Source organism: Neopsephotus bourkii, unplaced genomic scaffold (assembly GCF_033783945.1).
Source record: "Neopsephotus bourkii isolate Nb327-2 ecotype Australia unplaced genomic scaffold, CSIRO-AGI_Nbou_v1 NB_330, whole genome shotgun sequence".
In the NCBI taxonomy this organism is placed as follows: domain Eukaryota; kingdom Metazoa; phylum Chordata; class Aves; order Psittaciformes; family Psittacidae; genus Neopsephotus; species Neopsephotus bourkii.
This window is the reverse complement of record NW_026900838.1, coordinates 1,878,731-2,318,617: the sequence shown is the minus strand read 5'-3', so window position 1 is coordinate 2,318,617 and position 439,887 is coordinate 1,878,731. Positions and strand designations below refer to the sequence as shown.

The following is a 439,887-nucleotide window of genomic DNA, read 5'->3' as shown; positions in this document are numbered from 1 at the left end:
AGTGCTGCCCCACTGGGGCAAGCCCAGCTACAACCCCATCCCCCTTCAAATCTAGTTTAAAGCTCTCCAAATGAGCCCTGATAATTCGTGCCCCAGCATCCTTTTGCCTCTGTGAGATAAACCTTTCCCACATGCCATTGTCCAGAGACAAAGAGTTATTAGGTAGCTGGATGCAGGTATATAGCACAAGTGCTTAGATAACACACTGGACAATCCTACTGACCCTACAAAATGGGCTGTGGTGAAAAACACAATGAAATTATTCCTGATTATACCCCTGGAAATTCAGGACAGAGTAGCCAGTGAAACTGTTAACAATCTTCAGAAACAGAAAGGGGTTTGCTATGTTTCTCACAAAGATGTTGGCAGCTGCTGGTACTGCAGATACTTGACTACAGACAATGAAAGCAAAGAAAATCATAATCCAATGGAGCTATTGAACTGCAAAGAGCAAGGACTGCAGCTGGAGGATGCAACAAATGTCTGGGGCTTTCCTGTAGCATTGCCATAGAGCTGTCAGCTGATTCTTTAGAGAAGGTAAAATTCTTGATAGGTCAGTGAAGGTATGAAAGAGACAGGAGATCTCTTAGTGAGAAGTGGGATTTAAACCAGGAAAGGGGAAAACACTGACTTGGAGAACACAGAATTTTATGCAGAATTTTTCCTAATTTAATAAACTCCTCGAGTAGGATATTTCCACATAAAAAATTGCCAACTTCCTCTTGGAGCTGGATGAACTATCTGTAAGAAATATTCACACAGATAGGGTGTAACTATATGTAATACATCTTGACTAGTTACAATGCACAAAGTACTTGTACATACATGTAAATTCTGCTTCATGCTCACGCTTAGCTCTGGCAAATTATTTTCACTGGCACATGCCGTAGTAAATGTAATTACAGAATACACAGTGCTTATAGAGCAAGTGCTGGCACCAGAATGGAAATCTTGCAAAACAGAACTGCTCTGCTTTACAGTATGCAAGGATTGACTGGATAACTGTCCTGGATTGTTTGTAGGCCCACCAGGGTCTGCTGAAGAGCAGGAAGACAATCTATACAAGTTTCATCCAATGCAGTTGTTCTCAACTGGAAAACATTGATATTATTTCTAAAGCATATGGAGCTGTCTCAAGTGGTTGTTTACAGTGATATTAATTGCTATGAAACCTGATCAGACAGAGATGTTGGAAGGAACAAAGCCGGAAATGTAAAACAATAAGAAAGAGAAGGAGTGGCTTAGTGCACACAATAACCAGGTTCACAGATGCTAAAAACACATCTCATGGACCCAGCTCTCTGGGGCTGCACTGTCTTGCCAAGGTTGTCCAAGAGACACCCATGCAAACACTTGAGCTGCTCTTTCCTTTCCAGGTTTGCTGCTTTCCTGTCAGGTCTGGCAGAAACACCCTGTCCTGCTCAGAGTATTTCCTCCGGCTTTTGCTGTGAGTCTCCTCTGAGCTCCCACTGGCCCATCTCTGCCTGCTTAATTCTAGCCCTTTTATAGCACCAGTTGCCACTAAAGATCCAGGAGTTCCCTCTCAACCTTGACAAAATACACAGCATTTATACCACCAGGATGAGTGGTATACACACTTTCTGCACAGTCAGAAGCCTGGCTATTGCTTATTGAGGTGTCCCTTGTCTTGGCTGTTGCCTAGCCATAATATCTTCCCTGCCTTAAACCACTAGAGTATCTCCACTATATGAAAAAACACAGGCAAAAGAGATAATGGCTTTGTCTCTTCTCCCAGCTCCTTGCCCCATCTCTGCAACTGACTCATTGCTTTCCTCTCATATTTCCCCGTTTTAGTTTATTATTTTTGCCATGGCAGCATGCAGCTCGCTTGGAGCAACAGCTCTGACCTGGCATATACCAAATTGACTGTGTACCTGAATTAAAGTTCATCTGGGAGCACACAGCAAGTCTGTAGGCCCAGAACATACAAAGCAAAGTCTAAATGCACTAGCTATTACATATAATAGCTCTGACATCACAGACTTACCTATATTCCTACCTGGGATTTTCCAGGTACAAGTGTAGAATTATTTGCCAGGTCTATCAGTTGTAATTATCTCTGTAACTGTGGTTGTAGAAAACCAAACCAGAAGTATTATCAAAGGTAGCACAAGGATTGCTTATACTTTCTTCATGCAGTGAGAGATTAAGCCCACTGGCAAAACCCAATCAAACAAAAACCCATAAAACCCCTAGGTACAAACTATATCTTCATAAATAGCTCATGGAGAGCCCAGAAACAAGCAATAAATAAGGCAGAAATAAGACACATCTTGCATTTGCCGGATGCTTGCGCAGCATAGCATGGTTCTGTTCAGAAAAAAAGGAATTTGCCTGTACAGCAAGGGGAGGCAGGGCGGCAGCCAGGGCTCCTGCCTGGTACAGCCAGGGCCTTCTGCCCTGGGCACCATTTCCTGAGTTATACACAGCAGTGGCAAAAGCTGCAGCTGGGAGCAGAAAAGCAGCTTGCCCAGCAAGAGAGTGAGCAATGGCTGCGAGAGAAGCACCTTGCCGCTGGGACAAATAATGCAGGAGATCAAGAAGCCAGAGGGCCCACAGAATGCCTCAGAATGGCGAGAGGAGAGAGAGGACACAATGCCAGCTCCATGGGGGGCTCCTGTGCTAAACGATGGCCCAGGTCTCCAGGGGGCAGGGAGGTGAAGATGCCTATCTAACTGCTTTTGTGCGGGCTCCAAGTCTGAACTGCAGAATGGCTCCTTTGTCTCGGCCCCTTGCTGGGGCTAAAAGCCATGAGGCATGCAGCCAGATGGCCAGGGCAGGCTCAGAGGGCCGGGAGGGAGGAAGAGAAGGAAAGCTTCATTCCTCAAGTTCGTACTGATCCCTGAGGCTTAGGGAACAAAACTCCAGGGAGCACACACAGCCTCAGGGGGGATTTAGAGACTGAGGTTCTCAGACAGCTAGAAGGCACTTGGAAGGAAAGAGCGGAGCTGTGGATGTACCCACCATATGTGGCATATTCTTAGCTGCTGTGTGTGAATGGGATGGCCATTTACTTACCATGCCACGGGCATGCCAGGAACAAACCTAGGTTTAAAAGAAAACCCTTATGGTCCCCCAAGAGGCATCACTCAGGGAGCTTCCTGAAATAGAAACTGCGTAGTGGGTGCCAGAGGCAGTGAGGCAGTGTAACTAAGAAAATGGATGAAAAACAAGTGCTGAGAAACAGAGAGGTATTTCTGTATTACCCCTGCCAAATGGATTATTTATACTATAATCTTCTGCTGAGCTTTTTGAAGGAAAGTTGCAGCCAGCTTCTCCTGGCTATTTAATGAGGCTGGTTAAGTCCACAGATAAGTCCCACCAACCTCTGGCTGCCATCCCATGCACGTGGATTTCAGCATAATTCTTAAGCAAGGCAGAAAGTGGCAGTTTACAGGGAGATATTCTGGGAAAAATGGAACATCAGGCAGTAAACAGACCTTAACCAACAAAGCTACATAAGCACTGAAAGTGTTTAGATTCAAGAAAAAACATCCATGGCATGAAACATGATTAGAGGACCTGGAGTCTGGGAAGGGGTGGAGATGGCACAAAAGGTCTTTGCTGCCCAAGGGATGTCAGTGGAAGCTGAAAGAGAAGCAGACAAATAGAGATAAGCAGGACAGGGTTCTCCAGTTCACGGGAGCCAGGTGCCCTGGTGTGAGCACACACAAGCACCTAGAAAACAGAAGAAAAGAGAAAGAAGCTGAACTCCAGCAGCCACCTGGAAAGCTTCAAGGCAAGGTCTTTTCTGTCTTGAGCAGCAGCATCTGACCAGCAGCAGCCACAGAGCTGACACCTACCTGTGGCCCCAGGCCTGCCTTCAGTGCAAAACCCAAGAGTTTCTCTTCTGCATTACCGAAATCCAGGAGTCACTCCCTCAGTGACTGAAATCACCTACATTGGAACAACCAGCAGCTTCTACATTTTCCACAGCTCTGCTCACATCATGTTGAAAGAATGGTCATCCTCAAGTGTCCACAGGAGACTATAAGGCTCACCACTGAACTAAATCGTTCCAATCAAACTTTGGATTTGTATATATTCTCATACACAGTATGTATGTGTGTATGTATGTATAGACATTTATTTTACAAAATTCTAATAATGAGCTTCTACTACCTCACACTTCTTTCAAAAACCTCCAATGCTTGTCTATCTTTACTATTACAACACTTTATTTTTCCTTGACATTTAACAGACATCTCCCCTATTGCTACTTAAGACCGTCACTCCTTGCACTTTCCTCACTGGAACAAGTCATTTATTCCCTTCCTCTTTGGAGCATCCCTTAAAATATTTTAATAAACGCTGTTATCACATCTCCCCTCAGTCTTCTTTTCTCTAGACTAAACAACCCCAGTGCCTCCAACTCATATTTTTAAACCTGTCATTCATTTAGTTTTCTTCTGGACTCTGCCCAGCTGGTCCACATCTTCCTTCAGAGTGGAGTGTCCACAGAACCACATGTGAAACTTCACCAATTCATTAAATACTAAAACAGTTCCTTCAGAGCTCTCATTACACAGGGATCTCAGTCCTGGACTTGTAGATTTTTTTGTGGGTTTTTTTTTCCTTCAGGCTTGCACCAATGAAAAATACAACTTGGGATGTTACAAGACAGTTGGGGCGTGTAGTGTAGACTCCCAAGGTAGGAATCTAATGGCTGTGTAGGAAACAAAGCCAGATGCCAGGTTAGACTTGAGAGAAGAGGTGTTACCTCTTATTACTTGCTAAAAACTTTTGTCAGGGCAGTATCTGACTTGTACAATCTGGCAACATCATTCCCCCAGGACTGTGTGCTTTTCTCAACCAGCCCAGTTTTATAATAAATGATTTTAAGGTTTTTCCCTTTCTTGGTTCTTCTTCTTCTCCTGACCCATCTTCTTTCTGGGGATGTAAGCACATGCACAATCTGCAAAGCAATACTGAATAACCAGTTTGCTCTTCCTCACAATATATAGTCCATTGAAGATATTACTTGCTACTAATTCTGCAACACTCAGAAAAATACATGTCACATCATAAAGTATCTTCATTTGCCTTTATGAAGAGGCAGATATCTCCCTTGAACTGCTTCCACTTGTCAGCCGCATTTTTTGGGACTTTGCATAAAACCATAAGCTTCTCCATTTTCTCACTCACCATGTGTCTCTTTTCTTCTTGGTTCTTTCAGTATCTCTGCTATTTTCTTCGTGGTCTGGTCCCCATTTATGGTCTTTCTGATCTTTGTAAATTTTCTAAATAGAGATTAATAAGGAGCCTGAGTGAGTGTTTAGAGTTAGCAAACAGGTGGGTTAATGGATGCTGAGGAAAGATCCTTGTGGGAGGGAAAAGCATGTGCCTGCATTGGTCACACCATTAACATCAACACTCTTTAACGACTGCTTTGTACCAGACTGCTCCAGGAGTGGGTTAGATTTCTGATTTTAAATGGTTGCATACTTTCACACTCTAGAGTTAGAAACTGGCTCATTTACAAGCCAGTAACTTTTCTTCTAATATTAGCTGTTTCTTCCACATTCTAGAGGAATAATGTGAAGTTTGTGCAAAACATGCAAAGATCTTCCAAAATCAGCAGCACCAGGGAAGCGCTGCAGTAAGGAACCTACCCAGGTCTTGCACCTAACTTGGGAGACTTGCAGTTATGTGGAGGTTGACACAAAGACTAGTGTTTTAAATTCTCAGCTGAACCCAACCTATCTTAATCTAGTAAGCAACAAGATTAATGGAAGAAAATATAACCAAGCAAGCAGAAGAAAAAGAAAATATCCTTTTCCTTCAAATTTAATTTGGGCTCCTTACCATGCATAGAGGAAGGCATCTATGTTGAATAGGCTGGAGATCAAGCTTCCTGTTGTCAGCATGTAGCACAAAGTCACCTCTGAGATTTCATGTAATTTAGATAAATTTCATCAAAGGAAATGACCTACTGCTTAGATGAATCAAAAGCCTAGATAGTGTATGTCTGGATAGAAGGAAGAGGGAAAAGGAATGTGTTGAGTAAAGACCAAAACGTCTTGTGGAGCTGGCAGGGCTCAGCACAGACAGCACTGAGCTAGAGCAGACTCTTCCAGCAGAACATATGTATGTGTGTGTGTGGCCTGCCTAAGTCTGGCAGTGCCCCCAGGATAATATGCCCAGTGTGCTAAAAATGTGTTACTGGAACAATCTCTGTCTCTGTAGGCAGCAGCCAAGGTGTGGACAGGGTGATCTGCCTGCAGAGAAGAGGGTTTGGTGCACACCTCAACAGATTTGCAGCCAGGGATGGGAAGCAATGCCCAGGAAGCTTTGGCTCGTAGCCTGTTCAGGGGTTGTTATCTTGTGTGGGTGTAACACACAGATAACTGATCCACTTCTGGGCCAAAAGAGATCCTGACAGCTAATGGTGGTGGCACTCCACCTGTGCTAGCAAGCTTCTTCAAAGTCAGTAAGTGTATCAATAGCAAAAATGGAAACCACCCATAAGCACAGAACTACCTAGATAACCAAGGATGCCAACAGCACCACAGGATACACAGCCAGGCCGTTCCCCAGCCTGTAATTTAACATTGCTACCCAGCTCCTATGCAGCAGGGCAGCCAGCACAAATGCTGCTTCCCAGGAGCGTTCAGTGGTTTATCACCAAACAGCACTGCACTTCATCCTGTCATCCAAATTCTTCGTTGTTCTTGGAAAACACACCAGCATACCATGGGAGCAGCTGGTCTAATTGCTTCCTTTCATTACCATCTATGGATGCTTCTGTCAAGCTAACCTACTTTACTGACTAGGCTTCTTTTTTCTCTTGACCTTCAGCCTCGTGAAAGGGTTTGAGACACCAGCTACATTGTCCACTTCCCCCATGCCCTATTTTTTAACCATTCTCTGCCCTTCATAGTCATCTATAGCAGTTACTTTTTTTCCACAACTTACCCCCTTGCACAGCCTAAATTACAGTTGTTCTGAAGACCAGTCTGGACAATGTATTTTTTGCTTCAAACAGGCTACTGGCCTTAATTTTTATATTTATTTTTAAGCTTGCCAGATACTTTTTTGCTTCATGACTTAGTTTCATTCTGCTTACTTTTAGGTAAATGGAATAATTCTTCTTTGGTGTGAGGTAAAAAAGGCAGAGAAATCTTCAAAGTCCTTTGAGCATCCCACCTCCTTCCTCATTGCCAGTACTTTGCATTGTTTTTACAAGTAATCTGCATCTAAATAACAGCGGAGTACCTGTGACACCTGTGGTAGAAAATCACTTCCCATGAAATATCATTAGAAACAGCAGCAGAATTACTTCTGAAATAGTACAGTGTTAGGTCATTTACTGAGCACAGAGCAGAGTTAAAAAAGGTACTGTTGTTCTAGAGAATAATTAACAATCAGCCATTGAAATTTATGTGGTACAAATTTTGTTTCCTCTGAGCTCCATTTTTCTTTTTTAACCCCAAGAGTAGATTTGTTTCAGATCCTCAGACCACACCACCATGATCTGATTCCAGCAAAGAGGATGTAGCAGTCCCTTCAGCCACTGATGGTGACCCCTTGCCATCACAAGTCTGTTTTCTTGTTGCAGTATCCCTCAGTCTTGGCAAGGTTATCTTTGCCATTTTTTCTCTTGACATCCAAAAGACTAAGTCTGTTAAGGGTGCAGATTCCTCAGCTTTGTCTGCATGAACAGCACATTTGTGCCTAGAAGTTGTTTCTGACAGGAAGGTTGGATTGCCCTCCAGCTGTGACATCTACATACACAAACGAGCATTTCACTGGAAACTGTGGAACAACTACAGTGTATCTAGGCAGGACATAAAGGATTCCCTTTAGCGTCTTTGAATGCAGACAATATAAATAACAGAAGAGAACCACAACCATTCTAGACTGCTTGAGGACTAGTTCAAGGACTTGCATCTGCACTTACCACATAAAAGCTATAGCAATCAATTTTTGTAATATTGGAGCTTTTTAGCTGTTTCTTTAGACAGGAACCACACCAAAACAAGGCAAGTTGATACAGAGTGAAGGCATGAGCTTCAAAAAAATAATTAACATTAACAGTTGTTAAGAAAAGTCCCAATTTTCCCCCCAAAAGTCCCACAGTGTGTTATAGATCCCATAAAACTCTCCAGCATCACATTTTTCAGCTAGGAAGCAGGTTGCAAACAAAAGCAGAATTCCTGTCATGAGGCAAACCAGGAAAATGAACCATAGGGTAGAGGTTGCATTTGAATCAAAAGGCAATAACCCCCAAAAGCAAAAGGGTAAGTTTCCTTCACACAAGTATTTTCATTGCTAGCTTGTGGAAAATTGAACTATATTTTGAAAAAAGAATGAATTGGGGTTTTAATATTTATGTAGTAATGCGCGCTTTTTTTGCCCTTTTTTTTTTTTCTGGTAAGAAAATTTGAGAGCCCTGGAAGTCTTTTTGTCTATATTTATCATAATTTTACTTCCAGAGTAAGGTAGCCTGGCCAGCAAAAAAGTATTACAATGCTAGAGGATTTTAAAACAGCAAAAATATGCCCAAAGCTGCAAAACCAGTTCTTCTTCAGAGTTTACACAACTACCTGACAGCTTGAGGTGAGAGGTGAAGTGAGAGATCCATGCAGAGGACTCTAATGGCATGATGCAGACAATCCTTGAGGGCAAAAGAAATTAAAACAAATAATTTGCAATAAATGTCAGCTTGAAATAATTTGTGTTATAGCAGTACCCAGAGAGTTTCTTACACTCTCTTTTGTGTAAGGTATTACATAGTGGGTTTTTTTTCCACAGATCTTAATTTTAAGGTCATATATGTACTGCAAAGTGGATTATCATTTTAGCAATATCAAGGGTGACTCTCAGCAAGATGGTCTGGGTATAAACATCATTAGCCAAAGCATCTGCTGTTGGCTAATGTCAGAAACAGGATGTGAAAACAGAGCAGCTTTTGATTTCATATTGCAAGGCCAGTGGGCTGCGCAGAGATACTAGTTTGGGTCTCAGCGGCAGCTTAATGCTGCCAGCTCAAGTAAATTACTCTTCCTTTTGGGCTGTACAAGCTGGCAAGGCACAGCCAGAGCTGCTCTGCTGGAACATCACCCTGGATTTTAAATCTCACTCACTTTGGGCAAATAGGCTGGGTGGAAAGGACCAGCTGCAGAGGCCTATAAAGGTGGCTGCTGCTTTCTCTTGTATAAATGTTGCTACAGAGCCCGTTGTAGGAAGGGGAGTAGGAGTTCACTTTCTGGGTGACTGTGCAGAGGGCAATGCAAGGAAGAATTGTGCATTGTGAATGCTCCACCTCTGGCAGTGTTGAAGGCCAGGTTGGACAAGGCGTTGGGTAATATGGTTTAGAGCAAGGTGCCCCTTCCCATGGCAGGGGGGTTGGAACTTGGTGATCTTAAGTCCTTTCCAACCCTAACTATTCTATGATTCTATGATTCTAAGATGACGTGTGAAGAGCACGAGTCAGTGTATCTCCAAAGACTTTTTCTACTTTAAATACATGAAAATCTGGTGAAAATAAGGATTCTCACTATGAAATACATGTTCTTTAAAACATTACTAGAGATTTAAATCCATTGGTGTAATGAAATAGTAACACCATGAATGTGAGGAGCGCTTACTGTCAGAAAAATGAACAATGTCCAAAAGATGGGATGGGGAGAACTCCATCTGTGATGGCTATGCACAGGTACTGCGTGAGAATGGGAGCAATCAGTACAGTGCAGCAGGGCAGAACAAGGAGATTTGTGCTGAGACTTAACAAAGTGAAAGAGACCAACTTGCAAATCCAAACCACATGTGAACCCTGGCTAAGAAGGGCACATATGCAGCTAGTGCTGCCAGAGGAACACAGGGCACCTTATATGGGATAGGAGAAGCTGTGCCAGCGAGCCATGGGAGCCACTACACGTGCAGATGAGCACTGCCCCATGGCAGGTTTTCAGGAGAAACCAGCATACAGAGATGGAAAAAAGTCACTGCAGGTCTCCAGATGAAATGTAAGTAAGGCTGTACTCACTTAGCTCCTCACAGGAGCTCTGCTGGGATCTTCTGAGATGTTCGTCTGAAGGAAAATTAATAAGTAAATAAAACACTTCACTTGAGAGCAGTTGTGCTGCTGGTACCTAGCAGAGTCCCTGGCATGGCACGCTGAGCACCATAGTAACAGCTCACATCCCTACCACTCTCCAAAACAGGGGGCTGCATCCAAAACAGCCATTAGCATGGGATAAGAACTTCTCCCAACTCAAACTGTGACCAGGAATTGCCTGAGAGAGTGAACGTTGGTTCAGGCCAAAACCATGCCAGAGGCCTTTCCAACAGCTTAACACTATGGGTATGACTGGGTACCAGTGCTCAGGCACTGCGTAATTCAGTGCCATAAACACAGCTCATAACTCTCAGAAGTCTAATTGGTGTCGTGCCGTGTATGTTACAGTTCATCTATATATTCAGCTATATGCAAAGACTGTATAAATCTTTACTGAGAGATGCGCTATAGAGACTCAAACTGTTCCTTGGTAGTAACACCCAACTTCAGCTACTGTTATAAATTAGTGACTGTAGCAGAAAAATGTGAAAAGGCAAATTCAGGGTTAATTTTTTTAAGAAGTCTGTGTGAAGAGTTACTAACATTTGACCTCTGGGATTCAGAAATTGTTAGAAACAGTGGCAAGATACAGAAGCAGCAGGCACTGCCCAACAGGATAGCCTGAGGAGGAGTGTTCCTAGGAAATAGGGAGGTCACATCTCACCAAATAAGTGGAGTTACTGCAAGGGTAAATGAAGTCCTGAAGTATATATCTTGGATTTCCAAAAAGCTTTGAACAAGATCTTTCCCAAAGACCCCTAATAAACTAAGGCTAGTCATAATGAAAAGGGAAGATCCTTTATAAAATAATGTTTTTAAGGGTTGGAGGAGAAAAAAACAGCTTTCGCAGTGGAGGTTATATTCCTGCAGGGAACTGTGCCTTTCAAGGTACTCATAAATGGTATAGAAAGAGAGGCAGTTTACCGTAAATAAAAGCAAAGAGTAGTGAGGATATCACGTAACTCGGTGATGGGGCAGTACAAGGAAAGATGAGGTTCAAGGTTGAGCTACAAGAGGATGCCAAGAGGCAGTTTCCCAGGAGGCAAAAAGCTTACAATCAGCAAGTAATGTTAAGCAGTATAATGAGGCTGGTAAAAGGCCCAGATAAGTGCTCTTCTTATTTCTACCATTCCTGAGAGTGCAGCAGAAGAAGGCAACAGCGGCAGAGCAGACCTCAAATCAACAACACTTTTCTGGGTAACTCTTAAGAACACAGCTGGAAAAAATAAAAGTTAGAAGTCTGGCAATGTAGCTAATTTTATTTTTAGACTGTTGTCAAAATACAATGCTTAAAAACATCAGTGGTAATGGAAATTTCTTTATGAGACCTACCTCTGCCCTTATTAGCTGTGTCAGTGGCTAGAATAAAATTCTTTTTAATGGTTTTAGTCCATTAAATTGACCTAGGATAGCGTGATTTTAATCTCTACTCTTCCCTGGTAACATCTACAACACATCATATGGTCTTATCTTCTTATCTCCAATTATGCTTTTGATCCTACTTTTCCAGACTTTTCCAAGAGAGTGTTTCTCCACTCTCTGTTTCCTGCAGCAAACAACATTGCTGTTCTTTCTGCATCATCTCTATGGGAAGGGAAGGATTTCATATGCACAGAAGACACGGCTTCCTAATGGAATATGGTTTTCCCAGCCATCTTAGGTAACTGGCATGCAGCACCCTGTCAGGCAAAATACGTTCTCTTCCATCTTCAGGCTACGTGGATACACAAAAGTGCTAAACGTAGGATCTAAACACAGAACTCCAGTTCCTGTAGTATTTCTGAACTCTGTTGAAATTCAGAACTTCATTGCCAGAAAACACCATTGCTCACATCTTAACAGCAGAATTGGAGCAGCCCAAGTCTTGAATGATTTGCAGCTGGATCTCCTTGTTTTTATGAACAGCTGGATCCTTGTACCCCTTGAACTTTGCAGACTTAAATTGCACCTAAGAAACATGCTTAATATAAAGCCCACAGAACCTGGCGGGGATGTAAAATGCCACCTGCAGCATTTACCCAATTTATTTGCTTTAATCCCATATTACTCAGTGCAAGGAGAGATGCATCAGTTATCCAAGATTCCCTCTGGTATCAGAAAACAGGAGTGTACACAAGTCACACTAGAGTGGGAAAAAAAAAAAGAACATTTTCCATTAGTAAATCTGAAAACAAGAGCATCTTTTTTTTCTGCTGGAACAGCATCCAGATAGGCTAGTTTATATTACATTTCTGCAGGGAGCACGCTGTTGCAGCATGTCATATATCAGATCTAGGCGTGAACCCCTGACAACTAACACTTGCCACAGGTGTTGTGAGTTCTCTGTGTTCCAAAGGATTTTCTTCTAGGTTGCTGATAAATTTTATGGCAGTGCCTGAAACCTAAAATCCTCCACTAGTAGAGGAATGACACTAGGAGTGGCTACATGAGCCTCAGCGATATGGAGACATCTCTCCTCCAGAATCTGGTGCTGTGTCCAGTGTGTTCCTGTCCTGGTGGCTAACCAGGCTGCTGAACAACACTAATTGGCATTTAGGGTTTTGGCCTGCAAGAGCTCTGCAATGAGAGCATTCAGCAAGGAAGCACTGCCCCAGTAACCACCTCATCTAGTCTGCATTGAAACCACTCCACACAAGCTGAGGGACAATTAATCAGGACTCACTTCCAGAGCAATCCAGTTAGCCCAATTAAGTCTTCAGCATCCCAAGGAAAACAAACTGTCAGAAAGAGAGCAATTCTGCAACCTGGGGAAAGAACCATCTTACCCCAGCCTGGCCCTGCAAAAGAACAGATCAAAGATTACAGAATGCCTCTGCATGCAGCAGCAAGACATGAGGTGTGTGTCAAGCACAAGAAAAATCATCATCAGAATATGACATGACAGATAAACATAGGAGGCATTAACAATAGCCTTTTTTTTTTTTCATAGCCTGCTTAGATCCCTTGGATAAGAGCAGGCACATGATTAACCAAAAATTCCAGCCAATAGCTGATGTTATTTCAGCATTTTTCAAATGCTTCAACTAGAACCTTGTCAAAATAAATGGTGGATTTGTGCTGTATGTGCTTATATGGCAAGGTTGATCCACGCTGATACTATTACAGTGTTGTAAAGCATAAAATCTAGTTAATGGTTTCTGCCAAACCATGAATCAGTTGCAAAATAATGACCTGAGCTATGTTCTTTTTTCCATTCTCTAATATTTCTTCACAGCACAACCCAAACAATTGCTCATAATTAAACTGATTGGAGGAGCAGACACTGGCAGGAAATACACTGCTGGCACTGGTCCGATAGCACTTCATTGTCCTGAATTTAGAACAATTACATCAGTTCCTTTCATTTTGCAGAAAAAGAGGAAGGGAGCTGCTTTTTTATCTTTTGCTCTCTACGAGCAAAATCAATGTTTATCAAATCTCCTGAAGCAGATCTGTGTGTTCTTAATGAATGGCGTAAGTGCATCCCTGGGTACCCATCTTGTTTCTGCTGCTTTATGGATGTTTTGTGTTATTAGTTGTGATCCATCAGGGGTTTTTCTAGGAAAGCATGAGTAGATTAGCTTTTCATAATGGAAAGACAGAAAATAAAATATGTTATACAGCAAGCAAGCAAAGGTACCAAGTGAAATTGCAGTCCACAGTCACAATACATAACTTGTGCCTTCTTCCACGTCTATGGAGCAAGAGTCATGTGTATGTATTATAGAGTAGAATAACATCACAAGGCACTGTAGGGAAGCTAAAGCCAAAATTTGTTCTTGAGTGGAAATGTCCTGTTCAGACAAAATTCAAGCACAGAGAAGGTATGCTGGTACCTATAGAGACAAATAGTCAAAAGAGTGCTGCATAAACCCATGAAACTTTCTATTCCCTTTCACAGCAGTTTTGTACCCCAGACTAGTCTTTATTCCCAGCACTCTAGAAACTTCCCTACACAAATCTAAAAACATCAACTCTATCTGAGTACAGCTCACAGCTCTGTACATAGACGGAAGCCATGCTTAGGGTGTCTCTTATCTAAATTAATGCTCTATATTGCATAGAGCCTTGTTTTCAGCTATCACGTGGCTACTTTAACAGAGCAGGCAAGAATTTGTCTTCATTCTGTGGTGCCTGGTCATAGAGCAAGAAGATGGGGTAGCAGTGGTTTCTTGCTCCCGGCAGAATATGTGCAACTTTGGGCTTGTACAGGGGCCAGTCACAATCTGGCAGTCAGTTAGACACTCCTGCGTTCAATTAAAGTGCTTTTTCTCTCACACATGCCCAGAGATGTAGCACTTCCCATGAGTGGCTGTGAATAGATCTTTGAAGAGGTTCTCACAGAATGAATGTACCTCTGTTTCCCCAAAGTGCTGAAAAGAGGGCAAACTTGGTTCAGAAATATAATCCAAATTAGTATATTTATAACAAGTGAGATCTGTGCATTCAGATCTCATTCGTTGCCCGGGCAGACTTTGAAACAAAATCCAGAGTATTTGGGGGGGAAAGAAAAAAATAAAAAAGGACTTGTGAATACAGCACTGTGCAAGTAATGAGGAAGGAGGCTTGTAGCTTGCCTTCAGCAAGTCACTTTCTTTCTTTGACCTTCTCTTTCATGGTCCTAATTCTTGTCTACCTGTATTGACAGTTCCTTGAGTGCCATTAGCTGTGGCTGATGCGCCTAGATTTAGTAGTACTATACATACAAGTATAATTAAGAAAATGATTTTGTAAGATCTAAAGATGAGGGTGTAAGTCACAGATTTAGAGAGTTGTTGAGGTTGGAAGGGATCATTTAGTCTAACCCCCTACTCAGAGGATAGCCAGCTAAAGTGAGGCACTCAGGACTATGCTCAGTCAGGTTATTAATGTCTCAAAGGATGGCAGCTCTGCAGCTTGTCTAGTCAACATGTTCCAGCACCAATCACCTTCACAACAAAAAGTCTCTTCTAAGTATTTCCAGTTGTGCCCACTGCCTTTTGTCCTTTCACAGTATAGCACTGAGAAGATTCTACCTCCATCTTCTATACTCCCATCTCTCCCCCAGTCTGATAAACAGCTCCTTTCCCCTCAGTCTCTCTTTTAATGTGAAATGCGCAAATCTCTTCATCACTGTGACTGCTGGGCTCCCTCCAGTATGTCCATGTCTTATACTGGGGAGCCTGGAACTGAACATGGCACCCCAGGTGCTGTGCACCAGCAGTGCGCAAAATCCTAATGCTGTTTTGACACAGCAGGGCTAAGCAGAGCAGAAAGGTCCCCTCCTGTGAGCTGCTGGCAATTCTCTGGCTAACACAGTTCTGGAAGTGCTTGCCACAAGGCCATACTGCTGGCTCATGATCAGTTTTGTGTCCATCAGGAGCCCCAGGGCCTTTTCCACAAAGCTGCTTCCCAAGCAGGTCAGCCCCCAACCTGTCCTGTGCTTGGGGTTATTCCTCCCCAGGTCAGGACTTCATACGTCCTTTTGGTGAACATCATCAGGTTCCTGCCTGCCACTTCTCCAGCCTGTTGAGATCACTCCAAATGGCACCACAACACTCTGGTGACTCCCCTCAGGTTTTTATCATCTGTAGAGCAAGTTCCATATCCAAATAAACATGATGTGGATTATAACAGGAACAGAAGTATACTTTGACCTATCTTCCTACTGGATTCTGGTTGCACGGTCTGCACAGCTCCCAAGCTGCTGAGGCCACCTAGATTTTAAGCTCCCCATCAGCTCACCCATCAGAGGCACTGTGCAGAAAGGCCATTTGTCTTGTTCTTGCTGCATCATGCCATTCTCAGTCATGAGAATGAATCAATTACACGGAAAAATGAGGGAGAAATAACAGCTGCTTGTTACAGCAGTGCAGCAGCTCTGAAATACAAGCAAAATGTCAGCATTTTTAATTGGACTTTTTCCATTTTGTGAACAATGTCCTTTTGCAGTTTATCTCTCTGTATAAGAAGGAGAGTGCCTACTTCCTATTTATAGCTTTGCTGGGAAAGAGTCAGTGTTTTGATTTTATTAGAACACTATTAAAACAGAAACATTCCAGAGCCCCAAACTGAAGGATAAATTCATATTCGTGTTTGTGTTTCCCTTGAGCCTGTGTTCCCTAGCAGAAACACTTGATGGGCAACAGTGTAGTGTAACTGCTTGACTTGTACATTTGTACCTAGCACATCCGATGCCTTCTCTACCAGATAATCCTCTTTGAGCAAACACTGACATTTAACTATTTTTAAAATGAATCATAATTTAGATTTCCAGATAACCCAGGATGTCTTTTCAGACTAGGAGGATTAAATTTAGGTTTCTAAACAGTCACAATTAAATAACGACATGCTTGAAAAAGAGGGATGTGCTTTTCAGGTTGAGGACTTGCTGAAGATTAGTGTGTGCCAAATCAGTTTCCTGATTTGCCAGCAAATTTCCTGACTATTCCCAGACAAATTGCTTAATCTGCTTCTCTGCTTCCTATCTGGAAAGGCAGCATATTCCTGCTTGCCTTCTTTCTGCTCTTTAACTATCTTAGTCATAAATGGTAAGAGCAGAGCAGTATTCTGCAGAGGTCACAGATGCTAGAATAAGGGACCATCACTGCCACAGTAATTGTAAGTTTGGCTTTAGGACAGTTCCTACAAGGACTGAACACTTCTATCTTAGACACAGTTTTGGTAAATCTTACCTTTAGAAACAAGATGCATTTGGGCATTTGCTGTTTGGGCCATGTTGTTCAGAGCAGTTCTAACTTCACACAGAGGTGTTTTTCTGCTCTCCCATCTCATCTGTTTCTTAATTTTAAACTTCTCTTTGGAGCAAAATTTAGATAGCACGTTATCTTTAACATAAGAGAAAGTTTGAAAGTACACAGAATACTTATCCCATTCTAAATCAAGCACCTATTGGCCTCAGAAAAAAGAAAAAGGAAAAAAAATAGAAATAAAATAAAAAAGAGAAATGTTTCAGTACATTTTGAATTCCATTCTCCAGGTGAACTTTGTGGTATGCTAGGAAGATATATGTATGAACAAGAAAAAATATCCTAAGGCAAACCATCGAAGATTAAAGCTAGGCCTGCATTTATCTGGGATTTTTCTAAGTACTTGCATGTATTGACTTTTGCATTCTCACACTGCACTTTACTTCTTGATTTCATTCACCATAGGGAACAAAAGTATCAAAAAGTCATTGTAATTTTTTCCATCCAGAACCATGAAATCAAAGAACAAGAAAACCAACCACTTAAGAGCAAGACATGCCACCTCTGCTTTGCCAACTCTGCTAGTCATCACTGTCGATACAGCCTTCAGTTTAGCGAGGGAGGAAAAGTCCTGGCACTGTGCCGTAACCACTTCACCAGACCAGGCAACAAAGAGTTTGAGATTTGAAAGGAGAGTCACCATCAGAAGTGCTGAAAACAGAATGTGTTTTGTTATATTAATGCTCAGTGGAAGCACAGCATCAGTGAAGCATTTCTGAGGCAAACCAAGACTAGCCAGGAAACTATCACATATGGTATTTTTTTCATATTTCCAGTAATTTGATCACACAAGTGCTTTATTCTGGTGTCTTACAGAACTGCATCAAGAAATACCAGCTCAAGAAATGCCCAATTATCACCCAACCTGAAATTCTAGCTTGCTTCTTTACAACACTTTGCAATGTCTTTGTCTAAAGACTCTCCTGATGTTGTATCAGCTTGAAGAAACATTGCTCATCTTCTGCTTTACTGCCAGAACAGAGCCCTGCCAAAGAATAGCTGTTGCAAGATACGACACTAAATCTGAGACTCCGTGTTTTCTCTTGGACTGCCTCCCCTCCTGAAAGACCAATTGAAGAAAAACATCGACAGAAAACACAAATAAACACTGACTTAAGAAATATAACTGGAACTTGGGTTTTAGCCATCTTTCTCCAGGCTTGATCAAGTCAATCCCAAACTCATCCCCCACCTACCCCAATGCTCAGAGCCAGGAAAAGAGCTTTGTGCTACAAGACACGATGCTCGTGCTTTAATTGACAAGTCTGTCAGTTATTTCTTCTTGAATTGCACAAACTTTAATTAGGAACTATGCCTTAATTTGCTTTTCCCTTTGTAGTTCATCACAATGGTGTTTTATCACTGTGTTATAGCATCCTTGGGCAGCGTAGGAACTAGGACAAAACCTTTTGTCTTCAGGCACATGGATTTCAGCCTTATTACTGCAATTCTAAGACGTATAAATAAATTATGCCTAATTTTCTCTGACATACATTGCTAACTAGATCTCTCCAGTGATAGACACAGCTTGTGTTCCAGTCTTGAGACTACACGTGAGTGTACACACTACAATTTACAGCAAAATATTTCCTTGCAAGTTAATATCACAACAAAAAAAATGAAGTCTTCTCTTTTTGGGTTTTAATCCAACTGATTTTTATCGCTACCTCTACTTTCTAAGCCACGCATACATCCTTGTGTTCGACTGCAAATGACCTCATGCTGGTAAGCTGATGCACAGGCCCTTAACCCACAGAAAACCACCACCAACCCCCAAACCAGAACTCTCCAAATCATCGCTTGATGTTATCACAGCTGCCTAAAATATTGCCCATCCAATGGGCTCTTCTGAACATTTTTGGTACGTTAACAATCCTGCAAAATTATTGCACAATTGGGTATTTATTCAATTGGGGGGGGGGGGTTAATGGTCATATGACATCACTGTGCCTGAACTCAAGCTCCCTCAACATCCAACACCATTTGAATACTCAGTCAAAAATATTTCCCTTTATTTATGTAAAAGTTGGAGACCTCATCTTATACCCTAGAGTTTAATAACACACGATTCACGGCCAGAATCTGATCACTAGTATGTAAAGATGTAATATGGAAAGATATTCCTGCGTACAGTAGGCTATATATCTAAGACAAGGAAAAAGATTCTTTAATCACCTCTGCCATTTTTAGAGAAAAACTCAACTCCCTTCTGTATTTAGTACTGCTATTTAGGAAATTTCTGACTGATTGTGTACTTCTACTGCTGTTTCACTAGACAATAACAACATAAACTAGATAAAAAGTTGAGAGTGCAAAGGAATGGGTCTGCATTATCTACCTGTCTTTTCCTAAAACTAGTTAGAACTCAAATCATGGCTAATAAAAATCACAGGAGACAGTTCTGCCCCTTCCAGCATCATGGCATTTTATACAAAATTATTTCTCTTTCTTAAAGACACGTTTTAGATGAATTAATTCTAAATTTTAGCCACATTCTATGGAAAAAAAAAGAAAAAAAAATTCACAGAACCTACTGTGTTCCAGTTGGAGGAGAAGGGAAGAAAGGAACACGTCTTTAACAGTCCTTCCAACACAAAAATCATGAAGCTTTGTGAATAAAGAAGCAAACATGACCAAACTGGAAATCTCCACCACACATACCTGCCCTTGAGCGAAGATTAGAAAAGAACAAACGGTAACTTGCAAGTCTGAGTTGCACTACTCAGTTACTCCTATGAGGTATTCACACACAAGTAGCATAAATCCTGGTCCACCTCTGTTGACTAGCAGGACATGCAAGGTGATGTAGAGTTGGAGACCACATCTTATACCTCAGAGTTTAATAACATAGCACTCAGGGCCAAAGTCTGGCTACTAAAGACATAACATGAAAAGACATTCCTGTATACAGCACGCTATATAACTAAGCCTATCAGGGTCCCACTTTCACCTTGCATGCATGTACTTGGAGCTACATACTCAGTACACATTAACACGTGTGCACCTTCAGGAAGGGCGATCCTAAATTCCCACCTGCCACACTTGCAGAAACACCCTGTGGAGGACACAAAGAGAAGATGCTCAGATTTCTGCCAAAGAAGAAACGCAAGAGCAGCTAAGAGGTATCAATAACTATTCCTGACCAAGTAAACAGCTATTCAGTTGCAGACTTTGGAAGTCACCGGGGTAATTCTTGCTCTGTACATAGCCATCACTGTGATACAGCAACTAACTGAAAGAAACAGACAGTGCTGAGCCCAGTGAAGCCACCTGAAGTAGAAAGAGGATGGGTGCAGCTTGTGAAGAACCCTCCCAGCAGCAGCATGGTCTAGGCTGGGGGAAAAAAGGTGTCTGGCTGCTGGGGGTGAGTATGCCCAGCTATCATAGAAGTCTTGTTCTGTTGAAACTGGGCCACCAAGCAGCTGTCTGCCACCCACCCCAGCCACCAGCTCTGCCCATAGACAGACCACTGACCTCAAGGCATTGCAATGAGGAGAGAGATTTGGGGCCCTGTAACCACCACAGCCTGAAGGAGGATTTGGGCTAGTACTGACTGGGGTTGTTTTATTGGATGAGATCATGGCAAAATTTTTAGAGAGTCATAGACACATCACTGGAAACAGAGGGGGAGCTTGGAGGGGAGGAGGAGTTGTCTCACACAGGAAGCTTTAAAGCTACCAAATACAAAACGCTCACTCAGGGGCTGAAGTTTCCATCAGTAATTAACAAGAGCTTTTCCATTAGCAAGAGCTATATTAAAATTCTTTTGCATCATTAAGAACAAAACCCTCCTCAAAAATCTGGAAACATTTAATAAGTCCTCATAAGCTGGGAGAAGAAAGAGGGGGAGGAAATAAACCCCTAAATTGTGTGGGGGTAAGAGATTATCAAAGACTATTTCTTCGCTATTTAATCTCCCAAGTAAACGCAGCATGTGTTTAAAAAAGAAATCACATGGAGAAGTCTGTGCTGGCTGAGCAACCACAGCATTGGGTTTACGAAGGCTTTCCAGTGCCTGAGCAAGCTGCGGTCAGACAAACCATCTTCCCGAGCATCGGCAGGAATCATGAGGCATCGCCTCCCGACAGGCTGCTTCCCTCCAGCCACTGCCAGGTCTCCCGGGCGAGGAGGCAGCTGTGCCTGTGCAGGGACCACAGGCGGGAGGTTCAGCCCGAGTTCAGGAGCTGCGGCTCACACTCACACACCCTCCTCGCCATCTGGCCGCCCAAAGCATCGCTTCGGCTTTTGTTACAGAGCCACGCACTGGCTGGGAAATGCAGCTTGCTCGGCTTAATAGGAAGTGCCGGAGAGCTGCTCTACACTTCAGAACAACTGCACCGAGTACTTGCAAACATACTTCGCAAGGGAAAACCAACAATGTGTGGAAAGAGCATTCACTGCTAGTGATTTGCCTTCCTTTTGGAAAAGCGTCAGGCTTGCCTGATTTATTTGTGGCTTGTTTACTACTTCTCATTGTATTTCTATAGAACAAATTAAACTTGTTTTAAAATGAATGGCTATGTTTTGTCCTCAAGTTCCACTGTAGTAAACTGTGTTCTGGATTCATTTTTGACTGAATGGAGAGCTATTCAAAGAAACAGTTTTAAGTAAGCATTCATTGAACCCAGAACTTAAAACATATTTTTTTAATTCCAGAAAGATCTATTTATGCACAGCCACACTCAATTATGATTATTTAGAATGCAAATAGAGAAAAAAAAACAGAACAAAACCAAAGACCCAGCCAAACACAGCAACCCCTCCGAACTAATGTATTGTTCATGTCTTTTAGGAAAACCCCTTTCTGGTATCTTCCTCTGATCCATAGGACACTTGAAAGGAATAGAAACATGTCAGTGTGGTATCTTTTCAATTACTTAAGTTTTTAAATGCTTTGGGTCTTAAGGATGTGCAAAGCCTGCCAGAGCACCCCATGGAAACAGGATTTGCAGGTGCCTTGCGAGGTGTATGTAAGTGGAAGCAGCACAGGGGGGAACATGCTTGTATCTGGGTTTGCTGCTGAAGGATCCAGGAATGCTCAATAGGTCCTGAAGTCTTTTGAGAACAGTAATGTGACTGGATTCTCCACCTATCTTACATGGTTTACATCTCCTGAATGGTACTAGAAATTGTGCTAAATTATACAATTGTCCATGCTTTGTATATCCCTAAAATACACTTAGTGCACCAAAATGGTGTGTGATAAAATCCAGCAGCAGCAGAACTTCCAAACCATTCATGATAATCCCATCCCATGGCACCCTTAGCTAGAAATAGACTCATTAATTTGGAGTGACATTTGTTCAACTTGAATGAGCCATCTAAAGGCTAGCTGGCTGGGGCTGAACTAGTCACTGAGGGATTCTCAGTGTCAGCCCAAAGCAATGCACATCTCCCACGAGGCAGGATGAATCAACACAGCAATGCCTTTTTCCAGAGCACCCTTCCAACAGTGTGCACTTCAGGAACTTGTGAGCCAGTGTCTGCATGTTTGTGTTAAGACCTGCCAAGAGCTCCACTGCAGACCTCTTCTGTTAGAACTGACCACCTTCTCCTATGCTGTCTTTCCTAGCTTTCAGTGTGCTATTTACCCTCATGAAGACCTTTCTTCTGATCCCATAAGTGCTTACTTCTTTGAGAACCTGTTGAATGTTTTTGCAAAGCCGTGTGGTCTATCTCAACCTTTGTCCACACTGACACCTTCAAGGGTTTCCAGCAGCTTGTAAGGTGTGAGTTCCCTCCAGAAGCTAGGCCGACTCTTCTGGAGCATATTTACTGTTTTCCACTAACACATCATTGTTACTATGTTACAATGCTTTTGTCACCTTTTCACCTCCAAACTGGTCAGCAGTTTTCCAGAGCTTACCAGCTTAAGAAAAAGCTTGCATTATATGTTAGACACTTTTCAATCATCTCACATTCACATGAGAGGGCTCCAGTTAGCAGCTCAGCTACTTTCCTGTAGCAACCACTTTCAGTTCCTGTAGCAGCCACTACATACTCCTCATGACACTGATCTGTTGATTTGGTCTGTAAAGCTTCAAATCAGTGTTGCTAGAAGTGAAGCTATCCGCCTCTTCTGCAAATGTGGAGTTGATCAGTATTTGCAGCATCTACACGCCTTTTCATCTTTAGTTTGAACTGACTCATTTCCTATCTTACACTTTGACTGTAGACTTTTAGAGAGATATTTCTTTATCACATGAACTCATTGCCTGTAAAAACTGCCCACACAGTGCAGTCTTCCATAGGTCCCTAGGTCCCCCTTATTCTGCCAATAAAAGAGGATTTAGAAGAGCCATGATCAGGACACAAAAGGACGAAAAATAATAATGATGTTGGATATTCCTCTGAATGTTGGAAAAACCATCGTGATCCCCACAAAAAGCTTCAAGTCAGCCTTTCCTGTCAGGACAGAGCTATCATCACTCTGGCTGCCTCCCCCTGGAGGAACAAAAAACCCTGTAGATGCTGACAGGGCTTGATTTATGGCTTGGGGCTCTTACTCATATTCAATCATCCAAGTTCTAAGAACACATCTATTAAGTTTCTCGCACTGACTCATCCAAGATGCCAGATAAGTTACACAATTCACCTTCATCAGTCTTTCCTTTAGCCTTCAAATACAGAAATGCAGTTAGAGCACCTCAAGCTGCAATTCACACTATTTAAACAATTTCAGTTCAGAAGAATTACTTAATTATGAAAAGACAAACCCAAAGACTCTTTTAGCTTCAGGCCAGATACCACTTCATTTGCAACAGCCAAACGCTGAGCAAGTCTTAACAGAAGGACTTCAATCTGCATAAAACCCCCTTCAATAGTATCAGTCACTAAGCATTTTCATGCAAGTTACATGCCGTTTTATCCATCATTTCTGAAGACCTCCCTTTTCCTCTGCAACATTCCCCTTTTTAACATCTTTTTTCTACAGAGATGAGTAACCTACCTGCATTTAACCTGCCAACATTATTGAAAAAGAAGCAAGCAACCAAGCCAACCATCTCTCCCACCTCCACATCTCCAAACAGGTTATTCAAATTCAGCAGAGAGAACAATTTTAATCAGGAAAGCCCCTTTTCTCTGTTCGACAAAATTCCATTCACCCTGCATGAAGGTATAAGCCCACTAACATCACCACTCCCGACTATGGTCAGCATTTAGAGCAACCATCAAGCTCAATACCACTAGCCTAGGATGAACTCAAATGCTGCCATACAGCCAGGAACTGGAAACACCTGGAAGCTCTTAGGGCAGCTGTAGTGAGATACAGCAAATCAGGGAACTATTATTTTCCATCACTGTGGTTATTTACAGAGTATTACAGCAAGTGCTCAGCAATGTGTTCTCTGGTCACATATCATGACCAATGTCATAGGTCCTATGGCCCCTCTCTCATACACAAGCTGTGGGGTGTAGACAGTCTCGCTGGTCCCATCTCAAGACATCAGCAGAGGCAGCTACAGTTTCAAACATTGCTGCTGACTATGGTATGGCATAGTTGCTTGCATCAGAGTTTATTTTCATGAAATGCATGAATTTTTAAATAAGGATTGCACATAACTTCATCCTTATGCTTTTGTGAAGAGATGTGCTGTAGACAACGCCTGAATTACCATCATTTATTATACTAGCATGTAATTAAGGGTCTCCCAATATACCTCAACTGAAGAAGCTGAGGATGCCTAGGCCACAAGGCATCACTAGCTCTTCTAATGGTGTATTTTTTACAGATTTCAGTTTTCAGAATATTCCATGAACACTTTCCCATTTTGAAGGCAGCAAAACAGAAATGCAGAAAGCTGAAAATGACTGAAAAAGTAAAGGAATCTAGAACTGAGCCAGTTCTTCCATGTGCTAAACATACACTGAAAGATATGGGTTTCATTGCAATCAGCTTTCCAAGCCTTCTTCCCTTGCCATCACCTCTGCTCGTGCCGTGTGCAGGCGAATCACGGTGTATTTTCCATCCAAAGATACAGACCACACAGAAAGGTTGTTTCTACTCAGTCATCCAGCATGCTGGGTGAATTCATGATCATCTCCTGTTGTTAGAAGGAAGATAACAGAAGGGAGAAAATGCATCTCTGGTAATGAGGTTAGGTAAAAACTCACATGACTAAAAAAGGTGAAGATGTGACCACGGGGCTGATCCTTCCTCTCTCATTTATGCTTGCACCAAAGAAGAAGTATTTTTGAATGACAGGGAGATGGAAACTGAACACCACCTCTTTCTTTAAAAAAAACATTCACTAAAACTGAGCTACCCATCAGTTACTGGCAAAGCCACAAGTTCATCAAATTCTGCAGTTTGGTCCTCGGGTCACAGATGTGCAGAAGATCTGATGTTCACTATTATTTTTGTAACACAGGGAGCAGAGTTTTGGAAAGCCTCAGTTTTGGGAGTTCTTAGCATCTATCTAAAGCAGTTAGTTTTTGGAAGAGGAAAATGAGGTAAGGAGATAGATTTGGGTTTTCGAACAGAATTCATAGCCCCATTTAATTTACTATTAATTGGGTTTCCAATACTGGATGATTCTCTCCAGCTGATAATTGAACTTCCCTTCTTTGCCATTCCCAGCCTCTTCTGTTCTGCAGTAGCCAATGAGCCACAGAAATCCACTTAGTCCCTGGGCTCTTTCAGCTGACATCAAGTTTCTCAGAGGCTGATCACAGCTCTAATATTTCTGTGAAGTTATAATACAAAATCCAGCAAGTTGCACAATTAATGAAGCATTACACATATATTTAAGCTAAGAGTAACATTTACATAGAAGGTGCTTCAAAGTAAGTTCCAACACTACCTCATGTGGAGTGAGCTGCTTCGTCCATTTGGAACACAAGGAACTGAACTACGGAATTGTTCTTGCAAAGGAGTTGTTCAGATTTGCCATCCCTACATTCTTCACCTTCAGCCCTGTGGATTTAAAATGCACCAGGAATGTCATGTTGAGCACCACCTCCTCTTACAGCCAAGTTACCAGCACAAGTGCCCAAGTTCTACCCTTTTGCTTTCTCCTGCTGCCAAGTAGAGATGCTCCAGTGACCATCTGTACATGTAGACCACTTCTTTATCCAAGGGTGGTTCCAAAAAGCACTGCGTCATCCTGATGTATGTTAGTGTTTGAGGAAAGCTATCACTGGACAAATAGCAGCAATGGGAGAGATGAAACACAGAAACACAAAGCACTGCAGCAGAGGCTGATGCTTTAGTACTCAGTAAATACATGTGCTGATTCCCAAACCAGCTGCAATAGGACTGGTCACTGCCTGCTTCCCACAAACACACACAAAGCTCTGTGTTGGAGGAAATCCTGACACAAGTGGATTTGCATTGATTCAATTATCTTTTTGGGTATTGTTTTGTTTTCCTGTTTCTTATAAACAGATTGTGTGAGTCAACTTGTGTGTCTGCAGGAAGCTCTTGTGAAAACATTGCCTATAGTAATACTGCCAAGACGTGCTAGTAACAAATGCAGATATCACCAGTATCTGAATGTAATCAACTGAGCTTCTGCTTCATTTTCAGCATGCTAAGGGACCAACCAAAACCCAGCCTTCCCCTAAAATTGCTGTAATAAAGCTACAGCAGTTTCTGGTATACAAATGGTCAGGTTTTGACTATTTGGTCTGTCATGCTGGCTAAATTCTACCCAAGTCTTCCTGATACTATCAAAGATAAATTTGAATTTCTAGGGATTCTGTCACTACAGCATCTCTCCAGCTGTTCTACAGCACTCCCATTTCAAGCTGCATCCTTCTTCCACTGAAAATTAATTATTATTAATACTTTCAAAGAATAAATCAACAGCAAAAATATTTCTCTGACATAAAGAGCAACTGAATTGGTCTTCAGGCCTTTCATACATGGTATAGAAATGTCACAGTTTAATATGGACAAAATAACGTTCAACACACAATAATTACATATAATGTCATATGATCTGGTATGTGCAATTTAGTGTTTTATTAAACAAATACAGTAGCTAACCAAAATCTGATTGCTGACAATGGGAAATTACATTAAAGCGTATGCTCCTATGGCAATTACTGGTCATCTGAAATTATATATGCCCTAAAACATAATGCAGAAAATTATCTTCCTGTGAAATAAGAAATACAATAGAAATAAAGTTAAGGGACATGTTTATTTTGGAGCTTTCTGCAAGCAAAATTGCTTTGATACAAAATGAGTTCAATGATACAGTGCTACCATCCACTCAAGCAAAAGAAAACCTCACATTTACATGAATGCACTTTATATTGATATTCTTACAGAATAATAGTTCAGATATCCAGAATGTGTCTGGCCTCATTGAAAGCAATGGCACAGAAATGCTGCAAGGTATTGGAGTATCATATTACTGGCAAGTGCTTAATTAACTCTGTGAGTTCTCTGAGAGATGCTGTATAAATAAGGGTACTGTGAAAGTGGGTTTGTATTCCTTAGTATTTTTGCCGCACATCCTTTAGTGTTTGTTTAGTTAGCTCAAAATGTGTGTCTTTTGGCTTTTTAGTATTCTCTTTTTCTTTTTTAAAGAAAAATCATGAGGTATCCTTTACTGTTAACTAATGACATAGTGATAGGCCTATTTTATTGAGGTTGCAGAGACTTACTGTACATTCGGTACACTGTACATTCGGCAATTATTTTTAGTGTACTTTCTACACATTACTGTGTACAACTGTTAGTTTACATTAAAACTCTTCCCCCTTCTCACAGGATATGGCAAAACCAAAACCAGAATCTGACAAAAATTATACACATAAAATAAGAAGACAAATACACAAATAAGGCCATCTGCAGAATTAAAAATCCACCTCTTGCGATATTTCACAATAATTTCTACATAATATTTTACATCTTACGAACTTAAATACTTAATGCAAAAAGAAAAGACCTTTATGGAGCCAATCATATTATCTCTTCAAGGACTTGTCTAGTTTGCTGGCTAGTGGCCTTCTCTGGGGCGTTGGAATTTTGGAAGGCTTGGCTGATCCTGGCCGAGAACCTGCTCGGGGTGTCGGTCTGCTTGTGGCAGGAACAGTCTCTGACATATCTGAGCACACAGACTGGATTTCTGAAATGTCAAAGTCAGATGCGTCACTGCCGCGGCGGCTGCTGGACCTGCTGCCAGCCTTGCTTCCTGCTCGGCTTCCAGGTCTGCTTGGAGTTCTTCTGGTTTCTAGAGAGAGAGAATATATCCCTCAGTATTGGAGGTAAGGATGGAAAGGGTGTGCAGGACTTTGCTAGGTCTTTGGCAACCCTGAACGTTCCTCATTGAATAAACTAAACTTCTCTGCCAGGCAAGCTAGATGATGCCATAATTCCCACTAAAGAGAAGGAAACGTGAGATCAAATGCTGAGCCATAGTTAATTTGTCACTAGCACATCTCATTAAAAATGCATTATCCTGGCAACTTTTCTTTGCTTGCTAAAAACACATTGTATATTCACTCAACAGCCAGAGCCTTTCTTTCCACTACCATTTTCTCAGCTATGAATTGAAAGAATTCAGTATCTGGCCTCTTCACGCATTCAGGATTTCTTAATGTATGTACCCTTTTTAAAAAAGGTCAAACCCATACAGTTGAAAGCTGTAAGTAAACAAGGGCAGAGTACACATTCTCCCAAAGAAAGGGCTCAGTAAATGAGCTCTCAGCAACCCTGCTAAAGTGAATGCCTGCTCAGACAATGTGCCATGAAGAAAAAACCACAACAAAGAATCTGTAACAGAAGACCATTAATGTGGGTTTTTCATAATTTTCCTACTACTTATTGAATATTTCTAATCTTAACAAATCTTGTAGCCTGTACGTGTGAACAACATAAAAGTTGAAACTGGAATCTTAGGTGGCTCTTGTTTCAAATAACCCATAGAACCATGTACTCTTTGAACAGGATTTTCCAGTACTGCTCAGTATGGTTTACAGACCTTAAGATGTGAGGGAAAGACAGTAAAGCTATCTTCTGTTCTAACCATCCAGCCCTTTCCCTTGTACAGAGCTGCTCTGAGGATCCTGAAAGAGTACAGCTTCATTGCTTTCTATTTTCATATACTCTTTTCAAAATCTCTACGGGATATTCCATTAATAAAGTCATCTACAGCTGCTCCCCACTGTTCTTCTTTCACAAGGAATGGATAAGTCACGATTAAGTGACCACTTTGTTCCATCACAGCGAACACTGTGAAGAACTGAACCTTTTAAGCAAATGGTTCTTCCCTAGCTCCTTGGGCAGATACACTGGAGATACCATTGTCAAGAAGGCTGCAGTCATGAATTTGCACATCCAGAGCTGAATGCACTGGCTGTGCAACCATGTAAACAGAGGGCCATTACCCTTATTATGTGCACCCTTAGCAAAACTAAGGTAGGACTTTCACTCCTTCTCAGTCACCTGACATCTCCCTCACAACCTAACATGACCCTAAGTGTTCAGGTGGAAAACAAAGCAAGTGGCAGATCAAGCTCTGAAGACACTCACCTGCAAACTGAGCTCTAACTCTGGTAGCTGCTGTTGACAGGATGCCACTGTCTTCTCCAGAGTGGAAACCCTTCCCTGATAGATATCCTGGCAGTCTGAGCTTACTTCCTTGAATTGGTGTTCCCTACGCAAAAGGCAAAAAAGGAAAAAAAAAAAAAAAAAGAAAAAAGATTTATTTTTGGTTGCCACTACTGAAAACAAGGTCTGGCTGGTAACAGGTAGCTCATAGTGTAGAAGATGATCATCACAACAACATTCACTGCAAATCTGAAGTACTGATTTGAGTCACTACATTTTTCATGATGTGAAATTTTAGCAGTTAATATTTGACGTAGTCCAAATGTCAAACAACAAAATAACTTTAACAGTCTGCTTGATATTAACCCTTTAGCATTCTTTATGCATATTTCAATGCATATGAAGAAAGAAAAATACGACCTTCTTGTAATTAGTAACGTATGTAAGATTAATTGATGGTACCTGACTTAAAGAGAGACAAGTAGTGGAGGTTTTATGTCTGCATAGCTTGACTTTCCACCATTCTGGCACTGGTTATAAGTCATGAAAATATTTGTTTCAATTTTACAAATATTTTGAAGGCAAAATAAAACTACTGAATTTCAAAGCCTCTGGCAGAAAAAAGACATAAGAGTAATTTAGAATGTTTTCTTGTTCTCAATATATTGTCTGAAATGTTTCTACTCCACAAGCTGACCCCTGCCTGCTTTCGCAGTTTGAGTCTTGATTTACAATCTATCTGCCCCAAATGGGACAATTTCTTTCAAAGCCACAAGAATTAAATCCTCAAATCTCAAAACGCACGCAGAATGTACGATAGGAGGTGCATGCATATAAAACCACAGTATCCATATTAATTTAATTAACACAAAAATACTAAATAAATTCCAAAACAATGAATAAACATTGCAGTGATGAATGTGGCATGGTGAGTGGCCTGTATACTGGCATTGTGTGTTCTGTGCCTTTGACCTCCATAAAATGGTGGGGTAGAATTAGTTACTGAGGGAAAGATCCCAATTACTTCCACTTCAGCACTTTGGGCAAGACACTGGGGCAGAATCATTGGTGCAAGAAGAAATCAAGCTTATTCTTAATATTTGCCCTAAACTTAAGTACAGTCTACATGTAAAATGAATAACCATTCTCTTCAGCAGAAAATGCTGCAGAATGCCCCAGAAATTCACTGCAACCTACCCTACCCTACTTGTTCCATTTATAATCTTAAACCATGGTGGTTTACATAAAAGAAACTAACTGGCAGCTGTAAGAAGTGCTCCATTTGAAATCAACACCAACTGCTTTCACCTCATTGTAATTTGATGAAAACACCACCTTTCCACATCTATAAACCCTTTTAAGTACCATCAATTAATCTTGCAATCAGCTAAGAGATGAAAGAAATAGAGGAATATATTAGAAATTGAAACTGACTCAACTCTGTGCTATTGTTACTTATTCTAAGCAACAGCCCCATGTGCTTGAAGTGCTGTATACATACACAAGCCTGCAGTGTGCACAGGTAAGGCACCCACCCTCACAGAAGGAGGGAGTGAAAAGTTCGTTATGCATCTTTGAGCAAAGCCACGCCAAGGTCATATAAACCCAGCACCAGAAGGTGTCACATGAATAGCAACAGGCATCAAAGTGCAGATTGGTGAAAAGCAGGTACAAGAGAGGTGATGGTGGCACAAGCTTCTCCTCCCTGAGCCCTTCGTCTAACCCAAGGCAAGAGTAATTCCTACAAGTGACAAGTCAGTCTGCAGCCTGATCCAGCTGCAATCTTTTCACTGACTGTAATGACATGAGAGGAGACACTCTGGCTTCAGGCCCATTCAAATTTCTGTCATACAACTTAAATGCTGGCACAATCCTAATTATTACAGCAGCAATTTCTATGCAAGTCCTGTGCTGGAAATAAGACCAAAGCTCATTTCCTGTTAAGTCATCAAATAGCTATCTTATTAGAGCAACGATTGGTCACTACCCCCCTAAACAAAACTTCCAGTTGTTAGAAACATTTATGTATCACAGTCAGTCTTTTGTGCCATCTTCTTCACAGTGACTGGGTATTTCTTTATTTAGTGGTTTTGCACTGGAGATCGTGATTTTTCCTACTTTTCCACATTTGCTCAACCAGTTCATTGCACACTGATTTATTAACCATTTGCACTTTAAACATTAATTCATTGAGGCTGAGTTTTCCTGAAAGTCAAAAAACATAACAAACAGAACAAAAAAAAACAAAAAGAAAAAAAAAAAACCCAACAGACTTGTGAAGAAAATTAAGGAAAGAAATAATTTGACAAAGCTCTAAAACAAACACAATCCATTAATATGCCAAAGATGTTGCAGCTCTGAAGCACTGAAACTCTAGTGGCTGTTAGTGAGGTGACAGTTTTAGTGAAGGAAGGTCATTAGACTAGAATCTCTGTCCTTACTGTACCTCTGCAGATGACCCTTGATAGTCTGAGGATTCTGGTGGCTTAGAAGGAGTTGACGTTTTGCTGTTTGTCAACCATGGTTTACCATAGTTGCGTGTTAAATGATGGGGTGTCTGTATGAAACAATGGTAAATCAAAATATGAAGGACAGTAGATGGAAAACAATGACATGTAGAAGGATACCCAGGTTGTCACTGGGAGATCAAATCTTCTAGTAGAAGTAAAAACTAAGCAGAAAGAAAAGGTGATGACAAACATTCTGAAACAAAGCGATGGAAGAACTTATTTTCTAAATTAAATGGAGAGCTTCACTGCTCTTTCACAGCAACTCCCAAATTGCCAGTTAGCTCATGTGTTGCCTTATATGTAAAGAATTCTTCTATTCCTGTGTCATAAATAAGCAGTAGAGGAAATACACTGAAAAGACTTCTCAGATCCTCCCCAGACTATGAAATAAATGGAGATAGTTCTTCCTTATCAGCTAGGAGAAGCACCAGCATTGTTGGAGGAAGTGAGAAAAAAAATAACCAATCTGTTAACCCAGATCTGTTAACCCAGATGTATTTTTGTTTGTTTCTCCTTACCTTCGGTGTACTTGTAGCAACTGCCTGTGGAGCAGCTGCCTGGCCAGCCTGACTTGACAGAGAAGTAGATCTGTTGGGAGAGGCACCCCTTGAAGAAGGTCGTGACCTACGGCCCCTTGGTCGGAAAGCTGCCATGCTCTGACTGGCACCATCTGCCAAAATGAACTTCTCACGCAGCTCCACGTTTGTCCTCCCTTTAGCTGCAGCAAAGAGAGGTGTTCATTTAGTCAGACAGGAAAATTGCCACAAGGCAGTTTAGCCATTTTCGCCATGCCAACTCCAACACATTTTAACAATAAATAAAATGCATTACTGTGTAATGCATTTATTTTGGACACAGAAGAGTTATGTGCAGAACTCACTTATTCTAATACTTTATGCCAGCAGGAATGAACCACTGTCAAAGGAAGTCAGCATGATAATGGAATGCTCAACGTGCTAAATCATTGTTAATCAATCAACTATTAATACATAGACACAACCTGATGAGCAGTTTTGCTAAATCTACAGCTACTCATAATAAATAATACTTGCTTGGATGTTCCAGAAGAAATTGCTAAGTACAAATTACAGGAAAGCAGCAAATATATTTATTCAAAACTATGTAGTTATGTAGTTTGGCAACATGCAATGAGGAACATAAAATCCAAACTAGGATGAAGTAATTGGTGGCTAAGCACTCACACACACAAACACACATATGAGAGAATGTTCTGCAAGAATAGATGCAAGACATGTTAGGATTTAACTGTGTCAGTGTGAATGACAGTTGTTTTTGAAACACTCTTAAAGCGTGTCAAAAAAATAAGCTTGCAAAGCACCAGCCCATGTAGGAACACATTAAGCTAAATGTGATGGGTGAAGCATATTGTTAAAAGTATATATATTTAAAAAGTGGGAAGGAAATGAAAAGAGAGGAGAAGAGGAGGAGAGGGAGACAAAGAGAGGGGTTTGCCAACCTATAGTAGGCTGAGTGGTAATTGAAGAGTTTGATTCCGAACGTAACATTTTACTCCCGTGATGATGAACTAGAAAAAATGACACAGGACATGGGTCACATTAAAGAAAACCGTTAGCAAGAGAAGAAATCAAGTACAGCAGCTGCATATGCAAGAGACTCGGAGCACCAGGCCAAAGACAGGAGTCAGAGCAAAAGCTGCCCCTAAGTGCTCTGAGACGAGTTCTCAAAGATCTCCTAGGCAAAAAGGAAATAGCTCTTGGACAGACTCGGCTGCAGTCCCAAGTATATGTCTGTAACAATGGTATTTATCTGCTGACATAAAGAAGTAATAAAAGCTTTCTATAGATATTCTATATAACTAGGTCAAATAATTTTAAAGCTGTTTACGACAACAGTCCTTTGAAATGTGATTTAACTGCATAGAGAAGAAGCCCTTGGTGCAAATGCAGATTTTCTAGGTGAAGTGATTAAGGAAATGTCTGAAACTGCACCACTGACATTAATGACTACTTTGCACCACTGACTTCAACAAGACCAGGATTAGGTACCAATGCACAATATCCAGTGTCCAGATGTTTTTGCAGAGATTAGCATTCCTTTAGACCCACTGTGATGACTTTCTCATCTGCTCAGGTATTTCCATGAAAAACGGATAAAGTACTATAGAAAATACTATACAGATACATAGAATTCAAGGTTTATTAAAAAAAGAGTCCAAACAATAAAGTTCCAAAGAACTCTTAATCTGAGGACAGTAATAAGGAATTAATGAGACAGTTAAGTACTGTATCTCTCAGTGTCAACTCAAATGGGAGTTACACCAGTCTACCTGTTGATAGGCCTGAGAAAATGTTTGGGATACATCGAAACTAATGAATGAAGTCAGATATTTTGAGGCGCATTTCATTTCCCCCTACCCTCCACTTTTGAGAAACAAGAGTAGAAAGCTCTAAAGGATGCAGGCATAAATGACTTTCCTGTAGCAGTAGGTGCAGAATCAGGTGCTAAATTTCAGTTATATCCATGGCCCATTGCCAATGAATGTAGTATTATCATTACGCTTCTTTAATAAACAATGTATATAATATGTTGGTAAGCAAAAGGACTATTTCTATTACTGCTTAAAAACTCAGATGTCATCATAAGGCTATGACAGCTCTTTTATGATATTATGATAATAAATTTTATGGTTACCTTTTAAGCCTGTAGATAAAGGTTTCTAGGCCTTAGGGACATACTGTCATTCCTTAAGAGGTTTTCTGGTCACTTCTTTTTTGATTTAATGAGAGATTGTGGTAGCTTCTTTTTTGATTTAATGAGAGATTGCAGTAGCTTCTTTTTGGATGTAACATCCTTGGACTTAGTATGACAATTGCTACAAATACAAGCTCTCCACCCTCTCAAGGTTTCTATCATACTGTTTGGAAACCTTGGTCCCAAATCAGAAGCTCTGTGGGATAGCTTCACAAATGGCTTCTTTCATATCTCAAACTGCTTCTCCAAGAACAGTGTCAGACAGAGTCTACTTTCCCACTAGAGAAGTAGGCTTTCTGACAAACTAAGATGTCATTACATTGCTGTGTACTGATAAAACAACGCACTGGATACAATGCCCTGGAGGGCATGGTGACAGAGTGCTCCCTGCTTCTGCAGAGCCCAAAGTCCTCCTGACCAGAGAATTATCCACTTGCTATATAGAAGGCTCAGGGCTCTGCAAAGTGGTTCTGGGGAAGATGCCAACGAAAAGACAGGGCCACAAAGGCAGAGCCTGAAAGCCTGGGTGCAACCACTGGCCAGAGAAGATTTTATTGTTGTTGATGTTACTCTTTGAATCAATTGCCTTATTTTGAATTACTGCCTTAAAATTTCTCTCTTGTGGAGGAGGTTTTATTGGACATTTCTCTGTGCTATTTCTGCCAAAGTCATACAAGCAGCTTATGTGCCATAAACTCTGTCTGGGTCAAGATCAGTTCTTACTTACAATACTCTAATGCTGGAGGAACTGAACAAGACGCCACAATTGTTTTAGACATACATCAGTGTAACTGAACAGGATCTCAATCATGAGATTTAAAGTTTACAAAAAACAGATCATTATGTGACATTTGGTGAGATGATGTTTACAGAACTGCCATTTTATACAATTCAATCTTCACCTCAAGACAATGAATGGTGATTGCATCCAAATAATTGCCTGCAGGTCCATTTTAACAGTTGTGTTACATACCCCTGCAAGGATCGTTTTTCACTAAGAATTCATCGAGTGCCATCCAGCCACCTCCGACACGAACCATGACTGTACTTCTTAGGATACGAACAAGGCGCAATTGTTGAGAGTCTCCAAACTGCAATAAAAATCAAACAATAATCTGAGGTTCTCAGTCATTCAGATGTAGTTCAGCACTGACAGGTTAAGATTTAAACACTTTAAAAAGTTTATTTTGATACTTAATGATTAGTAAATGCTAAATATCAGATTTATTTATGCAGATTATTAAAGCTGTTAAGATTTCAAATCAGGTGCTGCTGCATTAATACAAAGAAGATGGCAGGATGGTAAGAAAGAGTCTCAGGTTTAATTTTATGTTTGATTCTCAAATGTCGGAGCTCATAAAGGAAGTGAAATTAGTAATACATTATTTAATTGGTTATGATTGGTGTTTGTGTAAATTAATGAAGACTTATTTTCATTATCTCACTGTTAAGATCTTAAGCAAACTCTCTTCTTCAACAGTCTAGAATTTAATGTCAGCTCAAAGGAAGGCAGCTTGTAGGCTGGAAATTCAATGCATTACAAGTGTTGCACAGTTCTATCAATTGATTCACTTAACAGGAATATGTCACCTATAGTGAGGTGCATGGAGAGAAGGGAACATCAAAGAAGCAATGAATGATCGATAGCTATCACTACTGTCCTTTGCTATTATTATTATCCTTTGTTATAAACTTTTTGTCACTCTTCTGTCTACACATCAAGGCTCTTCACAGTTCAGAGATCCACAAAAACGCGTTTCATACTGCCTCTAGTACTAGCACATTCTTCTTCAGGGCTGATGGCCAGGCCTAACATATGTTTTGCTCTTGAAACCTGTATAACAAAACCTATGCAGTATCTGTGTCCAAATCCAGAACAAATAAAACTTGACCAAAATGATGACCCCATAATCTCATGAAAACTAACCAGAAGAATTCAGTACTTTTTAGCCAACGCCACTAACACATTCATTTTTGTATCAGATCATTGGGCCAACTGCAGTGCGCTCTCACACCACCATACAGAGCACTTACTGAAACCAAAAGAAGTCAAATACAACTCCTTGGGATAATCTTTGATCTCTGGAGAAGGCTGGCCATAGTTCAACTGTACCTACTTGCTCCCATGAGGGGACTGAAATGCTTTAAATGCAAACCACACAAACATGCTCCCTGCTTGTAAAATAGCTTTAGTTGTTTGGTACTACTTAAGCCAAGAAGAGAAAGTAAGTTTAAAAGAGTATTACTTTTAGGAACCAAACAAAAGCAAAGTTGACACTTAATAATGAATTCTGTGTTATAAGAACATTCACATGAGCATTATTCGTAAGGGCTTTTTAATAATGCATTCGATATGTGCTGAAGAAAGAACCATTCTATATATGTAGATCAAAGTCTAAAAAAAAAAATCATATCTAAGCTGATGTTTATTTTCATTGCCTTGTTTCTAGAGCATTTTTTCTAGAGGTTCTAAAGATACTTTTTTTCTGGCCTGTATTTTTCCCCATCCTAGCTTAATTCTGCAGTTAGATCCCATCAGACAACTATATAGAGGATCAGATACAGTGGGGCTGCTGGAAAGTAACACAGGTATCTATCAAAAGCGTTTTTCCTAATGGTAACTCAGTCCATTTCCTTCTTAAAATAGCCCGGATACCAACTTTTCTTGAATGATAAAAATTATTGTTTCAAATAATCAGAGGTAAAAATATAAATGAAGTCCAGTTTAATCTACAAAAACGCATGTTCTTCACAACAGCCATAAAACTTTACTCTCACTAGAGAAGCCCCAGCTAACTTGCTATAGGTTCTTTTTGCCCATTTCAAAAATACGTATTTAATGATTCGCCGTGTTAGGGCATAAAATGCCAACAATCAGCTAGGTTCCTGATCAATCTGCTTAATTTGCATGCTGATGAAAACAAAAGGATCTTTTGCCTAATGGGCAATAAATAAGTGATATGACACTGGGATCTGCTTACTGTTATTAGCCTTTAAAAAATACAACAGAATTTTGAAGCATTCCACTATAAACCTGAAAACTGATAAAATAATACTAATTCTAAAATTGCAGTTTAATGCAATTGCTCAAGATCTTTTACTATTTGAGTTGCTGCTGACCATTATCTGGTTCCTTTAAAAGTAATCTCCTTAATGAGGAAAATGGCCAAAGAAAGCGTATGAGGGATTAAAGAGAAGGGATCCTGAGACAAGGAATGCTCCATAGCATATAAAGAAATACCACAGCTGACCAGCAATGAATTAGCTGAAGATGAAAGGATGGCAAGACAACTGATCACTGCAAGCGTAAACCACTATGCGTTAGGAAAAATAAAAAAAAAACGAAAAAAAAAAAAAGAAACTTCATAACACATTCCACTGGTTTATACCTGATTTCCCAGGAAGAACTGATAAGAAATGAAAAATGGAAGAAAGACACGATTAGTTTACAGGAAATTCTCTATGTGATTCTAGAACACATGCAAACTAACACATTAGACATTCTAAATAAAGAATCTACTTCAGAGATGAGCAGGTAGCTAGCCATCCAGAGACTGAATACTAGAACATTTTCAAGGCCTTTGTTGCCTTCCCATTGCTGTTTCTGTGGTCTTTTAAATTAATCTACAAGCATTTAGTAATCTCTCTTAGCCAAATATTGAATATTTCATCTGAAATTGTTCTGGTTATTGAATCTAGGGTTGGCAGATCTTCTTCTACAATGTGATATTTATTTTCCCAGAGTCTAAATTTTTTTTCTGCAGATTTCTAATGCATTTCTTACATTTCAGAAGGAACAGTGTGCTCCAATAAAACAAGGGAGGATAAAAGTGATTAAATGTGCTTTGGTAAAAGATCTTTGAAGTATAACACAGTACCACAGGAAAATATCAGTCACTGTTTTTACAGAAATAATAGAAAATTAGCTATGGCTTAAACACTTTGGGTATCCAGGCAAAAAGATTGGCTTTTAAGGAGCTGTTGTATGTATGCATGCAAGTGTGTGTGTGGCTAGCTTTAAAAAAATTCCTGTACACTGAAAACAAGCTTCAGTAATTTCAGCGAAAATAAATATAAGCAGCGTTTTCCCATATTTTTCACCTACATTCTCTAACAAAAAAAAAAACCCATAAAATTTAGAAAAGCTTAAAGAAAGAAATCTGTCATTATCATACAAAAATCCTGTAAATTAATATATTTGTTGCATAAAACATATCTTATGAAGAATCTTTAAGCTTAAAGAACTAAGAAGGTCCTTAGAAGACTTACCCTGTACTTGTTATCCCCAATCTGCTCCACTTGAAACCGTTTTGCACATTTACATTTAGCTACCTGTCTCGTAACCTGAAAAAAAACACAACTGGAGAATTACTTTACTGCAAATATCACATTTCTAAAGATCTGTGTAGATGGTAAACTTCAAATTATATAGGAGTGAAAATAAAATTAATTATTAGAAAACACAACCCCCATAGAACAGAGTATGATCTAAGAAAGCAGAGAATATACCTCATCTTCAATTTTGTCAGCATCTGTGAGAGGTTTGTATGCATCCTTGTTTGGATGAAGAGCTGCTACAAATTCATAATAGTCAATATATCCATCACCATCTCTATCAAAAATATCTGCAACAGCACTCATTTCAAGTCGGCTTGTTGGGAATTCTGTAAGGGAAAGATAAAAGCTACAATGAAAGGCTTTAGCACACATATTATAAGGCTTTTACACACTAGGTGACAAATAATGCTTATAAAAAACCAAGGACATTCAAAAGAGTGAAGCAATCCTTCTGGAAAAAAATTGTATTAAGTGTGTTATCTAGATATTGGATTAAAGTAAGCATCACAGAATGGCTTGAAGAGAGACACAGCGAGGGCTCATATTAAACTGTAAGACATATATATACCTTTTTTCTTTAACATTTTGACCTGCGAAGTGCATAAAATATCACAAATTAACCAGACAAATTATTAGCAAGGAAAGGTCAAGTGAGACTTTCACTGTAAATTTGGAATGCAAGGTATTCCCACTGCAGAAACATGCATGGTGTTTTGTGAAATCCTTCTTTAGATGGAGTTCACAGCAGCAGAATGTTAACCCACACAGAGATTCTCTACAAAATGGTTAAAGAAAATTTCAACATGGTGAACAGGGATTATACCTGAGTATTCAGCAGTTATAAGTTGATACTAAGTGAGTTAAATTAGTAACTTGGTGGTATCAGGGTTTTTTTACCAAATTCTGTCAATTCATGCAAAACAGCAACGTCCATGTACAGTGACAATATTATTGTATTTCTTAAAGCAGGGGGGAAATAAACACACTACAATATTCTCAAACAGAATAACATGAGATGCTAAAGCAGCCTAATTCTGAATCTTCACTCCTCAAAGCAGAAGTCTCCATGATCTGAAGATAAAGGACTATTTTAAGTAGTAGGCTCTTATCTGTCAGTTGCTAAAGGGTAATACGATCACACAAAGACATGATGTGGAAGGACTACATTAAACCAACTGTGCATACCTAAGGAATACCAATCCATCAAAAAAACTAGGAGAAGTCCCTTCCCAGCTTGATTGCTTGATATTTTGATCCTCATTATGCAGGCATATGAATACAGTCATGGTACATGGAAACACTAGTTTCAGAAATTACATGATTTCCTTCTATTATCAAAACTACTCCATGTAAGTTCTTTAATCAAAATCATATAAACATACAAGCTGACTTTGAAAATTATAGGCCTTATATAAGGTACATTTTACTATTTTGATTAGTCAATGAAAAGTAATTGCTGAAGGGGCTGGTATACTGTGACAGTCTGAGCCCAGCAAACTATTATTAGCCAATAATATAAATACGACATTTGTAATCTGATTCGGAATGTAAAAGAACGAGAAAGAGGTTCTAGAATCTAGAAATATTTAAAACAACCATAATTAATAACTTCAAAAGGGTAATCTGTGACTGTCTAACACAAGAAACTGCACAGGGTACACTATACACAGTAAGACTTCATGAGAGGTTTGTTCCAAGTTCAACATTAATTTTAAAACTTACTTGAAGAAAGAATTCCATCGATAAATTCTTGCCTTGTTATCTTTCCATCCTGATCTTTATCAATCCTTCTAAAGAAGTCCATCACACGAGACTTCTTATGGTTCATCCACCGCATGTATTTTTTCCTCCAAATATCAAAATCAAAGTTGGCAAATTCTCTCAACTTAATAAAAAGAGAAAGAACTTCTTTCAGCTTAAATTAATCAGTCTAGAAAAAAAATCAGTAAGGCAAATACCAATTGCACTCTTTTGAATAACTGGTTCTTCAGGGGCCTATATAAACATTGTAAACATCTTAACTTCTCACATGTAAAATGAGAATGACAGCTTTTAAAGCATGTTAAATCATGTGTATCAGTGTTTTCAGTTAACTGCATTGTACAGTATAAAACAACAAATATGGAGGTAGTTTACAGTATTCACAGTATTGATAATCTAATTAGGGTAATGATTTTGTTTACACTAAATGAGGGTAAACAAAAATAGTAAAAAAATTATGCATATTCTGTACAGTTGTTTTCTGACCTCTTCAAGTCTGTCCAAGGCATCATTAAGTTTTCTTCTTCTTTCCAAGGCCAGAAGCCAGACTTGCTGCCATTTGCTGACTAGAAGGTTTACCCGTGGATTCTTGGTTTCGATTTGTGCCTGGGCTGCTGACGGATATATGCCTGGTGTTGGGGAACGCTTTCCTATTAAAACATGACAAAATGTGTATTTTCATACAGTTCAAACAAAACAAACATTCACATAAAAGGTACTTGACTTTCCTAAAACTACTCCTTCCTGTCCCAAATCCTGTGTCCATATCCTGATGATTCCATCTAATGGGACTTTTTTTTTAACCATTGCTGGGGAAGGACCACATCGTGGTTAAAGTACCTTTTGTCTAGCCAGAAGCAGCTAGTAGTGGCTGCACTAGTGAAGCTGAAGGTTAAACTAAATATCTGCAAACCTCTCAGAGAGCTGCAAAGTAAATAACCTGATTTTAGAAGTAGGTTCAATGTATGAGTCAGTATAAAACGTAATGGATAAGCATATGTAAAAACACAAAAAGCAATTTCCTCACTTGATTCACTTTCCATTCAACCTCACTGAACACACTTTCTAATTGAATACATAAAATTTCCATAGACAGTAAGAGCAAAAATTTTGTCTCTGCATCTTTATGTAAAAGAGCTGTTTGCAGTTTCAGATAATGGTATATTTGCAAAGACTTAGCAAGTGCACACTCTTGGAAGCTTAACACCACATGAAAGCTGCATGCATTAAAAATAGGTACTCAAGAGGTATAGCACAAAATTTAAAAATACAAGTCTGCTATGAGAAATTTCCTCACAATTAAAAATGAGAATTAGAAAAAATCAGTCAGGAGAATTTCACCCTGTTTCACTAAAAGCTAATGAAACCTATCAGATCATTAGTAATCTGCTATCTTTATAGATAGAGCTATGTCCCAGAATATTTCATTACTTACTTCCTGCTCTCCCCTTATCAAGGACAGGAATATGAGATTGTACTGGAGTGGGTTCAAGTGCCTTTCTTTTGTAGGTCTTTGTAACTTTATCCACGTCAGGTTGTTTTCTGGTCATTTCTTCCATGAATGTCTGCAATAGATAGAGGTGGTTTTAATTAATAATATACAAAAGTGACCACAGAAATGAAAAACACATACAATAGCAAAACATCAAAGTTACAAGAATGGCACAGAAAGTCTCTTAAAATGTCAGCTTCACAAAAAATACAGATAGTCTTTGTAGGCAAGAAAAATTGGCAGTATAAGCTTTTAAGACCACTATAGGCTGGCCTTTAAAGGAAGGCTAAATCTGAAAAAACTCTGTCATACTTCTTTATTAACTGTGTATGGTGAGGTGATATATAAAGGAATTCTAAGTCTGAATACTCAGGTGTTCCCTGCTGTCCAGACTGCAGTTCATAGAAGTGAGATAGCTCTGAAGTGTAAGCTGGGGTAAGTCTATGAGTATTCACTGCACCAGCATCTCCCTCTGGCACTTCCTAAACCTGTTTTGGAAATCCAACCATTCAAGCCCCATTGCAACATCAGTTCTTAAGGCAGCAGCATTATCATATATTTCATGTGGGGTTTTTTTATGACTACTCTTGTTTCTATGGAGAGTTGTAGGTTTGCTTTTAGAATAATATGGCACTGAATTTTTGTTTGGTTGGGTTTTTACTTCTGTTGAATAAACTACAATCACGTCATGCACATACAAACCACACAACTGAGTATCTGAAAAGGGATTTGATTACTAGGGGAGAAAACAGCTAAGGAGAGATTCAAACTTAATCAGGAAGCCTAGCTGAAATGTGAGCAGTATTTGTGGAATGTGTAAGACAAGTGTCATTTACCATGCCTTACCTGATGTTCAGCTATAAGTGCTTTAACTTCCTCGATCTCCTGGGGGATAACCTCTTTATCTTTTTCGGTAAGGGTAGTCTCTGCCCACTGCAACCAGGACAGCAAGGCTTCCAGCAATTCCTGGTTAGCAATAAGCCCAGCCAGAGCTCCTGCCAGTCTCTGTTGATGTTGTTTTGCCCATGCTAAGACCTTGATAAAAGAACCCATGTATGAGTATGTGCACATCTGAAATTTTTCCAAATGCATTCAAAATTGCTTTGTTAACTGCAAATCCAGAGCTTCCTCCCAGGCCTACTGATTATCGAAGGTGCTAGATGTAGTGGCTCATCTAGGCAACAAGAATTCCCAGTTCAATCATTTCTTCCCTCAGATATTCAGGATTAGGTGCTGTTAAATGCAATAAATAGCATGTTCAGGCAACATATTGAGAAAGTTATTAAACAATATGTATAAGTTAGAGAATCATACAGGATTTGCTGATCCTCCTCGGCACTCCTGAAGCCATACCTTGCTTACAACAGTATTTTGGTTTTCTTTAAACATTAATATACACAGAAAATACCACCTTAGCAGCTGAGAGTATGGTACACCTCCTGAGACCTACTTGTAGCCACTCATATAATTTGGAAATCATCTAGATTAGATTGGACTGAAATCCTCTCTAATGCAATTAGAAAATGCTTCAGATTTGCCTGTATTATCTTTCCTTTGCAACTTCCAAGTTTCTTGCACCGAAACTATTGGCTTTTTTCACATGGGAAGTGTCAGGCAGTATTTTCTTTAATACATACAAAGAAGATTGACCATCTGCTTTAGTTCTTAAAGCCCTGTAAGTTTTGAAATAAAACCTAAGGAAGCATGGTATTCACATCCATCATTGTGGGTATTTTAAATGTTTAGTTCTCAACAGCTGGATCATTTTCTCCCAGTGCAACTACCATGTTAGTTGTCATCTATGTTCCAAAAACGGGCTGTTGCAATAAAGATTGCTTGATATATACTGACCTCTTCAAACCTGGCTCTGATGATTGTTATCCAGTGCTTAATGGTGGTGATGGAGTCTGGGTGGCAGATAGCTAGGATAGCTTCTCCCATACCTGTTGCTTTATTCAGTTCTGTCTTTTTCTCTTCCAGTTTCTTCATGAATTCCTAAACCAGAGGTAACAATTTCAATTAGATGTTGACAAAATTTGCAAATGAAAAGCTAAAAATGTTTAAAAAGCCTATTCCACATAAAGTATAAAAGAAGCTCTAAAATGTTTACTCCAGCTTGCCACTCCTTAGAAGTCCACCATACTGTAAGTACTGAAAAGACACATGCTGTTATTAAAAGCAGAAGGAAAAGCACAGCATTTTAGAAGTGCTGTAAATCAACTGTATGAATGTTAGAATAGTTATTGGCAGCATTTCAGATTACTTGCTTTGTCTGTCAGTTACCATAATTCTTCACAGTAAACTATCAAGATCCTAGCAGAGGCTGGAGATGACCAACTGTAATTACATGCTCAGACAAGAAAAGAGAGGACTTCAGGAACAGCTATACTAAACTAAACACAAGTAACTCAGCAGCTGAGGGGGAGAGACACAGCAAGAACAGAGGCTGCTAATTAACCAGCTGTTGTCAGGGCCTCTACTATGTGGGAAAAATCTTGTAAAAGCAAAAGGATGTTTACAGCTTTAGACGTCCAAGCTCATAGGCATTGATGTTCTTAGGGAGTCCAGCAGAGGAAAGGGTGATAGAACCAGAAATGGATGTGGAGGGGTAGGAAACAGCAAAAAAAAATGAAGGATTTTTCTCATCCTTTCTGTAGCTTGCATTTCCTGTTCGGTTTCTTTTAATTTATTTAATTATACTACTATAATGACTTTACTAGTCTGCCCATTTTGTTCTGCCTAAATGTTGTTTAAGCGCTTAGTGGAATTTTGTGTTATATTTTAACAACAATAATTGGGCTACAAAATGGGACCATGTCTCTGAAAAATTAATTATTCTTCTCTCCATCCACGAAGGACTATTTTGGATTCCACAAATTAAAGATCAGCCAAGTTAGAGCCTAGAAAATTCACAGTCACCTAAGCATTGTAAAACCAGATTCTACAACTCATAATGACACTATCCTGGGCCTTTACAAAGTAAATATGAAGTTATTATGAAAGAAAAGTGTAAAAGAAATAACCTCTTCTACCTTGTTCTAAAAGCCTGGAATAGATAGGCTGTATATTTAAAGAGATTTGTTACTGACTTAAGCTTAAATTAATGTCAGAGTTTAAGACCCAATCATAATAGCAGTCTCTCTCTCAAAAACACAGGAGTTCTTAACAGTATTTCAGTTCAAAATGGTTTTGAAAAGTCAAGATGGGTTTTAGTGAGATTTTCAAAATGAGTTGGGGCAAGGAAAGAAAAGAAGCAATGACACCATTGTTTTCCTTGAACAACTGTACTATAATAACTCAGACTGTAAATCTATGACACACTCCATACAGTCTATTAAGATTTCCTTCAGTAAAGGATATTAACTGTACTGCACTCTGGCAGTCCAGTGATACAGATGTATTTATGAGAGAGGTGATGTGATGCTTCTCATTAACTATTGTAGTGCATTAACTCACTACACCTCTCAGTCCATAGAGAATTTGGCAAGTGACAGAACCTTTTCTGCCTGAGATAGAATTCATTAAATCATGTGCAGTATTCGAGAAAAGAAAATCATTAATAGGCATAAAGATGGACTATTTGGATAAAATACCATCCCACAGAAACCTTTTAAAATGTAGCTGGATAGAAATGCGTTAAAATTATTTTACAAGAATCACAGTGATAAAAGGAAAATACATTTCATATTTACTTAAATAATGTCAGTCATACCTTTTTGATATTAGTACTGCAGCATTATAATACAGACATTACATTTAAAGCTCATATATTACATTTTCCTTTATTTTCATTCTATTTTTTTTTCTTATTTCTTGAAAGCTGATAGTATAAACTTAAGAGGAGTGATCACTTACTCAAGGGAGATTTTGTTGTATGTGCTTATTGAGTGGTAAAGCAGCAGTGCCACAATCTTTCTTAGCTTGAAAATTTCCAAACCTCTATTATTTGGCCTTTAAGAAGAAAATGTGGTTGGGAAAACATCGAAAGTCTCCGAAGAAACTTTGAGTACAGTATGGCCACGTCTAACACTGAGTTTGGTTGTGTTGTGCTAGCAATTACTCTCCCCACCTGGACAGGGTTTCTCAGAGATAAACTTTGCTCTAGTCTGAAGTTCTAAGTTATGCTTTAGCTTTGGCAGCACAATTCTGAGCTTTTGTGCAGAAATATTTTGTTAGCCAACCTACATGGCAGAAAGATAATTTAAATTGTTTTTTCTAATTTTTTTCAGTGGACCTAAGATTTAATTCAGACAATTCTTTCTTCTGTATTCAGAAGACCAAAAAAATAAATAAAAGGGAATTAATGAAGCACATGTGGAGGAAAGGCAGCTGAAAGACAAATTTAACTGCATCGGAGAGAGCAGGTTGCTACTGCCAACATTAGTCAGCAGACACTGATGCATACGTACATTTGCCCGCTAAAGAACAGCACCCAGTTTCCAGGGCCCTAAATTAAATCTGAAAACTTCTTCAAAACATTGCAGTCTGCAGTCCTTAATTATGAACCATTATAGTTGTACCTTGCACACACTCCTCTGCATAATAATATTCCCAAACTCAATTTAAACAGGATGCTTTTCCACTCTCCATAACTTTTGTTATAACTTTCTTCAGAGCAATGATGAAAAAATCCATTCTTCTTACAACTTATTCTGTAATATTGCAGGCACTACATCCTTGGTACTATTACTACTGTACTTACAAAAAGAGTTTTGTAGGGGCTCAAAAATGTGTATGTTTGTATCCTCCTGTTTGAAGAGTAAATGACCTCCATGTTCCTTACTTAGCCATTTTTCATTACTGCAAAGCTAGTCTGATGTCCCATAACCTAGTATCTGCAGTACCTATGGCACTGCAGTATTTCAGTACCTAAGGCACATGAAGTATGATAGTGTGCTGTTTCACCATGACAGCACGTTAATGGATGGTAACATCATTCTGCTGACATTTACAAATGACCTTGAGAGAAAAGTGTATGCTGTTTTGCTCAGTGGTGCTAAGGTGACAGACATACTTTTGCTATGCTAGAAGACTGTGTTATAACTGTCATGCACAATATATTCCAGAGAGGTTTGTATACGTCTCTAAATGCTTACAGCAACTTCTAAAGGCCCATGATTTTCTTAGTAAGCCAAGATGACTCAAACAACAGCCGACCAGTACAGGCACCAAACTCTCAACTCCATTTTATTTCTAGGTTCTCTATAGAGACAGTTGCAAAAACGAATACTGGATGCTGTATAGGATTGTATAGGATAGCCTTTGCCTCCTTTCCTTTATTCTACCCTCTACAGACCTATTAAAATTAAGAGCACCCTCTTCATTTTCTTGCTTACCCTGTGCTGGTCTATCAGTGTACGCAAGGCCTCTTCATCATCTGGAAGGATCCCATGGAAACGAAGAGCCTGCTCTGCCTCTGCTAACCACTCCAAAAGGACATGGACAACAGAGTGGAATTCTTCTGCCTGTTAAAATGCAAGAAGTCATGGTTACTCAGAAGGGGATCTGACAGGCACGCTGAAGCTTATACAAGGAGACTAATCCCACATTTGGATTCATTAATCAAGCAGCAGTACTGGCACATTAACTTTCCATTAAAAAGTCAATGATATACAGTACTGCATTTTCATAACGGTAAAAATATCTCATGCTTCCCAAAAAATTATAGGAAGCCTAAAAGCCTGTTCATGCTTTTAGCCATCTGATTTATAGTATATTTGCAGCTCAGCTGAGAATGTCATGCCTTCACGCTGACAAATTGCACGGGAGGTGCTTTCATGGACCAGCTGGAGAGATGAGAACTGTATTTTTTCCATAGCCTAAATCACCAGTTAAGCAAAATAAATTGACATCCCGCTGGTGACTAACCCTTTTACGTCTGGGAAAAACAAGAGTTTCACCTTCAGGTGCAGCCATATTCAGACACAACTAGTGTTTGAGGTAGCTCAAGATTGTGCCTCCTGAGAGACTGGATAGCGGGGCAAACACTACCCTAGAAAAAGTAGGGCAGGAATTTTGTGCACAATGGATACATCACTATGGCAGGAGCCCAAACCGAGCATCAGCCCAAACTAACGTATCTTTGCAGAGCTGTACATCTATATTGTCTCAGGTTTGGAAATACAGACAGACCTATCCGTTTGGGATTGGTATCAGCAAGTACTGACTCACACAGTTCTAGCTCCTGAATGCACAACTCCTTTTTACTACAGTGTACTTCACTGTGCACTGTAATTGTGCCAATGTAAACAAGTTTTCAGCACACAAACTTACTTCTTTCCAATAAGGCACAAAGTGCGTAAATACGATTGCAATCTCCAGCTTCCTGTGAAGGGGGAATAGTTCTTAATCACCCTTCACGCTTGACTGTATCTTTGGTGACTTCCTTAGATGGTAAGGTTTTTGAAACATTTGCTTTGCATTTGTGGTACAGACTAATAGTAATAAATGCTAATAGGCATTACTTACGTGCTGTGGTAAGGGGATAGAGACAAGGTAAGCAATAGATGAGCAAGAAAATGCGTATTTTGAAATGAAATGAAACAGAATTACAGTAAGTGAAAATTAAATTAAATTTTTGGCAAGTAGAATGCAAGGTATTTTCACTACTTCTCATAAAGTATATGTAGCACCATTAGTAGTTCTTTACCTGCCGAAGAGCCTGTTCCAGTCGTGTTTGCTTGGATACTGACAGAGCACAAACTGTCTCCCATCTAGTGCTCAGCTCCTGCATTTGGACTTTGACCCAGGAAGAGTCATCACGACTGCCCTCTATCAGCTCCCTTGCAGAGCGCTTCAGAGCCTGGACACTGCTTGTTCTTTTCCCCAGCTCCTTCTGGAAAACCTAAGCATCACCAAATATATTTGAAATGTTTAACTCATTAAGGCATAATTATGTAAAGAATAAGAAAAAAACTACTGGTTATAAAAAGAAATTGAAATACAGATTTAGTTTAGTTAAGAGCAATTCCATCTAAGTGATGCAAACCACACAAGTCCATCTTACCAGATTCCGTATGAAGATATTTACACCCTATCCTAATAAAACTGGAATATGGTAGGGAAATGTCAGACAGATCATGAGAACCCATCCTGACACAATGCATGGGTAATCTAGCCTCCTTACCACGCTGTCTTTACCCTCTTCACCAAAACAACTGATCTGACACGCTGATTAATGCACAAGATAGCCATGTCAGGAAAACATCAGCTAAAACATTAATAATCAAGAATGTTTAAAATCAGAAAATCAGAAATAAATCCCCATTTGAGATTTGACTGTAAGGCTGCAGATCTCACCACATATTCATATATTTATGTGAGAGTATGCTCACATTCGCAGATTGAACAAGCTCCAGGTACATAAAGGAAGATCTTAAAAGTTATAACAATTGCGGTTACCATACTACTGACTATGACTTACTTGTGATATACAGTGGGATTTCAGAAGCAATTCCAGATATTCCAGGTTAGCTTTTACAAACAACCCATGTTTCAAAACACTTTTTTCATGAGGGACAAAACCTTCTCCCCACTAAACAGTGTTTGGATACTGGAAGTCACTGGTAGATGAACAGAGGGACCATCAGCTCATAATCCTCCCAGGCTCCAGAGCTCCAACTGTGTGTAGCCTTTGCAATACCAGTAACTTCAACAGCTGTTTCTTTGAAAATACTCAGCTGCAGAACTGGGATTCAGAAGCACAATTCTATACCTCCTACTTGCTCCCATCTCCAAAACTACTTGAGAATCAAAATACTGTGGCTTGCCAGTGTAGGCTTCCTGGGCCATAGTATAATTGTATATTCCCATGCATAACTCAAGCATTGCAACCGCTTTTCTCAATGAATATACAGCAGCCCCAGAGGTCTGTCACCTTGACGAGTGTACTGGACATTTGGTTAGCAGATGTACTAAAGAAAAAGCCCTGCCTCCCCAAAGATTTCCAGTAAAATAATTTTGCTAACTGGTGTCAATGTCACTAACAGTTAGTTGTCTTCTTCCACGTATGTTTTATAATATCTTCCATTGTTGATGACATGTTTGTGTTCCAAAACTGTTTCATGTTTCTAAAAATCACTGAATAGCTATGCTTATGCCCAATCTAGTTATTAAAAAAAGAATATTTTTGAAATTACCTTGTGATTGTCAATCAGGTTCATTACTAAATCAATGTCTCCATGTACTGGTTGATCTTCTGCTAGCTGAGGTTCAATTTTGTATAACCAGTCAATGAGAGCTTGCAGAGCATCAGTAAACTGTCCAGAAAATAACAGGGCTTCCTCCAGTTTATTTTGTCTGGGGAAAAAAGAAATAATTAAAATTAAAATGAACACACAGTAACCATTCACCTTAAGAAAAGATTTTCACCATAAAATAATGACAACTAAGAGCTTTAAAGCAGTGTTTCCTTTTTTAAACAGTGGGCCCACCCATCCTTCACCCCAGTACTCTTCTATACCATCAAGAAAGTATGCATTTCTAGTATTTTATCGCTTTGGCACTCCTAATTATCAAAGAAGCTAGCCACTCTGGTTTTATTTTACAGAACAAAAGCCAAAACAGGAGCCAAAAGAATTCTCTTAAGCCTTTTTCTTATCTGCTGAATAATTAAATTGGGTTTCAATTACCTTTCCACTGATTTTCCACAAATTGTATCCCACTTATCCCTTAGTTCACTCAGCATATCATCAAGTTTCAAGTTGTCATCAGCCAAGGTGCTTTTCTCTTTCAAGGAGCGTCCAGTCCTATTTGTCGTATCATACACAGAATGCTTGGCACCGAGAGATTTCTGGAATTCCTGTACATATGGAGGAAAAAGAACACACCCATATAGCATTAACTGCTTACAGGCCATAGTTAACTAATCAATCTTTGACATATTAATTGCAATGGAAATTGTAGATGTTGCTGCAAGAAAATTTTAAACTGACTGCAATATTTCTAGCCTGCTAGTCCCACAGCGCACCTGAAATTATATGGGGCTTGACACTAATAGACTCCCTGCCTTCTGTCCCTCTCTGGGAATGCAGCTCTACAGCCACTGGAACAATTTCTGGAAAATCCCTCCTCCAGTGACAGCAGTGACTCTCACCCTGCCATAACATTCCTAAATTTCAGCAAGGGGCTGCCTGTTAGTCAGAAGAATGTGAAAGAACTGCTACTTTAGAAGCCATGAACAAGTAGTCATCACACTATATTTCTATATACTAAGATGTCAAGCCAGTGTACAGCACCCCAATGCTTACAAAACTCATCATGGTCAAGCTGGGAAACCTCCAACCACAAGCATTCAACCCTCTTAAAACTGAAACATATTATAACTGGGAAGAACTGCATGCTAAACGTGTGCGGATCCAGGCACAAGAAGCAGCCAGGTGACATCCAGTAACAATTTGGGCTGCAAGTCATGATCAGAAGCAGGTTCCTGTGATCCAGGGACTTTGGAAGATGACAGTGACACAGCAGTTGCATCTGCCGACTCTAATGGCTACTTCTGCAAAAAGCTTCTGAAAGCTTTCCACAGGCACAGAGGAACACACAGAAACATAGCTCATCTGGTACTGCAGAGAAGTTCACTGACTGACAGAGTAAATAATTAAAGGATCACTGCCAAGAGACAAAACCAGCCCAACGCAGCAGCTTTTAAATGGCAGCAATACTTGAAGTATTTTATTTCACCCCTTTGTAAACTGCTAGCAGGAAATCTGTTTAAAAGAAAAGAAAAATCACAAATCTGCTTTAGGAAAGTCATATCTACGGAATCAAATACATATTCCTATTCTTTTGGGGTTTTTTTTCCCTTCCAGGAAAAGCCGAAAGAGATTTTGCTCAATGTTTGCTGAAGCAGATTTTCACCTAATTCAGAGCAACATTCAGTATCACCACATCCAGCAAGGAAACAGTTACCACTTATATCTCACAGTAATTCCTCAGGCATGTAAAGACTGCAAGGATGTCTCATCATCACTGCCAGCATGTGCACAGCTGCTCACCTCGGACTGGCAAGCTGTTCCCAGCTGGTCTGCACCAACCTGTGCAACAGCAATTCCCAACTCTTCCACCAACTTTCCCATGCATCCACAGAGCCATCTTCTCTTTTTAGATGTGAATGTGTGTCAGGGAAAGCATAGGTGGAATGCAGTTGTTTTAAGAAGGAAGCAGACACTGGGTTATGCCATGCGGACAGTGTAACCAGTTTACATAGGGGGATCCAAGGTTCCTTTTCTAAACTTACTTGGTATTTTGCACTGTACTGTCCTTACTTTAAGGTTATTCCAGGATCCTGAGGATCAGAATTCATCAGGGAAAAAAAAAAAAAGGCAACATTTGTTTTGTAGTTTAGTATTTCCTTACTGTCCTTTTATTTTCCTCATATAAAACAAGGAAACACACTTTAAGAAAGAATACAAACACCACTATCAAGCTAAAACTACAATAAAAATAAAAACAATTTTCAAAAAGAAAATAACCCTCTTTTTATAAAAGTTCCTTCAATACAAACAGTATGTCTGTACTCCTTTTATTTGATCGGGTTTGTTAACTGCTTAACACTACTTGTACAGTGTGACTTGGTGTGCATGAGGAAACACAATGAAATTGCTGTCAGAGAAGGATCATACAGAAAAAAACAGATGTAAAGGTGGACAAAGGGTTGTAGTCAATTCATTCTTTGAGAGACTACACACACTATACCACATCTACTTCCATTTTATTTCACAGAGATGTAACTGGGAGTAGATTTTGATTTAAGTTGCCCAGATCAGACAGGTGAGCTAATTACTGAGATTTTGTTCATCTATCTACCTTTCCTTTAAGGAAGATGAGAACATACAGATAAAATTATCCAGGTTCATATAAATGTACTGTAAGAAACATTGAGCATTAGCACAGGAATGGATTGGATGACCTAGTATGGGTTTTTCCATTCCTGATTTCTAAAAATGAGAAAAAAATTGCTGATAGACTATGAATAACCCCCAAAAGTCCCTGGCAACACACTAGATAAAAGTGCGAGAAAAAACATATTATCTTGGCTTTTCTCTTTCGCAGACTTTTTTTTTTGTTGTTTTGGCAGTAACAATTGGCAAAGAGTGAGTCCAAATTATTGCTTACAGCACACATTCAGTTCAGACAGCAAAACTGTTCACTAAATGGAGCAAGGAAACCTTCAAGGCTGTATAGAAAGACAAAGACAGACACAGAGGGTGTATGCAGGAGTAGAAGGAAAAGACTCAAAATACAAGGAAGGACATTGCAGTGTTTGGAGTTTTGACAGCTCATTAAAAAACAATTGATTCCTTGAGGGGGGGGACTGTTTGAAGTTTAAAGACACAAAGTTCACAGAATTCCCTCTCTCACACACGTTCATCTTTTTCCTCCAAACTGCCAGTTTCAATCCTAATGTCCCATCCCATTCCCTAATGAGATTCAAGCAACTCAAGTAGCTATTCTTTGCAGCATTTTATAGGAAAAGAAGCTGAAGAAAAGATATCACTGAGAGAAGCGATGAGTCTGCCAATCCATGTGAGGAAGCCTGAGTTCACAAAACATACTGCTGTAGGCATAAAGAACAAGTGGGATTATCACATTTAATGTTTCAGAAGGGGGAAGAAGAATACAGGTAAAGTCCTGAAAAGACCTCAAAGCAAAGTCACAGTGTGTTGACTGTACTCATGAGGAATTTGAGCTTAAAAGACAGGAGTGAAATGATTAAAAGACTAATACAGTCAGAGAACTCAAGAAAGACTATCCTAACAGCAAGGTTTTTTCCTCTATTCCCACTGCTGACTTCAAATTCTGGCAACAGCAGCAACCCCAGAACAAACTGAAATTGAAGCATTTGCATAACAGAATGTTAATGTAGGTTTGCTCTAGAAGCTTTAACAGCAAACATAGGTAAAACTATTTTTTGCTTGACCAACAGCCAACTTTAGCCATATTAAAGGAGAATGCTTTCCTGGTTCATAAATAATACTTAAATCATAATGCAAACTGAGTGATGATAAAAATATAAAGCAGTCTGATGCAGTAACCAATTGTTAATGAACATGGCAAAACTTGTTGAGGTAAACAATCATCAGAAGCTACACTGAGAAGAAAAAAATTAGATATGCGAACCATTGGGAATATTGTGCAGAATGAAAAAATATTAAATGGAGAACAGTAGAACTCACAAGAAAAGTAGAATACATGCCAAAATGCAGAAAAATTAATGATCTCTCAGTATTCTTTCTCTAATGAAACTGCTCCAAGATAAATCCTGAGACAGCCTGTCTCTGAGGATTCTACCACTTACCTACTTGATCCTCAGTAATATATTATTCTAGGCTCTTTTCAAAAGTAAAAATGAAGTAAAGACTTCTTATGCCTTTCCTTTTGCTCTGTGTCTGATGAAACTAAAGAGCAGTTACATTATCATTATTTGTTTGCACAGCCAAGTCAATCAGGGGGATTTTTACATTTTCATCTACAGTAGCTGGGTTTGTGGAAAGCTAGCCCTGGAATTTTGAATCCCAGGAAGAAAAACTACCTTTGCTACTAATGGTGTCACTGTACTCCCTAGGTGAAAAACAGTAAATTTCTGGTTTGAGGACTGAAAAAAAACCATGCAATAAAACCTCTTCAGAGATTCCAAAATTTCCATGGTCCTTTATTATTATTCCGCCACAGACCAAGTACTGTGAAAAGTTTTTTTTCACTCCCCACCTGTAACATACCAACACTTAATTTGATGCAAATAAGCACTCCATTGTAATGAGGCCACAAATCTACTTTGTTTGCTGACTGAACAATACAAGGCTGACAGGCTTACCTCCACCTCACTGGGCACTTTGCATGTCATCACTCACAACTCACCTTATGCTGTGCGAGTTGCATCTTTATTTTGTCAGGGTCATTTGCAATTTCAAGATCTGAGTCCAAAGACTTCTCTGACTCTTCCAGCCACTCCATAAGTTTGTGCCAGGCTTCATGGAACTGCAGGGAAGTGAGATTTTCATGGAATTTAAAATTCACTGGTTCATAAAATAGCCTGAAAACATTAAACCCCAATCAGTTCTCTACAGGCCAACCAAGTATTTAGTGGAATTTGGAAAGATTTGGTGTGCTTTTTCCCCCTGGTCTCTCAAACAGGACTAGCCCAACCACATGCCCACTGGACTTAGCCTCCCTTCTCCCGGGTGAATTAGCAACCTTTAAAGTACATGACCTACATACACAGTATGTATCTTTCAGAGACATAGTGGTAACTTCTGTTGATGCCTTGCTTATTTAGCTTCCTATAGTCTTAGTAATGAATTATAAATACAACAAGAATGGGACTTAGCTATTGCCTACATGGGACAACATATTGGCATGTCCCATAATAGTAATAAATCATTACGGAAAACTCCTGTCTGGATGAATGCCCAAGATTTTCCCTGGGACACTCATAAATGCTCTCGTTATATCAAATGCTATCTTGATGGGCAAAGACCATATTCTTGATCTTCCTTCCTGTCTAAAGAAAAAGAGTGCTTCAGGGAAGGAAACAGGGAAAGACTGAAGATTCAGCCAGCTTTCACAAAGTGGCATCCCTCTGGGATTCAATTTTTCTAAGCTGGCTGTTTCTCTCTGTCTCTTTTGAAGATTCTTCTTGCCTAGGATGCCTACAGATGAAAGCACAGAAACTAGCTCAGAAATCTCTCAAGGCTCCTGGACCCTGTTGTTTAAGGGCTGTGGCTCAGGCCTTGACACCTGTACCCTTCAGTACTCCTTCCCTGCTCTGCAGAGATAGGTGTCATCCTAAATTAGCAACTTATTGTATTCAGCTCTGTAAATGGATACAGAGATGAAATCCATCTCATTGCAGAACTGCTGTGTGTGTGCATCCACAAGAGAAACTGCTGGAACACAAATATCATTTGATTGGCTTATGGGCTAATTTATTGCTCAGAGTAGTTCTTACCCTGTGAGCTGAGTGGTAGTAGCAGTAAACATGGCTATGTGGTTTGGCCGTGAACATTACCAAATCTTGAATAGACATGTTCACTTCAACAAAAAGAAGCTAGAACTTCCTATTGACATTTAAACAAATTATACTCCTCTCACACATTCTGCATCTTATCATTTTTGTTCCTGTGAGGGGAACCTGAATCTAATAAAAAAACATGAATGCTCCCTGGTGAGGAAAACAGTATAAAAATGAAAAACAAAAAACCAAACCCACTCAAACCCCAACAACTTTCCAGATTTTTAAGAAAATAAATGGAGATCTCTTACCACACAGAAAATATTGGTCTAGTAACTAACACAGGAGATTGAGGAAGTGATGAGCATTAATCAAAGCACAAGACAAACACAAAAAGAAAATATTAAGGGATACTCCCACAGATTACTTAAAAGCAGTTCACCACATTCTTTAAAATATAAGGGGTTGATTGTGAAACTTCTTTTTGAGAATAGATGGCATTAATATACATCTGGAAGCCATACTGTAACTTTCTTCCTTCAGACTATACTGTATTGCAGACAGAAGTCACTGCTTGGGTTGAAAATGACTTTCACCTCCCAAATGAAGTGCTCTATGATTGAATCACAGAAATTGCTCCACTAACTCAACACTGTCTGTTACACTAAACCCAAGACTTACTTGAAAGTGCTTTAAGGCACCATATTCTTCAAGTCTGGATGTAATTACAGCCGAGTTCAAAGAAGTGTACAACAGCTGTTGTCCAATTACCTGTTTGGCTCTTTTCCTTGCATCATCCAAAGCTCTTCCCCTTTCAACTAAGCGTTGAACTACTTTTTCCCATCGACTCTGTACACTAATCAGCAGATTCTTAATAAGGACAACATCCTGCTTCTGGCTGAAATATTTCAAGTGGGTTCCAGTTTTGTCCAGCTCTATGATCTGATCTCGATGAGAATTCACTTCTGTGGCAAAAACCTTGGAAAAAAGGGAGAAAAGAGCTCTCAATATTATGTTGCTCAAGCACTGGGTAAACAGTGAAAAAAACCAGTCTGATAAAAATATGACATAGCAACAAAGACTATAAAATCCAATTCTAAACAAATTAAATGTTTCTTCGAGTGCCAGTATTACAGGGTTCATTTGGACATTGTTGAAGTATCTACACAAAGTGGGAGAAAAATATTACACATCTGTTTCTTTGCATACCTTGTGTTCATCAATTTGAAACAAGACAGTGTCCAAGATAAGACTTGGCCGAGAAGCTGCAGTTAGAGTTTGCTCAGCCTGAGTAAGCCAGTTGATGAAATCTTGAAGTGAATTGTGGAACTCCATCGCTAAACTGAGGGCTTCTTCCAGTTTGGTCTGTAAAGATAGATCGTACTTTAATAGCAGTTGATATTGTGTAGAGCTTCAGCCAAGTAAACCATTTTAGTTCAGCATTTTGGAGTAAACCATTTTAGTTTAGCATTTAAAAACATTTTTCCAACTCAAAGTTTCTGAGTTCTAAACTAACAGCCTATATTTGAGCATATTAAAGGAGAGAGATAAAAGAACAGCAAAATTATGCATGATAGATGAACAGAAAATACAGCACCTAGTATCAAGATAAAATTTTCCACATTAGAATATTACATCTTCTGCTACTTAACAGGACACATGGATTTACTAATTTCAAACCAAAACCAGTAGAACAAAGAACAAGTCTGCCTACACCACTTCTTTCTAATGAAGTCCAATTGCCATTTAGGTTGCCTGCATTTTGAATACACAATTTCTATTGATCATGAGACAGCAGTCAGTGTTTTTAAAACATTTGCACTGCTGGCAGAGCTGAGCACTCTAACCTTACAGCTTCCTGCAAGAAGGTGCTCATATTGGGTATTAATTAGTTTGATGTTCTTACATTATACAGTCACCTTAAGAGACACTGGCATTCTTACATTAAAATAAGACTGTATCAAAATCAGGACTGTACAGAGAGTTACCCTGTTTGTAATTATTGATATTCTTCATTGTTTGATTGAGGTAGAACAAATGGACTATAGTTCGTGAAGGAATGAAAGCAAAATGAAATGAATAAGAAAACGTGTGTTGCGTATCAGTGAAATCACGCCATTGATCTATGTTAGAACAGAAGGTAGTCACTTGAAGTACATGGAAAAAGGCCAAGCATTTGGGAAATTTAAGAAAAAACAAATGGATAAAAGCTAGGTAAATTAACGCAGCGATTCTGTACTGAGAAGGAGAGAAATCTGAATGATCAAATAATTTTATTCACTCTCTCCTGTCTACGATTACTGTAATACAAACCAGAAAAGCCCTGAGCATTATCAGTATCATTTAACATATTTCTACGGAACATATGGAACAGACTTGTGCCATTCTCAAACATCCTCCCACCAAATTATGGATTAATCATCTTCCTCAGTCCCATTTTTCCCCAGTACTCTCTAAATATACCACTGCATTTTGCATAACTGTCTCTACAACTGAATTTAAACTTAAAGATCAAGCAAGTATGCATGCATAACACACTGAACATTAACGTTCTTACATACATGATTTACACTTTATTTTTTTTGTAAAAACACATACTTTTCTTTCACTGAGCTTTGTTTGTACTGATTCCCATTTTTCTTTTAAGTTATTTATGTCCTGCTCAACGTTTGTTTCAGCAGACTCTGGGCATCTTGCGAGCATCTGCTGGCCTTTCTGCATTAGACACTTATATGTCTCTTCTTTGGCTTCAAAGGCAGCACAAAGTTCCTAAATAAAGCAAGCACCAAAAAATAAGCCAGGTGGAAATTCAATACTCTTTACAAATGCTAGTATAACATTTATTTCTCCCTCAACATTTCAGGCATATTATTAAGACTAATAAAGGAAATATATATAATTCATAAAAAGCCAAATGAGCAAAGAAAGGGCTCAATTCTTCAGGAAATGAGAACTTGTATTTTCTGTCAGATGTTTTCTCTGAGACCCAAAGTTTGGCAAAGAAAGTACTATGTGCTTATTGCACAAGATTTGCTACAATTTGGTTGGTTTAAAGTCCATCTGAAACACAAAAAGCGTCTGCATTATATAGCACACTGAAAGCCCAGACCTATTCAATACACCTTCAAAAGTGGGCAGGACAACTTGGGAGGGCTGCTCATTGTCTCTTGTTTCCTACCTTCCTTCAATCACCAGGGAAGAGCACTGAAGACATTTTACACATACAAAGAATAATGGTAACAACTGTTTTACTTGCTAACTACTCTACTAACGACTGTTTTTTAACCATGCAAAAAATGAGGTGTATTGCATTCCTATGATTCAGAAGGCTATGTTCAATATTTGTAACAGACCATACTAAATGTGGTAATGAAGCTGCTGAAGACTCCAAAATGAGGAACACCTTCCAGAAGATGAGCAGTAAGTGGCTTGCAAATAGGAGGAAAAAGCTTTTTCCTCTGATTCCTAAGACAAGGGCCCAAACCCAACATTTTCTTTAGGTTAAGAGAGGACTGTACATAGGGTGGCACCTGATCACAGAGAAGGGCAAAACAAAGCAGGAAGCAGGTTCAACTATGAGCTGAGGTTTTAACAGCTTTTTGCTTTCTTTCTGAGGACTATGAACAGTGGTGTCATCTAGCCTGCTTCCTCTCAAACTCCCTACAGAATTTCTGGTTTCCATAACTCCCCAGAGTATCTTATTTTACTGCAGCACAAGAACCCCTCAAAAGTAAACATAAGGAGCACAGCACAGGTCAGACATAGCAAGGAGTATGTGGCAGGACTGGCCCCAAACACTGTGTCTGGACTCAGCCTAAGACAGGGGCTTATCACAGTGATTATATCTGCAGTACAGTCACACTCTTAACAGGGCAGAAACAAAGTTCTTTTTAAAGGAGGAACTAAAAAAAATTGTCATAAGAGAGGGATGTTCTAAGCAGCCAAAGAACCCTCTTTTTAAGCCCGTTTTCTGCTAGTGTCCTGTAATGTCTCCTCATATCTTTTGTTTTCCTGGAGTTGCCTTAGCTAGAAATGCTACTCAATACCAACTCCATTTGTGAACCGATTATGGTTGACTGCCCTTTTATTCTTATCTGAAGAAACGGACCTTATAACTCAAGAAGATGGTTCATAATATTATTTCCAATGAGAATCAAATCTCACTTAAAATATATCAATATATCTCAAAATACAGTACAAAACTTTCTTCTTCAGTTTCATGTCACAAATTAACATGGTTTATATCACTTAGGAGCAAGCTTAAATGTGGAACTCATGGTAAGCAGCACTCAAGATGACAAGTGGCTTCAACATTTCAGCTGCCACAAAACAAAAACAGAGGGAAAGGGAGATGGGGAAAGAGAATTTACAAAGATGCACTGGGCTTTAACTAACTGAAATACTGAAATCAAGCCGTATTTCTTAAGGGTTATATACATTAAAGGATGGCAATTCCATACCTGCAGTTATATGATAGTAATCTTTGAAATGTACATGTACAGTTAGGAAATGATTGTACACATGAAGTATATATCACTAGGACACATTTTATATTTGTTCCAACTATAACACTACATTCAGTTTAAAGATTCCTTAACTAATCTATCTGTAAGTATAAGTATAGAAAATCTGTGTATTAAGAAGAATGTACCAAAGAAAACCCTTACATTTTCCAGGCAATTTTTTTTTGTCTTAATCTGACTTTAAGTCCAGGATAAAAAAAAAACCAAAAAGAGAAGGACTGGAGGGGTTCAAAAGTTCAAGGTTATTTCTGTGGTGTCATTTTCTATCATAACTGATTTTAAAACATTAAATTCTTTTCCTTCTCAAAGAAAAAGTTATTCGTACATTTTGGATGGAAAAAAACCCAAACAAAACAGAAGAGAAAAAGAGTGCCCTACATTGGTGGGCAAGGATTTTCAGCATCATTCCAAAATAAATCTGATTTTTAAAGCTTTGACAATACAGCATTCTAATGGAAACGGTGTCAGGCATATTTGAGTTCAAGGACAGTTCAGTAAATATCACTGTTACATCTGAGCCAGGAGGTCAGGAGGTCAGGAGTTTAGATATAAACTTGGTTTGAGTTTATATCCTGGCCTAACAGCACGGCATGATCTTACATGAATGGAACACTATGAACCACCTTCCTCTGAGGTAAGATATCAAGTTTAAGTGTCTTTTTTAAGCCCTATGGTTCTGTATGGCAGAGAACTCCATAGAATGTTTCTTAAAGATAAAGGAAGGGCAGGAAGGGAATAACTCAGGCATCTTGATCAGCTTGCCATTTCTGAAGCTGAGTCTTTATATGAGCCAGCAGTCCTTATTACATTTTGCTGATGACTTTAATGTCCGCTTTGCTTAGGCTGAGAATAAAGGATCGAGTCTCTTAATTCAAAGCCCAATGAATGTGAACCACTTTTAGATTCATCTTTATACCTTAGAAAAGTATAAATGTAGTTATGAGGACAGAAGGAAAAGAATAAGAATGACTGAAAAATTTATAAACATTTCTGTTTTTCTTTCTAAGAATAAAGATGGAAAAATTCTTTTATTTCTGTCTCCACACTATTAATGGCTCAGCTTTGGGCATCTCCCAAGCAGCTACTTTTCCTACACTGAAAATAACAGTGTTGTTTTGAAGGCTATTAAAATTTTTTAGGATATTGTACAGACATTGTGATATATAGAACATGCTCTGTATTTATCATAAACACTCTTGAAAGATAGTTAGTCCTGAAATGCAATTTGCAAAACATTCTAATACTGATACTTACCATATGGGTATTAAGCTGCTCTCTTGCTGTTTCTGGTAAACCTCCAACAGGTTTTGATGCCAACAGCTGACGTTCTGTGTCTGTCAGCCATTGCTGCATATCTTCAACTTCACCATGGAAACCTTGGGCCTAAATAACACCACATCATTTTAGATCTTACTTACATGTTCTCCATTCTAATATCAGCTCAGATGTAGAAGTATACTGGCAACAGATTTAACCAGATATTTGCAATAATCAAAGGAAATTAAATAAACAAAAGAAAACAAACAAAAACACCCACCAAACAGAAAGAAACAAAAAACCCAAAACTGAAAGAAAAAAAAAAGACAACCCAAAATTTAAACTAACTCAATCCAATCTAATTGATAAAAACAAAAACAAACCCCATGGAAATCTTAAAAACAGGCTAAATGAGCAGCTCTGAGATCAATCTTTTCCCTGAATAATATACCTATACAGGAATTTCACCCTTTAAAAATATGCAGGCCAAAGCTGAAATCTTGATTCAGCAATATAAGCTGTGGGGAAGATTTAGCTGCATCGAAACTTTCTCCAAATTCAGGAAGGTCTGAATTATGGCTTTGATTTAGGCCAACTTCTAATACATTTATCTCTGTATTTCATGTAAAAAGACACTTTTCCTGAGTTATCTCTTTACTTGATCATTTCCTTTTCACCTGGATCAAGGCACTGTCCAGCTGCTGTTTCCTTTGTTCTGTTTTTTCCAACAAGTTTTGCCAGCGCTGATTCAGAAGTTCCAGCTTGCTCCGTAAATTACTTGCTTCTTCAACAGCACTTGATTCAATCAAGTCATTTCCTGCTTTCTTAACTGCTTCCACTGTAGACTGATGAGCTAAAACATCATTTTGTAGTACCTACAATTGTAACAGAGCATATAAGACTGGCCATGTTGATAAATTATTGAATGAAAGCAATCACAGTGACTGAGCTAGTCCTAATCCAGTGACAACAGTTTAACATCAGCAAAGGTACTAGGAAATTAAAGCTAATAACTAAGGTCTCCAATCAAAAGCCATAACAGACCTTTCTGCAATACTACATTTTATTTTTAGATCTTAGCAAAAACTATATATTATAAAAGAATATATTCTAATAATATGTATTTCTGAAATAATGAAAAGTTTTTAGTACTGCTAGTGAAGAATTATTTCTTCACTTTCCTTAATTTGCTACATACTTTTATTTAATAGGATTTTTCTTTGGTTTTAAGGGTAAGGTGTAAAAAAGTTACATATAGTAGTGCCAACTACTTGTTTGAAAATAGAAAATTAGAGAAAGAAGGACAAGAGTACTATGTGCCTACTATGCCATACTGTGACAAAAAAGAAAAAAAAAGAGAATATGCAAAATGTTTGGGAAGAGAATGGTAAACTCCATCTAAGAAATTCAAGTTTATGACTGTTGTCTTCCATGGGACAGGTTCAAACTTACCTCCCACAAAATGCTGGCACAGAGAAAAAAATATAATGCTAAACACAAAGGAACTTTAGAATAAACTATACAGAGAACTTGATGAAACATGAAGTCACAAGTAGCCTATGTATACAAAATTCACATCACATTTGCTTTACTTCTTCTAAGTAAGGCACTGGAAGATGCTGGTTATTTTATTTTCTGAACAGGGGGAAAAAAAAAAGGGATATTCAGAGAAACGGATTCATCCTATCCCTTCCTTCCTGCTGAGGCTCACTAAGAACAAGGTCTATTCTTTCCCAAGTTGTTCAAGAGATGGATGTTTTTACAGGCTACCATAGCAGGATGCACTTCTGTGTGAACTTTCTAACCTGTAAACTCTGTTTTATGAAAAGGAAGTAGATTAGTTCACATGTTTGCTGAACTCCTTCAGCGTAGACATAAATGACGCTTGGATGCTTCTTCAGTAGTAAAACACGTCCATTGAATAAGAATATAGAAGGTTCACAGAGCAGAATCTAGGCCTGTAACTTCTTTTTTTTTTTTTAGGGGCCTGTTTCTAACATTAGTCATATAGAGCATGTAGATATCACACTGGGCTCAAATTCCAGCTGATCACACAAAAGGCTTCAGAAGCTGCCATTAAAATACACACTGAAAATACTTTAATTATCTGTGTATTATCAATTTTAACCATTCTCTCTAAATCCAAAATGGATTCTGAATACTCTTCACATCCTACACAGGCCAAATATCACAAGGCAGATTTAAAAGGAAGGAAAGTATTAATGAGATGACATTGAAATCTTCAGTCCTAGAAAGAATACATTGTCATGAACAGCACAGAGTCACACAGAGGTAGTGAAATTCTCTTGCTCTCAGGAGATACTCTTCAAAATAAAGGCACAATGGAAGCATTCTTCTGTGGGCTCCAAAGTTACAATAAAGTTTGACAAGACTTTGAAAGAACTGTTCAACATGTTAAGTTGGATTCAACTGAGATACAATTTTGCAAAATTCAGGACAACAAATCTCTGTTTTCTGAGAAAGAACAAAGAATAAAGGATATGAAACAGTCACGTGCATTTTGTGAGACTTGGCTTTAACAGAACTAATCAAGGAGTTTATTGCTTCAGCGAGTAGTAGCTTCAATAACTTTTGAGTTCTCTGGGTCAGATGAAGATGAATTAATTAATGTGGAGACTAGGGTGAGCTGCTCTTTCTTCGGCTAAAATCTGTCACTTGCATGGCATATGCAAGGAATGAAAGAATATGGAGGAGTAGGAGGAAAGATCTTAGCTATTCCAAGCCTGCATTTCAGCTATAATCTGCATCTCGAAAATCTCTATTAGAGAATTGTTTCTCAAGTGTTAAATTTTACTACAAGACTCACAAACTAAGATAAACATCAAAAGAACATTTCAGTTAATATTCATTATAATTACATACATGATGTTTGGCAAGTTCAATTTCAATGGCCTTGGGGTCTCCACCCACAGGTTTCTGTTCATTCAGCAAGTCTTCTGTATGTGTCAGCCATGTCAGTAACTCATCCAGGGCATGCTGGAACTGCCCCAAGGCTAACAAGGCACCTTCCAGCTTGTGCTACAGTAAAAATAAAATTAACAATAAAATGGTTTCACAATGCTATTGAATTGGCTTATATTACCATTAGTCACTGTAATCCAGAGCAGAGTACATGCATATGATAGCATAAAACCTGGGAGAAACAGTTATCCAAAACAAGCAATTGCTTTACAGTTAGAGCTGAGTTAGCAATGCCCCTGTACAGCCTTACATTCCAGGCTTAAATTCCTGACCTTCACAGAACCCATGCAACCAGAGCCAAGTTAAGTTTGAAGGATCTCTTGTCAGAGATATGACAGTAGTTTTTCATTGCTTAAAACATAATTCCAATATAAATGCAATCTGGTGCATAATCTTTTAAAAACCTTTTCTTTGTTGTGAAATGATTCGGTTTATTAAAAATAATACACTTCAAAGCACTGCATCTTTAAATCTCTCTTTTGTCTCTATAATTTAAGGAAAGATCACTGAAACAGTTTAATACTAAGTTGGTGGTTTGTTATTTTTTTTCCCAAGTGCTCAGTTCAGCTGCTAATATTACTTCTACACATATAAACATGTTTCAACTGCTACTTAAGATGTCACCAAATAACCAAAATAGAATAATAATGATTTGACATGGCATTGCTGACAGAGGAAGTGACAAAATTACTGCTAAGGGTTTAAAAACCATAAAACCAACTCAATAAATTGCAAAATTCAAATTCTATTACATATAGTTCTGTAATTTCCAAACAAAAAGGAATAAATGTGTAAATTGATAAAAACATCATATATAATAAAAATCTTTTTTCAAAAATCCAGCTCACAAATAAAGCCCCCATGTTCCAGTTTATTTACCTGTCTGCTTATAATTTTTTCCTCTAGGCTGTCCCACAGTAGTTTAAGCTCTGAGAGAGGGTCTTGAACAGTGTGCTTGTCACTCTCCTCTGTTACCTTCTTCAGCAATAGTTCTGCCTGATGGTTCAGCCTTTCCATTTCAATCTGCTGCTGATAAGCTTCTGTCTTAAATTGCTATGGCAATAGAAAAAGAACACAAATAAATATATCACAAGTAATGATCTTTTTGAATACAGCATAGTACAGCAATATTTGCACTACTTATGCATCACTGCCAACTTTCATAAATTTGGGGGGTTGTTTTCCAGGGTCAAAATGTTTCTATTAATCCAGACAGTCCCAGGTAACTGACAATATGCAACAATGTCTTAATATTCCAGTGCTTACTTCTATGACATGAGCATGATGTTTTTTGCCAACAGGAAAGTATTCTCTAGTGATCTCCCTGGTCTTTAAACAGAACATATCTTCAGTAAGTTCTAGCTCTTGTGCTTGTGACAATATAATACCTTAAACTTTAAACAGAATTATTTTTCAAAAGAGCTGAAAGTAATTTTTCTTTAGTAGGACACCCTCTTGTATGTGCAATTTGGGCAGCAGTCTGAATACAACTTGCAAACGTGTGTCCTTCTGAACTATGTGAGATTGTGATTCACTTGAAGTTACATCATCATATAGATAGATTAAACAACCTGCCCACAGCCAAAAAAAAATAATGTACTAGTGAGCAACAAAATCTGATCATTATCTACCTTTTTTTTTTTTTTTAATATACAGCATAATAGCCTACTAATGTCAGGAGCACACTCAGTCACGGATCCATACAGACAGGTTTCTAATTTAGACTGAAATTTCTATTTTTGCCTTACTCATGTTATTGGGAATGTTGTGATCTCTGTAAGCATTTAGACAGAAGCCTATAATGGTAGAAATGAAGCTTTGGAGATGTTCTCTCAGAGCCTCAAGAAAGCTGTTCATAGCAGAAATCAGCAAACATAAAGGTCATAGCAAAATAACCCTGCACACAATAACCTTAGAGCCTTTAAAAGAGAAGGAATGCTGTTACTAGTATTTCTGGGCTATCAGAACATATTCATAAAGTAAAAAGTAGTCTCACCAAAATTTGGAAGAGATTTTAAAATGAAACACATTTGTAAAGGAACAGACTGCAAATACATGTTATTTGAAATTTTCATACAGATTCTCTTTACTAGATATTGAAAATTACTTTGGACTCTTGAAAAATATAGACTAATACTGAATAACACAGGAAAATGCAGACAGATAAAATATATGTGAAATAAATTACTAGTTCATACCTTAAGCTCCTCAGTTTGCTGCTTCACTGTCTCCAGATCTGTTCCAACTGGGGACATGGATGCTAACTTGCTGCCAGCAATATCTACCCAGTCAAATATTGCCTGAAAATCACAGTATGAAATTCAAGTGTGAGCAAAGAAACAGTCATGTTTAAAAGTTTTATTAAACAAATATCAGTTTTTTTTTTTACTCCAGAGAAAAATACTTCTGTATCTTTGAAAGAAAACAGCTCTCTTCAGAAAACCTAGGTTTCTTCATAATACAATGGATCAAATATTAACAAAAGTATTTCACGTAGTGGTTACAAGAATGTACATGCTGCAAGACTGAGTTTCTATTAGCAGAAATATTCTGCCAGTACTACTCATGCTGAGTGGCAGTCTACTTCTTGAGTAAACCCAGCAATTTTTATGAATACCCTGAAAGGTAAATACAAGACAGCTCTATTGTGTATTCCTTCGGGGAGAAAATAGAAGACAGTAGCTGGGTGGTAACACACTTTAAATGATGATTACAAGCTTCTTTTGAAAGACAGGGCTTTGAGCAACCTGATCTAGTGGAAGGTGTCCCTGCGCATGGCAGAGGTGTTGGAATTGTGTGATCATTAAGATCCCTTCCAACCCAAACCATTCTGTGGCTCTCTGATGATGTGCAAGCAACATGGAACACAACCCCCATTCATTACATATTATGTAGTAAAGGTCCATGGTGAATCTCCATAGGATAAAAGGGCTTGACTGAATCTCCATAGGATAATGCAGTTATAACTTTAAAAAACACATGAAGCCTCCCCAGTTCTGAGGCTTTGTGGATACTTCTTTTGCTCCTGATATAATGCAGAACCACCTCAAGAATACTCGCAGAGTAAGAACAGCTGTATCAATCTGGGTAACAGCATAAGTGAACACCTCTGCTAGCCCCCTTTCCTCCTGCCTGTTATCTGTAATTCCTTACAGAAAAAAGCTTAGGACAGCTTGTCAGAGCTGCCTACTGCTTCACAGCTCCCCAGGAAAAGCAGACCTACCCTCAAAATGCCCAACAGAAGGAGGTAGCTGCAGCTAACAATCTGCCCACGATACTCTTCATGTCTACTGAAATAAGTATAAGAAGGCACTCTATTTACAGTTCTTTCACAAACTTTGTAGAATGAACGATGTACAGCCACAGGGACTACAAAGCACTTAAACCAATGTCAGTGTTCCTAATGTAACCCTACAAGTCAACAAGAAAAATACATAGAGAGGGTGCACTGTAAAGTAGGCATGCTATCTTACTATTAAGGAGTATTCTGCTGCTTGATCTGCACTGAAGAGACAAGCAACTGCCCTCAGTGTCATGTGAAACTAATTTTGAAGGTTTAATGAAGCAAGAAAGCCAATCATTCCACCAAGCAAAAAATAGGTTTTGCAAAATCTGACCATGTTTGGAATCTTTTCAAACGTTTCAATCTTTTAACCACTCAGTGACAAAAGATAAGAGGCTTGCCACTCAGCCAAAAAGTACAAAGAACATGCAAAAAAAACCCCACCCAGCACATAGAGGGAAAAGATCATATAATTTTAGAATAGTTTGGGTTGGAGGGGACCTTTGAAGGTCATCAAGTCCCACCCCCTTGCTTTGTTTTTTCTTGGTTGTGGTGTTTTTTGTTTGTTTTTCTTTTTTTTTTAAACTTTGTCAATTGTAGGATGTATAATGTACAAGGTATCTTAAAATATTGCTGGAAAACTTACCTACAGATTTAAAAAGCAAACAATCTTCTAAAGTATCGTGACAGGATAAATTATACTGAGAACTGGTATAATGGAAGAATTAGTATAATGGTCCAGCAACATTATGTTAATAATATTTTTTGCTTAAAATGTTAAAACTTAAATATTTGACTTATTTAAAAGGTGGAATAAAACTGAAGTTCTTTGACTGTCCTCCACAGAAATAAAATAGCAGCAAGTGAGTCTATCGACCTATTCTGTTTCTTTCAGATCATGTAAATGTGTCACAACTTCAACTCGCCTATCATATGAAGTACTATCACAAGAAAATATGAGCAGGATTACCGTGAATGTGTAGTATCAGAAAACCTCTGCTCTTATCAATAAACAAGGGGACATTAATCTTGAATTTAAATACAGTGCAATGTATGAATTACATGAAGAAAACAAAGCAATGGATTTATCCTTTAATGCAAAAAAAAAACCTAACCCAAATCAAAAAAAAACCCCACCAACCCTGAGAAAAATTTGCTTATGAAGAAAATAGTCACTATAATCAGAGTGATATATCACTTGTCACCACATCACATGGCATTTTTTATTACAACCACATTAAATCCTGTTGACTCAGGAATGGGTAAGGTACACAACATCATCTTACCTGCAGTCCATCTTGGTACTGAACAGCTGCCTGCATAGCTTCAGCAAGCTTATCCACCCTTTCTTTCCATGTTTTGTTTAAGCCATCCCAAGCAGAATTCAGCTGCAAGTAAGCACAATTTACTCCAATAGATAAAAGAATATTACTGCTGTATAATGTGCATTCACTAATTATTCACGGATCAATAAAATAAATAAACTAAACATGACTAGTCCATATTCATTCCATATTAACACACTTGTTCTCCCCATCACTGCATAGTTTCCCTCAGAATACACTAGAGGTTCTGGATTAACAACTTCTGTAAACTTTCAGTACTGATTACTGAATATTTTTATAAATATAGGGATTATAGTTAACATGGGAAATAGTATTATTAAATCATTTGGAGTTACATCGTTATAATAAAGGTAGCTTCAAAGAAATGTACAATGTTGAGTCTTAGAGAAATTCAAGTATTTTGTAATCATCCTAAACAGGATTGTCTCAGTAAAGATGTCTCGCTTGGCATAAACCAGATACAGCTGAAATTTATTCTAGCATTACTTATGCAAAGAAATAGCCATCTACTTTAAGTCAGTGAGGATTTAAAAAAAAATAAAATCTTTCTTTTACAAACATTTTAACTCATAAATCAATAAAATAAAATTGTTTGTACATTCAAATCTGAGTCAAGATTCATGTACCCAAAAGGCAAATCTTACTTTGACACAAAGGCTTCAGGGGTGTCTCACTTTTGCCACAAGATTTTTATTTTCAGACTTTGTTGGGGGCAGGTGAGATATACAAATTTCAGCTGAACAAGCACCTAACATAACATCTTTAAGCACCAGCGCTTCCCATACCTCATCTATACTTTTGTTGACAATAGGTTTGTCAGGCTCTCCACAAGCAGCTCTAAGTTCAGAGCCAAGGTTCACAACTGTTTCTAGTTCTTCCTGCAGTCCGTCTATTTCTTCTTTAACAGCCTACAAAGAGAAGAACATACAACACTAAATTTAATCATCCATGTACAGTTTGCTTTCAAGATAGAACACAGCAGGATTACCACCTTTGTTTTCTTTAAGGTCACCTGGACTTACAATTGGATGCTGAAAATATAAGCATCCCTTTGCAGTGTGAGAGAGAAATCAACTGACATCAGTCTAAATAATAACATGAGATGGAAAAAATAAACAAGAAGTTTAATCAGAGTGTTTTCTTTTCCAGAGGTTATCATTTAACTTTCAAATCTTTAACTATAAATAATTACAGGCTTAGAGCATAATACATCTGCACACCTTTCATTTATATGTTACGTATTACTCAGGGAATCTAAAGCATGTGTAACTTTCAAAAGCCTTGGTGACATGCTTACTATATACATGTTTATAAACAGGTATGTAAATATAATGACAGGCACATGTTGCATGCTCACTGCAATTAAGCACTCATACATGTTATTTACCACAGACTCTTGAGACATCATTATAGTAAATTTCTATACAATTATCCCTCTTGGTCCCTAAGCCAAACTAAATATTCTCCCGTAATTCTGTATATTCTATATACATAAATATTCTCCACAGTAATTCTGTCTTTTCTCTGCATGCTGCAAATAAAATAGCTCAAGCCAAGAAAATACTTTCTACTGACCTCAGCAGCTTCTTGCTGTTGCTTGACTACAGATGGGTCAACTCCAGGTCCTTCCAGTTCTCGAATAAAGTCCTGAGTATCTTTAATAGTAGCTACAACAGCCATGTGATCACACCAAAACTTTTCAGCTAGTTCCATTACATCCAACAATTTGGCCTCCCTTTCCTCAGTCAAGGTCTGGATGTCTTCCCAAATGAGGACCATTTGGTCTAGTTTATCTTGAACAGCTAAACAACAAAGGAACTAGATTACTACCTTGGCAAAAAATTCTAGGCCATAAATCTCTCTACAGTTCTACAGCAGAAACATATGTGTACATTTTAAAATTTAGACTCTAAAATTGTTTCTTTACAGGGCTCCTTATAATGTTAAGTAGGAACAACCAAAATGGCCTTTAAAAATAAAACAAAGGTCAAATCCATGACGAATTATTTTAAACAAATGCTTTGTTTTTATAAATCTTTAGCAGCTTCTCCAGCAGAACACAATCCACAGATCAGTGGTCATCAGAAATTAAGATTCTTTTATATACTGCACCTTGCTGCATTTCCCCTATATGAAACTATCCTCAGTCTACTACCTTTAGCAGATATATCCTTATCAGCTCCTTCTGAGCGAGCAATCATTTCCTCCCCTCTCTGTTTAAGCGTCTCATACACTGGCTGAAGTTTTTCCAGATCCACGGACACATTCTTATTTTCACTGATTTGCTCTTTAATCTTCTCAACCTCTGCTGATATCGAAGGTGGCTGCCTCAGACGTTCAACTATGCGTTTCAGACTCTCAAGAGTTGGATCTATCTTGTCATGAAACTGGGAGAGTGGTAAAGGACAGAAATAAGTGGCAGAGAAATTAGAGAAAAAAAAAAATCCAACAAATGAAAAATGGCGTGCAAAATTTTCTTGGAAAAAGGAACAGTAAAATTATCATACTTAACATCTCTATTCAACATATATATGTGTAACTTGCAACAAATACTCTCCTCATGGTTCTTCACCTCTTTTAATATTTAAGTTACAAAAATGACCTTACAAATGGTACTTCCTCTCCAATTTAAGAATTTTACTATTAAGTCCTGAGACACTCCATCTGAAGGTACTATAAATATGTCAGAATCCACTTGGATTTAGTCCTGTGTAATTCATACATAGAATCATAGAATCATAGAATTGTTAGGGTTGGAAAGGACCTTAAGATCATCAAGTTCCAACCCCCCTGCCATGGGCAGGGACACCTCACTCTAAACCATCTGAAGAGCCATGGCTCTCTGATTTCATTCTTTTAAAAAGGTATTTACCTTAATATCAAATACATACATTTTCATACCAGGACCAACATACTGGCATATAACCACGATTAGATCTGATATGTAAGGTCATTCAGAAAGATATTTGTTACTGTCCAGGTGGTGCTTGTTAGTGCAGTAAAGGTACATTATTTTTGCACCTAAAAGGGCACACTAGTGTGTATTTTATGTTCACCCATATTTGACTGAGCCCAGAAGCTCAATGACAGCTATGTTAACATGGCACACGGTCTTTGGTACAGGTCCAACATTAGTCTTTACAATATGGTTTGGATCCATCAAGATCCCTAAAAATATCTCACCACCATGCCCCTTTCAAATTAAAGAGATTAATAAACTGTGGGTGCATCTGATGATCCTCCAGGACCTAAAAACCCACTCCTGGCTACACCTGGGAAAGGTGCTAGAAAGAACACAAGATTACCTTATGCAAACAAATAGCTACACATCCTTTCTATTCAAAGGAATATAGGCAATACAAGTGTAATTACTTTTACCACCATACAACCCACTTCAATCAGACTCTGTGACTAATGTTATAGACTCAGTGTTTTTGTTAGAAGTGTGAATATCATACCAGCCAGCAAAATGTGCTATGAAAGATAAGTAGACGTCCCACATTCAAGACTTCTGAAAAACTGATTGTAGCAACAAAACCTTACATAAGTGATAACAACTGACATATAAATTACATTTTAAAGTTGTCAGTACACTCAGCAGGCCTCCTTGTACTCACACTTCAATGAATGAGACAAAGTGTTTGAGAACTTAAAAGGAAGAAATTCAAGTTGTTACAACCTCTCATTCTGGATCCATATGTTATGCCCTGCCTTTGATATAAAATGCAATTTAATATAATTTAAAACCTGAAGAGTTAAATAATTATTCTTCCAGGACTGTCTAGACAAACACTGACATAGTCATCACAGTACAGAGCTCTGAAAATATATATCTATGTATCTTAATAAAAAGAGATGATATAAAATTACATTCTGGGCATTACAATGTTTTGCTTTGGCATCTGCATATACATTTAGGTAAATAAAATTAACATCAAAGTATTGCATAAATCATTAAGTATTTTCTCAACATCTGATTATACTCTAGCTGTTACCAAAGAATGCATTTTTATTCTTGCTTTCTGTACTTACCCAGTATAACACATTAATGTCTATCACATACAAAGCAGGGACTTGAATACTAAGTAAATACCTTAAATTTTCTAATGTGCAGCTGCAAACAGGGGGAGACCTGAGCATTTATGATAAACACTGAATCTAAATAATCAGGCATCTTTCCGAGGTGTGAATAAGGAAGGTGTTATATAATATCTGTAACCAGTTCAAAAGCAGGATGTTATCTGATGTCATTTTTTGCCTCAGGTTCTTAAACTCAGTCTGCAGGGGCTACAAATATGACATCAAGTACAATGGCCTATGAGACTTGATGAGAACTTTAAGGTGTATATCTTTATTATTTTAGACCTAAGCAGAATATAGCACTTAATTGCCAGTGAATAGAAAAAAATTGGAATTTCCTATAAAAAACAGCAGTATAGAACAAACCATTCAGGGTTTTGAATGGGCTCGCGTACACTGTTATACTGAGTTCTTTTCTGAATTTGGGGTTGAGTAAAAGAATTTCTGTTTGGGTTTCATGACAATTAACCCAGTATTTAAAAGTTTTTAGAATGTGACACTTAATACACTATCAAAGTTCATTGCATAGGGTGATGAACCTAAGATACGCAACTTTTGTGGACTTGATCTGAATTTTATGCTTATGATGACATTTTGTGAGGTCTAACTTCACTCACAATACCTTTACGTAACAGTTCATGCATGTGTTGCATTAAGTTCTTGTGCATGTGCAAAGAAGAAAATCACTATTACTACTGCTAAAACACCCACTGGTTCCACTGGTAACAGATCATAAGCAAAGCTGCCAAGTTCTAGATGTAACCATACCCAAGTTAACCAATCAAGAGTGACATCCATATGAAAACAAAGCATCAGCTAGCAACAGACCAGCAAGAGAAAATGGAAGTAAAGACAAAATCCCACGTTTCTAGACCAAATGTGGTGGGGTCTTTTTTGCTTCAAAATTTTTCAGCTGCAGCAGAGTTGCAATACTGACCAATATATAACATCATAAGCCCTTGAGAAATAAAAAAATCAGTGCCATAGGCAGTGATAGGAACATTCACAGGCCATTAGGTTGAAAAATCCAGATAAAATGGTGGTTTAGCCTTGATGTATACATGTAGGATGACAATGTCTGTGTGCTTTTCCATTTGAATGAATCCAATTATACTTTAAACTTAAACTGATACCTGGGTACACTGAGAGATGGCTTCATCCAGTGCCAGTGCTCGCTTTTTAACATCTTCCTTAATTTTACTGTAAAGGGTGTCAGCTGCCACATACTTCTCTTGGATAGAAAAACCTTCTCCTGGGCTCAGCTCCAGCAACTGAGGCCCAGTTTTGTTCATCTTATCTATATGAGGCTTGTGCTCAGCAATCAGCTCACGCAGTTGCTATAACAAATGAAACAACTTATCAGTTTCTTATGCTTACACCACCACATTACAGATGTCCACACTTCTAACACATCCAGCTGGCAAGAAATTCCAAACAAATACACTTCATCCTAATATAAAGTGCAAATAACATCAAATAAAAGGTAATGACTGCTTTGCCAGTGATCGCTCCCATTCCAACACAGAGCTATCCAGGCACGAAACACCACAATTAGAGATGCACTGGAAAGGTCTGTACAACACTCTTGTGTACGATTACAGGTAAAATATAAGATGTTAACTATGCATATGATGCTGGCAACAGACATTCTCCATGATATTTAGTACCCATAATGACAGAAATGGTGACAATATTACAGATGGGTGTAACACCACCACTTTTCATGTTGATATCTGTCACTTGCTGCAAAGCCTTTAATTGTGGAACATCATAGGAAGAGGCACTGGCACTTCAACATTAGTAATTCAAATTATCCTTGATTTAAGAAGAGGAGACTAGCACAAAGAAGGGTCAAAGAAATCAGTGAAAATGACAAAAGGACAAGAAAGACTGATCAGTAGAGATGTCTTAACTTAGTTTAGCAGTCTCCCCTCTGGCCACCGGACCCCTCTATCTTCACAGCAGAACTATTACTTAACCAAGTTTAACAAGTAATTAGTAGGGAAATTAAATCTCAGCTGTCTACTCCCTCTCATCATCCCCCTGCAAAGTAAGTCAAAACTGTGAAGAAGACTGTGCAGAAGCTTATGGAAGTAGCTAGGTCACAAGGTGTCTTCCAACTTGCCTAAGGATTTTGCCTTTGTTTACTTGTACCCATAGATCTGACAAAGGGAAAGGGGATTTTTTTTTTTTTTTTTTTTTTTTAGGAGTAGCCCCATCCTTCCCTCCAGTTTTATTTATTTTCCCTGCTCATCCCTCCCTTTTCAGAATAATACCACTGTCTTGTGAGACGCTGTCCTTCTTGGTGCTGTGAACTCTTGTGAAGCCCTTGTGCAGGAATATGAAAGGCACATGCTCTGTCCTCCCAGCTAAGAGTTTGTTTAAATTAATGAAGACTCACAAAAGGGCCTACACCAGTCTCAGTGTAAATAAATCCTCTTCTCTTCAACTAAGGTCCTTCCCTTAAAAAGAAATCCTGATACTGGCTTGCTTACTCACTCCTTCCCAGAAGAGGAGATGCTGAGAGGATTGAAATGACAGTGACCATGATTCTCCACAGTCCCCTGATGACAAACAGCAATGAAAATGCAAACCCCCCTGACTCTAGCTACTTACTGAGAATCTAAGTCTATTTGTATGCCTTGCAACAGGAAAAATAATGTTGACTAGCAGACATGAGGAAAAGGGAAAGCTAAAAGCAGGTTGAAAGCTTTTAGAAAATAATTTTGTGTGATCTATTTTTGTGCACAAAAAACTTACACAAGGCCACAACAGTGCACATTTCTGGGTCCAAACCTTATGCTACACATAACCACAGCTCAGTTCAAACCAAAGTGACTGCATGTTACTCTCACAGACTCAAATCGATGAATTCCATGACTTGGAACAAAGACAGTCATCAGTAAATACAACAGAACAGAAATGTAAGTGAATATAAAAAACCGTTTTCAATTCACATTCAGAACTTTTTTTTTTTTTCTTTCCTTTTCTTTTACTAGAACAATAAATGATTTGGTCTTCTCCATGATCTACTATTGGGTAAACGATTCCAGTATTTCAGATCAGAACATGTTAAAATTGCCTGACATTAATCTTCTACTTAACAAACAAATCTCAGCTAATGGCATAGCCCAGAGAAAATGCAAAAATAGAAGCTCATCTGAAGGGCCTCTCATGCAAGCAGAATGATTAAAGTAGATGAGGAACAATCCTGTAAGTAAAGCAAGCATGATTTGGTTTACGGTGACTAATCAAGATAGTTTGTAAAGCACATGTTATATAGCCAGCCTTAATAGAACATGGTTGTTCATTCTGGACATAATAGGAAGACAAATGAGTGAACCCAGTATTTACCAGTACATAAGAGTGGCACATCTTCACTAACTGGTCTCACAGTAAACAAGATATTGAAGACAGGGTTCATCCTATCTAACCTGAGTCACTTAATTGAGGCAGCTAAATTAAAATAAATCCTGGTTATTCTGTGCTTAGTAGGGAGAGACAGGTACCTCTAATAGCCATATGGGCTTCGCATGTGCCAACCTATGCAGGTTTTTAACCTCAGTGGGATACACCTGATTCCAGGTAATACTAGTAGCTATAGATGAAACATACTAACTTTTACCCCAGCTGATTATTCCTCCATGTAAGAAAGCCCATATGGTGGCCAGCCTACAAAACTGATGCTTCTATTTTGTGATGTTATGGTAAACATTTATTTCTTTTAATTGTTACATAACATATATACTTGACATGAGAAATTACTATGGAATTGGCTAGAACCCAAGCAATCAATTCTTGGCCCTTTAATTGTGCATCTTCCTGGCTCAGCTAAATTTAGCGCCACTGTTACCAACAAAACAAAAGCCAACGTTTTTACATGTATGGAAGATAAATGGATGCACATATTTGTACACAGACTGTACACAAACATAGCATTTCACTTTCAGCAGGCTGACAGCAGGTACTCTAGTTCTTTAGATAGTCATGTTTTACCCTCTTGTTTCTTGCAAAACCATCCCATATCTGTTCTTTCTATTTATAGGTCTGGATTGTTCTAATACATTAATTTGTACTTTTAAGTTTACTTAACTATCAACTTTTGTGTGCTCAGCTCTCACTTCAATGGCAGTTTTTCCCCCTTTCACCCTCTTTTATGCTTATACATTGTTGCTGCCTTCCACAGAGAATCTTGTTTGCATGCACAGTTTGGGAAATGGTAAACGCCCAACTGAAAATGTATTTATTTTCTATTACTGATTTAAAGCTTTATTTTTCAACAGAAGTATAACTGTCTGGGTCATAAACATTTAGCAGAGTACTCCACAGCTCTAAGCAGAATACTACTTGGCTTTTGACCCTTTGTTTTTCAAAATTGGCAAAATGCTTACCCTATGCTCTTCTTGTTGTTGCTTTAAAGTTTCATATTCAAGGGCTGGTGCAGGAAGCTGAGAGATGATCATTTCTGTTTCAGTTAACCATGGCCAAAGCTCTTCATAAGTCTCCCAGAACTGGTTAACCAGGGACTGAGCCCGTTCCAGCTGGAGGTTTCTCTCAGAGTTCATTTGACAGACTGTATCATATTTCTGTAAGAGGCTTTCCATTTTTTTCTGTAAAATAATATTAACAAAAAATAGCAATGTGTGTTTTTCCATGTCTATTACCTTCATTTATAAACAGTCTTTGATAATTATAGAACCAAACCACAGTGAACCACATTTTACTTTTGATAATGTTTCTATCGGCATCAGTGTTCAAGGTGGACAGAATCAGTATTGTGGGAGATCATACTTTGGCTGAGTATTCTCAAAGTAATTAGAACATATTTAATAATATCGATATTTACAAATAACACTTTATCCATAGGGCTTCCAGTCAAGCTGCAAATGATTTGACTGCAGATCTTAGCCCCACTTCCTTACTGAAGAGCCTTATCTTCAGTGACACTTGGCAGAAGATTAGCATTTCTGAATCAAGGCATCATGAACAATATAAAAAAACCCTGTTGTTTGGGTTTGTTTTGTTTTTAAATCTGGCAAGAAAATAGGGTGCAATGTTGTGCTTGTAGCTTACAAACTTGCAACAGCAACCACAAAGCATTATTTTCCAGGTTAGCACACTTTAAGTAATGAGGATATGTTACCATTAATAATATGATAAAATTATAAAGCCTAAACATTGTAAGTCTACTGCATTGGGCATATGATAATAAAGTATCAACTAGCTATGCATTTTTCCTGTGGAAGACTGCCCATGTTATCATTTTAATGAAATATTATATGTGACAATGCACATAAATACTTAGCCTTGGAAAAACTAGACATATAAGCAAGTCATTGAATTGGTGAAGAATCTTTTTTTGCCAGAACAAGCTATCCTTTCATTTGTTATGTCTTGCATGTGAATTAAGTATAAAGATATTATCCAAAGGACAAAACATAGCCTAACACACATATATACCGTATTTTTGACAAATACAAATATTGAATAGTGTCTCACGTAAAACTGTGTTCTCTTATGACAACAGTTTCATAGACAGAACTTCTCATCTATTTGAAATTCACTTAAGAGCAAATCAGATTTCTTCAGAAATCCTCCAGCAGAGCACAATTAGTGTTGTTGTTCAAGGAAGGCAGTGATTGAAAAGACTAAACTTACACTATATATCCAGCCTTACCATAACTCAGCAAAAAAACCCAACAAACCCAACCCCATAACTAGCCCATTCTTAAATGCTAACATGAAAAATCTGTCTGTATATATATGCAGCCCCAACATTAGGCTTTCTCTGTGTGTGCAATAAATAAAGGCATAAGAATGCCTCTCATGGACTGTGTTAGTCAACAGTATGGAATAATCTTGGCAAGTGAAGTCCACGCTGAAAACGCCAGAAATGAAAGATTCACACTGAGGTGCATAGCCATTGAATCCAGCATAGAAATACACATGGAGTGTCACTGACCCAAGAGAACTCAGGAAGATGAACCGCCAGATTCCATACACACTACCCCAGATGACTAACACCTATTCACTCAATTGTCCATTGGCTAAAATACTATTTACCATGGATGAAGATGATAAATGTGGCTACAAATTAGTGTCTGGCAATGAAGCAAGTACACAGTGCTTGATCTCTGAACATCCTGAAGGAAGAAGAGAGATACACAACAGCATTTCTTCTAGTACTACAATCCTTAGACTAGAAGTGGCTGTAATTAATGCTTTTTCATTAGTATTTCAAGACACACACTATAGGAATCCTTCTATTTATATGTTGTCTGCATATCTACTGCTGTAGCTGCAATTTAAGAAACTTTACCTTCATGGCCTGTTTTTCTTCTTCGGTGCACGTGTTCATAATCTTATCCCCAGATTTAACAAGTTCATCTATGGTATCTTTGTGCCTCAAAATCTCCATGGTAAAAGCCTTGGAACAGAATAAAAATTGGTCAGGAAAAAAAAAAAAGAAAAAAGGGAGTATGTTGAGCAAAAACTATTTTTGAAGTGCATTATGATGGACTGAAAATTAAATCGTGCCAGTACACTTTCTAGATGGAGAGTGTGCCGGCCAATAATTAATGTGACATTTGGAAATGCATTTCTTTTACCTTTTGAACTTGTAGCTGAGCCATGGTCTGGTCTTGCTCAAGCCTAATATCACCCAGAGACATCAGTTTCTTTTCTGTTTCTGCAATCCAGGCAAATTCAGCATCAGCTGCTTGATCAAACTAAATGAGGGAGACATGAATTAGTTCAGTGGTTCTATAGATGTGAAATTAGAATGATTGTTTCAAAAAAATTTAGAGAAGATTAAAAAGCATACTTTGGAATTCTTAGAAAGACAGCGGCTCACTTTCCATATGAGAGTTTTATATAAATGAAATACGAAGCTCAAAATGATTCTGAGGGATTGTAACACAGCAGCTTAATTCATAAGCATGACAAAGCAACAGAAGCAAATATATTTTTCCAAAGCCTACAGCTCTCTAACAGACATAAGAAAATAAAAACGGTTATAATTTCAGAATTGTAAGTCAAGTCATTGTTTTCATTTCAGTCTACTTCCATGTCTTTTCCATCTCTATGTTTATTATTACTGCTAGTGTTGCAATTATCCTAAGAAACAGTTGTTTGATGTTATCCTTTTAATCTTAAGAGATGCTTTGGTATTAAATGATAAAGGCAAAAAAAAAAAATCACAATTTGACTAAATTGGTGGAAAAACCTCACTGAACTCAGACAAGACAGGATTTCATCCAAAACTAGACCTTGGATTAAACGCAAAAACTCTTTGAGGCATTTGGGTGCAGCCAGTCCTTTTCCTAAAAGATTAACTTCTGACCACCATTAATCAACATATCAATGTTTCAGGAATTACCTCAAAGCACTAAAGTAATGAGAGGATTTAAAGGATCTGTTTCTTACTAATTTGTGATGGAGAACCTGAAATGTGTGGGGATCCAATTCCCCTGGAAAGTAAGACCAAATTAAAGAAAAAAAAAATCATATATTCTCTCTTCAGTTCAAGTTTATGGGCACATATTTTAGTCCCCACATGGTGCAGTTCTCAGCAGAGGCAGCTTTGAGCTTAAGCCATAGAGACATATTACATGGGATGATGAGGTGTACAAAACAGTAACTATAGAAACTACTAAGAACTAATTTATTTCTTTATTTATTTTAAACTCTGACCTTCACTGCAATTAGCTGAATATTATTATGGCTATGAGTTATTGTGACAGTCTATCAGGATGTTTTAGGTCAGAACCTGCTCCTTGTGTTGTTGATAACCATGCTTTCCTCAGAAGTCTCTTTCTGTCCACAAGAGTCTGTCCCTCTTGTCCTTCAAATATGTTGGTCTGTGCCTTTGTGGCTGCAGACCAATGACAACCCTGCTCCTGTAACACAGCTGGAGTTCACTTTAGGCACTAAACAGTGCTGTCTTAGTGATTAATCATGAGTCACACAAAACCAAAAGAAGCAGTTCTGAGATTTCATTCTTTACGAGTCAATCTTTTTCAGCCCTTATAATCCATGTTACATGAAAGAGAGCACAAACATTCTTTTTCACTGTATGTCACTTCTCATTTAAAGTAACAGAAAGTTTTGTCCTAAATATTGTGAATTCCTAATAGAAAGGTACATTCTGAAACAATCAGGACTGTAAACATCAGCACAAAGCACATACACCAGTAACAGTTAATTCCTGGCTTTAGAAACTGCCAAGCTCTTCAGAAGCCCATCTATTTATGATCCAGGTCAAGGAAATTAAGAAGGTGATTCCCAGTGTGTTAGATGTACAAATTAACTGCACTGTGGCTTCCTGATACCAAATAACCATGGATATGTGAGTAATAATGAGCAAATATTTAATGGAAATAACAAAATCAAGGCATGGCAGTGGAATTTCTAGGTTACATACCACCGAGGAAGGACAGGATTCTAAACTCCACTTGCTGAGGGTACAGGATTTCCAATTCCAAATTCAAATTTCAAATACAACACAAAAGAATAAAAAGCACAAAACTAGTACTCTCTGCATCCAAATTTTGAAGTGTTTTCTTCCCATTATGCAGGACACTTATTTATGAGCACTGAACTCCACTTGAGTCACTATAAAATCATTTATTTCATCCCCACCCAGTTTAACCAAGCATAGTTCATTGTGGCACTTTTACTTCTAACCAAGAATGATTGATTTCCAAATACAATGACATTGTGATTTGCTTCATGAATGCTTTCTGAAGTACTCTCTGTGGCTGCTTTATAGTGAAGAACAACAAGTAAGCCAAAAGTAGAATATCATAGAATCATAGAATAGTTAGGGTTGGAAAGGACCTTAAGATCATCAAGTTCCTACCCCCCCTGCCATGGGCAGGGACACCTCGCACTAAACCATATCACCCAAGGCCTCGTCCAACCTGGCCTTGAACACTGTCATATGAATATGACCTATTCTATGTAGCATGCCTTTACTAAGGTAAGACACCAGCCAATGCTTTCAGTATTGAGAAGTGAAAATTACAAGATGCAGCTAAATTTATCCCTAAGACGATTCTATCCATCTGGGAGCATTTTACCCAGGTAGTTAAAAAACAGGACATTGCATTAGTCTATTAAGCCTCCCAGTTTCCACCGAATAAACCGCTTCCATGTGAAACAATATGCTTACATGTTCATATAGCTTGCTGCATTTCTCACCTTGACCTGGTGATGTCTAGTCTGAACCCTACACTACTCCCATTGAGCCTTTGTCTTCGTAGTGGCTTTGCCTTCCACCCAAAACTTTGTAAAAGCACAGGCACTTGAAACAAGTTGCCACAGGATAAGCTTACAGAGCACTAACTTCTCCAAAAGCATTTTTTATTTTGCATTGTCTTTCTTTGAGCTAAATAGAAAGTACCTTATCCTTCACTGGAAGTGTGTTAAGCTTCTTGATATTTATCATAGGATATAGTGTATAGGAGTACAATGTGGTGATGTGAGTTGGGCTGAAGTGGAGGTTAGGGATATGCAGGTCTGGGTTGCAAATGTGCCTTTGCCACATTAGCTAGTGGAGCTAGCTCTGGACTTCTTATGTGTGGACCTGAATTTGCTGAACTTGTGCTAGGAGATGCAACACACTCACAGAATTCAGAAAAGTTTAAGGAGAGCCAACATACACTCTCCTATCTTACATTATCACTCACTGAAAAAAATTATCCTTCATTTCTGAGGATTTGATTAATGAGACAAGATAATATTCATAGCAAACCTCTTAAAAAGAAATATGAAGTTACTTTAACCTCAGTTACAAGACCTGAGTTATTGCCAGGCTCCTTCAGTCAACTTTCAGCAAATGGAAAGTATCACACATGCCTTCTCCTACTCCTCTTACAACTGTTTATAGGAACTATTAGTAGAAACAGAAATCTGCACCAACATTTCTATGCCTGAACTGTAGCCAGACATTGGCAAATTGTGTTTCCACAATGCATTATAAGCAAAATTAAATATGGGACCATTTAGTGATGAAATTAAGAGTGCCAGTTCTCAAAGTGTACTCATATATACAGCTCTGCGAATGTATAGAAACTTCCACGTATTAAAGAACTCAAATTTTTGAGCCCCAAGAAGAAAAGCATTGTGGATATGAATAGCAGTGATTGTTATTTAAATCCTCCACTACAGCCTGAACAAGATGATCCAGCTTTTATTTGTGAAAAGTACAGAGCAGCTAGACAATCAACTGATGCTAAAAGGTGTGGCAACCCTTGTGATTTCAGTGTGGCATTCAGTGAATTTTTCTGGGGATCTCGAGCATATTTTACTTAACATAATAAACATGATCTACAGAAGACATGGTCCATTCAGTTCTTACTTAAGCAAACTCTCATTTGAAGAGCCACAGAATAGTTACAGCAATTTCAGCTACAAGCCTGATGTTTGTGTCAACAAAAGGCAGAAAACTGTAACAGTGTACAGATTAGCCAAGTTCCAGCATTCATATCTTAACAGTGGAGTCCCATTTCATTCAAACAAGCCTTTTGCTGCTCAAGCACAGAAAACATTTGGTAACATTATTAAATGACTTCTTTTATTCAGGTACGCATGGCCAGAGACTGTTACTGCAAAAAGAACAGTTTTCAGTACCTGCTGGGATCTCAGAATGGCAGCATCAATCTCATCCACCTTCTGAGAGATCATGTCACTCACTAATCTGTAACGTTCGTTGTCCTCTGTTATCATCCTGTCAAGCCCCTCTCTGGCCCTCCATGGCACCAGCTCCAGGAAGGCACTGCCAACTTCATTGAGAGTGTCCAGTAAGCCTTTGTTGTTCTTTGCTTCTTTTTTCAGCTCCTGTAAAAGGACATTTAAAGTAAACATGTCAGCATATGAGCTGAACACACACAGCCTGCACATGCTTTTTTTATTCTTTCAACCACTCCTTAAGTCAAGAACTGAAATGTCTGCACAGACCAAAGGGATAAATTAGCACACTTATTTTCATCTCTGTTGTATTAGGTATTAGCTTTTTGATATTATAAGCTATTTGACAGGAAGGTGGGTGATTCTTGAAGAAAATTTTCTACAGAATCTTATTATATATCTTGCATATATTCTTCCAGTCAGTATAGCAGTCTGAACTCTTTGTAATTTTATATGAGTTGTATACAATTAATTCAGGTGATTTCTTAAATGTGCAATGACTAAATTAAATTTCACAGCATCACACAATGCTTCAGGAATGACTTTTTACCCACTTAGAAACTCCCACTGCTGTTTCACTTCTTTTCATATAAGAAAATGAATGGAAAGATTATTTTTTTTTACTTCCTCTCTCCACATCATCTGCACCATCCAGATTTTACTACAAATTTTCTTTTAAAATAAATATTGTTAAACAAGATTAGTAATACATATTTTTAAATGCCAACTCTTTTTACACTTTACAGGATTTTATCTATGTCGCAACTAAAGAACCAAAACAACTTTGCTTGACATCTTAAAGAGTTTTCCCAGGATTAGGTAGCTGCTTGAATAAAAAGGAAATGTTGTACTTCTCTTGTGCTAAAAATAAACCTCAGTCTGATTTCATAAGTGATTATAACAGATGACTCTGGAAAGTGAGTTGGATTCTTAACTACTGTTACATTTAGTCAAATGATGTGATGCCAAAATTTCTTATTCACAAAACAACTTCATGCCAAACATAAGTTAACACAAAGCCTAGCTGAATCATACAGCAATAAATAATTCACAGGTTCTAAAACCTACTTTTTGTCTTTCTTGTACTTGGCTTAATTCTTCACCCTTTGGTATTTGACTTTCATATGAGAGTAACTCCACCTCCACTTCATCAAGCCATTTGCAGAGTTCCTCGTGAGTTGAGTGCAGTTGACCTGCAAGCTGCAGAGCCTGCTCTAAGGTCTTGTATACATCAGAACTCAATTTTGTAATGTCTTTGTATCTTGCTTTAATGCCTTCCAGTTTATCTTGAATTATTACAACTTCATCACCTAAAATAGAGGGATGTTATTTCCTATGATCACAAATATTTAAAACAAAACAAAACCTAACCCAAATCACAAGACCCCCGTGTACCAGAGATCTCAGTATTTAACTTGTAGACAAGGTCAATCTTCAACTACTGTAAAGTATCCTACCATCACTAAAGTTAACAGAGCTATTAAGTTTACCTCAGCTCAGGATCTGTCCTTCTGTCTTTTTTTCTGCTTTACTAAACTATTAGAAAGGAAAAACTTAAGATAAAATATTTAATTCAAACGTTCTTTTTTAGAAAAAATCCAACCTTAAGTTCAAAATACTTCTTAAAATGGCAAAAAAGAAAAAAAAAAGTAAAAAAGTAAAAAAAGTGTTACTGAAAATGTGAAGGAAAAATATCAACAAAATACTAATTAGATTTTCAATTACAGTAATATTTGACATTGCTGTGCACTCCCATTACTATTCACTTGAAACACAACTCAAAAGGCTAAACCAAAACCAATGTACTGAAGTTTATCAGCACATATTCAGACTTCATTATGTAATGTTTGGAACAGAAAAGGACATCCCTCCACCCCCAACCATGTCTGTGCCTTAAAGAGTTCAAGAATGCTAGAAGTGCTGGGAAGTCCGGACAGATGTTGATCTACAGAACACACACGTGTGCAACTGGAATGTAATTTTTCCCACAGTATTAGCTCCAATGGACAAAACTTTCCTCTTGCAGTAAAAGGTAGTCTAAAATCTTGTTCATCTGTGGATGCCTGCAGGGAACTGACTGCATCCACTGCCAAACAGCCCTCCATTATGAGTAATGCCCATAACTTGCTATTAGGAATGGAATGCAGGTTCACTAAAATAATTTTTCACTGAAAGCAATAAAAGATTTGAGGGCCAAACTCTCTACAGTCAAAAAAGGACTTTTGCTTACTTACATTAATAGTAAAACTGACCCCAAAACATATCTTGACCTCAAACCTTTATTAAAATAAGCAACTACGACTGCTTTAACTAGCAAATATGGACTAATATTTAAAAGTTCTACTTAAATTCTCATCAGCACTTGCAAGTACAAGATAAAAAGCCTGATGAATCACAGTTTTCTATAAGCTCTCACCTGTTGTATGCTTGAGAAGCTCTAAGCCATTTTGTATAGCTAAATCAACATTCTGTTTTCTAAGAAGAATCTCTTCCTGAAGATCCTAAGAGAAAAGGCCATTTGTGTTAGCACAGATACAACAAATTATAATATTTTATTTGGAATTAGCATATTAACACTTCAAAGAAAATATAATAATGAAAAATAAATAAAGTATGGGAATACAAATAAAATTTTTAAAATAAACTAAATAATAAATGAACAGAAATAAAAATACCAGTAGTTCAGAGTGCTGTTTCTCAAGCAATTCTCTGTTGCAATCTTGGACTGCCAATTTGCTCAGTTTATCATGGATTTCATTCAGCCAGTTCATCAATTCAACTTCGTCCTCCCCAAAAATCTGAGCATTGCTGTAAGCTTGCTGGAGAAGTTCAGACCTGCTGTTCATCTTCTCTTGAATCTCAATGTATCGGGCCTGAGAAGAATCTAGCTTTTCCTGCACCATATCTTTATCTTCCCTGGAGCTCATAGTCTTTAGAGACTGACCAGTGCTAACGGCCTGATGTAAACTCTTATTGTGAGCTAGGACATCATCTTCTAGGGCCTATATTTTTTTTTAATAATGAAGAATAATGGAAAAGAAAAGCAGAAAAACATAAAAGAAACACAAGTTGAACTCAATGAAAACTGGATGAAAAAGGACATATTACCAACATAAATATAAAAACCAAATTACAGGGAAAAAAAAAAAAAAAAAAAAAAAATGAGCCTGGTAGAACATTCACCGCAACACCTTTGGCAATTGAGTTGCACTTTACAGAAGCATCTGAAAAGAATGACACAAGCAAGCACGTGGTTTGTATCTTACTTTATGCTGAGAAATTTGCTGCTGCAGTTTCGAGGCCTGCGTTCCAACGGGTTCTGCATTTGCAAGCCTCTTCTCTGTGGCAGTCAGCCACTCCACTAGTGGCTCGAGAGCTTCATGGAACTGCTGTGCTACCACTGAGATGCCTTCCAACTGACGGTTCCTATCAACACGCCAAGAGAAAGGTTATTTTTTGTGATGAAGTAAGTGTGAAATACCTAGAAAAAAAATATGAAAGGCCCTTGAATCCTTTGCAAAATAAAGGATATAATTGTCTTGTTGTAGGAACCACTCATCAAATGAAATAGAAATATATCTATGATACTCATGAAAACCAAGGTAAAGTTAAAATCAAATAAAATATTGAAAAAACACTTCCGAAGCTGTTTGAAACTCTCTGAGCTAATATGCAACTTTTGCAAATAAACAAAGTATCACTTTATTCATATACCTACTGCTAAAAGTAATCTAGCACAAAATTCAGCACAACCTTGTTTTGTACCCAATAGGACAATTCTTAAGTTTCTTGCTGTCTTTAAGCATAAAGTTACATTCCCTTCACTAGTAAACATTTTAAAGTTAGACAAAAGATCTACTGAACCAGAACATACTGTCATGCTTCCTCAGCACTGTAAAATATCTTTAAAGATTTGTTCAGTGATGTGAACAAAACTATTTGGCTCTACTTCTGCATCTCTTGCTCTTGGTAAAAGCTCTCAACAAAGTTAGTGAGACAACGTTAATACAGCAGAGACTTGACCTCCAAACTAAGAAAGCACTATCTAAAACATTTTTGTTTCAGATTATTACATTTCAGAGAAGGTTCTTGATTGCAGGAACTGCCTTCTCTACAAACCACTGCTGAACAAATCTCATTCAAGCAGACTTTTAAAGAGAGATTTGTCCTACATGAAGAACATCACAGTATTTCAAATGGGGCTCTCATTCCAGATAAAACCTATGTTTATATGTGCTTCCCAAGGCTAATAAACAATGTAGACTTCACACACTTAGCCACAGAACACTCAGTGAAGTACTCTACATAGTTTTCAAAATCATCCTCAAATCTCCTCTTCATTTCTAGAGACTGACCTAAGAAAAATGGATACAAGCTTGCAGCTAATACATAGCTTTAGAAAAGCTGAAATTCGATTTTTAATCAAATATCATCAGACTGGAAGAATAATATCAAATCAAACATGACATTTCCCATGGCTAATGAGTCAGATGCTTTCAATAAAAAAAAAAAGAAAGAAGGAAATAATGGTCTATCAGTGGTTGACTCTGCTAATTAATCAATCATATTAGTAGCATGAGGTAACAAAAAAGGTTCAGAGTAAATGAACTAAAGAGGGACTGCCAGAAGCAGTAGGAGACAACAAGCTGAATTCAATGCTATTCTAGCACCCAAATCCTAACATCCATTTGCTCTTCACTGCAAAGCTTCACTGTTCACTTAAATTCATTTTTCTTCAACTTACCAAGTCATTTCTTGTTCTTAATTATACGCTTGTTCAGGTCCCCCTGTTATGCATACTCTTCCTCTTTCTACTCTGAACAAGGCTGTCCTTTTTCAGATCCCCACCCAGAAAACACGATTAGCAAACCTTTCAACACAGATTTCTTCAAAGACAATTCACAGTTCAGAACATACCAGGTGTTTTATACACCAACAACAACTCGTAAATCTAAGTGTGTGTATACACAGATACCAAGAGTATGGTTTTGGGTTTTTTTTGGTTTTTTTTTGGGGGGGGGGGTTTGGTTGGTTGTTTTGGGGTTTGTTTGTGGTTTTTTGTGTTTCCTCCCCAGCATAAGTACACCAGCAACCAACAGTACGAGGATAAAGTTGCAGAAACTAATTATATGGACAACACCAAAAACAAACATCAAGAATTGAGTGCTTCCTCCATAGCAACATGTCAAGATTTTGAAGTTCCAAGAGAGTGTTATTATTTAAATGTAAAATTTACACTTGATCCTATACAAAACAAGTTCCTGCATCAAGAAATCTGCATTCTAATCAACTAATGGAAATAAAATATTAAGAAGACACACATGAAATTAATTGTGGCAGACTGTAGCGTCTTAGGCTAAAATTTTTAAAAGCTTTCGGTCTGTTCAAGTTACTTCGCTTTTCCTTCAGAGGTTCTATTATATCTACATCAAGAATGACAGTACTTACAAGATTTCATAGCAGGGAGTTCCACATGCTGCTTCTAATCATCTATCGCATCCTATGTCTACATTTTTCAAATATATGAAAGAATTTCAAATACCTTGTTTCAGCTTTACTGAGCAGTGCATCCCATCGACTATCCAGGAAACTCAACTGTTTCAAGATTTTCACCTTATCAGCAGGTTCTGCTGACTCTGCAATTTTCTCCCCTTCACGCTTGATTACCTCAACGGTAGGCTTGCGGTCATCCAGCAACCTCTGGAGAAGCTACAAAGAAAGCAATCAGGCACCAGGTTATTAGAAACATTGTAATAACACAATTGCTAAAACAGAAGGAATAGACTCTTTGAAACCATGTTAGAGTGATATATTGCCTATATTGTGATGAAACTGAATAATGCTACAGTGCACAGTGCAGTACAATGCACAGTGCACCTCCAACACAAGTTCATTTTAGTTTCTCAATTGTTTTGCTATGAACAGCAGAGCTTCATGAAGCCCAAACAATCTCCTTGGTTTCCATGTGACAAAGATGTACGCAGCCCAACAACGAGTGAACACGTAGAGGAAAAAGTTCCATTTAATACCACTGAGGGAAACAAGATATTCAGAGTATCTGATACATTTTATAGGAACATTTCTGAGAAAGTTACATGCCCTTCTAGATCTGGAAACATGAAGTTAATTCTGACATATAGGTAGTTAGGAAAATACTATTAATAAAAAATACTAAACAAAAACTATTGTACAATCAACTCTCTACTTGTTTGAGATGTGACTGAGTTCACTGATATAGACCAGTAAATTAATTTCTCCGCAAAGAATAAAATACACCTTTGTCTACAGTCCTCCCTTCCTCCTTTCTCTAGCTGCCTTTGGTAATAGTAACATTTTGCCTTTGTAGATATCCCAACATGAGAATCCCCTGACATTACTCACCATAACTTTATATTAAATCTCTGGGTGGGAGTTGGCCACACAGTACAACTGTATGGAATGTATGTTTCATAAGCTACATTTTAGTTCTTTTTGCTATAACCATTATGAATATTTGCAAGAGTTGACAAGACTGATAGTGCTTCTACATTACCACAGACCATTACCCAACAGCATTCCAACTAATTACCAACAATGAAAAGGTCAGAATCAGGATCAAGAACCAAGTATTTAAGTCTGTAATTTGCAATATTACCTTGGAATTATTACAATGAAACTTTACTAGTTTTTATTTCCCACTTTTCAAATGACCAAACACTTGATTTCATGCTTTCTCTTTTTCCAATGGATCTTTAACAATCCTTTCCACATAGTATTAATAATTCTAACCAGAGCTCAAATTGCAGTGTCATAGAAAATTAGCACTTCTCCCAACCCTAAAGAGATTCTTGAGTATTGAACAGATGGCTGCTTTATACAACTTGGCACCCTTCAATGTCATATAATATACTTGACCAGATTTTATGTTTTGCCAAAGCCTAAGAATTTATTCTCATTGATCCAGTGGAAGGAGAGATATTCTGAACTTATTTCACTTACTTTCTGTTCTTGTATTTGGGCCTTCACAACTTTGAATTCAGCAGATGGTGGTTTCTGATTAGCCACAAGGTCTTCTGTATCAATGAGCCAGCTAAGCAGAGATTCAAGGGCATCCTGAAATCTCCCACAGTGAAGAAGGGCTTCCTGCAATTGTGCAGCACGCTGGGCAACCTGGAAAAAAAAGTAGAGGATCAGACTCTAGTCACCTTTTCTTTTCATTTATGTGAAATCAGTAGCCAAAATCCGTAGAACACCTGGCAATATCACAAACACTCATTTTCATAGCTATTCATAAGAGCACTATGGCACAATTTAGCATTCATCTCTCAGAGCTACAGACATCAAATGAAAAGAGGAAGTTGATTGCCAGAAAATCAGTAGTAGTTCCTTATTACAAGAGATGTAAGCCTGTTTTGTATAGCTATAGTATTATGAAATATATTGACAGGATGTTTGTGTATCAGATCATCTTTATTTTCCTTATAGGAAGACTGAGCCAGGAACCCAAAGTAGCAACTCTTAATACGGGGCAATAATCCATCCAATGGGAAGAAGACATAAGAGAGGAGAAGGCACATAGGTGAACTACAGATATCTGCTGTTCTGCTGTGTCACTCCTTCAGGAAGACAGAGTGGAGAAAAATGAGTGCCATTTCTACTTCCCACCCTTTCCATTTTCCAAGAGCAGTTACTGCTGGAAGAGGACTCTTCAAAAGCATAGAAAATAAACTACAGCCATTTTTCCAAAGCAGTGGTACCATCTCATGTCTTAAGCAATATAATCCTATACAATATAATACAATTATAAAGGAAATGTGCCACTAGTCACACAAAGCCAAGCTGTCTCACTGCTCTGTGCACTGCACAGGCACAACAGTGTACATGAACCGATACAATACAGAATGAAAAAACATCTGAACAAAGACTGAAAAACAACTACTTGAAAGTAGCTGGCGACAAATGACATAGCTACCTTTCCCATGAAAGTATCACAACTCTAACCTCTTTGATTGGGTTATCAAACTTCCCTGGTCTGCTTAAGCAGGAAGGAACACCTAGTCCTAGAGGAGTCCTTCCTGAATAAAAATCCAGGACAGACCTACAGAAAGTTTGACAAAACCTTATAAATGACAGTAATAGCTCTGGCTACTAGTGATACAAATCTTATCCTCTGAATTACCAACAGAATGATTGTGTAAAGTAATATAATTCCTATTCTTAGAGAGTATTTAATTTCCTGTATTTTGAAAAACGTCAGCAAGCAAATAATCAAAAAGCAGAGCACAACAGAAGCAGAATAGTGTACAAAACAATAACCTTCTTATTAAGAGTCTTCCATCGGGTGTTGACATCTTCAAGGTCATGTTCAAGGTTTTCTGTGTTGGAACTTTTAGCAGCACTTTGAATAAGGCCTTGACCCAACCAATTTACCTCCTGTTGTTTTACTTGCAAGGGCTCAATTTCTTCTTTCTGAAATACCTGCAGTTGAAATACAAAACACACATGAAACATTGTGTCTTCTGACATGGTGGTTACATCACGGTATGCAACAACAACAACAACAAGAAAAGCTGAAAATTGGTCTTCGGAAGAAAGGAAACCATGCCTCATCAGCACCTTCCTAAGAAAAAAATCATTAATGTCAACAGAAAGGACTCAATCTAAACAGAGTAAATGCAATACACCACAGGGAAAATGACGCTCATTTCCATGAGTAGTTTTAGACAGGAAGGAAAGGGACTGAGAGTAGAGGGACAAAAAATTAGGACAAAAGCAGAAGTTAAAGAAGCAGTAAAGAATGAGCTATTTTAAAGTAGCTTTTAGAAGAATATAGTAGTAATAAGTGAGGAGGAGGCACTACAGATGCTGGTGAAACAGTATCCCAGCAGACGCCCAGGAGAATGGGTTTTCATTCAGAGGGATTTCTTGCAAATTACTAGGGCTTTGAACCTACCCAAAAGGGCAGTTTGAGCAGTTCTCTGTTTGCTTTATTCTACTCTTTCAGGTATTTAAACTTTTTCAGAGCCAGATTATTACCATTAGCAACAGCAATATAAATCTCCATTTGTATTCAACTGCATTAGGCTGCACTGACACCAGTGTCAATGAGATCAGAAAATGGCCTGAAGCCCCTGAATTAATTACACAGGCCAGTGAAAAATAACCAATGAATAAACAATGCTAAAGAATGCTCAACTTTTGACCCTAAATCCTTCTATTTCTATAGCAGCATTCAGTAACAGTTTTGGTGTACACTTAGTGCATTCAAAGCAACCTTTCTCAGCATCCTGAAAAGCAGGAATCGCTTTGAGCGTACCAGTTACTCTCCTCTTTTGCACCAAACACAGTGTGCCAAGAGACTGCTTTTAAACCACCAGACCTCAGGTGGCTGAGCATGCTTCCACCAGCTTGACAAGTCAATCTAGAAGCTAGAGCACTTACACTAAACAGGAGGAGTAAAATAAATGAAGCAGCCCTCAGAACTTTGTTTCTACTGACAAAAAAAAACAAACAACCAACCCACCCTGAAAACTGTAAGACTGTGGTTACATGAAAACAGAGTGGAACCAGCTAGCTGCTCCCAGAAAAAAAAAAAAAAGGAAAACGCTTGTGTTTTTCTTGACTGTAGGGCAGGGAGGAGGCAGAATAATATTTCCACACAGAATCAATAACAAATTCTTTTTTTATGTGCCGTAAAGCCTCGTCTTTCTGAGAGCAATTCCTACCACAGAGAGGACTGATCTCCATAATCTGTCCTTTAAAGACACATGCATTCCTTGCAGAGAGAAGCTTAAAATAAATTACAATTATTGCTGAGGCCAAAGTTTACCAGAACAACTTAGCAACAAAGCCTGAAGTATCTCGGATTTCAACCAGAGTGGGAAGAAAAAAATTACAGACCCGACAAACACCCTTTCCTTATTACAAAGCTTCACTTCTTACTCTCTTACTTCATCCACCACTTTCAAAGCACTGCAAGATCCTGTGCTTGTAAAATACTGCTGTAATGTCAGAGCTGCTCTCTGGCAAAAGGCAGCTTTCAGAAGAGGCGATGAGCCTTTAATCTGCCTGCTTTGGAAACCACAACCACTCTTGCTTATACCTTGATGAGTAAGGCTCTTCAGGCTGAACACATGGGCTGTAGCTGCCCTTGAATGGCACTGCCCATAACAAAGCTCTGTACAAACAGCCAGCGACAACACGGGTGCATGGAGGATGCACTTTGCATCGGGACTAACAGCACCAGCTGGTGATAAATAAGCCTGCCCCACAGAGCTGGGAGTAAACACCCCCTTCAGAATTTGTCCCCAGTTCATGTGCTCTACTGACCATCTCACTACTGTGGACATGCCACGTGTGCTATGCAAATGACACTGATTATTACATCTGCCAAATTAATAAAAACCCCCATGTTTTTGAAACAACAAAGTCTGAAGAAAGCTTTAAACAAATATCTTTAAGGCTGCATTACAACTATTCAAAAACCTATGGGGATTTTGGTTTTCAATTTGTTTTTTAATTACCTTGTTAGACAACAGGCCATTGCAGACTGTATCTAAGGTTTCTTGGATGTCAGTGGTCCAGATACTTCTTGGGCAAGCTTTTGGACAGTTTACAGTACTATCTAATTCAAGCTGTTGAACAGAAAATGCCACTTCATTTGAGCCTGCACGTGCAATACTGGATTCCTCTGTATCAGGTAAAATCTCATATTTTGCTAAATCCAAGTCACTAGTATTTACAGCAACATTCATGTAATAAACATCTACGTGAGGAAGTGCCTCATCCACGTGATCCTCCTCTACTGTTGTGTCTTGTGTTTTAATTTTTTCATGAACTTCATATCCATTTTCCACTTCATTTTTGTCAAGGGAAATACTTCCATTACCTTGAAGAGGATCTTCATGTGACAGAGTTTTCTCTTTGAAACCTTGTAAGTGAGAGTATTCCCCCTCCAACTCTTCCTGATCACTTTCACATGTCTGAGCATCGCTTTGTTTTACTTTTCCAGCAAGTAAAACATCATGCAAAGCCAATCTGCAGCTTTCTTTGACAGGGAGGCTAGTAGTTGCAAGCAGTGGGGTGTGCTGCTCTCTGCAAATTGCTGGAAAATATGGTCTGAACTGACCTACTGCATGGATATCTTCTGCAGAAGATAAACTTCGGGTCTGAGTTTGCTCCTCTGCTAACAACGTATCTTGTTTTTCTTCCCTTTCTGTTGGAGGGCTGCATAAACCAGAATCATCCTCTTCTGAGGTAAGAGAGTTAGCACCCCATTTGCATTTGCCCGACCTAACTGTATCTGACATATCAGCAGTTTCATTAAAGGAGCTTTCACTTTTATTTGTGTAATCCGAAAAGTTGGGCGGAACAAGCATTCTCCATGATCTCCTATGCTCCTTCTTTTCTGTGTGAGACTTTGCTTTAGGTAATGCAGCTGTCCGAATTATATCACTGTTCAGTTTGAGTGCATCAAAGATCATTTTTTCATCTAGCTTGTTAGCTTCACGGCTTCGGAGCTCAAAAACACTGGAAGAAGTAAGGGCACCATTGGAGCACAAAGTGCTGATGTCCAGTGTTCTATGACTGTAGGGTAAAGTCCGATCAGTGAAATGCCTCGAGGTGAGGCTGCCCTTGGAGCCCGAATCGATCTGTTCATTCAGCCGCACAGTGTCATAGATGGACCTCTGGGGAACATAGCAGTCTTCAATATTTAGATCTTCATCTTCTTCCCCTTTGCCAACACACGGGGGATTCTGACGTAGACAGTCTGGCCTGCTAAGTGGCTTCCCCATCCTGAGAGTACACCACTATACCTCTGTTTTCATGGATACACAGGAAACATTTAAAAGACACTAGCACTCTACAGAATTACAGTAAACTTGTCCTTAGCATAAGATGCATAGATACTAAATATACACCATAACTTATGAGGTGGCTGAGGTTGTTCATAATCAGTGCATCAGTTTAGATGCAATTTTATCTGGATGTGAGGTTCCTCCACCCCCCCCAACCCCCCCCCAAAATATAAAGTGCTTCAGTAAGAAAGTAACATAAATCTTCCAATGTCACAGAAAAACAAAGTATAACAAAACTCAGCAGTGGCTCAAATATTGCAAACACTCCGTGGAAGGCTTCATTTATTTTTCTGGGTCAGAATCTGTATCTGAAATCTCCCAAATAAACCTTCTAAATGAACAAGCGTTACAGAAGGCAACACATTATCTTCTGTAGGTGATGGCTTAACTGTAATCCATTTAACTGGTTTGCAGAGTCCCATCTCCTTTATAAATAAAACATGGTGCGGCAGCTTAACAGGACAGAATCCACAGTAGCTGTGTACGGTCCAGAAAAAGGCACAGAGAAAATCTTTAGGGGGATGGGGGGAAAAATAAGTTAAATCCAGAACAGTAAGAATAATAGACTAGCCCTTTACTTTTTTTTTGGCAATAGCTATAAATAACCTTGATCCGAAAGGCAGCTTATCCTCCTCTTGTACCAGGCTTGTCCGTGGTGCCCCACTAATGTGCTGTCCCACAGGAAAACATCACTTTCTAAGCAGCCAAACCAACGCGTCCTTCGAGCAGGCAGTCGGAAAACAAACGTTTTACACCGATTCTCCCAGTGCCATCCCAGAGAGCCGTTTAAGGCAGCTGCAGAGCACAGCAAGCGTGGCGGGTGTTTCCCGAAGGCACGGCAGGTTTGCGTTCGGCAGGTCCCGACTACAAGCCGCAGCCAGCGGTCTGTACGCGCTCCTTTCCCCTCATTTCTGAAGCGCGGCTGCCAAGGAGGAGCGGCTGGAGGTTCGCCCCGGCCTCCCCCAGCGAGCCGCCCAGCTCTGCGGTTCGCCCGCTCCCTGCGGGCCGGCAGCGCCCGCCCAGCGCCGCGCTGCGAGAAACGCCCCGTTTCGCTCTTGAGGCAACATCTGCTCCCGGCCCGCCCGCTCCCGCAGCGCCGCTCCGGGGGCTGCCCCCGGCAGACAGCCCGTCCTCCTCCTCCTTTGCCTCAGCCCCTCGCGCACTCGCTGCCCGCACCTCCACCTCAGGCGGCTCTGCCGGCGCCGGGCGGTGGAGCCGGGCGGGGCAGCGGCGGCCGGCCGGCCAGCCTCAGCCCACAGCTGAGCGCCGCCGCGGCCCGCAGCTCCCAGCTGTCACCGCACCGCACCGCACCGCTCAGGCCGGCACGCGTTCCTGAGACAAAGTCTGGTAACAACACAAAGCGCTGCTCCGGGCCACTCTGCACCCCATTTCCCCACCTCATAAAGCTGTCGTCTAAAAGAGATGCTTCCACTCTGAAATTAAAAGTTTATCTGTGCATCATTTTAAAAACATCCCTCAAACTCATCTTTAGTGATCAGAATGGCTACATATTACTCCACTCGACATGCAAAGAGAGTCATTCAGCCCAGTTGTGACTCTCTTCAATGTGGCTCATGGCCCCTTGGCAAAAGCTTAGGGTGGCGCTGTCTGATGGGACAGCCAACATCTCAGTGCCAAGCCAATCCCTAGATCCCACCAAAAGAAACATTAACATGTTGGAAACAAGTATCTACATTTGGAAAGCACCTTTTTCATGGAACTCAGAGCACCACAAAATCAGCCTAACAGCACAAAGGTTCAGGCCTTGGACATTCACATCTTTTAAATAAAGTTCAATGCTTTGCACCTACAACTCTTGCTCATAATCATGCAGGTGAAAGGCTGGGCAACTCACAGGTAACTCACCAACAGTACAAGAAGCTGTCATGACCAAGCTGCTCTGCTCCAGCAGAAACCATACCCCTAACCACCAAAGACCTGCATTGCCTGTGTGACAGTGGCCATCAGTTGTAGTGGCAATTCAGACCTCAGCCTAAGGACAGCATATGGCACTTAGAGCTAAAACTTAACATGGTATTAACTACAATCAGATGAAGCTTTCCCCGTTAAGCAACCAGCAGGATACACTGTATGCAAGAAATACAAACATACCACACTTCATGTTTATTGATTTATGTGATACACAGCCAGCTACATATCCAAATACTTAAGCCTAAATACTGGAAGTGCAGGAGACAAATTATCTTTTCCTCTTCTCTGGTAAGCAGATATTACATAAAAATTATGCCCAAATGATACTCACCTCTGGATTCTGTAGTTCAGAATATATACTATAATGGTAAAGGTGAAAAAAACACATTTTTTGAGGTGCTGTCACCTGTGGTTCTTCTCGCCCAAAACACCCACAAACAGATCCTTACTGAACTCAAGGAATGCTGCACCATGTATAGGGCAAGTGTACAACCAAAAGTGGTCTGTATTTGTTCAACAGCAAAATTATTTTGTTAGCATTTACAAAATATTTTACCATTTTCACCGTATCTACTGAAGACTTCCGCATGGTGCATCAGGGACTTTCAGATGCAACACAGAGATTGAAACAGCTGTTTATTTCACTTTTGCTTTTCAACACAGACTCTTAACTGTATTAAATCCCAAGACAGGTTAGTATCTTATTCCAGGGTTTGTAAATCAGTGCATGGGAAATGCAATGCTTTTAGTTTCTGATTGATTATAAAGAGAAAGTTTATTCTTTCAATATTATCTGCCTTCAAAGTTAAAATCAGAGGACATACACACTCTACATAACTAACATAAGACGTCTAGATATGGCGCTTAGGAACACAGGTTAGTGCTGGAATTGGCAGTGCTAGGTTAACGGTTGGACTTGATTATATTAAAGGTCTTTTCCAACCTGAACAATTCTATGATTCTATAACATAAGCCAATTAAAATCTTAGCTCAAGCACATTGGCAGGAATACTCAGGCTAGCTAAAAATTCCCATAAAGTCCAATTAGAAGGCAACCTCTAATGACTACATCTCCTTTTGTTCCAAAAATAAAAGGAAAATCAAATGAACCATACCCTGATGAAAGCTGTAGCACTGCTATCCTGGTTTTACTAAGAAGAACGCCTTCTAATAGCAGTACAAAGAATTGTGCAAAGTTTGAAGTAACGACATTCAACTTCTGGGGTTTTTCTTTCTCTATTTCAGAGAGAAACTAGCTGTAGATACTACTCCTACCGCACACATCCCAAGTACCGTGTGGCTATGCACACCCAAGGCATTCGGTTCAGCCCATCTGCACAATTCTTTTGTGTTTTGCTTTTGAAAAATGGTGGCAAACTCAGTGTAACTCAATACTAATTTACCTAATTTACTGAAGCTTCCTTTTAGTACCAATCTATGCATTGCATACAGACTGGGGGGGGAAGGGAGGGAAGTCAAAACATCTGAGTTAATTAGTGATCATATTAATTGAGACAAATTCTCAAGTTGATTATTCTCTTCCTGGAGTTCTTTGTGAAGTAAGAGTCATGGCTGTACCTTTTCAAATGGATTCTGCTGCAGATTTTCGTCTACAGAAAGCATCTTTTATATCTGCATTGTAAATAAGTATAGTTTAACACAGAGTACTTTCAATTTGACACTCTGTACAGAGCAGAGTAAGTAGATTACAAAGAAGGAATATAAATAAAGCAAGTATATATATGTATATATATATTTTAATAAATATATACAGAATACAACTCAAAGCCTGTTTTGGGTTTGGGTTTTTGTGGTTTTTTTTTTTAATAACTATACATTTTAATGTCATGCCAAGAAGACTCACAAAGCTCTAACTCTTTGTACATAAAAATTGGTCAAACCACAAAAACCACCTTTGGCCCATTATACAAGATCCTTTCCTGAAGAGAATGAAGATTTCACGTGAATAAATCTATCTACCAAGGAACAATTCTTTTGCTTTACTCGTGAGGCACAGAAGTTGATTGTACTTGACTGCAGAACCTAAAGCTGTAAGGAGCCAGACTGTGGTTTTGTGGCCACAGCCGCATTTTCAGGTTGTGTTTGCGTACGTGCACAAACATGTGAGCAAATACACCGCAAGTGGAGCAGGATTTGTGGGAGCCAGACTCCCTACAGTTTGCTGCCTCAGGTGAAATTGCTCTCTGGGAGGGTAAAGAATATGAAGAGGTACATTACCAACTGTAATTTTCCTGTGCCCCAGCAGCACTCACACTGAATATTAGCAGAGTAATCATTGACCCTTATCCTCCTGCTCTAAGTATCCCTTTGCTACCTCATCACCTTCATGTAGTAAAATTTTCCATTCTTGGTCTTCCTATTTCATTTCTTCAAAGGCTCACCTTCTGCTTCTTTATTCCTCCATTTCCTCATCGCTTATTCAAACAACCCCTTCACCTTTTCATCATTTTTCACCTCCTGTTTAATGGCATTGTGTTTTCACTCATAAGCAAAAGCATGGCCTAAAATAGTTGCTTCAAGCAAAACACATTTCTAAGCTCATAAATATCTAATATAAATAAAATCCTGGAGTAGGCTTCTGGATATAAACATGCCAGTACCACTCTTCTCCTTTACATTTCTTCAGATTTTTGGGATTTAACATACAAGCTCTTTGGTTCTATGTTTTGGACACTGTCTCCCTCCAGGTCTGCACAGACCAGAGAAGGCTCTCACTCCTGAACTGTGGAATTACTGCATCTTTTCCAAAGCCCTAATGAAGTACAACACTCAGACAATGCACAGGGAACTGGATTCTTCTACTGCTGGCGCTTCGGATTGCTTCCCCCTAAAAGCATTGTTCTTTGTAGCCAAAAAAAGATAGCTATACATATATACAAACACACCCATAGACACACAAAGACCTAATGTTTGAAAATGTAGTGAATGTGGTAAGAGATCACAAATTGGCTACAACTGAAATCCTGTACAGTCAGTGTAAGCAAGAGTAATCACAGCAGGAGCTTTTGCTCTTTTCCAATATCCAAAGTATTTTACTAACCATACATATATATATAAATAAGCCATTTGTTTTTCTTTTAAATTGAGATAGACTTCTTAGGACAGACTGGCATACAATTTTAATCCTCCCAGTCTAATGGAATCTTCTCATAGTGTAACTATTTGTTAAAGATTTTTGTCTCTATTTATGCATTCTGAAAGATCATAGCAACCCACAGTAACTTGCATTGGAAATTCCCAGATCAAACTTTGCAGTTTTATTTTTCCTTTCTAATGTGGTTTAATTTACCAAGCAAAATGCACCCTCTGTTGGGCCAAGCATGTAATAACGTTTGTCCAAGGTCATCTTTTTAACAGCATGGTTTATCAAATCCTGTTATGAACGCTTGCTTTTATGATTAATTGTGAACTAATGTACGAGTCTTACAAACATTTAAATCAATATTAGACTGAAACAACACTAAAGCAGTGCAAAATATTCAGTGCTACTATATAGCCATTAGAAGATTTATGATCATTTTTAAACACTGCTTACAACTGCAGGGTTTATAAATCTTTCCAGTGAGCACTGGAAATTCATTTATTGTAACCTAAACTAAACAAGTATCTATCTCATTTCAGTACCAAAGCACAATCAACACACTATCACTGCAATGGATTTTTCTGATCTGGACAAAGATTGCTAACTGGCATATTAAAAAAGCTACACACAGAAGCTCCAAAGTGTATTTTGGGTAAGCTACAGTAAACTCCCAATATAAAAAGGGGCTTATTTTACCTGATTTCTTCTTACTAGGGTATTTCTAGGTAAGGGTGGGACTCAGGGAGGTAAGATTGGCCAGTGTATTAGAACAGAAAATGGCAAAAGGTCTTAAACCTACAAATGCTGAAGCCTATACACATGTGAAAAAAAAATATATACTACTCAGATGAGAAAAGTGAATATGGGCTAGTATGTGAACACTGGAGTCTAGAACTCACACCACAGTGAAGAAGAAACTTTGTGTAATACATGGACTTCAGAACAGAGACAATATGCAGTTCTCAAAAACAGTAACGGCAGATGGACTGCACAAGGAAACAAGATAGTGAGGGGAGTTTAAGAGGGAACTGGAGGTAGCACCTGCGAGCTGTGATGCAAGGTTTCCAATGTCTGCTAAGCCATAGCGAAGGAAGGCTTCTCTGGAGCACAAGAAGATACCCCATTTAAAACAGATTAAAAACATACAGGTAGAACTGACTGCTGTGAAATAAGACTCCTTCAAGGTCTGCACTTAACCAGTTCCTTTCACAATGATATTTAATAAAATTGCTTTGTGGTAGAATACTTTGTAGCACTAAGAAAGAAATGTTCCTACCTTGAATGTATTCAATTGCTGATTGATAGTCTCTGTTTCCATTCCAACAGGACCTTGTGACTCTTCGTGCTCTTCAGCTCTCCGAAGCAGACTGGAAAATTCTTTTAGCTTACTGTAAAACTCCTCCACACGGCAAATAGTACCCTCCACTTGATTTTCCCTGGCTTTTGCTCTGTCTAGTAACTTGTTGCACTGTTTATTTAAAGCTTCCAAGTCTCTTTTTATACCAACAAGATCAGGAGAAGCTTCAGCTTCTGTGGCTAGCATAATTTTACAGTTTTTATTAGCATTTTCAGTACTCAAGATAAGATCTTCCAGCTTTTTCAGGAAACATTTTATGTCCTCTCTCTGTGATTGCAGTACCTTGAGATCTCTCCCCACTGCAGCCATGCTATCAAGTTCATCATCAAACTCTGCAAACTGAGAGAACATCTCTCGGATGCTGTTTTGAAAATGGCCAATTCCCTGAAGTTTTGTCTCTAAGAACGAGCACCTATCTTCAACCTGCTGGTTCACAGCTGTGTATTCTTGTTCCAGAGATTCAGCCTGGAGCAAAAGGTCAGCAACACCTGCTGAATCAGATGCTTCTACCACCAGGTCCTGGGCAAGCTTTTTTGCTAAATCAACATGAGGCTTTAAAGCCTGTAGGGCTTTCTGCTGGGCCTGCATCATTGTCAGGTGTTTGTTACTGAATGACTGAGGTCCAAGTGAGTCGTGAGCTTCCAGATGTTCTTTGGCACTTTTAAGTTGTTTTTCAGTTTCCCTGGATGACTCCTGAAATTGTTTCAGCCTTTGTGCCATGTTTTCCAAGCACTCTCTCTTCTTATGTAACTCTTCTGTGACCACATTCACTTTCTGATTCAGCACCTTAGTTTCCTCCTGAACAATTTCTTTATCTGTTTCACTTGCACTGAGCAAATTTTCAGCAGTATTATTTAATAGCTCCACTGTCCCATGGTGTTTATCCAGGTCTTTCTGCCAGGCCCTCACCTGAACAATAGAATTCTCTATTTCAACAGGGTTTATGCCAACTTTTAATTCACACAGGTTGCTTTGGCATTTCTCTATCCATGGCTGCAGAATTTCTACATGGTGCCTGTATTTCAGAGCTTTCTCTAGACAATCTGTTAATTTATCTTGTCTTTCTTTTACCTGCTTATTAATTTCATCCCAGTTACTTCTGAGTGTAGCAATTTGGGATTGTAATGCTGCTTTGTCAGCTCCTTGAGTCTTCTGTAAGATACGTTCTCCTTCTGCAACAATTCTTTCATATGAACTAATCTGATTGGTCATGGTCTTCTTAAAATCTTTCTGTTCTTCAATTAGTGATTGCAAAGTATCAAGTTTGGCAGACACAGGACGAGCCTGGTTCAGCTCTTCTTTCTTTTTACCTAACCAAGCCTGAAAGTCCTTAGACATTTGCTGGAACTGATGAGAAGTTGCATATGCTGACTGAAGCTGCTGAACATGGTTATCTACAAAAGAGAAGACAGCACAGAGGTTTATTCTCAGAACCTGCTAGTATTCAGTGAAGAAAGAATAATTAATATTGATTCTATCATGAATGATCATTAATGTAAGGGTGGTGTTCGAATGGAAGACAACCAAGTCAACCAAGTTTCTTGCAAGGGACAGACTTGTGCCTGTACTACAGCAGAGCAGTGAAGACTTTTGGACATGAATCCAATGAGGTGAGTTTAGCTAGTCTGTTCCTAAATGAATTGTGTCCAGGCAGACTTCAGGGGTAAAAAGCACAGAGTCATGTTTCATGGTCTTATGAAGTGTAAGCACAGGGAATATGACGTAATCTAGCCTAACAGTGTCTAATTCATGGCCTGCAGGCAATACATGTTCTTAGGGAGATCCTTTGAAGTTCCTTGTGACCAGAGGAAATTGAAAAGCTAAAACTGAGGCTGTTAGGGAGAACAAAGTACAATACTGCTTGCAGTGTATTACTTGCTCAGTTCTTCGGTTCACAAGGAAGGCTTTCTATTACCAGTCTCCTTCTGTCACAGGCAGTTTTATACAATTACCACTGCATTTCACTAAGCCTTTAACTGGTCCTTGCTCCAAAATACGGTTTTGGCTTACACTCTGCACCTATGCAGTTAGGTAGCTCAATGAACAGAATCCTCTTTTGGTATTCTAATTCAGTGAAGAATGAACCTGAAGGAAGAGATGAGAAAAGCAGCCCTGCTATTGTGCTTCAGATTCTCTTCCAAACTGTTCACTAGAGATCCCAAGTATTCCTTTTACCTTTTTAAGATAACGGCACTCTCCTAAATTCTAATGTACAACTGCTTGGGGGTTGATAAAGAACTGACATTAGACACAGCCCACTCAGCATCTGTGTAAAGTGATGCTTTAGTTTATGCCTTAGTTACTATTTCTACTTCAATAAATACTAACCTGCTTTTTGCTCAATATCCTTAAACGATTTTAAGAGGCCATCTAGCTGTCTTGTAAGTTCCGCTTTCAAATACTCTTCTCCAACCAGTGTGGATAGCTCTTCACAAAGAGCTTGAGCTGCATTTATATTCTTCATTTCCTGTTCTATTTCCTCCTTCATTTCTCTAGCAACTTCCAGCTGTTGTTTCACAGCATCAGGTTGTGTACTCACAGCCAGGCTGCTGCTTAGTTTGCTATCCAAGGCCCTTAGTTTATCAGACAGACTTCTGAGTAGACTTTGATACTCTGTACTTTTCACAATGGCTTGGTCAATTCGGTCACATCTATTCCTCAGTTGGCCAGTCAGGCTGTCCCATTTTTGTGCCACAGCTGTCAGTTGCTCTTTTACAATTTCAAGGGAGGGTGGATGTTCACCAGGTCTCTTCAGAATCCCTTCACCAGCCATAGTTAATTGCTCATATTGCGGCTTTCTGGTGTCAAACTCTTTGAGCAGAATCTGGGAAAAAGAAAAATTTAAAACAGCATTTAACTTCATGAAAAAAAGAAGCAAAGTGCTCCTGACAAAAATCTTGTGGAATCTGAAGTAGCTAGACTGTCTTATTGAGTAATCAATCCCCAAGTTTAAAAGCCAGTGAAATAATTGCATCTCCTACACACAAGTAAAATGACTGCTGTTTAGTTTCAAGCACTGCCTTCCTTCCCAGACAGTTGCAATATTTGTCTTCAGATAGAACTTCAAAGAAAGCATATTATAACATTATGTTGCAATGTATTATTATAGCACACAGGATATTTGAATAATTCACAAAATGACAATGTGCACTGTAAGAACTTTAAAGTTGATGTCACTGCTTCCCAGAATTTTTTATTTTTAGTCAGTAAGTCACAGTGCTTGCAGAAGAAGGGACAAGTATCATGCCTTTATTTTACACAACATTCCAAACCCTTTCTTTCTAGATCAGTTAGATTTAACTGTCAAGGACTGTTAAGTGATACACAAAAGTTTTATGCCAGCTGTCTAGATTTTTGAAGCACTTAGAAACCAATATTAAGTCATTTTCACACAGTATTAGTTCATTTCACACACACAGTTCATGTTTTAAACACTTCATTTTAATCAATATTGATATGCCAGCTTTAATAATATTTGTGCAAAATAAAAATGTTATTTCTTATCACAGTTTAAAATAACTGGCAGCACTATAAATGTTTGAAATTAACATTTCTAGTTTCTGCAACTTTGTCCACTTTTCTTTCTTTTGTCTGCAGTTGGCTGTATTCCTGTATATTTCATTATACTTTTAGTCTTTCATGCTCTTGGCTCCATATCTACTCACAGTACTGCATTTCACTTGCCTTCATTGTTTTGTTAGCTACTGGCACAACCAAGTGAATAAGATCTCAATAAGCTAGTTCTACAACATCAACTGTATATGAAGACTGACCATAAAATGTAACATACACAATCAAATTAATAAAACTTCAAAGGAACATTTACATTTGACTACAGAGAAACTACAGTATGGGCAAACAAAAAAAATTGTATCAGAAGATCAGTATCTCCTTTAGTTGTTCTGATCTCTCTTCACTTTTATGATAATTTTTTCTTGTCATTACTGTAGTCAAGTAGGACTTAAGCTGGTATTTGCTGATAAAAAAAGGTAAAGTCTCATACTAACTTCACTGTACTCTATCCAGATGCAAATCAGTACTTTGCTAGGAGCAAAAAAGCAGAGGAAACTTAAATCAAAAATGAATGCTGGCACTACTCACCTGAACTTGTTGCTTTTGTGTATTGAGCATATTAGGATCAATTGATAGCGGTCCCAGCACACTGACCATTAGCTCCTTTTCCACAAGCCAGTGTTTTAACTGAGTTTCTGCTGTCTGGAACTGGGTCAGGTAATTTGAAGACTCCTCTAGTTTTTGTTGTCTTTCAGATGCAACTTGATTGAGTTCTTTCCATTTGGAATCTAACAACAATAATGTTAACATATTGCATGCACATTCTAGCAGATGGGTTGTCAGACAGCAGACTAGATATGAAACATAGAGCTCTCTAATAAGGCTTCTTGCTTATTAACTCCAGATGGCTTATTGCAGTGACTCAGCAAATACATCTTTTAACAGTCAGATCCATATACACTTGGATGAAGGTCTGCAGTTTAGCACAGCCACATATGGAACTTTTAGAGCAATGAATATACAACGTGTCATAAAATGGGATTAGAATATTACAAAATGAAATGCCACCAAATTCAGGCACTGGTATCAAATAATGTAAAAGCCAAAGGGCTGTACTCAGTTATAACTTAGCTGCTTGATTTAGATAGACAAATCTTTCTGCTTATTCAGTAAAAAGAAGCAGACACCTTTACAGGGGTGAGCAGAAGCCCTAATTTAAGCTTCTACTCTGAGCAGCCCTCTGAAACAGCACACACCTCTTTTAAACATCTATATTAGGAGCCGGTGGAGATTAACTGCCTCATTTAGACATCTAAACCAGGTACCTAGTGATAGGCAATGAGAATACTTCTGCGCACACCTATTTCAAAAGTGCTGTGTCAGGTTAGGTTCACACCTAGGCCAATCTATGGTCTTGTAACCTCCGCATTTCCTCTGTGATACTCTGTGATACTCAGTGCTTGCTCATTCGGCTTTGATCTTTTGGTAAGTCTCACTGTCCCTGAATTTCACCCCTGTTTTTTCAGGGTTTTTTTGCCACTCCCCTGTCTTTGACCTCTGTGCATTCTATAGGTATTCCCTTTCAACACTACTCAAGTTCTTTTGGAGACCTTACCTGCTACTTAAACATTTCAGAGTTTCACTTACAAACAGGAGAGGTCGGAAAAATTCTCAGCTTTAAAATTATTCTTGGTGTAGCTATAGAAATGCTTTTCAGTATGAAACAAGACTGACCTATGAATTATTTAAAATATTACAAACCTAAGAAGAATTTTTAGAAGATCATGATGATTATGCACAGCAGTATCTCGAAATCTGTTGTACAGAAATGGTAATTTCCATTTTTTAGAGAAAAATTTATGGAATCAATTTTAGAAAATGGCAAAAAGCCACCAAAATCACAAAATGACAAAAGCCACCAGTGCATGGGAAAAAAGCATGAAAAAGAGCATTACCAAGAACTCAAACTGTTCTTTACATGAAGAAACTTTACAGTTTTCAAGCAGAAACTGAGCAGTTGAGTTTTAGCTGCACACTGTTCGAAAAAGAGAAATCCTTCTCAAACAGGGCATCAACCTATAGCTTTTCACAATTGCAGTATAAATTCAAAACCATGGACATATGTGTAATTACTCCAGATCTACACTCTTGTAAAGGGAGTTATTTCCCCAAAAATTGAGAGTAAGATACTAAAAATAGTAATGATTGCTAATACATTAAAAAACTCAGAATGAACCAACTTCTAAATCAGTCTGAGCTGTAATACAGCTTTACTGAAGTACCTATTTTATCCAGTGTTTGTTTCCACTTAGGTGCCTCAGGAGAGTCGGGGTTCTTCTCCAACAGCTCTGTCACTTTGTCCTTCAGTTCCTGCACTTTATTCGCACTTTGCTTTAATTCAGTTTCAAAAAGCTGCAAATTCAAGTGATAAAATATGTAAATAAATAAAAGACTAAAGAAGAAGAGTAAAGTGTAAAGTTTGAAGTCCGTAATACTGAGATGCTAAGCATGAAGATAATAAGTATCTAATGCATCCACCCTACTTTTCTGCTATGACTCTCAAAACAATTTATAATAGCATACGTTGCTGGTCATGGCTTTTTGGGGAGAGAAAATCTGACAGATTTAAACTACAGTAACAATTATTGTTTAATTTGAACAAATAACAGAACTAGAAGAATTCAAACAAATAAGATCTACTAGGTCTCATCATATTCACGTATACTTGGATTCCCTTCTTGTACGAAAGACAAACTGACAAACACACAGTACAGTTCACAGCAGAAATAACTCAGCTAGCGCCAGCAGAGAGGAGCATGGTGTGGCCTCATTTACCTCAGTGGAACTCCTGCTACCACAGATACACTGCTTCTTGTAGTTCATATAGAACTATAGTTAATGACCACCACAGCTTAAAGTGACCGAGATGCCCCAGCAATTCCTAATTCATGCTGTTCTTGAAGAAAGAACCGTCCTTACATGCCTCGCAAAGGGCTCTTACATGCGTATTTTTAAGTAACAAAGCTTGCCCTGTGGAGCTACATTTTAATTATCTAAAACCTACAGGAAGAAACATTGAACAAACTGTGCTTGATTTAGAAATTAGTAAAAGGTCCAGCTGCTTCAGAAGGATGACCTTTGCCTAAGCACTCACTCAGTTTTCCAACTGTGAATACTTCTCTACTACTACACCAGGAGTAAGATGGTTATGTTAGCTTTGCACATTCTCTGTTGAAAAATAAGGAGCTAGCTTTCTTCTACATCTAGTCTGAATTTTAGGCCTGAATGTAATCCAAGTCTGAGGAAAGCTGGTAGCTGTTCAGCTTACTTTTTAAAGGTGACCCCCCCAAATATAAAAGAAGAACCTCAGCTGAAGCAAATTCTGTCCTTATTTATCCACATTCACGGAAAAATTTTCTCTATCCCTTACAGATCAGATTACCCTTTACAGATCAGCCTTTATACATGTAAACATTGCCCTTCGTTGCCAGAAAAGCATATGTCTCCAATGCTGAAACAGGACAGAAGCTTACTGCTGATTCAGTGCTTTTCTTCTATCAATTAAAAACAGGGAGGAGATTATTGTGCAGCTATATAACTTAACAAGCATAACATGGCTGCTGAAGAGAAACACTGCCTTGGAACAGACATAAGCCACTACAGCTGCAGCGACTGGGAGGTCTGTGGAGTGTCAGTGAACCAGCAGCTGCAGAAATAGCTTTTGGATAGATACAGCTCTTCAGATCTTACAAGCAACCTGGTATATATCTCTAAACCAGTAAAGAGATCAAAAAAGTTTACTGCATAATCAATACAGCCTCACCTATTTAAATTGGCCTCCAAAATTATTATTTTCTGACCTACATGACTCCTCTCTGACACAGTGCTCCTTTTACTCCACTGACACAGTTTGCCAGATTTGCTCTAAGCCTGATTGGCATGCTTACTAGGATCATTTAAATATCCTCTGCAACATTAAGCTAGGCTGAGATATAAGTTATTCAAATACAATTTGCCCAGTAACTGCAAGAAAGAGTATTTTTTAAAGGCACAAAGCACCTTATGTTGCTCAACTTGGGCTTTAACCATTTCACTATCAGTTGGAGCAGCTTCCCAATCTGATGCAGTTTTGTCCATTTTTTGCAACCACTGCATCATTGATGTGGACTCTTCCTGAATATTCTGCATTTTTGAAAGCATACTCTCTAGTTCTGAAATCTTTTCCTTCAATAAAACTCCCAAATCTTCATAACCGTGATTTACATCAGACATGGCTTGTTGAACAGTTGTCAGTTCTGTAAAAGGAAAGATGCACAAAGACTGTGTTACAGGTTACAAGCCCTTCAAACAAAACTTAGACTTCAAGAACTTCTAAACAGTGCTCTAAGTTACCCAATAGTCCCCAAATAAGAAGTTACTGAACATGTTAAAAGTTATTTCCAATTCACTCTAAAAGTGATAACATTACATCTGAATGACCTAATATAAGTTCCTAGTTGTAAGAGCTTCAGGTAAACAAATACTTTTTGACCTTTCTACCCATTGTTATTTTAGTATTTTAAGCAACAATTCCGTGACAAAAAGTTGAACATACTGGACTGCAGTTTAGTTAGTTACACAACAGCCTAACACTACTGCAATTATTTTTTGCTCACCATTCATATATCATTAGAAATGTGTTTTATCACTGAGAGAGCACAGCAGGCAGATGGTGTATTACGTAGACTATAGTTTAGGAGACCAGACACTGCAGACTTGGGATGTGGTATGCATAAGCACATATAAAGTGCCTGTGTCAATTGGTCACACACAGTGATAAAAATGTAAGTAAAATGGGTGTCTTTGTATGTCTGTGTATGTGAGTGTTGTGAACACTGGTGGGTGTTAAGAAGTTTCAAGCCACATACACACATATTAGAATTTTCTCCAAAGCCATGCATACAACTATCTCTGTACGCATTTACAGAAGTGCATATTGATTCAGAAAACACAGCCAAATTTGATCTGTCTTCAAAGAAAATACTGAAGAGAAGTATTTATACAGTTCATTTTCGTATCATGCCCTAGTCAATATAGTTGCCTTACATGACGATAATGTGAATTTTCAGTCTACTAGTGACTGCTACAAGCAGATTGACATACACTATTTAAAAAAAATAAACGTTTAACAGTAATTGGCAAGTACATTTCTTTATCACATCCTGAAATTTTTACTGACCTTTATTTTTCAGGAAATCCTGAGCTCCTGGAGCTCCTCCATCACCATTTAACATTGTGCCACCTGTGGATTAAGAGATGAAATCCCATGCTTACTTGGACCTTTTCCCACCAAAACCCCAGCACTGCATTTCCTCTTCAAAACAGTGTGACACATAGCTGTCATTATCATTTTAAAGAAATATCTGAATGCTAACCTTGTAATAACCATTTTTTTTAGCCTTTAAATATTTTAAGGTTCTTCTGTGTTTAAAGCTGCTCCAGTCATCTAGTAATATAAGTGGGACACATACGCACAGCATGTGCATAGCGGATGGGTGTGCACATGGATGCACATGCAAGTATACACATATGCATGATATATTAGCAGTCTTAGCTCTCACAATACTCTGCTGAATAAATTACTATAGTAGCCAAAGGTCTATGCCCTAACTATGATGCCTAATCACACCCATATGGATAACATCACTTCCTTCTTCTCTCCAAAAGGAACCTCTTCCCTACTCCCTATTGAGAGCAAGATTTTATCCATCCATCTTTGGATATGGCCTTCGGTATGGGTATGGCCTGTGAAAGGGCTAGCTGGCAAACACCGAGACTCTGAGGAGAGCACTAAACATTACACAGCAAAGCAGCATAAAAGTGGTCATTGCATACACCACATCCAAAGGCACTGCTTACTCAGGACACCTGTACCCACCAGGGAAGTGGCTGAGTCACCACCCCTGGAAGTATTTCGAAGACATGTAGATGTGGCGTGCAGGAACATGAGGTGGAAAATATCTCCCTATTTTGTCATAAGCACATGACAGGGATTGCAATGTGGTGTCATTGTTATCACTTGGAGGCAGCTACTCACCCAGGTAAGCCCTACTGGTTATACATCGTTTCAAAGCCTCTGGACCCAAGGCTACATGGGCTTTGTAAAACACTATCAGACTACAGAGCTGGGGCAAATGGTCAAGCTACAGAGAACTGCAAGGAGAATCACTTCCTGCTCCCCTGCATATATGTATTCCCAGATGAGCAATTGACAGAGACAGATTAATGGTTGCCTTGGAAAAGGCATCCACCCGACAGTACCAGCTGGACAGTGAGGACCACATTAGTGGCAGCTGGAGGATGGCAAGAGAAAACAAACCAGATAAGAGAAGTCACAGGCCCCAGCCAGAGCCTTGTAAATCTTCATGCTCTGTTAGCTGGACTCCAATATTTGTAACTGCGATTAACTGATACACAGTACAACTCTTGTCCAGGAGGGCAAATACTCTCTCATCTGGAGGACTATAGCAGCTCTCATATGCAAGTTATTCCATTATTTTTCTATCTGGATACGAAGGAATAGAGAAAGGGGCCAAGGAAGGAGGCCAAATATCCCATGTAAGATTCCAAAATGTTCTTCAAATGTTTTTTACTTAAAATTCAAACAAGAATGAAACCAGAGACAGATACCACAAAGAGAACTGAGAAAACGCTCTACTCTTGTCAAATAGGTATCCTCCAGCAGTCCCTACCGTCCCAGTCTTTTGCAGATGACCAGTGAAGGCCAACACACTTGAATTTGTTTCCAGACCTATTTCAAGAACTAACTGAAAATGTGCTTATGGCCATTAAAACACCTTAGGTACCACATGCCTTGAACTATGGCTTGAATGATACTTGGCAGAATTGCTGGTTTATGTAAAACAAATTAACATCTAAACAGTAGAATACAGAAAATCATGGAAATGGATTTGCTGTCTATAAAATCAGATTAACAGTAAAAAGGATTTAGCTGAAGCTCCAGACTGAAAATACATTTTGGCCAAGAAAAGTCATGCTGAGATATGGAGCTGATTCCCTTTCATGCTGTTGTTTCCACTAAATCATTAACTGGCATTAATTATGCTATTGTATCAGGATGAGTAGACTCACTTTTTTGGATAAAACATGTCCTCATTACCCTTCTAACAAAAAGTCCATGACTCTGTAAACCTTTATATGCTTCTTTGGTGTCACACAGAATAGCCTTGTGGTCATTAAGGAGGTATCTCTGTGGCAGCAATGGTGTGCAGTGTTTACAAAAGCAGGGCTTGTATTTGGCCTACTTGTGGGTATGTGAAGCACTGAACACTACTCACAGTAAGTCCATTTCTCACCGTCAGAAGCTTTCTGGAATGAGGTGAAGGTGCATACCTGACTTTGCAACTGCTCTCAGTTTGGCAGGAGAAGTCACAGCAGTAATTAGATTACACAGCAATGTTCCTCTGCTATTCATTTTCTGCAGTTCAGGGGCTTTTGATGTCCATTCATCGTTTAAATTCTGGTTAAGAAAGACAGTAATTTGTTCATTACAAAACTGATTTCAGAATTAAAAGATTTAGTACAGAGAAAGAAACAACCTTGCTACTAGGGAATCCCCTTAAGTATATCCAAACATGCGAAGGAAATGGGAATGTAAATGCAGACAGCAAGCTCCCGTGTCCCAGTCACTGTGACTGCTTACAACTTAAGTCTGTACTTTTCTGTTAGTAATAGGTGCCCTATTTCCTTCAGCTGTAACTCACTTTCCCTCTACAATGTCTTACCAATGTATCTTCCAAAGGTTTCTTTAATTCCTCTGTATTCAGAGAGGGTTGTGCTGCTGGAATTCGTTCTGTCGTCTCTTTTATCCATTTCTTTAATGATTCTACAAGGAGCTCAAAAGTATCCATTTGCTTCTGACAAGATAATACATCCTCTTCTCTAGACAATTAAAGACAATTAAAGGAATGACAATGTTCCTTCTCATAATCAACCCAACAGATATTATCAATTTGATATTGCTATTCCCAAATTCAAAGAGTCACAAAAGGTAATTCTATGGATATGAGCAGAATGTGGAAAATCTAGTCTTGCTCTACAGGAAGTTTGTAAGGAAGCTCTAATAATTTATCCAGCAGGCTGATTCCAAACAGTACTCTAAAGCACTTTGCGCAAGCAGCAATTTATTTTCTACCAGAGAAGAGGGGAAGGAGGGTTTTCTTGGAACTGACAGGACTACAGTCAGTGTCACAAAATTTAAACAGCACTTGTCTTTACAGCCCACGTTAGAGCTCTTGAACCAGAGAGACTAACTACAGAGGCATTTCCAAATAGAATCTTGTTTTGTTTTTAAATTAGAAAGCTCTCTTACTAAATGGTTAACTGCAATCTCTTGAGATTGCATGTGAGAAGACAGCCGTCATCACAACATGCACACTGTATTATTAGCCAAAGTGGAAACACTTTCATTGTTCAACTTACTTTTCCTTTACAGTCTCCTCTACCTCCCTGAACTTCTTTGACAAAGCATTTACTTTTTCTAATACCAATGCCTTATCTCCAGGAAGAGCACGTAATGAAAGTTCTTCAAGAAGCTGTTGCAAAACTTCTAGATCCTTCTTATGTTGTGCCAATTCTACACTAGCTTCCTGCAAAATAGAATTACATTCTTCATATTAGACTTTACAATCACTTGGTCAAAACTGAATTCTTGATTTTAGCTAACCAACTGAAGTTGGGATACAAGCATGCCTTATTCATTATTCAATCACTTAGATGAGTTAAACTAGAAATGCACAACATATTTAAATGGAATGTTATAGTACCTGCATATATTGAGACACTTCACTAACATCCTTTCTTGGTGCCTCTGTCTCACTGAGTGCCTGGTTTTTCTCATCGATAAATGACTGAAGTTTCTCTGACAGACCTTCAAATAACTCCACTTTAGTCTTCAACTCCTCCATTTTCAGAAGCTTCTCTTTATGCCTGTTACTTGCTTCAGAAAATCGTCCTGAAAGTTCACTCATTTTAGCTTGCAGTGTGGATGCAGTAGATGGATCTGATGTTTCTATGAACTTCTTAACTTTTTCATTCATGGTGTTTATACTGCTTTGGCGGCCCGCAATGTCTTGTTCTAGCATCTGAAACAAACAAGAACTACTTTGTATTGCTTATAACTAAATTTTAAGATTTGAAACTGGTCCACCCATAGGAAGTAACAAATCATTACAGCTAGATCATCAGTGTAGATCTATTTCAGGTACAAAAAACCTTAGGTACAGTTTTGCTTCACAAAACAGTCCTCTTTATTAAGTATTTGGAATCTGTTATAGATGCTAAACTAAGATTTTTATTATCTCTTGAATTCTGATTTATCAAATGTTTCTTTTTTCAAAGAATGCTACTTACAATGCTTTTACTAATAATATCCTGAATAGCAGCAGAATTCAAAGGCACTTGATCTTGTTCTTCAAGACTCTTTTCAACTCCTTCCATCCAATCCAGCATTTCATCCAAGCCATCCTGCACACTTAGAGATCGTGTCAGTGTTATTTGGAGCTTCTCATTCCTTTCATTCACTGATTTGGATAAATTGTCATACCTCTCCACAATGTCATCTGAAAAAGAGAAAATATATTTAAATGTTTTCCTTTAGTAAAACTAAGCTTTTAATTAATTTTACAAGTTCTTATGAGGTGTGAGTCAAATATTTCCAATATCAGGATGAAGCAAAAGCATCAGCTTTATTCAGAAAGATCAGAATCTTCAAATAGAGCCAAGAAGCCCATAGGAGAAGGGAAATGAAGGAGCAGCTTACAGCTGTACTTCCCAGCTTTTAGAATCTGGTTCCCATGCAGATCTAGCTTTTGATAGCTGTTGATTGTTCCCAAGAAATACAATAGTGTAAGACAGTTCTTCTACGATTATGTCTCTTATCTTACTGTTACAGCCGCAAGGTTCTTCCAAATGGTTCCTCATTAGACCTTCAACACTTTGGGATAAGCCTCTGAAAGTTACAAATTCCATGTATGTCCCACAGAATTTCATCACCAGCTCCAAAGAGGCAAGCCCATGCTTGTTTTATTTTGTTGCTCTGCAATTTACTTACAGGATTCCAGTAACAGACAAGTTGTGTAACACACATAGAGAGTCTTCAAGCTTCAGACAGTGGTGAATGTCATGCTATGCTATTTCTCACAACTGACAGGAAAGAGTATTGGTTGTAGGTGGCAAGGTTTTGGGCCTCTGTGAGAAGAGGCACGGGCCTGCCCTATGATAGACACAAGCAGTTCCAAACAGCTCCAGATGACCCACCACAGAGCAGAGCAGAGCTCCTCAGCCAAGCTGGTGGTGTCTCTGAAAAAAAGTATTCAAGAAAGAGGAAAGTGCTGCCTGGGACTGAGAATTAAGGGAAAAGAAAGTGTGAAAAGCAGCACTGCAGACATCAAGGTTAGACAAGAAAAAGAGGGAAAACGTGTTCCAGGAGCAGAGATTCCCCTGAAGCCTGTGGATGACCATGCTGAAGCATATAACCCACTGCAGCACATGGAGGACCCTGTGCTGGAGAAGGTGGATATTCCCTGAAGAAATTGCAGCACACAGACAGCCCAAACTGGGGCATGATTATCCTGAAAGATTTCAGCCCATAGAGAAGACCTACGGTACAGCAGGTGAAAAGTGTGAGGAGCTGTTACTGGGCTGACCACGATTACCCATTCCTCACTCACCTTGCACTGTTTGGCAGGCAATGAGTAGCTGGGAAAAAAGGAGTGATGGTGAGCCTGGAAAAAAAAGGCAGGTGGGAGGAAGGTGTTGCTTCAATGGGTCATTGTTTCTCACTATTGAAACACGTCTTATTTGGCAATAAATGAAATCTAATTTTCCACAAGTCAAGTTTTTTTGCCCATGACTTGTAATTGGTAAGTGATCTCCCTGCCTTCATCTCAACCCATGGGCTTTCCCATCGTATTTTCTACCCCCATCCTGTTGGGCAACAGGAGTGAGAGAGCAGCTGGCTGGGCATCTGACAGACAGCCAAGGTCAACCCCATCACAGACGGCTTCTTGAAGTCAGAAGGAAATAGTTCCTTGGCTAAGCAAACTCCAGATAATTACTTGGAAACATAAAATTGGAGTCAGTTCCTTGAACCTTACCATGCTCCTTCCCACAGGAAAATTTACTGTCCTCAGCAAATAACTACCTCTGTTTGGCATGCCCATCAGTAACATGAGAATTAAACATAATCCCTATTTTGGAGGTGTGGGGTGGAGGTGAGAGGGTGTAAAACTAAAATGACAGCTTTTAAGTGAAAGTCACATGGATCAATGTAGCAGACAGACCAACAATGAAGTTACTGTGTTGTAATAGCTTACGACTCAGCAAAACATGGACTTGAACGATGACACAAGAATGTTAAAATGCTGTATTTTGTCAATTCCAGTACCTGCATGCAGACACAAGTGATAAAAAGGGGTATTAAGAAAAGTAAACATTTTACCCAGTGTTTTCTGAATCTCATCTTTGTCTGGCATCAACTCTCCCCTTGTATCCAATAACACTTCAGCAGCTTTTTTCAGTTTTTCTACAGCAATTTGGTGGTTTGAAACTTGTCCCTGAAGAACCTGTAAAATTCCACAATTATCAGTTATACTTTTCAGCACAGCCAGTAGTTATGTTTGCAAGGCTTAAGATACAGCATACAATTTACACTTAGCGCTGGGAATAAACTAACTCAACTTGTGACCTCTTCTAAGAAGAATCTTTACCAGTGGCTATGATTGCTGTTGATTATCTGGCCCTTGTTTTAGTTTATTCACCATCTTTTTCATCTTCCGTTGTACAGTACTCCTCTGACTCAACTGATTTCTTGCATGTGACTTTGAAATGTGTCCTTTGATGAACTGTTTTTAAAGATCATTTGTATAGATGCATGTACTATCAGAAGAAAAATAAATGTACTTTTCAACTCAGCATTAGACTACAGTTGGTGGGGGAGGTGGAATACACAGTCATCTGCAGTAGTCGCATGTTCAATGTCAGTTGCATTGACAAAGGATCAGGCTGATATCATAGCATAAACAGCAATAGACTGAAACCAAATGATTGACTTCACAGTTTACGAATCTCCTGGGGCCAGCGTCACTGGATTATGCCTAGGTTTGTCCATCTAACCAAGGAACACAGGTTTAGAGATTAGGCCAACAGTCACTTGCTCCAGAATCAACAGAAAAAGACAGGAAGGCTGAAACAACTTCTGAAAGTGTCTTTCTCTTCCCAGTGTATAAAAATACTTTAGGGTCAATAGTCTTTAAATTATTTCAGGCATCTGTGCTAGTGTATATGATGTATCTTTGTTTTGATTTCTTACTTTATACAAGTCCAAAATGAAGGGACTTCTCATTTATCTTTTGATACATACTAACTCAATGAACATATGACTCAGAAGGTAAATTTATTTGCCCTGCCAGGACAAAGAAGTCATGTCAGTGCATTCAGCACTGGTATCCAGAGCATAACAGTATGCCAGAACATAGCACAGTGGGTCTTTATTGACCCACTTGACACAATAAAACTCAGATAGGCCTGAGAAGAATTTTTCCTTACACTAGACAAATACAGTATACTTGCAGAGGGAGAAAACAAAACAGAAAGTACCAGAAAACCTTGTATGCTGTCAGAAAGCAAGCAAGTTGATGCTAGGAGCACTGAAGAACAGTTAATCCCTATAAACAGATTAGACCCCACCATGGTGCCAACGTCTGTGTCTAGCTGGATTATCAGCTGCATGTGTTGCCTATGAGGGACGGCTCTTAGTTGCAACACCTGACTTCGTCAAAAATACTCTTTGTTTTGCTTTCATTAATTGGCTTGCTTTCTTCAGCCTCCTGTTTTTTCTGATGCTTTGGATCTTTTGACACATTGTACCCTCTCCCTTCTTCCAAGCTCATATTCACTGAATATCCTTTTGTGTGGCAAGTAATCCATGTAGGCGTCTCATAAAGATCCCCAGTACTCACTCCTTTTGTATTACTTGCATGAAAATTGGCATTATATAGGATATAATTCTCTTTGGCATAAGGAACAAAAAGTTTAAACAAAGCTTCAAATTGTAATACGTGTTACTTCTACTTTTCTAGCCCTTGGAAACAAAAATGTACCTAGATTGTCCCACTGTCAGGAGTTCAAAATTTAGACTTTCAATTTTGACATCTTAAAACATCACTGGGATTTGTCTCCTTTGATGTGTCATGCACCAAAGTGTTTGGCAATACCAATGACAGGTTTGAAAGATACTATGTGGTAAAGGTAACTATTTCTCAGGCAAATGCATGGGAAATTGCCTAAAGCATGTACCTTCCAAGAGCCACCAACTACCATTTGTCAATAGTAAACATATCAGACCTTCACTGATACTCCACATATCATAGACAAAACCAGTGAGGAAATGCTCAACTAATAGCCCTGCTCACTGAAAAATAATCTTGCATTTTTTTATAGATGAATGAACGTGTTCATGACTATGATCAAGATTCAGTTCAAAGCTGACAGACTGTATGAAACTTTATGTAGCTTACCTTATAGCTGGGTTCCTAAAGCCTTCTGTAAACCTACATTTTATGCAGTTAATTGGAGTTTTACCTTCAGTCTCCATCATCAACCTGTCTTGCCTCCAGTGGGTAATGCAGAAAAAAACCCCAAAATACTGTTTTTTTTGTGCAGTGCAAATTATATTACAGTCACTCTCTGCAGGGCATACAGCCCTGGATACAACTGGGGCAGGCAAACAGGCTGGTCACAGCACACTGCGTATTCAGTAAGACCCCTTGCATAATGCAGTAACACACAAATGTGAACATAAAAAAGCAGGTCACAGACAACAAACATCAAATAGTGTTTCCTATCAGGAAGTCTGTCCCAAGCCCTACTCTATTGCAAACTATAATCATTAAATCCTTTCTTAGTTCAAAAACTTCCCAGGTTTCACCCTATCTTTTGCTAAGTGATATGAAAAACATCTTGCTTTCATCACTCCTAATGGCAGCTTGGTCCCCCAATTTTTTTCACCCTGGTGCTTTTCAGGTAACACTCTGAACAACTGAATTTCAGAACTATGACAGCTGCATGCCCATGTGTAAGGCAAGAATTTGGCCTGCAGCCACTTGGATTACATTAGATTAGCCTACTTTTCAGACAAAAAGCAGCTCCTTATAGGAAAGTACTTCTGCTTTTTAAAGCTTTTCACCTTGGTTTCTTCTAGTTGTCTCTGAAGATTTCTGGGATCCACTGCAATTGGCTCTGATAGTTGTTTGTTCACAGTTATTTCAGAGGCTTGGAGAGCTGACAAAAGTCCAGATGATGCATCTTCATAATGCTGGTATTTATCCACCAGGTCTTTAAGGTTATTTCCAAGGATGCTACACTAAAAGAGTAGAAAACAAACAAGCAAATACCCAGGTGTTAAAATGTGTGCTGCATTTCATAGCAATCTCAAGGTCATACTTTCCTTCCTGAAATACTACATGATTTTTTTCCTATCATCATTCCACTGTCTAACTGATTTCTGAACTAAAGTATGACAGCTGGACAGGCTACACAGGTCATCCCAGTTTGTGCTCCTCAAGTGTGAGTTAGGTTGAATTCACTGATGCAGGTGGGAAACTGGAATCTAACCCATTATACTGGAATAAGAAAAGCATTAGCAATACTTTCTGATCCATCAATGTAAAGATTATCAGCACTCTGACACGAAAAATGTAGCCATTGGAAACTAGAATTTTTCTTCAAAAACGGAAGATACATGTATGTTCACTGAACTACAGGCAGCAGAATATTGCTCTCATAAATACTCTACCTGCATAGCAAATCCAGAGTGATATGGCTCAGTATTTCAGATACACTTTGTTTTGGTCACTTAAGAATGTCATCTGACCAAGATCGTACTAGTCCTATATGTTACCATGCCCCAAAACATATACAGTGAATAATCATGTAAAAAGGTCAGCGGAACTCTTTCAGACTTTTTTGGAGATATTTGACAAGCAAATCTGATTGTATCAAATCATAATATCTATAAACAGTTACTTTCAAAATTCATAGTCTGAACTTTCCATACACTACTTATATATGACACTTGGTCTCCATCTGCTGGGCAAACACAGAATGCACTCATTTTCATAACCAGTTAACTGACTTAAAGATTCCTTCAACATATAAGTTTATAAAGTCATATGCCTGTGTGTGTATACAGATCTATAAAAATTAAATCAATAAAAATATTTACTGAAAGCAAGAAGCTTTTACAAAATGCAAAACACTACAAACCCATTTTCAATTTGGAAGATCTCACAAATTGCAGACCTCACTTTTTAGAAGTCAGTCTTTCAAGACTCAATTTAATAAGAAAAGTCTACTTGCTGTCCTTATTTATGGTGAAATGTTTAAAGTATGTCTATTATGTCTGTGCTAGATGTATGTACAGAAGGGATAGAATATGGCGAGAGTTGACAAATCTGAGACCACAAATCAAGCTGTTGGCATAGGATTGTTATGCACATAAAAATAAGCTCTCTGAAAAGTTTGTGATGAAATCTTTAGATTCACACTCAAACTAATCCAATAAATCAACTGGAGGAAATCTAACATGTTAATACAAGCTTTTAGCTTCCCTGGTTGTCTAAGTGAAAAGTGAAAATGTGTTTCTGTAAATGGAGATCCTGCTTCACAGACTGTTTGAGAGAACAGGGTTTATACAGTTTTTGTAATCAAGTGATCAAATCCATGTCTTTATAGAATTTACATTTCTCAGCAAGAATAACATTAAAGTGATGAAAATTCGCATACAAAGATGGCAACTGCTGCGGACCAGCACTGTATCAGTGAACACTGAAGTCCTACTAAGGAGTCTGAACCTATGATCTTAGAAAATTATGAAATGGCATAGTCAAAGGATATTGACAGCAATGACCTCTTAAATGGTTTAATTCATCATTATCAGAAGTTTAAAATTGCAGAATATTATCAGTATCAACACTTTGTTTCCCTTAAAACAGCTGGAAATTTGGCATGTGAGACCAGCTGGTGATGTTTGTCTAGTTCTATCAGATAGATTCCACATGTGCACCTGGCACAAACAGCTGGATTATCTTCCTTCGCTAAGGTACATAAAGGATTTTGCACTGCTAGTTTCCAATTAGTTAGAGACTAAGCTCAGACTGTTAAGGATAAAATGCTTATCTGGCAGAACAGTGGAAAAGAATTGCTATCCTCAAATCACTATGCTCTTGCAAGCCAAGTGCTGACAACAAAGGTCACATTGGGACAAAGTATTTCAGGATAAAAATCAAATTGAAATTCTGAATGTTAATCTTGGCATAGTCTATCTCTCTACTGATTTTATTAGTAAGAAGCCAAGTAAATAGTTGTGGGAAAATTCACAAGGAACTTAAAGAAATATTATCCATCTAAAAGTATCGCAATTTATTTCCACAGCAAAATGCTACTCAGGTCTCCTGCTCTGTCATAAACTCCAAGAGATTGTTTAAGGCTGAAAAGAACAATGGAGAAATCTAATCTCATTTCTCCCTTGCAATAGATTTTAGAAAATTTCATCCATTCAGACCTTAAGCAGTTCAGCACTTGACTAAAGCAACCTTCTAGAAAAGTATCTTGTGCTGTCACCTAACTTTACAAATCAAAGAATTTACAAATTCTCACAGTATTTGTTCCATCAGCTAACCCCTTTCAACACAAAATTCCAAATTATAGTAGTCTTTCCAACTCAGTATAAATAAATCTTACCTTGGTATAGAGAGATTTGAAACGATCTGAAGCACTATCCAATTTATTTTGCACTTCAGTATACGTAGCCGAAGTATCAATGCCATCTTTGTCAACCTTCACACCATCTCTTTTGCTACATGACCTTGCAGCATCTAAAACTCTTTGTCCAGAAATTGTAATATACCGTAAATCACCTTTGTGAGATATAACATCTTCTGAAAAACTCTTTTGCCTTTTCAATTTGACCATAATACCACTGAAGTCAGAAGCACCTGCCTCCAAATTGTCAAGTTCTTGTTCTGCCTGCTGCAGCCATGTTTCAAATTCACTATAGTCTGCATCAAATTTCTCAAGTTCTTCTCTTAGAGAACGAGTCAATTTCATTTTCCGTTCTGATTCAGCCAAAGCAGTCTCATACTGAGCCTTCAGCTCTTTCATGTTCCTTTGCATCTTGTCTTTTTCTTCAGGGGAAAGGTAATGCCCTTGTTTCTCAAGCAGTGCCTGAGCAGACTGAGTTGCTATAATGATAGCCTGCTGCTGGGAAATAATTTTCTCATGTTGAGCCTACAAGAAAAGAAAGAATAAATAATGACCATCACCTTCTCGGATAGTTCTTTGGAAACAATGAGTAAAATAAAGTCCACCAAACTGACAAAAATCTTTCTTTATTTTCCTATTATTTATTAAAAAAAAAACATTTTGAAATTTAAATGAGTGACTCCTGATCATCATATTGCTGTGCAGTTTCAAAATTTTATGAAACATCCAATGGCAATTTTAGTCAGGTACACAGCCTATGACTCAGTGGGAATCTTTAAATATCACTGGAACTCAAAAATACTAGGACATATATACACCACGCAAACACTTTCCCCCATATTCTGTCTCGTACAGTAAAAGTAGGTGTTATCAATCTTTTCCATTTTTTTCTTAGTAAAAATTATTTGTGTATTACTGAACAGTTAGTGTGCTTAGTGTGACCAGACTTTCCCTAATTCCCTGTCTCAAAATAGGATTTATCAAAGAACGCAGTTAAAGCTAGGCAACTTCCCAAATCAAAACTGTTCTGTTTCGTGTTACATACATTGCAGCTACCATTTCAGGCAAACAGACCAAAAGGAATGAAAGCACTAAGCAGTAAAGAGAATACAGATACTTTCTTCTTATATTGAGTGAACAAAAATTATTATTTAATTATTTTAGCTTGATTTTTCAGTTTCAAGAGCAGTGATTCTTATCAAATATATTCAGTCCTTCTGACATCAGAAACACATTCTGTGCATGTAAATGGTTTCAATCGCATAAAAAAATAAAGTCCTAGGAACTAGAACTGTCTTCCACATAAAAACCCCATTTCAAATACATTAAAACAAACAAACGAACAAAACAAAAAACCCTAAAAAGCAAAACAAAACAATTAAAACTCCATTCTTGAAGGTCTTCCACTTCCACATAAAATTGCTATGTAAAATAGACCAGTATGCTTTTCATCTGTGATTACAGTGAGCAAGTATCCTGTAGGCATCAGGTGCAGAAAAGAACTATTGAAAAAGTGGAAGTAAAAGCCTAATGTACACAAAAACAAATGCTCTTACTTTCTTAGGTTTCCATTCCCCCCCTTTCTTTTCATAAGAAAGAAAATCCAAGAATCAGCTATCAGCATAACTGTTTTCATCAACATGGCCATCAAACCACACCTAAAAGTTCTCGGCTGCTCAACTGTAAGTCAACAAAACCCATAAAACTGAGCTTTTATTATTTTAAATACTTCCAATTTTATCTTACCTGGAAAACCCATTTTTAAAATGCTGCACTGTGGTTTTATATAATTCATCCTTCTGGGGCCTACAAATAGTACTTTGCTCATATGTTAAAGTTACAGGGAATGTAATTTCAGCAAACCTTTATTTGCAGCTACTGGCAACCAGTGTTCCCAGGGTTTGAATCTTTGGCTATTACAAAGATTTTTTAAGAAGTCACATAAAGGTTATGAATTTATGTTGCTGCTTTTCTTATTTAATTTACCTGCATTAGTATTTCACTATAAAAATTAAAAATGGACTCACCATTAGGATTCTAAACATTTACCTTCAGAATGTGTCCTTTTTCTTATTTTGTAGGAAACAACCATAGTAACAAAAAAAAAAAGTGACAAATTCTAATACAATCTAACTAGTGAAAGTGCTACCACTGTATGCCACAAACTTTCTAGTGTCTGTCCCAAAGTCTATGACAGAAAGGAGGAGACTGAATTCACTCATGCTGAATGAGGACAGAAACGCTTAGCACTTAGGTATTGCATAGATCCAGTAACAGTACCTTGACTTTCTGATACTGCTGGTTCAGATTATCTTCTGTGCTTTTTACTAGTCCATCCACCTGAGTTTCAATGTCTTGCTGAATTTCCAGCAGATTACCATTGACATCATCCTCCTCTCCTTCCAAAGCCTTCACATCTCCCTCTTCATAGTGTGTTCCATTCTGTTCTATCGCCTGCTTGAACTTCTGGCCATACTCTGCTTCTTTATCCACATTTGATAACCAATCCAACAGATTTTCTATTGTATTTTTACTTTCTTCCAGCTGTTCTATGGCTGCAACCTACATTGAAATTTCACACTTTCAGTTTAGAAATCTTCTTTAGGCACTATAAACTATCACGTGCAAATACACCATTTAAAATGCATTAATATTAAATAAAAATGTCGATTGTCATATATGTTGCTGTTTATTTTATAAAGAAAATAAACCAGCAAACAGTTTATAAAGTCATAATTCATTTGGGTGACTAAATCTCTCCAGAGTATATCAATATGTATGGATTTGCAAAGCAAGGTTTCGGTAGCAGGAGGGCTATAGGGTTGGCTTCTGTGAGAAGTTTCCCCCAGGTCCAACAGAGCCAATGACAGCCAGTTCCAAGAGGGACCCACCACTATCTACGGCTGAGCCCATCAGTGACAGTGGTAGCACCTCTGTGTTTAAGAAGAGGGGACAAAAAAAAAAAGAGCAACTGCAGCTGAAGAGAGAAGTGAGAACATGAGAGTAACAGCTCTGCAGACATCAAGGTCAGGGCTCAAGGAGGGCAGAAGGTGCTCCATGCAGCGGAGCAGATATTCCCCTGCAGCCCATGGTGCAGCCTATGGTGAGGCAGCTGTGCCCCTGCAGCCCATGAAAGCCCATGGTGGAGCAGATCTCCACCTGCAGCCCATGGAGGACCCCACACCAGAGCAGGAAGATGCTCAAAGGGGGCTAACCCCACGGGAAGCCTGTGATGGAACACGCTCCTGGCAGGACCTGTGGCCCCATGGAGAGAGGAGCCCACAAGGGAGCAGGTTTGCAGGCAGCACTTGTGACCCCATGGGGGACTGACACTGGAGCAGCTGAAGAGCATGAGGGGTCCTCTTCTGCAGAGGAAAGAGCCATAGAGACTGTGTGTGATGAACTGACCACAACCCCCATTTCTATTTTGCTTGTGCTATTGGGAGGGAGTAGGTAGAGAATTTGGAAGTAAAGTTAAGCCCAGGAGGGATGGGGTGAAGGTGGTTTTTATTTCTCATTATCCTCCTCTGATTTGATTGATAATTAATTAATTTCCCCAAGTCAAGTCTATTTTGCCCATAACAGTAGTTGCTGAGTGATCTCTCCTTGTCCTTATCTCAACCCATAAGCCTTTTGTTATATTCTCTCTCCAGCTGAGCAAGGGGAGTGATAGAGCAGCTTTGGTGGGCACCTGGTGACCAGCCAGGGTGAACCCACCACACAATAGTAAGTTGCAAGTCAGATTCTGTAAGAAACATAGAAAGCTTGAATAAAGGTATAAAATGGTTGCCTAAAAACCTTTTCTGTTTCCTGCTTAATTGCTGTTGTCATTGCTTTATCCAGTTCTTTTTTGGACTCTTCTGCTTTCTGGCTAAGAAGCAAACACTTTGTCTTAGCTTCATTCAGTTTCTGTTCCAGATTAGTCTTGTCTTCTTGTGACAGCCTTTCTCCATTCTCTTTCAAGAAGGATTCAGTATTTTTCACAATCTCTGCCAATGTCTGAGCACTCATTTTCATGTCTTTTTGTATCTCCTTTTGAGAAAAAAAAAAAAAGATTAATTATTGACTAGACCTTTCCAATTACCTTTATTTGAATTATCTCTGTTCTAGGGATAAGCACCACAATGGTCTTTTCTGACCTGGGAGAGCATATGATACATTACACATGATACAAAATTGCAGATAAGATTATTACAAAAATAAAATCAATTCAACATCTGACAATGTTGCTGCAGCTCGATCTGTCTTTTTCTTAAATTTCAAGCCTGCTGGCTTACACTCCTATTCAGAATGAGGCCACATTTTTCCTTTGTTTAGCAGCTCAAATATTGTATATCCATGTATACAGGAGAAAATATATACTACTTTTTAGGTATCAAGAGATAAAGTAAATCTGCTACACTGTAGTTAGTGAGTCTGCTGACAAATTCCATCCCATTACCATCTCAACAGAAAGCTAAAGACAATAAGGGGACTGAAAAGAAGTCAGAAACTTGTGGTTGTCTTTCCCAGATGGAAGTTCTCAGGATTTATTCAGGCCAGAAATGCTGTGAGAATATTTTTCTTTACTTGTAAAATCATAATATTTCAATTTCTAAAGAATGCTTAATTCAATTAAATTCCACAGAGGACAGATGTTTAGTTTTAGCTTATCCAAAGCAGTTTGCCCAGTCCTATAGGAGTCAGATGAAAAAACCCTGCCTCTCAGTTATCTGAGGAGAGCTTTCATTTTAACAGTAACTATGCTACTGAATACATTCACTCAGTTACTGAAACAATGAAGGGTTTTTTCTTTATAAGCTGTGTAACACTCTTGAAGCTGCAAGACAAAACATTTGATTCCCATCCTACACTACATATTTTGTAGCAATTATAGAATATAGCTTGGCAACTAAATCTGCAGCTTATTTTAGCACTTCAGCACATATGTTAGATTTTTCCTGAGGACACTGTATCAAGACATGATTCTTCTTCTCTGACAAAGCTCTCTGTGCTCCCTTTCAAACAGCTCACTGAAGATGCAAACTCTGTAAAAGCTATAAAATACCTTTTTTAAGCCCTCATTTCACTCCTGAGACACTCGTCTACAATGGTGCCTCCACAAAATCAGTCAGCAAATAACAACTGGTCTGCTAGGCTGTCACAAACAGCTGATGGAAAAAAAAAATTAACCAAATGCTATACCAGGTCTTCACTCCCATGGGTACCCCATGTAGGCCATATATTCTTAAGACAGGTAATTGATATTAAAAGCTACCTCAAGGGTGTCTGTATCTTTCTACTGACTATAAGAACTTCAACAAATTAGATTTGTTACTTTGGAGATAAGTAAAACGAGGCAAATTGAATAAGGAAATTTCTGCCTTTATAGATTACTAAACCTGACCTGGAGCTTTAGGATACAGTAAACTACTATTAGGAGAAGGAAGAAGAGTAGCAGGTCCTTCAGTCCTTTGGCTATCATAAATTCAATTAGTATCGATCAAGACAGAATAAAAGCTGAAAGACAAGGTCTTAACAGGAAAACAAGCGAACTGAGAGGGCTCTCTTACACCAAGGAGACTGCAAGCAACACTAGAAAAAAAAAACTCAAACCAAAACAAGAATGTGGCAATGGAAAGCCTCAAGCAAGAGAAAGCCTCCAGCAAATTTCTTCAAGATACTGCGAACAGGAATAAGCACCGCCTGATAACCAGTTAAAAAGCTGGTTACATTATTTTAGCATAATAAATGACTGTGATTTTATCACATCTGACAGGAACAATCTTGGGTAATACATAACAAATTTCATGCCTGCACCAAGAGTACTTCTTGAAATGCCTAGTACATATTCCCTATTCTAGGGTCTCCTAGGTTGAAAATTCCTTTTCTCCCACTGGCACATACTAGAGTGTATTCATGGGGAGCAGGCCAAATGCATGCCATTAAGCCTTTACTTTTAGTAGGTCAAACAAATCTATTTTACTCTCCCATGGCAAGTCTTGTTATTCAACAAAAGAGTCTAGTCACTCTCCTTTGCACTCGGGCTTCCTTAACTTATCTAAGTAGAATTGCACATACCTCCTGTTTGGTCTGGTATTGTTCCAGCTCAGCCTTGCTGTCTCCAATAACAAGGGACATTCGCTGTCCGATGAGCCGATTTTCAGTCTGTGTAAGCAAATCACAGATTTCCTGCAGTTTCTCTTTGCATTCCTGCTGCCGTTCAGCCACATCCTATATTAGAGCCAAGTACAATTGAACAATAAAACAAAAACATCCTCACTTCAGGAACCAAAAGGCACTCTAATTGGAATTACCTTTGAACATCAATACTACAAAGCAATCATTTAAAAAGTATGCTGTAAACATGATAGCAGTGGTACAAAGAGCAAGATGAACATACAGAAGTTATGGATAATAAACCTCAAGTATGTTGTAAGTAAAAGAGACCATGTTTGATGGAATTGCCCAGTAGAAGTCTGGCCATGCACATATGTGAAAGATGAAATCTCCAAACGACAGGAGTGAAAATCCAGTCTCTTAACCACTTGAAGCCTGTGACAAACACTATTAATTCTGAAAAAAGGATATCAAAACAGAGGTTAGTTGTGATTGTGAGTTAGTGTTTGTTGGTATGGATAATATGTTACCTGAATAGAAACATTGACTTTTTAAGCAGCAGAAAAGAACAAAACATGCAAACTCATTATTGTTACTATGTCCTAGAAGTTATCTGTGCCTTTTCTTTACTCAGCTTCACATTTCTTTCACAAAGTATGGTGGAAACAAATGTTCTTAGAATGGCAAAATAATACAAAGTCTTCAGAATGCTAAAACACCTTTCACCATGCATAAACTGGAGTCTGAGGTGGTTATTCTGAGCCTTAAAAAGGCTTTTATGAGAGAAGAGGAGATGCAGTTACACTGAACAACAAACAACACCTATGAGAATCCTCAAGTAAATTTCTCTCCCTGCTAGGAAGAGCAGACCTGGTCACCTCAGCCTCTACAGATGCTTGTGTCCAAAACTGTGTCTGCCCATAATCTAACATGCTGTTTCTGTGACCGTACCAAGGAAAGACTAAAATGAAAATTCACCAAGTTGATCAATACCATCTCTATAGAATCATCTTAAAACTTAAGATAGGAACACACTTAATACTACATGCTGGTATTAAAATTCCTCATCCATAGACAGAAACACCCAGCACACATTCACACACAAAGGCAAACCTTCTGATCACCCAGCTCTTGTGCTGCCTGTAACCGAGTCTCTAAACTTTCCACTTGAGATGTTATTGCCTCCTGTACTTCCTGAAAAGATTTCTGGGTGGTATTTAAGAGCCTCAGCAGTTGTTTGCTCTGATTAGGAGAAAGATCTTGAGCATGTTCGGAAATGAAGAACTGAACATCAAATGCAGTGGAGTCCAGTTGAGTTTTTTTACAGCCAAGCTCTGCAGCACTGCCCTGTGAATGAACAGAAGGAAATGACTAGCAATGAAGACAAATTCAGCACAAATAAGACACAAGTATCAGTACCCTCTTTTCTTAGCCCCTGACCCAAGATACTTTTGAAAGACAGTTTGGCCACTGTAAATCAAAACTCCATGTCAAAATCATTCTGACACATTCAGAGACAGCATATGAATTTATGCATGGTTTGCCTCTGGGATAGTCCATGTCCAAGTAACAAATAAGATGACCTTGAACATCTCTATTTGCTTTTACATGGATGCCTGAAAACTGGCTGACCTTCAACTCTGGAAGATTTACGGTATGCTAGGTTTAACAATTCTAGGTTCTAGGTCTGAAGATCCAATAAAGTTAAAATATTTACTTGAAAGCATTCTTATTCTTGACTCCACAACGAGACGCCCCATTTCCAACAGTATGGCAAATTCTGCCCATGGTTACGCACAAGACATTACCATGCATACTGGAATCCTATTAAAGCACCATAATGTATTTTTTATCATTCATACATACAGAGGTGTATGAACGTTATTAAAAGTTTATATCATTTGGTTTTTGAGGTATCTTCCCTCATCTTCCATTCTCACATACAGTTGATTTGAAAGCTAACTGAAATTCAGGAAAGTTTCTGGACCTTACACATAAAGATCCAATTTTAACCACTGAAGTACCTGTATTATAAATTAGATTTCCAAGAAAGGGTCAGATTTATTGCCACAAATGTAAGCAGAACCAGTAGCTTTCTCAGTAAGCCAAACTATATCAGAAGTTTCTTCAAGACATAAAGCAAATCAGCAAGATTTTATTACAGGATTATAAAGTAGTTGTCATCTTAATGAATTAGTTCTAGCCATCTGTTCAGTAAGAGAGATTAATAAGTAGGCATAAAAAAACTAGGTAATAGTTCATAGCAAGTAGCAACATTTGTCATTCATAATAAGTGCCAACACCAGTCATAAAGAAAACCTACTTTAAATAGCTGTAAAATTTTCTTCATCTCTTCCATATCATTAGTATTCACTGTGAAGTCATTCATGGTTTTCTTGTTTTCTGTGATCCAGTCTGAAAATCTCTGCAGTTTGTTTAGAAGTTCCTGGTGTGATACTGCAAGCTTAGACTAGAATGGGAAGTTGTATGTTTATTTATGTTTCTGGAGTCTAGTCATATTTTCTATCATACGAAATAGAATCATAGATGTATTTTTATATTAAGATAAAACAAAATAAAGAAAAAACAAACTCATTCTTAACCAAATTATCTTTAAGAAGGTAAAGATACCTTCTTCAAAAAGGTTAAAATGTACACTGACAGAAACATACCATTTCCAAGTCAATAGCAGAGACTATTTGTTTTGCTCGTTTTGAAGATGTATCACAGACGACCAAAAATGCTTCCTGCAGATAGTTGTAACTTATATTCAGCTCTTTAAGTTTCTCTTCAGGAATATCCCTGTTACAAAGCTTTAAAAACTCCTCTGTCAACTTCATATCCTTTCTTAAGGTAATTGCAAAAGTAGCCAGTCCTGACTCAAATGACTACAAAGAGAATATATATAAAATGTATTAAGTTACTAAGGAAGAAATACATTTAAATCTGAATAACTTTAATGATATTTGAAATCTCTTTTTTTTTAATCCAAGGGCTTTTCCTAGCACCCATCACTGAAGTACAAGCACAAAGAACATTTTACTTACCTCTAGTTGTTGCAGTTCATCTTTCAATATTTCCAGGTTGTTACTGATAGGCTGCTGGATATCCAGGTGACTTTTCTTATCTTGAAGCACTGCCAAATGTCCTCTCATTTTCTCTATTAAGTTTAAACACTGCTGTATTTCATTGACCTGAAAATGAGTTTTAAAGAAAAGGTTCTCCAAATGGACAGATTTTAAAATAAGCCATAAAAGTCCTTGTTATAATCATAATTTATTTCAAATTTATAATTTATTTTTTAAACTATTTTTCCAAATTAGTTATTCTCTCCAGCACTTGGAAGGATTTATGCAGTTATTTTCACAAAGGACACATACCATGTTATCAGTTGCAGTTACTTACTGTGCAAGTGGAAGTGTCTTCCTGGACCGCTCCTTGTGCTTTGAAAACAGGCTCAGTAAAGCCTTTGGACAGGCTGCCCATATTCCCATGCTCCTGGTCATTTTTCCAAGCAACAGATGGGTCATCTGCCAAAGCTTTCTCCTTAGCAAATTCTGATCCAAACCCCGACTGTTCTGTTGAGAAAAGAGTACAAAGCCCAGCTACTTTGCCTTTACTCTCACGTTCTGTGGTGATACCAGCAACCTGTGAGCTTGTAAGCAAACCACTTATCACCTCCTCTAACTTGCTTGTACTTTCATCTCCTGTTGAAATTTGAAAAATCTCCAGAAGTTCAGAAGCAGTAAGTTTTGAAACAGGTGCTTTCATGTCTGTTTCACTCTTCCTTTCATTTGGATCGACCATCTTTTGCTTGCAGGATTCCTGCTTGAGTATATCATGAAGAAGGTCAGGACTTCTGCAGTCAGGCCAAGGCAATGAAATAGCATCACTGTCCTTTGGCTCTGTACATGGTGTGCTAACCATAAATGCAGTTCTGATAGTATCACTTATTTGCTTGAGATTTGACTCACTAGATGTGTCATTCCCAAGGTGGGTGCTTCTAACCATTGCAAGTAAATTCTGCATTAAAATTTTGGTATCAGAGTAACTTAGGGGTTCACCCTCCTGCTTGCAGTAAACATGTCCCATTTTCAATTTCTTCTGTAACATATTCTTTAAATCTTCCATTAGTTCATCACACATTTCTGGTGATTGTGAAATACCACCCTTTACTGGAAAATCTTTGCAGGGTCCTGTTTCCTTTTGCAATGACTCCACGGACATTTGTTTTTTGAAACCATTTTCAAGGGACGAAGTCTCACTGATCATGCAACTTTCTCCCTTTGTGTTTTGCAATGTCTCATGTTCATTCTGAACACCGTAATTCAATTCAGCCCCTGTGCTGCTCAGAATTGCAGAATAAACATCACCAGGATAGGTATAACTCCCAGAAGGCAGCACTTCACTCCCATCCCTTGATTCTTTGGCATCCTCAATACTTCTTAGAGCACCTGCTTTTATTGTGGAAAATTCACTACCATTGTTTTCTGAAAAGTCCGTAAGAACATCGTCAGTATTTTGACAGATAACTCTCCCTGTTTCTTTGGTTATGCTCATTTCCTTTGGTTTCACTGTATCAGTTGGGGGAAAAGAGCAAGTGGTAAATTCACTTGAATACTTTTCCTCCACATTTAGCAGAAAATCCTTTTCATTCTCTATACCCTTTCTCCTTTCTTCCCTGTCCTCAAAGAAACACGATTCAGTTTTATCCAATTCTGAATAGCCACCTTCTCTTATGTCTGTTGCGTGTTGTATTAAAGAAGCAGAAATGTTAAAATCTCTCTTAAATTCATCTGATTTCAGGCCATCTCCAACATCAAGCAAAACTTGATCAGCATTTACTTTTCCTTTACTTGAAACAGGAGTTTCTCTATCAGCTCTAATTACTGATGCATCAAATATTTCCCCAAGGCTTTCCATCTGAATGGGACTTTTACTTGGCCCCATGATACCACATTCCTCTGTAATATTTACTCTATTTTCTGTAAGAATTTCAAAACCTCTTCCCCTCTGACCATGCTTCGAACCAGTGACTGGATGTACTTGGTCACTAACTGAACTATCACCATCACTTACATAAGGCACTTCCGTAAGAAATTTAATGTCCACTCGGGATGAAATTTCCTTTAGTTGTTCCATCCCAGTCATATCATTTAATATGTTTTCCTCTGCAAATACTGCTTTGCTCTGTCTTTGCCCTTTATCTGAATGCAACATTGGCATGGTATTACTGTTTTTATTCATGCCATCAATAAAGGACTCTGAGAGAAGCAAATCTGTCTGAGTACTTTCATCACCATCAGTAGCATGCTTTGCAATTATGAAGGCTGTTACACTAACATCAGGTGCCACAGTATCATCAGATTGAGAACTTGGAGCCTTAAGATGTGTTTTATCATTTGCTTCACTCTTACTGGATGGCAACTTAGTGTCAAAGGTATTTTCAGACTGCATGGGCTCAGTAGTATCTCGTGAGATGTGTTTATTTTTAACATAAGTCCCATATTCATCTTCTGTTTCTTGCTGTCTGTCTTCTTCACTTGTACATGTAAGACCAACACATCTTTCCTCAGAAACACCTGATGCAGGTTCACATTTTCCTGAGGATAGTCTTCCACTTTCATGGTTAGACTGGAACTCAAAAGTATATCCTGCCTTGTGGCCTGAAGAATAGCAAGTGTCATCAACATTCCGATTATTTTCATCAGTATTTTCTAAGTCACCTAAGGAAATTAACAGCTGGTCACCTTTGCTTACATATTGATGATGTGAATGAAAAATATCTACTTTTTCATCACTGTCAGAATCAGTGTCAGAGTCATCATAACCGTCATCATCTTCCTCATAGCCTTCCTCGTCCTGTGAACTTTCAGATTCATCCTCATAAGAGTCACTTTCCGCTTTCAGTTCATCTTCCTCATTTCTGTCTTGTATTTCTGATTCATACATCTTCCGTAAAGAACTAAGGCCTCCTTCATTGCTTCCTTCACTTTGCAGAGTACCTGGTAATTCTTGCTCCTTCCCTCCAAAGCTCCCTGTTAGCTCCCTTTCCTCCTCAGGGATTCTTTCCATAGTGTCAGCACTTGCAGAAGCTATATTTACATTCTCAGGTAGCCCCATCAGATTTACATGGACACTCTCTCCAGCATCTGCTGCAAGTTCTTGAAAAGAGCTAGTCTCTTCTCTAAGGGTTATTAGACCACCCCTCTCCTCTAGAATACCTAATGGAACTGATGCTCCAGACAATTCTGGCTCCTGTGTTTTATCATTCCCCAACCTCAATGTATCAAAACCATCATCACCTTGGGGACTTTCATAGGAATCATCATCATCAATTTGTGGAGTATCATAGACATCACTGTCATCATCATCAACCGGAGGTGTTTCATATGCATCATTGTCCTCATCATCAAGCTGAGAGCTGTCATCTGCAGCAGCTACCTCACCACATTCATGCTCAAAGCAGTTACTCTCAAAATGTGTGAGGCCATCACTCTCTTCTATGGATGAATCAGAACTACTGTCACACAGCAGTAGCTTTTCAAATTTAAGATTGCTTTCTTCTACTGTTAGCCTCAGTGCTGTGCTGTTACTGTCCCCCAGAGGTGGTCCGTCATGTATAACAGTGTCACGAGCCAGTGAAGTCCTGCCGTGCATGTCTCCACTGTCTTCTAGAAACAGCTTACTCTGCAAATCACTACAATTCTCCAAGGACAGCCTGTCATGTGCACAAAGACAGTCCGCTAGGGATAGTCTGTTATGTACATCAGCATAGTCTTGTAGAGGTTGCTTACTGTATCCATTATCTCCAAACTGTAGTATGTCACCACACTGCCTAGCCAATTCCTCTGGAAGTCTATATTCAGTATCTGCACTGATGGATGGACCAAAACTTCTCTGAAAATCATCTTTATTGCTGTTATCCAGTACCATTCTGCTATCATCAGCTTGCAGTATGCAAGGCTCGTATTTGGTGCATCTTCGCAGTTCTACCCAGGTTTCATTATCTGACAAATCGTTCACATGCAAGGAATCTTGTGAGGTTTTATCATTCTTGTTTTCATTATGCAAACTGTCTGCTATAGAAATATCTCCTTTCTCTGTTTCTGAAATGAGATTTGGATTTGAGTCATTTGAAAGATACTCTTCAATGTTTCCTGAATTTGCATTCTGACTATCATGCTTGCACAGTTCTGTCCACTCAGAAACCTCCGGAAGACCTCTGAGCGCATTTCTGTTAATGGAATTTTGGGTGCTACTTACTACATTTCTAAGTCCTGCAGAGTTAGTTAACAGTGTCTCCTGCGTATATTCTGATTGGTCAGTACCAATAGCATCATAAACATCGGGTCCACACATAGGAAGATCTCCTTGTGAAGATACACAATCCCTACAACCTTCAAACTGAATTAATTTCCCATTACTAGAAGTATTCTCAGAACCCAAAAGATCACCCTGAACACTGCCTGTGACATTATTAAAGTGGGCACTACCAGCTAAATTTAGTTTAATTCCTTTCTGGTTTACGTATTTATTATTAAACTCCACTTCTGACACATCATCATTGTACGCAGCACCACCACCACCTTCCAGCAACATATTTATGGCTTCTTGCAGTTGTCCATCATATAACAAAAGTCTTTCTCCAGTGTTTGCATCCATATAACTATTCACCATTAGATAAGACATGAATAGTTTCTTAGTTTGATCTAAATTATGACATATAGGGCCTTCTGTGCCAGAACGTTCATGTTCCTCCTCACAGTCATGAAATACAGATGGCAGGAATTCATATGTCGATAACCATTTTGCAGCATTTTTGCAAGGGGACTCTAATTCTTCTACATTAGGCATTTTATCTGGTAAAGTCACATTGGTCAAAACAGATACAGTACTCATGTCTATTATCCCTGACTGTGCAGCCTTATCTAGACTGATTATTTCACAAGTTTCTGGAATGTAAAGTGCAGCTATTTTCTGTCTATTATTTAGTATTTTGAATGCCAGCTCATTTGTTATCATCTCTTGATGCAAAGAGGTTGATACAGGGAATATTTCACCAGTGTGAGGCCAAATTAGTCCAACAAAGCCTCTCTGTGCTTCTAATACCAGCAGTGCACTGGTAGATGATATTAAGTTGCACTGTACAGCTTCATCAACAGTCAAGCGTTGTCCTGAATTTTGACAAAGGATTCCACCACTCTGAACCTGATGTGTGAGGATCCCACAAGCAGTGTCCTGATCTATCATCCCTTGTTTCATGGCCTCTTCCACAGTCATTCGCTTCCCTGAGTCAGGGTCAATTATACCTCCAGATATTAGCTGAGCACCCAGCAGCCTGAACATCGTTTCCCGATCGATGATTCCTTCATGGGCTGCCCTCAAAACAGTGATCCTCCTTCCACATTTGAACATGATTCTACCTTTTTCTTGTGGTTTCACAGGTAGAAGTCTTAGCCCTGTTTCTTTGTGTATTATGCTTCTATGAAACATCTGTTCAAGTGAAATCTTCTCAGCACAGTTGGGGTCTATGAGATCTTTACAAGTGTCTTGTCTTTCCAGAAGTTTTGCATATAATGTTGGATACACCAGGTTTCTCTGAAAAGCATTCTGCAAAGTCAGGTTTTCTCCCGTAGATGGCAAAATCAAGTGCCCACTTGAAAGCTCATTCTCTAGAATTTTAATAGCCAAAGTTTCTGAAATTAGACCTTGCTCTAAAGCTGAAACAACTGGAAGATTTGATAATGATGACTCTGATATGAGCTTCTTTGCATCACTTAATTCCTGCAAATGCAACAGAGTCTGCTCATCAATTAAGGCATGAGCTTTAGCTTCTTCCAAATCATAACATACTCCTAATTCTGGAGAAACTATTCCAGAAAGGATCAGCTGATTCTCGAGCAACCTAATCCCAGTGTCATAGTCAATAAAACCTTTTAAAATAGACTGAAAGACTGACAGGACTTCTCCAGTCGTTTGGTCAATGACACCAGCAATGACTTTATTCACCTAAAAAGGAATACAAAAGAAAAACTATCACTATTTTCAGATTGCATGTTTTAAATGTTCTTTTGATTTTGAATTCATGATAAGCATAAAAACATGTACTTACCAGGCCTGGAGGAATGCTGTGAATGTTAGCAGCTCAAATGCGCAAGTGATCTATGTCAGTCATTGAACAGCACACGATGTGATAAAAGATTTAAAAACAACATGCATCTGTGAATTGAAAACCTATGCTTTGCGTACATAAACAGGGTTAGTGAAAGACAATAAGAAGAAATGATTGCGGAGTGAGCAAATAGAATATATACCTGAAAGGCAAATGTTCATGCTTTAAATGCTGTGAAAGGTTAGAATACTCAGAAACAGTATGTGATTCAAAACCATCATGCTATTCATGTTTACAGCATACAGCATTTCTGTAAATACACTCAACAATATGGAATCAAGATACCCTGGCACCAAATATTGCATTTAGTTTGCATGGAAAGCATGAAGTCAGTCTAGCAACATTATTTGGATTCATTACACAGACACTGCCTCTACATTTGTATGAGAAGATTTCTTTGTAACATAATTTTTGAGAATTCCATACTTAAGATCCATTAAGACGTATTTGTAGTGTCTCAGAGCTAATCACATGATGTGCTCCCATTAACATATCCAGACAAATTTCAAGAAAAACTGAAAGTAGATGTCTTCTAAGACATTTCTGAGTGATATATAGGAGAGATTAACAGGTTATTTTATGATGTCATTTTTGCAGCAGAAACAGACTTATCTAGCAGTCAAAGAATGGCTTTTAAGAGAAGAGTTAAGAGATGAATGATTTGTTTATCTTTCTTCATGCAAGACACACATTATTAAGACTCTTTACAAAAAAATCTGATGAGCAGAATGTTCATATGCACAGGTAAGATAACACACAGTATGCCACAGCAATAACAAAACCTTCGGTCAATTAAATCTCAAATTCCGTCACACACTGTTAACTGCAGAGCTTCTTTTGCTGACCATGTGTAGCTTCAAAACCATGCAGTAAACCTCAAAGAAGTCTGAAATGTAAGTTTCAGTCTTATTACCTTTTCTTCCATCTTTTCATCACCCAAATACTGTGCTTCCTGCAGCTGCTTCAAAGCTTCATTGGATAACAAGCTGTAGCTCTCCTGGAGGGATCTGACTTGCTTTTCCATTTCATTTTTCTCTTCACCTGTCATTCTATTAATAAATAAATAAATAAAAGAAAAAAGAAGAAGATGATCTCTGAGTAATTTGTAACCTTGCTGGAGTGATCTGCATGGGGAATTGGTAAAAGTAGTCTGAACAAAATATTGCCTAATTTCGAAGATGCTTAGGAAAGCTACAATGTGCTTTTAGTTACTGAGGAGAAGAAACTACATCAATCTAGAATTTATGTTGAACTAGAATTTATGTTGAATTGTCACTGAAGCATCTAACCTTTGCATGTCCCTTTGTCTACTGATTAGTAATCAAGATAAGTAACAGCTAGCAAGGAGTCATGAAGTACCTCAGCAATTTAGTATCTTAAACACTCTGATTTCAGACATGGATGAAACAAATTTTGTGACATATAGTTCAAGTACTAATTTACTATTAATCTGTTAACAGGCTTCAGATGAAAATTTTTGTTTAATGTTTTGGGTTAAGAGGACAAGAAGTGTATAAACCTAGCCAAAGTCTTGAAATAAACAGAACTGCATGAAGTTTTCTCAAATGGGAAGACAAAATTATAAAACTATGGAAAAACCTAGCATATTTGTACATGAAAAGTAATTGGAATTATAAGATGAGGATATAATTTCTTTTTAAGCAAACTGATTCAATTAATTTACATTATTTGAACAATAAAAAATGGCATACTTGTCACTGTGCTTAGCTAAAAATGACTGTGTAGTCTGCAAAGCTTCAGCTATTTGCTCTTTCTTGGTTGACATTTCATGCAGGGAAATCTGAAAAATAAACAATCCGTGTTAAAGACTTAATTTTGCACAAATATAACAGAAAACCAAACAAGCAACATAGTATTTCTACACAGGACTAAACTCAATAATATAAGAACTTGATTTTTTTTAAATATCAGCTATTCTTAGAGCAATATTAATTATTAAGGAATTGCATGATTTACATACAGATAAGTCATTGCGTTAATGTCTTGTGGTTAAATAAGCTGTTTGGATTAGAAAACTATTGAGTGAAACAAATAGATTTTATTTTTAAATGTTATTTTCTTGAAATTAGCAAATCATTTAAATCCACTTATTATAGTCTGCACAGTTTAAAGCAGCCTTATAGATGTGTTCAAGATGTTGCTCACCAAAATGGGATAATAACCTTAAAATAAAAATCATACCAGCCAGCTATAAACCTTCACGAGACTCAATGACAAACACAGTATCGAACACTTGGAAAAAATTGTTTATTAATATTCTCCCTGCTATTATTTCTGTGTCATTCCCACTAAAGCACTTGTTCTGGCAGTGGAATTTGCAAGAATTTAATCTTCTGACTTTTCTGAGAAACTGTCTAAAGTCTCTTCAAAGAAAAGCATTAATTTTGGCTGAATAGGGACAAATTATTAAAGGGGAGTCTACAACTTCTAAACTTATTAGCAAGCCCAAGATATATTCACCATTAGTGCCAAGAGAATTCTAGCAAGGTTCTTGGGCCCTATGCTCATGTGGGTCTGGACACAACTAATTTTGTCCCCATGTGCGTTGTGTCAAAGGGCCTGAACATGGTCTTGAACAGTCTCCCTCTGCAATCACCACTAGAAAGCCACAATCCCAACAGTTGTGCTGCTTGGACGGGAACCAAGAGAGCAAGCACAGTGTGCACTACACTAGAAGACAATGTGAGCAGGTGAGGTAGCACATGGAGTCATGTGTCACTTGAGGAACTGGTGTCACTGCTGCTGCTGTGTGAACCCTGCTGTTACTGGCACCAGCTTCACCCAGCCTGTGATTACAACCTACAGCAACCCCAGTCCTCCATGTGAAATGTATTTCAGCTATCATTACCTATAAAATGTACATGCTTCTACAAAACATGTCACAGCACCTGTGCTAGTCACTGGAGACACAAAACCAGACACTTCTAGAAAGTGCTGCTAACCTGCAGGGCTGTTTCACAAAGGAAGGAAACACCCTCAGCAAACACCCATCTCCTGTAGGCCAGAGGAAGCCAAGACAGATAACTCCCATGTTACTCACTGAGGGCTCAGGCTGGGCAGGGAAGATGCCACCCATAGCTGCTGTGGTAAACTGAGATGACCTAAGGAGCTGAGCACTGGCCCATCACTGACAAAGACTTGCAGTGTTGTCATTAACAAGGACAGAAAACGGCCAGTGTCAAATGTTTTTGCAAATCCTATCCTATTAGTGATTTACCAATCAACATGTTCAAACAAAGGCTTACTTCCTCCTACAGATACAGGCACAAACTCAGTAACAGAACTAGCACTGGTCCCCTATGAATGATGTGATGGGACCAGTGGCCATTAAGACCGCAGGACCTGCCTGACAACAAGCTTTATTTAGGCACATGCTGTTCCAGTGGCTCTAATCAGTACCAGCATGTGTGACCAGAATAAAACAACAGAAACAGGCTTCCAGGAGGGCCAAAGTCATGTCTGCAAGACCACACACTCAGCCCTATAGTGAGGGATGTGGACAAGACGCTGCTACATCCCTCTGGTGCTCAGTGTACAGGTAGACCTTCACCTACTAAATTCTTTTTATGTGTCACAAATCTGTTTTGTGGGACAAGCCTAGCAGGGGAGCTGTTGGAAATGATAAGAAACTTCACAGATGGAAATCTACGGTCAGAGTTGCAACTGTACACAACAACGTATGTGTTAAATACGAAGGTTTCAAGACGAGCCACAGCAGCAGCCTGTCGACTACTGTGATAGCAGAGAGGGATCTCAAGTCAACACCTGCTGAATTCCCTAAACCAGCAGTTTTAACAATCCTGTAAGAGACTCCCCAGAATAACTTTTAAAAAGTCAATAGAGAAACCTGGCCCTCAGACCACTCCTGCCAACTTTCTCCTTCCTTGGTGCCAGGGTAGAAGTTACGAGACTTATTCGCTGAACTATTTCAGGACAAGTGGGAAGACATACAAAGCACCATGCTAGCAGGATGCACTGTCCCTCTAATAAAGGTGGAATTATGGGGTGCAGCATCTAGTTTTGAACTGACATTGTGCAGTGTCACACACCAGGTCTGTAAAAAGCAGCTTGTGTCTCTTCTTGAGTAACATGTTTGCACCCCTAAACACTGTTGTTTGTTGAGAAGTTCAGGTTAGATATAAGGCGGAAGTTCTTTACTGTAAGGGTGGTGAGGCACTGGAACAGGTTGCCTAAAGTGGTAAATGCTCCATCCCTGGCGGTGTTCAAGGCCAGGCTGAAGAGAGTCTTGGGTGACATGGTTTAGCATGAGATGTCCCAGCCCACAGCAGGGGGGTTGGAACTAGATGATCTTAAGGTCCCTTTCAACCCTAACTCTTCTATGATGCACCCAACCCCCACTCACAGCTATGTGAAATTACATCTTTAGTAAGATGTGGAGTGTGATTTGGTCTTTATGGAGTATTTTGTTATTTTAATCAACACAAAAACCTAAAAGAGGAAGTGGTATTTTACTAGAAAACACATGTGTACCTGCTGCTTAGGCAAATCTGTCTTTTCAGCCTTTTCTCCTTCTTCCTTGCTGAGTGTCTTGCTGAGGTTTGACACCCATTTCAGTAAATCCCCAGCTTTCTCAACATGTTCCTTCTTTTCTTCTTCCACTGATTTCTGATGGGCACCATGAATTGTAAAAAACATGTAAATTGTTGGAATATTTAACAGTAATGTCCATAGAAACACAATTCTACCACAATGGCAATATTATAACATAAGCATCAAGTGATTTCTTTTTATTTATCACTATATGCATCACTATGACACTTTGATGTATGAACAAAACTGCCACATAATTATAGACATGAACAAAAGAATTGCTTATATGATTTGTATTTATGATTCATTTAAAAATGATTGATATTAAGAAAAAGTATAGCTTCCCAGCCATTACACAGCAGATAAAATCTAAACATCTGCATATAAAGCATATTTGAATTGCTGCCTTTGCATTACCCTCAAGTGTGAATATGTACAGATAACACGGGATATCAGAATTTTGCAGTTTATGCACACGTATTACTAAATTACAATTAAGAGGAATACATTGCTTTTATGTCTACAGAAAAAAACAATAAAAGTAAAATACTGAGACATTTAATCTCTTTCTGCATAGGAAAGTACATTTCTTTTTACAGTAGTACAATCTCTTAGTAGTTTGAAATTCATCAATACCTAGAAAACATGCTTAAGCCCTTCCACGTACCAGAAGTAAAAATGAAGATATTTTAATGGATTTTTTTACTTTGATAAGTAATTGTAATTCATTTTCCTGCTAGAACATGAAAACAACCTAAATAAAAAAGTTACCTGAAGTGAGAAAAAATGAGGATACTTAGGATGTAAGTAGCCCACTAAAATTAATGGAATATCAGCGTGGAAAATTCACTTCTGTGTACATATTTACTGCACTGCAGATTTAAGCCTTGTATGCTTTACTGCCACTTTTGTAAAATAAATGATGCCAGCAAACTGATTTGTAATATTAAATTAAGTAGCAGGTCACATGAAATACTGCACTGTGATCATTTGCAAAGTGAGAAATCCCTTTCCATTTTTAATATAATGATCTGATTTCTTGTCTCATCTAAATCTACCCATTTTACAATTATGTTAACTTCACCAACCTCACTATTAACTTCTCATTTACGCTACCTATATGTCAGACAAGGCCTTCAGGTAAAGACTGAACACGTAGTCGGCAATTTGAAATTATGAATCTCCCTAAGTTTATCTACATATCTCAACTTTCTAACAAGTAATATCCAATTCCAGTTTTAGCAGTTTATACTAATTAGTGGTTTGTATTAATTAGTTTTACAGTAACTCATGACTGCTTTAGAAAACACCATTTATGGTTTTCCACAAAGGCCACCATAGATCTTTTTTATGACTTGAATAGTTTAAAAGCAGGCTCCAAAATGAGTACTAATATACTTATTCCACTATGAATTATAATAGAGACTGGAAATTCCTGTTTTCATGGGCTGAGCTGCTTCTAACAATCGCAGCCCAGTGTGGCAATCAAAAACAGCTCTCTCTAAAGCTTCTTTGTAGGTTACTTTCTTCTTTGTTTTGGGGCATGTTAAAGCTTTAACATGCAATTTTTCATCTTTCATCTTTGTAGCTGTGACAGCATCAATAATACCACTCTTGATTGCATTTTCCATTGTTAATCTGGAATGAGACTTTGGATCTATCAATCCACCAGTCAAGTACTGATACTCCAGGCAGCGCATTCCCAATTCTTTGTCTACAGCATTTAAGTTCATAGCTTCAACAGCTGACATAACTGTGTTCTTTACAGGGTGAATGATCCCAGTGAAGATCAGTTCACACTGCTGCATGTGCTTGGCACATCCATCATCAATTAACTCCCTTTGCAAAGCTTCTGAAACGCTGTACTTTTTCCCAGTGAACGGATCAATTATGCCTCCTGTACTAACCTGAGCTTCAAGACATCGGAGGGCAGTAACCCTATCTACCAAGTTTTTGCGTGAGGCTTTTAAGACTGGAATTCTTTCATTGGTTTCAGAAAGCCAGAACCCTGCAACAGGACTGTTTAAATCTTTATTTGGCTGTGAACTGCTAGCTAAAATATCACCAAACTCATTAGCTGTAATTAAACCCTCCTTATATTTATTGACTAATGCTCTGCCAATTCTACCCTGATTTAAGGTCTCCTCGATATTAAACTGTACACCAGTTTTAAGATCTGTAAGCAAAAGAAAAGAATTCCCATCAGAATCAAAACATGTGGACTCCTTCCAATCAAATTCCTGTTTTGAAAGCTCAAGATAAGTAGCTTTATCAACACAATTTTTTTTATAAGCCTCATATGAAGTCATTTCAGCTCCTGTTTCAACATCTACTACAGAAATTTTGTGACTTTTCTCTGCTGATGAGCTGCTTATTTTCCTTTCACCAACTGGAAGCAGAAAGCATTTACCGCTTACACTGAACACACACATTTTCAGGAGATCACAGTAGTACATCGCTTTCCTGTTGTTTGGATTGTGAAAACATTTTGCATTACTAGAAGGTTCATAAAGAAATTTTAAAGTTGTGTTATTTAGCAAACCAAGCTGCACTGCGGTTTCTGGCATCACACGGACACTTCTGACAGGATCAATGACCCCTCCACTTGCAATCTGAGCCTCGAGGATATTTTTGCCTTTTTGTCTTTCTAAGAGTCGAGCTTCCATAGCCTGATACACAGACATCACCTTCCCAGAACAGCAATAGCCCAAAACAGCTTTCTCTGCCTCATGCAGTCTGCTCTTGAATTCAGTATCTGCAAGCCCTCTAACAATCGAATCGTCAACAGAGAATTTCTGACCTGTTGTGGGATCAATGATAAAACCAGTAGCTGCTTGGGCCTCTAATAATGCTAATGCCCATGCTTTTCCTATGATTCTTCTTTTTGCTGCTGCAGCAAAAGAAAGTATCTCTTTGCTGGATTCAAGGTACAGCCCAGCTATAGCTGTAGGTTTAGTTAAAAATTTTTCAAGACTTTTCTGAACCTCATCAATAGTTTTCTGCCCTGAAAGAAGCTGCTCAACTGTGAGCCTGTCTAAAAGTTTAACTTCGGTCAACTGTCTGGCAGTGACATCACGCCGGAGACCTTGAAATTTAATATTATCATATTCCTCTGTGAAATACTCCAACTGAGTAGCATCATCATCAGTTTTCAGACTCTCTCCCCCTAAGAAAGAGCTCATCTTTGCAAAGTCTTCTTTCCTAAACCCTTCGGATGTTTTGTATCCCTCAAGCATTCTCTCTTCAGTACCAAAAGTCTTGTCATTTTCTTGGTTTAATGTTGTGACTTCAACATGCATGTCATACTGCTTGTTCTTCACTATCTGTAAATACGAATTTTTTGACACAGTGAGAATCTGAAGAACTATGTAGTACATAATACACTCCTAAATCCACCACCAGAGAAACAAAAGGGAGAATCTGAATGTAAATCATGAAGGAGAATTGCTACTAGCATTGCAGAGTAGAGAAATATAGATAACTAGATTTTTAAAGTGCATTTGCCATTTCAAATACTTATTCAATAACAGGAATATGGCTAGACTAAGCAACAACTGTTGTTTGTTACATGAACTTCACGCTGTTAATCAAAGCTCATTTAGACAAAAAATGATACATGGTGTATGTGAGTTCCTATTTCCAACACAAACTTTTAAAATAACGTGTGTCTTAGATATTAACAAACCTCCCACAAATGTATAATAAAAAGGTTTTTGTGTCATGTAAGAATGAAGGGGTTCCCTTCACCAAGGCAAGAACATAAGAAACATTAGAGAGAATACAGAATAGTAATAAAGTATAACTAAAAACAAAGCAACAGACTAGTTAAAACCAGCACCACTGAAAGGCAAACCCTCACAAAATGTAGTGTGTACCTCCAAGGGATGCAGTTTTACCACTCCTAATTCATGTTTCATGTCTTCTCCAGGTCTAATAGTTTGTCTGGAACTGTGTAGGTTCCTGTTCCTCAGTGTATCCCATTCAGACGTTCCAGAGATTTGGCTTCCCTTATCAAAAGTTATCTCAAACTGTGTACTTGTTTGAGAAATGAACTCTGTAAATTGTGGGCTTGAATTTTCTTCTCCTGACTGGTTAATCCTTGACACATGGAACTGCACCTCTCTCGGTATCGTATCGTCAGCACTCACGTACAATGTATTTCCTTCTATCTGGTCAGATTTAAAACCTGCTCTTTCCTGCTTCTGATTTAAAACCTGACCTCTCTGTCTTAACAAAGGTGAGCTAGGTTTTGAATGTGGAGGAAGCTGCTCAAATTCTCGAGCCGTGGTGCCACTCAGGTAATTGAAATCATTCCCTCTTCTCTCACAGCTAAATTTAAATCCACAATCTTGGAGTTTATTATTTTGCTGAACTTCATCCTGAAACAAAAGAAACCTGTGTTCACTCTCCCTAAGCTGCACATCCATTTTGTGTTTCAAGCTCTCAACTGTGTGCTTCTGCACTTCCAATTCTTCCTCAAGTCTCCTGCATTTCTGGTGATAGTCCATTTCAGCCTGCTTCCCTTGCTGTAGCTGTTCCTGACATTTTTTAAGCCTTTCTTGCAGATCTTCCATCTGTACCTTGTACAGCATGATGTTTTCCTCAGCCATATGCTTTTCCTGCTGAAGAGCAACACATTCTAGCTTTATGTCAGAAATGTCCCTTTCTGTGATGCTATGGGATTCCAGTAATTTTTCAACTTTCTTCCTAAATTCCTCTGCAGAGTGTTTAAATTTAACGGATTCTTCCTGAAACAGAATCATCTTCTTGCGTGCCATTTGTTCATCCAGAGTCTTTTGATGGAGTTCATCCTGTAATTTTTTTAATTTACTACTTAGCTCTTGTATATGAGCTTGTTGTAGTTGTATCTTCTGCTCACTCATTCCCTTTTCCATAGTTAGAGCATTTATTTGCACATTTAGATTTTTAACTTCCCGGTCAGTGGTTAGGGTGGAAGCACTTTGTTTATCACATTTTTGTTTATATTCATTAGCCAAAGCTTTTGCTTTTGCTAGATCAACTTCTAGGCTTTTTATTTTACATATGAATTCTTGCTCAATTATTGTTTGCTTGTGCAATTGTTCATTTGTTGTATGCAGTTGTTCTTTGAAACCATCTGCTAGGGATTTTAATGCATCATTTTTCCTCTGAATACTTTGTTTTTCCAAAGTCATCCTCTCTGATTCAGACTGAATTTGCTTCATTAGTAGTTTTGTATCAGTATTCCATTTATTAAGGTCTTCTATCTTTCGTTTCAATGTTTCTGACACATGATTACTTTTGGCTAATTCACTCTTCAGCATCTGAATTTCCTGCTGGTTTTCTTTCTCTACTTTTGCTTTTTGAAGCAATTGTTCTTGAATTTTCTCATATTGGTCTTGAAGATTATTTGCTTCTCCTTTGCATGACTGTGTTTTGTGTTCAGCTGCCAGCTTCTCTTTTTGAAGAGAACTGATTTGTGAATTTAAATGTTTGATAGTGATTTCACTTTTTGCCTTTGATCTAGTTAGTTCCTCTACTTCTCTTTTTAATTGTGTCTTTTCTTGCTGAACAGATTTCAGCTCCTCCTCATAGTTCATCTTAATTTTCTTGAGATCTACAGCTTCTTGCATCACCTCTTCAGCTTTATCTGTGGTTCTATGTAGCTGCTTGTCCAGTTCTTTCAGTCGCTGCAAATACCCCTGCTCTACTTGGTCTTTTTCCTCTAACTTAATTTTTAGGCATTTAAGTTCACTATTGACTTTGTCTAGTTTTTCTTTTAATAACCGAGACTTTTCTTCTGTTGATGATTTCTGAAGCTCAATTTCATTCAGATCATATTTCAGGTCTTTAATAGTTTTATCAGCTTTTCTGTTAGCAAGGATTAGTTCATCTATCTTTTGTCTAAGCTCTTCTACCTTTCTGGCTTCTTGCTTCTTCTGGAAACTTGCGATTTCAGAATTAGTTCTACACTGGCTGCCTTGCCCAGCTGCCGAAGTTGGCAGAGAAGTTTCTCTACTTACAGAGTACCTGCCTTCAACAACTTTCCCTCTGGCTTCGGTTTTCTCTCTCTCTTGCAGCTTTATTTCTAATAGGCTCCCTTTAAATTCGAGGTCTTGCTCCATTTGCTTTATCAGTTTCATAAGTTTCTCCTCTCCTTCTGTTTTTTTCTTCAGCTCCTCCATTAAGTTTCTTTTTTGTTGCTCTAAATCATGAAGATTAGTATCTTTTCTTCTTAGATGCTCTTCAAGGTTTCGTCTGGTAAAGGTGCTTTCTTCTATTTGATTTCGAAAAGCACGAAGGTTTTCTTCCAGTATACTTCTTTGAGTCTCTGCCTGCAAAATGAGCTGCCTTACACGCTCCAACTCCTCCTCTGCATCTGCTTTCTCCTTCTCAATGTTCTCTAGATCCCTACGACACTGCTTTGCCTCTTGCTCAGCCTTGGTCTTCTGAAGACAGATCTCTTCCATGTCCTGTTGCTGCTTCTTCCGCTCTTTTTCTGCGGCTGCCTTAACTTTAGGGAGCTCCTGTTCCACTTGGAACTTTTGTTTCTTCACATCCTCCAACATCTGCTCAAGGTTTTTTACCTTTCCCATGAGTCTTCTGTTCTCATCAATTGTGCTATTTTGCTGTGCCTTTAGATCTGAGTATGCCTCACGCACTGATGCTTCCTTATTCTTTAAAATCTGTGGAAGAATGAGATACATTGATATACACTTTTTGTAATACAGCATATGAAATGTTAGGCTCTTTGAAAAGCAGAATGGAAAATACTTACTTGCATATATATGGTACGTCCAGAAAGTAGGATGAGCAGTTCCCACCACCATCAGCCTTCAGGAAGTTACCACTAGCCAAATATGAAACCCTTCATAAAGATCCACAAAGTGAGGAAGTCCTGAAGCCTTTCACTGCAGTCAGGTGCCTCCTAGCGGTAAGCAGCATCAAACAACACCTTGCATGTGCTTTGTCTCCAAACAAATAGGTAGAGCAAACACTGAGCCAAACACTATGCACAAGAATTCCCAAAGCAAAAGTGGCCTACCATTTCTGCATCAGTTCAGCAGGAATTAGGAGGATTTTATGCTTGTAAGCAATAATCACACAAGAGAAGTTCGGAAATCCCATCCAAGGAGCAAAGCAATACAGAGATACAGCCAAGATGCACCAGCTCCAGAAACTGAAGTATTTAAACTGCAGTACACCTATGCTTTGTAGTGTGCTCCACAGTCCCAGTGCCTCCACTGCCTCAGCTGGGGGGACTGGTAGGAGCACAGTTACTCTACAGTGTAGACACAGAAGTATAAACATGGTAATTTGTAAAATCCTAGTGAAAACCAGTCAGCTAGTATTCTCCATATGCTGGCAGATCAAGGGAAACCCATACAAGTACTCACCAGTAATAATACAGTTGACATTATACCTACCTCCCCTTCATTAGCACTGTTACAGTGTTAGTTACCAAATGTGAGCTAACATGAGCTAAGAACACACATTCTTATGATCATATAAACATGAAATGAAGGGTAAATATAGCAACATTTTCAAATAAACAAAATGTTGGGTTAGCTCAAGTTTTACCATATTTACTTATTTATCATATAATACACAAAACATTTCCTAAAAGGCTAATGCAAAGGCAGCTTCTTCAGTTCCTCTCCATATTTCCATGTCAGAATTTTGACTAGATCCAACAGATATAAAACATTTAAACTGGTTTCTTATAAATCTTCTTTATGCTCCCACGCATACAAAATTTAATGTATTATGCTTCAAAATCAAGAACTAAAGTAAAGATACAGTCAAAACCTGTATTTTGGTAGCTTCCATTATCTCTACTGAAAATGGCTGAGAATCAGCTGGGTGCAGAAAAGATGGTAATTAAATAGTAATACAAAATAAACAAAAACAATTTATAGAACTTAAAAAATTTAAGGATCACAAAATGCATAGTAATTAATATATCATTTGTATAGTCATTGTTTAAATTCTGTCCAATCAATTTTAAATCACTTGACCTTGACATATTATCAGATTCAGATGTTGATTTGTGTTGGTTTAGAATCATTGTTAAATTAACTGTTTTATTTGCATTGCATAAAAACTCTGATACCTTAATATAAGTTGTGCTCCTTTTTTCTTCATTGTCACTGTCTCTTTTTTTTTGCTTTTCTTTTTTTTCAAGAGAGGCTTTTTTCCCTGCTTTTTCACAGGATGCTTCCTGGACTTCAGTGTTTTTCCCAAGTCCCTTCGTGCTATGGCCCTTATCTCTATTGTACCTTTCTGCAACCAGCAATAAATCTTTATATTTCTTCTTCTCACTTCCTTTCTCTTTGCGACTCAAAAGCTTTTTTGCTAATCCATGTTCTGATAATGGAAAATCATCCTCTCCTTTACAAATTATTTCTGAGAGGGCTATATTTGTATTTAAATCACCAGCACTTCCTAACAATCCTGTCCCTAAACTTGGATCATCCTGCACCGGCGATACTTCAAAATTTACCTGATACGACTCAGGAACTTTTGCTGCATACTGATTCCTCACAGTATTTCTTGAAGAAACAAGCAAAATTTCTTGCATTGCACTCTTGGCTTCATTTGGATTTAAATTTGATTTTTGCAGGATTTTGTTTTCTGCTATGAAGTAACTTTTATCCAGAGATGCTCTGTGCAGTTTGTTTGTGTCCCTTTCAACATCACCAGAAATGCCTGCATTGCTCATCAACTGCAAATTTAACTCTGTTTTTTCACTCCTCTTGCACACTGCTAGCTCTCTGAAAGAGGATGTAACTTTCTCTAAAGGTATTGCATCCCTTACACCTGAGTTACCTCTTTCACCAAGCACTTGAAACTCTCTGTCTTCAGAGTTTAAAGTGTTACAACTATTACTTTCTGTAAAGCAATGTTCTTTATGTTGACTTTCAAAACTAATTCTTGCTGAAAGATCTTGATGCTTGTCCAGGACATGCTTCCCCGTTTTTGGAGTAACTTCACCTCTCTTCACTGTTAGCTCAAAGTTAGTTTCTGATTGCATCTCACACTCTTCCTTTGTCAAAACGTCACTCCTTGCCTTTCCTGAAAACTTTTTTCCTGTGGTTTTGTGTATCATTACCACTTCAGGCAACTTTAATATTCCCTCTGTTTTGTGTCTCTCTCCACTGAGAATTTTCTCATTTAACATTTCACCAGGATTGCTACTGACACAAATCTCAGCTGAAACAAAACAACCTTTTCTATAATTTTCTTCTTTGATTTGATTACTAAACCCCATTAAATTCTCTTGCTCTGTATGCAACTTATATTCACTATTGCCACTAACACTACTTTCTTGACCACTGGAAGTTAAAATTTGCTTTGATGTTCTATCAGTTTTGATTTCATCATATGCATTTACATCTAATTTTCTTCTGTCCATTTCCAATTTATTTTCTGTGTGTTCAGGTATACTGGAAGAATTATCTTTTTGCAAATATTCCACATCCAACATGCTTTCATCAGATGCATTTGCCTCTCTGAATTCAACAGCTTCACTACATCCCAAACGTTGAAAGACTTCAGCTGACTTCACAGGTGTCTGGAGTTCACTCCTCTGGCAAGCTCCGAGCATTACAGCACATGGAATAAACTGAGAGATCATGGAAACCATCTTACTTTTTCCTTATTCTGTGCATTGTTAATGCTATTACTGAGAGTTAGGAAGAAAGACTGGTGTGGAAGAAAAATCTTGGAACAATCACAGACTTCAGAGGTAACCCCAGAAGAAAAAACATATCATTCCTCCTTTGAAAAGGACTACTCATTTTCTGATTTGCTTAAAGAATGACTGTATAACCTCTTTTGGAGAGAAACATTTCAAGAGAAAATGAAGATTTTAAAAGTATTATCTTCTCATCTATTGGGAAGGTTGACTCTGCAGCACGCGTGCATTTCGAGTAATTTTTCTGCTCAATTTCAGTAACCTATTCTTGTTAATAAGACTCTACCTTAAGCTTAAATAAGGGATTCCTAGGGGTCAGCTGTCTGACCCCAGGGAATCAATACACTAGAAAGGTAGAAGGAAGAAAATATATAAGCATGTCAAAGAAACTTCAGAAAATAGTTCATAGGGCATCACACCTCCTGTTTAAAGAACTTTCTTATACGTTGTTAAGTGGACCAGAATGCATACTGTGGAGTATTAAGGCCTGCATAGGATATAAACAGTGCATGCACACTAAAGTTGCCCTCATCTTAATGTCAGCTTTTATTCAAAAGATCAAGCACTAAAATATTTAACTATTAAAATGTACTATATGCAACTACATCTCCATAAGAATTTAGTGAATCATATGACCCTTCTAGCTGGAAGAACTGGTAAAATGCATGGATGGTATAGGATTTGCTAATCTGAATGTTAATGGCGTAATTTAACATTCCTATCCTCCTGTATAAGGAATTCTAGTCTTTCATATCTGCTGCTAAATTTGTGAGTAATTCCAACAGGTATATTTCTCTTCGTATGCCTGGCTGGTATTTTTGCTTAGTTGGCTGCCAGGGGATGACCTACCTCTTCCTCTTCCAGTCTTTTCAAAGAGTCACCTGCAAACTTAATGTACTGTGTCATCAAGGTCACTAAGGCAGTGTAACGAGTCCTTAAATCCATGAACTGTACAGAAACAAAGAGGTAGGGAGAGACAGAGGGAAATACATTATCCTTCCAAGTGATAAACACTACTCTAGAAACCATCCCAATTTTGATTCCAAAATCATGACTGTGGAATCTGAAGTCCTACTCTTGATTCCAAAGTTGAATGCAATCAACAGGCTGCACTTGCATAAGTAAATCCTAAGAATCTATGAGGATAGCTATAAGGGGAAGAAACAGAAAACAATGTTTTGACTTCACAGTCACTTGATTTTTAGCTTCTTGTAAGAACAGGGTATAAGGAGGCCAAACAGTGCTGGTCACTATTCCTCTCAGTTAGCAGGAAAGCAGATTCATCTTTACCAAGATCCAGCCCAGATATAGTTCTAAACACTTTTACTGAGGTACATTTCTCATATAAATTTTTTATAATTCAACAGCAATGTACTGTCTCATTATCCAGGTACTCCATAATGACCATTAGAATATTTATTGCATCACATACCTATACAGAAAAAATAATCTGCTTGGGCTACCCTATTTAATCACTCATAAATCCTAAATCTCATTCTTGTGTTTATTTTGTTTTAAGCAAAGAGTCAAAATCCCCACACATTTTTCCTGTAATAAGAAATCCATTTACCTCTTGAATAATGACATCTGATGAGCTTTGCATTCTTCTGCGTTTTACTGGAGATTTTTGCTGGGAGTCAACCATAGCTCTGTAGGTCATAGTCTGCAACTCATAGTCCTGCAAAAAGAGAAAACAAGCAAAGTGATTGGCATTCCACATGCTACTTACACGTGAAAAAAAAAAAGGATTCTAAGTATGACTTTATTTATTACCTTCACTGCAGCTGAGTATTGTTCTGAATACTTCTGACATTCATCTATTTTGCTTTGTTTCATTTCAATCTCAGAAACCAGCATCTGTAAAATATGAATCCACATCGTCTGAAATTACTATTACTATTTGCATTTCCATTTCATCAGACATCATAAAGTTTACATGATACGCTCATTTCCATGCATGTACATATGGTGAAACCTATGTCCTGGGCTTTGTCAGGCTTACAGTACAGAAGCAGTGAAAAAAACCTGCCAGGTTTAATAGCTGGTGAGAGAATTTAAAACTAAATCAGGAATATACCATTAAATGCATATAATTTATTATTCTGTCTCTTATTTAAGCTGCATTTCCATCTTGCAGGAGACAGTCACTTAGTCTAGCTCTGCTTCCATGAAAATATTTCTACAACCATAAATACCAAGAGCAGTATTGAATAAAAACTGATGTGATAAGTAAGAGTCCAGAATTTTAGTTACTCTGCAAGGTTTTAACTCTTCTCACAGATTACAGGACCAAAACAATCTTATCTATAAAAAGGCAATAGTCAGTGAGTGACATGTACATGACACTATCTACGTTATAAATGCGAAAACATAAAAGCTGGCAATGACTTAGAATTTTTACAGTTTAAGGGCTGAGGGATACAATGACCCCATATCAAGAAATATGACTGACAGCACTGTGTTAAACTGATGTTTTAATTATCCAGTCATCCTTTGTTGCTTTTCTACAATGAAATCTCTTTCATACCTTATGCTGGTTCAACTGCTTAGCCAATGCTTTGCTATTTTCAGGATGGATTTCTTGAATTTTTCGCTGAGTATCTTCCACTTGTTGAATCCAAGTGTCCAAAGAATTGTAAGCATCTTTGTAATACTTCAGAGATTTATTAATACCTTCTAAGTCACGCAACCTGATTTTATTTTAGAAAATAAGACAAAGGGGGGAAGATGAGTATTAAAGACAAGAAGTGCAACACTAAACCAGAGCCTTAAAGGCTTTGGAAGCTTTAGGTCTGCTATAGCTCACACTATAAGGATACTAAAATAACACTAACTAAAGAGTAATTAAACTTCTCACACACCAAGATTCTCAGCAGAGATCCTACTACAGAAGAAACTCTGCATATATTCCTTATTAGTGAGCTGAATTGCTTGAAACTCCATGAGCACAGGAAACCCCAAGCAAGAGAGCAGGCTCTGCAAAAGCCATTAATTCTGTTCTAAGAAGCAAGAGTATTTCAAATGTGACCTATGTGAATCAGAGAGGAGTGTGCTGTGCTGGAGTTAAGTAGTTATTCATCACAACCTGTGCCTCCCACAAAACCACAGGAGTTACACTAAAGGTAAAGCCTTTCAATATTCTAAAATGCAAAAGCAACTCATCCTGCAAGTCCATTTTTAAATCTATTTTTGACCTGTGAGTGGTGTGTTTTTTTTGAAAGTTGCTTCCATACTGATGAGAACACTGACAGTTTTTCTTTCCTTACACCATACTTCAAAGATCATATAAACATGACCACTTCAAAATGCTGCAGGGTAAACATACTTATTAAACAATTTCTTATAGCTTAACTTGGAATTAATACTTGTCATCGTTCTAGCGCTGTTCTAAAGATGCCACAAGGAGACTGCAAAAGAGCAGAGGAAACTCAGATTTCGCACTTCAGCATGTTTTAAAGCTAATAACCATGGAAAAGAGAAAGGATCATGGTAACTGCAGCCAATATTTGTACACGTTTTATATAATGATCATCAGTGTCAAACTGTTAGGAAGCAGCAGAGCAAACTTTTGCAGAAAGCAGCTTGTTTACAGCTCCATGATGCAACTACTGCAATCTGTCCTATTGACACTAGAAGCCACTATGTATTAACAGTAACTTTTTGTCATCCTCTATTCAGGATATAGTCCTGTGAAGAAAGCATGTGGTTCACATTGGCACTCTGAGGAAATAAGGACACTTCAGTACCTTACAGATGATAAAACTACTGTTTTATCATTTAAACTATGCCATGCTATCAATGAAAAATCTGTGGTGGATTTAAAGCTAGCCATTCTGCAGTCAGCTTTAAATGAGTCAGCTTTTACCCATCTTCTTTTCAACTTACAGCAATGTTAAACTGAGGCAATTAAATTAGTTAATTACAAGTGAACAACTTCAGTATTGCACCTGAGTGGCCATTCACGTCTCAGAAAACAAGGGCAAAAATGTGAAAGGTTGTTGTATGAACTTTTTAATCAACAGCACTATCTTTAATTCTCTTGTCAGCAACATCTCAACTGGATATTGAAGCTGCATGGAAACAGTTGCACACCAGAAGAAAATACTGGCACTTCACCAAAAGTTATTGTGACAAAATTATCACGGAAGTCAATGGAAGCTAAGGACTTCCAGACATAGAACTTGAGTTATTAAAAGTGAGTTAACATGAATCCCATCATAATTGATGAGTAAGCTCATCAGTTTAGCCTATCAGAACTGGAGAAAACAGATGGTATTTCCACAGAACAGCACGTCATTTCTGAGGGCTTTTTCTGGAAAGGAAAAAAAAAAAAGGCAGTTTCTCTCTACTGTGTCTCATTAAGCTGTAAGTAAATAAAGTTTCTATATCTTGCTAATCTTTTGGTGCTCAAGAGTCACAGACATTTCCTGTGGAAATGAAAGACAACAGGGGCAACAGCACAGAAAAGGTAAGAATCCTTCACCTTAGTACATTTCACAAGCAGTTCAGAAAACTCTTCTTATTTCAACATTCAATTCAGATTATTCTTCCTCAGAAACAACAAAAGCAGCATAAAACATGAACAGATTATAACAGAAAGTTATACAAACCTATTTTCAATTTGAGAATGAATGTTTTGCCACCTCTCGGCTAACTGATCAACTTTTTCCTTATGCCAGTCAAAGTCAAGATCACGCTCCTTGTGCATTTTAAACATCTGATCACTGATCATCTTTGCCTTCTGCAGTTCATCCTCTAAGGAATGGAACACTTGTCTTTTCTCATCTACTTCAGATCTCCATTGCTAGTATGTGATAAATGATAAATTGTAAATATCTCCTAAATTACGGCACTACTCCATAAATTAGTATTTTGCAAGAGTAAAATGTACAAACGAATAAACGAAAAAATGCCTCAATGAGTATTTTACTTCTGGTTGCTCATACACTGGTCTGAAGCAATTAATTAGCAATTATGAACTGACAAAATAATTCTAACTAGCAGCATCCCCCACAGCACATAGATCAAAATACAAACAGCAAATCACCATGCTTATCTTCTACACTACAGCTTTAAAAAAAAATCAACAGCTAGATGCCAATCATTCTATGTAACAAAAAAGCATTACTCATTATTTGCAATATTAAAATGAGGTATATGCAGCACACAAAAAAAAATGATGAATTTCAACCTCATCCTTTCTGAAAAAGGTCTGCCAAACCTCCTAGGAAACCCTGATTAGTATACCATACCAGCAGCTGGAATGTTATTGTGGCACATTCATATAACAACATATTTATGTTACCTTAAGCATATGTTACTTTCTGAAGAGTCAAAAAATAAGTCTTACGGCAGCATTAAGTGCCATAAGTGAACTCCCATTAGGTGAACTCATGGGAGTTCAGATACTTCAAAGCACTTCCAAACAGCAGGAATGCACATGCAAACTACTCCATTCCTACTATTCCAAAGCTCTCATTTTTTTCTGAGATGTCAATCCTAATACAGGCTTTCTTCCAAATACATAAGACAACTTCTGATAAAAGTACAGCTTAACTAAAACAGGTGTTATAAGACAGATAATTTTCTTATCTTTTTTTAATTTGCCCATGAAAAGGTACCAGCCAACTCTTACCTTCAATGTACCCATCAGGTTTTCAATATTGTTCTTGTCAGCTGTTACAGCCTCTTCCTCACACAACTTAGTTTCGTAGCGTTTTACTAACAATTCTGCTTCTTGGGTATTCTTCAGCACCAATTTTATAGTCTTTAACCTGAAAAACAGTAATTTCCTGTTAACTGAACCATAAATTACAACGTTTAATGCACTTGTATTTCAGCCTTTCCATATCACTTTATACAATATTAAAACATTAACTCCCTTTTCCTTGATCAGTAGTTTTATACCAATATCTTTATTTTGAAGACAAAACTAAACTAAAACATACGTGAAGATGGCCTATTACATACTTATCTATGTAAATGGAAGACATGGAATAAACTTGGTTCATGTTCTGAATAACAACACTGAGCTCAGAGCGCAGAGCAGGGACTGAAGGTGAACCAGCAGCTTGACTGAAAAACTCTTCACATTTATGTGTGATGACTCCCAAGTCATCCTTCAGTCGATCCAGTTCTTTCTTCAGTTCCTGTAAAACGAAAGGTGATTGACAGTGCTTTTATCCTACATCAACCTGATGTATACTCTATCTACCACAATCAGTACAGGTCTGGTCTCCTTCGCTTGTTTTATGTAGACATCATTCATGTTTTAAAAAGGGAACATATGCATAAGAGAGAAACTAACAGCTGCCATTTACTGACATCTGTTTTCTCACAAACACAAGCTTAATCTTTGACTCTTATCTTTCCAAGACGTAGCCAGGAATGTCTGTGGCACACTCAAAACATCTGGATCCATCTCTCTTAAAATAAAATTATTTTCATAGGTAAAACAGCCTTTCTCAGGAGCTCACCTCTTGCTCTGAAATCCTAACCAAGTTTTCATGTACATCATCCCTTTCCACTGGGGTTCGGATCTGCTGTATTAACCGCTCCTCACAACTCTCCAGACGTAGTCTGATATTTCTGACTTCAGAGATGTACAGATTGTAAACAGATTCTTCCTGCTCCTCTGATGAAAGAAACACACACATTAGCAAACAAAGCCATCATGTCATTTTCACCATGTTTTCTAATGAAATGCTTTATAAAAAGTCACTATTCTACAGGTGTTTTCATAACTGGATGAAATCCCACCAGTTTCAATTGGAATTCTGGCTATAAAGCAAACTTTAAGGAACCCTTAAATATTTGCTAGTATTAAATCACCTCCTCAGACATGAAAAATTAGCACACATCTTTGACCATTCATCCCAGACATAGGCACCACCCCTATGCAGACAACTGCTGAACTCAGTGACTGATTTTTTCAGTCAGATGGTATCAGGCACAATACTACAGTAACCCTCCAGGGCTTTTTTCTTTATTTTTAAATCCTCTCTCTCAGATGCACATCTTTCCTTAAGTGTAGCGAATTATGTTGATGCATTAATCAGCTTTGCACTACTGTTATTTCTTTAAGTTATCAGCTACTTGACAGCAAATCAGAACACGTATTTGAGGCCTTCTGTTCTTACTGTACTTAAGAGTCAAGACAGTAGTAACTACAGGTATTCTACGGAGCAAGAAAAATATCTAGGACATTTTCCTTGCCCTAATAGTGTGAAAAAGGTTTCAAGTCCATTATGAACTCAACAAAGTAAGCAAGGTGCATTTCCAGCATTCAAAAAACAAGGAAGGCATGACTAAACAGTGAGCTGTAATGCACAGAATAGATTCTTTGATATTTTTTTTTTGTAGCATTCTGTATATTAAGTAACACATCGATATTTTCACATAGCTCTATATACAGAGTTAAAAAAACTTACGAGCTTCTGTACTGTGTAATTGTGCATACTGTTAAAATTGTGCACAGGCTCTCTAGTTGTTCAGAAGAGCTAGGGCATTAACAGTACAAATACATAAAAAAAAAATGAGTGATTCACTAGAGCTTGTATTCAGAGAGTTGTATCAAGAACTACAATCTCTTTTCTGAGGACATTTTTCTACTGTTCTCAGCTAAGTTTTACCTCTTTCTGCAGACTTCAAAAGCTCTTGATAGTATTGTTTGCAAACATTAACTTCCCTTTCCAGCTGTGCTGTATCGGAGCTTGTAAAGATCTTGGACTCCTGGCTGTCTTCCATAAAATCATTAAAGCGGGACTGCAAATTGCTTAGGACCTGCTGATGTTCACCTGGCAGCATTGTCTTTATCTGCAACAAATTATAAAACCCAAGGCAGGATCAGCAATGACTCACACAGTTCCCTGTGACGCTTTTTATCGAAAACCAACATTGCCCAATTACCAAGATGGTAAAGTCAAAGAATCAAAGCTTGCTTGTTCCTAAGTTGGAGTCCACTTGACAACTGATGGTTTACACCCAACATAAAATCCTTTTTCGTCTTTAATGCCAGCAAAGGGCTGCATCAAGCCAACCCTGTATCAGACTCCATTTCTCCATCTACTGCCACATAGCAACAAGCAACCAGCAGAAGTCATGCAAGTAGGGACACTTCAAGAATTATTTCAGATTCCTTCTTTCAAACAGCAACAGTGGGAAATTCAGTGAAAATGTCATTTTGGGTATTGCAAATATTATTTCAACAGTTTGTGGACAGATAACACCAATGTCGTATAATAAACTGTTGTATAAAATAGTGTTACACTATAAATCTAACATTGTGTAATTCAGTGATCTCAGACACTGTTTTAGCCAGAAAGAACAGCATTTCGATCTGTATCAGTACTTCATTTCTGCCAAAATGATTCTAGCCAGTTATTTAACATCTGAAGTTACAGATATATGTCAGAATCAAAAAAATGCATTATGAAGGAATAAGTGTTCAGCTGAAAGACTGTCACTTCACAGCTGTTCAATCATTAGTAAGAAACTGCAGCACAAGGAAATAATGGGGGCTTTCATGAAGATTAACCTTTGCCTCATGAAGCTAACTAATCTCCCCAGATACTTCCAACATAAATTCAGAAAGCTAGACTCTTGCAGAACAAATTTCACTGATCATTCCTTTCAAGAGATCTTGTCCCTCTGCTGAAAACAGGTGACTAGAGAGATCAGCACAATAAGGGTGGAGGTAGCTCTCATGACACCACCTCTTTTCTGCTTCCCCTAATATATCTGTGTATGGCTGCTTAAATGCAGAATGTTGCACAGTGGTAACCAGCATTCCCACACAGAAGATGAAGATGGCAGCAAATTGTTGGCTATACATTTCTGGGAACTGTAGTGAATGGCTACATGGCCTTTCCCAGACATAGCACATACCGAGGCGACATTGCCAGCTCGAACTGCTTTAATTTCATTTGTCAGGTAATGCCAGGATACCACACTCTTCATGTTTACATGTGACTCGTGCCAAAGGGCCAGAACATTCTGAAATTGCTGTTCAATCCTGAAACATAAAAAGACTCCAACTTTAGATCACAGCAACATATGAAATGGGGAAAAGAAAGTTGTTACTTTAACCCAAGCTTCATATAAATGTATTATTTTAAAGTGTTTTGTTTTCTCCCTACCTGTTAGCTGTATCTATCGCTTCTTTGTTTGGTGGAGGAACTGTAAAGCATACAGATGGAACCATGGCCTCATTACCACTTGGGCTAATGACTTTCCACTTAGCACGATGGGAGTTGTTTGCTAATATACACTCATCATCTTTGTAAATAGTTATCTAGTATTAACAGAAAAGCAGAATAATTTAATTACAAAATACTTCTACAAAGTTCTTCTGTATATGGTGTCAACAAATAAGCAACAGAACAAGAAAACCAATGTTCAACACAAGTATTTGCTCTTGTTCAGTAGGGTGGAAGAAATTAAGAGCCCAGCATTCACCAGGAACATGGTAATTAATGAAACTTTAGCTTAATTCTCACATCTCTAATTTATTTGAAGAAATTCAAGTTTCTAACCTCAATTTGTCTATAGTCACAGATGGCTTTAATTGGGATGGATGTTTTGAGTATACAGTCAGGGTTCCTTGGCTTCAGCTGAATTATTGCCTTTGCTCTTCCCACAAGGCCTGCTACTGTGCTTTTATACTGCAAGAGTTGTTCTTTCTCTTCCTAAAACAGTGAAGAGAAGAATAGGTCAGAAGAGATGACTAGAGTACAGTGCTGCTTCTTTGATCCTGTGTTAAGCTTTTCTTTTCATGACTTCTTTTACTGTGTTTCTTACAAGTAATACATTTTACAAGAAAAGTGTCTTTCTGAAGCCACTGTTTTCCCACAACATCTGGGACTTTAAAGATAAAGAAATAAATAAAGCTGTATTTCAAAATTATGAAAAAGTCATTTCACATGGAGAGATACATTTATTTAACTGTAGGTTATAAAAAACCAATTTTTTCCCCTTCACTTTTAAGGAATAATTTTAACACATCTTTTATATTCAACTATAATATACACATTTCCTGTTTAATTGTAACTCACATTAATAGGATCCTTGAACTCTTACCATAGACTCCTGGACAAGGTCTTCCAGCCTATGAAGGCTGCTTGATCTACCACAACTATATTTTCTGTATATGGTATCTTTCAAATTTTTTAAATATTCCATGGCTTCTTTGGCATCACTGAAAAACTGGGATGAGATAAATATCTGGGTTATTTTTAAACAACCTAAAAAGTACACAAACTGCTACACTATGAAGCTTTTCTCTTCATTGCTTCACCTATGCAGTGATGTCTCTTTAAAAATAATCTTTTCTAGTAGCTTGATGTGACCACTTCACCACATGACATTACTCATGATCTCATGTCTAAAAGTACTCTTCAAGAAAGCACACACTGTAAGACCAGTTCTTCTTGGTACTACCTACATGCAAAATTAATTCAGCAGTTATTGAACCTTAGTTAATTACTGCTCCTGCAATGGAAATTTTTTTCCAAAGCGATTCTTACTTCCCTTAGAATTACAATTGCTTTCATATGTAAAAAACAGACGAAGCCTGCAAACTAGCTGCAAAATTCAGCAAGCACCTTGGAGCGACCATTTCATGCAGGAGGGGAAATGAGCTGCCATGCTTGGCAGTTCTGCATGGGTGCCTGCACCTCTGTGCTAGGGTCCTGGGTAAGCACAACTGGGGAGGGAAATGTCCTGTGATAATCTTCGCCTCATCTGTCCCTGAAACCTCACTTCTTAAATTCAGAATTCCCATTTCTTCCCCATTACATTCTGTTTCTATTTGGGTAGTCCTGTAACAACCACCCACAATATGTTCTCCCTTGGGCATCACCAACCACCCTCTGCTCTACATCACCTGCAGAAGCTGTACTGATGGCAGTTGTACATGACAGGGAGAGAACATGTCTTTGTTCTCAGAGTCTCTACTTGGCTGTGGCACTCTGCAAAAATGCCAGGATGTATTCTCATCTGCTGTGAACTGACATAACTGCAGTGAAGACAATACAGATCTGGTAACACTGAAGGAGCACAGCTTATCACCTAGTGATTGCATACCACAATCGTCAATTCTATGACTGCTGTGAGACAGCAACTAGCACATTTGGTAGAACTTTTTGACTACAGAAAAATCTTAAAAACATTTCAAATTTTTATTTATTTACTTTCTTACCTCGAAATAGGCAGCATTTTCTCTCAAATGCTGTTCAACACAGTGACAGAGCTGAAGAATCCAGCTCCATTGTGTCTGCATTGCAGCTCTATAGGCCTTTAAGGAAGAGAGATATCTTTTACAAAAGGAAATTAAAATTAAAACACGTATACAATTACAGAATTTTGGAAACACAAAAGTAATGTAGCAAACACAAACATCAACACCTGACCTCCTCACCCAGGAAAAACAAGCTGCAGCAAAGAATATTCCAATTACAAGTGAGAAAAAAACTGTCCATATAGCATAGCCAAACATAACAAAACTTGCCCAGAGTGGCTGTGAAATCACCATCCTTACACATGTTCAGAATTCAGCCATTAAAAAGCCCTGACACTGTTTTAAGCAGAGGCTGGACAACATCTCCTGAGGTTGCCCCAGTCTAAGCTCATCTGAAATTCTGTTTCTCTACTCAGTCACAATAGCTGGATTCCTACCTAGAGAAAAATCAGATTATTATAGTAACACTGAATACACAATAAAAATAACTGATGAGGACTCGCTGCAATGTATGATTTTGTGTAGCAGTTGCACAGCAACTTGAAGAACATAACCCTACTCGACTGATGCCTCCTATATTGCCTGCAGGGTGCTGCCACTAGAGATGCACTGCATGAGTGCTCACCAGCAGAGGGTACTGTTGACATTCTGAAAACAGCCAAGCATCTCAATGTTTCAGTTCTCTATGCTTCTCAGGGAGTTCAAGAGTTTTTCCATTGGTTTCAATGAATTTCAAAATGATGCATTAACACCTAGATTCTTTTACAGAAAAGGCATCAATTTCCTATAAATTTCTCTTTCCCCCCCCCCCAAAAAAAAAAAGTCCCAATATAGCATTATTGCAGACATCGTAACCTGCATAATCATTTTCACTGTGATGGTCTGGTTTCATAATATGCATATTTAATATATTCATATATTAAGTATATCCCACTGACAAGAGGCCATTAGAACAGCATATACTTTTAAGCAGCAAACTCTCCATGTTACATAAAAAGTCATTTGTTATTCAAAGTAAATGTCATGAGAAGGAAGGAAGGGAGGAGTTTTCTTCATGTTTCAAATTTATGCAGACATAAACTCACTGAGCTAGAGAACCATAAAAATCCATCCTCTCTGGTTTTTAATTCCTATACAGTAAGACAACTTTTTATTGTTTCTATTTTTACCATCCACTGTCTGTATTTACTCTTTTCTTGAAGGTCTACAGGGAAAAGCATTTTACATTCCTTTGGAAACTTGCTATGACCCTAACAACAGCTACAATAAATTTTCTGTATATGTTTTACCTATAATATAGAGCTTGATTCAATCCTGAAGTAAATCACATGACCCGGTTAGATTTTTAATATCCAAACACTTTTCATTATGAAACCAACCCTAAACAGTAACTGGAACCTGTACATAAGTGACAAAAAAATTCTACTGAAACTTCTTTCAGTACAACAGGAGAGAAACCACATAAGGACTGTTCAGTGCCTCCAGTCTGCCAATGCAATTTGTACCAACAACTCTGAAAGCTGCGTGCATGACCAGAAATACCTGCACAGATCAACTCTGGAAATTTCAATTTTAAATTTCAGGAGGGTTTTATCTAAGTAACCCAAGATGTTTTTACTTTTTTTGGAAACAAAGACAGACACAACACCGACATAGAAAAGGTAATGAAAAAGGCCCTATTATTTAGAGTTTTGTTGTTTAATTCCTTGTGAGTTAGAACTTCCCTTCTTTTACCTCAAAATCTAAAGTCTATTAAATCACAAAACTGTTCTCTTGTTCGTAGTTTTTTCTAACTTACCTCAATGGTTAGCCTGGCTGGGTGATTCTCAAGAAGCAATTGCTCAGCTATTTCTTGAACTGATTTAATAACTTCTTCTTTTTGATCAAGTTCTCTCATTAACTCCTTTTTTTCCAGACAAAAAGAAAAAAAAAAAAAAAGAAAAAAAGAAAATAAAACCAGAAATGTCTTAGGAATTTCTTGAACTCTGAAAGATGATTTAAGTATTCTCTCTGTGTTAATGCTAGCAATACATACTGCATGGTATTCCTTCTTTCTTGTTATATTGGTGTTTCTTTCACTCCAGTCATATGCAACCTCTTCCTCTTCTTTTTCATTGAGCCATATCAGCTCTCTGGTAGCACGAGACACAAAATTGTGAAGAGTATCCAGATGTCTTTCCTGATTTCTTGACGTGTTCTTAATTAAAAAAAAAACAGATGCACAAATATCAGAATTTAAAGCTCATCCCTTATCAAAGATGACATACACTTGAAAAGCTGTCAGAGATGTGTCACAAACTTACCAAGAGTTTTGAATACTGACTCTCCAGTTTGTGCAATTTTTCTGCATAACTGAGTTTAAGAGGGGCAGTCATTTGGATCTGTATTTGGTATATGAGGTTAAAAGATAACAAATAGGTTAGATATGTTAAACTATTAGATCTACTGATTTCATGATACGTCATCTAGTGATCAGAAGTAAAACTAAGACAGACAGTTCAAAAATTCAGCATTAGTTTATGGGTCACCCAGTAAGAAAGTAACTAAAAAAATAAAGAATATGGTGCTGTACCTCACTCATTTTAGCTTCTTTAAGGCTTGATTCAAATTCCTCAATAGCTTTGTGGACATTTTTGTGATTTTCCAAATGGCTTTCAACACTTGGCAAATCTGAACCCCATTCTGCTCGATCAAGTTGCACCTTACAAACAAGAAGGAAAAATTACCCACGACCTACAAGGAATAAATGTAATCATGAAAAGCAGACTTTCTATAAAGATTGCTACCTGCATTTCTTCCACCCAGCTCAATAGGTCCTGGACGAATTTCATGTTCACCTCTTCTTCTGGTAAATTCTGATCCACAAAAGCTGATTTCATAAGAGGTTTCCTGATTTGCATCAGTTTGAGTGTTTGCAGAGTCCCACTGTCTACTCCTGTCACATAGCTTTGAATTAACCGTGGTGGGATGCCTGGTGTGTAAGTGGGAGTGATGGTTGGTGTCAGTCTGGAAGTAAGACCTGATGAAAGGCCAGATGTCAAGCTGGAAGAAGTCAAAGTAGGTGTTAAACCTTGGGTCATTGCAGCATTTGATTCAGGGGTTAGATTTGTTGTAAATCCTGAGTTTAAGCTTTCAGTTATTCCTGATATCATCAGCTTTGTCTGCTCTGTTGTCAGTGCACACCCTTTGTTGTACACAGAAGAACATTCGGTCCGTATAGCCATCAGTTCATCATGAAGCTTTGCAACTCTGTTAAATAAATAAAAATCATTTTGATGAACGCTTATGATTAAGGTTTGTCATGTTGAATTAAATAGCAATATGAATTCACATGATCTCTTACACTTTAGTCATACTTAAATATTTATAAAAAAAGCATTTCTATCAGAGGGTATAGAGTATGTCAGCTTATACTTATAAAAATACCGATAACATGGAGAAAGCAGGCGATGACTAGAAAATCAGCACGGTATGGGCACTGGCATGCACCATACACGATTCCAGGGAACAATTAGCACAGCAGAAATCTTACAAGATACTACATGTTGCAGCAGATCAAATGCTTGCAGTTAGTTCACTGCCAAGGAGTTGTTCTGTGCTTGATCCCACCCAGTCCAGGATGAATTCTGAAAAACTTCAGAACCACTTCTTCATAAAATTGCTTTATGCTGTTTAAATGCATCTTTCTGCCAAGACTGTACACACTCTGCCACATATAAGCTAGCGTTACCCCACTTACTACCTGTTAAGACACCTACAGCTATCACCAGATATCCTGCCTCCATTTTTAAAATCAAAGTTAGCAAATTCTAAAAGCATTTTAGGTGCAGAATACAAGCTAACATCTTTATACTCAGGTATCACTAAACATTAAAGTCGTGTTCTGACGAATGACTTCATTCTCACAAATGTGCACTAACAGCTTATTGTCTTCAACATTTATAGGCAATGTACCCACCAGAATACCTGATAATCTTTATTTGGGTGACCAGTGACAGATCGTTAAGTTTATCCATAAACATAATGATTTGAATATGTTGTCCATAATGGGTATCCATTTACTTATTTATTTATACAAATACACTGTAAAGTACCTTTGCACAAGCTGGTCTGCCTGATAGTATTTTCCATCAGTAAGAATTTGGGTGTTAATCAATTGCTGGCGGAGAAGGTTCTCAGATTCAAGAAGATAACCAGCTATCTCTGCTTCATGTTGGAACTGGAGCCCTGACTCCAACCGCTTGGTGTCCTGAATAAATAAGAGAAAGCCATTAAGCCCTGTAGCTAAACCAAACAGAAATTAACTATTAAGAATTCCTAATATTTTTGTAGAAACTTCTGATCTTGAAACAACTGCAAAGCTTTTTTATCTAACTACTGACAAAAAAAAAAAAAAGTAACAGAATTCACTCACGGCAATTTTTGGTATTTTCTCAAAGAAATGCTAAATTAACAGTACAAAGCAAATAAAAGTAGCAGCTATTAAGTATGCACTCAAAAATCCTAAAGGGTTTTTTTGTTTGTTTGCTTTTTAAGAAGCCATTCCACTGCATTAAGTTCATGAACACAGACAAGTAAAATCACCAACTGACTTACAGACTGCAGAGCATTCCGAGCAAGTATTAGTTTTTCTTCACAGCTCCGGCTGTCCCGCTGAATTCTGTTTGCAATCTGCTGCAGCATTTCCAACCTAGGTAATGCCAGAACATTTCAGAAAAATAAATAAGCATAAATACTCTTTATATTTTCTATTCATGTCGTATGACTTTAAAAACAAACAAACAGCATCTAACACAAAGCACAAATACATATGCCAGGTTACCTGTTTTCTTCTAAGGTGCCATTACCAAAGCTTATACAAGATTTAATCAGTGTGGGACCACAATTAACAGAAAGGAAATTCTCATTAGAGTCAACGCTGGTTCGAGCACTAGTACTGTTGCTAAACACCGAATCACTGCTGTGATAACTATAACTACTGCTGTGCATTTTTACGTCCAGAGCACCGTCCTTCTGGCTGTTTACATTTGCTGAAAAATTAGAAGATAAATCTCCTACAAAATGTACAGCTTCTAGGGATGAAATTTCACTACTGGCTTTTGAAACACCCAGCACTCCTCCTTTAAATAGGCTTCAGTACGCATATTCAAAACCCTGCAATTAATATTCTGCCAGCTCTTCAAAGGATTTTACCTGGGGCTATGCACGCTACCTTGCTTTTGGATTCCCTACCTTGCATTAAAGCTTTGCAAGTACAGACTAGGCAGCAACATTAGGGCGTTTCTAGGAGATAGACAAGCCAAATATTTTATTTAAGTGTCACTAAGTATCTGTAAGCCAAATAAGACCTTAAAGAAGTCCTTGCAGTGTTTCTCAGACTCCTCAATGAAAAGTTTCAAAAAGGAGTGAAGTGAGAACTCCATGCTCCACAGTATACTACAAAACACTTCCAGGTTGGGCTGACTCCTTTACCTTCAAGTGGAACTGCACAATAAAACTGGGGGAATATCACGGTTAATCAGCACATACCAATATAATCTGAGACACCTGTACACCATCCAACCCACTAGCATTACTCCACTGCCCAAGTATGCATGTTTACTAACTGCCCTGTCCCACTAATCTGTCCTCCTGCAAATTTCCCTTCAACTTGTTCCATATTCAGAGCTAATTGGTTCTTGCTGTTTTGACCACAAAACAAGTAAGAAAAATCTGATGCCTGCCCTCGAGTTTACGTTTTAACACAGATTTTGGATTAGGGATGTTTTTGTCAGTATGTTATCCCCTGCTTTTCAGACCTCCTGAAAACCCACACCCACACCATGACTGTTTACACAGAAGAGCACAGCAAAGGCATAGACACACCCCTGCGGTAATGCCAAACTCTGCTAGTTTGGCACTCTCCTCACTGACATCATACTAATTTCAATCTCATACAGCAATCCGGCCACATGTCAATCTGTGTTGATACATTCGGATGTATTCACAAGACTTGCAGTATTTAGGATTTGCCAAATTTCAATATTAGCTAAGGTCACATTTTTGCCACAACCAAATCCCAGCCCAGGAACTGTATCAAAACCTCATTATTAGTGAGATACACTAGCAACCAGTACAACAAACATGGACCACGTTCTTCTGTCCAGATCATCCAACAGTTTTAACTTGGTCATTAAGCCAGAATCACCTAATCAACTTTTCTCTCTCATTTTACAGTGACCACCATATGAAGTGACCATCACCATATGACCTGTCACTTTAAGTGTTTACCAATCCTGAAATATAGGAAGGAGTTTACGTTTATGTTTGTTTTATCCTGTGCTCAGTCTATCTGAATAAAAAAGTAAAAACAAACTAATGTCATTTCTACACTTTCTCAACAAAGATAATCCAGCTTTCAGCAAGTATGAACAGGATTCCTTTTGGCAAAGGCAGTCACTAACTTTGCTTTTGGCAGGTCAGGACAGACTAACCTATAAAGTCTAGTAAGCTGTATTTCTTTTGCTCCTTTCCAGTGTTCTGCTCTGCACAAGGTGGGACAACCTCGTATTCCTCCATAGGAACTTCTTCCGCAGCAAGGAGCTGTGAATAAACACCTTGCATTGAACCTGACATTGCTCTTGCCTTTGTAAGCATGACACATAGGTAATTAACTCTGACTGTAGTTAGGATCTTCTCTGGCTAAAATCTGTCTTTCTGATGACTTCCTACACAATGACCTGGATTCTTCACAATTTCAGTCACCTAAACCAGAGAGAATAATCACCCTGCTGTCACCAGAGAGCCAGTGCCAGGATACTCTGTAAGTGGTTTCATTCTTATGAGTCTCCTTTGAGTGCTTAAAATAAAGCAGAATGAATCCAGACCCAGGTCTATACCCTTACCTGCAGGTAGAAGCCCTATGATTCATTTAACTTAGATAAAAGTCTGGGGGTTTTGGTTTTTAATTAATGAATGGATAGCACCTGTGTCTGCCACAGAACTCAAAAGAGGTACCATTAAAAGCAAAAAATGCTCCAAGACTGCATCAAGGTTTTAAACTCATTCAACATGTTATTAGTGATGTTGCAAACAGTATCACCCATTCTATCATGGAAGACTCCTATGCACTTTGCATGTCTGAAGACTGTGCTCTTGTGTACAGCCAAGTTTTAAACAACCTCAGAACAGACTGTTAGCCCACAGTGCTATGTACCCAGTGAAATATAGATTTCATGTAAAGGATGAGGATGTTGCTTATATGAAATCAAGTCCAAATGAGACAGCAAAGTGGTATGAACCTAGCTCTGACTAACTGTACAAAGAAGGTGCTTATATTTGTGTTTAGGTGTGTTGATGATCTGAGGCACAGATACTATTCATCATTACTTCTGAAACCACCCAAGTTATTTCCATCTGGATCTGCTTCTGTGAAGTAGGTAAAGAAATTCAGGCCTTGAACAAAGGCAAAATTAGTTGATCTAGAAAAATAATGTGGATGTTACCAGGGAAGATGACATCTACAATTTTCAATACAAATTAATCCAACTGAAAAGGTATTAACCAAGCCTCCCAAACATTCACTAGCATACCTCTCCACTTCAGGCCGAAGGGTCTTGTCTCTTTCCAGCATGGCAATAATAAGCTTTCCCCATTCTTTTTCTGTATCATTTGGGTGGTAGCCTTGAGGAAGCTTGATGCGTCCAAATTCTATCCAGACCTTAGCAATCATACATATTTGTTATTTTAAGCCACAGAAAATGAACTTTATACATTTTAATGCTTGTTAAAACTTACCTCTAGCAGTTTATATAGCTGTTGAATTTTTACTATATCTGCCTCCTTTGGTGGAATTTCTGTTTCTTTAAACTGTAAATATTGTTTATAAAGTGCCTACAGAAACATAAAAACCATCATCAACTTTTTTTACACTGAATGTAACCCTACTTCCCAAATTCTCTCTTAATATTCTTCATAAGCTTCAGTTCTTACACTGTTCTACTTGAGTTCTACAAAAACTGATCAGTGACAAGCTAAAGATTAGCTTTTGATTGTTCATACGTTAGTAATGTATTGTACTCTGAAAAGGTTAAGGAGTAGTCCTGTTTTATACTTGATTACATAAATCAACAGGCACTTCATTTGTTCAAGCATGCTTTGAGTCCATGAGGTAAAGTGTCATTCCAACAAGGAGTTTAAGACATGACGCCTCACCTTCAATTCCACAGGATTGTTGGGAAACGTTCTGTCAGACATTATCGTGACATGGTGTCTGATCCACTGCATGAGGTAGTTCACCATGTTCTGATATTCAACCCATTTGACTTCAACATCCTACCAAAAAGCACAACCCAGATCACAGGTCAGAAGAAAATAATCTGAGAGCTCATTTTTGCTTTATCTTTGACTCTGAGGTCTTCACACACATAGAAAATAGATTTCTAAACCCTGTAAATCTGAAACAATATTTACTTACTCATTACAGTTCACTTAAAGCTTCCAAATACATGATTTTACTCTCTAGATTTGGTCCTAAACAATTCCACTGGAAACAAAACATTTTCTAGCTTAATAAACTTCAAACTGATCAAACAGATCACAGTTTGTAGGTCCACGACTGAAAAGTAAGAGCTTTCACTCTTAAATCTTTCTCCAACTTCAGGTGTTTTGGTTTAAGCTTTCTGCTTTTGTCCAGAACTGGAAATACCTGCTAAGCTTCTAAAATCTCAACGTGAAAAACCATGTGAAAGAGAAGTGTGACAGATGATCCAGCTAACATTCTGAAATCAACAACTGTGTTAATGAAGCTCACACACTGCACAAGTATTTTTCTCCTACTTACATTTGCACTAATGCCTTCACCACCTTCTGGTACTTTGGGAAATGCATCATAAAGTGATGACACGTAAGTTATTACTGACTTCTCATCAGGTGAAGAAACATCAACATCTAAAAGAGCAAGACAGAACAGTACTTTATCATGTAGTTGTAAGAATGCCCACAAATATGCTACAACCTGCAGGCAGATTGGATTTTATTTTAACGTTAGGGTTTTTGCAACAAAGCCCTTTGCAGTTATCTTACCTTCAGGATCTAGAAGTCTGGCAACACCAAGTTTTTCTGCTACAAAAAAAGCATGTTCTAAATTTGCAAGGTTGCTTTGAACAGCAACGGTATTCATGTCTATCAGGTCCGGCCTGTCAAATAAAAAAGGAATACTTGATTACAACCCTTTCCCACCTTTAAATTACTGCTGTATTAGTAAATCAAACCAAGCCCATGGATAGATACAGCAACAGACCTTTCATTAAGAAAGATTCCATTAAAATCATGTGCAGCAACTGAGGTCAGTACTAAGTGACAAATACAAGCAGCAGGCAACTACAACACTTTCAGTTCCTTATCTACAAGGTAAATGTTTTAGCCATCCCTGTTTTATATATATATATATATATATATAAAAATAAATAATATATATATGTATTTTTTATTTGCACATTTCTTAATGTGCACTGCCATTCTACTATAGCACCTTCTCCTTCCCACTGCCCTTAAGGAGGTTAAACTCACTTTTCCCTTAGGACCCATTTCCACGAGGAAGTTCATTTCTACTGCCTTTACAAGTTTTAGTCATCCTGCATCAAACTCTTCAGCACATGTTAGAACCCATACAGAAACAAGTTCCGTCACAAAAACATCACTTCACCCTGGAAGACAACTATTCTTACTGGGCTTTAAGGAAGTCTTGTTCAAACTGTACTGAAGCCCTGCTTTTGGTTAAATGTTGCTGCTAGTTCTCTTGCAGACAACCCTCAGCCCATGCACTTACACCTTCACACCCTCATCCTGCCAAATTCCGTTGCCAGCCACAACACTCTTGTTTTAATGTAATACTTCTCTTAAGCCGGTCTTGCCTATAAATATTTTTAAGGCCCATAAGTATCATCCTGTACCAGCAACACTACTTTTACATTTAAAATTACTGTAAAACTTCAAATTAATACCGTCCTTTAGGTTTGCTATGTGGCACTTGGTTTTTAGATCTTGCAGTTCTCAGGGCAGTGTGTTACGGTCTCTCAGCACGGGGAATCCTCTTAGCCATAGCAACTAAAAGGAAGAAGGGATTTTCAAAGATGCTAAGCAAAAACTCAGCTCACTGAAGCTAACTAGAGTCACAAAGGTCTGAAACTGTTGATACTGAAATCCTACACTACTGAAAACCAGTCCCACACTGAAGAAAAGAAACCCTAAAACAAAACCCTGTAAGAAAAAAACGTGACATCTAAGCTTTAGTGAACACCTCAGTCCTTAAATTTTCTCATTTTCTAGAAAAACTGTTTTCTTAGTTTTACCTAGCAGAAGCTTTGAATTGTTGCAACTGAGGGAAATAAAACTGTTAAATATTCACATTGTTCAAAACGGACGGTACCATTTCATTTGACAACATCCCAGAATTCCCTTGATCACAAAAAGGTGAAGCTCAATACAAGCTTGTCTTTGAACTAACTACAAGTGTACTGTAAATAAAAATGTTTTCCTTTTCAGCCATTTAGAATCCCTGTTTTCTTTATGTTCTTTAGAAGACAAGTCTACAGGACCGATAACAATACTGCACCTATTATTTCTTGAAAGAACATTTAATTAATAATAAAACTTAGGTGGTGTAAAAAGAAACATAATCCTCCTAAACCAGCAGGACTTTCCACTTCCAATATGCTTAGTGGGAGAATGACCAAGCTCATGCTATTCTTCTCTGAATTTGAGTGCAATGGAAACAATGCAATGAAACCAGTATCATCTGTTGCTTTCAGCAGCACAGAAAATCCATGAAAAATAAAAGGCAATACTAGAAAAGGAAACAGAGCACTCCAGTCTCTTATTTCAGCCACAATAACAGAGATAGTATGAGTAATAATGATCACTTTCACAGCACAGTTTTGACAGAAGAAGCAGATTTCTGTAAGTGTATACTGGTGGTTTGGTTATTCTTTTTTCTCCTGCCTTCTTTACATTTGTTTCACACTTGATAAAAACGGATCAAGAATCACTTACACTGCCTGTTCGATTGCCAACTCTCAGAACAAGAAATTACAAGTTACTGTAAAAGCCTTGACTATTCCCAGAAAATAAGCTGCAAGCTGTAGAGACACTGACATGATAATCTTCTCAGAATATGAAGAGGAGCTAAGGTTCTCATCTGTATCTCACAGAAATACAGGTAAAATACCTGATGAAAACAACTGCTGTTGTTTTATATATAATGATATATTACTCAAAAATCACAGCTATTTGTGAGATGCCTCCCTGCCTTTTAAACATACCTTCCTATCATTGCAACTCCTACCAGCATAGGGTTATTTCAGTTCCCCTTTAAGAAGAAGAGAGAATTGCAATGAATACTGCTGTTTTCAGTTAATTACACACTTAACACACAGCATACCAACTTAGGTTAACCAGTCTGTATCTAAAGTTTTGATCTACCAGAAAATACTACAGAAGACAGCATTCACCTCTGTCTTCGGTTGTCTAAAGCAGGGGCTTAACAGCTGACTGAGAACAAGCCTACTGATAGTTTATAAAAGGGAAAAGACAGGCATTATGTCTTGAATACAAAAGCACCTGGTACTGACCACAGGAAGCACACGCTGCCAGAGGCTTGGGACCACCACTCTCTGCAGGTCACCCTTTTCACAAATAGTAGAGGGATACATTGCAAAGCCACAGGAAAAGAAGCTTACCTCCCCAGAGCTTACTAAAAGCCTTTTTTTAGTCCCAGAATAATGCATCCAAAAAACATGCCTCAGGAAGTCAGACTGCAACACTGTTCCCTTTGTTTAAGAGTGTTTTCTCATGTTTTTAAATAAAATTTTTATCTGCTGCAAGCTGGCAGAGATACCTGTACACTAACTAGGTACATGTGAATTTGCATTTGAGCATTCACACGTAATTTTCAGTCTGCAATCACTAACACCATCCTCCTCTGAAGAATCAAGGGAATCTGGTATTATCAAGCACAGATTGTGCACAGTGAGTGTTGTGAGACTGTATAACAAAGGCTGACAATTATTTTCCAGTATCTTTAGTATTCCATTTCTCCTTTGAACTCTGAAATGCTACTAACTGCTTAAACTGCAATTCTGATGAGTATCGTTCTAATGCATATTTATCTAACTGTCTTAATTGAAGTAAACATTAGATTTACCATTATCACCATCCATTATGGCAAGCATTTTCACTTTTAAGGCTAAAAAGAAAGTACATGAGTTTTGTAGAAGCTATTTGTCATGTCGTATAAATATATTTTACATCAATTTGCATAAAATATTCAGTGGTTTTATACACAATCGAGAACTAAATTAAATCCACTTTAAGTAAAAAACGATGACTCTACCTTCTGTCATAATACCACGAGTCATCTTATGGCAGATTTTTCAGTGGGCTGGGCCCTTGCCATCAAAACACACACATAAACATCCCGAACACCAGCTGGGTTGGAACATTCCATGCAAAGGAGATGCTTCTGCTGCAGGCACACCTAAGTCAAGGAGTTTGGCTTCTACATCGCAAGTCATTAATCATTTCATTTATAAAAGATTGGTGCCTGCCATTTGAGATCTTAGTGTAGGTGTTAGAAATTAGACACAATTTGTATCAGAAGTGAGGGAAAAAACCCAGGTGTGATTAATTTCAATTAGGAAGCTGACAAAATTATGATCAAGTCAAGAGAACAAATAGCACCACACAGGGAAGCAAGTGAAATGGATCAAATGCAAGCTTTCTACTCTGGAAAGACTCCTTGAAATCAAAGACTTGTGCATAATAAACTTAGGCATGTGTAGATTTTCCCATAGGCAGAATCTAACACCTAGTAAACCAGTAATATTCCAGAGTAATATTAGCATGTAAGATTACAGAGTAATATTCCACATGAAAATATTGTTAAACATGTTCACAAGGCTAACTAACAAGCCTGAAGCTATTTACATGAACTATCTAAGCTGTTCAACTGACAAAATTCTGTTTCGGTCAAAACCCTGGATGCTGCCTGAGTAATACCCGATATTAAAATGTATTTCTTTCTTGGCTTATATTGAGCAGAAGTATTAATATAGTGAGTTTCAAGCAGAACTCTCAGAGAAAACATGACTGAAGATGCAGAGCGAAACGCACATGTCACTACAGTCCATTTAGCAGTTCCACTGCTGTCTTTAGAAAATGCCTATAAAAATTAAACAAATTCCTTGCTTCATTGTTCACAGACAATTGAAAAGGACGGGTGCCAGACAGACTCATGCATTTTTTAGGGATGGGAAGACTCCTGAAACAAATTAAAGACCATGCCAGAATACAGAGTCATAAAATAAATTAAAAAAAAATAATAGAGACTTCTCAAGCAGAAAGGATTCAACATATATTTCAGAAGAGAAAAGAGATATATTATCATCTACTCTAGAGATTTTGATTAATAGCAGAAAGATTACCAAGAAAGGAATCAGAAAAGAGGGAATGTCCATGTAAAACAGACACGTTAGCTCTATCTCTTCTAACACATATCTCCTGTTACTTTCCCAGGAAATCTATAAACGAGATGATGAAGCAAAATCAATTTATTATTCAACCTACTATATAGTAACATCTACCATTTAACCTATCCCTTAACAGAGCCTCAAAACCACTAGAAAATATTTATGCCAGCTTGTACATAGAGTCAATGTTTGGGAGGCTACTGAAGAATGTGTCTCCCTGTCAGGTACAAGCCCAAGTCTTTTTCAAAACAAGCTTACCAAAGAGCCTGTTTTGGAAAGACTGAGGCATCAACACCATGAGAATAACTCCTGGCCTTCAACTAACACATACTACTATCCTTGTTACCTATGCATTTCTATCGATGCTCAAATGTTTGCAGGCGCAGTGCTCTGTACATTGTCATGACCATGAGATTTACTTACAGAGTTGGAGGTATGCTTTGCTAATATATATGCCTATCACAGTGATTTTCCTGGCTTTTTTTTCCATCATTGCATGGGAGCTTCAATATAAAGGGAATAATATTCTATATTCCTAGGGAATAAAAGGCCATATAGGACTAGCTGTGTTCAGTAACCCTGTTTCAGAGAACTAAGAAACCCAAGTTTCAGGGAGCAGACTAAAGTCAGATTTCTTTCCACACAGTCGGATCACTTCCAGAGGAGGAAGAGGAGAGTTTCTCTTCAAAAAAATGTTAAGCAAGTATGACTTTGTGGCATGAAGGAGGAATAGATGTCCTCCATCATCAGAATCAAGGACCCCAGCACAGACACACAGCACAAGGCTCTGCAGCATGTTCCTTGGTGTCAAAAACCCCATGCTGAGGAAAGGAGGTATGACACTGACTCCCAGGTCAACATTATCTTCCGCTATACCCTAGGCCACCTCCCTTTCAGAAGCTCTGGATTCCATACCAAATCGTGGATTTTTCTCAGATAACAATATACATAGCTAATTCAGATAATTAATTTTATCATGCATGTCCTTGATTTGATAAACAGAGTTTAATCCATCTGCTGAAGCCTCCTGACCCACCTTTGTTAGCACAGCAAAACTTTACCTGTCACTTGCCATACCGATTTAGTTAAAGATACAATTGAGGCATTGTAACATCAAAGACCTATTAGTTAAACATGGGGTTCAGCTTCAGCCATGCCTAACGAGCCCTTATCACAACTTGGCAGTAGGATTGCAATGTCGATTTCAAGCTCAGTACACACATCAATGAAACTAGAAAGAATCTCAGCCAGTCCTTGCACCAACTTTAAAACCAGATGTTACATTCTCTTTGTAATATGAGATGGTTTTATCATGACAAAACCAGAAATGGTACAGTAACTGTGCAAACTTTTTGCCTATGGTTAAATTTGAATAGGATCAAGGCTCATAGCTGTTAACCTTGACCCACACTGTGCAATCCACAGAAATAATCATAAATAACATATCCTTCCTTAGAGTGTTTGAATACCAAAGAGACCATGAGAAACCCAGCCAAATGATCTTTCTGTTCTGCTCCCCCAGACCCTAGCAGTGATGGCCTGACACACTGGCTTCCTAGTGGTATTAATACAGTTACCAAGAGGGAAGAAGGGTGAGGTATTGCAGTGAGTTCAGAAGATTTCCCATAGGCTTCTTGAGCCATCCTGCCTGAGAGGCAACCATTTCTACATGTGCCGCGAAGTTGCCAAAAGCATTGCCAGAAGACCAAGACCTCTTGGTCACGGGCACATATGCCACCACTGCTCACACACCATACTCTTTTGGTAAAAACAACTGACACCCTTAAGAAAAACCTGGTCTTTCAATCCAAAGTTTTACTTTTCACTTTTTCTCCATTTGACCTAAGCAAGAGAACAGTTTTGATTTCACCACAGTATTTTTTTTTCCTCAGTTATTACAAAAAGAATCACAGAATGGTTTGGGTTGGAGGGTACCTTAAAGGTCACCTAGGTCCAACCCCCCAGCTGCATGGGCAGCAACACCTTCCACTAGGTCAGGTTGCTCAAAGCCCCATCCAGCCTGGCCTTGAACACTTCCAGGGACAGGGCAGCCGCAACTTCTCAGGGAAATCTGTGCCAGTGCCTCACCACCTTCACATTAAGGAATTTCTTCCTAATATCTAATCTAAGTCTACCCTCTTCCAGTTTAAAGCCCCCTTGTCTTAACCCTACATGTCCTTGTAAGAAGTCCATCTCCAGCATTTTTGCAGGTCCCCCCCCTAAGGTACTGGAAGCTGCTCTAAGGTCTCCCTGGAGCCTTTTTGCTCCAGGCTGAACAAGCCCAACTCTCTCAGCCTGTCTTCACAGCAGAGGTGCTCCAGGCCCCGGTCACCTTCATGGTCCTCTGGACTAATTATTCCAATAGGTCCATGTCCCTCTTGTGTTGGGACCCAGAGCTAGATGCAGTACTGCAGGTGGGGGTCTCACAAGACCAGAGTACAGAGGCAGGATCCCCTCCTTCGACCTGCTGGTCACGCTCCTCTTGATGCAGCCCAGCATACAGTTGGCTTTCTGGGCTGCAAGTGCACACTGAAGCCGGCTCATGTTCATTTTCTCATCGACCAGCACCCCCAAGTCCTTCTCTTCAGGGCTGCTCTGAATCTCTTCCCCTCCCATCCTGTCGTTGTGCTTGGGATTGCCCCAACCCAGGAACAGGACCTTGTGCTTGGCCTTCCCGAACTTCACAAGGTTTGCATGGGCCCACCTCTCAAACCTGTCAAGGTCCCTCTGTATGGGACTGTTGACTTTCATTTGGCTGCTGCTTTGCAGTAGGATCCAGCAAAGTATACACAAGGATCATTTTTTAAGTCCAGATCTGAAATTAATCAACCCAACTGCCTGGAAGTCTTCCATCTAATACCTACTAAGGCTAACCACCACCACCACACAAGATGTTAACATTGCAGGCCTGCTTCCACTTCTATTTCGATACAGTCTTCACTAGGATACATCAAAGATTTTTTCTGAGTGCATTCGATTAAACTGCAGCTGAGGTTATTTGCTATTTCTAAACCCATTAGTTATATGTATATGCATACTCAGGCAAGTTACATTAAGGGCACGTCTGCTTATCAATATTTTTAATTACCCTAAATGCTGTTTATCTTTTCCCAAATTGTCAATTCTCAATGTTAAGTATGTTTCTTCTAGATAACAAATACCGTTGGAAATAGTAACAACCATGCTTCTGAACAATGAGGCAGGTGGGAAGGTGGGGGTAATGCAACTAAACCCACTTTTTTTTTTGTTAAAGCTTGGTAACAATAAATTATGAGTCACAAAACAGCAAGCTGAAACTAGCAAACCCAGCTAATCTCTTTACTTAAAACATATCCCCTAGCATTTTAAGGCTTGACACTGTGTAATATTTAGTTTCTTTCTCATTCATTCCCCCAGGGTGTTCCAACACGTTACTGCAAATTGAGGCATCCCTATCCCTCCCCTTAAGGAATGTGTTCATGTCAGTACCTGATCAGGTGCAACACGTTTTAACATCAGAGGGATGCCACATGCACTGCAGCCAGGAGCTTAGTGTTTAATTAACTATATATATACAGCAAATCGTTCTGGGTAAGGTTGAAATAGCTTGTTCTAAACCAGAACAGTTATTTAGCAGGCAAAAATCTAGCTTGCTGCACTCCAAAAAACATCCACTTATTAATCCTGACAGTGCACGAAGTTATGAAAGTAAGAGTTTAAAAGAAAAGCACTGTGACCCTCGAAAATTTGTCTCTCTCACTTTGTCCAGCATTTATGGAGCTGTCATGCTGCTGTTGCCTTGGGGACATGTTCTTTGCTGCAGCTTCTATTCCTCCCACATGAAGCACCCAGTATATCTACACTCTGTGCCCTTCATTCACTGTTAGCCTCTGTTCCTCTTTTGTTTGGGAATAGTAACCATTTTCTCTTCACTCTCTCTCTAAACCATGTACAACTTAAAAATTGCAGGCATCATTAAGGTCTTGCACAAAGTTTACCGGTAGCAAAGGCTGCTTTGGATCAGATCCCCACATTTCTTTAACAGTATAGTAAAAAACATTTTTCTTCAAACTTGTGCTCAAAATGCATCCCTTTGAAGACTCACACCACTTTCCCTCCCTGCAGCACTTCTAACACTTACCGTTCTTGTTAAGTAGTGCCAAAATTTTAGACAACTGTCTGCACGTGGTCTTGGCAAGCCTTGGTATAGCATTACACGAAATAACCTTGTTTGTTTTCTTGTCTCAAACTGTTCATGTGTAAACTACAGTCCTCCTTGCTTGTGAGACTGCTGCCTGACCTAAACACAGTTTATCCACCTTTTTCCTAACCATTCTGAATGGTTACTGAAATTCACCAGAAGTCCAGATATAACTGGACATGTCTATGCTGAAAGTTGACAGAAGGCCAATCATGTGCCCGTGACTTTCTAATTGCTAGTCCTTCCCATAGCAGGGCCATGGCCCACTGCAACCCACACCCTCCCAGGCCCAGTTCAGGCGACAACATTGACCCAGGACGGCTTTCAAGACTTCATTTACTAGAACACACCTAACACCTGAGACTAGACCTTAAAAAACAGCTTTATCTGGAAACTGAGCTTGCAGGGCTTCCTGAACACTTGTTTTTCACCACACAGGCACCACTGGGGCTACTCATTAAATGCTATTATCTAGTTACACAAGAACATATTGCTCTTGCTGGAATTCCTTTTGTAAATGCTAAAAGCAAAATTACCTCCTATTACTAAAAACTGTAAGAATACGAAAATAAAACGTGGAAAGGAGTGCATACATTTTTTACCAAAAGCATCTGTTTGACGTTAATCTTATTTTATATCCTCCATACTTCACCTTTTTTCTTTAGAAAGTAAGATGAACTGGTCAGAAAACATGTCTGGTTTCTGAGTATCAGTAGCCACTGTCCTTAAAATGTCTCTATAGATGTTATTTACCTGTAAATCTTCCAGCTATTATTTTTGGTATGTCTTAAATTTTATTTGCAGACACTTTTTCACTGAAATTGCCTGCAGTCCTTATGTACCAACTGCTCAAGGCAGTCTGAGGTCAAAAATACAAGCAGTTTGTTACTTTGAGATAACTTCTTATTTGAATTCCCTTAGTTTTAAATGTACCTGCAAAGTGTAACGTAGATCTATAATTCTGATTGCTAGCTCCAATCTGACATACGACTCCTGATGAAAGAGGAGTGGCCTTCATTCTCTATAGATATCAACTGTTTGTACATATTTTAATAATGGGACACAGTCTTTTTCCGGGGCAAAAGGCACATACATAAGAAAACAAAACACAAATGAAGAGCATTTACCTAAAACACAGTCTATTGACTAGAAATACATGTGGTAAGAGCTGCAATGCAAGATAAAGACCCCAGTGTGCAGGCAGCAGTATCTCCTGGAAAATCTGGGCATTACACGCTGATTAAAGTCAGCCTCCAACTCTGAAGTCTGTCTTACAGGGTTTTGCTACATGTATGATATGATGGTATGAAAGAAACATCACGTACTTTTGAAACTGCCTGAAGTCAGATCCCTTCCAACACAACACATTGAAGCAAATAACAGACGTCTTCAATGAAAAATTAAGTTATAAAAGGCAAATTACATAATAGATGACATACAGCGTGTTCTCGAATCTCCTGGGCACACCTGTAGCTTTTCCTAATGGCCTGATCACAGATCTAAAGAAACATGTAGAGGTTCAAAAAACAGTCTGAAAGTTGATACACTTAAATAAAATTGCACAATTAACAAACCTGGTATAATGTTCAGTATTAAAACTGACTTTTAAATTTATTTGGTCTTTCTATGTAAGGAGAAATATTTGCACAGAATAACAGCAAAATCCAGGGCCTGGAATGGAGCCCCCTGAGGAAATTCTTGAGACCAGTGTGGAGACCCATTTGTTTCCCAGGGATTTAACCATGTATAGGATGTTTTAAAATAGAAGCTTTATATACTTTTCAAAAGTTCAGCCAAGTAATCCCTAATCTTACCCTATAAACACAGACCACTGAAAACCGTTGAAAACATAAGCAACCTTCTCACATAAGAACAAATTACATTTGCCTAAATTTGGAGGGGAAAAAAAAAAAAGGAAGAAAGAAGAAAGAAGTTGTATATGAAGCCAAGTACCTCAAATAGAGTCAACTTTTCCTCTCATTTCTGTCATTCATAAAATTACTTTCCTTGATCTAAAGAACACTGCAGTATCACTGGAAACTCGTTCATATTCTTAAGAGAAGTAATAAAGAAAATGACTGCAGGCCCTTGTAAAATGCCCTGACAACCTAACCCTTGTTGCTCTAGAGGAAAGTAAACAAATACCCTGCATCTGCTCAGAAGACTGACTTGAGTGCATGTGACCCTGTATCCCAAGGCTTGGCACTGGCAGCAGAGTGCTACCAGTCCAGCTGTGGGTGCACACAGGGCTGGGAGATGGAGAGGAACCTGGCTCACTCACACCACACACCAGCTCGCTGATCTCCACAGAGATGCTGCAGATGATGCTCCTACTGTTACTCATGCCAGGGAAATGTTGGCCTTGTCCTGCTTCTCCCACACACTTTTAGGGGAGCAGGAAACGTGACAAATCCACACCCTCTTCCTGCAGTTCTGCATCATAATCTTAGCTGGCTTGCACCAAAAAGCACTGGCATCCTCTGCCTGGACAAGGAGAAAATAAATGGAGACCACTACCATCAGCCCAGATGAAACAATTCTGACCTGCCATTAAGAGTACTTGAGGTCTCAGCCCTGCTGAGGGGAGAGGTTCCCTGCCAGCTGTTAACAATTCACAACCCAGCTCCCCACCCAGCTCTCCACAGCTTCAGCAATTTCCTGAAATCCTAAAGCTGGTCTGTACTTACAATTTAGAAAGATTGCTTATGCCTGGAGAGGAAGTAATTATAACCTGCCACTGCAAACCCATCACCTAGAACTGGACACTGACATCTCCCTGCCTCACAGATATCCAACTGTAGGGATCATGCTGGACCCATGTGGATTGTGTTCTCAGTGGCACATCCCAGAAAAGGCCTCTCGACCATGGTGTCAGGGCTGCAAGCACCAGGTTTGCCTGTCTGTGCTCAGGTTCACCTCAGAGACAGCATAGCTTCTGTCCTCCAAGAGCTGCTGGGGCTCTTGCCTTTGGCCCCCAGCTGAGCTATTGCCCCTGCAGCAGTGCAGCCTACCTGTGACCCATCTGTCAGGCCCATCACCCAGAGAAGTGCCAATGCCTGGGGCTGGGACTGAGGATGGGGCTGCCTCAGTGCCCCTGGCTGCCCTCCTCCTGGCTGAAGTGGTTTGACGGTCCTGGCTGCCAGGCCCTGCTCTGACGGACCCTCCATGGGGAACCCTCACTGCTGTGCCCTGACATGGGTACACGTGTACCCTATATCCAGCATACAGCTTACTGTCGCTCACTACAACTGCAATTCTAGATACCATGAACACTCCTGGGTACTTCTGAGCCTTATGATTATTACTGTCATAGCACTGAATGTCATTGCCCTAAAATTAGGTCTGGGCACATCTATAGGGATGCTGGGGGAGGGACTCTTCCTTAGGGACTGTAGTGACAGGACAAGGGGTAATGGGTTAAAACTTAAACAGGGGAAGCTTAGGTTGGATATAAGGAGGAAATTCTTTCCTGTTAGGGTGGTGAGGCACTGGAATGGGTTGCCCAGGGAGGTTGTGAATGCTCCGTCCCTGACAGTGCTCAAGGCCAGGTTGGACGAGGCCTTGGGTGATATGGTTTAGAGCGAGGTGTCCCTGCCCATGGCAGGGGGTTGGAACTTGATGATCTTAAGGTCCTTTCCAACCCTAACTATTCTATGATTCTATGAAAATGGACAAACAAAGCATACGGAGAATGACTGCCAGAAATGTGCACATTCCGTTAGTGTTTAGCCTACTTACTGCTCAGGACACAAACCAAACTTTAAAAGAGCTCTCTGGAGTAAAACACTGTAGTTAAAAATATCAGATGACTGTTTGGGAAGACCATTCCTATCTTGTGAGCAATAGCTGGAAATTATCATCTCCGTTTTAGTGCTACAAAATGGCAAAAGAAATATAGAAGCTCACTGAAATCAGCGGAAGAGTCTCACTGATTTAACGAGCAAGATGGAATCCAGAAATCTGTTACCTCTCCCAGCAAAAAGACATCAGATAAGGACGGCAAACATTCCTGGGAAGCACATGGGATCCTTAGGTGGAGAAGCTATGCACAGGAAGAGGATAAGCTAAATCTAAACTGGCACAGAAGCACACAAAGTGGGTACTCTGCTCCTCAGCTGTTGAATCATTTGCTTTGTGCAATGCACTCGTGTCAAAGGTGCCTGTGCTTCCCCACTGAAACACTATGAATGAAACTCACAGAGCACTGCCAGAAACACTGCTCCAGCAAAGCAGCTGCAGGTTCTTAGTCATATCCCAAGGCATTAACATTCACACAGCCAGGGGACAGAACTAAAGTTCTGCATTATTTATTAACTGAGCTGTACCACAACTACTACTTGCTGAGCTGAAAGTGTACACTGCTGTATGGAAGTAGCATACGGTCTGAAGATGCTCTGGAAACTATTTTCCATTATTCCATCTCATTAAGCTCCTTCCTTTTTTCCCTCCCAGCTCTCTGTATCTTTCACATTGTTTATTTTTTCACATACTTGCCTGTGCTGTGTTCATTCTTTTGGCTGCTCTGTCCTGAAGTAAAACAGCCTAGCCTTCTGCCAGCTATTTCCCTTTGTCTTGCCAATGTTACTAAAAGAAGACTGTCTTGCTGGCATGCACCACCTCCCTGACTGACTACCCAGAACAGAAGCACAGTCAGAAAAAAGACCTCATTGATTCAGATGCAGCTCCATTTTACCATGCACTGCCACAGCTAACTTCTCTGGGACTCAGAGCACTGTATATTATACTTGCAGCTTCTCTACACAGTGTGTGAGGAAAAGGCTGCAGCTGCATCTGCTTGACTCATCTCCAATTTTACTTTAGTGTCCTACTCCCCACACCATATGTAAGTTGGCTCTGTCTAGTCTTCTTCCCACAGTGAGCCAAGTGGTCCCACAAGAGGAGATCCAAGAATGGAATAATCCATTTCAGGACCTGTTCCCTGGAGCTGCATGAAAACACCAAATCTGCCTTACTTGGGCCTTTAGTATGTGGCATACTTCAGTATTTTACAAAGAAGTCATAAACTCTCAAACTTCTTTATGATATCCCCAGGGCATACAGCACAAACTAAATGTGCTGTAATAAGACCCAGAAAGTTGCAAGCCTTCCACAAGACACAGGACAAATCAGCACACACCGATTAGCCCAGTGGCCAGAATGCACCCTCATGTGGTCCTCTAAGATACAAACCCCCTTACTCAATTCAGGAACCAAAAATGTACGAAACGAGAGAGATATCACCAGCCAAGAGGAAACACTGAGCACAGCGATGATCTTAAATCTTCCTCCTCTGATGTGCTTTGATGCCAAAGTTGGCTTTGTCAAGAGAGACCTGTTCTCACTTAAAATCCAGAACTAGGAAACCTCTCCCGTCAGTAGACATTTTTAACTGTATTTCAACTGAACATACTGTATCCTTTAGCTTCTAGCCGTAGCCACCAGTGGTTCTACCAATGCCTGTTTAACTTTGTAAGAGTTTGGTCACAAAAGCATACAGCAACACAATTCCCTTCTCAAACTGAAAATATTCAAGACAGCTGGTACCATTTTCCATAAGAATACCCTTGGAGATGCAGGAGATGCATCTCAGAGTAGATCTGTGCTCTCAGCAGAAACAGTGAAGAAGCTCTAGGCTCCAGGGAGCCATAAAAGCCATGAGAGCCATGTAAAGCCACATAGAAAAGAATACAGAGAACTTAAGCATATCTCAGATCATGCTGTAGTTGACAGCTTTCGCCAGCAGTGCGGTTTTGGACTTTACCCTGCCTATTGTTAAAGGTAAGCATGACAAAAAGGGACTGTGGAGAAGACTGAGCCCTAGGGACATTCTTCTCAGCAGCTTGGAGATGTCCCATGGGAGATGTGCAGGATTCATGGAGATGCTTCTTTGAGGAAGGAAGGACACACAAGGGCTAACAGGCATCCTTTGGCTGCAAAGAGCAGTGGCAGTCCAGGAAGAGCCAGTGCCCTCTCCACAACTGCAGTGCTATTACAGGCATAAAAATACAGAGCCCTCTTTCTATGTACATTAAAATTCTGTAACGAACATTTTCCAGGAGAACAGATTACTCACCTGTATTTATGAATGATGGCATTAAACAATCTTCCATCGCGCCAGCAGGTAGTGAAATTTTCACAATGTATTCCAGCATAACCCTCAGTTGTTTGCTGCGACCACAGGAGCAGTCTCTCTTTAGCAGACATGTCCTCTGACTCTCCAGTAACATGGATATCAGATATCTAAAATACAGTTAATGTAAACATTACAGTTACACCTAACCCATAATAATATTTAGAACATTGCAGAAAACCACTCTGTGTTACTGAAAAATTTCCTGATATCTGCAAACATGAATATGATGATTATTTATCATTATACATAAATAATGTACTGTATTTATATTCTTTCATGTCCTATCCTTATGCACTCTTAGTGTTTTGAATGAAATACAAAAATCTTAGCTTCTTCACAGTTTTCTTCAGTTAGCCAGTTTTCAGCCTCCTAATTTCTGGAGACAATATACCACTACTACATTATGAAAAATATGTGACTATCTTATGTCAGTAATGCCTATAATAACATCTTTTATGTATGACATCTATTATACATAAATTGTATATAATTATATAAAATACAATGGTTTATATATATAGTTTTATATGTATATATTATGCTTATGTAATACCCCTATTTATATTACGTATACTTTATATAGCTACAATGCTCATCTCAAAACAGATTAATTTCTAATATGTTTGTCTGGAATTCAGTAACACAACAGTTATTTACAGTGAAAACTGATAACAGTTTTAGGACAAAATTTTCTGAGAAGCATTTACGAGTGACTGAAAGATTAGAAATAAAAATTTTGCCTGATAAAGAAGGTTTGGTTTTGTATTATCTAAATATTCTCAACTTCATGATAGGGAAAGCAGGAAAGTACCGGGAATTTTACATACAAATACTACTTTCTAGTACATTTAATTCTCCCCTAACAAAATTCAGTCGAATTGCTTAGAAAACTATCACTGCATAAATATGAAGTAGATATTTCCCTAATTTTCACATGTATTCTTTGCACTTCATGTTATAGACACTGTACTCAATGTAAATGTGAACTGCAAGGCAGACCTAAAAGAAAACATGCCTTGATAAAGAAAGCGCTATTGCATGCTGTCTTTCCTGTAAGTGACTACCTTTTACCACTTACTCAAACAATAACAGATAATATAATGTTATTACAAAGAACACTAAGAACCCAGGTACCATGAGGCACACTGTATAAGGACAATAGCTCAGACACTACAAAAATCAGACAGAGGTGTTTAGACAGAGGCGCTTAGACAGAGGCGCATGGGCAGAGGCGCTTGGGCAGAGGCAAGAGGACTTGAGACAGCGCCAAGGTTTGTGGGTGGACAACAAACGCCCCCATGAGCCCACCTGGAAAAGGCTTCGTCACACAAGCCTACACCTAGCACCACAGGGAGACACAGGGTTCCTCCAGCTTTGGAGCCAAACTGAAGCCAGAGATCAGGGGAAGTTTGCCCACAAAGAACTTTGGGCATGAGGTAGGTGCTCCAGTTAGCTGCAGAAGAGGCTTAACTTGAGCTGTGCCAATTTCAGCGATCCTGCTCTACTGTAAACCAGGGAGCTTCATTCATGAGATCAAGTGGGACAGTCATAAAGATGCCTCCTGACCTGGAAATCTCTGCACACAAGGAATCTTCTGTCTGGGCTATTGCTGGGGAACTTCAGACAGGCTAGGATGGAAATTATGGGGTCTTCTCACATTAGAAACACAAAACACAGCGTCAGGAACAGAAATTGAACTTTTCTACCAGTACTGCTATGTCAATGCCTGACAGGAGGTGGTGTGGAGCACTAGGAATCAGGGACTAAAGGACGTCCTTTACAAAAGCCTGTAGTTATGCTTTAGTAAAGCAACGTAGCTACCTCTGTGCTTGCTGCAATTTCTGTTTAACCAGCTGTCATACCTTCAGGGGAGATGAGCATTAATAGCTATACAGTAAAATGTAAGTAAATTTAATACAGGGAACAAATTAATTTATTTTTTATCCAAGTATCCACAAAATCACAAGTTGTGAAAGCAGTTCTTCACATCACAGACCATCATAACTGCTGGCTTTTCCTTTCCCTTTAGGTAAGGGAAAAATACATGCACTAGCGCTAGAAAGCAAAATATTTTTAACTGTTCAACTAGCCCATAAACAATCTCTGAAGATCTGACAGCATTTTTTTTCCATCCTTTTTGTTTCCAGCTTCAACACTAAACAGTATTAATAAAGATCAAAGAGAAAAAGGAAAGAAAGAAAAAGAAAGAAAAAAGAAAAAAAAACCCTACATTTTTGTTTAAAACACTGAAGGGAATACATGAACATCCTTGTCTCCAAATTGGAGAAACATCAGTTTGATAGGTGGACCGCTTGGTGGCTGGATGGCCGCACACGAAGAGTTGTGGTCAATGGCTCAATGTCCAGCTGGAGACCAGTAATGAGTGGTGTCCCTCAGGGATCGATGTTGGGACCGGTCTTGTTCACCATCTTTGCTGGTGACATGGACAGTGAGATTGAGTGCATCCTCAGCAAGTTTGCCGATGACACCAAGCTGTGTGGTTCGGTTGATACACTGGAGGGAAGGAATGCCATCCAGAGGGACCTTGACATGCTTGTGAGGTGGGCTGATGCCAAGCTCATGAAGTTTAACCATGACAAGTGTGAGGTCCTACACCTGGGTCGGAGCAATCCCAGACACAGCTGCAGGTTGGGCAGAGAAGAGATTCAGAGCAGCCCTGCAGAGAAGGACTTGGGGGTGTTGGTCGATGAGAAAATGAACATGAGCCAGCTTCAGTGTGCGCTCACAGCCCAGAAAGCCAACCGTATCCTGGGCTGCATCAAAAGGAGCGTGACCAGCAGGTCAAAGGAGGTGATCCTGCCCCTCTGCTCTGTTCTTGTGAGACCTCACTTGGAGTACTGTGTGCAGTTCTGGTGTCCTCAACATAAAAAGGACATGGAACTGTTAGAACAAGTCCAGAGGAGGGCCACGAGGATGATCAGGGGACTGGAGCACCTCCCATATGAAGACAGGCTGAGAAAGTTGGGGCTGTTCAGCCTGGAAAAGGGAAGGCTGCATGGAGACCTCATAGCAGCCCTCCAGTATCTGAAGGGGGCCTATAGGGATGCTGGGGATGGACTCTTCATTAGGGACTGTGGTGATAGGACAAGGGGTAACAGGTTAAAACTTAAGCAGGGAAAGTTTAGATTGGATATAAGGAGGAAGTTCTTTACTGTGAGGGTGGTGAGGCACTGGAATGGGTTGCCCAAGGAAGTTGTGAATGCTCCACCCCTGGCGGTGTTGAAGGCCAGGTTGGACAGAGCCTTGGGTGGATGGTTTAGTGTGAGGTGTCCCTGCTCATGGCAGGGGGGTTGGAACTAGATGATCTTAAGGTCCTTTCCAACCCTAACTATTCTATGATTCTATAAATCACACAAAATACAGATGGTATGAGTCCTGCATGTAAAGACAACAGGGAATCCAATGTGGTGAAAGACCAACTCAAAATCATTGTGAAAATTTTCTTGTAAAGTTCCAAGGAACTCATCTGTAGTATAAGACTTCCTTTGTGTGGGTTACCTTTATTCTTTGATATTTCAAAGCAAGAAAGCAAACTAAATATTTTTTCACTAGCTTTAGTTTCTGTTCATCACAGAACAACCAACGCACAATATAAATGAAGTCAACCGTCTACCACTTATCCGGACAACGCTTCTGAAAGAGATGATGTCATCTGGAAGTGACAGATGTCTTAACAGAAAAACACCAAAACCCCTGTATTTTTTCCCCCATAATTTTCAGAAAATCCTCTGCGTGTAATCCTTAAGTATCACGTTTTTTCATATATTCCAGCACAAGTGAGCTAACACTGTAATTTGCTAATGGCCATTCCTTACTGCTAAATTCAAACCTCCAGCCTCCTTTACAGCTGACTGACTGGCGATGGCTGTGTACATTTCAGACTGCAGAGAGTGGAAATACAGCATATTTGCACATTAGGTTCCACATTAGGTTCCTCTGGAAACAACTGATTTCAGACATCAAGGCAACTTCTGAAGGCCTCTGTTGTTACGTATAAACAACATTTGTAGCTATGGACACAAACACGAGGAGAACACTTCTCACTCTGAAAGTGACCACTAGAAAACCTCACAGTCCACATTTTGGATGGCTAAACCATGATTTTAGCTCATTACAACAGGTTTTCAATCCCAAATCTTCCAAGTACCAGTTGGCATCTCAACTAGCCATCTGAATGACTAGGAATAGACTAGGCTGAGTTCAAAAACTAAAATTACTTTTCACTTATGGAGCTAGCCCATTTCAGTACTGGTTAATGAACTCTGACATTAGCTTGAGACCTGAAACAGCCTGAGCTGTTCTCTAAATAAAGTGTTTCAGATTCCAAAGCTAAGATTTCAGATTTCTTCATAAACACTGTATTCATATTTTTAAAGTATAAAAATACACCAAGGGAAATGGTGAGTCAAAGAGCTATATTTTATTACACTTACAAGCTCTACTTTGCAAGATGCCCTATTAACTTGGAACTACTTAAAAAGTAAAATACTAGCCCCACAAAATAAGGTGTCGGAGAAAAAAAGAACACATCTTGCCTTTGACAGACACATAAGGAGAGTATAGCTACTCAACTACCAACTACACATTATCATTAATAATTGTAACACCATTTGCCACAGTAAAGGAAAAGAACTACTAAATCAGGAATACCAGAACAGAAAATAAATGGCCATCAAATCTACTGCTCAAATTTTGTCCTTCAAAGCACGTTTGTGTGAACCTTTCATTCTTACATCCCCCAAGCCTACCATTTACCCGCTAAAAGCTATTACTAAAAGGATATTTGTTCCTTTAAGCACAGAAAAAAATACTGAGCTTGCATGAATTTGAACAGTTGTTTGCTAGAGATCCAGTTCAAATTATCTCAATGCCTGTGAATTCCAAGTTATGCAAGAAAAAGTGACAAAGGTAATTCTTTGCACAGCCCTTGTACTTCAGGATCAAAGTCTTAACTGGCACTAAATACCCTTGTTTCTTCTTTCTAACTGGGAGAACTAGTTCATCCCTACAACTTCAAGTGTTTTTTCTCTGCTTGTAAGTTCCCTCTGATTCACACAGTACAGAAAATCCATACACCAGAAAGCCTCATGCTCTTTTCTTGCACTGATTCCAGTGATGCAGTTTTTACATGCTGACAGGGTTGGACTTGTTCAGCCTGGAGAAGAAAAGGCTCTGGTGAGAACTTAGGACAGCATCCAGTACCTAAAAGGGGCCTACAAGACAGCTGGAGTAGGACTTTTCAGAAAGGCATGTAGTGACAGGACAGTGGGTAATGTCTTTAAGCTGACTGAGGGTAGATTTAGATTAGATATTAGGAAGTTCTTTACTGAGAGGGTGGCAAGGCAACGGAACAGGTTGCCTGAAGAAGCTGTGGCTGCCCCATCCCTGGCAGTGTTCAAGGCCAGGTTCTACGGGGCTTTGAGAATCTGGTCTAGCGGAAGGTGTCCCTGCCTGTGGCAGGGGTTTGGAAATAGATTATCTTTAAGGTCCCTTTCCAACTCAAACTATTCCATGATTTTGTGATTCTATGAACACAGAGTCCAACTTTGGACAACACCCTTCAAAAAATACTGGATCAGTTGAAGCAGACAGAAAGAGAAAAACAAGAATGACAAAGATGTAAAAACTTATGACCTCTTAGGAAAGACTGAAAAATTGGGGCTTTTTTTTTTTTTTTAAGTCTGAAGTAGGGAAAACTAAGGGGGAGATGTGCCAACAGTCTTCAAATATGTAAAATGCTTTTGCAAAACAGGTTATTAAATCAGCTCTCCTGGGAATAAGAAAAGAACTAACGAGTTTAAAATGAGCATATGTGTTTTCAGCTGAACTCACTTTTTAATACAAAAGACAAATAAACACTAGAATAATTACTCAGGAAGTATGTGAAACCACTAATAAGGCAGACCAAGAAGAACAAGTATCAGTCAAGGATGGTTTTCTTTAAGTCATCTTGCCTTCAGGTGCAGAGGTGACCTAGATGACATGTCCAGAACCTTTCCAGCCTAGTTTTGTAGTTCCATTAATGATTATAGATCTCCTTCATTCACCAGCATTTAAGGTGGATTGCACCTGCTTCTTTTGAGTATTACAAGGAAGCAAACAATGCAAATAAAGCATAACTCCAGACTCTTGCACCTTTGCCCAGCAAATCACATTCCAGAAGACCAACTGTACTACATGAACAGGTAAAGTACACGAGTATGTGATGGAAAGCATAGTTGGAATGTGTCTTGCTATCTTACAACTATTTACAATTATAACTACAGTAATAAACAGATGATTACCTAGCCAGAAGTATTCTACTGAATATGCTGATCATAAATAATTTAGATTTTTTTATTTAAAAGCAACTATATTGCCTTTAACCTTACTCAAATACATGTGTTTTCTTCTTTCATCTTATTAGTAATACTGTAGATGAGAAGAAATCCACCGTGTCAAACACTATGTAGATGGACAGCAAAAAAATACCTGAGGAACTTGAAGCCAAGACAACAGTTGAGTACTGGAAGTAGATGAGTGACGCTGTTCAGATAACAGGCATTTTTTTCTAAAAACGTTTACATCCATAAACCAGAATGGAAACTACCACAAATTAGACTGGAAGAATAATGACAACGATTGATAATGTGATATACATAAGCCATTGGTTTTGACATAAGCTGACAATCACCAAAAACTGGTGGTAACGCCAGATGGTAGCTATTGTTTGCTTGCACTGAATGGAAACCCTGGGTTGTTTCAACACATCAGTATCACAGTGGCACTATTCTCTGCAGGGAAACCAAGATTACAGCCTTGACTTTCTACTCTACCTGCATTGTGCTAAAACATCACTCAGAAGGGGAGTTTCTTCAGGAAGCCTGTTTCAGTCCTGATTCACTTCTTGACCTTAATGCAAACTGCCATCTGCTCTAGAATGGAACTGAAAACTAGATATTTCAGCAACTTGGTTTTCATATAATTAAGCAGTGCTTCACTGATGATAGCAGCACAACTCTCAGTGCTGATGTAAGAGCTCAGTAGAAGTCTCTTTTTCTTCCCTCTTCTGCCTGTGGTAACAAGAGTTATATGCCTTGCTGGAGTAATAACTGCAGCGATACTAGATGATTATGCAGGCAAAAGCAGCCGCGCTTGGCTAAACAGACACAGGCTCATACTCTCTTACTTAGTAATGACGTTTTGTTCAATTCAAAGAACATCCCTAAGCTGTTCCTGAATTCCAGTTAAGATTAAGAGGGCAAAGATCTCCATGTGTATTAGGAGGTTATTTGTACTAGTATGTATCTGTATTTAAAAACTAAGCTCAGAAGTAGTGTAATTTTGATTCCTGTTACTACAGTAAATTATATAAACAACAGAAGTGTAGTTACCTCTTTCCTGGAAAGAGTACCTTTGGCATATGCCTCTTGCCTCTGATCACTCAACTCAAAGCTCAGATGTCCCTGTTGAACAGGGGGGAATCAGTTTTTGACAGGATACTCATATCAGCATCATTTAACCCATGCTTACAGACCTCGGTTGTGGTGAAGATAAGTGAGGCAGACTGCTAATGTGGATTGAATTGGTAAGCATGCATACCAACAGACAAACATTTGCTTTCCTTCAGATAGTCTGTAAGTAAGCTTGCACTCTGGTTTCTTTTGTTGTAAAAGGAAAATAAGTGTACCCTTCGAGGAAGATGGAATTTCAATAATTAATATTAATAGGTCATCCAGACAGTTTGGGAGGAAATATCTTTTTTTTTTAAATCTAGGGCATTATTAACATGATTTATTCTCACTTCTATTTCAAGCTGCCTACATATTTCTATAATTCTTCAGCTCCCATTGGCCATAACTGAAACGAATTAGAAAAATTCCTTCACTTGATACAAAGCCCAAAGGAATTATAAGACCACCAAGAGTTGATATTAAAATTTACTGCAGATACTGAATGTGAACTTAAACAACTCCCTAAAATTCACTCCACCTTCTAGAACCATTTTAACATGAAAACCTCTTAAATAACTTAGGAACCAAATAAAACTACAGACAACAAACCAGCGTAAGTATACAGCAATATTCCTGAAGTACAGAGGTATTACACAACCTCTGAAAACAACCAAGTAATATATTCTGTCCTTCAACTACCTGTTAGTATCACAGCATCGGTAGAAGGCTTATAAAGCAAAGGGAATGCTTTTGTGACAGAAAATATACTATTCCAATACCTATTCTGACCTAACTTTCAAAGATAATGTACTGTGACAAAATATTTACCTTGCTCCTGTTTGGAGGAGTGCTAAATAATGTCTTTTCTTTTGGCAACTGGGAGAGCAGAGCATCAGCAGAATAAAACCTCTTTTGTTCAAGCAGTGGATCACTTTTGCTTTCAGAAAGAAAGTGATGCAACTTTGCAGATTTATCACTTTCTAGGACATCTTCAATTATTCTGCAAGAAGTTATGTTTAATCCAGTTTCTTCATGTTTTTTGCCCAAAAAGTGGATAGCAGAATCCAAGCTGGCTGCTTTTCCATAACAAAGACCACTAGATTTCTTTAGGAATGCTAATTCTCTCCTGTTGCCATCCTCCAAATACTTCTTTTTCCTTGTACAGCTTTTCTCTGAATTCCTCTTGTCTTGCTCCTTTAACCATGTCTCTGTTTCATCAGTCTTGGCAAGCCTCTGATTATCACCATGAAAACTGTCCCCACAAAGAGAATCACTCTTTGTTGCACCCCGTAAAACTTTTGCTTTAACAAAAGCCGAAGGGTCTCTACTCACGGGCAGAGTATTACCAGCCACTGTCACTCTCCCAGGGAAGGAATCAGCCAATCCCACACCCTTGGGATGAATCTCGATGTTTTCCGAAATCCCCACTTCATATTGGCTTTTTTCTTCTTTTTCATTAAGCTGGACTGAATCTGGTCCCTCCTCAGTTGATTTCTTTCTCCTTTTTCTTCTGAAATATTTTCTTCCAGGGGAATGTTTAGCTGGACTTAAGGGAGCTTTGGCAGGATCTAAACACTGTTCTTCCTTTTCAGCCCTCACACATCCACAGACATTCCCCATTTGGCTTTCAGTAACTTACAGTTGCAGAGTCTCATTTGTTCCAGTATATTTACATACACTTAAATCCTCCTCAGAAAGTTAAGAACCACCGTTTGCGCTGTAATTTCTTCCAGGCTGCCCGTCCATCCTCCTCAGTTCGTAGCCATTTTGCTTATGAGAAATGCACACGCAATAAACTTTGTGGCATACTGCCCAGGCAGGGCCTGTGTCTGATTAGACACTGTGGCTTATTTCTGGCCACCAATCCTCTTAAATAAACATCACCGCTCCAGCGTTGGGCTGTAATGCTGATGGCCTTTCACAGAGATGACATAGCACTTATGAGCAGTAGAAAATTCTCGCATGCATTTTAACTTCCCGTTTCATATAGTAACTTGAACAAGATAAAGTAGAAAAATATACAGGAACCTTTGAAACTATTAGCTACACTCCAAATCCAAAAGCAAGCAGCACAGCAAATAGCAGGGATTTAGTTAGGAGATTTGGTTTGCACTTCAGATGTTTTTATTACGTATCCAATGATCCACAGAAAGGAAGATTAAAGAGAAGGATCAGAGATTGCTCTGACAGCTTGTTGGGAATCAAATTTTTGTATGTGGAGTTTTCATAGCAGCTGATGTGATTTTTCACCAATTTGTCAGCTATAAATAACCTGCTGCTTTACTACTGTCGTACAAGCCTAACAGCTTGCTCAGGGCAGTGGTGCTGTGTACTGGGGGCTGGATCTTCACAGCAGATTGAAACCTTCTAGCAGATAAATGTGAAACAAAATCTAAGAGCCAGTCTGCCTAGATGCTTGTTCACAAAGTTAATGTTTATAAAAATGGAGCTTTACCCTCCTCCCATGCTCCTGCTCTATAAGGATTTCTGAGTAAATCTGAATATAACAGCCAAGAAGCATCTAACTGCACCTGAAACTCAGTAGAAATATACAAAATTAAAACTCAGCCAAGTCTAACTGCCAGTGTACTTTGGAAAATTTTTAAGCTTCCATTTCATTTTTGTCACTGGTATGCAAAACCTATTAAAACCAACAGGGGTAGATGTGTATGGTTTCTCATGCTGAGAAAGAATTACCAAATGACTTGCCAAGCATTATCAGGTGTTATCACTGAGTTTCCCTTGCTTATTCAAAAAGGAATTGCAGTAATGAAACACAGAGACTTTATCTCCAGGGACCAGTTCTAGTGAAGTATTCTATGGCATTTTACTGACAGGATCTAGAATGAGTAATAATACAGCACAGAAGTAGGATCAGCCTCCAAAGAATTCCCAAGAATATGGATGCTCATTGCAACTTATGACTTTGAAGGCACTGGGGCAAAATTTGATGGCAGTGCTTAGAAATTTTGTACTGTAATGTTAAGGGACTAGAAGGCTGTTACTGAATACTGTGTACCACCAACAGGCAGCTACGCACAGGTACAATGCTAACACATTCCTTGTTGAAGTAGATGTTTATGCTATAACCACACTCTTTTTAACATTTGCCTCTGTCTTATGCTTAACAAACGGGTGTGGTTGTGACATTTGCTCCCTTTACTCACAGTGAAAAAAGCTGTATTCTAGTCAGCTTAGAAAAGCCACTTTCAGGCAAGGTCAGAGGACTCACTGATTTAAAACATCCTTCCATATGGGACTGAGATGGGTCCTGACATGGCCCCTTCTTAATGAGCAGAAAAAGCACATTAAAAATAAAACAGTCTCTGTAAATGACATCGCTGTGTTTGTACAAACAAATGGCTTTTATGCCTGAGAATACACCTCTCTTTCTCATCAGAAAAGATGATTCAGGATTTTGCAGTGCAACGGACCAAGACTGATATAATTTCACACAGATATAGCTTCTGTTTTAACAACACTTCTAGTAACAATAACATATGGTTACATAGATCACAGGTTAATACTAAAATATTACATTATGTACTCCTATAAAAAATTATTAATCCTATAAAAAACTTAGTGATAAACTCTTGATAAAGCAGAAATTATGTAAAATACTAAAAAGTATCCAACATTCCAATGAACAATTGCAAGTTTTCATGCTACATAAACTGTCCAATGGAAAAATGTATTAAAGACCTTTGGTAAATATTAGCTAGGAATAAATGTATTCCAAATATATCTCTGCAGATTCTTAGCAGTATTTGTGCTTTTTTATCTTCCTAGAAATAGGTATTTTGGGTACTTAATAACCAATTTAACAATACTAACCAGCTGTTCCTGAGTGAAAAGGCTATCTCCTCTCTATCAAGAATTCTTTCAGCTGCTCCTTGTTTTTCCATGAAGCAAAAAGTAACTTTGCAGTCACTTTAACTTTCTAAGTCGCTTATGCTCTTGAACCAAAGAAAAGGACAAAAGAACTGACAGATGGTACTTGTATCAGTTGTGAGCGTTTTTTATATAAAGAATCCTATGCAAAATCATATTCCATGTTAAGGGAAGATGGCAAATGAAAGTGTGCATAACTAAAGACAAAATGACCACTAACTGAAAATCTATAATATTGCAACTTTGTTCTTTGCAAGGGAAGAGACAGACATAACAGGACTAAACAGGATATTCAGAAAGGGGAAATAGAACTTTCGTCTAAAACCTGTCTACTAAACCAAAGAAATATGATGTTCTAAAGCATCAGAAGAGACTATCACTGAAGTCTATGAGAACCACCACAACGTAGCAAAGACCTGTCCACATCAGTGACTGTCTCAGACATCTGACTAGACCAGAACGGAAGCTCAGTGCTGGCTGAAGCAAAAGATCCAGATGATCAAAGCTATTAAAAATATACTGTCATTGGTTGTTGTGGGGTTTTGGTTGGTTGGTTGGTTTTGTTTTTTTAAACGAAAAACCCAAATGTACAAACTTCTACCCACCAATGCTGGAAAGCTTTAAAAGGACATTAGTGAAAGCCTTTTTCTGATCACATAAACCCTTTGGAAGTGTAACATGAATAAAGGATTAGACCAACACTTGTCTGCAATTTGATCTGTCTTAGAGGCTGCTTAATCACAAATAAGAGGTTAACATTCAGAGATGGCAAACAAAAGATTAACACTGAGCCATGAAGTAGCTCATACAGACTTGTATAGGTTTGCATTCAACCATAGATTTCTGTAATTTATCAATCATATCTGTGAAATGTATTATATTCTTAACATGGGACAGCTGTATCACACATTATACTGGCAATGTTGTCGAATATCTGCGTATCTCTGAATCTGAAAACCACTGAGACCATTCATCCTTTGTACACTGAACACTGCTAATTTATGCTCTATCATTTGTTTCCTATAGTTAGCAAATATTGTAAGGGAAAGGTTAATCCACTTTGCCAATGAAACCATGCCTGGTATCTTTTAGCAAAAGCCTACCAGGAATGCATTTCAGATAGTTTGGGATCTAAGATCCCTTCCCCCTCTTCTTTAGTTTATGCAACACAGCAAAAGCAATGGAGCATTTAGTATAAATGGGACGTGTCATTTCATGGTACTAAAACAGCATACCAGATAACCAGCAAGCATTTTGTTGTACAGCCCATAGGTCACATGCAAAATGACAGAGATAAACATAAGCCAAAGAGAAAGTGAAAATTTAAGCAGCTCAAGATAGAGAACAAGTTAAAAAATAAATCCTTTCCAGCACAAACAAAGGGTTATATTCAGAGGTGTTTGAGCTGTGGACTGGCAACCACTCCTCAAAATCTGAAACTACTGGTCAGCTTTCAGGTACCACTGGGCTACCAGAAACCATAACCTTGAATGGGAGAGGTTTTATATCCAGTGACACAGCTTATAAAAACAGGAATTTGCTCCTTGTTAGTGGTTTTATGGGCTTAAGGACAAAAAGAATCAAGCAGATGAGCAAAGTGCTCATAAAGCTTATCCTGCTACAGATATCCCACTTTTTTTTAGAGATAAAATCTAAATACAACTCCACAATGAGCCTTAATGCCTCTGATCCTTGCTGTGGCTCAGAAGCAACCCAGAAATTCCAAGAACTCCATACTCATTTTCTTACCTGAGAGACAGCATTTTTTTCTTAAATTGCTGAAGAATTCTCGAAAACATAATTAGGAGTTCAGCTAAGGGATAAAACACAGGAAGAGTATACCCCACTAAATGCTGAACGATAGGTCTGCTGCAATGCCTACTGAATTGCAGCTTCCAGGTGCAATACAGTTTATCCTACGACCACTTATAGCCAGAGATTAATTAGACAACTGGCAACATAGCTCCATCTTTGTATCTCTGAGAAGATCAGACCTTGAACTGTTCTAGCTATTTTGAAGAAGAGGCATATTAAACTTCAACCCTTGGGCTCCAAGGCTACAGCCTTCACAACCAACACATCTAATTACTACCCTCATTCCAGGTTTGGAAACCTAACTGCAGTAAGGGTTATCAGGAACTTGAGAAATGGATGGGTAGCTGCCCTTTACCTCAGACAAGTCATCTACAAACAAATCCACCCTTCCTACTTTTTTGCCCAACACAGGTAAGAGGTTAACTACTGATCTGCTGAACCAAATGAACAGTCTATAGGCTGCTTTGGGGCAGACTGATGAAGAATGAATTTTGTTCACTGGTTTATAGGGAGTCATCAGCAAAGAAAAAAGAAAAGTATTTGCTGGTTGACAGGAGAAATGTGAAGAGGTTATATGTGTCCCAAGGAAGCCTGAAAGAAAGCACCCATCTGGCCAGAGAGATATAACTGTACTGTAACATCTGGGCGAAAACGCTACTGACTGGAGCCTCAGAAAGCAGCATCTTGAAAAGAGGCTTGACAGCAGGGAGCTTGGGAGAATGGAAGGAAAAGTTGGCAGCTCCTGAGCTGCAAAATGATGACGAAAATGAAATGGAAAAAGTCACTGAGTCATGACTTAGAAGCTCCAAAAATTTCTGCAGGTCTGAGTTCACAAAGGCCGAATTTTGGAGGCCTGAAAATTTAAAGTTGCAGTTTTTGCTTTATTTTGTCATGCTTTTTTTTAACCAACTGCAAATTATTCTAAATATTTGACACTTGTTAAATTAAAGAACGATTGCAGTGGTTAGAAAAGAAGCAATCACCAATTTTCACAGAAATTATCCTCCTAAAACTGTGGTTACTATTCTGCTTTCATTTATAGCTGCTTATCTCGTTTCATCAGTGGAAATATACTGGGTGTTGAAGAAGGAGTCCATTCAAGTATTAATTTGGATATTTATACATACAGCCTATAATTATACAGAACACTCTAATCTGATTTAGCATGTTCTACAGGTGCCAGGAAAATAACTGACATTAGTTATTGCGTTAAGAAAATGAATTTTTAAAAGCTGCATGTTATTAAAAGCATGTGAAATGCATATACTGGAATCCTGCCTAAATCCTAATAACATACATGTCTCGGAGATATTCAATACCCACAGGACAGATTATTTGCTAACAACTCAACAAACTACTGGATTTCCCATTCCACCTTTCTATGCCTTATATGTAATTACTTTGGACACAGAATAATTTCTGGTCTTGCACAAATGCAAAAGTCAGTGGTATAATTCAGAACAATATTTATATTTATTTACTCATGGGTAAAAAAGTCACAAAGCCTTTACCATCTCTAGGCATAATTCAGATGCAAGAGAAACATAATCCTCAAAGGCATATCATCTTTCATTTTTGTTCATCATGTCTTTCCCCTAAATCACTCCTAAATTCCTTCCAGTACTCAGAAGGATTTTCTGTTTTGAGGAAATATTATCATTCAGATAAGTGTTATGACTCAGAGAAAACAAGCAGCCATAACCAACAGCCAAAAAAAATACCTGGCATCTTGACTACCTCCAAGGTTGTACTGTTATTAGAATAGACATAACTGATGGAGCAGAGGCAGTAACATCACCCAGGAAACAGCTCCTTATATTCACTATGAAATTAACTACTTCTGCAACTGCTGGGAAAATTTAAAGAATAGGTCAGATTAAGACACCCTAACCTACGTGTCTACATGTTTAAAAGCTGGCTAGGTCTTGGAAGAGACCATCTTTTCCAGTGGAGGCAGGATTTACTTTCGTAAATACGGGCTTCTAGAGCTCTTTGAAATATTCAGCTATATACCAACTGGCCTCCAGCTGCAGGTCTGGAAGAGCATAGGTCTCTCATACATCTGGTATCTCATCAAAGAACTCTACATGTGTGTGCTGGATAGTCTAGCACACCTCAGATGCCACCTGTCTTTATGAAACTAAAACATCCTGGAGATCTAGTTAGTAAAATCGATGCATCAACAGCAATGTTTCACACCCTGAAGTAGAGACACAAGAAGAAAGTCAACTGATTAGAATTTAAAACTATCTGAGATATCTACATGCAGATAGCATATACTCCACAGGACCTAAGGAAGCTTCCTTCTCACTGCATATGCTACTGGATATGATGTGTAATCTCAGATCACACTAAGTACTATGCTAGTCAGCATAATTCAGTAGGTGCTCTATGCTTCTACTGCGAGTGATGTGATTTGCTCCACCAACCTCACCCACTGTATTGGCTAGGCCTCAAATCTGTTGCTAAATATCTTTACCAACATTTAAATTGCAGTTTATCCTGCCTGATCTGTGTCTTCCCAGATAATAGTGGGCTTCCCATAAGACCTACATCATATTTCTCATACTTACATGGATGTCTCATAAATTTCCAACAACAGAGATGTTTATGTTTAGTAAAATGAATGAGTCTCTAGTAGCTGGTTAGTTGACTCACCCTCTAGGCTACACTGGCTCTGTAGACTAAACCTTTATCATTCAGATTATCAGATTATAGGGACAATTTAAACACAGTGCATATAAACACAGCTCCCCATAAGCATCTGGATTTAGGTGTCTTAATTTCAAACTGAACCTCATCATAACTTTACCAATATCTACAGAATTACTCCATGCATAAACGCAGTTGTTATCATGAAGTTTCATCCCTTTGTGAAGACTGCTGTTAGTCTTTTCTGTTCAGGTTTTTCCCTCATTCATAATTTAAGTGAAGCCAGAAAAACGTGTGAAGTATATGCACATTCTTTGGAAGTGCATTATACATTCTGAATCCAAATTGGCCGTATACAGATGTCAATGAGACCAAGTCGCCATATACTTCAAAAGAAGCAGCATACAAGCAAATGCCAGGCTAGCACAGATTAGCACAGAGGGCGTCTCTTAGATCATTTTACAAATCCCTTTTGCATTCAGCGTAGGTACTGCAGACGTTAATAGCAAAAAAGACTTTTTTTTTTTTAAATCCTGTTCTTCAGTTATTTCATATTTATTAATAAGGCTTATTATTTAGTACAAGAACCACTACTTGTGGAAATATCTCTTTACTGAGGGGGTGCTCAAACACTGGAACAGGCTGCCTAGAGAGGCAGTCTATGTCCCAAACCTGTCGGTTTTTAAGAGGCATTTGAACAATGCACTTAATAACATGCTTTAGCTTTTGGTCAGTCCTGAATTGCTCAGGCAGTTGCACAAGATGATTGTTGTAGGTCCCTTCCACCTGAAATATTCTGTTCTGTTCTGGCAGATCTGCACTGTACTGGTAGATATTTAGTTACTAGTTACTGAAAGTCAGGACAGAGTTAAGTTTGCTTCAGCTACAATTTAAATGCTTCAAAAGATTTCACATGGAGCTGGCTACCTGCGAGCGGAAAACCCTTGTTGCACCATATCACCTAATTAGTTATGGTTATATAAATGTTTTTCCTTCTTTTACAACTACAACTAGTAACACTAGTTTATAGTTGTAATGCTAACTTTCATCACTTTGTATAAGCACCCAAAATTGTGTCAGATGTCCTCTGCTTCAGCTAGTAAGAAAAAGTAACAACTTCATCCTACAAAAAAATATTAATCAGGTGTAGAAAGAAAACATACATCAAGTAAAGATTTCACGTCCACTAATAGCTTATATTAATAAGTTGTTAATAATCTTTATTTCTTAAAACGCAGCAACATTCAATCACTGCCTAATTCCATGGGTCATGCTTAAATATATTTAAGCCCTGCCTTCTTTCTCCATATAACCATGTGGCAGCAAAGACTGGCATGACAGGGGACATCCAAGAGAATTTCAGGTCCTTACTAGTGGTGAGCAGTTAGTGATTTCTCCTTCACCCTGTGCACTGGCCTGGGGTAAGCTGTGCTCCCTGTTTAGACCAGGCCCACGCTAGCCCTATTCATGTCTTTCTGATCCTCATTAGGATTTGCAGAAAGGCAAATTAGATTCTAGCTGCCTTTCTGGAGGCTTTTTTAAGAAAAGTTTTCCCAGTCATAAATCCAGTGTGGGATATTCCTAAGTAAACCATGTTTTTTTCTGTATGATCATGTAATTTGTTGATCATTTAAAATGCTTCCACAGCAGGGAGTTCATTGCTAACAATGCTGCAGTCACTAAATGGGAATTATCTGCCATCTGAATTACATCATCTACAGCCACAGCCATTATGAAAGCCTCATTTTGAGGAGCAATTTAACACCACACACTGTAAGGCTGCATTATACTGTACACAATAACACCAGTGTACAACAACCAGAGTGCCACCTAGTGCGACCCACGTTACCATCGCTAGTCTAAAAACAAGTGCTGAAGTGTTATGAACTACTTAAAAAGGATGAGTTGTGCTTGCTAAAATACTCTTATCAGCAGAGAAATTCAGATCCAGAATGAAAAAAAAAAGGTTTAAAACATCTTCATGTATCTTAATACTCATCAAAAGAAGTCTGTAGAATAAAAAAAAAGACAGTTTGTCCAAATGCTGGAATATGTCAGCTGTTGTCCCTAACGACATTCAAAACTGGTTTTTCTTTTCCTCCACAGGCATGACATTAGGAAACAAACAACACCTTCAGACTCAGTTTACATGATGAAATAAGTTATATCATCAAAACCTTCAAATACACATTACAGAAGAGACATAATCTATATTTCTGCATAGTCTATATGAAGCCCTGTCTAAGTTGACACATTCATCATACTCTGCACAAGGATTTCACCAAGAACATACTGTCAAGCAAAACTAGGCTTACCTGAAAGTGCAAAATTATGGTCCATATCAACCCCAAAGTCAATTTGGGATTCCCATCCGTTATGTCATCATTTCTGATGTTAACCAGTTTCACCTGCCATTGTGGAAAGAAACATAGAGAGTTGAAATAAATGCCACAGATACGTAGTGCGTTACACAGGTGTGACTATAAAAGGTACATTAGTCACTGCATGAGCCTACTCTGTTGGGTTTCTTAATTCTCAAAAGCAGAAAGAAATTGCACTCTGGCTGTCAGCAGCCGTCGAGAAATTGTTCTCTCCCACCAACCTGAGAATATGTCTCAGCTGTAACCCCACCAGCAGATCCACTCCCTGTGACAACTACCCTTCACCTCAGTCCTTAACAGAACGAGAAAGGACAACAAGAATACGATGGTCTGTAACTGGTGCATCAATCTCAAGGCAGTGCTCAGACCTGGGAAGCTATCACTGCCTTTATTCCTCCCCCACACTTTCCAGCACCAGAGCAGGGATTCAGCCGCAGAACTGGTTTGCTAAAACACAACAGTCTGGCTTGACAAAACCAAGGATTTAGTATCACATTCAAATAACCAATGGTTTACAATTATTACCACTTCTGCTGCTGTACTCATTCACAGTACTAAAACATGCAATGGTTAACAGGATTAAAACAAAGGCTGAGATTATTGTCACTCCCATAGAATTATTAATCTCAGTCTGGATGTCAGTTTGTCTTATTTTATTAAGTTTAATTTCTCTGTATGTTATTATGTATCCATATAGCCTAGCAAATAAAAATGACTCAGCTAAAAGGCATTTTTTGCTTGTTAGCAAAGTTACATGCATACGCTCTTTAACATATAACCTGCTATCAACTGAACAAGCAAAGGCATGTCCTGCTTTTGATCTGCACACGTAATCTTAATTATTACCGGGGGCAGGTAGAGGACACCACCAAACCAAAAACACTCTTTGGAAGAAAGACAGAATATTCCATGGTCAAAAAAAAAAGAAATTAAAACCAAATCCAAATGTCCTCCTCCCACTGCATTATAAAAACTGTTTGTGTTTGGCAAAACTATCTTGACATATTTGTCAAAACTGTCTTATTTGACATACTTGTCAAATATGTTTTATTTGACAGTCAAACATGGCTTGCCTTTGGGTTTTTTCTTTCCAAGTCAGGCTTCAAAACTGTCAACATATAGGATCTCTCTGCCTTACAATCACAGTAAAGCATTGTGTTTGGAGGTTATACAGCCAACCTGAGCAAGTTACTTTCTAAATACGATTTAGAAACACCTAGCAGGAGGATGAAACCTTTATCAAATGCAAATCCCAGTGGCAACTTGCCAAGACAACCAAAGCCCTACAAGCATTCTGTACAGTGGAGTACAGCCATGTTCACAAAACTGTGAGCTTAAAGAAAGTACAAAAAAAACTCAGATCGCAACCAGTAGCATATGATGGAGACCTGCAGTTCCCAGTAACACATGCACATTCATAAACATGAAGATGACCTGATCCTACATCTGCTGCGTCTTAATACACACCATCTACTGTGCATAAATAAGGCATAGTGCAGCCTGTCCAGAGGTCTCGCTGCATAAAAATGCTGCTGTGACTGGTATTTCAAGTAGCTATCCTTCCACTTCATAGTGTATTTGTTCTGCAGCTCACTTAGGTTAACATGAAAGGTTCGCTTTGAAACCAGCAAAGCAGGATTGAATTCTCAGTGCACACCTAGCCCATCACTGACCCAAAAGACAATTTTACTCAAAATATGAAAAGACATCTGGTTTTATAACCAAATTAAGTGTCTGTTGGTGGTTTGCCACCTCATAGATTTTCAGACCTTTTAAGTAGCAAGTAAAATTTAAAAATAAATAAAAATAACTGATCAGGGAGCAGGTTTCCAGCATGGGTTCATTTGGGTGGGACGGATAGCGAGGTACAGTTTTGCCTTCCATGTTTTAGACATTTTTTACTACTGCCATTTGCAAGGGAGAGAGCAAGAACCCTGTAAATGCTTAAAAGAAATTTAAGAGCAGAAAGACACAGAAACAGAAAACCACCCAGCAATGTGCTTTTCAAGTGTTCGGCTTAAAGCAAATAGAAGTGAAATTCAGCCTGAATCTTCCACAGGTGACTCTGTTGCCTCTCTAGGGCACCAGTTTTTCTTTCATTCAGGATCAAGGCTTGAGAAAGTTTTCCCAAAATAAATATAATCAAAACAAGAAAGTCCCATACAAGGTTCTAGTTGCTTTGAATCTGCATTTTACACTCAAAATTAGGTTGGGAACCAAACCGCATATCAGCTACTGCCTGGGAGCATGGAAGATAGTTAACTTTACTACAAGCAACTCCCAGAGATCTGAACCCACAATTTTCTACTCTTTAGCATCATATACCACATGGAGTGTGTTGATATTATTGCTCAGAGAAGGGTGGTGTAAAGTTACCTTTGTCAAGCATGAGATCAAGCTGAGCCTACTCCAGCAGCTGATTACAGCAAGCATAAAGGACCAAGCAGGAGGCATTTATTTATTTATTAGCCACAGGTAACAAAATTTTCATTGCCATTTATTAAACTTTGCACCATACCTGGCGTTTTTTCAAATAGTCAAGTGCAATTTGGACGTTCTGGAGTCTGTGAAAACGCATCCGACCTTTTTCTCGGGGCTAAAATTGGAAAACAATAGTCGTGAGATTTTCTTGTCACACAAAAGAACAAACAGTCTGATCTAAAAACCGTGTAACACATGTGAAGCTCTGCAGTTTTAATGAAGCCAACACCTTCAGTGTTAAAACGTGCTTTAACTGTATACTTTTTTAAACCGTAGTTGACAATTTTTAGCACAGTGAATGGCAGGAGAGATCAGTGGTCCCAAACTGCAACTTTGATCCATGCAGGCTGATAGCTGTTTCCCTGGCACATTTAAGTACTATTAAGGCTAAGAGGGCTAAAAAAGTCCCTACATAAATCTACCTACAGATGCTAAATTGCCATTTATTATTATAAAAGATTCACAGTGTATTAAGCAAAGCAAAATATAAGTAATGTCATGAACCGTCATTTTGCTCGGGTAAACTCTGTGATGGAAAAGCTTTACCTCTGTATGCAACTTTATGATTTAATGTTGCTTATTTATGGTACAAATGCATAATCATTATGATAGCGATACAACTTTTGTTTAAAGCCTCTAATAAAGAGAATACCTTCCTCAAAACAGAATAATACAACATATACAGCCCTAGAGTGTAAGTTTAAACTCTTGACGTGGGTAGTACATCATAGAGCATGAAAAAAAAGTAGCAAGTCATTCTATTCAAAGCAAAGTCAAAACCAGCAAGAAGAAACTGCAAAATAAGCACGAGTGGTATGTTAATGGAAACATGGCAAAACTGCATGCAATTAGTGTAAAATCACCAAGAAGAAGAATCACACAGAAAAACCATACTTTACTTAGCTGTCACAGATCAGCAATGGGAAAGCAGTTAAATTTATGTCATCACATCCAAATCCTTCTATTATTCTTCCTTATTTCAGATTTTTCACAAACTTTGACAGCAACAAACTGAAGCAGACTATAATTGCTAGGGATCAGCCATGAAAATGAGTATTTCCTCAATCACTACGAAACACACAGACAAGCCCATGCCTTCCTCAACTGCCATTTTTCCCCCCTGTAGAGTACCAAATACTTGCCAAAAGAAAACATGAGAAATAGATTTGAATAAGAAACATAAACTAAGACACAAATGATTTTAATTTCCATTACAGAACCTTCTATTTATAGGCCCTTATTTTTCACACCGATAGCCCAGGATTCAAAGTTCTTCAGTCCTTGCTAACAAGTAGCCTCCCTGGATGGAACAAGGGACTGCAGATCTGGAACTTAGTTTTCCACAACAAAAAGGGTATAATAAATCCCAATCTATGTGTTCAGCTATAGCATCTCAGAGGGGAAATATATTTTTTCTTCTAATGTACAGCTAAAATGCAGCATTTTGAGTTATGTTATGCCCCAGAAAAAAAAGCACACAAATTCCACTGAAATCACAACTGCAACACAACACACAGGGAAGTAAAGAAGGCGCTTGGACCCTATGACAGCAAGTTGCTTTAGCAAATGCTGATAATGCGAGGTCTACAGAGGCATGAAACAGCTCAATTGGACTAACATGCACTCAGCATTTTGCACTTTATAAGTAGGTATTTCCCTTCTGGATGGTTAAAATACAGTGAAAGGATAATTCAGTATTTGTTGCGAGAACGACAAACCCTGCAAACAATCCATATACTTAGTAGCTGCTACACAGCACTGTCATGTAACTTTGACTATCGGCTTTGACAAAAATAGGTATTACACTTGATAAATTCTAAATATATTTGCATATTTGAATTAAAATATATTGAAGTATTATCCAGTATTATGTCAAATACGCCTTGGGTGGAGTACACTGGTGCTTCGAATAAAGAAAAATCAATTTTCTGCCGCTGTCTTCACAAAGAAGAGCCTTCAAGCCTTTGTGCAAATTACTTTTATATGGGCAATACTGTTTGCGAGTGAAAAAAAATAATCTTGGTTTAATGGAATTATGGTATTTCCTTATTTGTTATTAAAAATATTTTTTTCATATCTTGATAATGTTGTCCAGTACACATTTGTGCCATGGTTTTGTACAGTTTAATGAAAGAAAATAAAAGAAATCGTGAACATTTGTGTTTTAGCTGTTCACAGAAAGGCTGAATATAAATTTGTCATTACCATACCTCCATCATAAACATAGGTATCCTGGTCTACCAATGTGAGTTCTTTTGTCCTTCTACAGCACACTACTGCAGCACACAAAACTAAGAATTCACATTAGCAGACACCACACTTCAAACACTACGTTAGTACAGTTATGGGGGTCGGCACCTACCCCCTTATCCTCATCCTCCACATCCTCATGCTGTTCAATTGCGCATGCTTCTGTTGAACTCACCAACCGTAAGGTCTTCAAAAAATCTCGCTCTCTTGGCTAATGAATATAACAAACAGGAGACAGGACAGCAAAAACACAAGATAGACCACAAATGAAAAGAAGAGCATGAAAAGAATAACATAATGAAGAGAACAAATACCAAGCAAGGGAAGTAATGCTCACAAAGAAAGGAAATGACACCTGAGGAGTGTGTTAGACAATTTCAGGGACATTTTATCCTTGTTATTTGTAAGTTACTCCCATTAATGTGAAGGGATATTAAGCATCAAGTACTTGTTAAAAGAAAACTGTAAAGAAAAGGAAGAACAGAAAAAATAGCGCATTACCCTATTAAGAAAGGAAGTCTCACTGACCATAGGAAATACAGAGAACAGATTGCATTTCCCCATAGAATTCACAGTGGAATATTTTACCAACAGAAATACAACTTGTGTCTTTGGTATCAAGTCACATGTTATGGAAAATATCAGAGAAACTGCCTGCAGTTGATACACAGAGTTAAGAGAGCAAATGTTTATGTAACAAACTGGAATCACTGCATTCTGATCAAAAATCTTACCAAGGTGTCTCCAGAAAGGACTTCTAAAAGTGAGATCAAGTTATGTCCATCTCTTAGGTCTTCATACAAGTCATTCACATGTTTTCGAACCTGCACACAAAAATTAAAGATCCTCATATATACTTGAGAATTCACACTCCTATTAACCTGTATCTTTTAATATGCAGATAAACCTCAGATATGCTTCAGAATGGCTTTTTAAATTTATTCTCTTTCATGACAAATTTACAAACCCAAATTAGTTGTAACAGGCACTCACACATTTCCATCACATCTTATTTCATTTTACTGAAAAGAAAAATAGCATGAAGTTATAGGTAATGAATGCATATAGCAATGAAAAAAAATCAGTATCTGACAATTTAGATGATACCAGATACCTACCTATTTTGGCCTAAATAACGATCCCTAAGAGACGACACTAGCTAGATCCTATGAATTATGAAAATATACACTAAATGTACATATTATCAACAGTATGCATGTTCACTGGAGTCAGGCCAAAAGTTAATGCACTTTCTGGCCTTAAACTTATTGCTAATCAAAGCATACCATCTACCAGTTAACATGTTTGGTCACCTCACATTTCCCAGTATTTTGCGCATTTTCCCAATAGCTCACACATCCCCTTTCATTCAGATACACCATACCAAAGAAATACGATGTGAGATTGATCTAGTGAAGCCAAGGACACACACGGCCCTTCCCACAAGCTGTGCCAGTGACAGAGGTTAATGCTCCATACAGCTCAGTAGCACTCTACCACCAGCAGTCACCAACCCAACTGATTCCCTTCTGTGGTACCCCCAAAATAGACAGCCAGCTTTTGCCAGCTGACCTCATTCAACGAGATCAGGTTGAGACGGGTTGGTAACCAGCAGACCCTTGTGAGGCCAACCATTAGGAAAGGAATAGATGTAATGAGAAGCAAGAGAGATGAAAGCACTAGCTTTTCTGACAGGCTCAGCAAAGCTGGGAGATGTCTGTCCACGGGCCAACTACTTGTTTCTTAGCATTAGCTCAAATGCAACTTTATCTGAAATTTCTGTCACAATTTCAGCCAGCTGCTCTTTAAACAAGAAACAAAGGACCTCATTTCTTGGAAGCAGAAAATTTTGACATTCCCACCCAGGGCAGAGGTTGAGGGCTTTCCAGTTACAATTTGATGTAGTTGAGGGCTTTCCAGCTACAACTTAATGTCAGTTCCCTGGGACCAGATCAGAAAACTCTTAAACTTACAGAGCATAAAACATAACATCAGAAACTTCTTCTGACATTACTACCTCTGCCAGGGATGAACTGTATTTCCAATATGAGATCTATGGGACCCTCATCTGACTGCCAACATTTCTGTGTGCATGACAAGGGCAGTAGGAATCAACCCAGATCATCAGGTTCATACAATAGCTCTGTTCACCTGACTTTCGGGGGAATTTTTAGATCCACCCTGTTGAATAAATAACAGTTTCCATACCAGTGAGTAGCTTTATAAATGGCTTTTAGTTCAAGTTCTCTTACTTAAACTTTTAAACAGGAAATTACCCCGCAATCTGTTTTCACAAAGACCATCATCTTAATTGAGAATAACATCAGAGCATATTTATGCTTGTGCTGAAGACTAGCCAGAACAAGTCATCTACAAGACTGTTCCACAAGGAATTACAACAGATATTTTCCAAAACGTTCATACAGACTCTGCATATACACAGTCAAGTTACATACCAGTACTCTTATACACAGCTTCACATGCTCACACATATATGCAAAATAATATAATCTTAACTTAAACTGTGATTAAAAAAAGTATTATAATCCTGTTAACAGCTCATTCAAAAAAAGAAAGAACCAAAAGAAAAATTCTCTGGTAATACCAAAGTATTGTTAAGCTGAGCAAAGAAACAGAACTACATCAGTTGTAGAAAGAAGGAAAAGGGAAGCCATGTAAATATAATTAAAATCCCTGACACGAGACTTGATTATGCTGAACACTTAAAAGATGAAAAACACAAGGGTCTTTAATTTTTAACCCAAAACAACTGTGACTTTTTATTTTGCTATTCAAAGAACTACGTCAAACTGAGTGCCAAACTCTTTCCAACAAAAGCAGGCAAGTTTTCTTTACAATAAAGCCCTACAGATGGTTCCCCACTCCTCCCTGCCCCATCAGCCACAATGTGACATTCTCTACCTCCCATAGGAGAGCAGAATCCCAAGCCAGAGCAGAGCAAGAGCACAGGCTGGTGACCACAGGCATGGGAGGATACTGGGTTAAAGGACAGAGGAAGGGGGTGTACATATAAAAGTCACTGCACCAACACAGCAGAACTATCTGTGCATCACTAAGCCAATGCCTACAACTCTTTTCAACATAGAAGTCACAGGAGTTGCCCAATGTGCAGGTACCTGAATAGTAGGATGAAAAAGTACTACCATTTCTATCTGTCTACTTTTATTTTCCATTAGATGAAGGATAATTTTGTTATCCTGCTGGTCCATCTCTCACAACACACATTTATTGACCTCCTGTTTGTTTCTCATTCTCTGAGGTTTCCAAAGTATTATAGAGACAACCATCTTTCCCAGCTTATCTTTCTAGAAATCACAGATGCTTCAGAGATGAACTCATACTGTGTATGAAGAAGGTGGCATAGAGCTGTCAAAACAAGAAAACCAGCAGTACTCCTTAGATGTCTGTCTTAGATCTTCCATTGTCTGACAAATACCGTGTGAGGATTAATTACATAGGACATACTACATTGGTATGCTGGTACAGGACAATATAACAAGGAATTTCCTCCAATACTTTGAGCAGCAGATGTACACCTAAAAATAAGTATTTGGGCAACTGATGTGCAGCAAGCATGTTCACTAAAAACAGCAGATCACTTATTTTAAAAGGATTATCTTGTGCTTCTCAAGAGACACTACACTTCTCTATACTTGAGAAAAAGCTTGCAAAAATCATTCCTCTCTAGCTAACACTTGGCCAGGTCTTGCCTCTCAACATATATAATGACTTCTTAGATCTTTAAACTCACAAGAAACCAGTATTACTATTTCATCCCTGTTCTGCTGCCACATTCAGGCTCCTTCGGAACATATAGTACCACAAGTACCAGATGCACATGGGAGTGCCTGGATGGATCTGTGGGATCTGCAGAGCCCCATGGCATTTTGCAACAGTTCTTGTGGCTTTACAATAAAATTGCAGATTTGTCAGCCCTACATTTTGTAATGTCCACGTGCAAAGTAGGTTACATGCTGCCTCAGGCAACTTTTTGCAATATGCCCATGTGAGTGTGGTAGCTTTGATAATTTGGGCATGAGAAGAGATTCTTTAAGGAAGACGTGGGAGATACTGCATGGCTGAAGGGCATATGACAAATAACAAGGGAAGCAAAGTGGCTGCATCAGTCAAAAGGAGACAGGGAGAATTTGAAGCACCGTTTCAGAAGTGATTCATCTTCTAATCATCATCCTCTGGCAGGTATATTCTAATGTTTGTGGTAAGGAACTCCCATCTCCCTTGACATGAGCATAAGATATTTTGATATCATGCTTCTCCCATAAAATTAAGCTTTGCAATCTACTGCCTTGGTGAACCTGCACTATCACTAGTAAAAACAGCTTTTAGAACAGTAGCAGCCACAGGGCTGCAGTCTTAACCCCACACAGCAGCATATGAAGCACTTGAGAAACAAAGACTGCGAAGATGGCTGCTGCCTCCCAAAGCTAGCAACCTAACACTCTGCATAACTCGCGTAGTTTTATCATACAGTTCAGCTGACACATCTGGTTGTCCTTACAATCAAGTTGCTATCGGTTCCAACCTCACGTACCATTCCATTCTGCTTCTGCAGTTAAAGCCTGGCTCACCAGGCTTGGCTTCCTCCTCTGCAGGCTGGCATCACAGCAAATCTGTCACCACTACCTTCAGTCTGCCTGGGACTCCTTTCCACTGACAAAGAACAAAGACATGATTCAGCTGCCTGGGCACACAGCTTTAGGGCTGCTTTATGCTTACGGAGTATGCCATTTGGCCTCCACTTGCTTCTCCAGAAGCATGAAGGCTTGCTAAAGTCCTGCTGGCCAGCTCCCCACCCATGTCTGTCCTGATTACCCTTACACATCAAAACCAGCCCTAGATGTCCATATTTAGGGAACTGAACCTGCACAGTGATCTCTATTTTTGCCATGGGTCACAGCAAATAGCAAGCCATCTTCCACAGCAAGCTTGTTTCTTATAATTTTTCTTGCTATTATTAGTTGTCTTGTGCTGATACTGGAACAAAATCTAGAGTTTTATACAATAAAACCACAGGCTTCTTATTATTGTATGGCTAAAAGGAGATGGACGGTCCCTTCTGATTCTGCAAACAAAACCAGCTTGGTATTGGAAAGGATAGAGAGAAGACACACAGGCTGGAGTAAAGTAGGAAGGTTGCTCTCTCCAACACTTTCATACATCAACTAGGGCCTGTTGTGACAGTACAAGAGGTGTTTTAAACTAAAAGAGAGCAAATTTAGATTAGATAGAAAGAATAAACATTTATTTTTTTTTTTTTTGCAGTGAGGGTGGTGGAACACTGGAGTAGGTTGCCCAGAGAGGTGGTAGATCCCCCATCCCTGGAAACAGTTTGTGCTGGGCTCTGAGCAACCCTAGTTGAAGATGTCTGCTCATTTCAGGGGTGTTAAATGGGATGACCTTTAAATGTCTCTTCCAGCCCAAACTAGTTTATGATTCTATGGTAACACAGAAGAATCACAAACTTTCCTTATTCAGGAGTAAATGTGGCAGGAAGATAGGGTTGTGGCCCTTTCTGTGTATACGGCAGTGCACACCCAGCATACATGTAGAAAGACCTCACCGAGATTCATGGTGGCATACTGCATGTTCCAGACCATTACCTAAAATGCAAGGGACCACCTTCTGGACTGAAATAGTGGAGGAAGGAGCAGAAACAAACATTAATGTGCTGCAGAATCTGAAGTCAGCTAAAAGGGAAGGAGAAAATATATAATTAGATCATTAGAAGCAGGAATAACTAGAAGCAACTCCCATGTACCGGAGGCCACCAGGAACTCCCTGAGGGAGGTGAGGCAACCCCTGTGGCAGGCTGCAGGGCTCAGAAACAAGGAAGAGTTTTGTGCTCACACACTTGCAAAATTATCCATATTTACAGGGTGAGGAAAGCAGACTATTGTAATCAACAACCTTTCTTAAAACATCAGGAGTTTCCTTACCTACATTATAATTAAGCTGAACTGATCATTATGAGAACATGCCAAATTAGACTTTTCCATACAGTTTCCAGAACAGGAAAAAGAAGAAAGAAATCTGATTCACATTTATTTTGAATAACTGATATTCAGCTGACAAGCCTTTATAAAATCAGTGGCATCCCCAGGCATTAACAAGAATTACAATATTATGGATCCAACAGAGGCTTTTTCAGACCACATTGCCTGGGAAAGTCTTTTCAAGTACCGCTCTCCTCTCTTCTGGAAGCAAAGTTAATTAAATGCCTAGCACACACATAAAGCATTACTGCTTTTCCAGAGGAAAACGGGCCAGGGCTCAAAAGTTAGAACTGTAAGGGGTGTGTTTGGGAAAAAAGAGTCAGGCCTTAATTACCACCGAGGTCACTGATAAGTCCAAGCGGCAGCTGGCACAAGGCCACCGTGAGCTGCACAATAAACTTCAAGTTTATTCTTCAAGAACCTCATTCAATGTCTATGGAAAAAAGATCCTTTAAGACTCCCATTCACTTCAGCTGCAGTAAAAAGCTTTTCTTCAAGATAATAGACACAGATAGTTAAGAGCTCCTATAATTACACTGTTCCACAGAAAATGCTATCAGCATTAAGACTGCTGAAAAACTCCTGTGGCTACTGTATGAGGTCCTGACATTCTGATGAGTTTCCCTAGTGTTTCAGCTTCCTAAAAATGTACTTAAGCTTGTTTTTAAAGGACAAATTGTCTTAAAAGCTTTACGCGTGAGGAAACAGTTTTCTTTCGGTTTTGAAAATGTGTATGGTTTAGTCCTTTCACCTTTGAAAATTAAGGAATCACAGCAGCAGTTTAGCTGCATGAAAACAAATAATACTATGCCACAAGAACAAAAAAACCCCAAAATCTCATATGAGAAGCTGTATTTATGTACAAAAAATGCTAACATATACAGCATGATTTATGAGAAACACTCCAAAATTCTGAGCAGGCTGTAACAAATCCATGCAGCATGTAATTGTCAAAATATCACGTTTGTCAAAACATTCCCACATGACTGATCCACCAAGCACTGCTGCTTCTTCAGACATCTTCAAGACTACTTATTTTGCTCTTCACATTTCTTAGATTCCCCCATGTAAAGTACACAAGCATTGATTGATAATGCTGCAGGGCCACTCCACCTTAGGTAACTTCCATCCCGACAGGCTGTGAGGCACAGCAAGGCACTGGGCTGCAGTGCATGGCCAGCCAAGAGATCAGGGAGCATGCAGATTGACATCCTCGGTTACATGCAGATTGACATCCTCTCCCTAAATCTCTCATGTTCTTTAATCTCCTTACTTTTAACCCAAATTTATTTTGGAGGAGTGAGGAGGGGAACAAACTCCAAAGGCACACACCCTGGTTACGATTATTGCTTTTCACTGAATCCTATGATAAACTTCACCCATTCTGTTAAAAATAAACAAGCACACAAGCTCTGGCAGGATCTGACCACTGGGTAAGCCGGTGGCAGAGACTCCCGGGCACAGCTTTCCCTAGGGTCAGGTAGAGCACAGGCAGCCTGAGTGCTGGGCTGCAGATGGCGCTGTTCCCCAGCTCCATGCTGGCACACTCCAGCACTGGACGTCCACTGCCCAGGACACACAGGCTTGCTTCCCCCAGCCCAACAGCACAGGCCCGCAGCCAGGGCTGGAAGAGAGAGGGCACAAGGGGAAAAACTTGTGCCAAGTCTCTTCTGTGCGCCTGTTCACTTTCAAGCAAACTCTGGCAAATCTAGTTTTAGGTCCAGTGATCCAAAACTCACTTTCACTCTTTTCTTTTGCTTGCCAGTCTAATAAGCCACTCTGCAGGAAACATTTCTTGTGATTCTCTGAAAATAAATAGTTCTTTATTTCATACTCAGGAGTCATTTTCTAGCTGTTTAATTTTGTCCCTAAGTATTAATTCTCCTAAACAGTAGACACAGCTAATGCTACTCATTTAATTTCGTAACATAACTGTATGATATCAAGTACTTTCACTAACTCACGTTTAAACAAGTCTCCTGTACCAAGTGAGTTCAATGCCACTGATCTTGCTTTAAAACAGATGTTTTCTAACTGAAGATTCACCCTTTATTACATCCTTGGAGTCATCCTTCACTTTCTGATGTGACCAATGCTCAACACTTGATTAGCAGAAGAACTTTACGGTTTTAATATCCTTTGTGTTTTCCACCCCTCTACAGCCCTGTCCTTGCACCTGAAAGCTTGGATGAGTCATATTTTTATCTTTATATTAATCTTCATGTTCCTTGCAGACAACTTCACCATCCAATTAATCCATTGCTTTTGCATACTCCATTTTGCATTCTGCCCCGGCTTTCAATTATTTCACATATCTCTAGATAACTTTTAATAATCACAAAAAAGATACTTGTATAGCTTTGAGGTAAATATACTGTTGCTCAAATAAATAAAAAAGACCATTTCTAAATCTTGGCCTAACATTTTTTCTTATTATCTTCCTTTATTTGGTTACAGAAAAAATTCCAATATTCTCCTAATCCCCAAATCAACAAGTATGCAAGCTCGTACATAATCTTACATATATAGCGAACAGTAGGACATAAACATGTGCATCCTTGAATCCTATTTTGGATATTGGTAGCTGTGCAATATCTGAAATACCATTATTGTACAGAACAAGCTTAACCAAGCATCCTAAATGTCAAAAAAATCCTTCTTTCTATCTCCTATGGAAAAATAAGTCTTGTTTCTATTCCAGCTCACACATCTCCAATCTTTTTGAAGAATGGGCTGAAAGGTTCTCTCCAACCAACACTGGTCCAGCCACTCAGAATTTTTCCAGAGGTCCATTCTGCTTATCATCATCATCATCATCATCACAGCAGTACCTTCGCTGGTTTTAACACTTGCACAGACTTGGCCAGCTGCCTGTAAACTTTCTATGTTGGGATCAGCAAATCCATCTGAGTGCAGCCCATGACGCATAAATTCACAAGCTCCGCAGAAATGGGTACCTAACATAAAATGGACATCTACTCCATTATTGCTACAATTTAAAGTCCTAAAATGTTAAAGTTATAGAGATGTCCAGCCAGCTTTAATATCTACTTCACCAAATCAACCAAATCATCATCATTATATGGACAGCTCTCACTGAGCATGAAAGAGAGATGCTACATATGCGACATATGTCATGGGAGGCCCCATGCGACTCCACACGTTGCTCCCGCCCATTAACATTTCTTGCAACAGTTGTGATTTTAATGCCCAGCATATCCATCTCTCTTGCCTCTTTTGTACCTCAGAATCCCTTTATGATTTCTCCTCAGTGCAGTAAACTCTGTTCAGATCCATTTGTGTAGAAGACTAAAGATATTTTTAAATATCATAGAAAAAATAAAAAACCCACAAAAAAAACAAAAAAACCAACCAAAGGTCGTTATAAAACCCTCTCAACATCTCTATCGTATTTTTTAGTTCACAACCTGCTTAAAGCCTCACTTGTGACATTTATTCTGTGCTATTTTAAAAATATTATACTTAGAAAGGCTTAAATGTTGGCTATGTAGTCTTCATTAATCTGTATTTATGCCTTCCTAAGCTTGACATTACATGGCAGCCCACTGAAAGACTGCATTCTCACTGGAATTGTAGGATGATGCAGATGGAAATCATTAATTCAATGAAAATAAAACCTTTAGTAAAAAACTTGGCAGTGACCAGTGCTAAGACTCCAAAGTTGAATATTATTTTGCCAGAGAATGCTGGGTCTTATAAGGCTGTCACAGAGTAATACAACTGTAAGGTTAAAAAGGACTGAAAAGATCACCTCATCTGACCCAGTTCAGTGGAGAAATGGAGTTTGGCTATAACATGCCAGAGATGCTTTTTTAAATATTCTTGCCAATTGAAAGGAATTGCTTTGCCCCACTTCCTTGCTTTTCACAGAGGGGGATTTTTCCTTGCTAATCTTCAACCTAATCTTCTTCTGTAAACTAAATTGAATTTTTTGTTGTCTCTCCCCTTAGAGCCTGACCTCAGAAAATACTTGCTCACCAGAATCTGCACACCACCTTTTACATCCTGAGGACACATTATCACGCCTCCCTTCAGTCTTCTCTGATTTCAGACTAAACAAACTTAAAATATCACAACCTGGCCTTGATCTCCGAGAAAACTTACTTCTAAGTGCTTTAGTACAGGCGGCTATAAAGCTCTTATCATCACAAAGATCTGGAGTGGCACAGCCAGGTGGAGTTTCACAATCATGTGCCCACAAGCACACTCATGTATCCAGGGCAAGGCAGAATTACAAGATGTCTCCTTGCCCCCTAAGCACCATGCTGGCCCACAGGCAGAGTACAGAGCTCATCTGTAGTTTCTGGAGCTCCCTGGGCACAAGCAAATGCAGCCCAGTGCAGACTATGGACCCTCTAAAATTGGTGATAGGGCAATGGTGACATTTGTTGACAACATGACAAAAGGCCTGAGCCAGAGAAAAGTACAGCCACAGTGTTAGAGAAGCACGGGTATCACTACAAGGATGAAGTGATAGAGCTCAAATCCTCACTTGAAAGTGCAGCACAGCCAGGGCAGCAGGTGCTTGGATGCCATCTCTGCATGGAAGGGAGATGGGTCACTGTTCACAGCATCAGCCTCCCAGAGCCAGATGCTGCCGCTGCAGCACCTGATTGATGGCAGCCACAACAGCAGCCACAGCCAATAGCACTGGCTCTTCCTAGTGCCAGTCTAGCTGCAGCTATTACTGATGGCAATATCCAAGCACAGTGTATCTGTAATCACTTCGTTCAGACTTTCTGAAAGTAAAGAATAATGCTAATAAGGGTACATGTGGCAGCATGTCAAAAAATGTAGATACACCATGTAGACAGCTTCCACTTCATCTGCCTGCTTTCAAAGACCAGCTGTTCCACTATCTTCCTAGGAAGAGAAATTACCCTGTGAGGTCTGTAACTCCCTGTTCTTTTCTTCTGCTTGGGAGGGAAGTATTATTCTTACCGTAACTGCAGACTCCTACGAGTCCCCTGCCCTCTCTGAATTCTTACACAGAATGATAAAGTGTTATAAATCATTTCAATTAGTTCCCAAGTACTGGATGAATAAAGCTGTACAACTAGAAAGCACATAACTTATCTGAATATTCTTCCAGCTGCTTTTTCCTTATCTGAATTACACCCTTGTTCCATTAAAAACTGTTCCATCAAGTCAGTATTTTGTAGACTGAAGAGGCTGGAATAATTCAAACTTTTCCACAGCATTCAAAACTATTTCTTTTTTTTTTTTTTTCCATTGGTAACACATCCATACTTCTCCTTACTTCTTCATATTCTGACATAATTACAGAACCTTTCTCCTGTAAACTCTTATGTCACATTGTAACTCCTTCTAGACCTTTTTCTTGTCTGATCTAAAGTTATTATGCTTTACTAATTCCTTTATATTAATCTTTAGTCCTGATGCCCTTATTTCCACTTCTTGTATGGCTCCTTTGTAATTTCACACATCTCTGAAAAGCAGCAGTATATTCTATATGATACCTCCTATCTGTCCTGCCGGTCTGCAGCCTGCCTTTGTACCTCCAACACAAATGCTTTCAATGACTGCCAGATCTCCTGCATTCCTCCCTCTCCTCGATAATTTCTGAGGAAGACCATACCTATTGCTTTCCCCAACTCCGCTGTTTAGAAGTTCACTGTCCTCTTTTTACTTCTCCTTTCTGTGTTGAGAGGTGAGCCAGGGAGTTTGCAATCACTTGCTGTTAAGTTACCTTCTCTTTCTAAATTTTGAAGCAGTCCCTCCGAATCAGTCCAGACCTAACTGAACAGCAGCTTTGCTAGTGACTTGCTGAAGGTCTCTTTGGGCTGGCACTCCTCTCACAAGACACACGTCCACACCAGAGGCAGCCACCCCAACTGCTGCAGCCAGCAGGGAACAGAATGGCAAGTGTGCCCTGAGCTGGTTTGCACACCTGCTTGGGGATGAGCTGAACTGTGCCAACACAAATGCTCTTCTTGCATAGGCTACTGAGAGCACCTTTGTAGGTGTTCAGATGCAGATCTCCACATCTGCTCATCCTGTCAGTTATGACGATGAATGGTTTTTCCCACTGCTATACTGTCCTGTCCTTCGTTTAATGACCAAAAATACGTGCTGTCAAATATAACTTATCAGGGATGAAGTTTAAAGTTGTTCAAAGTATGCAAATATAATGCTCACAACATCAAACTCACCTAATAAAATGAGCTTTCGCAGCTTAAAGCTATAGGAATACACTAACTCTGACCAAAGACAATATACTCTACACATGCCTAAAACAGGTAAAATATAAGGCTGGCAGATACGTGATTCTGGTTACTGTCAAGGCACTCTAGGTAGAGGAGAAGTTTAAACGTTATGTTACCATCTTTAAATTTCCCTGTTCACAAGCACCTTAAAAGCCTTTAAGAGATAACACACACTTCTTTATAGGAAAAGCATGTTTATTCTGATGCCTTCTTAGATCCTCATGCAGTCACACATATATGTTACTTCCAGGCAAGCCTACTACCTTCCCAAATTATAGGAAATACTGCCATAGATCAAAATATTTAGGTAATATTCATATGTTTGAAGTTGCTCAGTGTGTGTAGTCCACATACTGGGGCAAATACTACTTCCACTGGAGCCAATGGCACAGTTACATTGGCCCCATGAGAGCTAGATCAAGCCATAGGATTTCTAAACTGATATATAAAGGATTATTATGTACAGATACATCAAAAGTATATAGATAAAAAATAATTCCATGCATAATTTAACAGTTCACTAAAAAGCCCACACTTAATTGCCAGTGGTAGAATTTTATCTCTTGTGATTTCTTAGGAATAAATAACATTAAATAAATTCTATGGTGAGAGTTAATTTTAAACAATGAACCCACAAAAAGAGAATGAATTAATATATTAATATATTAGTCTGATATAGGAAACATACTGATCCTAGAGGTTCTATTTCATCATACAGTAATCTCATTACTTAATTCTCCTTATGATCACTCTTTCATATATGAGCACCTATATAAAACAGTTTAAAAAACAACTCACAATGAAAGGGATCATAAAAGCATGCACTCAACTGGTTCTGTAGTGCTGTGTGCTATAAAAACATCAAGGCACCCAAGCTATAATATATTTCATACATATTTAATTTACTGTTTTCAATTATTTTCTTTCCTGCCCTCAATTAGACATGAAGTCTGAATGCATTAAAGGGGATCAAATAAACCTGAAATCTGTGGCACACTTTTTATTGACTTGGATTTATTTGCTTGCAAAGAGATTTTTCTGATGCAGTTTTTCACTAGCCTGTAAAGATTTGTACAATATACTCCTCTTTTTCAGCCTTAACTTATGGTATTCTGTCACTACTTTTCCTCCCCATCCCCTGGTTACCTTCTCCCCTCTTCTAAACTCTGATTAAACACTAGAAAAGTCCTGAGTTTGCTTGCTGATCTGCTTTGTAAACTGCTTTTGCTACAAGTTTACACTAAGCAGATGAAAGATTCTGTGTGGTTTACTTCCAGGTAGATGATCTTTGAAAACTCTGTACACAGTGAAGAATGAATGAGCTACAACAGTGCATATTTCCAGGGATAACAACAAAACCATTTACTTCAGTTACAAGTTTCTTCAAGAGTTTTATTTTATTTTTTGGAAAAGGCAAGTGTCTAAAAAAAAAAAAAACCTTCAGGACCTTTCAAGAATAGCCCTGAACATGCAACAGGAAAAACATTCAGGAGAAAAACTGAAATATTCGTCTGCCTACTGAGCAGACAATAGGCCTTACTGAACAATTGGAAAACAAAAGAGAGGAGGAAATACTGCTACTTCAGCTGCAGCCAATGCCTAAAGCAAGCTGCGTGGCATGTTGGAAGAGGGATTTTTTACAGGACTCACTCCCAACAGACTGCAGCAGCTGTCGCAATTAACCAGGACGAATACATAGAAGACTCATTTAGATGCAAGAGCACAGCAAGCAATCTTCCTTTTATTTTCCTAAACGGGGGGGGGGGGGGGGAACCAACCCAAAACCCAACCCAAAACATGCTTTTTCCAAGTATGTTTCGAAAATTCAAGGCGTTAGATGGAGATTTTTTTTTTAATGTCACTACCACTGACTAACACCAAGTGCCTCAGCCCTCAAAATAAGCATGGAGCTAAAAAGTGTTCTTTTCTAAAAGACAAGGAGGTGGGGAATTTTAAATAAATTAACTGTGTGGCTAAAAAGAAGATACTGCAGAGAAGTGCTGTCTAGAACGATAACCATTAGTGTCAGTAAAGTGCCAGCTTTCAGCAAGGGAGTGACTGTGCTGTATCAGGAATGTCCCTCTGCCGTTAAGGGCATACCTGAACATTTCACAAAGCAATCGACCTAAGCAGCCATTTACAAACCATGTGCTGCCTGAAGGACGCACAGGAATCAATAACTTCAGGTTTCTACTCTGAATTATTCATTCAGCCTTTGCACAACAAAAAGCTGCACTCTCTCACCGTCTCTAATGGACAATCACTGCAACACAGTACATGATTTTGAACACAGCTTTAAAACAATACTTTTAAAACTATTTTGTCCTGCTACTTGTAAAAGCCTTCTTGCTCGTAAGACCTTTAGAAGTGACTTCTGGAATAACTACTGACTGTGCAAGGATGCTGCCCATTGCTCCTATCTCCAGGGCGTTTCTTCTAAGGTCCAGCCAGTCAAGGGTCTCAAGCCAATCTGCACTACGCTGGGCACTTGGTGATGGGGCTTCCTGCCAGTGCCAGTGGTGAGGACAGCCCTTCCTCTCCAGAGAGCTGCTCCAACATCCCAAGGGCCCATATAGCTGCTCAAAAGTCAGTTAAGAGGCTCTCTACAATCTTTTTCCATGAAAAAGAAGAAATGCTTTCCCTTGGAGATAAGATACCTGGTTGTTCACAGTATTTTCCCAACAGAGTGCTAATCTTGCCAGTTCCTGTTTGCCTTGCCTTTAGCCCTACCTTCTATACATCATAACTTCTGATAAACTTTAAGTATTTAAAAATATCCCATTTAATCTGTCAAGCCTAAGACCTGGTGCTACAAAAGTACTTTCAAACTGGTTTGAGAAAGGAACTGAACAACAAACAAGAATTTACTTTTACTCCTTTTTCATCTTCAACTTTTCATTTTCCAACTTTTATCTCATCTTTTCCCCATATTTCATGCTTCTCTTATTATTTCCTTAGGTTTTGGGGGTTGATATTCAAAGGACTGTCAGAAGAATTTCTGGGCTTTCATGAAAGTTGGATTTTTTCTTTGGGTGCTTTAGGACCGTGTGAACACTACACTAGAACCAAAACCCCTGTCTTACACAAATGTCTCATAACTTCAAATGTCTTGTAACAAGGGTTACTTACTGCTAGAGCAAGTACTAGAATTTAACATCCCATTTTGACAGCAGCAAAGTGAAACACTTGCTGGAAGCACAGACATGTTTAAAGAAGTTAAGAGAGCTCTCTACCCCACTGCCACGCTACACCGGCATGTGAGTTTCTCCTTGGAAGCTCATACCACAGCAGCAGGCGAGTCTGAAGTCCAATATCACATCTCTCCAGCCCATATGTCAACAAGTGAAAGATAACGTTTAAGCTGGAGCCTCGCCTTCAGACATTAAACAGTAGCCTTAGCAAGTGCAATGCTCTAATCAATGCTCTTATCAGTTGTGAAGAAAAACTTCAGCATTTAAAAAATGTAGTGACAGTCCACTTGATCTTAAACTGGAATTCAAAGATAACTTAAACAGCTGAATTTTGCAAATAACAGATTACATACCTGTCTCTCAAACTATGTATATCTCAAGTCATTTGCAGGAAGTATTTCTGAAATGACTGTTTCTAGTTTAACAGAGTCAACTGAACTGCCAAATGACTAATCTCATACACTGAATTTTATATACTACACCCTTACGTGCTTTGAATCCAATGCAACTAAAGATGGGGAACAGAGGGCAGAAGGGTAAATATTTCTCAGTTATCCTGTTTCACAGAATTACACAATGGTTTGGGTTGGAAAGGACCTTAAGATATCTAGTTCCAACCCCCCTGCCATGGGCAGGGATGCCTCACCCAAGACCACGCCTCCCAAGGCTCTGTCCAATCTGGACTTAAACATGACCAGGGATGGAGCATTCACAACTTCCCTGGGCAACCCATTCCAGGGCCTCACCACCCTTACAGTAAAGAAATTCCTCTTTATACCCAATCTAGCCTTCCCTTGTTTAAGTTTTAACCTGTTACCCCTTGTCCTATCACTACAGTCCCTAATGAAGAGTCCCTTCCCAGCATCCCTATATGCCCCCTTCAGATACTGGAAGGCTGCTATGAGGTCTCCATGCAGCCTTCTCTTCTCCAGGCTGAACAGCCCCAACTTTCTCAGCCTATCTTCATATGGGAGATGCTCCACTCCCCTGATCATCCTCGTGGCCCTCCTCTGGACTTGCTGCAGTGTTTGTTTTACTCAGAAAATCCCATAAACACAGAATTTAATTAGAAGAATGACAGTAGGCTTCCATGCCATTCCCCAGTGAATGATGGTAACCAATAAAAGCATCACGCTGCTGACCTGGAAAAAACTCTTTTGAATATAGTGCTATAAAGGAATACAAGTCCAGTACTTTCCTAATGACTGCAGCACAGGAGATTAATTGAAATGAGCAAGGAACGAACTAAACAGGCAGGGAAAGAGTAAAAAGAGATGGGAAAACAAAATAGAAAAGATGGAGAAAAGAAAACCAAAATAGAAACCAGGCACAGAGAAAAGAAACAGAAGAGAAAGTAAAGAACATAAATAGGACAGAAAAAAAAGAAAAAAAAAAAAGAAAGAAAAAAAGCACTCCATCCCCATGCTGATAGCCAGGTTCCAGCCACACAAATAATCTGGTGCTTTCCATCTCTCATAATTACAACCACCTTCATTCTTTCCGCTTCTTGTTGAACCCTATGCAGTGGCAGATAAAGCACACTGACCTCTTTTTCAGCCAGTGGACTGAAAGCACTTCCAGGACACAATTCATCTAGAAAGACCTGCTCTCAGCCACCTACAAGAGAAGTCTGAGTAAGCAGCTCAAATCAAGCTACTGAGATGCCTGAAACAAGCTAATTCCCACCTTTTTGTCTGCAACACTGGCAATGAATGCACAAGTAAGAGTTTCATGAATTTCTTATTAATTTCAAGGTAGCTGAAAACTAAACTCAAATTCAACTTAATGCAGAGACCAGGACAGGTCTAATGACTCTCTAAAAAATGCACTGTGCTACTTCTTCTATATTCCCTCCACTATATTGTATTCTCTAAATGTGCCCTTGTGTCCTGAGAGCACATCTGAAGGATGTATTTTAATTTCCATGCAACTCACTGTTCTAAAAACAATGCTCTAAGAACAGCAACTTGACACCTGTATCACCAAATGCTTTCAAACTGAGCATTTCCAAATGATGAAGCTGTTTTACTACATAAATTCCACGTTAATGGAAGACCTATAGTCAAAACTACAGTTGCGAAGTTACTGACCTGTACTGAATTCTAAAGTGAGGAATGTGAGATGAAAATCAAGGCCAGCAGTATACATACATATATCTGTACATCTATCTGTATCTACCTTTACAGTCACTCACACTGAAGGTGTGAAGATGAAGGCCTAAGGCCACTGACCTTGGCAAACAAGTCAAAAGGATTTTGTGTGAACTCTTCACCCTGATTTCCTTGCAGGTTTAGAGCCTAAATCTTTTTTAAGCTACTCCAAAGAGGTTAACAGTATGGCAATGATGACTGTGCATGTTTCAGAAGCATGTAAAATGATGGTGTATGTAAATATGATTTTACAATACACTGCTCTTCTGTAAAAACGGGCATCGTTTTGAACTTCCATTAAAAGATTGCTCTCCAAAAAAGCTTGAGATAGGCTTTTCCATATCCCACAGAAAATTAAAACTGCATCTTTAAACTGCATCTTTAATACATAAAAAGATTAGTAGCCTCTACAAACATGGTAACAATTGCCCTCAATTAGAAGCAGAAATGCCTGATGGTTAACTTGAAGACTGCATTTTGCTGCCAGAGCACTGGCAATCTTCCTGTATTTTTTATTTTTTTTTAGATCTAATTTGTCTGAAGTACTGGACAATGGATTCATTTCTTACATTGTGAGGTAAAATTTAGAAAGCAATGACTGCAGGTCTGCAGCCTCTTGTCTTCTCTCATTAGCAAGTAGAAGACTTCTGCAAGGCCATGGGGCCACTGGGGCATTTCAAGATTATGGTGAGGAGGTGTCTGCACAGAAGGGGTCCTTTGAGCAGCTGTTTCTACACAGCATGATTCCTTTGGGTCTAACAAATCCAAGAAGGAAAACTTATTGGATGAGCAGTATTAAAAGCCATTCTGTGACTCCAGACTCACCCTGCCCACAGAGAGGTTGCATGCTGCACAGAGGCTGATGTCAGGACTGCTGCTTATGGCTCAGTCGTGGTGGGAAGGACCAAAAGACCACTCTGGAGAGAGGTCTCTTGCTAAAGACAAAACTGGACTAATCTCACATCTGGGCCTTGTTAGAACCCTATGTCACACCATTTCCAAGAGATACACAGATTTCAATTTCTTAAAATACGTGAAAACAGAATTCTGCATCTTCTACAGGTCTGAGGAGCCAGAAAGAAACAAACAAAACAAAAAAAACAAATCCAAACAGTTCACTTTAAACAACCCTGAAGGAATTCAGAATTCAGTTTTTTGGTGTCCAATATTTCTCAAATATCCATAAGAACAGCTACAAGTAGCAAAGAGATAAGTTGTCCCTCCCCAACCCCCGTATTTTTCTCGAAATAAGAATACAAGCAGATCTTTCCAACAATGTATAAACATTATACTTATCAATTAAATCTCAACTCTGACAGACACAGATGCATTTTTATTTAATGTGACTCTTACTCCCCCCCCCCTTCCCCCACACTCCTCCCAGGGGGGCAGGGGGGATCAAAGCAAGTTATGTTAAGTAATTATACAGTCTGTTTCTCCAGAGAAATATCTGAGCTAGACAGTTGGCGCTGAAAAAGCAGATTAAATTTTGAACTGAAGGGCCAAGCAGTGAAGGTGAACTCACGGCCTTTAGTTGTCTGTAGACTAAAAGCTGTACATGTCGTCAAAATTATGTTCTCTGTCCCTGAGGCAAGGTTCACTGCTATTCAAAAGAAAGATATTGAAAAGTGACTTTTGTCCCTAGAAAACCTCTATTTCTAATCCACAAGCAGCATACGGATGCTACGGGATGATCCAGAACTCCTCAAGGTCATTTCCCTGTCCTCAACATGGTATTTTAAAAGAAATTCACTATTATTATTATTATTTGCCTTAGCTGTGGTTGCTACAGCCATAACACACTAATGCCAGATAAGACTCAAGCTTTGTAGAAAGACATCATATCCCTTAAAATTTGACTCATTTTAATTTCAAATTCAAGTATTCAAATAAATCCCCTTGGGATATCAGACAGCAGCATTTCAACTCCCCCATGACTCCTCAAAGACAAAGCACATGCATAAATCTCAACATTTAAGATCATCCTTATTATATGTAACACACGTGCACCCTGAAATCAAACAATTAGTAAAAGACACAGGCACTGCTACAGTAATCAGTCATCCAGACATCATGGAAATATCAACTGACCTTCATGAGATGTTGATTTATCCATTTTGTGAAGGTTTTCTTTTGTACTTTGTCCCGCTCATCTAGAGGCAAAAAGGAAAAACAAAAGGGTTTAACGGATCTACAAATGATGCAGGTTTTCATTTGTTTTGGTTTGCCTTAAATTATGGAGAGTTTTATAAAATTAGGCATTCAAATAAGGTTTAAAAACAGAATAACCTGTAAACATTCCAAAATGTCTAATCAAAATAATAGCATGCAAATGTTTTTGCAGTACATCACAGCACATCATGAAAAAGTTTCTTGAGGAAAAGTTCCGTGTGAGTTTTTCCAGGACACCAGCCCTGTTGGTACAGTAGCAGCACTACTAACAAAAATATAGCTTCCTAGAAGTTAACCATCCCCTAAAATGCACTGAAAAGATCAAGACAAACTTTTTAAGAGCTATGAACACTATTTATAGCCTCTAAAACCCAATGACTACTTATAGCCTCTAAAACCCAATCAATTATTAAAGTATTGAGCAATAGAAAATCTCTCACTATACACAAGCTGGCTCTTTTAATCCCTATGCTTTGAAACTGAAATATCAGCCTTGTTCCAACATGCAAGGATGACCTACAGCTTCAGTCAGAGAAAGGACTCTTTCTTCTAATCCTTTATAAAATAAGTAAGGCTGTGCCATATGGGACCCAGCCATTGCGAACAGGTTGATCCCTGGTGTTGAAGTTAGCATCAATGATTGCCCACGAAATATTAAAAAGAAGCAATGAAAGCAATAGACACAGGATAAGAAAGCATCCCACTTATGGATGGGAAGAATGCACATGTGTTCTACCAAGCCATACTGGAGAAACCACCACTCCGGCACAAGAGTTATCTCCACAAACCTACACATGGTCAGTAGCCAGTACAACTGCTACAGAGCCTGTTCACAGTCCCAGAGCTCCCTGGGGTAGGAGTTGTGGTGCATTAGGACCAGGACCATCTGTGCAAGCCTAAAATAGCGATATCCCTTAAGACCCCATACAACAAAACTGCAGCTGTTTCATTGACTCAGGCTATTTGTAGTGTGACTGAGAATGGGCAATGAGATCAGGTAGCCAAACAAGACCCCTTCTGTAGCTACTGCCACCACCAGAAGGTTGAATGAGATAATGTACTTTATATTTTTAAAAATAAATACTCTTTTCAGACTGGTCAAAGGTAACATAAGTAATAAAAATTAAGGGAAGATCCATATTCATGGACTTTCAAGTCTCTGGTGTGATACTGAGGTCGTTCAAAAACGCATGAGATCATAACAAGAGTCCACCCTGAGCCACACTGAGCACTGTGTGCTGTTCCTACCAGTAGCCAGAAATGAGTATGAGAATTCAGGAACAAATGCAAAAACAAGACAAGCAGAAGTCCTGTGAAGCCTTTGTATACTCCCCATGTGTGACTCACAGACTTTCTACATGCTTATACGTATCTTTGTACTTAAGAGTCATAGATGCATTTTTTCTGTTGTTTTTTTTTCAATCCTTTTTTAACACATCTGTAACTTCTGCTGCTACAGTTCACTGTGGCAATGAGTTCTTCGTATTTGTACATTCAGCTCTGTACAGAACAGCTGCTGTGCCCTAAATGCCTTTTCCACACCACCCAAGCTTCTGGCATACACTTTTTCCCTGCTTCACAGCTCCACACTCTCTTATTCTAGCTGAAGACCCCAAAAAGAGGAGTAAGAGACAAATTAAAGAGCAAAGCTGCACTAGAGGAGAAAAAAACATGGTGGATTAAGAAAACCTTTTGCTACATACACATTTCCCTATAGCCTTGATCTAGCAAGACAGCATTTCTGACATCTGTTACTTATCCTAATAAGGTAGAAGCCTTTGTTTGGTAGATGTAGAGAACAGAAAAATCTCAAAAATCAAAGAAATCCAGAAATACTTGTAACTGTTCCATTATGGGTACCTGTTTTGAAAGAAACACAAATTTTCTCAATGTTTTAACATCCCAGCCCACAGTGTGTCTTTTTTCCTAAGGTAACACCAGCTAGTTCTGACTAACCACTACAAAAGTTTACACTTTGTGAAGTGTTACTGTGACAAGAGGAAAAAAAAAAAAAAAAAAAAAGTTAAAAAAATAAAAAATATCCACTTCCTTTTATCGTTAGAACACGCAGTCACCATTAATTTAAACTCTACTTTCAACTGAAATGCCAACATACATTAAGTGATGCTTACTACCCCTATTGCATTTATACATGCATATATTACACAAACACTCACAGAAAAACTCTGTACCCGACACACAAAATGTGTGACAAGGAGGAAAGCTGCTGTCATGTTGTGCAAAACACCAGGATTGAAGAAAAATTAAAGAAAAAAAGGAGAAAAAGAAACCAAAACTACACCACAACTGGGATGTTTAATCGAAAACCCAAATGATTCCAGAAAAGCAAATGCACACTGGGAGGAAAACATGGTGCAACAGTATTCAGTTTGCCCAAGCTCTGAGAAGCACATACAAATCAGCCCCGCCAGATGAAACAGAAAACAGGGAGCTAACTACAGAAGAACTACCAAACTAAGGAGAAGAACTACATTGAAAGCCTCTGGAGTGAAGCTTCCCTCCAGAGCGCCCTACTGCCCTGCCAGCTCAGCACTGAGCTGCGTTACTGACCCATGCAGCACATCACTTCCACCAGCTTTGCACTCCAGTCCTTTTCATCTTCAGCAAACTCTGTCATTCTTCCCTTCAACACTGCAGGGCTGCTTTTCTCCTCAGGGAAAGGAGAGCCAAGGCGTGACCAGAGCTTCTCCTAGCTTACACAAAGTAGCAACTCCCCTTTTTAAAAAGGCAGAGGCAAACAGCCCATCTGCTGCCACTGCTGCAAAACCTCTAGTCCTCTGGATTTAAGTCACAAGAAGAAGCAAACTAAGCATCAGCGTTTGTTTGTTTTGACTTTTTACATGCACTAATACACATTTGGGTACAAATGTTGAGCTTTTTGAACCAGGAAGTCTATTTTTCTTCCTTCTACCAACAGTAAGCATTAAGGAAAGAGCGTCACCATGAAAAGAGCAGCCACCAGTACCATTTAAGCCAAGGTAATTTAAGAATGCAGGTGAGGCAGTAGCTGCAGAAAGAAAACACATCTTCCCAGATAACCTGATCTGCAGATCACAACAATAAACTCTCAAGGGTTAATTTATCAACCTGAGCTTCTCTGCTTTTACCTGTTACTGCAGACACATTCATTGCAGACATTATTCTCACGTATCAGACACACCTAATGAAAAGCATCTTAAGTTTAAAGTGCTTGGAAAGTACCTCAAAGGAATGGCTCCAGCCTTAACAGACCACCTACTTTATGAACCTACACTGTAACACAGCAGTATCTAAAGAGGCTCCAGATTAGAAAATTGGTACTTAAAAACCAGTTGCTACAACTAAGGTATCTCATTACACATTCCTGTCATTCCTAAATCCCAAAGACAAATTCAGAGGCCAGATCTGTCTAATACCAATACCCATTTTCATGAATCCCCATCACTTCCATAGATCACAGCACCTGCAAATTAGAACAGTTTCTCTGGAAGACAGGTTTACTGCCAGGATTACACCAAAGGCTACACATGGCATTGATGCCTCTTCAATACTCTCCTGGGGAGAACCACAGAATCATTAAGGTTGGAAAAGACCTTTAAGATCATTTGAGTCTGACGGTAAACCTAGCACTGCCAAGTTCACCATGTTCCCAAACAACATATCTATGCATCTTTTAAACACCTCCAGGGATAGTGACTCAACTACTTCCCTGGGCAGCCTGTCCCAATGCTTGACAGCCCTTCCCATGAAGATTTCCTCTAATATTGACCTAAACCTCCCCTGGCACAACTTGAGGCCATTTCCTCTTGTCCTATCACTTGTTACTTGGGAGAAGAGACTGACTCACACCTCACTGCAACCTCCCTTCAGGTAGTTGTAGACAGCAATAAGGTTCCCCCTGGACCTCCTTTTTCCCAGCCTAAACCACCCCAGGTCCCTCAGTTGTTCCTCATCAGACTTGTTTTCCAGACCCTTCACCAGCTTTGTTGCCCTTCTCTGGACCTGCTCCAGCACCTCAATGTCTCTCTTGTAGTGAGGGGCCCAGAACTGAACACAGGATTTGAGGTGCAGCCTCACCAGTGCTGAGTACGGGGGATGATCACTGCCCTGGCCCAGCTTGGCCACACCATTTCTGATACAGGCCAGGATACCGTTGACTTTCTTGGCTGTCTGGGCACAAGCTGGTTCATGTTCAGCAGTTGTCACGATGGGAAAAGTAGCACCTCATCTTTCTCCTGCTTCTGCCAATGCATCCACTACCAGCTGCGGTCAGAAGAGGACACTGGTGAGGCGAAGCCAGTGTGTCTCACAACCATCTGCTGCCCTCACAAACTGAAATACTCGGCAATTGGCATCATCTGACCTGTGTTTTCACAGAAAATGTATCCCACCCAATTACTGTCTCATCTTATGACATCTGCATTGATATGGCGAGGTTCTTCCAACTGAGTGGCTCCTGTTCTGTATATTCCTATCAGGCAAGCCATCAATTTACAAAGCTGCCTTTTACATGTTATATTAGATCATACATGCACATAGTTATGGAATTAATTGAAATTTACTCCTATCTGAGCTCTGCATTGTTAATTTCAACAGCAATGAAACGTGAGCCTCAGTTTAGGTCTTCCCTTATTTCTTCTCATTTCTCCAATTATTCTGTGAAGAATTTAAGCCTGTTTCCTGCTTCCTTTGCTCTGAAAACCAATTAGATTTCTTACATGCTGGGGTGAAAGGTCACACATAGAGCTGATCTGATTACAAAGATCAATCAGAATAAAAGTTTTGCTCATTTATTCTAAGATCTGATGCCCCTTCATGCTCTACTTTTATTAAACTGCAGACTATATGCATCAAGAGCTGAGGATGTAGTTTTCCTGGAATTACAGCCAAGTAAGACCAAACTCAGACCTCACTGAAGTTAACAGATAACTATTTCTAAGTGAAGCCCCCACTGGCTTCTATGTCATTAGCATTCAATCTTCATGACAAAAAAAATAAAAATAAAAAATAAAAAATCAAAGTTTAGGATCTGTAATACATTTTTCAAACAGAGTATTTTTATTTCTCTTTCACAAAATAGTATTGCAAATTTTGCTTGTCAAATAATCTCTGTGGGTATGCACTTAGCTATTAAAATGCAAATATTTCCTGAAAAATATGTGCTTTAAAGAAATGAGTAACCTAATTCATAGGCAGAATGTGAATCACACTGACTATAGATGTAAGTGCAATGAAGACTGGGAAGTGCTCAATTTTATAGAGGTTGCAGGAAAACACATACTAAAAATGAGCAATACTGAAAATAAACTGGGAAACTTCAGCATTTCATTTTCCATTACATTCAGTTATCCCTTAAGTGGGCTTCCCAATGAAGTTGTCTTGACTGCAACAGCTGCAAGCAGAATCCAAAGATAACACCCTTTCATCTATGATATACTTAATGCGTGTTTGTTCACCCATCTCCAGTGACCCGCTTCAGCAGCTCCCCAGCCTTACAAGTGAAGCAATGAAACAATACTGCAGATTAATTCATGGAGAGAAGACTTAAAATGTTCCTGAAGTTTAAATGTGATCAGGAACTATAGTTATCTTGGAAATGCTGCAATTCTTCATAACTAAATACCAGGATAATACTTGATTAGCATGTAGTTTGTTAAAATGTATAGAACAGACCACAAAACCTGAAATTAATTGCTTTGTTATGTTAGCAGTATACTTGCAATGAATTTAAAATGCTTGCAAAATAAAAAAAGTCTAGTCACATGTAAACTGTTCTATTTGCTCTGCTATCAGCTCTTGTGAAAGGCTTCCCAAAACACACCGTCTGTAAAACAAATTGCTACCCTGCTGTAAAATGAAACACATTTAGACTCATATCCCCAAAACAATCTGTTGATTAGATGCGCTTATCAGGGCTCAGACATAGAGTCAACAAAATCATACCAATAGCTGCACCATCCCCTCCATTTGCATACACATACCAGTTGTTCACATATTGTTTCTTGTAACAAAGACCCAATTTTATATGCAAACAATTAAGCGCAGTTTCCCTGAGTCAATGGAAGGCAAAGATCTCACAGAACTCCATGGATCAATGAGGAGAAGACTTCTTTGGAGTACACGAAGCTCAAACTGCCCATATGGCTTGGGTACCCTTCCCTCCTGGCCCCAAGGGAGACCTCAGGCTCCTGCTGATGAACTCTGGACACTCTTTAACAGTCTACTTTGGATAATTGTAGTAAAGCAGCAGTACTTGGGAGCATTAACTCACCATCTAAGACACAGACAGATTTTTCGTCTCATGAAGATGTGGACTGCTGTGGCTAAACTCTTCACAGTTCCCAAACTAGCTGCTTCCCAGCTACATCAGATCATGAATGGCAGCATGAATGTCAGGTGTGTGTGACTATAACTTCAACATTCATCATGAAGACTGATATAGACTGATACTAAAATATTTGCTGAAACAGAAAGAAGGCGTAACACAGAATATTGTTCTCTGTTAGAACCATAGTTTGCTAGAAACAAAATAAGGCTCTGATACTTTTTGAGGTCAGATTTTAATCCTAATTGCAGATGAAGAAGCAATCATAAAACTCCCAATGACTCTGACAGAGCTACGACCACCTCAATGAAAATAAAGACCACACAGGAACTGAACTGTAAGAACGACTGGCTCACCATTTAACTTGTGATACTGTGTAATGCACCACACCTCAATTCTAGAGATGCAGGTAAACATGAAACCACAATATGCAGGAAATCAACACTTTGTGTCCTGAAAACACTCAAAAATTTGCTAATTGCACACCCATCTGGCTCAATGAGAAACTGCACTCATCAAATCCTCACTTGGACCTTCTTTCTGCTAATACTTCTTTTCATCTATGCTGGAAGCAAGATGAAGAATTCAGCTGGCCTACTCCTGTAATGTGGGGATTAACTCAGCTATGTAAAATCTCTGCTGCATAAAATCTACTGTCCTATGCAGAAGATGCTATGTAAATCTCCAACTACTTTAACAAGAACTGTACTTTTGGTTTGATTTGCAGGAATTTAAATATTCCCACACCTGTATGGAAGAAATATTGTTATTTGACTGTGTGCCCATAGATGAAAATCAAGAGGAAGCCCAAGGGATTATTTTGTACTCACAGCACCTTGGTCAGCCATCATTTTGAAGTGTTAGTGTACTTAAATACCTCATGTGGGGTATGAGACATGAAATGAGCTCAAAAAACATTTTTCTAGTGTCTGCCAGTCCCATAGTGCTCCAAAAGGTTTACAGACATAAATCAAACGTGGGTCCCATCCCCTGAAAGTTTACAGCTAAGGTATTAAATGAAAAAACAATAACAGACCACAGGAGAAATACAAGGAAATAATGAAATAACAGTGGTTCCCTTTAAGCCTGTTCCATTTATTTGATTTCTGCCTTTATGAGAGAGAGAAGACCCACATGAAAACACCACATCCAGCAATCAAGACATCTAAAACATGCACATAGTCAAAAAAAAAAAAAAAAGAAAAGAAAAGAAAAGAAAAGAAAAGAAAAGAAAAGAAAAGAAAAAAGAGAAACATCTTAGTAGACATTAACCTGTCCTGCGAGGTGTATCACAGCACCTCCTCAATTGTGGCTGTATCACCCGTTTTGAGATTACCACCCCAACAAAAGGCTTAGGTTGCTGGTTGTGGGAGCTTTTTGTTTGTGGGTTTGGATCACTAGAGCGATCCACAGAATCACAGAACAGGTTGGAAGAGACCTCAAGAACCATCTAGTCCAACCTTTCTCTGCAAAAGCATGACCTAGACTAGATATCCCAGCACCCTTGCCCAGTCAAATGTCAACAGTGTCCAGTGTTGGGGAACCCACCGCTTCCGTGGGGAGGTTATTCCAATGGATGATTGCTTTCATTGTGAAAATGTTTCCTCCTGTGTCCAACCGGCATATCCCCAGGAGTAACTGTGCCCATTACCCCTCCTCTTTTCCATGTATCTCCTAGTAAAAAGGGAGTGCCTTTGTAGCCTTTTGTAGCTACATCTTTGTAGCCACCCTTTAAATGCTGAAACACAGTGACAACATCTCCCCTCAACCTTTATTTTTGCTGACCTTCATGGGGTTCTTGTTAAGCCCACTCTTCCAGCCTATCCAGGTCATCCTGCAGGGTGTCCCTCCCTTCCAAAGCATCCCCTTCCCCACTCTATTTGGTACTGTTGTCAAAGTTTTCCAGGGTACACTTGATCCCATCTTCCAGATTATCTATGAAGATATTAAGCAGCATTAGGCCCAATAGCGATACCTGGTGGACCACAAGTGACAGGAAGTTTTGGTACAAATTAAAAATGGGTTTCTGTAACACCAGACAACAGCTTGTATATTTGAAAATGTTGATGCAAGTTTTAGCAGAAATCCCGTATTGTAAAAACATGCATATTGTAAAAACCAAACAGCAAAAGGCTCATGAGACTAAAGCCTATTTCACCAATCTAGTGCAAACTCAGGTCACTGCAGTAAGCAGCACTACAGTAAGGAAACTGCAGTCATTTTCCCTAAGCCCCCAGAAGTCAGTGAAGATCTACACTGACTCTATATATGTCTGTCCTTTGATCAAGTCCTGCTGCTCCACTTTTTACACTCTCCCTTAGAGAAAAAGCAGAGGGATACATTCAAGAAATCCATGGAAAGGTCCTGAAACAAGAAAAGGCCCAGAACAGCACTGCCTTTTCAAACTGTTCAGCCAGCCTTTGAAGTCCTGTGCTTGCAGTGACTGTGCTAACTCCAAGCTGCCGCAGAGCGTGAAGAACTGGAGGGAAAGCAGTAATGTTTCCGTGTGACACACATAGCCTCTGAATAGCACGGTTTACCTCACCACCTCCTCAGTAGAAGCTATGAAACTTTAATGCAGCACACAAAGTGCACGAATATATTCACTGGTAGAGCCAAGAGAGAGCTTGAAAAGAGGAGCTACAGAGAGAGATCTGTGATGCTGGGTTTGGCTAAATCAGGAAGTCTTGTTCACCCTCTGATCTTCACACTCTCTGTTATACTTACATTAAAAGAGATGAATTTGGTTCACATGCAGTGTCGAGATAACCAGAACAAGAACCAAGATCCCTGGGCATTTAAAGAATAAAATAAACCAGCTGATGTTTACACCACAGCCATATATGAAAGTTCTCCTCATTCATCTCCACCAGCACACACACCCGTTGTTCTCCCTTCAGTTTCATGAACAATAACAGATTCTCCTCTGCAACAAAGAAACATAAAAGAACTACTAGGCTGTTTTCTGTGTTGCAGGAAGACAAAGAACACACACACTCTGAAACCACTCTCAGACTTCCAGAGATTTAATGCCAGCTCACATAAATAGCATAGTCAAATATTGAAACAAAAGTATCCCAGCCAATTTCATTTGAAGACCTGGCCCAAAGAACAGACTTAATATTGAAAAGGAGCCTACAAAAAAAAAACCAACAAACAAACAACAAAACACAAACAACAAAACACTGACCACTTCTGTTGATTACCACACAAAACCAAATGAACGTTTTCACTGAGCTGAACTGTTTCACATATATTCTTTCACCAGGAACATCTATAGTCTTAGTCCACTCCATAAAGACTTATTAGCAAAGCAATACTTTCATACATGTAAAAAGAAGCCAGTCGGTTGAGCTGTCATGCTGAGATGTGCAAAATGATATTTAGTAGGAAAACAGGAAAACTGTTTACTTTAAGACTGAGGTGTTCCTGCTTTTCAAATACAGTGTTGCTATACGGAATATACAGCTGTACAAACATCTGGAAAAGCAGTGGAAAGCAGCTGGAAACAAATGGGGGGTGAAGCAGAGAATTACCTGGGCAGGCAGGCAGCCCCAATCATCAAATTATCCTTCCTATCTTAAATTTTTATTCTGCAATTCAGAGTCCGAAACATGCAAACTTGCAGAGCATTTATCCAGCTTAAGCATTTCCCCATTTAATGCAGACTTCCACACATATTCACAGCCTGTATCAAAATGTATCTCTAACTTGTAACTTCCACAGAACTCTGAAAGTTCTGTATGAGCTTTGGCAGGATTAGAAAACTCCTGCTCTTTATAAAACAAGTACCCTCCCTATGCCAGTTAAAAAAAATAAACCACAATTTATCTATGTGGCTATGGTGGTGTTCTGAAGTAAAACGTAAAAGCTGTGAACTCAGGATACAGAGAAAGGAATAACAGTGCTAATTTAGTCCCATAAAAATTATCTTGAAATAATTGCCACTCTCTGAATTTCCACACATAAACAACCAATTAAAATGACATCTTTCAGTCAATGATCCATTTCCTTCCCATACCCATGGCAGCATGTATTGACTTAGAAAATTTACAGTATCATTTGAATCATCCATGGTAATGATGCAAAAATGATTTATCAAGTCCTGCAACAGTACTAATGCTTATTGAATAAAGTGTCAGTGGGGCTTGGTGATGATGTTAGGGCAGAAACCTATTTCTTCATTAAACTTACTAACCAGATAAATGCCCCTTCCCGTCTGCTCTAACTGCACCACCAGAACAAACCTGTTTCAGATTTTACTCAGTGGTAGAGGCACCAAGGCAGTCTTGGAGGAGATGAAACACCTTTGCTCTTCTGATCCCCTGGAATTTGGGATGCCTAAAGCCACCTCTATAGGTGCCCTGCCCTCCTTTACCCATACTCAAAGGTCAATGGACCTCTGAGGACTTCACATTAACAGCAGCCCCATGCCGTCCCACAGATAAGAGAAGTGCTACAATGGATGGAGACTTTAAGGTTTCAAGGACATGAAAAGATCACTTGTGAGAAGGCACTGCACACAGAATGGCTGATAAAGAGCAATGTAAGAACAATGCACAAAGTTAAGTTTTGAAAATGGCACTGACTGAAGAACAGGAAAGTTTAAGGAATGAGAACTGATAGGGCAGAGAGAGCTGTGAGTGATACTGATGATAAAGATAAGAAGCCCATACATTTTATAGACGAAAAAGAGGATTGAAGAACAATACAGAAAAACGATTTTAGTGAAAACATATGTTGAAATAACTGCTTACGCCTGTCATCTGGAGCAGCATAAACATAGAACCTATGGCAGTCACTATAAGCCTCAGATCTCTCTGGAGCACAGCTTACGCTGCATACGTAGAAAGGCAAGGTTTCAGAAGCACTCTGTAGGCTGAAACTAGAGAATAAGAACCCGAGAGAAGTCACATGTTTCAGCCTTAGCAACTGGTAAGTGCTCTCAACAGTGACAAAAAATAGAAGAAGCAATGACTGAACTTGAGGAAATTTGTGAATCAGTACAAGAAGTTTAATTTTGGCTGTATTTCACCCAAAAGGATGGCAGGACAAAACAAGAGATACAAGAGATAGGACAAAACATAGCTCAAACAGCTTTGCTTACAGTAATATAGCTGAAGTCACAAGGACGGATCAAACTGCTCATAAATACTGAATGTACTTAGAGATTAAAAGACTGCAAGCTCTAAAAATTATAGCCAAGCTATCATGAAATAGCACGAGTAGCAACCAAAAGAATACAGATACCACAAGACCTTTGGTGTTTTGGAGCTCTAAAGATTTGGATCAAACACCTACACCTGGTTGGCTTGCAATACGCTTTGTCTATATAGTTTTCAGAAATTCCTTCTCCCATCTGATTTACCTACACTTTTTCAGAATAACCACTTTCTGAGCTGCATAATGAACAAGATCTTTCTCACAAATCTAGACAAAAAAAAGTCAATCAAATTTTGCTTCCAGACACAGATACTGCCTTTTATTCAACAGCAAAGAAGATTCAACTATCTGAAATACTTGTGCCCACAAGCTGGGTATAAACAAAGCCAGAGTCTGAAGGGGTTTCCATCATCCTTCAGATCCTTCACATCTGGAGAACTGGAAATATACGCGAGATGTGTGTATCTTGTCATACCTTTACATCATACTTGGACAAATTTCAGTGTAAGTTGTACTGACACACTAGCTAACGCAAGCTTGCTTTACAAAAATCATTGTGCCAAAGAACCCCAAAAGGTCCTTCTTTGGATTTAGCTACCTAGCCAGAAATGTAAAGTTACTCAGATTTCACACTAACTATAACACCAAATAAGTGCACTTGCACAATACCTCTATTCTGTAAGTCACTACTCACTCATGAGCTCTATCTCCCCTTATTCTGAAATAATTAAGCCTTTTAAACCTTTCATCCCCAAAAGCTTTGAAAGATTTCTGTAGCCACATTTTCAGTTACAGCCTTCCTCCCGTGTCTTAAAAGCCATACTCTGTATTCTCAACTCAGCAAAACATAAATTATTCACTAAAACCTTGACAGCCAATTTCTGTTCTCAGAGGGCTAAAAATGTGCATATGATGACTTCAGTGCTAGCTGATTTTCTTCATTCCTGTAATTCAAATTTCTGTTATATTTCCTTTCATCTCATGGGATGATGGAGAAGAATATGGTAGAATGGAGACAATCGAGTTTTTCTCTTGGAACTCTGAAACACATAATAATGTACTTCAAGCTTAGTTTGTAGGTAGAGAGAAATGATGAAAAATGTAACTAGAATGAACACTAGATCAGAATACAGACATGTAACTGGACTGCAAAAATCACCACCAACCTAGCCACTGCAATGACTTTATTCCATGTTAGCCCAGCTCCCTCTAAATCCTTAAAGACTTCTATTCAGTAGGAGATTTGTGCTATATGAGGAGATGAAATACAACCTTAAGAAGTTTAATGTACTCTGAGACAGAGAGCATAAGCACGATAGAGACAGGATGACAGTAAAAGGGGGCAGGCTGAGTGACATGCCACCTGCCTGTCCCAGGCAGAGGGATTGATTACCACCACTGGGGTTGCCAGACCAAAACTTGCCTCTCTAGCCAAGCTAGGATGTATTTTTAGTCTTTGCAAATATTACCGGACTATAAATGGATTTTGTTCTAATAGCTTTTTATTATTATTGCAATATAGAATTAACAGTGCTTTTATACACAGATATTTGACATCTCAAAAGCAGAAATGATCACGAAACCTCAGGAACCTTGGTTAGCCCATGACCTGAAGAATTTGCACACTGACACACTCCAGCTAAGTGCCAAGTCAAGGAGGAGGGTCCCTGGCACATGAGGACATGTGACAGAGCTGATGAAAGGAAACCAGGTGACAGGAATGACTGCAGAGGAGGAAAGGGGCTCCATGAAGAACCCATGGCAGGAATCAGGCAAAAGCTGAAACAGAACCAAGTATTCAGCCACAGAGAAGATTTGCCTTCTCACTTACGCTGTTGTTATTCAAATAGGAAGGAAACACATACAGACAGCTGGATAGACAAAGCCTAGAGACAGTTGATAGAGCCAGACCCACTCCCTGAAACCAAGAGCAAACTTCTGTGAAGGTTAACAGCATGAGGACTGGGTTGAACATGCCCTGTCTCTCTCTCCTATATGTAGCTCTGTTCTCCCACATGTCATCACACTACTGAGGAACAAACTGAAGTCTTGTCTTACTTGTGCAGCAACACATACAAGAACCACCACAAACAGAGTTTGTTAGGCCAAAATGGCTGGTTTTTCAGCTTGCAGACATGGCCAGGGCCAATCCAGCCAAAGGGAAAATGGAAGGGCATAAAGAAAGTCACCTTATGGCACCCAGTCACATAGGTCAACCACTGAGCACCAAGCTCCCTAGCTGAACTGTTGCGTTACCCAAATTACATTACTAAAAGCAAGCTCAGGTGTCATCTAAGAGTCCCTACAAGTTTCACGGTCCTTTAAAGGGAGGAGCTTTTTTTATTAAAATGTTAACAGCATATATAAGCCTCAAATAGTTACTGCCCAAGATAAAAGGATCAAATGAGTTACTGTCTGAAATTACTGTAACGAAATAAGATAGAGTCTACCAGTCACAAGACACTGGCAAGATGTGAAGTACTTGATTTTACAGTACTGCAGTAGCAGGGTGACTACAGCTTGGGGGGAGGGAAATTCATTTGCAACTGAGTGGGATTTTGTTAACAACTGGCTTGTTCTACACCTTAAAATTGTTCTACACCCACTGCAGCTAATTGAATTTTATGAAATTCATATTCTTTCATACAAGGTGAAGATACAGAGAAATAACAGACCTGATTAAATGCTCTCCCACAAAACCGGCACGATTTTTTGCTAATAAAAATGAAGGTATGAATGGAACTTATCTTTGGCAAAGATGCTGCATGAAACACAAACAGATGTGATCCAGCAAAGCTCCAACACAGAGATCATCTGGAACTGTCCCCATGCTAGAAGGGGACTGTGTGTTTCTTACACCTGTGTGTTACCACAAGGAGTATCAATTTCTGTGAGTCACATTAAAGAATACAATTATATAGACCGTACACCTGAAACAAGGCGTAACTGGGCCAGAGCTGCAGCAGAGATCCATGACTTACAAACCAGGACCTGGGCAAGATCTTTCAAGCAAAAGTCCATGATGCTTGTACTAGAAGACGTTTCCAAAACACTACAATTCTATAACTGAAGAAGTAGATTACTGAGCATTAACAAGCGAAAGGGAAGGAATGCAAAAGCTGTCTAACAGGCACTGTTATCTTTGCAAAGGCAAAGGTTTTACAGGCTAATGGCTTACTGAGGATGTATACCATCACAAAAAGGCAAAAATATTAATTAATATTGCAAAGCTTAAAGATGGATCAGAGGCCAGTCTCCCAGACAGATAAGTATTTTGTTGGAGTAATTATGCAGTGCTGAGGATTCCCTCCAAAATCCCTGAGGGATACATGATGCTGAGAGGAAGCTCATTCAGAAAACCTGGATTTTGCATTGTTAAAACAAAAGTTCTAGCTTCTGTGAAAATATTCTTTATAAAGGAACAATTTTCTTAAGATTGGCTCTGACAATGTCACTAGGAAGGTTAAAAAAAAGTGAACCCAAGTCTGTCTTTAATTATTTGCTTTGGGTGTACTGAGTGAATCACATCAACAGGACTCCAAATGTATTTACAAGCATGATTCTATCAGGGATATGCCTTTTTGTTGGGTTTAACATTTCTTTCTCCTTCTTTATCACACAGACCGCAGCAGAAACATTCCTCAGTTTTCAGGGACCCATAGACACCGTAGGTGTGATAGATCTTGTCTCCCCAAATGCCACCCGGAACAGCTGCACAAAGCTGACTGACTAATAAAGGGCAAGAATGTCACCCTATGTTAACAGCTCCAGTTACAACACAACGATAGCAATTGCTGAAATACTCAACTTAGGCAGCTTTACTGGGCTACGGATGTATAAGCTAGGCTTCCAGATTGATGGCAAATAAAGTGAAAAACACAACCAGGGGGGCAGGGCGGGGTGGGGGGAACCCAAAAAAAAAGAGAACAGAATTATTTGGGAAAAAAAAATACTCATGCTTGCAGTGTTAAAAATAACACAGATGAGTCATGGTTACCAACAGCAAACAGAAGCTCATGCCCTGTTCAAAAAGGCTGGCTTAGACATCCTCAGAAAGAAGAATTATAAATATACAAACACACCCACATTCAAAATAAATCTCCTTGAAAATAAAAAACCCTAAAACTTATATCAGAAATAAAGTGATGATAAATTAAAAGCAGTAACATAGCCATTGGTCCTTAGCTGTACATATTTAGAAACTGACAGTACAAGGAAGTACTAGCTAATGGCCACATTATGTTTGTACAGCATTTTGTGAACACACTGGAAAATCTCTAACTCGCACTGAACACAGCTAAATAAATAGCTAAGTAAAACTGAGTATTTTTATATGAAACTGAGTAACAAACACACCAAAGCTATTCACATATTTTCTGTACAGACAGCATGTCCTCTGCTCATGTCTTTAAGCACTGGATAAGCAGTTTGTTACTGTACTCTTAATGGGGAACTTGGCTGCGTCTGCCCCACTGCTTGACTGCGCCCTGTGTTTGCACCAGAGCATGAACTGTATTTCACTTTCCTGTCTTATGAAAGGGAAAGTTAGGAGGGGAAAGACAGGAAAAGGATAATAACATTTTACTGTATTTCTTTGTTAGCTTGTTTATACTGTGGTAGTCACTGATTGTCCTCCATTGTGCTATGTACTCAAAAAAAGAGACAGGAACAGACAGCTATTGCAAACATCTTTTTCTGATTTCTTTACTTTTAGGCAACCCTTCTGCAAGAACTGTTTTAAATCAAAGCCCTCACAGAGATAAGGTTAAAGGAAATACATGGAAATAATCTTACAGCTCTGTTCGCACTTGTACCACCCGGTTCATCAGCAATGAATACAGAGCGCAAAGCAAGATGAAGCAATGTCAGCTCAAAAGCACATGTATTTAAATAAAAATATACATAACTTTGTTATATATATTTAATATATGACAAATATTAAATCATAAACATAATTTTTAATATAATAAAAATTAAATGCCAGGTTGTTATGCTATGGGGTCAGAGAAGATAAATGTAATTCCAGAATAAAACAGTGAAGACCCTTCTCCAGAAAACTGTCCCAAAGAACTTCTCCCTCCAATACTAATTTTAGCATAGTTTCACCACCCTAGCGACTATGGTGAAAGACTCATAAACAGCAAAATAACAACTGATTTGAGAAGGAACTGAGATGGAAAGATGCAGCTTAGCCATACATACATCCTCATTAATTCGGAGGGCACCTACAAGGCCCATGCTGCCTAGGAGTCAGGCACAACTCCTCTGAACCAGCTCCCAGCACATACGTTGATCTCTAGGATATTATTGGCAGCTTTGCCGCAACTTTAAATGTGCAATTTCAGAAATGCTGCTCTTTTTTTGTTTAATGATTGCCTAACTCTCACAAGAGAATAAATTGAAAAGAGAAGAAACAAGACAATTTTTTAAAGGTACTTTAAACTAATCTTGCCTAAATTGATGAATACCACTGCCTTATGTTATGCAGTTTAAAGTGAGTGGACAGACAAACTAGATTACAGTGGATTAAGATCAACAGAAATAAACCATTCTTCTGGAAGCAGCCCCTCCACCCCAAGGAATCCTGTAACTGCGGGTATAGACAAGCCCTTTAAATCCCGCAGTTAAATTTTAACGAGTGCTATTAGCACCTAGTTAGACTGCTTTCAAGGCCCACTCCTGTACTCTTGGTCAGATCTAACTGTAAAGGTCTGCTGAAATTTTTACCTTGGATTTACAACTTTAACACTATCAATTCCTATTCCAAGTCTGAGCACTTGTTTTGTAACCATATAGTCTTTTAGCAAGGACTTTTACCTTACAACCGAAGAAACAGAGTATTAAACTATTCTGATAAGAGACACAGGCCTGCTCTTTCTACCACTTGCCTGATGAAGTAAATTATAATAAAAAGACCTTTCTATCTTCTGCACAGAATAGCCACGAAAGGATGACACAGACTGTCTGCAGTTTCAATGTATTTCTGGACAGAAAAATTGTGTGCAGACCAAGAATTCTTGAGCTCAGCTTCCAGGGCATATTCTTCAAAGCCCTTTATTCACCCATTACTGCAGCTCATCTCAGTCCTCTTCTGCAACTATATGGCCTTCTGTGGCTTTCCTTTCTTTACTCCCATCTCCTCCTAAATATCCTATTCTTAGTCTCCTGCTTCCCTTCACCACACTGACTATTTTGCCTTTTATTTTTTGCCATTAACCATCCCTTGTGTTTTCATTCTTTTGATGCCCTTGTCCCTAAGCATTCGTCATCCAAACAGGATGCACCCCTTTTCCTCCATGTTACATGAAAGTCAGCAGAAGAAGACAACCTGGATAATGTAATGTAATTAAGATGCATTTAAAGGTCACAGCTCCACCTATAAAATATGTTTAATCCCACGTCCTAGAGGTGTGAGAGAACAGCCTTGCTGTGCCAAAACCAACAGAAAAGCTCTTGAAGACAGATGTCACATCTTCACCCTAAGTTTTATAGCCATTTTGTAGCCGTCTTAAAGTAATCCTGTAATTAATTTTAATTAGTTTTATTGGGGGGGGGGAATCCTTATTTTTAAAAGCCTATGTTCTCCCATTTTTAACAAGTGGTTTTCGTGTTTACAGTAGGTTAAATTTAATCTGTTGATTTTAGTTCACTGCAACAGAACATCATCTGGTTGCACACATGCTGTTATTAGAGATCACGGCAGCAGAGTTTACTACTACTAAACAAACAGATTTGTTTATATTCGTTCTTTGCCACAAAAGCTTAACTATTTTAACTTATGATCAGTCAAATCAAACTCTCTAAACCCAGCTTTCCTCTTTGTAGAACCGGATAACACAGTTTTCTTTGCCTTTTTCAGCAGCTTTTGTTCTGTAAGTGCACTTATAGACACAAGTTACAGTTCTCTTGCACTTTTCTAGACATGAAAATAGTTTTCAGTAGGGGAAGGCATCTGGCATTGTTCCCCCTGTTTCTCACCATCAGGGATTTAATTAGCACCATACTGACATACCCTGTCTGCAGCATGGCTCATCCAGTAGCCTGCCAAGTTCCCTTTACAGCATAATTCAGAAAAGAGTAAAAGGTAACAGCCCTGCTTGGGGCCCAGAACTGATGGGGTGAACAAGCCACCCAAGACAGAGCGAAAAGTTCAAGTGGCCTTGTCTCCCTGCAGATGGAAGGCAGATCACAGCTGGCAGATGAAATTAGAACAAATGCAAACCTGTTCTGGTTGAAGTAGTTCAAGGAGAAATGACTTTATCTTGGTGCCAGAAAGGAGCATGAGAAAGGACAAGGATCATCTGAATGATCACATCCATCTTGAGCAAAACCAAGAGGGACTCTAGGTAACTACTGTAGCATTTCTGTGTTTGTCTTTGGCTGTCTGACAACACTACAGCTGAACTGCCTGGCGAAGAAGAGAAACTGGGGAAAGAAGGCCCCTCAGGGGCTGGTTGGTTGTCAGGTCCCGGCTGGATGCATTCCAGGAAGCTGAAGGTGAAAGGCTGAGCCATGTACACCTACCATTTCATCTGAACACTTTTATCATGCCATATAACCTCTTGTAACAGACATCTTAAGTTACAAATAAAATATGTAATGACATTCCCCATGCTATGTATATGAATTTGCATATTAATGCAAGCTATTTATATTCTGTAGTGATTACTCCTTGTAATAAACCATATCTGTCTACAGACTTTACAGAAAACAGACTATTCTGCTATTGAAATATACAGAAATAGTAAAGCTAGAGTTAAAATTTTACAATGCATCTATTTCTGTTTCCATTCAAGAAAGATGTCTTGGTTCAAGACCAGATTTTCAGAAGTGTGCTTAAAATGCACAGCCTGCCAAATCTTCCTAATTCTCTTTTTAAATTTTATCCCATCATTCCACACATTCCCACGCACTTCATTTTCTTCATATAGGACACAGATGCATCCTCAGCTCCTACCTATCCAAGTGGTAACCTAATATAAATATTGAAATAATGATGGGTGCGCCTTGCATCCACACAATTTCTTTGGCAAAGTTAAACCACCATTAAAATTGAGGGACTTGCAGCACTGTTTAAAGGTAGTAAAACAACAACTAACCAGGCCAAAAATTATGAAAAGAAATTGACTATCATGTTCCAGACACAAGTAAGTTTTTCCCCCATGCTCTCATATAAAAACATTAGGAAGAGTCATATATTTTTAAAACTATTTTCTCCTTTGATAAGGTCAGCTCCTGCATCAGCTCTTACACTCCGTGTCATACACTCAGCCCCGCGTAAGGAACATATTAAAGTCAGCTGTGTTCTTCCTCTTCCATGGCAGGTTCCAGCAATAATTTTACATGATGCATACAGCACATTTATCATGTACACTAAGATGAAGCCACGCTGTCGCTATTACTTTTGAACTGTTCTTCCCCAACTTGTGCAGCAATAACCTCTTTCATTGCTTTCAACTTTTGAGTCTTGTTTCAATCTTCAGGATTTGTATTACCAACATTTATCTGCTACCATCCAAACTAAAGTCTTACTGTTCGTACTATAAATTGGGATTCTTAAGAAATAATATAAAACCAGAAACATAAGCCTTTGTAAGAACAGCCAGTATTGTAAGGCACAAAATAAACTGACCAGTGATAATACTTTATTTTAAAGGACAACATACCAAGGAAAACCCAGAGAATTCTAATCCCAAGGGTGAAACAAGGACGCATCACTTGGATTTGTGTGACAAATGCAACAGAAAGGTAAAATATTCATGACTCAATTATATAAAATCATAGAACGGTTGGAAAGGACCTTAATATCATCTAGTTCCAACCCCCCTGCCATGGGCAGGGACACCTTCCACTAGACTAGGTTGCTCCAGGCTTTGTCCAACCTGGCCTCAGTTCCAGGGATGTGACATTCACAACTTCCTAGGGCAGCGTTCCAGTGCCTCATCACCCTCAGAGTAAATATCATTATATCTAACCTAAATTTCCCCTATTTAAGCTTGAACCCATTGCCCCTTGTCCTATCACTACAGTCCCCGATGAAGAGTCCCTTTCCAGCATCCTTGTAGGCTTTCATCCATTTTACATTGGAATAACTCCTTAACATTATCCAAACATGCTGTGCCACTGTGAAGCATTAGCATTTACTTGACTAAATAATGAACATGTCAAATTATCTCAGATAATATTAACATGAACAATGAAATACTTGTATACTTTTATCTTCTTAAAAACTTAACAGTGAACAAAAATAGTACTGCCTGGGAACTGACAGTGATTGCAAAGAGGAAAGTACCACTACCCTTGTAACAACAGCTGTGCAAAAACCCAGACTGAACTGCCCAGAGGCTAAACCCATGACCATGGTATGATGAACATCCTAAAATGCTTTGGTATTTTCAAAAGGACCACCAAACCCAAAGATGTGGACCTGACAAAATACAGGGAGTGACCATGGTGGGTGGGTGGGTGGGTGGGTAACATCAGAGTCCAGATTCCCAGTATCTGACTTTAGTTGCATAAAGCTCCTGGGAAAACAGAAAGGTTTAGTTATGGCTTTCAGTTATAGCCACTGGAAAAAGCAGATTATGACAAGCAGCAATGCTTCAGAACAAGGGTCATATATAAAGTGAAAAATAATAGCATCAGTTTTTAGTAGCGCCCTTTACAAGTAGCTAAGAAATGGAGGGATGACTAAGACAATAAAAAGTAGTGACAAGTATAAAACCACCATGGATTTCAATACTATATTTAAATTATATTTTTATGTCAGTGGGATACTACAGATGAAAATCTTTCATATTGACAGCTGCGGAGCTGCTGATAATGAAAGTTAAAGATGTAAGTTAAAGACTTTAGAGTCTCGAGTCCTTCAGCTCCCACTCCTGTTACATACACATTTGGTGCATCAGGAGACAAACAGCAAAGAGGTATCCAAAATACTTACTGCCGATGAGTTTTCCCTCCATTGGTATATGTCTATAGCTTTGCACTTCAAAAACTGAGACCTAGCAGAGAGACATCTTCCATCGTGACTGTTTTTCAGGAGTTCCTCTCCTTTTATTACTTTTATGTCCCTGCCCATGGCAAGGGGGTTGGAACTTGATGATCTTAAGGTCCTTTCCAACCCTAACTATTCTATGATTCTATGATTTCTGTTTTTCAGATCATGGTTCCAAAGATGCATTTTTTCCATAAAAGCAGACCATTATCTTTGTGTACCATTAAAACTGGTATTTGTCTGAATGATCAGCTATACAGTTTTCACAGACATTTATCACAATCAAACAGCAGGGGTGAAAATGGGAAGAATCCATATTTCCACTGCTCTTTTTGGGAGCAAATGCTCTCCTCCATTAGAGGAAAAAAAGGATTCAGAATTACGTAGGGAACTACTGTGACCCCTTGATACAGAGTTGGCTAGGTCTATCATACAGCCAAGCTTAAACAGAGATGATTATAATAAAGACAGGGGAGAAGAAGCTTGGGAATACACTGCTTAACTGTTGCTCAACTGCTTCCAAAATAAATATCCCATTGGGCAAAGCAAAGGCATTGCAGTTTGACAGAAGGGAGAACAGCAGGCATCAGCAGGAGGATGTAAGCTACAGAGTTGCTCATCCTCCTAAGTGAAGCATACAAACATTCTACAATAACCTGAAACAACTTAAAAAAGCAACATAATTATATAGTCACCTACTTCAGAACAACTGCTAGGTCACATGAGTCTACCTTTCTGGATTCGCAGACAGGGAGCAGGCAACATCTGATGTGACTGATGTCATGTTATCACAGGATTTGTACTTGTACATTTCTGCACATAAACAGTTAACAGATGTATAGAGTTCACAAATGTAGAGAGGTCATGTTTGGAATCTGCTACAGCAGCCAAGAAGGAAACAGGATTTGAAAGCAATCTTGGAAGATATAATCTTCAATATCTTTAAGCCTCTCATTCTGGGTGCCAAAGCAAGCAAGATGGAGTCATCCGTTTGATAAAAAAGAGCCAAGCAGCTACACTTCAATGTGTATTTGTGTATTTGGTATAAACTTAAGGCTTAATTCTTAGAAAAGGAACCCTAAAACACTTTTGTGAATAAAAACAAAACAAAACATTCAGTTCAACAGAATAAATTCACCTCTCTTTTACCAATCTCAACACTGATTATCTATCAAGCATGCCAAACAACCAAACACTGATTAACAAAAAATTGTTACTGAAGTTTTACTATGAGGGCAATTGCCAGTACATAGTCCTATGCCAGTGGGGAATAACTGTGAAGAAACTACATTACATTATTTCAATTTATTTTTTAAAGAATCCCTAAACCCCCTAATACCATGTACTATTATCATCTAATAACATGTTATTCCACATTTTCTAGAAACAAGATCCAAAAACACTGTTCAACAGCTACATTAAGTAGAATGCTGGGAGGTAGGGTTAATATTATTAGACTCCTCTAAGTTTTAATCCAGCGGAAACCTGGCATTGATCTCGTACAGGTCAGGATGATGGAAGGGATGCAGAAATAGCTAGGGAATGAGATTAATTCCATGTTCAGGAACCTGATCTGAGCCTCTTGAGCCATATGTGAAGTAGCAATGCCAGAATGCAAGATGTGTTCCTACTAAGAAAATGGATTCAGCATATAAATAAATCAGAAAGAAGTTAAAATAGCCAACTTTTCCCTTCCAGTGATGAGAAACTGGAAAGTGCTGAGGGATTCTGTCTTGTTACCTAACTACTTTTAAAAGTCATCCCATTACACAGCAACCAGAATTGGCATTGGGAAGCACAGCTTTTACAGAAGTCACATCGCTAGCAGCAGAAATCCTGCAGCTGTGCAGTATGAATAAAAGGGATGTGTTTTCCCAGGCCTGGCAACCTTCCTGATTCATATTCCCTCAAACTTCACCCCCATATCTTGACGAGTACTCTTTCAAACCACAGGACAGATGAAAGTAGGGGCAGTAACTGAAAGTTTAAGCTGCTTGTCTTTTGTTTTTATTAGTATGCAAATTCTATTCAAATTGCTATTAGTATTCTAACACAAATCACCTAAAAGATCACTTAGGGAAAGGATGCAATTGTTAGCAATCTAATACTTCTCCTTTTCACTTAAGCAGCAGGGTATCACAAAGAGCATCTGCAATAGCCCCAAGCAATCTTGCAATGAATCTGCTTTTATAAGGCTAAAATAAAAATACTAATAGATAAATAAAAAAAATGCAAACCTCCATGACCACCACTTGATGAAGACTTACACTACGAAACAAATTACTTTGGGAAAACAATAGAAAAATAAAGGATTACTATTTAGTGCAAAAATGTGATTTTAATTCTGAACTTATCTTCAATACAAGTTGATTCCTCCAGACAAAAGGTGAAGTGAAAAAATGGGCTACCACTGGATGGTCAATTGATGCCAGACCTGTCAAAAAAGGGATGAAGCCAGCTCTTCCATCCTATAACACAAAGACTTGCCAGCAGCCCCCGGACATTTACAGTCAAGAACTGTTACCACAGCTTGAGCAGCTAAACTCAACTGTCATGCTGGATCATGGAGAAGAGGTAGCCACTCAAGCAGATATAATCTAAACCACTTTAGGTTTTAATTTCTGCACTCTAAAACATATACTAAAGAAAGTATCACTAATAATAAACTGAAAAGGTTTATCCAACCTTTGTATAGTTAGGACAATGCTCTCCAAGTAGGATAGTTAAGCAGTCAACTTGGCTAAGTAGAGAATTAAATATTTCTCAAGCTCGAAGAGATTGAAAGTAGGTGGCAAAAGACCATTTCTTCACCATACCTGAACCAGAAGTTTAAATAAACAAACAAGACCCCTATATCCATAAATCCTCTTTGAGGAACTAGATGAGGGTTTTCTTCATTAATCAATTGTATTTGTGTAGTCAGGAAAAAATTACATCAGCTGGTAAAAATTACAGCCAATATGAAAAGGAACCGCTGACAACAACTAATACACACGCTCAGTACTACCTTAGCAGATTGCTGAGACTGTTTATTCAGAACTGTGCAACCGTGTTTAGTATGTGCAGTTAACAGGTAATACACATCAAAACATGAGTACATAAAAGTGCCACAACACTTTTTCCTATTGCACTTTGACACTGGCTCACAGTGTATTACTATTTAGCTGAATAATAAAACAACCATTTTCATGGTGAGGTGTTTCTTTTCCTTTTAATTTCCTGGTCAGAATGACTTAGGTCATAGAATAGAATTGAATTACAAGAGTAATTTACCTCTTCTAGCCAGTCCAGTCTTCCTGATGTTGTGTTCCTTCAAATAAACTGAAAAAAAATCTGACTGAAGTAATAAGTTACTTCACCAGTCATAAGATCACACTGTTCCTGCACTACAGCAGTAGATAACAGACTCTGCAAAATGATTAACAAATGTAGTAATATCATGAGATTAACAAGAGTAATTTATAAGATTAAAATGAAAAGACAGAACAAGGCTGTTTTGAACTTCTGCGAAGTATTATTCTACAACTCAGTTTGTCTGGTTGCCACAAAGCCTAACAAAACCTCTTTATGAGGTGCTCATCCACAGTCCAACAGAATGCAAGTAGCCAAGGTTGATCTGAGACACATAGGTAGCAAAGAAATGGAAAGCAACAATTACAAAAAAGAAAGGCTGAACTATGAAAAGGCAACATTCACTTTAAGCCTATGTAATCAACAGACTTAGAACAGAAAAGAATGACTATCACTATGACTTTCTGTGTCATTCTTATTTATTGTGCCTTGGCTCAGGATGCAAATCAGTTGCAGAGGTAAGAACATTCCAATCCCCAGAATGATGGTAACAGGCCACAAAATGATTTCCCAGACGCAAGGAGAAAGAGTTTTGTAGCACATCTAGTCATGCAGAGAGCTTTTTCCAAAGGTATGAGATAGGTCAGTTCTCCTTGCCAGGAAGCACTGTCTGGCAGTCTCCAGCTTTTCCAGCTCTCCTTTAGCCAACAGTAAGGCCAAAATAAATTTGTCATCTTTACCTGCCAGCTTCTTCCTTCCAATTTTCCTACACTTTTCATTAGAGTATTGAAAATTCATTATTGCAGACAGCAGAATGGGAAATGAGAACGTCAGAGCTCTCTTTACTCAGAAATTCTCAATGTGCAACAGCAGGACATAATGAACTTCGCCATTCTGCACTGGCATGGTACCTAGTATTTAACTGATCACCTTCCAAAGTTACTCTCTCAACCAAAAGTTGAAATGTACATATACATACACAATATAAATTCCCCCTTTTCCCCGCCCCCTCCCCGAGCACAACTATGGACACAAACGATTTTGTAAACATTTCAATTTCATATTAATTAAACATTAAAGCATGTTTCTATGAACAGAAATATGAGCCTTCTCACTAAGGAGGAAAGAGAAAACAGACATGGATAGGAAACATTTCACACAGGCTGGTTTACTCCAATGCTCTCAAACCAATGACAAGAAGGGGAGAACTGCAATCTCACCCTGAAATCTAGTGCAAACAAATCAGTTAATCACAGCCACCATGTAATTTTAGTATAATCCATATAGGACAAAGGTGTTTGTTCCAGGAGGAACGCAGCACTGGGGGAGGCCCGCAAATCCTGATGTCCCTATCTGGACAACACAACTATTTCACCTCAAAAATATTTGAGCCATGTTTTTCCAGTTTAGGAAAGTCAGCTGTTTTGTCAATTGTTACTGTTCTCAAAGTATGACTACTTTTCAAACTTTAGGCTATCCAGCACCATTAAAATGGTATTACTTTCAAACCATTTAAAAAAGTAAAAAAAGACCACAGCTTCTTACAAATACTCTTAGCAGAATTAAGGAGTATCATCCCAGATTATCATCACCAGACAAAATACAGACTAAATAGGTCAGTGCAGTGCATGTGCTCTTTCTGCTTTTCTATATTACTTATTTTGCACTATAAGGTTATCTTTCAAAAAAAAACAGCCAAACAGAAATAGTTTTTCATAGTTTTTCCACTTCTTTTTCATTAAAAAACAGTAAAAACAAACTTTACTCTTTGGTGCCAGGTATCTGTCAAACCACTAGAAAAAACCTCAATCAATGAAGTGTTGACCAATTCACCTTTTATAATGAAACTCACTTATAATTTCAACTTCAAATAAAGGAAATCATAATAGATCTCTAGCAGGGATTATATTATGGCCCAGAAGTTGTTTTTCCCCAGTACAAAGTAATTGCACTGTAACAGAAGTACTACAAGAGCATCCAGGAGATATATTACTTAGCAGGCCTTGGAAAACTCACTACTAGAAGATGACACTCCTGGAGTTTGAATTAGTGATAATGTGTTCTTGTTTCACTAAGGAGGTTTCTCCATTTTATTTATCTAACCTGGTTTTGTCTCTGCTTCAAATGTGTGATTCTTTTAATTATTTTTTTTTTTTGAAAGAAAAAGTCTTTCAGGAAAATCAGATACAACTTTGCAGCAATACAACTGTGCAATACAACTACTCTCCCACAGAAAAGGATTTTAGCTACTGATTTACGCACCTGAAACATGTTGCCATGGAACCCCACTGGAAGTAGATTTTGTTAGTGAAGAACAGTAAAGGTCCTGGTAATTCTTTCTCTGACAGTTAATGACTGTTTATTATCAGAAGGGGATTTAGCAAGCCTCTTAACTTGCTGAATCACACATCTGTGGAAGGTCAACTTTTGTTCCTGGGCCCAGCAATCTTCAGCTGGATCCTGAAATCCCCCAGGCTGCAAATGCTCCAGGAAATTACTCTATAACATCACTTAACCTTTACCAATTCTTCACATTTTATTTGTGCCTGCCCATTAGATTTACAGTTTTACCTGAGTTAATTATACATCCCAGCTAAGTTTAAATGAAAACACCACATAATATGAAAGTTAATTAAAAAAATCATACAGTAAACATTTTGGTGCAGAAATTGGAAACTCTGTTATAATAGAGATGTCTAAAATAAGAAAGTACACTTATAAATTGTAATGTATACTCCAGTGTTCTGGAGAAGTTGGAACTTCCCTAGCACTAGGACACCAGCCCTGAGGAACCTTGGGAAATAATTCCTGCCTACTTAACTCTTGTCCAGTGCCAACCTCCACTCAAACCAAACATACTCCTTCCTTTGGATATAGATTTTTCCCAAATAGCAGGAAAATTTCTGGTTGTTAAAATTTCTTCTGAGTTTGGCTATTTGCTAACTTCCTCCTGCTTCAAGATGGAAAAATCTTGAAGTACTTTTGGAATCCAACCAAGAGTTTGCTTCACAAAAGGATATCTCTCCTACTGCTAAGGCATAAACTATCATAAAAATGAAAATTCTATGTGCAACTCCAATCAGGCTTAAGTTCTTTCTGTCTCCATCTCACAGTTTTCACAGAAACTGGGTCTGGCATTACACTGTTGGGGTTTTTACACAAATTGCTTTACAACATTTGATCACCTAAAAAAAAATAAAATAAAACAAACAAGTTTTCTGGGTTTTTTAAAGGGGAAAAATGTCACAGTCATATTTCTGTAACCATATCCCACATTTTATGTATTTGACACCACAGTGGGTGACACTGTACTAACCAAAAGACAAGCCAGATCCACTAGCAGTAATTCCTGTGCAAAGGTCGAGATTTCAGAGTGGTTGTAATGAAGACAAAAAATGCAGACACACCAGCTTGCAAAAATTAATCCTCATCCACACTTTAATTTTAAAGGAATTGATCAAAAAATGTGGGCAGGAGAATGGTGAGTTTTCAAATGTTAGTTAGCAAGAATATTTGTTATTAATAAAGAATATTTATTGTTATTTAAATGTTCTTTTGCAAGGATATTTGCCAACTACAAGGTAAGCTGTTAACATTCAGAATTACGAGTACTTAAAAACATAAGGGCTTTTAACTACATGAAACGAAAACCTTACAAAGCTCTTTACAAACATACCTCCTCATGCAAAAAGGGAATGTGAATATGAAAAAATGTGCCAGTAAGAATGACTGTCAGCCTACAGAGATGTTATTCATAAGGACTAATGGCAAAATTAACAATTCCTGGTGTTCAACTACTTTTGTCTCACATACATGAGCCACAATTATAAAAACTATCCCAGGAAAATTTTCAAAGGGTCAGAATTCACAGTTATAAGCAGATTTGCTCCTCAGGAAGGTGGCAAATGCACATCTGTTTAGGTTAGCAGAGACATATCATCATGTTTCCAGGGCTGGAGTCTTCCATGTTGGAGACTTCTTTCTTCATACTCCATTTCTGTAATAAATACCCTGATGCTCTTGGAACATCAGCTGCTTCCTGTGCTTAAAATTCACCATCACCACCTACTTCTACAGTCCTCTTCTTTAAGTTCATCATGCTAATGAAATAAGCTCAGGAGACATCCGGTTTTGATCATCCTAATTGTAGCACAATCATGCTCTTACATTACCTCAAAAATAGCATGCAAGATCACTTCCTCAAAATAAAAGTTTTGCTCTCCCACACCATTACCAGCAGACTGGCATCAAGTGTTGTTTAGCAGTCATTTCAAGGCTGAATCCACATCCTAAAATTTATGCACCACATTGCCTGTGAGGGTGGGGCTTTGCAAAAAGATAAACTAGAAGTTTCACAGTTTTCCCCTCTGCCAAAGTCACTGTGTTTACCTCCATTGTGTTACAGCACCTTAGTCATAAGGATTCTTCTGTTTCCAGAAGTCTTAACCCATCAAGGTAGGTCATCTGCTGATGACCCACCAGCAGACTTCATTGCTCTGTAGGCTACACCCACACTGCAGAGTATCCATGTTCTGCAGTGGGCTGTAAGATTATTCAGACTGAGGACCTGATCTGAGCACATTACAGCTTTCTTCCACCTTCATACCTATGTTTCCCTTCCTTGGAAACCAGGATTCAGATTGAAAGGAGAAGCAAGAGAAAAGAAAAAGCGTAGTGTGTGCTTGGGGCTCACCCCAAGTCAGGTCCCAGATAGATAGGTTGTGAGGCAGGACCTGGAAAGTGCTCTGTAGACAACAGACAAAGTGGTTCTGAGATTAAGGTCCCACACTCCTAATTTTGACAACTCAGTGATTACTCTTGACCATGACATTTTTGTCTTAGCCCTCCACGTGCCCCTTAATGTCATCATGATTGGCAAGGGAGTGGTGGTTTGGCTTGTCTGTTGTTGTTGTTTGGGATTTTGGTGGGATTTTGTTTTGCATTTGGATTTGTTGTGTTTTTTTAATGCAACACTAAGAAGCTCAAATATACTATCTGTTTACATAAGTAAAAGACAAAGCTATGAACACAAAGGAGTATTAGAGATAACATGACAGAAGTCAAACCCTTGATCACAACAACTGGTATAACAGGGTCTTTAATTCCAGCTACTCATACTGTTTAAAGTGTTACTCCCTAGTATTCTGCCAACAACATGCAGAAGTACTAGTGTAGGTACAAATACCCAAGCAACTTTCAAATACATTAAAAAATCAATTGTCATAAGGAAAAACAAAACTGCAACGGACTGATTTACTAACAAGCCTTCTGTAACAAGCATCACACAGGTATTTTTAAAAGTCCATGTCTGAAATAATGCTTATGTAACTATTTTTTTATGAGTAAGGGCCTTTAAAAACACCTCTCAGCAGCACTTACTTCACATACCTTCTTCTGAAAATGATTCAGGCTACCAGGCTAGCTACAGTTTTTTACCAAAGAAAAAGAGCATATATTGTGGAGTACTCCTACCATCAATAGCAAAATATTTGTTATTTCATAGAGCAAGAGCAGCTTTGGGCACCTCAGTCTTAAGCTGTGCATCATAGCAACTCACTGCAAAGACATTTCAAAGGCAAAAAAGAGTTTTAACTCAAGCTCAAATACCACCTCTGTACTCCAAAACACTTCTCCAGAACAACTCCTACCTACAAGAAGTCAGCCAATGCTCAGTGACTAGGCAAAGGGAATGAAGCGATGTTATCCGAAGTCTTGAAATGCTCCTGAAATTCCTCGTTATATCATCATAAAGCCTTTTGAACATTTAGCAAAAATATTATCAGCTTTTAAAGGTATAAATGCATGCTGTTACAGTATCTTCAGAAGGGAAGAGAGCAACTGTTTCTACACTTCTTTTCTGTAACAGTAGTCCACGGGCAGTCTTTATATTTGTAGCCTTTCTAGGAGAGCCAACATAGCCCAGACTTTCAGACCCAGATAAGCTCCATTTTACAGAGAGGCTCCTTCTCCAGACCTAAGAGGTAGGAAGGAGTGAAATACCTCTCTTTCCTCAAGCAAAGAAAAGCAAAATTACTAATTCTGCTAACCTTCCACAGCCTCCTCCCTCACCCATACAGCTGAGCACAGATGTTCTACCTTTGCCTCATGAGGCAGTTTGACACTCAGGACAACACAAGTCTGTACATACATGCATACCAATACACATACAACTTCATCCTCCCCATCTTTTAATTCTTGATTAGTTGTAAACTATTCATGCAAACTTGCAATAACAAGACTTGCAAGAACAGTACTACAACATTTATCAAGGACTTCAAGTGATGACTGAATTTAAATACCTCCTTACAGCAGTGATCTGTTCAGCCCATGTGGGAGGCTGCCTTTTTATCTGAGAAACTACTGCACTCCATTTCACAGCTTTACTTCTCGCATGAGAAGACTTCCTATATTGCATGATTATTTACTTTCTCTTCAAACAATCTAGACGAATAGAAAGAATTATGGTCCACTAATTTTCTTAACTATTTTTTCCTGTTCTTCGTACAAACTTCTGTTTGCAGTGACATGCCGAAAGGAGGTTTCAGCTATGCAATGTAACTGTGACTCCAACATGGGAAAAAAAGTCAGAAAGAAAAGACTTCTCCCCTTTCCACTGAAAACATCAGCTCTTTTGGAAGGGTCTGCAAGTCACTATATGTGAGTACCATATCAGCAATCAACACTGGGTTGCATGAGGTCTTAGTCTTCTAGGGCTTTGTGGTCACAAACTCACATGCTTTCCAAGCATTCTACTTTAGGAAGAGATTTAATTGATGAATGAAGACATTCCTCATACTTGAAAAGATTAAGCTGACCCACAAAATATAGTGGAGTATAAAAGAAATGATTGTGAATTTTGTAATGTAAGCATTGCCTTTGATCTTATCTGCTACAGTTCCAGTTACTCCATATCACTTCTGGAGAGCCTGTTTTGTGCTGCTGGTTATGGAGGAGCAAAGTATCCATGTGATCTCCGCATTTCAAGCAGGAGGTGATCTCTGCAGTTTGGGTCCCACAAGCATTTTATGCTATTTCAGATTACAGAAAATTACTGAACAAAAGAAGGTAGATTATGATTAAAAAAATAAAGGAAAGGGTGTACAAACTTAGGATATATATTACTTATAGATACAAGTAATAGATATATTACTACTTATAAGTAATAGGATATATCACTTAAAGTTAGCTCTTCCTAGTCTGCCATATTTCCAGTACAGTTTAAAATGGTTCTATTATTTTATTGATCCTGTTACATACAGTTCCATAAACGTAATAAATACTCCACAGTAAATATTAAGCTTTTCATGATAGCATGATATTTTGAGCTCAGATCTAGGTATTCATTATAGCTTTCCAATCTTTTTCTGCTCTTTTGGTCTTCTAAACACATTCTATTTTGCTGAAAAAGCAGTACTTTTTATCTACTGTTTATTTACGTTTTCTGCTGATCTTGCTACATCTTTACATTACTCAGACAGTGCTGGCAATTCCTTTTAATTATGGGGCTCCGCTGCCTTGAAGAAGATGAGTATAAAAATTTGCCCAACATCAGTAAATCAACCAGCTCTCTTGAGCTGGAGAATGAGATGTTTCTGCATGTGCTCTGAATTCAGATTATTCAGCCTAAACCCTGGGCACCATTATGTTACACATTTTTGACATAATGATCTACAGTATGCGCTTTGGTCAGCTTTCTTTTTCCCCCTGCCTCTACCACAGAGTTAACTGAAGCTGAAATTAGTGTTAACTCTTACTGATATCCTATACATTTAAATCTTCTTCTAGGGGTCTGATAATGACTATTCACCTTGTCTAATTTGCCAGAGGGTGCAATGCAAACCAGCGCAGCCCATTAGCTGCTAACGCATCATCTTCATATCACAGTGAAAACAGTGGCTGAGCAGTAATCCAATTTCACTTTGCATCTCATATATTATTATTTATGGTGGCTGCTCTCCCTTGAACTAGGCTAACCAGCCAAAAGGTAGCATGAACAATTGATGTTTTCAAGAAAGATACAACCTGACCTAAGACAAATTGAATGTGGCAAAATGACTGGGTCAGAACTAAAATTATGTATCCAGAGCTAAGTTAGTGCAAAGAAGATCCGCATATCCTATGTCCCCCCAATATTATTAAAATCAGTCTTTTTTCAACCTACAAATGCCATTTCAAGATTTTAATTTTTTTTTTTCCTCTGAAGAGAAAAAACCTTTTACCATAAACTTATCAACCGAATAACGTGAATGCACTTATGGTCATTTCATTTTAAAAATCACAGTTTAATGCTGCAAATGTATGGTACACATATATGTGTACACATGCACATAAATATGTGCTCTCTGAAAGACTTCTGAAGCAGCCTGAAATCACAGATCTTCTGCTTTAAGGAGATATTTTTAGGGGTAAAAAAACAATTTTCCTAAACTTGAGAAAATAAAATTAATTTCTTCCATATGAAAAATGCTGCCAAAATCCTCTTTCCACACAAATCATTGGTATTTTTAGAAGTAATAAGCCTTGCCTAAGGGAACTATATTTTCCACATTTCACTAATTCCTATTTAGAACAAACAAATGAGGAATACAACACTCCATCAACGCACCCAAGCAAAATTACTTTTGCATTTTTCACAGTCAGCTCTGCCAAAGACCACAGGACAGACCATAACAGCACACAACTTGTAACCATTTCACAGTCCCCCAGATTTTTACTACACTGCAATTCTGCAGATTCTGAGCATACGTAAGGCTTCCACTTTGAACTGTATTGCAAATTACTAATTATTCCTTTTTCTCCTCTAAACTAGGAGGCACGTTTCCACAGAACTTCAGCTTAACCTAATGCGGACTTGACATATTTCGATGCTCAAGTAACTTTTGCATCACTAGTATTATCAAAATCTCACTAAAATATATGCAAGCTTTAGTTCATACTCCTTGCCCATCATACCTAAGAAGAAAGCAAGCACCCTTGTTTGGTGTAATGATCTCACGCTACCTTTTCAGCCAAGTATCAGTATCCAACTTCTCAATGCTCATATATAACCTTCTTGATCATTTAAGCATTGCTTGGTTCATGTAGTAATAGCACCAAACCTTAAATTTACATTAGTTTTTTTGTTTCAACCCTTCCTGAAATGTCTGAAATTCCTTATCCCATGCACTGGAATACTCCCTTATGAAATACCCATTTTAAACACAAAACTGAATTTGTAGTTGCAAGAACTAAATTACAAAAACATCAGGAAAGCCACCACACCAGAAGCTGCTTCTCCAAGCAGATGAAATACTTTCTCAAAGAAATAAAAATCGTAACAAATTAAATAACCCTTTCATTAACCTGGAATCTTTCCCCATAGCTTAGTACTCAGAATAAAACTTCTTGCTGTAAGTATGCTCATACAATCCTTCCAATCTTAGCTCATGAATTTGCCTAGAAATAGGACATCAGAATTTAGATTGCTTAACTAATGTGAGCAGAAGCCAACTATGACACTTATTAAAGCCTAGTAATTCTAAAAAACTAAACTTGTAAAAAAAAATTTTAGGACAGTTTTCAGACTACATCTACCCTAGCAAATTAAACACCAGCCTGGTGTTCCTGAGCACTGGAATTAAACCCCACAGTTCTAGGAAGTTTTTGCTGAAGCCATTCCTAGCTTGCTTGCAGCCCATGCTGTCTGTCCCCCAGACAATTCCCAGGCACAGTTCAGGGTGAGCATGGGTCATGCAGGATTCCCAGCAGAGCTTGCTTGCAGCCCTATCTGGAGAAAAAGAGAATTTCAAAGCATGAATGCAGGCTCTTCCATGGGCATGGGCATCAGTATCACAGAATGGTCCCAACTACATTAATTTACTAGCATGGATGTAATCACAAGACAAGTAACTTTTACCTCAACTTTTTAATCCAGGTTTCAAAGGACCACAATGACTGCCCTGAATTCCTTACCTCTAATCCTTGCAAACATCAGTCATGCCGTTTGCTGCGTTCTGGGAAAGGAAATGCCTTCCCAAGACAAGTGGGGTACTATGAGGCCAGGCAATGAAGGGACATGAAGCATTATCAGATATATCACAGTTACTCTGAGGCAAATGTCAGATGTGCCTAGAAGCACATTGATTGTTGAAAGAGTGAGATAGTTACATCCCATTTCACCGCTGAGCATGAGCAGACACGCATGGCAGCTAATACAGATTAGCTCAAGCATTGTAATCTCTCATTTTATCTCAGTCTAGAGCAACTTCTCCATTTTGCGACACCACACAGCAATTATTACAGTTCTTTCAAACATAGACAGGAGATGCATAAACCCAGGGTGCTTGTGAGGCTGGGTATATCCAAGCAATAGAAATGATCATGCGCTCCATGTCTCACTGAATTACGATGTGCAAAGCTGATTATACTCTATTGCAAGCAAGTCAGTATGAATCCCACTGCACAGGACTGGCCAACACTATCCTCTCCAAGAAAGACATGTGAGAGCCATTTCAGCTGTATTGGTCAAGAAGCAGCTGAAACATTGCTTTCTTGAACTGAACATCTAATTCAGCAACATATTGCTTCTGCTGCTTCACAGTTTACATCACGTTGCTGCTGTGCTAACTCCAGCTCTCACCTACCCTGGAAATGTGTGGAGGATGCACTAACTGGTCTCCTGGAGTGAGCCGTGGTGTTCAGCTGGTTACCAGACAGCTGGTATCTTGGCCAGATTAACTAGGTTATGCACTTTAATATCAGCTATGAAGACAGCTGTGCCTTCTTAACTTCTACATACCACAACAATCAGAGGAAGAAATAGTCTGTAAAAAAAACCAACATTTTGGGAACATTAAACCCCTTTCTATTTCTTCTATATTAAATGTGGTTCTAAAGAGAAGGGGAGCTTTAGATGAAAATCCATCATTCAGAAATGAACCACAGGGAAATTTCAAGGTCCTCATGAAATGCTGTTGCTTGGAGATTCAGGTAGAAATTTGTTGCTGAAATAGAAGCTATCAAAAATAGCTCAAGTGATATTTTACTTGGCATAAGGTCATGAAGGCAACATTCACAAACACGTGAGGGGAGATTCACAGATTCCAAAATTGCTGGATCCCAAGCTGACCTTGCAGCAACAGATTTTTGACTGCTAAGAAAAGCTTTAGTATCATGAGACAAGGACAAGATGAAGAAAATCTGCACTGGGTAGCAAGACGAAGTGTAACTAAAAAACAAAGCAAACAGACAGAAGACACATTGCTTTAAACCAACAAACAGTCAAGGGCTGTCAGTAGCAAACTCTACATTGAGAGTGTGCAAGGTCATAGAATCATAGAATAGTTAGGGTTGGAAAGGACCTCAAGATCATCAAGTTCCAACCCCCCTGCCATGGGCAGGGACACCTCGCTCTAAACCATATTACCCAAGGCCTCGTCCAACTTGGCCTTGAACGCTGCCAGGGATAGAGCATTCACAACGCCCCTGGACAACCTATTCCAGTGCCTCACCACCCTAACAGGAAATAATTCCCTCCTTATATCCAATCTAAACTTCCCCTGTTTAAGTTTTAACCTATTACCCCTTGTCCTACCACTACAGTCACTAATGAAGAGTCCATCCCCAGCATCCCTATAGGCCCCCTTCAGATACTGGAAGGCTGCTATGAGGTATCCACGCAGCCTTCTCTTCTCCAGGCTGAACAGCCCCAACTTTCTCAGCCTGTCTTCATACGGGAGGTGCTCCAGCCCCCTGATCATTCTCGTGGCCCTCCTCTGGACTTGTTCCAACAGATCCATGTCCTTCTTACATTGAGGACACCAGAACTGCACACAATACTCCAAGTGAGGTCTCATGAGAGCAGAGTAGAAGGGCAGGATCACCTCCTTCAACCTGCTGGTCACACTCCTTTTGATGCAGCCCAGGATACGGTTGGCTTTCTGGGCTGCAAGTGCACACTGAAGCTGGCTCATGTTCATTTTCTCATCGACCAACACCCCCAAGTCCTTCTCAGCAGGGCTGCTCTGAATCTCTTCTCTGCCCAACCTGTAGCTGTGCCTGGGATTGCTCCGACCCAGGCGTAGGAGCTTGCCCTTGGCATGGTTAAACTTCATGAGATTGGCATCAGCCCACCTCACAAGCCTGTCAAGGTCCCTCTGGATGGCATTCCTTCCCTCCAGCATATCAACCGAACCACACAGCTTGGTGTCATCGGCAAACTTGCTGAGGGCGCACTCAATCCCACTGTCCATGTCAGCAACAAAGATGTTGAACAAGACCGGTCCCAACACCGACCCCTGAGGGACACCACTCGTTACTGGTCTCCAGCTGGACATTGAGCCATTAACCACCACTCTGTGTGCAGCCATCCAGCCAGTTCTTTATCCACCGAGTGGTCCATTCATCAAATTGATGTCTCTCCAATTTAGAGACAAGAATGTCGTGTGGGACAGTGTCGAATGCTTTGCACAAGTCCAGGTAGATGACATCAACTGCTTTACCGCTGTCCATCAGTTCTGTAGCCCCATCATAGAAGGCCACAAAATTGGTCAGGCAGGATTGCCCCTTGGTGAAGCCATGCTGGCTGTCACCAAGCACCTTGTTGTTTTTCATGTGCCTTAGCATGCCTTCCAGGAGAATCTGCTCCAAGATTTTGCCAGGCACATAGGTGAGACCTGCTGGTCTGTAATTCCCCGGGTCATCCATTTTCGCCTTCTTGAAAATGGGGGTTATATTTCCCTTTTTCCAATCATCAGGAACTTCACCTGACTGCCGTGATTTTTCAAATATGATGGCCAGCAGCTTAGCAACTTCATTTGCCAGCTCCTTCAGGACCCGCGGATGGATTTCATCAGGACCCATGGAGTTGTGCACGTTCAGATTTTTAAGATGGTCTCGAACCAATTCCTGCAAGAATTCCTGCAAGAATTCTCAGACCAGTTCCTGCAAGGTCCTGCAAGAATCTCTTCCACCCCTAAACTGTGCAACTCTAGTATGCTATAAAGAATCTAATCTATCAGACAATCCCCTCCTCTAAACTAAACTATCCTAGGCCTACACCCAGCAGTTCCTATCCAGAGTACTTAACCAGCTAACAACCATGTAAACTGCTGCAGCAGCTGCTGCAGGTACTCCAGGTCTGGCTGGAGCACTCCCCATGTTACAGTGGGACATCAGACCATGACAGTCAAAGCAGCACACCAGTAGCCACAGAGACAGGATGAGTGCATCTTCTACCCACCTGAACAACTACAGACTTTTCTCTTCTGGGCTTCAGAACACTGCAAACCAATCTCTGTCCCATTATTTAAGGAACACATAACCGTATTGGAAGTAACCACTCTATGGAGAGGATATTAAAAAATACACTGTATATAGAGGGAGGGGAGCGAATGAGTGATTTAGTCTGTGCAACTAAATTCAGCACCAAGGTGTTCTATTAGCCCATGACAAAAGGAAACCAGTGATGGCACTACTGGAGACTGGTCAGTCTCTGAAGCTCTCTCAAGGCCTCATGGCACAGCCCAACCCACCTGAGGGATCCAAACTGCTGACTGAATATGGCTACTGCCCCCAGGCCTGTCCCGCTCAGAGGCTGTGGGGCTGGGCCCACGGGCAGGGTCTTTGCTAGCCTGGTTATCACACTGGGCTCCCAGTCCCTCACAGAGCAGCCAGCACTCACTGCCCCCCAGCAAGTTCATCTGGGCTTCCATCCTCTTATCCAGATAACAGATGAGAAGGTATTATGGAGAAGGGAAATGATGTGTATCTTCCAAATCCTCACTCTTGTTTTCATAAAAACTGCTCCAGCTTCCTGCCACAGCCTAATCCTGATGGAATTTTTTAGAGTTTCCTATCACAGATCACTGTATGGATCCTCTGCTCTCAACAGAGTGAAGGACATTATCAGTGCTTTCGATGAAGATATCTACACCCTCAAATGGCAGTGTCACAACCTCTTTTAGTACTTTTGATGTTGACAGCTCCACATTTTATATGTGTCGCCAATGTTGGATACGTTAGTGGAATTTCTTTGGCTGGAAGTAGCAGCGTACCATGCAGTGGAATTCAGCTCAGTGTTTTATCCTGTTCTCCAAATTTTCTATGAATATAAACATCAGCAAACAAAAAGCAAGGCAAAGACCAGAACCTACACTTTTCCACACACCAATCTACAATTGCCTTCCTTTCAGCCTCCTTACTCCCACAAGTTCACACAGTAACTCAGCTTTACGAGAAGAACATTCTATTCCTAACCGAACATCCAAAAATTTGTGGCATTCTGGGTTGCAGATAATCAAGACTCTTCAAGCTCAGAGAGGGCTAAAATTACGTCTAATTCTCAGACAAATACTCGAATCACTGTTATTCTTATGCAAATTCACACAGAAGCAGCATTCAGTTTTGGATTAGGTTTCCCTGGTTAGTAACCTAAAGAAAACATGCAGGCAGTTTGCTGTCTGACCCTTGGCATACAATGAACCCTAGGCAGAAGACGACAGCAATTCAGTATTTCTGAGAAGACACAGATATCCAGGGACCTTTTAAGCCAAACACTGATACTCCTCATAAATTCAGATGCCTAAAGAAGTTGGCAGTGGTTGAAAGCAACTAACCTGGACTCATGTATGGAACATCCCAATTTAGGCAAGATTTAGGACTGTATTTTGCCCTTTCTCTTCTATGTGGCCTTGTTACATACACCCTTTCTGCTAAACGTTACTGAGTTTGCATTAAGGCTTTAGCACCTCTCAGCCTTCATTTTTGGGCTGCACTGGACAAAGGAGTTTTCCACACACTGGGTGGTCTGAATGGTGGGTATCAAATCAGCATAACAACACATTGCACAGCCTTTCTTCCAAGGATCATAGTATTTTCCAAACATTACTCATTATTTTTCCAACTGGTTATACATACACATGAAGCATGAGGTCTCCTAGCTCCTAAGACAGCTCCCTTCCCAGCTCCTTAGTGTCTTGTTAAAGTTACTTCTTAGTACCTTTTAAGTTGAACAACGAAATTGTTCTACAGCTCTTCCTCCTCCATCACTGGCTGAAGTAATTAAGTCCTGCTAATAATAATAAAAGCCATTGCCTTCAAGCACACGTTTGATCTTCCTGTCAAGTCTTCTCACAAAGGCAATGCCTTTATCTCAGTTCTTCACCTCTTCTAAGATTTCCTGAACATCTTCCCGAGATCCTCATCTCCTGAACAAAGTCTTTTACCGGTGTCACATTTCAGTCTACTCAGAAATGGGCTTGGAGGACCAAACAACAGAAAAGCACCAACTCCACACTAAGCAGCATTTAGTCCATCACACTTTAAGAACAACCGAAGAGTTTCTTCAGGCATTCCATAACTATTCCTACAGCAACAAAAAGTAACAAAAGCTACTTACTGCAGCAATGATTCCCTGAGCAGACATGACAGTTGTCAGTTACTATGCTCAACTGTAATAAAATCACTTATCAGCCCTAAAAACTGAACTTTTCCATACCCCTTTCTGATTAAAAGTTCAAAAGTGTGCAGGGAAGGGAGAGGCTTGGTTCCTTCCCCTCAAGTAAACAAACATCCATAATTGAGAAAGGGCATTTCAAATACCTGTCAGAAAGCTTCAATCAAGCTTTACCAAAGCTGAATAAGCAAATTAATTTTATGTCCACAGAAACTGCATCATTGACACTATCTTAACACATCATTACAATGCATAATTTTCACACAGCAGTTTTTCAGCTACACAGTAATTACTAGAATGGCTGACACCACACAGGACACGATATAACACAACCAACCAAGAAGGCACAGGAAGCCAAGATGGTGTAAACCACACTCCCAAAAAAAATGAAAAGTTGCCATGCACGTACCATGAGGCCAGGAAAGAGTACAAAATTACAAAGAAATAAAATAATTAGTAGTAGAAAGGCAATTTAAACAAGAGAAACTATGCGAAGCAAAAGATGGACCTGCAGGGAATTGCCAAGGTGCAACAGAGGCCTGCAGCTTTCTGGGGTCAGCAGGGCCTCCCCATGGAGGGTCCATCAGGGCAGGACCTGTCAGCCAGGTCCCATCCAACTTCCTCAGCCAGGAGCAGGGCAGCTCGGGGCATGGTGGCAGCCCCAGGCATTGAGCACTGCTCTGGCTGAGGTGTCCAGGCTCAGGTGTCTGGGTGAGCTGTCCAGGCTGAGGCTGGGCCAGGACATAGGCTCATGCATGGGCCAAGCTCAGCAGGGCCCATGGCTGGCCAGGGCAGGGCTGTGGGGAGCTGCAAACCAGCCCTGCTGTGGCATCGCTGGGACAGGGGTTGACAGCCCCAGGTGCTGGCTTGGAGTCCTGGGCCATGGGCAGCTGAGGGACCAGGCAGGGACAGTGAGGATCATTACTGCCCTCAGGGCCCAGACAAAACCAACACGAACAGCAACTATGATACCAATTAAATCATAGAAATAGCTTTACCCTGATGTCAAAAGTGAAAATGGGCCAATGGGTGAGATAAAAAGCTTCGGTTGCAGATAAAACGGTTATCATACTAAAAATACCAGCAGTAACTGGCACACAAAAATTCCTGTTTACAAACTTCACAGGAAGAAGCAGTTAGATCACGAAGGATGCCACTCTTCATAAAGCAGTAAACAGTAACCATCAGGAAATGTTCAGCCCAGAGAAGACAAACCAGGAAATACAAACATGTAGTTACCGAAGTTAATAAAAGTGCCATTACTGCCTTCCAAATCAGGGAAAGAAAAAAAATTAATGCTAATTTTAAAAGGTTAAATCTTGAAATCTTCATTCAGTATTTATGCTGATTAACTGATATAATTTAACTGATATCATATAATAATAAGATATAATTTAACAGATACTTATCTGCAGGATTATGGAATGCACTGTCAATATGCTGGACAGGATCAGGGATCACCTGTTATTAACAATGAGGAAGGCACTCCTGATGCCACCTTGTTCAAGTTTTAGAAGTATTTTAGAAGCTCAGTATGAGGCCACCAAACAGCTGAAAACCTTACTGAAGTTAAGATTTCAAATTTTGTAAGTGATGCTAGACTTCAAAATTACTTCTATTTAAAATAACCAAGATTTATAATTATAAAATAAAGCATAACAGGTAAGTCACACAGAAGCAGGAGAAACTAAAACTAAAGCAACACTACTTAAACATGTAAGAGTATATGTTAAGATTAACAATACACACACAGCCCTATTCATATTTTATTATTTACCAGAATGCTACTATTCTGAATGCCCAATGCCAATAAATAAACAGACACACGCTATAGAAGTTTGCTATGCCAGAAATGTTTCCCTTAGTGAGATAGAAGCCCTACCTACAATAATGCACATGCTCACAGACGGTTAGAATCAGGGAGGCAGCAAGATTACGCACGCTATTGCAAGAGCTAAGGATCTGAATAAACTCTTTACTGAGCAATAACATAGCTTTTAAGACAACAAACTGTTGCTCTTTTCCCCAAAGCTTCGTTTTACAGAGAAATTACCGTGTTCCATCACACGAAAGAGTCTCAAAGAAGAAATTATGTAGCCGCACAGGAAACCTAAATACATCAACAAGCAGATTACACAGCCAACTACCATCACCTCACTACAAATTCAGAAAGACCTTAAGGTATCAGAGAAAAACGCTGCTCACAAAAACTTAACACTAAAACACATCACCATTCTCCAGATTATTTGCAAGAAATAAATTAAGAAACTTGAGAAATTACCGATGCAGCTCTGATTAGTTTCAGTGGGAGTGGAATTGAAAAGTGCAACTTTAAACAAAACAAAAACCCTATAATACTGGGAAAGGTAATAAGAATATAATGCCAAATCAAATGACAAATCAAATTCCTCCACAACTGTTTGGACTCAGTATACTGAGTTTAAAAAAAATAAAAGGGGGCGGGGGGAGACAGGGGGTATGGGTGTGTGTATATATAATGTGCATGTGTACCTGGATATGTGTGTACATATATATAAGCAAATGGACGGAAAATTGACATACATTTCCAAAACCTGACCAAAACCACCTAGGATATACTATGTAACTCTTTTGTATCCTGAGAAACCTTTACAGAATAATTAAGTCATGAAATTTGACTGCCTTCCAGTACAAGGAGAAGAATGTTGTGGGTTTACAGAAATCATCAATGCATTCTGCATTTATTAAAGATTTGGAGAAGACAGTAAAAAAACAAATGTGATCTTGTCTGATCATACAGATGTTTTCAGATTGGGAGAACTCCAAAATTTTAAGACTTAAAACCCAACCTATTAAAACTGGAAAGATTATTAGACAATGAAATATAATAAAAAAAATATTGGGAATGAAAAGCAGAAGCTGAGCATCTCTGAACTACCAAGACCATCAGTGGAAAACTGCCTTCTAACAGCACAAAGATCAATAAACATTATGTAGCTGGTCTTCTAGAATTATCTAAAAGAACAAAAAATGAAATATGAAAAGGAATTCTTAAATACATATCAGACCTATAACATAAAACAGTAATGCAACAAAGGTACCACATACCATCACAGTCTTGTCTCACAAAGTAGGAGCGCTGAAGTGCAGGTACAGTCATTAAATGCTTTAGTACTATGGCACAGAGAGAACTTAGACATGTAAAGAGACTGCAGGAGCTGAGATTTTTGATCATGAAATACAGAACTAAGAGCATTTTAACTAAAATACTAAAAAAAGTTAGAACTCCCTTTCACTTATTTGCTACACCGACAAAAACAAATTGCAAGTAGACATCATTATCTCACATAGCATCTAGGCCATTTGTCAGCCTTAACATCTAGTCATTCAGATAAATACAGTGATGGCCTCTTTATTTACTCAGAAGGGGAAAAAGGCAAATAAATCAACTTAAAATTATTTATCAGCTGAGTCATTAGTTAAGCCAATACATGAAAACAAATCTTGGGGGCTTATGCTGCTAAAATACAGAAGACATCTTAGTGCACTGCATATTTAACTAACTTGGTTGCACCCAGAAGGGAGGGAGCATTTGACAGCAGAAGTCCAAGCACAGAACCATACTGACTCATCCTGAGCAGCAATGCTCACAGGCCCAGGTGAGAGTTGAGTGCTGAAACCAAGAGCAAAAAAGGGCAATCATTTCAAAGTGACCATGTCAGTGTCTGTCCCCTGGGGATTCTTCTTTCTCTCAGTACTTTCACTGAGAGGGATTAAATACTACACTTGAAAAACTCTCACAGTAGGACACCAGCATATGACCTGAGACTCGAGCCCCAGTCAGGCTTTATCCCGAGCCTAGGAACTCAGGTTCACAGCAGGTACCAGAACAAGGGCATGCAGACTGAGAAATCTCATTCCACACACGTACTTTTTTTTACATTTGATTATGGTAAGGAAAAGCTCAAAGGTTTCTCTATGGCTTCAATCACAGTTCAGGAAGTGAAACCCATGCTGCTTTCTAGGAACACAGCTAGTGCTCCATGGGTGCTCTCTGCTCCAGCAGCAGGCAGCCAGAAGTCTGGAATCGAGATCTCCTCCTTTTCCACCTAGAATAGGAAGAGCCCAGTCTGAGGAGAAATACAATTCACTTCTTTGACGACACGGCACAGGGTATGTGCAAGTGTGTGCCACAGGAAGCCACTCAAAGCAAGCCAACCTTCCACCTGCATTTTGTAGATTCAGGACAACAAGGAATCCCATCTACAGCTAAAATTTAACTTGAAAATGATAGAGGAAGGAAGAACAGGAAACCAAGGACAGAGTAACAGGAGTTACACTGGATATTTTAGAAGCTTTTTTAAAACAAAAAAAGCTTCCCTGCCCTGCTCTTGAGGTATTTTTTACTAGGAAAATAGAAGACGGCACGCAACCTTTCATGACTAAGTATGCTCAGAAGGCAAATGATAGAAGATCAGAGGTGGGTAGACTCAAAGTGTATTGGCTGGTGAAATACAAAGAAGAAATAAAAATCCAACAACCAGCACAACTTGTACAAAGATCCATCAACATTTCAGTCATACATCTAAATCTCTAACAGACCATTCAGTTTTGGTCACTGAAATGACTACAAAAATCTAGGCATCAAATTCAAAATACATTTCATGCTCAGAATAAAGATCATAGAATCACAGGTTAGGGTTGGAAAGGACCTTAAGATCATCCAGTTCCAACCCCCTGCCATGGGCAGGGACACCTCGCTCTAAACCATGTATCACCCAAGGTTTCATCCAACCTGGCCTTGAACACTGCCAGGGATGGAGCATTCACAACGCCCCTGGACAACCTATTCCAGTGCCTCACCACCCTTAAGAACTTCCTCATTATACTCAATCTAAACTTCCCTGTTTAAGTTTTAACCCATTACCCCTTGTCCTATCACTACGATCCCTAACGAAGAGTCCATCCCCAGCACCCCTATAGCCCTTCAGATATGGAAGGCTGCTATGAGGTCTCCACGCAGCCTTCTCTTCTCCAGGCTGAACAGCCCCAACTTTCTCAGCCTGTCTTCATACGAGAGGTGTTCCAGTCCTCTGATCATCCCTGTGGCCCTCCTCTGGACTTGTTCCAACAGTTTCATGTCCTTCTTACATTGAGGACACCAGAACTGCACACAATACTGCAAGTGAGGTCTCACGAGAACACAGTAAACGGGCAGGATCACCTCCTTCAACCTGCTGGTCACACTCCTTTTGATGCAGCCCAGGATACGGTTGGCTTTCTGGGCTGCAAGCACACAGTGAAGCCGGCTCATGTTCATTTTCTCATTGACCAGCACCCCCAAGTCCTTCTCAGCAGGGCTGCTCTGAATCTCTTCTCTGCCCAGCCTGTAGCTGTGTCTGGGATTGTTCTGACCCAGGTGTAGGACCTTGCACTTGTCATGGTTAAACTTCATGAGGTTGGCATCAGCCCACCTCACAAGCATGTCAAGGTCCCTCTGGATGGCATTCCTTCCCTCCAGCGTATCAACCGAACCACACAGCTTGGTGTGATAGGCAAATTTGCTGAGGGCGCACTCAATCCCACTGTCCATGTCAGCAGCAAAGATGGTGAACAAGACGGGTCCCAACACCGATCCCTGAGGGGCACCACTCGTTACTGGAGTGATGATCATCCTTCACTTTCTAAAATTACTTAATCAAATCCTTACATTTGGCATTAAATTGCAAATTACAGAGGAGACACACATGCTCTCCAAGTGTAAACTTAATTTGTTAAATTCTCTTGAGTATTATGCCGTTCCCAAAGCCAAAAACTGCTTCAGTATGACTATTAAAATATCAAGGCATGAACATGTATTGTTTTTAGGGTGCTGTTACCATCTTTATAAATTAGATTATAACTTAGATTATGACTGATGCTTGCAAACTACAGATTAGCTGCTCAGTGCTACTGTAAACCCACTATCAACAGTATGCTGGATGGCTGGATTCCGTGCAACACAAGATCTGAAGAAAATGTAAATCCATGAGAAAGCAATAACAAATGTACAATTTCAGTTGAAACATACTGCATACATGAATCAACTTGATTTCATTTAATACAATTCGCAACAGCAACAAGCAGAAAAACAGAGTTTATGCTTATATTCTTAGAGGTAGGCTATATCTGGCCTCATAAGGAGTATATGGACTTGATTAACAGGAGCTCTATTTTTAAAAAATGAAACACAAAAATGCAGAAGTATCCTGTTGAGCACAGTCAAATTGTAAGGTAATTTCATCAAGGGACCTAATCAACTTTGGCTTTCTTCCTGTAGCTCCTCTGTGTCTGTTCTTGAGATATTATCTCAAGATTTCCTGAGCCATATGTCGCTTTAGCTTTAGTGTGAACTGGGCATCAGAAAAACTTCTGCAAAGAAGAAAACCAAAAAGCCCTCCCAGAACCGTTGCAAATGTTTCTCAGCAATCGTTTTGTTAAAAATTGAATGAAGAGGGTAGAAGCCATAAGCCTGAGAAAAACATTTCCTTTACAATACAAGAAAATGTCAGTATGTTCGAGATAACGTCCTTTTCAAATTTTGATACCAGCTTTCTAAAATCATGATGAATTTTCCCCAGTAAGATTTCATATTTAGAATCTTTCAAAAACCAAGTTTTATATGCAGAACTGATCTGTAATACATGGTATTATGTTTTCCAGGATCAGGTTATGATCTGGACAATGTACAGTCACTGTGAGAATTTCCAAAGCACAAACAGCAGTGAAATACCTAATTTCTATTGAAAGTGATCGGGGCTAGCAATCAAACTGCTCTGTGTGTTTCTGCAAATATCTTACTCTAAACCAGGACTATATCTTAGCAACATTGCCTTATTCCCAGAAATTATGTACGACTACACAGCAGTGGCTTCTCCAGACAAATGCTGGAGTCATTTCCCAAATTCTAGGATGTAATGCAAACCCTTTATCTCTAGATTAAAAATTTATCTAAAGGCAAAGTAATTTAAGGCATTAAATATTTATAAATGTCAATAACTAAGTTCCTGACTCCTACCAAAATTAACAGAAGTTTTGTTTGAGTAAAAACCACAGCATCTTTTGAAAAAGCTCTTTTGCTAGCATTGCTCAGGATGCTTTATTACCATGATTAGTGTAAATCATCTGTCAGAATGACCACACAGGCTTTCTAATGCTGTTTCTATCCTGCCTCGTCACATGAGGAACACCCAGACTGTAACCTGACCAGGCAGAAGAAAAGTCTGCAAGCAGGATGACAGGATACCCATTTCAGTATCCAGCAAAAGACTTTGGGGGGCTTCTTTGTTCGCCTATGCCCTCATCAGCCCATTGACTGAAACATGCCTCTGAAAGATATATAAAGAGCCAGACTTTTACCCATGTTATGAACTAAAACATATGCATATCTCTAATGCCAGTATACAAGAGCTCTACTAATTTTAGATCCAAGTGGTGCAAAGTGTCATAGCTGTCAGATAGTCAGATACCTGAATCTCAGGCCAAACTAATTTAGTTTTACAGCACAGTTAGGATACGAACCCCACTTAATTTCTGATCTGTAGTTATATGCATTGGAGAACATGCTGTTAAGTACTGTAATTTCACATATTAACTATGAAACTGAACAATGAAAATATATTTAAGAGAAAACCAAGTTCAAAAGGGCCATGTGGCTATAATCAAGAGCAGATTTTGGCCTATGCTACTGAAAAGCCCATCAGAGGCCTTAATCCTCCTTGTCTTACAGAAATAGTTACACTAATTGTGTAATTGCAATGTGCAGAATTTAACCCTGGATGTATTTGCCTAGAATCTTCGTCCTTTCACAGATTTATCTGCTTTAAAATGTACAAATCCAGAAAGTTCATTGGTTAAACTCCACACCAAAATTAAGTATTCACCAGGTATAACGAAATTGGGTCCAGAAACACACTAACTTGCTTTTAATGCAGCTAAGACCAGATCAGAATACCCTAAAGGATGACTGATTTCAGCAGGACTACGCCTTATTAAAGGCTGAGCTATTACTCAGGCCCCAGTCTTGGGAAGAGGCTTGGGTGGGTGAATTTCTGGAGCCGTGTATTCCCACAAAAGCACAGGAGACTGCCTACACAGATCAACTTGTAAGATCTGGCTATTAACATGCCCTTCAGGATTTGACCCACAGACTGAAGTGTCTTTGTAAGCATTGTTTCACCTGTTTGAAAGCTGGGCTGACTGAAAGCATTCAGTGCATGAATATTTGCACCCACTACAAAAAATCAAGGCTTTGTTAAATTGAACTGCTTTAATGATGTTTTACGGGAAACATTTCAGGCATGCAGCAATAAGCTGCATTCATATTTGACATTTACAGAACTTTATTCTTTTAAGCCTGAACTGATAAATACTTGCACTTAACTTCAAGCATGTGAATAAGCCTATTTTTATTTTACAGAATGCTTAAGTCCAAATACATGCTGAAGTTCCCCAGATCAGGCACGTTTTGAGCAGTGCAGAGGAAAAAAAATAAATAAATACAATAAAAAGAATTTATAACCTGGTTTCAAGCAAAATATCACAAGAGATCAGCGAACCATATCACAGCAAACAATTAGAAACACCTCAACTGAAAAGATAAACTAAGCCAAAACAAGCCTTTTAAACACATTGATGACTGAAGTTTATTCCTCCCACCTCCCATACTTCATAACCTTGTGGTTTTGACTATAAAAAAGGAATTATGGAATATTCCTGTGAGCTCTATTTAAAAGATGTTGCTGATTCAATGGGAATTGGGAAGTACCAGAAAAGCAGTGAAACAGACCTCTGATGTCTGCCCTAATTCACATACCAAAGATACTGGAATCAATGGCCAAATTCTGCCCGCCTTAGTCATGCAAACAGGTACCTTTTAAAGCCATGGAGACAGAACTGCAGTTAATGTATACCACCAAACTCAGCTTCAAAAACTGCTGTCCAAATCTTGAGGCCTTTACCCAGACAAAACCTTGCTGAACTGGCTAATATTCAGGTTCTCATTATTTTATTCCAACAAAATTAAGACCTCTTCAACTTAGCTCAAGTGAAGTGCTCACACAAGTCAAATCAGCATGATCTGGTTCATATTTAGGATGAAATGCACCCCCAAAAAAAATAATAATCCCATCTACAAGTAACTAGAAAGTGAGAACTTACTGCTTAAGGGAGAAGGGAACATTGAAACAGAGTAAAACTGCAGGTTTTACATTTTTACGTGGCTCAAGGAGTCCATTAATTTTGTCTGACTTCATGCAGCACAAATGCCATTATGTTTCCATCCCTAATTGAAGGTACTTCTTGTTGGCTAAAATCCTCTGCTCCCAGAGGGCTAACCTGCTGTAGGAAACGTGCTAGGAACAGGGGAAATGACAGCACCATCGTGCTGCAGACTTGCCCTGTGGCAAAGAAAGGATTAGGTGACATTGCAGATGGATAATTCACAGGTACCCTTCACCAGTCAGAGAGAAAAAAACAACAACTGAACTACATGAACAAGCAAGCGATCAATTCTAAGGCTAGAAACTACCGATGCCTGAAAAGATGTTGTAAGTTCAGGCTCCTCAGTTCAGAGCATAAATAAGGAAATGGACAAATTCACAAATTCCAGAGCCAGAAGTGTCTGCCATGCCCCTTCCTGCCTTTTCTCTATGAAGGCATCTCTGAAGAAGAGTATCCCTGGACTAAGTCTGATACCAACCACATTCAGGAGCCTCCAAATTCCTAAAATGCAGCAGCAGCTTCATTTTCAGATGTACAAAAACCTTTCTGAGCAAATGGCTCCTTCCTGAAGTCAGCTCCAAAGAGCTGGATGATAGGCATCTGGTTTTTATCTTAATTCCAAAACTGTACCCAAACAATGTCAGAACAGGTTTTCATGATACTACCCTCAATCAATCATTAAAACAAATTACAGTACCTCTGAACCCTACCAAAATACATCAGATGACCTGCTAGCTCTTGTCCATCTGCAGCATCTTTGTTCTCAGAATACAGAAACAGAACTGTTTGCCATGCTCCAGCTGAATGTGCAGTACTACAGGTGTTTTTAAAGCAAGAGACAGATGCCAGTAGTGAAACAGAACGTACGAAAATTTAAATAACCCAATCAGAGTTTCATTATCCCCAATCCCAGACCTGCTCCTCCTTCTCACATAGACACAGGCTATAATCATGCATCAATCCAGAGAAAACATTTATGTGATAGCTTTCCTATCATTGACAGCAATTTAGTCAAGTTCCTGAACTGCAAGGCTGTATTTTTTGTGGACAGTCATCTCAAACTGAATTTTCTAATATATCTGTTTCCTACAGAGCCAAAATCAACATCACTAAAGGGTCTTGCGTGGCCTAGCTAACCCTATGTATTTTAAACTTTTATAGCTTGCATGATTGTAAGAATGTTCTTGAATAACTGTGATTTATTCAATACTTAACTCTGAGAATTAGCTCTTTTCCAGAAACAGCCATCCTGCAGCTATTAGCAGACATGTCCATTGCAATAATGATGCCAAAGGGAGGCAGCTTTATTATGTAATTGCTCAAAATCTTGCAGGAAAAAAAGGTTGTTGCAATTGATATTATATAAAGGTTTCTCACCTGAACTGAAAATACAAATGGGTTTTACCCAGAATGAGCCATAAAATTTCAGAAGGCTCATATATGCAACTCATGAATCTTGGTGCATTACTTCAGATTTATACCTGAGTAAACATTATGAATGCACTGTAGCTAATGCTGAAAACTGTGAGCTTCAAATGTTTAATACTCAAATAACATCTGTATGGAACAATGCATACTTATGCCACCTGAGAGGTGGAAATTAATATGTCAAAAATTAAATGTGTATTAAATACCACTGGACATTTCCTTACTTATCAAGAAGACTGCTGCTAACAACAACTGTATTCATTTTTTGTCCTTGGGCATTGGTGAGATAAGTAACAAAGTAGCAAGACTAATGTTTATAGATCTTTCTAACCTCCTAGAGAAATCAAGTAGAATTTTTTGAACTGTTAACCTTATTAACAAACACTTGCACAGTTTCTCATCTTCCTATTCAGTCACAAACAAGATGTGAAACACGTCAAACATTTCAGATAAAATATAGGAGACATTTTACCACCACTATCACAATAAAGGCTTTGCCTTTGAATTCTTCAAGGTGCTATGAACAAAGAACCATTTTCTTCCCCTGTGAATAAGTAGCTTGATTCAACATAATTTCTCAACCATCCGAGATAACGTGACTTTTTCTTCCTCCACCAAACTGCTTTAGAAGTACTGCCAACAAATTACTGTATGAATCAAGAAAAAACACCATGACAGCCAGCAACTGAGCTGACCAGGAATCAGAAAACACCACTCTCCTCCCATAGCAAACAGCTCTTTTGTGCCATCTCAGATTTAGCAAACAGTTGCCTAATTACGTACTGTCACAGCCACAGACACAGTCAGCAGACAGAATTTGGAGACATACAAATACCCTGGTTTCAGCTGTTAAAGCGGCAAGGCACTTGGAATTGCAGGGTCTTCAAGATCCACAGCCTACTTTGGCTGCGGAAATGGGCAAGAAATACGTTTTCATTTTTCCACCTTTCAAAAGGGCTGATTTTTTTCTCTTCTTAAATCAATCTGCCAAAACGCCTTACTGGTGCGGTATCACACGACCCCCAGCCTTTCAAGACAGGCAGTGAATTCTGTACAGCTGACTCTGCTAGTTACAGTACTTAACAGCTGGGGTATAGATAATTTGGCACCCTCATAATGCCCTAAATGAATACAAGAGCATTCTACAAATTGTAAAAAGGGGAAGGGGGGGGATATTGAATTAAAATTATGGATTGGAGCTTATCTTAAAAATGTATAAAATCAGTGTGGTTTGCATTTGATTTAAAGCAGTGTTTACAAAACAGGCAAATCCAGAGAAATGGCACTCCCTCTTCAAAGCCTATATTGTAGCAATTCTTTTCTGATTAGATCAGCTCCCATAGCAAGTCATCAGAACAACAATTGCTGTAGTGAAGTCATTCTACTGGGACTGGGATGGGAAATCATGACCGTCTTGGAAACACATTTTTAAAAATGTGTTTTCCAGGTTTCCAATATATCTTAATTAAAACAACTCCAAATCTTTACCTTTGCTCCCAATGTCTGAATATGGTATACATCGAGCAGCAAAGCAATGCATACTAAAGATGACACTAAGACCTATGACAACAGAAACTGGATCCTTCCAAATCATTTCAGGATTTGGCTGTCACTGAAAACAGCATGTGAATGGACCAATGTTACCACCGCAATATCATATACTCATACATTTCCAGAATGTGTTTTATTTCTAACAGAGATGTGAATTGGGTTTAAGAGCTTATTTTAATTAAAATTGCTTTGCCTCCCAATATTTAACCCAAATCTTTCAGTCCTTCTCCTAATAAAACTCTCACTGAAATAGGGGAAATTAGGCCTAATCTCTTTCCCAGGTTTTTAAGCTAGTCGACAAACTGGTATGAGAGTGAACCTCATTAAAGCCGACTCCAGCAGCAAATCAAAGGTAATATAAAGCAGAATAGTTCTAGATTAGAACCAGAACAGAAAAACAAGTTTTCTCAGTGTTTTATTTACAAAGCAAACAGTCTACTTGCTTCAAAATTCTGCAAAAATCAGTTCAGCTACATATAAATTGATGACTTAACAGGAGAGAATGGAATAAAGATGTGCTTCTGAAACAGATCTATTACAAACCATAATTATTTCTCAACTGAAATGAACTAATGCATTTCAGTCCAAAAATAGTGCACATGCTCCATAGCTGCATTGACACAATGGGCAGCAGACACAAAGGAGTCATTAGTCAACACTATTAATGACACATGAAATCACAAGTGACATAGGTAGAGACTTGGACCTAACAAGTTCTCGTGTTAAAATAACCATCTGTAGAAGGTTTAATTTTCAAAATAGTACCACTAACAACCTGGATTAAATACAATCAGCTATTGGTACCTTCAGATCAAGCTGTCTTCAACTATGCCACTCCCATTCCCATCAGGGGAAACCATTTAACCAAATTCTTTAGAACTGACTGGAAACAAACAGCTGAAAAATTCCAGATATAAAAATCTAACCCCTTTCCCAAACATTACAAAAGGGCTCGGCACTGCAAATATCAGCATATGCTGTGACATGCTGTAAAAACTATTTCTGGGATGAAGACTCCAACGGAATAGTTAACTCCATCCCTTTCACACTTGAATTAAAATCAGACCCACAACACTTCTGATGAGCATTTTCAAATTTAATATTAGCAAATGTACTGCGAACAGTAACGAATCACATCTCCCGAACCATCTCTTGGTACATTTCTAGCCATGTCATTTACATTTCCAGCAAGATAAATTTAGCTGTATGCATCTTTGCTGTGACAAACGCCTTTTTCCTCATTTTCTGACGAAAAGCCACACGATCTATGCTCATGCTCTGCCCGCCCACAAAGAAAAACCAAAATAAAAAGGTCAAAATACGGGGAGGCTTTAAACGCAAATGCACACCGAGACTTATATCACCGTGTCCGCATTTCACTGGGGATAAAAAGACTTCTAAGCACAGGACTGCACGTCTCGCCCTCCGGAGCCGCAGGGACGGTGTTTTCGTTTATGGCATAAGCCACCGCCCGCTGCCGTCCGTTCCCCCCCGCCGGGACGTGGGGCCATCCCCATCCCCGTCCCCTCACGGCGGGGACACCGCACCTGCCCCCTCCGCGTTGCAGCCTGCGGGGCGACCGGCAGCCTGGCCGGGTGCGGCGGCCCCGCTGTGGGGAGGGCTGCCCTACCTTTGTATCTCTCCAAGACATCTTCGTAGGCTTGCAGGTACTCCTGCTCCTCGGCGTAGAAATACGCGCCGGGTGAGAGATAGCCAGCCATGGCCAGGGGCTCACCCTACCCGTTTCCCAACGCGGCTCCGGACAAGCCGGAGCCTGGGGGACAGCACAAGCGAACACTCAGGGCTAGCGGTAGGCGGGAGGCGGGCGGTGGGAGGGCACTGCCAGCCCGGCCGCGGAAACGCCCCCGCCAGACGCTCGGGTTTCGGTAGCCGCCCCTCGGAGCGCGCAGGGGGGCGGCCCCAGCCCGGCGGCGGCCACCGCCTCCCCGCTGCAGCGGACCGGCCCCGGCCCCATCGCCGATGCACCGCCTGCGGGGCCGCCGAGCTCTGCCTCCGAGGCACCGCCCAGCCCCGTGTTTCTGCCCCGGCCTCCCACGCGATAAGAAGGGTGGCGGCCGCGGGGGCGAGGACGCCACTACCGCGGCACAGACGGGGCCGGAGGGGGGGGCACCGGAGCCCTTCGTCACGGAGGGGTTGCAGGCAGGGACCCTGTGGGGAGGGACCCTGTGGGCAGTCCCAGCACTGCCCGGTGCGGGAGCGGCCACTATCCCTGCGGCGGGGCGGGTGTGCGACCGGGGCATCCCGGGTGCGGGTCCCGGCCCTGCCGCAGGTGCCACCGCCGCGCACCAGCCCCCGGCCGCATCACCCATCGCGCCTGCGCCCCACCGCCGCCTCCCGGCCCTGACCCCGCCGCCGGGCCCGCCCCGAGCGGTCCCTCCAGCCCTGGCCTGGTCCCCCGCCTTCGCTCTGCCTCTGAAGGGCGGCGGCGAGCTCCGTGGTGGCCGTGCTGGGCCGAGCCGGCTCCGCATCCTCCGTCCTGCGACTGCGTTCTGCGGCTGGCGAGAACTCGGCTGCGCAGAGCGCCCTCCGCAACCGGGTCCCCCATTGCCCCTAGTAGCGCCCTTACGATGCGCTACGCTGGGAATCAGAGTCCCGTGAAGGGACCCACGGAGGCACACACAAAAGAGGGGAAAAGGGAGGAGTAGCGGTGCCCGGGAGCACGGAGGACCGCCGCGTCTTCCTGAGATTCATTAACAGGCGGTTTCCAGCTCTCGCCGGGGAAAAGCAGACCTCCGCCCTATTTTCGACATCATTTGTCGCCATGCCGCTGTCCCGACACGCCGGGTGGCTCCGTCCCGGTGCCCGTGCTCCTCTCCCCACCCGAGCGCTGCCACGGCTCCGCACGGACAAAGACCAGCGCCTGGCCCCTGGGGGCGGCAGCGACCGCTCTCCGCACTGCTGGCGGTCCGGCCAGGCGCCAGGGGGCCGGCCGGGGCCGCGGGGAGCTCCCTCGGTTATCCCAGCCGAAGTGCCGGCAGCGGACGAGACGCCAAGGCCGCCGCGGCATCCCCGCGCCGCCGATGCGTTTTCGCCCTGAAGTTCAACTGGAGCACCTGCACTCTCCCACACGCACCAGTTCCCCCCGCCGGAAAAAGCGGCCCAGGGAAGAGCTTAGTCACCGCTCGGAGGGGCCGCGGTCAGCCAGGATAGGGACTGGGGGTCACTCTGCTTTCCCGCCACCCCACCAGCCCCGGCCGCGCCTTACCAGCGATGCGCAGCACGGCCCGCTCGGCGGGGTCCAGCACGGAGCCGCCCTGGATCTTCCGCTTGGACCGCTCATGTTTGGGCAGGTTCCAAGGCAGCGTGTCTCCTGGCGCTGGCGACACCGTCCCCGACCTTTGGCTGTAGTCCTCCTCGTCGGAGAAATCGGCGGAGGACGACATGGAGCATCGGTAGGACGCGTTGCCGGAGCTCTGCACGGGGAGACAGACAGACAGACGTGGTGCGTGGGGAGCGGCTCGGGACAAGGGGCCTCCGGGTAGCACCGGCGAGTACCCGCCCCGCGTGGCGTGGAAGAGCATCTCACGGGAAAAGGAGGGTAGGAGAGGGGGACGCCGCTCACCATCGCCGTGAATTTGTTGGGGGGAGAAGCGGTGCGTGTGCGGAACGCTGAAGCGGTCCTCCAAAGAACAGCCGGTCTTTAGTGGGAATGCATTTGGAGGGATGTGCGAGCACAGCCGTGGCCCGCGGCTGGGCCACCAGCTCGCGAATGAACCTCCCAGTGCGCCCCAACAATAAACCCAGTAGCGGCGGCAGCAACCCAGGAAAAAAAAAAAAAACAACCTTCCGGGCTGCAAATCCATAGTGTTTGGCTCCCCCGCCAGGACACGGGGAAGATCGGCCGTCACCGAGCTGCTGATGAAAGGGGTCCTGTAAACCCGGCTCTGGGAAAGACCCAGGCCCGCGGGACCCCGTGCCGGTCGGCGGGAGCTGTGCTACCGCCCTGGCAGCCGCCGCGGGCCCCCCCGCGCTCCCGGGCACAGCCAGGGAGGGATTGCTCAGGGCAGCCCCTTTGGGTATCGGGGCACACCGGGCGGCTTTCGGTCACACTTTGCCAAGGCAGCTTCAGCAAACGAACGCCCGATCCCGTCTTATAGACTGTATCCATCTCCAGGCTTCCCAGTAATTCCCCTCCCCCCCCCCCCCCCCCCCCCCCCAGAAAGGAGTGCTTCCAGGAACGTAAACAAGCACTGATGCAGTGCAGGGATTAGACTACAGCCATTTCTAGCTTCCCTGTTTAGAGTGAAGTGGGAAACGGAGACGTCAGAACAGTAACACTTCAACACCATGTTGAGGATTTAGGATACGGTGCTATACACGGGCTGACAGGGCGCGATGGAGGGCAAGGGGCCGTTTCCCTGCATTTTCTAGAGCGAGTCCAGAGGGGGGCCATGAAGATGCTCAGAGAACTGGAGCATCTCTGGAGACAGGCTGAGAGACTTGGGGTTGTTCAGCCTGGAAAAGAGAAGGCTCAGAGGAGATCTTACAGCAGCTTCCAGTGCCTAAAGGGGGCCTACAAGAAAGCTTTTTACAAGGGACTTTTCACAACGGCTTGTAGTGACAGGACAAAGGGGAATGGATTTAAACTGAAAGAGGGGAGATCTAGATTATCTGTAAGGAAGAAATTTCTTACTCTGTGGGTGGTGAGGCAGGTTGCTCAGAGAAGTTGTGGATACCCCACCCCTGGAAATGTTCAAGGCTAGGATGGATGGGGCTTTGAGCAGCCTAGTCCAGTGGCAGGTTGGAACTAGATGATATGTAAAGCCCCTTCCAACCCAAACCATTCTATGATTCTGAGTAGAGAGACTTGTGGTTTCTCCAGGGAACCTGTCTAGGAAATGATGGGTTTGATTTGTGACTTCATGTGGGACCTATTGTGACAGCCTTTTAAGTGTGTAACCTGGTGCTGGTCTAGGTATGATGTTAATTTTTAGGGGTATCCAATTCTCAGCCTAGAGAGGTGTATGCTTTGTTAGGCAGAGACAGCCTTCATTCAGCCCATCTAGATTCCAGACTTTTTTATACTAAAACAGCTATTATCTTAGGCTTTTCTTATAGCCCTTTTGTTTGTTTGTTTTTGAGGGGTTTAAAATGTACCTCTACTTACAGAAGAAATTTATACTGTGACTGAGATCTGCTAAAACTTAAAATTTATTGTTGCTGTATGAACCTTTTTACTGTCTCATGAGGTGGACAAGTGAATCATTATCACTACATTGGGGGTATTTTACCCATTTTAAAACTCAAAACCTGCATACCTGAGTGTAACAACATGATGTACTCTTTGCTATGTGTAAAGCTCCTAATAACATATAGTTAAATAACCCACTAAATTAGAGGGGATCTCTTATTAAAGGTTGTTCCTCCTGACCTCCTTTGCTTCTATCCCAATCCTCTTTTCTCCTTCTACAGTACTTCATGCTGAAGTTCAAAAGGGGAGAGGGGGAGGGAGTGAATACATCAAACCAATTAAATGAATTCTCGTTTGCTGAATTGTGATGTGGAGAGAGCAAGAGCTAAGTGTAGAAAAACAGAAACATGAGATGTCTGATCCCAGCTCTGATTGCCTTCATAATTTGTTCTAGTGCCGGGAATATTTTGCTGCCAGTTTATATAAGATAAAACTCTCTGTAAGCTCTCAAAAAAGCAGCATGGTCACATATAGGTGTCTTCCCAATGGAAGCTGGAAGTGCACAGCTTGCTGCAGGGCACAGAGGGCACTTCGCTCTACCAGGTAGGGCTAGCAAGTCCCCTGATGTGCTTAGTAAGGGATTAGGTTTCTTGTGGCCTATCCTTAGCTCCAGATTTTTGCCATGAAAGAGAAAGTGTTCCCTTTAATCCCAGCTCTGAACAACCTCTTCTAGGCCTGTATCTTCTACTGCCTGCTCAGCAACCCTCAATATCTTCAGATCACACCCATGGAGACAGATTTTACCTTTTAATTTCTTCACCGACTTCATTTCTAGTCTATAATATGAAAATTAGAAAGAGCCCAGACATGATGTTGTGAGGATGCTATGGCATTAAGTTAGTATTTATGTAGCAGCTTGGAATATGGATGCACAAAGCACGAGAGCAATTATTGAGGCTTTGAAGAAAGATCTCTCAGCTCTCAGATTTGTCTTTGCAAGTACACTACATTTTTTAACCAGCAGGATTTCCTTTTCTCAAAAGAGGCCATAATAGCCCATTCTTATTTTTTATAGTAACAACTTGTGTAGCTCCTCCTGCACTTAGAAACTGAAAGTATTCTTGAGTGATGGTTCCATCTGAACATATCCTCCATACTCTCTACTGGGATGTCAATTTTAGGGAAAAGGAGACTGTCCTGTTTAGCTGTGCTACAGTACTGAAGTTAAGCTATGTGGGGAGACCCCACTACCATATTTTTGAGTAATCAGACTGAACAGGCAATGGTAGAGCATCCTTTGGCATCTGTGTGTATTACAACTCACCATTGTCTTTTAAGTTGATCTTCTGCCTTACTTAATGCATGCAATAATAAACGAATGAACAAACCCCACATTAGCTCACTAACTGGTCAGGAATCACATTATCTCATTTTCAGAACAGGGTAGGAAGTTCAGAAAGGAATTTTTCATAACATCAAATTCTAGCAAACTCATCTAAGAAATGTCAACTTTTAACTTAATTGCAGTCTACTTTTTTATTCAGCGTGGAGATGCTTCTGAGTAATGTGTATGCAGACCTATGAGAAAAGTATTTTTAAGAATCTCAACTTTGCTATTCCAGAGACATTTGCAACATACTGAACAACCACTTCTCTTGAGTAAATTAACAGCTTTGAAAACAAGTCTGTAATTTTTCTCCTTTGGGGCAGCCACTCTTCACAACATGCTTACCACTCATCCCACTGGATGGTTTGTTCCTAACTATAAGTCCCAAAAAAGCATTCCATGATTACAGGAGCACATTAACGGGTTTGAAAAATACAAAATAATGCAGAACATGTGTACTATCCTAAAAAAGGCTCCTGTCCGATTAGGACACCATGTGAAAAAAAAGAAATTATTATATTCTGTTAAAATCAGAACATGTAAGTAATTTCTGTTCTTGTTCTATAAAGCACACTGCTGTATGCAAGTGAAAAACATAACTGTTAATAATACCAACACTTTTTTGGGTTACATGAGTGAAGTGCCTTTTATATCCACTAAAATATTGATCAGATAACATCCTTACTTAGCGTGCTCTGGGACTCGGAAAGGGTGAGGGCTTGACCCTTTTTAGCTTGAAGGCCCATAAGGTCACAGCCCAGATGCTGTAGCTGCTTATTCTATACCTCTGATTATACATTCCTTCTGCTCATTAGCCTAAAGACTTATGTGTAACCCTATTGTTGGCCAGTGGGAAGTGTTGTATTTGCAAAGCAGTTATGCATATAGCAGCTTGGGCACTGAAGCCTGTTGGTCGTACATGAGCGAATCTAAGCAGAGTTTACTCTGCATTCAAATTACAGGATTAAATTTCATGCATCATTTCACTGGCAGTACCACAGGGGGGTGCAAACTGCACACGGAGTCCTCACTGCTGTGTCCAGGGAGGCAAAGTGCTCAGGAGAAGCATTTAGGAGAGTAAAATTAATTTCTGCCAGTATTTACAGTTTTCTTTGTAATCAGGTGATTTGCAGGAGCCACCTGAGAGTTGGACTTGCTACTGTGCTGTAAAAGCGAGCTGGTTTCCAGTAATGGGGATGATTTCAAAGAAGTATGTACTATACTTCTTGTAAGAGATGAATTTGGCCAAGTACCAAGGCATAATTTCCTTTGAGGAGGGCAAGAAGGACTGTTTATCACTGGTGCAGCACCACAGAAGATCAGGTGGAAACTAGGTAGAAGATGGTGTAGCTGGAAAAAGATGTAAGGTAACACACAACACCATGTATCAGATAAGCCACTGCTGTGTAGGATCTGATACCCTCAAGAACAGCAGTGGGTTTTGCACTGTCATTCCTTGAGGCAGAAGCATTAGCAGAGGTCAGGTTTTAAACTTGGTCAAGCAGTCCAGCTTGCAAAAGCTGCTGAGAGGCTGATACTGAATTATCATCGTATTGCAAAACTTCCCCAACTCTATGGCACATCAGAGATTGGGCATGTCTAATGATACATATAATGAAGTATCTTGCACTTTTATATCTGAGAAGATTTTCCACTGCAGTTAGTCCTTTCACACTGGGGGGGGGGGGGGTTTGGAAGCTGTTGAGATGTACAAGTCAACATTGCCTGAAACTTAATTTTCATTTAGTTATGAGTTATTTATATTTCACTTGAACTAAACTATCTCCGAATTCCTGAAATACATTTTCTTTTCATTATGTTTATTGTTGGCAATGGATAAATATGAACATAAATGAAGTGTTTGAATTATGGGCTGAGTGTGTTTCAACAAGATTCTTCCTAATTTAGAATATTTTAGAATACCAGTTGAATGTAGCAGCCTATTTTTGTCCTTTAACATCCCAGATTGACTGGTATTTAAGTGGATCAACTTTTAAAGTATAATAACTTAATAAATTTCAGATAAAATCTAGGGCAACTGAATGTTCACATTAGTAAATCTTTACTACTTTACCCTGATTAGATGGTAATGCAATGCAGAATACAAAACATACAACATATGTAATCAGGCTATGCAAGTCCCTTGGGACTGCATGTTGTCAGAAACAGTCAAAATCTGAAACAGACACAGAAATGAAAGTATAAATGAAGGCAATGTAAAACCAACAATGCTAAGTTTAAAAAATAAAAAAATACCACCAAAAATCTACCCATGGAGACACAGCCATATTAAATAAATATTTTTTATGCTTCTGTGCCAATCATTTATAAAGCAACAAGGAGAAAGCTGGAAGGCAAATACACAAAATCCAGAAGTCCTGAGCATCCATGGTCTGAGCCTATGTTAAACTACCTTTGTGAACTGGTAGGCTTCTCAAACATCAAGACAAATTATTGCTCTGTAGAGAGATTTTCCATTCTTTCTTTTTAAGGGTATAAGAAGATGGAAATAAGCATTCAGTGTTTATTCTGTCACATGCATTTTGAGCCTATGATTGTATTCATACAAGGAAATGCTGATCCTTTCATAGGTTTTCAAAAGGAGATGGGATCTTTTCTGGATGCTAGGTAGGTCAACCTGTATCATTCCCCCACTTCTAAAATAACCAACTTTCATGAAAGAAATAGGTTATTTGAGGACATGAAATTAAAATGGATAGAGGGTAGATCCACATATGTACTTGCTCATTGCGATACAGTTTTATAACATCAAAATTGTGTTTACTGGATAACCATCTACTTGCAAGTCTAAAACTGATATGATGTAAAACTGACGTTTTGGTAAGAACTAAGTAGTCAAAAAAACCCTGTTCATCCAGGATGATGCAGCATCTCATTCTTCAGAGACATAGGGTACTCCTCAAACCTTCTCCTGAAATTGGCCCTCAGTCATCCTTTCATAACAGTTGAAAGCACTAGTTTCTCTTGAATCCTAAAACAAGTGAAGCAGCTGTTTACCTTGTCCTTATTGTCTTAAGAAGCTTGAAACCTACGCACAAAGCCTCATCTCCCATTAGCCAGCGTACAGACTATTCTGCCAACAATCTCCTAATTGTGGAAGTGGTACAGGTTTAGAAAAAAAAAGAGTTCAAGATTTCTTGGTATGGAATGAGGAAGAGGGAACACAGCGATCTGCATCAGAGCACTCAAGGCTCTCTCTAGGGAGAACCATGTGCCTCATTCTGATCCCTGCTCCAATGACTGCTTATAAGTTCTGCTTTAAGTAGTAATTGGGTAAAATATTGAAGCAGCCCCTGGATGAGACATGTGCAATGGAGGCAACAGAAACCATGTGGCTCATGTATCAATTTCAAGTCAAATTTCATCAAATTTCAAGTTCTTATTCGCCTGAAGTGATACCATCTTCTAGTAGCTATAAAAAAAAAATAGTGAATATTATGTTACAAGTAGAGTTTCTGTTTAATTATGTTCATCTATGGTGATCTTTTTCAAGAGCAGAAAGTTAAGAGATGCTGCACATTTGTAACTAACTGTGAGATGAGCTGATGGATCAGATACTGTCAAGATAATCTACACGGATCTCAGCAGCTTCCACCAAGGAAGATAGCCATTGTAACAGCAAAATAAGGTATTGAAGGTATGTTGCTCTGCAAGGAAAAGCTGCTCGTTGTTTTTTGTTTTTCAAATGAATACACTGAAAATCAAGGCATACTTCATTCAGTGTAACCAAGAACTGTATGTAAGTGGGGCCAAGTAACATTCAGCTTAAACTAGCTGTGTTGTGCCCAAGACATCAGTGCACTTGAAAAGCTACTCTTGAGTATCTGGGAAGAAGTTACAGCATGGGTAATAGGTATTTGAGTTTAATGCTAAAACCATCAGCAACATATAAGTGTTACTTCCATTATAATTTTCTTTGTTTCAAAATTAATGCTTCATAAATATTAATACCTAAAATGTCAGGATTTCATGATCTCAAAATTGCGAATAATTTCTGTAAAAGAAATGTATCTACCTTAGATAACTGCTGTATATAACAAAAAAAACCAAAACAACAAAAAAAAAACCAACCCAAACTTCTTCCCATTACCTAAAAATAAGTTTTGTATTAATTTTTAATTGCAGCTATCTTGCATCCATTCAGATCCCCCCAGTCTGCCAGACACAAAGGAGAATAACGTGACAGAACAATTAAGATATGAGGAAGGCACAGAGGTATCTGATTACTATGCCTTCAAGGCCAACCATGTAACAGGGGAAGAGTCTGGAATAAGAAATCATATATCTTCAAATACTTCCCTCAGCCTTCTAAACCTCTTATTGTAGACTGCATTATGTTATGTATGTTTTAATAGCAAACCAAATTATTCCTGCCATAAAAGGTGTATCAGAGTATGAAAATACTCTGGACAGCAAGGAACAAACTGAAGTTCTAAGTAGCTTTTGAATCTCAGATAGGCACAGATTGTTTTCAAGAAAAAAAATAAAAGGAGGACTAAGAGCACTTTTTTAAATGACATAATGAAAATCTAAACCAGTAGTATTGATATTCTGCTTTTAGGAACAACTGACTGATAAGTTTCCCCCCTTATAAAATGAAACGTTAATTTGTTCTTTTCAAACTGTTTCAATCCTGTGTTCTAAAACAAAGTTTCAAGACTTGATCCATCAATCAATCAACATATAACTATTTGAAAGCACAGTTCTTCTAATTACACAACACTGTAATAGTATTAATTATTTGATTCTTTTCTCTTACAAAATCCATTTTAAGTTGCCTTTTATCAAGTTTGGTTGAAAATATTCCCTGCAATTTGTACCAGTATCAGTAAGGTTTAATTTTCTTGAAAAATATTAGTCAAAGGCTGACTGAGAAGCCTGAGAGCATGATGATGAAAACATCCAGTAGTTATTTGTCAACACTAAAAAAATACCCCAGTGATTTTTTTTTGAGAAGACTCTAGCTTTTGGGATGGACACGTCAAATATGAATCTCCTTTAAGCTAGACATAGGCTTTTTGCCATCTGCATTAAAATCTGTCTACATTTGTCAAAGTGACAAGTCTTTGAGATATAAATATGGCATCAGGAAGTACAAAGTAAACCTTTTAAAATCTGGGTTTCATCTCACTGCTCTGCCAAGAAAGCTGCTCCAGAACCTACTACTCTCTTGGTTACAAGTATTCCTCCTCTGGTTGCCACCTGAAACTTATTGCTGGTCTTTTGTTTTCTTGCAACCACCATTATTCATTTCCCTGAATGACTTTTTTGCTTCCCTGATGTGTTCATAGCCTGCACAGTACCACCTCTCAGCCTTTTTGGTTTTGCAGAGCAAATCAGCTTCTTTTCATTTCTCTTCATCTGCTAGCAATCCTTCTTTGCAAAGGTAAACAGTTTGATCTAACTATTCCTAGGGCCCAGGTGACTAACAACACGATTTTACCAGATTATTATTATTTTTTTTAAACAAGTTTGAATTTATCAATTAAAATGTCTTCAGTGTCAATCTCTGTGGATTGGCACTGACTACAGAAAGCCTCTCAAGACTCTCTGCAGTCTTACAGCTGCTGCACCAATACTCAGCCATCACAGACTGACCAAACGAATTCCACCCTCGCAGCTCTTACCTTTGCTCTCTGGACACCTACCATCCCCACGGAGGAGCTGAGCCGGATGCTTCCAGCTTGGAGATATGGAGACAAAACTACTTTTTCTGTCTGCTGATTGCCTGCTGTGGTTGCAGGCTAATAGCAGTGCAGACGAGAAGCATGGAGAGCAGGGAAGGGCAGGCACCAGACCTGACAGGCAGGAGACTTTCTTTTATGCTCTCCGTGACTCACTCAACCCTGCTTAAGGCAGCAAGAGGAAGAAGCCTGAATGTAGAGAGGACAAACACCGGAACCAGTGCACTGGAGGAAAGGGCTGGAGAAAGACACCGGGATCGACAGCCTGAGGGACAAACACAGAGTCCGGCAGAGTATGGGAGCTGCAGCTGAAAAGTATTCAAGGGAGCAGCAGACTCTGTGGATAAAGACTAGAGGAGAAATGGACTGCAAGGTAACTGCTGGGGCTAGCAACCACCAATGCTGGGAGAGCTAAAGATGTGACATGCTGGCATGAAATTGGTATTGCCTCAGCAAAAGGCTTTGAACAAAGTACTCTGATGAATGAGGAGAGTAGGAACTGTTTGAGGAAAATGTCTCTGAGAAGAGAGACATGAGCCGAGGAAGGTAAGTAAGGCAGTATGCAACCAGAAGCCACAGGGGGACACAGAATTCAAAGAGACTGGTTGAACAAGTGCCTCAGAGCAACAAGATGACCAGGTGAGGCTGGGACAGGTCATGCAAGGCTGTGGCATGGAGGATATAAGGACTGACAAAGTGAGAGGAGAAAGGCTAAGGCCATCAGAGGAGTGAGGAATGGGAAGAATAGTGGAGCCAGCAGTGGGGCAGAGGCAGGTCAGGAGCAGGCTGGAGGAGACAGCACAGACAGAGCCACGCTTGGGACGAATGAGCACACAAAAGCACATCCCCCTCAGGAGCCTGGTAGGAAACGGAAATTTCACTCCAACTCCGGCCATTAGCAAATAGCTGAGAGTTCCTCTAGAAAAGAATACCTCTTCCCCTGTGGTACCGAGTCATATGGAGGAATACAGATAGCATCAGTCTTTCACTGAAATGTAATAGCAGAATTTTCTGTCATGTAGTTCTAGTGTCAAAACCTGCTGATGAGCCACTCAATGGAGCTTTGTTTTAAAGTTTACTTTTTTTTTTAAACAATATTAGGAAATTAAACACAAAGTTCTTGTTAAAATATTTCCTTAAGGTTGCAAAGTCATGCACTAAAACATTACCAAATCCAAGATTCAAGGTTCACTGTGCAACCTTAGTTCAGCCTGTTGGTACATCATGATGCAGCCATAATGATAATACTGTATACTATTACATCCCCAGTGTTTTGCTCTCATTTAGTGCAAATGCTAAGTGATATTCACTCCATAAACAGTTGTTCAGCATTTTGTTTTGTCATCCTTTGTCATCACTTTGTGTTCAGTGGGCAGCCCCAGAACTTAATTTACTTCATGCTATTTAAATGCTGGTGTGAAGAACAAATTACCGTTTCACAGGCTGGTTTGAGATGCTTATTACTACAGTAGTATCTGACTGCTTCACAAATACTAATGATCTTTCCCATTACACAAGGCGCAAACTGAAACCAGGCAGTCAATTTTGTAACCTAGGTCAAATTGAGATATCAGGGATCCAATGTTATGAGTTACTGGAATTGCATATCAGTACTACTCAGACCACAGCACACATGGAGCTCAGTGGTGAGTAGCAGCTTGAGAACTTTTATAAACCCAACTACATGCTTTGAGTCAGGAACTTAGAAACAGGAATACAAAAATGTTTTAAGCCTGTTGTTCAGCACATCCACAGTGGCCTTGTGCCCATCCTTCAATCTGCAAGGCAGCACTCACTGCTTTTTAAAGAAATAAGAGATCCTCTCTCTTCCTGCAATGTCGTTTTATTCATTTACACGCTTTACAACTTCTGCAGCAAAACTCCTACACATAAGAGTCATCCTAAGAGCACTTCCATCCTACGATGAATACAGAGAACATCCTGTGAAAAACCCGCACCCCACCATACAGTTAAATTCTGTATGACAGCGCATTTGCATAGTTGACTGAATTAAAACCGCACGTGTAACCTCAATTCCAGAGCTTCCTTACATTCGAATACTTGCCTTTGCCAAACTATTCTTTGAACATAACACCCGTGTGTAGCGTTATCTATAAATACAAATGGATAAGGGAGTCCCTTGCTATATAAAGATGTACTGTTTATGTGCCACAGTAGGATGTGACACAATACAAATCTAAAGAGTGACTCCTGTGGCAGTGAAGGAAAAGGAAACGTCTGCATTTAGATTCTATAATTACTATGCATCTGTGAGACAATTACTGGTCATTTTAAGTTCAGCAAACAACACCACTGTAACAAAATCAGAGCTGATTAATATTTGTTTTTACTCTGCCTTCAACTACCATACAGAATTTACTATTTATGATCACTTGCATAAAATATGTTTTCATGCTAGCACAGTTTGGCTGCTTAGTTTTATGTTATTACTTCCTAAGAAGGGTCATTGGGATTTAAAAAGGAAAAATTCTGAACAGCTAAAAATAATTTCCCAGTGACACTGCACTGCATACATGTAATATTTTACAGTGAACACAAAACCACAGTTAATGCAAATCATGTCAAAATAACAGTGGGGAAAAAAAAAAGCTATTAGACATTTTTCAAGCCAGGGCTTCACAACTCTATTTCTGTGATATAACAGTTGAGGAATATTTAATTCTAATTTAGTAGCAACTTAGCTTCAGCTCCAAGGGCCAAGGGTGCACTTTGACTCTCTTTCAACACTTTAGATCAAACACAGCCAGGCTGGTTTAAGCTCTCATCCCATTTTCAGTAAATAAGCACTTCCCATGGGAATAAAAATTGATACAGATAAAAATTGTATGGAATCAGCTTACCTATCAAGATAAAACCTATGTTAGAGAGCTTTGCCTGCAAGTGTAGGATGCTTTGAAAATGTGTATAGAAAATGCTATTTTCAACCACACAAGTGTAAATCTAAGTAAATATACTCAAAACAAGCATAATCTGCCACAACAGGGCACAATTAATTCAGATTACCTTAATTCTCCAAATAAGGGCTAGCAGTGAAGTCAGTTAAGGTGCTCTCAATGGGGAGTTGCCCTGTTACTGCTATGCTTATTTCTATGTATTTTTACATAGATGTGTCATCAGTAATTATTTGCACTATTGCAAATAACTATTTCTTTTGCACTATGCTAAATAGCTGTAGTAACTCATCCATAGGAAAAAAAATCACAAAAAAGACAATTTTAAATTCTATATCTAATTCTTTAAATGTTACCATTATGTTTTAACAAACAGCGGGTTTAAAGTTGTAAATACATCTGTAGTGCAACTCATGGCAATACAACTTTAAGAAATCCCTTCAAAAGTCTATAAACTGCCTGGGAGGAGCTGGGCAGGAGGAGTGGAAGAAACTGGCAATTGCTGCAGTGCAATAGATGAGCTGCAGGGTGGAGAGGGAAAAGCAGCCCTGAGGAAATCAGGAGCAGGCAGCAAGGGAGGAGGTCACCGAACCTCACAGAGCAGTGGGAAAATGAAGTCTTTGTGCAAAACTGTTTATGAAGAATTTATCAGGGAGGAGTTATTTGCTGTAAGAAAAGTAATTAAACACAACAGTCCAAGAAAGAGATGTAAACAGTCTCTTGGTAGGTGTTTGTATGCTTAGAAAGAGAAAAGGTACCTTTGAAGTCAACCTAATGACCACCGAAGGCTTTCTCTTTATTTCAGAGATAACTAGATTTAGCATTTATAGTCATATCTGCAAAGAACCTACACACCTAAAATAGGTTCTGTAAGGTACTTTAAATATTTAACATGGCTAGATGTTTAAATCTTGTTAAAAACTTTACAAATCAATCACCTAATAAACTCTCTTGAGCTTCTCAAAATGCTTATTAAATATCCTTTAGGTCTTTGTCCTGGTTTCAGCTGGGATAGAGTTAATTTTCTTCGTAGTAGCTGGTGCAGTTCTGTGTTTGCATTTAAGATGAGAATAGTGTTGATAACACACTGATGTTTTAGTTGTTGCTGAGCAGGGCTTACACTTAGTCAAGGACTTTCCAGTTTCTCATGCTGCCCTGCCAATGAGGAGGCTGGGGGTGTACAAGAAGCTGGGAGGGCATATAGCCGGACAGCTGATCCCAGCTGACCCAGGGAATATTCCCAACCATATGATGTTATACTGAACAGTAAAACTGGGGGGGAGTTGGCTGGGGGGCCTGCTGCTCAGGGACAGGCTGGGCATCAGTCAGCGGGTGGTGAGCAATTGCATTGTGCATCACTTGTTTTGTATGTTCTTTTATTATTATTTTCTTTTTCTGTCCTGTTAAACTGTCTTTATCTCAACCCATGAGTCTTACCCTTTTTCTAATTCTCTAACCCACCCCACTGCATGTGTGTGGGGGAGCAAGTTTGGCATTTAGCTGCCTGCCAGGTTAAACCATAACAGTCTTGAAGCAAAAACTGCAGTCCTTGTTTCCCTTTATTTTATTAATTCATTTGTTCCCTGCATTTCTTCATCATGGCTATGACCATACTACTCTGACAGAGGATGCACACACACCTGTGTGTATGCACATATGCATAGAGTCTGGTAGCTCACAGCTTCATCACACATTTTGAAAGCATTAATATTAATAACATTGTTGAAGGCAAAAAATTATATGATAATATTCCGCCATGCTTGCTTCTAAATGTGATTCATGGGAGACTAATCAACACAAGCAGGTGTCTCAAAAGAAAGAAACTGTGAACGCAACCTATGGATTAAGTAGCTAATAGTTAGAATTAACCAAGTCTTGTGCAGGTTGATAACTAATTTTTTGTATTGCACCTGTACTGGGTCCTTCAAATACCATGTAAAGTACATCATGGCATTGGAAAACTAGTAAATAACATCAGACTAAGAAGAAATGGAAATTAACAAAATGAAATTGCAATTATTTAAGGAGACATACTAAAAACTCCAGAAAAGCCCCCTAGAACAACTTCATCTGTATGAACAATTTTATCTCTAGTAAGCTAAGTGTCAGCCAATATCCAGACTTCTATGAATGATTTGTTATCAGGTGTTTAAAGAAAACCTAAGTGGTTTTTCTTGCGCTATTGTTTTTCTCATTAGTTTTAAGGCTTAAATGCATAAAAGCAAAAAACTAGGATAGCTGAACAAGACCATGGGTAGAACAACTCAGGTTTCACATGCATTAGAAACTGATAAACTCTGCTTTCAAGCGTGCACTGCAAGCTTCACTTCACACATGGCAGTGGTCTCAGTGGAACCAACAAAGCAGCAGTAGATTTTTTACGTGTCCTCCCAGACACCTGACCTCCCTTTCTATTCCCTTGTAGTGACTTGTAGCAATGCTGCACCTGCCCTGAAGGAGCTAAATTGCTTCAGCAAAGGGCAGTCTTTAAATAATTATGAACAGGTTCATTAGGAGACATGGAGAGATACCTACAGAAACAGTGCTTCTGAAATCACTCTTCGTCAGTTTATTCTTTGTAGATTACTTCAGAGATGCATATTTTGTTTTTTATGCTACTCAGTACATAATCATCTCAAAATATGCTGTCACTACAGTGCTGAGGCAAAACAGACCACTAAGTTTGGATGTGTGAAGTACAAGGCTTTTGAGAAGAAACAGGGATTCCACATTGCAACGTGAAGGAACCAGGTATATTTACGCCCCAATCTCTGTAGTCTCCTCTGCTGCATGTCTTACAATGATCCTGTTAAGACAAACCCAAGTGCAAATTGTGGTACTGCAACTCATGACTTGAAATAATTCTTGGTGGCTGCATAATTCAGGCAATTTAGGAGCCCTTCAAACTGGTTAACAGTTGAGATGTCAAAAGGCACTTCTCTGACAGCATCTCTTTTCATCTCTGTATTTAGTCATACAGGTGAAATTAGAGTGTGGTAGAACTGTAATTCTGACCCCACAGCTCAGGAGACAGATATGTTTACATAAACTCAAGGCCATCTCTTGGTTCCAGGCCAGCACAGGAAAGAAACCTGTTAATAACACACAGAGTTTTATAGTTTTGCTTCAGAGCAAACCACTATTTAAAATACAGATAATATCTGCAAAGTGCTTGTAAACAAAACCACCAGTTTAAAATTTGCCCTGGAGAAGTACTGCTAGACAGCAGCAAGCTCACACTAGGAGACTTTTGCACATACTTTCACACCTTTGGGAAATTTAACTACCCATACAGAATCAGCTACCTGATTGTTGAAAGGGGTGGTCCATAACGCTCCTTTGACTTGCATGAAGTCATGCTAAGTTAAAGAACACAGTTCTGTTTCTCCTCAAGAGCTCTCTACTGTGTTCAAAAATTCAAAGCACGCTTCTATACTCTCCTCGGAGTGAAGCTGATGTAAAGCTGTCACCTTTAGAGAATGTCAGCACAAATAATACAGCCACCAATAACAGGGTGACCTAAAGGGTACAAGATATAACAATATGCCATAAAAGGGGTAAGCTACACACCATTATGTTGATGTTGCACTGCAGTATGGTAAATAAAATAAGGTGAAAATAGCTATGAACTCTGTCTGGTAAGGATCAGTATTAGGACAAAATGTATTTAATGTCTTCATTTATGACCTGGAAGGTCTAAGGCAATAATGAGATTTTCAGAGAAAACTGGTGTACTATTTCCTCAAACATCTGTTCATGTAGATTTTCAAGTAGAGCAATCATTGTGTTCAGCAGGATTACTCCAATACACACAATTGCGCTTAATTTAGATCTGACAAGATCAGGGACAATACTGGAAAGATCTCAGGTTGCTATGCAGGAAGTGAGAAATCCAAGTAAATTCAGATAATTATAACCATGGCTAGGAAACTGCAAAACAAGATTTAGACACAACAAAACCAGCCAAATACAAATAAACTAAATTAGCAGGACTAAGAAAGCCCAGACATCCATTAAAACTTTTAATGAGATATCTGAAAAGTCTCTGAGTATGTAGCTTGTACAGCAACAAAACAGGCTAACGTTTTCAGAGTGATTTCTCAAAAATTTCCTGGAGCAAAGAAAACCCTTTCCATAAGGCTGGTTTATAGTTACTTTGGAAATACCGTTCTCTCTTGTCAGAAAATAGGGACAAAGAAACACAAGTAGGAAAAAAGCAACAAGAATGATCAGAGGAGGACTGTTTTATGAGGAGAAATTAAGTCTGCTGGTTAGCAGACGTGATACATATTTTTTCATGTGATGACTAAGCAGGACATGGCCATAGCTGCCTACAGATATTTCCATAGTGTAAACATCAAGACAACAGACAATATATTTGAAGTGGTTCAAGTGGGCAGAGTTAGGAATAACAGGAAAAAATAACGGAAAGAAATTATGCAGCTTAAGGAACATTTCTGGCACTGAATCATGTAAAACTGAACAAAGATAGAGGCCAAAAGCCTCTCATCTTCGAGACATTGTGACTACATGGAATGAAGTTGCAACAAGCTGCAGGACTGTGTGGAACTTCACAAAGCTGCAGTCATTTGTCATGGCATGACTCTTATTCACCCTGTCACCATGGCATTAATAATATATTCAGAATAACTTACAATGTCCATGAGAAATGAATTGGTGACTTATGTTTTCTGTAATCTAAGAGAGATAATGATTTATTCTATGATTCGTTTTTGTGGAAATGTGAGTTCATTGAGTCTGTAGAATAAAAAGCTATCAAAAGAACTGTATCTGGTTGCATAAAAGATATACTGCCAAAAGATAGTGACATAATGGCAACAGCACTGAGACAAGTTTTCTCTGAATCAGGGATTTATTGTTGTTTCAGTGATAGGTCTTGTCAGACACAGCATAGGCCCATGAAATGATAGGGAAGTGAAGTTATGTAGTAACACTGCACATGTTCTGTTCTTATACTTTTTTTTCTTTGCTGGTCCTGAAGTCCCTGACATGTTACTGACTCTGGGGAAAAGCAGGGCTTTCTGAGCTTCACTAATCCATTCTTCAAAGTCTGTTTTGCTGTTTACACCATTTCCACAGGTTTAGCTTTTCAGCTCAGCACCACTGATGCTCTTTTGCCCATGTTGGTAAACAGTGGCAGCTGGTAATAGCCTCAGCAATTACAGGCAGGCTTACCTTCAGTATAGGCCTACTATGCAAAAAAGTTAAGAACGATCAAACAAAAAAGGGAATCCAAAAAACAGGAATGGGATAGAAAGGCATAGAGGAAATGATGGAAGAGATGAAGGAAGGAAAACAAAGGGGGAAAAGAACCAGAAGCAAGTGATGAATAGTGGAGAGCCTGGTGAAAGGAGACCTAGTAAGAATAACAGAGTTAGGCAAAGTAGTCTAAGAGAGCAAGATAGGATGGGAGTGAGAGATGGCTGATAAGAAAGGAAGAACAGATCCTTTAAAAATAGCAGAAAACAAATCCACCAGAGCAAATTAAACCATAAACATAAACAGCATAAATATAAGCAGAGTAAAATAAAAACTAAGTAGAAGCATGAGAGAACAGAGGAAACTGCAGCGTGGTGAAGTGAAAGCAGAGAAACAAAATGTATCTGCTAAAAGGTAAAAATTCTGGCAGTTGTTGGCAGCTCTGCCTTTCTTTCAGGTACGTATTTCCATTAGGGAATGCTCTTTCTCAAACCAGCTCCAGCACTCACTGATAATTCTTGGTGTTTAACTGATACAAATCTAGGAAGGTTCAGCCAGGTTGGAGCAACCTCAAGGTAGTCTTTTTTAGAGTATGCTTGGTCATTATGTTTTTATTAATACTGTCTTAATAGAAGTAGTTCAAGACCCTTAACATTGGCACAGGTAAGTTAGTCAGCAAATGTATCAAAGCAATGAGCTTTCTAAAAGGAGAAATGCAGTGTATCTGCAGGAAGGATCCTTACACACATTTACGTTATAAACTGTTTCAATGAATTGTCATATTTCCTCACTAAAAGTAGGTTATCAATATTAAAAGAACTATGTGTAGATCAAGCTGAGGAGCAAAGAATGATGAGACTTGATACAAGCTTTGTTAAGCACAAAGATCATAAATACTGTATGAAGTAGAAGAGACCTCAAAATTGTATCTAGTAATGAGTTTTAATATCAATTTGGTTCAGTACATAGAATCTCTGATAAATCTGAGTGAGGAATTTCAGTAACATGCACATGTACTATAAAAACCTGTTAAGTCACATCCCTATAAGACTATCAGATTAAGTATCTTACAGGAATATTGAATAAAGACTGAATATTAGACAAAAACCAAAATTCAAAAACCCTTCTTCAGAACTAGATTATTTTTAGAGTTATGCGTCAGCATTAAATACAGTCTAACAAATTTATATATAGATTCACTGAACATGAAAACCGAAAAGATTTTTAAATTGAGGAAGAGAAGATGGATGGACAAAAAGTTAGAATTATATTACATGCCTCTATTATACATTTTCAGTGCCATTTATCCCTCAGGGGTAGAATACTTACAGGTTTTCGAGTCGGGGTAACCTGAACAGAATGATAAAATTCTGGTTGAACTCGGCTGCTTTTCTTGATTTTTCTTTTTCTTACAGAAGTTTCCTGCTCACTTAGGTGGTGAGCTTCCACTATGGGTTGTGTTTCTTCAAGGCGAGGTGCTACACGTCTTCTAGCATGACGAGGACTTGACCTAAAGCCCTGTAACATAAAAAGCAATCATTGTGTTTAACATCTCCCAGAACGAAGCCGTGTAACAGCAGAAAAATCACACAGGATGGTAACAACAACTTAACAACAACTTAAGGTACAAGCATGCTCATCCTAAATTAATATAGTATCCATACAAACTGCATGTAACAATAAAGAGATGTTGCCAAGCGCCATTAATATCATATTTGTGTTCTATTTCTCAATTATATGTGTTACTGACACAGCTAGTAGGAGTAACTCCTTTGCTTTTCTTCATGAACTCATGCTTCTACTTATTTATTACTAAACAGTTCTAATTAAAAGTTTATAATTAAAATTTTCCAGGTTATTTTTTGGCCTCAAGAGAAATTGTTTTAGGGAGCATGAGCTGAAAAAGGTGCATTTTTTCCTGAGAATGAAAGTGGAGAAAAATTGGTAGCTGGCAACCCTTAATGATGACTAATGGTTCTTGTTAAGAGTTCTAATGTTGCTAGATATGAAGGGAGACTTTACCATTTGGAATAAATAATTAAGACAGAATGCTGCCTTTCTCTGCCATATGAGATATATATGTATATTTGGCCAAATTAATAAACTCAGGAAAAGCTGCCCTTCACAAATGCTTTTTAGAGGCTTGCAGTGAAAATCTCATCATCCAGAACGTCTTACAGAATTTAATTCCTTTAATGGCAACATGTTTAATGCTAGCCCGCTATTGCTACCTGCAGAGCATTTACAAGGAGCATTCTCTCATTTCACTGAGTCCCGCTCACGAGCATGCATCAGCCTGCCATGCGTCATTTGTACTGGATAAAATGTTGGTTGATATCAAATTTGGCCAGTTTGTAAATAAGAACTCCATTTGCTTAGTCACATCAGCTTTCAGAATAAGTGAGCCAAATCTATGTCCTTCATGACAGCCTGCAGTTTAAGGACTTTACTCCCTTTTAAAAGCAAGAATAGATGCAACAATTCCTAATTTTCTACCTTCTTTTATTTTTCTAGTAAAATCATAGAATCATAGAACAGTTAGGGTTGGAAAGGACCTTAAGATCATCTAGTTCCAACCCCCCTGCCATGAGCAGGGACATCACACATTAAACCCTCTCACCCAAGTCTCTATCCAGCCCGGCCTCGAACACTGCCGTATGTCTGCTGAAGTCCTTATGCCACAAACCCAGCACCCAGAAATGGCTCGTCCATATAAAGAAGCAGGCTTCTACAAGGGGAGATTTTAACTAAAACTGCAGAAATGTATGCTATGAATCTAAATACCCTGAGTTCCTGCCAGCTCAAAACTAGTGGGAGCAATACATTTCCATATAAACCTGCTGTTCTTTATTCACCCTACTCTTAGCTTTTGTTTTTTGTGTTTTGTTTTGCCTTTTTTTCCCTGTTTTGTTTTAATTAGGAAATCAGCACAGAAAGGTTATGCTAAAATGTTGTTACACTGGTAAATTGAAGCAATCAAAATTCAGATATATGGCTCTGACTAAACTAGATTTACTCCCGTAATGTTCATGAAACTTCAAGGGAAGAGAGTGCAGTCTGTTCTGGACACTCTGAGAGACATGCAGCTATTTTCATTATTTAAAGGTGTGCTCCATTAAGTAGATACACTCTTAAATAGCCAAAACACACAAACATGTATTTACATACACATGCTAATAATTACTACAGATAGACATTTGCATGCAACAGATGATGTGAAAAGGTTGAAGTGTCAAGGTGAAGTAACTTTCAGGTGACAACCTTCTACTCCTGAACACTGGATAGGAGGGACAGGAGTAGAGCCCAGCTCTGCTTAGTCCACCTGGGGAGTTCATGTGTGTGGTGCATCATGGCTACAAAATACATAGGATGGAAAGATACAACCAAAAGCTCCTGAACCCTTTTTTTCTGATGCCTCCTATTCTACTAAGCAATAGTCATTCAGACTACAGGTATGGCCAGACTTCAACTCCCTGTATCTTAATTGAAGCAGGACCTTGTCCATATGAGCTGACACAAACAGCATAATGGAAGCCACTGAAGCCAGCAGACCTGCGTGGGTTTAGGAAGACCTCTAAACTCAGAGATGTAACTCTGTGAGACAGATACTCTGCCACACTACTGCAATGAGAAAACTTATTGCCGCATTTTCTTTCTACACTGTGAAATCCTAACACATACTTAAAAGGTATCATTCAACATGATACTAGGCCTATTCAGGATGACAGGGGAAAAATACAACACGGACAGCCTGCTATTACAGAGCTTACTTCTTGTGGAAATTTTCTTTCACAAAAAATATTAGTGGGCATCTGGGATTATTCCATAGTAAAAGAAGATATTCCATAGGAGACCAAAATACCCAGCAAATCTATTCTGAGTTCGGAATTCAGAAGTGATTTCTACACATTAAATGCATTATGATTCACTTACAGATGATGGCTACTGGCTGAAGCCTGGATATATACCCTGTGCTGCAGCTGCTCCCTCACCATACTCCCATCCCCATTAGCAGGATAAAACTCTTTGGGAAAGCATGTTTATGTAACAGAAGAATTTGGTAGAAGCTAAGCAGCTCTGAAAGTGCTTAGAAATGCATGCCAAACAGGGATTCAAGTATGTGGGTCTGTCTCACTGAGTAACTGCACCTCAAAATACTTGAAGGTTTACCGATTATTACGTCTCAATATGAAAAAGTCACAACTTCCAGAAAAGTCTCTTTATAGGCAGTGCTTCTCCTTTGTAGTTTATATATTTTTTCACTTTTGCTGTTTATTGGTAGCAAGAAAATGGGATCTTTATCTCTTTAAGAGCTCATCTGCTTCTGTTTGCTGAAGCTTATTCTTCACTTGAAGTCATAATCTGCCCACAGTATCACAAATGGTTGCTCTCGGGAGGATTATAATGCAATAAAGGGAGAGGATCATGATTTCAGGTGGAAAATTAATTCCATATCAACAAAGATGTTACAAGGGCAGAGTCCTCAGACCAAAACCCAAAATGCTTACTCATCCCTGCAGTAAGACTTTGCCAGAGCAAAAACCCAAATCTGGAAAATGTCACAATTTGGTAATCAAACATTTGGTAGTCAAAAGCTGCTGCTCCTGCCCTCAATGCAAAACTAGAATAACCAGCAGTGCCTTCTCAACAATGGAATCAATAGACACTTCTTGTGTCAGCTGTGTTATTTATCCTGCATTCAAACCCAAAATTGAAAACTTACCAGATTAATACAATAATCAAAACTTTTTAAAAGGCAAAAATTGCACAAATATCTGCTTTAGAGGTTAAATCAATGCACAGAGAAGAGCAGAAAACTATTACAAAATACTCAGGGAGGCACAGTACACCACCCGAGACCAAATCACTGAGAAAACACTAGAGATTTTTGAATCACACAAGCAACTCAATGAGGTTGCTCTAACACTGTTAAGCAATCTGTAGTTTCCAGCATCATGTGAATGCTGTGTCACTGGACAGTGACAAACCTTTTCTTGCTCTTGGCACCAAGAGGGAGTTGCTCATTCCTAGACGGTACTTTCTGACTCATTTTTATGCCTGTAAAATTCCAAAACAAGGCAAACCAAACAAGACTTCAGATACATATTTTTAGACAATCTGTCTTGGAAATACTAAAATAACTACATAAATATTTACACTACAAAGTATTCTTCCTTAAAGAAACAACTCGGATGACCACCAGAAGCAGTTTTAGATATCACAGAGGAAGACGAGGCAAACTGAAACTGGGATTATCTTCTCTCCCAAAGCATTCATGTGCATCCTTCCAGTTTAGAGTCTGTTTGAATCCACAAATACTGATCTTCCTAGTTATACTCTACAGTCAGCAGGAATAGAGAGGTGTCTCTGGAGGCTAGATCAGGGCCAAAGCCTAGTTGATCTCTCTCAGGGGAGGTTTTCTGTCTGTGGAAGGAGGATGGGGAGATCACCCTCCTTCAGATTAAATTTATCCTTTTAAGTCTTCTCTGAAAGGTTTTCTTGTTTTTTTTTCTCAGGAATTGTGGTAATAATGAAAGGACCTGTTGTGTTTACCCTTACAGACAAACCAACAGTGAATTTTGCAAGGCCTGGATGCTGCGTGCCAGAGCACACAACCAAGTGGTTGTGTAAAATGACTTCCACAGTAAGGGGTCTTGTAAAAAAAAAAAATACCTTCTTATCCAGCCAAGTTTGAACTTCACACCTCTGATTCAGAGACTGATTTCTTGTGTCTAGAAACACAGCGTGGGGTTGCTCTGACTGAAGCTCAGCAGACCTCCACTCTTTGGGTTCCCTTTCAAGCCACTTAAATCAGATGAATCATTCCCTAATGGCATCTATTACACTCCACTGGCCATAAAGGGGACCCAAGCCGATAACTTCACTTGTAGACATCTATACTGTAAGTATCCAATATACAATAGGATGTATCAGACCCATGACAACTAGGTTTTGATCTGCCTTCAATACGTCATCATTCCATGTATATTTTATCATCAGATTTCCTCTTATTTTCCTCCTACATGAAATAATTCCAGTCTTTTCCAGTATCTTTTTTTTTTGTCCTTATTCAGACATCACTCTTATTGGACCCCCATAATTCACCACAGTACTCTTATAAATGTGTGCTGCTCATTTATATAATAGCATAACATGGTTTTTCTTTCTGTTCAAATATTGTCCATCCCAGGTTTTCACTAAATTGTTAAAAGTAATTCAAAAGGCCTTTTCTGGAGATGACATACTTAAATATTAATAAAGTGGAGAAACAACTTTTCTCTGTAACATACCCAGCCTTGCACTTATGAACATCATGTGTGTTCATCTGCCCCATTCTTCAGAATTTCTTTAGTATGGTCTGGTATTTGATAAGCAAGTATGTCATGATCTGCAGTCCTTGTTGTATTTTTGCCTATTCCCTTTCCTAGCCCATTCATTAATACAATAACCAGAATTCTGAAGCTTCTTACAAACTTGTCTGTCATTTACAGACAAGGAAATTTTGGATAATCTGTTGAACCTTTTTCTTTCACAGTCTTAGTTTTTATGTATTTCTTCCTAATTTTTTGTCTGATACGTTAGTAGCACCATATGAATACATCTTTGCTATCCCATGTGTGCATTATTGCTTTAGTGACATGAGTCTTTGACTCCTCTGTTCTTTCAGCGTATGATTGTATTACTTCACCAGATCCTTTCCTTTTCCATTCTAGTTTCTACTACCCCTACTGCCCTCATCATACATTATTATTTTTATGCTTGGTAAGAAATCATATTCATTCTTCTTTTTTTCCAGTGTATTATTTTATGTAGACTATATTGTCAGAATTCTAATCTTGGAACTCAAGCCTTTCCAGCCAGTATGTGTTTTCAGAACCACTAAACACTAACTTCAAGAGAAGTATGGCTCTGACTAAAATGCATTATCTGATGTCCAGCTGAAGTCAACAGAAATCTTTGCATTAACTTTAGTGGACTGCACTGCAGCCCAGTTTCCACTCTGGCAGAACTTCAGCAAACCACAGAAGTGCTAGCTAGCAGTAAGACACAATTCAGCACAACTGGAGGAAAGACAGCAGAACTCAACTGTGTTTGCAGAGTCTTTAAAGATACTTGAGTGAGTCCCATAGATTAAATGCACTTTTGCAGGTGCAGTAATGAGTACTGAAGCCAAAGGGAGCTCAGATAGAATATCCACCTTTGTGTGCTTGGTTTTAAGGGTTTTGGCAGTGGTTGTGTATGCATGAAAGTATATGCAACCTACAACACCTTAGGGCCTGGAAGCATAAGTATGTGTAGTATCAAAACCATTTTCAGGATGCTGGATTCTTGGCTGTTTTGCAGACAGGCTGAAATAGTATTAAACCCTATAGGTGAGGTAGCTACTTGAACTAAAAAGGCAGGTTCAATTGAGCAACTTTAGTGTATCAAATTCCCCCGGCGTGCTGAAGGAGAGAAATTTAAGAGCCTTCCTTCTGCACATATAAACATATATATATGCATTTGTATTGTACAAACAGTTCTAAATTGAAAAGTGACCAAGACTCAATTATTTCCCTTCTTCTCCCATAGTGACTTCCATCCCAAATATCTTCAGCTTACAAAGAGGCAAATAAAACCCCAGAACATTTATTTAATTGCCAGTTCTGCAAGTTCAACCCAAAATCCAGGATTCAACTTAAGTCTTCCAACGACTTATACATCCTCTTTAATAGTAAAGGTTGCTAATTAAAGCTAGGTCTTAGCAGGAAGATTACCTATACTCATATAGCATATTACTTCACAAATGTACAAGGAGGATACAACAACAGTTGCTCTGTCCTGATTCTATCAAGTCTCAAAACACAGACTGCAACTTTTCCTTTTTTTTTTCTTCTGTTTGTTTGTATGGTTCTCTTGGCTTTTTGGTTTTGTTTTATTTTTTAATCTTACCTAAGGGTTACTCCTATAAAGATCTGAATCAAGATTTAAAACATCATATGTAAGATTTTTACATGCAATTTCTCATTCCACTCCCTCATTAACAAGCTTTCCCTGATGCTGCTTTGCATGCTGTATGTTTATTTTAGGAGATATTATTCTTATCTTCTAAAACCTAAACTCTAAGCAGTGCTGGAACCATTTCTCAGATATTGAAGTCTGTGACTTGGCACATGTCATATTCCAAGATAAGTCCACATGTTCAAAGGGATTAACAGCAATTGTCTTTTATATAACCCACACAAGATTACTTTTCCAACTGAGTTCAGGAAATACATCATCAATAACCTGCTTTCCACTTCCTAAGTGGGCCCCCAAGTGTATACATATGAGCCCTCATGTGAACCTAGGGTTTAGATGTGAATTTTGAATACAGTTTTTAATAACCCATGCTGCATTACACTACTGGTTTACACAATGTGTTTGGGTTTTCCTATCAAGGCAGGTAGGCTGTAACACTGGAAAAAATCTGAGGGTGTGTAAGCAAATAGCATGTCCAGTCATGCTTCAAAATACCCTTTAAATACTCTTTCCTGTCTAAATCTATAAATCACAGAAGCTGGCCTGTTCTCCAAGCAGTTCTATCATTCTCTGACAAGAAGGCTTTCAGCCTTCCACAGCTGCCTTGCCTTTGCAATGGCTTGTCCCAGTTCCTTCACCATTACCTCAGGGCACTGCAAGTCTTCTGTAGAAACTGAACAATTATTTAAGAACAAAAATAAATCTGAGTACTGCTTAATCAGTGGTCTGCAAGGGAAAGTTTAATTTAGAATGCACTAGCACACTCTCCAAGTATGTCCCTGTTAAACCCCTGCTTCCTCTGTTCTCCATCTCATCACTTTTCCTCAGCTAGGGCAGTGTACAGTATACATCAAAAATCTGCCATAAGGAATTAACTTTCAATATTAAAAATACAATGAGGAGGAGAATAAGAAATATATGCACAGATTGCTAAACCATGCAAGTGCTGCCTGATACCTGGTACAAATAAATTACTCTCCTCTGCCCAGGGTGTTTGTTTGAAGCACAAACTGGTAATACAATTTATGCCACCACAGCACGTGAAGATCGGTCTGCATTTTGCCAAGCATAAAACAAACTGATGAGAGACTTAACAGGCATATATTAAAAAAAAAAAAAAAAGATACTTAGGGTGGAATTCAGATAAATAGATACCTAAGATGCCTAGATTCAGATACCAGCAATAGATCTGAATGGGTCTCTCGTTCAGAAGCAACTATTCTGAGCTCCTGTTGTAGCCAATGACAGATTTAGTGGACGTATCCTGTGAGGCCTGAAGACTCATTTCAGCTCATCCTGAAGCAGACACCTACACCAGGTCAGCTGAGTAGCTCTACAGACTAAAACTGTAAATACCTACAGAGAGTTTATAATGCTGTATAAGGGGATGCTGTTTCTGCAAAGTCACTTTCCAGCTCCTGCTGTACTTTACATGCAGGAAGGTAGCGGCGCCAGATAGGTGCCTCGACCTAGTTGTATCATTTTGTTCTCTCTAGAACAAAGGAGGAAAATAAATACAATACCTCAGTCTGCTGTGATTATGTATTTCAGTATAGTTAGGTAGCTATCAACTTAGACGATCATAAATTAAGCCTTGTAAGAACTGTGTTTCACTTCCAGTCTGCACTGTTCACACCGCCATCCTGAAGACAAGTGCTAGATTTAAGCAGCCGAGTGCACAGGGGCTATAAGGACATTGGCACAACTTGCAAGAAACGTGTCTTTGCCCAAATGTCAACCACAGTTAGTTTCCATAGCTGATGTAGTGTTTTCACACTTGAGCTGTAACTCATGTTTCATTTCCACTGATGAGTCAGGAACAGGAAACCTCTGACTCTCCTTGATGCAAGACAGTAGGGCACAAGGGAGCACAGCAGGGGCTCAGACACTTTTGATGGCAGAAGTACCCAGATAACAGGTACCCAGACTTGCAGGGGAGCTAGAAGCACAAGCCATCAGACCAAAACCAAGCCAGCTTTGCTAGCACTAGGTCAAGATCAGCCATATCAGCTGTGGGCCTGATGACCTGCTCAAGCGTCTCTGCCACACAGTCCTGAATCATTGCCTAGAGGACCTGGAGGGGCCCAAGCACACCCTCCTTATAGCCCAAGACCTCCCCAGGCTGCTGAGTACAGGGGGCAGCTGGAGAGGTCACAGCTTTGGATGGCAGCTGCTCACATTTTACATGGCCAAGCCCAATGGGCCCAGCTCAGCTGAATAGGATCCTGCATAGAAACAGCAAGGTGACTTCCCTTTGGGCTATGTGTGGTTCTCCCATAGCACATCAAAACATGCCTCTCCTTAAAAAAGCCTGGGAGTGTAAGAGAGTGTAGTGTTTCCATGTCCTAGGCAAATGAATGTAACAGCCCGGGAGCAAAAACAGCCCCTAGGGTCATACTACCCTCTTGTTTCATTTAATACCCTCAGCCTAAAGAGCTGAGCAGTTTCTGACAGGGCATCCACAACCTGATCTGTCACCCTAATCTAACCACAGCAACTGAGGAATCAGTGTAGATGGTGAAGTTTTCCTGAGTTGTGTGTGATTTATGGACCCCTGCATGATCCTGTCTGTATAAAAACAGTTTCTTCAGCAGATATGGTAATACATGTGCTCACCGCAAGTATGACCTCAGCTGTTTTAATTCACAGTTTCAACCTGAGGTTAGTTTCTAAAACCAGTAGCTAGACATTCTCATTCTGTACATGTGTACAATGTGGCTGCTAACGGATGGCAACAAGCCACACTCCACCTGCATCCCCCTGAAATCAGAGCTCTGCTTGCTGGCAAGCAGCTGCTGGCATGCACAAGGAACGTGCACTATAACCAGCATGCAACCACCAAAGCTGAAACCTCATCTAAAACACACATTTCCAGAGATAACAGTACATACTGAGAATCCTGCATGTGTAAATCCTTAGATGATAGGAGGTTGTTGACATAACTGCATTAACGGGAAACTAAATAGGAAGAATGACTTTTATTATGTACTGGATCTATATGCAGTGAATGTCCCTATCCTGCTAGAGAACTCTGAGGATATGTTCACTTATAATGCAGGTCTCAACATGCAGTGTATCAAGACCTTACTACTGACGTGGACCATGACACGATGCCAGTACTTTCTCAGGTGACTGATGGAGCCAAGAAGATCCCCTCAGCATTTCAATGCTCTGCAGACTGTGGGAAGCTAGAATACAGATGCAGGCAACCAGCTGGCTATAGAAATATATCAGGCATTTCTACACTACACCATAGTAGAGAGTAAAGGTACCCGAATTAACTCCTCTGGAGTTAGCTCAAATGGTCTTGCTGCAGCAACTGGGTAATTGCCATATATTTTGTGATACAACTGCCAAACAGGCTGTTTCTCAGTATAGAGTGATGCTTGCTAAGCTATCTAAAGGCAGCACTGCAGTGAATAAAGCTGACTGACAGTGATGGAGAGACAACAAAGAGTAAGCAGAATCTCAGTACCTAGTCTGCCATCTAACAGCTCAGTGTGGTGAACTGTCTAGGCCACATTATTGGACATGTTGAGAAAAATAGATAGGAGTTGTCCTTCTACAGTGTATTTATAGCTCTGCATTAATTTGTAATTGTTTTCATACATTTAAGAAAACAATTTCTTTTTGTCTCTTACTTATTCTCCCTTGAACCTGTTCCTTAACTCTTAGACAGTTAATGGAAAAACAGTTTAAACATCCTGGGGGAAAAGCATGTTGAACACAAAGGTAAAATATTTTCAGGCTGATTCAGCTCCACAAAGACAATGAGACAGCCTTTCAATAGGTGAATTAATGTATTTTTCTGGCTAGTCCTGTACATTTCTGTGGCTCCTTGAATGCACTCCGTCCAATCAAACAAGAGACTAGAATTCAGCTTGGAGGGTTTGCAGATTTCTCTTTTCACTGGATCTCTACATATCTGGAGCAGTTTATAAATAACTGCAATGCTCAGGATGAATTATGGTGCAACTCTTCAAAGATTTTTCATTATTGTTTTGTAAGATGTCTAGAACTATTTTTAGGCAACTGTCTCACAATCAGCCTCAGAAGGAAGACGATTATGGTAAAGGTATGCTTAGGGATAAATTTATGAACACTTTTTCTGGGCATCAATTGTTGGCAAAGTCGACATATACATTTACCAGATATTACTGTACGATAGCTTTGCATCCATTGTACCGTAATGGATGATTTAGCAAATTCGTTTGCTCTTGAAAATTGTCATCAGTCTTGGCTGACCTATTTCACTACCAGCCTTGTCAAAACAATAGACTGAATATATATATAACCTTGTAGTGACTGTTCAGTATACTTAGAGTAAAATATGGGATCTGCAAAACTGAAATGACCAAATGTTATTCCTTTGCTACAGCTGTGGTTAATACAAGCTGCCAGCCCTCCCAGAGAGTCTTTCCATAAAGTGTCAACTCCCGTTTGCCTTACTGGTGTGCCTAGTCCCACCGGACATGCACCTGGGTTACGTGAAGTCGGGATTTACAGCTGACTGTAACATTTCTACGGATTTGCTTCCTAGTAGGTTTATACCTGTAGGTCTCAGTGGAAACATTCACAGGAAACTTGCCCAAAATATATGAGTCAAAATTAAATAAACACAAAAAGATACCATACAAGTCATGACGATTCACTGACACCAATACCTTCAGTTCCTGAGATCACAGTACTTCTAATTTAGAAGGTAAGATAAAGGAAGACTGAAGTGCTCAGAGGAAAGAATCAGACTAAAGATGTATAAATCCAGTGATTTTTACCAATAGTATGAAAACCATCAAGTATCCCTTCACAATCTCATAAAACCATTTCAAGATCCTAAATGAGAAACTTCCCTTTCACAAGTTCTTACCTCAAATCCAAAGATTTTGAGAATTATACTATTTGGTTTAATTCCTTCCAGCCTAAGGGCTAAAAGCTTACTTTCTTTTTAATTGAAAGTTAAAAAAAAAAAAATCTCACGTAATCTGAAGGTTTAACAATAAGGAAAGACGAGGCTTTGACAATAGGGAAAACTAATTCAGAAAGAAGTGGCAACACAAACACACTAAGCAATGCCTTTCAGTTGTAAGGTACAGAAGACATTGACCTCTTTGTAAAGTGTAAGATGCTAAACACTGAAATACATCAAACCCCAAAGTACTCAGAAAATTCCTGTACTTCATGAAAAAAAAAAAAAACAACTCTGCAGAGAGCATGAGAAGTCAGTGAATCACTGATAGCATTCACATTTTTGAATATACAAGGAAAAATAATTAACCATAATAATAATACCACCAACAATGGATCATAGTCCCTATTTTGATAAAACTCTCATGAATTTATATTGTTACTTTGGCACTGTTTTCATCAAGCCCAGACATTTCATTCAACAACTGACTCTCAAAATAAAGAGAGACTAGTGCAAACAGCTACATCAAAGTCTGATTTGTCATGTAAGCAATGAATATTGCCGTTGGAAATTTACTTGTTTTCTTTTTGCAGCCGTGACATATCTAGGTCTCCCTTGGATTAGAAACATTAACTATTCTGGGTGTGACTCCTATGTGACTTCTCATGGAGTACCTATAGTACCAGGAGGATGGAGAAATCTTAAGAGCAGTTACAGTCCTAATGAACTTAAATGACTGCAATAAAAAAGAATGTATTAAAGAATAGGCCTAACAAACTTCAGATGGTAGTAAATAAATATTAGCGGGGAGGTGAAGAAGCTGCTGCACTATTGCAGTGAACTCTCACATCTTCTTGCTGGTACAGTTTTCTGTTATGAAGCACCTCTAACAAAGATAGAATTTAACCTACTTTATATTCCTAATGATTCATGCAAACTTACCTCTTTTTGAGGCAGGGGGTCAAGTATTTAAGTTCAATCTATAATAAGGAATATCTGCATAGACTTCTGCTGTATAATAACGAGGCATGTTTTAGAATCATAGAATAGTTAGGGTTGGAAAGAACCTTAAGATCATCCAGTTCCAACCCCCCTGCCATGGGCAGGGACACCTCACACTAAACCATGTCACCCAAGGCTCTGTCCAGCCTGGCCTTGAACACTGCCAGGGATGGAGCATTCAAAACTTCCTTGGGCAACCTATTCCAGTGCCTCACCACCCTCACAGCAGAGAACTTCCTCCTTATATCCAATCTAAACTTCCCCTGTTTATGTTTTAACCCATTACCCCTTGTCCTATCACTACAGTCCCTAATGAAGAGTCCATCCCCAGAATCCCTATAGGCCCCCTTCAGATACTGGAAGGCTGCTATGCAGCCTTCTCTTCTCCAGGCTGAACAGCCCCAACTTTCTCAGCCTATCTTTATACAGGAGGTGCTCCAGTCCCCTGATCATCCTCATGGCCCTCCTCTGGAGTTGTTCCAACAGTTCCATGTCCTTTTTATGTTGAGAACACCAGAACTGTACACAGTACTCCAAGTGAGATCTCTATACTCCAAGTGAGGTCTCTTTTGCACATTCAAAATCAAGACCCTCAAGAAGGGACTATTTGTGGATTCAATTCACTGGTGGGATATAAATTTCACAACAGAAGAGCTGAAAAGGATCATAAATACATCTTCAAATCTATTTAGTATTTACCCTCCCATAGTATGGGGTCTAATTTTTTTAATGTGGGATTCAGTTCTAAAGGAAAGGAATTAAATAGTCCTCACTCTATATAGACAAAGACAATGTAGGCACACAGCACGAGAGCTGCTGCTCTGGCAAAGAATCTCAACATAAATTTGCTACACATCTATTTTTCCAAATATAAGGCATTCCTGGCAGGCAGCCAATCATGCAGGAATTGCCAACCGCTCTGTAGATAGGGCAATTATAATTCTCTGTGCACTGCCTCTAGACCACCTGCATGTTCACGTGTGATCTAAGTCAGATTTGAACACAGCTCTCAGGAGATGAATGCCAACCCACTCCTATTTACTATCAACCTATTTTCATTATATTCTATTAGCACTAAGAAACGCCACTTATCACTGCACCTGACAAACAACTGAGCATAGTAGAAGCTAGCAGATGGACCTTGTGCTATAAAACTTGAAGTTGAGATGCTATGTTGTTTGGGAGGGTGGGGAGGGGAGAGAGATGGGGATTATGCAAAGCCTATATGCTTTGCTTTCATGAACACGTTATTGGAATTGGAAGCGCGTAATGTTTTATGCTGATATAGAATGAGAATGTCTAACTCTGTTTCAGATAACGCTGCCAATATTTTCATGGGCGTATGCCTGCAATTTGTTATTGATCAATTCAGTTAGAGTGATTAAAATAAGGTTTTGCTTGAAAAAGAACTGGAAATTGAGTCATTGTTTTCTCTTAAAAATTGAAAGTCTATTATCAGATAGTGAAGAGGAAATCAGCTCCACATCACTTACTTAAAAGGGCAGTTTAGACTAGTAGCACTGGTGTTAACCTGTCTAAACAAAATGTAGAAACCTATGAGAGAATATAACAGTTTTTACAGGTTTATTCCAGCACATTGCAGTAAATGGAAACTTCTATGAAATATTTTAAATTAGTCTATTTCTAGCTGGGTGATATGCAAATAACCACATGCTGAAGTAATAAAAATAAACTAGTGAATTTGCAAATTTCCCTTTTAAGATTCACCATGCAGGACAACATAGATTTTAAAAGGGCATTACAAATTAAACTTCACCTCTGTTTAGTCTCAAGAGTAACAGAACTTTATGTGAAAACCAAGTGTTTCATATTGGAGGAACTATATAATGAAGAAAAACTTTTGACTTACAAAGGGACATGTTTGTTTCTTGGTTTTAGTGCAGCCCTGTTCAGTCAGTAACAAAATCAGACTTTGCATGGGTTAAAGATAGGATGCTCCCTAGATTGTCCTCTTTTGGTGACAGTGCATACAAATTTCAAAATAGTAAGGAGTTTAAAGCAAATTGCCAATGTGAACCACGTTGCAAAGATGTATTACATGCACACTACTTCTGAAAACATTGCTCATAATTGGGTAATTTTCTCACCCACAAGCGGGTAAAGAAGAATGCTAATCATCTAACCCAAAAGATCATTTTTGTGCACAACTCTCTCTCAAGGTTTCCAGAATAACAGGCAATACCATGAAGATACATCTTAAATCAACAGCAGGAAGCCAGGAAAGAGAAATATCTAGACAGGAGCTCTCTCTACAAGGCAACATGGAAACAAAGTAGATACCAGATCAAGTATTATTTTCCATATCTTTCCAGCAATTATCTTCTAATTCAGAATCCCTAGAAAGTGACTAGGTTTCACGTTATACTTTTAGCACTGGCATCTAAGAGTTCTGATTCCCCTGAGCTATGAATACAGAGTCATGAAATGAAGCGCCTGCTGAGCAGGCTTGTAATCTGGATCCTTCCTGGATCTCCCGCGGCAGCGTCCAAGCCAGGCAGGCAACTTCCCTGACAAAGAGCGAGGCCCAGGTGAGGGATGGCGGCAAAGCGAGCAAGGGGAAGCTCTGCAGGCAAAACACAGTAGCGCTGTATGTATTGACAATGCAGGCTGTAACTGGGCTCGGGAATGCTTTTTGGACAGAGGGGTGTCTGGCACGTACAGCAGGAACAGCTCTTCCTGAAGGACCCAATTGCTTTGGAAATGACAGGAATCAGCAGGCCGGCTAAGGTAATGTGAAGGAAGAGCTCACACTTTGTGTGGGGAAAAATAAACAAGAAATGAAGGAGGACATTATAGATTTCATGCAAAATGAAAAGTTCGCTACGTGATTTCATTAACAAAAGAACATGACAACGTGCTCAGGTAAAGAGAACAACTTCTGACCTTGAAATTGCGTGCTAAATAAATTACCTCAGAGCGAAAGTGATGAGTTCTCATGACAGCATCTGGAAGAGAAGCAGAAAGACACACAGGCTCCACCAGCTCCACCTCGGATTTCGCTCTGGCTAATGCTTCTGTCTACTCGCTCGCCCTTTGGCGCATATCCTTGGACGGGGTCTGGCTCTCCCGAAGCAGCCGGCAGCTCCGCCCGGCATTTATATTTAATTCATCGGGAAGAAGTTGAGCATAAAGTTCTGCTGCACTTGAGAGCCCAGGGAGGCCTGGGGAGCTTCCCAGCCCCTCGCTTCTCTCTCCGGCCCAGGTTTCGCCAAGGGATGGGTGGAGACAAGGCTGCCGCAGTCCTGAGCTCGGCATGGATATTCTTTATAGCCTCTGCCCGGCTAACCTGAGGCAGAGAGGCCCTCCGCCGGCAGAAACCGCGGGATGGGATGGGGTAAGATGGGCCGGAGGCACAGACACAGCACCACCCTCCCCCCCACTCTCGGGTACCAGCGGCGTCTCTTACCTCGGCTCCTTGAGCGACCCGAAAAGACAGACTTCATGGGATGCCTCCCTTTCTGCAGCCTGCGATGCCAGCAGCAGAAGAATAAAATCGTGGCGATGGTCCCCAGCAGCAGCAGGAGCAAGAAGAGGGCGCACTGGATGCTGTAGGGTCTCAGCAGGACCAGGAAAGCCGCGGCAATCATGGCTCAAGCGCCCGGCTGCCCCTGTGAGTGCGTGGGTCTGCGACGAACGGCTAGGGGCCGGGCAGCGCCGGGCAGCCTCTCCCCCCGGCAGCGGGGCGGGCATCGCCGCCGGCACCGAGCTGCTGGAGCCGGCAGCCGGGCGGGGGGCGGCGGCGCGGGGGATGAGGAGGAGATGAAGAAAGGTGAGGTGAAGGAGCGGGATGAAACCCAGGCCGTGACTCAGCAGCAGCAGCCGCCGCCGCCGCTGTGACTATTGCGGTGAGGGTTCCCCTTCGCGCCCACTCGCCAGCAAGGAGAGCGGCGGGATGAGCGCCCGCGGCACCGGGCGGGCGGGCGGAGCGGGGCGGGGGCCGCATGGCGGCGGGGCGGGGCAGCGGGAGGAGGAGGAGCGGGGGGGGGGTGCCATCGCCGGCTGGAGGGAGGAAGGATCGCGGCGCAGCGCAACCCGCTGCCGCGGGGACTGGGCCGGGGCCGCCGCTGACATCACGCACCGGAGCTGTTGCAGAGGGAGGCGGAAAATGGCTGCTGCCAGGTACCGGGGCAGATTCCCGCGCGGCCGGGCTCAGGGAAAGGGCCGGGGGAGCGGCAGGGGTCTCCCGTGCCGGCCTGTGCCTGTTGGCAGTGGGGGTCTGCGTCGGCGCCCCGGGCAGGCGGAGCCGCGGCGAGGGTCGCGATGTGGGGTTCGCGCAGTGGCAGCAGCTGGGGAGTGCTGGCAGGACACGTCCGAGAGACCCCGCGCGTTGCGCCGACCTGAGGTCCTGGGGCTGGGATTTGGGCAGAGCCCCTCGCCGGCTGCTCCGGGTGCGAGGTGCAGGGCAGACACAGGTCTCTCTGTGCGGTGTGCGCGCTCGCCAACGGGAGTCCTGCACGGAAGCCGTGTGGAAGTTGCGTGGTGCAGGGGGTGCTGCAGCGGAGGCTGTGGCGGGGCCGTACCCTGTGTGTACCCTCGTACTGCAGTAAACTGCAGCGAGCTGCGGCCCGAGCTAAGGCGTCAAGTGTGGCGCAGACCTCCTGGCGCGTGTGGGTTGCTAATGCGGATGGTAACAGGGTTCACCCATGTCCCTGTCGCTGCCTCTGGAGCTGTTACTTTGATGGTGCCCCATACTTCAGACCGTTTCAGAGGTCTTTGAAGTTGCAGTTCTAATCTCCCTCCCTCGTACCACTGAAAGCCAAAAAAACTCAGGTGCCGAAAATCCGTCCAGGTACCGTTTTGTGGTAGTGTGCTTGCCTGTGCTACTGAGGGAAAAGTTAGGTTAATTCGAGACAAAATCCGTGCTCTTTTCATGCATCTTTGATGTGAGCAAATAAATCTGAGAAACATCTCCGAAATTTCAAGGTCAGGTTGGACAGGGCTCTGAGCAGCCTCATGTAGTTGAAGATGTCCCTGCTCATTGCAGGGGGATTGGACTAGATGCCAGTTAAATGTCCCTTCCAACCCAAACCATTGTATGACTCTGTGACTCTATAACTTCATAAAAATATTGAAAATCTCTATATGTAAGCATTGGAATAACGTTGAAATGCTACTGCTTTATGACTGCTATAAAACTATATAGAAAAGCATATGTGCAGATTTGAATTAACTACAAAATCTACAAGCTGGAAGGGGAGAGTGAGGAGCGAATCCATGGTAGCTGAAGTAGATGAGGGGAAAATGGCCTCTGGAATACTAATAACATTGTAACACTTCACTGTATCCTTAATGTGAGGGAAATCCGTTTTCATTGAAAGATTCTCTTGATACCAGGTTGGGGGACTAAGTACAGAAAGCAAAAAAGAGAGTTGGCTTTTAGGTCTACAATATTTTATTCCAGGAATTTTGTATCATTTCACACTGTAAACCAGCATAGTGAGCCAGAAGAGCCTGTCATGTTGCTCTGTAACATGGAAAATTGCTACGTTGCAGCCTATGATTTAAAGCTTTCCCTCGCTGCCTGGGAACCGACAAATGCTATAAGGTTGTCTTGCATCACGTGGTGGGGTATTGAAATCTTTCCTAATACCGCAGTACACTGCAGTAAAATGGTTTTAATGCAGATTACCTGGAGGTTATTCAAATGGTTCGTGTTCCCTCAGTGTAACATGAAGCAAATCAGAGTGATCCTCCTGGCAGCGTGCTGCCCTGCTGCAGTGCTGCTTCGCTGCAGGGCGTCGCAGGAACAGAAACTTTTCGCCACCTTTGGCTCTGCACTGATTTATTGTTTCAGAAGGGGATGGTAGAGGAAAGGTACCACGGCAGTGACTGCATGGTAAATTGCAGAGAAGTGAGAGGGAACTGTTATTTTCACATTGCTCTCGGGTAACAGTGTGTAGAAAACGTCTGACAGAGAAATCTCTAATGTCAGCTTGTTGGTTTAAGGTTTATAGCTTTTCCCTTCTAAAACTGAGGGCTCACTGGTGTCTTGAGGATAATATCTTGCCAAAAGGATATAATAAATTTCATGACAATTGCTTAGTATTTTTTTTCAAATGCAAAAGAGAGTACCGTTTAGTACAAGAAATGCTGATGTGTGTGATTTTTTTTTTCAGAGAGCTACTGCTCCAGGCTTCTGAGTCAACTGTCTCACATGTACACCAAACTGCTGCTATGGCTTTCTTTATATTCATTGCTGCTCTGTTTGTTAAATACTGCAGGGTGTGGTAGTGTGGTTAAAATATTACTTCCATGGCAAATAAAGTTAAAGTTTGGTGAAGTTATTTCACATTAATATAAGCAAACTACTTGTGGGTAGATGTTGGGTTGTTGGTTTGTTTTTTTTTTCTCAAATAGTAATAAACAGAAATTAAAAGAGGCTCTACATGGACAGCGTTTTTAATCTAAGCTTCTTTACAGCATGTTTTCTAGGGAACTTTTCATAAATCTTAAGGATGATAAACAGAAAAGAGAAAAGGAATGAAGAGAGACGGTTAAAATAAAACCTCTCAGCTGAGATTTGACTTCGGAGAATCCCAGAGGTGAAGCTATTTCAGAGAAGAGGAAGTAAAAGAAGGTAACAGAGGGTTGCGACTGACTGTGACAAGGGGGTGTGGAATGGCAAGGGAGGTCAGAAGACAGATCTAATTTACTGAGAGGCTGAATTAAGTCCAAGAGGGTTTTGTAATCTTAGAAGGCAGCCATCAACCCTGAAATAAATAAGGGGTACTGTTGCCATTTCAGAGTATGCATGATGTGGAGGTGCGAGAAGGTGGGAGGTAGCATCCTGCAGATGTTTGTTCTGATGAGGATCAGAGGGGAAAAGGGCAGCAACAGAGTCACAGGCATAACTGACATTTTTGGCATGGAAGCAGCCTTTTACATGAGCAATGCTGAGGGAGGAGGTGGTGATAACTACTTTGGCAGAGGGATGAAAAAAGAAAGTTCTGCTTCAGAGACTCCACAGGAAAGAGGCAAGCAGCAAATGTTTGCAGTGGAAAGGGACAGGACAGGAGGGTGTTTCTCTGGTTGTAGTCACCCTAGAATGCAGTTATTTACTAGTTTTCCCAAGTTGTGTGACGAAGAGAACAGCACAGAAATTATGTCAAACTTCTGCAGTTTAATGGAAGAGTTGAGCTGGAAATGTGTTGTAGCAGCAGCAGCCTTCCTGCAGGGACACAAGGCAGAGCTGACCTGAAATATTCTTTCAGCTAGCCTTTCATGATAACCTGTTCTGACTCAGCAGTCTTGCCCAGCAAGGCAGAGGTACTTCCTTCCATTACCATTGCCACGTATGCAGAAGTACAGTACAATCTACGGAATAGTTTATTCCATGTCAATTTGTGTGAGGTTCAGCAATGCTTTTTAAAAGAAACTGTGAGTACTGTGCGTTAGGCTGGAAGGAGGAAAAAACAATCATAAAAAGAAAATATGATCGTATTTTGAGTGGAGAAACCATGTCTGCAGACATCTTCTGACCTCCAGTCAGTGTGAGCCATGGGATTCAAGGACACTCCACAATTCCATGCAAGCAAATCTCTGCTCCTGCAGATTCAGGCTCTGTGGACCTCATTCTGCAATTATAAGGGTCCCTGTACCAGTGAGCCAAAAAAAAGAGGTCACATGCTAGATCTGGTGATGTGGACGTGAGAATAGGAGATGATACATGATATGATTTCAAAAGAGTTGCTGAGGAAGTGAAAGGATAAGATAATTTCCTTTCATTGCTATGTAGCTATGCTTTAAGGACTGTGTTTCTACTACTTAATTATAAGTAAGTAAAATACTCTGCTTAAGTGACTCCTTAACTGGTTAGAAGGGTTCTTTAATCATCTAAGACTTCTTAACAAAATATTTGCTTTTTTTTTCTAACCAAACAGGAACCTAATCCACTTTTTGATTTACTAATAAAAAAGTAAATGCAGTAGAAACCAAAGAAGCAAGCAAACTAAATACAGAAAATATCATAATATATGAGTACTATGAAGTTTATGCTATGAAATAATTGACCGTCCCCCTCAATATTCTACTTCACAGGTTACATGCTGTCCTAGCACTTTAAGCATGATGTATGAGAAGATATGGGAGTTTGTGGTAGATGATTAAACCTTATAAAATATGTTCTCCAGCTGAGAAAAAAAAAATTCTAGCTTGATACAAGCATCATATTTCAAAAATATCTGTTAGGTGAAATGATAGGTTCTAAATTCCCTAGGATTATTGTACATCTTCGTTCTGCCAAGCATGTAAAATTGTTAGTGCCATACAGCGCTTTGTATGTTTGGAAGGCATGCTAGCATTAGCTAATCCTTAAAATATCACTTAAATTAGGAAAATATGTATCATTATTTCAGATCCTTTGAAAAAGAAGCTAATTGCAAAGGTTGTATGATTTACCCAAGACCAAACTGTGTGATTCAGTGCTGCAGACTAGGCCCCTCCACAACTGGAACATCTTGCTGTCTGTAAGTGTCTTAGGTGATCATGTAAAACCAAATTCCTGCCTGCTTAGTATATGTAGAGGTAATTGTCCTTATTCTGCAGGTTCATCAACTCACACAACTTGCATGTTCTGATTCCCTCTGTTTATTAGACTGAATGTAAATCGAAGGGACTGTGAGCCATGCAGCTGTACATTCATGGCTTACACTATTGCTGGAAAAATGCTGGCAGGGATTCTGTGGGCATAAATTGACTTTGCAGACAAGAGAAGCTGATCTTGAGCCCAGATGGAAATATACTGCTAAAATTCCTATGGCTTTTTCTTTTTTTTTTTTTTTTTTTACAGCAGTGGTATGCCCTTTTGTCCTTGGTTAAAATTTGTTCTGATTCATTTTTGGCAGTGTTTAGTGTAGCAGTTGTCAATCTGAACGTGGCCTTGCATCCCAGAGGAAATTGCACTTCATTAGTATTTTATGTGTATAATTGGAAGTTGTTTAAGGATTGTTTCAGACTGATACACAACACTGGTTGTTCAGCTCTTATATTAATTTATAAAGTTAGGTTGAACTGCATACACTAAAAAGACAATTTTACGGGAGGGGAAAAAATAGTTCTAATCAGGTTTGAGGTTGTTGTCCTTGCAGCGAAATGCCTTTCTGCCAATTCTTTAAGCACACACAGAGCTCCTCTTAGTTGTAATAATAGTTGCTGAAGTAAGGTAACAATGTATATGTATCTTGTTCTAGCTCATGACCTTTAATAGTAATTCAGATCTTTTTTCTTTAATCAGAGATCCTGCCATTCATTCTCTCCTACCAACATACTGCAAAAACAGAGCAATTGAGGAGGAGCTTTGAAGTAAAAAAGCAGGCATGGCTTCTAATCTATCTTCACTCACCTATGACAGCCAGTTCAGACATATGAGTAAAGACAGTTAAAATGCCACTAGATTATTAAATATCGACTAGACCTCAAGCCTGGGATTTCCTACCTGCTATTTCACTTCTGTGCTCTTAGAGCTGAAGGGAGGATATCACCAATAGCAATGCTTTGGAGCAGCACAGTTTATTGAAATATAGCAGATAACTTATGCCATCTTATAAAAAGAGTAAGATTCATCCTCTTGTACACTTTTACATCAAGTTATCAGTGGGTTTCTTTGAACTAGTCGAATTAGAAAGCGCATTAGTTGCATGTGGAAAGTATGTCTAATTATTTTTCAGCCTTTAGATGTTTGACTACAGGAGCAAGTGCACAGGTTTTGCACCTCAGCACAGATTTGCATGTGGTCAAGCTTTTCCTAATGATGTTGCCTTTCCATAAGCATCTTTAGACAAAGTAAGTGAATGCATCACCGGTCTTTAACCTTTATAATTTGGGAGCTGTTAAGAGGTATTATGTTGAATTACCCAAGACAGGTCAGAATGAATATAGCCAAGTGTTGGACTCTGCAGAGCAATGCTGACTTGTTTCTCCTCCCAGGCTACTTACTGCTTCTAAGGGTTTGGATATATTAACCTGCATGGAAAGAGGTTTCATGTGACTATTCAAATTCCTATAGCTTGGTGTCTCACCCAGCTCAATAAATAAACTGATTTTGGTTGGTTTGTATGTTAGTACATTTTGTTGAGCATGTCATTTGTGAACAAGCCAATCAAAATGGTATTAGTTTTCCATCTGTTGGCTCTGAAATAGCTATGTAATAAAGATACTAATCAGTGCTGTGGAATTAGGATAACTTCACGTGTCTTGTAATCTGGCATCTTCATGGGGATCTTTCACTGAGTATGGGATTAAGATAAAGATAAATAAATGTATGTGGTTTATAAGCATGTGAGGTATCTAAGCTATTTAAACTCAGTTTAATCACGGGGGCCAAAGAACAATTCACTTTCATGAACTGGTGTGTTTAGTGCCATTTGAGGTGTCTGGAGTTAATAACCACCTTCATGAGCCTGGGAGAGGGTTTAGGCCCTGTGTGGGACATGTGCCCATCAGAAGAAACAGTTGGAGGTCAGGTATAATGATTTATGGTATCTAACATTGCACCACGCATTTATTTTTTAGGCAACTGAATTGAGCCCTAGAGCATTTGAAATAAGCAGAATTGTTCTCCAGGGAGTTTTAATTGTGTTCATTAAGGGCTTGACTCTTATGACTGCTGAGTTGCTGAAGGCTGAGGCATCTCCAAAGGGATGGCAGTTGAGATAAAAGACCTGTGGGAAATTTGGATTTCTGGACTAGCAGCTGAAGGCCAAGCAGAATACCAGAGGACGCTGGCACTAGATACTTGCATATAGGAAGCCAAACTGATCCCTAGCTCTCCAGTGACTGCAGTGGTAAATTAGACACCTGGTGCAACAGTGACACCTAAATGTAGGCATCTTAATCTAGAACTAAATCCTGCACTGAAAGCCCAGTAACAGTGCTAGGTTGCAGTCTTGTAATTTACTAAAATGAACACTGTTTCACTGCTGGTTTAATGAATTGTTAGTTAGAACAAAAGTTTAGTACTTCTAGGCTTACTACATACATCTGCTTAATAAATTAATTATTCATCCTTTCCTATCACTCAGTATTACAAATAAAACTATTGTTTTGATACAAAAATCAGAGCTTTTCCCACAAACATCAAGATCTTTGATTTACGCCACAGTCCCGGAAAAGGCTTTGGCATATTTAGATACTAATGTTATTTTATAGAACTTCTAGGTTGCTAAAACTCATGGAGGGCACTACTGTGAAAAATAATAATGGCTTCATGAATACCTTGGGTCACTCAAATAGATTCTGGTTTGTGGGACAAGGTATGGGCCAGATTCTGTGTATAATCCTGCGGATTGTAAATGCTGCTGAGGCTTTGAAGTCAGCAAGACTATCTGTATAAATAAGGCCAGAAGATGTCCTTTACCATGAATAGGATCGCTGTTTAGATAAGTATCTCAGATTATTTCATAGCTAGTCACACCAGGAGAGTGCTTTATCATCAAGAAATGACGTGTTGGATAGCACTTGCAAAAATCATGTCATTTTATCCTTCCTGTGGAAGACAAGTGGGATCATTTCTGTGTATTTATACTCTTGAAAGTTGCAGTAATGTTCTCATAGATGCTCCCCCAGGTTTCCAGATGAATTTGGAACACAGCGATACTGATAATTCTGGAAAATCTGTACTCTGTATTTCTCAGCTGAGAGGAGCAGATTTGTGCTTTTAAGTCATGTTTCCCCATAAAATGACTAAGATACCACATTGTAAATCTTTTGAGTGGTAACAACACTTCTGCTTTCTTCCAACAGTGCCTAATTCTGCTGAAATCGTCAGTCAATCTTACACTGGGTATCAGGGGAAGAAGATTAGAATCCACAAGAAAGTATATAACATTCTTCAATATGGTTATGTTTTCCATCATATACTTGCCACAGAGTGCTGGGGATTTTGAGACTTCAGCTCAGCTCAAGAGTTTTACATCAACATTGTATTTAGTGTCCTGACAAATTCACTGTAAAATGCCACAGTCTAAGTAACACAAACCAAATCTGTGACTACAATTTATTATGCTGAATTGGAAATAGTTTTGAGTGAGGTAGATTAATGGGTTTTTTTTCCTCAAAGAAAACTGGGATTATCAAGGGTTGGACTTAAAGGGTAGATAATATAAAATGTTAGTACCTTATTAGGGATCTGTGTTACATAGTTGTGGTACAGTTTCTTGTTTTGCTGAAATCAGTGGCATGGCCCTATTTTAAGATTGCAGGATCAGACCCATTGAGTGGGTGTACAATCTCATGTTGTACGTTTGGAATACTTTACACTGCGTTTACTGAAAGGAAAGAGAATTAATGATCTCAGCAAGCCATCTGCCAACTCTGGCTGAATAAAACGGACTATGTCAGTCAAAGGGTGAGATATGTCTTTAAAGGACTTTTGTGGTTTTGGTGAGGGTTTTTTTGTTCTGGCTTTTGGGGTTGCTTAGTAACAATATTCTGTGTGCAAATGTGTAGCATCTGTGCAGAATGTGAGGTGTTAACATGTTTGTAAAAATCAAGAGTCCAATTAATGTTTTCTCTGCAGAGCTTTAAAATTAAATGGCTCCTTCTTTTCTTTTTTTCACCCCTTCTACAAATAACATGCTTTAAGAAAAAGTAAAGACAGATTTCTGTCTTAGAAGAGTGAAAAATCATAGATTTGCATTTCAGTACTTCTCAAATAAGTAGCAAGTGTTTTCAAATGGAGAATAGAGCAGAATTAAGTAACTCACAAAGCATTAAGTGGCTTTCAAAGGTCATTTAATTCTCTCTGTGGTTAATAGCTGCATGCAGGGTAATGTTTGTGAGCCATTATATATCTTCCAATTAAACTACTGAACAAAGCACTCAGTGTCAGAAATCTCATGTGATGGCTTGCAGAACTGCATTAGAAAGATTTAAAATGGAACCAGATACACATTAAAAGACCTCATCCTTTTGGCTTCCTATAGCACAAGGTCTTCTGGAATCTATCCTACTATTCAAAATCAGAAAAACCTAATATAGGATGAGTTGGACCGTGGCAGCTTCTGTAAGGAGACATACCTACCTCTGGATAGTCAGAGGAGAAAAGCAGGCTCTCCAGAGAGTAAGTCATCTGCTGTCTTTTAGATACACATCTTGGGGTGAGATGAATCACCTCTCTTTCTGTGGTGACTGAGGCAAACGTGGCTAGACAACCTCTCACTATTAAGGCAGTAAAAGTTTGGTAAGGTCAATACCAGTCCCCAAGGTTTGTTTGGTTTTGGGTTTTTTTTTTTTCCTAATGGTACAGTATATTTTGCCTTTGGTCTGTTTTGGCAAATGAAGCATTTTAGAGGGAGGCGTCTCCAGCCGTCCTGACTCAGACAAGGTTCACATTGACTCCAGAGGGAGAACAGGGTGAGAAAACACAGCAGGACACTTCCAGTAAGTGAAGTGTTTTACTGTTCCTTTTCCTCATTAGAGACATTTTGTTCTACCTTTCCATTCCCTTTAATCACTGGCTAGAGATGATGCCAGCAGTTAAGTATTATCCCCAGGGCCCATGGATTGTCACAATAAATTCTGTGAAAAGACATAGCTTGATTAATGTCTGCTGCAGAAGCTGAAGAAATAGCTCCATGACAGAAAAATACTATCAACTATTGCACTCTGTTCCTTTCATTTTGCAATGTAATAATTTTGTCATTTCATCTGTAATGCAAACAGTTTTTGCTGGTGCCCAGCAGAGCTGCAGCAGAGAAGAGAGGGTATGTAGCCAGTTACTGTTGCTGCCTCACAACTGCTTTCCTGCCTTGGTCCCTTCAAAAGCAGCAGGAGCAACAGGACTGAGCACAAGCCTCAGGAAGCTGCTGAGTGGCTTTCAGATTCATACCAGGAGCTAAAGGAGTGCTTCAACCCCATCCCTCCTCCTTGACTATCTGTGAAATACATTCCTCATTTCTCTCAGCATCCTGTGTATCTTGTACTTGGCAGCTGTTGAGGCTCTTGGTGAAGTCAGTTTAACTGTTTACTAGTATGTCCTCCCACCGCAGGCAAGAATCTTGACAGCTTAGAAGAGTTTTACAGATAACTTAGACAAACTGCTGAGCTCCAAATCCTGACATGACCATGGTGAAAACTGTCCCTGGCTTTGAGTGATGGGGTGGATTTTTGTGGATCCAGGTGCTTGTCTGGTGTAAAGACTATAGGGAATTTTGGTTGCCGTGTGCTTCACAGCACCTACCAGTAGCACTATGCTGTTGTCATGGGCTCCAAACATCCAGAAGTCCACATGTGCATCTATTTCATTAAGCTGTATTGCATGTACGCAAGTCTGATACCTTCCAAAAGCTGTTGAACTTACTATCAATGTGCACAGTGTGGGCGCAGTGTGTATGCAAATATCCCGGTGCCGTGGGGAGTCATCACTTGCCCTCCATAATGTGAACAGCCTGGAAATCTGGGGCCTGCTTGCTAACCCTGTGAGTGCAGACCAAGAAATGTCCATAGCTCAGAGAAGATTTGTCTCAATACAAAATGAGAGACAACATACAAACTGCTAGAGGACTACAGGGAAACATAAAAAGAATACAGAAGTCAGTCCATCAGCTGTTAGCTGTAGCACACTGGCAGCTCAAACTTTGCTGCAATTCTGTTCATGTTATATGGGCTTTTAGAAGGGTAATGAAGTAGCTCACAAGTGCAAAGGATAGGAAAGCTCAAAGTACCTCATTTGAGAACTGAAGAACTGTGTAATAGGGATTGCTGTGCTGGGTTGATCAGAGGTAGAAGTTAACATCTTCATGTTAACTGACTGGGGTACATACTCAAAAGCATTTTGAAAAAAAACAAAGAATACTGATGCCCACTGTGACTGCATACACCAAATGTTTTAAGTCCTGTATACAGTTGCTAGGGCAAATATGCTGTTTCATTTTGGCTATTGCCTATCCCTACTGAGGTCAATGCTGAAACTTTTCTTCCTTTGAGTTCTGCTTTGTCTGTACGTTTGTTCATTTGATGATCCCTGTCTGAGGTATGAGGATCCGCTTGGTGCGGGTCAGCGGCAGAATGAGGCCTATGGTGATTCATGCTAGGCATAGATATTCAGACTGCTTTCTCTCCATAGATACTCAGGCTCCATCCCTCTCTATTTACATGGGAGGGATGTTCCCAATCTTTCTAACTGTCTTTAAAGAAGATTAGCATGGATTCTTGCAAACATAGTCTTCTTTCTTTAGCAGGGCAGTACTTAGAAATCCCACTCCTAGCACACTCAACACATTCTGTATAAAAGCATGATTTAATACCTCTTTAATGGTGGATTTCTTATGCCACTTGCCTCATTGTATCAGTAAACATGTTGACAAGAACGCAGCTGTCTTTAGCAAATTAACAAGTTCACCCCTGTGTGAAAAGCCAGCTTTGTTGAGGCGTAGCACAGACGTGGTGAATAGTGGTGAGCTGGGCTTCCAAATGAATTGATGTTGCCTCTTGAAGCGCTGCAGCCAGATTTTCTCACTTCGACATAATAGCCCTGCGTAATTCTCCCTTCCTAGCTCTGAGTTTCCTTTTTGGCAGCTGCTGCATGAGGCACTAGATTTGCTTCTGACTGATTGAGGCCAAGTAAATCACAAGTCATGCTATCACATCTGGGAATTTATGAGTTTTCAGCCCCTTAGAAGTATTTTACCTCTATGAACTGACAGGCTAAACCATGTTTGCTGGAAAAAATATCTAGGTTTGACAAAATCAGATTTTCTATTTATTGGTTTATCTGATTTAATAATTTTAAAGTATAAAATATCTTCAAGTATAACAGAAACACTTAAATAAACTGGTTACATTTCCAATAGAGTTTAATAGTGTGTGTTACATTTCACACTTTTGTATAAGGCATATCAGCTTAATTAGAAAAATAAAGCACAAAGTACAACTTGTTCCTTTCTCCAAGTGCAGAACTTCAGTGCTTTAAAAGCTCAGAAATGACCCTTTCCTTTAAAAGTATTGTTCTTTTTAAGCAAAGGATTTAGTTTATCCCAAAGGATATTTGGGGATGGTTCTCCTTGTTGCTATTACTCTTCATGAAGCAGCTCAGCTCTCTTGCAGTCCTGTCATTTTTTTGTATGTCAAATTTTCCACTGCCAGAATGTGTCATACCTCTTCCAGTCAGTTGTCCTGCGTTATTCTGGGTTGGGTGTCTGTGGCTGCGATTGAACATCTTGCTGCCTGTGACATGATTAATACAGCTCTGGAAGTCATACGTCCCTCTTAATAGCATGTATAGCTAGTGTCTGCCGTCATTCTAGGGATTTTTATCACACCTGTATCTTTCAGTCAGAGGCTGGACTGAAAACTTTTGTTAGAGCAAATGTCACAGTAACAGATCCCAGACAGGAGATAGATTAGGTGTCATAGTAATACGGAAGCAAGGGCTCTGTGAGTGCAGGCTATTCTCTGTACATAGTCTTGGAGGCAACTGCCTAATGTACATGTCATAAGGAACCCATCTCCCATCTTTCAGGGGAGATATAACATGCTGCTTGGCTAGTTTTCATTTCCTTGTCCAGTATATTTTCATATAAGATAATTACCAATATCCAGGAATAGGAAGGTTGTTTGGGACTTTTCCTGTGACATGACAGGATAACAGCTATTTTTCCAATGACATCCTGCAGGCAGTGTCTGTGTGACAAGAAAACCACTTAACAATGAAAAAATTCACGCTGTTTGATTTTGTAAATGATAATTCACTGCAAATTGGAGAGACTTCATGGATACAGGACCTTCCCAGTGACGACGACAATCTAGAAAGACTTCTGAAACCAAATGAGCACGTGCTAGTAAACTGGCCTGTGGGAGAAAGAAAAACAGAAAGGCACCCAGTGAAAGTTGTGTACATGAGTGGTGAGTGCAGTTCCAAAACATTTACCTGATAGGAAATTTTAATCTGGTTGTATTGATCCCTGATTTTCTGTGCTTTGACCTTTTCTTTTTTTTTCTTATCCAATCACTTCAGATGACCCCCAAGAGCTAGTGGAAATGATGCAAAAGATATTACGAGCAGATGAAATTACAGAAATACAAGTCCTTGGAAAAAGCAAGAGGAAGAGGATTGAAATGATATTTTCGGAAAGTGAGGACAGTGACCTGGATAAAGAAGAGGTGAGTTTCTGTCTTTCTGTGCCTAATATTGTCTGTAATGGAATGAAATAGACTGTAATTATTGGTTTTTCACAATATAATACAAAAATACGTATCATAAATGTAGGCATCTTCATGTAGTACCTCAGCACAATAACCTGTCACATTAATTAGGCCAGCAGATTGTGTCCTTTGCTATTTAAAGAGAAAAGTCTTGTTCAAGATGTGGCTGCTCTGTAGCTCTGTTACATTTCCTCCCATAAGACAGAAATCTGACCATTGCCTAAGAAAGGAAAGGGATCAGGTTTTCTGAGCTTTGCAGTGTGCTGAGATCAGCACTGACAAAATAGAGGAAAGGAAAACATCAGTTACAAACATATTTTTCAGAAATGCTAAGTGAGAATGTCAAGTGCATGGTGAATAAAAGTTAATGGTATACTAGGAGATACTGTAGTGAAAGGCTCTATAGGAATGCAAAGGCACTGTTATGCTCCTGCTTACAGGGAAAGATCATGAAGCATATAAAGAGAAAGAAATCATTGCAGGCATCTGCTCCTGCCAACATCCTGAGTCAACTTGAAACATCTTTAATTAACAAGCAGGTAAACATCTCATCTTCAGCAATTTCAAAGTATTAAGCAAAAAGCAAACTGGAATGTATTTATTTAGGGGGGTGTAAGCCTTCTGTTTTAGTGAAGTTGACAGTTCTAAAAGACACTACCTTGGAAAATTAGTGAATGGAGAACAGAGACCTAACAGTTATGTATTACACTGACATTTCATTTTTACTGTTAAGAGGAATGGTGATAACTATGTTCAGAAACAGCTATTACTAAAATGCATTCAGTTTGTTTATACATTCTGTGTACAAAGAGAATATTCTCTTTAGCCGTATATTTTAATGTTAGTTTTAATGCATTAATTTCATGTGTTGTTGCTCTAGATAGCAATTTGCATGGGTTTGTTTTTCAGAGAGAGCCTTATTCAGGAAGCAACTTTTTGTACAGTGAAAGTAGCAGTGAGGATGAAGAGCCTTTATTTCAACTGTCCAAGGTAGAACTATGTGCCAAAATAAAAGGTCTCAAGCGGAAACTGACAGACACCATGAGAGAAAACTGCCGCCTGAGGCAATCACTGGTGATGCTTCAAGGTAAAGTCAGGGGAAGTATTTTGATGAAGAGGAAAGCCTGAAGGTCATGGAAAAGCTTGATTTATAAGAGGCTATTTGGATGGGAATTATGATGCTCAAGCACCTGACATGATCAAGCCCTACTGTTAGCATCATAGTGCTTGATACATGGCAACATTTAATTCCAGCAGCACTCAGAAAAAATGTCTTACACAGGGGCCATGCAATCGTAGAGTTACAAATGGAAAAATCTGTCTAAATCCTGTCAGCTGTTCCCAAGAGAACCTTTCTGTATGCTGTAAGCTCAAACACTCCACTGACCAGTCCCAGTGACTATTTATTAGCAGTCTTTCTTCATCTACTGAAATTTTATTTATTCTGGAATGATTTAATTTCTAATTACTTTGGTAATTCCTCATTATCGGTAATCTTGATTCCAGGTGCAACAAGTGTAGTTCTTTCCCAGAGGTTCTTTTATAAATGAATCCTTCATCAGTTAGTGATCATCTCTGAAGCTCTTCTTACTTGTCTCTCTCCCTTATGCTGTTGCAGCCACGACTGAATCCAAAATTGCAAAACATTAGTGAGTGAATAAGGTTTAAAGAGTTTTTGTGCCTTCCCTTGCCAGCTACATCATACCATCCCTAGACAGCCTAGTATCTCCTTTTTTATTCTCGTCTGATTTTTCAAGTGCCTCTCAGTTTCACTGCCCACCTGATCCCATTCCATATGTTATTCATCTTGGTTTGAATCATTCATCTCCACCTTTTTAATTATTTTTAAACATTCTGTTAGCATCTGACATCTTCTCTGACACATTTAGGTCCATTGCCTTGCAATGTAAGCACTTGTATTAGTCTTTAACAGTATTTTCTTGTACTTTAGTGATCGTGTATCTTGCTGATTCTTTATCCCTTGCATCTTTTTTGCTCTGAATTGATTTTTCTTAATGGACTCAGTAAAAGTTTGCGTTTGAAATTAAGTATTACTTGAAGAAAAGGGTATTTAAAATATATTCTTTATAGATTAAAAAATAAAAAATTCTATGCAGTCTATGTAACTTCTTTGAAGAAAAAAAAATCAGGCATAATATTATTTACCCCATATTTGATACCTTTACAGACTTGTAGACATTTTGACATAGCGAAAAGGGAAATATCATGCTTAGTGCCATGATGCGTATAAACTACTGGTTCCTCTTGGCCTTGCAGAGAACTGACCTATACTATTCTAGAAACAGAGGGTGGCTTTTCATGGGTGGGGAGAACAGAATAGCAGGTAAACATTTGACAGAACAGGAAAAAAGTATATTAAAGCCTCTTTGCTAACTAGTTTGACTCTCTTGCATTGTAACAGGAATCTAACTGCATAAATACACATGCTTATTTAATTAGAGTCTGAAAACTTCAATTATTATTTTACTCTTCATTTTCCATTTGATTTCAGTGTTGCCACAAGCAGTAACCCATTTTGAGGAACTGGTAGGGATGGCTGAAGCACTGCTCAAAGGCGGAGTGACATCATCTGCATCCACTCTGCATTCACATGCTGTCTGGAAAGCATCTAACAATCCATTACCAGGTTCATATGCAGCTATGCACAGTAACTCCAGCTCACCAATAACTTTGAACGTGGAAGATGAGGAGCAACAGACAGAAAAACAGGTCAGTTAAAGGTAATTTCAGGCATAAAAAATAACCTCATACAGTACAAACTTTACTGCTGTAGTATAGCCAATATAAAAAATAAGCATCAGTAAAAATCACTTTATCATTGTTCTGTTGATGACATGACTAATGAGCTCCTTGTGCAGAAGGCTCTTTCCATGGGAAATACCAGACTTAATTCAGTGTGGTGCTCCACTTTAAAACTGGTTTTGATCACAGTGGCTTTGCACATCTGTGACTGTGGATGCATTAAGAAAATACCGAGCTCCAAGTATAACTTCCAGGCTAATGTTTTAGATGCCAAAGGGGAACAATAGTGTTTCAGAGATAATCTAAGAAAAATACCAGCAGTTTCTTTAAATGGTTAATAAGTAAATGGAGAATGGTATGTTCCTGTTTAAGTGTTAGACACCAGTAGAAATACATGTATGCATGGATACTGAGTGAAGAAAATCCCCTGTTCTCTGTAATTATAACAGAGCATCACTGAGAAATCAGAGACACAAAGGCTGTACATGAAAAACAGACACAACAGAAAGAATAATTCTAGCTTCTGCATTCAGAATTTACATTCTTATGCACTAAGTCACACCAGTTGGTAGAAATCATTCTTGTATGTTGTTGTGGGGCTCTAAACCCCAAATAAACTATTAAAAATTATCAAGGTGTGATTTTGACTGATTATGGCAATACACCAAATTTGACCTACCATCTCCAAAGAAATTAAAAGTCCTAATTTTCTAAGCAACCTAACCTGACTTAAAGGTATGTCAAAACTGCCCGTTAGAAGAGTTCAAATGCTTAGGCTATACAAGTTCTGCACGTAGAAGTCACTGTCAAAGCCTAGGACCAGATGTCACAGTTCTTAGGGCATGTCTGCTCAGAGGCAGGAATATTAGCTTGGGCATAGTGCCATGCTCCCAAGGCTGTACAGAATCTGTGCCAGAACTGGAGCACAGCCAGCCCGCATGGAGTGCAAGCAGAAGGAGTTAGATATACATGAACATGTCCTGCCTCCACTAGTGAGTAATAAGGATTGCTTGGGGAAGTGTTTGCTAGGATGAATGGGGTCCTTACCCTCTCCAACACTTGATTCTGATAAAAAAAAATCAACCTGCATGTATAGTTCCAAACAGAGAGTGCTGTGAAAGTTGAGTGTTGATGTCAAGCATACAGTTTACAGAGATTCCATTCAAAATAGTGATTTAAAAAAAGAAAGTTAAAAAGATATTTCAGAGGTATACTATATAATATTTCTTGAGAACTGCAATAGTTATGCCTATGACCAATTTTGTCTTCCAGTTCAAGATTGAAAAATGGCAGATTGCGCTTTGTAACAAGAGCAAACCTCAAAAGTTTATAAATGACTTGATGCAAGCACTTTATACACATGAATACATGGCTACACACAGCCTGACAGGTGCAAAGTCCTCCTCTTCAAAGGATAAAGCGGCAAAACCAGCTATGAATCAGAATGAAGTTCAGGAGATCATAGGTGATGGCTTGTTAACGTTACTCAGTGTGGCACTGACTTGACAGAGGGCTTTCTCTGAGGGAGGGGCTGTAATGCTTAACAGTTGGCCTGCTCAGGTGATGTGCTGTTTCATATTTCCTTCTGCAGCTACATACATTTAAACCATCCGTTACAAACTCTGGCAGTGAAATGCTAAGCAGCAATATATCTATTGTGTGAATTTTGTGGGGTTTATTTAAGTGGCTACTCAGGCACGGTGGTATTGTAAATTTTTTTTAGCCTTTGAAAAGTTAATCTACAACAGTCAGCTCAGATCATGATGCTAACAGATATGGAAGGCAAAGAGAGGACACACTGGGGTCGAATTTAAAATGATGTCTGCTATATTCTGAAGTTAGTGAATGTTATGAATTCTGACATTTTAAATAGCGCTGGAGGCAAAACTAGAGAGTAAGTACAGAAGACAGGAATAGTGATCAGAGAAGCAAACAAAATTTGTTTTGTGCTGAGGTTTAAGGCAGAAGTTTGGTGCATAGGAAAGATGCAGATGGAAGTAATAGCTTTAAAGAAAACAGTATTTTGTGAGCCTATGAAGTCTGGTTTTTATTTGGTTTACACCTACAGCTTTATACTTGAGCAACATAGCCTAAATTCTGTGCTAGAATCCTTCTCCCATTGCCTTTCCAGGACTGCCTGTTCCCCTCCCAGCTTATCTCCAGCTCCTCTACCCTGGTCCAATTTTATTGAAGTTGGCCAGCAAATTCAAAAGTTACCAGTTATGGAAACATCTTGTCCTGAAGAACCTAGCTACAGAACAGAGACCAAAGTCCAAAGAGAAAAGGAAGGGGTGCTTAAGACAGTGAAAATATCTTTAGAGGCAGTAAGATGAGACAATTTTAGCATGATGTATAAGAAACCTTTAAAAGATTTCAAGCGATGAGAAGAACTGTTGGACTCAATGATCTTAATAGTCTTTTCCAACCTAAATGATTCTATGATTCTAAGAGCTACAAATGACCTCTAAAGGTGGATTCTGGGGAAGGGTCTAGGCAAAGCTGAAAAAGGAAGCAGAGAAGATAATCAGGATACTGAATACAGCATGCTGCAGAGAATTCAGTGACAGAGGGGAGCCTTTAGAGAATTCAAAGAAGTCTGTTAAGAGAAATGAGAGCACTCTTGAATTCAAATAGAGAAGTGTCAGCATTATACAGGAGAAAAAGAAAAATAAGAAGGAAGCCTGGGAGTTTTAGACTGGAGAAAGTGAGTTAGTAGATCAGATTATTTAAAGAAGATAGAAACTGTAAGACTTAAAAATGAAAGGAAAGGTGATAAAAAAAATCAAGGGAAAGGGAAGATGATGAAGAAGAGGGGTGCAAGAATTGCATTCCTGATGTTGAGTCCTGTTAGTACTGCATTCAAAGGAAGTTAGCCAGGCAAAACAGAAGGGAATTTTTAAGGGAAAAGGACATCACCTGCAAATGAAAATTAATTTAAAAGCTCTGTAAGATTCAGAGGCATGAGGACTAATAAGGATAGGAAAAGGACTCTCTGATCAAGAACAGAACAAAGGGAGGGAGGATGAGCAAACACAAGTCATTCACTACAGGAAGCCCTTGTGGCCCTGGAGTTCCCTTTGAGTCTGCCAAGAGCAGGCACAGCAGTATGGAAAGCACAGAGCTGGCACAGGCAAAACCTATGAAGTAGTAGCAAAGTAACTGGAGCTAAAGCTGAAGTAGCTGGAAATATCAAAGATGCAAGAAATGCATTTTAGGTCACATATCGATTGTTTCCCTTATTTGCATTCCTCATATATATTGTCTGTCTATTTTGCAGGAATCACAAAACAGTTGTTTCCAAACACAGATGATGCTTTAATTAGACGAATGATGGGGCAAAAACTGAACAATTGCACCAAGAAGCCGATTTTAAGCAAAGATCTTAACTCAGGTGCTTTTCAGAAACATAGCTTTTGGTAAGTCTGAAAAAACCCCAAAACAATGTAGTTTGCAATGTGTAATTTGTTTTGTTATCCTGTGTTAACAAAATCTAAAAGCAGTCTTAAAATTAATTACCACGAAGATATGTGTTCATACAGGCATAGCCAAGTAGGTAAATACTTTTTGTACAAGGTTATGAAAATGTGTAATACAAAAGCAGTCCAGCTTTTGTGTACCATAATGTGTACCACATTATGCTACAGAAAAAGTTGTACATTCTAGACAAAGCGGCATAAGGCCATTAAATTATAGGAATGGAATACAAAAGTAAACACATGGAGTTACTTTGATCAATATGTCTAGTTTAGCTTTGGCATTATTTACTTACTATTCTCTGCAGGATCTTCAGAGACCAGTCAGTTCCATTTTCATGTCACCTCTTACACCTCAATTAACCCACAAGTAAAGATAAGTAAAATCCTTTATACCTACTGATAAAAGTACTGCTGGAAAGCTACATTAGCAACCTTTTACAGCCAGATGAATCTAAATTATTGGGACAGAGGAATTATTAAATAACCTTTTCCTTATTATGGGTATTCTTATCTTTCAGTCTGAAATTGCTGAACCCATCCCTATCGTCAGTAAAGTCAGCTATTTGCATAGTACTGCTCCCCCATACACCAAATGTATGCATCACAGAATAGTTGTGGTTGAGAGGGACCTCTATAGATTGGCTAGTCCAACTCTTGCTGCTCAAAACAGGGTCATCTAGACCAGGTTGCTCAGAGCTGTGTACAATTCAGCTGATATCTCCACCCCAACACCTCTGTGAGCAACCCATGCCAGTGCCTGATCACCCTCACTGTGAAAAGATGCTTTGTGATGTCAGATGTCATTTCCTGTGTTTCAGTTTGTGCCTATTGCTTCTGGTCCTGCCACTTGGCATCACTGAGAAAAAGCACCATCTTCTTTACACCTTCCCATTAGATATTAATACACACAGATAGATCTGCTTGACCCTTTTTGAGGTGAAAAAGTGTCAGTGCTCTCAGCTTCTCCTCAGGAATAGGATAAGAGATTAAAATCAGTGAGACAGGGAGAACAGATTTTTCTTTACCTACACTTTCCATATTGCAGTAGTATTTTACTTCTTCCCCGTTATCTTGTGCATGCTTTAAAATCTGTATTTGCAACTGTAAGGCACTTCATAACAACAATAAACCAAAAACCAACCAACCAATCAAAAAACCCACCCCAAGGTATTTGACTATGTTACAACACAATTGTTTGAAAAATAGCACTGCTTTGCTACTAAAATTCCTCTCTAATGCACCTGGTAATACTCTATGGACCACAAGTGGTCTATGAATTACTACTTGAGAAATACTCAGATACTGGAAGAATCCATGTACACAGGCTTTCCCATCTGGAAACAATAAACAGATGCACCAACCTGGCTAAAATACAGTTTACTATGTTAGTGCTTTTCACCTAGAGATGAGAAAGCTTCGCAAACAAAGATCTTCTGTATTTGCAACATGCAGTGTGCATTGACTCACTGTTGTATTTTATCTTGTCCTTGACACACATGGGAAAATAACAGCACAGAAACCCAGGCTGTATTCTTTGAAAGCACTAAATCTTAAATATTTTACATTTTAGATCTTTGTCTTCATCAGATAAATCCATAAATTTTGCTAATTCCTAATCTTCTCATGTACAGACACAGTATTGCTGAAGCCTTACAGGAGGATCTTGAGCTAGCAATATAACAGTTCTGGTTGTTGTTTTTTTTTTTTTAATACTGCCCATAGACCTTTTAATTTAAACTTGATATTTTAAACATGTCTTTATGTCTGTTATTGCTAAGTACTTATGTAATATCTAGTCCAGCATCCACTGAAACCAGTGCAGATATTGCCTGCATAGTCTCTCTTGAATAAGATGCTTATTTGCCTTTATAATGGATTAATTTTACGTCTGTTCGTAATTTCCTCATTGTAAAAGATTTAAGCACCCTGTAAGTAATTAAGATAACAGTGGTGATTCCTTTAACTCAGATGACACAAATTTTCTCTGTAAGAAAATGGGAATTTAAAAGTGCTCATAATCTCGCTGTTAACACCTTCAGTTCACCTTCCAGCAATGAAGTACAGAGGGGTCAAGAGAAAATCCTGTTATGCAGTACCTTTTGTAACAGTTTACACACAAGCTACTAACTGGTGATACTGCAGTTTTGACCTTCTTCTTTGCTGCTTCTCCTTCCTTGCCCACCTCCTCTGCCTTTCTCCAGAATACAATTGCAATTCAAGAGAAGTGATTTGGAGTCAAATCTAAAGAGACAGACAAGTCACCATCTCAGAATCATAAGGCTGAGGTGAAAAAAAGGAAAAGGGGAATGTGTCAATGCAGTTAGTTAACTGGTTACTTACTCTGCTGCTCAGAAACTAAGAACAATAGTAATTGCACATTTAACGTTAGCATTTCAAGATTAGTTATAAATTGTCTCAACAGTGGTTCAACAGCTGCTCCTCAGGGCATCACCTCTTCCAATGTTCCTCCCCGTACACAAGACCAGCAGGATGATGATTCACCAGCTACTAATGCACAAGTGCAGCAAAGTGACAGCCACCTGACTTCTCCACCTCCCACCCCACAAGGTCGGGAGGAGTGTTGCAAGCCCATTTCTAATGTGGAGTCCTATCCCGCCAGCAGCTCACCAGCGCCCTCTCCCAACCAAGGTTGCGGACAGGATCTCAGGAATTCAGACAAGGAATAACAGAAGATACTTCATACCAGTTCAAATTCTCAGCGGAAATTATGGAGTAGTATAAAATAAAAAGGAAATAAAATCTAAACGGGCCTAGCAACGGTGGACAGAGATACTTGTAAGCAGAAGAGAAGCCTGAGAACTTATTTTCTCAAACAAATGAAAATCCCACAACTTAGAAAATAAAGGCATATTAATATCTTTGGCTTTAAAATATTATTAAATAAATGCATGTTATGCAGTAATTCAGAAAACATAAACTTGCTCTGAAGAATATAAGTAGAATTCCCCTTAGTTAGAAAAAACCATTATTTAAAACAATGCCAAAAGTTCATATAAGAGGAACCATAATCCCCTTGCCCTCATCTTGACAGCTGATGGAAAACTGCTTTTCCGACCAGAGAAAGCTCTTGCGTATTAATATTAAAAAGATACAGATGTATAAAAAGAGAGTAGAAAAATTTCCAAGTGAAATGAACCCTATGTACGGGTAGCATAGGGTTAGCAGGCACAGGGCCACATGAGCAGAGAAATAAAATAGATATTTAAGGATGCTGTTAAACATTCTTAGGGCAATGAAACTGCAGCTCTCAAAATGCTTGCAGGAAAGAAGCAGCTCATTTTTAACCTCTGAAAGCTGTAAAGGCAATGAAAGAAGTCATGTTCCCTCTTAATCTCAGGGAAGAGTCCTCCAGGATAGCCTGTTTTGTTGTGGAGGCTGTGGCTTCTCTCACAGGCCTGCTGCTGCTGGAACTCTGCTGGTTTGGCAGCTCTCACTCTCCCTTCTTTCCTGAACATCAGGTCCATAGGATAAGGTTGCCTGATTCTCCTGATCAGGAAATGGAGGACAGTTTCTTGAAGGTGACTAGTAAAGGGCTGAGTTACCAGCTTCTACTCCCTGTCTTTCAATGTTGGTATGCTACCTCTTGCTTAGAGAGACAGTGGAGCATTCCCACTTGGACTGGGACCAGAAAAATCCCAGGAACTGCCCAGTTCCTCTTGAGATCTGACACCACTTGTCCCAGGGAGCAGCTGGCAGTCACACACCCTGTAATTGCTGAGGAAGAGGAGGGGGGAAGGTACATTTTTTTTTGTCTCTGACTCATTTCAGGTTTACAGTGGTTGGTAGAGTGGGAAGGAGAGAACACTTGGATTATAGCTTTTATGCTTGAGTGTACTTCCCCCAGAACAAAGAGTACTAATAGTTGAATTGATTTTAAACATGGGAACGAGGCAACTAAGCAATCTAGATGAAAAACATTCAAAACAAAAACCGACAAACACCCCCACAATACAAAGCTGAAGAAATCTATCTTGATATGAGGAAGATCTCTGTAACTCTGGAGATCTGAGTTACAGAAATAAATTAGGAATAGTATTAGGGTGAATGCCAGAAAAAAAAATGGGTAAGGTTAGCAGCCAAATCTCTAAAGGGAAGTGCTGCAAACCTAACTGTACTAGAGCAATGCACTCATGAAATGCACTGTGGAGAAGACTGTAGTGGGGGCTGGGGTATGAATGAAGCAATCTGCTAGCCTTTTTCATGTCTCATCTCTTATCAGTTTCTTCTAGATAGGATCAGGATGAAAGCAGCTATGAAATACATCTCATGTTATTAACTACCATCTATAAAATGTAACAGAAGGGTGTTTGCTATTATGTACATTTTGTATATGTAGTTGTATGTACAGCATATAAGAATGTATATAGTTGATCATATTTTTGAAGCAACTTTCTATCAAATAAACTGAAACATTACTATGTCTTAGTTCTATTTTATTGTCCTTACTGTCTTCTGGCTCTTTTCTCACATCAGCCTCTTGTTGTATGCTCTGAAACATAGGCTTGGAGTTTTTGTTTCATTTGCTTTTTATTTCCTCTTTAATAACTGTTCTGTAAAGCTGGTAAGTTTTAGCTATGGAAGAGATTGACCCATCTTACAAGGACTCGCTAACCTTAAAATTGTCACAGCTGATATAGCACAGTTGCAGCTGTTCTGTTGCTTGGGAGGTGCAGAAGTACTTGGGCAGGCATACAGAGCCACACGAGTGGCTGTTCTCCCTGTTGCTAGTGCAGTACTGCAGGTTGTGATGTTCTGTGTTTTTCTGTTCTGCTGAACGGGTAAGTTGTCGGAGGAAAACCAGTGAGGCTGGCAGCTCACCACAAAGAGTAAAGGAGGATTTTCATGGTAGAGTGAAGGGGAAGGGAAGCCAATGAGTGTTCTGGATAAAAGGAACAACAAAGAGAAGGAGACATTTTAATGTTTTACCAAAGAGTAAAGAGGGAGCAAGCTATAAAGAGCAGTTCCTTCCTCTTTCCTAAAGTATGACTGATGTTATTCCAATTGATAGAATAGCTTTTACACAACTATACGGTTAATAGAAAAGCCATTCTCCTTGCGGTATGACAAAAAGGAAGAAAATACAAGTTGTTTTCCAAAATGACCCTGACAAGTTCTGAGGACACAAAATTGAAGCCTAGATAATCACAGATGACACTTCAGAAATTACAGAAAGGGGGAGAAGAACAGAACAGTCTAATGCTGCTTCTCTCAAAATTTGCACCAAAATCTGTTGTTCATATGTAAATGCGTGATGCCACAAAGGATAAAATGTTTCTTACATGAGTGACAGAGAACACATTTCTATTACTCAGATTTGAAGAAGGCTGACAGCTACTGCAGAAAACCTAACAGCTATATGACTGTACAGCTGAAAAGGTAAGTAATGCTAAACTAATTATTTGAACTATTTGTTTCTACTATTGCATTTTAGATTAAACTTGAAGATTACCATGGAAAAGAATGTGGTTGTTTATTATGAACTGCTCAGTAAGAACGTTCGCTTTCTTAGAAGGGAAAAAAATTGAGATATGTGAAGAACATGATAAAAAACTTACTGAAAGGGTACCCTGTTGAACAAATCAGGGGTTTAATGCATGTCCCCTCTTATTACGGTATATAGATAGGAGTAAAAAAACCCCCAACAAAATACCAGACATCCAAATTTCCTAGACCAAGAGCAGCATGCACTGTTGACACAAGAAGGAAATAAATGTTTAGAAAGGCAATGTTTCAATCACTTTTATGAGCAAGGAGAGAAACAAGGTGGTGAAATACCTTTAAGTTCTATTAAAAAAATAATCGAGGGCATATAATGAATATATGGAATTAGTTGCTACAGAGTGTTAGAGAGTTCATACAGACAGTTTGCTCAGAAAGAACTTCCCCATCATAGGTGATACCCATACCTTGTTTGAAGGTTCGGACTTGGAGATCCTGGCTCTTGAAGAGCAAACTGTAAGCACGCCATGCTCTCCTAGGTTTGTCTGCCCCTGCCTTTGGCAAGCTACTGCCTGTGTTGAAAATGCTTACTGTCTTACCAAATTAGTGAATGTGCTGTGCAGCCCAGAAGTCCATCAGGGTACATTTTCTCTCCTCTCTATGAAATAAACTCTGTATAAGAACTTTCCTAAGCTAACCCAAACTGGGAAGCCCATGCTTTCCCAGGAATTAGCTGAAATACGCAAATTCAGAGACTTGGAGTTTTGTTAGCATATTGGAAATGCTGACATGATTGCATGGCAATTCCCTGACTACTTTTTTTTTTCCTTAACTGTACTCTTTAAATAAAAGGAGGGTGTTTGGATGGGACATTACAAGAGTAAGCATTTACATTATTTACTGCTGAAACATTAATATTGAAATGAGTGTCATTTTCATTTGGTATCAGAGTTTGGAAAAATAATGCCACTTTGCTGTGCTAGTAACCTGTTACTACTGCACCTCATATTATCTGTCCTCAAGAATCAAAAGTAATTAAGTGCAAATGCAAGATGCAAACAGAATGGCTGCTATCAATGTACTGTTAGCAAATTTAAATTATAAAGCAAAATATGAAAGTTTAGGAAGCAACAATGATTTTAGTTTTCCAAGTGGTAGTCAGGTTTTTATTGTTTTAATAATGCCATAAATGCCACTGCTCAAATCAGTGTTTTTTTACAGTCCAACAGTAATGATTAAGTTTTGTTTGTTAATGAGTATATAACTAGTATGTAAAGCTAGCACCTCAGTGTGTCTGCCTTCTACCATAAAGCTATTTTTTCATTCACCTATGGAAGAAGGCTTAAAACTAACATTAGTAATAGTAACTGTGTTTACAAGAAAAGTATGTGCACTAAATTAGTGCTGACATTAAATATCACTCGACATGTCCTGATAGTTGTTTATTCACTAAGTTGCCGTAACGTCAATTCAACATGCAACCCTGAGTTCTTTCTCTCCTGTTCTCTTCTGTGTATAATGGATTTGATAAGCATGCACCAGTGAAGTGCTTTGTATGCAAGCATCTCTTTTTATATGGGCACACAAGTCAAAGGTGATGTTTACATTGTTCATTTTACTCAAGGCCAATGCAGCGAGTAAAGATGATTCATACCAACTTTTACTTTGTGTGGCTCAAAGTAATCATATGTTGAAGCAGCAGAGCAGTAGCAGATAAATGGCAAGAATCATGGACATGGCAGCCCAAGTGATGTTTCCATCATCCTGGCAGTCAGAGGAGATGAGAAGGGCACTAATAACACAAGTAAATAATCGTTTGCAGAACTGATGTTGGTGACAAGGTTTTGACTTGTATGACCACTGGACACTGCTTGCAGATCACCGTCTGCTTGAGAGAGATGAGATCCACCTCACTATGCAGGGCAAAATTGGTTTTGCCAGTATGATAGCTGACTGCACAAGGAGTATGGGGAATAACCATGATAAGTTAGTCTATGTGCAGCTGCAGGAATGTTGGGATCACAGAGATGTGGTGGATGGCATCCCTGACTGGAGTGTTACAATGAAGGACAACCAGCTTCTTAGGATGGACAGGCCAGGAAAACAAGGAGGGAAGTTGCCCTTTATGTGAAAGAGCATCTGAAGTGTATAGAGCTCTGCCTGGCAATGGATGAGGAACCAAATGAGAATTTATGGAGAGGGACTGAAAGAGGACAGGTAAAGGTGATCTAGTGTCTGCTGTAGGCTGCCTGACCAGGAAGAACAAGAGAATGAGGTAGGCAGATAGATGCAGCTTCACATTCACAATGCCTTGTCCTCATGGGGGACTTCAACCACACAGGTGTTTGTTGGAGAGACAACACAGCAGGACATAAGCAATCCTGCTAACTTCCTCTTCCAAATCATAAAGGAGTCAACAAGGACCAATGAATAGCAGTGATTTGCTGGACCTCTTACCAACAAGGAGCTTGCTGGGAATGTGAAGCTGAAAGGCAGCCTTCGCTGCAGTGACATGAGATGGTGTAACTCAGGATCCTTGAGGGGAGGGAGGAATGTAAAAAGCAGGCTCGCAATCCTAGCCTTTGGGAAAGTGAATTTTGGCCTCTTCAAAGACCTGCTTGGAAGAGCATCATAGGATAAGGCCCTGGATTTAAGATGGGCCTGAAAAAGCTGATCTGTGTATTTAAGGATCACCTCCTCTGAGCTTAGGAGCAGTTCATTCCAGAGAATAGGAAGTCTGGTAAAAATGCCAGGAGGCCTGTGTAGATGAAGCAGCAGCTCCTGGTCAAATGCAGACACATAGAAAAAGCATACAAAGGGTAGAAGCAAGGATGTGTAACCTAGGACAAATACAGAAACATTGTTCAAGCATATAGGTATGAAGTTAGGAAAGCTAAAGCCCAGCTGGAATTGGATCTAGCCAGGGATATCAAAGCCGTCCTACCTGGAACAGGAAGAATAGCTCCTGTAAATACACAGGTGACAAAAGAGAAAGACTATGGGAAAATGGGCCCTTTGCTGAATGACAGGTGACCTTGTGACACAGGATGTGGAAAAAGCTGAGTTACTGAATGCCTTCTTGCCTGAGTCTTTGCTATCCAGACCAGCCTTCAGAATGTGAGATATATAGGAATGATTTGTGTCAGTAACTTAGGAGTCCTCGTCATCATTGTACTTTGGGTGGAACCTAAAATCCTTGAAATCATTGTATCATGTGTGGAATGTATAAGAATGATCAGATTATGATAGATGTTCCTGTCAATACAATGATGAAAGAGAAGAAGAAACAAAGGAATAATCCTTCTTAATCAAACACTTTGTTACTTTAAGGGGTACTTTAACTACTTGAATGCCTTAAGGGGGGGTTAGGTAATCAAGTGATACATCGTGTTACAGGATGTGGTGAAACCCGTGTATTGAATAAGTAACTATATCAGAAATGGAATTTAGGGGGCTAAGATGGTGGTTAAGCTTGTGACAGACATCCCCCATTAATGTATTGCCAAGGAATTCAATAACTTTTTAAGAAGTTTCTTCACCCGAAGATAAGACCCCAGCAACAGGAGGAGAACAATGAAAAGGAACCACATCGATACTCGGGTGAAGGAGACAACAGGATTGGTTGAAACCCAAGACCGAGCAGTATAAGAGACTGTACCCCAGAAATCTCAGTGTGCATCTTGGGTGGAGCGGAGACTCCCCGGCGCACCCAGCGCTGCTTACTTATTGCCTCTCGATATTAATCCATTGTAATAAAAAATTAATTAAATCAGATCATGGCCAAGATGGAATTTTTATAACAAGAAAAGCCACATATTGGGGAAGGGCTGAACCAAGGAGGATGTATCCTTGGTGGAAGAGGATCAAGTCAGGAGATATTTAAGCAAACTGGACATACATGGGCCCTGATGGATTGCACCCAGAAGTGCTGAGGGAGCTGGAAGATGTCATTGCAAAGCCACTCTTTATAGTCTTTGCTCAATCATAGTGAGTAGGAAAGGTGCCTGAGTACTGGAGGAAAGTGTCACCTCCATCTTCAAGAAAGGCAAGAAGGAAGATGCGCAGAACTACAGGCCCATCAGTTTCACCCTGAGCCCCAAGAAGGTGATGGAGCTGCTAACCCTGGAAATCATTTTCAGGCACTTTAGTGACAAGATAATTATCTGGAATGACCAGTATGGCATTACCACGTGAAAGTCATTGATCAAGTTCTCAGACTAGCCTAGTAGATGAGGGGATAGCAATGAGGCTGTCTGTCTATACTTCACTTGGCATCGTCTCCCACAGGCTCCCTGCAGCCAAGCCATGGATGAGCAGGCGGTGAGGTGACCTGAACCCCGCACGGCCAGCACAGGCAGCAACTCGCTCCCCGGCTGCGACCTCCGCCTCAGCGAGCCCGCCCCACCACAGGCGATTTTCCCGCCTTCCCTCCCTGTCCGCTGTCAGCCCAATGGCCGCCACTTTCCGCCTGGCCCGGAAGCGGCGTGTGGCTTTTCCTCCCGCGAGCAGGAACTGTGCGCATCCCAACCGAAGGTGGAACAGGGGAGGCAGGAAATTATTGGAGGAAAGAGCCCCGAAACGCCGCCGCGGTGGAAGGGGGGCTGCGCCATGGCGTTGTCGAGGTAGCGCTGGCACCTGCCATGGGGGAAGCGAGGGGAAGCAGGCGGGCAACTACAAATCCCGGCAAGCCGCGCCGCGCTCCCGCCCCACCCTCCCCTCCCCACCGCCCCCGGGGTGAAGAGGAAGCGGAGGCGCGCTGGGTCGGTGCGTTGGGGTGCCCTCGGGCGCTGGCGGGGCCGTTGGTTAGCAACCCAACCCCCGCGGGGCGGCTGGGCGGGCGGGCCGGCGGGGAGGCCGCCGCTCCCCCGAGCCGCAGAGCCGGGGAGGCCGCCGCTTCCCCGAGCCGCAGTGGCGGGGCGGCCTTGCGGTGGTCTGACCGACTGGGCACTGTGGTGCCCATGCGGGTAGAGAAACGTGAGTCAGCAGCGCCGGCCGGTGGAGCTCAGGTGCCGGGGCCCCCGGGAGGGCCGTCGCTCCTCTGCGAGCCGTTCGTGGAGGTGTTTCCGTTTAGCTGGACGGCGCTTGTTTTGAGGCAAGAAGCTCAGCCGTTGGGCTTTGCGGTGGTTCTGGAGTGCCCGAAAGCATCAAAAGTGCCTGCAGCTACTAATAATGCTGGAGCTCACTTCGCGGCTGTTACTGAGCTGTCCTGTGTTCTACCGGTAACATAGCGCCGTTAGGCGAGAGCTCTGGTCTCCCTGTTTAGACTTAAGCATTGAGCTCTGACCTTAAAGCTACAGTAGGAATGAAACGGAAAATGCTGCGTAGTTAAAGAAAACTTATGAAATAAATTGATGAAGCATGTTTTGTTTCTGTTTAGGTAATGGAGTCTCATAACTCCGGCAGCGTTTCCAAGAATCCATCAGCCTCTGAAAGTGAAGATGATGAGATTGAGTTCGTTGGAGTAAGTATACCTCTTACTGGAAACGCACTGTCCATTGTGGTATGTTCTTGGTAGCCCAGTGAAACACGAGGGGGCCTTTGTGTACTGTGGCTATGGTCTTATTTTCAATGGAAAGCATTACTTTTGAATTTAAAGGTAATTTAATTTGTGAGCCTTTATGGTGGGTAACAAGCTTATCCTAAAGGTTTATGTGCTTGGTTTGGGGATTTGTTTTTTGGCTGGTTTTTGTTTGTTTGTTTTGGAAGAGTGTTAAATGGTTTCAGTTGGTCCTATATAGAGAATGTAGACTTGAGCGACCCAGGAGGTGAGTGAGGGATTACTGTGATCAGTGAGGTATATGAGGAGCCACTGTAGCTGACTTTTTTTGGTAATTAGATTGCATAGCATTTTGCTTCATGAGTAGCCCCACTGATGTTAATGGAATAAAGCACTGCTCATTCTGCAAAAATGTATAAACCATATACTTTGTTAAGAAGAGGAAGGAAATAATGGGTTAGAGGCCTTAAACAGTCTTAAATTGTGGAGCACTGTATAATAGCTACAGTATAACACCTAGTCTGATGCTGACATGTGGTTTACATGATGTAACTTTAAGACCCATATCTGCTGAATGTCCAAGAAAAGCAGAGCGGTTTTGATGCTGCCTGTGTTCTGGCCTCAATATGTCATCATATGGAGGTGCTGGATGGCAGGGATATGTGCAAGAACAGAAAGATGATTTTCCTTAAGGAACAAATTATGCAAATATAATCAAGTGGTTAATTGATGCCCGGACTAATAATGGCTGGTTTCCCATGGATTTGTCTTATCCTTAATGCTGAACAATAACTAGATTTTTTTAATTATTATTTTGTATGGTGTTTGATTAGAGTTGATTAAGTTAAATGTACAGACCTTTTCTGCAGGGATATTAGGTGCTTGAGTATAAGGGACGTGCATATTTTTGTGAAAATTACAAGTAGTTGATCTGAGGCTTCTTGTCTTTTAATTGATTTGGTCAAAATTGACTAATGAATTCTAAGTTCATTATATACACACACAAGCATTCACATGCAGTATGGTTGTATAAGTTTCATTTTCCTGAAATACAGGGCAAAGAAGGAGGAAGCTAGTATAGCTTTGAATGTGTAATCATAGAGGGACTGCTGGAGCACAGAGAGCAATAACTGAGACCTATTAAAATCAATGCTTAACTTTTTTTCTTATTTTCACCTGTGGATAATGCAGAGAATCTGTGGTCGCAGAGATGATTGCTTCTGAGCCAGGCTGCTATATATAGGAAAATGATTGTGCTTAGGCTAGTCTGTGTAGGATTGATATCTTGGGATGAAGAGCTTACTGTTGTCACTGATGAAGATGAGGGAAAAAATGTGTGACCCTGACCACCACCTAATATGGGCAGTGTGTCCTTGGGTCTCCCATTTGCCCTTCTGAGTGAGGGTGAACTTGGACTTTGCAAAAGGATTTGTAAACCACCTGGTTAGCTTTAGATCATCATTTCCATACAGTAAAGTATGTAGGCTTCATCATAAATGTTGTGCATGACTACTACCTGGTCACTGGTGTGGGTTTTTTGTTTGCTTGTTTTGGGGGGAAGGGGTTTTGTGGTATGTTTTGGGGTTGGTTTGGTTGGGTTTTTATGGTTTTTTCTTTTGTTGTTTGGGGTGGTTTTTTTCCAATTCAGTTACTTGCCTTAGAGTATTTGAATTCTTACTGTAGGACTGAGTAAAGTCCTGATTTGATGGAGCAAAAGCTCCGCTGCTGCTAGAGTTTTTTCAGCCTTTGCAGTCAGATTTGCCCTCATTCAGGAAACTTAACTGTTCTTCTGTAATTCCCACCTTTTAATTCTTCAATGAAACATATTTTTGCCACTTAAAGTCATTTAAGTTTTGCATATCAACAGAAAAATATATCTACAATGCAAGCCAGTATTCCTAATGGCTTGATTTCTTAAAATAGGACTGTCCCCCATTCTGTTTCCTTGGTAAGGGTAAGGCAAGAGTGAAGGGATTCACAGGTTTAATGGGGTCTGTAGCACTTAAGTAGACAGATTATTCAAGTTGCCACAGTCTGCACTGAAAGCATTAGACTGAATTGTTTTGGGTTTTTTTTAATGGTATCGATCCACTCATATTTTTTTTCGCTGATATTTCTTTAAAGACAGAGCTCTTCATTATGCTGCTTTTTTAAAAATGTAAGTTTTCCGTGATAGAGTTGGTGCCTTTTCTAGGCAGTGGCTGCCCTTACCTTTGTTATTTCATGTGGGAGCTCAAGATAATGCGTGTTTAAATAACTCCTGACTCCTCTGTTGTGTTACAGTGAATGGCAAACACTGTTAAGGAGGGATTTGTGTTTAATTTCTGTAAACATGTGTTAAATGCATAGGAAGATTATATATCTTCCAATATACAATATATAATATATATTGTATACTATATATAGTATATAATAAAACTCAACTGGAAAATTGAAGAGCTGTGTATTTAAAAATTGCTTGAATTTTCTGATTCAATTTATGTGCAGTTTTCTTCACTGTTGGTGATTTTTATTTCAGAAGTTGGAATTCAAAGAAAAACATGATTCCATAGGCTCTGGCTTCTTCAATAATGATTTCAATTTGAGATCCAGGGAAAACAAATATATTTCATCTACCTTACAGCCTTGACCTTTTACAGTGTTTTGGCTGCGCTGCATAACAAAAGATGCATAATATTTCTGTCCTGGAAGAGTTGGAGCAGCCACTTAATTTCTTGCAAATGAATGCTTCATTTTATTTCAAACCTAAAGAGGACTTCTGGCCTATTTTGGTAACTGATGATGTTACAAAAATTGATTAATGAAAAACAGTTGCAGCTCTTTGAGCTCCTACAGAGATCTTAAGGAACAGGTCAAGTTTTTAGTTTTCCTTGTAATTGTTGTTTTCCAATAAAAATGATATCAGAAGAGCACTTGAACCTGGGGTATACCAAAATCAAGTGATTTGCTGAAACATTTTACTATGTAAATATTTTGTTTCCTTTCCCCCTGGGGTGTTAGATACTAGGCATACAGGCTCAAACATTTGCTTCTCTAGCTTTCAGTTACATCACAGACAGAACCGGGTACAATTGTAGAGGTGTTACAGAGCATCTCTGAAACAGGACTTTTATTTTTGCTCCCAACCCAAGTCTGCCAAGGACTTGAATTTTATTACCTGTGAGGTTGCAGAAGTCAAAACTTTCTAAGTACATGTTGGTTCACAACATTGGTCAGTTACTCAACAGTCTTAAAGCTGGAAACCTGCAGGAACAGAGATTTAAAGCATAAATAGTACAACTTGTGCCAGTTTTTTTTTAGTGCACTTTAATGTGAACTTTTTCCGTTTAATTAGTGTGTTTACACATGTATACGCAATTATTCTTATGTAATTATTTTGTCAAAGATATATTAAGTTTGTGGTCACACATACTGAAAGTTAGTTTCATGCTTTCTGTGTGCTAGTGTGTGTATAATTATGCAGAAGTTTAATAGTGCTTTTTAAGCAACTTGGGTATTTGGTCAGAATGCATGTCAAGCTAAAACCTGAACAAATAAAAAAGCCTTACATGACATGCCAGTGGGCCAGATGTCTGTTAGCCAGGCCTGGTTACCCAAAGATTGGGTATTGGTGTACATTTGGTGTATGTTGAGTTACTCATCCTGTTTCATGTTTATTTCACTTTTTCAGGAAGGACCCTTAAGGCCTGTACTTGAAAGCATTGATCTTGTCAGTAGCGAGGATGAAGAACCTAATAGCAGTTATCATGTTCATGTGAGTATGTTGTAATATATTTTGAGACTTCTCAGCTGGTAAAATAATTAGTCTGTATTTTTTCCCAACAGTTACTTTTCATAAAAATACTTGCTAGAGGTATTTTTAACAAGCAATAAATAAAACATCATTGAAGTCTTTTGACTTTTACCTCCTCTTGATTGGAAGGTAAGAATGCCAACACTTCATTTTTTCCTGAGGTGTTTTTGCCTTCTTGAAAAGGACTTGGAACTTTTAGTCGACTTTCAGTGGTTTTAGCAAGTGTGTTGAAGAAAAATTCAAATGACCTCATAAATTGGTGTATTCAGTTTCTAGCCTGCAAATGTTATATGGCCTATTCCCAGGCATTTTTCTTCTAAAATAATTTGTAAGGAGCAGTTCATAGATTGGAGGATGTTATTCTGATGGCAACTTCAGCCTCACTCTTCATAATTCCTCTTAAGAATGTAAGAGTCAGAAGCAGGTCAATTCAGGTATCCCCCAAGCTTATTGTGCCTACTCTGCAGGGCCTTTGAGGAAGACAGTGACTGAGAATGACTCTGCTAGAGCTGTTTTTAGCAGCAGTGAACATCTCTTGGCTCATATTTTCCAGTGTTGCAGTATGGAATGTATGAAACAAGCCTGGTTCTTAAGGAAAGGTGGGACTTCTGTACATGCACAGGCTCATTCATCAGGGATGATTGCTAGAGTTGATTGTGCAGCAGGAGCAAACTACAGTGTATGCCTGTTATGCTAGAAAAAGGTCATCTGCCTTTCTGAAGATATCAGGCAATGTTGTCTAAGAGCAAGAATGATACCAGTTATCAGTTTTTCAGGTGGTCTGCATGTTGCCTTTCAAAGCTGTAGTGATTTTTGTTCTTAGAAGAATTTATTTATTTTTAATTTGAAACTTTTAGGACACCTAGCATAATCATCTATGTGCTTTAGTGAGGCTAATGTTAATGTTGAATTGCCTTAAATATGTAGGAGGTGGGAATTGTTCATTTGTTAACGTAAGTTATAGATGCTGGTAAATAGGAAGAGAAAACTAGCAATGTAGATCATGGAATTTAGGATTGGAATTATGTACTGAATTGCACCCTGATGCTTGGACATTGCTTTTCAATGTATTAGTACCTGTTACTTAACAGTTACCAAATAAAAGTTTAAATTTTCCATTGTAGAGAAATACTAAGCGTAAAGATCACATTGACTATCAGAAAGAACGAGTTGCGTCGACCTTGGATCGTCTGGCACGTCACGTAGAAGTTGAGAAACAGCAAAAAGAAGAGAGAAACAAAGCCTTTAAGGTATTAGACATATTTTACTGTGGGCTTTGTTTGTTATGTACTATTAAGTAGAATTACATAATACAGGCCTTGTAGTCATGAGTGTATTTACTTTCACTCTGTGAAAGTAAATTTTATTTACTGTGAAGTAAACAAAATGATGGGTGAGCAAAATAGAGATTTTATTTATTTTTTTTCCTTCTGGAGTATCGTTTGAAACACAGTGTGGACTTTGTCTCTTCAGTGGCTTTTAGCTGATCAGTTTGCTAGTCTTATTGTAGTTCTAAGGGAAGGGGGGGAAAGTAACTTCGTGCAAGCCAGTGGCAAAAACTTGCTCTCTTGTTTGTACATATAGTGAAGGGACCTCAGCATCAGTTACTCTAGTTAAATAATTGAAAACTAACAGTTATCACAAACCACCATTGTGCTTTTGTCTGAGATTTTTGGGAAGCCATTTGCCACGTGAAATCTTTGTATCAGGTATTATTTGATAATGGGATAAATTTTTTCTATGCGTAAGGCAGAATTTTAAAGTTGAATTCTAGTAATTGTGTTGTGCAACTATTTGAAAAGGTTCATGTTATTATGAACTGGGAGACGCAGTCAATAGGCTTAAGGGTAAGGCTGCTGTCAGTAGGCCTCAGACCACCTGAAAGAATGAGCTTACAAGAACCTCATGAAATTCAGCAGGGACAAATGGAGTACTGGTAGAACATGCTGACTCTCCAGACTAATTTTCTGAACACCCCTAATGATTTTTAAAGTCACAGCATTGTACTATAGTTGCAACTTGTTAATAGTCTATGCAACTTTATTGCAACCGAGTAAAAGGCTGTTAGATACAGTCCAAAGTAGCCTTCAAGTCCAGAGAGGCCTTCTCCTGTCTCCTCCGCTTACAATCTGGCAATCTGTTAATGCCTCCACATGCTTTCTCAACTATAAAATGGAGTCAGAGATAGCTATGTAGCTTTTAAAGTAGTCCAAGAATGAAGGATAAAAAAATCCTTTTGTTAATGTGGGTGGCTCCTCAATCCCCATCAGGTGAAGTAACCTGCAAAATTCAAATTACATGTTTTCCCCTTCAGGAGAAGGTTGACTCTCAATATGCTCATGGGTTGCAAGAACTAGAGTTTATTCGGGGAAACAGTGACACAGAAGCCGCAAGATTATGCGTGGACCAATGGTTAAAAATGCCAGGTAAGAATAGGAAACTTAAGGTTCTGTGATACTTTTTTGTTTTTTTAAGTCCTGCATCACAGGATAGAATGTGTGATAATTGTATTAAGCAGTACCGACACTGAGCTTGCAGGTGCCTCATGCATAACCAAATCTTACAATATTAACTGTGCTACAGCGTGGCATTTGAAAGTTCTTTCAAAGTTATTCTTTCAGTGTTTTGCTGCTTAAAAAATTCAGTATACAAAGTCTGAAAGCCACTAAGGCGATGTTAGCTACTTTTATAAGCAAAGCTGCTAGAAAGAAAAACATTACTGTTGAACTACTGCTCAGGAAAATATCTACATAAGTATAAAGTCATCATGTTCAATCAATATAAAATACTGCATGCAGGACCTTGAGGAAGGTGTCAGAAGTCTTTGAAAAGTAACCCTACTGGGGATTGAAGAGGCAGATTCTTCAAATGAAAGAACAGACTTACTGTAGCAGGATTGAGTTACAGTACATTGTTAGCTTGCTTTTAAGAATTATATAACTCATTTTTTTAATGTTTTAGGGCTTGTGTTTTATTTTGTTCTTTTAAGCCTCTGTAATTCAGATTCTAGTTAAGTGCTTTGTTTGATAACACAGGTCTCAAACCAGAAAGTGTTAACTGTGGAAAAAGGGGTATTTGTAAGAGAGCCCGTCAGATGAAAGTCAAGAGCAGTCCCATGGCTTGCCCTGTGATGCACTGCAACAGAGAGTTTGATAATGGACATCTTCTGTTAGGTCACCTTCAAAGGTAAGGACATAGTGAAAGAAATAATGAAAGAATATGCTTCAACTTAGTATGTCAACATCAAGTCCATTTTAAACTACCTATAGTGACAAAATTCCACTTGGAGAGCAGGTTAATAAGTTAGAGATTTTATGTAAATAATATGATGAACTTCCTAGTTGGTTGTTTTTTCATTTGATGTTTTTCATTCAGAATTGATTCTCTCCTCTTGAGCATTTTTTAACTTTTAAGAAACAAGATTTTTGTTCTTCAGTTCTGTTACATCTTCATCCAAACATGAAAAAGAGCAAAATGTATACAACTTGATGGTAAGATTAAAAAATACCCCTAATGAAAGGAAAGAGGAGCAAGAGCTATAGGCCAGATAACTGTTCATAGCTGATTATTGCTAGTCAGCACTTGCTGTGTCTGGGGTCAGTTTCAGCAGATACTGCCTTTTAACTACTGAATGTGGGGAAAATGGTAAGGAGGGAAGCTGTAGGAAGTGTTGTGGTTTAACCCTAGTAGTCAGCTTGGCCCCAGAGAACTGTTCACTCACTCGCCCCAGTGGGGTGGGAAGAGAATTGGAAGGATAAATGTGAGAAAACTCTGGGCTGAGATAAAAACAGTTTAGGTGAAGCAAAAGCTGTGTGCACAAGCAAAGCAAAATAAGGAATTCCCATTGGTAGACAGGGCTTTATCACACATAGTAACTTAGGAAGGCAAACACCGTCATTCCAAACATCCCCCCTTTTCTCCTTCCCTCAGCTTTTATTGCTGAGCACAGTGTTCATGGTATGGGAGACCCCTTTGGTCAGTTGTTGGCTGTCCCAGCTGTGTTCTTTCCCAGCCTCTTGCCTACCCCCAGCCTTCATGCTGGTGGGGCAGTCTGAAAAACAAAGGTGGCCTTTACGCTGTGCAAGCACTGCTCAGCAATAGCTAAAACATCCCTGTGCTATCAACACTGTTCATAATTCCAAAACACACCCACTGTATAAGCTGCTACAAAGAAAATTAACTCCATCCTGGCCACAACTTGTGCAGGGAGGTAAAAATCAATAATTTTAAAAAATTCCTCTGTAGGAAATTTAGGTTTTGTTAGTTCCTTTGCTCTTAAAAATGGTATGATTTGTCTGCAAAGTGGTCATTATAACAGGGAAGCTGCAGGGAGAATCAGCTCTCTACAGGGTACTTCAACTGATATGCTTAATGACAGAGGAAATGAGGAATTTTGTAGTTTAGGTCTATTTGATAGGGTTTTGTCCAACAACTTCAAAAGGCAGATTTTATCCCCCTCCTTATCCCCTCCCTTAAGAAAAAAACTGGTTTGACTATTTAGAGGGGACTACTTTGTTAATTATTCCTTTCTCTCCAGGTTTGATCATTCTCCTTGTGACCCAGCAGTCACACTACGTGGGCCCCCAAATAATGCTGTTGCCTGTGTGATATGCTGCCAAATATTTTCAACCTCTCAGCAGTACAATGATCATCTTCTATATAAGGCAAGATCATGAGAATAAGTTACTCACCTGACTGAAAGTAATAGGGGCATTTCAAGATGTGTATCTATGTACAGATTTTGATTTTTAATCGTTTTAAGCTTCTTTCTCCCCTCCTTTCTTTTAGTCTTCAAGGTAATTTTTGTTATTCTGCTGTTTCAAGCACTGTATCCTGTACTCCCATTAAGTCTAGACCATTAGACCAGTGCACTTTTGAGAGGACTGTAGTTCTGTCTTGAACCTCTTCTCCCTCTATTGGTGCTGTCATAAGGTATTCCCTTTTTTTTTCATCTCCAGAACTGAAAGATAAGGTAAGAAGTTAGGGTGAAAGAAGTCACATAAAAAGCAGCAGAAGGAGATGGGGGAAAAGAGAGGCAACAGAAAGAGGAAAACAAAACTTAGAATCATAGAATAGTTAGGGTTGGAAAGGACCTTAAAATCATCAAGTTCCAACCCCCCCATCACACTAAACCATATCACCCAAGGCTTCATCCAACCTGGCCTTGAGCACTGCCAGGGATGGAGCATTCACAACCTCCCTGGACAACCCATTCCAGTGCCTCACCACCCTAACAGGAAAGAATTTCCTCCTTATATCCAATCTAAACTTCCCCTGTTTAAGTTTTAACCTATTACCCCTTGTCCTATCACTACAGTCGCTAATGAAGAGTCCCTCCCCAGCATCCGTATAGCCCCCCTTCAGATACTGGAAGGCTGCTATGAGGTCTCCACGCAGCCTTCTCTTCTCCAGGCTGAACAGCCCCAACTTTCTCAGCCTATCTTCATATGGGAGGTGCTCCAGCCCCCTGATCATCCTTGTGGCCCTCCTCTGGACTTGTTCCAACAGTTCCATTGTTTCACTTAAGCAATCTGGTGTTGTGTTGGGTAATGGGTAGCATTTTCAAAGTGTAGTGTTTTAATAACAAATGTTGTTGGGTATCTGTCTAGTCTGCAGAAGCTATGTTAAATTTGGAGGAAGTTTTAAATACTGTGAGTATCAGACTCCTTTTAGCTAGTAGTAGTAACTCTTAATGCGTAGTCATACCTGACAAGCTTGAAAGATTACATCATAGTTTGTACTTGATCTTTTCGTGTTGCTTCTAAGTTGTGTGTCTGTGGCATGTCCAAGAGCATTAGCTGCACTTAGAGAGTGGCTTTTGCAGCAGGCAGGAAGATGGGATTATTTTGGTGTAGAAGGATGGGAGATAATCCTAAATGAACCTGTAGAGAAAAGCTTAAGTATATCATTGAGGATTCTTTGAGTCACATAAGGAAGGAGTAAGCAAAGATGTTGGAAACAAAATTAAAGATTTTTTTTTTCCCTGAAGGCAGGGATCTGAAGTTAATGTAGAAGGCAAAGGGGTAGAAGGAGTTAATTTTGCTGAAAGTCACAGACCTGTCAGGCTGCTCAGAGGAGCAGCATTTTGAGAAGCTGGCGGTCAGTAAGATTAGGGAAAAACTGACAGGAGGAAAAACATCTGCTTTGGTGATAGAAGGAGCTTTTTTTGAGAGACTGGGTAAAGGGACTAGCTAAGAGTTGATGGAGCCCCCTGGGGAAGGTGCTTGCTCCCATTGGTGCAAGAAAGGAATGGAAAAGTTGCCAGTGTAGTAATGATGAGCAGCTGAGTTTGACAGTGGCAGTTTGGCCAGTCCCTTGTGTCTCACTAGCTGAAGTGCATAGGAGTAGGCTGTAGTTTTTCCTAATTAGATAATTTTCTTTTCCAGCTAGGTGAAAATGACGGACATATAAAAGATCTCCCTCCGCAGCTTATTCAGTGTTTTGCTTGCCCAGACTGCTTCCTCCTTTTCACAAGAAGAGAGGAATGCTTGCAGCATATGTCAGGAGAGAACCACTTCCACCAGGATTCTAAATTGAGTGGTATGTTGCTACTAAGGATGCTGCTTTCATTCCTTCTGATAATTGATCTTTATGCTATGAAATGACTTAATTGCACCCTGTAAAAAAGCTTAAGGTTTTAAAGTTTGTTTTTAATGGATTCTTATTTTTTCTTTAAGGTCTTAAATGTGATACAGTTTTGTAAGAGAAGATGCTTTGAAATCCATATTTTTGTGTAGAAATGATTCTTCCATCACAATTGCTGTAATGAGAAGCAGACCTTCCTTTACCTCCATGCTGTTAGGTCTGTCATATATGCTTCTCTTCCTCCAGTGACTGTACAACTGCTGTCCTAAATAAGTTTACATTTAGCATGTTGATAGGAATTCAGACTGAAACACATAAATTTCTTTCTCAATTTCATTCAGGCTGGCTGTGATGTTCCTTCCCCTTACTGTACTGTCTGAAGTCTGGAGGCTATTTTTCTTGTACTTGTCTTTGGCATTCCTGATGGAAAAGACCTGTGAAAGGCTGAGAACCATACTTGCTAGATTCCACAGAAGATACCTCTCTGATTGTGGTCTTGGAAACAGCCGTAATGACCAGCATAACCATACTGACTTCTTTAGCTTTGACATAAGCAATAGGCATTAAAGCATTTACTTTGATGTTAGGTAGACAAATGAGATACAGATGGTGTTGACTTTTTATTCAAGAAGCTACCACATTGTACATAGTATAGCTTTCAGGATAAGCCTATATGGCCAAAAGGATTAGTATAGTTATTTCTCATCTTCATAACTATATATTCTGCTTCTTCCCTCCCACTGAGTGTCTGCAGGAAGTGTACAGTAAATACAGGCTTTGAAGGAACCTTCCTGCAAGTCAAGTCAGTACTAGCATCTTCGTGGAAGTGACAATCAGCTGCACAGTACTTTATTCTCAAATAGATTATTAACTCTGAATGTGCTGATTGTTAGATGCCTTTAAAATTGGGTCTCTTCCAATAGAAAATTTCTTATACTGCTCATACCTGGAGACAGGGAGTATGTACTAGGAACAACAGGAAGTCCTGCACCTAAAAATCTGAGGAGAATTAATACTGAGGATGGGAAAGAGAGATGATCAGAGTATGGGGGAACTTGTTAAATGAATTGCATTTTTTTTTCTTTTTAAACACACTATGGCTTAAACAAAAGCATGTGTAGTAAGAGTAAACAGATGGTGATAGATAGAGGGGAAGATGGTCAATAAGAACCTTCTTGAGAGAGAGATCTGACCTGACCTTCTAGAAGGAGGAATAGGTAAGTAATGTCAGTCATTAAGTATGGAAAAAGCAAGATGCAAATTCACATATGAAATTTACAGAATTTAAAAAAGTAATGCAGTTTTTACTTTAAGCTTCCATTGCACAATTACTGTGATTCAGCTGACTCATGGTAGCTTGCTTTCTGAACCCTGTGACAAATGGCTTTCTGTGTAACCTGCTCCAGGTGGCCCTCCCTTGGCAGGGGGTTTGGACTAGATGATCTCCAGTGGTCCTTTCCAACCCTAATAATTCTGTGATTCTGTGTTTAACTATGTCATCTGAGAGCTGAAATGCTGTGAAAGAACTCTGTAACATGTGATTGCACTTCCTGATATTCCATATTATAGGTGAAATGAAGGCTGGCCTTCCTCTACCTTTCCCATCCTATGCAAAGAACCTTCTGATATCTCTGTGCAAAGAGGTCCCCTTCCAAGTGAGGTGTATATCCTGCCACCAGACACTACGCTCACATATGGAATTAACGGCTCATTTCAGGTTTGTGAGAGACAGCTGTCTTCATAATGTGAATATCCATAGATAGGTAGACATGTTCTTAGTGGTACTAGTGGATTTCAGGGCATCTAGGACCATATGAATTTGACTTCCTGAGTAAGTCATCAAAGAGCTGTCCCCTTTCAATGTCCTTTGCCTGCTTCATCCCACACAATTCATTGCAGAATGCTGATTGATGTCTGTATCCTTTGTTTCTTTCTGTAACAGAACAGGAGAGCTTGGTCTCTGTTCCACTAAATTGGCAGGTTGTATACGGGCAGTGTTAGATATATAAAATATATTGAGTCAACAACATAAGCATCATTCGAAGTGCTAGTTTTGGAAATTAGCACCTAATTCTCTTCAAAGTGCAGAGACTAGATAGATATTGCATGTTTTTCTTGGCAGGCTAGTAGGCAAGTTAAAGTATAAAGAGGGCATTATTCCATGCAATAATTGCTGCAGCCACTAAGTAATATGTCAGAATACATCTGAAAGTTTTAAAATGTTTCATTGTAGTTTATATCATAACCTCTTTACTTTGTTTTTTAACCCATTCTAGAACACACTGTTATAATTCTGGGCCTGTGGCACTCTCAAAGAGGAGCATCTCCCAAGTTGCAGAGATCTTTAAAACAGAAGGTTACTGTGAGAACTGCAATAAACTCTTTGCCGATCAGGATCAGATCACCCAGCATAAGCAAACCACTCGGCATAACATTAAAGCTGTTACTACAATGGCAGAGTCCATCTTGATGTTCTGTCATATCAATGGAAAAAATAAAAATCAGTCTAATCTGTGGCATGCTGTGGATCGGTCACGACCACTGCTTAAAAGACACTTGACTTCTGATGAGTCTACTAGCGAGACAGGCTCTACCCCTTCAAAACAGAAGAGCTATTTAAAAGATGAAAATGAAGGTCCTGTAGCAAAGCAAAGTCAAGGTAGAGCCCACAAAGTAAAAGCCTGGTTTTGTGAGTGCCTTCGAAAGTTTTTTACAGAAGAGTCAGTAGAAAATCACATTTTATCAGCAAATAGGATCTGTCACAAGTGTGCTGTGTGTGGAAAGCTTGCTGAAAATTCAAGCATTATCCGCCTGCATATGAGTCGATTCCATGGGGGAGCACACTTGACTAATTTTCTTCTCTGGTGTAGAGCATGCTCTGTAGATGTCAGAGAAGAGGATATTATGGGACATGTGACTGAATTTCATGGTGGACATAGTTACTATTATGAGCAAGAAGCTCCAGAAGATGAACCTATGCCATCTGCTTCTGACACAGCATGCATTTCTGCAGATGAAAAGAAAGACATTCCTAGTCCTATAGAACTTTCCCCTGAAAAAAGCCCTATTCTGGGAAAATGGCAATGCTGCATTTGTGAGGAGATGTTTGAATCTGAAGAAAGTGTTAAACAACATTGCATGTCCTTAGAAAGTCATTCATTTCACAGATACTGCTGTGGCTTATGCAGAAATTACTTCCGTAAAGAAGTAACGCTACTGCGACACTTCCAAGAGCATCATAACCAGGAGATACACACTAAATTCTTCTGTGGCCTTTGTGGTAATATCTTCTTTGACACAGAAGAAGAATTTCTAATCCATTATAAGGAGATTCATAGCATGGATTATACATTTGTGCCTGAGCAGGTGGAAATATCAATAAAAAAAGAGGAGGACTTCCTCCCAGTAGAAAAAGGAGACCGTTTAACCTGTGGTTGCCGAGCAACTTACATCTCCAAAAGAAATAAGAAGAATGATTATGAGAATTGTCAAAAAGCCATGCTGCAGAAAGGCAACTTGTGGTTTCGATGCTGCACTTGTTCTGCAACTGCACAGAATTTTGCTGATTTGAACAGTCATCTCAACACTCACACATTAAAGAAACGTAGAGAAGAGATGTTTGTTGTTAGATGTGCTGCATGCAACAAAAACTTTGATGATCTTCAGGATGCACATCAGCACTATCATGTGAAACACTGCTTCTTGCAGAAACCTGATGTGTCAAGTCTTGCAACGGAATTTGATAATGCGGTATTCCAGTTCACAGCAAGTGGGTCTTGTGTGGACAGAAAACCTCACCAACTAAAATTTCAGGCATCTCCACCCAAGATGTGGGAAAGACCACAGTTGTCTCCCCAGCAGGGACAAATCCAGAACAAAGAAGGTGAGAGCTCTACATGCTCTGAAGAGCCTGAGGAAGGTTTGTACATTTGGGTTTTTATTAATATCGTCTTAAGCATGCTCCATTTCAATGTCAGTATAAGTATGTAGGATACCATTTGCCTACATCCAGCCTATAAATCAGCTCAGAATTTAGTATTTATTATTTCTCAATTTTGAATTCTCAGTATTTGAGTTTCCAGAACTTGGACTCAACAATTCATTGCTATATGTATGAAGGCTTTAAAAAAAGACAAGAAGTAGGCAGATATGAGGACCCTGGGATTGAAATATTTAATTTTTAAATTAGTTGGGAACATAATTTGGTGTTTAAAGGAAGAGGACAACCCAGGACCCCAAATAGGGATCTAACTCCCAGAAATGTACAAGTGGTCTGTAATACAGACACATTCAAGAGGAACTTGCTACCTCTTTGAGCCTGGTAGTGCTTCCTGCGTGGGCAGTCCTATTATAAGATCATTGTCTGAGTTTCATTAGCTTGCCAAAAAATAATTTCAGCTAAGAATTTATATTCTTATCACATATTAGGGTATTTTTTGCCTTAAGCATGCAAATTTTTATTTTTTTTTAAGTTTATGGCACTTCTAAGAATGACATCAAGAATGCTAAAGGTGTGCCTTGTGTTCAGAAATTGGAAGTGGTTTTAATTACTCATGATGTTATAATGCTTTTGATTAAAAGGTTCACATTAACGTAGATATGCAACAAAAAGTATATCTCTAAACATTTTACATGCATTTATACATGCAAGCAATTTATTGTCAGAGACTTAACCATAGTCAGAGGTGCACAGTTGAATATTAAAGGGACTATTAAAATGTCTCAGTGCAGGACAGCAGCTTTCTGTGCCTGACAGAAAATTATCCAACTCTACACCATCAAATAGCTAGTTTCTACTTTGTCTGATTTGTGTTTTATTAAATGCCACTTCAGTTGATTTTTAAAACCATGCAATTACCAAACAGGATCATGTTTTGTAACTTCTAGCTTATAGAACAGTTGAATACATGAATTTGCAAAGCATATCTTAAGTTAATGTATGTTGGTTGACCACAAAGTCATCCTTTTTATCCCACTGAAGATGATGAACTTCCTGATCTTGACTACCTGAGTACCATGACTCACATTGTGTTAGTGGATCTGGACAACTGGGGAAGCTTATTCACGCAGCTGCCAGCTAATCTGAACCAAGGGACATTTGTCTGGGGCTTTCAAGGTAAAAAGTGGTTGAAGGAAATAGGAAGATGAGTTTAACAAGTCTACACAATGAAGGAGCAGGCAGCCACTAGGGCCCCTTTAGTTACTGTGTCACAGGCACCATGTAATAGAAATATTCTTAAGTTTTCTAACTCAGTCTTAACCTCCTCTGTTACTATTTCTTTTAGCATATTGTTCCACAATTGCTGAATGGTTTAGGAGTCTTTCTGTCTTCCCTGTTGAACTTACTCAGGTGGCATCATACTAGCTTTTCATCATTATCAGGACAGCCATAATACTCAGAGGCTATTTTCTTTCAGACTTCCAAGTCCTTCTCGTATTATTTTTATTTTTAGTTCCAAAATGCATGATTTTACATCTGGAAGATACCAGTAGTGGTACTGGGTGATGGGTGGAATTCACATTGTTACGGATTTGGAAGAAAACATTTTGCTAAGTCTGTCAATAGCATCCCTCTAATTTGGTACTTTTCCTTACCTGACTATTCTTGTCCACCTCATGCTTTTTCTGCTGGTTTTCTCTGTCTGCCTTCATAATTATTTTGCCTGTGGTACATTGAATACTTCAGTAAAGTCTAGGTAAGGGATAGTTTCAAAATATATATTGCCTGAGACATAAGCATCATCTTAACAGACTTGCAGGAGTTGTCAGATGTGTTTTATGCTTAGTAAACACTAGTGCACTGCACCACTTTACTTAATGTTCTTGATTATCTCTTCCTTTCAAAGATAACCAAGACCATCTTGAAAACTGAGTTTTCATTCTGCAGAGGCTGGACAGAAAGGCCTGTTGATGCCTGAATCACCCCATGAATACCCCTTCCCACTTAGAAACAGGCATTCCAGATAGCTGATGAAGGCAGAGCAAGTATGTCTGTAAATGTAAAGTTCAAGTTCTTCAGTGAGCTGTGCTCCTGGACCTGTAGTCTACTATCTGGTTGTTACCAATCCTCTGGTCTTTTGTGTTAAAAGGGGTTATGTTCCTGAGTGTTGTGTTCTGCTCAGACATTACCTGTATTGTCATTACCTAGCTTTTGGCCTGTCTGCACAGTAACGGTATTCTTGTGCATGCACACAAAGCCACTGAAAAGACTGATCTTGAGACGTTAGATTATACCAAGTAATTCTGGATTCTTACTTCATCCTTGCTGCCTGGCTGCTGTATTTACTTATATTCTCTTTTCTATATGGCTAAAAAACCTGTTGTTTTGTTCTTCTCTCTTGTAAGGCTTTGCCCAGCTTGACTTCTGGTCAAATTTCACTTCACCTCCGCACTCCTTTACTTCTAAGCCTCTTGTGATTCAAGGTGTAGGTTGGTTTTTAGTTGCTTTGGTTTTTGTTTCTACAGTTACTGGATCCACTTGGCCTGGGAAAAGTAGTTTTTCCTTTTTCTACAGATAAGTAACTATTAGGAATCTGTCTTGAAGAAATGTCAGGCCTGTTTGACACCTGAAGTCCAAAGCTACTCTGTCTGGGTTTTATAGAGAATTATTTAGTAAAGGGTAATTTTACACAGTTCTGTCAAATTTTCCCCATTTGAATTCAGACAGTTGCTTTCAGTCATACTTTGTTATTCTATCTAAGTTACTCCAAACTGGTTTGTCATTAACTGATCTAAGTTTGTTTGTTATGACATAGTCTTCTGTGCTGTTACTATTTTCCAAGGCTAAAATGCTCTGTTTTGATTTAGAAAAAAAATGATTGAACCCAGGAATGTCTGAACTGTCTTGTTGTCAGAAATGTCTCTTCTCTGACCTGTCTGAGAAAGAGAAATAATCCGTATGATTTTAGTGTTACTAACCTGTTGTAGGAGCCTCTGTTAATACAACAGTCTTACCCTGTGTGGTAGTTAAGACTGTGCTCAGGGATATTCCAAACACAGGCACCTGCTGGCACAGCACAGCCCATGTCAGTGCCACTCCATTTCTTGCAGGAGTTGAAATTTCTTCAGCAGGGTTGCTGCATGTAGGCTGCTTTGTGGGAATGGCCCCTGGAGCACTTGAACTGAGAAACTCACAATGAAGAGTTAAATGGTGATTAAAATGGGCCATATTCACATCAGAGAATACTTGAGCAGTTTAGTGTCAAGTTACAGAGTCTGGGTGTACTAGGGCTCCCAGACACATCTGGACTTACTGTTGTAGGTGCCTTCTCGTAGTAATTTTTTACAGTGTTACTTGATGTATGCTATTCTTGTTATTAGGCTGTGGCAATACAGTGACATCCCTGTCTTTTCCTGACCTCCCCCCCCAGCATTTCGCAAACATTTCTGATTGTATTTTTGTATGGTGCATGTATGTATGCATTATTTCTGTTATTCCTATTGCTAACACAGGCTTAGCTTTGCTTTGAGTTCCTCCATTGTATTCCCCAGGCTCTCTATTGTTTCTGTTCTCAGATACCATGTTCCTCACCCATTTGTGGTATAGTCTGACAGTTCTGTCACTGTTTTCAGCTGTCCTGATCAAATGTCTATATTGTACATTTATGCTGCCGAAAGCTAGGTCTGGTGATTACAAGTCTCCCAAACAGCAGTGGCAAAGGCTGTCACAACAGATGAGAATGACTTGTAAAAAGCATTTCCCTCATGGAAGGATACACCTAAATTATTACTGTGTAGTCTGTAACTAAATCTTTGAGCTTTGAGGTAATTTTTGTTACCCTCTTATAGCCATTAAGCTGAAAAGGTGGGGGAACAAGAGAAATCTAATGAAGATTGCTTCTACATCTTTGTCAGACTGGCAGTGGGCGGGTTGGGAAGCAGTGTTCTGCAGCCCCTTGAGCCTTAGTTCCACAGGTGCTCACATGAAGTGTGATCAATGATTGCTTTCACTTTCCATTCAAAATCATTTCTCACATCCAGCCATTTTATCATCTGGCAGATACAGCAACATTTTTTCCTCCTCAGTGCAGACCCATTATTTCTCAGCAATTGGGAATGTTATGAAATTCTTACTCACTCTCTTCAAATTGACCTTCCATTTGTTTGTCTCCTGTTTTCTCCTCTTTTCTTGAGAGACTTGCTGCTCCTTTCCTTTCCCTTGCAACCTGTTACAGCCTGGTATTTTTATCTGTAGGAGGTCTTTTACTTGGCTCATCTCTGTTATCCAACTGTTTTCTCAGCCAGTAATTACATGTTTTCAGATGCCATTGAGAAAATTGCCACGTTTATTTTTTTCCCTAGTTGTAGCTTCATTTTGCTTATCTCTGACTGCACCAAGTGTTTGTCAGGACTCTAGCATTTGTTTCAGCTGTTGCTCCAGTTCTTGGGTTCTTAAACAGTTCTGACATGTAATGTGTCAAGCAGTTCAGTCTGTTGAAAAGAATCTTGGGCATTACAATAGTACAGGATTCCTTTAGAGAAACATTTCTGTTACTTGTACTGTGTTACCAGAGCTCCTCTGCTTCTGCATGTTAACCATAACTTTGCTTGTAACTGGGAAAAAAAAAGTGCATCCTGTGTCTAAAAGCACATAATGTCTAGAAGATAAGTTTTTTGGGATTAGAAATAAAATTCATACAAAATTGAATGAGAGGCTAGCTACTTTTTCCTTCTTTGCTTTCTAACCCAAGAATAAGGGTTCTTTGGGGATTTTGGTTATGTGTTTACTTTATCTTTCACATTGATGAAAATACTGATTTCAAAGGAAGATTTATCTTTGCTTTTGACTTACATTCTTGATTGATGGGTCATTTCAGTTTGGTTTTTTTTGAGAGGGAGGGGATGTTGGGGTTCTTCTGTTTGGTTGGGTTGTGCTTTGTGGTTTGGAGTGTAGGTCGGTTGGTTTGATTTTTATTTATTTTTCTTCACCGTTTAGGAGGCTACAGCAACTGGAAACCTCCAGTGCATTGCAAAGTTTACAATTACCTTAAGAGGATTGGGTGTTTCTTCCTTCATCCACGTTGTGGTACCAGAAGGGAAGCAGCAGACTTTGCTATCTGTGTCCATGTAAGTTAGTGCATACTTGCTTTATTGTTGTACTTCTATACCCAGAGAAGAGGGGCAAGCGATATGTGTTATTGATGTTAAGTACTAATTACTAGATGACTGCACAGGACTCCTATGTCTGCTACACAGAATAATAAACCTGTTACTGAATTGAATGAAGACAACCTGTTGAGATATGATTTAAATTTTTTTTCTTTCCATTGGAATAAAAATTAGCCCAAGTAGGACATCAGCTTGTTGTGGAGGGGAAGGAGGCTGGGTAGGGAATGAAGAATAAAAACCCCCCACAAATCTTACATTTTCAGAGAAATGTACCTCCTTGCCTCTCTCTTCAACTAGCCCGAATCTAGAGCCATTTTTCAGGTGGAGTTGCATGGGTGCCAGTTTCAAAGACCCTGCTGGGCTAACAACACTGCCTCTGTTAAGTAGACCTAAAGCTTTGACCAGGTTGGGAGTGGTGCAGGTGAAGGACAGGAATCTGGGATGCCATGGAGTTCTTAATATGGTGAATATCAGTTAGATAAAACTCCTTGAAAATATATGTTTTGCAACAGTGTATATTACATTACACTTTTTGCATAATTCTTAAAATGCACTGCACAGGTGATCTATGTGGAGCAGATTCTGAAATGCTGCTCTCTAGGAATTTTTTCCATATTCCATCTGTACTGTTCTGCTAGCCATTTCCTGTATCTATTGTCGTATGTATAGAATAAATACAATGTCAGGCTATTGAAATGATGCCTTTCACAGTGGTATAATGTGCATTGGACCATAAAAGTGGAGGTAAGTTGCTGTAGAAAGCTTTCCTATGAAGATGTGTCTTACAAAAAGCTCGCCAAACCCCACAAGGTAAAAACATGATCTCGGTTCAGCGGTTGTCATTTGTTTCCATATAGGCTGGTCGTCTGGATGAGCACCTGCCCAAGCAAATTCCTTTCACTATTCTTTCTGGAGACAAAAGCTTCCTGGAACTGGAAACTCAATTTAAGATGACTCAGCGGCCAGCTCGCATCCTAAATCCCCACCATATTGAAGGAGACAAGATGTATGCCTTGCTAAACAGCATTTCTGATACCACAAAAGGTAGAAAGTAAACATTAAACACAATCTTTCCAGTTGGTAGTTCTTTCCAATAAAAGACTTGAACGCTTCATGTTGTAGCACAAGCTGTTGCTTTGATTCTTGTATTGTACCGGTATTTCAACGAAATACATATCAGAAAAAAACAATTTTCTTGGGGCAAGCTTTGAAAGCAGACTTAATTAAGCATTTTTGTTCAACATAATGACTGTCCTTGCCTTATTCTTTATTATAGCAGGACACAAATAGTTATTTCAGCCTAAAAACTCCTTTCTAGTTAAATGGAAGGTGTTTAGTGCACTCTTGTGTGCGTATTTGTCAATTTGTACTAAAATCTGCTTTGCTTGGTTTGTTCTGGGTCTGAAACAAATGTGAATCCTTTTGGAGGTAAAACATCAGTGCAAACTTTTATGTTTTCTGGAATGGCATGCTACAATGATTACACTGGTTTTACATAGGATAATCAAAATGGTTTGAGCTAGCTCATTTTCATGCAAAGGATACTAGAGCTGAGATGAGTTTTAATAATTCTCAGTATTTTAAAACACCTTGAAGTAAAGGTTTCCTAGAAAACAGTCTGGCATTTCTCTGTAGACACAGTGCTTTTCCTGGTTTCTTGTGGTTTTGGGTCTTTAAATTGAGTGCATGTTACAGAAGATTGAATTAGCCCTAAGCTGCTTTCACAAAAATACACTGCTAGTCTTGATGCAGGTGTATGAGAGCTATCATATGGTGCTGCTGTCCTACCAGGAAGACTGGAGTGGAGTGTTAGCGCTGAATGGTGAATTGACATCAATCAATTAAAGTGAAAAATATAGAACACTTAAATGGTTTCCTAAGGTAAAAAAAAAAAAAAAGATCTGTGGGGGACTGAAATTGATTTATCGGCTTCTGATACAGAAAAGGTCCTGATAGTGTTTTCTGGTCACCCCAATCATTCTCTGGTCTAGATTTTCCAGCTGCATTATGGAGATGTGATTCCCAGCCAGAAGCAGCCATACCAGTAAAATTTCTTGGCATATTGAATTACAGAACTGTAACTTCCACTAATGGAGTTCATTTTGCTCAAGGGGGAAGACGACTTTTCTCTGCAGTTATCCATAAAGCTACACATGGAATTATTGCATTCCCACTGCGAATGTTTTCTTTGTAGAGCATATTGAAATTCTTAGATTGATAGATTTCTTTGATTGTAATCATAGCTATAATTGTATATTAATGTGGGAGGCTGGTTTTGCTTCAGGACCTTTGCATATTTTCGGAAGGAAGAGTCGGAAAAGAGATGGAACTTGCAAGCAGTCAGTTTAAGTCAATTTAGCTGCAAGTCAGTTTAGCTGTAGGGGCTTCCTTTCTTGTGCAGTTTGTTGTGTGATTTAACAATGCCAGATGGTGAGGAGAGGGGGGATGACTCTTTTGCTATGCAAGGGTACTCCAGCTCCCTACCTGGGTAGTTTGTCAGTATAGCTTTATTTGCCAGGGTACGCTGGCTCAGAGGTGGTGACTTTGGTCTGTTTTCTGTGTATAATTTATACTGCAGTAATTATTTTAATATTGGTTTTGCTTTCAGAAGATTCCTAATTTAACCCATCTTTTGATGTCCTTTACTATGTTAATATTTAATTTACTGTTAGGGTGATGGGCACTACTGTGAGGCCCCAGAACTTAAGTTGCTGTTGTGCATCCCACTTAAGTTATGCAGGGGCTTGTTATTAAAAATACTTTGAGTTGGAAAGTGATGGAGTTGTGCATGAGTCCCTTGGCTGTTGGTATTCCCTGGCAAATTGTAAGGAACAGAACTGTCTTGAGCCATCCTTGTTCCTGTTCTCCAGTCAGTGTCAATAGGGGGAGACCCAACAGTGAGAGCTGCCTTTGTCCTCTTCCTGTATTAAACCAGGATGTTAGAAAATTCAGTTTTGCTAACAGGCCTATGGTTGCTATATAGTGGGATGATGTTACCAAAAGCCTGTGAAGTTTTCAAGAGATAAAGCTACCACATAAGACACACTTCACTGTGTGGTTCAGCAGCACCAGCAAGCATTTGTAAGTCTTAGTGTGGCAAGGCCAGTATTGGCGGTCTGAGATGGAAAGTGCAGTATATCACAGGCTGGTTTAGCCTGTTGTCCTTTTACAGAAATGCAGCTGAATATAATTAAATACAAATAAGACTTGCTTGCTTTGTGACTTTCTCAAGCCTATAGCTATTATCCTGGGTGAAGAAATAAGTGAGAAACAGTTACAACAGAAAATTGTGTTGAAAAATGTAAGGCAGTTGTTGGTACTGGATAAGCTGCAAAATGAAAAAGCTGTTTCCCTGAATCGCCTTCACCGAGCTGTCATTAGCTTGTGAGCAGCTGGGTTGTGTTTGAATTGTGGGACTATCTGGCACTTACACCTTGTGAACCATTTTATTGTGTCAGCAGAGCTGCTGTAGGAAGAGTGGTACATGCACTCATTTTAGAATAGATAGATAAAGTTCCTGCATATGCTGCAATAGGTTATCAGCTGTATGTTACCTTAGGAGACCATTGGCTGTAGTGGATGCATGAATTTCCTTTGAGGTATGAAAAGAGTAGGCAAGATATTTATTCTTATTTGCTCTCTTCTGCTGCTAAACCTGAGTTTATAAATACAAGGGTTTTTTTATGTTGAAAGCACAACACTTGATTGGAGATACATGCATGTTGATCAAGTGGCTCGAGAAGGGTAGAAGAGTTTTCAATGTGTCCTTTTGTAATTCCTTTGCAAAGAAGAGTTTGTCGTATGCAGGAAAACACCATTATTCCCTTATGTCTTTGCACTTGATATCTAGTCATGATAGTACTGCTACAGCTTATACTTGAGTGCTGGATGATGTTGAGGGCAAAGCCGATGGTAGGTTATGGGGCATCAGACCGATCCTGACACAGACAGGAACACCACGACTTCTTGATTCACAAGAGTGATTTTTGTGTAAGTGGGTGGTTTTAGCTTACCTATATTTCTCACAGTCATATTCAAATGACGTCCTTTAATGCCTGAGCTCTTAAGTAAAACAGACTTTTTTTAATAATAAGAGGACCAAATCTTTTTTAACATTTCTTTTCCTTTCTTTTAGAGCTATGCTGCCTCATGAGACTGACAAAATCAGTGGTGTAGTGGTGTACTATGTTGTCTGGCAAACAACCAACTACACTTTTTTCACTTACTGTCCTATGAAGTTTGTTTCCACTGTGCTCAAGTGGATTTGTCAGCCTGCATCTTAAATATGCTACTATTGCCTGAAGTGTTTAAATACTACTGAATGCAGCTTCTATTAGAGTTTATATTTGAAAGAGCAGTATTTTAGTTTGTCTCAATGAATGCTGCTAAGTTTTCCAGCTCCCACTGTCCCCCAAAGCTTTTGATCTACATACAACCAACAAAAGAATTTAAGAGAAGTTCAAGGATTCATTTACAGAAGACCCTGAGAATAATTCCTAGCTTTCTCAGTAGTCAAGTTTTTGTGGGTGTTGAGGTCCAATATGAATACCACATCTGACCATATGGTGGCCACAGTCTATTGCAGTAGGGAGAGATAGGAAAGTTACCTTTGAGGTGTGACCTTGTGTTTAGCTACAACAGGAAGCTATTACTGGCTTTGGTATGTCAGTGGCATCTCTTGTGTGCATCTTTGAACATATGTATATGCCCTAGGGAGAAAACAGTGTATTAAAAACTAAGATAATGAGTCTGAACAAGAATTGTAGCCAAGTGGATGAACTTGAAAGACCTCCCCCACTCAGATCACACAAAAAAATCTTCAAGGTTTAGTTTAAATTGGATGTGAATTTGAGAGGTGTCTTAAGATGAAGGTTAAATGAAAGTCTGAATGACCATCATGATATTCATGGTATTGGCTTGAATGAACAGGTGAGTGGGCATCTGTACAGAGAGATGCATACAGTGAAGCTTTAGTTTGCCTGGAGGAAGAGAGGTCTTATGTATTTGTGACCACTCAGCAGGGAGTAGCTGTACTTGCATTTACAGATGATGTTACCTAAATGAAGAAACAGGAGATTAGAGCAGTAAGTACTGGGGAGAAGTATGTAAGAAGGATCCTGCTTTGACTGTTGAAGAAGGAATAAAAGAAAGGATTTTGGAAGCCACAAACTGTATTTTAAAGGCAGTATGATCACATATACTGAATGTGATTGCTGCTGGAGGTAAGGATGCGGTACTCATCTTGAGGTTTTGGCTAAGTAGTTACTAGGATCCTTAATGAGGTAACTTTAATGGTGTCCTTAAGGTAAAGTAGAACTAAAACTTCATGAATCAGCTGTAAAAGGAAAAGATCCAGTGGTTGGAGAGACGGTGAGTTAAGTGTGATATTAACGTACATTGGGATAGGAAGGAGGCAGATGAGATTGGGAGTTACTGAAAAGGAGAGTTGTAGGAGAGAGAAGTGATGGTGTGAGACCGCACACTGAAGTATGTAGTCAGGTCTTAAGAGCTTGCATGGCAGGGAAGAGGACTAAGGCTGGGGAAGGGAAATCCAGTCTAGTGAGACAGAGGAACTGGCAATCCTGATGGAAATTAAGGGGATGGTGGTGACCTGGGAGGCTGCAAGAACAATCTGTGACATAGGTGGGGAATTACACTGAGCCATTTGGGCAGCTAATCCAAATTCAAGCTGTGGCGCTTTGATGCCAGGACAGTGGGTGGCGCTTGCATGCTGTGGAAGTTTACCAGCCTCTTGCCAGAGAGGATTTCTATGAGAGACTCATGAAAAGGAAAAAATCACTCTATTTACTCCCATCTATAGGGTTCATCTTTCTGATCTGAGTTGTATGTTCATCCAGAATTTGCTTTCCTGTTTTCTTTTTTTGTTCCTCCAGCAGGAATTTGGCAATATGGGAGGACAGTAGTGGGCAGGAGGATTTCTTTGAGAGAATATGTACAGTCAGAGTTTCTTAGCTGTTGTTTATTTAACAAAATGTACCAGAGAAGAGGCCATATCTTAAGATTTCTTGGTGGAGCAACTTGGCAATTGCTTTTTCTCTGACCCCAGAGGAGTTGGGAGCTACAGAATGTGCTGAGTATGTTAACAAGAGAGACAGAAAATGCCCAGTTTCTCCAGATTAAACATTCTTATTTAGGCTTCATCATCAGAAGGTGCCAGCAGTACCAGCAGTATATGCTGATGAAGTGTGGGCTGGACGAGGAAGCTGTGAGGTGGATTGAAAACTTGCTGAATGGCCAGAACATGGTGATGAGTGGCATGAAGCCCAGCTGGAGGCCAGTAACCAGCTGTGTACCCCATGGGTCAGTACTGGGTCTGATGCTGTTTAATGTCTTCACTGATGGCCTAGGTGGTGGAGCAGCGTGTACCCTCAGCAGGTTTGCTGAGGACACAATCCTGAGCAGCAGCTGGTACACCAAAGGATTGTGCTGCCATCCAGAAGAACTCTGGGGAGAAATTGGATGACAGGAACCTCATGAAGTTCAACAAGGAGAAGTGCGGAGTCCTGCACCCGGAATGGAACAACCCCTGGCACCGGAGGTCAGCCAGCTGGAAAACAGCTTTGCAGAAAAGGACCTGGGGGTCCTGGTGGACACCAAGTTGACCAGGAGCCAACAATGTGCTCTCCTGGCTGAAAGTTTAAGTACCCTGGGCTGCACCAGGAGTACTGCTGCCAGCAGGTGGAGGGGTTGGTCTTTTCCCTCTTCTCAGCACTGGTATGGCCACAACTGACAAGTTCTGAGCTCCCCAGTACAGAGTCTGTTTGACAGTACTAAAAAACAGTCTGGACATACTCCTAGGCAGCTGGCTGTAGGTGATCCTGCTTGAGCAGGGGGCTGGACAAGAGACTTCCAGAGGTCACTGTCAACCTCAGCCATTCTGTGGTACTTGCATAGAGTATGTTCTTAACTGTTACCTATGATCTCCTTGTGAGCAGAGTTCAGTTGCAGGGTACAGACACACTGAGTAGCATTAGAACAAGCACAATGGCCTGTCCCATGTGGAAAAGCAGCCTGGTTTCAAGTCTTCTGACTTGCAAATGCATCTGTTCCATCAGTTGGCCTTTCCTTCTCTTCGGATGACAAGTGCTGAGTTCCACACTAATAGTTCTTGCAGTCTGGCCCCCAAAGAGAGCTGATTCCTTATTTGTTGGAGCATTTCCGCCTAGGAATTTTGCCTGCAGACAGTTTTTCTGCTGACTGTTAGTCTTATTCCTGATTCCCATACAGCCATATTAGAACATCTCGAAATTCTTGTCTTTACAGCTTTTGTGCCTTTAGTCTTTGCTTTGTGTAGGTTTGAGGCGGGGGGGGGGAACGGGGACGGACGACGACACTGAGGACAAGCATAACCATGTTTTTGTCGTTGGGTACGGAAAGTCTCAGTGTAATTTAAGATACTGACAAGCCTTAGTGTGAAAAGCTCCTAAATAAGATTTAGCACTTTCTTAGCCACTCAGATGTCAGAGAATTCAGTGACTGCCTTCAGGGGAAGTTGAATGTGCATTAATATAATTGGGTAGAGAGGAGAGAAGTCTTGCAAATAATGACCAGTGAAGGCAGAGTGTAGCTCATGAGACTTTTAACATGCTTCATAAACACATTGACTCCAAGCTGATTCCTTTTTTTTCTGCCTCAAACTAACAGGAAATCATCAGTATTAATTGTATTCAAGTTTCATAGTTTCTGGCAGTGGAATGGTGGTGTCTTCAGCTTGTGCTTTAAGCAAACCTGCTCTCTGTGATGTTATAACTCTCAGGCACTATTTAGTTACTGCGTATCAGGTGCAGTGATAAATCATGAGCCAGGCAGCTTGGTTTTGAAATGTTTAAGTGTTTTGCATGCCAGTTTGCATATACGTCTGTTCCAATATGAATGTGTACCGCATGTTATTACAGGGGTGTAATTGAGGTGGTGTGACTAGCAGAACATTTTAGTAAGATGAGGCCTGCATTAATACATGCAATGAATCCTAAACTTTCTTAATGAACTTGAGTAATAATTCTATCTACAAACCCTGCTTCAGCATTCGTAACTGTTCAATTGACAGTAAAGTCAGCTTAGCTGTTGATCTGCTGCATTCTGAAAAATGAGCCTCAGGTTAGCCTGTTGCCTGGGTTGGGGAAGCCAGGAGTGAGGAAATGCTGTCTCCCAACAGCGGGTCAGTGGGTTGCCATCATGGCTGCTTCTGTGGTGAATGTTCACTAGACTGTAACCAGTTCCAGGAATGCTGACTTTCTTAGTTCATGTCTGAAAGAAACTCCTGGATTTCTTTCTGCTCCTATCCTTTGCTGTTTCACCATCTATGCAAGATGCCAACCAGAATAATGCTACTTTCTGTCAAGTTGCCTTAAAAAACAAACCTTCAGAAATGTGTTTTTATTTGAAATGGTAGCAAACCAGAGACCGTTTTGTATGATTCCTTACTGCGCCTGCTCGCAAGAGCTCAGTTCTTCCATTATGCTTCTGCCAAGAAATGAATTAAAGAGAGATTGCCTCAGCTGTTATACCTCTAAACAGGTACAAAACTTTTTAGAGCATTATGGGATGTCTTTCAGGATGGAAGATTAAAAGGAGGGTTAAAAAGGGATAAACTAGTTGTGCAAAGCCTTTTCTTTGCACTTTACTTTTTTTTTTTTTTTTTGGCATTGTGTGGATTTTTCTTTCTTTTGCTTTGGAAGATGGTGTAAAAAATAGTATCTCTTCTGCCAAGAGATAGTAGGCAGCTGCGTAAAGAATTCACAGATAATCTTCCAAGTGACTGGAGAAAGACCATTTTAACTGCAGTGTATATCCACCTATTTCTGACATCCCTGTGGGCTCCTGATCTCTATTTGATACAAGGTGTTGGAGTTTGTATTCCTGGAATTGGGAAAGTCAGCAACGTTGCTGTTCTAAGAAGATATATGTGTCAGAGATTTTAAAACAAATTTTAGCAAGTGTACTTGTCGCTCTAAATACCTAACTTGGGTCATTTAAAATACACTAGTCACACAGTAATTAGATATCCATATTGAAATGTTCTTTGCTTTGTTCTAAATTTAATCAGAAGCACACTGGTGTACTAATAAATGTGGTGACTTTAAGGGAAGCACTTCTGTTGGTATGACTGTAGGAGACCTAGTTGATTGCGAATACTGTAAGACCTCATTACAGAGACCATCTCCCAGAATAGCAATAGCCTGTAGCAGGAGAATGAATACATGATGTGACTCATTGACGTGTTTTTATTTTTTAACCTGTAGTTTACTGAGACTGTTTAAAGCAAACAAAAAAACCACCTTAGATACACCGATCCCTACTAGACGCTTCCAAATAGAGCTGTCATTCTGGAGCCTTATGAAGAGCATTAAGAAAGGGAAGGATGGTGGAGTTTTGCTTGGGCTTAGCTACGATGAGTTAGCAGATTAAACTAAATGTATTGACTTTTTTTCTTCTGTGAGACTTGAACAACATCTGCTGAATTACACTACTCAGTTGAGTTGCAACAACAAAATACAGCTAAAATCATGTGTAGGCAGAGACACTATAGCACTTCTTCCCATAATTAAATCCTTGATACACTTTGTAGAAAGTAATGTTTTTTTTTTTAACTATTACAAATAAAGCAAATGCAGCAGACAGTAACAATAGCTCATACACCTATTATTTCTTGTTACCACTTTAATATACAATTGCAGCAGTCTGTCTCTAGGTTTTAGGTAGAAAAAGAAGGTAGCTGAGAAACTGTCTCTTGAATTACTGTCTTAAACTACCACTGTAATGTGTTTTTATCTTGATTTTCAGACCATGACAAGTGTACTTCTTCAAATGCAGCCTGCAGTGTTGTTACAGTAAGAGAAGTGCAAGAGTGGACTGTTACTTTTTTTTTTTTTTTATTGGAAGCAATGTGTAACTTATGCTTCATTTGTGCACTTAAGGTTCAGATAGCGAAGAGGATGAAGATCTCAAACTAACAATGAAGAGGAGCTTAGAAGAAGCAAATGAACAGGCAGGTCTGTTAACTTTTACTTTTCTGTGTTCAGGGGTACTGTTAATTATGGAAGATACAGAAACAAGAATACAGTCAGTTTTATGGCAGGGGACCTCTTAGGAATAACCTCTAAAATCTACTGGGAAATCCTGAGCAGTCACAAACACTGTGAGTTATAAATATAACAAATAATAATTTCCTAACCTCAGAAGTAGGCCACAGACTCAAAATTGATTTTATTGGTGCACCACAGGGTATTGTTCAATTAAAGACTTGTCTGAGCTCACTTTGTACCAGTTTAATGTGACTTGACTCAGAACAGAACCACTGACTAAATAGCTGAACTTCTGAGTAAGTAGTTCAGAATTAGGTATCTCAACAAAGCACTCTGGTCTCCTAAAGAGCTGTAGATTTATGCACAAGTTTGAATCACACAGCTGTCTGCTCACATCGCATCTTGCCTTATTTGAAATTGTTTCCCTCCTTTTGCTGTTGTGCTTAGTGGTGGTTCATGCAACATAGTCATTAATTTTTGGTTACAGACTACAGTGCACTTTGAAGATAATCTATTTTTCATAGGCTTGACTCTGCTCTTCAACCTGATGGAAATATAATTATCTAAAGAAAAAAACAATAATTCATACAGGGTCAAGATAAAACTGATACTGAATCTTACATTCCCAGAATATATTCAGTTACACATTTACTAGCTGTTATTAAAACGTATTCATCTATAGTACTGAAAGTCTGCTGTGCTGAGGTCCCCCTAGCACAGCGTATTGGCATCAGGTAGAGCTGTGGCATTTCATGCACACAGGACATCCCAGTTCTGATGCAGTGCTGAAGGCATTTGACCTTATGAAGCAGCCTGGCTTCATCTGTGTTCACTGCGTGGTTAGTGGCAGTTCCCTGCAATAGCAGGGTAAGAGGAAATGAAGTGGCAAAATCAACCCCAGAAAGGGGTAAGCAGGAAAAAGCACTAGCTTTTTCTGGAGGAGGAGAAAGCAAAAAGCAAGTATAGGAGGTGGAAAAAGCTCCTTCAGCAGCTCTAGGGAGTAGAGAACAATGTGGGTATTGCTGTGGAGGTAACTGCATGCCATTAGCAGCAGTCACAGTTTGAACCTTATGCTTGATTCTTGCACATGCTCAGTGGCTAACTGGCAAAATATTTTAATGGAGCAGTTGTCTGCAGGTGCCTTTCTGCTTTGTTTTGGTTTAAAAATTTCTTTTTTGCTTCTGTGACCATGTAGTACTTTGCTTTCAGAAACCAGTATTCCTTTTTATCAGTAGTACTAGATTTACGCTAAAGTCCAGGTGAATAAATACGGGTCTGCTGCCATGACACAGCATTCATTGGTACTCTTTGTTCCAAATCTAGGTCTTGGATAAAACAGCCCAGCAATAATTAAAGCTTTAATATCTGTTATGTTAATATATATAATTACTGTTTCTTCTGTTGTAAAGACAGCTTGTATCCTCCTAAAGCAGAAGATTAATAATTCAAGAATGACACTGTGTCTGAAAGCTGCCTTAATTTTTCCATTTATGCCATTGGTATTAATATTTACTGTACATACAAGCCTTAGGCTATTTAAATCGCAAACAGCAAACAATTTAGTGCCCAAAACAACCAAAATGTAGTGCAGAAACCAAGTGTCTAATATTATGAAAGGTATTTAAGAGAGGTTAACCTAAGTCAGATGCACGCACACACACACTTTTTTATGTTACAGCCCTGATCTAGACTGTTCCACTGCTTATATCTGGCCTTCCTAGCAAGACTGACAACAGTGGTGTTGATAGATACAGGAATATCTATTGACAAGGAGCTGGAATGAAAATACTGAAACCTCTCTGTTTGGTTGGTGTTTTTGTTTTAATACTTTATTTTTCTTGGTGGGTACATACGGGTTCTAATCTTGGTGTTATTTTGATCAGTAAATATGTAGTTGCGTTATACTCTTAAATTAATCATTGGGATGCCCCTAATTAATACAGTGGAAGGTTGTAGAGATTGTTGCTGTATTTTCAAGTGTTGAAAAGATTGCATAAGACAGGAGGAGGGAAAATACCTTCATTCTGTTTATGTTGTTTTGCAGTCTCCTGACATTGCCGTACAAGTTGACAGCTGTTGCCTTATGTAGTAATATTAATGTAGTTGTGTTTATAACCATTTATTGACCATAGTTTGAGGTTATATTTGGGTTTTGTATTTATACAGAGCAAGATGCAGAATTGGAAGAAGCTATCAGGAGGAGCCTTGAGGAAATGTAAATGAAGATACTTCAGTGCACTAACACCACGTCATCAGAGCTGCTTACCGAAATGGAAGCATGTTCATCTATTTCCAAAGGTTCAGAAATACCACTTCAGAACACATCTGTATCTTTCATTGTTACATTTATAATCTGGTGTCCCCTGTCATGCTGATGAACAGCTGGAGTTTATGGATATCTGCTGCAATATATTGTGTATGATAAAAAATAATTTTGTAAGTTTTTGCATATTCTGTTTCTAATGGGAGATAACTAAATCTCTCCAGTCTAGCTGTATAAGTTGTTGCCTAATTAGTAGGCTGGTCTTACTAGGTATTTTGGGGTATTTAGTTGTTCTTTTTTGTTTAAATTGGTTCTTGTATCTAATGTTTCTGTCACAAAATGTCATTGTCTTTACATTTTCATGTGGTCTTTGCAGTGGATAAAAATAGTAAACTCCAATTATCTCAGATTTGCCTAGCTAATCTTGTTATAAAGAGAAGCTTAGATCCCAGGTTTATAAATTGAACACATGGCCTAACTCTTGCCTGTGGCCAGTCTCACCTCGTGGACCATAATTTTGCCTATGTCCTGTTTGTTCTGAATGTCAGATGCAGGACCACAGGCTGTACAGTTAGCTTGTTAACTTTATTTTTATAAATGTATCTGGTTTTTCAATAACAGCGTGGTAGAGTGCTGGATTTGGTGGGTTAACGTTTGAGAGGTTCTGTGCCTATCCCTGATGTGAGGGTGGAACAACTTTTTAACAGAATAGAAGCTAAATAAACTTTCTAGTTTCTGTTTGAAACAGACATGAGAGAACTTAAGGTGACATAAAATGATATACTATCATATATATACTATGATATACTATCATTTTAGCTCCCTTCTGTTCATAAAGAGGTGGCCTTGGATAAATTAATGTAAATGTGTTAATTATTTTTGTACTGTCCTTAGTTTAAGGTGCACAATTATTTGTGTTTTAAAACTCTTATCTGTCACCTTTCTCAGTTCCTTTGTTTAAAAATATCTATGCAAGCTGTCCAGCTTTACCAGGCTATTGTATTTCAGTTAGTGATTGCTGTCAATCAGTAAGAAATCTCAATGTAATAAAATGCCAGCTTGATTATTATTGCTCATCAGCCTGTGAGTTTGCTTCTAACTGCTGTAATTCTAAATATTTATTATACAAACAAGTACTACTTGTGGAGAGAAAGATAAGGGCAAGGATAGATTTTTCTCACCCTCGATTCCAAAGTCAGAATAGCTAGAGCTGTGTGTCATCATGGTTGGAAAAGCTGCAAGACTGGCACTGCTTTATTTCCAGTCATAGAATCATAGACTCATAGAATAGTTAGGGTTGGAAAGGACCTTAAGATCATCAAGTTCCAACCCCCCTGCCATGGGCAGGGACACCTCGCTCTAAACCATATTACCCAAGGCCTCATCCAACCTGGCCTTGAACACTGCCAGGGATGGAGCATTCACAACCTCCCTGGGCAACCTATTCCAGTGCCTCACTACCCTAACAGGAAAGAATTTCTTCTTTATATCCAATCTAAACTTCCCCTGTTTAAGTTTTAACCCATTACCCCTTGTCCTACCACTACAGTCCCTAATAAAGAGTCCATTCCCAGCATCCCTATATGCCCCCTTCAGATTCTGGAAGGCTGCTATGAGGTCTCCACGCAGCCTTCTCTTCTCCAGGCTGAACAGACCCAACTTTTTCAGCCGATCTTCATATGGGAGGTGCTCCAGTCCCCTGATCATTCTCGTGGCCCTCCTCTGGACTTGTTCCAACAGATCCATGTCCTTTTTATGTTGAGGACACCAGAACTGCACACAATACTCCAAGTGAGGTCTCCCGAGAGCAGAGTAGAGGGGCAGGATCACCTCCTTCGACCTGCTGGTCACTCTCCTTTTGATGCAGCCCAGGATACGGTTGGCTTTCTGGGCTGCAAGCACGCACTGAAGCCAGCTCATTTTCATTTTCTCATCAACCAGCACCCCCAAGTCCTTCTCCACAGGGCTGCTCTGAATCTCTTCTCTGCCCAACCTGTAGCTGTGTCTGGGATTGCTCCGACCCAGCTGTAGGACCTTGCACTTGGCATCAGCCCACCTCATAAGTGTGTCAGGGTCCCTCTGGATGGCATTCCTTCCCTTCATGATTCTGATATAATTGCCATTTCTGAAGCAAGTACAATTAATGAAGAATCTAATGAGTTACATCAATGTTCTTCAGCAAACATACACCAGAAAATAGTTTGAAGGCTTCCAGTGCCTTTAACTCTGACATCCAGGTGGTAGAGTCAACAGGACCTCTTGATGTTTTTCCCTTGTGCCTGCTGCTTACTTTCCCACTGCAAGTCTCGGATTTGTTGCACCCCTGTTCAAATCTGGGTGTGAGCTTCATAATGTTGCTGAGGAAGCACTATTCAGGAAGATTTTGAGTTGCCTGTAGCTACTGACTCAAGCTAAATCAGTTCCAGATTTTCCAACACCAAGTTCTTCTAATAAGCAGTGGAATGAGACTGAAAAATATTCAACTTCAAAACCATCTCAGTTCAAGTTACAGAGGCTTTGGGGTAGATGGGTTGTTTGGTTTTTTTTTTGGTGCAGACCCTGAAGTTTCAAATTCCTGTCACATGAAGAGATGTTTCAAGCTTAGAAAGCTCTTTGCTTGGCTTAACAAATGCTTAAAACCTGGGCAGACTTGTGTTCTCCAGAATCTGCTAAGTTAGATCTTGATCATGTGCTTTATTCCTCATAACACTTTATTCTGTCACATATGTAAAGTTTTCTTGTACCTGATGGGCCATGACTTAATCAGCCTTGTGTGCACACACATTGCCTATACTTGAAGCTCCAGTTATTAAACAGATTGTATTTGGCCTCCTTGTCTGTTTACCAAAACAAGTAGCAATCCCCAGCCACTGCTGCTATGACAGAGGTCTAGTCTCTGTATTCTCTTTATGTTAAAAGTAGTCTCCAGAACTAGCAACATACTGAAATTTGTCCTCATTTCCTTTGGTCTCTTTTGAGGTTCTCTTAACTCTCTGAAGTTTTTCTTTGCAAAGTTTTCTGCCATCACAAGCTTGTGATACTTCTGTTTCCAGAAGAACAGAGAAAATTGGGTTCTTAAAACACTGCATGTACAGACAAGTGACTTGTTGCTCACCAGCATCTTGCGGTGCTGCACCTTGATCCTCAGCTGAAAAAAGTGTCTTGTAAGTCGTTATGTTCCAGGACTTCATGTTTCTGGCTGGGGAGTCTTGTTCAACTGGCTTAAATTTTTGAGGTTTGCCCTGCATATGCAGGAAAATTTGTCTGCATTTACAAGCACATCTCATCTGTTAAAAGGAGCCTGCCCAGCATCCTTTACATTTGTACTGGAAGTGATCTGCCCAGCCCTCCTTAAGAGAATTTGCTTTTGTGCTGATGTTTGAGTTCACCCTTCATTAGTCCAAAGTAACCCTGTGGAGCTTTTTCATATTTATCTTTAATGAGGAAGAAGTCTGATCTCCACCTGGCTACTACCAGCTGTTGGCTTTAATGCTCTTAATTTCTGCCCAGTGCATGTGCAAGTCTTACAAAACTGAAATGGTGACAAGTCAAGATTGTTATAAGGCTCTTAGTCTCTCTGGTGCTTTGTGTGCCATACTCTTTCACACAAACCAAAATCCCTCTTTCTGGTCATGTTCAGAGACGAGATGGCAAACAAGTCAGTGCAGCTGTTAGGAGAGTTGCTGGAGCAGCACAACACTGCGCCTGCCTGATGGCTTCTGAAGCTTAATTATATTTAAAAGAACTAAATAAAATGTTAAGAAGAGCTTGCTGTAAGCTGCTTGCTTTGTATGGGTTTGTGGGTGGTGGGGTAATTTTCTCAGCTCTTCAGGATACACAAACACGACCACTGCTGCTCCTATAGTGGTCACAGAATGCAAACCTTTACCCAATCCTTACCAAATATGGTGAAGTTTGTCGAGGTATGAAGTTAGGCCATTTTCTTTCTTAAAAGGAAAGTGTTCTATCATCTGCTTGTGCTGTCCTGGCAATGTTTACAATGACTGCTGCAAACTGGAGGGAGGTGAGGAGGATCGATGACGAATTGTTTCAAAACTAGTTCAGAAAATTGGCTGGCATTAGCACAAAGATACTTTCTGGCAATTCTTTCCAGCTAAGCAGCTTTAAGATCTGCATCTGCATGATTTCCTGATGCTTCTGAAGATCAAGTTTCCTGTTGAAATACTTCATTCAAGTGATTTAGAGCTTGGTTGTAACACTGTTGGTCAAGTAACATGGTCTGAGATACCATAAAGGTGGATGTAAACAAGTCAGTTGTAGCAAGTAGGTGCAAAGTGTGCACTCAGATGGCAAAGCTCAGTGTGCATGGAGCTTTAATGTGAAGTTCCTTTTGCAGATCTGTGTGAGTTCACTTTGACTGCAGTATCCTCATTTCTGGGAGTCCTCCTGTATGTTTTTCTTTTGCGCAGAGCCCCACTGACAATCAGGCCAGCATCTGCAGCTGTACAGAATTCACTGGCTCATTTCCTCTTCCACATTGCTTCTGAGCTAGAGAGCTCCAGTCAAACTTCTGACAGGCTTGGACTCCAGAGCTTGTCTGCACACTAAAACAGTGATGTGCATAAGCAAAACTAGGGCTGGCCTGGATTAGCATTGATAAGGATAGCCTTCAAGACACAGTAGCACAGGTTCCGTGGGTGCTAAGTGAGAGGGCTGCCCACTGTGACAGTGGGTACATATTTTGAGTGAAAAGGTACCCTAAAAACTCACATTGATCCATCTTCACTGCTGGTGGGACAGCACTGAGGAGACCACAGGGTGGCTTTGATTGGCTGTCCCAAGCCATGGCTGCATCCTTCTGGGTGTGGGAACTGCTGTGTTTCCAGAAGACTTGTGCATACAGACGTTTTTTCAGATGAAGTTCCCGTAGATGAAGGGAGGAATTTCTGGCATGGCATTTCTTGGGTGTGGACTTTCTCTTTGATCCTATTCCATGACAACTCATATGTAAGTGTTGGGGTATGTGACAAGGTATACATCAGGGTCTGGAATAAGGCAAAGCTGGAACTAAGGTACTATTTAGCAATGTGACAATTTGTAGTGCTTTTGCTGTAGATCACAGAGTCATCTCCATGGCTCTGAGACTTCTATAGATCCATCAGATGCCCAAGCCCTGGGAAAGTTGCTCTCTGTGCTACCTCAAGGGACCGTGTGCCTGTGAAAGAGATTCTTCTATACGTTGCTGTTTTGCAAATGGCACCCATTGTTTTTACAATGCTGTAGTTTAAAACAGAGACATCCAGCAACTTCTCTGCTGAGGTGACAATGCCGAAACCATGAGACAGGCACCCTCTGCTCACATTATTCTTGCTGGTGCTTGCAGCCAGGGCTGTGGGCACCAACATGCCCTCATGTTCATCATGTTCAGTACATGAACACAGCTGTGGAGAAGATGAGGAGAGGGGGACATGGGCGTGGTTGCACCAGCAGTCACCAGGCTATCACTGCTTTTCACCATGGAGAAGAGGAGGGGAAATCTGTGCTTTGTTTCAGATGTGGGGTCTGTTGCCTCATGGCCTTGAAGGACCTGGTTCCTGCCTTTGGTTTCCCCAGACTTCTCCTAGCTCAAGTGTAAGTCACTTCCTCCAGAGACAGATTCCAATCTTTCCAGCCCAACTGTCTGCCATTTTGGGAAACTGGTGAAAACTATCCCTTACATACCTCAGCAAGACAGAGGGGACAGGGGACAATCTAGCCCTCTAGAGAACAGAGCAGTGTTCATGGTCCTTCCAAGTTTCTAGATGGGAAAACCCCCTGGTCAACACTGATGTTGAGGCTTGTCCTGGAAGACCATTTTGGTGTCTGAACCCGTGTTTTTGTTCCGTGGTTTGTGCTATTCTCACTTATAGGGTGAAATGCCATTTTACTGTGAAAGAGTGTAAGTCATATGTGATGTGTTCGGAGCAACTACAGCTGTTCTGTGCTGTGTTTCACTGCAGCTTCTACCTGTGTAGAATTAAGTCCCTGTGCAAGTTAAAAACATGTTCATGGTGGCTTAGCTACTTTGATTTCTGCTTTTTAAACCCAATCTAACTGATACTTAACCAATTGGCACAGGAAGAATAGAAGGATCACAGGAAAAATAAATGGTTGCAAACTGTTTGTCATGGCTACAAAGGGTTTCTGTTTGGAGTGGCAAACGGTTTTTAATCGTCTTCTACAAAGACTGTAGAGAGATGGATGGAACAATTGTTCAAAAGAAGTTACTCCCATGAGCTCACAGGCAACAAGCCTTACCCTTACTTATCCAGCTACGCAAAACAAAGGAAACTCAGGCAATTAATTTAACGAGAGCGCTTGGGACATGATATCATTCTGAATGGACGAGCCTGAGAAAACGGCTATTTTGAATCACAGCGGGATAAGCACACAAACAGTATCCCTGTGCAACAAAATCCCTCTCAGCTGGGTGCCAACAATCAGTCTGTTAGAGCCAGGGGGTATCTGCCCAAACCTGGGCTTTGGGAATAAGCAAATTCCTTTTTAAATACTCACTGTAGTAGCAACTAAAGCCCAAGTGTGGCTTGAACTGTTGGAACAAACGCTCCCAGCAGGAACCTGAAGTACAAGAGGTTCTGTGCAAGTTGTTGGCTAAGCTGGTGGGTTAAGCACTTGCCAGAGAAAAGGCACCACTTTGTATAGTCAAGTTTCATATGATCTCGGAATAAATCATTGCTAGGGGTAGATCCACTACCCTGGCTACCATGAAATAGAGGGTTTTTTTTTCCCCTTTGTGACATAGAGAACATTAAGCACTTTTCTTTCCAGTAAGGCTTTTTGTACCACCTTGACAATAACAGATGGTGGAACAGCTTCTTTCCTGCAGGTAGTCAGGGGCCTGTTATGCTTGACACCCTATAGATGTGCTGTAAATGGCAGTATCTCAAGTATCTTGTTTTTAGGAACACTGTTTGGGTTCTGCCTTCAGCAAGGACTGTCTCTGCTTTAATTTTCTCCAGTGTTCCTCTCCCTTCCAACAGGCTTCTGGATTTTTAAAGCACTGTTTTCTTCCATCCATTTCTTGAGTTTTTAGCTCACTTGTTGAATAGCTTTACATGTAAGATTTGGGTGGTGGTGGACTTTGTTTCCTTTAATGACCGATGTTCTGAGAGGCAAATCCTGATACTGACAGCTACGTACATGTCAAACAAGGTTAATACTGTCACTGAAAATCTCACTGTTCCTCCCTTAGCTTCTGGTTTAGCAAGAGGCAGTTTGCATCTTTGGGCTGGGCCAGGTTTTGCTGTTGTTGTCACGCTGGGGACATAAGTGGGGCAGTTTGGGGGTCTCTGCACCCCAGGAAGCTCCGGGGTGCTGCTGTGGGTCAGCCTGGGTGTGCGGTGGTAGCCGGGCACCGCTCGGGATGGGATGCGGTGACCACGGGGTGCGAGCAGCAACAGGGAACGCTTGTCCCTCCCGCGAGTTTAACCCCCGTGTGTGACCCAGCCCCGCTCCGTGATGATCCCACCGGCCAGAGCCAGCTCCAGCCACGACACCCCGCACCAGGGCTGTCTATCAGGCTCCCCGCCGCGCTGCGTGAGGCGGTGCCCGCGGGGCCGCGGCCCGGCGCGGAGGCGGGGTGGCCGCGGGGGCAGGCGGTGGGGCGGGCTCCTTCTTTGGCCATGAGCGAGGTGCCGGCATTCGGCCGCCGCCTGCGGGACGCGGGGAGGGAGCGGCCGCAGCGCGGATCCGCCGGCGGCAGCAGGCGGGTGCTATGGCCCAGGCCAAGATCAGCGCCAAGGCCAACGAGGGGGCGCAGCAGCAGCAGCAGCAGCAGTCCAGCGGGCAGCTCCGAGGCCGCTTCTACCGCTCCACATCCATGGCGGACCGATCCAGCCGCCTGCTCGAGAACCTCGACCAGCTGGAGCTCAGGTGGGAGCCCGGGCGCGGCAGGGAGCCGGCGGCTCCGCTCCTCACGGCGGGCGCGGGGCCTTCTCCGGCGGGAGGGGGACGGAGCTGGGTGAGGCTTCCTGAGGCTACCTCGGGAAGAGGATCCCCCTCACCAGAGGCGGTGGGGGCAGGCTTAAAAATGGCAGCTGCTGCGCTGAGGTGAGGTGGCGTGTCCTGGAAACACGAGAGATAGGGGCACGTGTGGATGTATGGGAACAGACGTTTATCGGGGGAAGCGCAAAAGGGGTTTTGTGTTCGTTACGCTTTAGGGCTCGGGGAGCCCTCAGCACACGGGGGATGGCGGGTTGGGTGCGGTGCAGGACAGCAGTGACCCGACGGAAGCCGTGTTCCTCATCCCGCTCCGCAGCCCAGCGGCCCCTGTCCCGCACCTGTCAGGCAGGTGTTTCACAAGGAGATGCAGGAAATACGAGGATGAAACTTGGTGTCATTTGGGCGCTCTAAGGCTCTTGCAAGCCTTTCATCTGCAGTTCTAACTGTGGTGGAGTGTGGTGGTGATGTGTGAGGCTTCATGTCTCCCCAACCTCCCTTTGCACTCCCTGGTTCATCTACGGGTGTTCTTGTCTCATGTGCTTACGTCCACCTCCTCTCTGAGGTTACAGGAACCCACATAACTCTAACATGAGTAGCATCGCATCCTGCAGCTTAGGTGCCTGTTTCTGAAGTACCTGCGAATACAGTGTGTACTCGCTGCGCCAAGGCGCGTCTGGTCTCCTCCTGCTACTTGCCAAATAGTCCCATTTGATTTTTCCCAGCTCGGCAGCATGAGAGGCGATTCCTCGTCTTTAATCATCTCCCTTGTCCTCTCAGCTCTGCCTAATTACACGGTGTCTGTCCCGAGGTGGCTGGATGCGCGGGTGCTATAGGTGTACCACTGATTCACCTCCTGCCAGGACTGTGCCAACACGCCCTTTCCTTCATTACAGCTGCATATTGATCAGCGGCTCTCGCAGAACCACCCACAGTGTTTCTAGGACTTTCCTGTAATTAAGAGAGCCCTGTGGGACATGGGAGTTGCATTCTCCCCTTTCTGCCCACATGGCTTTGCATTAATTGGGAGTGGACTTTATGCGCTATTATGTTAGCCTTTCCCTTGGCTCGACTGAATCTCCTTGAAGTCCCTCACAGACTTCTCTGAATTTGACTAAACCAAATCACTGTCTGCAAACAAGTCTCGCTGCTCACATCCAGGTCTGGCACATGAATATGTAACTGCCAAATAAGCAGCAGGATATGCAAAGATGTGTTTCGCATTCGCTGAGCATCTCCTAACCAAAGCAGACGGTTTGGTTAACCAGAAATTACACCCCAAATTACACTTCCCAGTTTGCTGTGGGTCTTTCAGACAGGCATAGTTCTAAACAAGGAGCAGTTTACAAAGGAAGAGTCAAACTACTTTGATTAAAGTCACTGAGTTCTTGTATTTTTCCTATGCCCAACTAGCCAACACACTTCGTTTCAAAGTTATTTGAATGCCAGGAGGAAAAGCTTCCACTTCTTCATTCTCCAGCCAGTTTAGTTTAGCTATAGACCCTCGAGATACTGCTTGTAAATATAATAAGTGAAAATTTGTTGAAATGAATAACAGCCTTTAATTAAACCCCTTGACAGTCCTCAGTCCTTGAGTTGTTTAAGGTTGGCTGAACCCTGAGACAGCCCTCATCCCTTTGGAAATGCACTGATTTGAACAGCCTTCACTTCTCTCCCTTCCCTTCCACCCCAAGAGCTGCTTTTCTGACAGTACCAGAGTATTTTTGTACCTCCTGCCTGCTGTTTCCAGAGGGACCTTTTCTCAAAGAAAAGTGAATGGGAAAGGGGGACTAATTTGGCTGCCAGGGATTGAGCTCATGGCCAGGGGGGCAGCTGGCACATTTGTCCCTTGTAAGGGCTTGGATCTTCCTGTTGCCCTGACTGCCCATGAGTGCCAAGACATCTCAGGAGCAGCTGGAAGCGGGACCAGAGTCTGTGTCTATGAGTCACCGTGTTCTGGTGGCTCAGTGAACACGCAGTCCAGGGCATAATGGTACATGAGATAAGTCAGACTTTTGCTTGTTTTCTTTCCTAAAACCTTATTTCTTTGTGCTTTTTCTCCTGTTCTCCCTCGGAACAACCACATTCCCCCACCATTCACTTGTATGTCTCCGCTCACCTGACTGCAGAAGCTCAGTCTAAGCAGCTGAGGATGTCAAGGCAAACCCCCCGGTGTTGTCTCTGCCCACTGCGCACAGCTCCGTGTCAGGCAGAAGGCCACACCATCCTCAGATGTTTCTTACTGCCTTTGAACACTTGTTTGCACCTCCAGCTTAACAGAGAGCTGTTTAAGTCAGGAGTTGTGTAAAGGACAGAGTTATTGCAGCTGTCATAAGAAAGTGGGTGTCCAGTTTCTCATCTGGAAACAAAGCGCGGCCGGTCCACCTGTTCCTCTGGGGAATGCTCTGCTCATGGGAATGGCATGTGGGAAAGAAAGGCACTACGCAGCTCATCACGCTCTGACCACGCGAAACCAGAAGTCAGGAATGTTTTTCTAGTGTTAGGTAATGGGTGGAATATTTAGTTGGATGTTCAAGGTGACAAACACACTCCAAGTAAAAATACAGCTGGATATTTTCATCTGTTTGTTAGAAAAAGACCATGTTGCTGCATCAAGATAAGTGATAATTGGGCAAGAATATGAGTATTCTGTGTTCTTTTTGCCTTCTATTCTGTGGCTGGTTGTTTTTTTGAGACTTGGATTGTGTTTCCACTCTGTTCCACAGCAGAGGAATATGGGTGGAAACCGTATTCTCTCTTCCAATCTTCATTCTTTTTTCCCCACATCAGGAAAGGAAAGATTCACACAGACCTATGAAGCTAAAGCACATTTTAGGAAACAAGTTAGGAAAGCAGGCTACAAAGTGTGGACCTGGCACTCTTGGCAGGGGCAGAGGAGGGAAAGGGGTATTGTAGGCTGGTGTCTCTCCCACTGTGGCCTGGGGGCCAGGAGGAGCCAGCGGGACCCTTGCCTGGAGGCCTTGCTACAAGCCAGGGCAGCGAAATGGGGCAGGGATGCAGTGGGCATCTCACCTTGACACAGACCCCAGCATCATTCTGGGACACTGACCATTTTCCTGAGGCTGGTGTGAGTGGTTTCCTTATTCTTTGTTTTCTTCCCCCTAGAGTGCTGTTCTGAAGTGATCCTGTCCAGTTGTTTTGTGACCCAGGTCCCTAGCAGTGCCAGCTGCCCGTTTCCTCTGCTCCTTTGCCTTGTCTTTCTCAAGCCATCTCCTCCTACCTTCTGTTCAAGCTGCAGCTCCTGCTGGCTGGCTGTTGAGGTGCTATGTTTGCTGCCAATACATTATGTTACCATTCTGTGCCTCCACTCTTCCTTCAAGAGCGCTCTGAAACCCAAAGAATTTATTTTTAAGGTTATTTAGTCCCATCATGCTGCTAATTGGTCAAGATGGAAACTCTTAGAAGGGAGACTAGAGGGGAGTCCTGTCATGCTGCTTTCCTGTCCCTTTGCCCCCATGGCTGGAGCTGTGGTGCCTCCTCCACTTGCCATTACACAGTGCCGGGTAGGTGCTCATTTTGACTGCTTTTTGTGGAAGCAAATATACCAAAATCAGAATCCCAGTGGATTTTAGTTATATTGCAGTTGAAGAAGTGGTTAAGATAATTCCCAAGTAGCAATTACTGCAAATAAAATAGTTCTCAAGATTTGGTTACACGACTTTCTGTAAAATAATGTCAATCAAAGTTCCAGTGGGTAAGTTATGGTGGGGATTTTTCAGTACACAGTGATGAATTCTGATCATTTGGCTTTTTGGTCCTATCTCACATAGCAGTAGCTGGCTTTTGGAAGCAGTGATGATCTTGTAGGCACTCTCTAGAATTGCACCAATTCAGGATGCATCTCTGCAATGCAGTTCTTCCGCATTCTTCATAGCACCCAGCAAAGCCTGTGGAAATCAGGGATTGATTCATCTGCTGAAGGCAGAACTTTAGTTTTTATATACATATAATAATTGTATATGTAATAAATTTTATATATATAATAAATTTATATATATATAATAATATACTGAATCTGCTTTAAAAACACTATTGCAATTTTTGATTTTAAGCTCCCCAGTGGCCACGATGCATTTATAAAACTGAAAACACTAGTTTTTTAAAAAGACACGGTGAGGCATTTATGAAAATATTGCTAGACTTGCTAAATTACAAAGTGCAGACATCTGAGGCATGGAATGACTCCACCTGCCTCATTGCTCTTACTAACTCCAAAATAATAATTAAAAGTATTTGCTCTAGGCAAGCATTTGCATTGCATTAACTTTTTCCCACTCCTCCTCAGAATGAACATTAAAGGCAAAGCCTGAAGCTTGTGCTTTCACTGACTAAATTAGGCTAAATATTTTGTAAAACAGAACCATTTTGTGAGCAGGCTGCATGTGAAGTGTGACTATTTATATCCTCAGATGCTCCCATTCTTCAGCGTTCTTTCACCCTCTTTTCTCTTACTGCTGTTCTCTAAGTTACCTGCCCTCAGCCAGCCTTTGAGGAAGGGAGGGAGGAGCAGCAGCTCCATACCTGTCGCAGGAGCAGAAGCAGCAATGAGTCACCACCATTTCAGGGCAGGCTCATGTTGAAGATCGCAGAGCATCTAAGAGACTTACCAATGGTTTGTTTCCCCATTTCTGGCCAGGTTTAATAAACATTTCAGGATAGATGGGTTCCTGTGCTGCTTACAGCAGCTAAACCTCCCAGGCTGTGCGCTGGAAGCATCTGAAACTCTCAGCCGGGTTCACGTGATACACTGCTTTTCTGTGGGGTCTGGGAGTGCAGAGCTGATGGTTTTGGCACAACTCTTGCAGCCAGTTGCAGCTTGACAAGTTCTCTGGGAGCCCCTGCCCTCAGGCCTCCGGGGCAAAGCCAGCGGAGGGGAACGTTTCCATCTTGTCCTTGGCTTCCAAAGTAGATAGTTGCAAAGTGTGCTTTTCTGTATTACTCAGCTGAATGCAAAATACCCTCCTTAAATTCATGGTGGGGAGTAAGGCAAGAACTAAAGACTTGCACTCACATTTCAAGTACAGCATTTTCACATTGCCCATGGCCAGATAGGCCTGTACCTTATGCTATGAAGAGGAGGAGGAGGGCAGACTGGGGGCATTCAACCACACAGCTTCGCAAGACCAAAGTTTTCAGGGAGAGCAGCTCCTGCTGGGCTTTCCCTTTGCCTTCACTGCATCATGTCTGATGGGGAGTCAGTCTGTTTCTGTTCTAGCTCAGCAGCTGATAATAGTTACCAGTTACCTACAGGACTTCTTTTATGGGGCTGTAGTACCATCAGGCTCTGGATATCCAGACTAACCATGGAGTAGGACAGAACAGCACTGTCAGTAAAACAGAAGATGTAAGTCTTACTGGTTTGGGTTTTTACAAATTTTATTGAGTCTTGAAAAGTGAAGGTAAGATACAGGCAAAGGCCATGAAATCGGAGAGGCTGTCTCATGGATAATTAAGAACTGACTGAAGCTGAAGCTTAAAAAAACAGTTCTTGACAGCTATAGAGGTGAACAGCTATTTTATTATTTAAACATTTTGTTTGGTTTGACCATGCTCAGGGTAGAGGCTTTCCGTGATGCAGCATCTGCTATGGAACAAGAGAAAGAAACCCTGCTAGAAATGATCCACAACATACAGAACAGCCAGGACATGAGGCACATCAGTGAAGGTAAGCAGCTGCTTTGCTTGAAGTCAGCCCGTGCCTTAGGGAGCAGCTCTGCTTGGTGTGTGCTACTGGTGAAGGTACAGGCCCTGGAGCCACCTCATGGTTCCCGTATCCCAGGATCCCCTTTTCCTTGACTGTTAACTTCAGATACTGTTGTTCAGCCAGGTGGTGTGCCATGAACAATGCTATGGTGTATATGTGTGTCATGGTTTAAGCTGAAACCAGGACAATGTGACAGCCCATACTCTCTTCAACTGGCTTATTTTCAAAATCAGGGTAATACAGCTTAGCTGAGGGAGGGAAGTTGATGATAATGATGATGCTTAAATACAGATGAAAAACCAGCATTTTAATGGCTTTGAGTTCTGCACAGGAGTGCTACACAGCGTACAGCCTGCAGGAACCTGATGCTGAGGATCATTGTCACGGTTGTGTGATATATGGCATTAAATACATTCCCTAAATGTATGTTTTATATCGGGTGCTTCAAATTGCTGGTTCATTGGCTTTTCAGGAGCTTACATATCAAATATGCTGTGTCTGTGGTTTAGGGAAAAATTGTTTTCAGATAATAGAAACCCATTTTTTTCCTGGCCCTTAATTGCAACTGCTAGTCAAAAATCAGTTTTCTCTTTATGGCCTTCTGGGGTACTGCCTAAATCTCTCCCTCACAGTGGCACAGTTAACACAAACTGGCAAACATGCCAGTTTGGTTAATGAATAATGTTTTCTGATAATACTGTATGCTTTGCTTTAACATGACACAGCAAATGGTGTGTTGGCAGCAGAAAAGCATTGCTTACATTCTTAGGAGAGCTTAATGCCTCATTTCAAATCAGAAGATGCTTCTGTGAAATAAGCAGAACTTGGGCAAAGGCAGAAAACTCATTTCTGTCCCCTGGAAATCTTGATTGCCATTTACTTAAAGAAACAACCTTGCTTATTGCCAAGTTGTAGCACTTTGGTTGTCTTGAGGGGAGAAGGCTTAAACAGGAGAGATTTAGGTTAGATATAAGGAAGAATTTCTTTACTGCGAGGGTGGTGAGGCACCTGAACAGGCTGCCCAAGGAAGTTGTGGGTGCCCCATCCCTGGCAGTGTCCAAGGTCAGGTTGGACAAGAGCCTTGAGCAACCTGGTTTAGGCTGAGGTGTCCCTGACCATGGCAGGGGAGTTGGAACTATATAAGCTTAAGTCCTTTCCAACCCTAACTATTCTATGATTCTATGATGTTATTTGCACAGGAAAGTATTCCCCTGTAATGTGGAATGTATTCTTGATTTCGATGTAGGTGAGAGAGAAGAGCTTAATTTGACAGCTAATCGCCTGATGGGCCGAACCCTCACGGTGGAGGTTTCTGTGGAAACCATCCGGAACGCCCAGCAGCAGGAATCCCTCCTGCATGCCACCAAGATGATCGATGAAATAGTCAATAAACTTCTAGATGATCTGGAAGATGCCAAAATCCGCTTAATGTCGCTTTACGGTGCATGTACATCCGACGTGCCAGCAGGACCCATCGATCAGAAGTTTCAGTCTGTGGTGATTGGGTGTGCCATTGAGGATCAGAAGAAGATCAAAAGGCGGCTAGAGACTCTGCTTAGAAACTTGGAAAACTCGGAAAAGTCCATCACGTTGTTGGAGCATCAGAAATCATCTGTCCGACAGTCTTGTAACAGCAAACAGGATTAAACTGTCCTCCGGGCTAGTTCTGGCAAACCGCAGGATAAGCAAATCTCCATAAAAAGCACACAGAAGCTAAGGAAAAAAGATCTCTGTGCAAACACGCAAGTATGTACGCATGCACGACACCAAAGTATCTTTGCAAGGTGCGAGCATTTAATGGGTTTTGGTAGCATCAGCACTTTCTTTTGGCAATAAAGAATGCTCCTCTAGAGTCGATCCTGCTCTGCTGCAAGTTGTAATAGTGCTTCTGCTGAACTGTCAGGAACTGCCAAAATCTTTCCTCCATTCTCCTTGGTTGGTTTTTTTAAGCTAAAGTTGGTTTGTCCTATCATGAGATTTCAGCTTTTCTCTGCTGTATACATAGTGTGCGAACCAGACTTTTGGGGACAAATTGTGGCAATAAATCCAAAACCATTAATAAACTGTTGATGGTATTTTCATAAACCACACTGTCCTGCTCATTACCACATGCAGTTTGAGCGATTGTGCACTGTTCATATGTAGATCAGAGTACTTCCAAGAGACAGACTCATACCTCCCATTTGTAACTGAGGAAGTGAAAAGCAATGCATCCACTCAAAGGTCAGAACCAAGGCTAGAAATGAGCGCCAGCTCCTGCAACCCACCCTTACACATCCTGCCCAGAGAGGCTGGTGGCCTCCTACCACCTGTAGTTCAAAGTTGCTTCGTAATTTTAACATAAAGGGGATTGTGTTTTATCAGCTACTGTTCCGCACCTTCATTTTCCATCATCACCTCTGAAGCTGCAGAGCAGAGCAGTTGAATTCTCAGGTGGCAGGTACCATATTCATTCCTTGTGTAGGATGGGAGGTGCCAGGGCTGTAAACCCCCCGTATGTGTGGAAGCATGCTGTAGTTCCAGGAACCTCAGGAAGCTGTGAGGGCACTGATACTGCTTTCTGTTTGCTGAAATGGCACTTCAGATGATGCTTTCAAAGAGTAAAAGTCACAGCTTTGAGACTGGAAAAAGTCTCCATGAATTTGGTGAGATTAATTTCACAATTCCACTTTAAAAAATCACTGCTTATATTCATGTGGTTAGCTCCTTGTGAACTTTAACAAGCAAAGTAAATCTTCCAGTTGTTTAACAGTATTAAATGCCTTGAAAATAATCCACAGCAGGGATTGTTCTTAGAAACTGTGCTGTGAAGTAGTTAAGTTGAACATAGCTTAGTGATGCTTAGAATATTCCTTCAATACCTGGGGGTTTTAAGGCCATTGTAAGATTATTCAGGCCAAAAGCGTTAAGGGATTTTTGTTTTCCTTTTTAGATCCTCCTCCTGTTTTTTATAGCTCGTGTACAAGTGTTTTTGTTCTCAAGGACAAAATGATCACAATCTCTATGATCTAGGGATAAGGTAATACTGCAGGTTAGACTTACTTAACCTAAGTAAGTTACTTCTTTATTTTTACTATTCTTTTTGTCTGTTTGCCTTCCACTTCCCTAAACCCCACGTTACCTGACCCCCAGGAAGTCTGCAGTACAGCCACTGCTACCCTCTCCTGTGCTTTAGGCCTGCAAGCTGACATGCTACATCCAGTAAAGATCCCACAGATTTGAACAGCCTAAGCTTAAAAACAGTTACCCTGTCCTTAAAAGTTTCTTTCACACAGTTATGCCTGTAAGACACAGCAAAAGACACTTGTTTTCCTCTTTAAAACTGTAGTTATCTTGGGGGCTGCCCAGCTTTAACCAAGCTGAACACGGTACAGCTGCGCAGTACATAAAACCCACCCAGATACCATCAAAGCTTCACTTTTCTCAAGGTCTTCACTCAGTTGTAGTTCCTGTTCTGGAACTCAGTTCCCTGACCTAAAACTACAGACCATAAAAACGTGAATTTTCTCCTATCTCCAGACTCTTTCTTGCCTAAAATGTTCCAATTAATCCTTACTAGTGTGTTAAGCAAGCAACTTATTTTCCTGCGTGCAAAACCACACGTAAGAGGAACCAGGAGTATATTGCTTCCCAGCTTCCCGAGACATCCAGACGAAGAGGCAGATTCATAGCGAGTTCCATTCTACTAAAAAAGAAGAACACAGAACCACACAAAGACCCAACCACCAGTAAGCATTTACCTGCTTCTTTTCAGAAACCTCATGAGGCACCTTTGATACATGAGTAATATTTTAATGCCACTTACAATGTCTACAACGATTCACTTGTCGTTGCATTAGCCAGACCAAGCGTGGAAAACAAAGTGACCAAAAAGCACGGAACAGAAACCTGTATTTCATATTGGAACTGTGTGGTGAAGCCAGAGACAAGGGTTCAAAAATGGCCCTTCTGCTAGGTGGGGGTGCCTAATGTGCTGTTTTGGATCCCAACTGTTCCCAACATACGGACCAGAATTGGGCACACAAGTTTTCTGAGCAGATTCAGGATGCATAGGTACAGGGTTAGAGCGATTTTATGAAATAGGCTGTCAATTAAATGTAACCACAAAAGAAAGACCTGTACCAGACCAAACAGTGATGAAATAAACACATTTAAGTTAAGTTGCATGATACAACTAATCTAACAAGAGAATTACCTCTGGGGATTTTACAGGACCAGCATACACAGAATATTCAGGTTTAAACATTTATTTTCCACTTGATGTATGGTAAGTTATTTTTTTAGGGAAAAAAAAAAGTCATTACATATATTTGAGATCATGACAGTGATAAAAACAGTTCTGACCATTGTGTTTTGACTATTCAGATTCATGTGAACTTGCAAACAAGAGTAAGTCATTCATTAGTAACAATGCACCTTCGCTCTTGCACTGAGAGCAGAATTCTCCTGGTCCAGATTCAGGTTTTTCTGACCAATTTTATTTGGTTCTGCTGAGCCACACTTATCTCGGGAAGAGAAGGAAGAACACTCATGCACAAATTATTTATCAGTATTACCCTACTACCAGAAACCTGAGAATGAGTCTAGTTCAGTAGCGGGACTCGCCTGGCCTTGAAATGATTGATACAGCACTTCTTTGACACAGAAGTGTTTGAAAGTTTCTCTTAATTCTATCACAGCACCTTTCACCTTACATCTAAGCATTGCTGCGTTTTGTCTTCTCTAATTTTGATTACCTGTTTGAATGCCTTATTTCACACAGAAGTATTTTCTTCTCTCAATACTGTCTGAGCATTAAAAAGAAGATAGGTACAACTGTTGCTTCCTACAGGAAGATGGTAAGGTGGTTTTGATGAAAGCAAGCTTGTTGCTCTCTGGTTTATGCACTATCAGCATGCAGGTGTTGCAGCTTCAACCAGAGGTCTATGACTACATTTAGAGAAGCAGCAAGGGTCTAAGTAGTGCCACTGGAATCCAAGCAGCATGTTTGTTAGTTTGCTCTATGACGGAATTCCCACAGAGGGTTCTGCAGTGCAAATCATTCAGTTATTAACTGGTAGCTACCAACTTGGAGAAGATGAATTAAGAGGTTCAAAGTGCGTGTATGCTCAGTATTGTGCAGGTACCCCTGTGTAACCACAGGGAGCGCAACGTGGTCAGCTGCTCAGTTCCCTTTAGTATAACATACAACTGCAGAAGCGACCCAAAGAGCTATGTGTTTATGTGTTGGATACATTGTGTACCCCAGTAAGGGGGGGGGGGAAGATGACACAGTTTACTGAAGCATAAAAAATTAAACAGGAAACCAACTGACAGTATGGTAATTCAGGCATTTTGACTTAAAAAGGTAAGCATTTCTCCAAAATTGTCTGGAGTATTTCATTTTCTAAATTAACCAAACATGCCCCCATGCACAAAAATCCTAGTGTGATCAGTCTTGCAATTCTGAGATTCCTTATTTCCAACTGGAAACACATCCCTAGCATTACGGCTTTGCATCATCAGGGAGTAATGCTCCACTTCCTGAGAGAACACCCATTCATGGAATAGATACAACAGGGGCTTCGGTGTCACGCATAATTCACCAAGGCTTTAACAACTACTGAAACGTTTGGTATTTTAATGAAATGCTATGAGCAGAGAAGAAGTCAGTGTTTGCAATAAAAATTGACGTGGGTGCTAAATGTCTAGGCGTGCCTTTCCATCCAAAAGGCGAAAGAAAGTTCCTCCCACTGAAGACTGAGGTGAATACCTAAAGATTCCTGCAATGCGGAAGTCATCTGGTTTCCATCTCCACACTAACCCCAGTAGGATAAAACAATATTTTCAAGCAAAGCACATGCAGAACACTCCCCAGAAAAATGCTAATGGGACAGTCTCCACCTCAGTCATTCTCATTGGAGAACAATCACTGCAAAGTCACAACAAAGACTTAAGATGGGAATGGAATGGAAAGAAATGAAAGCTCACTGTTACTCAATGCTGCAAGTCTGTATTCCTATGTTATAACGTGTGTTCCAAATTTCAACGTATCTTAAATTTTGCAAGTCTGTCAAGTCTCCACCTATAAACATTTCTACTCGGTTTTCAGTCCTTAGAAAAGTGGTTTATAATGACACACCTTAAATACAAATGGCTTATGTAATAATATGACGTCTACAGTATAACACGTAATAGTACAAATGGTCATTATGTGTCATACAGACTTATTTTTCAGTACTCTGTACAAAGTCAAACAAGGCAAAAAGGATGTTTCCGACACTCTGTGGCTTGTTTCTTTTTCAAGAAAAATTAATTAAAAAAGGTGGAAGTGGCAGACAGACAACAAAATGTGAAAGTTTCCATATTAAAAAGTTGTCCAGACTCTTCACGCATACGCTCTGTCCTACACCATGAAGTTGTAAGGTGGCCCCATGATGTACAATCATAAGTCTTATGCTAAGTACCTTATTTCTGAAATTGAGAAGACTCCTCCATGTATACATACATACATACATACATACATGGATTAAACACACTTGTTAAAAAAACAAAGATCTTTATCAGGAGAAATTATAGGAAACATTACAGTGAAGTACACACAGTTTGCTGCACTAGCGAAGGGGATCAAGTGCCTTGGAGGCCACCTTAGTGACAGCAATAGGAGATGCTCTAACAGCTGGTCAAAGAAACAACGGTACTTGGTAGAAAGTCTAACATAAGTAATGTAAAACAGGTTTGAGAGATCTCTGGTGTTTGTGCATAATTCACCAACCACTTCTCTCCCTGCAGGCAGTGGGAAAAAACACATTTCAGTTTTCACACTCATTGACTTAGTAACAAAGTAAGTCAAGCTTTCTACATGAATTCACACAGTGAAAAGTCCTTCCTCCAAAAATACGTCAGATCACTCAACCCACTTTCACTCTCATACACCATTTACAAAACTATTAAAACTCTGAATTCCTTCAAGCAGCATATTTTGCATTTGTCACTGGCAGGTTTGTTGTAGAAATCCTAGAAAGTTAAAACTATACCATACAAAACCATGTAAACAAAAAGGATACTTTTTACAAGGCATGTGTGCTCTTGGAGAAGATTAAAAAGTGTTTATTTTTGGTCAATAAAAGATACCTTGCTTAGCATTTTTAACAGCACCGTAGTGATTTAGGAGCCTAAGCCCGTATTACTTGAAGTTAGATTTGGACTCCTAAATATCTAAATCAATTCTGTAGCGTTATTTAAGCACTTTGAGCAATTTTTGCCATGTCTCTGATCCTGCAGAATCAGATTTTGTGTAGCCAGCAGCTAACTTTAATGTGAGATGACATTCAAGAATGTCTCACAAATGTAATTCAGTCACCAGCTGCAAGGTTTTTGGATCCTCCATGACTTAGTTTATGGTATCTACGAAACAATTTTCCAGAGAAGTGGTTTGTGACACAATGTTGCCAAGTTCCTTTTTCATAGACAACAAGGATACAACAACCGAATTTGAAGGGAAATATGATTATATGTTTCTTCTGAATATCTATTAGTGTCAAAGACCCTGTTATTTGTTCAACTGGTTAAGACAGAGAAAAACAAAATTATAAAAACATTTGTAGCACTGCATTAAGTAAAAAGGAGCATTTTTGGCACCATACATTTTTAAATCTAAGCTTTTAGGCCCAAAGTAGAGCAAGTTAAATATACACAGTGGTGGCTGGGAAAGCCTCATCTGAAATGCAACATTCTGAAAGGGAACTTTTTTTGGAAGATGCTATTTTATGCTCACTGGCTGATCTCCAAGTAACAAATACACTGGAATTTAGCCTAAATATTCACACCAAATGTTTACATATACCTCACCACTCGTACATAACACAAATATATTGCACCAACAGAACTGCCAGAATCCGTATAATATAGTCAGACATATAGTGTCTTCTTTTTGTTCTTCATTTATCTTCTTAGTGTCCTGTCTAACCTATTCTACTGTTTTGTTTGAAATTTAGCTTCAAGGTTGCTGCTTTACCTTTGCCCATAGTGTTATGATGTCCTGGTTTCAGTTGGGATAGAGTTATTTTTCTTCCCAGTGGCTGGTGCAGTGCTGTGTTTTGGCTTTAGTCTGAGAACAATGCTGGGAACACACTGATATTTTAGTTGTTGCTCAGCAGCGCTTACCCTGATCAAGGCCTTTTCAGTGTCATGCTCTGCCAGTGAGGAGGGGCACAAGAAGCCACGAGGAAGCAGAGACAGGACACCTCACCCAAACTAGCCAAAGGGGTATTCCATACCACAGCACATCATGCCCAGTATATAAACTGGGGGGAGTTAGCCGGAAGGCCTGTATCACTTCTCAGGTCAGGCTGGATATCGGTCAGTGGGTGGTGAGTGGTTGTATTGTGCACCACTTGGGTTTTCTGAATTCTCACTTATCTTTTTTTTGTTGTTGTTGTTCCCTACTATTATCAGTATTGTTACTGTTGGTGTTATTTCTATTATCTGTAACATTGTACTTTAGTTATTACACTGTTCTTATCTCAACCCCTGGGGTTTACGTTCTTTTGATTCTCCTCCCCATCCCACCTGGGAAGGAGGGAGGGATGTGGCAGTGAGCAAGCGGCTGTGTGGTACTTGGTTGCTGGCTGGGTTTAAACCACGACAAACAGTCTGTACCTATACGTGTAAGTATTACCCTTGTGCTAAATGTGCTTTGCAATTCAGCAATACCTAGTTCATAGCTCTGGAAATAATTCCTTGAAAAAGAAGCTTGCCTAATTTATACGAAGTGCACGGGGCAGCCGCGGTTCTGTGTTTTGCCACCAGGTGTCTCACTCCGAACACCCAAAACAACTGCATCAGCAAGGTTACATAAATCCACCCTCTCTCAAGGATCCCATAGGCACAAGATTTGCTAAAGCACTGGTAAAAATACCTCTACAGCTGGCTTTATTCTGTATTCAATTGCACAACTTCATCCAATTCACTGGCTTGGTTTTTTTTCCTCCCAAAGTGGTCTAAAGTATGCTGCAGTTGCTGAAAGGACTTCTGTTTTTCTTGGTCCTCTGTTTGTTTGGTTTCAGGTTGATGACATCTCCTCCATTAAGAGTGCTAGAATTCTGGTTGGAGTCACTTCCACCATCTGTGTTAAAAACACCTACAGAATTTAAAGACAAGAAAAGTATTTGTATTTCTTTACTTCTTGTAGCACAATGTATTAACACTTCAGACACAACTCTTACTACTGCATAGTAGGGCACCTCAAACGCACTCTAGTTTTTAACGGCTTTTCCTACTTCTGAGTCAATTTTGCAGCTAAATTTGAAGGACAGCCAGTTGGAATTACTAGCCAGGCAGTACTGAAAGCAGGTTTCCAGCTATATAATTGAAGGGCAGCATATGCATTCATCTGCATACGTGTATGCTACTAATAGCATGGTAACAAAGTTATGATTAGTTGAGTAATGTAATAAAAGAAAAACATGACAATTTTGAAGTTGGAAACTGCTGAGATAAAGGTAAGGAAAAAGCCTGAATAAAAAGGGGGTGTTTTAAAAAGGAAAATAAATGAACTAACTCAGAAATGCTTTAAAAAAGGACTATGGAAGTTTGGTATTCCCTTAGAAAAGGCAGTTTACAAACACCTTCTGATTACATGCCAGAATCTTTCACCATGAGTCTCCTGTAAATCCACACAAAGATGAGTAACACTGATACTAATTACATTAAAAAATCCAGCAAGCACCCTTTCTCCAAGTCTTTACACAGTATTTGTTTAAACAGACTTAATAAAAGGACGCTTGCCAAATGTTTGCTAGAGACTTTAGAGTATCAGTTTAACAGCTGTGTTAACTTTAGAGTCATAAAGTTATTTTACAGAAGGAAAGAAGACAATATCCTAAGACAGGAACGTAACAAACCCTGATTCACCTTGTATTAACTCCATAAGGAAATGGGTAAAACCATAAGCTGTGATGGCACAAAATAATGTTTCTGCTTTTTTATAACAGTATACATACCAATCTTGTTACTGCTTGTATGTACTAGTTCTGTATCTTCGGCTGTCTGTTGCTTGAGCCTTTGAAGATATTTATCAGCTAAGTACTTAAAAACTGGAATGTAATAAAAAAAAAGTATGCTTAAATATAATCTTCATATCAATACTAATGCCTCTGTATCAAAATTCTGTGTGGTGACAGGTTTAGTATGATCTGTTAAGTGATTCTCTCCCAGCATGCCTGCATACCTAAGCAGAATCCAGGTTAATCCAGAGTCTACCCAGGTTTTACAGCCTGCAGTACTGCTCTTGCACAGCAGATAGAAACATCTCAATACTTCTATAATAAAGCTGGCACATAACATTTTGCCAAATGTGCAAATTCGTACCACCTGGCACTTTTTTAAGTTATACGGGAATTTAACATACTTTTTTTTTTTTTTTTTGCAAGAAGTCTTAGAATAATAGCAGTCATGTAAGGTTAAGTCTGTTAATAAAACTTGGCAGGAACACTGCTCCAATTAAGTAATGCTACCCTCGTTTGTATTGGGATATAAAAAGTCTACCTAGGATTCTGGAAAAAAAAATCCCCATCCAACCAAACCAAAAGCTATAGGAGAATTTTCAGAACCTATATTCATTATGATTATTTATATTCAAAATTAATAACTCATGCAAAGATACAGAAACATTTTATATTTTGTCTTCCAGATTCATCTCCCAAGGTAAATAAAATTAACAGAGAAGAAACAAGTAGTTTACTATTAAGTTTGCCTGATTAAGCTAACAAAGTTATCAGAGACTCATATTTATTCAAACCTACCCCACAAAAGATAGTGACCAAAGTCTGTAACAGCAGTATTATGAAAGTAAATATATACACTTAAAAGTGATACTTAAGAACTAGTCAAATATCACCTGCAAGAGAGCCAATCTTGTACTTTATTTAACTAAACTATTAAGTGTTTCTATCAGTTAATAACAATTACAGAATAGTCTGTTCAACAATATGTATATTGTAGTAATTGAACTTACACTTCGTTTTTTTCAAAGCCCAGTGCTTTTATGGCAGTCATTAGGGACTAAGCAGCTTTAACACACTGGCACTTCTAAATATTGAAGCTGTGCACTGATTGTGGAAGGGAAGATGTACACAACGAAACAGGCCTAATACACTGATACCAAGTAATTCTAGCTATGTTTAAAGTGTGCTGCTAAGGGAAATCAAAAGGCCAACAGCATGCAACAACCTGCAAAGTAACAAAGCAGCTCCAAACTGGAGCACTGTTCCCCACTGCAGAGCAGAGGGCAGGACAAACACTGCTGCACTTCATACCTTCCGTTACGTTTAGGTCTTCCTTCACAGAGGCTCGATAGAACCTTAACTTCAGCTTTTTTGCCAGTGCTTCTGCCTCTTCACTGCACAACAGAAGAAGATTGTGTAAACACTAATTTGTATTATTTGTCAGCATTTATTCTTACAGACAAAATGCTTCTTGGCAAGTTAAGCATGGCAAGGTGGGCTGAGAAACTCAGTCAAAAAGTAGGTGTTCCTTATTTGTTTACAGTATTTCCATTATAAAAAGATGGTATTTTACATGCATTTTCTCTATGACCAGAAATAATTCCTTTTCAGTACTTATTGACTTCATTAACTAAAATTTCCCAAGGATTCAAAGACAGGTGTCAGTGAAACCAAAAGGAAAAAGGCTGTAATTAACAGCACTAGAATCAGAACAATTACTACTGCAAAGTCAAAACAACAATCAAAAGAGTAATCCTTAAGTATATTTTAATGAAGCAGTAGACTCATCAGATGAGTGCAGAGGTGAAATCAAGGATTACTTTGTGAGGTGAAAGAAAACTTGTGCTAAATTTTAAGGAAAAGTTGAGGAAACTTATGAAAATGTCACCAAAGGAAATCACGTCATCAGACACATGGTGCTACTGAGGCAGACGGAGTATTCTGAGAATGAAACCTAAGTGACATACCATGAATAAAGGAGGAGTTCAAATGCAATTTTGCTTTTCCTTTGAAAAATCCTCAGAATTCTTTGCAGAGGGAGTAGAAGCTGATTTATGTCATCAATGATAGCAAACAGAGAATAAAGAAAGCCAGTGCGGGAAACAACAAAAAGAAGAAATAATTTAAATCTCTTTGGAAGATGGCAGAAACAAAGAAGTGGAGAATGATCGACTTCATCGTGCAATATTTTCTACATGATATGCTGTGGTAAATGAAAGTTAGCATTTGTTAAGCTGATTCGATGGCACGAATGAAATTGGTCATATATACAATGGCAGAATGAATCAACAGTAACATCTGTAAAGAAAAATACAGTGAAGAAGGGACAGCCCCATGCAGTTGGAGAATATTACCAGGTATGGATTTCTACAGAGTTATAATGTTTTAACTAAAAATGAGCAAGAAAAACAAATTAAAGTGAAGCAAAGAACATTGTTACTTTTCTAAACATCCTGTTTAATATTTCATCATCATTTTAGCACGCATTCACTAGGCAAACTAGACAATGTAACCTCACTGGTGCATAAGAGTTTAACAGGAGAGAAAATTTACAGGTTTAGAATCTCTGATTAAAAAAAGAGAAAAATGACAGAAAGAATCTTATCATGGCATAACCGAACTCTTCATGTTATTCCTTTGTTTGTCTGGCTGACACTTCAGAGGAAGGCATGAAGCAAACAGAAAGCTCCTAGTTTTGCAAGCACATCTGCCCAAGCAACTACACTCATGCAACAATACCTGTCACCTGTGCTCCTAGGGCGCGTTTCAATCCAGGGTATAGATTTGATAACCGTAAGTCTCCATCATGAACTCCCATAAATATATATATTTTAAATGTGTGCATATAGGGGGCATATATTGTGCTTTAAAAACAGTAAGATAAAACTCCTACTTCTTTATGCAAGAGTCATCAAGAAGATCAATCTTATTCTGCACAAGAACTGTGGGAATGTCTCCAACTTCAGTCACAACTTTTTGCTTCCAGGTAGGGATTGCTTTGAAGGACTCTCTGTCAGTTGTAGAAAATACAAGAACACAAGCCTGGGCTCCTATAAATATACAAATCAAGTACAAATACAAATAAATACACATCAACCAACCAACAAATGAACAAAATTATCTATAAAGTATTTCAAATATGAGGGATTTCCAAGTTTCTCCCATAAAAGTACACTTTTACCACCACAAGTGGTGGCTTGTGTTAAAGCAATGGTCATATATTACCCAGATGAAAATAGATTGCCATATTATTTTGATCATTATACCTATCCTTCATGATATCTATGGGCCTGTTACCTTTCAAGCTATTTCCAGCATGCTGCATGCATGCAGGGGAGGGAATAGCATGGATGTGGAAAGGCTGGAAAAAAGAGAAAGAGAGGTTTGCTTGTTGTTCACTGTTTTCCAGACAACTTAATGGCGGCCAGATATTTTTTTGCATGCAGGATCAGTAAAGCACACTGCAAGTTATTCTTTGTGCTACAGCCATTTTGATGTTGAAAAGCTGAATTTTTTTTCTCAGAGGGAGCTGTGATTACTTCAAGTAAATTGTTTCCTAGCTTTTTGGAGAAAATAAGTGTATTTCTAATTCATACTCGTTCAATCACAGCACTATGATAAATTAAAGAAAGTGTTTTATACCATTTTTGTTATGATTTTGTAACAGCCTTAACAAACAACAGTTTAAACCTGCCAATACTGAGAAGTTCTTTCACAGACGATTAGTAAGTGGATTTTGACTGTCAGTAGCCCTTTGTTATCCTCAAGAAACTACTTTTATTGCATATGAGCACACAGAGAAACACACTAAAGTTTATATGCCTTCAGCATATTTGCTCTTTAGTAACAGAATGTAAAGGAAATGGATAGCTGACGTCTTTGAGACTAGTGTCATCTTGTGGTGAATATCACAAACTAATTACACATAGAATGAAAAATTATTTCATCAGTATGATTTTTTTTGTATCTCTTGAATTTCACCAAGTACCCCCCATTCCTGTATTCTGTTTGTCTTTGTATTTCTGTGACAGAAAGCACTCAAGTTCTTTTATTAGGTTTCCTTTTATTTAGCTTTTAAAAACCAAGTTCAGTCTATCTTTACAAGTCTTCCTATGCTCTTTCAAATTCCTTCACGTGCTATTAGGATCCTTCTAGTATGATTTTACACAGAATAACTACCCTCAACTTCAAACCAAGTTCTACCAAAAAAATTGTAGCAATGTAGTCTTCCATAATTTTCATTATTATTTGTGTTCTAAAATTCTGTGTGTGTTACCTGATGTCCACACCATATTCTAATGTATGCAGTTATTCTAATCCTGTGAGATAGGTATAAAATTAATTATTCTTTCCAAAGCAGGTTAGTTTGCATTTGTCGATGCTGAATTTAATTTAACCTATCGTCTGGCAAACCAGCTTAATAAAGCCTCCCAAGTTCTTTGCTCTACTAGAAATGAGAATTTTTATTAAGACTCTCACCATCAGTAAACATCACCTTGTTCAGTTTTTTAAGACTAAGAAATCTATTGTGAAGTTTCCACTCTAAGAGACTTTGACTTCACCTCTCTCCTTCCACCCATTCCTTCTGAACTCTAAAACATGGAGATAAGTGGGCAATAATAAGTTCAGAGGGCAAAGTTCTACCATATGGTAGTTAATAAGGGGGTGGCTTACATCACCAGACCTCCTTATTCAAACTACATATAGTACATGTAGAATGCAATGGACAGGGACAGTAAAAATAACTCAGTCTTTTTCCTAGCCATTGGATAATTAGTTTGTCAAGAACTGAATCGTGGAATCTTTGCCAAGTTGTTCATATTTCCCATGTTAAAAACCAAAAAGGCAAGATTTTCACAACCACTGTTATATGCAAAGAAAGCCTAAGCATGTGATTTGTAAACTGGCTAAATAGATGAACTGCCTTTATAAGACTGAGTAATACCATTTCCATTTCATGAAGTTAATAGACTTTCCTTATCACTCTATTGTGTTAACATGTTCAAGGCAACCTGTACTAACGAGAGAACTATCCTGCCTAGTAAACTATCTTTCTAAGATGACTGGTGGATTTTTTTCCCCTTGGATTAATTTCTAAGGGCCTCAGCCATAACTTTTGGAATATTTACAAATACATGTCTTACAGAAGTAATAAAACACTTCCAGAGGGAAAACATAACTTTGTGTTTGACTGTTTGAATGGCTATGTTCTGTGTAGTTTCTGCACAGGCATTTGTCTCATTTTGGTTTACGATTTTTAAAGGGCACTGCTGATCATCCTGCATAAAGTGGCATTTAATTAAGACAAAGATTTTGCATGAAGGGGAAAAACATTTAAGAATTGAAAAAGGCAAACTAAACATGCTGTGCACAGACATGGAATAACTAACACAACACAAAGATAGGAAAGTATTTCAGAGATGTGCAAACAAACTGTCAAACAACAAACATGGTATTTTCACCTCTGTAGTAGGCCTTAGTTATTGCATCAAATTCTTCTTGACCTGCAGTGTCCCATAACATTAGTCTGACATCTTCATCATTAACTCTGAAATAAACAGTGCATTTTTTTAATCCACACAGTGAACAAAACTTATTCAAAACAACTGTCATGGAAATACTTCAATTTGTACAACCGCAGAATAATCCAAGTCAAACTTCACATTAATGATGGTTCACCTCTGTAACATACTACAGCAACAGTCCCTCAATTGCATTATAAGCTCTTTACTGACAATATGTATTACATATTCCTCTTCCTTTCCCAGACATCAAAACAAAACTTAGGTACTTGAATAATGGCCCTTTTGTCTTTTTAATCATCTTATAGGCTTTACAGAATTTTCTTACTTCTCATTTTCCGTTTTATCAAACACAACTGGGAATTGCCTGCTTATATTGCATACAGACTAAATCTATAGCATATTTCTTTTTCCACAGTAACTTTTATCTATACTGACTAATAAATTTGTATTATCCTTTTATCAAAAGCACTTCTATTTCTTCCACAAGAAATTAAAAAAACAAATAAAAATTAACAGGTGGTAGAATACAAAGGAAACTTGTCAAAATTCTCAGTACAGAGGTTCCAAATTTTAGTTATAATTCTAAATCTTGGACGGAAAACAGAATGATATAATTTTAGCCCACACACAAGGAGAAAACAACTCCCTTTACTGTGCTTCAAAAGCAGCAGGCCTTGTCTTCCAAGCCTTCATATATCTCAGGATGGCAAAAGAACAAACAAAGAAAGGGAAAGGTAAAAATCAATAGCATAGCAACTGTTTAATACATACTGGATTTGTCTTTCCAGGAAATCTACACCAATAGTTTTCTTGTAGTCTTTTGTAAAAATCCCTTTACAGTATCGCTGAATCATGCTGGACTTCCCAACAGCTCCATTTCCTACTACTACCACCTTGATAGCCACCTCCATATCTTCTTCCAACATCTTTGTGTCTCAGGTGACTCTGGCTTATTCAGGAAACAATTGATTCTGTAAACAAAGTAAACGGCTATGTTCAGAAAAGCGCTGTGAAACTAAAGCAAGAGGAAAGATGATCACACGCATCAGGAATCGCACAGTACAATTTATCTCCATCTCTGTCATGGGCTGCTTAAGTGACCTTGAGCAACCTCCTTTCAAGAGGACAGCAATAAAGTCCCCCCTGAGCCTTCTCTTCTTCAGACTAAATCACCCCAGGTGCCTCAGCTGTTCCTCATCAGACTTGTGCTCCAGACCCTCCACCAGCTTCGTTGCCCTTCTCTGGACCTGCTCCAGCACCTCAATGTCTTTCTGTAGTGAGGGCCCCAGAACTGAACACAGGATTCAAGGTGTGGCCTCACCAGTGCTGAGTACAGGGGGATGATCACTGCCCTGGGCCTGCTGGCTATGCTATTGCTGATATAGGCCAGGATGCCATTGGCCTTCTTGGCTGCCTGGGCACAAGCTGGTTCATGTTCAGCCGCTAATAAGCGCCCTTTATGGTCCTTATGGTCCTTTTCCACCAAGCAGCTTTGCAGCCACTCTCCCTAAGCCTGTAGCACTGCATGGGGTTGTGGCCCAAATGCAGGACCTGGCACTTTGCCTTGTTGAACCTCATACTATTGGCCACAGCCCATCAATCCAGCCTGTGCAGATCCCTCTGCAGAGCCTTCCTACCCTCCAGCAGATCAACACTCCCACCCATCTTGGTGTTGTCTACAAACTGACTGATGGTGCACTTGATCCCCTCATCCAGAACATTGATAAAGATACTAAACAGAACTGGCCCAAGTACAGAACACCATTTGGGACCAGCCACCAACTGGATTTAACTCCATTCACCACCACTGTTTCGGCTTGGCCATCCAGACAGTTTTCTAGCCAGCAAACAGTACACCCGACCAAGCTATGAGCAGCCAGTTTCTACAGGAGAATGCTGACCAGTTCTGCTGACCCCCTCATTATTTTTTCAAGAATCAAAACCTCTACCATTTCATGATCAATATGCCCAAGATGGCATCCAGCCAACACACTGCCCACAGGTCCTTCTCTGTGTAGAAATAACAGGTCAGGCCTTGCCTAGCTGGCTCTCTCACCAGCAGTGTCAGGAAGTTATCTTCCACACATGCCAGAAATCTCAGGGACTCTTTCCTCTGTGCTGTACTGTATTTCCAGCAGACATCTGCTGACTGAAGTCCCCCAAAAGAATAAGGGCCAGTGTTTGTGACACTTCTCACAACTGCTTAGAGAATATTTTGTCTGACTCTTTATTCTGGTTGGATGGTCTATAACAGACACCCACCATGACAGCTGCCTTGTTGGCCTTCCCCCTGATTTTTATCCATGAACACTCAACTCTATCATTAGCATCATCAAGCTGTAGACAGTTAAAACACTCCCTTATCATACAGGGAAGGACCTTGCTAGCACACTGCTCCTCAAACACTGGTGTGCTGCCCGCAGGCTTATCTCTCGCAATCCTGGTTTTAGCCCTTTCCCCCTTCAAATCTAGTTTAAATATCCTTCAGTGAGCCCTGCAAACCCCTGTGTTAAGACACTTTCCCTCCTTTGAGACAGGAGGCCTGTTGCCAGCAGATGCGGTGCCCTGTAGACCGATCCATAACCAAAGAACCCCAGATTCTGCTGGTGACACCAGGCTAGGAGCCAGGTGTTGATCTGTGGCTCTGCCTGTTTCTTCCCTCTTCATTCCCTGCAACTGGCAGGATAGAGAAGGCCACTTCTTGTGCTCCTGATCCCTTAACCAGTTTTCCCAAGGCCCTGAAGTCTCTTCGTTGCCCTTCTTGTTACAATTGCATCGCTGTCTACCTGGTAAAAGCTGGGCTTCCCCTGCCTTTTGCTGTGCCAGGATATCATCACAGTAACACTCTGCATCTGCAGAGTGGCAGATTTTCCCCCAGGAGATAAGTAACGCCCCTTTCAAAGAAGAAAATACGCCTATTTTAAAGACTTTGCCCACACACAAGCGCCCCGTGCCGGAAGAGCCGGGTATCCGATACCCTCGCTCCCGCTCGCTATGCAGATAACGTGTCTGGTTGCATTTAACACCAGGACACGCACATTTTTATCGGGTATTCGTCAAACACCGCTAATCCCTCGCCAGCTCTGCACCCACGGCTCCGCATGGCCGGGACCTGCCCGCGGCCACCTCCCGGCCCCGGCCGGGGGGAGCCGCCGCCACAGTCACACCGAGAGCGGAGGCTCTGCTCCCCTCCAGCAGCCCCAGCCCCATCACCACCCGCCCCGCCGCCTCCCCAGCCCCGCACCCTCCATCGCCCTCCCGCCCCGGAGCTCCCCCAGCCGCCGGCCGGCGCCTCGATTCCCTCCCGCCAGCCTGCGGCCCCGCACACCAACCGGTTCCCTTGCAGGAGCGGGGCGGGCGGCTCTCCCTCAGAGGGCTCGGCGGCAGCTCCACCTCAGCGACGGCGAGGCAGGGAGAGAGGCAGGGAACGGGGAAAGGAGGGGAAGCGAGAGGAAACAGCTCGCTGGGGCCAACCCAACCCGGACGCACATCCCGGCTCCCCAGGCCGGAAGCGCCGTTAGGACTGGGGGCGCCGCTCAGGGAGGTGCCTGCCCACTGCCCCCCCCTCCACCTCCGCGGCGGATCTTGGCTGGGGATGGGTGGAGGGGAAAGCGGCGGCGGGAGACGGGCCTGCCCTCCCTTGGGGTCTGGCTTCGGGGTCGTTGCCGCCCGAGAGCGCAGTGGTGAATGCGATGTGACCGCCTGGTTGTGAGGGGCCTCGGCTGGGTTCCTAAGGGGAAATCATCTTCCCGCCCCCCACGTGCCTTCATCCCTGCTTCGCTCTCTGTCCGGCGGCCTTTCTTCCTCTCCGCATCTTCCGCGGGTAACGAAACAGTGTGTGACCAACCGTGGCCATTCCTTAGGCTATTACTGAAGGCAGCTGCTCTTCATGTGGGCAGTACCCGTGGGGTTTTGACCAGGGTGTGGCCGTGCCAGTTTCAGCCCATTACCGTGGCACATGGTCTGCAGCTCCCACACTTACGTAAAACAGAATATGCTAGGTTTTAGTGTAATTGTAGGCGTGATAGCCTAAAGATCTGAAGATCTTCCATTGCTAGGGTTGTGGCTGGGTTTTGTGGGTTTTTTTCTGGGGGGGGGGGGGAGATGAGGTTGTGGTTTGGTGTTTGTTTTTTTTTTAAATTTGGTTTGGGGTGTTTTTGTGGTTTTCTTTCGTGGCGTTTTGTTTTTTTGTTTGTTTATTTTGGGTTAGGCTGATAAAAGATGCCTCCCTGCCTAAAAAACCCTTTCTCTTTCCACATTGCAAAGTGCATCTTGCTACAGGGAGTGGCAACTCTCAGTGCCCCCACAGCACTCCAGATACTCAAGTATGGCCAAGTAACACTTGGGTATTGCCATGTTAAGTTGCTGAAAACTGCCTTGCACACCAGCAGGCTCTCGGCTCCTGTCCCGTGCTTCCCAGCAGGGGAGGTTTACATTGAAGAGTAGGGGAAATTTCTTCACCAAAATGGTTGTGAGGCACTGGAACAGGCTGCCCAGAGAAGGAGTTGAGTCACCATCCCTAGAGGTATTTAGTAGATATCACATGTGGTGCTCTGGGACATGGTTTAATGTTGGACTTGGTCAGTGCATGGTTACAGTGCATGGTTAATGGTTAGACTTGATGATTCAAGATCATCATTGGTCTTTTCCAAGCTAAAGGATCTTGTGATTCACTGGAGTCAGTTGGTGCTGCTTGTGCCTAGATAAACACCTTTTGGAGGAGCGTGTTTCACAGATACACCTCAAAAGAATAGTTAAATGTTAGGCATGCAAATTAATGCTTTCATTTTGTTAATGCTGATCCCGCTGCTAGTCTCAGTCTATCTGATGCTAGAGCTTGTGTGTGCCAAAAGGCCTTGAATTAGAGAGCCCTCCTATTAACTCCAAGATAAATTTGTTACCAGCCTAATGCCCACGTAATTAATGTCAGAAATACTGCTTTGTGTACTTCCCAGGTTTCATCGTTGGGGCACGTGGCTGGATTAATCTTACCTAACCCTATACTGCAAGCATTCGTGGTGTGTGGTTTACCTTTAGATGGCTGTCAGGTAGCCCAGATGAACCACTGCCTCAGTTCTCCCTGTTCACTGGAAAGGGAGCCTGTGGCCACAGCTGTATGGGATTAGAAGAGACATTCCCCATTTTGAGTGCTGTAATTTAAACAGCAAGTTAGTGACTGCTGTAAATAATTATAGTTTCTAATTTTGTGCTCTTTGAATTCTATATATTGTGTAATGCTTTCATGAAGTGTAAGGCTGGGACAGGTACTGTGACCTGTCTGCCATACTGGCAATGTGCATGTATTTCTTTGTGAAACCCCAACAATCCAGTGAGGCTAAACTCTTCCAGCATGTCTTACATGGGTATATTGAGAGCAATTCAGGAAACTCTTCTTATGATGTCCCACCAAGGAACAAGAAGAATGGAGGAACTGATACATTCAGAGATATCAAAGCTTTAGCATATATGTGATTTGGTGACTCGTGGTGAGATCAAACAGCAGTGTGACTTGTTTGCAACTAAAACAATTTTACCTCTTTTTCTGTGTGTCTAAATTAAAATTCCAGTCACTGGATCTTACTACATCTTTTCACAGAGATTGACTAGCACCTATTCTTGGATATGTTTTCCTATTCCTGGATATGTTCTCCATTTGCAGGTTCCAGGATGCACTAATGAAATCAGCTGTGAAACTTCTCTTCAAGAAACTGGGTATCCCAAGCCCTGCAAGACACCTATCATAATGTGATAGCATTATCATATAATGCTGTAAGCATTATAATATGATTTTCAGCATCTAGACCACTTTCTGTGACATTCCTTTGCACGCTTTCCAGTATTTGGATGTTGCAAGCAGATACACCAAATTAGGAAGCAGATGATACCACATTTGTGTTATAGTAGTATACATACAAAGGTCAGGTAACTTAGAATCACATCATAGAATCACATAATGGTTTGGGTTGGAAGGGACCTTAAAGATCATCTAGTTCCACCCCCCCTGCCACAGGCAGGGACACCTTTCATTAGACCAGGTTGCTCCAAGCCCCATCCAACCTGGCCTTGAACAGTGCCAGGGATGGGGCAGCCACAGCTTCTTGGGGCAACCTGTTCCAGCACTTCACCACCCTCGCAGGGAAGAATTTCTTCCTAATGTCTAATCTAAATCCCCTCTCTCAGTTTAAAGCCATTCCCCCTTGTCCTATCTCAATATGCCCTTGTAAAAAGTCCTTATTCAGCATTCTTGTACTTTCTACCTTCTACTTTGTATTCCCCCTTTACAGACCCCTGAAAGGTCATTCTAATCCCTTTTGCTGTACTGTTTCAGCAAGGTCTCCTGTTACAGAGAGTTCTCTGTACGTTCTGTGATTACTGCTTTCCAAGGCACTTTTTTAAACGTGAGCATACAACCCATATATTTTTTCCAGATGTATTATGGTGCAGTTATCTACAACGAAATTATTTTGTTTGACTGCAAGGCAAATCAAATTGATCCATAACAGGAAAGTAACATCGTCCTTTATTAAAATCGTGTTTGTTAATGGCAAGCTTGACATGAATTGTCTGATTTATCAATAAAAATGTTAAATAGCCTTTCACCAAGAGTCCTTGGGAGTCCCATTAGAGTCACTGTAGTTGCTGATATCTCCATAACCAAAACTAGGTTTTGAAATCTCTGTGAGCCAGTTTAATGCATCTGCTGCATGCCCTGTTGTTTTTTTTCTGCATAGTGTATGCATTTAGGCAATACAATCCAAAGGGGAACTTCTTGACATGTTTTCTGTGCAGATATGCTGCCCATGGTAGGGGGGTTGGAACTAAATGATCTTAAGGTCCTTTCCAACCCTAACTATTCTATGATTCTGTGATGGACTTTCAGTCACTATTTCTGTTAATATGATAAAAATTCTTCCATTTATAAAAGTGTATATTTTACTATATTAATTCCTTTTAAAGTTGGATTTTAGATTCACTGCTCATATAGAATACCTAGGAATTGAGTGGATGGATGACTATGTCATCAGTTCCCACCAGCTCCTAAACTGACAGGGGTGACAGTGGACCTTGTTATAGCAAGTTATGCAGTGAGCTGCAGTGATGCCCTGTGTCAGGCTTTCCTCTGTACTCCCCTTCTTGACAAAGAGATAAGGCTAGTACTTGCCAAGAGAGACACTTACCCACGATTCAGCAACTTGGACTTGTCAAAACATCCAGACATTTAAAGAGTTTGAGTTGGAAGCCAAAGTTTGCCTCTCAAATCTGCTGCCACTGACAGTTTTCATTATTTTTTCTTCTCCTATAATAAAAGCCTTGCAAATTCACAATTCTGACCTACCATTTTCTTCTGACCTACTATTTCTGTTGTTATCACTTATTTTTGTAGATTTTTATGTATTGTCCTTTCTGTCTTCAGATTTTCCAGGGGGCAAGATGAGGAGCTCTAGAAGTAGAACTTAGTTGGGGATAAGAAAACAAACCGTTCTGATTAAAATTTGCTGCTGAAGGTGGCTGAGGAGAACTTTCTTTATGGTGACTGGAAAGCTTAGTCATATTTGTTTTATTAGTAATGCATTCCTTTACTTAAATTTGGCAGGATATACAGACCCTTCTGAGGTATTTTGGAGAACACAGTACTTACTGTAGTCAAGCAAACTATTGCCTTATTTTTACTTTATTTTCAGGGAGTGTTGTTGGTTGGAGCATTACATCTGAATTTCCAGAGTTTAGAATTGGTCGAAAAAAGTTTCAAGCTCAGCGTTGTATTTAGGCACCCGAGTTCCTCTAAAAGCATGTAACACAGGCTTTGTGAGTTTTGTGTATATTGAGGACTCACAGCTTGCCTTGGAATCAGTGGAGCTAAAAAATGTGAGTAACCTAGAAAACTGTTAGCTAAAAAATGTGAGTAACCTAGAAAACTGTTAGCTGTATATGTTCTTACATGCATACATACATGTGTATCTTACAGTACATGTGCATATGCTGGCAGAAATATCCTGTGAAAATGCCTTTTTTTTTTTTTTACTTCTGTGTATTTGGTGAATAACCATTTTGACAGCATTTCTGGGAAGAATTAGATAGAATAGAAACTAGGTACAAGGAAGGTGGCAATAATCCAGTGAAATTAAAAAGATTTCAAGTAACTGGAAATGTCCAATAGAAAGAGAAAGGAAATATGATCAGCAGTCATTACTTTGGGGAAATGAGCTTGCCGTTCAACAGGAGAGTCAAAAGGTCTAAGAAGGTCAGAGGAAAGCAGACACTTCCATTTCAGTCTAGAGTACTTGCTATGAAAATACATGTAAATAATTAAACAAAAGCTACACAGAGACCTAAGCTGTGAAGAGTTTATCTTGCTACCCACTGTCATTTGTAAGTGCTGTTCAGACTTCCTGCAGAGCTGTACTTTTATCCTCTTTGTATTAGAGGAAAATATTCTGATGAAGTGCAAAACTTTCCTAATAATAAACTAATGCCATTCAAGAACTGGAATCACGAGAGTGCGGTAAGTTACAGTTAAGTAAAGTTGTTCTCAGAGGCAATTACTGGTTTTATGAAGATAGTAATTTGACTTTTTTCTTCATAAATACATTGTCATTTGTCAGCATTTCATTTCCCCTGCATTTTTCAGATTCTCTTTTGAGTCACTGAAGGTTTTACAGGAAACAGATTATTTGAGAAATGCCTCATGTGACCTTACCTATTTTGTGGCACAATCCTAGCAGTGAGTAAGATGTGCTTAACAGTGTAGTAGCATTTGAAACTTGCAGTGGCTCAAATTAGAGAAAAGAACCCATACACATGTTGATCCTGTAGCTAGGCATGTAATTTGCCTGGTTGCCAGATTTTTGTTATTTGAGAATTTTTCAGGGACTGGAGCCATTCATAGCTGTCACATTGGTCGAAGTGGAAAAAGTCATTTTTGTGTACAGTGACTCATGCATGCAATCTATTTTTGAGGTAAGTTAATGTCTTATGTGAGACTCATGTGACCTGATTTTAAACCTGCTCTGTTAGATAGATGTTAATTTACTGTATTGAGTAGTCAGGATCTTTGCATCCTTGGTTTTGGAAGCATTAATTCTCTACACCACAAATTCTGCATGCTGATGGGTGTTTTTGCAGACACTTCTTGCTAGAAAGCAGTTTAAATATGGACTGCCACATTATGTGCTGTTTTTCCAGTTCAGTCTGGGAAGTTTAGCCCATTTCAGGCAAGCAATACCATGAAACAAGCTAAATGCTTGAGATTATCATAAACCAGTTTTATTTCATGAGATACATTTCTGAAATTGAGACACTGATAATCACCATCTGAATAAAGCTCTGAAATATTATAATACTACAAAATAACACAAGCATTTGGCAAAAAATGTTGCTATGGCCTACCACAGGAAGAGACTTGCAGTTACTGTATGTTACAAATTCATTATGTGATAGGTCAGTTGAGTGCTGCTGTGCAATGCCATGTGTCTTGTACTCAGAATCTATGGAAAAGTAACTGTTGAACTCCATAACAAAGAGATTGTGGAAAAATGTTTTGAGATTAGTGCAGATCTGCAGGTATTCTATATTGATATATTTACATAGACATACAGTTATCTTTTAGCAGAACATGTAATAAAAGTATACAATTATTAAGATGTTACCTTTTGCACATTTGCAGCTAAAGGAGACCTGCAATATATTTATAATGTTGTGACCAGCCACTGGTGGATTGTATGTTAGATGGTATCTAAGAAAATATTGCATCTGCAGTCTTTTAGTGCTTTTGGAAATATCTGTCCAAGAAATCAGAAATCACAGTGGAGGGGAAAAAAGCCTGAAACCCATGAAACCGTAAGTCACTCCTGAATAAGCTCCAAGACTTACATATCCTGTTTCATCTTTCACATTTATACGTTGCTTATTTATATTTTATGGCTGGTTACAGCTGAGACGGGGTTAGAGGTCTTGCCTCAGGTATTCATATCAGATGTCCGTGCTCATTGCCAGATTGTCACAAATCTCAGGAAAGCTCACAAGTTATTTTCCAAAAATACCTGTTGGAGTCAGCTATATAACTTAACCTTTCAGTGGAAAAGACACATTGATAAAATGGACGTCAACTAAAATGCCACTGAAAAGAGGAGGAAATTACTGCATAGCTTTTCCCTGTGGAGCATGGCAACGTGGTATAGCAGTGCAGCTTGCCTTACACAAGTACGTTGTCTGTAGCTTCTGTCAACGAAGGGATTGATTTTCTCTGCCAACGGCTCTGTTGAAGTGAATGCAGCTCACGCTTAACTTGCTAGTGGCATGGTGAGTCACTGAACTACAGCTTAAACAAGCAGAGCATGGCTTCAAGAGGAAGCTGTAAGTAACTAAGGTGAAAATGCACCACTGATTGACATGTTAAAATAATTTGGGCTGAAAACAAATAATCCCTCCTCTGATATCAGTTGGGTTAGGAATTATATTTAGCCAAGCCTAACTATATGTTTATTTTGCTAGATTAGAGATGAGATTTCTTTATCTTGAAAATGTGAATGTTTGTACATGAGGGTATCAGCAGATCCAAATTCCAAGTCTACCTCTGCAGTCCTGTTCATTTGGGGATACACTGAGTTTCTAACATTTCCTGAGTCCACAGGAACACAGCACCCAGATGATACTATTTATCTCCACTGTTAACAAATTCACCTTTCTAAATTCTACTGTCAGAAAGCTGAAGGAACCTGTTCTCATGCCCAGGTTGTATTTAAGACCCCACTATTATGCTAAACCCCTTTCTTCTGTGATGGCACCCATTACACGAGGTTTTTGTCAGGCTCAGTAATGAAAGAAAAGCTTTGGTTTCCCCCCCTCTGTTCCATACACTCTTCCTCCCAGAGTGTACTGAGGATTTTGGTTTTATAACTGGATTACTTTTCAAGCCTTCCTCCCCCTAGAAAGGCAAATGAAACTCAGTAGGTACCACTGTGGGTCTGGAAAGTCTGAACAGTTGGAATAACTAGTGTACTTTAGGATTGTCTGTTAGACCTTTGCTGCAGTACAACCTTCAGTAATAAAAGCAAAGACATACTAAAGTCTTCTCAAAAATCAGTATAATGTTCTTCAGGAAAAGACTTTTAAAGGGGCAACTAACAATGTTCTACTGAATATCTCCATTCCCACAAAGGAAGAATAAAAGTGTACTAGCCAAATCGCAAGGATCAAAAGCCCAATATATCCCTTTCTCATTACATGAGTTTTTTAAAAGGTGACTGGGAGACTAGGGAGTGCATTTGTATTGTAGAGCTGCAGGAGACAATTAAAAAATGGCTCTATTAAATGTTCTTACTAGCGTAATTAAAGACATATAATGAAGCACTTCATCTGGCTGGCTTTTATAGCCAGGGACAATATTACTATTGTCTTTTAAGTAAGTAAGTCTTTTAAGTAAGTAAGTCTTACTTAAGTCTTTTAAAAAGAGAATGAAAGAAAAGTATTGCATCTACATGTTGTCTGGGGAGAAACTGTGGCATAAAGAAGATTAATTATCTTGAAATTTTGTGTGTAGAAAATTGAAAGGATTATTTTTGATGGCTACTTTAGACTTAGAACTTTGGGTTTTTTTATCTTGCAATCAAAATAATTTTTGTGCTGCTTATTGCCGGGCATGCTTACTGATATTTGACACCTTCAGGTAAATACCAGTCTTTCACGGTAACCTCATGGTGCTTCCAGAATGCGTATTCTTGCTCAGCATTTAGACACCACCCACTAAACATACTCAGTAACAGTACTGATTGTCTTTTCACTATGGTTATACATAAAGAAGAATCTTTGACAGCAGAAACAAAATATTTACATCACTTTAAAGGCCAGTAAATGCATTAGAAATAGTTTAAGGAAGTTAGGGCAGGTTGTGGCATGCCTGTAAGGAAAGAAACCAATGAGTTGCATTTCCATGATGGAATAAACGAAGGCATTATTGTGCAGGAGGTGGGATTTGAAGGTTGTGTAGCTAAGCTTAACTTGGATGGGAAGGTTCAAGTAAGTTAGAAAAGTTTCGGTTTCAGTATCATAAGGCAGAAGGGAAACTGAAATCTCTTTTTAGCATTGATTCTTTCTCCTGGCAAAATGTTTTAGCATGCAGTCTATGTATTTAGGTGAAGTAGATTCAGGTTTTCAAATCTAATTATCAATTGGAAAAAGGCCAAATAAAAAGAAAAAAAACAAAAACAAAAACAAAACAAAACCACCAAAAAACCAGAAATGCAAAAAGGTATTTCCAGTGTGCCAGTAAAGTTACTTCATTGGCAACCCTGTTATTTTTCATAGTGTCAGTGAATGAAGATTTTATTATGTTCTAATGTTTTAGTAAACTGAGGGCTGGTAAAAGTGAAGCATATGTGAGACAGAGTTTTTGGTTTGCTTAAACATTATGCAGATTATAATGAAGTCTTCAGTCATTTACTTCAGGATTTTCTTCTCTGGCGTCCTCTAGAGAAGAAAGGAGCATAATTTTGACAATGTGTCAGACTGTGTTTTAACCGCCTTTATGCAGAAGCGTAAATTCTGCTGGGGAGGGTAGTGGGGAGGAAAGAAAAGTAACCTTTATTTAGTGTGCTGATAACACCATTAATTCCTACGGAGGTCACTGGAGGCTAAGCAGGGACTCTGCCTCCCAGGAGCTGTCTGCTATTCATCCACTCTCACACCTAAAACAGGAACTCTTTGTACAAGTGTAACGAAAAGACAGACATGTAGGGAAAGAGCAATTCCAGTAACATTCAAAATTGTTCTGTGGGTCTGCTTACTTCCCACATTGATTACAGAATCACAGAGTGATTGAGGTTGGAAGGGACCTCCAGAAGTCATCTGGTCCAATCCCTCTGCTCAAGCAGAGCCATCCAGGACTGCCCAGGACCGTGATTAGGTGGGTTTTGAATCTTGAAGAATGGAGACTCCACAACCTCCCTAGGCAACCTGGGAGTTGTTTTAGTTTGTGCCCATGTTATCTCTGGTCCTGTCACTGGCCACCACTGAAAAGAGCCTGGCTCTGTCCTCTTTGTAGCTTCCCTTCAGGTATTTATATGTATTGGTAAGATCCCCCCTGAGCCTTCTCTTGTCCAGGAGGAACAGTCCCAGTTACCTCAGCCTTTCCTCATAGGAGGGATGCTCCAGTCCTTTAATCATCTTTGTGGCCCTATGATGGTCTCTATCCAGCACGTCCATCTCTGTCTTGTACCGGGGAGCCCAGAACTGGAGACAGTACTCCAGGCATGGCCCGCACTTGCTCAGTTAGAGGGGAAGGATCACTTCCCTTTATCTACTGGCAGCAGCCCTCCTAGTAAAGCCCAGGATAATGTTAACTGCCTTTGTAGTTAGGGCACATTGCTGGATCAACATTGTGTCCACCAGGATACCCAGGTCCTTTTCTGCAGAGCTGCTTCGCAGCTGAGTGGCCCCAGCATGTACTGGTGCAGGTCCTGGACCTTGCACTTCCTATTCCTGAACTTCATGAAGTTCCTGTCAGCTCGTTCATAAGAAATACATAAGAAACAGAGAAAGAAGAAATAAATTAATTATAAATAAGAAATTATTTAGATAATGAAAGATTTATAGAGGAAGGATATATTTGTTGTGTTTCCCTTTCCTAGGGCAGAGCATCTATGCCTATGTCATTCTTGACAGGCATTGTCTTGTTTAGTAATGAAAACTTGACAAATCCCGCCGGGCACTTCTTTACCATCAGGAGGTTTTTCCTTATGTCTACCCTGAAATTTTCCTTGCTGTGATCATTTTTTTTCCTCCATGGTGGTTTTTAAAAATCATCAGGTTCCTACTCTTCCCTATCAGTTTTCTCTTTGTTAAGCTAAGCAACCCCATTTTATTATATCTTTGTGGTTTTACATCTTTGATCGTACTCATTGTTGGACACTCCAGTTTTTGTGTATCTTCTTGAAATACAATGACCAGCTGCAAAACCATATTCATGGCCTTACTGGTAGACTTGTGGTCTGGGCTTTTGGTGATGCTGCCACTGAAGTTCCACCCAAAACCTCAAAAAAACCCAACCAAAAAAACCCACCCTAAAAATCACAAAAGCAGCTGAACTACCTTGCACTGAACAGCTGTGCAAAAGACCCATTGTGCTCACCAAATTGAGTGAAGCTTCATCCAGCTTTCATCATAACAATGCAAAAGAGATAACAATGCAAAAGACAGAGTCCTGGGCGTCTGGTTTGGAGTAGAAAATCTCAGGCTTGCTTCCTATATCTCTAAAATACTACGTACCAGCTAACTGTGATTTCAAGCTGTGTCATTTCTTGGCAGTCCATCTGCAGAGGACTTCATAGGTACACTGCATAAAAGCAGGGGTGGGCATCTATTTTAGATTTATCTTTTTTACCACCTCTGTACTCAGTAGAAAGAGAGAGGAGTCCTGGAGGGTGATTAATCTTGGGATAAAGTAAGTATCAAAAATACACCGGAGAGTTTTTGCTCTCTAAGACCTCTCTCCCTCTCTGGTAACCACTCAGGCAGCCAAGTCAATTAGCTTAAATGAGATAGTTAACCTTTATATGGTTAAATTATGGGAGCGAAAGTAATTAGCAACAATATTCTGTTTCAGAAATTCTCATTACGACTGCAAAAAAAATTACTATTGCAAAGATGACCTCATGAAATACTATGCTGCTGACTGCTTTGTCCAGTGTAACTGAACAAAAATGCCTGTAAAAAAACAAAATGGGCACAGCTGTGGGCTATCTTCTCAATAAACTGTAATCACCTATTGCAACTAATGACCTATGGTGAATCTGCTAAAAATGCCAAGGTTGAATCACCACAATATGAGCAAATAGGGAGGTAGGAATTGCTTGGTTTTGCAGAGATTAAAAATGAATACAAAACATCATGTTGAAAAGATCTGCTTCGGTCAGCATCTGCAGGATGGACTCAGAAATGTGTGATTTATCTCAGTTTACACAGTCATCACCAGTGTTTTATACAACACATAATCCGTGGATTTGATTGTTCGATAAATTACTGAGATTAAGAGTCCAGTAGAGTTCAGAAATAAATGCACATCAGTTGTAGTCCCTATTTTGAATCTGTTTCTTTCCATGTGGAATAATTACGGTGATGCAAAAATGATGGTTATGTGAAGCCTGCTGACTGGAACTCTGACTCTCATCCATGGAACTCTCTTGCTTCTCGCTAAGTGGTCTTCAGAAGAACCATTTGATCCTCTTTATTCATGTGTGACTTTTCACCTTCCTTTTTGCCTCCCTACAACCAAGAGATACTATTTATTATTTTAGATCAGTATTACAGTAATGAAGGGAATACCTTCATGCAAATCAGGGTAGCCTCTTGCTGTGAACCTTGGAAAATTACAGGCTAGAACAAGCTTCACATGACATTTCTGAGTGTGATTAGGAAGGTGCACAGGCATTTCAACAAAATGAAAAGGATAAGCTGCTTGGAAGTTAGGACAAATTGGTATGATCTGGTAACTAGAACTGAAGATTGTTTGAAGGTGGTGTTTTAGGGCAAGGACTATGAGCAGGCATGGAGGATCAAGTTGCTAAGGCTCCTTGTGTGAACTGAAAGCCCAAGGGGGAGTGGGGTTCAGTCATAGAAGTCTGAGACTTCAAGATGACATTGCTGCTCTGCCTTTTCTTGTACAATTTCATGGCAGGGATCCAGCATGGATGAAAGGAGACAGAAAGTGTTTGGCTATTCATAACAGCTCCATGTACCCTAGAAACTGGTAAGTATATATAGGAGCTTAACATTTGAAGGGAATACTCAAGATATTGCTTACCCACCTCCCCGTGCTGCACCTGTCACTCAGTTGCACTGGCAGAACAGTCTGTGTGCTCACAATGGAAACTGGAGTACAAACTGGTGTTCAAAACCAAGTTTTTTTCTCAAAGTCAAATCAGTTCCTTGATGTGCTTCACATCATGGCACATCATCATGCAGGGGTAAGAGAAAATGCCTATGCTAGCATCATTGCTTAATTTATCATAATGTGAAACTATGGTGTGAGAAAATATGTGAGATATGGAATATTATATAGAACTGAATTCTGATAGTCGTAATTCTTAAGGGCCTTACACTATAATACGTTCTTCTGTAAGACATACAAGAGAACTGAGAAAGCAATACTGTGACAGAAAGTCTTTCTCCATTAGATAAAATGTACTGTAAGTTTGTAAGATGGGCACCATATCACCTACCCCATTCCATGAGACATTTTGTGGTGAAGACAGGGACTCACTATTTGAGAAGCAAATACTGTCCACACAGCTGATCTCTGCTGGGTGCCTTTGCAGACAGGTGCTAATCCAACTGCAGAAGAAGAATTCTCTATTTGAGTTGGCAGCAGGAAATGGTGGTGAATGATTCCCTAATAAAAGTAGATTCCAAACACTATAATAGAAACTAAGTAATATAGATAGCTAAAAATCTCAGAGATGGTAAACATTCAATGTTTTGTCTGCAAATTGGCAACTAAGTAAACAAAAGAGACTGAGGTAAATGAGTGTGTTCACCAGAGGCAAGACAGCAGAAATCGTGTCACTTTTGATAGCCTTAGCTTGGGTAATCAGTGTCCAGGCTACACGCAGTGCATGTACGGTCCTTCTTGTGGCAGTAAGGGAAGATAGACCAAAGAAATAAGAATGGGGAAAAAGGTGAAGTTCTTATGCATGAAATGGAGGGCTGTAGGCGTGCTAAGGGAAAGAAAAGACAGTAATCCATAAAAAGCCAATTTTTTATGTGTTCTCCTAATCATAGAGTAAGTGCTATATTTCTAATGCCATGGAGAGTTTTGGAATTACACCAAGTCCCAGATGTGTCAGGGAAATCTTTAGCTCTCTACACCACAGCAGATAAAATACTGGTTTTGTAAGACCTTAGTTTTATAAAATTTGCTTCAAATTCAGTAGTTAACTTGACAGTATTCTCTAAAGACACTTAAATACCCTTTTCCTCAAAATAATATATTGTTCAAAGGTTAGAAGTTCAATTTTTGGGGATGTTGATGCAGCAATCCTTGTAATTCAATCTGCTAGTCAGAACACTACCAACCAGGAGCTGATGCTATGCCTCCTATTCTTCAACCACTGTAAATGCCTGCAATAAGAAATAGCAATACTTTGCCTCACAGGGTCAGGATGTAGGTGTTTTTACAATATTAGTCACAGAACTTAACTGTGTATCAAACTATATTGTATTTTGAGATGCAGGACATCTTTTAGACATGTTGGTTTGTGCATGTATAATAAATGGCTTTCCCAAGAGCATGGCTCCTACACTCCACTGCAATGCTAACAGTAAGAAGGGAGAAAGCTAATTTGCTGCATTTATACAAATGTTTTCAGCTAAAAATGTATTTTAGTATACATCAGGTCTATATTTTTCTTTTCTTGAAAATAAGCCAGTTTCAGATAGCTGAATAAATCTGACTCGGCTCTAGTCAGGCTTGTGTAGCAAGCACAGCTGGACTCCAGACACTGACTCACTCCGCAATTACCACTACCCAGCTTGTTTTCCGACAGGCTTGCTTCTGCCAATAAATCTTCCAGTTTCCCATAATGTACTGTCAGGCTGAGATGATGTCAATGTAGACATAAAACCAAAATCTATGTCCACGCCCATAAAGAGGAAAAATAAGGCAAGGACTTTGAAACTAGCACTAATAAAAGGAAAAAAACGCAACTGGGAAACATACAGACAACTTTAGAACGTCTTTGTATAGATCACAGTGGAAATATTCTGCATCTGTGTTTACCAGGCCACTCTCTTGATGTCTCTCTATTTCTGTTGCAAGCAGAGAGGAAAGAATTTGTACTTCTGTAAGGCTATCCTTAGTTAAAAGTAACAAACCAACAAAATTTGACTTCATAAGATGTTACAGCCAAACTACAGGGAAAAATTCCTACTTTGCGTAAATATAAGAAAATAAGCAGTGGTCTCTACCAGCCCCAGTCTTGCTGTCATATGTGAATAAATAATTATTGATCTGAAGGACTGTCTGCAATGTCTTGCTGCAAATTTTTAGCTATGTGATAGGTTCCATGTTCTTGTGACCACAGTGTGTGGGCTTTACTAAGTTTTGGTACCACCAGGTCTCCCTTTTACTTCAAGTTTCCTCAGAAAATTTGTATTTGAGTTTAACTGAAGGATTCCAAAATCCACTCTTTCCTAAACCGTTTTAGTTGTATAGATGGATACAATGGATGTAATTCTATGGCCTGTCATATTTAGGCAGTTTAAATATATTTCCTCTGGCTCTAAAATCTATTAAAGGAGAAAAAGTAAATCATAGAGCATATTCTATTTTTTCTAATTGTGTGACAAGTCTCTTTCTGTAGGCTGTCAGCAAGCACCTTACAGTCTACCCATCACGAGTAGACCACATTTTAAAATAGACAGTTGTGACTGACGGAAAATGATCTGTCAATCACAAAAACAATAGAGAAATTGTACTGTTGGATTTCCAGAGCTATCTCAGTTTTTAAGGAGTTTTTACAGATATCTGAAGATTCTAGACAACTGACTTCTTAGTTCTATGCAGCATGGGAAAGGCAATATCCCAAATTAAAACTGTGGCTGACAAACCAGCTGTAAGAGTGCCTGAACAGCAAAACCAAAACAATATAAAAATCTGGTTTGTTTTGCAAAATCTCAGGCATTTCTTTTCAGGCTTTTCAAAGTTTGAAAATGGCTGGGAGAATGAGTTCCTGACGTTTCCTTTGGCTGTTCCTGAAAACTCATCTATATTCAGGCTATTACACTTGAACTTTGAAGAGTCTGTCATAGCAACCTTAAAAAAAGAAAGTTAATGAGTCCAACTTTAGCTTACTGGGGAGACAGGAACCTTATAAGTTAATGGAAGTATTATTATACCAGGCTCTGTGGAAAACAAATGCTCAATGAAAATCATAGAAGTAAAACTCTGCAGAAGGATAAATGAAGTGGGGAGTTATGCTAGTCTTTTGCCTCTGAAGCCAATAATCTATATTTGTAATTACCTAAAATGTCATTACCTCCCCCCTCTTCTTTTTATACATCACTTCCCTAAATTTTCAGTAAAGTTCTTTGTCTAATGTTTTCCTTTGAATTTCAGTCCTGTCAGGAGACCTATGCCTACATCTGGAGGGGCAGAGGGCTGGAGATGGGAACTCTGTTCCTCTTCCCTAATAAGTCTAAACTCTTTGGATGGCAAGGCTAAGATGAAGCCAGAATGAAGAATGGGGTCTAAATTGCTTCAGCTGCAGCTTCTGAACAGGAGTGCCTGAAGATGTACAATAAGCAGGTTAGTAAGTCTGGTGCTGGTGAAGATATGTCTGGGAAAAAATAGGGTTGGCTAGAGGGCTTCAGTGAAGGAAACTGAACTATGGTAGTGTCATCCAGGACACCTGGGTGGCTGGGGATGGGGTTACTACTATTCCTCCAGTTACTGAATTACTGCTGCGTGCAAGTGTCCACTTATTTGGAGCTGGGTGATCTGTGCAGGTGGTAACACAGATGCTGCCTATGCAGCAGACAGAGCAGAGAAAGGAAATATTACAGGCGCAGGGAAGAACAGCATCATGACTTCCTGGGGCCCAGAAACTGCCAGAATGGCTTGAGGTATTGTGGGAGAACTGGGATGGGAAATGAGGAGACTGAGGAGGTAGGGAGGGCAGTCTAACCAGCATATTTCTGAGAAGACCTGGGGCTGTCCCTCCTTTTTTGAGACTGCCTGCTGTGTACCTCCTCCTACAGTTTTGGCTTTCTCAGTGCCCTGTGCAGAATTTGGAGGCTGCCATAGGCATACATAGCAAAACCAAGATGTTCCCAGGCCTGTAAATGAGTTAATGCTCTTGGCTCTGGGGCTAAAACCTGCTCCCTCCTGCCAGGCAATGAGATCAGTCGGTGTTAGATGAGGAGGTGTAACATGGAGGCTGTGCTGCCTGCTCACCACTTGCCACCAAAGGGCTACTGGCAGTGATGTTGCTGCTGTAAAACTGTGTTTTGTGGTAGGAAATCTTCTCTTCACCTCTGTGCAAGAGATCACTGAAAGATGACACAAGTGGACTTTTAAAAAAGCCCATGAGTTACTGTCACAGAAAAGCACATTTCCAGTCATATGATTTTCTTATTGTCCCGATTCCATTAAATATCCAACTTTGAATCGAACTTTTAAATCAAAACCAAGTTTAGTTTTTCTTTTGTTACTTGTCTAATAGTTTTTTTCTACTAACAAATATATTATTGTTATGTATTACCTATTTGTACACCATATAGAGTTTTGCTCTGCGGGCGCCCATCACTTGACAGCTTTCCTTGCAAGGTAAAGGCGGACAAGTGTGTGCACTTTCTACTGTGCAATCAAGAGAGGGGGTGTCGTGGTTTAAACCCAGCCAGACAGCTCGTGCACTCACTCCCAGTGAGTGGTGCTGGGCTGGAAGCAGTTGAGGCCCGTGTCCCACCCCCTGGGGGGTTTCCCCCTTCCCTGCTCCCGGAGGGATGGGGGGGAGAACTGAAAGAGTGCAACTCCCACGGGTTGAGATAAGAACAGTCCAGCAACCAATGTACAACACAAGTGACCACTGCTACCACCACCACCAACAATGATAAGAGAAAATAACAAGGGAAGAGAATACGATACCACCCGCCGAAAAACGAGTCCGACCCAGAAGACCCCGTGTCCTTCTGGGTAACTCCCAGTTACACCCTGGGCATGACGTGCTGTGGTATGGAGTGCCTCTTTGGCCAGTTTGGGTCAGGTGTCCTGTCTCTGCTTCCTTCCGGCTTCCCCTTCTCCCTGGCAGAGCATGAGGCTCACAAAGTCCTTGGCCAAACCAAAACATCATTGTTATCAGCTCTGTTCCCAGCCCGAAAGTCAAAACACAGCACTGCACCAGCTACCAAGAAAGAGAAAAATGACTGCTACTGCTAAACCCAGGACAGGGTGAAACTGGGAGAGTACGCAGACTGCCAGAAAACAGGAAGAAGAGCAAGGAGAAATGCTAGCAGTGGTTTTCTGTCATGATGACTGCCACTGTGACTATTGTACCTGCTTGACTGACCCTTGCTTTGTTGTACTTTCAAAGCCTACTTTTGCCTAAAGTCTGGTCTACAAAAGCTTCAAAGAACTTTCTCCCACTAGCATGGAATATTAAATTATTGCAGAGATTATCATATTCATAAGGAATTGGGGAGGCGCTCAACACCTCCACATGTACTCAACACTCAATATATAATTACATATCTGCCATCATTTGTGCCCATATTTAACTGTATACACTTCACTGAGAAGGCAAAACTGCATGAAGTGAAGTGTGTAATACCTTGTAGATACCCATATAAGGAACGGGTCCATAAAAAGTAAATATGTATAGAGAGAATACAGTCACTTTTGAAAGCATTTGGGACACTATATGCTAGAAAAAATAATGGTGCTACTTTTTTTTTGCAATGTATCAACACCACCTAAAATATGACAGTAAGCTATACCAGCTGCGTTCATTTAGATTCATTGTGATCTAGCCTTGCCATTTAACTGCTACCAGATTTGTTAGAAAAATGCTATGTCCTCAATATATCTAATAATCTTGGTGTTTTGAAAGCAGTAAATTGTCAGTAGCTGTGCAATTGATAATCTTGGTTTCCTAATTGGAAGTATAAGCATAGGGATTTCTTCTACTTAGTATGGCTATATTGTAAGCAATTTAAAGGTTATTTGACAGCTGTTAGGATGAGTCTCAGCTTCTGGAATTTGTTATGCAAAGATACCATGTAGTTTTCAAAATAATGTGTGTACCAGATGTCGACATATTCACATAGGTGACTTGAAGAAAGACGGTCAAGATACTGATGCTAATAGTTATTCTAGCTCTGTAGTGTGAAAATAAATCAACAGTTTTATCAGCAAGACCTGAATTTTAAGGGGTGTTACAGTAGGAACTGATGTCCACATTGCTGGACAATGGAGTTGGGGTTTTACATTCTGAAGCTACATTCTGCTTCCAAGGAAACCAATGCAATTTTAGACTACTTGATAGGGCAAGGAGCCTTTATTTGAACTTTTCACCTTACTTTTTGACAAACTAGTTGGTGCTGCTTCTTTATCTCAACTTCCACAAAGCCTCAGCCAAATGAAATGCTAAAACAAGATGAAAGTAAGATAAAGACAAAATACTAAGGACAAAGTAATACATCTAGTTCCTAGTAGGAACGTGGCTGAAGAATTAGCTAGTATGTTAACTGTGTTCACTTCATATGTCTTACTCAAGCAACTTCCAATTAAGTTGGAATTTTGCTTGCATAAGGAATGTATGAGTTACCTCTAACTCCTTATGTTGGTATTAATTCATAATGGGGAACAGGACCCAGTATTAAATACAAGGGGTACTCTTTTCCCCTATCTTGCAAAAGTACTTAAGTTTCCACTCCTGTGCATCACTTGCATTTGAAAAAGATGACAAAACCCAAACCCAGAAAAAACCAAAAAAATCCCACACCAAACTTGAGGTAAACAAATGGAAAATAAATCAGCTACCAAGGCACCTAAATTTAGGCAGGCTGGATGTCCTTTCGGAGGCCAGCAGGATACCTACCTCTTTCCAATTACTCTGTGGGAAACTCTTCCATTTAAATGAAAAACTTACAAGGTAGCTGCAGGTTTAGTGGCTAGATTAGGCAGGCTGGATCCCACCCTGAGGTTTATTTTGGGGGTTTTCACTTGTAACGGTGGAAGTGCTCTGAGTAAGTCTAACAGATTTATTAGCAACTGGAAGGTGGGTCACCACTTACATTTAGGTTGGAATTTTGCAGGCTGTTTTACACAGGAACTGGGTATTTGAAAACTTAGTATCTGTCAGTACAGAACAGGACATTTTTGCATGATCAAGTCATAGGCTTAAAAAGGGGAAATCTGCATGGCCAAGTCTGTATTATTCAACAGCCCTAAATAAACACCCAAAAGGCGGAATAAAATACTTAAGTTGCAGAGGGTTTCTTTTACTGGATACAAAATAATACTTTAAAGTTTTCAGACAATAAGAGATTTAACTTGTAAAAAAAAAGAAAAAGATTTAAAACCTTTTTTTTCATTATTCTGAATCCTAACAATTAATTCTTTGTGTGATTAAAAAATAAAAAAGGATAAATGCCGCAGAAAAATTATGGACTCAGTCAAAGATCAGTGTGATCAGACAAAAGCCACTTATTACAAAGCATTTATTCTTTTTATACTGTTGTCTGCATCTGCTTACAATAGCTTGCTGTATTATAATTGGATACATATTCTTGTAGCACACAGCAACTATGGCTACATACACAATAGCTTGCTGTAGTATACTTGGATATATATTCAATAGCTTGCTGTATTATAAATGGATACATATACAATAGCTTAGTAGATTATGCTTTGATACATATTCTTGCAGCGCACAGCAACTAGTATACAATTGATCAAATAAGCATATGGGAACTTAACCTTTAAAACTTGCTAACGGTTCACTATTTTGTATCTTAGCACATTCCAGTTTCTTCTTATCTTGCTTGCACCGTTACTCTTGCTTCCTTACCCACATCCTTCTTCATCCTTGGTTCATGTCGAGCTCCACGTAGGCACTTGCTGACTTGGGAACATGGCCATTCTTTGCTAAAAGTCCATCCACAGATAAAATTCCTATACATAGCTATGTCTAGTTTTTATATTGGATAGTAACAATTCAGAGGTTAAAGAAACCTTTCAATTACCTACAGATTACTTGATAAGAAAGGATCTTATTCTTTACTGCTCAGTTAATCTCAAGAGGGCATTAGAAATGCAGCCAAACTTAAATACTATATGTAACAAAAGCATTTTCTTCTTGTAAATCGGTTTAGTTGCAATAAATTCCAAGAAAACATCAGTGTCCATACAGATAGACTGGAACATGTCTTTGCCATGTTTCAGAAGCTCACAGTTTAAATACGGTAACGGTAGATGTACTAGGAAAAAGAGGGATGTCCTTGTGCAGAAGAATACATGAAGTCTACAAACGAATTCTCAGTCCTGATGCTGGATAGTTCAAATCTTTGCCTGTTTGTTTGGAGATGATGGAGCAATAGCTGAGCTCCAGCTGTATTTACACTGGTGGGCCAGGATGTTTGTGTTAACTGGCTGGTTGCTGCTGCTGCACATACAAAAGAGGCAGAGTTCTGTTTTTCTTTCCCATGGGAGAAATTTGAATCTCTCACTCTTCCCTTTACCCAGCCTCTAATTTCTCAAATTTGCAAGTCCTTCTTATCTTTGATGCTTCAAGCCCTCTATCGCTGATTGAATCATCAAAAGTTATCAGAGGAATATTAACAAGAGAAGAAAAAAAGCCAAAAATGGAGGTCAATGACCCCTGAAGCCCCAGCATGGTGGGCAAAATTATATAAAGCACATGGAACATTTATAACAGAGTACAAGAGTGGCTTCCTTTTGGAGAAGCCTAGCACAGTGAGAAGGCAGATTATTCCTTGATATGTGGCCTGAAAAATGATCCTAAGGGACTGAAAATATAGGACAGAACAAGGATGCAGTCAGCATATTTGCTACAGCAGCCTAAACATACTGAAGAAGATGCATGCCTTGAGAGGCAGAGCTGGATGACAGACCTACCTGTCAGGATAAATTTAAGAAGATTGTGAGGATGTACCTGTATTTCCTCTGCCTGTGCACTAAAAGTCTTAGACAGGAGACTTGGGAATAAATCCAGGATCAAAAGCCCTGTACTAGTGGAGCTAGAGACTTAAGAGTGTCACAGGGGATGTGACCATTGTCAGTCCCCACTTAAATAAATTAACACTGAGAGACTGAAAGTGTATTTTGACTAAAATAGCCCCCTGAACCTCTCTTCACTGAATGACTCATACATTACTCATCTCAGAGCCTGCAGGAATTTAAGGGCCAGCTCAGAACATTTGTGCTGCTATTTCTAGTAAGTATAGAGGTATCTGTGCATTATAGTCAGAAAAAAAATCTCAGTATAACCTGGATGACAAACATTTACATAAGTAATAACATGCATAAGGCACAGAACTACAAAACAGACATACAAAGAGAAATTGGCCTAGAATGACACAAATACAGTACAACTGTAAACCTCTCAAGACTTTTGAAAAAACCCCCCACCAAAATCCCAACCCCAAAACATCAGTAAAAAAATCAAATAATGGAAAAAATCTGTAAAGAAATATTTTGAATAAACAAGAGTTAAAAAAAGTATTCAAGAAGACTATTTTAAGAGGTGAAAACATGAAGAAAGCAAGTTATGAAGGTAGTATGTATTAAGACTGAGTTACATGAGAATTCAATCAAGCTGATGATACATGCAGTAAATAAGATTATGGGTACATAATGAACAATGATGAACAATATAATATATATTATGATATATTATTAATATATAGTATAATAAACAATAAAAGCTGAAAGGGAGCTGGAAGCAGAGAAAGGACATGTTCTGCTAATCCCTGCATCCACAGAGATTCAAATATCCCCAAAATGATGAATAAATGCAGTAGCTTGAAAGAGAGATTAGATATTGGTATCAGTATTGCTGTATTTACCTTTTTATTAGCACCTGGAGTTATGCAAGTAAAGAACCAGGCTGTGACAGATTAGCATTGGCCACTCTGCTAGTTAGTATAACAAAGGTGGGAGGAGCAGCTGTGTGCTGATATTTATTTAATGCAAATAAGGATTGGGGATTTTGTTAATTAAATAGCATAACAGTTTGGGGTATGCTAATTTGCATAGTGTTTGGATGGGATGATGGGGACGGTTTGACAGGTGACCATATGGATGTTGTTTTAAAACATTTGTGAGGTGGGTTGTTGCAACGTTGATGATTCTCTTAAAAATAAAAAATACTTTAAAAATCAAGCCCTACTGGTAATGTTTCTGTGGAAGTGGTGAAAATGTATGTATAAAAAAATAACCAAAATGCTATTGTGGAAGATATTATCAACTATAGGTTTCAATAGATTCCTCCCCCTGCCCCCCCCTCCCCCAAAGTATGTTTGTGTGAAAAGGCTGACAAACCCTTCATAAACTTTTGCATTGTAAGATATATTTGGGTCTAGTAATATGTTGGGTTTGCTTCTTAATTTCTGCCAAAGTAATCATATGACTTTTTGCAATAATGTTAGTGTAAATAGCTAACTGAAATAAAAGAAACAAGCAAATAAACAAATTGGATAGGTCTTCACTTATCTGAGAATCAGTATTCAGCATTAGAGGAAAAAAATAGTAGTAAAACAAAAATAATCAGGAGGATATGGTTCAGTAGAAGAAACACTGATGGACAACAACAAATCATGTCTTTGAAAGGCGTGGCTCTGCTTATGTGCCAAGCTCTAAAACATTAACTGAAATGAAATGAAAAGTATGGCTGGTTTCTGCAGAGTGCTCCTCAGCTTTGTCACACTTCCCCCCTCTGGTCCAGGTCGGGTACAGCACTCTGAACACAGCAAAACCGCCAGCTCTTACCTTACTTCTTTACTTGCCCTGGACGGTGTACTGCCAGTCTCAGTGAGACCTCTTGGGTACCAACACACTGATCAAAGGGAAAAGCTTTGCCTTCTTGCAACTACTAGGTGGATTTTGGCAGACGCACTCCTAAGCAACTCGTGTAGCAGCCAGGTGCTTTGGGTTAAAGTTGCTTTATATGTGTGTATATATAAAGTTACTTTGGGTTAAATATATTCCAAAAAGATAAAAAAGACACCGATAGCTTGTTTTTTTTCCTGGAAAACTACGAAGCAGCCCTGGAGAGTGGGACTGATTTTCTGCCCTGTTAAATTGTTCAGCTGGTCCCTTGGCTGAGGTTTATGTCAGAGCAAACTGCAAACTTCACAGTCTGAGAATGAGCATAGGAGTATTCTCCGTAGGCAGATGTGGCCACCTTGTTCTGAAGGGTTAACTGGAGTGGGTTATCCTGCACTATTTGAACTCGGCATCATGTTCCATCTGCTAGCACAGAGGCAGGCTGCAGTTTCTAGGCTGACTTCTAGAGGCAGTGTTTGTTAAAGCTGCAGCCACATTACTCAGCAGTTATCTTTAGGTACTAGCCATGAACGTGAGTCTAAAATGTGTCCTGGTCCACGATCACTTCATTGCTCATAAGCAAGTGCCAGTCTAGGTTACTGATTCTCCTCACTTTATGGGCATAAACAGTATGTCAATCATGATTTTCCACCCATCCCTCTGCACTCTGAATTTGCTGTAAGATCATTAACCAACTTTCCTGTTTGGAGAAAATTCGCAAGTGGCATTCTGAGGGAAGGACACACAACAGAACATGACCTCAGCTGCAGCAAAACGGGCAAGCCAGTAGCAAAAATGGCAAATCCTGCGGTCATCTTGGAAAAATTACAAAATTATACAATTATAGAGCATGCAGAGTTTAGGGGATCATGGTATTCAAAGAAAGTTCCTCAGGGCTTGCATACTGCGCTGAATGCTTCACTTTCAATCCAGTTTAGCAGCACCATGAAAGGCTGGAAGAAAGCCATAGGAAGAGCATTTGTCTCACTTGGTGGCAAACATTTTTAAAGACTTTCAGTAGTGAAAACCACAACCTGACAGCAAGTTAGCTACGGCGCATCACCCGCTGTCAGAATACCCACACGAGAAGGCCCATTTAATCAGCTTAGGTGCCTGCATACGAAGGCCCGGGCACCACCGAGCGCCCTCGGAAGCT

General features: G+C 39.7%; 5 protein-coding genes across 17 annotated transcripts; 3 read left to right on the top strand and 2 right to left on the bottom strand.

Annotated features, from left to right (window-relative positions):
- Positions 1 to 26,752: 26,752 nt before the first annotated feature.
- Positions 26,753 to 320,600, bottom strand: DST (dystonin). 11 transcript variants are annotated; one of them, XM_061347863.1, is made up of 105 exons: positions 320,259 to 320,600; positions 319,763 to 319,797; positions 304,252 to 304,440; positions 285,773 to 285,980; positions 230,038 to 230,099; positions 211,057 to 211,146; positions 210,435 to 210,533; positions 208,110 to 208,187; positions 205,526 to 205,618; positions 187,339 to 187,505; positions 172,644 to 172,756; positions 172,402 to 172,508; positions 171,774 to 171,893; positions 171,357 to 171,452; positions 171,152 to 171,279; positions 168,177 to 168,270; positions 167,675 to 167,829; positions 166,367 to 166,829; positions 166,153 to 166,281; positions 165,884 to 165,961; positions 165,616 to 165,777; positions 165,379 to 165,483; positions 163,542 to 163,637; positions 162,422 to 162,547; positions 161,878 to 162,030; positions 161,482 to 161,636; positions 161,231 to 161,357; positions 159,976 to 160,159; positions 158,821 to 158,978; positions 158,315 to 158,493; positions 157,980 to 158,118; positions 156,955 to 157,148; positions 154,872 to 155,034; positions 154,118 to 154,201; positions 153,915 to 154,022; positions 153,194 to 153,292; positions 150,761 to 152,272; positions 142,609 to 142,743; positions 139,809 to 139,897; positions 139,010 to 139,145; positions 132,327 to 137,933; positions 131,969 to 132,115; positions 131,594 to 131,809; positions 131,245 to 131,391; positions 130,035 to 130,268; positions 128,883 to 129,035; positions 126,621 to 126,854; positions 125,103 to 125,384; positions 122,802 to 123,347; positions 120,247 to 120,423; positions 117,502 to 117,625; positions 115,413 to 115,621; positions 114,827 to 115,144; positions 114,483 to 114,649; positions 113,786 to 113,942; positions 113,394 to 113,520; positions 111,220 to 111,282; positions 110,061 to 110,296; positions 108,284 to 108,413; positions 106,590 to 106,789; positions 104,817 to 105,312; positions 102,408 to 103,882; positions 92,555 to 92,716; positions 91,238 to 91,408; positions 89,802 to 89,968; positions 87,526 to 87,685; positions 86,935 to 87,261; positions 86,676 to 86,760; positions 85,328 to 85,569; positions 84,203 to 84,409; positions 80,179 to 80,298; positions 79,890 to 79,997; positions 77,962 to 78,180; positions 74,704 to 74,907; positions 71,646 to 71,877; positions 71,066 to 71,292; positions 70,276 to 70,398; positions 69,431 to 69,532; positions 67,060 to 67,161; positions 65,741 to 65,914; positions 64,763 to 64,918; positions 62,557 to 62,754; positions 61,877 to 62,005; positions 58,698 to 58,868; positions 57,309 to 57,464; positions 56,871 to 57,077; positions 55,007 to 55,126; positions 50,779 to 50,948; positions 50,287 to 50,446; positions 48,798 to 48,992; positions 47,485 to 47,613; positions 44,000 to 44,143; positions 42,995 to 43,183; positions 42,092 to 42,221; positions 41,143 to 41,306; positions 40,618 to 40,780; positions 39,067 to 39,221; positions 38,827 to 38,901; positions 37,947 to 37,964; positions 35,531 to 35,648; positions 33,302 to 33,370; positions 32,343 to 32,542; positions 31,761 to 31,871; positions 29,297 to 29,420; positions 26,753 to 27,995 (listed from the first exon to the last, which is right to left on the bottom strand). In XM_061347863.1, the coding sequence occupies exons 1-105, from the start codon at positions 320,437 to 320,439 to the stop codon at positions 27,730 to 27,732; spliced, it is 25,083 nt and encodes an 8,360-aa protein (XP_061203847.1). In that variant the 5' UTR covers positions 320,440 to 320,600; the 3' UTR covers positions 26,753 to 27,729. The 11 variants fall into 11 exon arrangements, with proteins under 11 accessions (XP_061203847.1, XP_061203848.1, XP_061203850.1 ...); XM_061347864.1 differs by lacking the exons at positions 150,761 to 152,272; positions 210,435 to 210,533 and having other exon boundaries at positions 320,259 to 320,597; XM_061347866.1 differs by lacking the exons at positions 150,761 to 152,272; positions 210,435 to 210,533; positions 285,773 to 285,980; ... (1 more) ...; positions 319,763 to 319,797; positions 320,259 to 320,600 and adding an exon at positions 284,177 to 284,305.
- A 246-nt stretch (positions 320,601 to 320,846) lies between these two features.
- Positions 320,847 to 344,673, top strand: BEND6 (BEN domain containing 6). 3 transcript variants are annotated; one of them, XM_061347859.1, is made up of 10 exons: positions 320,847 to 320,971; positions 323,273 to 323,429; positions 333,463 to 333,691; positions 333,804 to 333,949; positions 334,432 to 334,530; positions 334,901 to 335,078; positions 336,504 to 336,721; positions 338,027 to 338,219; positions 340,032 to 340,170; positions 342,653 to 344,673. In XM_061347859.1, the coding sequence occupies exons 3-10, from the start codon at positions 333,496 to 333,498 to the stop codon at positions 342,915 to 342,917; spliced, it is 1,434 nt and encodes a 477-aa protein (XP_061203843.1). In that variant the 5' UTR covers positions 320,847 to 320,971; positions 323,273 to 323,429; positions 333,463 to 333,495; the 3' UTR covers positions 342,918 to 344,673. The 3 variants fall into 3 exon arrangements, with proteins under 3 accessions (XP_061203843.1, XP_061203845.1, XP_061203844.1); XM_061347860.1 differs by having other exon boundaries at positions 320,856 to 320,971; positions 323,262 to 323,429; XM_061347861.1 differs by lacking the exon at positions 334,432 to 334,530.
- Positions 344,674 to 350,171: 5,498 nt separating this feature from the next.
- On the top strand, positions 350,172 to 384,051 carry ZNF451 (zinc finger protein 451). Its single transcript, XM_061347858.1, has 15 exons — positions 350,172 to 350,454; positions 351,068 to 351,151; positions 354,858 to 354,941; positions 356,105 to 356,230; positions 357,295 to 357,406; positions 358,016 to 358,166; positions 359,518 to 359,644; positions 361,367 to 361,520; positions 363,135 to 363,282; positions 363,842 to 365,484; positions 366,547 to 366,681; positions 370,501 to 370,631; positions 371,531 to 371,717; positions 380,612 to 380,686; positions 382,886 to 384,051. The coding sequence occupies exons 2-15, from the start codon at positions 351,071 to 351,073 to the stop codon at positions 382,936 to 382,938; spliced, it is 3,207 nt and encodes a 1,068-aa protein (XP_061203842.1). The 5' UTR covers positions 350,172 to 350,454; positions 351,068 to 351,070; the 3' UTR covers positions 382,939 to 384,051.
- Positions 384,052 to 390,580: 6,529 nt separating this feature from the next.
- On the top strand, positions 390,581 to 398,751 carry BAG2 (BAG cochaperone 2). Its single transcript, XM_061347862.1, has 3 exons — positions 390,581 to 390,875; positions 396,518 to 396,627; positions 397,913 to 398,751. Exons 1-3 carry the CDS (start codon positions 390,718 to 390,720, stop codon positions 398,311 to 398,313), a joined length of 669 nt encoding a protein of 222 aa, XP_061203846.1. The 5' UTR covers positions 390,581 to 390,717; the 3' UTR covers positions 398,314 to 398,751.
- A 4,974-nt stretch (positions 398,752 to 403,725) lies between these two features.
- Positions 403,726 to 415,718, bottom strand: RAB23 (RAB23, member RAS oncogene family). The gene is made up of 7 exons (XM_061347857.1): positions 415,510 to 415,718; positions 412,949 to 413,148; positions 412,115 to 412,200; positions 409,546 to 409,702; positions 407,964 to 408,046; positions 406,650 to 406,742; positions 403,726 to 405,787 (listed from the first exon to the last, which is right to left on the bottom strand). The coding sequence occupies exons 2-7, from the start codon at positions 413,101 to 413,103 to the stop codon at positions 405,648 to 405,650; spliced, it is 714 nt and encodes a 237-aa protein (XP_061203841.1). The 5' UTR covers positions 413,104 to 413,148; positions 415,510 to 415,718; the 3' UTR covers positions 403,726 to 405,647.
- Between the last annotated feature and the right edge of the window lie 24,169 nt (positions 415,719 to 439,887).

Excerpts from the sequence above, each read along its gene's own strand:
- DST (XM_061347863.1), bottom strand. The coding sequence starts at position 320,439 with ATGATTGCCGCGGCTTTCCTGGTCCTGCTGAGACCCTACAGCATCCAG. Across the intron at positions 64,919-65,740 it reads AAAAAATTATAAGCAGACAG|CACAAGCTGGAAGGTGCCTT; the intron begins GTAAATAAACTG and ends TTTTTACTGTAG. Across the intron at positions 50,447-50,778 it reads TGTGGAAAATCAGTGGAAAG|ACAAAATAAACTGGAGGAAG; the intron begins GTAATTGAAACC and ends TTTTTTCCCCAG.
- RAB23 (XM_061347857.1), bottom strand. The coding sequence starts at position 413,103 with ATGTTGGAAGAAGATATGGAGGTGGCTATCAAGGTGGTAGTAGTAGGA. Across the intron at positions 412,201-412,948 it reads TTCCTGGAAAGACAAATCCA|AGTTAATGATGAAGATGTCA; the intron begins GTATGTATTAAA and ends TGTTTATTTCAG. Across the intron at positions 409,703-412,114 it reads AACTAAGGCCTACTACAGAG|GAGCCCAGGCTTGTGTTCTT; the intron begins GTGAAAATACCA and ends GTATATTTATAG.
- BAG2 (XM_061347862.1), top strand. The coding sequence starts at position 390,718 with ATGGCCCAGGCCAAGATCAGCGCCAAGGCCAACGAGGGGGCGCAGCAG. Across the intron at positions 390,876-396,517 it reads CTCGACCAGCTGGAGCTCAG|GGTAGAGGCTTTCCGTGATG; the intron begins GTGGGAGCCCGG and ends GACCATGCTCAG. Across the intron at positions 396,628-397,912 it reads CATGAGGCACATCAGTGAAG|GTGAGAGAGAAGAGCTTAAT; the intron begins GTAAGCAGCTGC and ends ATTTCGATGTAG.
- BEND6 (XM_061347859.1), top strand. The coding sequence starts at position 333,496 with ATGAAAAAATTCACGCTGTTTGATTTTGTAAATGATAATTCACTGCAA. Across the intron at positions 333,692-333,803 it reads GAAAGTTGTGTACATGAGTG|ATGACCCCCAAGAGCTAGTG; the intron begins GTGAGTGCAGTT and ends CAATCACTTCAG. Across the intron at positions 338,220-340,031 it reads TGAAGTTCAGGAGATCATAG|GAATCACAAAACAGTTGTTT; the intron begins GTGATGGCTTGT and ends TCTATTTTGCAG.
- ZNF451 (XM_061347858.1), top strand. The coding sequence starts at position 351,071 with ATGGAGTCTCATAACTCCGGCAGCGTTTCCAAGAATCCATCAGCCTCT. Across the intron at positions 361,521-363,134 it reads CCAGGATTCTAAATTGAGTG|GTGAAATGAAGGCTGGCCTT; the intron begins GTATGTTGCTAC and ends TCCATATTATAG. Across the intron at positions 366,682-370,500 it reads ATTTGTCTGGGGCTTTCAAG|GAGGCTACAGCAACTGGAAA; the intron begins GTAAAAAGTGGT and ends TTCACCGTTTAG.